The sequence below is a fragment of the Podarcis cretensis genome (genome assembly GCF_951804945.1).
Source record: "Podarcis cretensis genome assembly, chromosome: 1".
Taxonomy (NCBI): Eukaryota; Metazoa; Chordata; class Lepidosauria; order Squamata; family Lacertidae; genus Podarcis; species Podarcis cretensis.
In genome coordinates, this window is record NC_137170.1 from 134,474,338 (window position 1) to 135,047,736 (window position 573,399).

The 573,399-nt window shown below is 42.8% G+C and overlaps 4 protein-coding genes and 2 long non-coding RNA genes across 17 annotated transcripts; 2 read left to right on the top strand and 4 right to left on the bottom strand.

Moving 5' to 3' along the window:
• Positions 1 to 14,114: 14,114 nt before the first annotated feature.
• On the bottom strand, positions 14,115 to 72,354 carry TRPM8 (transient receptor potential cation channel subfamily M member 8). 7 transcript variants are annotated; one of them, XM_079976759.1, is made up of 25 exons: positions 72,214 to 72,354; positions 63,575 to 63,692; positions 62,692 to 62,765; positions 60,985 to 61,141; positions 60,036 to 60,213; positions 58,864 to 59,036; positions 58,063 to 58,237; positions 54,823 to 54,890; positions 46,403 to 46,600; positions 43,766 to 43,868; positions 41,898 to 42,016; positions 41,210 to 41,500; positions 40,899 to 40,994; positions 38,870 to 38,999; positions 38,321 to 38,466; positions 37,886 to 37,998; positions 37,125 to 37,332; positions 31,977 to 32,068; positions 31,212 to 31,353; positions 28,251 to 28,422; positions 27,317 to 27,494; positions 23,684 to 23,874; positions 22,158 to 22,257; positions 17,345 to 17,378; positions 14,115 to 14,372 (listed from the first exon to the last, which is right to left on the bottom strand). In XM_079976759.1, exons 2-25 carry the CDS (start codon positions 63,662 to 63,664, stop codon positions 14,322 to 14,324), a joined length of 3,279 nt encoding a protein of 1,092 aa, XP_079832885.1. In that variant the 5' UTR covers positions 63,665 to 63,692; positions 72,214 to 72,354; the 3' UTR covers positions 14,115 to 14,321. The 7 variants fall into 7 exon arrangements, 5 of the variants coding, with proteins under 5 accessions (XP_079832885.1, XP_079832884.1, XP_079832887.1 ...); XM_079976758.1 differs by having other exon boundaries at positions 37,116 to 37,332; XR_013839083.1 differs by lacking the exons at positions 14,115 to 14,372; positions 17,345 to 17,378 and adding an exon at positions 22,701 to 22,823 and having other exon boundaries at positions 22,152 to 22,257; positions 37,116 to 37,332.
• Positions 72,355 to 116,394: 44,040 nt separating this feature from the next.
• AGAP1 (ArfGAP with GTPase domain, ankyrin repeat and PH domain 1) lies at positions 116,395 to 450,497 on the top strand. 4 transcript variants are annotated; one of them, XM_079976700.1, is made up of 19 exons: positions 116,395 to 116,663; positions 150,209 to 150,267; positions 154,706 to 154,793; positions 168,608 to 168,693; positions 177,279 to 177,420; positions 186,151 to 186,285; positions 216,474 to 216,601; positions 229,313 to 229,468; positions 234,643 to 234,735; positions 301,205 to 301,309; positions 310,349 to 310,517; positions 330,518 to 330,679; positions 355,019 to 355,180; positions 385,497 to 385,574; positions 397,959 to 398,113; positions 399,685 to 399,775; positions 401,949 to 402,171; positions 447,222 to 447,477; positions 450,035 to 450,464. In XM_079976700.1, exons 1-19 carry the CDS (start codon positions 116,486 to 116,488, stop codon positions 450,179 to 450,181), a joined length of 2,613 nt encoding a protein of 870 aa, XP_079832826.1. In that variant the 5' UTR covers positions 116,395 to 116,485; the 3' UTR covers positions 450,182 to 450,464. The 4 variants fall into 4 exon arrangements, with proteins under 4 accessions (XP_079832826.1, XP_079832827.1, XP_079832824.1 ...); XM_079976698.1 differs by lacking the exon at positions 116,395 to 116,663 and adding an exon at positions 137,459 to 139,385 and having other exon boundaries at positions 450,035 to 450,497; XM_079976701.1 differs by lacking the exon at positions 385,497 to 385,574 and having other exon boundaries at positions 116,396 to 116,663; positions 450,035 to 450,460.
• A 2,006-nt stretch (positions 450,498 to 452,503) lies between these two features.
• On the top strand, positions 452,504 to 458,840 carry LOC307220224. Its single transcript, XR_013840778.1, has 3 exons — positions 452,504 to 452,601; positions 452,639 to 454,053; positions 454,434 to 458,840. It is a non-coding gene; the product is annotated as an uncharacterized lncRNA (long non-coding RNA).
• A 13,559-nt stretch (positions 458,841 to 472,399) lies between these two features.
• On the bottom strand, positions 472,400 to 482,279 carry LOC307220597. 2 transcript variants are annotated; one of them, XR_013840967.1, is made up of 3 exons: positions 482,013 to 482,279; positions 481,605 to 481,767; positions 472,400 to 472,602 (listed from the first exon to the last, which is right to left on the bottom strand). It is a non-coding gene; the product is annotated as an uncharacterized lncRNA (long non-coding RNA). The 2 variants fall into 2 exon arrangements; XR_013840968.1 differs by having other exon boundaries at positions 480,605 to 481,767.
• A 4,388-nt stretch (positions 482,280 to 486,667) lies between these two features.
• Positions 486,668 to 489,764, bottom strand: GBX2 (gastrulation brain homeobox 2). The gene is made up of 2 exons (XM_079991218.1): positions 489,232 to 489,764; positions 486,668 to 487,998 (listed from the first exon to the last, which is right to left on the bottom strand). Exons 1-2 carry the CDS (start codon positions 489,737 to 489,739, stop codon positions 487,469 to 487,471), a joined length of 1,038 nt encoding a protein of 345 aa, XP_079847344.1. The 5' UTR covers positions 489,740 to 489,764; the 3' UTR covers positions 486,668 to 487,468.
• A 25,313-nt stretch (positions 489,765 to 515,077) lies between these two features.
• Positions 515,078 to 562,992, bottom strand: ASB18 (ankyrin repeat and SOCS box containing 18). Of its 2 annotated transcripts, none has more exons than XM_079980699.1 (5): positions 562,740 to 562,992; positions 538,764 to 539,031; positions 523,154 to 523,658; positions 521,778 to 521,891; positions 515,078 to 515,732 (listed from the first exon to the last, which is right to left on the bottom strand). In XM_079980699.1, exons 1-5 carry the CDS (start codon positions 562,969 to 562,971, stop codon positions 515,547 to 515,549), a joined length of 1,305 nt encoding a protein of 434 aa, XP_079836825.1. In that variant the 5' UTR covers positions 562,972 to 562,992; the 3' UTR covers positions 515,078 to 515,546. The 2 variants fall into 2 exon arrangements, with proteins under 2 accessions (XP_079836825.1, XP_079836824.1); XM_079980698.1 differs by lacking the exon at positions 562,740 to 562,992 and adding an exon at positions 549,298 to 549,619.
• Positions 562,993 to 573,399: the final 10,407 nt, after the last annotated feature.

Consider the following 573,399-nt stretch of genomic DNA (forward strand, 5'->3'; position numbering starts at 1 on the left):
TGGACCCCCATAGATGACATGGCTGCTCCAGAGCATATTTTGGGTGTGTGTAGAAGGAGGAATGGGACGCAGGTGGCGCTGTGGGTTAAAGCCTCAGCGCCTAGGACTTGCCGATCGAAAGGTCGGCGGTTCGAATCCCTGCGGCGGGGTGCGCTCCCGCTGCTCGGTCCCAGCGCCTGCCAACCTAGCAGTTCGAAAGCACCTCCGGGTGCAAGTAGATAAATAGGGACCGCTTACCAGCGGGAAGGTAAACGGCGTTTCTGTGTGCGGCTCTGGCTCTGGCTCTGGCTCTGGCCAGAGCAGCGATGTCACGCTGGCCACGTGACCCGGAAGTGTCTCCGGACAGCGCTGGCCCCTGGCCTCTTAAGTGAGATGGGCGCACAACCCCAGAGTCTGTCAAGACTGGCCCGTACGGGCAGGGGTACCTTTACCTTTAGAAGGAGGCATGGAAAGGGAAGTCCCACTGCATAAGGGAATGCCACTCACACAGCACTGAATGCAACCTTACATGTAACGAGTTTCAGGATGCCCTGGTTTTTCCTTGTTGCTTTGATGTGGGATCTTGGCCACAATGTTTTGCCATCCTTACAGTGCACTATCAAACAAAAAATGGATGGTGGATCACAGGTCAGCATTTCATGGCCCTTACTGATGCTATCTTGAATTTGCGATACATTTCAACACAGATTCATGCTAATAGGACATTCCAGAGGTCCTTTGCTATACAGATGGAACATTCTGTCTATTGTTCCATCTGTACATTTGATATCTTGCACACACACACACACACGTACACATACAACCACATTAAATGGGTAGATTTTAAATTTGTTTGCCAAAATAACTATAAAGGCACTCTTCACCCAATATCCCAGCTGTATATCAGCACAGTTCAGTTAAAGTTTCCTCTGTGAGGCATAAAGGACTAGTAGGATGCATGTTAAATCATTAATGCCGGCCTCCATTCTCTTTCGTCAGTTGTCTGACAAAATGGAGATGATAAATCGCTTCCAAAGAAGTTACAGGATTTCACTTTACTCCCATTTCAATATGCTCCAATTTAATGGGTCATTTATTCCATGTTTGAGAGGATCTGCATCCCTGAAAGCTGCCACCTGCTTTCCTCATAATCTGATTGAAAGGGCCAGCTGAGCAAAGTGCTCTCTGGAATGGTCTTGTGAAAGTAAAATGAACAGGCACCATCTTTTTTTTGGTAGAGCTAGAATTGGAATTGTGGTATCAGTTTCGCACTTCTTGTCTCTTCAGCAAGCCACCTTCAGCCATTCCACCTCGACATGGGAAGGTGGTAGTCCCTAGCGGGACAGGAATGTGCACCTCAGCCCTGCCCGCGACTTAATGGAGCAGCGGCCCTACTCCCAACCTCTACATGCTTTTTGCACAAACCTCCTCACAACCAAGCAGAAGGGAGTTTGCAAGCATGTCAACCCCCCAGAACCACTTTGTCCCCCTCCAGCACCTTCAAAGTGTGCTCCAGAGGATTGGGAGACCCTCCAGAGCACATTTCGGGGTTCAGAGAGGGAGGAAAGGAAGGGGGAAGACTGTGTTTGTATCATAGGCATCCAAATTTTGGTTCCTTTAACCAGAGTGATGCTTCTTTGTTTTAGAAAGGGTCATGGATGAAGTTATTCTAATAATAATAAGCCATGATAGAAATTTACAAAAATTATGCATGGGGAAAGGAGCTACCAGCATACCTCTGCAGATCAGTTTTTAGGAAGCCCAAAATAAGTTCCCCAGGACAGGGCCCTCCTGGTCAGCTGAAAGGAATCTGGAATCACTGAAGTTAGTTTTCACCAGATAGAAGACGTCTTTTTTACTTGCTTTGACAGCAAGTACTTGCCTCTCCCAGCAGTCACTTGATAGATTGGCATGTCAAAACAGAAAGTCAAGGTAGATTTGTCAAAGGCATACAAAGCCTTCAAAATGAATTAGGTGCAGTTAATCCATGAAAAATAGACTTCACTGTATTATTAACAGAATAATAAATTAATTTCTAGCCTTTGGTCACCAATGGACCTGGCTTGGCTCACATCAAAAACAATGTTAACATTTGCTACACTGGAATATTCTGAAATAAAAACAACATTTTGGCAATTCTTAATCACAGAAATTCTACCTAATAATGACAAACTCATCCTTCCCCAGATTTCTAAATTCCTTTTTATTTATTTTCACAATTTTTCATAATTATCTTTAAATATATTAATATTCTTGTCTGCCAACCATATTCCCAAATATTTAACTTTTTATATATAATTATCTCTGTTTTCTGCTGTATCTTTTTTATCTTGCTCTGAAACATTCTTCACTAAAAGCTTATTCTTATTTTTATTCAATTTAAAACCTGATACTTGTTCAAATTCCTGTATTTTTCCTATTACTTTCGGTAATGAGTTTATAGAGTCTTCAACTGTTATCACAAGGTCATCCGCGAATGCTTTCAGTTTATATGCTTTATTTCCTACTTTTATTCCTCTGGTGGTTTCTTCTGCTCTTATATTTCTCACCAGAATCTCTAATACTAAGATAAACAAGAATGGTGACAAGGGGCATCCTTGTCTTGTCCCTTTTAGAATTTTGCATTTCTCAGTAATAACGTTATTCACAATTAATCTTGCTTGTTGCTCTGAGTAAATTGCATCTATTCCTCTTCTAAACCTTTCCCTGAAATTCATCTCTTCTAAAACCTTATACATTAATAACCAAGAAATATTATCAAATGCCTTTTCAGCATCAATAAACATCAAGGCTGCTTGTTTTTCATTTCTTACCTCCAGGTGCTCTATGACATCAGTTTTGTTCCTTATATTATCTTTCATCTGATGACCTGGAAGAAGTTTTAATGTTATTTTCATTAATATGCACACTTTTAACTAAGATACAACAGGAATGCCAGCTTGGCCCTGCGACCATGGGTGCCTGGGGCTCTGGGTGCTATGCAGCATGAATGGCCCTGGCACCAAAATTTGTGGGTGCCCAGCCCCTTCATGGGGAATTTTGTGAGTACTCAGGCACCCAGGGCCCCAGGGAGCCAGCACCTATGGATATGGACTTTTGTAAACACTGGTCAATCTCTCTCCCCCTTGCTCCTGATGTAGATCTTCCCTCATCCCTTCTTCCCTGGCGGAGGGTGTGTGTACCATTTTGGGGTCCACCTCAGATGCCAAAATGTCTCAAGCTGGCCCTGCTGTCCTTTCCAAGCATAGGTCTGAGTAGCTTTCTGCTTCCCCCAAGCAAAACAGCTCTTTAGTGCTAAATTGGATGACACGATTGATGTCTGCTCCAATTCAGGGCTCATGCAGACTTCCTTTTGTGTCGTGTTTCTAGGCACAGATTCTTACTCTAAGGTTCTGTGTCCACTGCTGCTTTCTATACCCCGCTTGTTATGTCCATGAATGCTGAAAGACTGGGGATGGATGCTGTTGTTTTGCTGTACCTTGATAGCCTCAAGGTACAATATTTCAGCTAAAAATGTGGAAAGGGAGAATCTGTCTCTGAAAACTGGCAACAGCTTCTAACCAAAATGTGAAAGCTGAATGGTACAAATTCCAATGTGGGGTTGAACAAAATGAATACAGAAGGAGTTCTTGCTCTGACAATTGCTGCTTCTCCAGTCCTGGGACAGTCCTAGTCCCCTTTATTGTTGTGGAGGGACTGGGGATGAGGCTGAAGGGCAGAGACAGTAGTTCCAACCACTACAACTCACTGCCTTTTGCAGAGGTAACATATCACCATGTATGCCTCAAAGATCACATAGGCTGTGGTCACTGAGTCAGGTACTCAAGGGATGCAAAAGGAGACAACAGAAATCAGGTCAAAGAGGTAGTGGCTCTTTGTTCAGAAAGAAGAACAAAGGAAGACTTTATAAAGATCTCTTAACCAACACAATTCATACCCTTACCAAAGTACCATGAGATTGCCACAATCCAAGAAAGCCTACAAACATTATGCTAAAGTTTCTGTGATGCAATGAACAATCCAAGAAAGCCTACAAACATTATGCTAAAGTTTCTGTGATGCAATGAACTCTTTATTGTTAATGTGTACAGCTGTTGGATCAAGAAACTAAAGCAGCTATGCATTTGAGAAATAAATCATGTGATTCTTGAGAAGCAGTTCCAGATGATTCAGTAGAGTTCTTCACTAGAGTTATGGAATGATCTATATTTTCTTTAACAAATTCTTCTAAATGAGCGAACATTTCCATGTTTGGATTATTATATTTTATGAAGCTTACTGATAACAGCCATAGCTCTCAGTATAAGACAAAATGAAAGTGGCATACTGAATATTAGGATCAGCTGAATGTTGTGATTAGTTCTGTGGTCTTCCTTTTGAAGAGCACTGTGAATGTTAGTGAGGCATTAAGAACATGAGTTTTCCTTCTTTCCAGAAAGTATGAGTCATTGAGGGTTGTTTTTTTTTGGGGGGTGGGGGGGAAGCTGCTAAATCACAAGTATCAACAAGTTTGTCTGGTGGTTGAGACTTCCTTCAGCAGCAGGAGCCCATCTGCTCTGAGCTTTGCATGCAGTCTGCCACAGCTGCAGTCGGATTTAGCATTAGCCCCCACAACTGCTTTTATGCAAAGTCAGCCTGCAGCCTTGTGACAGATAAAAATAATTGAAAAATTACTGAGGAAGCAAGAAGCAGAGTAGGGAATCTACAATGGCTCACGTGGTTATATGACTGCTTGGGCTGTATTAACATCAGAGGGAGAAGCTTGCAAGGCTGAATCTTCTCCTCTGTATCCTCTGTATCCTCACACCTGGAAATGTCCCTGATGCAAAAGAATTCTCATGTATGTCGTGCTTTTCATGGACTTTTAAGAGCTTGTGCTTCCAAACAGATAAGATTCCCCAGACATGCCTAGACATACTCAAAATTCCCTAGATTTAAAACCTTGTACTGCATTCTTCTTCAGACAACCCTCCATCATCTAAATCTTGACTAACTGCATTTTTGTACTGCTTCTTAATTACATCTCTTTCTGCTTCACCTCATAAAGGAAGAAGTCAAATGCAGACCTCACTATACCTCCTTGAAGCATTGTCTCTAAAGAGGAGTTCCTCGAATGTACAGATACAATGAATTCAGGAAACAATGTTATTGCATCCCCAAAACCAGATATACCAACCTTTGGATTTTTGAAAACCTTCTGCCACTGCCAGAAACTCAAAAGGGAGCATTTCTTTCTCTATTGAGCATCTCTCTACCAACACCAACTAACTCAGCCCACAGAATAGCACTGGCTAATGCTTCCCCAAACATACAAACCTGCTACCCACTAGAGAACAGAGTGAGCCAAGAGCAGCACTCAGAAATGCTGTGGGAGTGGAAAACAGGTGTCCCTTGGCCCCAGACTCTTTTGTGCTAAGTGAGGGGAGAATTAGCTTTGGATTAGGCCCATTCTGCCTACTGGTTCAGGTTGGCTTGGCAATACATCGGGTGTGGGGGGATCCCTGGTCGCTCTAAAGGCTTGTGGGAAAGAGTAACAATGGCTGCTCTCTCTGAAAATGCAAAGACCAGCAGTTATGGGCATTTGTCTCTAGCAGAGGGCAGAAAAAAGAATACACCTTAGCAAAGGTGGAAACTGATTTTACTAAACTAAACTAATAAATTATTATTATTATTATTATTATTATTATTATTATTATTATTATTACCCCACCCATCTGGTTGGGTTTCCTCAGCCTCTAGTTAATAGGCAGCACACTGGTTTGGTAGTGTTGCACAGTGGTTAGCGTGCCTGTTGCTTCCCACATAGACGAAGTCCCACCATTAGATGGTAGAAGGCCACTTCCACCAGTTCTAGGGCTTCTCTCCTGGATGGCTAAATTGCTGTCCTGAGACAGACAGAAACTGAGCTGGCCATCTTGTTCCATTATAAATAACAAAACCAAGAGTTTATTGCTAACATATTTATCAGTAATATATTTATCATGACCAATTCAAAGACAGGAAGCAAGGAAAGGATACTTTCACATTGACCAGAACTCTTCTTCAGGCTTGATTCCAGGGGTTCCAGGCACTTAGGGTTTGGTTTCCTCAGAATGAGGGACAGCAGAGACTGTGGTGTCTTTATGATATATGGTTTATTTATATCCTACAACCTGCGGAGGGACTCACAGCATTAACACTCCCGGAGATCTTGCTGCGCCCATAGTCATCCTTTGATTCAACCAGAAATCTAGCATGACTTTGTCTCTCTGGGCTTCTGCCTGCTTCAATCTTCTAGCCCAGTTCATGCGCGAACAACTCTGCCCCTGTTGTCACCATCAGTGAGGTAAGGGAGGGGGCACCAACTTGCCCCTGGGTACAGAGCCTCTTCCTTTGATACCACCAATAACTCACCAAGAAGCTGGCCTGGTTAATTGACTCCTCCATTAGATTTTAACCCTTGCTGGATCCAAGAATTAGAAGAGCTCAGGCATACAGCCTAACTTCTCTACCTCACGCCCCACAGTTGGATGTCAGCATGGTCTCTCTGTCTACCAACACCAGAAGACTACTAGGGGTGTCCTTTGCATGGGATCTGGAATCAAATAGCTTCCAAAGAGTCCTCAGTGGCAGCCCCATTATGTGGTAGAACATGACAATAGGTTTTTTTAAAAAAAATGCACCTGTGTTAACTTAAGGACAGGAGCTAGGGAGAAAATTGGGGGCAGTGGGTAATCAGAGGCTTGATCGTGGTACAGTGGTACCTCGGGTTAAGTACTTAATTCGTTCTGGAGGTCCATTCTTAACCTGAAACTGTTCTTAACCTGAGATACCACTTTAGCTAATAGGGCCTCCTGCTGCTGCTGTGCCACCGGAGCACGATTTCTGTTCTCATCCTGAAGCAAAGTTCTTAACCCAAGGTACTATTTCTGGGTTAGCGGAGTCTGTAACCTGAAGCATATGTAACCTGAAGCGTATGTAACCTGAGGTACCACTGTACTGTATTTCCTGAACTGCATTAATGAGTTTGTTTGTGTGTTTTTTAAAGGAGTGAATATTTAACAAACCTGTGTCATAATGTATATTTTATTGCTTTTAAAGATGAACAATCAGGCATTGGTTAGGAGTCTTATCCCAACTTGCAAACCTCCAGGGCCATTTTTATCTGCAAGGAAACAAGTTTGTATCTGCAGAAATCTGATGTGGAAAGAGCAGTGGCTGGTTTCTTTTCCCCGATTTATTAGGTAAAGCTAAATTATTAGGTCCAGTCACGAATGACTCTGGGGTTGCGGCACTCATCTCGCTTTACTGGCCGAGGGAGCTGGCATACAGCTTCCGGGTCATGTGGCCAGCATGACTAAGCCGCTTCTGGCGAACCAGAGCAGCGCACGGAAACGCCGTTTACCTTCCTGCCGGAGCGGTACCTATTTATCTACTTGTACTTTGATGTGCTTTCGAACTGCTAGGTTGGCAGGAGCAGGGACCGAACAACGAGAGCTTACCCCATCGCGGGGATTTGAACTGCCGGCCTTCTGATCGGCAAGCCCTAGGCTCAGTGGTTTAACCCACAGCACCACCCGCATCCCTTCCCAATTTATTAGGCATAGCCAAAGGAAGGGAACCAGATACAATCTACTTCCTAACAAATGCATTTTATTTTATTTGGAGACAGCTGACAATCTGTGGTGTTGGCTACTTAATTGATTATCCCAAAATGATAATCTGCTGATTTCACTTAATTTTCAGAACTCATTGGCCCAGCTTGTGTGACATGTTCAGCCACAGTTTAAAACAAGCTGTGTAAATGAATTGTATGCTGCTCAAATGCATCCATGGTGCTCCTCTGACCTGCTGCATAGTGCAAACTTTGGCTCCTGGTTTGTTTCTTTCCAAAGGCAAGAACAAACCTTGGTTACTAAACATGGTTTGTTTGGCAAGAAACAAATCTCAAGTTCAAGTTCCATTGCTTCATTCACACTGCGGCACCAGGAGCAATGGAGAATCCCCATCTGCTCATTCACTTTAAACCAGAATTTGTTTTAATGTGACACGTGAGTCAGGCCACAATGTCACCAAGATGTTTACTACAGCCAACTCCCAGGGGCCAAAGTCCCTTTGCCGCCCCCCATAAAATATCTGAGGGGCCCAGGCCTCCCCAAAATTGATGGACATTGCCATTCAAATGCTGTGTGTGCACCATATCTTGTGATTGATTATGTGGGGTGGTGCTTACCTGGTCCCTCCCATATTTTATTCAAGTTGGCACCCCTGGATTTTGGTGATTGCTAAGGAAATCAAAGCATGCTTGACTCAGCTAGTAACAAGTCAACCCATAATACTAAACCACATTCCCCCCCCCCCCATTTTGGGGCATATGGGTTTGGTATGCAGCAAGACAATCCTCTTTCAGGGAACTTTTGAAGAGACAGAGGGAGAACATCATCTGATGTCTGGTCTGCTGCTTAATTTTTTGAGAAAAATATCCCTGCTGCTTTATTATTTATTAAATAGACTTAAGCATGCTGGTTATATGAGGTTGGTTTTCCCACAGATTTTTCATTTGTTAGGTATCATCTTTCTTAGCTGTTTGGTATTAAAAGGCAGAAGATCAAGGTCAGTAACAGGAGTGGCCAGCCACATTCAGCAGGAGGCTAAATGCATAGATCATGGCATAATCTGAGCCAATGTGTGTCACCACAAAAAGGTGTTTGACACACCGTTCAGAACAGCATCACAAACACACCAGCTCTCTCACTTTAGGCAGGTGACTCTGGATTTTGAAAATGTCAGTAGCTTGCTTGCTACTTTGTGTAGGCTTGCCATACAATTTTCCTTAAAAATACCTCAAAAACTTCTTTTAAAAGTTTTTTTTTAACCAAAAAGCTCAACAATTTTGGGCAGAATTAGAAAGCTCAACAACTTTTCTGTCCCGGTGTTTGAAATTGGCAATCTTAACTTTGTGGGCACTTTAGTTGGTGCTAATAAAGGTGTTAAACTACTGTAGATTTTAGGGTTGATCCTCCTTGAGTCTTGTTTGGAGGCCTGCTGTCCATTCCTGCCTGGGCTCTGCTGCTTTGGATAGATCCACCATCACTGATGTTTTGTGAACCATGTTCTAGCAATTAAAGTAAGTTTTCTAGATGCAAGTAAAGCAGTTTGCAGCACAGTTCAGCTCCTTTTCTAGCTAACTGGGGAGCTTGTGGGAGGCTTTTAGTTCCTCCCCAGCATTTCTGATGCCAATAACTGCATCTTTTTGATCTTTTCCACACCAGAAGCACTTTCACCTTCTTCTCTAGCATGCACCATGTAGCCAAGATTTCTGTAGGCAGATCTTATTGCATCAGAAATGCTGAGGAAGGGAAAGAGAAAGTTCACTGTGTGTTTATGTATGTCTTTAACCTCTATCAGAAGTGAAGAGGGAGGTTAAAGTGGATATCAGAGGGGGAGGGAGCATGTGTGTGTGTGTGTGTGTGTGTGTGTACATGCACACATACCACCAGTGCTAGGTAAAGGTAAAGGGACCCCTGACCATTAGGTCCAGTCGCGGACGACTCTGGGATTGCGGCGCTCATCTCGCTTTATTGGCCGAGGGAGCCAGCGTACAGCTTCCGGGTCATGTGGCCAGCATGACTAAGCCGCTCCTGGCGAACCAGAGCAGCGCACGGAAACGCTGTTTACCTTCCTGCCGGAGCGATACCTATTTATCTACTTGCACTTTGATGTGCTTTCGAACTGCTAGGTTGGCAGGAGCAGGGACCGAATAACGAGAGCTCACCCCGTCGCGGGGATTTGAACTGCTGACCTTCTGATCGGCAAGCCCTAGGCTCAGTGGTTTAACCCACAGCACCACCCGCATCCCTTCCCAATTTATTAGGCATAGCCAAAGGAAGGGAACCAGATACAATCTACTTCCTAACAATTGATGTGCTTTCGAACTGCTAGGTTGGCAGGAGCAGGGACCGAACAATGAGAGCTCACCCCATCACGGGGATTCAAACCACCAACCTTCTGATCGGCAAGTCCTAGGGTCTGTGGTTTAATCCACAGCGCCACGCTATTCTCTATAAAAAGAGGTGCTGGAACTCTCCTAGAATGCCTCTCTTGTTCCCTTATATTGGCAATGAAGCCCACCCGAGAGGTGCCAGAACTGAGTTCTGGTGAGTACCAGCTGAAAAAAGCCCCACATGCCACCATGCAGCCCCCCCAACACTTGGTGCCACAAAAATTGCTTCACCCTGTACTTGTGGGGAAAGTGCTGGCAGTATTGCTGTTCTATGAACTGCTCTTTAAGAGCTAACAGAAGACATTGCCTGATGTTGCCCAAGACGTTGTCCAAGAGATGCTTGTGCTAGCCTGCATTTTTTGAGCTGGGGACGACGACACTCTGGATTCCAGCTCTTCTTTCTCATGCAAGGATCTTGTGCTAAGACAGAAAAGTCATCCTGCGTGCCAAAGGGGGTGTCTCCTCCAGCAAGACCCAACTGCTTAGAAAAGGCCACCAACACATATTTATTGGCCTTCCCGACCCAAGACCAACATCTTCCCAAACATCCCAAAATCTAGCACTTCTGTGAGTCTGCAAAACATGAGCTGCATCCAAGACGGAAAAGCGAACAATCCTCTCTTCAGATATTTTTTCTCCTCAATAAAATGGATGGGTTAAACAAAAAACAAGTGCCACATAATACCCCCAACACATCTGTAAGAAGTCAATCATTTTGTGTAGCAGCATCTACACTTTGGAACTCTCTGCCTATTGATATCCAGCAGGTGCCTTCATTGTACTCTGAGAAATGCTGAGGTGAATTTTAATCTGTTTTTATATTTTAACTTGTATATTTTAAAGTATTGTAATTTCACTTGATTTTATTGTTTTATCTTTTTGTAAATTACTTTAAGGGTTTTCTTTACAATCAAGCAGTGTGTAAATTTTATGAAATAAATAAATAAATAAATAAGTAAATGATAACATTGAGTTATATTTCCAACCCAAGTTTCTTTACATTTGATTTTCTCAAGCTTCTGAACCATCCTGCTTTTCTCTGATGTCATGGAAGCTAGGAAAATGCTGTGTGTGTGTGTGTGTGTGTGTGTGTTTCACTTTTAAAAGAGGGACACTTCTTTCTGTTTCTATTATGAACACCACCATAAATTAGGATTGTTCCCATTACGTTGTTCCAAGCGCAATGAGCATTCTGAAATCTCTCTTGCCAATTCCGCCACCTAGTGGCTAGTTCATTAGTTTTATCCTGAAAGGCAAAAATGCATACAGGCAATGACCTAACATAAACATAGATTAAGGTAAAGGTAAAGGGACCCCTGACCATTAGGTCCAGTCGTGGCTGACTCTGGGGTTGCGGTGCTCATCTCGCTTTATTGGCCGAGGGAGCCGGCATACAGCTTCCGGGTCATGTGGCCAGCATGACTAAGCCGCTTCTGGTGAACCAGAGCAGCGCACGGAAACATCGTTTACCTTCCCGCCAGAGTGGTACCTATTTATCTACTTGCACTTTGAGGTGCTTTCGAACTGCTAGGTGGGCAGGAGCAGGGACCGAGCAACGGGAGCTCACCCCGTTACGGGGATTCGAACTGCCCACCTTCTGATCGGCAAGTCCTAGGCCACCCGCATCCCTAAACGTAGATTAGGTACACACACACACACACACACACACACACATTACCCTTTCCATGTGAAACATAATACAGTATTGCTTTTTCAGTACCAATTCTAACTTTTTCTAAAATGCAATGTTTTGTTTTATTTTATTTATTAAAAATGTGTTAGTAGGTTAATGGTTCAAGCCACCTATATTCCAACCAATAATAAATTCAGATGTCCCATTAGCCATCCTCTATATACCTTTTAATAATACTCATATGAGAATGCTTGGTGAGCTCCTGGGCTGAAAAAAGCTTGCCTCTGCCACAGGTTTACAATTACTTGCCAAAAGTACACTTACCAGTTAGGGAAATGATGACAGAAAGCAGCTGTTAATTTAAGATTTTTAAAAATCCATTCTGACCTACTAAACATGGTGATATACCACTTTCACAGACAGACTACATCAAAGCATGACTATACGCAGCAGTAGATACATCTTCTATAGAGACAAACATAAGAAAACTAAACAGTTTATTTTGTTGTCCAACTTTTTCTGCACACACTGCAATTTTTAAATTGGTTTCCCCAGTTTTTCTTGTCTAGTACTAGCTAGATAAGACAAGTATTGTAACCTCAGTGCCAGAAATCTTGACTACCGCTGTGGTTTTATGTGGGGCTGCCCTTGGCTCTGGAAGTTCCAGCTAATGCAGAATGCAGTGGGTCGCTTGTTGATGGGGGCAGATGGCAGACAACATGTAACACCTCTGCTAAAAAATCTGCGCTGGCTGCCCATATGCTACCAGGTCGGATTCAAGCTTTTTATATTAACATACAATGTCCTGAACAACTTGGCTCCAACATAACTTGGACCACCTTAGCAGAATCACTGAGATCTTCCAGAAGAGTCCTGCTAGTTGTCCTCTATGTTTCAGAAGCCCGACAGCCTTGTGAGGCAGGGTGGTCATGGTCTTATTCACATGGTTCAGAAGTATACAAAGGCAAGGAAGCTGCGATATAGAGATTTGTGTGGAAGTGGCAGCCCCCATTTGTATGTTAGCACATCCTACAAGGCGATCAGAACAAAGGACAAGATGTGCAGAACATTTGGTGACTGGCATCAGAAATCCCAGAATATGATGTATGTCAACATAAAGCATGAGAAACCAAATCAGAGGTGAACAACAGGGGACACCAATTTGTAACAATCCCCTTGTTTCCAGGGAAAAGCAAAATTCCAGTAACTTGCTTTGAAATGCAACCAGGGTGACTGTGTCAAGTGGGAAGTGACACAAGGGAATGAATGAAAGCAGCTGTTTGGTGTTGTTCGCAAGGTCCCAAGAAGTTTGTTTAAGTGGGAAAGGCGGCCCTGGAGAGCTATGGACCTTTCCCCATGAAAAAGTAGCATTTTACATATCATTTAACTCTCATTTTTTACAATCTGCCCACTAAGCGGAATGCACCTTCAAATTCATTTATCAGCAGGAGTCGGTGACCAAGAATCCCATTCTCCTCCCAGGAGCCACATGCTAGTGGTGGCCAGGACCAGAAACAAAGGCGGGGAGCACAATGAAAGTAGACTAGATTAGCTTCTACACAACCTCTCACACACACCCCTCTTCTCCTCCATCCAGGAAAGGAAGAGATCATCATAGGCAAAAACACTTCAAGGAGGTGCCTAGCTAGGGTGGAGAGGGCTGTGGCCTGGGGAGAGTCCCAAGGGCCAGATAGAGGCCAAGAGGGCTGCCTTGGGCCCCTGGGACTGAGGGTCCCCACCACTGAGCTCGTGCAGAGTGTGTTCTACTAGCTGGGGAAAATGAGAGACAGAATCAACTGCGGTGATCCTTACAAATAACCTTATGTAGGAAATCCAGCCATTTCTTAACTAGCTGTTTCTAAACCACCAGTTTCAAAACTGAGCGACATCACATCACTACAGTGGTACCTCGGGTTACATACGCTTCAGGTTACATACGCTTCAGGTTACAGACTCCGCTAACCTAGAAATAGTACCTCGGGTTAATAACTTTGCTTCAGGATGAGAACAGAAATCATGCTCTGGCGGCGCGGCGGCAGCGGGAGGCCCCATTAGCTTAACCTGGTGCTTCAGGTTAAGAACCGTTTCAGGTTAAGTACAGACCTCCGGAACGAATTACTGTAAGTACTTAACCTGAGGTACCACTGTACTTGTAAACTTAATTTTGGAGCTCTGGCTTCCCTGAAAGTTCCTCCTCAGACCTTGAAGTTTAGCTCAGCACCCCAGAGACAAGGAGTAGGTGAATTATGGTTACTCAGTAGTAAGCAGTATCATTCCAAATGATGTATCTTGCCACAGACAAAAGTTCAAAGAGTGTTAGGATTACATGAAGTCGGAAAGACCTCAAGGTTGAATGTGCCCTTGGTTACACAATTATCTAACTGCAGGGGTGGTGGGTCATCTGTAGCTGCTCTGGACTCCAGTAATTGTTCAGAAGAAATCAGGGGATGGTGTGATAATTTCTGCAAGCTTAAGCTTAGACAAATATTTGTCTATAATCAACACCTAGGCTCAGGAAGCTTCAGTACTCTAAGTTACATATAACAACTAATGATTGCACTGAAGAGTTAATTTTCTTGATCAAAACAGGAAGATGGAATATAATGAAGTCTCTTTCTTCCCTTTTGTACCAGATTTAGTACTTAAGCTGTTGCTTATTCAGTAATGTTCCACTTCTGCGCAAGCTTGTGCTGCTGGGAGAAGTTTCTTCTTCAGTCCAGGAAACTTTCATCTGAGTTTGTTTGCAAAATCTTTCAGAAGGCCTTTCAGATCATTCAGCTTCAAATTAAAAACAAACAAACAAAAAGCATCTCATGAGAGGGTAACAAGCGCATGGAATTATAAGGCGATGGCAATCATTGTTACAATTCAAGCGCAGGATTTGTCTCCTGACTAGTAGAAGAGACTGCATAGAACTGTCTATAAACTCAGCCTTAAACTAACCCACTAAGTACCAGATTCCAGTAACTCAGCTAATACTTTCTAGTTTGCAGGCATACACCATAAAATACCTAGTCACAGGGGCGCCGACTTATAAAAAATATTGGGGGGGCGGGGGCCCATACCCACTTATAAAAAATATTGGGGGGGGGCCAAGACCTCCAAACCGCTGCTGCTGGGGGAACGAAAGGGGCGAGCCCCGAGCTGCCCCGACCTTAAGTGAACCTGTGAGGGCCCGCCCTTTGCGGCAGCCGATTGGCTGCCGCCGTGGGCGGTGAATATTAATGAGCTAGGGGGAATCCCCGCTTCTCGTGGGGCTGACGCCAGTCCCGCGAGATTGTTGATGGGTCGAGAGCCCGCAACCCCACCCCCTCTCTAGATCGGGAGTGGCTTTGTTTTTCTTAAATTATTGGGGGGCGGAGCCCCCCCAAACGAATTTTTGAGGGGGCTCAGGCCCCCTCAGGCCCCATGGAGACGGCGCCTATGCCTGGTCATGCAATCTGAGTGCACCAAAATGAAGCTTACATTTTTGCAGTTGTCCTCCGAATTCAAGTGAGGAATGACACTGTCCTGACCTGCTCCTATTTCTTTAGTGGAAGACAAATTACAAGACCTGCTATTTCTTCCCACAACTGCCACCCCCACAGATGCATCGCTTTTTAAGAGCAGGGCCACCATAACGCTTAAAATGTTGGATTATTATTGTTGTTGTTGTTGTTGTTATTTCCCAAATTTCTTAATCACCCTTGACCTGAGGATTGCAGGGCAGTTTACAATTATAAATAACAATAACACTTGTTATTTAAACAGCACATATAAACTGTTCAAATTGCTTCACTTATATTATCTTATTAATCCTTACAACAAGCATACTATGGTAGGTGTTCATTCAACAAAGGAATATGGTTGACACAACCCTTTGTTGTGACACCAGCAGCAGGGCTGTGAGTGCTGGAGGCCACTCCCTGAAAGGCCCTTTCCACCCAGCCTATGTAGCAGGACCCAGGCCCACCCTGCCCTAGTCCAGTGACTGCTTTTAAATGATTTTAAATAGTTTTAATTTATTGTGTTTTAAATTTTGATTTATCGTTTGGTTTTTGCTCTGTTGGGGGGGTGATTAATGTTTACTTGAGGCTGGGGTTAGTTTAATTTTTAATATAACTGAATTGTTGTTGTTGTTTTAAATTAGTTTCTATTGTTTTATATAGTTTGTATTTGGTTCTTAAAGGGCTGCCAGGGTGTGGGCCCCTGACAACAGAATGGCTGGGGCAGGTTCCACAGTGGGGGGGGGGGATCCACTGGGATGCCCAATCTCAGTGATCACTGATAGGAGGAGGAGTTATGCTAAGACCAGACCATGTCATTAGCGAGGAGGCAGGTTTAGTCGTTGTTTGAAGACTATTCCTGCCTCCGGGTCTGGTCGTGACTGGATGGATACTGGAATCACCAAGGGAGACCCACATGACCTGAAGGTGCTGCTGTGCAATGCCAGGTCAATGATTCATGAGACGGCTGTCATCCACAACTTGCTCGTGGATGGAGGTCTTGACCTGGCATGTGTGGCAGAGACTTGGTTGGATGAAGCAGATGGGCCTGTTCTTGCTGCTGCTTGTCCACCAGGTTTCTCTTATGCACAGCAACCCAGGTCATGTAGGCAGGGAGGGTGGGGGTTGCAGTGATTTTTAGAAAACAACAACAAACCTCTGGTTATGTGAAACATTCAGTGAACGCACAAGACGTAACCAGCTGTACGTTTGAAAAAATAATATATATTATTCATTGTATTGAATTGTTGATTTCAACAGAAGTAGCTCATAAAGTTCAACGAAAAAAGTAGAAGACCCAGTGGATCAGTTCATTCTCTAATCAGTTTATGAATAAGGTCCATATATGTGAAAATGTCTATTCCACCTATCTGTTCATAGAGTCCAACAATCCACACAAAAAGTTGTTGCAGTTCCACAGAATCCTTTCACAGAGTCTAAATCCATATGCCCCAATATATCTTTAAATGACTTAGTGTCGTTTGGCAAAATGGGGGATATTCTCACACCCAGGAATGTCCTTAAGAATATGCCAATGGTGTCTAATAATTTTCTCAATTTCAAAAGTCATATGGTTGTATTCTAGGGAAGCATAAATACGTGAAGATCTAGTCTTTACATGTGAACCAGATGCAAGAAGGGTCAATCTCTCTCTTAATTGTGTTTTTTGAATGGCAGTTGTTATTACAGAGTTCGGATAACCTCGTTGTAATAAGGATGCAGAAAGCAAATTAGAATGGACTTTAAAGTCTTTTGGGTCCGATGAATTGCGTTTTAGTTTTAGAAACCGACCTAAGGGAAGGTTATTACGGAGATGTTTGGGATGATTAGATCTATAGTGTAACAAGGAATTTCTATCTGTGCTTTTCTTCTAAGGACATACTTTAATTCTTGACTCGGCCACAAAAATTTCTAAATCATTTGTAAATACCCAATTCATTTGAGATCTTCATGGGTTTATACTGGAAGGCTGCGTATTACTGCCATTACTGTTATTTTTTTTTATTACCATATTTACTGAAATATAATGTGCACCTTTTTTGGCCAAATTACATTGGGGAAATTAGGGTGTGCATTAGATTTGATACTGCATTTACATTCACCAGCAAATACTTTTTTGGTTTCAAGGTTTTGAAAATTGAGGTGTGCATTAGATTTGATGGTGCATTAGATTTGCATAAATACAGTAGTTTTCAACAACATATAAACAAAGCAATAATTTCCCCCATACTACTATTATTATTATTAATAATAATAATAATGTACCTTCATATCCAGTTGTCTAAATCGCTGGGCCATTCTGTGAAAGGAAACATAACCATCAGGAATGAAACTTTGATTTATGGATGTCTTAACTAGAGACACAAATCTAGCCAGGGGTGCCAACCTCAATAAAATATTAGTGGGGTGGGGACAGGTAAGCCCCGCCCCGCATAATCAATCACATGATGTGGTGCATGCACACCATTTGACTAGCAAGGCCCATCAACTGGGGAGCAGCGCCCTCAAATATTTTACTGGGGGCCCAAAGCTCCTAGGAGTTGGGTCCTATGAATGTAGCCATGTAACCTATAATGTAATCCTTAAAGGTAAAGGGACCCCTAACCTTTAGGTCCAGTCGCAGACGACTCTGGGGTTGTGGCACTCATCTCGCTTTATTGGCCGAGGGAGCCAGCATACAGGTCATGTGGCCAGCATGACTAAGCCGCTTCTGGTGAACCAGAGCAGCGCACGGAAACGCCATTTACCTTCCCGCCGGAGTGGTACCTATTTATCTACTTGCACTTGACATGCTTTTGAACTGCTAGGTTGGCAGGAGCAGGGACCGAGCAACGGGAACTCACCCCGTTGCGGGGATTCGAACCGCCAACCTTCTGATCGGCAAGCCCTAGGCTCAGTGGTTTAGACCACAGCACTACCCAAGTCCCTAATGTAATCCTTAGGAGAGTCCTTACTCCCTCTCTGCATGCCAAGGATGCTTCTTCTAAGATGCTCCCTGCCACAAAATACATGTGCGCATTAACTGGGCAACAATTTTTTACTTTTTGAATGTTGTCGAGATTTCTACAATTGATTTAGGGTATTTTTGCAATGCTGAATCAGGAAATGGCATCCGTTTCTCTCCATCAGGTCAGGTTTTTATCTATGTTGATTTGGAAAAAAAACCAGATCTTGTGACAAAATTGATTACATTTTTGCGGCATTATCAGCTGATTTTTGTCAACACATATCATCCTAAATATGTTTTTAAGAGAAAAAAATGTTTTTCCAACAACATATATTGATTACCTGATAGAAACATCGATTACTGTAAACTGAATGGTGGGCACTGATAAAGGTAAGTACTCGTAAATTGCATGTTGCTTCACCATTTTTCAAACTTCAGGGCTTGAACTTCCGTTTCTTGGAACTCCTGGAATGCTCAGCGGCAGGGAGGTCTCTCTTCAGAGTCCAACAGTAGTCAGCCATCATGACTGCATCCCAGCGACCCTGATACCTGGTCTCCATCTCTTTCATGTCCTGATGGAATCTCTCCCCCTGCTCGTCACTCATTCAACCCAGGTTCTCAGGAAACCGGTCCATATGTGAAAATAGGTAGTGCATCTTGACGCTCATGTTGCAGCCCAGGTTTCTGAAAGCAGTCAGCATGTTGTTGACAAGTTCTGTGTAGTTTCTGGCCTTATTGTTGCCAAGAAAGTTCTTCACTACCAGAACAAATGCCTTCCACGCTTCCAGTTCCACTTCGTTCATTGAGTTTCCGAACTCTGGATCTCTGATGAGCTGACGGATCTGAGGACCATCAAAGATGCCAACTTTCATGGAGAGCTGTTAGATTTGGAAGGATTTGATAATAGATTTGGTTGGCACGCATATTTATGGTATGATTAGAGAAAAATTCACAAAGGGTTTGAAAACCACATCTTCCGAAGATCGCTTTTAGAAGTTTGGGATAGGTATAAAAACCTATTAGAACCAAGAATACCACATTGGCTGTCTCCATTAGAGGTAATGAGTGTAAAGAAGATCAATATGAAAGGGAGGTGGATAACATATGGGAATTTAATTGTTAAAGAAGGAGGTAAATGGAAAATGAAACCTTATGAGGAGGTTAAAGAACATGTTAATGATTGGCTGCATTATTATCAAGTTAATGAAATGTTTAAAAAAGAGGTGAAAGAGAAAGGTTATCCTGAAAAAGAATCGAAATTTCAAATAGAGATATTGAATAATTATTTTAAAATTTTATCGAAGATGTATAAATTGCTGGTAGAATGGTATACTAAGGATGAAGAAATAAAGTTGGTTATGATTCATTGGGCTAGAGACTTTGGATATAATATACAATTAAGTGAATGGACAAAATTATGGAATGAAAGGTTAAAATTTACGGCCTGTACTGCGATAAAAGAAAATATTATGAAAATGGTATATAGATGGTATATTACTCCAGTAAAGTTAGCAAGAATGTATAAAGTGTGTAACAAATGTTGGAAATGTAAAGAAAAAGAAGGAACATTCTATCATATGTGGTGGGAATGTAAAAAGGTAAAAAAAAGGCTTCTGGGAAATTATATATAATGAATTGAAGAAAATGTTGAAATATACATTTGTTAAGAAACCAGAGGCATTTTTGCTAGGAATAGTAGCAAATGAAATAAATAGAAAACATTGTAAACTTTTTCTATATGCAGTAACAGCAGCAAGGATACTACTGACTCAAAAATGGAAATAAGAAGAATTACCGACGATGGAAGAATGGAGAATGAAGTTAATGGACTATGCAGAACTTGATAAATTAACAGGAAAGATCCAAAATCTATGGGACCATAGATTCACCGAAGACTGGAGTAAATTTGTAGATTATTTGAAAAGTACATGCAATGAACAAATAGCGTTTGCGGGTTTGCAAGAAGCTCTGTGAAAATATGTGAAATATTGTAAAAACGGGAATAAGGAGGGGAAGGTTATCAAAAGGCAATATTAAATTAGGAAATGCATAAGAAAGAATAAAATTGGAGAATTTACAGAAGGGCTGAGGGAAGTCCAAAAGAATGTATTTGTGATAAATTTTGGTATGTGTTTTTACAGTTTTGTATTGTAAAATGAATAAAAATATTTTTTAAAAAAGATGCCAGCTTTCAACTTCTCCATGGACAATCCTGGAAAAGCCTGGCACAAGTAAGTGAAGCAGTCACCATCCTTGTCCAGAGCCTTGGTGAACTGCTTGATTAAGCCGAGCTTGATGTGCAGTGGTGGGAAGAGTATTCTGTCTCTGACGTTCCTTTCTTTGCAAGGCACCAATTCCTCCTGCACAGGCCAGTCGTTCTTCGTGTAATGCTGAGGACGGTCCCTACTATCCCACATGCACAGAAAACATGGGTACTTGGTGAAGCCAGACTGTTGTCCCAACAAAAAGTTCACCATCTTCAGGTCAACACAAATAAACCACTTATGCTGATCATAACCAATTTTCTCCAGCACATACTTCACTGCTTCATAGTTCTCCTTCAGTGTAGTCGAGTGAGCCAGGGGTATAGAGGCAAACTGGTTGCCGTTGTGTAGCAGAACACATTTCAGTGATCGCTTGCTGCTGTCAATGAACAGTCTCCAATCTTTGGGTTCGTACTGTGGCACTCCAAGCTTGAGCAGAAGCTGCGCAATATCTGCACAGTACACCAAGTCCTTCTCTTCTGAGAAAAAACGGAGGTACTCTTGATGCCTGTTGCAGAAGAAGCTGATGCGAGCACTGTCAGAGAGGAGGTTTTTTCCCTTCAATCTGGATGCCAACAGTTCAGCAGAGTCCTTTGACAAGCTGAGGTCGCAAACTAGATCATTCAACTGCTTTTGGAGAAATGGATGTGGAGCATCATCTTCAAGAACCACTTCTTCTTCTTCATATCCTTCAACACTGGAGGCATCTTCATCACTAATGTCAGGAAGTTCTCCGAAGATAGGCACTGGAATTTCATCACAATGAGCTACAGGACGACGTGCTGATTGAAGATCAGGATACTTGAGGCTGCTCTGGTTCTTTCTGTCAATCCCAGTCACATCAACAGCGCAGAAGTAGCAGTCAGTGACATGGTTTGTCGGCTCCCTCCAAACCATGGGAATTCCAAAGTTCAGACTCCTCTTGCCATTGGTCCACCCACGTAGAGTCTCGGTGCATACCTTGCACACCATGTGTGGCACCCAAGCTTTATCCTGGTCACCAAGTTTAATACCAAAATAACTTTATGCTTTGCCGCACCAATTTATGGAAGATTTCGAGGTTTTATGACTTCAAACTGATCCCTTTTCGACATAATCACCTAGAACTATCGGACCTGAATACTTCTTGTCATTAAAATAATCATTTCCAATCAACACAATTATTCGACATGGCATTTTACCCCCACCAACATCTTCTAAAATGCTCCACACAAGCGTACATGTGAACAAAAACGTAAAAAAACGACATGTGGCCATAGCTCAAAAACTTGACCTGATTGAGCAAAACCAATGTGATTTTTGGATTCAGCGCATCAGATTCGTCCTAAATCAACTGAAAAAACGCAGACAACAAATTTGTTCTTGACCAGTGTTATCTAAAAAACAAAGTACCCATGCTTCTTGTTTTACCTATTTGTAAATTTAATCAGTTAATAGCCTTGTACAATTAACTGATTAAAATTTCTTAAATCAGGTTGAAGCCCTACATTATACATAAATGAGATGGAGTTTAAAATAAAAACTAAAGCTACTCCTTTCAAATCTAGTTTTGTTTTGTTCTAGTGCTGTTACTTAAAATATACTTTCATCATTGCGCTGGTGGCTTTGGGGTTAATTACCTATGCTATTTTTAAAATGTTGGACACAGTTAACTTCTATAGCCATATTTTGGAATCTTTACAAGTTGGCTTGTATTATTAGCAACAGAACTCTTCTAACTGTTCATTCTTAAATGGAAAGCCAATATATATGAATCAATTGAAGAAGTCTTTTAAGAACATGAAGGTCTCCAGTATGGGTTTCAGAATAAAATATAGGCTCTGAAGCTTGATTAGATGGGAAAGACAAAGAAAGCAAGAAAACATACTCTTCTGATGAGTCATTAGCCTTGATATTGATTTTTACTAGATAATTTTCTTTCATGACAGCTTCCCATGCCAGCGTTTCATTATCTTCATTTTTTGAACCTTCAAGATATAAAATCCACACAAAATTGGAACATGGGCATATTTATTGACAAACAGACAAAGAGCTATTGAATGCAGCTAAAACAGTAACCTCAGTTTGTTTCAGAAGATCTGATGCTATTACAGCCCAATTCAGAAGAAAGACCAGAAAAAAGTCCTATTGAATTCAGGTAAGTGTGTCTTAGCTTAACCCTGTACAGTGGTACCTTGGCTCTCAAATTCAATCCGTTCCAGAAGTCCGTTCCAAAACCCAAGCATTCCAAAACCAAGGTATACTTTTCCCATAGAAAGTATTGCAACCCCTAAAGCAGCAATTTAACATGAATTTTACTATCTAACGATACCATTGATCCATAAAATGAAAGCAATAATCTATGTACTGGACTATAAAATAAATAAGACTATTGTAGATGATAAAAATAAAAAATAATTTTTTTTCTTACCTGCACTGATGATAGTCATTGTTTGGATGGGGGGCTTTTATCCATTTCCGCAGTCACACAATCAATCTATCAGTAGCTGAACTGGGTTCCACCCAGTCACAAAAACAAATGAACTGAAAAAGCCTCATAAAGAAAAACGCAAAATAAAAATAAATAGCAAAAACAAATGTGCCAAACTAAATCGGTTCCGGAAGCCTGTTTGACTTCCAAAATGTTTGCAGCTTCTGATTGGGGCATGTGCCCTGGAAACAATAGCCGACAGCGGAATCAGACATTCAGTTTCTGAAATACGTTCGAAAACCGGAACACTTACTTCTGGGTATTTGGCATTTGGGAACCAATGTGATTGAGTACCAAGGTGTTTGAGAACCAAGGTACCACTGTATTGGAAACCAGTTTTCTCTTTAGCTAGTTTTCTCTTTAGCACCCCATACTTCGTTCCAATGAAGGGCCATTTTTACATGGGGAACCTTTCAAATGTAAAAAGGTAAAGGTAAAGGGACCCCTGACCATTAGGTCCAGTCGTGACCGACTCTGGGGTTGCGGTGCTCATCTCGCTTTATTGGCCGAGGGAGCCAGCGTACAGCTTCCGGGTCATGTGGCCAGCATGACTAAGCCGCTTCTGGTGAACCAGACCAGTGCATGGAAATGCTGTTTACCTTCCCGCCAGAGCAGTACCTATTTATCTACTTGCACTTTGACGTGCTTTCGAACTGCTAGGTTGGCAGGAGCAGGGACCAAGCAACGGGAGCTCACCCCGTCACGGGGATTCGAACTGCTGACTCTCTGATTTGCAAGTCCTAGGCTCTGTGGTTTAACCCACAGTGCCATCCGGGTCAAATGTAGTAACTTTCAAATGTAGTAACTCTCAAAATGAAAGTGCAGCATTGGACAAACAATTGTCTGAGAAGCCTTCATACACTTCTGTGACTCCTACCCTTCCTCTCATAAATAGTTACTGTGCAAAATACTGCATTACTTACAACAAATTGATGGCTGTTTACATTCATTTTTACAGCAGCATTTTAAAAGTTTCCTCATCACCATGTAGATATAGGCAAAGATGACAAAAGGAAATGGTATAGTTAAGCGGCTGCAGTACTCTTGAATCAGAAAGTAGCGCTGGAACTTCCATACTTGGTCATTGTTCTCTTGAACCGATCCAACAGTATAACTAATGCATAGATTAACATACGGGGTTATTAGTTCCATATCTACGTTTGCTCCTTATCTAATATGTCAAAATCAGCACATCACTTTTCAGTAAGGGTTGGTGATAATGGATCAATTACATGGACTATGAAACCCTCAAGATTTCCAAGCTGGAGGGGAGTTCACACTAGTGTTATGAGTTTTCAGGGAGCAGAGTCTCCTAAAGGTCCTAGGAACCAGATCCCAACACCACCCCAAAAATTGTAAGGTAAAGGTAAAGGGACCCCTGACCATTAGGTCCAATCGACTCTGGGGTTGAAGCTCATCTCGCTTTATTGGCCGAGGGAGCGGCGTACAGTTTCCGGGTCATGTGGCCAGCATGACTAAGCCGCTTCTGGCGAACCAGAGCAGCACACCGAAATGCCATTTACCTTCCCGCTAGAGCGGTACCTATTTATCTACTTGTACTTTGACGTGCTTTCGAACTGCTAGGTTGGCAGGAGCAGGGACCGAGCAATGGGAGCTCAGCCCTTCGCGAGGATTCGAACCGCCAACCTTATGATCGGCCAGCCCTGGGCTCAGTGGTTTAGACCACAGCACCACCTGCGTCCCTAATGTAATCCTTAGGAGAATCCTTACTCCCTCTCTGCACGCCAAGGATGCTTCTTCTAAGATGCTGCCTGCCACAAAATACATGCGCACATTATCTAAAAAACAAAGTACCCATGCTTCTTGTTTTACCTGTTTGTAAATTTAATCAGTTAATAGCCTTGTACAATTAATTAATTAAAATTTCTTAAATCAGGTTGAAGCCCTACATTATACATAAATGAGATAGAGTTTAAAATAAAAACTAAAGCTACTCCTTTCAAATCTAGTTTTGTTTCATTCTAGTGCTGTTACTTAAAATATACTTTCATCATTGCGCTGGTGGCTTTGGGGTTAATTACCTATGCTATTTTTAAAATGTTGGACACAGTTAACATCTATAGCCATATTTTGGAATCTTTACAAGTTGGCTATTTATCTACTTGCACTTTGTGCTTTCAAACTGCTAGGTTGGCAGGAGCAGGGACCGAGCAACGGGAGCTCAACCCCTCGCGGGGATTCGAACCGCCAACCTTCTAATCAGCAAGTCCTAGGCTCTGTGGTTTAACCCACAGAGTCACCCGCGTCCCTCCAAAAATTGTAGGAGATTAGCACCATAAAAATGCAGGCTGAATCAGTTTCTTGGCCAGGAATCTCTTAGAGAGAACCATCATGCAGTAGAAAGGAAAATAAGGAGCGGCTGACATAAACAGTTACCCTGTGCTGTTGAGGAAAGGAGTGTGAGTCCCTCTCCCACGTTCAGGATTATCAGTTTTGGTGATGCAAGCTGGGAGGGGGAGTTCCAGCTGGGCAGTGGGTGGTGACACAGGCGGAAGGAAAAGCTGCGGCATTTGAGAAAGAGGTTTGGACTGGGGGACCAGGGGAGAACTCCCTGTGTGCTGGCTGGGGACACTGCACCAAGAGCCTGGCTGCTTGTTTTGGACCCAAGCTTGCTGAAGCTTAGAGAGGAGCAAGGAGAATCTCTCTTGGGGTGTAATGTTCTGCACTCCCTCCATTGAAGGCTGTTATGTACAGATGTGTGTAAAATAAACCACATTTCTTAAAGACATAGCCTCCGCTGTGCCTTGACTTCCCAAAGGAAACGACGCTTGGTGGGCGAGTACCTGGCGTCCCCTGGGATCTCGCTACAGCTCCGTAGCAAGGGGTGGCACATATTTTTATTTCCTAGTTTATACACTGTAACCACTGGTTAAAATTCATTAATACAGTAATTACTACATTGTTCTTTCAGTTAAAAAATACAAAAGCCACATGTGGCTTTTTCCATTGCTATTTTCACTTTTTAACACTTTTTGTACTTATTGTTTATCTACCGTACCTTATTCTAATCATGTTGATTTTCCTTCAAGTATGAATGCATTTTCTCATTTGGGCACATCTAGTGGCAGCTAGACTGGTGACTGGGAGCGGCCACTGAGACCACATGACACTGGTCCTGAAAGATTGGCTCCCAGTACGTTTCCGAGCACAATTCAAAGTGTTGGTGCTGACCTTTAAAGCCCTAAACAGCCTCAGCCCAGTATACCTGAAGGAGCGTCTCCACTCCCATCATTCAGCCTGGACACTGAGGTCCAGCTCTGAGGGCCTTCTGGCAGTTCCCCCACTGCAAGAAGTGAACTAAAAGGGAACCAGGCAGAGGGTCTTCTTGGTGGTGGTGCCCGCCCTGTGGAACACCCTCCTACCAGATGTCAAGGAAATAAATATCTGACTTTTAGAAGACATCTGAAGGCAGCCCTGTTTAGGGAAGCTTTTAATATTTGATGAATTATTGATTTTTAATATTTTGCTGGAAGCCACCCAGAGTGGCTGGGGAAACCCAGCCAGATAGGCGGGGTATAAATTTTATTATTATTATTATTATTATTATTATTATTATTATTATTATTATTATTATTTGTGTCTCAGTATATTGACAGTAGAAAGGGTAGAGTTGGGGAAACTGTGGTAAGCAGAGGAGCAGCTGTGTAAAAGTCTTGCTTTGAACGAGTGTACCTCAATTTCATCAAGATCGGAGCCACCCCACTTACTGTGAAATCCTACACATATTTATTAAGAAGTAAGTCCTGCTGTGTTCAAGGGATCTTATGCCCAGGAGTGTGTGCATAAGACTGCAGCATAAGAATCCATTTCTATTCAAAATCACATTGCATTGACAAAGAAAACAGTGAAGTAATTTGACAGTTTGTGATGGTAATGTTATTTCACCAAAAAATGGCTATTGGTTGCTGACGTGCTGCTGATACCACATCACTAATTAAAATGCATTGGTAATTACAACCTTACTTGTGGAGATTAAAATCATATGTTGGATTGAAATTAACCCTATTCTAAACAGTTTAACCATTGAAAGAGAACTAAAAATAGAGGACTGGTGTGATCCAGTCCGCTGCATTTCCGAAACAATTTGTAGGCAGCTAGAACTCATGTTAAAGGTAAAGGGACCCCTGACCATTAGGTCCAGTTGTGGCCGACTCTGGGGTTGCGGCGCTCATCTCGCTTTACTGGCCAAGGGAACCAGCGTACAGCTTCCAGGTCATGTGGCCAGCATGACTAAGCCGCTTCTGGCAAACCAGAGCAGTGCACGAAAACGCCGTTTACCTTCCAGCTGGAGTGGTACCTATTTATCTACTTGCACTTTGACGTGCTTTCGAACTGCTAGGTTGGCAGGAGCTGGGACTGAACAACGGGAGCTCACCCCGTCGTGGGGATTCGAACCGCCGACCTTCTGATCGGCAAGTCCTAGGCTCTGTGGTTTAGACCACAGCGTCACCCGCATCCCAGAACTCATGTTAAGAAGATTGAAAAACCATCAGCCACACCCTGTGGCGTTACACCCAGCACATCAGTCTACATACCCAAACATGGCTATTAATAAGTTAACCAGGAGAATATTGGTGGACAGCATGTAGATGCACACTAGTGGAATGGTGATCCACTCTGGGAATCGGGGAACATTGTTAGAATCCACTTCTACACACAGAGGCTTCGATTCATTCCCAGTGACAGTACACTGATCACTCTCCAATGTGGTACCTATCATGAAAGGAACAGAAAAGACTCCTGAAATTCCAAAGCTCTTGTTAAGATTATGACACCAAACTCATGACATGTGTTGTCAGCACATTCTTTAGTGCTACTGGCACCTTTGTCTCTGCTGGATTTTGCTGAGCTAATCTAGTTGCCTAATAGGAGTGCATAAAGCTAGAATCCTATACAGATAACTTTGTGAAAATTGTACATTGTAGAGATTACTGTGCAGAAGTGAATACCTGCTGAGCAAAGATGTGCCCAGAAAACAGAATCCCCATGTGGCTGGCTGCACAATTTAGTACTAAACTGCATCCCATTGTAACATACTCACAATACAACTCTGAATGAGATTTTATTCAGCATGCAGACTTTTGCCACTCCAGTCTTCCTTCTGGCCCTACAAGGAAAGTGACTGGCATAGTCCCAGCATGGATTGTGCAGATGGTGTGGGCCGATTCAATCTGGATGGATCATGACCTGAACTGAACATAAGTCCACTTTACAAGACCACCTGAGAACTCTAGTGCTGCCTCTGCCCTAGTTATCTGTGAACACCAGACTGATTTCAGTAAGCCTCTGTGATACTGAAAGAGCTACCTGAATTCTAGCAGCACATGTTTCCCACTAAAACAGAAGGGGGGGGGGTGATGAGCTTTGGGCTCCTTAAGGACTGTGCTCCTATCTCCTTATTACTCTGACCCATTGTTCATTGGGATTCATTGTTCATTGTTCATTGGGATTGTATCTTAAGATGGATACCGTCAATATCTGTAGGATAGTGGCCAAACATTACAAGGTAAGGCTCATAGACAACAGATCGAAATATCCATTCCCAGCGGTGTTCATTCTTCCGCAGGATCCCTTGTCTCGCTACACCAAAAGCCACCATCCACACCGCAAAGAGGAACAGGAAGAAAAAGACATCAATCAGCTGTGAAAGGGAACATTTAAAACACAAGTCAGGGTGATTCTGTTAAGTCATTCCACGCATAAGGCTAAGGGGGAAAAGATTAAAAAAACAAAACTCAGGCAACTGTCTCTTGCTTCTCACTGTGCATTTATGAGAAAATCTCGCTTGGCTGCTTTGCAGAGGCCATGCACTCCTTGTTGTTTATTTTGAAATCATGTTGTTTATTTGAAATCAGAGCAATGTGCATGCTTCCAAGGCAGGGATGCAGAAGCTGTGGCCTTCCAGATATTGGGCTGCAGTCCCTGGCCAATGGGCCACGATGGCTAGAGATGATGGGAATTGGAGTCCAACAACACCTGGAAGGCACCAGACTCCACACACCCCCACCAGCTCTGCCCTAGAGGATACAGCCAGGACAGATGCTCCTGTAGCCAGCTAAGTCCAGCACATAATTGTCCAAGTAAGCACTCTAGTCACTTGAGTATATAGCCATGGAAATGAGGGCTCATGAGAGCTTGCAGTGGCTACTTAGATTAGGTGGGGGTTTTATTTTATTTTTAATCACAATATATACTTTCACTAGATCACAGAAATAGCTCCTCCAAAGAGGAGAAGTCCCCATATAAGATGAAAACTAGCATGTGGAATAACAAATGGGAAATGATTCAACATCTGCAGTGGCTCCTAACTCCTAGTGTAGTTTACACAACAGTGTAGTGTGTGAGGAGATTTCACCCCTCCCATATCCAAGAATCTCCTGGCGAGTCTGCTGATTCTCCAGAGAGGAGGAGCAGTGTTCTGCTTTCTACTTATTCAGCTCCAGCACCAAGTCAGTCGGTCAGTCAGTCAGTGAGTCGGAGAGAGAGAGAGAGAGACTGAGTGTTAGAGATCGTGTGTAGAGATAAGGTCGCTGCTAAGAGCAGCTGCAGACACTCAGTGCAGCATTCATTTATGCTTAGACCTATTTAGCTCTGTATATAGTTTTGTATTATAATTGTAGTTATAGAATAAAAGGAGATATTCTACAGAGCTGCTCTCCGAGTGGTTTATACACTGCTAGACTCTGCTATACTCTGCTGTGCGACGACTGTATTGTGGAAGTGAATCCGGTGCTCACAACTCCAAGCTGTGAGTCCACAGCACTTTGACCTGTTCCTGTGAAGAAGGTGGTCTCTGGAAGTGCTACCCAGCTCGCCTAGCCCAGTCGGGGTTGAAGTGCATGAGTCCAGTTGGTGACACTAGCTCAAAGGCGATGCTGACAGTGTGATGTGCCTGCATCCGGGGCACGCATACCGGGGGCAGGGTGTGGAGGGTGAAGGGAGCCTGCCATGCCAGCCCAGCCCTCGCCACCAGTGCCACTGGAGCAACCCCTCTCCTGCACCAGAGCCAAGTAGGGCCGTGCTGCATCGCTGCTGCCCATGCAAGGGGCAGCTCAGCTGGATGATGCAGCCCCCCAACGCCAGCAGAGAAGAGTGGCCGTGCTGCAGTCTCCCCTTGTCCACCTCCCTCCATCTGCGCACGCTCACCATGCAGGGAGTGCATTGAGCAAGGAGCAGTGATCTCTGGCCGGGTGGCCATTCAGCAAGGGCGCTGGGGATGCAGCAGTGAGGCCAGGCTGGGCTCCGGAGCCCAGAGACCCCTGGCAGTAGGTAGGGAAGGACAGGGAGCCAAGGACAGGACCCAGCAGGACCCCTGGGTGGGACAGGAATCACGGCAGAAGCCAGCGCCCACTCAAAATTGTGTGCCCAGGGCCCTGGACCTCCTGAGTGCTACACCCCCAAGTGTACATGTCTTCCTGGCTTGGGAAGGGTTTGTGCTCAGCATCGATGCCTGTTCTGCTACATATAGTAATGTGAGAATGAAGTTTCAGCCCAAAACACTTGTGTAAGTGCTGGCAAACCATAAGACACATTTCTTTCCTTATTCAATGAAGGTATAAGATCAATGATGGCAAGATTTTGCAAAAAGTATCTGCAGATGTGTCACATGCACACAGACCCACCTCTCATGACAAGAAACCAATTGCCAGCTGGGATGGGGTTTGGTGATGTTATGTATTGAAGTTATCACCATAACTGTCAACTTTCAGATTTGAAAATAAGGGATCAGCAGCCTCACCTGTCCCGGGGACAGTGTATGGGATATCTAACAATCCAGGATAGCAGCGGGAAGCAGCGGGAAATGGTGCTGGAATAAGGGAATTTCCCGCAAAAAAAGGGAAGGTTGACAGCTATGGTTATCACCCTGGTTATCACCCTAGTTTTCACTCAGGTCCACGTCAGTTAGTTTAGGCGGGAAACCCTGGGTTGTTGTTGTTACAATGTTGACAGCCGGGTGCCTATAAAAGCAGGCTGGCTGAGCTGTTTGCTGTTCAGTTCAGTTCCAGCTTACTATAAAGAACCACTTGGAGAAATCTCGGTGTCGTCTGCTTTGTCAACCCACTACTTAATAGGTGACACAACCTCCAGCACTCTGTAGCACAGCAATTGGCTGTAGAGCAGCAAAGTATTGCTGGCCTCAGATCTGAGCCCTATAAGGGATGTTCTGTCTTGTAATTCAGGGCTGTTGCTGAAGATTTGTCACAGAGGTTTGACTGACAGGCACTGCAGAGTTCCTGCACTAACGTCCCTTGCAGAGGATTAATCATGAATCAATCTATCAGCACACAGATGACAGAATGGAAACTGTAGGCCCAAACCAGATAGTCGTTCTCTGGTTAAACTTTTATTTACATAGAGAGACCTCTGGGAGATTCAGGCTTGAGTCACACAACAATTACATTTCATATTGAATCAATCCATAGGCCTTACCATTCTCTGAAGCATAATGATCTTGGGTCCTAGATTCCTGCTTACAGTGAAAATATGGATGAGTCTTAGAGTGAAAATAATGTAATCCAGGCAAAAAATTACTCTGCCGGAATACCAGGATGCCTCATTTGAAGAATGGAGCCTGTGCAAAGAAACAGATATACAAAAATTCCAGTTATCAGTGTTCCCACTTAATAATATCAACTTGGGCACAATTTGTTTTCTCTCAGATCAGATGTTATGACAGGGTGACACCTTCCCACCCCATTCCCCCCAAACACCTCAGCTTCACCCCAGGAAGCATCACCTTATATCATTATCATCATCATCATCTTTATTGTCATTGCCCCCTCTCGGGGACAACAAAAACCCAGGTAGGGCACTCCACACAAAATCAGAACAACTATAAAAACACTAATTAAAACAATACAGTATAATACAGCCAGGAAGATTAGATGACTTTCAAAGTCCAGGTTTCCCATTCAGGGCCGAGATCGCTCTGGAGAAGAAGCTGTTCTTGAGACGGCTCGTTCTTGTCTTCATCGTCCTGTATTTCCGTCCCGACGGCAGGAGCTCGAAGAGACAGTGACCAGGATGCGATGGATCTTTTACTATTATCACAGCATGTTTGTCTAGCACAGCCTCTCTCCATCTTGCATCCCAGCTGTTGCTGGACTCTAATTCCCATCCTCCCTGACCACTGGTCTAGTAGCTTTGCAGAAAACAAACCCAGGTGCAGTAATGGCTGGACCTGTTACAACTCACCTGAACACAATTCCTACTATGAAGTAAAAAATCCCAAGGGTGTCCATAACATTCCACAAGTCGGAAAAGTACTTACTACCGTTCATATACCACTAAAGAGGAAAAAGAAGACAAAAGTCACCAAACAAAGGTAGGAGCTCAGAATCCCACAGAGCAGAATCAGCTGTTAGAAGTGGTTGGACTCCAATCGTCAGATTATGGGAGTCACAGCCCGGAGGGCACCACGTTGGCTACTCCTGCCATAATCTAACAATACCACAAACCAACCTTATTTACAATGCATAGCCTTACTATCTAAATTAACTCATTGAGCAATCGTGACTCAAGAAGCTAATAGAAGAAGAGTGAGTGCAGTGCTGGACTGAGAGCTGGGAGGCCAAGCAGGGCTCCCATCTCCACTCAGCCCTGAAGCTCCCTGGGCCAGTCACTGCCTCTCTGCCTTACCTACCGTACAGGGTTGTTGTGAGGATAATATGGAGAGGTCCTTGGAAGAAAGGTGGGGTATAAAAGCATAAATAAATAACATACCCTGCTGTCTAATCTCACACCTGCTTATGCAGAAGTAAACCCCATTTTGTTCAGCAGGGCTTTCTCCCAAGTAAGTGTGCAAAGCAAACTAGCTAATAATATCTTATAGCTGCAACCTTTTTAGTATAATTAAAATAATTAAATACAAACAAAAGGACAAAACATAAGATGTCAGACAGTAAGGACATTGATTAAGATGCTTCTCTGGACACCTCAACTAAGCACAGATTTCCTCTATATATCATTCTGTTTTTATGTACCGTCTTTAATACAATCTCATGGCTGTAGCCCTTGGGTACTGTCTTTGCAACCCCCTTTAAAAAAATAATGACCATGCCTTGAATAAGACCATCACGGATCCAACTGCACTAGAATGTGCCAGATCCCTTGTGTCAGATCCACCCACTCAACTATGTTCCTTCTTTTTAGAAATACTCCTGGCAGCTTTCATTCATCTCATTTGCTTCTTTCCTATCTAACATCATCAAATGTTTTCATATGAATACTGATTTGCATAGCCTTTTCATGAGTTCATTTCCCCACCTTGTGACCCATGAGCCTAGTATGACTTTGTGGATGGCAACTGGGAGTATCAGCTGGAAAGCAAGGCAACGAGATTGCCAAGCAGGCCCATGACAGGCTGTGTGCAAATATTTATGCAACCCAGAGATGTTACAGGAATCTGGGAATATACAGCTGCAAAATTACACACAGAATCTGTACTTGTGCAAAAATACACATCAGATGGATGTGTGGCTGCTGTAAACACACATCTAAGCTCAGGAATGCTATCATATATTAGGAGCTGAAATGTAAATGTTTTTTAAACTGTGCAAAAACACCCCAGTATAAATATACCTCGTCCTAGCTCAAGTTTTATTATGAAACAGTGACATCTATTGGCATATAGAAACATTTACAACTTGTTTTGCTCTCAGTACCTCAAAGATGCTTCTAACACACTCTTAATGCATTAGGAAAAGACTGAGTTCGGCTTTTTATAGCTGTCTTACTTCAAATATTCAGTCTTAGCAGTTACCTTCTCATCTGCAAATCATTAATTTTCTCCGTTAACATCAAAATCTAGGTGGGTGAATTATTTGTTAAGTGAGAGAAATAGTGCAGCCTATACCATAGCCTGGATCTAAGGCCCTGGGAGCTGGCATATTTGGCCAAATGAACAAATATATTGTGAGTGAGAGAAGGGAGACAATAATTTGCTTATCTTGAAAAATCAAGCTAATTTGTCATCTCTTGGCACAATAAGAAATAGAGAAAAATGCATACAGCCATATATCATATTTTTCCGTCTATAAGATGCCCCCAAATTTTGGACAATATTTTTTAGGGGGAAAACCTAGTCTTATACACGGGAAAATATGGTACATTATTAAGAACAATCTAAGTACCCGGGGAAGGAATATATTGCATTTAGATATGATTTGTTAATATATATGCAATGAACTAATGTTCTTCCTTTTAGGTATTGTTAATATGGAACAACTGATTGGTTCAAAATTGGGAAAGGAGTACAAGGCTATATATTGTTGCCCTGCATATTTAACTTATATGCAGAATTCATCATGCAAAAGGTTGGACTGGATGAATCCCAAACCGGAATTAAGATTGCCGGAAGAAATATCAACAACCTCAGATATGCAGATGACACAACCTTGATGGCAGAAAGTGAGGAGGAATTAAAAAACCTCTTAATGAGGGTGAAAGAGGAGAGCGCAAAATATGGTCTGAAACTCAACAACAAAAACACTAAGATCATGGCCACTGGTCCCATTACCTCCTGGCAAATAGAAGGGGAAGAAATGGAGGCAGTGAGAGATTTTACTTTCTCGATGATCACTGCAGATGGTGACAGCAGTCACGAAATTAAAAGACTCCTGCTTCTTGGGAGAAAAGCAATGACAAACCTAGACAGCAGCTTAAAAAGCAGAGACATCACCTTGCCGACAAAGGTCCGTATAGCTAAAGCTATGGTTTTCCCAGTAATGATGTATGGAAGTGAGAGCTGGACCATAAAGAAGGCTGATCACCAAAGAATTGATTCTTTTGAATTATGGTGCTGGAGGAGACTCTTGAGAGTCCCATGGACTGCAAGAAGATCAAACCTCTCCATTCTGAAGGAAATCAGCCATGAGTGCTCACTGGAAGGACAGATCCTGAAGCTGAGGCTCCAATACTTTGACCACCTCATGAGAAGAGAAGACTCCCTGGAAAAGACCCTGATGTTGGGAAAGATGGAGGGCACAAGGAGAAGGGGATGGTTGGACAGTGTTCTTGAAGCTACCAACTTGAGTTTGACCAAACTGCGGGAGGCAGTGGAAGACAGGAGTGCCTGGTGTGCTCTGGTCCAGGGGGTCACGAAGAGTCGGACATGACCAAATGATTAAACAACAACAAATATGCAGTTGATTTTTTCATCCTTTGTGCATTGTCAGTCTCTCCGTCCCCACCCACCTTGATGTATGCCACATTCCCAGTTCCGGATTTACTCTCTTGGGGCCCCCCCAAAAAATTAAAAGAAAAAACCTGGATGTACATTTCCAAAATATAAGATAAAAAACAAACAAAATAAAACCTGCATACAGCAACAGTGTTCTGTGTTGTGTAGACTCCTATGATGTAAGTAATGGTCCCCGCCTGCTAGCCTGTTCCCTAAAATATCACTGGTTTGCTCATTTCTATATATAGGGTGCCTACATTCTGCATGTGCAAAGGGCTTTAGATACCTATTAGGTCCATAAATTACAATATAGCATATATTCAACACAAAAAACAGCGACAATTTGTTGTTGACAAAGGACAGCTGGGCATATAAAGGGCCCCATTACCTTCAGTAGCTTAGGGCCTCATCAAACCTAAATCTGGCCCTGCACACTCCAGTGGTTCCTCTCAGGGGTTGGGACTAGGTATTACAATGGATTGTCTGAAAATTGAAAACTCATTTGGCCATGCAATGGAGTAATCAGACAACCATTTCTCTAATACAATTAGAGCCATTTCTGGTTCTGTTTTGGCCAGGCATAAGCAAACTCCGGCCCTCCAGATGTTTGGGACTACAAATCCCATCATCCCTAGCTAACAGGACCAGTGGTCAGGGATGATGGGAATTGTAGTCCCAAACATCTGGAGGGCTGGAGTTTGCCTATGCCTGGGTTTGCCCCATAAGCTCATTAGTAAAATAAGTAAAATCATGCTTTATCTTTTTTAAAAAAGGAAAAGAAAAGAAAATCCAATATACTGAACCTATATTGTTCTGACTGATCAACATATATTTGAAATGAAAATGCTGTCAAAAGTTCAAGCTTTGAGCCATGGCAGGAGTAGGAGGCTAATAAACCAAGAATCCTTCAAGCCACACTACCTAGTATTTCCATAGAAACAGCTGTATTACAAGACTGCTCATACGCAACATGCTTGTCTCCTCTGTTTTACAAAACTAGATATGTGGAAGTAAGAGGATGCTCTGTAGTTACTCCTTCCACGCCTGTCTGCTCCACAGACTCAGGAATTAATTCTGTGACAGCGTGTTCACCGTTTCAGATATTTCTTTTAATCTAGATCTTGAGGACAAACCTTGTGACATGACAAAGTCATGGGGCCAAAGGAAGGGGCCATATTGTAGAATACATACTCCTTGTCTGTTCAGATTTTTTCCAGTCTCAGAATAGCGTAACACAGAGCCTACACAGATATAACAGAGCTTTACCAGGATAAATGATTTGCTACCTTAAAGCAGTCCATGGGACTGCATGCTCACTTTTCTTCCCTTGCACACATCAGTTCCCCCTGCCCTTACAGGCTGGCTTTAACTTTAGTTAAGCATTTTATGGACACTGATCTTCCCCATGGTTAACACTAAGTGGAACTGGCTTTGAACGAGGATCTGAATTTAGCCACAAATTCTGCATAGCCTCATGGGCTAGGGTACAATGGAAGCAGTGGCAAATTGCAGCCTCAGCAGAGATACTATAAATTAATCCATGAACTCAGGTTAAGTAATAATGGCCTGGATATACCGTATTTTTCGCTCTATAACACGCACCGGACCATAACACGCACATAGTTTTTAGAGGAGGAAAATCCGTCGGCATGCCACCCGTAGGCATTCCCTCCACAACACACACAGACATTTCCCCTTACTTTTTAGGAGGAAAAAAGTGAGTGTTTTGGTGCAAAAAATACGGTAATTCCAAATGCTCTAGTGGGACCTTCATGGAAAATCAAGAAAATGTTAGATTTCAACTCCACTGGAGCCCCATTCAAGTGTACTGATTCTGTGTTAAATCAACCTGCAAGAGGGGAAAGTGATGGAAGGTGTACTCAGCATCAACCTCCACAAACTGGAGTGACAATATTTGAAGCATGGGGAGGCAATACATGCAGTGAAGGATCCCCCACTGCAAAAGTTCTCTCTTCAGCTCACTGGAAGCAGTGACAGAGGACACTAGCATGTTCATCCTCTCGCTCCTGATACATGTGTTGATTAAACTCAGAAGCAGAAGCCCTGAATAGGGGTGGAGCCTCTTCTTTTTTCTGCAACTGGAATAATCTCCTGGAAATAAAAACTCCTGTTGATTTCCAAGAACTCCCTACTTGTCTCACTTCATCACAAAGCAGGATGAAGACCAGCACGTAGAGGATCAGTTCCAGCATGGTGGGTTCCTTCTGGAAATCCATGAGCAGGACGTAGGCAAAGAGCAAGAGGAAGGCGATGTAGAAGATGACAGTCCAAGAAAAGACAACAAAGGGTGAAGTGAAGAACCAGGCATAATACCAGAACATCTTTTTGCTCCTCTCGGTTGGCTTTTTCCTGTGAAAGAGAAAGGAACAGCTTAGAACAGGATAACCAAGCGGAAAATGAGCATGCTGCCGAGTGGAGGCACACAATAACAACAATGGGATACTATCAGAGCTTCCCTCCCCCCTAGAAAAATAGGTGCTGGTACTCACCTTGAAGTTGTTACAGCAAGTGTCACACTTTTTAACAACAAAAAGAGGTGCCAATACTGCGTACTCTTGAGTACCTCTTAAAAAAGCTATCAAACAAGACCAATCTAGGCAATGCAATAACACTACCAAGTTACTCTGACTCCCATCTATCCAATGGATGCCTAGGCAGTTGCACAGCCACTTGCTACATCATTCTGACATTAACAGCGATTACATTTTTATTTATGTAAGTATTTTTAGGGTGCCTTTTAGGGTACAACTGTCCCAGGAATTACAACCACCCCTTTGCATATGTGGAGATTTCTCTGCAGTGGAAGCAAACCTGAAGCCTGCGTACTTACTACAAAACATGGCAGCAATTGTCTTTTTGGAGAGGAAACCCATCATAGCTTTATTAACTAAAAGTAATTTACCTGAAAGAGATGAAGCCACAGCCAATTAAAGGGAAAAGGAAAAGGCACAGGATAATCTTCCAGTTCTTGGTGTCTCTAGAGATCTCCCCATACCATTGTTTCGAAAGAAAATTCTGAAAGACAGAAATAATAATAATAATAATAATAATAATAATAATAATAATATTTATATCCCACCCATCTGGGGTGACTTCTTTTGTTGGGTGACTTCCAAAAAAATATAAAACATCAGTCATTAAAAGCTTCCCTAAACAAGGCTGCCTTCAGATGTATTTTAAAGGTCAGAAAGTTGTTTATTCTCTTGATATCTGGTGGGAGGGCATTCCACAGAGCAGGTGCCACTACCAAGAAGGCCCTCTGCCTGGTTCCCTGTAACTTTGCTTCTCACAGTGGGAACTGACCATTGATTATCTGTTTGCATCTCGGCGATTATACCTGAACTCCTGGCTGGGCAATGAATTGTTGGTCCTTTGCTTCCACAGCAAGTTCCAGACAATTGCTTCCACCCCAGGCTTCACAGGAATAGATAAGAAGCTGTTCAGCCAGATCTTCATCACTGCTGTAACATTCTGTGAACAACTCTAAAAAGTATAAATGGACAGAGAATCAGAAGCATGACCAGTCTTTTGAGCTCTTCCTGAAGGACGTATGCATATACAATTAGATAAAAGACTATGGACATTATTTTAATACATGATCACAGCGGTGAGATTTTTTTAATGCACATTAAAAGATTCATCATTACCTACCATGGAGGAATGGTTGTTAAAACTATTGGACTTAGCTGAGATGGGCTAAGTTGATGTGCTTAATAAGAGAAAAATCCTTGTAATATTTACTAAAATTTGCAATGCATTGCTTGGAGTTCAAAGCTAAATCTGAAAGTTTAACTTTGCTAATTTGCTGCTTTCCCATTATGATTTTTTTAGCAGATATTTGCATTAGCCCCACTCTTGAGTTTGAGCCTTTTAGATCAAAACCTACCAACAGCTCTTGTCTCATATTCATTTGCCAGCTCCTCTGATTCCCCAGCAGCATTGATATCATTCTTTACCTTAGCCAGGCTTTTCAGGAGCTTGCTGGCCCCTAATGCTGCCAGAGTGCAGCCTCTAGTCTGCAAAGAGAAAGAATTGCCAGGTTACAAAACAGCATTACTTATGAGTTACTGTAACTGTGACACAATTCCAGTAACATCAGTTCATATCCCAAAACAGCAAGGCAACTGCATAATTTAATAGTACTCTGTTCCCTGAAGCTGTATCTGAGAAACCATGTGGGTGCTGCACTTCTCTTTCATCTTACAATTCTCAAATTTGGAAAGGAGTGTCAAACATCTTGCTGCTTAAACTGGAAGCTAAAACCTTAAGGCCACCTGCCTTAAAGTAGAAAAGTTGTTTTCTGCTGCTCCAGAGAAGCGGACACGGAGCAGTGGATCCAAACTACAAGAAAGAAGATTCCACCTAAACATTAGGAAGAACTTCCTGACAGTAAGAGCTGTTCGACAGTGGAATTTGCTGCCAAGGAGTGTGGTGGAGTCTCCTTCTTTGGAGGTCTTTAAGCAGAGGCTTGACAACCATATGTCAGGAGTGCTCTGATGGTGTTTCCTGCTTGGCAGGCGGTTGGACTCGATGGCCCTTGTGGTCTCTTCCAGCTCTATGATTCTATGATTCTAGGGTGTTGGAGTTGGCCGAACCATCTTTCCTGACTGATCAATCTACTCCAACCCCTGCCACTCACGCAACCGGGGGCCCCCAAATAGCGTACAAATCAAGATGGCTAACCTGACACAACAAACCACCGCCCCACACACATACAAACAAACCATACTGCAACCAACCGAATGCAATCAGCCAAGCCCTGCACCATCCAATCTCTTACAATGCCAATAAAAACAAATAACTATATAAATAAAGGACCTACCCCTGCACAAACCCCTGCACAAACACTATACAATAGACTGAAAATATCATTATCCCTCCGACCCTCTCCCTCCCTCTTTTCCACCAGTGTCTATAACAATAACGTCTTACTGAATGCAAACAAACTTTATCTGATGCTTATTTCCCCTAAATTGATTTTTGATTTTTATTGTTATTCATGTTTTTATACTGTATTTTATGCTGCTTTTATAATTACGGTTACAGATAGGTAGCCGTGTTGGTCTGCCATAGTCAAAACAAAAAAAAATTCCTTCCAGTAGCACCTTAAAGACCAACTAAGTTAGTTCTTGGTATGAGCTTTCGTGTGCATGCACACTTCTTCAGATACACTTCAGTATCTGAAGAAGTGTGCATGCACACGAAAGCTCATACCAAGAACTAACTTAGTTGGTCTTTAAGGTGCTACTGGAAGGAATTTTTTTTTTTTATAATTACGGTAAGTGTTTTAAATTTGTTGATAGCTGCCCTAAGCCTGGTTTTTGAACCAGGAAGGGTGGGGTATAAATAATATTATTATTATTATTATTATTATTATTATTATTATTATTATTATTATTATTATTTTACTGAATGCAAACAAACTCTATGAAAAATGACTCTAGGAATTGAAAGTGGAGATGCTATACGTACTTTTTCTTGCTTATTTGTTTCAAATCACAAAAAAATTAATAAAAACTAATTAAAAACAAACCTCTGTCAAAAGTCTCACCAGTCTTTTCTTACAAACCTCCAAGAATTGAGACTCCACTAATTCACCTACCTGAAGTTTACATCCACCATTTTTCGACCTATTCTCACACCCAATTACTGTTTCCCTCTTCTTTCTCATCTCCCTTTAGATGTTTAAAAGTGAGCAGGCTTCATCTTATATTATATTAAATTATTCAAGTGCAAAATGCCACCACTTTCCAATCACAGTTCTCATGTATTTCAAAAGCAGGGAAACTGCCATGTCCACCCACAGGGAGGCTTCAATATTAATTAAGGAGTACATATTTTCTAACGGAACAAGCTCTAGGTCAAACTCACATGTAATCATAATGGACAAAAGTCATGCTGGAAGTGTAGCATACCTGTTCCCAGATCACTTTGGAGAGCTCCTTTTTGTTTTGAAGGACTGCCCAAATAAAGAGAACCTGCAGGGGGTGCCTTGAGATAAGGGAGGCATCCTGAAAGCATATAAAAACAAGAATAAAGCTAAAGTTGCTGAAAAAGGAAACTTTGGTATTGACTCTTTTCTGAAGCTCTTTGGGTGGTATTCAATTGTTACTCAGAGTAGATCTATTTAATCTGAGTAAAACTTAGCTGAATACCACCCTTTTGTTGTACCTGGTTCTAGGTGTTAACAGCTGTACTCTGCTATATGCGCATCTGAGTTACATACCAGCAGCTGCATCTCAATGTCTTCCTTGCTGCTCTTGTCCTCTTTTTTGAGACCTTTTCTGAAATCCTCCACCATCTTCCACACAAATGTAAGGAGGGCATCGTTGTAGGAGTTCTTAGCAATCTGTAGATTCTTAAACACCAGACTGCTGAAGTTGTTGGTATACAGATCAGTTAGAACATCATTCGTAAGAAACTTCCTCAGATTTAAGCCATTTTCCAGAAAGAGACGGACAAATTTAGGCCTGTCCTTTATCAGGGCTGTGAACATGACGTCCTGGAGGTCTGCAGACTAGCAAGGAGCAAAAGACAGCAAAATGTTGACCCAGTTTGAAAGCAGAAGTCTTTCTCTAGCCCCTTGGGCTTGTCTTCTGCTACACTAATTGTGATTAATTTCTTATGGTAGCCTTAATATTCTCAACAGAATAAAATATTCCTCCTGAGACAATAGGCTGTAGCTTCATATTGTCCACACACAGTGAAGATAATTTCCATGTGGAGCTTCAGGAAATTATCTCCATTTAAAACTTGGAGAAGTTTACAGAGCAGGTGTTCATGTTAGTGTGCATCTAGGAGTAATTGATAGGACCCTGAGTTCCATCCTATTATGGGGGGGAAACCAATGGGCACATTGATTGACTGCAACTGCACAACACGGATTGCCTTGCAACACAAGCCGCTCTACGTACCTCCCAGCGTCGATCATTAGTAAAGATCTCTTCACTCGCCAGCTCCAGCTGGTTCCATTCCAAAAGCAGTTTGAGTTGCCCATTCCAGTTATCTTTATCTTGTTCATTTGTGCTGAAAGCTACAAGTGCAGAGAGAAGTTGGTGGTTGATTAATATTAAAACAACTCTCTGGTTTGTTCCCAGTTCTCATTTGAGTCTTGGGGTGGGATGAGGAAATGCTGAGGGGTGGAGATGACATCCCCCCCCCACCTTAACAGCTCTCTCAAGCTTGCCCATTAACCAAAAGGAAGATCTCTTTGTATATGAATGTGCTTTATTCTGAAAAGAAACAGAAATACTGTTGCCAGCAATCATGTAAAAAAAGGAGAGAATTCTGCTCAAATATTGCAGTTCTCATGATGCAGAATCCTGCCCTGCACCCAAAACTGTGGTAATCATATTTTAAAATATAATAATCACCATGTTTTCATGATTGTATGATGGATCAGAATATTTGTGAATAGTCACTGTACTATTAGTATTTTTTTTACATTTCATTTTCTTCAGTCCTCGCTATTTACTTTCCCCACATCCTCTATTTCCAGGGGTCGGATGTGGCCCACCAAAACCGCTTTACCGGCCCACGGGTCACCCGCAAACCGAGACACCCACTTGGCAAGTCCCCCGTGTGCTGCGTTAAACCAGCGCAGCGCAGTGTGGGATCTCACCAAGTGATGCCGGAAATGGCATCTGCACACACACAGATACCAGAAATTGCATCTGCGCATGTGCAGACGCCGAAAATCGCTTCTGTGCAGGTGCAATTTTTGGTGTCTGGGCATGCGCAGAAGCGATTTCTGGCGCCGTGAACATGCGCAGGCGTGATTTCCAGCATCACACTGTGCCAGTCTGGCCCACGGACGATCTCCGTGGGAGTGATCCGGCCCATGGCCAGTAAACCTTGCAGACCCCTGCTCTGTTCCTCAGTAAACATTTCCCCATCTGATAAAGTGAACTCTAGCTCATTCGTTAGAGTTTAAGATACAGCTCATAAGTGTTAATGTTTTATTATAAATTGTTCATATATCCAAATCAAATAAATATGAAACATTAAAAAAAGAATTAAGGCATTATAAAACGGTTGATTTTGCTGCAACAGGCTTACATGGCTGTACTTCTGAAAATTCATACAAGAAGCATCATGCATGTATTCTCACAATTATCAGCATTCATTTGATAGCAGAACAAAGAGACAAAATAGCTCCTTTAACTGCTGCAAATTCCAAGACAGCACCAAGGCTCCTTTAGATGTTTGAAGTTGTACTCTGCGTTTCCACTCCAGTTTGCTTCAAAACATCGAAAACTATAGAGAAGTTCAAATCTATAAACCGTCTACTACTTTTGATCCATTACAGTGTCTGATCACACTCACTTGTATTTTCTGTGATATTCATGATTGTTTCAGTTCAATGGAAATGGAAGCTTTTACTGAACACCACAACAATTGCCCAATGCAGATTTAAATCTTCCAAATTCCAGTGCAGATCTGAAAATCCTGATGGTTCCATACCAGGGAAAGAGAAATTGCCACTCATTGCTATTCTAGCAAACTCTTTTTCAAAAAGGAAAATAGGGATATTGCTCAAATTTGTGTACAATTCATGACTGATGGGTTGCAAAGTAAATTGTTTTTAAGGTAATGAGAAAGTAGAAACTATTAATCAAGCAATATGTGTTTTTAAAAAATAAATTTGGTTGTTTAATGAATTGGTTAATTAATCAGTTTTATGAACTTCCACCCCAAACACTCTAGATGGCTTCCAAAATTTATTAAAAATGCAATGTAAGCAACTGAATAATATTAAGAGACAAAACCAGCAACAGCATACCTTTATAAAGAGCAAATGAAATTGCGTTGCTCACAATTTCATCTCCTGCTTCTTCTATTTTGATCACAGTTAACAGATGAGGATTTTCAAGTACTTCTTTAATCTGCACAAGGAAAGTCATGGTTTACTCTATCCTGAGGATCTTCGTAATCAAATTACTCTCCTTTGACTACAGAATATCCTGTCAAGTTTAACTAGAACTTATTACACAACATGTATGCTCTCTTACTATCCACTTTTGGAGAGAAGTGGAGCAGGGAGGAATCATTCTGTTGGTCTTCATAACAATTTTAATATTGCATATTTTTCTGTGTCTAATGGACAAACAACTCACAACAGCAGTTCTGTGGCTTGACATGCCACTACAGAAAAATATATGGAGGATTGGGTCAATGCACATACTGGCAAGTTTACCCACATGTGGTCAGGATTATATACATACATACATACATAATTAAATAAATATTATATACTGCTGCAGAGATAGAGGAGAGAGACTAGAAGTGGACAGTGTCCTGATAAAGATAGAGTCACAAAGATCCAGCTTTGCTGTAAGGAAAGAGAAAGAACTAAGAAGAGGAAAAACCTGGAACTTCCTAAGTGGGGAAGCTTGAACCATAGTGTTATGGCACAACAACTGACTAGCATGTGATGGAATGCCATGATTATGTAAAATCTTCTTTCTGACCCATCCTACAATGCTAGTATTTCCAGGAAGAGGTCAACATTCAAAGTGGGAACCAACTACTGTTACAAGAGATTAAGGTAAATATTTTTGCCTGATTTCTGGCAAATATCCATGAAGGAGCAAAATGTAACAAAGCTTTTAAAAATCTATAGTAGCAAAACAAAACGGTGAACACAAAACATAAGAGAGCTTCATTAGCAGTGCTGAGAAGCCATTTCTGTCTTCTAAGATTATTATAGGTAACAGGTAATGGACCAAAAAAGAAACACTGATGAAACACTGGACCATTAACTGAGAAAGCCATTTCCTCCTGCCCCCCCAAAAGAACTAAATTACTCCTTCACTAGGGCTTAGTGCCATTGTAAAAAATTAAAAAATAAGATTTTCCATGCACTCAGTTTTTCCTTGTGCTTGAAATGGAACAAAAATCCAGAGATGGATGTAACCTCTGGAGAGGTTTCCTGCACACCATCTATTGAAAGGACCACCCTTGCTCCACCTCCTAGTTAGAGAACTAGAATGGTGTTGTGGGGTAATTTTAGGTTCTGGAACATTTCTGTGGCCACCTCAACTGACACCAAGCCAAACTGCACAGATCCTAGATACGACACCAGAACACTTGGGTTAGATCAGCTTTGGAGAAGCTTTTCTGCCTTGTGTTAAAATGAATTTAAAATAAATATACAGTACAATGCCCAGCTTACCTACTATATCTGCCTAAATAAGCCCACATAAATATATCATGCTTAAACAATCCGAAAAGAAAAAGCAACAACTATACTACTACTACTACTAATAATAATAATAATAATAATTTATTTATACCCTGCCCATCTGGCTGGGCTTCCCCAGCCACTCTGGGCAGCTTCCAAAAAAATATTAAAATACTGCAATCCATCCAACACTAAAAGCTTCCCTAAACAGAGCTGCCTTCAGATGTCTTCTAAAAGTCTGGTAGTTGTTGTTCTCTTTGACATCTGGAGGGAGGGCGTTCTACAGGGAGGGGGCCACTACCGAGAAGGTCCTCTGCCTGGTTCCCTGTAACTTGGCTTCTTGCAGTGAGGGAACTGCCAGAAGGCCCTCGGTGCTGGACCTCAGTGTCCAGGTAGAACGATGGGGGTGGAGACGCTCCTTCAGATATACTGGACCAAGGCTCTTTTGTAACTGATTGGCAAAGCTATCCATCCATCCACCATCCATCGTCTCTTAGAACGGTCCAGCCCTCTGGTGAAATTCTGAGTGACTGCGTCACCAAACTCTGGTCTGGTTCAGCTGCCTGTGACAGCAGGAGAGAGTACTGGCAAGGCAGACAGTGTAAGCCCCACAAAACTGCTTAAGCACACAAGCTCATTTTTCATACTTCCCTGCTAAACTCTTAAGAATAAAAGCTTTTGAGACAGATCTGGTCCTCCTCTGCTTCTTCCTCTTCAGTTAAGCAGAAGTAAATCTGACAGACTTTATTGAGCTATTATACCTGCAGATTGTGTGTTAAGATCTCAGTGGCTGCTGAGGTGAAAACCTTCTTTTTCCAACAGACTTTTGGGAATTGACTGCTTTTAATGAAAGGGCTGGTACCATACTGTTTTTATTTTAATTGTTTATATGTTTTAAACAGATTTTATATATGTATATAGTTTTAATTCTATTACAGTTTAATTGTTTTTTAAATGATAGGTTTTTTTCTATGTTTTTAGTGATTGTTTTTACTCTGTAAGCTGCCTTGAGTCCCATCAGGGAAAAGGGAGGGGTATAAATAAATAAATCATCAACAACAACAACCACTAACAATTCCCTTTTAATGCAAATAAAATGTTTTGCTAAAATTCCCAGATCTTAGCAGCTAGCCAATAAGTCTCTCCCAAAAACCATCCACTGAAGGCTGACATTTGCTTGAGCCTCTAAAGAAAACCGAAGTGTAAACAGGGCTCGTATCAAATGGATGAACTTACCCATTTGATCCAGTTTTCAGTCTCCTCTTCTGTGAGTCTAGAAAGAGTTCGAGGCAAGTATCTGAGTAATTTCTCTTTGACAGATGAGGACGTCAGCGAACCTTCTGCCTCTGCTAAGCTTGCAATCACATCTGCAATCTGACCAGAACCTTCCACCACTACACAGGGAATTTTGCTCTTGACTGCGGTGTTAATAGCCTATGGAATAAACCATTAGGATGAATTCGGGGGGGAAACAGTCACCTTGCTGTAACAGTCCTTCTCTCCAGACCAGTGCAAGGGATAGATCTCCAAAGGCGCCTCTATTCTGCCAGCCATAATTCATTTTCATTTGCAAGAGAGGCACAACAAATTGTCACTCTTGACATGCACATCACTCAGGGATTATGCAAATCCCCATGTTGGCCATTGATATTCCAGAATATTGTACTCAGCATAGGCAACTGCAACACTGAACTAGCCATCTTATTTGAGGTACAGTGGTACCTCAGGTTACATATGCTTCAGGTTACAGACTCCGCTAACCCAGAAATAGTGCTTCAGGTTAAGAACTTTGCTTCAGGATGAGAACAGAAATCGTGCTCCAGCGGCGCGGCAGCAGCGGGAGGCCCCATTAGCTAAAGTGGTACCTCTGGTTGAGAACAGTTTCAGGTTAAGAACAGACCTCTAGAACGAATTAAGTACTTAACCCGAGGTACCACTGTACTTCTGTTAAGTATAATGGTTTAATTGACACAGAAATGAGAAATGGCTAAATGTTTTTTGGTGAAAAGGTTTAACATGGGGTTCTTCCATGGGGCTACATTGAAAGCAAGGAGAGCACTTGGAGCTCTTGCTAAGTTAATGATTAACTACTAACTGATTGCAGTTTCTCTAGTAGCTATCATGTGAGTCTTGTAACCTTAGATCATGTGAGAGGTATTGAGTTGAAAAATCTCCATAATGAAGGTAGTTGCCTTTGAGTCTTTTCTCCTAAACTCAATGGAGTGAAGATGTAAACTGAAGCTCTCCTGAAGGGAGAGCAAACAATCTGTAGGCTGGACTTCCGGGTTAGCGCCTCTGGCAATGGCAGAATTCCTCTGATCGGGAGGAATTTACTCCGTGGAAACAGGGTCTGGCCGCCACGGCGAAGGCGGAGACCCACTAAAAATCACAGGCGGGAGAAGCCTGTGAACCTGGGATTCAGCTGGCACCTTTTGCGCCTCCCCTACTCGCAGGGAGACCCGGTTTCGGGGATCTGGAGCAACGTGGGGTGAGCAGCGCAGTGCTTCGAATTGATTGCTTTTTTCACGGAGTGAAGCCGCATTGCTGTTGCCGGAGAGCGCTGACTTTTTCCTGTGGACAATTCGATTTTAAACAACTACCCGTGAGTAGAACGGAAAATTGGATCTATAAATGTCTTAATTTGGCACCGAAATGGGAAGGTTTCAAACAGGAAGTCCGCCTTCCCCTTTTGTAAATAGATTGAAGCAAAGACGCTGCAAGCTAAGGTCTTGGAAAGTCTTCCACAAAGGATTAAACTTCCATCGATTAAAACTATTAAACCCCCCTTGGAAGCAGGAGAAGAGGGGGGAAATTTTGGATCGCGCAAGCCTGCAGGAGAGAGTGATGAAAATTAAATCACCACCGCTCAGAACCTGGAAAGGGGCTGCCAGTAAGATTGACGTTTTGAAGTTCATTGGCTGTGAATAGAGCGTATCTTGACAGTTAGCTAAATAAGAGAAATATATTGTTTCCATTGTCCTCTTCTGCGTTTAAAAAGGAGGAAAAGTAACTGAAAATTGAAACTATATTTACTGTTTGAACTGTGCTTAAAAGGATTGACACAAATAGAAACTGTTTCCCTCTAGAGGGAGCCTTTGAAACTGTTATAAGAGCTGAGCTGGGGGAACCAGCTGCAGGATAAGAGACTGTGAGAATCAGCGATTGACCTTGGACTATTTGAGAATGTCAACAGAAGAAGCTTTAGTGATTGCATTATGCAAGATAAGTCACTCGTTGGAACAACTCCACAAGAAGACAGATGTTATGACTACTAAAATTGATAACTTGGGACAAAAAGTGACTAACTTGGGACAAAAAGTGAACATCAATACAGAAATTATTCAGGATCTGATACAGGAATCTACTTTGACAGGGCAAATTATCGAGAAGGCGAAGGAGAAAGTTGCTGTTGTTGAACCTAAAGTAATACAAGTGGGAGCCCCAGCCTTACAGAGGCAAATTGAGGACTATAAGTTGAGGCCTTTTATGATTGAATTTAGAAAAAGTCAGATTTTGAGGATCGGAGCCCTGCCTGGATTGGAGAAGGAAAGTTGGATAGATCCCTTCATGCAGGGATTTACTGACTTTTGGGATTTGGACTTGGGTCGTGAGGAGATTGGAGCTGTGGGGGCCTTTAGATTTGGAGAAATTCTGAAACATGTCCTGAAATACCTTATGGATTTTAGATTTAACCATGGAGATTTGGTTGACCTGTCGAGAAGGAATAAAAGCATTGCTAGGTTGGAGCTTCCCCGAGATCTGCTCTTCAGTATCAAAGGAAGGAAAATAAGAAGAAGATCAGTAGAAGACAAAGTAAAGTGCATGTATAAATATGAAGAAGACCTGCAGAAGGGACTTGGAAAAGAGTTAAGAGCCTCGGACAGAAGATCACCAGGTTGATGGATTATATGGAATTGACGAATGACTGACAGTATCCGAGACCAGGGAGAAGAGATGTTGGAAGAAGATTTTTATGGTGGAAGAAGATTTCTATTTTTAGAAATAGAAATAGAAATAGAATAGAAATAGAAATATTGTAAAATTACTGAGTGTTAGAAAAATGTTGGAATGAAATCTTATGGCTTTAGTAGAAATGTTATAAGGAGTTAAGCATAAATAAGCATTATAGTATTAATGGAAAATAAGGGTAAAAATAAGTTAAGATATTTATATGACATAAAATAGAGAAAGATGGAAAGGAATTGCTGAAACAATTAATAGAAATGGAATACAAAAAGGGAGGTGAGAGGAGGTCGATGAAACAAGGGTATGAAAGATAGAGTACTGAAATGGTATGATGTATGTTTTTAAATTGTTTTTGTTTTGTTTTGTTTAGGTCAATGTGTCAATGTTGTGTTTTGTATTGTTTATATATTGTATTGTATTGTTTTTTCCCTTTCTTTTTTTTCTTTCTGTCTTTTTTCTTCTCTTTCTTTTTTGTAAGTTTTAAAAGTAATAAACATTATTTTTTAAAAAGAGAGAGAGAGAGAGAGAGAGAGAGAAAGTATATGAGTGTTAAACTGCTTCAGGTCTGTAGCATAGATTTATTCAGCAACTCTGTAGTCCTGAACTTTTGGTTCTCATCACAGTTTGGGGCCGCAATTTAAAACCTCGTTTCATGGGGATTTACAGCCATAACAGACCTGGAGAATTTAGCACTCTGTGCCGAAACAGCAGGGAGTTGCCTGCCTCCCACTTATCTCTATACCGCCCCCCTGCTGTTTCTAAGCGGTGTGCTGGGTTGAAACACAGCTGTGAGCTGTATCCGTGTGTAGGGTGGGTGTGTGTGAAGTGGGGGGCTGAGAAAGAATTCCGAAATAAGGGAGCACATCTATGCAATAATATTCTTTTGGCTAAATTAATAATGTTGCATTTGGTTTTGCTGGATTGTATCCTGCCCAATTGTTGTTGTTTTCTTTGCATATTTTATTTCTTTGCTTTTCTGATAACATTCCACGTCAATAAAGCATAAACAAAAACGATACACACACACAAAAAAACAATCTGTAGGCTGGAATGCAGGCTGGAGAGAGAGAGAGAGAGAGGGGGGGGGACCTTTTAGGTCTGTATGGATTATTTCATGTTGTTTTCTAAGATGCTGATCCTGTGTTGGACAGCACAGGACATTGTACTGATATTTTGGATATATGATTTGATGTATTCTGATTTATTTTAAAGGGTTCTGCCAGTAAAAGTTTGAATAATATTTTTATGGATCTGGACAATTATTTATTTCAAAAGAAGTCAGCTCTTATGCTTCCAGTAACTTCAAACTGGGGACGCAGGTGGCGCTGTGGGTTAAAGCGTCAGCGCCTAGGGCTTGCCGATTGAAAGGTCGGCGGTTCGAATCCCTGCGGCGGGGTGCGCTCCCGCTGCTCGGTCCCAGCGCCTGCCAACCTAGCAGTTCGAAAGCACCTCCGGGTGCAAGTAGATAAATAGGGACCGCTTACCAGCGGGAAGGTAAACGGCGTTCCGTGTGCGGCTCTGGCTCTGGCTCTGGCTCTGGCCAGAGCAGCGATGTCACGCTGGCCACGTGACCCGGAAGTGTCTCCGGACAGCGCTGGCCCCTGGCCTCTTAAGTGAGATGGGCACACAACCCCAGAGTCTGTCAAGACTGGCCCGTACGGGCAGGGGTACCTTTACCTTTACCTTTAACTTCAAACTACACAATATTAATATCTGCAACAACTTCTCTGTTCAACTTCCTGTACACCTGGGTAGACAGGTTTTCACTGGGAAGCACCTTAATATTTACAGGGTTCTTTATAGAATGGAAGTTTTGAATATGACAGGGTGTGACAATGTGTTCACCCTGCTGTAGCTGTGACGTCTCCTGGCCATACCTCAATTATCTTGAGGACAAGAAATAGTGAGCAGCCATTAAAATATCTAAAGCAATTGCTGATGATAAATTAGATTAAGCAAGAGTTATTTTTCAGCTGATACAAGAAATGAATTACAAATATGAACCATCAGTGTTGGTTTATTTTACCTGGTGACAACTTTTATTGTTAGAAATCTAGTTATAACAACCAAAATGTATGTTTATACAATCATTCAACAATACTTAGTATATGTTGTGGTTAGGGTTTTAGTACTGTATCAGTATTAGTACTGAGGAAGTTGCCAACCAAATCAATGGGATTAGTAATTGTTTTAAGATGATCAGACAGATACTCATGCTCCACAAAGCTATTAGGTGTATTTGCTTTCAGAATATTATTAATGCAGCATGTCTGGTACAGTACAATCCTATTTTGCAGACAATATCTCTGAGTGGATGCAACCAACATTGAACCACATTGCAGGTGAATAGTGAATAGGAAATGCTTTGGAACGTGTGTGTGTGTGTGTCTGTGGTTAACAAAAATTGAGTCTGTGGTCCAGACTCAAAACCACATAAATGTTTATTACACTTTAGATAACAAGGAATGCTACTAGGACCAAAAATATTCGAAGAGGAGGAGGTCTAGCAAATAACACAAACACAAAGATGCAACATAAGGAACCTGAAAACGTCTCACATAAATAATGAGAATATTTCAAAAAAAGACTAGCTGTAGGAGCCTGCCACATGTTGAAATTTGGAGCTAATAAGCAAGGATATTTCTCAGGGATCATTCTTGGAAATTTTTGGTGCAAAGAGTCTACTGCAGTACTGCCACAAATGGAACTTAGAGACAACTTTGAAGATACTAGCCATAAAATAAAGACAGAAGAATGAACACTATCACTTATACTAGAGGTGAAGTTGACAACCATTTATCCGGATTCATGATCTAGTAATGCAAACTGATTCAATGTAACTTAATGAAACAATGTAAGATAGGCTGCTATTAATATAATTAGCAAGCATGAACTCATTTTATAACCATTTTAAACATCACATGAGACTCCTGATATTTTATACTGAAGGTCCTAAAATAACTGACTGTGCAAAACGAATGTTCAAGAAATCTAAATAAGAATAATGCATATTTCAAATGCCAAAACAATTTCAAATTAAACAAATTACCTAATTAGGAATTTATCCACTTGCAAGCCTTAACAGAATTTATTGGATATTTAACTACTGAAAACTAGCTTTTCGGCTCAAGCTTCTGTTGCTGAACAAGCAAAGTTCCCTCTGTCTCAAGAAGGGTGGACAGCAGCATGATCATGTGCATATTTAGTTGGAAGTTAGCTCCACTGTGTTTGGTGGGACTTTCCCCTTAGTAATAAACGGTGTTTCTGTGCGCTGCTCTGTTTCACCAGAAGCGGCTTAGTCATGCTGGCCACATGACCTGGAAGCTGTCTGTGGACAAACGCCAGCTCCCTTGGCCTATAGAGCAAGATGAGCACCGCAACCCCAGAGTCATCCGTGACGGGACCTAATGGCCAGGGATACTTCTACCTTTACCTTTAGCCCCTTAGTAGAGGTCTTTCAGAGCAAAGTTCTGTGAAGACGAATTGTAAATTCTATAAAAATCAATTGGATTTGCTGCCCGATAAAGGGATCAGTCAAGAGCAGGCTTTAGTCTCCGCATTGTGATGAGAGAGTGGAGAAGTTGCCAGCTTCAGTCTTAGGAACAGAAATTGGTTGGGGGGGGGAGAGAATAATCACTACCTCATCTGCTTCATGCTACTAAAAGTCAGTAATAGTCTATACTAGAGTTACTATAAGTAATATCTATTTGACTGACATATATTCTTTTAAGGGACGCAGGTAGCGCTGTGGGTTAAAGCCTCAGCGCCTAGGGCTTGCCGATCGAAAGGTCAGCGGTTCGAATCCCTGCGGCGGGGTGCGCTCCCGCTGCTCGGTCCCAGCGCCTGCCAACCTAGCAGTTCGAAAGCACCTCCGGGTGCAAGTAGATAAATAGGGACCGCTTACCAGCGGGAAGGTAAACGGCGTTTCCGTGTGCGGCTCTGGCTCTGGCCAGAGCAGCGATGTCACACTGGCCACGTGACCCGGAAGTGTCTCCGGACAGCGCTGGCCCCCGGCCTCTTGAGTGAGATGGGCGCACAACCCCAGAGTCTGTCAAGACTGGCCCGTATGGGCAGGGGTACCTTTACCTTTACCTTTACCTTTATATTCTTTTAACATGCTTGCTTGGTGGCATGACATATGAAGAGTGGGATTTTTTTTTTTTTAATGAATATTTATTGGCATTTTCAAAAAAGAACAAAAATAGACAAAAGAACATTAACAAAAATACAAAAATCCAAAACTTAAAAAACACTTAAAAACACATAAAATTTCAGTTACTTATTTTCGTTTAACTTGTTTCTCAGACCTCCTCACACCTCCCCTTCTTGTATTCCAATTTAAATTGTTAACTCAGCAAATCCTTATTCCTTATTTCTCAACTTTAGCTTAATAATTTATTTTAACATGTTATAATTTTATTTTTCCTCCTCTTCCATTTCCTCAATTTATTTTTACAAACCTTATTTTCATTTATTTTAAACCATTTTGAGAACCAATTTTAACTTATCCAATCTTAAACATAAATATTTATACATCGTTCCTCATTCTTAAACATTTTCCTAAAGTCGACCAATATTTCCCTTCCACAGCTTTCCCAATTTCCATGCAGATAATAAAACAAAATAAAAACAAAACAAGTTATAGTTATATACCCTTTGAATTCCAGACTCCGCCCACCCCTTTCCCGGTTTCAGTCCCCAACAATGTCCATCTGTCTCAATATACTGTTTAGCCTGGATATCTCACATCTGAAGAGTGGGATTTATGGCATTTGTGTCTGAGCACACTTTGGCCCTCAACGAGTTCAGGTCTGTGCACTCTGGCCTCAGAGCTACTCCTGTTTTTCATCTGGTTAATAACACAACTCTTCTGCTTCTCTAACTGGTGCACGGTTAGCAGGGAGGTACATAAGCACATGAATAGATGCACAAGGGACCCATTTAAGAATATTTTGAAGTCAAGGGATCTATGATTTTGAGCTAGTTGTCTAGAGATCACAAAATAGCCCCCTGAGTTAACAATGCACTAGAATATAAATCAATCCACCCAGTAATTCTTACAATGGCTATAAGCAACCATTTATGCTCTCTCTCACACATACACACCAGGGTTTGACCCAAGAAAAAAATTAATTAGACTTAACCATTGAGATCTTTTTGCCTCCTTCTGTTGATATTGAAAAAGCTTGCTTGCTCAAGAAACTTAGATTATATATATATATATATATTCATTCCTTCATATATATATATATATATATATATATATATATATATATATATATATATATTCCTTCCTTTTAAAACAGAAGCCATTGCCAAGAACACTCAGGATATTACTGAAACCTAAGTACACAGTCCTTGCATCTACAGTCATACCTCATGTTATGGACGCTTCAGGTTACATGTTTTTGGGTTGCGGACCGCGGGGAACCCGGAAGTACCAGAACGGGTTACTTCTGGGTTTCGCCGCTTGCGCATGCGCAGAAGTGCCAAATTGCGCCGGTGCCTGCACAGACGCGGCGCTTCAGGATGCAAACGCGGTAGGTTGCGGACATGCCTCCATCACAGATTATATTCGCAACTCGAGGTTCCACTGTATATGAATGAAACTGCAAAATGCTACCCTCCATGCACACCTAACCTAAGATGTAGAAGACACAGGGAGATTTCGTGTGGGGGGACATACTTACTTTCAACGTTTCTATTCCACCTCCTTGGGCAAAACACACAATTGGAATCTTCCCACCATAATTAGAATCTGAAACACAAATGCAGTAATAAACAGTTGTATGCATTTCCAGAAGAACACTTCTCTGTTTTACCTTGCACAGTTTATAATTCTCAGAATTGTCCTTTGACCAGACTTTGTGTATTCCATTCTGAAAGCAGGCATTCAATAAAATGTGCCTGACCTTTCCATAATTTAAATAACCTCTCTTTATATAGCACTGAATCTATTTTGATTCCTAGATTCGCTCTTCTCAGCATTTTAAGGAATGGCTACAGTCCTCTTTGTTAATCAATGCTTAGAGGCTTTTTCTTTGTTCACTTCAACTTGTACACAAAGCCCTTTCTCTCTCAGCTCTGTCTCTACCATCTCATGTTGATTCTTGGTATCTCTGTTCATAATTTCATTCATTTCTTCCAGCATCACAGCAGCATCCTTTATCTGTTCCAATTTTCCAAACATCTATGTGGATATCCACTCCACTTCATCATCTGGTGTTTCCCACTTTGCCTGTACTTTCTCATGTTCAGGCAGATCTGGATCAGCATCTTTTTCCACAGGTCCTTTTTCCACATCGGCATTCTTTAATCCAATGTTTCTCTGATCCATTCTCATTTATCATTCTGCACATCTCAGTTCTTAATTCTGACAGCTGTTCACCTAGCAGTTGTCGCATGATACCAACAATCAATGGGATATTCAGCAGTAACTTTGCCATGTTGGGTTCTATTAGTCTCCCTCGTGGCAGTCTCTGCTTTAAGAAACTTGTGTCCATCTCTTTAAGCCTGCATTAATCCTGAATTCCATTCCCACGCTGATAAATTGAGTTTCACTTTTGCAGCTAACACCACATGCACATATTGGAGGATTACAGTTAATATAAAGTAAAGGTTTTAAACAGATTCAGAGCTGCCTCGTCCATGGTACTCTTTCATAGTCTCCAATAATTAAGATAAACTTTTCGGTTTGTTTTTTAGCCTGTCAATTAGTGCCTTTTCATCTTGGAGGTCTCCATTTGTTTTCTGGGTGCTAACTAGGTAAAAAGGTAAAAGGACCCCTGACCATTCAGTCCAGTCGTGGTCGTCTCTGGGGTTGCAGCGCTCATCTCGCTTTATTGGCCGAGGGAGCCGGCATACAGCTTCCGGGTCATGTAGCCAGCATGACTAAGCTGCTTCTGGCGAACCAGAGCAGCACACGGAAACGCCATTTACCTTCCCGCCAGAGTGGTACCTATTTATCTACTTGCATTTTGACATGCTTTTGAACTGCTAGGTGGGCAGGAGCAGAGACCGAGCAACGGGAGCTCACCCCGTTGCGGGGATTCGAACTGCTGACCTTCTGATTGGCAAGTCCTAGGCTCTGTGGTTTAACCCACAGCGCCACCTGCGTCCCTGGGTGCTAACTGGTGGATAAAAAATCCATTTCATACTTACTTACTTAAATAAATCAAAAGGAGCTTTTGCTGACCTGATGTCCCCAATTAATGATTGTTATGTGGCGCATGGGCCCGATGAAGGTTCCGCACTCAAGATATTCCTCCGCACACAAAGACTTCCTTGTCTCTGGTGTGGTTAATATCTTCTTCTGAGCATGTGCAGTTGATTCCCAACCCCCCTTATCTCCCAAGGGAGTTTTAGTAACCAAGATTTATGCCTTGGTTATCTTGGTCAGCAGTCAATGACTAGTCTGCCATCTTTCCATCCCACAAAGCTCTTATATGTCCTGCCCACAGATGCCCACCTCAGTCCCTAAGACAGTTGGGTGGCGCCTTGTACGCCACAGTCATTGCTGTCATTATCTCAGCAGCAGCAGATGCAGTCCTTGGAGGCCAGTTCTGCTGCCCAATGTGGTCACTTCACCTTGCCTCATGGGTGGGCTGCCCTGGCCCAGGTCATGTATAAAGCTGGGGGCAGGGGGCCAATTTTAAACATCAGAAGAGGCCACAGACTGTCACAGCCTATGGCTTTCCTTGTTACCACCAGCTGAGCCTGACTGCTTCTACTTAAGCAGCCCTATAAGCTCTGTAACTGCATCCTGACCCAGCCAACTGAGCAGTGTGGTAAGGCACTTGGGGGGGACGGACGGGGATTTGGTTAGGATTTTAATGAGAGCCTATCTAATTTGCACTTTACGTGAACCAAAACGCAGCTCCTTTTTTAAATTTTCTAATGCCTTGCAAAAATGTGTACACCAAGCAAAATTGCATAATTTTTTCACTAAACACTGACATATTTTAATGAGCATTGTTGTTAAACCAATATTTTCTTGCCACTATCTAGGTAAAACCTCCTGCATGCTATCCTAAGATTCCTGCGTGAACTTTGAGGCTCTTCCATTATGCTTAACATTTTCTCTCTCCCACCCTTCTTTTTTGTTTGGCTATTACTTTAATTTGGGTTCTGCTTAACATACAGTTGTGCAGATAAAGTTGGGGGCGGGAATTGAAATTGTACTCACCACTTTGTAACGGTTTTTAAAGTTCCTGTTATGTTTTGGATATTTGCCTTGTTTACCTTGCCTCTACTCCCTCCCTTCTCCTCTCTTCATTATTTTTCCTCTGTAAGCTCCTCCAAGCAGCAACCTCAGGTTACCTTAAGCTATTCTGTGTTTCGTTATGTAAACTGACTAAGCCTTATAAATAGAAATAATAATATTTCACATGATTTCCATCCAGAAACAGTACAGAATTAATGCTTTGCGTTAATAGATTTAATCAGCAAATAAGGTCTTTTACTAAGATACTTTAATTTATTTACTTACTTAATATATTCTTAGACTTCCTTTCAAGCATAACTTCTTTGAAAGTACGGTATTTTACCATAAAACCAAATAAAACACTCCTGATTAGGTGTTGAATGTTGTCTCTTCCAGCCTGTTTGCCCTTTGTTATTGTTTTTGTTTAAACCAATTCACAAACCAAGAACCTATAAATTGACCACTAATAATGAACCCAGGTCGCAGAAATTACTGCAAATTTATGATGCTATTTTTGTGACATACAAATGGCATGAGAAGACTTGTTCTACTTATTCGTAGTATTTATTACCCTTATTATCCTTGTTTATAAAACTCAATAAAAAGTTATTTAAACAAAGAAAGAAAGAAACCCAAATTAAAACAATTCACAATTACCACCAGTTCATTCGCCCTCAGATATTCCTTTAATGCATTGTACCAACCCTCGTGCTCCTTAGAAACTGACCTGGCATAATGCGTTCTGAAATATATTTTTCTAACTGGGTTCGTAGCTTGGCCTCTATGCCAGGGTATCCATTAGTTCCGTTATCAACCAGAATTAGATGTGTATGGTTATTATCCAGACAGTACAGTGGGTCCCTCTTGAGGTCATCCATGATATAGGGTGCGGAATAATACATCTGGAAAAGACAGCCACATTAATAAAAATTAAGCTACTTTCACCAACTGATTACAATTGTTGCGCAACAAGATACCTCTAGCCACCTATTATTTTACCTCTTAGAACTCTGAAATACTCTTCTGTACATATAGCAAATTTACAACCTATTTCCACACTCTTTGTAAATAGCCTCTTGTGAATCATGGTCATCACCAGCATTGCTCTTTCCTCTCTCATTTTTGTACTGCCTAGCCTGACCCACCTCCAAGAACCTATGTTTGTTGTGCCCTTTCTAAGCCCACTGCTGCCCTGGCAGTTTAAAACTCTACACCCTTCTCTTCAAAGTATACATCTACCCAGTCTTCTCCAAATTCCTAGAGACAAAATTAACTAAATTGCCTTCTAAATTATGCATTAAGGTTGGAATGCACTTTTAGCCATTTCATCAACAATACATCAAAATGCAGGACTGTTTAAGCTTCAAAAAGAATAAGCCAGGATATCAGTGCACACAAGGGTGTGCTTTAAGTAAAGAAGCCACCACCTCATTTATACAGCAACAAGCTGCATTTATGGGGTTACATATACAAGTTGGAATCTGGGAAAGATGTAACATAACTGCAGGATGTTAATCAAGTTCAGTACCTCAGCACTGCAGTTTCTAATCAGACTCTCGCGGTTAGATACCATCCCCCAAGCAGCTATTCCAATAGCAACGACATTCTCTTCGGAGCTCCTGCTGATCGTGTTATCTCTCACCACTTCCCCAATATACTTCATCAATCCATAATGCGTTCCCCCAGTGAATATCCAGGCCCCTGTAGTTTGAGAGAGCAAAGCCAGGCCAAACAGGGTCACGTTGAATGTGTAAACTGTTTCATAGATTTAAAAACATTTAAGGAAGCTTCCCATACCCTGAATTGTGTGTGTGAGTATCACTATAACATGACTGCAGCCGGAGGGCAGAGGGGCAGCTGCTCCCCAATCAAGTAAATAAATAAAAATACCTAACTAAAAAATAGAAATTGTAGGAAGAGTTTGACAGATTTTCTGAGCACTTAGGGTCAAAAGAAAGTAATTTAAAGCAACTGTTTTAAAACAGCATTTGCCCCCTCCATAAATCCTGGCCATTTTTTTTGTCAAGACCCCCCCTCTTGGCCTCACTGATGTGGAATGCAAAGGAACGCAGAGTGATTCCTTTGACACCAGCCTGGCTGCAGGAATGTCAGGGGCTGGCTGGATGAGGAAGAGTGGTGGGAGCCGCCTGCCCAAGAACCCCCCAGGGAGGACAAAGGAGATGACAATTTAGACCCCGGATTGTGGTGGTGGGACACCGAGCAGCAGTCTGGGGAAGGGATGAGCTGGGAGATGCTGTAGCATTTGAGCGATCAAGGTGGGTCAGGAGAAGGAGGCTCTTCCAGGACAGGGTTAGAGGCTGAGAGCCACAGCATGAGCACAGAGGTTGCCCTTGTTGCCCAGCAGGGCAGTTCCAGTCAAGAAGAGTCCTGCACATTGTTGAGAAATGGGCCAGAGAGGCCCAGAGTAGGAGCCCACCCTCTCCATGCGGCCTTCATCTACTTGGGAGGGATCCAGAGTGAGAGGATAGAGGGGGAAGGGAAGGATCAGTGGTCAGTTTCAGCAATGCCTGAAATTGATTCCATTAATTCCTAAAGGCTGGGGTGGTAATAAACATGCAGAAGGGAGAGCAGGTTATGTTTCAGGCACTGTCCCTCCTTTCCCCCATGCCTTGAGGCTCATTTTTAATTTTTGCTTATGATAAAGCAAGTGTTTTGGGAGGAAAGGCTTAGTTGTTTTACCTTTAGACTGTGCAATATAGATCAGCCTGCTGACTATCTTACGCATACGTGGCTTTAAAGCAAAGTTTTTTGCTCCACCGGTGACAGAGATGATGAGGTTGGGTGTTTTCAGGTGCCAGTGCTGGGTCATTAGGTCGTAGAGTGTTTCCGAGTCTGTGTCACACGAGAGGCGAATATACTTAAAAGGGAGGAAAATCATATTTACAATAAGAAAAATGTTCCACTTAAGCCAAAAGGCAGATGCCTCATTTTGTCAATACCTTCTCTTCTCACTCGCATGGCGCTCAGGATGCTGCCATGTCTGCTTCAAGCTCTTCAGCCAAGAGCTGGTGTAAATGAGATGCTGACTGCGTAAAAGGCACCAACTTGTGCAAGGTTCTGTGATGTGCAGCATTTCATCTTAAGGAATCTTAATTGATGCACCAGTCCTATTCACCTTGGATATCTTCTTTTATCCTTCCTGTTAGTGACTTATGATGAATGCCTAAGCCTGCAATCCTAACTCCACTTACCAGACAGTAAGTCCCACTGAACTCAATTCATTCTAAGAGTTCTTCAAAGTCAGGTTGGCATGTATCTCTTCATGCTTCCACTGTGTGAGTGTGCATGCGAACAGAGATTTTGCCTTAGTCTTCAATCTTAGTTTTAAACATCTACTCTATTCTTTCTTTGGTGCCAACAGTTATCCCAGCACCTACAAACTCCCCTCTGAATGTATCCAAATGGAAAAAGAAGATTAATAAATTTCCTGGCAATTATATTTTGAAAGACTGAGTACGTTTTTGGGACTTAATAAATTTCATAGAATCACAGATTCAAAAGAATTAGATAGAAAGAATAGATAAGACTCTCAGCCCCAAAACATTCTCGTCTTTTGAAATTAATCCATTAGAAAAGATGACCACCAAAAATCCTATAGAAAAACGAAAAGGAGACTTAAATGACTTACTTTTCCTGTTTTGCCCAAATTTTCAAACTCAATATCGCCAAAGGCATCCGTTGGGAATTCTTTAGTGTGCTTCTTATAATTCCATTTTTCATGGTTGCTCATCTGAGTCCCTTCTACATGCTGTGATTTCGCATACCCACATTTACATAGATTGTCACTATCAAGAAATGTATATTGGGAAAGAGAAATAACAATTAACCATCAAAGTTTTTGTTTGTTTCCGTTTTGACAGGGAGCATAACAAAGCAATCTGAAATAATTCAAAAATCTAAATGATAAGGATATAAGAAGTCAAGGACTGCTGGCCAATTAAAGAAGGAAGGTCATTGGCCTGTGGCCCTCCAGATGCTCTTGTGGGGCTGAAACTCCAAACATCCTTGATGGGAGTTTAAGTCCAGCAAAACTTGAAGGGCTGTAGGTTGACTACCCCTGATCTAAAGCTGGAAGCTGGGGGCACTGTTATACAGTGGATCTGCTCCTTCCTCCTGGACCATGTCCAGAAAGTGGTGTTGGGCTCTCACTTGTGGGGTGCCACAAGGCTCCATCCCTCCCCCATGCTTTTTAATAGCTACATGAAGCCACTGGGAGAGATCACCAGGGGGTTTGGGCTGGGTGTTCATCAGTCTGTGGATGATACCCAGCTCTATCTCTCTTTCAAATCAGAACCAGTGAAGGTGGTGAAGGTCCTGTGTGAGTGTCTGGAGGCTGTTGGAGGATGGATGTTGGCTAACAGATTGAGGTTGAATCCTGACAAGACAGAAGTACTGGGGTGACAGGGGGTGGGTGGGGGTGGGGGACCTCCTGGTCCTGAATGGAGCAACTGTGCCTCTGAAGGACAAGGTGCGCAGCCTGGGAGTTATTTTGCTGTCCATGGAGGTGCAGGTCAATTCTGTGTCCAGGGCAGCTGTCTTCCAGCTCCCTCTGGTGGGCAGACTGAAACCCTACCTGACTGCAGACTGTCTCGCCAGAGTGGTGCATGCTCTAGTTATCTCCCACTTGGACTACTGCAATGCGCTCTATGTAGGGCTACCTTTGAAGGTGACTCAGAAACTAAAACTACGGTAATCCAGAATGCAGCTGCCAGACTGGTGACTGGGAGCGGTCGCCAAGATCACATAACACCGGTCTTGAAAGACCTATATTGGCCCCCAGTACGTTTCCGAGCACAATTCAAAGTGTTGGTGCTGACCTTTAAAGCCCTAAATGGCCGTAGCCCAGTATATCCGAAGGAGCGTCTCCACCCCCATCATTCAGGCCGGACACTGAGGTCCAGTGCCAACGGCCTTCTGGCGGTTCCCTCATTGCAAGAAGCGAGGTTACAGGGAACCAGGCAGAGGTTCTGACTATATGACGTTTAGAAGACATCTGAAGGCAAACCTCTTTAGGGAAATTTTTAATGACTGATGTTTTAATGTATTTTTAATATTTTGTTGAAAGCCGCCCAGAGTGGCTGGGAAAACCCAGCCAGATGAGCGGGATATAAATAAATTGTTGTTGTTGTTGTTGTGGCTTATCAGAATGGGATCTTCAGTCTTTTTCAAAAGATCTGGGTTTTTTAGCAGGGTCTGATTTCTTGCCAGTAGACGTAGCAAGTGCTAGAATGGAAAACAGCTGGCATTCATTTCTTACAAATGTGTTCAATGAGTAGCAGTATGTAAATGTTTACACTGGAGCTTGTTCAGAATTTGGCAACAAATATTTGCTTACATTGACTTGGTATCTTTAGTGAAAAAGACACACTCTCTCTTCTTAAAGTTTTCTTGAATGAAGTGCACCAGGTCCTATGGGAGCAAGATGTAAAAGAGTTGAGTGAAATCCAATTGCACACTCCTCAAACAATGAATTACCATTGTGCGTTATACATTCTTTGAAATACATACATACATTGTCTCCACAAAGGTAATTAGCAAAGGTAGAGCTATTTTTACTTCACAAAGAGCAAAAGGTCATCAGAGCAGAATTGTAATGACAATCTGACCCTTTTCAAATCTGTGCAAACTCTTCCCACAAGCAACCTGCTACTAAGAATGGGATATGACAGACCCTACTTCACCCTCCACGACTAACACAACTAAAGCAAACCTTGTCCATCTTGCCTAGAAACCTCTGTTAATTAAAGGTTCATTGTTCAAAACTTGAAATTTGCTGAGTTTCGCAAAGGGAAAATCAAAACATAAAGGGAGCAATCCAACTAGTTCATAGTCAGAGCATCTGAGTAGACACACTGAAACCAATGGACAGTCACATGTTATACCAAAGAAAATGGTAACAAGAGCATAAGATGATACCAGCTCTACACGTACAATGCTGGCTAATCATGAGGTGTACTCTGGACTTTTGTCTCAGCTGTAGCTGATTACTTGCCTACAGTATCTTGAACTATTCGCTGTCAGCTTTTACACAATACTCACAGTAAATTTAAAAGTAGACAAGCTCTGTAAATCCCAAAATCTGACCACTAATAAACAAAGAAAGTTCATCATCAAGTATATGCTTTCTCCGTACACAGCACAGTCACATTTTGCATCAATCAGCTAATGAGCCTAGGAGGATTTTACAAATATAAGTTGAATAGAATCCTTCTACTTACATTCTCGCTGTATGATAGATCTGTGCTACGAGAAATACTGGAATAAAGACTTTTTGAGCTCTCCAAGGTACCATTCCTTCGACTTCTCATGGTATCTTCAAAATCTGAGTAACACCCTCTGCCCAAGGAGAGAACCAAAGTGATATCTCTTACATTTTAAATGGAATTTTGGGATTCAAACAGCCATTTTCAAAAAATAGCTTAATGTGATTTCATTTGCTATTAGTTTTCTTTTTAATAATCATGACAGTGAGTTCCACATAAAGGTTTGGAGAGTGTACCATGATGTGTGGATTCTCTGCATGCCATCCACAAAGGGGTTTAGCCACTACCTTATCCTCTAGGGTCCCACCCATTTCTTATAGAAGTGTTTCCTTTAGTATAATGGTCTCTTCATTTTATTTTCAATAAAGGTTCTGCTACTTCAGACTGTCCATAGCTTCCTTCGCGGACAGAAATGATTAGTGATCTCTGAGCACAGCAGCATATTACAGCCTAAAAGACCCAATGTAGTTGGGACACATTGTGGTTCATTCATTTTTCTGTCCAATGCTCTGCAAACATGTCACCACTATTCAGACACACATCCCCTACTGAATACAGTAACCTCCCCACTGAGGTCTATTTTATTTGATAGGACAGTGATGGAGGTGATTAAATTTATTACCTGCCCTTCAACAGCAGGTCCTAGGGTAACAAGGTAAAATTCAGTATTGAAAGCAGTTTAAACAAATTACAGCCACAGGTATCAGGTGGGTCCTAAAAACACACTTCAGGCATCAAAGGCCAGGGGGAAGAGATGCATGTTCAGCATTCACTGAAAACTATAAAGTGAAGGTTTCTCTCTGATGAAGAGGGTTATGCAGACACCCATAAAAAGGAGAAGAAGAAAAGGTACTAGGAATTACACATAAAGGGAATATTTAACCAAGTGTTAGCAACATGGCTGTCAAATGGAAGAGGGAACAAGTTTGTTTTCTCCTGCTCTGGAGGCTAGGAGCCAAACCAATGAATTCAAGTTGTAAGGAATGAGATTCCAACTAAACACCAGGAAGAACTTTCTGCTAGAAAGAGCTGTTTGACAGCAAAATTGACTCCCTCAGAAGACGGAAGACTCTCCTTCTCTGGAGGTTTTTAAGCAGAGGTTGGCTGGCCATCTGTCATGGATGCTCTAGCTGAGATTCCCGCATTGCAGGGGTTGGGCTAGATGACCGTCGGGTCCCTTCCAACTCTACAATTCTATGAACACATACCACTGCAACTGTTGATATTAGCATTTGGGTTTGTTGAATTGGCCTTGAGTGTGTGAGGAAATGCATTTTAAAACAATGAGTAAAGTTAACATCCCCCATGAGGATATAGTAGAGTAGCTAAAGGCAGCAAATTAGGAAGACTATGGTTCAGACCTCCCCTTACTCGTGAATTCACTAGACAGCCTTAGGCAAGCTGCACTTTCTGAACCTCACTTCCCCTAGGCGTAATAATACACACACACACATTATTATTATTATTATTATTATTATTATTATTATTATTAGTGCACGCAGGTGGCGCTGTGGGTTAAAGCCTCAGCGCCTAGGACTTGCCGATCGAAAGGTCGGCAGTTCGAATCCCTGCGGCGGGGTGCGCTCCCGCTGCTCGGTCCCAGCGTCTGCCAACCTAGCAGTTCGAAAGCACCTTCAGGTGCAAGTAGATAAATAGGGACCGCTTACCAGCGGGAAGGTAAACGGCGTTTCCGTGTGCGGCTCTGGCTCTGGCCAGAGCAGCGATGTCACGCTGGCCACGTGACCCGGAAGTGTCTCCGGACAGCGCTGGCCCCTGGCCTCTTAAGTGAGATGGGCGCACAACCCCAGAGTCTGTCAAGACTGGCCCGTACGGGCAGGGGTACCTTTACCTTTACCTAGTTGTTATACAAACTCTAAGATTTGCTATTCATATTTCAGTTAAACAGCATCATATCATTACATTTCCAGAGATAGAAAGATAGATGATAGATAGATAGATAGATAGATAGATAGATAGATAGATGATAGATAGATGATAGATAGATGATAGATAGATAGATAGATAGATGATAGATAGATGATAGAGATAGATAGATAGATAGATAGAGATAGATAGATAGATAGATAGATAGATAGATAGATAGAGATAGATGATAGATATAGATAGATAGATAGATAGATAGATAGATGATAGATAGATAGATAGATGATAGATAGATGATAGATGATAGATTTGTGGGAGCCCCATTCCCTACAAAAAACAGTCAGCACATACTAGAATGGGGGGGGGTCCACTGCTTATTCAGCATTGTAATGAGAAGGGGCAAGGAGGGGTCCGAGTACTGCTTCCACTTTGCTTCCCTCTATTTCATGTACGACCTGCTTCCCTTCCCTTTCTTGAATTTCTCTTCATGCTTCTTTCTCAGTTGGCAAGGACCATCCCTAAAGATCATTTCCTCATATTCCTGTCTGCTACCTGGGCATTTTGCATTTTTTTCCCTGATGGGTACTTCTCTTTATACCATTTTGCTATGAATGATATTGAAATACAGGGTCTCAGGTAGAATATCTGATGGATAAATAATGCAATAAAAAAACTAATTGTACATTTGAAAAATGTGAAAGCATTTTTTTCAGTGGAAACCCACCAGGAGCAGGAAAATGTAAATGGATCTGGAAAGGATAAACAATATTCTAGTTCAGTGACAAAGTGTGCTTGAGACTCAAAACACATGTGATGGCAGTAGCTCTGTGCGAGGATCTGCCCCCTTCATATGCAAAGTGGAAGCAAAGAATGGACCTGTTGGAGCAGAGACTGCTGGACCTCGGCTGCCTGCTCATCTTTCTCCCATAATGGCCCCCAGAACTGGAGTCACAGCGACTAGAGGGGGGAAGTGGGAGAAAAGAGCCTGGGGAGAAAGGTTGTGGGAGGAAAATGGACTGGTGGGGCAAGGTTTCAGATTTTCCTCTGTGTGTACCCTTAAGTACACCTTCACCTCTGCTTTATACAGTGGTACCTTGGGTTACAGGGACACAGGTGGTGCTGTGGGTTAAACCACAGACTTGCTGATCAGAAGGTCAGCAGTTCGAAACCCCATGACGGGGTGAGCTCCCGTTGCTCAGTCCCTGCTCCTGCCCACCTAGCAGTTCGAAAGCACGTCAAAGTGCAAGTAGATAAATAGGTACCCCTCCAGCGAGAAGGTAAACAGCATTTCTGTGCGCTGCTCTGGTTTGCCAGAAGCGGCTTAGTCATGCTGGCCACATGACCAGCTGTACGCCGGCTCCTTCAGCCAATAAAGCGAGATGAGCGCCACAACCCCAGAGTCGTCCGCGGCTGGACCTAATAGTCAGTGTCCCTTTACCTTTACCTCGGGTTACAGACGCTTCAGGTTACAGACTCCACTAACCCAGAAATAGTACCTCGGGTTACAGACGCTTCAGGTTACAGACTCCACTAACCCAGAAATAGTACCTCGGGTTAAGAACTTTGCTTCAGGATGAGAACAGAAATCATGCGGCGGCAGCGGGAGGCCCCATTAGCTAAAGTGGTACCTCAAATTAAGAACAGTTTCAGGTTAAGAACGGACCTCCGGAACGATTTAAGTTCTTAACCCGAGGTCCCAGTGTACTTAGAACTGATCTGTACTGGGTTTGAACAGTTTACTATGGGTTTCCAACATTTCTTCAATGAAAGTACGGATGTCCTAAGGAAAAGCGGGACCTTCTGGGATCAAATAAAAAACTGGGATGGCTTTATTAAATTCAGGATGTCCCTGGAAAATAGGGGCACATGGGTGTCTGATTTCATAAAGTCAGCATCAATTAATGATACCCCTAAACTAATTATTTAACTTGGCCTTGAGGTATGCCCTTGTTTCTGGATTTATCCAACATGCTGTGTCTTCAGAACTAACACTGCTCACTATAAATCTATCAATTCAGTAATAGACTTTTTGAAGTATTTGGTCTTCTTTCTGACTCACTACAACATGCAGTATTTTGCTCAAAAGCAAAACAGACATTTCATGATGTGAACAGACCACCTTTTAAATATTGAATAACTTCATTTCCTTCAAATCCAACTCCAGTCTCACCTCTCTTTACAAATAGCTCCTTTGTCAGACTGCTTTGATAGTCTGATTCATCAAAACACTGTATCTCACTTCTCTTCAGCTATCAACAGAGACCACAAAAACCTCTCTGTCTCTCTCCTTTTCTGGAACTATTTGTACACACCAAAAAAGGACACCCTTGAAACGTCTAAGCTATTTCCATTCTCCAGCATTTTAACAACAGCACTTACCAATGTACATGAAATGATACCGTTGGGTGCCATCACTGTGAAATCACTACGTTTCATAGCAACGCCATGGGGGGGGGGGTCAACCTACTGTAATTATGTACCAATTTGTCCTGTGCGCTCCGTATCCCTAGCAGAACCCTCTGAGATTTGGCTCACACAAGCATCTTCCAGTTGATGGCACCAGTCCTTTCTACTTGGCTACAGCACTAAAAATCCATCAAAAAATGACACTACAACTTGACTATCTCCTGTGTAGCAGTCAATTATGCTCTGCAATGGATTTCACTCTGAATTACTGCAAAGGGGGGTTCAGATGAGCATTTCCATAGCAACACTAGTGTCGCCTGGAGGATTTGCTACAGAACACTGTTGATGATGTTGAAGCAGAGAGAAGGGGGGAGATCTTTTCCTTTTTTAAAAAAAATAATTTTTTATTAAGATTTTAAAGATTACAGAAAAAAAGAGAAAATAATAACAATCAAAGGAAAAAACAAAAAAACAATACATATCTAAAAAAAATCATCAAAAACCAGAAAACAGAAAAAGAGGGGAAAAAAATAAGAAACAAGTTAAACATCGCTTGCTTACATTCACTTATTTCCTTGACCTCCTCACACCTCCCATTTTTGTATTCTAATTCAATTTGTTATTTCAGCAAATCCTTCCAACCTTATTTTTATCTTAGTAATTTGTCTTAATATACTATAATTTTACATTCTCTCTTTCACCAATTCATTTTTACTTAATCCTTTATGTCATTTCCACTAAAACCACATAATTTTCTTTTCCCAACATCTTTCTAGCAATCCTTAATTTTGCAATATTTTTGAAGATAAACTTTAAATTTTTTCCAATCTTCTTCCACTGACTCTTCTCCTTGGTCCCGGATTCTGCCAGTCATCTCAGCCAGTTCCATATACTCCATCACCTTCATCTGCCATTCTTCCCGGGTGGGTAGATCTTGTGTTTTCCAATACTTTGCGATTAGTATTCTTGCTGCTGTTGTGGCGTACATAAAAAAAGTTCTATCCTCCTTTCGCACCAATTGGCCGACCATGCCCAAGATTAAGGCCTCTGGTTTCTTCTGGAAGGTATATTTAAATACCTTTTTCATTTCATTATAGATCATCTCCCAAAAGGTCTTAATCTTTGGGCATGTCCACCAAAGGTGAAAGAAAGTGCCTTCAATCTCTTTACATTTCCAACATTTATTATCGGGCAAATGATAGATTTTTGCAAACTTGACTGGTGTCATGTACCACCTGTATATCATTTTCATTATATTCTCTCTTAAGGCATTACATGCCGTAAACTTCATACCTGTTCCCAGTCAGCCATCATAATGTTATGTCCGACATCTTGTGCCCATTTAATCATAACAGATTTCACCGTTTCATCCTGAGTATTCCATTTCAGCAGCAAGTTATACATTCTTGACAAATTCTTAGTTTTAGGATCCAACAATTCTGTTTCCAATTTTGATTTTTCCACCTGAAAGCCAATTTTCTTATCCAAATTATAAGCCTCCATTATTTGATAATAATGAAGCCAATCTCGTACTTTGTTTTTTAGTTTGTCAAAACTCTGCAGTTTTAATCTGTCCCCTTCTTGCTCCAAAATTTCCCAATATTTCGGCCGGGGGGAGATCTTTTCCATATGGGTGGGATTCCTAAGGGCCAGTGTCACAGTGGATACATTGATAACATAAGTATATATTAAAGCTGCTAGAACGGTTGAAGAGCTTTACAGTAACTTAGGATGTATACTCATAGCAGGTCTACTTTCTATAACTGAGTCAGTACAGACATACGTCATTTTGATCAGATGTGCAATATTCCCTGCAGTATTGATTCTAGGAGAACTGTATCAGCATGCCTAGGACCTGAATGTTGAGGAGGCCTTTCTTTCTGTCCCAATACCAGGGGAAGTATATTGGCCGGTCACATGGGACAGGGTCGCCTCCGTGATGGCACCTGCAAGGCACCTGCAAGGCAGCTGTGATGGCCTGGGAATCCGATTCAGAGGCTGAACCGGAGGAATCCCAGCATGCACAGGAGTCCCCGCCTCCAGGGCCAGCTGAACTGGGGCAGGGCCTTGATTCTGAAGCGCCTGCACCTGTGCCGGATCCTCAGGAGCAGGAACCAGGTGAATCCACTCTGGCTCCAGAGGTGGTTGAGGACTCAGTGCCTACAGGTGAGTCTCCCCCTGGGCCCAGTAACCCTTCAGCCTCTCCTGAACTGCAGAGGCGAAGGGCAGAGAGGCGGAGGGAACTGGTTTCTCCCAGGAGGAGTGCTCGCCTTAAGGCCAGGAGAGGCGGGTCTCCTGGGGGCCGGGACCGCCCCTGGCCTCAGAGAAGATAAAGGCCAGTCAGCCCGGTCCCAGGTTGCGGGAGCAACGTTGTTGATGAGCTGTTTCGGCCAGCATCCAGTCCTGTTTCCCCCAGAGTTCCTGTCCTTGCCCGGCTTCCCTCTGTGGACCCCGCTTCGCCCAAGGAGGACTGTCTGCCGACCCTCAACTCAGGTCCTGGACCTCGCCCCACGGTAACCTCCCCCCCCCCCGGACCAGCACAGCAGCACTTACTGTATTGACATTCTGGCACCAGATTAAAACCTTTCTGCCCAGGTTGCAGGTTCACTACTGTAACTGTTTGTGCTTTTATGTTTTTTATTCTGGATTAGTTTACTTGATCTCATTTTTCCTGGCTTGTTTTTTCTGTTTTAAATAATACTGTAACTCACCCTGCAATCATTTCATGAATTGCAGGTAAAGAAAGCTTCTGAATGAATGAATGAACATGGTTCTGCTAGTTTTCAGCAAAGGACAATTTAAACAAATAAGCAAACAAACAAAAATTGATTAATATTTATTTGGATAAAATCGCAAGGTGTCTGATTATTATTTTTTAATGACAGACTGTCTACTTGCAGAGGAAAGAAGAAATCAGGATACGACTCCAAGGCAAGCACCAAAATCGGGGGACGACTGAGCTCACTCAACAGTAGGGATGCCTGTGTACATTTGCACACACCCCATGAGAACTACTGAATTTCAAAATAGGGAGAACTCTTTGCTATAATAAGTAAAGCTGCACTAGCACCCACACAACAATATTTCACAGCAGTGAACATTTCAGTGATGAAAGCACAGGCACGCTATTGAATAACAGAAAGAAATATTCACCCTTCATATTTCAACCAATTGAAATCACACCCCCACCCCCAAAAACGGTAGCAAATCATTCTAGGTGGGTGTAGAGTCCACCCTTTTTTGACCCAGGACCCACATGTGGCCCAAGATATATATTTTTCTTTTTGTCATAAATTTACCTGGTGGTAGTGCTGCTACTACAACTCACCTTAGGTCAGGCCTTAATCCTGTGTAGAGGGTCCCAATCCAGGAGCTGATTACAAATAATTTTGATGGGCTTCCAAAAAGATTACCAGAATTTTCAAATCTACAGAGCATTTTGAGCTTAGGGGTGCTTAACACATTTGGATTTAAGAAATACATGTAAAATATTGCTTCTATGCTTCTAATGAAATTCCAGTCCCAAGATTTAGATTCAATTTCAGCAAGTGAGCAAATAGGTCATTTGGAAAATACAGATTCCAAACAGCCAGTTGTATTTGCCCACACCTAAATCATAAATAATCCTGAATTCTGACCACAGTCAATAGACTTGACACAATGGATCTGCACTCATAGTCAGGAAAGCAAATTATTCCATCATTTTATTTTTAAAATTACCACCATAATGTAAGTTTCATAGTATGACTATTCTAGATAAAGTGTCCATACATTATTTGTTGGTCTGTCTCTGTCATAATTATTAGCTTCACCACCTGGTTTATTTAATAGCCTTAACACCCAAAAAATAAAAAGAAACTGTGGACAGTACTTCAGTTAAGCTGGATGTGAAGATGATTCATTATTCATTCAAAGCTCAAAAGGATTTAAATAATTTCACTATCCACATGAATTATTTAAAGACAAATGTATTATAGAGAGCTGGAAAAGTTTTGTGAATGAACAGAATGGTAACCTCAAGCCCATGCCATAGCTGTTTACAAGGATTTATACGGCTGAGTTGTATCACTATAAAATGCCAGATATACTCTGAAAATAAATGTATCTCAGCAGCACTCCCCAGACAGGGGAGTACAGATTTCCCCCTAATATTTGCCAGTATTTAATAACTATAATGTTTTATTCCTAACTAAACATAAATGGAAGCACACAACAGGCTACAAAAACTTATTAACACAGATATTAAAGGAAACATTCTAAGGATAACTACTAAGAAGCTGAAGGCAAAGTACAATATTACATACCTATTTGATAATATTAGAGCACTCTGCAAAAGCTCCTCAGCCTTGGAAAAGTAGTGTGTGCAGCAGGAGGATGTTGACAGACTTCTACTATCCACTGCTCTGCCTGGTCATTTGTCTCATTCCATCTTTTAAAAGTGGGAGGAGCTGAAGTAAGAGGGGGGGAATAAGGAGTTCACAACAAATCAAGTTGGTAGTAAGTACTAATGGCAGGAGAAAATTTGCAAACAATGTTGATAAGAATGGAAAGTATTTGCTTTTCTTACATCTAAAAAGTGGAAGTCTGCTATGATATAATATTTGCTGTTTCCAGTAAAATTGCAATCCCCACAAATATAAAATATTCCTTAAGGAAAATTAATAAGCTTGCATGACTGCAAGCTGGCATCTCACCTGCTCAATACTGATCAAGCTGTTAAAAAAGATCAGATATGAAAAGGCAGCAACCTGCTACTGACTGGAGAAGCATCTCATTTAAAAAAATGTATTGGGGGGGGGAGAGACTCTTAATAGGTGATTGACAGTAACTCTACAAAGCTTAATATTAGAATTAACTCTCAAAGTCTTAGGCTCAAGATATTTCAATTACTTTTGTGGGTTGTTGATTTTTTGGGGTTGTTCGTGTGTGCTTCGCTGCTTTGACATTTGGAGTGGAATTTAGAATTTACATAAAACATGTAGATTTTATATATGCATCATCTCTACTTGTGCTCAGCTGAATATGAGTAAAACACTCAGCAGGAATTTGTTGGCAGTGTGCATTCATTGACATTGTACCTTTTCTGACGCTACACTCCAAAAGATTTACTCCGAGCCAAAGTTCTGCTCAAAGAAAAATCAAGAGCACTGTGGGTAAAATCATGCAACTAGAATTATACAAATATTAGTTATTTGATCTAAAAATAAGCAAATGTTATTCAACAACATGGAAAATGCACTCTACAGTATTAGTCATTCTTGTTTGTGACTGAACATGGATTCCTATGAACTTCCTTTGACTCCATCAGCAGGCGTCTTTTTTGATGAGATCCATTATCCATTATATAGCCTCTTAAGTAATTAAACCCATTTCAAACATCTTAGGTCATAAATGTACAGAAGCTTGATATTTTTAGGTTAAGTGCTATCTGTTGTTTCAAAATGCTATGCGACTAAGCTCAGCTGTGAAATTTTTAATAAGTGAAAGTAGCTATTTTTGTAACAGGTCAAAAAAGGTTGCAGCTCCAACAATTACTTCATTATTGCTATTATTTTGCAACTATAAAAAGGTACCGTTAGGTCCAACTGAAGACGACTCTGGGGTTGTGCGCTCATCTTGCTCTATAGGCCGAGGGAGCCGAGCCGGCGTTTGTCCGCAGATAGCTTCCAGGTCATGTGGCCAGCATGACTAAGCTGCTTCTGGCGAACCAGAGCAGCGCACGGAAATGCCGTTTACCTTCCCGCCAGAGCAGTACCTATTTATCTACTTGTACTGGCGTGCTTTCAAACTGCTAGGTGAGCAGGAGCAGTGACTGAGCAACAGGAGCTCACCCCGTTGCGGGGATTAGAACCACCAACATTCTGATTGGCAAGCCCTAGGCTCTGTGGTTTAGACCACAGTGCCACCAACTATACATTAGTACATAATATTTTCTTTTTTTTAATAATTTTTTTTATTTGCATTTTATAAATTTCCATCCAATTATTCATTTAATCCCACATAAAACAAATTGTGACTGTTTTTGACTTCCTTCAGCGTCTCTGACAATCATCCATATTTATACCTTTAATACACATTCCTTTCTTTCGTATTGCCATTATTCCTCCTTACTCCCATTATTTCTAATAAACAATACTTATTTTTATTTACAGTGCCTCTTTAAATCCCACTAGCGTTGTGTTTACACCACATATATTTTTCAGATAATCCACAAATTTTCCCCAGTCCTCGATGAACTTTTGGTCTTTAGTATATCTGATTTTCCCAGTTAATTTATCCAATTCTGCATAGTCTATCACTTTTGATCTCCATTCTTCTATCGTCGGTATCTCCTCTTGTTTCCACTTCTGGGCCAACAGGATTCTGGCTGCCGTTACAGCATATTGGAAAAGCTTGCAGTCCTTTTTTCCTATGTCCTTTCCTACAATACCTAAAAGAAAAGCTTCGGGTTTTTTCACAAAAGTATATCTTAACATTTTTTTCAGCTCATTATATATCATTTCCCAAAAACTTTTCACTTTCTTACATTCCCACCACTGATGAAAGAATGTCCCTTCTTTATCTTTGCATTTCCAACATTTGTTATCAACCTTATACATCTTTGCTAATTTTACAGGTGTCATATACCATCTGTAAAACATTTTCATCACATTCTCTTTCAGTGATGTACATGCCGTAAATTTTATATGCTCTTTCCACAATTTTTCCCAGTCTTCAAATTGAATATTGTACCCAAAATCCTTTGCCCACTGTATCATTACCGACTTAACCTCTTCATCTTTCGTATACCATTCCAGCAATATCTTATACATTTTTGACAAAGTTTTATACTCAATATTTATTATGTCTTTTTGGAAACTTGATTCTTTTTCTATATAACCTTTTTCCTTCAGATCTTTTTTAAATATTGCATTTAATTGGAGATAATGCCACCAATCATATACTTGCTCTTTAACTTGTTCATATGGCTTCAGTTTCCATTTCCCTCCCTCATTAATTACCAATTCATAATATTCATAATAGTACATAATATTTTCATACTGGTTTTACATTTTCTCTAAAAGTTTAAGCTATTGATGCATAGTCACAGAAACTCCTTTTAACCCTTGTGTTGGTTCCCTAATGCGTCAGGTGCACCAAGCAGGGAAGGTGCCGATTTCTGCTGTTCTTTTTCTTCCCAGTTGCAGACTAAAGCTGGGGCACAAAGGGCTGCAGCAGGAAGCCCTTTGTTAATTATCCTCAGTCCTCATAGAATCATAGCAATGTAGACTTGGAAGATACTCCCAAGGGTATTCCAGACCCTTGCAATGCAGGAACCGCAGCGAACTTATCTGTCAGGGAACTGACATCGGAGCCAGAGGTGGAGGCAAGGCTCTCAAGCGATGCTGGAGAGGGGTCCAGCAGGGAGAGAGGGAGCTCATCGGCTGGGGAAGGAAATCAGCGTAACACCAGGGATAGAGGAGGGCAGATGGGAGAATTGGCGAGGGGGCTCCAAGACTCTTCGCTGGAGACCAGCGGGGAGAGCACGGGTCCTCCGCTACCCACACCCTCCCTGCACAGAAGACTTCCGCGCAGGGAAAGTAGGAGTAGACTTGGCGTCAAAGAACTTCTTTGCTGGAAGAAGTTCAAGAAACGCCCACTGACAGATTCTGCTAGCGACTGAACAGCCACGAAGTGAAGGGCTGTCCAGCCAGAACAGGTTTAACCAGGCTACCTAGCCAGGAGTGGAAGTAACTTACGCACGAGCAACCCCTTATAACCATTACATTATCTGTCACCTTATCTCCTTTCTCATGAAACCTGCTCCTCTGCTGATCCATCTAAACAGGTTTATCGTGCTTGATGACCACAGTATGTAACATGACAGCACCTGGTACCTCCCCTTTTTCTATTTCAATAAATCTAGTCAGAAATCTGAACAGTTTGCTTAAGTTTAGGGGTTTTTAGTAAAGCTGGCAAATAGCTTTTCCTAAGTGACTTAGGGGTGTTTAATTTATTTTGGCATTTGCACGTATCCCATGGTGATTTATAAACACATGAAACAGCTTTTAAAAAGGTTTTTTTTTAAGTAGAAAAATTAAAAGTTTTTCAAAAATACAAAATCAACATTGAAAGCAAAGACCTTTCCATCCAGCCATGAAGCTTGTCAATTGTTTCCCAAAAGTAGGTAGGTGCTGTTTGACCAAAACAGCAAAACAAAACAGAGGGGCAAGGAAACCAAAAGCCCTACTCAGAGTTACTGGGACTTAATGAGAAACTCACTTACAGATAGATCAGTATTTTTTTATTTTTTTATTTCATAAAATTTAAAAACCACAAAGCGATTTACAGAAGCAGGATGCCTTTATTTGCCCATGAATGAGGAACTGGAGAGGTCTGTCCTTAGAATCATAGAATCATAGAATCATAGAGTTGTAAGAGACCACAAGGGCCATCGAGTCCAACCCCCTGCCAAGCAGGAAACACCATCAGAGCACTCCTGACATATGGTTGTCGCCTCTGCTTAAAGACCTCCAAAGAAGGAGACTCCATCACACTCCTTGGCAGCAAATTCCACTGTCGAACAGCTCTTACTGTCAGGAAGTTCTTCCTAATGTTTAGGTGGAATCTTCTTTCTTGGTAATAAATGGGAGCAGGATAGGAGAAGGGAGCTAGCTCTTGTTCCAACTCATCGTATTCAAGTTATCCCATCATCTCCTACCAGTCGTAGGCTGTTGCTGTTTCATTCTAGATTGGCTTCAAATAAAATTGCTATGATTCATGATTTGATCTTGGACTAGGGTGTCACAGGGAGGGGGGGAATTGGAAAATGATACTGGATATTTGTTATGAGAAAAGAAAATCAATAAAAATTATTTTAAGGGGGGGCTTGGAGAGAAGGCATACAGGGAAGCAGGGATTCCAAAAAGGATTCCATTCCCTTTGCCGGGCAACCTATGTGCCCTTTGACCCATGGGGACACTTGGTGCTGGAAACTAGGGATAGGACAGGGACTAGTTTTGACTCAATTGACTGAGGTGCTCTCAAGCTTGGTGTGAAGAACAAGAAACGGAGTGAATCTATTATTATTCATGGCGGCAAGGGTCCTCACGGCCCAGTAAAAGAACAGAGGCGCCATTGGTTATTAAGTGGGAAGTCAGGAGATGGTCTTGGATATTAAGCTGATGTATTCTGTTAGGGTGAGAGAAATAAATATTGTAAAAGGATGAAACACCTTGATAGATTTTTACAGTACAATAGTGAGAACTCTAAATTAGAATTGGATTGATCTGATGAATGATTAATATCTCAAAATGCTTAGAAAACCCAAATTATCAGGTCTCAATGCAACTTTAAAAAGTTGTAACTTTTTTTTAAAAAAAAAATCTTGATAGATGTTTACAGTGGATCCAGTGGAGCCGAGTGGTGGGTGAGACAAACTGAAATACCTCTTCACACATCAGATAGTTAAACTGTGGAATTACCGTACCTCATGTGCTGATGGTAACCAATTTAGGCAGCCTTCAAATGGGATTAGATAAATGTCTTCATGTGCTGCTCATGAACTTCCAATGGTCATCTGGCTGTCCACCAGGGAAATAGGATGTGGGACTGGTTACATGCCCTCCAACATATCTCTGATGAAAATAGAGACGGCATTATTATTATTATTATTATTATTATTATTATTATTATTATTTTACTATTTATACCCCACCCATCTGACTGGGTTGCCCCAACCACTCTGAGCGGCTTCCACATGTATGAAAACTTCCATTCAGCCAGCTTGGGGGTTGGATAACCCCATACCCTCCAACATATGATTCTATGAGTCTATTATTTCTCTGGTGAAAATAGGAATGTCCTAAGGAAAAGCATGAAATCAGAAGCCAGGATGGCTTCTGTAAATCTGGGACTGTCCCTGGAAAATGGGGATACTTGTAGGGTCTGTGGTTAGGCTTTTGGTCCAAGCCAGTAGAGCTCTTCTCATTAGATTTAATTTTTACTTAATTTTTTTCTGTTACGTAATGTGAAGAAAACAATGTAGTTTGATATATTTGTTGTCATTGTTAAATATAAACAGTGGCCATGGCTCAGACTAATGGTGCGTCTAGTTCACATCCTGTTTCCCACACTGACCCACCAATACCTACAGGAAGCCACAAAGTGGCGGCCACAATGGCAGCGACGACAAGAACTCAGAGTGCACAAGATCTTGCCAGAAACCTCCACCATTGTTGGCTTTGATTTTCCACTGGTGGGCTTCCACTGCCTGAGGCAGCTGCCTCGACCCATCGTTGATTGATTGATTGATTGATTGATTGATTGACTGATTGATTGTAATTATTAAATTTCTATACCACCCTTCACCTGAGGATCACAGGGCGGTTTACAATATAAAAACACACAAAAATATAACATGCACATCATGGCCCTGCTGCAGGCTTTTTGTATGAAGAATGACCTCAGCTGTGATATTGAGTGGTGGGAAAAGACACAGCACAGTTCTGAATTGTAGTAATCTTGTTTCCAAGATCAAAGACATAGTACCTCAGCAGTGTTGGTACTGACCTTGAAAGCCCTAAATGGCCTCAGCCCAGTATACCTGAAGTAGCATCTCCACCCCCATCGTTCTGCCCGGACACTGAGGTCGAGCTCCGAGGGCCTTCTAGCAGTTTCCTCACGGCAAGAAGAAGTTATAGGGAACCAGGCAGAGGGCCTTCTCAGTGGTGGCGCCTGCCCTGTGGAACGCCCTCCCATCAGATTTCAAGGAAATAAACAACTATCTGACTTTTAGAAGACATCTGAAGGCAGCCCTGTTTAGGGAAGCTTTTAGTGTTGGATGGATTGCAGTATTTTAATATTTTTTTGGAAGCTGCCCAGAGTGGCTGGGGAAGCCCAGCCAGATGGGCAGGGTATAAATAAATTATTATTATTATTATTAGTAATAGTAGTAGTAGTAGTATAGTTGTTGCTTTTTCTTTTCGGATTGTTTAAGCACGATATATTTATGTGGGCTTATTTAGGCAGATATAGTAGGTAAGCTGGGCACTGTACTGTATATTTATTTTAAATTCATTTTAACACAAGGCAGAAAAGCTTCTCCAAAGCTGATCTAACCCAAGTGTTCTGGTGTCGTATCTAGGATCTGTGCAGTTTGGCTTGGTGTCAGTTGAGGTGGCTACAGAAATGTTCCAGAACCTAAAATTACCCCACAACACCATTCTAGTTCTGGGAAACCCAGCCAGATAGGTGGGGTATAAATTATTATTATTATTATTATTATTATTATTATTCAACAACCTTCTCTGGATTCAGTGGTGAACATCTCAGTTCAAAACGGAGGCAAAAGGTTTTAAAGGGAAACTCAGGGAGAAAAGCCTAGATTAAGGGTTAAGAAAGTTGACAATATTAAAATATTCCAAATGGTGTCATTTACTCATTTCATATACTGGGATTTCTCGGGGGGGGGGGGGGTTGGAACCAAGAAAAAATTCACTGACATCAAAAATAAGGAAGAACTTTCTAACAGTAGAAGCTGAAATTCACCACCAACACTAGCTGAATATGAAGCCACTGAATGCCCTTCCTTGAAAATTTTCAAAACAAGTTTGGAAGTTTAGCAAGGTGGTGTATCTCAGGAATGCTTCAGGTACAAGATATTTTGTCTCAGATCAGGAAGTGGTACGTGTGTGTACATGTTCCACTGGGTCACAACATTGATGAGACACGATTTGAGAAGAATGTTTCTCAACTTTCAATGTGGATTTATGGTAAACAAATAATACCACATTGCCTACCAACCCTCTTTTTTTAGCATGCCATTTCATATTGATTTTCTAAATTGGCTCTCCATTATCACACATTAAAAATGAGTCCAATCACCTTTGGAAAAGTGCTTGTGCTACAACACGGCAATGCAGAAACATAAGGCCAGCAATTTTCCATCACTTGAAAGGTGATTAGAAACCTAAAAATAAGTTTTGGACCCATGAGGTCAAATATAAATGACTGTAAAATATTCAATAAGCCTTTCTCCACCCTGCTGTCTGCCTTACTTTGCTACTTTAATCACGTAGCACCATTCTCCCAAGCCATCAATAACTTTCTCAGTTCTTTATAGAATCATAGAAATGTAGAGCTGGAAGGGACCCAAGGGTCATCTAGTCCAACCCCCAGCAATGCAGAAATCTCAGCTAAAGCATTCCTGACAGATGGCCATCTAACCTCTGCTTAAAAACCTCCAAGGAAGGAGGATCCATCATGTTCCAAGGAAGTCTGTTCCACTGTTGAACAGTTATTACTGTCAGAAAATTCTTGCTAATGTTTAGTTGGAATCTCCTTGAAGCCATTGGTTCTGGTCCTACTCTCCAGAACAGGAGAAAACAAGCTTGGTCCATCATCCATGGGACAGCCCTTTAGATATCAGAGGATGGCTATGGTGGCGCTGTGGGTTAAACCACAGAGCCTAGGACTTGCCAATCAGAAGGTTGGCGGTTCAAATCCCTGTGACGGGGTGAGCTCCCATTGCTCGGTCCCTGCTCCTGCCAACCTAGCAGTTCGAAAGCATGTTAGAGTGCAAGTAGATAAATAGGTACCGCTTGTCAGTATATGGAAACATCACCGCTGCAGACAGTCAGTTTGTTGACATCACATGATGCGCTTATCTGTGGGAAAGAAGTATTTCCCAGGACGTTCACAGGCTGGATAAGTCTTTGTGAAGAGTGTAACTTGAAGCCTTCTGACTGCACATGTTCAGGAAGTTTGTCAGACTTGCTGGAAGAACTGAACTGAAAGGACATGTTTTGCTCTAGTGCTATAATGTCAGAAATAAACATCATGTAAATAGATTTCTGACTTATTTTTCTTTCCCCTGCGGAAGCAGGAGGGAGGGGTTGTGCATTTTACCCACCCTTGGGAAAATGTCGCCTATCAAAATCTCCCTGGTCTGTCTGGATATCAGCCAGAGGAGGTTACCGATAAGCAAGCTCCAAGGACAGTGAGAGGAGCCAGCCTCTATGGAGGGGGCTTGCAAACCAACACCGCTCTGGCAGGAAGGTAAACGGCGTTTCTATGCGCTGCTCTGGTTCGCCAGAAGCGGCTTAGTCATGCTGGTCACATGACCCGGAAGCTGTACGCCGGCTCCCATGGCCAATAAAGCGAGATGAGCGCTGCAACCCCAGAGTCGGTCACGACTGGACCTAATGGTCAAGGGTCCCTTTACCTTTACCTATCCTATCTCCTCTCATACTCCTCTTCTCCAGGTTAAACATACTCAGCTCCCTCAAAGATGATAAGGCTTGGCTTCCAGACCCTTGATCATCCTGGTTGCCCTCCTCAGCACACATTCTGCTTGTCAATATCATTCTAAAAATTTGGCTCCCGGAACTGGACACAGTATTCCAGGTGTGGTCTGACCAAGGCAGAATAGAGTGGTGTGATTCCTTCCCTTGATTTGGACACTATATTTCTGTTGTTGCAGCCTAAAATAGTGTAAGCTTTTTTTTTTTTTACTGCTACATCACACTGCTGACTCATGTTAGGCTCGTGGTCTGCTAAGACCCCCCCCCCCAGATCCTTTTCACATGTACATGCACGCCAGGTGTTCCCCCATCTTATATTTGTTCATTTGGTTCTTCCTGCCTAAGTGTAGAACCTGTTCCTATTGTCCCTATTGAAATTCATTTTGTTATTTTGGACCCAGTTCTCCAATCTGCTAAGGTCATTTTGAATCCATATTCTGTCTTCTGCAAAATTGGCATCTGCCTGCCCCCCTTGTTGTCACCTGAAAATTTGATTAGCATTCCTTCAATTCCTTCATTCATGTTGTTTATAAAGATGTTGAACATCAACGGGTCCAGGACAGAAGCCCCTGGCACCCCACTTGTCACTTTTTTCCAGGGTGATGAGGAACTGTTATTGAGCGCTCTTTGGGTTTGATCAGGAAGGAATTTAGAATGGTATATTTATAGGTCTATCAAATCGTGTCCTCCCTAAAAGAGGGCACGTGTTGCAGTGAGACCTGGAGACCGACCTCCTTTGTTGTGGGAGGGTAAGATTGGTCAGCCACGACACCCGATTGGTAGGTCCCTCAATGTTGGGTTCAATCTGGCCAATGGGGCACAGTGCAAACAGACTGAAGGACCTATATATACCCTTGCACGTGACCCAGAGCTTCCTCTTTCGGCATGTGCATTCGGAACAAGCTAGCAGCGTGTCCTCTGTGCTTAAGAGAGCGAATTACCTTTGACAGATTGTCTTGGTGATTTCTTGTGTAGCGACTTTTAGTCTCGGATCCAGCTGCAGCTGCAGCTTCAAGCATTTTGAATTTATGCAGTGTTGGGGCAATTTATGAGTTTCATTGGTGGATTGTTCTGTACAGCCGATCGCTTTTGTATTGTTTGAGAATTCCCTCTCTGTTGGATCGGTGAGTTTCATTGCCCGTTTTGCGTAAAGGCTGGTGGGGAATTTTCCCAGGGCTGCGAAACCCCGCCCCCCCCTTGGCCCAGTCGCCATTTTAGCCACAGCTAGTTTGGCAGGAGCGCCATTTTGTTTTGGCGGGAGCGCCATTTTGATTGCCTGAGTGCTCTTTATTATTGTGTCTTTGTTTAGTACTCCCCCTGCTTGGTAAAGAAGGGATCAAGATGCCTCTTAAGAGGAATCCTAGTCCTGCTCTCCCTTCAAAAAAAGTGATTAGAGGCCCGTCTCAGTCACTGCGTTCAGCGCAAGCGCCAGCAGTTCCTCAGCTTACGCTGGATCGCTTGGGTAAAATCATGGCTGATATTGGTTCAGACCCTGCTGCCATGACAAGGTTTAATATGGAACTTGAGTCATTGGCTCAGCAATTTGGGAGGCAGCCTGATTCTCAGCCTGGCCCCTCCACGTCTTCCACTGTTTTTGAGGCCCATGGTCCTTCTGATGTGAGCGAAGGGAGGCTTATGATCCTTCTGGGGCCTTGCTCTCCCAGTTTTAGCCTTCCAGGATCCCAGTGCCAGCTATCCCTAGGGGTCGTCCTAGGAGTATGGATGCCATGGTTTGGCAGGCCTTCTGGCCCGGGCTGCCTTGTTCGCAGTCGGCACCCCCGGGGTCTGGGAGTTCAGGGCCTCAAGTTACACAGCATGGGAGGGGGGGACTTCTTTCCAACCAAGCTCCTCACATGTTTTTAGTTCTGTGCAGGTTCGGTCGGCCCCTTCAAAGGAGGCACTCAGCATCCAGAGGATCTCCTGGTGCCGAGGGTCCCTTCATCCGGTGGCAAGCGGCAGAGGAGTCGTCACTCCAAATGCAGGGCCAAGAGGTGCAGAGAGGCCTTCCATGCACACAAGTGTTATAGTTTGGATCATGAACCCAAGGAGGTGTCCAAGCACACACCAACGAGAGGTTTAGAATCTTTTCCTGGAGTTATGAAGTGCATTTGTTATAAATACATGTTTACCCTTAACCTTATGCCTATAAGTTCTCACACCAAATGAATAAATAAAGTTTGCTTTATTATATGAAGTAGAAGTGACAGAATACAGTCAAACCTCGGTTCTTGAATGGCTCCGTTTTCGAACATTTCGGCTCCGGTTTTCAAAAGTTTCTTGGAACCTGAATGTCCAATGCAGCTTCCGCTTGAGTGCAAGAAGCTCTTGCAACCAATCGGAAGCCGCGCCTTGGTTTTTGAACATTTCGGAAGTCAAACAGCCTTCCAGAATGGTTTACATTCGACAACTGAGGTTTCACTGTATATCAAAATGCTGCTTCAGACAGCAAAATTAAAATTTAAGAGGCAGCATCTCACATAATACATACACATGTTGATCAAAAGAATAACAGAAATACCTATTTTCAAAAAAGCTTGTAGAAAAGTGAGTACGGCAATTTTGCCACAGAAACCTGCACTAAATAGCAAGGCAGAAATGGTTAGGGAAGAATATACCTGTCCTTCAGTTCATGTATGTTGGTCTTTGAGAGCACTGGGCAAGTTCTATTGGAGCTAGCAGAGCCAACTGACTACTCAAATATCTGAGGTTTTAATAATACTTCTAGTAGGGAAGGGGGCAGGAGCTTGAGATGAGCAATTCCTGTCTTTCTCCCAGAGTTCCTGCCCATTTTAAAGAAAGTCATCCTAGTGGGCTGTGACTGAATTGTCTGCTCTCTGTCTGACCGTTCTTTGTATGCCCCTCATTCAGGAATTTGAATAGATTATACTTGGCAACTAAATTTGCCTGTGTTGACCTTTACAAGGACCTTTGAGGTATTTCTTGAATGCCTTCAGGACACATTTTGAGATGAGGATGTTATCAGGTTTGCACCAAGGTCAAACAAGGTTCATGATGGAGAATCTCATGCCACATTTAAATTATGTCAACCTTTATGCGGTGGTTCCGCTCCTTCCTCCTGGGCCGTGTCCAGAAAGTGGTGTTGGGGGTGAGTGTTCAGACCCCTGGGCTCTCGCTTGTGGGGTGCCTCAGGGTTTCATCCTCTCCCCCATGCTTTTTAACATCTATATGAAGCCACGGGGAGAGATCACCAGGGGTTTGGACTGGGTTTTCATCAGTATGTGGATGATACCCAGCTCTTCCTCTCTTTCAAATCAGAACCAGTGAAGGTGGTGAAGGTCTTGTGTGAGTGCCTGGAAGCGGTTGGAGGATGGATGGTGGCTAAGAGATTGAGGTTGAATCCTGCTTCAGTGGTCTTCCTTTTTCATAGAATTGTAGAGTTAGAAGGGATCATGAGGGTCACCGAGTCCAATCCCCTGCAGGGCAGCAATCAGGTAAATTTCAGGGCCCCTGGGGTGGGGCGGTGTAATAGGCAAAGGCAGGCACAACTTTCAAGCCAAGTAGGCTCTGCCTGACAGGGGTGTTCACTTTTCCAAGTAACCCTATTCAATTTATTTCAACATCCCTAAAAGCTATATTGCTGCATTTGCAATTACGCCCCTCAATTAAGTTTCCATAATGTGGGCACGAAAGTGGCAAGTTTAGGTCTGACCTAGATATCACTTTGGGCTGCTTCTTGCACTGAAGGAGTCCAGGTGACACCTCCATTTGTGCAAAACAAGACGTAGTGGACATCAACCTTTGTGATGTCCAATCCTCTCCAGTATTACCCAAATCAGAGAAGTGTGCAAAAGGATGACAAATATTTCATAAAAAATCCTTGGGTATTCAACATCTGTGTCAAAAGTTGAAGATTTAATCTCCAGCAAATGAGCAAACAATTTAAACTATCATGGAGAATATAAGGCTGCAACAGCCCACCTTCTGTCATCCAGAATGCTGCCAGAAGGAGTCACCATCCAAGTGCAAGGAAATACTGCCACCAACTGGTCAGATGGATATCAGTAACCAACTTTCCATCTTTACCTGGAACAACCAGATGATATACAAACACAGATGTTGCAACTTAAAAACTGTACTGAAATCATGAGGGCCTATGTATCCAAACACACGATGGGTGTTTACAACCAGCAAGTGTTCTTAAACATTCAAAGATCGGGGAAAGCAAAATGGCAGATCTTTTTCAGGGGTTTAAACAGGAGTCATATTTTTAAAACTTAACTTCCCATTCCATTTGTATCTACAATGCATACCCTCCAAAATTTATCTGATTAATATATGGACGTCCCATTCCATAATGATATTTTTACTATTTATACCCCACACATCTTACTGGGTTGCCCCAGCCACTCTGGGCAGCTTCCAACATATATAAAAACATAATAAAACATTAAACATTTAAAAAATCTTCTCTGTACAGAATTGCCTTCAGACAGCTTGGGCACTGAATAACTCCATACCCTCCAACATTTCTCTAATGAAAATAGGGACGTCCTAAGGAAAAGCGGGACATTCCGGGATCAAATCAGAAACCAGGACAGTTTCTCTAAATCACGGATGTCCCTGGAAAATAGGGACACTTGGAGGGTCTGTACAATGCCATCATTTTATTAATAGAAAGAACATGATAAAGGAGACTACCTACTCAGAGGTCTGGGATCCTTTCAGCTTTTAGTGAAATATACTAGCTAAGGAATATACTTTGAAACTAATTTAAAGAATATTTCATGCATCCATGTTATCCTTATAGAAATAATGCTGGCACACAACCGACATACGTCTATGCTTGTGGAGGAACTTTTGGGTCCCAAATGGAGGAAGAAGTACAGACTCAATGTTTTAGTGCCAGATTATCTTTTGCAGCAAGCATAAATGAAATGAAGGTGATTAACCAGTGAAGCTTCAGTATATGCTTCTCTTGTGGATCAAATCCAACCATAGTGGACAGTTCAAGAATTTCCATTCCTAAGCTGACGCTTCAGGGTTTTGCCAACTCAGGAATGACCACTCCCCGCCTAAAACGGGGGGTGCCCTTTGCGTGGACGCGCGCAGCCCCTAGATCTGGAGTGGCTCCAACAGCATAGGCTTGGCTTTGCCTTCCCTCAGGTGGGATACCTGGAGGTCTCCGCCTACCTCAGTCAGTTGTCCAATCCCACCTGGGGGAAGCGTTGCCAAGGAGACCAGGCCAGGTAGGGGAGGGATTACCTGCCCACACAATAGAGGGAGGATCTTACCTGGGAATCCTCACTTGGCTCCAGAGCTTCTCCCGCCCTACCCACCCTCAGTTAATGTCTTATTTTGCAGGTTAATTTTTCTTCACAGGTTTTGCAGGTTAACTTTTCTTCACAGGTATGCGGGCGCTGCTACGTTAAGGTCGCTGTTAAAGGGCCGGAAAGGAATTTCCCTGCATTGGCAGGTTTCGCCTTTCCCGTAGCAAAATGTCACAACTTTGGCGGTATCAGGCCTTGGGCGGAATCCTTTAGTCCATCTTCCTCTTTGCGGCGGCGATACCAGGGTTCCCCGTTAAAGGGGTTTTCTGAAGGGAGGCTTTGACCGTACGCCGAAAGGTTGTCATTGCTCTCCCCTGCAGCGGCGGCGTAACGGGGGCGGCTATCTCTGCTTGAACATATGTTCTCCAGAGCCGGCCCATCCCCCCCCACACACACTGGATAACCCTGTAGCTCCCTAGGTCCCCAGCTGGGGACTGGGGAGGGAGAACACCCAATGCCTGAGCCAAGGTCTACCCACATTTGAAATTTAATAAAGTTGTGGCCAATTAAATCCCATAGCACGTTGTCTTGAGTCGTTATTCCACATGACCGGGGGGGGGGGAACCGCGCAGGATCTGGGGACTCCGCCTGTCCACGCAAAGGTTTTTCTCCCATGCTTGCTCATACCAGACAAAATTGGCATTGCTGGACTATGAAAAGATCCTAGGTATCCACAAGGAAGCAAAGGCCGCAGAGGCAACATGCTTTGCATGCAGAAAGTTTCAGGTTCAATCCCCAGGCAGCATCTCCAGGCAGAGCCAGGAATGCCCCCGTCCGAAGCCCAGAAGAGATCCTGCTACTCAGCGTGCACAATACTGAGTTTGATGAACCAATGATCTGACTCTGTGGAAGGCAAACTCCTGTGATGTTCCTAGGAGGGTGTGGGGCATTTCAATTATGAAGTTCAGTCACCCAGGAAAATGCATTTAAACTGTAATCCTAGACTTTTTTACCTGGGAGTTGGCATTTGAGTACAATTGCGTAGAATTGCATTGTTAATGTTCCTGAGGCCTGGCTGACAGGAATAGGCTGGCCAAGCACAAATGCATCTATTTATACTGCTGAGCCACGTGAGTTTCAAAAATGGTGTAGTGAGTCTTAGTTTTATTGTTACCTTTACAGTTAACAGGTTGCTAGCTTAACCTCACAGAACTGGGAGCAAGCCCCACTTAGTTCAATAAAGCTTACATCTGAGTAGACATGGTTAAAGCAGCAATCTCATTTATTTTGCTATTCTCTTACTGTGCTTTTCCATCTTATTGCCTGATAGGCGATTACTGTACTTTTGTTATAGCACATGGAATGGACTGAATACAATGTGCTGTTGTTACAAAAACAATCAGTCTATTGTGCTGTACATTCTCATTACCGCCTGGTCTTGCAAAATATTTAAATAAAAACAATGTTGAAAAACCTGAACTGCAGAAAATGAAAAATTCAGGCAAACTCAGAAAACAACTTGGGAATTATAATCTTCTCGTGTGGAACTGAGGTGATGCAGAACAGCCATTAGGAAGCAACAGACCACCATTCTTTTGAGTGTAGGTGTGTTGGGGGGGGTGATATTCTACACAGCAAAAAGCTTACCTTTTACCTTTTACATTTACATTTACAGAAAATGACTGTGAAAAGATTTAACATTTCAATACCAAAAAAATCCATAAAATTTTATTGCTTTCTCATATGATTAAAAACTCCAAACCCAGAATATTTTTCACTGTGTTTCAGTAAATTCACACTGGTAGCTTGAGCTCTGGTAGGGGGAAAGAAAGAAGGAAGCATTTCAGAGATGTTTACATTCTTACAGCACAATCCTGAGAAGGTTTACTAAAAATAAATCCCACTATGCTCAGGGGGGCTTACTTCAATGTAAGTGTACATAGGATTTTATCCAAGTTTGTTCATTTAAATGTCTTCCAGGCACCTGATCTGAATTGTAATTCTCTCTCCAGAGTCAGATGACAGAAATGAGAGATAGAGGTGGATGTCATCCACATATAAATTACATCCCTACCCAAAATTCTGGATGCCATCACACTGATACACTATTAAACATTGACAGGGTAATACACATACCCTCCAAGTGCTACAATTTGGCTGGGACAATCACAGAAAAACATGAGCTGTCACAGATTTGTACCTTTGTCCCCAAAGTCCCGAATTGCATTTCACTCTACACTTTACTCTCTCTATGACCACTTTTTTTATCTCTATGGACTCCACAGGCTTAGGAGGGAATCCCATCCTACTCAGCAATGAGGCTTACTTCCAAGTAAGTGTGCAGGGCTTCGGGGGGGGGGGGCAAGTGTGAAGCAGTGTTGTTGTTATTGTGCATGTGGAGAGGGGGGACCTGACAAGAAATGTCCCGATTTCTTCTTGGAAAATGTTTGAGAATATGAATACATTCAGTGGGACCTACCAGAAAGTTACAAAATTGTTTGCAAAGTTTGTGGAATGCTTCTTCAGGAAAAAAATAATAATGATGAGGCATTTGGAGGCATGCTAAAAAAATCAAAGATGTCCCAGCATGGGCTGTGGCATAATTTCATAAATATCAGAAAGGTAATTTTAGACTTTAAAGGCAACCTTTTCTTTCCTAACCTATGGGAGGGGGTTGCAGTGTGTAGGTGGGAGCAGACCCATGTTGCAAGTTTGTACTGGGCCCTGAAAACAGAGGCCTGGGCACTGAGAGGCGCAGTGGCCTCTTCCATAGTGTTGGTGCAGAATGCAGCTGCCATTTGGGATCAGTCCTTGTCATCAGCACAACTGTAGCAAGTGATTCCGGAAACTGCACCTGTAGGAATAATAAACAACTATCTGACTTTTAGAAGACATCTGAAGGCAGCCCTGTTTAGGGAAGTTTTTAATGTCGGATGTTTTATTGTATTTTTAATATTTTTTGGGAAGCCACCCAGAGTGACTGGGGAAACCCAGCCAGATGGGTGGGGTATAAAGAATAAATTAGTAGTATTAGTAGTATTTCTGCCCAAAATTGAGCTGAAAGTCTTAGAGGAAGGGTGGATGCAAGCATACAAATATAAATAAACAAACAAATACCAATGAATTAATAAACAAGCAACCCTGCGGGATAGGTCAGTTTTATCATCTCTAGTAGCTTTCTTGGGTTCAAAAATGAGATGCTGTTACTCATATCTTGATAAAAGTACTGTTTGTGTCAGCACAAAATGGGCTGATGGATAAGCTGTGCCAGTACTCTGTTCTGGTGAGTACTGTCACACAAAAAAGCTCTGATCATCTCCACAGTGCAGACAGGGGGATGAGAGAGCACCCTAGTGTCCCTAGCCTATCATTCTGACTGTGCTGCTCCAGTTCCAATTACATAGTAGGAAGATTTTCTGTTCTGTTGTGCTAGTTGAGGACTTGGAGCCTGGGGCCAGCTTGCCTCTTTGCTTGACATATTTTCCAACCTCCCCAGGCCCTTTTTTAAAAATACCCATGCAGCCATGCCTGTTATAAGGGTTACTGAAGACAACTTAATTAATACAAGTTATATAAACCAATGTATATTCGGTTTTAAATAATGCTTTTGTACTTTTCACATATTACCACTAAAGTCCTTGACTAATTAAGATGGTTTGAGTGTACTATTTACATGATTGCTAAGCAAGGGGTTTGTCTCTATAGCAACAACTGTATGAAAAACCCTCCTTCCTTAGTAAAATTAATCCTCTGGGATTCAGACGCTGTACTGGGAATATAACAAAGACATTATTTTATGTTTAGATTGGCTTGACATGGTGCACAATCTTATTTATATAAAGTGAAATTTAAAATTACTACAATGGTGGGTGGTTTCATATCTTCCTTGTTTAATAAAGCCTACAATAATGTATTAGTTAACATTATTTTACATCTCATGTGGGACAATGGACTTGAAGCAGTCAGCTTCTGTTAGTAATATCACCTTTTCAATTCACCAGCCTTTTAAATCCCTCCCATTACATGTGAAACATGATACAAATCTAATTATCATTATCCATTTACAATAGCATCTTTGGGAACTGCAGAAGAGATTGCCAGTTAAAGATGAAATAGTACACCATAAAAGGCATTTTAAGACGGAAGTGTGCTGTGATTTTATTGGTGTAATACTTTTCGGCATTACCCACAGAACTTCAAATTTCATTTTCATTTTGCTTAGAGAGCCCTAGCAACTTATGGGACCTTTGTTAATATCAGTTCTGTTACAAATATGCAAGCTCAGCAAGCTAGATGCAAAAAGGCACTCCTGTAGCAGCCAGCACAGCCTCAGGTTCTCAGACAGCAGATGTTGCGGCCTTGCCCTACCTCCAAGGTTGCAATTTGGTTTTTGTGAGTCGAGGACCTGCCACCCGCATAGGAGTATAATAAGACACAAGGACACATTATTTTAGGTTAATGGGCAAAGTTAGGCCACAACTTTCATTGGTTACAGCATGTGAGTAGTATTAGCTTAGGCGTTGGATGAAACAGCAATACCTGACTCCACCCCGCACAGTGGGGAGTCAAATTAGGGTTAACAACCAATGGGAGGAGCTTGTTGGTGCAAATACAACTGGACCCCCATAACGTCACCGGGGGTCATGCCATGGCCCTAGCCACCAGCAGGGCATCGGACAGGATCCACGACCGCTGGATTCCTTTAACGGAATACCCAAAAGAGGAGGGGTAGATGACAGTGCATACCCAATACTCCAACACAGCACACCGATTCCAATGCCTAACTGCCAATACCAGAATATTGTGACCAATTGCTACGAGGTAGGCGAAAAAACCAAGAGGCTGGTGCCAATTTGCCAAATGGATAAGAAAGTCCTACCAGGCCCCTTGGGCAACCAAGGCAACCAACCAAAGTCCATAGCAAGGTCAATATGAAAAAAGAAGCTGACCTAAGAGGGAGGGAGGGTGAGAGATCTGAAGAAAGCAGAAACAGATTGGGAGCTGAGCGCTGCCGCGGCTGTTTAAATGTGGCCCTATTGGTCAGCTGGAGGGATTGGCCGCGGCAGCAGAAGCAATCAGGAGCAGGGAGCTGAGTACGCCTCCCTGCCCCCAGCGGGAAGCTGCTCCTGCTCACAACTCTGGGAGGAGGAGAGGCCTGTTGTTGTTTAGTCATTTAGTCGTGTCCGACTCTTCTTGACTCCATGGACCAGAGCACGCCAGGCACTCCTGTCTTCCACGGCTTGTCTTTGCCCATGGAGTTTTCTTGGCAGGGATACTGGAGTGGCTTGCTGGTTCCTGCTCCAAGGAGAGGCCTAGCTAACTCCAAATAAACTTTCAGCCCATTCTGCTCCAAATATTGCAAACTGGCTCCAAACAGGTGTGTCCACAGGAACATTCCGGGAGGGGGGCAAGTAAATGCTCCAATTAAATAAACAAAACTTTAATCAGAAAACAAGTCTACCCTTTCTAGTATTTGGTAACTGCGTGGTAGGAAGGCCCAGCTAGATCTAACCTCTGAGAAACTTTGCTTGTTTCTGCTTTCCATTGATGGATCAACCTGGTATCTTCATGTGCTTGAGCACTGAAACCCTTAAGTCATTCCCCAATTCTCTTCACCCTCCAGTCCTTAATTACCGGTAATTGTGCTGCTGCCACAATTAATGTCACAGCCCTTCCCCTGTAATTTTCCTAAAAAGCAAGCAAACAAAACCCCAATACCAGGATAGGTGGTATAATAATGGTGGACTCTATTTGCATTGGCATCAGCAGAACAATTTTTAAAATCAAACTTGTCTACTTCCAACCCTTGCCAACACAGCCTCAGTGTATACCTGAAGGAGTGTTTCCACCTCCACACTGAGGTCCTCCTCTGAGGGTCTTCTGCTGGTTCTCTCACTGCGGGAAGCGAAGTTACAGGGAACCAGGCAGAGGGCCTTCTTGGTAGTCGCACCCTCCTTGTGGAACACGGTTGCCAAGGAGATAAAAAACTACATAACTTTTAGAACACACCTGAAGGCAGCCCTGTATCAGGAGGTTTTAAATGTTCTACTATGTTTTATATGTGCTGTAAGCTGCCCACCTAGCAGTTCAAAAGCACGTCAAGTGCAAGTAGATAAATAGGTACTGCTCTGGCGGGAAGGTAAACGGCGTTTCCATGCGCTGCTCTGGTTCGCTGGCCACATGACCCGGAAGCTGTATGCCGGCTCCCTCGGCCAGTAAAGTGAGATGAGCACCGCAACCCCAGAGTCGGCCACGACTGGACCTAACAGTCAGGGGTACCTTCACCTTTAAGCTGCCCAGAGTGGCTGGGGAAATCAGCCAGTTGGGTGGGGTATAAATAATAAAGTTGTTGTTGTAGACTCCCCTCTCCCTCAACAGTTTACCCCCCTCCCACAACCTCTCTGTCAACTGCTGCTGCCAGTCCCAGAGTAAAGTGGGGTGGAGAGGAGGAAGCCTTTTTCCCCTTCTCCCCACACCACCACTGGTGGCAGAAGGAAGTGTGCATTTTGAAACAACAAATCAAGAATGCAAAGGCTTGCCTGGGCTGGCTGCCTGGCTGCTTCCTCTGCTGGAGCACCTGCCCATTCACATATGCACATACGCACATACATACATACATATATAATTTTATTTGTATGCCACCTTTCCACAGTTCAAATGATGCTCAAGGCAGCTTACAATATGAAAAATAACCCATAACTACAACACTGTGGGTTAAACCACAGAGCCTAGGACTTGCTGATCAGAAGGTCAGTGGTTCGAATCCCTGTGACGGGGTGAGCACCCGTTGCTCGGTCCCTGCTCCTGCCAACCTAGCAGTTTGAAAGCATGTCAAAGTGCAAGTAGATAAATAGGTACCACTCCGGCGGGAAGGTAAACGGCATTTTCGTGCGCTGCTCTGGTTCGCCAGAAGCGGCGTAGTCATGCTGGCCACATGACCTGGAAGCTGTCTGCGGACAAACGCCGGCTCCTCGGCCTATAGAGCGAGATGAGCGCCGCAACCCCAGAGTCAGTCACGACTGGACCTAATGGTCAGGGGTCCCTTTACCTTTACCTTACAACGTAACTATTGCTACTTTTACAATAAATTAAACATTTAAAAAATCCACAACCAAACGGAATAATTTCCACATAAATCACAACAAAATCTAAAACAAATATACAAAACCCCAGCAGCAACAACCCCACACCCACAAACAGCACCCCTACCCAAGAGTCTGTTCAGCAGACTCAGTTTTTGTAGCTGGAGTCAGTCACGACCCCACCCCCACCCTGGCTAGGCAGGAAAGGGTTGCTAGGCAGGGAACAAGACTCACAGCCAAGTACGCCACATTAACTCAGCCCCGGGCTTCCCTTGCCCGCTTGTGCATGCCTGCAAGTGAACAGGGGAGCAGGTGGGGTGGGAATATAGGAAGGCCTGCCTGGGCCACTGCTTTGCTCGCTTGCTCCACGTGCTGTTATGCTGCAGTTTGCAGGGCCATCTACTGGCAACCATGCAAACGGTAGCATTACAAAAATGTTATCTAGTAAGAAATAAGACCTGAGTTAAAAAGGTCATGTTCTCATGTCTTTTGTTTCTGGGCTGACACTCACAGCTTCACTTATATTCTGGACATTTGAATTGTTTCCTGTGAGGCAGCAATCACTTCTCCACTACAGAAGACCAACTTAAAAACAAACCAAAAGGATAGATAATTGATGTTTCTTTCTAATCTTCTGCCGGTACAGAAATTCGAGACTCAGTATGCACTGTACTTTTAAGGCACATTCAAAGCACATTCTTTCCCTCAAGGAATTCTGGACACTGTAGTTTCTGAAGGGCTGCTAGGAATTGTATCTCTGTGGAAGGTAGACTATAGTATCCAAAATTCTTTGAGGAAAAGATGGTGCTTCGAATGTGCTTCAAATATATGCTATGTACACAGAGTCAGACTGCAAGTCATGTGTTCAAGCTGTCTCATCTCTCACTTCACTTGACAATTTGGAGGCTCAATTTATACAGGATATTGGTCGCAGGTAAAGTCCTGACATGGAATAATTCCAAACGCATCAAGCAAAAGCACAGCATCAGCCATCAGTGGTCCAGAAAATTGTCCACCACCCTAGTTCTCAACCATAACTATCTATATAATATTAAGTAATTATTTACTCACAACAGTGGTGGAAACAGCCTCAAATAGATTACAATGCATCACATTTAAAACAAAGGGATTAAAACACAACAATAAATAGTGCTGTGCAAAAGCAATACAGACATTCAATATATAAGAGGAAGAAATATAGAACAAATTTAATTTTTTTCATTTATCATAAAATAGCAATCTATGTTAATCCCCCCACAAAAAAAAAAATTGTTATAATGATAGAGCAAGTAGAAGAAGGTGGTAGGAATTGTCATACTGGATCAAAGCTCTTTCACCAGTAATGGCAAGCCAGATAAGACGGCAAAAGTCCCTAGTCAGGTTGTGAATAAGGAACAGAGCTATACACTGCTCTGAAAGCAACATCTGGAAATCTCATAGCTCCTAGTTTCATGTTTCTTCATATCAGCCCTTTGTGGCTAACAAGTTGCCCTCTCTTGGCTCAAGTTAAGTAAATCTTGTTTATTTCTTTACTGAGGAAGCAATCAAATTTATTTGAGGAAAGAAGTTAGCAGGAAGAGGAATAAAAAAAACCCTGAAATGTTAATGCTGGTTGCATTGTTTCCATGATTGCTCCCAGACATCACATTGTACAAACAAGATGAACGCTTGTTGACGGAAAAGCAAGGAAGCCGCTGTGAGAAGTGGGCAACCGAAACATTCCAAGGTATTTCAGTATGGCTTTAAACTAATAGTAGCGAACAGAGTATTGCATGTTAGTGATATTCTGAGAGAGATACTTCCTTAAAAGCTCACTTTGCATAGAAACAGAAAAGCAATTGTCTGGCATCTTCATATTCATCTATTGTATCAAAGCCTCATTGGCACCCTGTGGCTAAAGCTTGTAACACTATTAAAAGGGTTAGTTCATTTTTGCCTTGTGTAGGAGGCCAAGAAATGGCAATTATGTGACAAGTGAACAACATCATAGCAGAGTTCCATTTGCAGCCTGTTTACTTCAGTTCTCGTACTACAGTTTGTGAGCACTTCCACCGAACAAAAGGGTTTGGTGTATATTGTTCACTGCCAGATTCCATGCTGATGTCCAAATGGCAATGGTTGTGCAGAAATTCCATGTCACTTTTACCTGTTTGTCCTCATACTGTCAGGACCGGCCCACCCATGAGACAAGCTGAGGCTACTGCCTCAGGCAGCAGGATCCACAGAGGCAGCAGATCCTGATGTAGATCTTTAGTCCCCCCCTCCCCTTGTTCCTGATTTAGAGTGCCATTTTGTGCTTTGCCGCAGGTGCTAAAATGTCTTGGGCTGACCGTTTACTGTGTGCACAAACAGAAACACACACTTCCAGTGCTGCAGTGATAAAAACCAGCCATGAAATCGACTGGTGGAGTAGAACTCAGCAAACTTGAACAGGGACATAAAATATTGATTTTTTAAATGAGAGCGCTTAATAAAGTCAGTGTAATGGTATAAACGGTGGTGAGGTTATCAGAAACATAACTAAACCCTCCATCTATAAACCTGATGGCTTTCTGCTGCTCCTATCTAATTTAAAATTAATTACATGTATTAATTGAGAACAAAGTGCTGTGAATGCAGATTTAATAACTGAGCTGCTTTAAATACAATGTTTCACAGGAAATGCACAAAGACCTTTGCCCCCCAAAGCAGTATATAAATAAATACCAATATAACATAATGTTTCCCCATTACTTGAATGTCTGTATTTTCCCCCAGTGGGTCTAATAACAATTATATGGGCCTCCCCCATCAACATCACTGCTCCAATCAAAATGATATCTTCTGGCCATTAACCCCAGTAGGTCGTTGACCTAAAGACTGCAGTTATAGTCTGAATTCTGTTTCTGCATTGTATTTTTGTTTCTTCACACCCCCTTGCATGGGAGACAGCAGATTGATTGATTGATTGATTGATTGATTGATTGAGAGCAGTACATGTGAAAAGGATCTAGGAGTCTTGGTTGACCACAAACTTGACATGAGCCAACAGTGTGACGTGGCAGCTAAAAAAGCCAATGCAATTCTGGGCTGCATCAATAGGAGTATAGCATCTAGATCAAGGGAAGTAATAGTGCCACTGTATTCCACTCTGGTCAGACCTCACCTGGAGTACTGTGTCCAGTTCTGGGCACCACAGTTCAAGAAGGACACTGACAAACTGGAACGTGTCCAGAGGAGGGGAACCAAAATGGTCAAAGGCCTGGAAACGATGCCTTATGAGGAACGGCTAAGGTAGCTGGGCATGTTTAGCCTGGAGAAGAGGAGGTTAAGGGGTGATATGATAGCCATGTTCAAATATATAAAAGGATGTCACATAGAGGAGGGAGAATTGTTGTTTTCTGCTGCTCCAGAGAAGCGGACACGGAGCAATGGCTCCAAACTACCAGAAAAAAGATTCCACCTAAACATTAGGAAGAACTTCCTGACAGTAAGAGCTGTTCGACAGTGGAATTTGCTGCCAAGGAGTGTGGTGGAGTCTCCTTCTTTGGAGGTCTTTAAGCAGAGGCTTGACAACCATATGTCAGGAGTGCTCTGATGGTGTTTCCTGCTTGGCAGGGGGTTGGACTCGATGGCCCTTGTGGTCTCTTACAACTCTATGATTCTATGATTGATTGATTGATTGATTGATTGATTGATTGATTGAAAATTGCATTGAGACACTTTGAAGAGGAAAAAAAGAGAAGTTCTGATAATGAATCTCCATTGTTGCACCCGTTATCCCTTGGCAGAAGGTATCATTGCACCCAAACATGACAGGAAATAGTTTTGTTTTTAAATACATGTATCAAGGCTGTAATTCTAAACACATCTACAGAGATCAAAGCTCCAGTGTACAGCTCTCATGAAATTAAAAATGCCCAACTGTTTATTACTACATCTTGTTTGAAAAAATCCAATATGACTAAGATGATCAAGGATCTGGAAACTAAGCCTTACGAGGGACACTTGAAAGAGCTGGGTATGTTTAGCCTGGAAAAGAAGAGACTGAGAGGAGATATGATAGCCATTTACTTTTACAAATATCTGAAGGGCTGTCACATGGAAGAGAGAACAAGCTTCTTTTCTCCTGCTCTTGGGGATAGGACTTGAACCAATGGCTTCAAGTTACAAGAAGGGAGATTTCAACTAAACACATGGAAGAACTGAGAGCTGTTCATCAGTGGAACCGTCTGCATGGGCAAGTTGTGGACTCTCCTTCCTTGGAGGTTTTTAAGCAGAGATTGGATGGCCTTCTGTCATGGGTGCTATAGCTGAGATTCCTACATCGTAGGGGGTTGGATTAGATGGCCCTTGGGTCCCTTCCAACTCTACGATTCTATGACATAGAAATGGTTAGAAGGCAATTCTCAGGTGAACTGATAAACTGATGCTTTGAAAACTCTACTCAAAAGTATGATATATATATATATGAAACTTAAAATTCTGTTCTATTTTTGCCTTATATTTTCACCACCTCTTACATTGCACTAATTTCATTCTTCTGTTTAACTGAGCAGCTATGATCAGGTATTGCACATTTGCTGGATTCAGTTTCAGCATTGCCTCACCTGTTGCATGCTGCATGTGCACTGAGTTTTTTTGCCCAGCACTCCTCTTTGTTTTTCCCCTTGTCCCCTGTTTAGACACAGTTCAGCATGAAATTCTTACTTGGCTGGTACACAGCTGGGAGGGCAGAAAAACGCGGCAGGAGGAGGTTGGTAGTGCAGGGTTCTTTTATTTAACAATCCTTCTTTAATACAACAGCAGCTTTGAAGCACTAAGGCTCAGTTTACAATGTGACAGCATCTTCTAAAGTAGGCTTTAAAGATAAAACATTCTACAGTGTAGAATTCAGGATACGTACTGTCCTACTTACGAAGGTTTTGAGTAACGAGCTCCACTAACCCAGAAGTAGATCCTCCTTGTTGCGAACTTTGCCCCAAGATGCGAGCGGAAGTCGTGCACTGCCGGCGCAGCTGCAGTGGGAGGAGGCCCCATTAGCGAAAGTGCACCTCATGTTTAGAACGCTTTCATGTTAAGAACGGACCACTGGAATGAATTACGTTCGTAACCGGAGGTACCACTGTGCGAACTTAATTCATTCCCAAGGTCCATTCTTAACCCGAAACCATTCTTAACATGAGGCGGGCTTTTGCTAATGGTGCCTCCTGCTTCCGGCACGCCACCACTTCTGGGTTAGCAGAGCTCGTTACCCAAAGCATTCATAAGGAGGACGGTACATAACCCAAGGTTCCACTGTATTACATTAAAAATATGGAAAACTGGGGAGGGAAACCTTACTGTGCCTCTATATTTTGCTGATTTTAACATGAATTCTGCATACAAGTAAATGAATACTATTGCAAGCCACCCCAATCTCTGAGGGTTCAGTTTCCTTAGAACGAGGAAGCAGAGATTGCAGTGTCTTTATGATATATGGTTTATTTGCACATATGTATAACCTGAGTCTGTGATGGCAGGGTTCACAGCATTAACACCCCAAGAAGGTCTTGCTTCAGTTCTCCCATAGCCTTGATCTGAGCAGAAATCAGGCTTGGTTCTCTTTGTCAGCTGCCTGGTCTGCAGCTCACCAGCTTCTAGCTCACATAATGCAACTCACCCATTTCTTCTCTGGCACAGAGCCACTTCCTTTGTTACCTTAACAACCCATACTTTAGTGGGCCATTTTGAAGAAGCTGGCCTGGCTCTTCCAGCTGTTGAATCCAGGAATTAAAAGGGACTCAGGCATGTAGCCTATCCCCTCCTCTCATAATACTACCTCCCTCTAAGAATAAGACTTGTGTCCCCAGATGAACAAACAGACAACAGGATAACAGCTTCCCTGCAGAAAAATAACAGACAAGTTAGTGAAGGCATTAAAACACACATAATCAGAAACAGATAGTAAAACACAATTATACTTTTAACCCAACACCAGTATAGTGTATAGTAACAGCTTCTTCCTTTCAAGCCAGTTTCCAGTCCATCACAATCTCTTCAGATCCTCTTCTTTCTCCTTGGCGTACACAGTTCTGAATCCAGACTGCTTATCCAGTCCCCACACTTGGTATACTCAAGATGATGAACTCCCGACATGTTTAAGCCTGTATACAAGCCTCAGTACCAGAGCTGCATTACCCAAATGCCTTGCTCATTATTTCCCTTGTGCCGCTGCAGCACAAAGCAGTTTACAAACACACACACAGTTATCACTTAACATTTCCTAAAAATCATTAAGAAGTTCCTATCACCACAAACATGGGAAAAGCACAGATCAATAGCATTTCAAAAAGCAATGACAAAATTTGCATAGAATCATAGAATTGTAGAGTTGGAAGGGGTCCAAGGGTCATCTAGTCCAACCCAAACATCTTGCTTGCCTTCCTCTGAGCACATTTGAGATTGTCAATATCCTTCTTAAATTGTGACACCCAGAACTGGACACAGTATTCCGGGTGTGGTCTGACCAAGGCAAAATAGAGTGGTACTATTACTTCCTTTGATCTGGACACTATACTTCTGTTGATGTAGCCTAGAATAGCATCAGCTTTTGGCTTTGATATCATAAATTCTAAACTGGAGACAGAGTTGTTGAATGACAAGAGAAAAATATTATCAAAAATGTACAAACTATTATTAGAATGGCATACTAAAGATGAAGAGGTTAAAGTGGTTATGATAAAATAGGCTAAAGATTTTGGTTATAATATCCAGTTAGAATCATGGGAAAGGTTGTGGAATGGAGGAATTAAATTTACTGCCTGTAGTGCATTGAAAGAAAATGTTATGAAAATGATGTATAGATGGTATTTAACACCAACAAAACTTGCCAAAATGTATAAGACAAGAAATAAGTAATGTTGGAAATGTAAAGAAAAGGGGGGAAATCTCTACCATATGTGGAGGACTTGTAGTAAGGTAAAGGCTTATTGGGAAACGATACATAACGAATTAAAGAAAATGTACAAAAGTACATTTGTTAAAAAACTAGAAGCATTTTTACTGGTTATAATAGGGGAAGAGATCCCAAAGAGAGACCAAAAACTGTTTTATGTATGCAACAACAGCAGCAAGGACTCTTTTAGCAAAGAAATGGAAGCAAGAAGGATTACCAACGATAGAAGAGTGGCAGACCAAGATGATGGAATATGCAGAACTGGCAAAGCTGACTGGGAAAATCCGAAACCAGCGAGACCAAGCTTTCCAAAAATACTGGAATAAATTTGTATCATATCTGAAGGACAATTGTAAACAATTACCAACACTAGCAGGATTCATTTTAAAAGACTTGTATTGTTAATGACTTTTACCTTTTTATACTTACTAAAAAATTGTGAAAATTGGAATGAGTGAAATGTAAATCAAAAAAGGTACAAATGCAATAAAATAAGTAATGAAATATGAAAACCATGAGGTGGGAGGGAGTGAAGTTGACGCTCATATGAGCAAAAGTTAAGTAAATAATAAGGATGCATTTAAAGGATATAAAATAGAAACTTAATAAAATATTATATATATACAGTGGTACCTCTGGATACGAACGGGATCCGTTCCGGAGCCCCGTTCACATCCTGAAGTGAATGCAACCCGCGTCTGCATGGGTAATGATTCGCCACTTCTGTGCATGCACATGACATCATTTTGACTGTCTGTGCATGCGCGAGCGGCGAAACCTGGAAGTAACGTGTTCTGTTACTTCTGGGTCGCCGTGGAGCGCAACCCGAAAGCTCTCAAACTGAAGCAACTTCAACCCGAGGTATGACTGTATATAGAAGAATAGCACCAGCATTTTTTTTGCTGTTGCATCACGCTGTTGACTGATAGTGATAGTAAGTTTGTGGTCCACCAAGACCCCTAGATCCTTTTCCCATGTACTGCTAGTAAGCCAGGTGTTTCCCATCCTATATTTGTGCATCTGGTTCTTCCTAAATGCAGAACCTTACATTTGTCCCTACTGAAGTTCATTTTGTTAGCTTGAGCCCAGTTCTCCAATCTGTTATGGTTATTTTGAATTCTGATTCTATTCTCTGTGGCATTAGCTACCCTTACCAGCCCCTCACTCTGGATCCCTTTGGCAACCCCTTCCATCTGGGCGCCTGCAGCTGAACTCCTGGATCACTTTCAACCTCTGCAGCATCTCATCAGGCAGGGTTCTCACCTCACATGGAGTCACACTTTCCTCTCTAAGGAGGTTTCTCATTCACTCTGCTTGCAGCTGCTCTATTTTATCAAGCCTCTGGCTCTGCTGTTACTTCAGTTCATCAAGCTGCTGGCTTTTGTCTTGCTCCATTCTGTCAAGCAGGGGTCTCTTCTCCTCTGTCATAAGCTTTATCTGTCCCAGAAGTGCTGTTGTTCCTCTCTCCATTTCAGCTGAGGCACAGCTTGCTCACAGGTTCCCCTCTGGGAAACATGTATCCAACTTCTAACACCAGTGTTGCATGCCACTCCAATCTCTGAGTGGTGTGAGATTCTAGGTGGTTACCCAGGATTTGGTTTCCTTAGAATAAGTGACAGTAGACACTGTGGTATCTTTATGATCTATGGCTTATTTACATATATATACAACCTGACCTTACAATGGAGAGGCTCACAGCATTAACACCCGAGAAGTTATTCCTTCTCCCATAAGCCACAGCCTTTGAGGAGAAGGGGAGACTGAAAGGAAATGTGTTAGCCATTTACAAATATCTTAAGGGCTGTCACATGGAAGATGGAGCTAGCTTGTTTTCTCCTGCTCTGGAGGGTAGGATGTGAATCAGTGGCTTCAAGTTACAAGAAAGGGGATTCCAACTAAACACATGGAAGAACTTTCTGATTATAAGATCTGTTTGACAGTGGAACAGACTCCCACGTGGGTTGGTGAACTCTCCTTCCTTGGAGGTTTTTAAACAGAGGTTGGATGGCCATGTATGATCTAGTTGAAATTCCAGCTCTACAATTCTATGATTCTATGATTCTTCAATTCTGTTTAACATTTCTTAGTCTATACAGCTGATCACAAATCTTGTATGACTGATTACTGCAAGCTATGCTCGATTAAACTTCTTTCTCAATATGAGATGGACATTTGAGGATGGTAAATCAACAACTACATTTCAGGACAACTGCAGGACATGACTAGCTACTTTTCACGTTAGCACTTAAACTCAGAGGTGCCAGTGGCGTAGCGTGGGGGGTGCAGGGGGGGCCGGCCGCACTGGGCGCAACATCTGGGGGTTAGGGTTAGGGGGTGCAAATCCATGGGTTAGGGGGTGCAAATCCATGGGTTAGGGGGCGCAGATTACTTGCCTTGCCCCGGGTGCTGACAACCCACGCTACGCCACTGAGAGGTGCCATCAGTATTTCATTTAATCTTTAAATGCCATTAGATAAGGATACACAGAACAGCATTTATCATCTCTCTCACACATTGGCCTCTAGAATATGAACAGTCTACTTGTTTTCCCAGACTATTTATGCCAGATTGCTGTATTTGCCCTGGCTCTGAATACACTACTGTACTTATTGTTTTATTGTATTTTTTATGATTTGGGGTGAGGTGGGGCTATTCAGCTATGTTTTACTTAGAGTAAACCTACTGAAATTAATTTCAATACAGTGGTACCTCGGGTTACGAACTTAATTCGTTCCAGATTTTCCTGAAACTGTTCTTAACCTGAGGTACCACTTTAGCTAATGGGACCTCCCACCGCCGCCGTGCGATTTCTGTTTTCAACCTGGGGCAAAGTTTGTAACCCGAGGTATTACTTCCGGGTTAGCGGAGTTTATAACCGGAAGTGTTTGTAACCCAAGGTACCACTGTAGATCTATGCTGTGTAAAATGTATTTGAATACAACCTATTGTTCTTAACTGTCTTGATACTTTTTATGAAAGGCGGTGTAAACAAACAAATAAACAAAAACTTTAACCAAGTCCCAGCAGCGAGCTGAGGTAACAAACTTCAGTCTTATCAGGACTAAGCAGTTGAAAACTGTTCACCAGACGTTTAGATGACTTGCCCAAACTGGAGCATTACTCAATAGGGTTGTCTAAAGTTATTGTACGCTATTGTGCAACCTTTTCAATTTTTTTAAATCAAGGTGTACAAGACCTCTGAAGATTATTGAAGCATGAATGTTTAATAATGCTTCTGCTAGCAAAAGCCCTGTTGCCTCAGAATTGAACCGTATGTGGATGAAGTTCTACTATGGGCAATTTTTTCACTTAATTAAAGAGAGAGGCCCTGAAACACCACATGGATAATCACACCTCGTTGTTGTTAATAACCACCTGGAACATGAAGTGGTAGATTAGCAACACAAAATTTTTATGAGGTCCCGTCCCGCCCCCGCCCCCCGCCATATTGTCAGGGTACATTTGACCTCACTTGTCAGTGAAGTGTCCAAGAGTTGCTTGTTACTTGAGAAATGAACACTTTTCTGAGAAGGTATTGGGATCCTCTAGGGAACAATGTTGACATACCCAAATCATACCATGTTGACGTACCACTTGAAATACTTAGTTCCTGCATTTATAGTCCTTACTTCTATTTACATCCTCCCTTAGAACAAGCAATCTTGGATGAATAAAGACTACTAAGCATTCCTTGAATTTCTAGTCAAACCACAAGTGTTTCATTCCCCACCCCTCAGCAATTTTGTTCCAAATGCTCTTGATTTGGTCCTTTGATATCTTGTTCCTTTAGGATTATTTTTTATTTCAAAGTCTACAAGTCACCCGCTCAGCCATATCTTTATTGAGAGTATAACAAATTTATACTCAGAAAATTCTAGGCCTTAACAGAGATAAATGAGGTGATGAGCTTTCTTCCCTGTCACCAAATGTAAATTTTACAAGGTTTAAATGAGGCAAAGTTTATAGTAGTAAGTTTAGGGTTTATCCACACTTTTGCTCTGTTCTTTCCAGGCATGGTTCGTGCTTTAAAGCTCTGTGTCCAAGCAACCCCCCCCCCCTTTTTTTTTGCTTTGGAGCTTTCACTGTGAGACCCACTCTTCAAAGCTAAAATGGAGTAAACACAGCACTCCTCAGAAAACGCGAATAGATGTTTGTTCCAATTGAGCGCTAAAGAGTGGGGTTTTGCATGGAATGAGTGCAGAGCTTTTAAGTATGGGCCTTTGCCTGAAAAGAGTGGGGGGAAAGGTAACTAGTGTTACAAAAGGCGTCTGCCACCCCACTCCCTGGAGGTTCTAGGCACTCACCCAGGGTCTGTGTTCTTTTGGAGAATTGAGACACAGCAGAGACTGTTGTAGCCTTAAGAAATATGGTTCGTTCACCTATTTACACCTTTAGTCTACATAGAGGGACTACAGATCTTACAGCATGGTCATTTCAAGAGGGACTTGTCCCCCACAGCAGTGCAGCCAGCCTACAGCCAACCTGCCCAAAATGGATCCCAGTCTTTTCCTCTCCCTTCTTCTTCCCATAATGCCTTGCTCCAAAAACTCCCTTTTCCTGTCACCTCAAACACACAGTTTCCCTGGCAACCTTCCAAACCCCGAGTCTCTGTTCACACCTCAGGGCAAGGAGGAAGGACTGCTCTCTTGCCTTGTCAGTGGCCCTGTATTGTTTCTTTTTTTAAAAAAATTCTTTTTATTAATTTTCACTTAAATAACCAAAAAGGAAAACAAATCAACAGTTACAATTACATAAAGCACAAAAACACAAAAAGAAAAATAAATATCTAAACATGACATAGAAATAGCGTCAATTTCCATTACAGTTCTTTGTCTTCTCATTTATACCTTTATATCTTTAAGTACTTAAATCATTCCTCTGCGCACCTATTGACTTCCATCCCTCCCGGTTTCAGGCTTCTTAATATGAGTAGTTTATTTCTCTTGCAGCTAATAATTATAATGGTTTACACATCGTAAGATCTATATCAGTCCTGCTGTAGTTTTTAGGTTCTTATAATTCCCTTCAATGTATGTCATAAATTTGTTCCAATCGTTAATAAACTTTGTATTTTTTTGGTTTCTAATTTTTTGTGTCATTTTTGCAAGTTCTATAAATTCAAATAACTTTATTTGCCAGTCTCTAATTGTATTGTTTCTTAATGGCCCTAGCTTGGCCAGGTCATTTTGCATAGGCTAGCTCAGGAATTCCTCTGCAGTTTGTATTTCTCCCTTCACATCCCAAATAATTAAAATCCTACCATTTATTAATTTCTAGAGTTTAGCTGCCCTCCAAATCTGTAACACTATGGGTAAACGCTTAGTCTAACATTAAATGTGAAGTACAAATATTGACACCTATCACACTGTGGTACTGTGCTGATGCAATATTTTGTCTAAAATATTATCTCCTGCTTACAAATCCAGGTTTTATTCAGGAAGTTCCTGCCCAGCTTGTAAGTATATCTAAGGTTGGATTCTCTTCTATGCATTCTTACTGAGCAGTAAGACAGAGAGACTCCTGGTGAGGAAAGGAATTTGGAATTAGGCTGTAAAGCTCAGCTATGAGCTAACGTTAAATAGCCTTTGTCAAATTCATTGCTGAACAAATTTAAATGGTGGCTTATTGGTTCCTTGAATTTTGATTTAAATTGCTAGGCTATTGGCAAGTTTTGGCAGGAATGTGTTCTCCAGCCATTTGCATCTATGCTAAGACAGTGTAATAGCCAGCATGTTAGTTTGGTAATTGTTTTCTCCTATGCTTGATTTTATATCTCCCATGTTTCTCTGAGACATTTCTTAACAATGCTCCTAAATTTTGCATCGGATTACAGTATTCAAGACACGATGACCATCCCTGCCTCCGATGGTATTTAATGCACCAGTACAACAAAGAGCTTGGAAAGCAATTCATGCTTCAGAATGCTTTTTCTAGAGCAACAAGTCAATCATAATAGTAGAATAATAATAATTATTATTCTATTATTATTTTATTTATTTATAGAAGAGGAAATGCAGCTTCTATAGCTTCTCACTATGGCATGTTCCAGGTGCTATCAACATAAGGAAGTGGCTTTGTGAACCTAACAACTCATGGCTCTTGGCCGAACCTACCTTATAGGATTCTTGTGAAGATAGAATGGGGAGTGGGGGAACCTTGTACACCACCTTGAGGTCCTTGAAGGAAACGTGGGATATAAATGTAACACATCTCATGTCAACATTATCCATATTTTATCCAAGATGCTAGAGTCCATGATAGAAATTGTCATATCTATATTTTATCCCACATTTTGGAGACAACTTAAAATTAGCTTGTTGTCAATTACTCTTCAATATCATGCTAGAATTCTGGAGAAAAACAATATCTAAAGCAAAATCCCTGATTCCTTCTCTAAGGATCAATTAATCACACTGTTGTAAAAGAGGGCAGTCTCCAGTACCAGGGTGTGCATTTTGCTATCAGAATACGAATGGGATTGTATGAAAAAGCACTCATGTGCATAGAATGAGCAGACTTTTGAACAGACGTATATTTCATAGCACTAAAGCAATATTGAACAGCCGTGCCTAGTCTAATGAGTAAAGAGAAAGTTTACAGCTTTCATTCAAGTGCCCCCCCACCCCAATTTCCATCCTTTAGAGATGAGGTGATACATCAAAATGGGGGACGGGGAGTGTTTAAGAAATATGTATGCATCTTTGGGGAAATATGCATACCATTGTTTTGATGTGATTTCAGAACTCCTATTTGCCTGTTAATCCCCTTTACTTCAACTGAATCCAACAGTTCCAGTTCTAATGTGTTTTCAGTGACCTATTTTACTGTAACCTCCCATGGGATTTGGGCTGCTCTGCTTTGCACAGACTTACTAGGATTTTTGTTGCAAGTTTCAAAGATGGTTATGGCAAACTGCAGGATTAGATATCTAATTCTGGTGTGTGTGGGGGGGGGGAATTGGCAAGAGGGCTGTCTAAGCTAAAAATACCCATGAATACATTAACAAATCTTTCTCAGTAGCAAAAATATTTTCCTCTTGTGCATCATACTCCTGCTCTTGCCAGGCCATTCTCATTTCACAGGCAGCAATTGTTCAACTGTCAGAAAAGGCTGTCTGCCAAAGGTTCCACAGGAAGTAAATACCAGCATAGAAGAAGTAATGAAGGCTTCATTGATCCTGTTCCAGGAAAAGACAGGACATAAACAGTATCCCAACCATTCTTATCTCCCCATAGATTTTTTTTAAAGGAGATTTTATTGATTTTTAAAGCTACACAAATAAGCAATCCTAGAAATAAAATTGTGTTTCTGGGGCATACCGACCAGTCAGTTGAGGTGACACAAAAATATATTGGGAGATATAGAAGGGAGAAAGTGCATTTTCCTCTGTTCTAGTACTAGAACTTTAGCTTATCCAATGAAGTTGAATGCTGGAAAATTCAGACAAAAGCAAGTACTCCTTCATACAGTGTGTAGTAAAATGATGGAATCTGCTCACACAAGATGTAGTAATAGCCATCACATTGGACAGTGGATTTTAGACCAATTCATGCATGATAAAGCTATCAGCGGACACTAGTCCTGATAAATGTGTCTTATCTCCAGAATAGGAAAGGTTTTGCCTCTGAATACCAATTACTGAGGCACATAAATGGGGAAAATGCTGTAACGTAGAAGGACCATGCAGCCCTATGGTCATTGGATCAGATTCACTTGCTATTTTTAATCAGGACAGAATCCTTGCTAGTATTGTATCTAGGTTTCTATATATGGAACAATTCCCTTCCCTCATGTTGTGAGCCCATCATCTGCAGACTGAACTGATACAGGCCAGACAGGTTTGCCACTTGAGTGCAAACTATGGCCAAGCATCTCTTTCTCTCACACATCTACAGATTACCTGTGAGCCTTCTTTTTTTTTTTTAATAATTTTTATTAACTGGCCAATCACATCAAATTAAATCACATCATATAAATTCCGAATTACAAAGCCAAATTTTTAAATTTTGTTGGGGGAACCCATACTTCAAGATCCAAAGGGGAATTCAAATCATCTTCTTATTACTGCGTTAATGTCCAAATCAGTCCCAATCAGTCCAAACAAAGTTCATAATTCTATCCAGTCTTATCTTGGTGTTGCCACATCATATCTTGTTCGTATAATTTCTCTTTTTCCTTTACGATCTCTTCTGTTAGTCTCCTTAAGCCGATAGCAAGTATAATAATCCTGTGTGGATTTCCCGTTCCTCCACTAAGTCCAGATGGTTTCCATATATCTCCTTTGTAGATAACATCACTTTTTCCATCGTAAATTTTGGCATTTGTCGCTCTTAAGTCCCACCGAGGAGTTGATTCACGATATGTAAACAGCTCTATTTCTCTCTTTCTCCTCCCAGACCCAAGAGCTCCCACAATGCCTCACAAAATGGCGATGGTATTTTTTTCTAAGTGCGACACTCCAAAACTCTTAGCTTTCCAGCTTCATCTTGAAACATTGCTTTGGATCGAAAGTTTATCTCCACACAGCCTTAAATCCACAGCTTAAGTCCTTAATTTCCGACTCATTAGGGGAGGGGATTCTTGTTAAATCACATAAAAAGGTAGAGGCAGGTTTTTCCCCCCCTCCCCCCTCAGTCATTTATCATACCGTATCTTCACGTTCTTCTCGTATTTTATTGTTGTCTTATTATCAGAGATCTCTTCTGTCAGCAGTATTTACTCCCCATTTTCCTTGATGTATGTGCAATTAATCACGTCCGAATTGTTTCTTTTAAAGATCATTGCAACCAGCGGCGCGAATCGGGGACGGCGTCGAGGAGTGCCGAAAATCCCACAGGAGGGCTTTGTGCCTAGTGCCCCCACCCCCACAAATTCGGGGGTGGTATAGGGCACAGCAGGCAAGGGCCGTCCCCCCCATAATCCTGGGGGGGGGTTAAGGAGGCTAATTACCCCTATCATAGCCTCCAAATTACCTCGTGTGGGTCAGAGAGATGTTATTGTCAGCCATCTTCCGATGTGCCACCTAGTGGCCCCCCCTACCTGTGAGCCTTTCCCCCTAAGGAAGCCTGACAAATAAAGAGTTTTTGGAGAGGATTCACCAACATATGAGGTAGTAAAAAATAATAGTATGATGATGATTTATTTATATGCCGCCCATCTGACTGGGTTGCCCCAGTCACTCTGCATGGTTTCCAAACATTAAAACACAATAAGACATCAAACATTAAAAGGCTTCCCTAAACAGGGCTGCCTTCAGATTTCTTCTAAAAGTCAGACAGTTGTTATATCTCCTTGACATCTGATGGCAGGGAGTTCCACAGGGCGGGCGCCACTACCAAGAAGGCCCTCTGCCTGGTTGCCTGTAACCTCACTTCTTGCAGTGAGGGAACTGCCAGAGGGCCCTTGGAGCTGGATCTCAGTGTCTGGCTGAGTGATGGAGGTGGAGACGCTCCTTTAGGTATGCAGGTCCAAATCCATTTAGGGCTTTAAAGATCAACACCAACACTTTGAATTGTGTTTGGAAACATACTGGAAGCCAATGTAGATCCTTTAGGACTGGTGTTATATGGTCCCAGCAGCTGCTCCCAGTCACCAGTCTGGCAGCTGCATTCTGGATTAATTGTAGTTTCCAGGTAACCTTAAAAGATAGCCCCACGTAGAGTACAGTGGTGCCTCGCACGACGAAAAGAATCCGTTCCGCAAGTCTCTTCGTCTAGCGGTTTTTTCGTCTTGTGAAGCAAGCCCATTGACGGCTTAGCGGATTAGCACTATTAGCGGTTTAGCGGCTTTTAGCGGCTTATCGGATAAGCGGCTTTAAAAAGGGGGGGGGGAGGGAAAAAACCCGCAGGAACTCACAAGATATTTTCGTCTTGCGAAGCAAGCCCATAGGAAATTCGTTTTGCGAAGCACCTCCAAAACGGAAAACTCTTTCGTCTAGTGAGTTTTCCGTCTTGCGAGGCATTTGTCTTGCGGGGCACCACTGTACATGGCAGTAGTCCAAGCGAGAGATTGTTGGGGTTCAGAACTTACTGGGTTAATGTTTGTTCTGAGTGTGCCTCCCATTCTGACGTGGGAAAGGAGGGAGGAGTTTGTTGTTCTCTCTGTGTCTCTGAGAGAGACGGACGGAAGCCATGAATGCTAGCAGTCCAGGAGATTTTGGGAAATGCTGAGCTGTAAATATTTGCTACAATAAAGAACTGATGAAATTTAGACACACACAGGTGCTTCGTGTGTTTGTCTGGATCTGAAGCAGACTGCGACAGTTTTGATCCGCTGTGTTTTTTTACTCTGCTAGACGAAACCGGAGAAGAAAAAGGTCTGCGCAGCTTGGCTGGGAGCGTGCCGGACCACTGGGGCTAATTGAGGCCATAAAGCAATTAGATGGCCAGTGCAATTAAGATCTTATCAGATCTTCACAGGTTATGGAGGACCTAATTACCGCTAATAAAACTGTTGCTAAGAGTCTGCCGGTGAGCTTTGAAGTCTTGAAATCAGCTTGGCAATAGCTGGAAGACGCTACTGAAGCAGAGCGGAGGTCTGCGTTCTGTGTTTTGCCTGCTTCTAAGAGGCAAGAGTTGCTGAGGCAGAGAGCTGGAAAAGCAGCTGAGGAATCGGGTGCCGGAGAGCTGACTGGTGAAACGTGAGTACAGTAGCTGGGGCCCCGGGGAAGAGGAGAGAATGGCAGACAGCCAGGTTCTTGCGGACGTTCCGCTTGAGAAGCTCACTTTAAGAAGTTGGGCAACCTGGTCCAGAAGAGTAAGGGGTTGGTTTCTGGTTACTGGGCTTTGGCATGTAAGCCAGAAGGAGCCTTTACCCCTGAATTCAAGTCCTGAAGGGACAGACGTTACAGGCTTTGAGGCTGCGTTGCCTGAAGAAAGCCAGCAGAGAATGCAAAGAGAGCTTGCTATGCTAAAAGCATGCGTGCATGCATCACTTTTGCCCAGTTTGGAGGGCGTAAAGTCAGCAAGGGCTGCCTGGGAGGTGCTGAGAAGTTTGTGTGAAACTTCAGCAGGAGGCCGGAGCCCTGGAGGAGTCATGCAGAGCCTGGAGATGGCTGTAGCCCCAGTCCCTGAGGTGCAAGTCGGGGGGGCTGAGAATTCCAAAGGCAAGTTTCAAAAGTTTTCCACTGTGAGTGCTGAAGTGAAACGCAGTTTCAGCGAGGGCAGGGCTGGCACAGAGGGCTCTTCCGGAAGAAGGGGGGCCAGGCCAGCTGAAAGGAGCCCTGGGCAGTATTTTTCCACTGGGGATTGTCGTCGTCATGCAAAGGCTGGGAAGCTCCGGAGAGCTAGACGCTTCAAGGTCGGCCACCTGGACAGAGTGAAGATAAGGCCTAAAGAGTCGCGTGGGAACGCAGAGGCCAGGCCGGTCTCCAAGGCAACGGAGGAGGCTACTTCTACGGAAGCTGCCAAGGTCCTGAGCAAGGGGGAGTTGGTTGCCAAGACAACCAGACAGAACTGCTGCAGAAGCCCAAAGACAGGGGGCAGCGATACGTTTGTTGCCAGTATGGCTTTGTTTGAGGACAGCTCTGAGAGACACACTGATTTTCGTTTTGTAATCGACTCAGCAGCTAACTGCAACCTGATTCAAGAGACCCCTGCAGTCGAGATGTGGAATTGCAAGGCAATTCCGGCTGGAAAAACTGTTCAGTTTGCAAGTGGGGAAAAGAAAAATGTGAATAAAATTGTAAATGTGTTGTTTTCTGTTTTGCAGGAGCAGATGGAAGTTTGCATTGTGCCGGGAGTGCAACACTGTATTTTATCTGTGCCTTATTTGTTGAAAAAGGGGTTTAAGGTTTGCTTTGAACACGATGTTTGTACAATCTCCAAAGGAGGGAAGCAACTGGTCAGAGTTGCAAAGGGGCAGAATGATCTCTTCATTCTTAAAACGTCCCTGGAGGGTGAGGGGAAGGTTGAGAAAGCACAAGCCCTGCGTGCTACAGTTCCCACTCATGTTTCATGTTGTTGTGTGTGGCATAGGAAGACAGCTCATGCCTGTCTTGAAGAACTACAGGTGCTACCTGAGGTTTCCAAAGGCTGTAGAATTGCAGAATGTGCAAGAGTCCGAGATTGTCAGGCTTGCAGACAGGCAAAGGTAAGAGGGTGCAGTTACCCCAGGGTGGAGAGGGTAACCACAAAACCTTTTGATCTTGTGCACATAGATCTGTTGGGTCCCATGAAGGAACCAAGTTTGGGAGGGGCCAGGTTTCTGCTGACACTGCAGGATGATTTTTCGCAGAACACCTGGACACATGGTCTCAAATCCAAGGAAGATGCAGCACAGCTGGTTAGACGTTGGATTGAGGAGGTGGAACTAAGGTTCTCCACCAGAGTCAGGGAAATTGCTAGTGACAGAGGTTCACAGTTTACTGGGTCTGCTTTGCAGAAGTTCTTTCACAAGAAAGGGATAAGTCACACAGTGACTTCTCCTCAACAGAGGGGGGTGGCAGAGCTCAGAAGTGAGGCTCTGGTTAAGGCTGCACAGGTGATGCTGTCAGATTCTGGGTTACCTTCAAGGTTTTGGATGGAGGCAGTTAAATATGTGAGCTTCACCTGGAATAGGTCCTACAATTCAGTGGTAAGAGACACACCGTTTTTCATGCTTCACGGGAGGAAACCACAGGTTCACTTCCTCCGTGAGTTCGGATCAACGGCCTTGCTGCCGGTGCCTGAAGCTTTGCGAGGGCCAGGTGAACCCAAGTTCCAGAAAATGATCTTCTGTGGATATGAGCCAACGGCTCGTGCATGGAGGTTTGCATACCCGTCAGGTGATCAGAGTAAGCTGCTGATCAGTAAACACGCTGAGTTCTGTAAGCAGGAGGAAAGGTCAAAGACCCCTGCCAGACGCGATATTCTTTCAGAATGTCTTTCTGACTCAGAGCAGGAAGGTTCTGATGAGGAGGAAGGAGAGCCAGGGGCTGAGTCTGCTGATGACGATCAGCTCACTGTCCAAAGTCAGGAGCAGGATGGGGCATCTCCGCAAGTTGTAAAAAGGGAGCCCAAGAGTGAGCCTAGTTCTCCTGTGAGGGTAGTTCCAAGGGTTCGAAGACGCGTTAAGTCAGAGGGGGAATCCCAGGATGCAAAGGACACACCTGCTGACCACAGTGAGTCAGAGGCAGTGCCTGAGTTTGTGCCCAGGAGGTCCAGTCGCACAACGAAGGGAATTCCACCTGAGAGGTATCAGGCAACAGGTGCGTGGGTAAGTTTCGCACAGTGCGAATCTGAGAGTTGTGAGGATGTTCCACAGATGCCTGACAGGGACGCCAGGAGAGGGCGCAAGGCATTGGGGAAGGGATTGATCTCACAGAGGTCTGCAAAGGTACATCCACAGGTCTTGTCAGAATGCTCTGCAAGAGGGGGTGTTGGGGTTCAGAACTTACTGGGTTAATGTTTGTTCTGAGTGTGCCTCCCATTCTGACGTGGGAAAGGAGGGAGGAGTTTGTTGTTCTCTCTGTGTCTCTGAGAGAGACGGACGGAAGCCATGAATGCTAGCAGTCCAGGAGATTTTGGGAAATGCTGAGCTGTAAATATTTGCTACAATAAAGAACTGATGAAATTTAGACACACACAGGTGCTTCGTGTGTTTGTCTGGATCTGAAGCAGACTGCGACAGTTTTGATCCGCTGTGTTTTTTTACTCTGCTAGACGAAACCGGAGAAGAAAAAGGTCTGCGCAGCTTGGCTGGGAGCGTGCCGGACCACTGGGGCTAATTGAGGCCATAAAGCAATTAGATGGCCAGTGCAATTAAGATCTTATCAGATCTTCACAGAGATAACCAGAGCATGCACCCCTCTGGTGAGACAGTGCGCAGGCAGATAGGGTCTCAGCCAGTGTACCAGATAGAGCTGGTAGACAGCTGCCCTGGACACAGAATTGACCTGCGCCTCCATGGACATCTGTGAGTTCAAAATGACTCCAAGGCTGTGCACCTGGTCCTTCAGAGGCACAGTTGCCCTGTTATGTAGTGAAGTTTCACCCTGGGCCAGCAGGGGAATACTGTATATAGTTTTCAGTCAGGTCTGTAGATAGTTTTCACTCAGGTCCACGTCAGTTATTTTAGGCGGGAACTCTGGGCTGTTGTTGCTACAATGTTGACAGCCGGCTGCCTATAAAAGTAGGCCGGCTGAGCTGTTTGCAGTCAGTTCTATTCCAGCTTACAAAATAAAGAGCTACTTGGAGAAATTGCTGTGTCGTCTGCTATGTCAACCCACAACTTAACACGCCCCATTTAGCTCAGGGAGCCCCCCCCCCCGAGAAAGAGTACCACAGTACCTCAAGGACCACCTCTCCCCATATGAACTGACCTGGATCCTGAGATCCTCATTGGAGGCCTTTCTTCATGTGCCCCCTCCATGAGAGGACCAGGGGGGGGGGCAACATGAGAAAGGCCTTTTTTGCAGGTCCCCCCCTTGTGGAATGCTGCTCTCCTCAGGCTCACCTGGCGCCTTCACTACATCTCTTAGGCTCCAGGAAAAACATTGCACTTTTGAATAATGAAGCCATCTATGGCCTTTTAAACTGTGGGTGTTGGTGGAGGTAATTGTTTGTGTTTGGTTATTATGGTATGTATTTTTTTTTTTGTTTTTATATTGTGATGAAGGGTGGTATAGAAATTTAATAAAGGAGCAAACAAATACGGTGGTGCCTCGCAAGACGAAAAGAATCCGTTCCGCGAGTCTCTTCGTCTTGCGGTTTTTTCGTCTTGCAAAGCAAGCCCATCGACGGATTAGCGGATTAGCACTATTAGCGGTTTAGCAGCTTTTAGCGGCTTATCGGATAAGCGGCTTAGAAAAAGGGGGGGGGAGGGGAAAAAAAACCGCAGGAACTCGCAAGACGTTTTTGTCTTGCGAAGCAAGCCCATAGGAAATTCGTTTTGCGAAGCACCTCCAAAACGGAAAACTCTTTCGTCTAGCGGGTTTTCCGTCTTGCGAGGCATTCGTCTTGCGGGGCACCACTGTAATAAGGGAAACTTGGGCACAAATATTACATCTGAAGGCACGGAGGTTTTTAACGTTGCATGTTGTATTGTGTTTTAATTTGTTGGAAGCTGCCCAGAGTGGCTGGAGTAACCCCGTCAGATGGGCGGCAGATAAATAAGACAATTATTATGACTTTGAAGACCCCGCCCACAGGCTGCTGGCTATGCAAATGCTTTAAAGCGCCGCGAAAGCGCCACCAATCTCTCCATTCCCTCGGGTTTCGTTTGTTTCTTCTTGCCCGGGAAAGGGCACCGAGGCCGGGTGGGCACTGCAGGGCAGCGCTCCCTCGCCAACCCCCCGTGACCCGCGACCTGAGGGGAAGAGCTCTCCTCTCAGGCTTCAGCGGCCGCGGGAGTAGGCGGGGAATGTGCGCGTGGGTATGCGCCTTGCGTGTCGGTGCGGAATACCGCGGCATTTACTCATTATTATTTTACTGAAGTTATATATACTGGCGCGATGTCAAAACCGAAAAGAGGAGAGGATTTTCTTTTTTTAAAAAAACGAGAGCCCGGGAAGAAAGATCCCCTGAAAACTACGCTTCCCAGGAAGCAACGGGCCCTTTCCTGATTCTCCTCTCTCCCTCCCCCGCCCCCCCCGCCGGGACGGGGCTTGGGCCTAGAACTATATGCGGGATCTATAGATGTGGGGGAGTGTTTACGCGTCTCTGAGGGGAGGAGAGCGACGGTTGGGGAGCGTCGGCGCGGGGGCGGGGCTAGCGCGGACGTTGGCCGGTTCCGCGGCGGTGGGCGGCGCGTTCGGAGCCAGTCCGGGCGTCGGGGTTTTGCCAGCAGCGCTTGCCTGAGGCCCGGCGTCGCCGCCGCCGCCGCCGCCTTTGGGGTGTGTGTGTGTGTGTGTTTCTTGTGCGCTTCTCTTTCCGGCGCGTGTGTGTGTGTGTGAGGCGTTCCTCGTTCCTGCGTGTGTTCCGGGGGCCTCGGCGCCCGGCCCTTTCCTGACAGGAGGTGAGCTGACAAGAGCGCGGCTCGGCGACCGAGGGGCGGGCGGGCGGGCGAGGGGGCGCCTGCCCGCCTGCCTGCCTGCCTTGAGGGTGGTCGCTCTGCGGCGGGGACGCTCCGTTGCCGCTCCGCCCCCCGCCATGAACTACCAGCACCTCCAGCAGCAACAGCAACTGGCCAACTCGGCGGCCATCCGGGCGGAGATCCAGCGCTTCGAGTCGGTGCACCCCAACATCTACTCCATCTACGACCTTCTGGAACGGGTGGAGGAGCCGGCGCTGCAGGGCCAGCTCCGGGAGCACGTCATCGCCATCGAAGGTGGGTGACGCGGCTGGAGGTGCAGCTGCTGCTGCTGGTGGTGTTTATCTCTCTCTCTCCCTCCCTCCCCACCCCCCCACCCCGCCTCCTGTCTGCCCCGATTCGGAAGCGAGCCCTTCTGCGCTCACCCCCAAAGAAAGATCGCCGCTGTGCCTCTCCCTCCGCCTGTGACGATTGCAAGCCGGCTCACCCTGGTAGTTCCTTGCGGAGCAAGCCCCCTCGAGTGTAGCGAAACTTGTTTCTGAGCGATGGGTCGCGAGATGGCCCACTGGCCTCTCCCTTGCTTTTATGGTAATGCAACAAAAATGTATAGCACTCTTAGTGTGTGCAAAAGCACTCAAGCTGTTCCGATTCTTGCAATAACTGTGTTAAGGTACAGCTGAAACTCGAAAAATTAGAATATCATGGGAAAGTTCATTTGTTTCAGTAATTCAACTTAAAAGGTGAAACTAATATATGAGATAGACTCATGACATGCAAAGGGAGATATGTCAAGCCTTTATTTGCTATAATTGTGATGATTATGGCGTACAGCTGATTAACAATCTCAGAAAATTAGAATATTAAATGAAATTAGCAAAACAAAGATTGCAAATAGAGGAATATTGGACCTCTGAGAAATAGAAGCATGCATATGTACTCAGTACTTGGTTTGGGCCCCTTTTGCATCAATTACTGCCTCAGTGTGGCCTGGCATGGATGCTCTCAGCCTGTGGCACTGCTGAGGTGTTATGGAAGACCAGGATGCTTCAGTAGCAGCCTTCAGCTCTTCTGCATTGCTCGGTCTCATGTCTCTCATCTTTCTCTTGGCAGTGCCCTATAGATTCTCTATGGGGTTCAGGTCAGGCGAGTTTGCTGGCCAATCAAGCACAGTAATCCCATGGGCATTGAACCAGGTTTTGGTACTTTGGGCAGTGTGGACAGGTGCCAAGTCCTGCTGGAAAATGAAGTCAGCATCCCCATAAAGCTCGTCTGCGGAAGGAAGCATGAAGTGCTCCAAAATCTCCTGGTAGACGGTTGCATTGACCTTGGACTTAATGAAGCACAGTGGACCAACACCAGCTGATGACATGGCTCCCCAAATCAATACAGACTGTGGAAACTTCACACTGGACTTCAGGCATCTGGCATTGTGTGCCTCCCCATTCTTCCTTCAGACTCTGGGTTGCAAAGGTTGCTCTCATCAGAAAAGAGGACTTGGGACCACTGAGCAACAGACCAGTTCTTTTTTTTCTTTAGCCCAGGTAAGACGCTTCTGACGTTGTTTCTTGTTCAGGAGTGGCTTGACAAGAGAATACGACATTTGAAGCCCATCTCCAGGATCCGTCTCTGTGTGTTGGCTCCAGCCTCATTCCGCTCCTTGTGAAAGTCCCCAGCACGTTTGAATGGTCTTTTCCTGATAATCCTCTCCAGGCTGCAGTCAACCCTGCTGCTTGTGCACCTTTTTCTTCCACACTTTTCCCTTCCGCATAACTTTCCATTAATGTGCTTCGATACAGCACTTTGGGAACATCCAACTACTTCTGCAATTACCTTTTGAAGTTTCCCCTCCTTATGGAGGGTCTCAGTGATGGCTTTCTGCACAACTGTCAGGTCAGCAGCCTTCCGCATGATTGTGCTTCCTACTGAACCATACTGAAAGACCATTTAAAGGCTCAGGAATCCATTGCAGGTGTTATGGATTGAATAGCTACTGCACCTTTTCATAATATTCTAATTTTCTGAGATTGTTAATTTGGGGTTTTCATCAGCTGTACGCCATAATCATCACAATTATAACAAATAAAGGCTTGGCATATCTCCCTTTGCATGTCATGAGTCTATCTCATATATTAGTTTCACCTTTTAAGTTGAATTACTGAAATAAATGAACTTTTCCACAATATTCTAATTTTTCCAGTTTCACCTGTATGTCGGTGCCGTCACCGTACTGAGACAGATAGGGGTTGGCCCTAAGGTGAAGAAAGATTAGAGGCACCAGGGCTTCCTTATTCAAGTTCTCAGTTCTCAGGCACTGAACTGCAGTGAGGGGTCAGGTGCTTCCCAGTCAGAGACTGGAAAAGCTCTTTTATTTGCTGTGAGTTCCCCCTACCTTTTTAATAGAATGCCATGGAGTGTCTTGCTGTGTGGTCTGCATAATGCTGATCTGATAAGCTAGACTGATTTTCTAATTGTTCTATCACATTTGTTTGACGGACCTGTAAAATATTGCGAAGAAATACTTAACAGAACATTTTTAAAAAAAGTTTTCAGGGGAGGGTCTTAAGGAAGGAGCACCTTGGAAATAAACAAATAGTGCTGCTTTAGAAATGCAGCTGCTTCTTGGAAGTGCAAAGTACACATGTGGTGTTTTGATGTTGCATATCAGACATGAGCCTGCACACCACAGCCTCTTGAGGCAGGCTGTTGCTTGCCTGTCTTACTGTGCAGCCTAGTTAGCAAGTCCCTAGAGAATTAGTATTGCTCTGCAAAGCCTGTAGCATGTCTTTGGTCCTGGTCAGGTTGCAAAAAGACCAGCTGGAAAGGAGTTATTGGACTAGCCTTATAGTTTGATGAGTATTGGAAAGTGTGGCTGTTCCAATGCCTTTTTTGGTTGTTTGGATTTCTAGTATATCATTTTAGCATATAAGCATAATATAAATAAATAACATTTAGTTGTTGCTTTTTAAATGAGCAGGAATGCAAGATACCTCTAACATTAACATATTTTTTGTTGCTCTCTCCTATTATAAAGGAGAAGAGGGCAGAGGCTTTGAAGAGTTACTTGCATAGCCATATTGCAGAAGCTTAATCTAATCCTCTGGCCTTTAGACTGAGCAGGTGATATCTACTTGCTGTCTCATGAGCAAGTATTTCAATTAAACCAAATATTCTTAGAATCATTAAGCTTCCTCTTGTTGGCTATGTCAGTGCATTATTGTTAAGGAGTGGTTTATATTCTGTATGGTATTTGTCCTGATTTGTATGGTATGTGGGTTGGATTGAAGTATTCTTGTTGTAAATTTTAATGCATTTTAGTTAATCTAAACTAATTTCCTCTTTACTACTCTCCCCATCCCGTCACATGATCTCTTGCTTTTATCTGACCATTTCCTCTCTTGAGGGTTATCGGATAAAGTTTATTTGCATAAACTGTCTCACTGTTCAGGTATAACAGAAAACACCTCGGAAGTTCAACTAGTGTGTATTATTACTTATATTTAGAAGTTGGTAAGTTTAGTGCTTGTTGACTGTAATGTTCCACCTGTTCCTTTGGATCAGGATTCCTTCTCAAATCTTTGCTTAGTTGCATATGTTTTTGTGTTTTAGTATATGATTTTCATGCATCAGTTTGGAATGCTGCAGTACAACCACTTCACCATCTTTCTATCACAGTGCCTAGTCACAAACACAAATATGTACAACTTTGAGCTTTCACATTCTTAAGTCTGCCTTTTTTACATTTGCTACATGTGATATAAGAATATATGGTAGGTTGTAATCTTTCTGATGTGAAAAATGTAGCACTTCAACTTTCTACTTTGCATAGTGTTTCAAACCGGTGTTCCTGAATTTGCAAGAAAGAATATGGTTGTTTTTTGTTTCTTTGGGGAGAAATATGTGGTAATTATATGGAGGCATGTTATAGTGATTGCTGTTGAACTGAAGGGAGCTGTAGGGGCCAGGGTGTTTATCCATTTGTAAATTAAGGAAATAACATTTACGTTACACTGATATTGGATAGCGGTAATAGGCCATAATATTTTGTGTCTGGAAATGCTTTGAAATTTATCTGTTGAAAGTGTTTTAATATTAGGTACTGTATTGGCAGTTATCAGTGTAGTTTAGCTCACTATACAGTGGTACCTTGGGATAAGAACTTAATTCGTTCTGGAGGTCCGTTCTTAACCTGAAACTGTTCTTAACCTGAAGCACCACTTTAGCTAATGGGGCCTCCTGCTGCCACCTCGCCGCCAGAGCACGATTTCTGTTCTCATCCTGAAGCAAAGTTATTAACCTGAGGTTATTTCTGGGTTAGCGGAGTCTGTAACCTAAAGCGTCTGTAACCTGAAGTGTATGTAAGTGTATGTAACCTGAGGTACCACTGTACTGTTCATTGGTGGCTAGCTTCAGACTCTTCAGGAAGTTAACAGTAGAGAATAAAGGCTAGCTATCTTGTCCTGTAAATTACTGGCTGGTGACAATTTAAACTACCTGAATATAGCAGGTATCTGACTTAAACATTTCAACATCACAATATCTTCAAAAGCAAGTATAGAATTGCAGTCTACTTTCCAGTGTCTCAAACTATTATGTTCCTGGTAACTTTAAAAAAACGTTATCTACTTTTATTAGGCAGTTTTGGGAAAAGGCATTTTTGTAGATTATCTTGGGGTAAATGATGCCACAGTTAAGGGGGCCTGCCCTTTGCTTTGGATTGATGGCATCTTTGATCTTTTATCAAATACTGTAGTTCTCCATCCTTGAACTAGTGAGCTGGTTTTCGAAAGTGGAAGCTCATCCAGAAGATAAAGCAGAAATATCTTTCTGAGTGAGGAAAGGTTTTTCTGCATTAAATGGAATGCCTTTTTGTTTGTGTAATTCACACTGTGAACTCCAGAATCACATGGATATTGTTATAGCACAAATTGCAAAGGCTGTCCTGTGATAGCCCACACTTTGGAAAGGGTAAAAGCATTACTTCTGAAGATAAATGATGCCAAGTGCCAGCTTCTCTGTAGGTAAGTATTATTTTCAAATTTCTCCCTAATTTGATTACATTATTTTGGTATACAAGATGCAAAGTGTGAAAAAGTAGAGAAATGATCTTATTTTTAATTCACTAACATTTCCCACTTTTTTCCTTAACTGAAGAGCTTGATAATAATGATAGGTTGAGAAGTCTGTACATAAATATTCTATGTGGAGTAAACATGATGTGTGAATGGAAAAATGGAAAAGGCATATATATATATATATATATAGGAATTGCTATTTAAAATGTGATATTAAAAATGTGTCACTGATGTAAACTGTGTATTAGTTCATGTGTTTTGAAAATATAAGTAGAAAGTGTCACTGAATTGAAAAAGAAAAGTGACTAGACACTGTTGTGGCACCCATAACGTAGGTTCCAGAAGCCATGTGGCAAACAGCTTTTCAGTCCCAGTTTCTAACACTGTTCTGATGTGATGGAAGAATGGGACAGATTCACCAGGCACTGGGGGCAGCAAAAATACAGTCAAAAGCACACGTGGCCCCTGTGCTATAGACCAGACAGAGTTGGAGAGGAGCTATTTCCATTTTGCTATCCCCGAGATTGCTGTCAGGCATGTAATTTTTGAAAAGTAAAACAAAACCACATTATTAAAAAAGGAATCAACATTGAATAGTTAAAGATGAGCATTTCAGGAAAAGGAAAGCACCATGTGCTTTGAAAATGATTGCAAATTCAGGTACAAAATTAAATAAATAAAGCAACAGCTTTAAAATACACCCAGAATGTATTTATTATTTTTAAACTTTAGGGTTTATGAAATTTCTACATATTATACTGAACTATTCCCGAAGAGAGTTTACTATTTAATATATTGATGCACACAAATATTAGTATATTAACGTGCAGCACTGACTGTTAATAGGCCTTGTGACAGAAAACTGCAACAGCTGCTGCAGCAGCTCACTAGTGGCTAAAGCCTTTGAGATTACTCCAGAATAGACAAACAGAACAAATAAATGCAGATTACATTCATTGTTTAAAATACTCCATATACAGCATGTAAATTAGAGGCATATAAATTATTATTAATAAATTGTTGTTATGTATTAGAGAAATAACCAATCTCCAATTGTTAAAAGCCCAATTGTATTAAATATGAAACACAGTTGTTACCATTGTTAACATTCAGGTTGAATGCAAAATAATATTCTCAGCACACCTGAGTGCTAAGTGTAAGAAAATTATTCCAGAGTGTACTGATGTGAGGCAATAGATTCAGATATCAGGAAAGACTATTTTTCCTTGGCTGCAAAAAAGAGAGAAAGGCAATCACCATCGCAATACTCTAACCATTACAATAATCAATACTGCAATAATTCCAAAGCAATGTCTACCATATCATGTACACTCACTTGATATTCTAGATGAATGTCTGTCATACATACACCCCCTACCCTGCAACACAAACCACTGTGAAAACCAGCATGAGGAGAAGGAGATGTAGCAGCAGCAGCAGAGGAGAGAGCAAGCAATTGCCCCATGACAACTAATTAACCGTGGGGCTAAGTATATAGTTTCTCACTTCTTGAATGCTGGAAGTCTAAACTTGTACAAGACACACAAAATATATGAAGCTGAACCATTTGCTTTATTTATATACATGATTATGTTAAGCTACATAAAGTTTATCATGAAGATTTTCTAAGCCTGGAGGATATCATTGCTGCATGTAGGTAGTAATGCATGTAGGCCAGGAGGAAAACAAGCAGCTAGAATTTCTGCAATCATTGTTTCTGAACTCAGCACAGGTGGAGCAAACACTTTTGTCAAGGTCAACCAAGACATAATGCTTACATGCACTTCTAGCCAGGCTTGCTCCCAAGTCAGATTTTCTTTTTTAAGTGTGGGTATTTTTAGATATTACTAGGTGAACTCAAGATTTACTCAATTGACTATTGAAAATGTAGTTTCTACTGAATAAACTGCAGCCTGGCAGTTAAGATGCCACAAGAATACCGTAGTATTTTTTGTACTTATTTTGCCATTTAGATAGTGCTAGCATATATTGCGCAAAATTCCTTTCTGATTTTAGTGTGATTACACGAACACCCCCCACCCGTCTACCAATTCTCAGAAATCAATTCTTGCTATCTAACCGAGAAGAAAGTTTTTAAAATAAATTTGTTTTATCAAAGAAAATACTGCCCCTTCCAGTCGTTCTGATCCTATATAGAAAGGGCAGCACTTTTATTTTTATTTTTTTATTTTTGTGTTTTACAGGTTTTTATTTTGGTGCAAACTATTTACAGTGAAGAGCCCCAAAGCTCATGTCTGGCTCAATCGCTAGCAGAATCCGGGAGTGGTCTTTTTTTGGACCTCCCCCAACATAAGAGTTTTTTTTTGTTTTTTGTTTATAATATATTTATTTATTTTCCACAAACAGAAAAATCATCAAAACAATACAAGATATCAAAAACACACCCAAAAAAGAAGAAAAAATTAAAAATAAAAGCTCCAATTTTTAAACACATGTTTACAAAACTTTCTTTCTTGACTTCCTCACGCCTCCCTTTTTTGTGTTCCTCTTTGTCTAATCTAATACAGCAAATCCTTACCCTCCTTCAAAACTCATTTCTAATTATTGTAATCACTTCTATTATGTCTCCGATCTTTTCTCCTTGTGGTTAAACACCTTTAACATATTGTTTACTTTTGACATAATATAACCTTATTCTTTCACCCTTTTTCTATTACGTTTTTGCATACTTTTTTAACACTGTATCACTAGTGCCATATTATTTTCATATGAAAGGGCAGCACTTTTAAAAGCCAAGAGAACGTGGAGTAAATGAACAGGAAGGTACTCTGATGCAGGGTTCAAAATTAGCCGCATGCCAGGTGCATTTTGTGATTGGGGATTGGTAGATTGTGAGCACTTCGAAAAGTCTTGGTGCCTCCCCACCCAGCACGCAAGTGAGATTGCTGACAGTTCCCTTCCCTTTACTGCTTTGCGTCCCGCCCCCCGCCCTGTGAGATCGCTGAATGCTGCCTTCCAAGTGCTGCTTTGCCTCCTCCCGCAAACATTTAAGTTCAAATTCTAGCACCATATTTTACTCACACATACACACATATGCCCGTATTTGTAAATATTAATTATTCAAATGACTATTTTGGCCACTACTGTGGGGGCTGACCCCATTTATGTTTGTGGTGTCGAATCAAGAATTCTCAGTTAAACATCTGGCAACCTTGACAACCTTGGCAACAGATGTCAACCTTGAGCTAGGTTAAGAACTATGAGAACTGAAAGAAGAAAAGTAAACTTTATCCCGGGAAAGGCTACATATATAATGGCCTATTCTTATCTTTTTTTTCTTAATGGTGACACGGACCATTCATAGCGTAAGAATCTTCTTCACAATTGTGAGCAGGGCAGTGCGGGCGGGGGAGGGGGGGAGTGAACACAAGTGACAACAATTAACTACAGTGGTGCCCCGCAAGACGAACGCCTCGCAAGACGGAAAACCCGCTAGACGAAAGGGTTTTCCGTTTTGGAGGCGCTTCGCAAAATGAATTTCCCAATGGGCTTGCTTGCGAGTTCCTGCGGGTTTCCCCCCCTTTCCCCCCCCTTTTCCTAAGCCGCTTATCAGCTGATCCGCTGATAAGCCGCTTATCAACTAATCTGCTAAAAGCTGCTAAACCGCTATTAGCGCTAATCCGCTAAGCTGTCAATGGGCTTGCTTCGCAAGACGAAAAAAACGCTATACGAAGAGCCTCACGGAATGGATTAATTTCGTCTTGCGAGGCACCACTGTATAGCAGTGTTCACTGCTCCTGCTCAGGCTGCACAGTAAAACCATTTTGGTTCCTGAAATTCATTCTGATTGTGTAGATGAAATATAACTGATAGAATTCTACAGAATCTACTTCCAGGAAGTTGGTGGAAAGAATGTTTCCCATCCCTTCTTCCTGCCCACTGCAGTCACTTGTGCCTTTTGAGGGGTGGGAGGTGGTCCTGACAAAGTGGGTTGGTTTGCAGGGGCTACTCTGGGAGGGGGAAATCACCCCCAAACTCTGTGTGATTTTGTGCAATTCTCATCCCCTTTTGCCCCACCACACATTGTTCAGGAAGGGCCCCCTTATACTCTGGAAAGGCTTTTCAGGCATAAATGTGGCTGAAGCATGTGGGGAGGGACAGGAAACTTCTTCCATGCACTTTAAGAACCTTCCCCAAAGCCTCTTGAAGTTTTCCCATTCTTCCATCACATCAGAGTACCTCCCTGTTCCTTGCATTGCTGTACACACATCACACACTCTTGGCTTGTGTCTCTTTGCTTGCTGTGAAGTGAGATATTGATGAATAATATGGTTAGATTTGTTTCAGTTATGCCTTTTTTAAAAAAAATGTGAAGGGTTTGGGGACTAGTTCTTTGACGTTGAGGTAAAAGGTGCATTTTAAACAGTGTATCTGCTATACTACTAGATGACAGAAGTGCTGTGCATTTGTCCAAGCATTGTAATAATCTGGCGAAAAAGAGGAGAAATACATATCTGAAGCCATGATTTTAACTTTAGATAACCAATTGTACTCTGCTACAATTTCAAATAGATTTTTGTTCACTGATGCTACTGTGACATATTACCAAGTTCTTTATTACTGACACACAGATAACAAATAAGGTTGTGCTAAATTTAAAAATACTGTAGCTCCATTAGTCAAAACAAAATAAAAACAAACCTTCCAGTAGCACCTTAGAGACCAACTAAGTTTGTTATTGGTATGAGCTTTTGTGTGCATGCACAGTTCTTCAGATACCATGTAGCTCCATTCAGGTTGAGACCGTGAAACATTTTATTTACACTTGAAAAAAGCCAACTGTTTAAGTTTAAAGAATCACTTTTATCTACGTTTTGCACTTTAAAGTGTACTTTAAATAATTTTTGCACTTGTATAGATGAGTTTGTTTACCGTACTTTTCCATGTATAAGACAATATTTCCCCCCAAATTTTTAAAGATTAAAATTGGGGGTTGTCTTATACACTGAATGTTGTAATTAAATATATAAATAAATACATGCCACCATCCATATTCTTTCCCCCTGGCCTCCCTTCACTATTGGCCTCATGACAAACCCTGGTCTGGTACTCTCCCCCCAGCAGCCCCCACTCCAGGCATTGTCCCTTCCACCCAGTTCCCTCAGCTGCCCCCTGGCTACCCAGACCCCCCATTCCTCAAGCGCAATCACTCAGGCAGCTCTGGCAGTCATAGCTCCTTGCAGCGGCGGAGGAATCTGCTCCGGCGCTTGGGGCGGAGTGAGCCGCTCATAGGGATGGGGTGCACTGCAGGGCCTCTGGAGTCTGCTGCCTCCTCCCACTCAGCTGCCCTACAGCTGGGGGGGGGAGGCAGTGGGCAGACCATTTGGGCCCAAGGGGCAGAGTGCAGTTCGCTCCCCTGGATGTTTGAGAGTGGAGCAGAAAAAGGCAGTTTGACTTCTGCAGCATACGAATTCCCTCTTAAAGGGTTCTTTAGCTATGATTCTTGCAAGTGATACAACTAGTTAATTAGTATTGAATACATGCTGGATTGATAGCATGAATCAGATGTTTAATGACACTCAATATAATGTTCTACAGAAGAATAGTAGCCTGGGCATGTTACGAGAAAAGTACATGAAAATAAACATAATGAGTGATACTATAAGGATGTAAATGTGTCATTGGGGTGGGATCCAGAGGATTTCTGCTTGTAGAAGTCTGCCTGGTCTTAAAGTGACTTGGGAAGAACCTTCTGATACATCTATCTTTAGCGGAGTCAGCGGTCAGCGGAGTTGCAACCCCCCCAAAGTGCCTTCTCGGTGAAGGCACCCTGGCTTTGGAACAGCCTCTCTGCCAAAGTTAGGTTGGTGCTGACTCTCTCCATCTTTTGTTACCAGCTGAAGACTTTCCTCTTCTTCTGGGCATTTGAAGTAAGGGCTTTTCAGTGGCAGATGTGAGAGAGATTAGCAGTTGTATCTTCTAATTATGTGTTTCTCGTCATAATGCATTTTACTATTGCTGTCCACTCTGATGAAATTTATGATTAAGGTACAGAGGGATTATAAAAAAAAAATTAATTAACAATGCTACAATGGCATCTGATGGAAAGGAAGGATACAGTTATTTGTTATTTCTTCATGGTTTCTTTTTTCTCTAAAGGTATTGATTAAGGTTGCAAGTAAAGTATGATGATGTTGCTATGAATGGTCCCTATGCTTATTTTGCATATATTTAAGGTTAACTGAATTGTTGTTACAGACTTTACCTTTTGCATTTCATTGCCATTTAATCCTGATGTTTACACATTTTTTCTACACCATCCTGTGTGTGTATGCATATGTAAACATAATTGCAAACCTACCAACTGAGGTTAACAGTTCATATAGCTGATGAAGTAGCAGACTAGCCCAAGAGAGCTTGTGGCATAATAAATTGGTTAGTCTTTAAGGTGCCACAAGACAAACTATTGTTTGTTAACATGATATATTATTATTATTATTATTATTAATAGAGGTTTTAAAAAATCACTTGCATCAGTTAAGAGCTGCAATAAATCCTTCATAAATCGTGTGTGGGCGCGCAAACAGGGGGTATCCAAATCTAACTGGTGCAAAGGCATGGAAATTTTACATGTTCATTTGGGTGCTGGGGGAGCATTTAGAGTACCAGTTAGCTTGTGTCCCTGGTGTTACACATTGCTTGTTCCATTTCACTTATTTTCAGTAGTTTGATTTCCATGTGGATTTTAAAGTGGGGCACAGATGCACGTTTTTGTGTTTAATGCATGTGCATAATTATAAGTGTAAGATCACAGTAAATAATTCATGTCAGTTGGGGTCTTGCTGCTTATAATGAGTTCTCATGGGCAAACCTGGATTGCTTAGCTTCTTTCAGATACATTTGTGCTTCCTATTGGGTAAAACTGACACAATCTCATTAGCTGTTAAGAATGAAATGGGAGAGTCCATAGAATTTCTAAATTTTCAACTCTCATGAAAGAAGAAGAAACATTTGGACATGATATCCCACCTTTCACTCCCCTTAAGGAGTCTCAAAGTGGCTCATAATCTCCTTTCCCTTCCTCCCACACAACAAACACTCTGTGAGGCGAGTGGGGCTGAGAGACTTCAGAGAAGTGTGACTAGCCCAAGGTCACCCAATACCTGCATGTGGAGGAGCGGGGAAGTGAACCCGATTCACCAGATTATGAGTCCACCGCTCTCAACCACTACACCACAATGGGTCAGGTAACAAACACCAAACATATCAACCTGTTGGTTTCCAACACAGCTAGTAAGCTGATTAGAATCGTAGAGTTGGAAGGGACCCCCAAAAGTAATCTGTTCCAAAAGTAATGCAGGACTTTTTTGTGCAAACCAATAACCTTGAGATAAAGAGTCTTATGCTCTACTGACTGAGCTGCCTCAGCTGTCAATATATGTTGGGTTCTCTTGTGATTCTCTAGTCTGTGTACAAACATGGGAATTCCAGAGAAGTAGCCCTGTTTTTCCTTCTGTAAACTAGTTGTGTTTTTAAAAGTTAATTGTGCAGTGGTTAAGAGCGGTGGACTGGTAATCTGGTGAACCGGGTTCACTTCCCTGCTCTTCCACATGCAGCTGCTGGGTGACCTTGGGCCAGTCACACTTCTTTGAAGTCTCTCAGCCCCGCTCACCTCACAGAGTGTTTGTTGTGGGGGAGGAAGGGAAAGGAGAATGTTAACCGCTTTGAGACTCCTTCGGGTAGTGATAAAGCGGGATATCAAATCCAAACTCTTCTTATTGTCACACAAATCTTATGGGCAAAATTCAGAAGATTGGATAAATGGAGACAGGATTTAAATGGTTGAATATGTGTTCAGGATCAACTGACAGAAGACTATTTTGTTATGTGCTGGTTTTAATGAACCACTATGTTTGTGGCGCTGTGGGTTAAAGCCTCAGCGCCTAGGGCTTGCCGATCGAAAGGTCGGCGGTTCGAATCCCTGCGGCGGGGTGCGCTCCCGCTGCTCGGTCCCAGCGCCTGCCAACCTAGCAGTTCGAAAGCACCTCCAGGTGCAAGTAGATAAATAGGGACCGCTTACCAGCGGGAAGGTAAACGGCGTTTCCGTGTGCGGCTCTGGCTCGCCAGAGCAGCGATGTCACGCTGGCCACGTGACCCGGAAGTGTCTCCGGACAGCGCTGGCCCCTGGCCTCTTAAGTGAGATGGGCGCACAACCCCAGAGTCTGTCAAGACTGGCCCGTACGGGCAGGGGTACCTTTACCTTTACCTATGTTTAACACATTGGTTTTCGGGTTGGGAACCTCCAGCCACTGGGCCAAATTAGGCCTAATTTGATTCACAAGACTATTTCCTCAACCATGCCCATTTGTGACGTTGGGGACAGGGCAGGTGAATGAAGACATGATTGTTAACACCAAACTGGAGCATTAACACCTACTCCCCATTGTTCATTGACAAGCTATTTGGAAATTCTGTTGTGCAGCTCATCCCTGTCCAAAATGGGGATTGCTGTATGTGCTGAAATTGAATTTTTGTCAGGACAAAGTCTATTAAATGTTAGTACAGTTCCAGTTGTAGATACCTTGTGTTCAGATGGATGTTATTTCCAATTGTTTGTCTGAGACTTCCAAGTTTTATGCAGAAAAAAAATATTTTTGTCTAATTGTGCAAATATTCTGCTGCCAACAACGTTTGAGTCCTGAAAATACCTCAGTTAAGTATAAATAACATATGTTGTAGCTCTGTTATCTCTGAGGTATATCTTGGCCATCTGCTGTATCTGGAATTGGACTTGTGTTCTACATGCTGCAGAAATCTGTTCTCCCTAAATAACTTTAAGGAGTTGATAGTTAATAAGGTGGCCTAATTCAGAGTTTATCGGATGTATAACTGTAGATTAGCTATATCATTGCAATATAAAACAACTTGCATATAAGCAATTTTAGATCCAGGTATAAAATAATCTAGCCAAGCACTATACAGTACTGTTCATGATCAAGGACCAAATGTTCCTCTCCTTAGACACTTTATTTTAGGGATTTTTATAATTATTGGTTTTACATGAGCACTTAATACTGATTTCGGAATACATGAATAGCTAGGTTTTCCTGACACATGGACTTGAAGCAACGGATATTCATTCCATGATGTCTAGAAAATAGTATATGTGTTCTTCTCAGTCATTCTGAATATTATGCCCAGGAGTTAACTGAGTGTTAACTTAAAGTGTGTACACACATCCCTTCTTCAACCTTACATTGCTACAGCACAACACTTTGTTTAGCCTGTTTCCCCCACCTTTTATGGAACTGGAATGTCTACATTATAATCTCTAAAAAATTCAGTCTCTCTCTCTCTCTCTCTCTCTCTCTCACACACACATACTGGTTTCATTTGGATATCACAATAAACCATTGCTTATTGTGCTGTTCAGTGAAGGATGAGATATAAATAAAATAAAACAATTACCTTGGTGAATGGTTTTGACAGTCTGAATCTTGAAGTATTTGATGTTTTTCCTTGTATTTTTATATGTTAAAAATTTGAATGAGTGTGTTTAGTACAGACAAAAAAAGTGTGTTTAAGGCTACAACTCACTTATCTGGGATTAACTGCTGGTAGCTTGATTCTGGGTAAAAAATATGTTTATGGAAAGGGGAAAAACTGGTTGCACAAGTGACCTTTCATTCAGGCAATCATATGCCATGTGTGTATGTATAAAATAAGGGTTGTACACATGTTGTGTTTGTTACACTGGTAGCTAGTTACAGAGATTACATAGTTTAGGCATAAAATGAAAGCCAGATGCAAGATCCAATTGTTTCAGTTGAGTAAATGGTGCATGGTTTCAAGAACTAGAAATGTATGAGCCTGAAGATAAAAAGAAGCCAAGTCTAAGAATAATGCATATACATACAAGTCTGCGTGCACACACACAAACAGCACATTCCTTTCAGACTTCAAGAAGTGACCTACATTTGGCTTGCTTCTGGCTATCTTGAACACCATCTGATTCTATCAGTGTGTTTTCTTTAAATGGAAAATATCTAGAGAATCTTATCATCCTTTCAACTGAATCAGACAGAATACCTGAATTACACTGCGTATTGAGCACATTTGTGTACAGAATAGAATTTATTTGTTATATAGATAAATGGTGTTGCAGTTTTTCTTTTGTTCATTTTTTGCTGTGATTGGTAGGCATCTGGCTAATTTAATTTACAATCTTGTAAATTAATAGAGTGGCAACCTCTAAAACAGCCCTTTAAACAAGCCCACAAATGTTACTAACCTACACAGAAGAAATTTCATGTGAGCAAACAAATTCCTTCTAACCTACAGATGCTAGGCTTGTGCTTCCATGCAAAGTTGCCCTGAATGATTTCTCCTCTCTTAATTTCATGTGCTATTCTCTTTCTCATGGACTCTTGACTCCAGTTAAGGGGAAGTAATAGTACAGCTCTATTCTTCCTTGATCAGACCACACCTGGAGTGCTGTGTCCAGTTCTGGGCACCACAATTTAAGAAAGATATTGACAAGCTGGAATGTGTGCAGGAGGTCAACCAAGATGATCAAGGGTCTGGAAACTAAGCTTTATGAAGAATGGTTGAGGGAGTTTGTTATGTTTAGCTTGGAGAAGAGGAGACTGTTGTGGAGTTGGAAAGGCTCTTGGGGATCATCTAGTCCAACCCTCTGCAATGCAAGTCTCTCCACTAAAGCATCCATGGCAGATGGCCAACCTCTGCTTAAAAACCTCCAATGAAGGAGAGTCCACAGCCTTCTGAGGGAATCTGTTCCAATGTCAAACTGCTCTTACTGTCAAAATGTTCTTCCTGATATTTAGTAGAAATTTCCTTTTTTATAATTTGAATCCACTGGTCTGGGACCCAACCTCTGGAGCAGGAGAAAAGAAGCTTGTTCTCTCTTCCATGTGGCAGTCCTTAAGATATTTGTAAACAGCTATCATATCTCCCCTCAGTCTCCTCTTTTCCAGGCTAAACATACCCAGCTCCTTCAAATGCTCCTTGTAAGGCTTGGTTTTCAGACCATTTATCACCTTGGTTGCACATGTTCCAGCTTGCCAATATCCTTGGAGAATGGAGCAAGCTTGTTTTCTCCTGCTCTGGAGGGTAGGACCTGTACCAATGCCTTCAAGTTACAAGAAAGGAGAATCTGACTAAACATCAGGAAGAACTTTCTGACAGTAAGGGCTGTTCCTGCATTGCAGGACCTGGACTAGATGACCCTCAGGGTTGCTTCCGACTCTACAGCTTTATGATTCTAGAAGGTAAACAAAGATCCAGGTCAAACTGTCTAGCAAATACAGTTCTAGACACCTTCCTAGATTTCATTTGGAGTCTACTCTTCAAGTTCTTATGAAGCCCACTTAAAGGTTGGGAAGTTTCTTCTGGTAGGTGGGAACTGTTACTTCTTTAACGTTGTGCAGCTTACAGTACTCTCACCATGATCCATTGACTATGCTGAATTGATGATGAGATGGATTCTGGATGGAAGTTGGTGTCAGTCTCCTTAGCAAATGTACACAGTCTCTTCTACCCTTTCATTATAAAGCTTTTTCCGTATGCTGAAGATGCACTTCTTTACTTTGGCCTTTGACACTTAAGATTTACATTTTCAGGACCTGTTCTGGTTGTGATTCTAATTTGTTTGAAATGGTTCTTAATGTTGTATTTCACATTGACGTAATCCTCAATGGGCAGGGCTTTTTCTCATCAGGCTCCATTTCTTTGCATCTTCAAGTGGCTGGGGAAACCCAACCAGATGGGCCGGGTATTATTATTATTATTATTATTATTATTATTATTATTATTATTATTTGTAACTGGCTTTTAATCTATGATTTGTGACTTTCTTCTATGTTATTTCTGTCATTTTCTGCTAGTACTGCTACTTTGTTATATATTTAATTTATCTGTTTAAAATTATTTATTTTACTGTTGTATACCACATCAATCACTAGAAGCATGTATTAGGAAAGTGAGCATTTCTTACTTACAATTTTTGTGAACAGCAGGGGCAAATTTTGCCCCAGTTGTTTTGTTGCTGCATATCTACATTGTTGATATTGCTTTTTTAAAATTTAAACCTTGATCCACGTTTTTGGCTCTTAAGAGGTACAGTGGTACCTTGGGGTACAGACGCTTCAGGTTACAGACTCCACTAACCCAGAAATAGTACCTCGGGTTAAGAATTTTGCTTCAGGATGAGAACAGAAATTGCGCTAAAGTGGTACCTCAGGTTAAGAACAGTTTCAGGTTAAGAACGGACCTCCAGAACGATTTAAGTTCTTAACCCGAGGTACTACTGTATACTAATATGTTCAGATAATTGTTTTAAATTCTGTCTAAAACAATTGCATTATTAGTCTTTGGAAATGTTTTAAGAGCACAGTTAATATATGGTTTATTTCTTTATTCAAATCCTGAGATCCATCAGCTGGAGTTAGATGCAAAATAATGGCTAGAATTAGCAGAACATAAGAAACAAATGTTAGACAATATTTTTTGATTAATTAATGTGTTAAGAATGGAGCCTTGCCAGAAGATGTTCACTTTTACAGGCATCACTTAAAAGCCAATAAATATTGCCAGATTTAATAGATCACTTTCCCAAGTAAAAAAATTATTAGGTTGTGTATTCATTATTGCCAGTGTATCAAGTGTGAATGCTTGTATTATTAAGTATTCTTGCAGATACTGTATATCAATGGAAAGATAATGAGGAATGTAATGCAACAAGGTTTGTTCAATTATCTGTATTCTATCAAAAGTTATAGGCAAATAACCAGAAAAAGGAGTGTTGAGAGCCAGTCAGGTGTCATCTTGTTTCGACAATACACCTCATAACACCACTTTTTTTGAGTAATACTACAAAATTATATATCAATGGAAATATAATTTAGTGAAGAATGTAATGCAATAATTTTTATGAAAGATTATTTATTACAACATAAATAAGGAGGACATTTGTCAGTGTTTTATATGATTGCTATCAAGTTGGTTGGGGTTTTTTGTTCTTTCATTTAGCGAGCTTGTAAAACGTAAGAAAATTAAAGAAATGGTGCAAAGAGTTGACTGGTCACCCAGAAAGTGATATAAAATAGTAATATTAAGTGAACAAGGCTACAGTTATGAAGAAATTAGAAGAAAAATCAGTGGAAACTTAACCAAAGGTGGCGTTTCTAAATTTTTGAAGAGGTATAAGGAGACTCAAGTCACTACAAAATCAGACTGGTAAAGGCAGGAAAGGTGCACAGCAGCAAGTGACGATAGAAGAATTGAGAAATTGTGCCTACGTGACAGAAGAAAATCATCTGGATGTATACAAGATGACATGGCACAATGTAACGTGAACTCGAGTGCAAGGACTGTTCGGCTCAGACTGCAGGAATATGGTCTAAATGCTAAAATTCCAAGGAAAAAGCCATTGTTATCTCTCACGTTAAACCCACGTTAACTGGACAGTGGAACAATGGGACAGTGTTATTTGGAGTGATGAGACCCAAATCTCCTTGCTTGGTAGTGATGGCATGTAATACATGAGGGGGAGCATCAGAGAAGATTTACATTCTACTTGCCTTGCACCTACCATGAAACACCCAGTTAGTGTTATGATCTGGAGTTGTATGACAGCAAAAGTTGTGGGCAGAATTTGTGTCATTAATGGGAATATAAATGCCCCAAAATACATAGCCCAGACCTTAACCCAATCGAAATGGAGCCGACTAAAGAAGCTTGTTAGTCAGAAGCAACCTAGCAATAAAATCCAATTAATAGAGGCAATAATTCAATCTTGGTTTCACATTATTACAGCTGCAGAACTAAAAAACTTGGTTCACTCCATGGGAAGGCTAAAGGTTACCTAACTAAGTATTAACTGACATGGTGAGAATTTTTGTATATCTCATTTTTTCTTTGTGTTCCATGAATGCTGTTGTAATAAAAAATCCTTCATAAAAGTTATTGCATTACTTCTTTATTAGATTATCTTTCCATTGATATATAATTTTATGGTATTACTCCAAAAAAGGTGGGCTCATGAGCCATCATTGCCAAAACCAGATGATACCTGATTGGCTCTCTAAAAACTAGTGTATGTAACTCTTGAAAGGGGTGTGTGCATATAGAGAAAGAGAATCATACCTCTGAAGAGACTGAAATCATTGAACACTGCATTTTTACTAGAAAGTCTTAATGCTGCTGATTGAATAACCAAAAGCTGATGAAAAATTACATTGGCTCAAACTATCATTGTTGGGTCCAAAGACAAAAAACCAAAACTTGTATTACTTCCAGTACTAGGGAACATATTACTAGTTGCTGAGGAACAGGAGTGGAAGAGGATCATGTCCTGATTTGGTAATAAAATGCTGGAGTAGATAAATAGGCCTTATATTTCTTGTTTAAATATGCAAGTGTATGGCTCAAATTAGTCAAGTAATGTTAATAACACCTGAAAAGGGCAGGTGTGCACAAAATCAAGTTTCTTGAGGACCCCCCAATATATATCTATCTATTACTGTGTGTGTATATATACATATACATATACATATATTTCCAGTAGCACCTTAGAGACCAACTAAGTTTGTTTGGGAGGCTGATGTTTGAGATACTCTGTGAAAACACTGAATGTGGCTTTTAAAAAAAGCATAAAGTGGTTAATTAAAATTGACATCCTCCTAAAGTTCCTCGTGGATACAGTGGTACCTCGGGTTAAGAACTTAATTCGTTCTGGAGGTCTGTTCTTAACCTGAAACTGTTCTTAACCTTAAGCACCACTTTCACTAATGGGGGCTCCCCCTGCCGCCGCGCTGCCAAAGCACAATTTCTGTTCTCATCCTGAAGCAAAGTTCTTAACCCAGTTCTTAGAGCCAGTGTGGTGTAGTGGTTAAGAGCGGTAGTCTCGTAATCTGGGGAACTGAGTTCGCGTCTCCGCTCCTCCGCATGCAGCTGCTGGGTGACCTTGGTCTAGTCACACTTCTCTGAAGTCTCTCAGCCCCACTCACCTCACAGAGTGTTTGTTGTGGGGGAGGAAGGGAAAGGAGATTGTTGGCCACTTTGAGACTCCTGAAGGGGAGTGAAAGGCAGGATATCAAATCCAAACTCCTCTTCTTCTTCTTAACCCGAGGTACTATTTTTGGGTTAGCAGAGTCTGTAAGCTGAGGCGTATGTAACCCGAGGTACCACTGTATTTCTATTAATACTCTTTTTAAAACAGAGAAAAACTATCTTTCTCTGTGACTTTTAACACAATATTTCAGATGAACAAGACAGAACAAACAGTGCAATCTGTGTACTGCGTTGGGACTGTAAATTATCAGGGCCATGGGCGGCATAGCCAGGGTTTTTGTTGGGGGAAGGCCTTGGGGGGGGGGCAGAACCTCAGTTTGCTATGTATTTTTATTTATTTTCATTGATGGGGGGAGCTGCCTCTTTATGCTCCCCCTTGGCTATGCCTATGATCAGGGCCATCCAAAAACTGGTACCCCTTTCCTGCAAGACTGTTAGTAAAGGATCTTGTTACAGGTAGGTTGCTGTAGTCGAAAGAAAATTAAGGTGCTACTGGAAGGATTTTTTTTTATTTTGTTAGTAAAGGAGTATCATTCAGCAGCAATCAAAGGCTTCAGACCTGAGCACACTTAACTAGGGAATAAGTACAGTGGTGCCCCGCAAGACGAATGCCTCGCAAGACGAAAAACCCGCTAGACGAAAGGGTTTTCCGTTTTGGAGGCGCTTCGCAAAACGAATTTCCCTATGGGCTTGCTTTGCAAGACGAAATGTCTTGTGAGTTTTTCTGACTCCCCCCCCCCTTTTTCTAAGCCGCTTATCCGCTTATCTGCTAAGCTGATAAGCCGCTAAACCACTAATCCGTCAATGGGCTTGCTTCGCAAGACAAAAAAACCACTAGACGAAGAGAATCGCGGAACGGATTCTTTTCGTCTTGCGAGGCACCGCTGTACTACTAAATTCAGAATTTGTGAGTAAATATATTTAGGATTGTTTTATGTAACACTTTTATTTAAGCTGGTTTCAGACTTAACATTCTGAAGAAATTGGAGTTTTATTTGCTGTGGTAGTTCAGTAGCTTTATTATTAAGATTAAAAGCAGATTGCTAGCTTTTTGGTTTCACAAAACCTGGTTTTGTTTGACTGGTATGGAACTGACAAAACAAACCCTGCCCTTACAAAATAATTAAAAAAATAAAGTCTAGTAGCACCTTAGAGACCAGCTAGGTTTGTTCTAGGTATGAGCTTTGTAATTCCTGCCCTTACAGTAAGTAATTCCTGCCCTCAGTCTCTTGGGCTACTTTATGTTCCGGTATTTGCAAGCTAACTCATTCCGCAGAGAAGCTGTGTTCCACTCCGGAATTTGCCTTTTCTCCCCGTTTCTTGAGACCAAGCTCTTTAGGATATCTGCTGCTTTCTGATACTGGGAGACTGTAGTACAGTATGCTGATTGCAGCCGAGGAACGTGTTTGTCTAGGAGTCGGATTACGCTGAGGCATCCAGCGATTGGTGGCAACGGGGAATTATTATTATTTCCAGCATCGTTCTTCCTTTTGGGCGACAGTAGATTGCAAGGATAATACAGGGCCGGCGCTTCATTTAGTATATTAAGCGGACGAGATATAATCGGATTTGCTCTGCAAAAAGGGCACAATATGCGAACGGGCAATCTTCTGTAAACAATAAAACCGAGGAGGGCGGCTGCTGCTCCTCCCCTCGCTAATCCTCTCCGGCGCTGCTTCCAGAGATCTGCGGGGGGAAAGCGCGCTCTGCTCCCTCCCGGCCGCCCCGGCTTGGATTTGGGGTGGTGATGGTGGGCGCGCGTGGCCGGGAGGCAGGAGAGAAAGGGAGGCTCCGTGGGGCGGCTGTTTCCTAGGCAGGCGCTGTCGACATGGAGCGATGCCGTTACCTCCCCAGGCAGCCGAGCCGGAGGAGGGAAGGGCAGCCGGAGCTGCCGTGCCTCCCGAAGTGACTGCAGGCGGAGGAGATCGCCGCCGCCGCCGCCGCCGGAGGAGGAGGAGAGGCAGGGACAAAGGACGTGGCCTCGGCTAGTCCCCCGCGGCGGGACTGGAGATGTACCTCCTGGACAGCAGCGACCCGACCTCCGCCCCTTCTTCCCCGGGCGCCGCGGAGCGGGGGACCCCCCAGCGGAGAACGGTCTACCGCATCTCGGTGACCCTAGTGAAGAAGGAGCCTCTCGGCTCGGCCGCCGGGCCCCGCGATGGCTTCCTCCAGGAGAGCGCCGGGGGGGCTGCCGCCGGCCCCGCTTTCCGCAGCTCGCGGGCCCTCAGCACCGGGCAGCTGGAGCTGGGCCGCCTGAAGGTGACCAGGCGAGGCGGGCTGGGCTTCAGGTGGCCGCCGGCCGAGGCGCGCGGGAAGAAGGACTCGGCGCCCGAGGGGGCTGGCCGGCGCCCCGCGCGGGGCTGGCCGCAGCAGGAGGAGGCCGGCCCCGCGGGGCTCCCGAGACACTCGCCCGCCGAGGAAGCGGCGGCGGCGGCGGCGGCGGCGGCTCCGCTGCGGCGGAGCTGCAGTTTCCGGCACTGGAGCGGCGGGGAGGCGCTGCGGCTGCGCGCCTTGGCGCGGACCAAGCGCCACCGCAGCTCCGGCTGCCTCTCTCTGCCGGCCGGCGGCGGCGGCGCGGGCAGGTCGCTGAGCGCCGGCAGACGCCCCCCGAGGGCGGGGCCCGAGGCGGGCGGGGGCCCGAAGAGCCCGGCCGGCGAGCTGCAGATGCTTCCGGAGCGGCCGGGGGCCTGGGCGAGTTCGGCCGGGAGCGCCGCCTCTTCGCCCGAGCGCCGCCTGCTGCGCTTCTTCAGCGGGGTCTTTTCGCCCTTCGGGAGCCCCCTGGGCCGGGCTCCTCGGGCCCGGGCGGGGAGCAGCAGCAGCAGCAGCAGCCTCCAGAGAAGCGCCGGCGCCCGCGCCCAGTCCAGCACCGAGAGCCTCGCGGAGCCCCTGAGCAGAGGTGCCTCCTGGGTTGGGCGGGGAAGGGGGCGCCGGGGGCTTGGCTGACCCGAAAGGGATGCCCTTTCTCGCCTGGGCATTCCTGCACCGCTCCAGAAATCTGCACTAGTCTTGAGCTTGGCTCCTCAGTGTTGGGTCTTTCTCTTGGAGAGCAGGAGAAGAGCCTCTTGGTTTCTTTATATAGGTTACTAGGTCAGTGAATCCTCACAGCAGCATGCACACCCTTTGTCTTTGTCAAGTATTGCTTTTCTTTTCTCTCCCCCACCCTCACACATTTTTGGGTAGAATCCTGCTCTCCTTGTTGCTGTTGGTGGTGGTGGTGGTAGTTCAGTAGGACACTCCTAAAGGGCACTGTAGGTCCTTTTAACTTGTTGGAATAATGTTACATTTTATGCCAGTGTGAGGAATGCTAAGTGTGTATGCACAAACAGTGCAAGGTGCTTTAAAAGCCTATTTTAGACTTTGTATAAATTGTATTGGGATGAACACTTGTTCTCAAAGGCAAGTAGTAACACAATGTAACTAGTAACTAGTAACACAATGCAATATTAGGACAAAATGGAACTGGTTGCAGGTGATATGCTAAATTAGTGACATTCACAAAACTGCTGATTTTTTCTGAATGGCTCGGTGAATGTTTGTGAAGTATGCAGAGAACACTGGTTGGTACTCTCTTCTGCATCCCATTACGCTAGAAGCTACAGCAAAGCACCTTTTGCTCATCAAATATTTAAGCCAGCAAAGTGGAAGGTGGCAATCTTTGTTGAGAGTAGTGACCTATTGCAGTGCAGGTGCATAGCCCTAGACATAGGAAGAAAAAACTGGAGGCACTGTATGTAGTACATGTGAGACAGTATTGATGTTTCATTTACCGTATTTTTCGCCCTATAGGACGCACTTTTCCCCCTCCAAAAAATCAAGGGGAAATGTGTGTGCATCCTATGGGGCGAATGCAGGCTTTCGCTGAAGCCTGGAGAGCGAGAGGGGTCAGTGCGCACCGACCCCTCTTGCTCTCCAGGCTTCAGGAGAGCCCCAGCGCCAGCCCCACAAGCTCGGGGGACAGTGGGGAGGCGGAACGCCGCCATCCCGCTGTCTCCCGATGTGGTTTGGAGGCTGACGGCGGGGAGACGAGTGCTTCTCCCCGCTGCCATCCCCGCAAGCTCCGGGGACAGCGGGGAGGCACAGCGCGCCTTTCCGCTGTCCCTGGACCTGGTCTGAAGGCTGGCGGCGGGGAGAAAAGCGCTTCTCCCCGCTGCCGGCCTCACAAGCGCCTGGGGGGGAAATATTTTTTTTTCTTTATTCCCCCCCCCCAAAAAAAAACCAGGTGCGTCCTATGGGCCAGTGCATCCTATGGGGCGAAAAATACAGTACATCTAGATAAACAGACATAGGCCTGGTTTATAAGTTCCACTGTGTTCCATCAGTGTGACTTATTTCCTAGAAAAGGAGTATAGATTTGCACTTTAGAATTTCCAGATTGGAATGAACTAGGCTCTGTTTTTTAGATGAAATGTAATAAAGGGAGTAGCTCTGTCAGTAAATATAATGAAAACAGGGGAAAGGGCTATGGAATTAAATATCTCTTTTAAATGGGAGCAGGGTTGGGGGATGTGAAAGCAGCAACTCAGTGGGAAATCATTAACATGTTATTAATTATTCCCTGGATTTTAACTTAAATTTACTCCAATATGATTATTTCATTCATTGCTTTTATTTATGTAATGTGCATCATGCTTTCCCTTCAAGAAATGGGCAGTGGCATTTCATTTCACTAATTATGCCAAGTAGATTAAAAAGTGACTTCTCCAATAAATGGAGGAGTAGAAGAATTAGAATTTGGATAGGAGAGACTTGAGTACAAATTCAAGGGGTTGTATCCAACAAAGTGGTACCATGTGCACAAGGACTGCCACTTATGCAGTGGAACTTTCCTTTATATGTGTCCCCCTGTGTACCCCCCAAATGGTTTTGTTCTTGGAGTGCAGTTGGCTGGCAGTGGGACGAGGGATGAACAGAGCCAGCGCATAGGAAGTGGTCCTTTTAATTATTGACATCACAGTTAAGAGAGAGCCTTGCATCTTCACTGGGGAGGTAAAGGAGGCAAAGAAGACATGTTTAACTGAAACCCCATCCTGCAAATTTGAATATGGGCTATTGAGTAGCTTTGCCAAGGGATGTTTGATTGACTGTCACATAGGTCATGTGGGAAGACTCTAGAGAGGGGTGGAGTTCTAATTTGGTCCAAAAGGTTGGTTTCCCAAAGCTGTGGTCTGGTAGAGGATCCTGGTGTACGATCAGGAGTCTTAAAGTGCACTTGTGATTGCAGTTTAGAAGGGAAGGCATCCTGAATCATAACAATAATAATGTTATTATTTACATGCCACCCAGCTGACTGGGTTGCTCCAGCCATTCTGGGCAGCTCCCAACAAAATTTTAAAAGCACAATAAAACCTCAACATCAGAGACTGTACAGGGCTGCCTTCAGATGTTTTCTAAAAGTCATATAGTTGCTTATCTGTTTAACATCTGATGGGAGGGCATTTCACAGGGTGGGCACCACAACCAGACAGAGTGCATCCAGTTCTCAGCCATCGTACCAGATGGAGCTGGTTGACAGCTGCCCCGGACACAAAAATATCCTGCACTTCCATGGACACCTGTGAGTCCTAAATGATCCCATGGCTGCACACCTGCTTCTTTAGTTACCTGGTTGAGGACTAGGGAGCCCCTCCCCCCGCAACCTGCCTGTCCCCCAGAAACTGTACTTGTCAGGATTCAAATATATATATATTGCTGGAAGCCGCCCAGAGTGTCTGGGGAAGCCCAGCCAGATAAGTGGGGTATAAACAATAAAATAATTATTATTTTAATTATAATTATTATAACTGCCACCCCACTGAAGAAGTGGAGGAGCCTCCAGACACTCACAGAGGACGTTCACTGCCTTCACTGGTTCCAATTTAAACAAGAGGTAGAACTGGGTATCATCTGCATAATGATGAACACCCAGTCCAAACCGCTGGTGATCTCCCCCAGTGGCTTCATATAGATGATGCAAAGCATGGGGGAGAGGATGGAGACCTGAGGCACCCCATAAGTGAGTGCCAAGGGGTCTGAACACTCACCCCCAACACCACTTTTTGGCCATGGCCCAGGAGGAAGGAGCAGAACCACTGTATAACAGTTCTCTGAACTCACAACCCTCCTAGATGGTCCAGAATGATACCATGATTGATGTTATCAGAAGCCACTGAGAGATCCAGCAGAACTAGGAAACAACTTTCACCCCTGTTCCTAGCCCGCCAGATCATCAACCAGTGTGATCAAGGAGGTTTCAGTCCCATAATGAAGCCTGAATCCTGATTGGAAGGGATTCAAATGGTCCACATCCTCCAGATTTGCCTGGAGTTGTTCAGTGACCAGTTGCTTCTTTGGGACTTTGAAGTGTGCAATCACCTGATGTTATTGTGAAGGCAGGTGGACTGACAGGTGGGGAGGGCTAAGAACATAAGAAGAGCCTCCTGGATCAGGTCACTGGCCCCTCTGTCACATCCTGTTCTCACAGTGGCTAGCCAGATGCATAGGAGAAGCTGGCAAGCAGGACCTCAGCACAAGAGCTCTCGCCCTTTACTGTGGCTTCCAGCAACTGGTATTCAGAAGTGTAACTCTAACCATGGAGGCAGAACATAACCATCTTGGCTAGTAATCATTGTTGGTTTTCTCCTCCATGAATTTCTCCAATCCTCTTAAAACCATCCAGGTTTGTGGCCATCATTGCCTCCTGCAGTTTGGTCTGCAAGGCGAGATCCCGCTAAGATACTAACTCATGGAGCCAAAAGGTCCCAACCCTGCTTTAGAAGCAATACTTCTTGATCCACGTTATACTAGGACTAGCTTCTGTTTGCCATTTTTCACGAGAGATGACTGATGGAATGGAACAAAACAAAAGAGAGAGAATTCCTGTAAACCATGGCCATACCTCCTGTTGTTTACTCCTTGGTTTTTAGATTGGTCAGGAAGACCAAACTTCTTCTCCCTCGTCAACAGTTCATGTTGCTTTTTAGTCTGCCTTGAGTAAACATTTGTATCTTTTCAACCTTTCACATCACAACTTTATTTATCCTCTGCTTAATGTATTTATTGAGTACACTTTACTCAAAGCCTTGCCATAACCAACTGTCACATTCACAGTTGATGGGGAATGAGTGGATAATCTTGAATACTAATTACACATCTGTCACTCTGCTGAGAAGTAATTAGGCAATTCTACTTAGCAGATCAAATCCTTTAACTCTGGTAGCATTTTGAAAAACTATACCCCCTCATTCACTCTTCAATTTCAGATTGGATATGAAATCTAACACAACACTCATTCTTAAACAGAGGATTCTATTTCACGTTAAATAATTTTCCTTTTTGAGCCTCATTCTTTAACCACCTTGATAATGGCGATATTGTGAGAAGGAACTATTAGGAGTGTCAGTGCCCTCTCCACTTGGGAGTTCAAGAGCTTGCACTGTGAAGTCCAAAGGGACATCAGCCTAATGCAGTTCCAGCTAGACTTATTACATTAATACCTTTTATCTCCATATCATACTGCATTAAATGTTCCTGTTAATAACATGCTGTAGTTGCTTAAAACAGTTGCCTTGTATCTGAAGAAGTGTGCATGCACATGAAAGCTTCATACCAAGGACAAACTTAGTTGGTCTCTAAGGTGCCTTTCATTGTTAGACCATGATGTAGAACTTATAATGTGTATACAGTGGTACCTCGGGTTACATGCGCTTCAGGTTACATACGCTTCAGGTTACAGACTCCGCTAACCCAGAAATAGTACCTTGGGTTAAGAACTTTGCTTCAGGATGAGAACAGAAATCATGCTCCGGCGGTGCAGCGGGAGGCCCCATTAGCTAAAGTGGTGCTTCAGGTTAAGAACAGTTTCAGGTTAAGAACAGACCTCTGGAATGAATTAAGTTCTACAGTGGTGCCCTGCAAGACGAATGCCTTGCAAGACAAAAAACCCGCTAGACGAAAGGGTTTTCCGTTTTTCGAGGCGCTTGGCAAGACGAATTTCCCTATGGGCTTGCTTTGCAAGACGAAAACGTCTTGCGAGTCTTGCGATTTTTTTCGCTTTTCTCCCCCTTTTTCTAAGCCGCTAATAGCCGCTAAGCCGCTAATAGGGTTGCTTCGCAAGACGAAAAAACCGCAAGACAAAGAGACTCGCGGAACAGATTCTTTTCGTCTTGCGAGGCACCACTGTATTAAGTTCTTAACCCGAGGTACCACTGTACCTAGATACTGTAGCTTCAAAGATCAGAGTTAAAATGACTTAATTTCATGAACAATGGTCCTTTTGCATGCTTTTGTGGTGGTTTTAAGGTATGTTTCAGTTGGACATTTTAATACAGTATTTGGATACATTATGAAGCTTTTAAGAAACTGTCTAGTTTAATTCTACCAGATTTTGCAGAAGTAGTGGTTTTTTTAATCAAGGTTGTTGCTGGACCATACCAAAGTTATGCAAGAACAGGCATTCAGGAGGCAGTTAACACTTAATTCTTCCCTGATGTAAATTACATTCAAGACATGGATGCTACAGACTAAAGGATTGTATCAAAATTAGAACTTTTAGGTCATGATGTGATTAAAATGGAAATATTTGAAAGTGGATTGTTTTGGTGTATTTACTTTTTGTAAGCTATCTTGGGAGAGCTTGACACTGAAAGTTGGCGTACGCATTTCTTAAATAAGTATACATAAATCCTTACCTGAGAGTTCTTTGCAAATGGTACTGATTGTGAGTGTACTACTACTACTACTAAAAGGTAAAGGGACCCCCTGACCGTTAGGTCCAGTCACGGACGACTCTGGGTTTGCGGCGCTCATCTTGCCCTATAGGCCGAGGGAGCTGGCATTTGTCCGCAGACAGCTTCCTGGTCATGTGGCCAGCAGGACTAAGCCGCTTCTGGTGAACCAGAGCAGCTCATGAAAATGCCGTTTACCTTCCCACCAGAGCGGTTCCTATTTATCCGCTTGCACTTTGATGTGCTTTTGAACTGCTAGGTGGGCAGAAGCAGGGACCGAGCAATTTATATACTGTTATTCATAAAAACCCACCAAAATGGTTTACAACATAATAAAAACCATGTAAAAAATAAATATGCTGTCCTGAGCAAAATATTCTGTGAGGTAGGTTAGACTGAGTACAGGGGCGCCGACTTATAAAAAATATTGGGGGGGGCGGGGGCCCATACCGACTTATAAAAAATATTGGGGGGGCCCAAGACCTCCAAACCGCTGCTGCTGGGGGAACGAAAGGGGCGAGCCCCGGGCTGCCCCGACCTTAAGGGAACCTGTGAGGGCCCGCCCTTTGCGGCAGCCGATTGGCTGCCGCCGTGGGCGGTGAATATTAATGAGCTAGGGGGAATCCCCGCTTCTCGCGGGGCTGACGCCAGCCCCGCAAGATTGTTGATGGGTCGAGAGCCCGCAACCCCACCCCCTCTCTAGATCGGGAGTGGCTTTGTTTTTTTTAAATTATTGGGGGGGCAGAGCCCCCCAAACGATTTTTTGAGGGGGCTCAGGCCCCATGGAGTCGGCGCCTATGACTGAGTATATGACTGATCCACAGTCACTTAATGGGTTTGACAACTGAATGAGGATTCAGACTCCCTGGTTCTAGTCAGATGCTACCCGCTAGACAGGGGCCTTTGCCACAAACTGTTTGGTGGAGATGCCTGCAAGAAATAGTGATTTCAATTTGGGGGGGGGGATGCAAAAAAAAGACTTGGAGGGGGTAAAACAGGGAAAGGAGGAAAAACCATTTCCTCCCTTAAATTTTCTGTTCCCCGCCCTGAGCCTTCCCATCCCTAGGTAAGTGGCAGTGACATGCGACATTGGGAAGACAGGAGAGCAGTGCAGGCCTGCCAGCTGCTACTTCTTCAAGTACAGCAGGGGGTCAGTGAATGCACTTCCCTGACTTCTGCAGAGCTAGGAACAAACTGCCTGCCCTTATAAAGATGGGGAGAGGAGCCAAGAATAATATGCAGATCAGATGTGGATCACTTCAGAATCATTACTCTTACTAGATTCCATGATGCTGTGATCTGAGGACTATTTACTTCTTCCTTATTTTTTCAGATAATAGCTGTCTGGAAGCAATTGCATCATTGTATTTTGTAGTTAGCAGCCATATATGCCACTACTAGAATCCTGTTTGTTTGTTTCTATACTTTCTTATCATGAGTTTTCTATTTAAAGCCATGTATAACATTTTTCTCTCTTCAGCGTTAAATACTTTATGTTAAATACTGTCATGTGTTGATAGAAGTGGGTTAAAAATATTAGACGGTTCCAGGTCAGAGGCAAAGGAGATGCCAGATGTACTGAAATAGCCAGATGATTAAGAACTAAACTAGTATTAAGGTCATGGTCTGAATTAAATAGGGGAGAGATTAATGCTTGCAATAATTCAACTGTATGCCAGATGGTGGGCTTAGTAATTTTAGTGATGGCACAAAAATATTTTGTTAGCATTTACAACTTTTTATTTAGGTATTTTGGCCACCATTTACAAGATGATCTGAGACAGAAAACATCTAAGGGCTATAACATGCATTGTGTAAATTAAAACACACACACCTATCTGGTGGAACACTCTGCCACAAGAGACTAGGGCCCTGCAGGACTTGACATCTTTCCACAGGGCCTGCAAGACAGAGCTGTTCCACCAGGCCTTTGGCCAGGGCATAGCTTGACCCCCCCTCCTTTGGCAATCCTCACAGAACTCTAGCCCAATGGTTGCCATTAATCTGATTTGAACTGATTTTATAATGAAATGATTTTAGAATGTTGTATCATTTGACTGTTGTTAGCCGCTCTGAGTCTGGCTTTGGTTGGGGAGGGAGGGATATAAATAAATTATTATTATTACTTAAGGCTTATTAACTTTAATTTAAGCATGGATGCATTTATACACATGCAAAGTTCTTAAAGGTAAGGGTCCCCTGCCCGTACGGGCCAGTCATGTCCGACTCTAGGGTTGTGCACCCATCTCACTTAAGAGGCCGGGGGCCAGCGCTGTCCGGAGACACTTCCGGGTCACGTGGCCAGCGTGACGAAGCTGCTCTGGCGAGCCAGCACCAGCGCAGCACACGGAAACGCCGTTTACCTTCCTGCTATAAAGCGGTACCTATTTATCTACTTGCACTTAGGGGTGCTTTCGAACTGCTAGGTGGGCAGGAGCTGGGACCGAAAGACAGGAGCTCACCCCGCCGCGGGGATTTGAACCGCCGACCATACGATCGGCAAGTCCTAGGCACTGAGGTTTTACCCACAGCGCCACCCGTGTCCCCGCAAAGTTCTTAGGGGAGAGTAATTTGAAAAAGTCAAGTTTGAAAGATTCACAGTTGCAATTGACTGTTGTATTCATTTTTTATATTAATTTTACCAAACTATCCCCTTTTGGTAATACAGTTGTACCTCAGCTCCCGAACACCATGGGAGTCGAACGTTTCGGCTCCCGAACAATTGAAAACAGGGAGTGTTCCACTTTTCGAACATTCTTTTGTAAGTCGAACGTCCAGTGCAGCTTCTGATTGGCTGCAGGAAGCTGCAGCCAATCAGAAGCCGCACTTTGGAAGTCGAATGGACTTCCAGAACAGATTCTGTTTGACTTCCGAGGTACGACTGTAGAAGATTTTCCAGCTCACATCACTGGTAGGGAGGCAGATTGCTAAGGTTTCCAAGCCCATGCAAGGTTAAACCAGTTCATTAAATGTTTGTTCCAGAAGCCAGTGTCTAGAAGGTCAAGGCAACTGATGCTCAAACTTCTTAACTTCTCTCGGTAATCTTCTGTGCTTCTTGAATGGATGTTGGGAGTCTCGAAGGGTATCTCAGGATATGTATATCTTAAAAACCTTAGCATAAAGCACTTAAGACACTTTTCTATTGAAGATCTATGCTTCAACATATAGATCTTTTGCATAATTCAGCCTTGTTCTTGATGCTCTGACTTTGGGCTGCCCCAAAACTTGAACATGGGTCCTTGGGTTCCTTTGGGAGGTGGGGCAGGAAATAGTAGTGCTAGCGGTAGTTCCTGTAGTAGTAGTTATATACAGTGGTACCTCGGTTTACGAACTTAATTCGTTCCGGAGGTCCGTTCTTAAACCGAGGCGCACTTTCCCTAATGAGGCCCCCGCCGCCAGTGCCCTTCCACCGTTCAGATTCCGTTCGTAGACCGAGGTAAAGTTCGCTAACTGGAACACTACTACTGGTTTTGCGGAGTTCTTATTCCAAATATTTCATAAACAGAGCTGTTCTTAAACCAAGGTACCACTGTACTTGGTAATACTTTTCAACCCAAATCTTCCTAAGCACATGCCTTTGCTTTACAGAAAAACCACAAAAAAATCAAAATGGAACAGATGCTGTCCCCATTGGGTGGCAAAATAGCTGCACGTAGAATTGTTTTTAAAATGGAGAAAAAAAGTTATGAAACAGAAGTGTACATTCTTAATGTATATGTGAAATATGGAAATGTGAAAACAAGACAGACATTTCTAATTAATTGAATAGCCATGCACTTACTATTTTAAGGAAGCAAATTGTGTCTTAAAAACCATGATTTCATATTTTTTTAAAAAAATTGGGTGTTAACATGAAAGGAATTGTTTATGTGTCTAGAGACCTATTTCTATTTAATGCATGTTAGGGCAAAATAATGTTACTGTGCCATGCTGGCCATTAAGTGGTTTCTAATTTTGGCATTTCCTTCCTTATTTTAAAATAAGGAAACATGTTCCTGTATGAGGTACCTTAGAGTAGATATCACCTATGATTCATTCTGGTATAAGTAATAGGTGCAAAATGGCAACGGAGAGTAGCACTTAGGATTAAACACCAGACATATTTTGGACTTCTGTTGCTATTCCAGAAGAACTGCAAAAAATAGAATAAGGATGTCTAGGTAGAATAAGCTTGAGAATTTGTATTAGCTACAACTTGATGCATCTGTTTGTGAAAGTGTATTGACTTTGCCACTGTATGATTAATGGCACATCCAGTTCTAAGCATGTATATGTTCATTACTGGCCTGGAGGATAAGCAGGCTAATAAAATTAGGAGGGTACACTAGTCACTCTTGCTGATTACAGGCTGGATATGGCAGTTACTACCATGTAGTGCTGCTGTCTACTCTCCTCATTCATGTCAACTTGGCATATCTTTACCGAAAGTGAAAGGTATTGCTTTAGCTGCAGTGATGCACATTACTATATTTTGCCTGCATAGTATTAATAAATGGCAAAGCATTAGGTGCATAAACTTAAGCTGTTAAGATTCTAAATTAATGGGCAAAGTATACATGACTATCACCATAATCTTACAGTTAAGTGTGCTTAGCACAGAAAATGACATGTATCACAGAGCCATCTGAACAGAGCTATGAAGAAGAAGGGTTTTCTTTATTAAAATATAACTTGATGCGAATCAAAGATTATTTGCATGGGTAGAAGTGCCTTTTTTCTTGTACAATTTGCCCATCCAATTCTGCTGACTCCCCCTTTCGGTTGCAGGCCACTCATGCCTCATCTTTTCAGGGAAAGTCCCCCAAATCTCAAAAACAGTTTTGACTGGTGCAGGGGGCTCCAGTGGGGATGGGGATGGGTGGATGGGTGGGAAATCCCCATTATGCAGCAGAGCTCTGCTCTCACTTTGGGCCCAGGCAATAGATAATAACATGAAAATAAGCTGAGTCACCTGTAACAATTATTTAGTACTGATGTATGGTTAAAATGCTTTATTAAAAAATGTTCAATTTTACAGATGCCTTTGTAAATAGCCAGGAGTGGACACTAAGTCGATCTGTGCCAGAACTCAAAGTGGTAAGTAATATTTCAGTACACTACTTTTAGTTTGTTTCTTAAGTTATTTGGTTTAATGCATGTTGACACTGCTTGTTTCTTTCACTCATTTAGTTGAACTCCTACTCCGAATGGCTCTGTACCATGCCAGGTTCTAAAGCTTTCAAATGTAACTCAGGAGAAAAATAAAGGTGTTTATGTTTGGGTTGACTACTTGGCACTGATACTAGGACCTTTCCTGGTATCAATGTCAAGCTCACCAGCCTATTGTTTCTTGGGTCTTATCCCTCCCCCTTTTGAAGATGGTATAGCACACTTGTCAAAAAGCTGGAAGAGGCTTGAGCAAAGCCTCAGACTTGTGGCCTTTTCTCTTCCTTGTGGCCAGGTGAAAGATCTTGCTGGTCTTTGCTTTCTCTTTAAAATAATATTTGCTTTTTTGTGTTGTGAAAGCTGGAGGTTGTGGGTTATTACAAACTATGGCCAATTTTATTTAAAATCATTGGTTATGAAGCTGGCCTTTTTAAAATGAGAATGATTGATAAACCCATCTCTGGCCATACAGCACAATTAACAGTAAATGTGAAACTAAATACTGGCAAAGCTGTCCTCTCTGATGTGCAGGAGAGGGGAGGTGGAAGTTCACAAGCCTGAGGCTTTACTCTGGCTTGTTCTAGTTCATGCATGTAGTGCTAAGCCATGGTTTAGCGTAGCATTAAAACATGGTTGAATAAGAATGTTTTCCTTATTTTCTGAAGTATTCTATTTAGTGTAATATACAGTCATACCTTGGAAGTCGAACAGAATCCGTTCCGGCAGTCTGTTCGACTTCCAAAATGTTCGGAAACCAAAGCACGGCTTCTGATTGGCTTCAGGAAGCTCCTGCAGCCAATCGGAAGCCATGGAAGCCCCACCGGATGTTCGGCTTCCAAAATCCACCTCAACCTGGTATTTCTCATTTGGGTTTACGGCGTTCAAGAGCCAAAATGTTCGAGAACTAAGCTGTTCGAAAACCAAGGTATATGTTAGTTGGGATGAGTCGAGGCTCCTTTCAGGTTGAAGTACGATAAGTTTCTTATTCCTTACGTGTGGCCTGAGGGGGCAGAACAAGGTAAAGCATATTGTCTCCAAATAGCCTGCTTATTTCTCTAATTATTGTTTCTACTTCGGTATTATTTGTTTTTAACTTTTAATTATACTATGGTTATTTTTGCCATCTGTTTTTGTATATACATACTGAATATAACTGCATTGTTACTCTTTTTAGTGGCTCAACTGCAGTTGGGTTTTGATTGCTTCAGTTAATCTTAGTACTAATTGAAGGGTTTGTTCTGTGTTCCAGAAGTAACTGTTTGAGGAAGCTGCTTTTATAATGTCTGAGCCACACCCTGAGCTATTATGTATAAGAATAGAAAAAGGAGCTAATTATAAGTACCATTGCAGCATCCGTTAACTGTAGTTAATTATACCTAGTAGCCTATTAATGGAAAAGAAACTATAGTCATTCTGTCTTGCACAACCACCGTTTTGCAGCGGTGTTTAATTTATATTGTTAATAGTTTAATTTAAATAGCTAAATTAAAACAAGCCAACTTCAATCTGTTTTTGAAACTGGCTTGTTATCTGAAGAAGTGTGCATGCACATGAAAGCTCATACCAATAACTAACTTAGTTGGTCTCTAAGGTGCTAATGGAAGGAATTTTTTTATTTTGTTTCATTTATTTTGTTTTGTTTCAGCTAACGCTGGATAATGTTAACCACAATTCTGGATCCAAGCATGAACAAATGCAGAAGCTAGAGCTTCTAAACCATAACTTAACATTCAAATGAAGTGAAAATGATAGTTTCTTCAGTGCAGAATATTGCATTACAAAAATAGGAAAATGGGAATAAAATACTGTAGAAAAAGTATAGATGTATTTCAAAGAGCGAGTCTACAATGTTACACATTTTGTCATCGTGTTGAATAAGAGAAATGCTTAAATGCACAATTCCGCAAATGCACTAAGGGTGTTAGGAGCGCACGGAGGTGAACAAGTTACTCTGAAGTGGTACTTGAAGGTGGAAGCTAATTGGAGCTGGCAGGGGTTCTAGGCTAAAAGGAGAAATACCAGGTTGAGGTGGATTTCTTCCTCTTTTTGCTTTGTCGGCTTTTCAGGAACTGTTCAAGGGAAGCTTGTTCTGAAGATTGGTCAGAAAATTCAGCTGGTACAGAATGGGCCTTTTCTGCAGTGGAATGCTCTCCTGAGGGAGGCTGGCCCGGCACCTTCATCACATATCTTTAGGCGCCAGGCAAAAACTTTCCTCTATAACCAGACCTTTGGCTGCTTACATCTTTTAAATGTGTTTTAAATGTGTTGTGGGAGAGGGTGGGGGTGTTATTGGTTTGTTTTGGTTCTTGTTTTGAATATGTATTTTGTACTTGTATTTTTTAATCTTGTATTTTTCATGTTGTGAACCGCCCTGAGATCTACGTATGGACGGAGGGTGGTTGTAGCAGACTCACCCCGCTAACTGCACCCAGTTACATATAGCAGACCCACCGCACAGTACGCCAGTTAAACAAATTTGTACAATTAACACAGGCTAACTTGTGGGGGTCTTGTGAGAGGGAAACTTTGATTCAGAGAGTCTCAGGCAGGAGTTGATAAACAAGTTTTATTCACCAAAAAAGGGGTTTGGTGAAACAAAGTTGGGTCAGGAGGTGTGTTCTTTCAGATAGCAGTCAAGTTATTACTTAAACTAAATAAAAATGTCACAGGCTTAAACACAGTATATGGACAGGTTTTCTTAAACTTCAGTTACTCAGTAATCAGTTGTTACATTTCAGTTTCTGTTACTGCTCTCTTTTGCTTAGTTATGGCAGGTTAATGCTTTTAAAACAGCACAGGTTCCTTCACCATTTATTCCTTTGGTTCATGAGCAAGGGCCACTTTCTGCAGTTACCTGCTCTCTTAACAATCCCCCTCCTGAGGTCTTCCAATTAGCATAACAGACCCAGGGGATCCCCGCGCCCCTCCTGACCGGCATGAGACCCAGGGAATCCACTTTCCCACAGCTTCTGCCTCTCCTGGCTCAGACTCAGCCCTCCCGGTAACTTCCGTCTATCTTCCCCAGACTTTCGCCCTGTCTTCCTATCTATGTTGTGAGGCTCCTTCCTCATGCTATAGTCTCCTGAGAGCAGGTGCTCAATTCAGATCAGAACTAATTCTCCCTCAGACAAACCCTGTCCTAATCCTTTTCTCCCATCTCAAATCCAGCCCTTATCCAACTCTCTCCCTCAGAAACGGCTCCTTTTATTTTCGCTCCCAAAGTGCTGACTCCACCCCCTTCTGGCTGGCTGTCTTGGTAGCCAATCAGAGAGGGGCTTCATCCCTTTGGTGGAATTCCGAGGCACTGCGTCACCAGGCACTGGTCTGGCTCAGCTGTCCGTCACAGCGGTATACAAATTAAATAAGTGAATAAATACCAGGCTCTCCCAAGTCATGCCTGTCCAAATCTTATTTTAGTGAGGAAATCCCAGTCATTGAAATACTTGTGTTTTCCAAATCCTGTTATGGCCAGGAACTCCTCACCACTGTGAGGCTTTTCCTTCCTCAAGTATTGTGGTATCCAGGAAGCCTGCAGTACATTGTGAGGCCATGGTAAAAGGTAAAGGACCCCTGGACAATTAAGTCCAGTCAAAGGTGATTATGGGGTGCGGCGCTTATCTTGCCTTCAGGCCAAGGGAGCTGGCATTTATCCACAGACAGGTTTCTGGGTCATGTGGAAACCGGATCATAACTAAACCGCTTCTGGTGCAACAGGACACGATGATGAGTGCCAGAGTGCACAGAAACGCAGGGATGCGGGTGGTACTGTGGTCTAAACCACTGAGCCTCTTGGGCTTGCCAATCGGAAGGTTGATGGTTCAAATCCATGCAACAGGGTGAGCTCCCATTGCTCTGTCCCTGCTCCTGCCAACCTAGCTGTTCGAAAGCACACCAGTGCAAGTAGATAAATAGGTACTGCTGCGGCAGGAAGGTAAACGGCATGAGACCATGACTGCCCCTGTTTGTCTTCCTCCACACCTATGGGGAGGTGCATGTTGCCTCCTGGCCCCTGCAATCTTCCTGGCCCCACAGACTTTTGCTATGAGGTTAGGTGAGAGGTCTTTCTGAGGAGTCCCCCACAGGCTCAGAAGGGCCCATCTAATTCTGAATTGAGATAAGTGGTTTTCCCTGTTAGTGCTTTAATTCAGAATAGCAAACATAAGTTTAGCTTAGTACCTTTTCCCTTGCCTGATTATGCTTCCTGCTTCTGATGTTATTTGAAAGGAGGGTGTTGGCTTGAGTATCTAAATTTAGTATTGATTTAGCATTAAAAGTAATTTATTTCCATTTACAGATTTGTCAAGTGAGATCTCCACTTGTAATAATTTGAAGTTAAAGTAAAAAAAACTTTCACCTTTTATCTCCACAGGGAATTGTGGGCAACTTAGCTAGTGGTAAATCTGCCCTTGTACATCGATATCTGACTGGGACGTATGTCCAGGAGGAATCACCAGAAGGTACAATGACTGATAGACCATTGGAAGCATGATTTTATTAAACCTTTATGCTGTCAGTTAGCAACAGTATTTTGTGTGATATTAGCATACAAGGGTATTGTGTTAGAAATTCAAAACCTCCAGGTATAGGGCGGTATATAAATTCAATGAATGAATGAAATTGGAATTTTGCATACTTGCCTGCACATACTCTTAAAAGGAGCAAGCTGGTAATAGCTAGCTTACCTTGTTTCACAAAGTGTACCCAGCTGCAAGAAGTCTAAATGCTAGCAGAATGCTTCTCATTCCCCATCACAACTACTCTGGTTTTAGTTGTGAATTCTTCATGTGGGCAATATTCTTAATCTGATTTCATAATTTGCCTCTTAAACTATTTGTGAGGACATCAGTACCAACTCATATTTTAGTCCTTTGCCTTACTGAAGAGGTTGAGAATATAATTTGCATGTCACTTGTTCACTTTATTGTTCCGCTCAATTTTTAGAAACAGCTATAAAAATTAAAAAGTTGTTAAAACTCTGATTATGGCTAATTAGTTGATTTCAGTTGAACAAAGTGGGTTTAGGTTTGAAATTGTATGAATAATAGTAGCATCTAATTAAGGTAACACTCACAAAAATTAATATCCTGATATTTTTATTCTCCTTATGAACTTTAAAATGCAACTGAGACACTGAATTTCTGGTTCCTTCTTTTCCTTACTGGCTGTTCCATTCTTTGCAGATATGGATGCAGGTAACTATATGTCCTCTTCATAGCAGCACTTGTTTTGAAGAGAGGAAGCAAAGCTTTTGTACGAGTTTCCCCTTGTTTTGTGTGCCATTTTGTTCCCCTTTGATTTTAAGTTACAAACGCATCCCACTGTCACTTGCTGTAGATGTCTTAGTAATAGTCATACGTAGAGTCATGTGTCTGTAACAACATCTGTTTGAAATTAACATTTCCCAAGGTGCTCTTAACTTCTGTATGCTAACAATAGTTACAAAGGGAACCCACAAAAGGCATTTGATTTTGACTCAGAGCCTTCTAACCCCCAAATCTCCCAAATCTTGCTTTGTTAATAGGACAGGGCGGGAGAACAGTTAAGTCCATGCTACATTCATTCCTGATTCACTGACTTCACAAGTCAAGGCTAAAGTATGAGAGAGTGCTACTCCAGTGTTTACCGTCTGCCAGTCTGCCTGAGATGCCTCAGTGTGGTTTTGCATCCATAGAGCAAGTAGTAGCGCTGTCTAAGAAGCCACAAGAAGAACGCTTTGTGCCTGCCCTCAGTTAAGCTGTATAGCAGATCTGAGCTGGTGGTAGTATGGGGTTTTTTAGAGACTCTTCAAGCCCCCCACCCCACCCCCCATTTTAATTGAAAGAGAGCTTTGCCTGTTTAAATATAGATAACTGCAGGGTGATTATGCTGTGTCAATACTGAGATTCTTATCTGGATATTTGTTCCAAGGTCAGAGCACTATACGTGTCACTTGCTGTTCACTTTTGCTTTCTTAATGAAAGTGCCAAAAATATTTGCTCAAAAGCCACTAAGTGAGGAAAACATATTGCATATGAGTTAGATGTAGAACCCCCCCAACTCCCCCCAATTCATGATCTCTGATTAACTTTTGGGAAATGGGATACAGGAGAATCACTGAGTAAAACATAGTCACACTTGCTGACTGCAGTACTGTGTGGCACAGTACTGGATAAAGTTCACAATTTTTAAAAATCTTGTACGAAGGGACATGTTTATGGCATGTAGCACCATAGGTTGAGCTTGCTGGTAAAAGTGTGCATGTCATGGGGTATAGTCCTTCCCACTGCTAGCAGAAAATATGAATGCATAATGTGGAGAAAAGTAGGTGGAGTTACAGAATAAGCCAGACATTGTGCAGCTTTTTTGCTATCCGTTTTGAACTACAGTGGTGCCTTGCAAGACAAAAAGAATCCATTCCGCGATTCTCTTCATCTAGCGGTTTTTTCATCTTGCGAAGCAAGCCCATTGACGGCTTAGCGGATTAGCGCTATTAGCGGCTTAGCGGCTTTTAGCGGCTTATCAGCTTAGCGGATAAGCAGATAAGCGGCTTAGCGGCTTAGAAAAAGGGGGGGGGAGGGAAAAAAAGTTGGAAAAACTCGCAAGACATTTCGTCTTGCGAAGCAAGCCCATAGGGAAATTCGTTTTGCGAAGCACCTCCAAAACGGAAAACCCTTTCGTTTAGCAGGTTTTCCATCTTGCGAGGCATTCGTCTTGCGGGGCACCACTGTAATGCCTTCATCCCTACAAGATAGGTTGTTCCTTAGTTGTACTATCTGTTTGCTTTTTTACTGGTCTTAAAGCAGGGCAGAAATTGAGGCGGGAATCTGTAGTTATTAGCTAACATCTCACTCTTATTTCTACACCTTTCCCCACAACTAGTTAGTTGATTGTTTTTCAATTTATTTAGGAGAAATTGAAATGCTATTAGGATTCACCCTGATCTGTCCTCACTTTTTAACCTTAAAAGGATAAAAAAATAAAAATAGTTGGGTCATGAAGACAATATATAAAAAGAAAGTGTGTTTTGTAAGCCAATTGTATGCATCTGAGGGCTTATCTAATGTCTCTTAACATATATAGACTTGTCAAACAATATATGTCTCCTAAAAGATTCCTCTCTTCCATGTTGGCTATGGGAGTTATATTCCAACCCATTGGGAGGGTACCAGGTTGAGGAAGGCTGGCAAAAATCCATGGACAGAGAAAAGGTTTATTTGTTGCCAATACTTCATAATGTGATAATGCATTGCACATCATTTTTCCAATGTGGAGGTGATCGCTGTGTATGAAAAATGAAGGTGCCTAAATGTAATTGTGTTAGCTTTCAGATCCCTATAAAGCTTTTTTTATGATGTTTCCAATGCATTGTAAAAATGAGAATGATTTGTACTAGCTGAATATAATTGTATATCTAATATCTGTAGTTTGGTCATACCTTTGCTAGGACCAACCAGGTAAGGCACAAATCAGGGCTTGTGGTAGGGGAGCAAGGAAAAATACCACTCCCCCGTACAAAGATTAAGCGAGATAAGGCCAGCTTGTAGACTCAGTTCTAAGATGGAGACTGTGTGTTAAATTGGTCCCTCCCCAATGCTACAAATGTATGGTTATTCATTGACTATTCTGGGGTAAAGAAGCAATCTTATTCCCAGTTTCTAAGCAACTAAAGTCTGAATTGTAACTTAGATCTGTCTTGCACTTTAAACAAACAAACAAACTATATTGGTTCTTGGGTGTGTAGACTACCTTTTGCTTCTGCATACTTGGATGTTTCTGAATATTTCTGTGAGAAAAAAATAAGAGTAACACTTTGAAGTGGGGTAGGGAATTTGTGTTATGATTATTACAAGGCTTGAGTGGTTTAGCAGCATAGCCACCCTACTGATTATTGGAAATTGTTGTATGTTTACTTTTGGCTTATGTTTACTTTTGGTGATGGGAGTGTTATAGACTGGTATCTGCCTGTTTAATCTGATCATTCTAACACTGAGTAGCAATTTTAAGAATGCAGGAATTGTATATAAGGGCTACCACAGGACCAGTAAAGTATTTAAAGAAATAATTTGTATTGTTCCCAGGAGCATAGTCCACCAGCCATGTTCCTGGGAATGATGCTGTCATGATGCCACATCATTCCCATTGAACCATTCTGTGATACACTCTGGGCAGCTCCCAACAGAATATTAAAAATGTGATAAAACATCAAACATTAAAAGCTTCCCTAAACAGGGCCGCCTTCAGATGTTTTCTAAAAGTCAGATAGTTGTTTATTTCCTTGACATCTGATGGGAGGGCGTTCCACAGGGCAGGCACCACTACCAAGAAGGTCCTCTGCCTGGTTCCCTGTAACTTTACTTCTCACAGTGAGGGAACTGCCAGAAGGCCCTCGGCGCTGGACCTCAGCGTCCGGGCTGAATGATGGGGGTGGAGACGCTCCTTCAGGTATACTGGGCTGAGGCCTTTTAGGGCTTTGAAGGTCAGCACCAACACTTTGAATTGTGCTCGGAAACGTACTGGGAGCTCTGTTGCCAGTTCATTTTTTCATTAGAGGAAAGAAAGAGGAAACCTTCTTAATAGCTATTCTCATAATGATAGGCTCACCACCCTTCCCAACAAATGAATAGATTTCACTGCCATCCCAAATGGTCAGACAACTTAGGTCCAATGCTAATTTCTACTACATCCTTGAAAAACCCTATGATTCCCAAGATGGGTTATAGAAGAAATCTTTTAAAAAAATTAAAATACGTATGAAAGAAAACCTAAAAGTTGTAAAATACTTTAAATAAGCAGCATAAAATCCTCAGCCAGGTGTGAAGGAAGGGGGGTGCGGTAGGGGCGGTTCATACCGGGTGTCACCACTGAGGGTGGGTGACGAAATGCCAATTTAAACAAGCATCCTCATTTATAATGCATTATAGGAGTCCAGTGTGGAAATTACAAGAATATGAATAACTGAATCTAAGCTATCTCTCCAGATAATGTTGCAAGTTATGAAAGTTGCTCTGTTGCATGGAGACTACCCACAGGTATGCAGTTACACCCCAGGAGAATCCCCTAGACTGTGAAGCTTTAGGGTAGGAGTGGGGAACCTGTGACCTTCCAGATGTTGTTGAAATATAATTCCCATCTCCCCTGACCATTGACTATGCTTGTTGGGTCTGATGGGAGTTGGAGTCCAATCTGGAGTCCAACATCTGGAGGACTGCAGGTTCCCTATCCCTAGGTTTATTGGCTATCATCTAGTCTGTTAAAAAGCCCAAGCACTAATTCAGTAATTCAACTGTCTCACCTGTGTAGTAGTCCCCCAGTACTGTCTTCTGGAATCTCCCACCCAAGCCAAAACTGAACAGCCACAATATGATATTCCCCCTCTCCTCCATAGAAAGCCTGCCAAGAGGGAAAATATGGTCAGTGGTATTGAAATTTTCCAAGATGTCTTAGAAAATAAACAGGGCTGCATACTCCTCTTTCTCTTATGATAATCCCGTTCTGCTCCATTGCTAATGGTACGTGGGGTGCCTCAAGGTTTCATTTTATGCCCCATGCTATTTGACATCAGCATGAAGTGATCTGGGCTAAAGTGTCACCATGATTTGGATGATTCCTTTCCGTCTGGTAGTTCCAGGAGGAGTATTGAACTTCTAAACTCATGTCTAGAGGCTTTTCTGGGTTGGATGAGACTAAGGAAGCTGAAGTTTAATTGGGTAAGATAGAAGATTCAGGTGGGGATCTTAGATGGATTGCACTTGCCCTGAAGGATCAGGGTCAGTGTTAGAAACTGAGATATGAAAACTAGGAGCTAAATGGCACCTTAAACCTAGGTTATGGGCGTAACAAGGGAGTGTCTAGGTGCACTTTTTTAATGACAAGAAAACAAAGCTGAAAATGAATGAACTGCAGCTAAAATATTATGTTCAATTTTCACATGTTCTAGTGCTTCCCCTGCGCACCCTCCTAATATTCTTACGAGGGTCTCTTCTCCAGTCTTCAGAGAGTAGCTGGAAGTGGGGAGGCAGAAAAAGGTCCATCTTTCCTTTTACTCTGCAGTTTTAATCTGAAATCTTAGGCCCAGAGCTCAGAAACTACTTGTGCTAATGAAATTCCCTGTCACAAAAAGTGCCTAGAACAATGGGAGTTTCGAACACTGACCAGGCTCACAGCTTGGGTATGTTTCTGGACTCTTCTCTAACTGGATAAGTTCATGTGGTTGCAATGCCCAGAGCTGTATTCAGCCAACTTCAGTAGTACACCAGCTGTGACCCTACCTGGAGATGTTGGACCTCACCATGGTTACTCACACACTGGACATCAGCAAAGAGTTCTGCCCAGGGCTGCCTTTGAAGATGCCTTGGAAGCTACCACTGCCACACTCTGCAGCTCCCTGGCTTTTGTCTGGAGCAAGGTGATCAGATCAGATCTCACACTGATATTTTGCCACTTATACTGGTTGCCAGTGTGTTTCTGGGCTCAATTCAAAGTTCTGGTGATAACTTTTAAATCCCTGAACAATATTGGACCAAGTTACTTTAGGGACCACTTGCGCCTATTTCAGCCTACCCATATCATAATATCTATATCTGAAGCCTGTTGAGATGATCGCTGGTAGAAACTTTTGGGCACAAGGAACAGCACCCTTCTGAGGTGGCCACCATTTATGGAATTTAATTGCAATCAAATTCTGTCACTCACTTTTTAAAAAAAAAGCCCTAAAGACATAGTTGTTTTAGAGTGGCCTTTGGGGATTAAATGTGATGTTGGCAGTTGGATTAGAATGGTTGAGGCACATATCTAATGCTAGTTTTGACCTATGTTAGTCTGTGTCTTGTTTTGCATATCATGATAAGCTAAACTATGCTTACTGGGATTGCAGAGATGAACTCACAGCTGATCTCTTCCTCCCTGGTCCTTTTAGCTCAGCTGTGTATGGCAGCTAAGCCAATGTTTGGTTTAGCATGTTGGCTGAACCCAGGATTGTAGTTACACTCTCCTCTTTAACCACAGTTGATAGCCAATAACAAATCATGACAACAGATTGTCGTTCATGAGGAGAGAGCTCAACTACGATACTAGTGGTAAGCTTAGCTGCAATGCAACATCAAGCTGAGCTGAAAGGTCCAAGGAGGAACAAAGTGGATGTGACCTCCCCAGAAACCAGCATGTTTGTGCAAAGTCATGGCTTGATTTAATAGTTTTACTGTTGTGTTTTAATTGATTGACACTGATGTACTTTAGTGATTGTATACTACTTTGTGAGACTGTTGTTATAAAAAGCAGTATAAATGAATGAATAATAAATACAGTGGTACCTCAGGTTACATACGCTTCAGGTTACAGACTCTGCTAACCCAGAAATAGTACCTCGGGTTAAGAACTTTGCTTCAGGATGAGAACAGAAATCATGCTCCAGCGGCGCGGCGGCAGCAGGAGGCCCCATTAGCTAAAGTGGTGCTTCAGGTTAAGAACAGTTTCAGGTTAACAATGGACCTCCGGAACGAATTAAGTACTTAACCCGAGGTACTACTGTAGTAAACAATTTTCTCAGTCACACAATCATTAGGAAACTAATTGGCAATAATACCTGTGTAAAAGTACAGACCTGTTTTAATTTTCATGTTTTGGCATCATCATAGCTGTCAACTTTTCCCTTTTCTTGCGAGGAATCCTTTCGGAATAAGGGGATTTCCCTTGAAAAAAGGGAAACGTTGACAGCTATGGGCATCATGACCCCTTTGTAAACCCTTTTGTGTGAAATGCTTAAGCATTCAAGAATTGATTTAAAAGGAAACAGCTCATTTGTACTGGAAAACTTTTGATGTAATTAGATACAGAGATCATATCTTTAGAGCTTATGTTGTGCTAGCTGGTATGCATTTCATATCAGAGAAACAATATTGCCCTTCAAGTCGAAGAGACTCCTGTGGCCTATGTTATAAAGTTGCAGACAACCACATAATAAAACCTGTTACTACTTACTGTACATGGAGTGTGTTTGTGCCTGTGCAGCTACAACCAATATATCTGAATTAATAACACAAAAGTCTTAGTTTGAACTTTTATTCTTGTGTCAAGTTGACAAGAAGCCTTTAAAAACTGCTTGTAAATGGCGTAGAGGTGTTATTTATGATTTAGTGGGATATAATTATGTTAAATAAATAAAATAGAAATTTGCGAGATGGAGTAAATGAAGATAATATAAACCCATTTGGTGCTTGCAAGATTTGGCTATCTGTATGTGCCATTTCTTACTGAGTCAGTGCACCTCATGTGTTTGTCATCACATGAGATTTGCCTTTTACATTGAGAGCTCTTTCCAGTAATTGTTTTTATCCTTTTGTCAGCAAAATAATAGTAAAAAATTACAACACCCAATTTAGGACGATGACTGAATATTGTAATGAGAGTCCATGTAAAAAAGAAGAAAAAGAAGAAAAGGAGATATTTGATTTTGGAGCTAGATCTCTGCATAGAAATCATTCAGATTTGTATCCAGCACTGCTGTTCCTGCTAGCAAGGAAGACACACATCTGCCCTCCTCACTGCTATACCCCTTGCACACCTTCAAATTCTGTTCCAGAGTGTTGAACACTTTGGAGCAGATTTTGAGGGCATGTAGAAAGACGAAGTCACATTGTGCAAATGGAACACAGTGCATGCAGTGTTGGATACGACCTTCAGTGTTTTTATAAAATAGATGGAACTTCAGTACATCACACCTGTGAAATTGGATAAAATGTATAAAACCGGAGATAAAAGGTGTTGGAAGTGCAAAACTAAAGAAGGAAGTTTCTACCATATGTGGTGGAAGTGTGAAGAAATAAAAAAATTTTGGGAATCCATATACAATGAATTGAAAAAAATATTTAAATACACCTTTGTTAAAAAACCCGAAGCCTTCCTTCTGGGAATGATCGGAGATTAAGAAAGAAGACCACATAATGTTTCAATATGCAACTGTAGCTGCCAGGATCCTGTTAGCACAAAATTGGAAAACCCCAAATATCCCGACCGTTAAAGATTGGCAAATTAAATTATTTGAATATATAGAATTGGCAAAAATGACGCAGAATATCAGACAGCAAAAAGGTACAAAGTTTATTGACGATTGGACCAAATTTTTAACTTACATGGAAACAAATTCTAGAGACTTAAAAATCACAGTAGGTTTAACATAACACTGATCAACAACAAATTTGTTGTCTGTGTTTTTTCAGTTGATTTAGGACGAATCTGATGAGCTGTATCCAAAAATCACATTGGTTTTGCTCAATCAGGTCAAGTTTTTGAGCTATGGCCACATGACTTTTTTGTTCACATGTACGCTTGTGTGGAACATTTTAGAAGAAGTTGGTGGGGGTAAATTGCCATGTCAAATAATTGTTTTGATTGGAAATGATTATTTTAATGACAAGAAGTATTCAGGTCTGATAGTTCTGGGTGATTATGTCGAAAAGCGATCAGTTTGAAGTCATAAAACCTCAAAATCTTCCATAAATTGGTGCGGCAAAGCATAAAGTTATTTTGGTATTAAACTTGGTGACCAGGATAAAGCTTGGGTGCCACACATGGTGTGCAAGGCATGCACCGAGACTCTACATGGGTGGACCAATGGCAAGAGGAGTCTGGAGGGAGCCGACAAACCATGTCGCTAACTGCTACTTCTGCACTGTTGATGTGACTGGGATCAACAGAAAGAACCGGAGCAGCTTCAAGTATCCTGACCTTCAATCAGCACGTTGTCCTGTAGCTCATTGTGATGAAATTCCAGTGCCTATCTTCGGAGAACTTCCTGACATTAGTGACGAAGATGCCTCCAGTGTTGAAGGACGTGAAGAAGAAGTGGTTCTTGAAGATGATGCTCCACATCCATTTTTCCAAAAGGAGTTGAATGATCTAGTTCACGACCTCAGCTTGTCAAAGGACACTGCCGAACTGTTGGCATCCAGATTGAAGGGGAAAAACCTCCTCTCTGACAGTGCTCGCATCAGCTTCTTCAGCAACAGGCATCAATAGTACCTCCGTTTTTTCTCGGAAGAGAAGGACTTGGTGTACTGTGCAGATATTGCGCAGCTTCTGCTCAAGCTTGGAGTGCCACAGTACGAACCCAAAGATTGGAGACTGTTCATTGACAGCAGTAAGCGATCACTGAAATGTGTTCTGCTACACAACGGCAACCAGTTTGCCTCTATACCCCTGGCTCACTCGAGTACACTGAAGGAGAACTATGAAGCGGTGAAGTATGTGCTGGAGAAAATTGGTTATGATCAGCATAAGTGGTTCATTTGTGTTGACCTGAAGATGGTGAACTTTTTGTTGGGACAACAGTCTGGCTTCACCAAGTACCCATGTTTTCTGTTCATGTGGGATAGTAGGGACTGTGCTCAGCATTACATGAAGAAGGACTGGCCTGTGCAGGAGCAATTGGTGCCTTGCAAAGAAAGGAACGTCATCAACGACCCACTGGTGGACAGAGACAGAATACTCTTCCCACCACTGCACATCAAGCTCGGCTTAATCAAGCAGTTCACCAAGGCTCTGGACAAGGATGGTGACTGCTTCACTTACTTGTGTCAGGCTTTTCCAGGATTAACCATGGAGAAGTTGAAAGCTGGCATCTTTGACGGTCCTCAGATTCGTCAGCTCATCAGAGATCCAGAGTTCGGAAACTCAATGAACGAAGTGGAACTGGAAGCGTGGAAGGCGAAGAACTTTCTTGACAACAATAAGGCCAGAAACTACGCAGAACTTGTTAACAACATGCTGACTGCTTTCAGAAACCCGGGCTGCAACATGAGCGTCAAGATGCACTACCTATTTTCACATATGGACCGGTTTCCTAAGAACCTGGGTTCAATGAGTGACGAGCAGGGGGAGAGATTCCATCAGGACATGAAAAAGATGGAGACCAGGTATCAGGGTCGCTGGGATGCAGTCATGATGGCTGACTACTGTTGGACTCTGAAGAGAGACCTCCCTGCCGCTGAGCATTCCAGGAGTTCCAAGAAATGGAAGTTCAAGCCCTGAAGTTTGAAAAATGGTGAAGCATCATGCAATTTACGTGTACTTACCTTTATCAATGCCCACCATTCAGTTTACAGTGATCAATGTTTCTATCAGGTAATCAATATATGTTGTTGGAAAAACATTTTTTTCTCTTAAAAACATATTTAAGATTATATGTGTTGACAAAAATCAGCTGATAATGCCACAAAAATGTAATCGATTTTGTCACAAGATCTGGTTTTTTTTTTTTCAAATCAACATAGCATAAAAACATGACCTGATGGAGAGAAACGGATGCCATTTCCTGATTCAGCAGTGCAAAAATACCCTAAATCAGTTGTAGAAATCTAGACAACATTCAAAAAGTAAAAAATTGTTGCCCAGTGTAATCCTTGCGATGTGTAGATGATATAAAACGAAAACTGCAGAATGGAATTATTATTTTACATAACCCAAAACCGAGATGGAGGGAAGTCAACCATTATTTGTTGTTAATTAATGTCTGTCTTTTGGTCTGTTTATGTTTTCTGTTTTGGTCGATGTTTTCTTTTTTCTTTGATGTATTTACTTGTTTTCTTTTTTTGTTTGGTTACTGAAAATTAATAAAAAGAATTTAAAAAAATAGATGGAACTTCACTAGAGACATGGGTTACAGTTATTTACAATGCAAAAAGGATTATTAATCTCAAATTAAGCTCTCAACTCTGAGTCACAGATCCTAACTTTTTGCTCTTTGACTAGATGAGTTGTGCTTCCTCCCATGAACAGAAGCTCTTCCTGTTCAGGGAGTGAAAGTTAAGGAACCAAGCTAATGTTAATATTTAGAGAGCTTTTTAGTTGCTCAAGCAAGGAGGCAAAGGGCAAATCATGTTGTGCCCCAGCACAACAGAATTTGCACAGTACATTTCATTTCTTTTACAGAAAAGTAATTTTATTGGGTTGTATCCAGTTGTGTCCCTCTGTCCTACTGTTCCAGTGAAGGCATTAATTGGTGGAAAGGGTGGGGAAATGATTTTCACAGTTTTCCTCTTCAGACTTCTATGCACACACATACACATCTGCCTAGAAAGTTGGGTATCCCTTTGGAATAATGTGGGATGTGGCATGATGAGTTGTAGAGAAAGGAAGAATTTGCAAAAATCACTCCCCCACACCACTCACATAAGTCTTTGTTGCATCAAAGTGGTTTACAATTGGATGCACCCCATTGTATTAAATTATTTCACTTCTAAAGAACATGGCCATCAGAACACATTTTACCACATTTTACCCAAACACTAATTTATACATATATACATGAGTTACAGATAGCATTGATTGCTGCATTCATGTTTGACCAAAGCTCTTCAACTCCACTTGCTACGTACAAATCTAGGAAGATGCTATAAGCTTAATTGGTTTTTATTTTTGTTTATTTTTTTTGTTTAAAGTGAACTGTTCTTATAAGAGTAAAATAAGCTGCTTTTGGATTTTTTGCAGTGAATTCAGTTCTACAACAATGGGGGTATTATTTTTAACTTGCTACTTACTACAGTGGTACCTCAGGATGTGAACGGGATCTGTTCCAGAGCCCTGTTCACATCCTGAAGCGAATGCAACCCACATCTGCGCATGCGCGGGTCGCAATTCGCCACTTCTGCGCATGCACGTGACACCATTTTTACCATCTGCACATGCGCGAGTAGCAAAACCCAGAAGTAATGCGTTCCGTTACTTCCGGGTCACCGCGGAGCCCAACTCGAAAGTGCTCAACCTGAAGCATATTCAACCCAAGGTATGGCTGTGTATAGTATGCTGAAGTATGGCTTACCCAGGATGGCACACACATGCTGTGTGCCATAGAAGAGCTTTCAGTATTTTGCTCCTCCCTGCTCCAAAGTGCTGCAACAGCTGAGCCAAGGGTTGGTTTAGCATATCATTCCAACCTGGTCTCATGGTTCTCAACTCATTAACCAAGAGCTTTAGGCAAAGTTTGTACTTGGTTGTACTTGGTCATAGCTCATGGTTAAGGAGCAGAGAGCTTAATCATGAGCCCAGGTTTGGCTGACCCTAAGCCAAATGTTTCCTTAGCTGCACTGCAGAGAGCTAAAAAAACTGGAGAAGAGCAAAGCAACTGTGATGTTATTCCTGGGAGCATATATGTTCACACTAAGTCATGGATTGGATGGGAACATAACTGGTATGTGATACTGCTGCAATAATGGTTTTCTACTTAAGAAATATATATTTAAGGAATATTTAAGGAAATACGCAAAATAATATCTAAGTGGAAAAGTGATTTAAATGCTATGAAACTAAGGATACAATCCTATAAACACTTAGCTGGCAGTGTGTCTCACTAAGGTTAAAGATAGTTACTTCTGAGTTGTCGGTTACCCTCTTCATCCCTGGTCAACGTAGCCCAAACCATGTATTTGCAGACTAATTCCCTGTTCCTTCAACATATGAAGGTCACATGGGTTTCCAGTGTAGCACCAGTGCCTTCACTTTCTGCGGCATTGTTTAAATCCATACTGAGACTTTCAGCAGGCCAAATTGGGTAATCCCTTCTTAGTCTATTACACTAGAAAGCCTGAACATATTTTCGCATTATCTTCACTCTGTCATGTGAGAGAAAGCATGGTGCTTAAAATATTTGATTTCAGAAGAGTTACCACTGGGTGTTTAAGCTTGAGGTACAGCTGTGTGTGTGGTTCCCCTGCCCCCCTTTTGTTCATGTGCTAAACATTCTCCTTTCAAAATAAATTATTTGTGCAGATTAAAAAATCATAAACTTAGTCGTTTTCTAACTGAAACCTACAACAGATACTGTTATAGTAAATTTTCTTTTTTTGTCTAACACATGTTGTAGTAGTATAGTTTTTTCCTGTAATAGTGAGATATCATTTTCATAATGTGTGTTTTGCTTTGTAGAACTAGGCTTATCTTGATGAAAACTAAAAGCTCAAGCAACTGAATGCAGATGTATGAAGAGAGTGCTCACACAACTAGATTGTTCATATTTTAGAAATTTAGTTATTACTCATTTTTTTGAATCCAGAGAGCCGAACTAAAAGTTGGATTGTATGCCTCAGTTATTTTGAATGGGGTAGAATTTTTTATTCAGACTGAACTATAAATGCATACTGGAACATCTCTTTCTTTGTTATCTCCTCTGTAGCATTCAGTAAAATATTAATAGCTGTAATGCCACAACATGTTTCAGACAAGTAGGAGTAGTTTTCATCAAGAAAAGCCTTTATTATTCTGTGTTTGTAACTTTTCTGTAACTAGTTGTTTTGTGTGACAGGTGGGAGATTCAAGAAGGAGATAGTAGTTGATGGACAGAGTTACCTGCTGCTGATTAGAGATGAAGGTGGTCCTCCTGAGGCACAGGTGAGCACAGTGTTTAAGTGATATTAACAGAATGAAAAATTGGTGACGAATGCCACACTGTTATGCCAGAATGTAAACTGGTGGAATCAGTGCTTGCTCAGTGCTGTCAAAGTAAAAAAAAGTTCTTTCATAAGCTACACCAGAACCAGCCCTCATAGCCTGTTTCCCACTAGAAAGCCCCTGAATTTGCCAGTAGGAGCATAACCTCCAGCAGCAGAACCAGTCTAGTAATACTATAGGTTTGGATACGTTCAACCTTCTGCTCTGCAGATTAATGATCTGAAGAGCAGATATTATATGATTTTCTTACCCATCACAATGCTTCCCCCTGGGCCTCTGCTTCTGCACCATCTTTTTGTTGTTCAACTCTTTTCAAGTGGATTTTCAGGTGTGCACAGACACAAACGTGTCATAATAGCATACAAATTAAATACCCAATAAACATGAGAGAGAATGAGTATGAGTCATGTCCCATATTTTGGCATTGACCCTATTTAAGCAGCTTAAGATATCATAGAATTGTAGAGTTGGTACCCCAAGGGTCATCTAATCCAATCTCCCGTAATGCAGGAATCTATGACAGATGGCCACCCTATCTCTGCTTTAAATGAACAGCTCTTCCTGTCAGAAAGTTATTTCTGATGTTCAGTCAGAATCTCCTTCCTTGTAACTTGAATCCATTGGTTCAAGTCCTAGCCTCCAGAGCAGGAGAAAACAAGCTTGCTCCATCTTCCATGTGATAGCCCTTTAGATATTTGAAGATGGCTATAATATCTCCTCTCAGTCTCCTCTTTTCCAGGCTAAACATACCCAACTCCCTCATCGGTTCCTCATGAGACTTGGTTTCCAGACCCTCGATCATCTTGGTCGCCCTCCTTTGCATACATTCCAGTTTGTCAATATTGTGCCCAGAATTGGACACAGTATTCCAGGTGTGCCCTGACCAAGGCGGAAACTTGATCAGAACGCCATACTTCTGTTGATGCAGCCTACAATAGCATTAGCTTTTTTTTGCCGCTGCATCACACTGTTGTCTCATTTGCAGCTTGTGGTCTACAACCCCTAAATCCTTTTCACATGTATTACTGGTAAGCCAGGTGTCCCCCATTTTATATTTGTGCAGATGGTTTTTTCTGCCTAAGTGTAGAACCTTGCATTTGTTCCTATTGAATTTCATTTTGTTAGTTTTGGCTCAGTTCTTCAATCTGTTAAAGTAATATTGAACCCCGATTCTGCCTTCTGTGACATTGGCCTCCACTCCCAGTTTGGTGTAATCTGCAAATTTGATGAGCATCCCCTCCACTCCTTTATCCAAGTTGTTTATAAAGATGTTGAACAACAATGGGCCCAGGAAGGAACCACTTGTCACTTTTCTCCAGGATGAGGAAGAACTGTTAGTGAGCACTATTCTGGTTTGGTCAGTCAACTAGCTACAAATCTACCTAACAGCCCACAATTTACCAGCTTCTCCACTATAAGATCACGGGGGACTTCGTCAAACGCCATACTTAAATCAAGATACACTGCATCCACAGCATTCCTCTAATCTACCAAGCTCTAAATCTCAAACAATATGTGAAAGTTCATAACAGGGCCATTGCTTTAGCTGTTTTAACTGTTCATAATTTGTGTGGGTTTTTGTAGCTATTTGTTTTTGTTGAGGAAAGGGAGATGTGTCTTGGAGGAAAGGAGCTATGCAAGCTGTGAGGGGATTACAGTGGTTTGGGGTTAGGAGGAGCTATGAGTTGAGAGGTGGGGCAGGCTGTGTAAAGGGCACATCACACAGGCAGTTAGTGACTGCCTTGTGCCAGCCCTTCCTCCAATCTGAGGAATTGCAGTTGTTTTATCAGCCAGCCTTTGAACCTGAGGCAGCTGTTTTTGAATGCCTGTTCAGCTCTGAATAAGACTCATCCATGATCTGATGTATATCACTGAGACCTGGGTGAGTGAGCAGAGTTCAGTTGGTCTCTCTCTTTTTCTCTCTTTCCAGTTGAGGGAAGGGATCTAGAGTATGTGTTTTTGGCACTGGGCAATTGGGTCAGATTACAGATTTTGTTGGTTTACCGCCTACCTTGCTGCCTAGCAGTCTCCCTATCTGAGCTGAGAGAACTGGTTTTGGAGGTGGTGTTGAGAATTCCCAGACTGCTGGCTCAGGAGGACTTCAACTGATGCCTTTGTTACATATCTTTAAGTGCCAGGCAAAATCATTCCTCTTCTCTCAGGCTTTTGACTGATTAAACAACCTATGGCCTTTCAAACTGTGTGGGGGGGAGTAGTCATTGTTTTTGTTTGTTGTTAATGTATTTTTTTGTTTTTGTATTTATATATTTTATATATTTGTATTTATATTATTTATACATTTTAATGTCATCTTCAGATAAAGGGTGGCTAAATAAATAAATGACAAGGACCTATAAATAAGGACAAAAAGCAGTATTGTAATTCCGTATCAAAATATATGTTACGCTTGTAAAATGCCAGACACATATGTCAAGAAACAGGATGTGAAAAAAATCCAGTTTATAACAGAGTGGCATTTTAATACACAAAAACTGAGATTCTACATAGCAGTGCAATAAAAACACTTACACAGTAAACATCCAGTTTACTGGATGTTGACTATAATTATTCACTGCACTGCAGAAATATACTAAAAGTAACTAGTTATACTGTGGTGGATACCAGCCTTGACAAAGCATGGGTGTCACAATCGAATTGTGCGTATCTATTGTTGCTTCAGTAAAAAAACCAAATCAAAACACTGGGGGGGGGGGGGCATTGAGAAGTTTCTTTGTAAGCAAGGTGCTTTTTTGATGAGGAAATGTAATTAACCAAGAGTAGTTCTTTATGCGAGCTGGGTATTTATGGTTTGAGTTGTGTTAAAGATTGTCAAATGCATGCACCCTCAGCACATCATCTGATAACACAGTCTACAGTCCTGCTGGCTTCAGGGGTCAATAGGACTGAAACCTGCCTCCTCACCCATGAGCTGAGGTCACCCTGTGATGCCAGTTGATAAACAGTTTGGCATGGGTTGGGGAAAATCCCCCGTCCCTGTCCTAAATCCTTGATATCTAAAATCAGCCACTGCATATCAGTATTTGCTATCACACTCCTAATAACAGAATGGTGTACATTCTAAAATGTCACTTGAATTATTTGACATGAGTCCAAATACATACAGTAGTGGGTTGGTACCATCTGGTATATTACCCAGTCCCAGCATATGCTAGTGTTCGGTTGTTGCTGTTTTTAAAAAAATAATATTCTGTACTGATCCTGTGGAAGAGTGCAGTGGGCTGTTGCAGCACCATGGAGAGCTCCTACTAAACTGTGCCTACTGATTATAAACAATTGGTAGCATGTCTCTCCTGAAGAAGCTACCCTGGACCCTGGGATTTATAGCAGCTATTGCCAGTCACGAATACAAGCTTCTTGGGTAAGTTGGTGGAGAGAGTGGTGGTACAACAGTCACAGGAGATCCACTGGACTGGCAGGCTAGCATAGTTCATGGAGTCTGGTGGAAAGCACCTGGGAGTGCTCTGGTTTCAGATCTCAGGAGCCCTGGTGTTTTGAGATCGGGTTCAGTGATTCCCCTGATCACTAGTATTGGTCAGAGCTAGGACTGGATCTGGCTCCTAGCAATAATTTTGAAAGAGAATGGGTTAAAGTTGAGGGGGGAAACTAGCTGTTGTTTGTTCTTCCTTACCTTTTCCCCTTCAGTAACACCTTCCTATCAACAGTGGTTGCTCTCAGATAAGCCAGTGAAGTAATATTACAGGGTTAACAGGGATTTGATCAAAAGATCTGGCATAATTCCTAACTTTATCATGGTAGATAAATTTCTTCCTCTGGATTTGATGTAACTGCTAACCATTTATTTGTGATCTGTATGCATTATTCTATATCTAAAAACGAAATACATTCATGACTGTACTTAATGGAAACTTCAACTTTGAATGTATAGTATTGGTTAATTTATGGGATAGTGTTATTTCTTGGGACATGAATCTATTCCTGATCTATCTTAAATACAGTGGTACCTCAGGTTAAGTATTTAATTCGTTCCAGAGGTCTGTTCTTAACCTGAAACTGTTCTTAACCTGAAGTACCACTTTAGCTAATGGGGCCTCCCGCTGTTGCCACGCCGCCAGAGCACGATTTCTGTTCTCATCCTGAAGCAAAGTTCTTAACCTGAAGCACTATTTCTGGGTTAGCGGAGTGTGTAACCTGAAGCGTATGTAACCTGAAGTGTATGTAACCTGAAGCGTATGTAACCTGAGGTACCACTGTATACTGTAATTATGTCATAAAGATATCAATTTTTTTCAATGACACAGAATATTGGGGATAAAATAACTTCCTATAAATTAAGAAATTAGTATTTATCTTTTAATTTTATCTTTGACTTAAGTTTATTTCCAACACCACTACAGTGGTACCTCAGGTTACATACGCTTCAGGTTACATATGCTTCAGGTTACAGATTATGCTAACCCAGAAATAGTGCTTTAGGTTAAGAACTTTGCTTCAGGATGAGAACAGAAATCGGGCTCCGGCGGTGTGGCAGCAGCGGGAGGCCCCATTAGCTAAAGTGGTGCTTCAGGTTAAGAACTGTTTCAGGTTAAGAATGGACCTCCAGAATGAATTAAGTACTTGACCCGAGGTACCACTGTATAGCATGTTTCGGTGAATACAGTGGTACCTCTGGTTACAAACTTAATTTGTTCAGCTAGTGGAGCTTCCCGCTGTTGCTGTGCTGCCGGAGCACGATTTCTGTTCTCATCCTGGGGCGAAGTTCTCAACCCAAGGTACTACTTCTGGGTTAGCAGAGTCTGTAACCCAAAGTGTTTGTAACCCAAGGTACCACTGTAGTTGTACATAACAAACTTTTGACTAAAGTCGTTCAGTCATACTAGATTAATATGTACATATAAAGCATGCAACAAGCATGAAGGGAACAGGATATTTAATAAAGTCTTCTACACATTTACCGAGTAGAGCAGTGTTTTATTCTGATCTTGAAATGTTGGGCCTGCGAAGTGGAGGCCATGTATGGCTAGAACCTTAGAGTATGGATTGATCAGAAAACTAATACCATGTTTGTTGATTGTTCCTTTATTTTGGGACACCCCCCCCTTCACCTTCATTTTTTGGGCTGATACTTTCAGTTTTATCAAAATGAGGGTTTAACCCTGGCTCCCTTGCTTCGCTATTCCTCCTACAGTAATAATTCACTGTGGTTCATTTGAATCCTGTAATCTGGAACTATTGTGATCACCACTGAACTATAAATTGCCATCTCAGTATAAGTGTGTTCAACATCAAAGTGCAGGTGTAACACTGTTTCCTCTTCTAAAACAAAGGGCTGTTGTATAGTGATAGAACCGAACCAGTTGGCTTAGAAGTACCGGGAGGGAACACTTCCATCCTGCAAGTACCTGTGCCACCAAAAAGCCACTCCAAAGGGACATTGGCAACAGGAAAATTCCCTTCCTTGAATTTTCCTAAGTTAACTTAGGATCCATGCCTTTGTGTTAATGCTCACAATCATATGGTTTCTAGAGCACGTGTGTTCGGCATGTTTCAGGGTGTTATTAAGAGTTACATAACATGACATGCTGTCCTGGCATTATTCTAGTAGCACATTTCTGTTCCACTCTTCTGATTTGCTGAGGACAGTACAGTCATACCTTGGTTCTCCCGAACGCTGCAAACTCGGCAGTAAGTGATGCAAATGTTTTTTGCAAATGTTTTTTTGCAAATTTTTTTTGCAAATGTTTTTTGGAAGCCAAAGGTCTGACGTGGCTTCTGTGGCTTCCGATTGAGTGCAGGAAGCTCCTGCAGCCAATTGGAAGCCACACCTTGGTTTTCAAACGTTTCCGGAAGTCAAACAGACTTCTGGAATGGATTACATTCAAGAACCAAGGTACGACTGTATACAAGATTTCCTTCTCCGCTGTATCAAAAGGAAGCTCTTGTGAGGTAGATTAGGCCAAGAGATGGAGCTTCAAGACTGAATGGGCGTTTCAGTCTGAGTTTCCACATTCAGAGTTAAAGCTGCTACACTGTTTTTGCTCCCAAAGTGGCATAGACTGCAAGTGTATGTGTTTAGATAGTCCTCTATTGTGGATTGAAGAAGAAGAAGAAGAAGAGTTTGGATTTGATATCCCGCCTTTCACTCCCTTTAAGGAGTCTCAAAGCGGCTAACATTCTCCTTTCCCTTCCTCCCCCACAACAAACACTCTGTGAGGTGAGTGGGGCTGAGAGACTTCAAGGAAGTGTGACTAGCCCAAGGTCACCCAGCAGCTGCATGTGGAGGAGCGGAGACGCGAACCTGGTTCCCCAGGATTACAAGACTACCGCTCTTAACCACTACACCACACTGGCTCTTAACCACTACACCACACTGACTAGAGGTGGTGGATACAGTTGAAAGGATTACATACTATGTATTCTCCCTTGCAAATGGTATCCTTGTTTCTTACTGTACATACACATGGACTGAGATCCAACACCAACGGGACAGGGCAGCACTTAGCTGTGCTCCCATCACCAGCCCCACTGTAGCTTACCAGGAGGCAGTGGGGAAGTTGGTGCAGTGCGATTGTGCCTGTACCATGTGCCAGCCCCTCCTCCAACCTAAGGAACTGTGCTTCTCCTATCAGCCAGCCCTTACGTCTGTGGCTGCTGCATCTGCTGTTGAATGCCAGGTTGGTTCTGCATCACTGAGACCTGGGTGGGTAAGCAGGATGCAGTTGCTTTCACCCATCCATGCCTACCTGGGTACATGGTACAGTATCAGGGCAGAGTTAAGGGTCAGGGCAGTTGCAATGGTCTATAGAAATGCCATATATCCCTCCAGGCTCTCTGTCCAGTTGAGAGGGGGGGGATCAGAGTATGTGCTCCTGGCATTGGGCAGTCAGGACACATTAGGGATTCTACTGGTTTACCTCCCACCTTGGTGCCCAGTAGTCTCCCAGCTTGCATTGACAGAGGTGGAGTTGAGGACTCCTAGACTGCTGGTTTGGAGGGATTTCCACATCCATTCCGAGGCAACCGGCTCTAGGGTGGCTCAAGACTTCATGGCTGCCCTGATTGCCATGGGGTGGCCCAACCTGTCCCTGGCGCCAACACATGTGGCAGGCTGCACTTTGGGCCTTATTTTCTCAACTGGGCAGGAAGAGGGTGATCTTGACATTAGTCTCTTGTTGTGGTCATATCACTTCCTGTTGAAATTCCAGCACCGTTTTCCCTCTGCAGAGGCGGGGGACATATGAGGATGGTCCACCCTCAAAAGCTGATTGATCCAATGGGCTTCCAGATGGCTCTGGGGGATTTTCTGGCTGATATGACTGGTATTTTTGTTGAAGCCCCATCTGGACAAGGATAGCCTAACTTCTTTTATTTATGCTCTGGTAACATCTAGGTTAGTTTATCTCAACACATTATATATGCGGCTGCCTCTGAAGATGGTTCAGAAACTAGTTTGTGCAGAATTCAGTGGCCAGCTTGCTCACGGAGGCAAGGCGCTAACATTCATAAAAGTGTTGTGTCACTAAATGTTTACAAAAACATACATTTTATTGGGGAATAACAACCTGATGACAGGTTAGATCGTAAGGAATAACCCATTGACAGTTTTGGTCACCGCTTGGTTTCAGTGATGTATTGGTGAGAGTGTTGAGCTAGGACCTGGGGGGAAAAGGTAGGGCTGCCATACACCTGGATTTTCCCAGACATTACCGGGATTTCAAAGGCAGAAGTGACATCCGGAGGGGGGGGGTTTCCGGAAGGTGGCGGTTTGTCCTGGATCTTCAGCAAGTAAACAAAAAAATTGCACCTTTGTTCTCATTCACCTTTCTGCAACTAGAAGCAAGTCCTGACCAGATGAGATATCTGAGGACGGATGAACTTGGTCAGAGCAGAAAACGAGGCGACACTTGTTTCCAGATGGCAGAGCAGTGGGTGCGCCTGGTCCCCCTTCCTGTCTGACTCCCTTCGATTGAAAATGGTGTCCACGTTGCTATGGCCTCTGTTCCTTGAGGGTTCCTATCGCTTACTCTCTTCCCGCCAGGCATTGCACTTCGCCTTCAGCCGTGCCAAGATAAGCAGCGCTGGGTCCGTGTGTATGTGGCACAGGGTTGGTTGCTCAAGACCCCCAAGCCCTGCTCTGAGAAACCTAACTGGATTATCATGCAGGATTACAGGCTTTTAGCCAATGGTTACATAAGGTTTTTTCACCGAAAAATCATGTAAAAATCGGGTATAAAAAGCTCAACAATTTCGGGGTGTCCTGGTTTTTTTAGTTTTGGAAATATGGCAACCCTAGAAAAAGGTTCAAATCCCATTCAGCTCATTGGGTGACTTTGGGCTAGACACCATATTTAAGCCTGACCTACTTCACCAGGTTGTTGTGATGATACAAATGGGGAGAAGAACCATGGACACTATCTTGAGCTCCTTGGATGAAAGATGGGATATAGATGTAAAGAATTGCTGCCTGCTAAATATCTCTCATGTTAAGAGTCTGGTGTTTTTAAAAATATCAACAAGAATTGTTTATCCATGTTCTTTTCCTGCAGTTTGCCACGTGGGTAGATGCTGTTATATTTGTCTTCAGCCTAGAGGATGAAATTAGCTTCCAAACCGTGTACCACCACTATAGCCGTATGGCAAACTATCGCAACACTAATGAAATCCCAATGGTACTTGTGGGTACTCAGGGTAAGTGTTGTCTCATGTGCCATATATCTTTCCTTGAAAAATACTTCATTTAATTGTTTGGCCCTTGTTCTTTTATTTTTATAAGTAAGTCTTTTGAGAGAACTTTGTTGATCTGTTTACCAATAGTACCTAGGAGATTTCTAACAGTGTTCTAAGATTTTGTTTGTAAAACACCCTTATGCCTGGAGGCGGTTGGAGGATGGATGGTGGCTAATGGATTGAGGTTGAATCCTAACAAGGGGGACAGGGGGCGAGCTGGTGTGGGGGACTCCCTGGTCCTGAATGGGGTAACTGTGCCCCTGAAGGACCAAGTGTGCAGCCTGGGAGTCATTTTGGACTCACAGCTGTCCATGGAGGTGCAGGTCAATTCTGTGTCCAGGACAGCTGTCCTCCAGCTCCATCTGGTTCACAGGTTGAGACCCTGCCTGTCCACGGACTGTCTTGCCAGTGTGGTGCATGCTCTAGTTATCTCCCACTTGGACTACTGCAATGCGCTCTACATGGGGCTACCTTTGAAGGTGACCCGGAAACTACAACTAATTCAGAATGCAGTAGCTAGACTGGTGACTGGGAGCGGCCGCCGAGACCATGTAACACCGGTCCTGAAAGACCTACATTGGCTCCCAGTATGTTTCCGGGCACAATTCAAAGTGTTGGTGCTGACCTTTAAAGTCCTAAACGGCCTCGGCCCAGTATACCTGAAGGAGCGTCTCCACCCCCATCGTTCTGCCCGGACACTGAGGTCCAGTGCCGAGGGCCTTCTGGCAGTTCCCTCACTGCGAGAAGCAAAGCTACAGGGAACCAGGCAGAGGGCCTTCTCGGTAGTGGCGCCCGCCCTGTGGAACACCCTCCCACCAGATGTCAAAGCGATAAATAACTACCTGACATTCAGGGAAGTTTTTAATTGTGATATTTTAGTGTATTTTTGGTTTTTATGGAAGCCGCCCAGAGTGGCTGGGGAAACCCAGCCAGATGGGTGGGGTACAAATAATAAATTATTATTATTATTACTTACTCAGAATATGTTTTATGTCTCGTCACTGATGTTTAATTTCTGAGGACTGGGAGCATTTCTTCTTCTTCTTCTTTTATTTATTTATTTCTATACTGCTTTATAGTTTTAATAAAAATCTCAAAGCAGTTTACAGCATATTAAATCAATCAGTCAATAAAACATTAGCTGGGCGATGTTCCTCCGGCCTCATGAGGAGACTCTTCAGTAGGGCTGGTGAGTGTGGGCCTCGCCCCCTAGGCCAGGTGGAGAGGGCCTTGTAGGGAGTGGCCTTCACACTCACAGCCGGGCGATGTTCCTCTGGCCTCATGAGGAGCCTCATTATTCTTTTGTCTTTTTAGGACTTTAGGCAAAACAATATGTTTACCAGGTCTGGAACATCAAGATAGGCTTTTTTTGTTTGTTTGTTTGTTTTGATAGATGCAAATCCAAGGTGTTCAAATTTCCAGTACCATTTAGTTGAATAAAATATATACAATAAAGCTAATTTATTAATTATATTTGCATTTGGCATTTCTGCATTATGGTACTATGCGATTATGTATTTACAATAGCATCGTATGTTGGATTTTTCTTACCCCCTGTCACCATAGTAAATCCGCATAGAAGCTTTTGGCCACTATTTTGAAGCATATAAGAAGAACTCTCATTAGTTGCATGATTATTAAATTAACTCTCTTGGATGTGATTTAATTTGCATCCTTGCTTAAAGCCTCAATAAAGCAAATGCTATTTGAGATTGGCCGGTGTAATATACAGGATGTATTTTGTTTTGTCATTTATTTTTATTCTGAAATTTGATGGCAAATTGGATTTCTATAGACCTGAAAATTTCAGTTCAGGTGCCAGATTAGAGCAAGATTCTATTTAGTGCATCCTAATGGCTTTGATCCCCAAATCCTACTGTGCTTTCTTGTACTTTTCCTTGTACTTTTACGGCAGTTACTCCTTCTAAGCCTGCATAGTCTCTCTGGAATTGATTTTGGGGGAGGCGAGAGGAACTTCAGGTGGGTTATAGGCATCTCCCCCTTTCTGTTCAAGCAGAGTACGTTCTTGACTGAACCTTCAGTTTCAGACAGTGACCAACCATTGGGAAGCTCACAGAACCAGAATGTCCGTTGCTTGTTTATAGCATTTGACAATGAAGGTGAATTTTCCACACTCTTTCAGGGCGTATCTAAAGATATTCCAATACACTAAATATTAAGTTTTGAGTAGTGGTTATTCTTGATTCTTTTACATTGATTTTTAGACTGAACTTGGTGTGAGGGAATGTGCTGCCCTTGTCAGTTCATGGAGTGCCAGAATTGTGCTCAGTGGGACAAAATCTTACATTTTGGCATGCTCTTTGCTGCTTTAGAGCAGCTTTGAGAATTACCAAAAATATTGTGCAACCTGGTTCTTTCAGTTTCTTTTGATCTGCTTGACCTTTAGGCTAAGGCAAGAGTGAGCAATACCAGGCAACTTTTTAATCTTTACGTTGTTGCATTTAGACAATAGAGTTTGAAAGCTCATTGTTTATAGAGTTGTCTTTAGAATCTTAATGAGCTCATAAAAAGTACATTCTTAGTTTAGATTGGAGTGTCCAAACTTTTTTCACAGAGAGCCAGATTTGATGAAGTGAACATGTGTGAGGGGCAACTATTTTGTCTGACATACTTTGAACCATTAAAATTAAATACAAATTAACAATTTTATGCAAAGTTTATTGCAAACGGCATACTTTTCATTTCGTCACATGGATGACAAATCTAAACAGGTGTTAAATCACTCTGCCTTTCATATCTGAAGGCCAAATAAAAAAAAATCCAGGAAGCTGAAATATATGTCAGGAACATTGTAAAGTACATTACATATTATTGGTAATAAAGGTTGTCTATCAACTTTTGGGACGCGGGTGGCGCTGTGGGTAAAACCTCAGTGCCTAGGGCTTGCCGATCGCATAGTCGGCGGTTTGAATCCCCGCGGCGGGGTGAGCTCCCGTCTTCCGGTCCCAGCTCCTGCCCACCTAGCAGTTCGAAAGCACCCTTAAGTTCAAGTAGATAAATAGGTACCGCTTTATAGCGAGAAGGTAAACGGTGTTTCTGTGTGCTGTGCTGGTGCCGGCTTGCCAGAGCAGCTTCGTCACGCTGGCCACGTGACCCGGAAGTGTCTCCGGACAGCGCTGGCTGTGAGATGGGCGCACAACCCTAGAGTCGGACATGACTGGCCCGTACGGGCAGGGGTACCTATCAACTTTTAAGTTAAAAAAATATGAACAGGAACATAACACCAGGTATACATGCTGTGTCCAAATATATTTACATCTGATTTAGACCAACTGACATTAACAGATTTTACAATGTATTCATTTCAATTGAAAAAAACAACAACTTGCCTGTACTAATGTGAAGGGTGAAGCTGAGATCTGGACTGCAGCAAATAGGCTAGGTCTGGTTCAAAGGCAGTGGTTTTGATTCACAAAATGTCATGCAGGTGAGAGTCACTTAGTCTTGTCCTCACACGGTTCTTGTTAAAGTTCATAGCAGAGAATGTCTTCTCACACAAATATGTTGAGCCAAACAAGCTCAGCATTTTCTTAGCCAATGTTCGAATCTCTTGAAACTAGCTCTTATCCAGTTGGCGGTAGAAGTTCACAAGAGAGAGCTGTTGGTGACGACTGTGTAACTCGCTGTCACAATGCAGCACAATGAACTCGAGCTGCAGCTGATCTGGAGCATCATTGGGGTCAACAGAGAATGGAGAGGAAGGAGAAAAGGCTGATCTCCTTTTCAATAGCAGCAAAATCCTGAAAGCGCCGTTTAAACTCCCCAGTCAGGGATGTGATGTCTGCTGCATACCTGGTTGTTTGTGCACTGCTATTGTCTTGTGGAAAACTGTTCATTATTTTCTGCAACGCTGAAAAATGTATGGTATTGGGCTGTGTTTGTGACTATTGCCTTTGGAAAAGTTGCAGTTTTGTTCCAGAGGCCTTGAGGTGTGAATAAAGCTGGTTCACTGCTGCATCTTTCCCCTGAAGACTCACGTTCAGTACATTCAGATGCTTTGTTATGTCATCTAAAAACCCCAAATCAGCCAGCCAAATAGGATCAGATAGTTCTTGCATCGGTTGTCCCTTTGTTTCCAAGAATTCTCCAATTTCCTTTCTGAGAGAGTAAAACCCTACCCCCGACTGAGCCACCTTACATGGTTGTGATACAAAACATCTTCGTATTCAGCTGGAAGTGGCACAGGGCTTTAGAGCAAATAAAATTAATAGTCTTTAGCACTGGTTTCATAACATGATCATATCTGAGATTATTGGCACAGAGAACTTGTTGATGAATGATACAATGGAGTTTAATAGCTTTGCCTCCTTCTTCGATCACCTTGTTACAGATTAGGGTTGATAATCCACTTCGTTCACCAGCCGTGGCAGGTGCCCCATCAGTAATAATCCCAGTAACTTTGTTCCAAGGCATTTTCATGTCATCTATGGCAGAACTAACAGAAACAAACAAATATTTTCGTCTTGTTTGGTCCATAAGGCTCTGGAGGTCAAGTAACTCTTCAGTCACATTCATTTCATCGTCCACCCCTTTCATAAAAATCAGCAGCTGAGCTGTGTCAGATAGGTCTGTGCTTTCATCACAGGCTATTGAAAAGAAATCAAAATCCACTCTTTTGGACATCAATGGTCTCTTAACATCTGATGAAATATCTTCAGTTCTCCGTACTACAGTGTTACGAGCCAGGCAAACCCCAAACCATTTTCATAACACATTCTTTGATAAATTCACCCTCAGCAAAAGATTTGCAATTTTTAGCAATTGATGTTGCTACCTCATAGCTCGCCCTAGTGGCATTTTCATTTGACTAATGGGTTCTTGTGAAAAATCTCTGTTCTGACAGTAAAACAGCTTCAAGTTGCTTACACTTTTCACTGCGTTCATGCCCTGTTAGCTTGTCGTATGTGCTATGTCTCGACTGGTAGTTTCTCTTGACATTAAATTCCTTATAAACAGCCACAGTCTCTTGATATATCAGACAAACACAGTGATTCCATATTTCATTGAAGAAATATTCCACTTTCCACCTGTCCTGGAAGCGGCGGCCCTCACTGTCAACTTTCCTTCTCTTATTTACAGTCGCCATTTTAGAAATTGGCCAGAAGGGGAAGAGATCATGTGAGCGCAGTTCCAGTACCAACAAGAATTCGCCAGAGATCTCTTCCAAATGAAGTTACACTGTAATGTACAGTGCTAAATGCTGGTGGGTCACAAGTGAGGGGTAGTGTCTGGAGGCAGTGTCTTGTAGCCTCATGTAATAAACTTTGATCTTTTTACTTTTAGTTTTATGCACTCTTCTGCACTATAGTCTATTGTCCCCTGTCCTGAATAAAGATGGAAAGTGCAGGTTCTCTTCAGTTGCAGCAAAGATGAATTGCCTGCCTTTGTGGCTGTGTGTCGTGAAGACACAGCACAGGGAAAAGGAACGCACCAAATCCTGTGATGTCCAAGAGATTGTGAGAACACAGACTGAGGACGTGCAGTCCCATGGCATTGAAAGATCCAGAGATCCCAGGGGTCCTGAGAGGCACTCAGGGCTTGACTGGGGGCCACAACAGATAGATTTTGCCAAATTACCTGTGGGGCCATATTAAACAGGAACACGGGCCACAACTGGCCCACGGGCCAGACTTTGGACATGACTGGTTTAGATTAATAATGTGTAGATTACAATTTAGCTGATTAAAATGGTTGTGCCAAATATTTACGTAATAGTGGTTCTATTCAGACGAAATAGTTGAATTAATAAAATCTTCACTAGATAGTTAATGAAAATATAGATTCTTTTAAAATTGCAACTGGGTCCTTTGTCTTATTTCTTCTTGGTTCATCTCAGCTATAAGTTTGAGTTATATCTAAAACCCCGCAGAGGGACCATCTGAGAAAAAATGAGCTCTTCCAGTTAATACCCTTTATGATATAGAAGCAGATGGGGCTCCTATATAGGAATGCTTCATCTTGGATAATTTCATTCTGTAAATGACCTACACTTAGCCTCAAAAGCAAAAGGATTATGTGAAACCAAAATGAATTATTCTAGCTTGCTGCATTGTAAAGATTGGGAATGGATTCAAAGTACACAAACAAATACATGCTGCAGTCTGTCATTTTACTACCAATACATAGGGTGGATCTACGAGCAGGGGAAAAAATGCTATGGAAAATCTCATAGATATTTTATTTACTCTCTGGCGCCATCTGGTGTTGCATGTTCAAAACACTGTTTTTTGACTAATGTAGTTGAGTCCATAATCCTGAATAGTAGTATCATAAATATTTTTAGGGGGAAAATTCAGCCAGCCTCTTGACTGGATTTGAAAAATTGCATTTTGTTTAGGCAGTATCTTATTAGCATGTAGGGAGGGTAGCAAATAAGTTGAATTCGGGATCAGAGGATGAGAAATGACTTTGTGTTTGTTGTCATAAGAGCTTCAACAACTTCCAGTTCTGCGCAGCAAAAAGCGAAATTTCTAGAGTTTTGCAAGGCTATTGATGTCTCCTTTCTTCAAATATCAATAAGTCTGTTCTGAAAAGTGCAGTTCCCAAGCACAGCCTTCATGAGAGAGGAGTGACAAGAATTCTACTCAATATTGATCCAGAGCAAAACTTCAACGTATAGTTAGCCGAGTAAGAACTTAAACACGTTGCGGGATTCCCAAAAAATAGACCAGAGGCAATTGTATTTCATTCAGCAGAGTTATTACTGCTACTGGAGGTAAATGAGCATAGTGGTCACAAATCCATACATTCAAGATTGGCACTGTCCGTAAGAAATCCAGTTGCAGCAGACTTAACCTAAACTTACAGTAACTTATAATAAGACTTAAACCTTAACACTTAGGCATACTGTGTACAGAGCACCACACCAAAGGGAAACAGAGAGAGAAAAGTGAAACTCCGGCTCTTTCTGACCTGTTATTATAGTCAGCATGACCTTGTCTGAAAGAGATGACAAAACCAGTCCAAATCAGCTGTTCAGATTCTCCAAAGGAATAACCCAAACATCAGGAACCTTCTGCCTGTTTTTAGGCAGAATAAAAACTTGCTTGTTGGCTAGAAACCTCCAGTTTGCATTAGCTTGTATCCCACAGAGAAGCTTCCAGAACCCTCCTGAACCAATTAGAATAGGAAAGATCTCTACACATCAGATCAATTTTTCTCTCCAAAAAATGCACGCTGACAAGGAAATTCATGAAGCCGTAGTGTGAGTTTCTAATATGGATGTGCCCCAACCACAAGACTTGGTTCAAACCTCCAATCAGCTCCTCAGGAAGCAGTCCACCTCACTCTGTTGTGCTTCATAGGTCCTCCCCCCATTCATTACTGGGTGATCAAAGAACAGCTATAAATTGTTTACTTTTGGCAGAAATGGGTGAAATTTGCAGCAATAGTAGGCCCTCTCCTAGGAGTGGATAGTTCCTGCGATAGTTCCTGTAAAATTAAAGACAAATAGGTAGAGGGACTTCTGTGTGAACTCATTAAGTGTTTATTTTTTAAATACCCAGGAAACATTTTAAATTTTATTTTAGTACGTGCTTATCTACAGATTTTTTAAAAAATATCTGAATCATCTCTGCTTCAACTGATTCAGCTTTGTACAAATCTCACTTTACCTCAGTTTGAATAAGCCTAAAATCCCTCTAGGCACCTTGACTTGGAATTTGTTCAAATCTGACGAACACCCCTAGTTTCTACAATGTTTTTCTTTTTTTAAGCATCCAGTTGATTTGGACACAAGATTCCCAAAAGACAGCAAGGTTAGCTTTGCATATTGCTACAAAAACTCAGAAGACCCACATGACCCGTAATTCTTCTTTATATTCTTGGAGTAATGCCAAAGCTGCCTCCATGTGGGGAGCATTGATATCTCCCAGCAGGATGGGAATTACAGATTTTTCCTTCTAGGGATAACTCTTTGATCTTGAGTTTCCTCTGTGGCTTCTGCTGATAATGTACAAAGCCTCTTGAGAGTATTTCTCCCCCTGCACTATGCAGGCTGTTTGCTGTCTAATAACAATGCTGAAACCCCTTGCTTTAATTTATGAAATATGTGTATTTATACCCTCCCCCCCCATGGTAATAATAAAACAAATTATTAATGCTCAGTTTCCTCTTAAGCTACTAGAATTCATGATTGATGAGCTTTTGAAATCAGATCAAGTGTTCCACTCATTTGTAATCTAGCTGTAATTTTCACACTTTAGGTGTATGATGTCCTTGAAGGCCACAGTTCTAAATTATTCTACATTTCTATGGGGATGCAGACTTTTTTTTCTGCCCACAAAAGTCCCAGTTTATTTACCAACCCTTTTGAATTCTGTCCAATTATGAGAAACACATGGGGTTGAAAGGAAGAAATGAATGAACTTGTGGTGGCCACAGTCAGTAGCTCTTTTAAAATGGTACATGGGAATAGTTTAAGGTTGTTCTGGTAAATATGAACAAAATAATGTTTAAGCATCCTAGTGTGCATGACTCAAGACACTGGTCCAAATGCTAGGTGCTTATGCATTTAATTCCATAATTTCTATACCTCAGAATAGGAATTCAAAAATAATTTTAAGTAGAAGTGAAACTGGTCTAAAGAGTACTCTCAGAAAATTCTGTTTAAAATTTTGCATCTTGTTTTTGTATTTGATGGAAAAAATCACCCTACTGTTTTCTTTGTAGATGCTATAAGTTCCAGTAATCCTCGTGTCATTGATGATGGTAGAGCGCGGAAACTGTCGAATGATTTGAAAAGATCTACCTACTATGAAACCTGTGCTACCTATGGGCTGAATGTGGAGAGAGTCTTTCAGGATGGTAAATAATTTTTCCTACATAGTATCAAGGAGTACCTAATTCAAATTTATCTTACCCTCTCCACCCTTTAACTATATATAAGGGTCTGGTGACTTCTGTTTCAGTGTATCTGAAGAAGTGTGCATGCACACGAAAGCTCATACCAATAACTTAGTTGGTCTCTAAGGTGCTGCCGAAAGGATTTTTTTTTATTAATTGAATCAAGTTGTGTAAAAACTAGATCTTGAGTCATGCTGTAGATCTATAAACATGTGTCTGGGCTCTACCACTTCAGACTGTGGAGGCTTTCATGGTTGAATGATATGCCATGCAAACATTTTCCCTGCACATTAAAAAAACATCTAGAAGTCAAAGAGAAGGTCAAGGGAGACTATTTCTCTCTGACATCTAGTTTTCTATGTGGTGAGGATTGTTTTGTATGGAAGAGCACTTAGTCATGTGCCCACAGACTGCAGTGGTATAGCTCGCATGCAGATATACCACCCTGGTAAGAACAAAAAGGCATATCATGCTTCACTGCTGCCTCTGGCTCACTTCTTTCACGACAATCTGCTTACTATTGGTGCAGATGCTGTCCAACCCAGGAGCAGCACATCCTGTTTTGCCCCCTGAGGTGAAACAGGAACGTGCTGCTGCCACCGCCTCTCTTACCTCGGATGCGTGGTGATGCCTATCAAGTGGGTATTTCCAGTGAGATCTTTCTCTTACCAGAAACTAGCGCCAGTTCCAGTGCCACTTCTTCTGTCCAAGGGAGCTCCTTCATCCCACCTCATGGGTGGTCCAGCCCTGTTGCCACCCATAGCTTTTTACAAGTTTTGAAATCAAGCACATTAACTATATTGTAGAGTACTATATATGAAATCTAATATGTTGAATGCTTAAGAATCATTATCAGGTGTTATTCCATCCAACTCTCATGTTTCTCAGTTCTCTGGACCAGGGGTCGGCAAGGTTTACTGGCCATGAGCCGGATCACTCCCACAGAGATCGTCCGTGGGCCTGATTGGCGCAGCATGACACTGGAAATTGCGTCTGCACATGTCCGCGACGCTGAAAATTATTTCTGCGCAATGCCAAGACGCCAAAAATCGCGCCTGCACAGAAGCAGTTTTCGGCATCTGGACATGCGCAGACGTGATTTTTGGTACCGCTTGAGTCTCCGCACCGTGCTGCACTGGTTTAGCACAGTGCGTGGGGGGACTCACTGAGCGGGAGGCTCAGTTCAGGGGCAGCTCGTGGGCCAGTAAAACAGTCTTCATGGGCTGCATCCAGCCCATGGGCCACACGTTGCCGACCCCTGCTCTAGACACTGTCAGGGATATTGACTTAAGGTCAAACTGTTGCCCGCTCACCAAACCCTCCTGTATAAGCTTAGCAGTCCTGAAATAAGATCAGAGGTCCCGTTGTATATCAGTAACTGGTTAAGAAACAGGAAATATAGAGTAGGAATAAGTGGACAGTTTTCCCAAAGGAGGGTTGTAGACAGTGGAGCCTCACCAGCATTGGTATGGGAAGTAGTGCTTTTCAACTTCTTCATAAAGAATCTAGAGCTAGGGGTGAACAGAGAGGGAGCCAAGTCTGTTGTACAATTTATGGTTAGCAAGTGTAAAGTTTGGTACATTGAGGCAAAAGGCATATATCTCCATTGGGTCTGAACTGGTGGTGAGTGACCAGGAAAGATACCTAGTGGGTTTCGTGGATAGCTTGCTGAAGATGTTCGTCCAGGATGTGGCAGCTTTGAAAAAGATGAACACCATGCTAGGGATCATTAGGAAATGGATAGGAAACAGAACTTCCATTCTTGGGCAAGGTTATTGAGCTGAACAACTCCAGGCATGCCTGGAGGATGCGGACCATTTGGATCCCTTCCAGTTGGGATTCAGGCCTCATCATGGGACTGAAACTGCCTTGGTTGCGTTGGTTGATGATCTCCAGCAGGCTAGGAACAAAGGTGAAAGCTTTGTTCCTGCTGGATCTCTCAGCGGCCCTGGACACCACTGACCATGGCATCCTTCTAGACTGTCTAGAGGAGTTGGGAGCTGGGGGCAGTGTCATACAGTGGTTCCGCTCCTTTCTTCTGGGCTGTGTCCAGAAAGTGGTGTTGGGGGATGAGTGTTCAGACCCCTGGGCACTCACTTGTGGAGTGCCTCAGGGCTCCATCCTCTTCTCAATGATTTTTAACATCTATATGAAGCCTCCATCCTCTTCTCAATATGAAGGGCTCCATCCTCTTCTCAATGATTTTGAACAAATATATGAAGCCTCTGGGAGATACCATCAGAGGGTTTGGGCTGGGTGTTCATCAGTATGTGGATGATACCCAGCTCTACCTCTCCTTTAAATCAGAACCAGTGAAGGCGGTGAATGTCCTTTGTGAGTGTCTTGAGGCGGTTGGAGGATGGATGGTGGCTAACAGTTTGAGGTTGAATCCTGACAAGACAGAAGTACTGTTTTGGAGGGATGGGGTGGGTGGATGTGGGGGTTCCCTGGTCCTGAATTGGGTAACTGTGCCCCTGAAGGACCAGATGTGCAGCCTGGGAGTCATTTTGGACTCACAGCTGTCCATGGAGATGCAGGTCAATTCTGTGTCCAGGGCAGCTCCATCTGGTAGGCAGGCTGAGACCCTACCTGCCTGTGCACTGTCTTGCCAGAGTGGTGCATGCTCTGGTTATCTCCTGCTTGGACTACTTCTCTATGTGGGGCTACCTTTGAAGCTGACTCAGAAACTGCAATTAATCCCGAATGCGGCAGCTAGACCCGTGACCGGGACTGGCCTCCAGGACCATATAACACTGGTCCTGAGAGACCTGCATTGGTTCCCAGTACATTTCCGAGCACAGTTCAGAGTGTTGGTGCTGACCTTTAAAGCCCTAAAGAGCCTTGTTTCTGTATACCTGAAGGAGCATCTCCACCCCCATTGTTCAGCCTTCTTGTGGTTCCCTCACTGTGAGAAGTGAGATTACAGGGAACCAGGCAGAGGGCCTTTTCAGTAGTGGTGCCCACCCTGTGTAACGCCCTCCCTTCAGATGTCAAGGAAATAAACAGCTATCAGACTTTTAGAAGACATCTGAAGGCAGCCCTGTATCAGGAAGCTTCTAATGTTTGGTGATTTATCATGTTTTTACTATTCTGCTGGGAGCTACCTAGAGTGACTGGGGAAACCCAGCCAGATGAGTAGGGTATAAATAGGAAAATTATTATTACTATTCTAACTGCCAATATGTTGTTATATAAAACTGTGATGTAACTGCATTTGGAATGCTGTGTACAGTCCTGGTCATCTCACCTCAAATGGGATATAGAGCAGGGTGAGAAAAAGTTTAGAAAAAGACAACCAAAATGATCAGTGGGATGGAGCGACTCCTGTATGAAGAGTGGTTGCGGCATCTGGGACTTTCCAATTTAGAGAAAAGGCAAGTAAGAAGTTACATGATGGAAGTTTATACAGGGCATGGTGAAAAGTTTTTATTACCTTTTTCATAACATTCTGACCCAGGGACATCCAGTGAGGCTAAGAATTGAAAGATTCAGTAGACAAGTAACGCTCCACACAACACATAAGCCATGGATCGTGCGCCCCTAGGAGGCCATAATGGTCATCGCCTTGGATGGCTTTAAAAGGGGATTGGATGAATTCATGAAGGATGAGACTGTCAATGGGTATCATCCATGCTGGCTCGTTAATGCCTCCACTATCAGAGACAGTGTGCCTCTGAATAATAGCCCCTTTGGGAACATACTTGTTGATGAGAAGCCGATTATCTGTTTTTGTACAGGCAAAGCTTGGTTCTTGAATGGCTTAGTTGCCAAACAAATCAGCTCCCGAACGCCGCAAACCCGAAGTGTTCCGGTTTGCAAACGTTTTTTGGAAGCTGTACATCCCTCGCTGCTTCCGCTTGAGTGCAGGAAGCTCCTGCAGCCAATCAGAAGCCACGCCTTGGTTCTCGAATGGTTTTAGGAGTTGAACGGACTCTCGGAACAGATTAAGATCAAGAACCAAGGTACCACTGTATTTTCAAAGTGGGAATCTCAGAGTACATGCATCAATAACACCCTCATAATTTGCTTCTCAGATCCTGCCTTTGTGTACTAAAGTCTTACATTATTTTAAAAGTGAATTTTGCTACTTACATCATTTTATTATGATGCTTGTTTTGAAGTGCTTCCCAGACTAAAAGATGTTAGATAAATTAGACTGAAAAAACTTTTATATGGCCACTCTTAAATCTAAACACTTTCCTGCCTTCCAGAAACAGCTGTTTCCCTCATTTTTACTTGCATCCAGCCTGAAGAAGAGCTCTGTGTAACCCAAAAGCTCACATACCACATTATGAATTTTCATCCTGATAACACATTATTTTACTACTTTTGTACGGTTTTTGATATTCTTCAGAAACAATCTTGCAAGCTAGATTTTTGTATTCACTGAAAATATTTACTACTCAACCACTCTTGCCAACTTATCATCAGGCTAGTTAAAGAAAAGCAAAGAGAGAGAGAGAGAGTTATTGTACTATACTAATTCTAAGCAGTATGGCTCTTTTTCTTTAAGTTTTGATAGTTAGGATGCCCTAGTGGTGCAGTAAGTCTGGGTATTAACCAGAAAGTTGGTGGTTTGAGCCCACCCAGGGATGGCTGTGGGCAGGATTCCTTCAAAGCAAGAGTTTAGACTAGATGACCCTCAGAGTCCCTTCCAACTCTACAATCCTTTTTTTTTTAATGATATTTTATTACATTTTAACAGTAAAGAAGTTATAACACATAAAAGAAAAAACACAAGAAAGATACAAAAACACAAAAATACAAAAATACAAAATGCAAACATTTAACATAGAACAAAAATAAAAAAACAAAAATCCCTCTTTTTTAATATCTCGTCTTTGATTAACTTGTTTTCATGACTTCCTCACGCCTCCCTTTTTTGTATTCCATTTAAAGATTGGTTCATCAAATTCATATCCTGTTAGTTTATCCTTAATTATTTTTCCTCACATATTATAGCTTCAAATTTTCATCTAATATCAATCCATTCTTACATATTCTTATACCTTATTACTAGAACCCCTTCATTTCATTTCAATGTCATTAACATTCAAAAACTTTACAGTGTTTCTGTAAATAAATTTTAATTTTTTTCTAATCTTCTTCCACCAACTCTTCTCCCTGGTCTCAGATTCTGCCAGTCATTTCCGCCATTTCCATGTAGTCCATTACTTGCATCTGCCATTCTTCCAAGGTGGGCAGGTCTTGTGTCTTCCAATGCTTTGCGATGAGTATTCTTGCTGCTGCTGTAGCGTACATAAAAAAAGTTCTATCCTTCTTTAACACCAATTGGCCGACTATGCCCAGGAGAAAGGCCTCTGGTTTCTTCGGGAAAGTATACTTAAATACCTTTTTCATTTCATTATAGATCATCTCCCAGAAAGCCTTAATCCTTGGGCACGTCCACCAAAGGTGAAAGAATGTACCTTCAGTTTCTTTACATTTCCAGCATTTGTTATCGGGCAAATGATAGATTTTTGCAAGCTTGACTGGAGTCATGTACCACCCCAACTCTACAATCCTATGATTCTATGAACCCTGAAGCAGGGTGGCAGGCATCTAGGTTGGTTATGCGATGAAGCGAATGCATTCTACACACATTCAGAGGCACTTTTCCCTGCTTGAAAAAGACCTTGGGGTGGTGCTGATTATTCACTGCATAGAGGACAAAGTATATATTCCAAAGTATGCACAGGCACACCCACAAAAATGCAGGTATGTGCTGAAGGAACAACATACAGTGTACTCCCACTACAGCTTCACAGACTTCGGCATTTACCTGCCACCACTGTTCCAGATGACTGGGTCAACAGATGATAGGTACAGCATGGGATCTGTCTGGTAAAGCAGTTTTATAGCAGCACCTGTCCTGCACACATGCCTTATACATTGGACTTGGGAAATAATCTGGACAAGTGAAAAGTGGATAGAAAGACATCTTCCAGTATGAAATAACATTCACAGAATTGTCAGCAATTATTTTTATATAGAAAGCAGTACACTTTCCTAAAAAATGCTTTAGGATTGAAATGGAGCTTTTGGCTCCCTCTTGTGGAAATTCCTCTCCAATACATGTAATATTCACTGTCCTGTCTCTCCCCCCCTCCCCTTCCACATAAAGAGCTCTTCTGGCTTTTGACATGAATTAGGCACTGAAACGCCATTGGTCATACTTTGTCAAAGCAGAGATGACATAATTTATATTAAAATTTCTATACTGTCCTTAGTAAAAAAAAAAACAGTTTACAATGTAGGACATAATAAACAATTTATGTCATAACATAAAATCCATACAATACAAAAAGTTAAGACATTTCTATGGTTATAATGCACAACAACACATAATACACAAATTCTGAGTAGCAATGTCATATGCACAATATCATCCCAGCAACCATCTCTACAACCACTGTGGAATCTACAATCACTGGTGTAGTGGTGAAACATAATACAAACCTACTAACAGCATCCTAAAAATAGGAGTGGGAAAAGTCAGCAGCAGGATATCTGAAGGGCAGAAACTATGCAAGTGTATCTATCTCTCCTTGCTCAGAGTAAGCTCTTGATTCATCCCTGCTCACCTCATTCTCGGAAAATGACAGACCCTCCCAACCCTCACCTGGGAGCTTTCCTCTCACCCTGGGAGATCTCCACTTCCCTGGGTCTTCCACCATCTTTCTGCCACTTTAAAGATAAAGTTTATCTTGATTTGTAACATTTTGTGAAATATTAACTCATTTTGGAAAACAGAGAAATTCTTCTGCCACATTCACCCTTTCAGAATGACTGATTAAAAAAATAGTTTTATATTTCTTACATCCATTTATCCTGCTGCAGATAATCATGATGATTATCCCAGAAGTTGCAGAAGTGCTGCTAGAAGTTGCAGGATTTAGTTCAAACTACAAGTTTTCTGTAGTTAACATTTAATATCACCTTTGGACAGCAGAACTTTCTCTGCTTCTTAGGCATCAAGTGGAATAAACAGATAAGTGATAGAAAAACAGACATGCACACATAGGGCTTTGCCCTGCCGGACTTAAAGTTGTATTATGAGGCCGCAGCTTTCTGCTGGCTAAAAGATTGGCTACTTCTCGAAGACACTGATGTATTGGATTTGGAAGGTTTTAACAATGCTTTTGGTTGGCATGCATACTTATGGTATGATAAGGTTAAAATCAATAAGGCCTTTAAAAACCATATTGTCAGAAAAGCAGTGTTCAATGTCTGGACAAAGTATAAAGACTTATTGGAAAACAAAACTCCAAGGTGGCTATCACCTCTGGAAGCTAAGGCCCGAAAAAGACCCAATATGGAGGCCAAATGGCCAAAATATGGGGAAATTTTAGAAAAAGATGGAGACAATTGGAAATTGCAGAGTTTAGAGAAAATGAAGGATAAAGTGCGAGACTGGTTACACTACACTCAGATTAAAGAAGTTTTCAAAAATGACAAAAAGTTAGGGTTCCAGGTGGAGAAATCGAAATTGGAATCAGAACTGCTAGAACCTAAGACTAAGGTACTTTCAAGAATGTATAACTTGCTGTTAAAATGGAACACACAAGATGAAATGGTTAAATCGGCTATGATAAAGTGGGCACAGGACATTGGGTATAATATCATGTTCGAGGACTGGGAAAGGTTGTGGACCACTGGGTTGAACTTCACTGCATGTAATGCTTTGAAGGAAAATGTAATGAAAATGATATATAGATGGTACATGACCCCAGCTAAACTTGCCAAAATATACCATTTGTCTGATAACAAATGCTGGAAATGTAAAGGGAATGAAGGAACATTCTTTCACCTCTGGTGGACGTGCCCTAGAGTGAAGGCCTTCTGGGAAATGATATATAATGAGTTGAAAAAGGTATTTAAGTATACTTTCCCCAAGAAACCAGAGGCCTTTCTCCTGGGTATTGTCAGCCAGAGGGTGATAAAGAAGGACAGAACTTTTTTCCTGTATGCAACAACAGCAGCAAGGATACTCATTGCCAAGCACTGGAAAACTCGAGATCTACCCACACTGGAAGAATGGCAGATGCAACTGATAGACTATATGGAATTGGCTGAGATGACCGGCAGAATCCGAGACCTGGGAGAGGAGAGGGTTGAAGAAGACTGGAAGAAATTTAGGATTTATTTACAAAAATACTGTAATTTGGTTGAATGTTAAGAAGGATGCCAGACCATAAATAATTGAGCACCACTAAATTAGACGTAATCTGGACGATAAGTGAGATTGAGGAAAATATAAACCTTTTGGAGAATTATTAGACTAAATTAAATGAACAAGACTTAAGAATGTAAACAAGATGATAAATTGCTGGAAAAAGTTTACAATGATGTAAGTGGGAGCGGGAGACGTGAGGGAGTCCAAATAAGCTTTGAAAATATGTTATGATACATTTCATATTGTTTATTATTTTTGCATTTTGTATTTAAAAAATCTCAATAAATATTTATAAAAAAAAAGAAAAACAGACATGCACACATCATGCATTTGACACCTTTTTATACAGTTTCTGTTATATGCTGAAGATACACCTCTTATTCTGGTCTTTGATACCTGAGATATGTTTTCAAGACCCACCCTATTCCTTTGACGATAATTTTAAAAAATTTAAATAATGAATGTTAAATTGTTGTAATTCACTCTGGGACCAGATGGTGACAGGAAGGTAATAAACTGAATTATTATTATTATTATTATTATTATTATTATTTACAACAGCACCAGTAGCAGTAGCAACCACCACCACCAACTTGATTACATATGACAGTCAAAAAGCTTCTTTCAGTTTATGAAAACTTCCATTTTTGGAAGTCCATGAAACTCATGATGGAAGTTGAAAAGCCATGGATCTTTTAGACACAGACTGGAGAAATATTTTTTACTTATGTATGTCAAGTATGTTTGCAAATAACTTTACCAAGATGGACCAGGATATACATAAACATGTGTTCAGGATAACTTTTTTTTCTATAGTGACTAGGGGTGCACAGATCACCTAACAATTAAAATAAGAAATTTAAAGCTGTCATTTAATCAAATTATTTCATAAAACAGAGCACTAGCAACTCTCTGTGTTAAAAAATGATGATGATGATGATGATCTTTATTTATTTATTTATTTATACATACATACCCCGCCCATCTGGCTGGGTTTCCACGGCCACTCTGGGTGGCTTCCAACCAAATATTAAAAATACATTAAAACGTCAGTCATTAAAAACTTCCCTAAACAGGACTGCCTTCAGAAACAGGGCTGCCTTCTAAAAGGTTTGGGCAAATAAAAAAAGGTCTTCACGCATGCTGCAAAGGAACCAAAATTAGTGCTAGACGAGTGTCAGAAGACTTAGTGCACGGGTGTCAAACACAAGGCCCGCGGGCCGAATCCGGCCTGCCAGACCTTGGCCCGTGTAGCTGCCGCCGGCCGCCAGCCTTCACCTTTTATTCTCGCACAGCTGAAGGGGAAAGAAGGCGGCTGAGGCGCTAGCGGGGATTGAGGGAGACTCTCGTCGTCGTTGTCCTCCTCCTCAGCTATGGCGGAGAGAGGGGCGCTCGGCGGCCAGCGGGGCTCGCTCACGCCTTCGCTGCACCAGCCAGCATCCAGCGCCTCAGTTTCTTCGGCGTCCCTGGCTGCACAGAGCCTTTCAGGGCAGCCTCCGCTGCCGACGGCGGTGCTACAGCAGCAGCTGGCACCTCCTCCTGCTCCTCCGGCGGCGGTGGCGCCTTCGTTGTCCTAGCCGGCCGCTCTCGGCCCCAGAGGAGGCTCTCTGGCCCCAGGGGGAGGCGGCTCGGGGGCTCCTGGGTCAGGCGCGGCGGCGGCGGCAGGGGGGCGCCTGGTCCAGATGAACCTTTACGCCACCTGGGAGGTGGACCGGAGCTCGCCCAGCTGCGTGCCCAGGTGAGGAAGTGGGGGGGGGGGAGGAGAGAGAGAGACTCTTTCCTTCCTTTTGCATTCTTTGGTACCGCCACCGTACAGATTTTATGAATTCAGTGGCATAGAAATGTGCATTTAATCAACCGATTCCCTGAGGGGTAAGTAGTGGCCGTGTCGCAGCAGCAGCAACACACACACAAGAGGAGGAAGAGGAGTGTCTTTGTGGGCAAGCTGGAGGCTTAGCATGTTTATCTGCTTTTGTTGGGCTGCAATGTTTCTTTCCCTCCAACCTCATATCTTCTTCTCCACGCCCCCCCCCCCCGCGTCTCACCCCGTTATCTCCCTCCGTTTACCTTCGCAGGTGTGGAAGTCAAGCTCGACCCCACCCACTCCCTAAGACCTACTTGCTCTATCGCCTGCCAAAAAGGGAAAAGAAAAGAAAAAAAACACACAGAGAGAAAAGGCGCCTCCCTATTTTAAGTATTTACGTCCCTCCTCCTTGGGGAATATAGGATGAAACCTAACCCTTAGACGTCATTTATCTGTTCCCTATATTTACAAAGTGTGTGTGTGGACGGGAATGATAGCAAATTGCTTCTTTTAATCACAGACACTTGAATGTTAAAGAGTGGTTTGCCTTTATGTGGGGCTGTGGGCTGATTTTTAAGTAGGAGTGGGAAATCGAGGGAGGCTGTACATAGTGAAAGGACGCTTGTTCCTCTCAATGGGGGGCAGCTGCACCTAAAAGTTTTCTTACATGAGTGTATGTTGGAGTCATCGACCTTTGCGAAGAAATAATACCCCCTTCCATCTATGCCTGGATGCCTTCAAAGAGAATGAGTTATATTTTAGCTACCATCTTCCTCCTTGTTCATAAAGGGGGTGTCATCCGGCCCTTTGAGGGTGACCAAACTGCTGATGCGGCCCCGGATGAATTTGAGTTTGACACCCCTGACTTAGTGCATTGGCAGGGTCAACTCAGAGCAAACAGTTATTGACTTCCACTAATCCTAAACTGTATAGGGCAGGGATGGCCAACTCCCAAGAGACTGCGATCTACTCGCAGAATTAAAAACTTTCCGTAATCTACTCCCTTTTTGGGGTTCAGGTCAAAGCTGTTGAGCTTTTTTAAGGAAATAAGTAATGCCCCGTTTTTTTTGTTTTTTTGGGGGGGGGTACGGGGCAAAGTTGTTGAGGAGGAGAGATTATTGTATACAATGATGCCAGTGCTCAGAGAGACCAGAAGTATGTGTTCAGTGCCTATTACTGCATAATATTGAATCTTATTAAAGACAATTTTTATCAGGAACATCTGAAAATATCTAATTATTTTGATAGGACAGTGTAGTAATTACTTTGTTCTGCCTCAGGATACTTCATTAATGATTTCAGCCTGTTAGAATTAGTTTGATGTGCCATTAACGAAGAAGGATTGTTCTTGCTTTTGTCTGTGTGTTGTCATCTGTTCCATGTGACCAATATAATTCATTTCAACATGTTCATTGCTGGGAAAGAATATTGTTATATTACTTGCTTGACCTTGTGTGGTATGCTAACCTTTATAAGGGCATTAAGGGACACACGTAAAACAGTCTGACCTATACAGCATGATTCTGTACTGTCAAAGGTTTTAATCTTGTATAGTGAAAACTTGAAGCAAGTGCCTAAATTTGGTAATTCGTATTTTGTAATTAATTCAAACTGTATGCCAACTGAAGGCTGCTCCCAAACAGTTCTGCCTACAAATTACTTCTATTGTGATAATGTAAATTTTCAGGACTTTTGTGGTTTTGGTTTTGCCCTCCTTACTATGTCATGGCCAATATGCTGTATTAAAAAGAGGTCATAGCTTCTTTGTGCAATATTTTGATGTAATTTAATTAGTCAAATGACTAAGGGCAGTATGTCTGCAGCCATGTCACAGTAATGAGAGGTGAAGCAATTAAGCTTCTGAACTGAACTTGGATTATGTGCTGTGAAAAGCAAAAGCAGGTTTAAAGGAGAATAGGTTTTATAGCTGTACCAAAGAAGGTAGACAAGATTGCTTGGACATTCAAGCCTGTTGAATATATACCATCAATATCAAATTTTGACTACTGTAAGCCACCCCTCAACTAAGTTTTCATATTTTAATGAGATTTATTCATAGTCAGCATTTGTATGTTAAATAAATTTTTACTGTTTTTCACAATTTAAGTCCACATTAACATCAATAAAAAATAAAAAAAATTACCCCCAATCCCCATGTATAGCAATATCTTTTCACAACCTTTTCTTCGAGATTCCAGGAATCTCCAGACTTTCCTCCATCCCCTCTTCTGGTTCTTTATATAAACAAAATTCTCTTATGTTTCCAGATCCATTTACCCAATTTTGTAATAATTACACATAGTTAATCAAAACTTACTAACACATCTCTGCTAATTGTAAGCGTTTAATCAAAGCCTGCTAATGTACCAATATCTACAATATTTTGCACATAAACAATAATAGTTTCCAAGTCAATTTCCCATTCTTTTTCCTTTGGCGTACTTTAATTTCATCAGCAGACTTCTGTCAGTTGAGGCAAGTTCCAAATCCAACTCGCCTTTCCTTGTACTTTCTGCCTCGTTTTCTCCACCACAACCTCCTGAAGTGTTTTCTGCCTAAACCACAAAACTTCCAAATGGGTTTTCTTCATATCAGTCATCTTTTCCCAGTTTTCAGGCTTCCTCTCGCAACTTTTGCCTAGGAACATCCCTTCCTCAGTTCTCCCTGTACAAGATTATTATTTCTCATTTGACAAAGGATGCCCCTTTCCAGACTGTCTTGTCTGTTGTGCAAGACTATTATTTCAGTTGGTTCTGTCACTCTTTTAATGCTTTGATTCTTTCGTGTTGTAAACTGATTTGTTATTTTAGCCACAATTTCCCCCATCTCTTTCATAAATTTCAATTCACATTGAGATATATCCCCCGGGTCCTGTACTTGAGCCCTTCTGTCCAGACTCAACTCTGTTTAATCATTGTCATATTTTCATCTTTCCGTTGTTCTCAAAACAGCCAGTTTTCACCACCACCTTATCAGTTTCAAGACCATTCCATGTAAGCTCCCAGTAAACAATAACAGTTTCTGTGCTTTCCCACTACCCCTGTTCTTCTTCTTCTTTTTTATAATAATATTTATTAAATTTTGTATAACCAATAAAAAACATACATAATAACATAATATTTTCCATTATCCACATTTCATTCTCAACTTTGGACTTCCTCACATCTCTTGTTCCTGCTTTCTAAACATAAATTTTACCAGCAAATTATTAACTTGATTTAATTCATATAATATAATTTTCCAATATTTAATATCTCAAATTTTGGGGTTTAACATACTCTTATTGAAGCTTAATCATAAAATATTACTTATCCCAAATTTATCTTTTCATCTTCCAGTTGAATTTAAATTTATATTCTTTATAACTAGTTTGTTGAAGCCATGTTTTTGCTAATCTTACATCTTTCTTAACAATCATACAATTTACAATATTTTTGTAGATAGTCCTTGAATTTCTTCCAGTCTTCCTCCACCAGTTCTTCTCCCAGGTCTCGGATTCTGCCCGTCATCTCCGCCAGTTCCATATAGTCTATCAGTTGCATCTGCCATTCTTCCAGTGTGGGTAATTCTTGAGTTTTCCAGCTTTTAGCGATGAGTATCCTTGCTGCTGTTGTAGCGTACATAAAAAAAGTTCGATCCTTCTTTTGCACACTCTGACCAACAATGCCCAAGAGAAAGGCCTCTGGTTTCTTAAAGAAGGTATACTTAAATACCCTTTTCAGTTCATTATAAATCATTTCCCAGAAAACCTTCACTCTAGGGCAAGTCCACCAGAGGTGAAAGAATGTTCCTTCAGCTTGTTTACACTTCCAACATTTATTATCAGACACATGGTATATCTTTGCAAGCTTGACTGGCGTCATGTACCACCTGTATATCATTTTCATAATATTTTCTTTCAAGGCATTACATGCCGTAAATCTCAAACCTGTGGTCCATAACTTTTCCCAGTCAGCAAACATGATGTTGTACCCTATGTCCTGTGCCCATTTTATCATGGCTGATTTGACCGTTTCATCCTGTGTATTCCATTTTAACAGCAAATTATACATTCTTGAAAGTATCTTAGAGCTGGGTTCTAACAGTTCAGTTTCTAACTTTGATTTCTCCACCTGGAATCCTACCTTTTTATCCAACTTAAAAACTTCTTTAATCTGAGCATAATGTAGCCAATCTCGCACTTTATCTTTTATTTTGTCCATACTCTGCAACCTCCAGTTATCTCCATCTTTTTCTATTATTTCCCAATATTTCGGCCATTTGGCCTCCATATTGAGTTTTTTCACGGCCTTAGCCTCCATTGGTGATAACCACCTTGGGGTCTTGTTTTCCAATAAGTCTTTATATTTCAACCAGACATTAAATACAGCTTTTCTGACAACATGGTTCTTGAAATTCTTATGTATTTTAGCCTTGTCACACCACAGACATGCACGCCACCCAAACGCATTGTTGAATCCTTCCAAATCCAAAACATCAGTGTTCTCAAGAAGTAGCCAGTCTTTCAACCAGCAGAAAGCTGCTGAAAACCAGGTCATCTGCAAATGCCCTCAGCCTGCACTGCCCCGCTCCGACCTGGACACCTTCCACCCACCGGTCTCCTCCGATCACATTCAAGAGCACCTCCAGGACCCCACTACCCCTGTTCTTTCAACCCACGTACTTTATGCAATTTAACATAAAATCCAAATTTTAAGTTGATATTCATATATAACAAATATCTACCTTAAAAAAGAGACAGAAACAATATATCCAGAAGAATTACCACTTATTTGTCCAGGAGAGAGAAAGAATACTAAATTCAGTATCCAATTTTCTAAAATGTCTCAGGGTAGAATGAAGAGTTGCAGCACTTGAAGATCCTTCTAAATAGGTATATCAACCTCTCTTGCCAGTTTTTTTTCCACCTTAAAATTCCGATTTATATACAGGAAACTGAGTTTAGTGCTCTGTAGATCCCTCCAGCCAAAATAAGTCTTTCTTATATTCCCGCAACAGAGTAATAATAATATAATAAAAAAAATTATTTATTTATACCTTGCCCATCTAGCTGGGTTTCCCCAGCCACTCTGGGCGGCTTCCAGCAGAATATTAAAATACAATGATTAAAAGCTTCCCTAAACAGGGCTGCCTTCAGATGTCTTCTAAAAGTCTGGTAGTTGTTTATTCCCTTGACATCTGATGGGAGGGCGTTCCACAGGGCGGGCACCACTCTGCCTGGTTCCCTGTAACTTCACTTCTTGCAATGAGGGAACCACCAGAAGGCCTTCAGTGCTGGACCTCAGTGTCCGGGCTTACGATGGGGGTGGAGACACTCCTTCAGGTATACTGGGCCAGGTTTGGGCTTTAAAGGTCAACACTAACACTTTGAATTGTGCCTGGAAACGTACTGGTATTCATTCAGGACCAGTGTTACAAGGTCTTGGCGGCCGCTCCCAGTCACCAGTCTAGCTGCCGCATTCTGGTTAAATTGCAGTTTCCAGGTCACCTTCAAAGGTAGCCCCACGTAGAGCACATTGCAGTAGTCCAAGTGGGAGATAACCAGAGCATGCACCACTTTGGCAAGACAGTCCGTGGACAGGTAGGGTCTCAGCCTGTGAACCAGATGGAGCTGGAAGACAGCTGAGCTGGACACAGAATGGACCTGCACCTCCATGGACAACTGTGAGTCCAGAATGACTCCCAGGCTGCGCACCTGGTCCTTCAGGGGCACAGTTACCCCATTCAGGACCAGGGAGTCCTCCACCCCCACCCACCCCCTGTTCCCCAGAAACAGTACTTCTGTCTTGTCAGGATACAACCTCAATTTGTTAGCCACCATCCATCCTCCAACCGCCTCCAGACATTCACACAGGACCTTTACCACCCTCACTGGTTTCAATAGAGCTGGGTATCATTCACATACTGATAAACACCCAGCTCAAACCCCTGGATGATCTCTCCCAGCGGCTTCATGTAGATGTTAAAAAGCATGAAGGAGAGGACGGAGCCCTAAGGCACCCCACAAGTGAGAGCCGAGGGGTCTGAACACTCATCCCCCAACACCATTTTCTGGACACAGCCCAGGAGGAAGGAGCAGAACCACTGTATAACAGTGCCCCCAGCTCCCAGCCCCTCTAGACAGTCCAGACGGGTCTGGGAATGCCCCCTCACAGAGGGAGGCATTCACCACCCCACAGAGCCCATCACCCAGCCTTTCCCAGCTCACGTTTATTAGCCAGGATGGGCAAGGATCAAGGAGGCAGGTGGTTGGTTTCACTCATCCAAGCAGCCTGTCCACATCCTCGGAGGTAACGGATTGGAATTGATCCCACACAACTTGACTAGACAAGACTCTGGCACTCTCCCGCCCTGGCCCTGCTCCCACTGTGGCATCTACCTCTTTCCGAATCTGAGCGCTTTATTTGCAAAAAACTTTGCAAAATCATTGCAGGAGATCTTGGGGCCCTTTCCGGGCCCCGATGGCACAGGTGGTTCCATTTAATTGCAAACCACCTGAAAGAGTCTCCTGCTGCTGTTTTCTGCAGATGCAATAGAGGCGGTGATTGCTATCGCCACTTGGTAGGCTCGACGTTGAGCTCTAACCCATGTCCTGTCTAGCCGTCTCAGTGATTGTTTCATCGCCCTCAGCTCTGGGGAAAACCATGGGGCTGTCCGGACCCTGTGCAATCGGAGAGGGCGCTTTGGAGTCAGACAGTTGATAGCCCTGGTTAATGCCACATTCCAGCGGTCCACCAGGGAATCAGCTGAAAGGCCATCAACATGGGATAAAACATCCCCTACCACTCTCTGGAAACCATTTGGCTCCTTTAGGGGGGGGGCGGACCATCCAAATTGGTCCCCCCTCCCTGTGGATGGGAAGGCTCACAGAGAAGTTCCGTTGCACCAGGCAGTGATCCGACCATGGCACTTCCTTTGTTTCGCTTTTACTTAGTGTCAGATCACCCACATCCATAGTGGTGAATACCAAGTCTAAGACATGTCCGCGACTATGAGTTGAGCCAAATTTATTCAGGGACAGCCCCATGGAGGCCATGCTTTCCACGAAGTCCCGAGCTGCCCCTTGTAAGGTCATGTTGGCGTGGATCTTAAAATCCCCCAGGACAACCAAACTGGGTGTCTCCAGGAGAACATCCACCACGTCCTAAAGCAGCTCAGGCAGGGAATCCTTGGTGCAGCGGGGAGGTCAGTACACCAAAAGGAGTCCTGTATTGCCCAACCTTTGGAACATGCACTCAGAAAACTGGGTCTTCCCAATAGGACGCCTGGTTCAAGCTAATGACTTACTAAAAATCACAGTAACCCCCCCTGCCTGGCCACATGACCTGGGTTGCTGTATGTAAGAGAAACCTGGTGGACAATCAGTGGCAAGAACAGTTCATAAGTACTTGTCTTAATCCAAATCTCCTCTGCTGACTTCAGTGGCTGCAGTTCAAAATCCAGTTTCCACTTTTATACTCCAGTATCAGTAACAAGCCAAGTAGAGTAGATTTCAGTTGTCTTAACCTTTCCTCCCCACAACTGACAAAAAGGTTTGGAAGGCGTAAGGCATCTCGGATGTTGTCAGAGTCGAGGCACAACCTTCCTTTTTCCATACACAAATACTGAGTTGTGGCCAGCTTTAAAATCCTGTAGCAATGTCAAACAAGACAGAATGGGTTTCAGTTGCCTTGAATTCTCCCATCAGCAGGCCCACACCATAAATATCAAATAAGATAATAGTTTTCCACTTGCAATTTTTTTCCATGTACAGTTAATTACCCAGAAGACAAAGAACGGACTTCTTTTTTAATCCTTCATCTGGTGCCGAATTAATCTTAATTTAAATAGTAAATCTTCTTACGTTCCCGTCAGCTTGAATGTTAGTTACGGGAAATCTCTGCTGGTGGCCGTAGCATTAAGGCTTTGCTCCCGTGGAGATGTGTTGCTGCCCAGACTGCACTCAAACCCGCTTCTTTTCCCCACTCTCCCGAACCTTTCAGTGCAGGGGTCTGGGAATTGCGGGAGATCTCGTTGCAATCTGCTGGACCTCTTGACGTCTTGAGAACCCTCTCAAGACTTTTTTTGGGGTACACCTCACCTTGGCGTTTTCCCCTGACATTCTGCGGGGCTCAGATCTGTCGGAGCGATCAGATCTGTGCTCCGTTTGCCATCTTGCAGATATCAGAAGTGATAGTCAGCATTAGTATGGACAAAACTAAGAACATAAGAAGAAGTGTGCTAGATTAGTTAAAGACCCCATTTAGTCCAACATCCTTCTTTTACCGTGTCAACCAGATGTCCATGGGAAGTCCACAAGGAGGGCCTGAACACCGCATCATTCTCTCCATTTGTGCTCTCCAGTAATTGGTATGGCATTCTACCTCCAATATGGGAAGTAGTACTCAGCCATCATGGCAAGCAACTTTTTATAGACTTAATCTTCCATGGGTTTGTGCACTCACCCTTTAAAACAATTCAACTTGGTGCGAGGACACCACCTGCAATGCTATTCAGCAGTGGAACGATCTCCCTGGGGAGGTGGTGGACTCTCCTTGGAGGTTTTTCAGCAGAGGCTGGATCCATGAGCCTATATGTGGAGTATGTCATGAATGCCTTAGCTGAGATTCCTGCATTACAGGGGATTGGACTTGATGACCACTGGAGTTACAGTACTTCCAGTTCTACGATTCTGTGATTCTAATGACTACATCTAGTGGGAATGAAATCCATAATTTAACTGCTTTGTGAAGATGTACTTTGTTTTGCTTGTCCCGAATCTTTCCAACAGTACTTTGTTTTGCTTGTCCTGAATCAGTAGCCCATGGTTCTAGCATTATGGGGGTGGCATCCATCTTCTTTCTTGACACCATACATAATTTTATACCCCTCTATCTTGTCACCTTTTACACTCCACAAATACTGTAATTTTTCCATGTAGGGATTATCATTTTGGTTGCCCTTTTCTAAATACTTTCCCATTCTTCAATATGCTTTTATGATATTGGCAGTTTTATTTTCACTCATTTTCCTAATTATCCCCAGTGTGGTGTTTACCTTTCTCACAGCTGTAGCACACAGGGTGAACATTTTTATTAATCACCATGGTTATAGATCTCTTTCCTGGTCAGCCACCACCAATTCAAACTCCATGAGCCTGTATGTGAAGTATGTTTGGGTTTTTTTAACAATACAGATCAGCATTTTCACATTTGAATTCTTTAACGCTCAGGTGGATACATCCCAGAGGTTTACAAGTCTGGTTTTACCTTTTTGTGTTATATCTGATATCATCCTTTTTTGATAAAAGAATATGATGCTCCCCAAAACCATAGAATATTATTGCCTTCCTATTTTGGTGATTTGCTAATGTTTATCTCTCAGCATGATAATTTCTGCTCCTCGGATTAATTACTTTAGCTGTTTTGTTCTCTTGGGTTGTGTCTTGTATACCATGGTCCAGCCTTAATTTCTTTGGTTTATTGTATTTCCTTGATTTGGAAGTGGTTTTTGGATTTGTTTTTCTTTATTTAATCTTGCATTTGTATCTTAAGCAAATGTCAGTAAATATATAGTGTTGATGCAAATTGTGATGCGCATAAACCTCTACAATACACACGCGTGTCATGCTATACGAAGGAGTAATTCCCCTGGTGCCTATAATTTGTTTCCGTAATGTGCAGCTGTGACCTTTATAGAAGAATGCTTATGGCCATTGCTAAGAATCTGAAGTGACATGCTGCCCTGATTTCTCATTAATAGACTGTCCATCTTTAACTACACAGCTTGCTTAAATACTAGATGCTTGCAGTGTAGTATTAATGAAAAGCAGAGTTGCACTCTTGATTAAGAAAGCTTGCTCACCCTGTGGTGGTTTATAATGCTATGCTTAGTACTTAGAACTTCAGATTAAAAATTGAGCATTGAGTCATCGCCCCCCCTCCCTCCCACTTCTGACAAGTTACAATCCCTATGGGGCAGAGGATTATGTTTTGTGAGGTTTACAGAACAATCCACACAAGAGTTGGGCATGCCCAATGGGTTTTCACTTATCACACATGCCTGTTACTACAGCAGCTGGAGCAGAGGCTGCATGCAGCCCATTCATGCTTTGGTTAGGGAGGTTGTGTCTTGTGCTTAACCCAGGCATGACAGGGGACTTGAATCTGTTATATTTTGAGTGGAACTCTGACCTCCAGGAGTCGCCCCCCCCCCCCCGGCAGAAGAGGGGGATGGAGAGATAATTTTCACTGGATACCCCTCTCTGCCACCCAGTACGCTCCCTAGAAATCTGCTCCAGCATTGGGAGACCTTGAATAACCTGGGAGGTGGGGGAATTGTTGAGATTTACCTTTCTTCCCTCTTCTGTTAGCTTATGGGAGCTTCTGTAGGATCGGTGGCCCTTCTGCAAATGGTAGGAGCCCTTTTATATGCAAAGGAGTGAGATGAGGTCCAATCTGGAGTGTTTTACAGTACATTAAGTATCAAGAGTTGTTTAAAATTAAATAGGTGGCAGAACAACCTTTTGAACAGATTGTGGGGGCAAATGGGAAGCTGACAGGAGTCCCCAGGATGAATGTGAAAAATGGATGATGGTTCAAATGCGGACAGGGTAGAGCTAGGCATTGAGACAGCAGTTTTGAGAGGCTAAAGCACAAGTTCCAAGGCATTTGGGGAGAGGCACTGTAGACAAGTAGTTATATGCCAGTGCTAGAAGGCAGGGAAGTTCCATTGCACAGTTAAAAGTCCTTGTGCTAATGGAACTGTTTACCTGGATGCTGCCTCTTGTATTCTAACATCCATGAAAAGCACCAAACAGTGGGTGTGGGTAATTTTTCCTGTGGGGTAGTTCTGGGAAACTAGGGCATCTTCTTGTCTATTGGTGTATGCCAGGGGTGTCAAACTCAAATTCATCGGGGGCCGCATCAGCAGTTTGGTCACCCTCAAAGGGCCGGTTGTATCTGTAGGACTATGTAAAGGACATGTAAAGTGGAGGTTTCCTGTGTAGAACAGCCGGCGCCGCTAGAGGGCAGACGTTCTCTGGCTTGTAGGCTGCCGTGCATGTGCTGAAGAGGCGGCTTTCTTGTGTCAAAAAAAAAAAAAGCGAGAATAAAAGGTGAAGGCTGGCGGCCGGCGGCGGCTACACGGGCCACATGACGAGGTCTGGCGGGACGGATTCGGCCCGTGGGCCTTGTGTTTGACACCCGTGGTGTATGCTATTCTCTTGTGGCAGCAAGTATGAGGTTAATTATGAGCGACTGGACTATACCCACCCCATTTTTGTGATTGATTTTTTTTTTCTAATGGCGAGTATTCAAATGAATCTTAAAGTTGTATTTTACATTGTAATCTGCCCTGGGCCCTTGGGATGAAGGGCAGGCAATAAATTAAATGATAATTAAAAGTAAGGGTTGGGCATCTGTGTAGAAATGGGTTTGAACCAATGTGGCTTTTTGTTTCCTGTTGCTAAGCAGTGATGGAAAGAACTATACAGTAGTACCTCGGTTGTTGAATGTAATCCGTTCTGGAAGACTTCCGAAACGTTTGAAAACCAAGGCACAATAGGTGGTCGGCAAGTTCCATTGAGAAAATGGAGTAACACGCCTCAGAAGCCGTTTGACTTCCGAGAAAACTGAAACGTTCACTTCTGGGTTTTCAGCATTTGAAAACCAAAACATTCGGTTTCCGAGATGCTCAAAAATCAAGGTATTGCCTTTGGAAAATGCAAAACAGATACATCACTGTTCAAGTTGATACTATTTAGAGATTGGATTTTGTTAGCTTAACTTTCTCTATAAAGTTAACATTTCAATGTGCACAACTTGCATTTAGAAAGCTAGAGTTTGCTTTGAAGTTTGCTTGTAAAACCACCACCACCCATTCTACATCACCTGTGAATGTTATCAGTAGTTTCAGTTTAGAATGAACTTTGTAGGCTCAGCAAGTGGCCACTAGGGGTCAGTGCAACAATAGCAAAATATATAAAAAATACTCATTGCTTGAGCCCCTGCTTTTGTGTTCAGTAAACACAGTAAACCCAACACATTGGTTTAAGACCATTTAGAGTTGCAATAAGACACACTCAATAAAATAAGCAAAGTTGCTGGATCAGCATTACTCAGACCTAAGACTGAAGATGTTAACTCTTTAATGCGCAGAGATACGAAGTAAGCTGATTTAAGCAATGGAAGTGACTATATGTGACCGCTTTTCAATATGCAGATTATAGGTTTGGAGAGGACCCCCCTCAATACTAGAAATTAATATAAAAGCTAGGATTTTGATTAATTGGAATATGAAGGGAAAATACAAGCTGCAGAGGAATTCCTGAGCAATCCTGTGCAAAACGACCTGGCCAGAGTGGAGGCATTAAGAAACAATACAGGGCCATTGAGAGCCATTGACAAGGCAAGAGAGCAGTCCTTGCCCTGAGGTGTGAACAGAGACTGTGGGTTTGGAAGGTTGCCAGGGTAACTGTATGTTTGAGGTGACAGGAAAAGGGAGTGTTGAGCAAGGTATGCTGGGGAGAAAAGGAGAAGGCAGACTGGGATACATCTTGGGCAGGCTGGCTGGGAGAGATACCTTGAACAAGTTGCATGGAATCAATTCCAATCTGTTACCTCCAAGCATGTGAACAGGTTGCTTGGATATGTGAAACCAACCACCTGTCTCCATCCTGTAAAGCAAGTCAGGATGGGCTCTGCAGGGTGGTGAATGCTTCCCTCTGTGAGGGAGACTTCCCAGACCTGCTGAAAGAGGCAGTCATTAAATTGCTTCTATAAAAAACATCTTTGGACCCGGCCGATATGGCCAACTATCGCCAAGTCTCAAATCTTCCATTCTTGGGCATGGTGATTGAGTGAGTGGTTGCTGAACAACTCCAGGCACGCCTGGAGGATGCGGACCATTTGAATCCCCTCCAGTCGGGATTCAGGCCTCATCACGGGACTGAAACTGTCTTGGTCTTGTTGTTAAAGGTAGGTAGCCATGTTGGTCTGCCGTAGTAAAAATAAAAATAAAAAAAAATCCTTCCAGTAGCACCTTAGAGACCAACTAAGTTTGTTATTGGTATGAGCTTTCATGTGCATGCACACTTCTCGCTGGTCGATGATCTCCGGCGGGCTAGGGACAAAGGTGAAAGCTGTTTCCTTGTTCCTACTGGATCTCTCAGCGGCCTTTGATACCACAACATCCTTCTGGACCGTCTAGAGGAGGTGGGAGCTGGGGGCAATGTCATACAGTGGTTCCGCTTCTTCCTCCTGGGCCGTGTCCAGAAAGTGATGGTGGGGGATGAGTGTTCAGACCCCTGGGCTCTTACTTGTGGGGTTCCTCAGGGTTCCGTCCTCTCCCCCATGCTTTTTAATATCTGTATGAAGCCACGGGGAGAGATCATCAGGGGGGTTGGGCTGGGTGTTCATCAGTATGCAGATGATACCCAGCTCTACCTCTCTTTTAAATCAGAACCAGTGAAGGTGGTGAATGTCCTGTGTGAGTTCCTGGAGGCAGTTGGAGGATGGATGGTGGCTAACAGATTGAGGTTGAATCCTGACAAGACAGAAGTACTGTTCTTGGGGAACAGGGGGTGGGTGGATGTGGAGGACTTGCTGGTCCTGAATGGGGCAACTGTGCCTCTGAAGGACCAGATGCGCAGCCTGGGAGTCATTTTAGACTTGCAGCTGGCCATGGAGGTGCAGGTCAATTCTGTGTCCAGGACAGCTGTCTACCAGCTCCATCTGGTAGGCAGGCTGAGACCCTACCTGCCCGTGGACTGTTTCGCCAGAGTGGTGCATGCTCTAGTTATCTCCCGCTTGGACTACTGCAATGCGCTCTACGTGGGGCTACCTTTGAAGGTGACCTGGAAACTGCAATTTAACCAGAATGCGGCAGCTAGACTGGGGACTGGGAGTGGGTGCTGAATCACGTGGGGAGCAGGGAGGAGAGGGGTGAGGGGGAAAGAAAGAGCCTGTTCACTGTTGGAAATCCCATTCCTCCCATGCTGCAGATGTGTGGGATTGTTACATGTCACATGTCTGTTTACATTCTAGCACTGATTATTGGAGTCTTGTGAGCGGAAATAGAGAAACGCTGTTCCGTTTTTTTAATAGCTTTTGCTTTTGCAGCTCTTTCTCTGAGGAAGAAAGACAGAGGGAGAAGCCATGTTTTTCTTTCTTCTGTTACATTTGATTTAATTTGCAATAAATTAGGCTTAGATGTTACTCAAGGCTAAGCTTCTGTTTCAACTCTGCTTGTCGTGTGCTCATGTCCTTGGATATGGGCCACATCAGCGTGACGGGAGACCGGAGTGATGAATCCCGGGCGACGCTGCATGGGGGGGGGCATCGGCATCGGCCTCGGCGTTATCACCCAACGCTATCATCTCTGCCTCGACGCTCGGCTGCTTCCACCTCGCTGCTTGGAGCGTGAGGAGCAGTTTGAGTGCTGCGCTTGGCTGGCTCCGCCTGTCTCAGTTGAGGGGTGCGGGACAGAGCGGGAGCAGCTAGGCTGGGCAGAGGGGCGGGTGATATGAGAAATGTCCTCAGGTGTATGTGGAGAGGCTGGCTTTCTAGTAATGAACTCTGGCGAACTCTGTGCTGGGGCAACGGCACGTGTGCCCACAGAGAGGGCTCTGAGTGCCCCCTCTGGCACACGTGCCATAGGTTTGCCACCACTCCCCTAGGCCATCAGCCTTGAGGTCTCAGACATCTTTCTTGAGACAGCCTCCATCAGCTCAGGCAAGGAAACTGTTGGGTGGCAGGTTTCAGTGGCACAGACCAAGTTCTGATGCAAAACAAAACAGCTTGGTTAAGATCGTTTTTCTTGGCCAATCACTTTTGAATGTACTTCTCTACTTTGACACTAGTGATATACAGGGTGAGTCCTTTAAAAGAGGCCCCATGGATACAGAGTACACATGTTCTTATCTTAAAAAGGTAAAGGGACCCCTGACCATTAGGTCCAGTCGTGACCGACTCTGGGGTTGCGGCGCTCATCTCGCTTTATTGGCCGAGGGAGCCAGCGTTTGTCTGCAGACAGCTTCTGGGTCATGTGGCCAGCATGACTAAGCCACTTCTGGCGAACCAGAGCAGCGCACGGAAACATCGTTTACCTTCCTGCCGGAGCGGTACCTATTTATCTACTTGCACTTTGATGTGCTTTTGAACTGCTAGGTTGGCAGGAGCTGGGACCAAGCAACGGGAGCTCATCCCTTCGCGGGGATTCGAACTGCCGACCTTCTGATCGGCAAGTCCTAGGCTCTGTGGTTTAACCCACAGCGCCACCTGTGTCCCTGTTCTTATCTTAAGGAGTTTATATTAACCCTAACAGGCAACATCTCATTTATTCAAGGTTTGACAGTTTCAGTGATTACTATGGGGTAAGACAGAAGAAGAAGAAGAAGAAGAGTTTGGATTTGATATCCCGCCTTTCACTCCCTTTAAGGAGTCTCAAAGCGGCTAACATTCTCCTTTCCCTTCCTCCCCCACAACAAACACTCTGTGAGGTGAGTGGGGCTGAGAGACTTCAAAGAAGTGTGACTGGCCCAAGGTCACCCAGCAGCTGCATGTGGAGGAGCGGAGACGCGAACCCGGTTCCCCAGATTAGCAGACTACCGCTCTTAACCACTACACCACACTGGCCAAAATTGCTGACATGTATATGTAGTGGTGTATATTATAGCCTTGTTTGTGAGCTCTACATCAGCTTGTATCTACCATCCTCCCATCTTTCCTAATAGGGTAGATCAGTTGAGTAATTTTCTCATAAAATACAGAAGGCTCATTGAGCCCACATTTTTAGCAATTTCGTTGGATGATTAATAGATCCAGGATATTGAATAGTTTGCATGCAAAGGGTGATATCCAAATTGTAAATTCACATTTGACCTAATTATGCCTACATAATACTAAGCTTACTTTGTTGTTCATGGTTTTATTAGCTTTTTTTCAAAATCCTAAGATTAATGGTCCATGGGGTCACGAAGAGTCGGACACGACTAAACGACTAAACAACAACAAAGTGAGAGCCAATGTGAAAAAATGTTAATGAAGGGGAATGTATATGAGAAAGTTCTGACATGAAATCTAGGTTTCTCTTGAAACTATGAATGCAAAAGAGAACTGGCAGAAAACCAAGTTTTAGCCTATTCAAAAGGAAGCAGTCCTATGCTAGGTTAATGTAAGCCATACCCTTCCCTAATTGTAATAACTCTTAACAATTTTTTGCCAAGTATAGAACACATTAGTTTAATGTTACTAAACAGTGAAATGAAACTACAAAATAATGCCAGTGATTTTTATGGCTAACAGTGTTGTACTGTGAATTTGTCTGTGATAATTTAGGAGATCAAATCGTATTTAGTTGATATTTGAAACATCATGGATTGCTGGTTACATTAAAAAAAAATTTAAAACACACAATAGCTGTAAAAGATAAGTTGCTTCTTCAATTTGGTGAAGAAATGCCCGATTGTGTATAAGTACAGCTGGGCTTCTGCAGGGCTGGGTAGAAACACACCTGTCATTGCAAATCAGTTGACCATGGTGATACAACTGAATATTTACCTCCTATAAAAGGTCTGATAGGCCAAAGTGCAACAAATAAAGTACAGTGAAGTCCCTCACAAGCCCTCTGGATTGGCTCTTTTTGTGGTGATACACAGGTAGGAATTGAAAGTGCTCTCTTAATCTTAATGGATGAGGCCATTCTTCTGACTAGTAGGACAAACAGGGCCTTCAATGGGGACGGAAAGCCTAAAGGAAGCCAGTACACCACTGCTTCAGATTCTGCAGGGTGATGTCTTACTCTCCTTGGGTGGTGATGTGCTCTGCTGTGCTCGCTCCTGCAGCTTCCAGGCAGGCTTCATTTGCGGCCTCTCATACTCTTCTATTCAGCACTGTGGTTGTACCTTAGGAGAATGTGCAGTTGTGGCAAGATTATGAACATATATGGAAGGACTGAGGCCTTCTTTGGGTTCTAAACACCATATATGTGGTGACTCTAATATAGAGTGTTGTGAAGTATCTTGTTGTACCTTTCTGTCTTGGTGTACATATGTAAATTGGTCCAAATTCTATCAGGGATAGGGAAAACATGAATTTTAGATCAGGAAAATAAAGGAATCTACTATATATTCTGGAAAAACTTTTTTTACCGTTTGTTCTCAGTAGGTCTGGCCACCTTGATACCATCATCAAACTTGGTATGAGGGTTTCTGAGGTGGGGTGGCAGTTTTTGTTGATGTGGGCAATGCAGCCACCATTTTGAATCAAGATGGCAGTATGAAATGTGACTGCCTGATTTTTGGAGTGATGGGTACAAACTTGACTGATTTCAAACTCTGCATGATTGTTCCCGGGGTGGGGGTGGGGGTCCTGTGGTTTTCTTCAGTGTTGGACTACTGGCCACCATTTTGAATTAACGGTGGTTCAAAATGTGACTTAGGCTTGTCTTCACACATTTTTTTTGTGTGGTGGGTCCAAATGGCACCAATTTCAAACTCTGCATGAGATTTCCAGAGGTGGGGGTAGCAGTTTTGTCAATGTTGGGATGCTACCCACTATTTTGAATCAATATGGTAGACCAGAATGTGGTTTAAGTGGGATTTTGTCCGATTTGGGGCATAACCATTCTAACCTGTGGTAATTTGTATGCCTCTGAAGATATCAGCACTTAACTTGGCACAAGGGTTCCCAAGATGGATGAGGTGGTCTTCATTCGTGTTTGGATGGCAGTTGCCATGTTGAATCAAGATGATGGACCAAATAAACCACAATTAACCATTAGCATCCCCCACCCCCCAAACACTGATTCAGGGCTAATGTTCCCCAGGTCAGGTAGGAGCTCTGAGGTATATGTGTGTGTGTTTGTGGTGTTATTAGTTATCCACCATTCACCCTAAGGTTTCAGGGCAGGTTACAACAATATTACTGTGTGTGTGTGTGTGTGTGTGCACATGCGCATATACTGTAAAACTCACAGATTACCCTATCCACATAAAACCCACCATATTCTTTGGTAGACAGCACCAGGGACTCCCTGCCAGTTCTAAATATGTGGCTTTATATCTGTGCCCCTGAAGCGTCCTAAGGAAGCCAATTCTAATAATTCATTGAAAAACCCGAAAAGCATTAAAAAAAAAACTGGGTGAAGTGGATTATTCAGGAATATGTATGTGGTAATAGATATTCAAGAGGTTACTTCTCACTTTAGTAGGCCAACTATAGGTTGTTGTTTTTGTCCTGGTCTGTTGTGATTAACAGAAATAATTTCCTCTAATACAATGGGGAACCTTTTTTTCAGGCCAAGAGCTGCATTGCTCCATTTAAAACTGTTGCGGGGCTCATTCTAGTAGTGCACTAGGCACAACTTAAAGCACATTGGATGTGTGGCCCCATAATAGCATTTCCTTCAGAGGAAACAAAACACTGGTTTTAATCAGGTTGTGGTAGATTGATTACAAATTTCTGAATCTCTGAAATATAGAGTGAAAACTGTTTCACTGGAAAACTTGATATACTGCACTGCAGCACCCTCCTTTTTTGAAAAGACCATTTTGAGCTTGCTCTGTTCTCATTCTGCTTAGAATTATTTTACCTTTTAGAATCAACATGAGTAGCTTTGACTTTGTTCTGTCTTGAAGGTAACTATTTATTACTGTGCTTCTTTAAATCTCTCGATTAATAGGAGCAATTAAACAATAGTTTAATTTCCATCAAATTAACTGCCCTAAGAGATAATTGCAACATAAATGAAGATAAATTTGTTTCAATACACCAAGAGTTTTATATAAGTCAAGAACTGAATCTCTAGTTTAAAATCAGAGGTGAAACTTGAAATGACATGTGACCTAGTCTTCATACATGACCCAGATGGGCAGATGGGTCTGAGGATTAGATCCATGTGTCTTTAGACCCCTTGTGAGCGGCATTTGAAATTAGCTGTGCGCCAGTCACATTTTGCTACTGACAACTAGCCTTTTGTGACTGGGTGGAGATGTCCAGGCGCCAGCCTTGGTGCTTAGCAGCTCCACCTGCCTAGCTGTAGTCAACTGGTAAGCTGGACACAGCAGCAGTCAATGTGCACAACTTTTGCTGCTTTGCTTTATCCAGCAAGCACCTGAATTGCCTGGTAGCGCAGCAACAAAAGACACACTGCCAAGCAGATCACATGTTTGGCGGGATAGATGCATCTTTTGCTGCCACGCTACCCTGCAGACCCCCTGATTCACCAGACAGTAAGTTATTTATTTTTGCTGCCCTGCTCCTGGGTGATTCAGGTGTTTGGTGGGGGTAGAGCCCTACCCTGCAGACACCCTGATTCACCCAGCTTGCTCAGTTGTGCTGGTCCCAAGCTGCCACTTGGTGGAATGGCATGTGGGGCAAATCTCTGGGAGGTAGAACACTTTGGTAACAGGTACCTCTTATCAGCCTTCACTCGTGTGATAGCTCTGCTTTTTTGAAGATACTACCATCATCCAAGCTTTAGGACAGCCTTCCCCTCCAAACATTTTAAATGAAACTTCCATCAGCCCCATTCCGTATGGCCATGGTGACCAGGTTGGAAGTAGTCTAAAACATTGGGAGGGTAACCTGCATTGGGACCTAGAGAGTAGACTACTTAGTGAAAACTGAGGCTGAAATATCCCTCAGTTTGGCCTTCCTTTTTTAAACTTTGTGCTGATCTACTCCAGGAGAAGTTACAAAAACAAATACATCCTGCATCGAAGGCTGCCCCCTCCTTTTTCTTTTTCTTGGAGATGGAGGATGTGTTTCATTCAGAATAATTCTAACACTGTGACATTCTATCTGCAGTGTTCTAGCTTCCCTCTTGAAAACAAATGATTCACTTAACTGTTCTCATTGCAAATTCATTCATGTGGAATCCAGAAGAAATTGATTTAACTTTTAAAATATTTATTGTGATTGAAAACACATCTTGGTTTCAAGAGATTTGTGGTGTACACCAATAGCCTGTATATTACTAATAACAACAGCAACAGACAAGTAAGCACTTTTACCATTAGCTTCCACTCCTCCGTAGTTTCTATGTGCATCAGCTGCAGGACTGCCAGTTTATGTTGTTGGTCAGATCATGAAATTGCTCTTTAATGGAAGCAGGACTCTGAACAGAGGAGCAAAATGCTTCATCACAGGGTTTCTATGTAATCAAATTCTTTTAATTTTGTCTTTACAGTTGCACAGAAGATTGTTGCAACAAGGAAAAAACAGCAACTTTCGATAGGCCCTTGCAAATCCCTACCAAACTCTCCAAGCCACTCATCTGTATGTTCAGTCCAGGTTTCGGCAGTACATATCAGCCAGGTATGAAATAGAATGTAATTATTTGCATCCCTTTTAGTGGTAGATACAAACTGGGCAACATGAATTGGCATTGGTAACCAGTGTTCTTGCATTTGACTCAGATTCTTCATATCCCAATGCAGCACTGTTACACCTAGGAATAGAATATGGGTTCTGACAACCTCAGGCAGAAAGTATTTTCAATTGTTCTTTGGATAGCTTTCTTTGAGTTGCTGTGCCCTTCTGTTACCTTAATTTATATTGTATTTAGTATTTAGTTCATAATGTGCAACCACAGTTAAAGAGCTAAAGAATCCCCAACCTAAATGTGCTCCATGACCTTCTAAAAAAGGCCACTTAAATAGAGCCTGGAAATTGCTTCTAAACTATGTAAAGTTTAAACTATGTATTTCCATGTGTCTTTGTTGTCTGATCTTGGCCAAATGTGTGATACATTAAGAGGTGGTTCACAATCGAGTTTAGAGATTGCCTTGGAGGTACAGTCATACCTCGGGTTGAAGTTGCTTCAGGTTGAGCGCTTTTGGGTTGTGCTCTGCGGCGACCCGGAAGTAATGGAATGCGTTACTTCCGGGTTTCACCGCTTGCACATGCGCAGACGGTCAAAATGACATCACACCATGCACGGAAGCGGCAAATCGCGACCCACAGGTGCGGGTTGCGTTCGCTTCAGGATGCGAATGGGGCTCTGGAACGGATCCCGTTCGTATCCAGAGGTGCCATTGTATAGGGTAAGAAGGGCATCTTGTATTAGGCTCAAATAGTGTAGGGGTGTGTACATTAAAAAACCAACCAATCACCACACAACAATGCCTTGTTTTAGAGCCACATAAAATCAGTGCAGATATTGGAGCATCGGTGTAATATACTCTTCATCACAATCCTTTTATAGGAGACACTTGGCCTATTCACCTGAAGCTGGTGAGCAGCTTACATGCATCCTCAAAAAGCATCTTATGAGGGCACTTCACCCAGTTACCAGACACTGTTGTTAGCAGCCATTAGCCTGTGCACATTTTGCGAAATCCCTTATGCAGCCTAAAGTCTCTATGTCTTTGTGTATAGTTGGAAGCAGAGCACGGCAGCTGCCAGCTTACCTGAGGGCCAATATTTACTCATTGCATGCAACTAACATTTGAAAGCTTTGTTGAACATTAAGAAGTTTCAAATATGAATAAAACATTTTTAAAGGCATGGTAAGGAACCTGTAGACCTGCAGATGGCAGTTGGAGTCCAGCAACATCTGGAGGTCCCACACGTTCCTCACTTCTCCTGCTTTACAAGTTATAAGACCATGTCAGAACAGGTTTATTGGACAACAATGCTTTGGGAGGTAAACTCTATTGGAATAGTGATCCCAGGATTAGAAGTCCCAGATGTCCCTCTAATAATGTATGTTTTATGCTCATTGTTTCCTTAGTGAGAAAACAAGCATATTGTGTTAGATTCTCAAAATCCTTGGCCAACAGCAAATGTTTATAGATACTGTACTTTCCCAATTTCCACCATAATGGAAGCAGCTACTACCCAGTAACTCTAATAGCAGTGTGAATTTTGCGGGGAGATGTTCCCCAATGGAACCAGGGTGGGGCAGTACTTAATTCAGAAGTAGCATTTTTTAAAAACCAAACAAAAGCAACAAACCAATCCAAGCTCTTTAGCAAACACCAGTTTTGTGACGCTTGGGGAATCCTTCCATTCCTCTCTACATTGGCAACCTTCACAGTTCATTGAAGGGGATATCCCTCAGCTGTATCAGAGTGCTCTAATTTTATCTCCTAGTCTGGAGAACTTTCAAAGGAGGGAGGAATCTATGCAAGATACTAGGCAGGATTGTCATGTTCCACAAAACAGTTTTGCTCTAAACTCTCAGTGACACAAGATTAAAAGAATGAGGGAGGTGCTTCTAGCAGGCAACCCAAGATAGAGTGTGCAGTACACTAAACAATGGGTTCTAAGGATCAAACTCGGGACACACACACACACACACACACACACATTTTTGGATGGCCCTGCTGGCCAGCCAACATTTGTGATGGTCAAGACCATGCTCATCTCTGAATAAGGAAATGTGAGATCCTGTGTGATGTCATGCTGAATTTAAGAGATACTTGAAGTGCTAGCACAATGCAAATGTCAGGGCTAATCCTCCACTCCTGAGAAAAGGCAGACTTTATAACATGTGTCACTTCTGTGGGGCTAAAAGTGTTTCCAAACGATTTTGTCACACGGATGAGCTCCATCCCTCTTCCCAAGCTTAAAGGTGCAAAGGGGAAACACCTGCAGTTGTGCTGGGCTTTTGTAGTGTTTGAACCACCTATCAAGCCAATCCAGCATGGACAAGATCCAGCCATTGTTCAAGCTCTGGAATGATATGGAGGATTGTCTCAGCACTTGTGCTGTACTTCTGAGGTACTCTGAGTGGAGGAGAAGAGTTGGGACTTATCAGCATTTTATATTACACTTTTTAATGTGCTTAGAGCTTTTCTGAAACACAATGTGAAATAGCTATTTCCTCATACCTCTTTGCAGTTTCTCATGTTTGCCAGAGGAAGATGAGACACTCATAGTATTATGTAGATTTTGGACAAGTTTGCCAAGATATTGGAGATTTATAATCAGAATGTATACCTCTTTTAACCTTTTCTACTAAAACAAAACTCATTTTCCTAGTATGCATCCTCATGTATCCAAAATGGCACTGCCTGCAAATAAGAAGGATGTATCAGTGGACTCAGAGATGCCCCAACGTTTGCAGGGGGAAAACTATGGAGTGGGAGAAATTTAGAGCATGCTCAGTTTGGAAAGCTGTTATACTGGAAAACCCTGGGAGTGGGAGGGGAATGAAAGAGGTTAGGCTGGCTGGCTGAAACCTTAATCTCCTTACTACAGAATTTTGTTGCCGGTCCAACTTCTGTCTTTCAAAAGCAACTGCTAGGGTGGGGCTGTAGCCTTATTGGAGTTCACCGATTGGGTCTGCGTTGCTCCGGGACAGGAGGAAGGAAGTCAAATGACACCGAGTTGGTTCAAATAATGAGTTTATTCTGCTCTCCGGATAGCAGAAGGCACTTGTGTGATCAAGTCCACAGCAAGTCCAAAGAAATGACAAGTTTCATGCAGTATATAAATCCTCCAGGCATCCTCCCCCCCTTCCCCAGCCACGCCAACTTGTATACGCAGGTTGACATCACATATGTTCCTGCTCTGGTACTTACTACACAGAAACCCATTTCTTCAGGGCAGCCCAAATTGACTTGAGACTCTGGTGCTAGAAGAAGGGGTTAGTCCTTTATGTCCAGTGAACCTTTCCTAAACTAAAACTTCCCCCAAACTTCTGTTTGCCTGTTAGGGAAAACTTACAGGAAAGTAGCATGTAGGGCACGGATTAACTCCCTTACAGTTCTGATCTAATTTGCTCCCTCCCCAGCTGCTTTTCTTTTAAATATTGAGACAGTAGTTCCTGTCATGGATTTCCAGTATTTTGTCTGTTTTAGTCTTAGGTATTATATATGGCCATGTGAAGTTAAGGAAAATATTTTTATAGATGCCCTAATAGCAGCCTTGAGTTGACCTTCCATTAATCTTATCAAAGATCAATGGGCTGCCTAGAGGTCCTTGCATCAGATGCATACGGATTAAACACAGTAAGAATTTTAAATACATTGCCACTGTTCTGTCAGCCTGTGTGGCTTTTTTGTATTTAAAGGCTACTGCATGTAATTAGTGGCTTGGGTGAATTGCCATGTGGTATCCTCACTATGCAAATTTGTTGGGTACATACTGAATATTTTTCCTCCAATGTGTACCTTTTTGTTTTTTGCTAGTTTTTATTTATATCTGCTGTAGAAGACGGTCCCCAAAAAGAGGCTAGTGCCCATTCCAAGAGTCAAATGTCCAACCAGAAACAAACTTACTCTTTCCTAAAATTAATATGTGTTGAAAATCAGTGTTCTCAAAAAAATAATATTGCAACTTATACTCTTCCATTCAGGACTTACTCAGTATTCTATGTAGTGTCCAGAAGGAATACACCTTGTGAATGATTCTAGACCTCAAATAGTTCTCTATATACTGTTTTGCCCATCACACAGAAAATTTCTTCACACCAATCTCTTCCATGGTATCTGGATGATCTACTGATCAGTTCACTCAGCTTCCAACAGGGACTTAAGAATGTGTACTTTTCCTCATGCCTTCAGTTGCATGACTTAATTAGCAACAAAGAAAAGTGTTTCTGCTTATTATTCTGCAAAGAAAACATCTAGGAGGGAACGTGGCATGTGGAGAGAGTGCTTCTGTTCCTGGACAGACAACAAAAGATTCAGTAGCTAATCATCACAGTGCTGATGTATTTTCACACCAGTCTAATGAGGAGCGCCACTATCAGATGTCCTGCCAGGATGTGATTCTGTGGATGAGGTTCTGCAAACAAGCCTCTTCAGAGATGTTACGTTTCCTGTCTCAGGCCTGGATAACTTAGCAGCTCCATCTACCAGGAATTATACTAATGACTGAACCAAGGCCCCATGTAAGAGAGATATTTCCTCTCAGGCACGTCCCCTAGTTACTATGAAGCCTTCTTGAATGAAGGGCTAATTACCAAAACACACAGGTTCAGTGGATGTGGTCAAAGACAAAGTGACTGGAGCTTTGAATCCCATGATTGGTGCTGTGAGTGTTCAAAGAGTGGAAACAACTCATCAGCAAAGGTATGCATTCCAGAAGTCCAAAGAAACCTGCCAAACTTTGCCCCAGGCACAATATGGGGCAGGGGCACAAATGCAATAATGTGCTGTCTCAGTAGGACTAGTTCCTGGGCAAATACCTTGAATAATAATTGACCAAGGGAAATGGAATACACTTCTCTTATCAGACTCATTCACAGAGTCAAACAGAAGATTTAGGAGAGGAGCTTACACTTATCACCTTGTACTTGCCCATTAGAGTGCTCGTGCTCTTCAGATCTCTTCGGGTTGTCATCTCTCTCTCTCCAGCTGCTGCCGCTTTGCTGTGAGTTTGTGGGGAGGACCGCTCCCCCTGCAAGCCCATTCTCCATCTTGGGCCTGGGGACGGGCCCCATACTCCACCTCAGCATATAAGGCTCCAAGGAGGCCTCGGGACATTGCTGCTGCCGCTCTGCCGTGAGTGTGTGGGGAGGGCTCTTCCCCCTGCAAGCCCATTCTCCACCAGGCCCGGGGGGCGGGCCCACACTCACCACCGCCACAACTTTAAGGACACTGGTGCTGCTGCAGCAAATGTTTAAAATGTTTTTATATATTTTAAAGTGTTTTAAAAGTGTTTTTACTTTTTACTTTGTTGTACCACCATAAACGGTGGTTTTTATCCATGTATTTTTATTTTGTTTTGTTTTATTTTGGGTTGGGGTGGGATGGTTGTTGAGTGGGGTGGGGATTGGTTTTGTTTTGGTGTAATTGTTTTTTGTTTGTTTGCTTTTATATTTTGTAAATGGAGGCGAGTATGAGGCTTGGGATTCCTACTGTGGAGGGGCGAGGGAGGTATGGCGGTGGGGGCAGATGTCATAGGCGAAGGGGATCGAGATACGGATATGCTCGTACCCCTTCCAATCTGCACCCCATCCCGAGAGACGAGGGTAGGGTGAGCAAGGATTACTCACCTCCGTCACTGGTGTTGTGCAATGCCAGGTCTATAGGCAACAAAACCGCCACCCTGCGAGATTTCTTCATCTCGCAGGGGGTCGACCTGGCTTGTGTGACGGAGACCTGGGTGCGCGAAGGGGATACTGTTACCTTACGAGAGATGGCGCCCCGGGGTTTCTCCGTCCTCCACCAGTCGCGGACTGTGGGCCGGGGGGGAGGGGTGGCGTTATTAAGCCGGGAAGATTGTTCTTTCAGGGCTCTACCATCGCCATCGATCCCCGGCATTGAATGTGTTGGCCTAGTGTGGGGCTCTGAGGTGATCTTGGCTGTCCGGCTGGTGTACCGGCCACCTAGCACACCAGCAGCCACCCTGTCAGGCCTGCTGGAGGCGGTGGCCGGCTGGGCCTTGGAATTCCCTAACCTATTGGTATTGGGGGACTTCAACATCCATGCTGATGCCACTCCCTCCTCACAGGCTCTGGACTGGTGTCTTCCATGGCGACACTAGGGCTTTTCCAGTTTGTTTCGGGCCCCATACATCAAGCAGGCCACACTCTGGATTTGATCTTTGGCGTTGGTATAGATGTGAACATGTTTCCTTCGATGAAGGTGCCATGGTCTGATCACTACGCTCTGAAAGCCAGGATTGACGTTCCACCCCCACCCTGCTTAGGTGGCGAGCCGATTTGGGCTCGCCCGCAGAGGCTGATGGACCCTGATAGATTCCATCAAGCCTTGCGGGACCTTTCTCCCCCTGGCGATTCATTGACTGAGCTTGTTGAGGGCTGGAATACCCAGCTCCTGGCAGCCATCAATGAGATTGCACCTAAGCGCCCTCTGTGACCCCGCAGAAACCGGGCTCCCTGGTTTACCGAAGAGCTCCAGAAAATGAAGCGGGACCTCAGACGGCTAGAGCGAGTATGGCGGGGTGCCCGTGACGGAGCTTCAAGAACATCTTATAGGGTTTTTATGAAAACCTACGAGATGGCAGTGAAGGCCTCTAAGAAGTCCTACTTCTCGGCCTCCATTGCATCCGCTAGCTCTCGCCCGGCACAATTATTTAGTATAATTCGGTCTTTAACGTCCCTCGAAGGACAGCCAAATTTAAATAACAATTTGACACACAGCTGTGAGGCATTTGCGAGCTTTTTTGCGGAGAAGGTCCTGTTGCTCCGCCATGACCTCCCTGCCAATTTGGATACAATAAAGGAACTGGAGGCCCCTCGACTGTCCTCTGGTCCAGTATTGGACCACTTTGACCGGATATCCCCAGCCGATGTGGACAGACTCCGAGCTGGAAAGCCCACCACTTGTCCTCTCGACCCGTGCCCGTCCTGGCTGATTAGAGCATGTCCAGACAAGGTGCGGGCCCCCCTGGGGGATATCATCAATTTGTCCCCAGGGGAACTGAAGGAGGCAGTGGTGCGCCCACTTTTAAAGAAAACATCATTAGATCCCTTAGATCTATCCAATTACCGCCCAGTTTCGAATCTTCCATTCCTGGGTAAAGTGATTGAGAGAGCGGTTGCTGAACAGCTTGGTAGGTTTCTGGATGAAACATCGGCTCTGGATCCATTCCAGTCTGGCTTCCGCGCTGGTCATGGGACCGAGACGGCTCTGGTCGCCCTAACAGATGATCTCCGCAGGCAGCTGGATCGAGGCGGGTCGGGGCTGCTGATTCTTCTAGACCTGTCAGCAGCCTTTGACATGGTCGATCACGAACTCCTGGACCACCGCCTTGCCGACGTGGGGATCCAGGGCACAGTCCTTCAATGGCTGCGCTCGTTTCTCTCTGGTCGGGGACAGAGGGTGGCGCTTGGGGGGGAATTGTCATCCCGCCACTCCTTGGTGTGTGGAGTGCCCCAGGGTGCGATACTCTCCCCGATGCTTTTTAACATCTTTATGCGCCCCCTCGCCCAGCTTGTCCGGAGTTTTGGGCTGGGCTGCCATCAGTATGCTGATGACACCCAACTCTATCTGTTGATGGATGGCCATCCTGACTCGGCCCCAGACACACATCAGATGCTTGGAAGCTGTGGCTGGATGGTTACGTGGGAGCCGGTTGAAGTTAAATCCTTCGAAGACAGAGGTCCTCTGGCTGGGACGGGACGATATGGGATTGAGGGGAAAACTCCCATCTCTTGCGGGGGTGCAATTAGTGCCAGCACCGTCCGTTAAGAGTTTGGGTGTAATCTTCGATACCTCCCTCTCCATGGAGGCGCAGATTGCAGCTATAACAAAGGCGGCATTTTTTCATCTCCGCCAAGCTAAGCAGTTGGCTCCTTACCTCTCTCGCCCTGACCTAGCCACTGTGATCCATGCGATGGTCACCTCCAGACTGGATTATTGTAACTCGCTCTACGTGGGGCTGCCCTTGAGACTGACCCAGAAACTCCAGCAGGTGCAGAATGCCGCAGCGAGACTCCTTATGGGGTCTTCGCTGCGAGATCACATTCACCCGGTGCTATACCAGCTGCACTGGCTCCCGGTGGAGTACAGGATCAGGTTTAAGGTGCTGGTTTTAACCTTCAAAGCCCTATATGGCCTAGGACCCTCGTACCTATGGGACCGCCTCTCCTGGTATGCCCCACAGAGGAACTTACGGTCTTCAAATAAAAACATCTTGAAGGTCCCAGGCCACAGAGAGGTTAGGCTGGCCTCAGCAAGAGCCAGGGCTTTTTCGGCTGCGGCTCCAACCTGGTGGAAACCTCTGTCACAAGAGACAAGGGCCCTGCAGGACTTGACATCTTTCCGCAGGGCCTGCAAGACAGAGCTGTTCCACCAGGCCTTTGGTCAGGGCGCAGCCTGACTCCCTCCTTTGGCAATCTTTACAAAACTTTAGTTTATGGTTGCCATCAATTTTGATTTTAATTAATTTTTATAATGTTTTTATAATGTTGCACTGTTTTAGTGTTGTTAGCTGCCCTGAGCCCGGCTTCGGCTGGGGAAGGCGGGATATAAATAAAAATTTATTATTATTATTATTATTATTATTATTATTATATAAAAAAATAACCAATACTAAGACAAGACAAGTCAGTGTCATGTTAGAAATATTTAGCTTTTAAATAGCCTACGGTTAAAGTATATAATGAGGGACGCGGGTGGCGCTGTGGGTAAAACCTCAGTGCCTAGGACTTGCCGATCGTATGGTCGGCGGTTCGAATCCCCGCTGTGGGTTGAGCTCCCGTCATTCGGTCCCAGCTCCTGCCCACCTAGCAGTTTGAAAGCACCACCAGGTGCAAGTAGATAAATAGGTACCGCTTTATAGCGGGAAGGTAAACGGCGTTTCCGTGTGCTGCGCTGGTGCCGGCTCGCCAGAGCAGCTTTGTCACGCTGGCCACGTGACCCGGAAGTGTCTCCGGACAGCGCTGGCTCCCGGCCTCTTAAGCGAGATGAGCGCGCAACCCCAGAGTTGGACACGACTGGCCCGTACGGGCAGGGGTACCTTTACCTTTACCCTAAAGTATATAATATTCCCCACGTATCCTAGAAAATATTTGTATTAAACAATCAAGTATTAAAAGATCAAGTAGTAGTTAACATGTTTAATTTCTTATTTTAATCATCCCATTCACCATCATTCTCTAAGTCAGATTCTTCAGTATCTGAAAGATGTATTGCCATGTGTCACTTCTGAACAACATCCTTAACAGCAGCAACTATTTCTTCATCAATGGGGGGTGTTGGATTCTGAGCCCCTGGTTTCAATTGTTTCCCTTTTCTGAAACGACTCATTAGAACATCTTCGGTGAAAGGAGTTGATTGATTGTCACTCTCTGACCTTTTCAACTGCACATCCTTCAGATTTTGGATCAAATTGTGTTGAGATTCCCTTTTGGAAGGAGAGATGCAAAGTGCTGGGAATATGACAACTGAAGGGAGATCAACATTATGGGACAGCTTACTTGATTTTTATATGGAGGAAGGCACTTCTTAAATCCACCCTTCGTTCCTAGACTATGGGAGTCTAGTTTACTGTTTGGGCTGCAAGTTGAACCCAGCTCTGTGGGCATCACAGAATAAAGCAGAGGATGGCCAAGGGATTTTTTCAATAAGCCTTTTGCCTTTGTCTCTTTCAATACTGCTTCTGCGCCCCCACATTTCTCAATTACTTCAAAAATCTTCTTTAATTTTCTCCTGTCCTTCAGATGGTCCTGCGTTATGCCAGCCTTAGCAAAGATCTTCAGGATCTAAGCTGGTAGCAAAGCCAGTTTGGGACCTCATCCAATGTGACAGATATGTTTGAAGTTTCTGGGGTTCCCAATATATTCTTTGCTTAGCTTATGTCTTCTGGATTTTCATTTCCAGTTTCTTATCTCAAGCGATGCTTGAGAAGCACAACATGAAGGAGATGAGACCGTACAGTTTGATGATCTTGTACTTGGATGAGGATAAGATAATGGACAAGATGCCTCAGAGGCAGGAGCAATAACAACAACACTTCTAAACAACGTCATTTTCTCACAACTCAGGCTGCATTCTGTCCCACAACTTTTTAAGGTTGTCAACTCAGTAACCATTATGTCCCTTGATTACTATGATATGCCCTCCCAAGACCAAGACCTCAGCTGGGGCTACTGTATCTGAACAGCAACAACTTTGCTTGTCTTCTCTTTAATAATACCTTATCTTTTAAAAGTCTTGAATTGAAAAACACCAAGCAGTCTCCTGGACCTTTAAATGGTTTTGTACTCTCAGATCTTATTTGGAATTCTTTGTCTATATCCATCCACAACTCATTTTGTTGTACGCCCAGCGAGATTGCTAATTCTTGTCTTTTGGTCAATCCTTTCTTCTTGTGCCTCTGGGAGACCTTTGAAGTGTAAAGCCATCTCTCTCTGGTGCATCTCCAGAAGAGCTATCTGGTCCAAAGTAGTTTCATGTAATGTCACTAGATCCTTTATTTCTTCATTCGTTGTTTCTTGATTTTTCCTCGGCTCTTTATTTTCATTCACTAATTTCTTAGAAGTGTCTTCCTGCTTGTTGATTCTGTTCTTGAGGTCCTGGACTGATTTATATGTGTGTTTATGTTTGATTGTTTGATTGTTTGATTTTTTATTTGTTCAGAAAGTTCTTTTATTAATTTAGCATTCTGCTCATTTTTGCTATCCATTGCGTCGTTTGTCGTTTAAGTTCTTGTCCATTTTTGCTATCATCTCTTTTATATCAAACTTAAATATTTGAATCCTCTGGGATTATCTTCCCTCTTTCCTTTCCATATTGCTTTTACCTTTTTAATGCTAATAGTTGTATGAGTTACTTTCTCATCCCCCTGTCCTAGCCCCCTGATATTTTCTTAGTCTTATATCTATTCTGCTTGAGTTTAAGGGTGTTCCCAGATTGAGAGCTGCGGGAAATCCCTTTCCCAGGGTGTCATTGGCAAAAGGATTCTTCCTGATAACGTACAAGGAAGTGCCATCCCTGAACTAGACTTCCGATCCCAGAACCTCAGAATGGGAATTTGCTGTAAGGCTAAATTTTCTACTTTCCCTCTCTGTTGACACTGAATATGTTTTTATAATCTATCTTCTCATTTCAAAATGGTTTTCATCAAATCAAAGTAGGTGCTTTCTTGGTCTTCTGCTCGCAGGTCTAGCTATACTCCATTTCCCCCCTTATACTAATAATTTCATCTTAACTTCAGCAGTTCTACCTGTTTAGTTAAGGCAGGGATGGGCAAATTTACTGAAATAAAGGGCTGTATTCTCTCCAGGGGTGGGGAAGTTCATACCAGGGTGGGGTGGTGATACACTGTAATGCAACCTTCAGGAATGGTAGACAGTTACTCAGCTGCTCCTTTTCCTTCGTTCTTGTTCATCCACTATTAATCCATATGGCACTGAAGTTTATTTCACAGTTGCCTTTCTCCATGTACAAGTGCATGTGATGGTAGCTCATTCCCACGGGAGGCAGAGATGAGACCAGCTTGGATGGCTTCAAAGAAGATTAAACAAATTCATGGAGGAGAGGGCTATTGAAAGCTACTAGCCTGGATGACTTTGCCTCTGCAGTTGGAGGCAGCAATGCTTCTGAGTACCAGTTGCTAGAAGCCACAGGAGGGAAGAGGCTCATGTGCTTCTATCCTGCTTGGTTTTGGTTAGCCACTGTGAGAACAGGGGGTGCTGGACTAGATGGGCTATTGGCCCTGTCCAGCAGGCTCTTCATCTTCTTATGTTCTTAGTGCATTCAGATTGATCAGCTTAAGAGAAGTGCTTTGGAAGGACTGTGTGCCTTTTCAGCCTTGCAAACAAGGTGGCTGTGGGGGCTTTTTAATATCAAAGCTGTTACTGTAGTATTTGTGGATGTCCTTTTATAAAAGGAGGACAAGAGCAAAAGGCTATACTCTAGTTATTGAATTTAGTTTGGGGATATAGTTGCTGCTAGATGAATGGAACTCTGAAATAGATTCTGTTGAACAATCCTATGAATTAAGATCAGCTTGACAGCAGAACAAATTTTGTAACAGCTTTGGTCATCTTTGGATTGGGCCCTTAGTTGAAGCCACCTAGAATGTTGTTTTTCCTTCATCTAAAGAATCAGATATGGGTGATATGCTGAATTGATCAAGAAAAATGTACTTTGGAAATGCTACATTTTATTGGGTTGTTTTTTTTTTACTTGAGATTGTTCAGTTTGGCTTGAAATCCTCTATCCCCACCCCACTCCATTTCCAGCGCAAACTGGCTAGTGGTTCTAGGATTCTGTGACCTCAGCTCCAGTCCACTATAGACAAAGCACCACAAATTTTGGACAATATGACTGATTTGTAAATGGTGTATAGTGCTATGCATCAGGAACAATATTCAGCTAATAGGAAAGAGAGGTTAGCTTTAACCCAAGGTACTATTTCTGGGTTAGCAGAGTCTGTAACTTGAAGCGTCTGTAACCTGAAGAATTTGTAACCTGAAGCATCTGTAACCCGAGGTACCACTGTATTCCAATTGTCTCTTCCAGTTAAGTTCCAAGAGTAAGAGAGATTGTGATAATTTTTTATTTTTATTTTTTTAAACCTACTCTGCCTGCTAAAGATGAAATTAAACTTGTGAAGTAGCAATTGGCTTTCTTCCTGTAAAATGGATTTTAATCATTGCAGACCAGCAACGGAGGAGGGAGTTTAAGTGATTATTCTTCCTCTGTCCCATCTACTCCAAGCACCAGCCAGAAGGAGCTACGGATTGATGTTCCACCTACCACAAATACTCCAACTCCTGTTCGTAAACAGTCCAAGCGCCGGTCCAATCTTTTTACGGTTAGTGAACCAGGAGACAGAATGCTTGTCTCTGTTAATTCATCATTGCTCCTTGATTTACTTCTCTAGTGTTATCTTTGCTGACCAACTAGGCATTTGTTTTGATTCTTTAGCAGAACAATAGAGAACCTAGCTCTTGAAGTAGGGACATGGGTAAGCTATGGATAGGGTTCAGGGGCATTAGGCTTCCCTGGAATAGTGAAGGGTTTCTCAAAATGCTCTTTCTTCTGTAGTACAAGCTATGACAAAAGTAAGGCGTCAATACCTCTGTCCTGCTCCTGATTCCACTCGTCTGCTTTCCCAGGCAGGAGCCGACAGGCCCTCTGCTGCACGTCCAGTAATCTTTTCCACACCATGGCACCCACCCATGGCTTGCCGCCTGAGGACTGTTCATGCAGGCACAGTTGCACTTGCTCTCCTTGTGCTCCATGGACGTTTCAGGTACAGTGGGCAAGATTATGTTAGAGAGTCTTTTCTGCTGTGGTGCCCAGAATGTGGAACTCTGTCCTAGTTGGTTTGCTTGGCTGGTTTGCCAGTATTTCTCTCTTTGCCAGAAACATTTTTTGATAAGCTTTTGATTTACTTGCTACGCTGCTGTTTGTGATTTGCTTGTTGACTCCTTTGTGGTTAACTGTCTGCTGCTTTTTGTAGGTTGGTTGTTGTTGGTTGATTATGGTTTAATGGATTTTTTAGCTTGGAAGACGCCTTGAGCGCTTCCTTTGAAAATTGGTATGCAGTTTTGAATAAAGAAAATAAGTTTTGAGCTTATCTTTAATTCCTTTTTCATGCTGTGTCTATTCCTTTAAGCAATACAGTGGCGCCTCGCAAGATGAAATTAATTCGTTCCGCAAGTCTCTTCGTCTTGCGGTTTTTTCGTCTTGCGAAGCACGGCCATTAGCGGCTTAGCGCTATTAGTGGCTTAGCAGCTTAGAAAAGGGGGGGAAAGGGAAAAAACTCGCAAGAACTCGCAAGACGTTTTCGTCTTGCGAAGCAAGCCCATAGGGAAATTCGTCTTGCGAAGCACCTCGAAAACGGAAAACTCTTTCGCCTAGCGAGTTTTTCGTCTTGCGAGGCATTCGTCTTGCGGGACACCACTGTATAGTAATAAAGACAGAAGAATCTTAAACACCAGCAATGAACTTATTTTGTTTGCTCCTTATGGTCAGGACTGACCCAGTGGCAGGTGTTATGGGTGGGGGGGCCCTCTCTGCATTTACCCTTTGGGAACTATACATTGTGTGAGGATGCAGCAGCAGGCGGCCTTTTCTGCTATAGCACCCTCCCCTCATCATCTTGACAGGCACCAAGGTGGTATTATTTTTGGTGACAAATTGTATTTGCTGGTGTTTGAGTTGTGCTGATTATAGCTTGGAATGGGATCTGCCTAATAGTCCGCTGTATATTTTAGTTTAATTCTAATTTTAGAATTTCTTGTTGTAGATTTTGTTTAATTTTCTGAGTTGTTGTATATCATGGATTGGTACTGTAAACTGTCCTGTGGTCAGTCTGGACAAAAGGTGGGTTAGAAATAAAGCTAACAAATAAACAGTTTGTTTTAATGTTGATTGTGATTTTATGTTGTTATATTCACTGCTGTTTTACAGAATATGTGCCCTGACCTAAGATCAATGGATATAGGGTGGGAGATGAATATTTTTGATGAATTAATAAATACCACAATGTTAGGCTTTCTAGGAAAAGTGGAATGTACTGGAATGTGCACACATTAGCTTAATGGTGATGTGACTCTGCTGTGTTGTGAGATTGTTAGATAATGTCTTCCTCCACTAGATGTCAGTGTCAGTCAAGGAACAGAATGTAGAACAGGAGAACTTGAAATGGTCTCTAGAAAGACCATTTGGATTTGTACGCAGAAATTACAGCTTCTTCTTCTGCTCATATTTTGTTTAGAATCCTGATGTGAGGATGTGCATATTTTAATATTGAAGGCAATGGATTAAAATGGAAGGGTTAAGCACACAGAGTTGTATCTAGTCTTCCCAGGAGCACTGTTCCAGACAGGGGAAGCTCTGCTGGAAGAAGCTGGGATGGCCATTGTCTCCCATTTCCCCACTGTCACCAGAGCCCCCAGGAGGGCTGGGCGATGTTGCCAGGGGAAGGGCAGACCGGTGACTATCGCCTCTGCTTTGCCAGTCCTTCTGCTAGTGGGAGCCTCTTTTCATGCAGGGACATTTCTAGATCCAGCCCATTCATACGGTTTTTCACAAGGAATATACAGTACGAAGAACAAAAACTTACTTCAGTGATTCTAAATTTAATTCATAAAGCCACTACTAATAAACCTCTATCCATTGGAAGTAAAACTGGCTGGCAGAGGTAGATTCATTTACTTGTTTTAAATACAGTACTGCAGAAATAATTGGATGCTCTAATATTTTTACATACAACTACAAAATGGGATTTTTTGTAGTTCCAAGGAGAGAAACACATCGTGATTGATCAGATAATGTAAAAACTGATAATACTAACTAACTAGTTGGTAGTTTCATTTACAGAGGGCATTCTCCACGTAGAAAATCCATGATAGATTATGCTGTGTTGCAACTGCCCCATAACAAAACAACAAATATGCTAGAAATTAGATAGAAACTTACAACAAATTGATCTTTAAAAATATTGTTTCTACAAGGATGCTGATACATTAGTGTTCATCAGAAATGATGCTGTATTTCATACTCTTTCACTTGAATTAAAGGATGGTAGCAGTGGCCATTTCTGTAATGAATAAAAACCTCCTTTCCAGATGCTCAGATTGTTTCATGACACACTTTTGTGGACCGAAGGAGCAACTCAGTCTGAGCAGCTGCAAGGTTTATCATATTTTGTGAAATTAGTTTTATAATACATAAGAAATCCCACATATTATTGTGGCTATATAATCAGTAGTGTGATTTCTCTGAAGAAATTTAATTGGTGCGCAGCTTTTTATGATATAAGGTATTTTTTTTAGGTCTATTGTTCAAAGTATGCAGATATAGGTCATTGTTGACCAAGCCACCTAATCTTAATTACCCTTGGAAGATAAATAATATTTACTGTAAGCCAAATGAGTATACCCATCTCAAAGTAAGGCTTATTTGTTTAGTAAACAAAAGCGCAGGTCATTTTAATGAAAATTTCGCTTCACTGAGCAATGGATTTCTGCATCTCATTATATGCAGAATATTATATATGGTATGGTTCTGTCTTTAGATAAAACTATTATAAACAAATTGTTCTTTCCCAGTTTTTTTAAAAAAATAAAAAGTAGCAGTAGTCCATTAAGAATGTGTTCATACCTATTTCCTGGTTTTGAATGTGAGCCATATGTAGTTGAAAACAGGTGTAGGGGAATCTACTTGCCCTCAAATATGTGAAATTACAGGATCTATTAGTAGCATAGATATTCTAAAAGTACTAAAAGATCTTGAATGTGGGCTAAATAAGATATATGGTTTTGGAGCAGGCTAAGGCAGGTTTTTGGGGCCTGATAGGACTAATTTTATTTTTTAAATAATAAAACATATTTCTGTTAAAATATTTAAAGTGGTTCACAAGCAAAATTCCTCAGCCAAAAATGTACAAACAGGAGCTGTTTCTAGCCAACTATTATGGATTTAGGGAAGGATATCCAGAAGGACTGAGGAAAAGCTGTGAGAAGCTTGCAAATATGGAAGAAAAAATTAGGCTGCTCTCGAACTTGAGAGAAGCGGGAACTTTGGCATGTAGTTGAGGGTGTGGTAAACTCAGTGTCTTTTACTGAGGCCGTAACTCAGCAACAGGGAGTATGAGGTTCACCACATGGTTCTGGACTCCAACTCTGATCTGCCACAAACAGAATGGTCAACACAGTAAGGGATGTGGGAAGTTGCAATCCAGCAATCCTGAAGGACCACATGTTCCCTGTACCTTCTCTACCTGGCTAGCCGTACAAGTGAGCCAGGTTGGGAGAATGCAAGCGACCCCCTTTTAGGGGGTAGGCCATCCAAATAGTATGAACTTATATCAAAACACTGTATACTTCTCCTGTTCCCTGAACTATACATATTTTGTTTTTCACATGCACTTAATTCCATGATGGTTATTCTTTGAAATTCTGTGGTCTGAAATTTTAGTTTTCTTCATCCATTCCTTAAAATACAAAAAGTAGTTGTGACTGATATCCTTATTTCAATTTGCATTCCAAATTTAAACGTTTGAGACAACTCAGTAATGCATTGTAGATAAGCAGCATGATTTCACATCACTTGGTTTTTATTAGCATTCAGTTGTGGCACTGGACATCACCAGTATGTTCACTTCATATATCATCTATGATTTGAAAAGCGCATGAAAATGTTTCCCCATTTTCAATATTGCGTGAGTAATGTTCCCACTGAAAAGTAATGGAGTGAAGTTGTCACTTGTCAGCATAGTTATTAAGGGGGATGACTTTTAGGTCTTGCTCATAATAAAATAAATCTGTCACATGTAGATTTACTTATCTCACAATAAAGGAGGAGGGTAGGAAGTTCTATTTAAATAAGATTGTGTGTATTTGTCCCACAGCTGTGTAAAAGCAAGCAAGATGAAATGCTTTAAAATAGACAGTACTTACGTTTTGTTTTTGTTCTGTTTTTAAATTAACCAAGATAAAGTAGCCGTTTGTTTTAAAGGAAAGCTTTTATTGTATCTTATCCATTGATCTTTATAGTGAGAGAGGTATGCAGATAAGAATGATTAGCATTTGCCACTTTTATGCTTGTCAAAGCAGCTTGGTTTTCCAAGCATTGTTGGTTTGACTTTGATGCTATCATTCGAAAGTAGTAAAAGAGGAAATTTAATGAAATTTAATTCCAATCAAGGTAATCCATAAAATTACACTGCTGAGTAGTTAATAGCCTTTTAAAATCCCATCAGATGATAATTAAGTATATACACTTGTATAAGGAGTTGCCTATGTAGAAAGGCACACAATTTCCTGTTAGCTTTTCTTGTGTCTGTATTGAATTCACAGGAGTTGCTGCTGAGCCATTTAAAAGCTTAAATATTAATATGTAGGTAATATTTTAATTATGTCTTTTGATCTATCTTCTGGTGTGTTAAAACAACTTTTTAAATTTCAAATGTGAATATGGGAAAATATGTGAATTGGTGTTATTAATAACAGTGTTAACTTTGCTTTTACCTTGCAGTCTCGGAAAGGGAGCGACCCAGACAAAGAAAAGAAAGGATTGGAGAGCAGAGCAGATAGTATTGGAAGCGGTCGTGCAATCCCAATTAAACAGGTATATTCTTTTGTGTGTGTGCGTGTGTGTGTATGCACACAGGCCTACGCACACACACGTTTTCCTGTAGTTGGAGACACACCTCAGGTCTTAAACACCATGATGCTGGGCCTGTGTGCCAAGATTTGTTTGATGTGCTGTGGTGATGAATGTTGAAGTCACTCACTTGACATCAATTAGGAGAGGTTCCTATGTGTATTAAAATAGGATCATTAGAATAAGAAGAGGGGAAATGTGACAACAGGCCTAATGAAGTGCAGTCTGCTGGCCTGCATATGGAGCGTGCTTCTAGGCTGAGCTGGCTTCAAAGCCTGCCTTTGTAGAGAGGGCTTTGATTGGGCCGTTTGCTGCCAGTCGACAAGGGTAAATCAGATCGCTGTACAAGAGCCCCTTGTGATCACAGAAATAGCCTGATGTGGCCCTCATTTGCTATTGCAGAAGGACATCTGAACACTGTTCCAGGCTGGTTTGCGACAACTAGGCAATTAGTTGCGATAATCATAGCTGGTGTGTCAGCTGTGCACTCTTGTTTGTAATTTGCTAATGAAGGAATTGTAACTTCATTTAGACCTTGTTATATAGGAGAACATTTACAGTCATAGTATGTGGCCTTAATTAAACTTCCTCGTTACACTACAGGATTTGAAATTGAGGATTTGTTTTGGTTTGTTTGACTAGTGCAGGTTCACTTGAGTAATGTGTGTGTGTGTGTGTGTGTGTGTGTGTAGAGAGAGAGCGAGCGCGCGAGAGAGAGTGCATATCTGTTACAAAACTTAGGACTCATAATTTTTGGCCCGCACATCAGTTCAACATATTTATGATACTTGGGTATTCTGAGGTTTTTTTTGGCTTTGATAACTTGACCGTTGAAGTCAGTGTCCTTGTTCCCCATTAACTTGCTTGGAAAGTTTCCCGTGGCAAAGAGGTTAGGTGGTGTGCCTTCTCATAAACATTTGCCATGTTTCCTTGATAATTTAGGTGATTTAATTTGTAATAACTTGTGGCCCTCCACATGTTGTTGGACTACAGCTCCATCAGCCCAGCCAGTGAGGTCAGTGGTCGAGAATGATGGTAGTTGTAGCCCAGCAAAATCTGGAGGGTCGCAGGCTCCCTACTTTGGCTTTGCATCTTGATAGTAGAAAAATGCAAATCTTCGGTGTGCCACTAATGTTGTTACTAAAAACTATTTTTAATAATAATAATGTGATAGCAAAATATTTCAGAATATACTTTGTATAGGGATTTTTACAAATTAGCCTTCTTAGACTCAATTTTTCTCAGGACACGTGGGAAAGGCTAGAAATTAAAATATTGAAAATGGTTGAAGATTTATCAAAGGCTAAACACACACCCCCATCATCTCCCCCTAAACTCATGTGTTGGAGGGTAATTTTAAAGTTTCACTGGGGTCTGTGAAGTTGCACCTGGATAAAAGTTGCTATGTTACTTGTGTTCACACTAAGGCCAGAAAGTGCTTAGTAATCCCCATATTTCTATTTTTCCCTTGGGGCGCAAAAATGTGGTTTATTGAATAGCAGGCTTGCAATATACGTAAAGGTAAAAGGTAAAGGTACCTCTGCCCGTACGGGCCAGTCATGTCCGACTCTAGGGTTGTGCACCCATCTCACTTAAGAGGCCGGGGGCCGGCGCTGACTGGAGACACTTCCGGGTCACGTGGCCAGCGTGACAAAGCTGCTCTGGCGAGCCAGCACTAGCGCAGCACACGGAAATGCCGTTTACCTTCCCGCTAGAAAGCGGTACCTATTTATCTACTTGCACTTAGGGGTGCTTTCGAACTGCTAGGTGGGCAGGAGCTGGGACCGAAAGACGGGAGCTCACCCTGCCGCGGGGATTCGAACCGCCGACCATACGATCGACAAGTCCTAGGCACTGAGGTTTTACCCACAGCGCCACCCGTGTCTCCGCAATATACGTAGTAGTGATTTAAATTCTGAGTATGGCTTGGAGATTGCAGGATTTTTCAAGTCCAACTAGAGAACAACTAATAGCCCAAATGCCGGAACAATAGTTTTATTATCAGCTGTATGAAACTGTTGCCAAAATCAGCAGCAGTGTCTCCTATAAAGAGTGACTGAAATGCCACATTTCGATGTCAAGATTGCCTTTGTTGTGAATATTGCCCTTTCCCAGTATATTGGGAAACCCCAAATTAGGGAGTCAAGCACTGTTCTTTTCATCCCTGGCAAGAGATTTGTGCTCAGATTGGCCCCAAAATCCTTCAGCATGGCTATCATCCTCTAAAACAGGGGTCCTCAAACTACGGCTCGCAGGCCAGATCCGGCCCGCCAGGGTCCTGAACCTGCCCCACCTGGCAATTGCTGCAGCTGCAACAAGAGGAACCTTTTCGGCCCACCAAGCAGCACAAGGGGAAGCCAACAGCCACTGCGGCAGCAGCTCCAGTGAGAGCAAGATTGAGAAACAACCTCCCTGGGTGGGTAGGCAGCGCTTGGGCCCCCCAGGCCCAGCATGGGTTGGCAGGGGTGAGGGAGTGGAGGCGGGGCGAGAGGCGAGCTGGGAAGGACACCAGCCTGTGTTGGGCTCGGGCTGGCTGGGGTTGAGGCGAAGGAAGCAGCGTGGCTGCAAGCGAGGGATGCTGTGGCGGCGGCGGCGGCGCAGCAGCAGCAGTAGATACAGACGGGGAATGGCATGTTCGGGTTCTCTTCCCGCGCTGCTGGGCGCACGGCTGGGGCCCGGGTGGGTGCGTGACAGCCGAAGGTGAGAGCCCTTCCTTCCCGTGCCGCCGTCCTCTCGCTGCCACCCACCTCCCTTCTGTTCCCAGTCTGGCCCCCAACAGTGTCTGAGGGACAGTGAACTGGTCCCCTGTTTAAAGAGCTTGAGGACCCCTGCTCTAAAAAGAAGGTTTGGAGTGAGAACTTGTTTTTATTTCTAAAACTTCTGCTTCTGGCCCAGTAATCTCTCATAGCTCACACATTTTAAAATACATTTCATGTAGCAAAACAATTAGTATGAAAACCAAATAATAAACTTATCAGTTGTAAAACAGCAGCAGGGAACTACAGGCTACATCTAGACACAGTAAGACTAGCCCACCACTAGCTCGTGCTCAATTGTTTCTCAGAAAAAAGGAATGCTTTCCAAAGTAGGAAAGTTTCAGTGGTTTTAACTGAAGGAAAGGAGAGAGCAGTTCCTAGTAACTGCTTATTGAATCTCACATGGCTGGGCTGGGACAAAGCAGAGCCTCTTCTGCTTAACTTGAGGACATCTGCTATGTGTTTTCTAAATTGTGCTTTTTGGTACTGTTGGCCTTGTCATCTTTTTTTGCTATCATTTCCATTCTATTCCTGATGTTCAGTCCATGAGTGCTGTTGCTCACATAATCAAAACTGTATCACCATTGCCCAAGAGTGAGCTCTGAGGGTGCTTGGGACACCCTTCCACTAAGGCTTGCAGAAGTCCAAACATTCCTTAGGCAGAAATTCTAAGACAGCCCAGTGAAGACTGTCACTGTTTAGTGCTAGAGATGGAAGGGAAACCTGCTGGGAGGAGAATGGAATGGAGTTGTTCAGATTCTGAGTAGAGAGCTTGCTCTCCCAAGGGCAGCATTTTGTTGCCAATCCAAACTGTATTATTTATTAAAATCTTATTTATCCTCTGTTGCTGTTTTATTTTGTTGGAGTATTTTTTTTTCATAGCAAGCACTATATTTCAACAAAATCAAAGTAAAATTGCAGAAATTTCATGTTGTGAAACACTTTTCTTTCCTTGGGCATTTACTCATACTTGGTCTTCATAACATCTAATAACAGTGGAGATACATAAACACACACACACAAACACACACTGTATAATGTGACGGGGGTCCCGTCATCCCCCTGCTGCTGTGTACATAATAAAGGGGTACTAGTTATTGAAGAGATGTTTTGTGTTTTCATTCCCTTTACTATTTTATTTTATTTTATTTTTTATTGGTACTATTCTGTTCTGTTCTATTAACTAGCTTCTTTGCTGATGATAGTTGCCAGATTTTATTGTACAATGAAGACAGCATGGCATCCTTCAGCAGTTTCCAATATCTAGCTATCATTAGTCTTGCTGCTACCAATAATTGCCCAATAAGGTGTTTATAATGCAGGTCCATAATATCTCTCAAATAAAGGTTGGGTAGTGCCCACTCTGGACATTTAATAACCTGCCCCATTATTATTTTGACTCCCACAAAGCATGTTCATCATATATGCTGATGCTGAAAAGAAAAAGATGTGCTGCTGAACTGAGTTGCCATTGAGCTGTTTGCCGTGAGACCAAGATATTGTTCCTACTAAGCCACCACCAAATCCTGCACAGTCTTCTACCTGCTACCTGTCCCTATTAAATCTTCTACAATGTGTGGGTTTTGTTAGTTGATATATTTCAAATATTTTAAAGTTTGCTGCCTTCATGGTTATATATGCAGATCTCAACATTTTTAATTACTTGACCAAGAAAAAAGTATGTAGTTTTAATTTATCTAGGGCTGTGAATAGAATGATTACATGTGACTATGTAAATTGAAAAGAAATGTGATTCATGTTTGTGAGGGCATATATAATTACTAGTACATATAGGAGTGTTCGTATAAACATATTCCTCACAAAATACAATCATTAAAATATGCTTTCCTGCAGCAGTGCTGCCAAATAAGAGGGCTATATTTGAAATTGTTGTGAATCTTTGCGTTCCCTGTTTCCACCCCTCTGTCTAGCTGCAGATGCACAAAAAATAATTTAACATCAAGTCAGCTATAAAACTGCTCCGATGCTTTTCAGTAAGTTACAACTAGTACATGAAATTTCATGAACAAAATTACTCTTACTGTAATGTTATATAGCATAACCTTGACTAAATAAACGGTAGCTTCTTCCCAGTACCAGAATGTTAACAGTTCTGTATAGCCAGGGCTGGAAACATATTTTTCAAAATTCCAGACACACAAGTATTTGTGGGTCAGGGTTCTAGGAGTCTACCCACACACTGCAGAGAATAGTCATATATGTCAGTGAGATAGATTTAGTGTAAGTGGGCAGTAGACAAGACTCTATGCTACTAACCAATCTGGTTACCTGTCTAAAGCCATAGCATTTTCTCTTTTAAAAAAGTATCAGAAGAGGTGGATGTTGCAGTGAAGTCTACTGTGATAGGGCTGTGACCATCTTTTTATCCAGGCAAGTGTTGTAAATCTTAATTTCAATTGATGGTTTGAAAACAAAATAGCGCTCGTCACAGTTTGTGTAATTTTCTAATCTGAGACATTGTCTGATTTGAGCCAATGGCTGGACGCAGTTTGAAAGTTGCCTGGGGTATATATTCAAGGCAGAATTGAGTGTTCCATAAAAGCTCCCGAAATTTGGTTGTTGCCCTCTGTCTTGTCATGGGAGACAATGGGAGTGAAGTCAAACTTTTGGAAGGTTTCAGCATCTGCTGTGATTTTAAGAGACCTATGCAGAAGAGACATGTTTTGTTGCAGCTGGGGCAGATGAAAGCAACTGGTTGTGCTGCTGCAGCTGCGCCATGATGTTCCTTCTCTCTGCGCTCCTCCCAACAGTCATTCCTCCTCTGGTCTTTACAGATGCATAACCTGTCTGTCTGTCTCCAGGCACTGGGGTCGTCTGCCAGGGATTCCCACATGGCAGGATGTTGCCAGCCTTCATGTTACATTTGTAGATATCTTTGTAACACAGAGTTGGTCTGCCAACAGGCAGAGCATGTCCTTGGAGATCCTGCCATCCTCCATTCTTTGGACATGACCACGCCAGCATAGATGTCACTGAGATGGGAGTGTGAACATGCTAGAAATGTGGGCTTGAGAGAGTACATCTTTGTTTGAAATTCTTATTTTGAAATGTGATACTCAAAATCTTCCAGTGCATGTGGAAGGCCTTGAGGCATTGTTCCTGGCAGTTGTAAGTTGCCCACAGCTCACTTCCATAAAGCAGCACGCTGAATATGCAAGCCTGGTAGACCTTCATATTGGTATTGGATGTTATCATCACATTCTCACATGCCCTTTTCAAGAGCCCAGCCATTGCTGTAGCTGTCTTGCCTGTAGAGCTTCCTCAGGAGTGTGTTGTCAAGGCTGTGTCATCTGCAAACACTACCTCTTGGATAAGGACCCGCCATGCTTGTCTTGGCCCAGTGACATGCCAGGTTGAACAGACCCCGTTGCTCCTCAAATGATAGTACACATCGCCTTCGGTCGAGCTGAAGACATGTGAAAGCAACAGGGAGAAGAATATGCCAAAGAAAGTTTGGATGTGAACACAGCCCTGTTTCGCACTGCTCTTTATAGGGAAGATGTCCCAAGGATGAACTGTCATACTCAACTGTGCCCGCATATGTTCTTGTTGAAGGACACAATTATCTTGTGAAGCTTAGGTTGGCATCCTATCTTGTTGAGCTGTGTGAAAAGTCCATTTTGGCTGATGAGGTCAAAGGCCTTTGTCAGGTCTACAAAGGTGATGTACAAGGGGGGGATCTCTGCTCTCTCTGTTTCTCCTGAAATTTCTCCTGGTCAGGTGAGAAAACCATGTTGGCCTCTGAGCTCTAAAGTTGCACTGTGACCTGGGATAGACCCTGTCAGCAGGTGACTGGTATATGTTGAGAACTACACAGGTGAAGGCTTTCCCCACAGTACTCAGCAGGGATATCTCACGGTAGTTTTTACAGTCATGTGGTCACCTTTGCTTTTGTAGGGTCACAATGCTAGAGTTGTGGCACGAATCCTTGTTCTCAAAACTGCCCAATCCTTTGGGCATCACTGCTTGCCTTTCTCAGCAAGTACGGTATATGCAGGGCACACATGTAACTCACAAGAGTCTTACCCTTTGCAGCGATAACAGGCTTCATGCCCTTTATGCAGGCCTCAAACCAGTCAGGGATCTGTTGCTCTCTTTTGCCAAAGGAGGACATAGCTCTGTTGTAGATTGCCTCTTCGATATGGTTCCACCTTGTTTGATGCTATCTCTGGGGCAGTTCATTAGAGCTTGTTTGACAGAATTAGAGAAGCATTCACAAATTTCAGGTATGATGTTCTGGCAATGTTGATTCGAGACCACACTTTCTACCATGGGCCCTCTTTGACTAGAGATTAGCTGATCTGTATCTGGAAAACTAGTGAAAGATTGGGGTTGAAACTTGATTGCTTATTCATCTTGTCAAAGTGTGATGGTTACAGTATTGGACTAGGTCCTGAGAGACCAGGTTCAAATTCCCACTTAGCCATTAAGTTCACTGGGTGATGTTGGGCCAGCCACAGTGTCTGAACCTAACCTCACAGGGTTGTTGTAAGGATATAATGGGGGTGGGGCAAAGCGTGTCCTCGGAGGAAAGGTGGGATATAAATGTAAAAACAGGTAACTATCACTAAAATAATTCCCTTCCTGCAGGTATGTTTTGATACCTACTTTATTTTTTAATTAAGTTTAACTTTCTGAAATCTAATTTTAATTTCCACATGGTGCCTTAGTAGGCATTGTTAGTGCCTGGGAGGCACTGTTGTAGAGGGTCCCCTCTACCTCCAGTGTATTGCTGTGTGCATTGCAGGGACCAAGTCTATCCTAGGGCAGGGTTGAAGAACCCTTTTCAGCTGGTGGGTCAGATCTACTTGTGGCCAATCTCCACACAGGCCACATTTCAAAGGTGGGTGGGATCATTTGATGTCAAGTTTATCCAGCCCACACTTGAAGCAGTGCTCCTAATTTTTCCTTCATAAGTGTGGCTAACCTTCATTGTCATTTAAATTTGGCAACAAAAGCAGGTTGTGCTGCTGCTTCATTTGGGAGCTCCCAGCTGAATCTGACCCTGGCAGCACAGCTTGCATTTGGTGCCAATTGTAAATGGCACCAAATATAAACCACAATTTGCAAAGGAACAATCAGGTGCTCGCTCTAAGGCACGCAATTGGGCTCACAATTGTTACTCTGCAGCTGCCGCTTTACTTGACATGCATCTGATGTCATATCACATCAGATGAATTACAGGTTTGTATGGCTGGGGAAAATGGCTTCATGGGCCAAATGAGGACTCCTAGAGGGCTTAATTTGTCTCAAAGGCCAGAGGCTCCCCATGCTTGCCCTCTAGGGGTGAATTCTGCTTCAGGTTGGCTTTAGCTTGATGGAGGAGGTAATACTCTTATAGTCCAAACTTAAAACACGTTTTTTCTTATTCATAATTCTTATTCACTTTTGGGAAGTGGGGGAGAATCTTGTTGTCATGTAAAGGCCAAGTCAGAATGAGATTTGAAAAGTGTCTGTCAAGATCAAACACAGAACCCATATGGATAATCTTATACTTCTATTTTTACGCCCTCCAACTACCTGAACTATGCAGTACAGTTTCTCAAGGTATGAATATTTACAGCTGTGCCATTTATTTTAAGGTTACCAGATTTTTTTCAAAGAATCTGGGGATACTTTTTTTTTTGAAAAGAGAAAAGAAGTTATTTTTAAAAAGTTATTTAAAATAATAATAATTAAGAAGTAATATCTTCTCTTCTGTGGTCTCCTCTGTTGCTCAGCCTTCCTCTGGGCCCCAGCCTGCTATCTTGCGAGTGCTAGCTGCCGTTGAGTAGGCTCAGGTCGGGCCTGGGCTCTGCCACATGAGCTTGCCCTCCTGGTGCTCGCCTTTCTCTCCTCAGTGGTGGCGGCAGTGGTGCGGCAAGGTCAGGGCTCCCCTCTTTTTTCTCCTTCCTCTTTCTCTCTCTTCCTTCTCTTTCTCCTCTCCTTCTTCTCCCTGCTTTGGCTCCTGGGTTTTCCTGGCCCAGGAGCGCCGCTGGGCAGTCAGCTGGATGGCCAGGCACTCTTGTTCCGGGTCACCGGGGGGGGTCAGCAGTTCCCCCAGTTGATGCGCTGGGCGTCCCTAGTTCCCCCTCGGCAGTGGCGGTGGCAGCAGCAGTCTCAGCAGCTCGGAGCTAGCCTGGTAGTGCAGTTGGCTCTGGCTGGCTTCAGGAGCTGCTTGCTGCCATGGTGCCCGCCTTTTTGCCTCACTGGAAGTCCCCATATGATGTGTCTTGTGCCGTTGAACCAATCACACAACATTCATTCCCTACAAATAAATCTGCAACACTTAAAATATAAATCCGGGGGCATTAAATGAAATCCGGGGACATTCCGGGGACAGATTTGTAAATCCGGGGACTCTCCCCGGGAAATGGGGACATCTGGTAACCATAATTTACTTCCCATCTCATGGAGAAACATTGTTTTTCCCAGTAAATACAAACCCTTGCTTGTGAAAAATTCTGGATACTTATAACCTGATCCTCAATCCCGCTTCGTCTGTTGGGAATTACCTGCAAATATAATAAAATTGCAGCCTTTACCTTCAGGGTTAGGGATCTTGCTTAGTATTCTTGTGTGTGTACAGGTAAACGGCGTTTCCATGTGCTGCTCTGGTTCACCAGAATAATAATAATAATAATAATAATAATAATAATAATAATAATAATAATAATAAATTTTATTTATATCCCGCCCTCCCCAGCCGAAGCCGGGCTCAGGGCGGCTAACAACATTAAAACAGTGTGACATTATAAAACATTATAAAAATGAATTAAAATCAAAATTGATGGCAACCATAAACTAAAGCTTTGTAAAGATTGCCAGAGGAGGGGGTCAGGCTGCGCCCTGACCAAATGCCAGGTGGAACAGCTCTGTCTTGCAGGCCCTGCGGAAAGATGTCAAGTCCTGCAGGGCCCTTGTCTCTTGTGGCAGAGCGTTCCACCAGAAGTGGCTTAGTCATGCTGGCCACATGACTCGGAAGCTGTCTGTGCACAAACGGCGGCTCCCTCGGCCAGTAAAGCGAGATGAGTGCTGCAGCCCCAGAGTCATCCGCTACTAGACCTAACGGTCAGGGGTCCCTTTACCTTTATGTGTACAGATATGCAAGCAAGTCCTTCTTAACTATAAGCAGATATAATTCAGCAGTGCACATAAAGCTGGATGAGCAACAGTATTGGATTGTATCCCAAAATTATATAAAATGTCTGTTTAGTTTTGGATATGTTTTGATTGTTATAGCAAATTTGTTTGAATGTATGCTTGTTGGGAAAAATTTAATTTGAAATGTGAAACTTGTTTTAAATACATATTTAAAGTATTTAAATATGCTGCTGCTGTATTGTGTCCCATATTTTATGTTTGTATACAGTTTATGATTTTGTTGTGTAGGATCTCATAGAAAATGAGTCCACCCGCACTAGATTATATAAACTGTTTTCAGCTTCCAAGAATCATGTTTGTAAGCTTGCTTTCCATTTTCTGCCAAATCTCTGTCAGTAGGACATATTAAAGCAAAAAGTGCACAACAAGAAACATAAAAGCAAGAGGCACAGCTCAGCAGTGAGTGGGCTTGTCGTGTATTAATTTTTCATTGCTGTGGAGAATTGTACGTACATAATCGCTTGATTGCAGTGGGAGTTAGCAATCTCCTATGGTGTCATTTGCATAAATCTTGTTAAGTCAATGGCAGTTAATGAAGTACAAATGAGCCTGGAGAAGGTGACATGCAAATCGTGGGTGGCAGATGGGAGGTCTGTTTTTGGGATGGCAGCTGTGTGCTATTTCCCTTTTTTCTTTCTAAATTGGGGCATAAATAAATAGTAAGAACTGGCCTTTAATGCTCTGGCTCTATGTTTCCAGTATCTATATTACTGAAAAAATACACCATTTAAATAATAAACATATATGGCTTAATCAACAGAATACCTTCTAGATTTTCAGTAAACTTTGAATAATCAGTTGTTAGACAACAAATCTAATGAGGGCAGCAGCCGTTCACCTCCAATGCAAAACAGAATGAGAAGTGAATCTCTCTAAAACCATCAGAAATGTGTCAGCTAACAAGCATTCCCCAAAGGTAACTGGCTAGAGAGCAGCAATGCCTGAGCAAGAGTTGCTTATACAAGAATAGTAAAATCTAATAGCAAGTGACTGACTCAATTTCAGCTCAAGTTTGTCAACTTAAATTATGGGTATAAGGACTGTATCTCTTGCTAAGATAGGATTGTGACAAATGTCTCGATATTTTCTTGATTTAATAATCATATATTTTATTGTTTCAGATGTTTAATATGAATTAAATAAAAGGAGGTTGCAAGTGGATTCAGAGAGTGTCGAAAAGATCATGGCTTGCATTAATAGCAAACTTTAAACAGTGCCAAATTTAAATGGCTCTCAGTCATTCCTTTGCAAGTGCACCTTGTATTCAGTGCTGTTTAAATTTGTTTCCAAATTCAAGCCATGCTGCTTTGAGACAGGGCTGGAGGAGGATCCAGTTGGTGTCATATGGTGAATGATTCCCTGCTCCTGAAATAACATGTTGGGTGATAGGATGGCAGGTGCACAAGCAGCCCCTGCCCAGGACAGCTGAGCTTGCCTCCTCTTGCTGTTCAAGAACACACTTACTGTGCTGCTGCCCATCAAACCCTTTCTGGTTGTCCAGTAGGAGGCCTTCCAACTAGGGGCTTGCTGGTGAGGAGGGTTTGGCTCAAATGACAGCCCTCTGGACAGCTCCTGGACCCTGATACCCTCAAGGTTAGAGTAGATGGATTATATCAAGTCCTTGCAACCTAATGAAAGAAGCAGAATGAGAAGTGGCACAGGCATTTTTGCATGTTTTCCCCTTTAATATTAGGAAGAAACAGTAAACTTATGAGTAGGCAGAATTGGGGTCCTTTACTGTCTCCTTTTCATTCAAGTGTTATATTAGTTTGCTTTCCTTCCAACAGTAATTGAGATCTGGCAAGGAGGCCTAAACTCCAGTGCTGCCATTAAGACTCTTCAGAGGTGGCTCCTGTTTTGTGGATTTCCCTTCATTAGATCCATTAAATTCCTTGGCCTTTTGGAAGAGAAGTTAAAACTTTGGATTTCATCATACACCTTAGTCTAGGTTTGATATTGTCCCCTGATGATGTTTTTCATACATTTTTGTTACGATTTGTTATTTTTAATTTTGGTTTTAAGTTGATGTTACCCACTTTGCGAAAGTAATAGCTTAAAAAAGCACATAAATGGAAGCTGTAAGGCAGTTACAAAGAGCAAGGAATAAATAGATAAATAAACATTTGTTCATTCTGCAATTTTTTTGAGGCAAATTGCATCATTGTTGCTAACATTTGGAATAAAATGTTTTGTTGGCTTTAGACAACTGTTATTAAAATGTTTCAACAAGGTTCAGTCAAAATATCTTTGAAATCGGTTTTGAAAGCAGAGCCACATCTACCTACAGGCAGTCAGGATGATTTCATTAGTCCTCTTCACATGGAGGAGAATCCCACAGTGCTTCAGGCAAGTGTCAGACCTGAAACCTGTGATCACTGTGAATAAGACATGTTTTACAGCAGGTTTCATGGATTAACTTAATATTTCGACAGAGGAAACCTCAACCTCCTTGTAGATGTGGCTTCAGAGGATGCAGGAGTGTCACTTAATAGAAATGGAAGTGGTTTAAAGTAGTAAAAGATACTATATATCACCATAACATTTCACTCCTGTGCTTGCTTAAAATAGATACTGGAATGCTTGGCTTTACACATTTCAGTTTAATTCCTGCATTTATAATTTTAAAAATTAATATTAGCACTCCACCCTTCTGCTAAAATGCTCTCATTCATGCACTACTGCATTCTACTTATTATTCTTAGCTTGACAGCATGTGATACCTAGATAAACACTTGACATCTCAGGTCTTGCAAATATGTTGGAATATTGTGATAGTAATTTAAGCAGATTGACTTTACTTGGATTTGTGACATCAAAGTCTGGATGTATTTCCTGCCACCTTGACTCTTGGTTCCCACTAGGCTATTCTGTTCCGCATTCTGAAAATGTGGGTTGCTTAGCGTATATTTTATTCTTTTATTATATAGAGGTGCATTAGCTTGTGTGGAAAAATATCCAGGGGCGCTTTCAAATGTCTGGAGCAGGGAACAGGTTCTTCACACAATTTGGATATTGTACAGACATTCTGCAAACTCTTGGTTTGCAATGCATGGGTGTTATGCAATGCATGTATACTAAAATAATGTCAAATGTGTCCGAAAAATTCACCAAAATATCCCACCCCACAGCAAGTAGCTGTTCTGAGAATATGTGTTTGGCTGGATATAGAATCATAGAGTCATATAGAATTGTTGAGTTGGAAGGGATCCCACGGTCATCTAGACCAACCCCCTGTAATGCAGGATTCTCAGCTAAAGCATTCATCACAGATGGCCAACCTCTGCTTCAAAACCCCCCACGAAGGAGAATCCACCACCTCCCAAGGGAGTCTGTTCCACTGTCAAACAGCTCTTACTGTCAGAAAGTTCTTCCTGATGTTTAATTGGAATCTCCTTTCTTGTAACTTGAATCCATTGGTTTCGGTCCTGGCCTCTGGTGCAGGATGAAACAAGCTTGCTCCATCTTCCATGTGATAGCCCTTTAGATATTTGAAGATTGCTAGTTCATCTCCTCTCAGTCTCACCTTTTCCAGGCTAAACATATCCAATTCAGTAATCACAAAAGGAAGGAAGGAAGAACGATAGAGTTGGGGGGGGGGAGAGACACTGAAATGACAGTTACGGGAATGCATCTGCCTGGGGATATGGTGTTATAGTTCCACTGGTTATAGTAAAGTGATGTAAAATGTACGAAATACTGAGAGAAAGAATAGAATTATCTCATAGTATTACTCAGGATAAGCTATGAGGTTCTGACTCCATTTTTCAATAAGATTTCCAATATCTATGTAGAAATATAATGTGAACTGCCCTGAGACCTCTGAGTATAGGGCGATATATAAATTCTAATAATTCTAATAATAATAAGTATAAGTTAGTGCATGTATAAGTTAATTGTGATGTTTAAAAATAAGAAAGCGTAGTGGCATACTTCCGTGTTTGGTCACGTCCTATGATACCAATATTTTTCCCTTTAACTTTTGCTACCTTTCTATATCTATATTTTTACTAAATCAGTGAAAGTTCTAATCTGCTGAAATAGCTTTTCATATAATTGTAGCATTGCAACAGTTATGAACACAGTGAACAACAATATAGTGAATATACTGTTTCATGGGCCAAGACAAAATAACAAATTTTAGACAAACAGTTGCAACTCAGAACAGTTAATTATGGAACCAACAATAGAGATGAAACTTGATTTAATCATTAGTAGTGTTCAGGTTTTGTGTCAGGTACAAGCGATGTTGAACAATGTGGAGCATTGCCCACAGTGCTATCCAGTTCAGTGTATGAATGCAAAATTGTCCCCAAAGTTCAAATAGAAGTAGATTTAATTGCCAAAGAGAATGGTGTTGTTGTTTTTTTGAAATGAATGGTTTAGCAGTATTTCACAATTCTATTCACACCTACTGTATGTTATAGTCATTGATCCATTGCCCACTGTGGAGAGTAAGAAGAGGTGTCTAATAACAGAAACCTCCTTCTGTCCCTGTTTTACAATCAGTCTAGCTGGTCTATGACCAGTGAACAGCCAATAACCATTCCAATTTCTTAAGCTTTTGTGCCCAGAAGACATAGCTGTCAAATGTCTCTTATTTGAAGGGACAGTCCCTTATTCCAGCGCCATGTCCCACCGCTGTCCCTTATTGATGGATGTCCCTTAAATGTCCCTTAAATTTCAAAGGAAGCAGCTCCTCTCCTCCCTCCCTGCTGGCCAGGGAGGAGGGAGGCTCCAACTGTGTTGCTTGGCTGTGTTGCTCACCCAATAAGAAGTCTAAGAACGACTGGGGGGGGGGGGGGGAGCTTGCATGCCTTGTGTGTGGCTAGTTAATGCAGGCTGAGGGGGGTTTTGAATGCTGGATGCCATTTTGTTGCACGTGCTGCTGCAAACTTTGCAGTGCAAAGCCAGGCCAGGAAGCCATCTTAAGTTGAGGCTGCATAGGCCTTGTGGTGCATGTGATTCAGATTCTATTCAGTTGAACCTCTGGTTACAAAGTTGGTTGGACAGTGTTCTTGAAGCTACCAGCATGAGTTTGACCAGACTGCAGGAGGACAGGAAGACTGGAGTGCCTGGAACAGGTGAGGCTGCAGGTCCCTTATTTTGGCTGCTGGTCCCTTATTTTCAAGGCTGCTGGTCCCTTATTTTCAAATCTGTAAGTTGACAGCTATGCCAGAAGATTTGTGCCCAATGGCCTAAAGGCACACTCTTCCATTGTCTAGCAAGACACGTGGATGTCAACATGCATGAACTGTTTTTATTGAATTCTCTCAAATATACAGAGAAAATGGCTTTAGTGTGCCAGATTTTATTGCCAACAGTTTTATCCAAGGTCTCACCCAAATCTGCTTCCTCCACCAATCATAGACTAGAAAATGAGGGGAACCATGAGGCTAATCACATTGAATATAAATAAGACACTTGCCCTTTTGTATAATTATTTGAATGAAAAAACAACAATCCATCTTCCATGTAAGTTAAAGTTTGAGTTGCCTGTGCACGCATTGCTGGTTTGGATATCAAGTGTAACCACTGGAGAAACCTCAGCCAATTCCATCCTGGGTGGAATGAGCTGAGCATGAGGCTAACGTGAAGTCGAGGGAGATCCATCATCATAGAAGTCATATGTCCCAGGAGCCTGTATGTTTGTTCATTTGTGCTAATGCAATGGTTTGGCTTATTGCATTGGCTTAGGCCAGGCATGTCCAACTTTGAGTAGGGTGTGATCTACAATCCAATATCAAAAACTGGCAGTGATCTACCACCCTCCAAAGTAATTTAAGTTAAATGAATGAATGAATGGATTTTTATTTCACAGATACTGTAGTTTTGTTTGGATGACAGATCCAAATAGCTGTTAGATGGACAAGTAACTAAACAAATGAGAAAAGTCAAACTATATTTTTATATTAGTTTACACAGATCTGAGGAGCCAGTCAGAGTGCACCGGGCTTTTCCGTCTTTCCCCTACTGTTACTTTAAATTGCAGCTGACTTCATGTCAGCATCCCCAAGCCCTTACTCCACCTCTCTTTCCTCTCCTGTTGCCTTAAAGCAGGCTTCCTCAAACTCGGCCCTCCAGATGTTTTTGACCCACAACTCCCATGATCCCTAGCTAGCAGGACCAGTGGTCTGGGATGATGGGAATTGTAGTCTCAAAACATCTGGAGGACCGAGTTTGAGGAAATCTGCGTTAAAGTCTTTCCCTCACTCAAACTCATGAAGTGCTAAGGGGGCTTTCCCCCATGTGTTTTGTTCTTTGCCTTCCTGGCTGTTGGGGAGGGGGGCTCCTTTCTCATTCCTTTTGTTGCATTTGAACTAGCGGGCATTTCCTGCCTCCCCCCTCCACCATGTCCCCCTCACCCCACCACCAGAGCTTCTAACCCCCCCCCCCCAAGGCAAGCTGACTTCAGAAGGAAGGAGGAGGAGGAGCCTGCAATCGACCCATATCAGTCCCAGGATCTGTGTCCTTGGCCGGGCTTAGGCCAGTGAGTTAAGCCTCGGTCACCAGAATGCATAGAAGAACTGTCAGCAGATCCCAGACAGAAAGCAGTGTGTGGAGAGCCTTTCTTAGTCCACTTCTGTAATTAATATACAAAAATTCAATTCTGACATAATATACACACATGCCACACAGAACATAAGAAGAGCCTGCTGGATCAGGCAAAAGATCCAACTAGTTCATTATCATGTTGTCACAGTGTCATGTGCGAGTCCAGCAAGCAGGTTATAAATACAAATCAGGTAGTTTTAAGTCTTAAATTATTTTAAGTCTTTTGCATTTTTAAGGACTTGAAAGGATCAGAAAACGTTAAAGGACACTAATCAACCTTCTATCTCCCCACCCTGCATAATTGATGAGGCCTTTTTTAGGGTGGGTGAAAATTTTGTGTATGGCCCAGATAAATTTGTGGTCTGGTACTAACTATGCACCATGTTCTTTTCAACCTTTTTAAAACATTAATTCACCCAAAGTCAGTAGTCTCCCAGAGTAGCATCCCATAAGGGGGAGGGCTAAACAGAAACAGTGTTCCTGCAGCAGCAGTAGCAGAAGCACCAGATGTAATGCATTTTTTGCTCTAATAATAATAATAATAATAATAATAATAATAATAATAATAATAATACCCCACCCATCTGTGGATACATGTGTGGGTGCATCTGTGGGTACACTCTGGGCGGCTCCCAACAGAATATTAAAAACGTGATAAAACATCAAACATTGAAAACTTCCCTAAACAGGGCTTCCTTCAGATGTCTTCTAAAAGTCAGATAGTTGTTTATTTCCTTGACATCTGATGGGAGGGTGTTCCACAGGGTGGGCACAACTACCGAGAAGGCCCTCTGTCTGGTTCCCTGGAACCTCACTTCTTGCATGGAAGAGAGTACAGTGGTGCCTCGCAAGACGAAAAGAATCCGTTCCGCGATTCTCTTCGTCTAGCGGTTTTTTCGTCTTGCGAAGCAAGCCCATTGACGGCTTAGTGGATTAGCGGCTTTTAGCGGCTTATCGGCTTATCGGATCAGCTGATAAGCGGCTTAGCGGCTTAGAAAAAGGGGAGGGGAAGGGAAAAAAAAACGCAGGAACTCGCAAGACATTTTTGTCTTGCGAAGCAAGCCCATAGGAAATTCATTTTGCGAAGCGCCTCCAAAACGGAAAACCCTTTCATCTAGCGGGTTTTCCGTCTTGCGAGGCGTTTGTCTTGCGGGGCACCACTGTATTTTACATCTAGAAGCATGGAAGAGAGTACAGTACATCTAGAAGCAGCCATTTTTCCACAGGGGAGTGATAGGATGCAGGGCTACGTTTCATAGAATCGTAGAATTGAAGAGTTGGAATGGATCCTGAGGGCCATCTAGAGCAGTGTTTCCCAACCTTGGGTCTGCAACTGCTTTTGGACTACAATTCCCATCATCCCTGACCACTGGTCTTGCTAGCTAGGGATGATGGGAGTTGTAGTCCAAAAAGAGCTGAAGACCCAACGTTGGGAAACAGTGATCTAGAGCAATCCCCTGCAAAGCAGGAAGCTCAACTAAAGAACCCATGACAGAGTGGCCATTAAACTTCTACTTAAAAACCTCCAAGGAAGGAGAGTCCACTACCTCCCAAGGGAGATGGTTTCACAATGAACAGCTCTTACTGTCAGAATGCTCTTCCTGGTATTTAGTCGTCATCTCCTTTCTTGTAACTGCAAACCATTGATTTGACTCCTACCCTCCAGAGCAGGAGAAAACAAGCTTGTTCTATGCTCCATACGAAACCCTTTCAGATATTTAAAGAAGACTACCATATCTCCTCTCAGTCTCCTCTTTTCTAGGCTAAATATACCAAACTGCCTCAGTTGTTGCTCACAAGGCTTGGTTTCCAGACCCTTGATCATCTTGGTCCCCTTCCTCTGCACTCACTCCAGTTTGTCAATATCCTCCTTAAACTGTGGCACTCAGAACTGGACACAGAATTCCAGGTGTGGTCTGACTAAGGCAAAATAGAGTGGTGTGATTACTTCCCTTGATCTATCCTTCTGTTGATGCAGCCTAGAATAGTATTAGCTTTTTTTGCTGCTGCATCACACTGTTGACTAATCCCTGGATCCTTTTCAGACGTACCACTGGCAAGCCAGGTATTCCCCATCTTGTATTTATACCATCTTGTGTGTGTTTTATGTTATATAAGCAGGTTCTTTGGCTGAAGAGGGGTTAAATGAATGAATACCAAAGAGGAGAATCAGAGTGTTGATGCTTGTACCAACTAACTAGCATTATACTACCATTTAAAGAGGATTATAGATCACTAAATTTTAGGGAGTTAGTGAAAACCTATGAAGAGTTGTGTGCAGATTTAATTAAGTTAATCCATGTGGAACAAATCAATGTTTCCACTTTACAGTCATCCATACAAGAAAAGGATGTTTTAGCTCTTAAAATCTGTCTAAGATGCCCATGCTTTCTTTTTGAGCCCTAGTTAATGAATATATTGAACTAAGAGTACACAGTGCTTTCCTGTATAGTGCCCAAAAATGGATGATTGCGGAATCAAAATCCTTCCTGCGTTTGCTTCTAAGATAGCTGGAGACAACACAGAATGGTGAGATGCCTCCAGTTTTACATGTGGCTAAAGCCTTTGATATTGGGCATAGTCTCTGAAGATGTGCATTTTTCCAGCTTTTTTTTTTTCTGGCTGAACATTTAAAATAAGAACCCTATTAGCTGTTCAGGTGAATAATTATTATTCCTCTTTCTTTTATTACCAGTACATACCCAAACACACACAGCGTCAATATTAGCATTTGGGAATTGGAGGAAATTTCTCTTATTTCTACATGTCAGCCTTTTATCTTGGCACAAACTAGAATATCTCTGAATGCTTTTTGAAGAGCAAAAATAATTTAGCTAAATGTTTTTTTTCTGAATAATTTCACAGTTTTTTTCAAGTAACTGGAGTATCAAGAGTACTGTGGTAATTATTTGATTGCTGATTATTATAGTGTTGTCTTCACTATAGTTATTTAAATTGTTAATGGAAAGCTACTAGTATAATTAAATATTTCTGAGCACTTGACTACAGTTGCATTGAACTGTGAAGAAATAATGTTATATAGCCAATCAAAAAGAGATACATGTAAACTCATTTAGAGCGCCAGTGTGTGTTAGGACTATGATGGTGATGCTTATTGCAGGAGAAATTAAAGATACATTTTTATGCTAAGAGGCAATACAGAAATTAGTTCCTGAATTAGTTGTTAATTGATTTGGTAATTCCCCCGGGTATGCATGCTCTTTTCCCTTTTTTGTTGTTGCATTCAGTTAACAGTGACTATTCCCAGAGCTCTTGAAATATTTTTCCAATTAGATCAAATGTGCCCTTATATCAGAGTGGCTAGAGCCAGGGATAACTGCATACAATGTTTAATCTGCATTTGGAGGCTGTCCGTAATTCCACTGTTTGTTGATCCAAACAATATGTTATGCCATTATTTCATAAGCTGTGGTGGTGCACGCAAAAGTAGTGGTCTGAGTCATAAGTGCAGTTAAACGTGTTTTTAAAAGTTTGGTTCTTTTTCTTCTTCATGTGCTTGTCACCAAGTGCCTGTGGCTCCAGTCACTCTGATATGAGTCTGATATAAGGTCGCCTTTAAGGTCAGGTTTGATCTAATTTGAAAAAATGTTGTTGGTATAAGGAAATTTACAGGGAGACAATGCAGCTTCTCTGGTGCAGATGAGAATGAGGGATTTTTTTTCTTCCAGTTCTTCTAAATTTAAGATGTGAAAGTAGTCATCCAAATTATTGTCCTATGTGTTCTCCTTCCAGTGATTATTCAACAAGAATACACAGCCCAAATACTGAATGATCTGGATCTTACCATTGCACAACAGTATTAAAGTAATTCTCTGCAATATTGTTAGATGTCGTCTTTCAAATACACAAGATTAAATGAACATTTCTGATGTGGAAAAAAAAATGTTGCTGGTTTGCCATGTGTGAGAGACTTTTAGAAATGGTTTTGGTTTTATGTATTTATTTACAATATTTGTATAATGCCCAATAACCTATAGGATTCAATTTATTTAATGTATATTGATGCAACATGCAGATTCCAAAAGAAGCGTTGTGGGGAACCGCTTAGGATTCTTTAGCGTCTTCCTTTTTGCATCAGTGTTACACATTTATTGCATGTTAGCTCTGTGGCAATTAATACAGTGTACTTGTCAAATGCACTTGGGAATTCCTCACAAATTCCTTTGCTTCGGGCATTAAAAAGAAACAGTGTGTACAATCTGAAAATGTTGATGCCAGGGTTCTTTCATCACATAGTGTAAGGAGGGAATTAGCAGGCAGATGAAGTGATTTACAAAATGAGATTAAGTAGAATAGTGATGACAGTTAGCAAGTCAGATTGCTTCGTAGACTTTTGTTGACACAAGGATTATTAATATGTTGTAGAGATGTTAAGGGAATTCTGCCATATTTGTATGGTTGCCAACTAAACGTTGACACTTGCATTGTGGCTAATAAATTCATTTAGATTTATAAGCATTGTTTACAGAACCTATACGCCTGCTGAAACTCTAACAGCATCTGTTCCTTCTTACTAATTAACAGCTAATTACGAATGAGCTTTGTGTGTTTGTCAGTGTAACCGGCTCATGCATTTTGTAGGGAACATTAACAAATTGATTTACATAGTAGGAAAGCAATCAAAAGAGTAAACTGAACAGCAAGTATTTAAAGGCCCTTAGCTTCTTCTTGAACAATGTAAACTTGTGACAGTCTAAATATTTCCATGCAATTTAAGTAACTGCACAAATGTGTACCAGTTACTTGTTGAAATAATGATTTTCAAAGCAAAATTGTGAGAAAAGGAGCTTGTATGGTGCATATAAGCAGGGCGTTTTTCATCTGGAACTGGCTGAACTCAGTTCCAGCCCCTCTCAGGTAGTCACCATTGCCCTTTTCATGGAGTTGGAATTAGAGATGGGAAGACCCAGAAAAACAGAAAAGTCAAGGCGGGGGAAGGGGACCCTCTTCCCCCTAAAGTGAGGGAGAACTGGTTTTCCCAGTTTTTCTCTGGGCCTTTACGTCTCTATATGGAATTCTTTGTCAGAGTCTTCCCATGCACCATGGAGAACAGTTGGAGGTTTTGATGCAGTTTTCAAAACAGGACCCCCTTTTTTCTGGGTAATGAAATAAGGTACCACAAGAGAGATCTTATGGTATCTGAAAAACATTTATAATGGCATAAACATTTGTGGACAACAAAAACCTGAGCAAACTCTGCAAACTTTTTCTTTTTTACCTTGATAAACCTTGTTTATCAACCTTGATAAACAAAAGGAAAATGCTCTGACTTAAGTGCACACATAAGTGCCCCTCACGGACTCTGCCTAACCTTCCTCACTTGGCTGTTGTGAAGCTACAGAAGGAAGTATAAAATAGCTGCAAGAAGGAACTTAGTGCGGGTATCATCAAATTTTGGCTCCTTTAACCGGCCTGGTGCATCTTTGTCCTATACAGGCAGAATTCTTTTTGTGACAGTACTCACAAGCAGCCATTTCGTCTTGGCGCCTACTACACTTTTATGAATATATGAGTACTTGCACCTTGTTTGCACTGTATCATGTTTATCTGCAGACACCCCCTCCACACACATTAGTGCAGCTTCAACCAGTCTGCTGTGGTTATTTCATGTTTTAGATCCCATTTTAAAAAAACAAACCAATTTTCAGTGTTTTGCACTGAAAATAAGCATTCCGAATCAAAGGCCTCTCAGTCAAAAGAAATTTAAAACCCACATTCTGAATTCAATGTAGCACTCATTGGGATATGCATCCAGGGAGCAAGGTCCACTTATGCGATTATTCTTTCCTCCCCTCCTTCCCCATGTGGAGGGAAACCAGTGGTTCCCAATTAGCTAAGTACTGCAGACCTCGTGTTTTTCAAAAGCCATTCATGGACCTCTTACTTTTGAGCATTTTTATATTTCTATGGTAATTCTTGTTAAGTGAATGGTGTCACAGACCCCGAGGGGGGTTACATTGACCCCCCTGGGGTCCACAGCCCACATATTGGAAACCACTGCTCTAAACCTATTCTGGGTTTTTCCCCAACCTCCGGAGTCAATTTAGAGAACAAAAGGAAAGGAGAAGAATTCCTGTTGCATGATTAGACTACATTCTGCACACACAACAATTTAGTTGAATCCTGCTCATAGCAATGAGTTTCATTGAGCATTCTGACACAGGCATTTCCCCCCTTTCTTTTGCACACGCACACACATGCACACATACACTTGTTGACAAATTCTGCTTTCCAAAGTAAACAAGAGAATGAAGACAGGTCATATGTGTTGACAGGTGGTAAGTGAGCACATGGGATCCTCATTGCTCCAGCAGCCCCACCTTCAACAACGAAAAGCTGCATACCTGCTTGTGTCAAACCCAGACCCAGAAATTAAAAGATCCACATGAGAGCCTGTTGTAACGTTTCAATTCATATCTGAGCACAACAGGCATAAAGTGGCTTATGTAGCATTTTCACTACAGAGTTAGTGGGTTAAATGTACAACATCTCTAATGTATTTTGGGGTACATTCAAGCAAATAATAGTAACACTTTAATTGAAAATGGCTCAAATGATTACAGTATTTTGCACCCTATAGGACGCACCGTCCCATAAGGCGCACCTAGTTTTTTGGGGGGGGGAATAAAGGGGGGGAAATTTATTTTTCCCCCCCGGCGTGGGGCTGGGGCGAGGGAAGCCCAAGCTTCCCCCGACACCAGCCCCCAGAACAGGCAACTCTCCACAAGCCTTGTGGAGAGCTGCGCGAAGTCTGGAGAGCGAGAGGGGTCGGTGCGCAAAGCCTGCATTCGCCCCATAGGATGCACACACATTTCCCCTTCATTTTTGGAGGGGAAAAAGTGCGTCCTATAGGGCAAAAAATACGGTAGCTAAAACATGCTTTATTCACTAAAAACTATATTAGACCACAATCCTATGCACAGTTACCTGGAAGGAAGTTCTTTTGAACACAATGACCAACCAGATGCCTGTTGGAAATCTGCAAGGAGGACACAATCCCAGTAGTAACTACTAAGAGCCTTATGATGAACAAGAGGTAAAGGACTGAGAAAATAGATAGCTGAATACTAGAAAGATTAGTGCAGGGTTCATTTGCCATTTAACTTGACTGTAATGATCCAAGAAAAGAGAGCAAGTAGATTAACAGAAATGGATGAAATCATATTCTATTCCACTTGGAAGAACTGTAAATGTCAATTGGGAGAGAAATTAAGTAAGAAGACCAAAAGCATCGACAAGAATGAAATGAGGCTAAAATTTAAAAGCACCATAGAATGAGACAAATACATACTGCATTGACTCAGTGGCACTTTGACATTCTTTCTTAGTGCCCGACTTTGGCATTTTTTTTAGTTTCTCTCACAATGTGCAAATAATATACTTAGGACAGTTCCCAGTCTTCTGATGTTTATACTGTTTTCTAATACATGTGGCTGATAAATTGGTCTAAACCAATTCAGTAGTTTATCACAAATGGTTTCAAACAATTCATTATAGTACAGTGGTACCTTGGTTCTCAAACTTAATCCGTTCTGGAAGTCAGTTCCAAAACAAAAGCGTTCCAAAACCAAGGTGCACTTTCCCATAGAATGTATGGGCAAAGCGGATTAATCACTTCCAGACTTTTAAAAACAACTCCTAAAAGAAAAATTTAACATGAATTTTACAATCTAACAAGGCCATTGATCCATAAAATGAAAGCAATAATCAATGTACTGCACTATAAAATAAATGAGACAATATTTAATTATTTTCTTACCTGCACTGATGATAATCATTATTTGGATGCGGGACTTTAATCTGTTTCCATAGTCACACAATCAATCAGTCAATCAATCAGTAGCTGAACTGGGTTTCAGAGTCCCAAAAACAAATTAACTGAAAAAGCCTTTAAAAACCCCACACAAAAACGAAAGCGCCAAACAATCTGTTCCGGAAGTAGTCCGTTTGACTTCCGAAATGTTAAAAAACTAAGGCGCAGCTTCTGATTGGTGCAAGCGCCACGGAAACGATAGCCAACAACTGCATTGGACATTGGGCTTCCAGAAAACGTTCAAAACCCGGAACACGTCTGGGTTTTTGGTGTTTGGGAACCAAGGCGTTTGAGGACCGAGGTACCACTGTATCTTTAACCGAGGGGTATGTAACAGACATGGGAACTTACACAGATTCATGGCTGGCTGGAGAAACAAGAAAAAGAGCTGTGATGGACAAAGTTGTTGATTCTCCCCCCTGCCCCCTCCTATGAGGTGAGGCAGGTGGCTAATAGAAAGAGGGCCTTGTGGGTGGTGGCATCCGGCTTTCCAGCAAGGTTGACTGGTGCTGTCTTTATGGTCTTTTGGCACTGGGTGGATTTTCCTCAAACCCCGGCCCCAGGCCTTTTAATAAAGTTGTGCTTTTAAAACCAGGGTTTCTCAACTAATGATTTCTGTTTTATTGTAATCCATGTTATGAAGTACTTTGATACTTTTATGCTGCTTTTATTGTGTTGTGTTTTTTTTTTTTGGTTGTTTTTTTTTGGTGAGCCATCCAGTAAATGGGTCATTGGAGAAGCATACTGGAAGGAAGTCACAGAGCCTCTTGCTCTTCTATCAGGCTGGCAAAAAGTTGTCTTTGCAGAATCTCCACCTGTTTTAAAAGTCTTCCCTGTTGATGATTTTTCATAATACATTTTAGGAAGGAAACCTGGGAGTGGGGGGCAGGGAGAGGCATAAATGGTATTGTTTTGTACACCGATTGGAGAGTTTTAGTAGTTTAAAGAATCCAGTAACTGTACTCTTAGTTGCTACATTAAAACACAGACTTCTAATACACATAAGGTGGTTTTCTTTGATTCTCCCTAAATTTGCTTTTTCATGACATCTCTTATGACTATAATTACCAGATTACATGGGAGGAATGTAGAGGTGACACATTCTGCAACAAGAATGCAAAAAGGAGGAACCTGTTCCCTAAAGTGCCAGCAAAGAGGATTTATTACAGTTCAGCGTGTTTCAAAAGCACAAATCTCTTGTTTAGGAACAGGGTCATTCCACGCCAAATCACCTGGTGCCATGTGCTCTCACTTCTCAGATCTTGTTCAAAAAAATAATTATGTGTAGATACCTAGGAGATAACCTCAAATTATTTTTTAAAGGTTTTTTGGTCCAAAATTGGGCGCAGGGGAATTTTTTAAAAATGTCAATTTTCACACGATTTAGGCTAATGCAATTTCTGCATCAGATATTGCATACAGTGGCCAAAACAGCATCATTGACCATATTACATGTATGGGAAACAAAATAGCTTTGAGCATATTATTTCACAAGTGTTTTACACAATAAAATGAACAAGGGTTCCAAGACATATTTTGTTTTTATTAAATAAATAATAAAACTTGATTTTTAAAAAATATTTTATAACCACAAAACACGCTTCTTATTTTTAAAACATAACAAGTTCATGGTTAGCCCATTCTACAAAAAAGTATGATACAGTGGTACCTGTTTACCAACTTAATCCGTTCCGGAAGTCCGTTCTTAAACCGAAACCGTTCTTAAACCAAGGGTCACTTTCCCTAATGAGGCCTCCTGCTTTCGGTGCCCTTCTACCATTTGGCTTCTGTTCTTAGACTGAGGTAAAGTTCGCAAACCTGGACACCACTTCTGGTTTCTCGCAGTTAATAAACCGAATAGTTCGTAAACAGGGCTGTTCTTAAACCGAGGTACCACTGTACATGTGTTAGTTGTGGTTTGCGCACTACTTATCGAACCTACCAAGGTAGAAAAAGACTAAAATTCACTTTGAATGGTCGATGACCCTTTTCTGTGGCACTTAATACCATTTTTATACTTTATTTTGAAAGAGACCAAAATTAGCTTTATTTTGATAATAAAATAAGCCCAATTGGTTGAAAAATAAGTGGAAAATATTTTTTCTAAACTGATGCAGAAAAATCATTTCACCTAAATCATGCAAAAATTGAATCTTAAAAAAAATTTCTCCTGTGCCCAATTTTGGACCAAAAAAATCTTATCTCATAGGTAAGTGCACACACAAAAATTTTGAACAAAATCTGAGACATGAGAGCACAGTCAAGTATTAAAATCAGGTGATTTGGCGTGGAATGACCCAACAATCAGCTTCATTAACTGAAGCAGCTTGCTTAAATATTTCTGCCTGTGTGGCAACACGAGGAAACAAGCAAAATGATATTAGAAGTAAATTTGAACCATTTCCATTGTGATGAATCCTGGAGGGCACCCTTTCTTACAATTGTAGGATTACCACATCCTTACGTCTATTATGCCAAAACAAATTCTCTGTTCTCCTTTTTCAGTGGTATCTTTTAATTTCCTTATAAAGAAGGTAATTTCTGTTTCCTACAAATAAAAGTAATTTGAAAACAATTATTTAATGACAACAACAATAATATTGCCAGCATTTCCACTACATTTGCTCCCTGAATTCTTTGTAGACACACCCATTGTTAAATAGTTGGTCAGTGGAATCTTTTATTGCATTATGCCATGAGAAGCTGTATGAATTGCTGCTGAAGAATGAAGATACTATTTTTATTTATTCATTGTTTATCCCTTTATCCAAAGGAGCCCAGTGTGGTCATACAATACATAAATAGCACAACAAAATTAAAATTAAAAACACGATAACGATGTAAAACAATTGAAAAGACATTTTCATTGTGCATATACAGACCATTTTCAAGCTGCTGAACATACCCCCCACCCTTAGGTGCTAAACACCTGAGTGAACGGGAGTGCTTTCAGGCTCAGTCTAAGTGATGATTACATAGGGGGCACAAACCCATTTCCCCAGTAATGTGGCCACAAAGAAGGTGCTGTGCAGATCACAATCTTCTGGGCAGCATGGAAGAACCTTTCCTTAGTTCGGAGTATATAGGGCTTTATGAGGTACATAGCCTATGACAACACATCCTTGTATACCAGAAATCTAAGGGACGGGTTGTGTTTTTTTATTGGCTGAAAGAGCCATAAAGTTTACTTGATGACTTTTGTATGTCATTATATGTTACTATTTATTTAGAATCATTCTTTCATCTGTGCATGTAAAATTCCTGAATATTTTTGAAGCTCTTACTTTTCACTCTAACTGAACAGGTAGCATAGTAATACTATTAGTCAGAGCTCTAAGTAAAAATGACTTTGCTCTGTGCTATGTTAAATTGGCTGGTTAATTCTGGTGTTATTTACCCTGTAATTCATTAGTTTTACTCTGCCATTGGCAGCTGACAGGCTGTAATTTCACGCCTTGCAATAAAAGATGTCTCATAATCTGCTTCATTTAGCAGCAAGAGAATTTAATGAAATTAACTGCAGTCCTAATTATGCCACTGAATACTAAAGACTGCTTTCCGATTTCCTCAGAAAAGGACAAGGTCCATTTTTCTAGGCCACATTTTCCTTAAGAAAGTTGCAGCTATTTCCATTGGATGAAAAGGACAAATTCCAACAGTTGATGATGCTTTAATGGTCTAGTTCTCCCAAACCAGTCTTTAAACAAACAAACAAACAAACAAACATGACCTACCACTTTAGATCAGGTCACATTTTAGGAGAATTTTTATGGAGCTTCCTCTCCTATAACCTGAAACTCATTTGTTTTGTAGTAGCACATTTTGGGTCCAGATTCACAATACAGTCAAACCTCGATTCTCAGACAACTCCATTTCCAAATATTTTGGCTCCCAAACGCTGAAAACCCGGAAGTAAATGTTCCGGTTTTTTGGAATCCGAACGTCCAATGCAGCTTCCGTTTGAGTTCAAGAAGCTCTTGCAGCCAATTGGAAGCCTCACCTCGGTTGTCAAACGTTTTGGAAGTCAAACGGTCTTCTGGAACAGATTACGTTTGACAACCGAGGTTTGACTGTAGATTATAAGTGAAACATCAATTTTCTGAGAAATAGGACTCTATGAAGTAATAGTTTGAATTGCTGTATTGCATTATTCATGGAGCTGCTTCTGAAGATTATTCGGAAACTTTTGCTGGTGCAAAATGCAATGGCCAGATTGCTCACCAGAACAAGACAGTTTGAGCATATAACACCAATTCTGGCACAGCTGCACTGGCCCCCAATCAGTTTCCAGGCCCATTTCAGAGTGCTGGTATTGACCTATAAAGCTTTGCCCGGCTCAGGACCTTAATAACTTAAGGATTGCTTTTACCTATTCAAACTGGAACCTGTGCTTGTCCTCTGAGGCCCTTCTCTATGCCCCCCCCCCAGAAGAAGTTTGAAGGGTGGCAACAAGAGAACAGGCTTTTTCTATGGTGGCTCCCCAATCGGCTGTATCTGTGAGGTTGAACTGAAGTTATAGTGTTAGACATAATGAAAACAGCTAGGTTCCAATGATAAGGTTTGGAAACCAAAGGTGCTCTCAAAACCTAGTAACTAGTTTGTTTATTTAAGACCATTTGCATACCACTTAGTACATAAACTATCTCTTAAGCAGTGCACAGCAATTAAAAAACACAAATATTACAGAAAATCTATCATAAAACCATCAATGTAGAGTGCTGAAGATGAATTTCTAGTCATAACAGTTCCTCATCAGCATATTACCCTAGTGCTGAAAGGTTTGGCAGTTGCTGCCAGTACATTACTAAGCTAGTTTAAGGTCTTATTGGTGGTGTATAAAGCCCTAAACAGCCAAGAACAAGGTTACCTTATATCGTCCAGATTGTTCCATGTTACCACATATTTATTTAGTACTGTATTTTATGACGTTTTCATGCTTTTATCGTACACTGCTATTTTTCAATGAGTTGGTTGTTTATTTTATTTATAAGAAAAATTCTAAATACAGATGACCAAGAACGTCAATTAAAAGCAAAGAAGAACAAATAAAACATTATGACATACAGGGGGCAAGGTTCAAGTTTAACAATCAGTACTATCTACTGTTTGAAAAACAATCCTCAGAATTGCATTCCATCATTCCACAGAGGGTAGGGCCGTTTGAGGTAGTGGGGCAAATTAACACTGTGTCGTTCTGGCTCAGACTGCCAGCTTCGATGAAGATCCATCCAGTGTTCCATAGGGCTCTCCTGTCACCAGTCACTCCAGCCCACCGATATCAGAAGCCTAGGCAAGCACCCCCTCCTCCCGTACTGGTGAAGAATCAAGAGGAATAGGAGGTGGAGGAGATATTGGACACTAGATTTTTCAGGAGAAAGTTGCAGTATTTGGTGACCTGGAAGGGTTATGGACCTGAGGAAAGGCGAGAGAGGCGAGGATGTATGTTCCCCTGCATTGCAGAGAGTTCCATCGCCATTACCCACACAAGCCCAAACCTAGAGAGTGGGGGGAGGAGGCTAACCAAGAAGAAGAAGAGTGCAGGATGGGGGAGACCGGAAATGAGGGAGCCCTTCACAGCAGGCAAAGAGGAGGAGGGAGGACTTAGAGGAGGGTGATGTCAGGAACATGCCTTCTCCAAGTGGATCCTCCCAGTGCCAGCGAAACCTCAGAGGGAGAAGGGGGGCAGACGGATTTACACAGGGAGAGTAACGGTAGCTCTCCCCCCCTCAGGAATGCCAGACACAGATTCCACGGATTCCCATGAGGCAGGATGAGTTGAAGTGGGGGTCGGCTCGAGAGGGTGAAGGAGAAGGGAAGGAACAAGCCCTCCCAGAATCTCCTCACAGTCGGCGCATGAGCAGACTCCAGGACCAATGTCAGCCACGCAGGAGGTGGGGGCAGCGTAGGACGTTACTCTGCTGGAAGGGGAGGAGCCAGACACTGGAGCTATCTGATTCTTCTGGAGATGATTGATCGTAGGGGCTAGGAGTGAGCTACTGTGCAATTACCCAATAAATCCAAGAAACTATAAAACTGTCGGCTTGCTGTGTCTTGGTGTGAGAGGAGCAACATAAATCCTTACAACTGATGCACTTGATCCAGTGGTACCAGCTTTTCAAAGTCCAATAGTCATTTACAGCTCCAGAGTACCAATGCTGTTTGATTGTGAGTCTGTTTGTGGGTTTGGCTGTGTGTTCTGCTGGAGCACATGGACTGAGGCCGAGGGGTTACTGCTGAGAGGAAGCCAGATGGAAGGAGGAAATGTTGTGGGTGGAGTTAACAGACAGCAGCAGTTCTTCGCTGACTGCAGCTTCTGGTAGCTCATAAACAGGGGTGTTTGTGGGGGTGTTTAGTGGCACTCCAAGGTGACTTTGGAAGGTACAGTGGGGGGGGGGGACACCTGGCTTGCCAGTAGTACATGTGAAGAGGATCTGGGGGGTCTTTGTAGACCACAAGCTTAACATGAATCACATGGAAGACATTTGTCTCCTGCTCTAGAGGGTAGAGGGTCCTCCTGGATTCTTTGCTGTCGCTTGAGGCTCAGGTCACCTCAGTGGCCCAGAGTGCCTTCCATCAGCTTCGGCTGGTGGCCCAGCTATGCCCCTATCTGGACAGGGATAGCCTAACAACTGTTGTCTGCGCTCTGGTAACCTCAAGGTTAGATTACTGCAATGTGTTATATATAGCGCTGCCTTTGAAGACGGTTCAGAAACTTCAGCTGGTGCAGAATTCAGCAGCCAGGTTGCTCACTGGAACAATATGGTTTGAGCATATTATACCAGTCCTGGTCCAACTGTACTGGCTACCGATTAGTTTCCAGCCCAAATCAAAGTGCTGGTTTTGACCTACAAAGCCTTAAATGGTTCAGGACTGCAATACCTCAAGGACCACCTCTTTCCATATGAACCTACCCGGACCCTAAGATCATCCTCTGAGGCCCTTCTTTGTGTGCCTCCTTGAGAGGTCAGGAGGGTGGCAACACGAGAATGGGCCTTCTCTGCAGTGGCTCCCCTTCTGTGTAATGTTCTCCCCAGGGAAGTTTGCCTGGCGCCTTCACTATATACCTTTAGGCGCCAGGCAAAAACATTCCTTTTCAACCAGGCCTTTGCCTGACTTGATCTACATCCTACAGTATACCCTTTTTAAAATGCTGGCTCTTTGGGGTTTTTTTTTATTGGGTTGTTTTTGTTTTGATTTTATGTATTTGATATTTTATGTGAACTGCCCTGAGACCTTTGGGTGTAGGGGGGTGGTATAGAAATTAAATTAAAATAAATAAATAAATAAATAAATGATAGGACTCGAACCAATGGATTCAAGTTACAGGAAAGGTGATTCCAACTAAACAACAGGAATAATTGCAAATGCAGTTCAGTGTAAGTGTCATCATGCACATCTATGGTGTGAACATGCTTGGAATACTTTGTACAGTTCTGGTTGCTGCATCTCAAAAAAGACAGTGTAGTGCCAAAAATGATCATGTCCCTGAAAGAAAGGTTATGTTTGGGGGGAAGGTGGATGTGATCAGTGCCTGTAAAATTATGCATGATGTGTAGACTTGCAACACTAAAACCTTGGGTCATCATTGGTGGCAAATTGAGAACAGACACACTTAACATAAGCAATCTTCTGAGAAACTGACAGAACTCCATATGTGGTTACCTTCCACATCTACTAAAAGCACTCCAACATACCATCAATATTCTGAAGCCTGTCATGCACTCTGAATCTTCTATCACTCTGCTAGTCTACTTGCCCTTATTACAGATGGCCTCCTAATCCAAAACAGCTACATACCGTAATTTTCGCTCCAAAACACACACTTTTTTGCTCCTAGAAAGTAAGGGGAAATTCCTGTGCGTGTTATGGAGCGAATGCACTCGACTGGAGCCATGGCTGCCGTCAGTCAAGCAAAGCGGGAGCCGCTTGCAGGGCTTCTGTCCCGCTTTGTGTGGCTCTAGCTTTGCTTGCTTTACAGCCAGGAGGAGGGGGAGGAGCCGGGGAGGAGGGAGGGAAGGAGAGCCGTGGCAGCAAAGCGGGCAGCAGCCGCTTACACGGGAGGAGGGACAGACGGGAGCCATAGCGAGCTGGGAAAAGCGCCGCGTAGCCAGCAACAGCTGCTGCAGCCTCAGCTAGCAAAGGTCCGTGCGCTCTCTAAACGGAGCATTGAGGCTGCAGAGGGACGGCGGGGCACAGGAGGGCTCTGAGCCACAAGTGCAGTGAAAACCAGTAAAAACGTTTTTAAAAAGGCTGCTGGGGACAGGAGGGCACGGGATGAGGGAGAGGGGGAAATTACGATTCTCCCAGCGTCTCAGCTGATCCGCTAAGCAGGACTTGGGTTGCAGGGGATTCGCCATTAGCTGCGTAAAGCAGCAAAGAGGGAGAGAAGGAGCAAAGCGGGAGAGGAAAGGAGTTGCTTACACTGCTGTAAGTGGCTGCTGTCCGGTTGGCTCCTTTAAAGCAACAGTGCTCTTTCCCTCCCCCCTCCCCGCTCAGCTCACCAAAAAGCTCCTTTTCCACACACCCCACGTGAGCTCCTTCTCCCCTTAAACACCTCTCCTGCATCATTAGCAGCATCCTTCTCCACACACCCCACGCGTGTTCCTTCTCCCCATAGACCCCTCGCCTGCATTATTAGCCGCATCCTTCTCCACACACCCCACACGTGTTCCTTCTCCCCTTAAATCCCTCTCCTGCATCATTAGCAGCATCCTTCTCCACACACCCCACGCGTGCTCCTTGTCCCTTGAATGCTTTTCCTTCCCTCCCCACTTAAAACGTGGTTACAAAGCACGGATCCACATGGATCCTCAGGATTTTTGCACTGGGTCACCCCAAGTTCACCATCAGATCACATAGCATATCCATGGCTACAGCCTGCACCAAAAAACACACACGCACCCACTGTTTCATGGGGCTGCAATGGCGCAAAAACATGGTTACAAAGCATGGATCCACATGGATCCTCAGGATTTTTGCATTGGGCTACCCCAAACTCACCGTCAGATCACATGTCTGTGGCCACAGCATGAACCACAAAAATCATACATCCACTGTTTCGTTTAGAATATTTTTTTCTTGTTTTCCTCCTCTAAAAACTACGTGCGTGTTATGGTCAGGTGCGTGTTATAGAGCGAAAAATACAGTAACATACAAGAACTGACCACCTAACAGACACAAACCACACTCTGCAACAAACCCAGATGCCAGCACTGTCCCTAGATCTTATTTTGCATATATTTAAGCTGTAATTGAATTGTCACAGGTGACATTTCTCACACTTCTAGACAGTGTGCAGGAGGGGCCACAGCTCACTGCTTTGTACACCAAAAGCCCTAGTTTACCTCCTGGCATCTCTAGTTAAAAGGATCAGGCTGCAACCCACAAGAGTAACTTCCAGTCAGAGTCCTATAGTTTTGGACTAGATTAACAACTAGTCTGTGTATCATTTGGCTCCCCTGTTTTATACTCCCCCCTTCCCTTTATACCTGTACTTACCTACTGAGGATAACATTTGATGCATCTGATGAAGTGGGACTGTGGTCCTCAAAATATTGTATCATAATACATTTGTTAGTATTTAAGATGTCAAAAAACTGTTTCTTGTTTTAAGTAAAATGCAAGTAATAAAATAAAAGTGGTTGTGAAGCAAAAGTAACATTCTTTAAAATATCCACTGCAAAGAAGATTAGCTTGCAGCTTCAACGTGGAATTTTAATTTGGCACATGGAATAGCACACCTAGTGCAGATTTCAAGTTAAAAATCAAATAAGAGAATTGCATGTCCAGTACTCATTCTTTACAAATTCAGCTGGAGTGGTGGATTCTCCTTTCTTGGAAGTTTCAAGCAGAGGTTGGATGGCCATTTGTCATGTATGATTTAGCTGAGATTCCTGCATTTCAGGAGATTGGACTAGATGACCCTCAAGGTCCCTTTCAACTCTGCAGTTCTGATTCTATTAGTGTGTGTCCCTAGAAAGCCTGAGCTTAAAACATGAAGCTTCACACTTTTCCAATAGTGACATGTTGCCACAGGTCTGAATGCCTGAAATATTTTCAAGACATAGTATAAAGAAGAAGGCACAGAAACGAGGTGGGAGAAGAGGCAAGACAGCTAATTATCTTACATCAGGTTGTTTCTAGTCAGCCTTATCCTTTTGGTACAATAGTTCTACTATTTCAAACTTCAGGATAATGTGGCCTAAATGGGGACATGTGTGTCAAAATCATAGAAAGATATGAAACAGTTTATAATGAGGAGTGAATGTTGCTCAAATAATGAGGCTGGTCAATCTGTAATGTTAATAAACTGGATAGTATATCTGGATTGTTTCAACAGAAGCTGCCTCCGAAATAAAATCATATTGCAAGTAAACATATGGCTGTAGAGTGAACTGTAGTGTGGGGTGTCTTCAATGCATGGGAAACATTTTCCAGGGAAATTTTGATGTATTAAGTAAATTAGGGTAAAAAAACAAGAGGCCATATCACAATATTGCAAAGAGGGTACTTGCTCTATACTCCCCCCTCCACCTTTCTAAGCAATATGATACAATAAGATAATGATCTGTTATTCAAATGGGTTAAAAAAACAACCCTAGTTTGCAGTCTTTGAAACAAGATTCAGAATCCTTTTCTGAACAGAAAAGATTGATCATTCAGTACTTTTAAGAGGTACTTTTTGTCAAATAGAAGGCAAATAGGCAAAAATACAGGAAGGTATTCCAGATACCACAACAATATGATTGCTTGGGAATACAATGCAATATGACAACATTGTATGTAAAACCACAATTGCAATATTAACAAAGGTAGAGCTAATTAATCTCTTCTGTGTTCATTTCTTACGTGCAGCTGATTTGGCCAGTTAACTTTAGTTGAGTTCCACAGAACTAACAGCACAACTTCTGGCACCCAAAATTAAAAGTTCAATTTAAAATGTGAAACAGATCAGAAGCCCTGTCAAATGGAAACACAGCTGGAAAAAGGAACTTTGATGTATCTAATGTCTATTGTTTAATGTCTGGGTTTTTGCTTTTAAATGCCAGCGCCCAGCATGGAAGCAATGCCCTCCCATTGTGCAACCGAGGGTGCTTTGGGTGATGGGGGTGGGGGGAGAAATGTTCCACCTAGAGAAGAAAAAGTTGACAGGCCTGGAGATCTTTTTTAAGAAATTGTGTGCTAAATTGAGCAAATAAGCATTCTGTCTCTCTCTCTGTGTGTATGTGTGTGTATGCAAAAGTTAGCAGTCAGTCAAGTTTTTATCTCTTAATGAATAGAGACTGCTGAAGTAAGGGTTAGGTAATTGAGTTTATAATTAATTAGCCATAACCCTCATCAGATAAAGCAGTTGTCGAGATTTTTTTTATCTCCTTCTCTCCTCGGGGCCTGCCCTTCTTTGTCCTTGTTCTGACAGCCAGCACTTATCTTAGGCCTTCTCTGGGCTTTTGCCCATCAAAGCCCTCCCTGTCTTTTGCTGCTTTTGGTGGTCAGCTGAGGCCCTTATTGTAGTGTGTGGCTCACAATCAACCTAGCTGTCTCATGCTTGGATGATGAATTAGCGGTAGGAGTTAACATAGAGGTGAATTTCAGATTTGTCCACTGATAGCTTGTGGAGCCTCTTCTGTCTGTTAGTCACTCTCCTGGCCTGATATACTGCTGACACTTTGCAACAAAGAGGTTAAAAAGGTAGATGTAGTAAAAATGTTGCCTTTTCCCAGAAACTTAGTGTTCTTACAAAGGAGCCTTAATTTCCTCTGCCATGCGCTTGATTATAACAATACAGATAAAATAAATGGGATTTTTCCACTATTTCTTTGGGTGTCCTTATCTCCTCTTTATTCTGGTGCAAGCTAGGTTGATTCCTCACAGTATCAAAATGGAGTGTCCATGTGTTTGAATGTGTGTCGAATCTTGCAGTATCTAGATGTTTAGTTATGATATTGGTTCAGCATGCCTAAGTTTCATCTCCATAAAGGTTCTGTAAATGTTGGCAATATTAAGGGTATTTTTTAAAAAAAAATTCTTAATGCACTTATGTTTATGTTAACAAAGTTTGCCTCCACTTCATAGAATTGTAGAGTTGGAAGCCACCCGAGGGGTCATCTACTCCAACCCCCCGCAATGAAGGAATCTCAACTAAAGCATCCATGACAGATTACCATCCATCTTCTACTTTAAAACCTCCAATGAGGGAGAGTCCACCATCTCTTGAGCGATTCCGTTCCACTACAGCTCTTACTGTCAGAAAGTTCTTCTTGATGTTTAGTCGTAATCTCCTTTCTTGTAACTGGAATCCTTTGATTTGAGTCCTACCCTCCAGAGCAGGAGAAAACAAGCATGCTCCATCTTCCATGTAGCATCCCTTGAGATATTTGAAGATGGCTATCATATCTCCTCTCAGTCTCTTCTTATACAAGCTAAATGTACCGAGCTCCCCCAACCATTCCTCATAAGGCCATGATCACATTAGTTACCCTCCTCTGCATACATTCCAATTCGTCAATATCCTTCTTAACTTATGGTGCCCAGAACTGGACACAGGACTCCATGTGCAATGTGACTAAGCAGAATACAGTGGCACCAATAATTATCTTGGAGCAGGACAGTAGAATAGCATTAGCTTTTTTGCTGTTGTACCACACTGCTGACTCCTGTTCAGCTTGTGGTCTGTTAAGACCCTTAGATCATTTTCACATGTACTACTGGGAAGCCAGGTATCCCCCATCTTTTATTTGTGTAGCTGGTTCTTCTTGCCCAAGTGTAGAACCTGACATTTGTCTCCAATGAATTTCATTTTGTTAGTTTGGGCCCTGTTCTCCTATACTGAGAATGGTAACTTGGGAAAGAAGGCCTGAGAACTGGTCTTGTAAGATATCGAACTGTGCTGTGGTGTCACAGTAGATGGTTGTGTTGTAGTGTCAAAAGAAGACGTTAAAGGTGCTAGTCATTTAGTGTTGATGGTTGTGTCATAGTGTTGAAGTTATTGCAGCAGAATTGTTCATAGGGAGAGCAATTGTTATTTTCTTAAATGTATGTTCATCACAGTCATTCTGCTTTTGAATAGGCATTTTTCTGTTTCTGTCAGAATGTTTTGCAATGCTTTGTGTTTCCTCCCTAACTTGTATGGTATTATGAGGGCTTTATTTCGGTGGGAACTCACCAGAACTCAGTTCCGGCACCTCTCAGATGGGCACTATTGCCATTCTAATAGAACAAGGGAGGCATTCATGGTGAGTTCCAGCACCTCTTTTTCTAGAAAAATAGTGCTGGGTATTATAAATGTAAAAATTATTGTTTTGAAGTGGCTTCAGGAAGGTTTTCACTTGATAGTTTGAACTTAGGTGAAGACACAGGAGTACAAAATGCACAAATACTGCCCGGTGTGGGGAGCACACACACTTTCTTCTTAAAGTACACAGTAGTGGCATCCAGGATTGGTGTCCTGCTTCCTTTTATTATACAGTGGTACCTCGGGTTAAGAACTTAATTCGTTCTGGAGGCTTGTCCTTAACCTGAAACTGTTCTTAACCTGAGGTACCACTTCAGCTAATAGGGCCTCCCGCTGCTGCCGCCGTGTCGCCGCCACGCGATTTCTGTTCTCATTCTGAAGCAAAGTTCTTAGCCCAAGGTACTATTTCTGGGTTAGTGGAGTCTGTAACCTGAAGCGTATGTAACCCAAGGTACCACTGTAAAGGGAAATGGAACTGTTTAGATGGCCCTGTGCCCACATATGTGTTTTCATACTTGCTTAAGTATAAAACAGCAAGTAGAAGCCATCTTTATTACTTGTAGTTGAATCTCTGGTTCTGATCTGAAAAAAACATTTCCTTCCTGCCTCTGGGGGATAGATGTGAGCCAGATAAATTGGCCAGCAGATTTAGTTTGATTAAGGTCAGCTGTGGCCTTTAGGATAATCAGCTGAGTAGGCTCAGTTCAAATGATGTGAACCTTGTTTGTCAAAAGACCCAATGAGCTCTTGTCTTGGGACAGGAGAAATGTAGAAGAATTTGGTTAGAGATATGCTGTAAAAAAGGGGTCTTGAGTCTAAGTTTTTCATGCTTTCTGTCTCTGCCAAGGAACATGGATGTATACTCAGTATCCTTTTATAACTTATTTTCATTACCACTGGCTGCCTGCTGTAGTTTCTCTCCACTTGCTCGTCGAGCTCATTAGTACTATTATTGACCGTATTGGAATGTTTTAGTTCCATTTATTTACAGCAGGATTAGACCAATTTGGGGAGCAGGGGTATGTTTTGTTTTGGATACCCTGAACAAATTAAAATCCCCATTTTATTGTATGCCAAACAGCATAAAAATAACACAGTGAATGATAGAGCTGACTAAGATAAGATCTGATACCTCCTTGCGTCCTCTCCTCTGCAACCTTGTGTATGCTCCTAGAGCAGGCATAGGCCACCTTCGGCCCTCCAGATGTTTTGGCCACAACTCCCATCATCCCTAGCTAACAGGACCAGTGGTCAGGGATGATGGGGATTGTAGTCCAAAACATCTGGAGGGCCGAAGGTTGCCTATGCCTGTCCTAGAGGCTGGTTAAGATCAGAAGGGTCTTGATTGTGTCTTCTGAATATCATGCAGCCAAGGAGCTGCTATGCTTGGTTCTCAAACATAATCCGTTCCGGAAGACCGTTTGACTTCTGAAATGTTCGACAACCGAGGTGCAGCTTCCCATTGGTTGTAAGAGCTTCTTGTACTCAAGTGGAAGCCACATCGGACATTTGGGTTCTGAAAAACCTTCAAAAACTTGAGCATTTATTTCCGGGTTTTGGGCATTCAGGAGCCAAAATGTACGATAACAGAGGTGTTCAGGAACCGAGGTTTGACTGTAAAGCTTTTTTGCACTACGGTCTGCTTCATCAAATGCATACAGAATAAAGGATAACACTTCGTAACACCGATAAAGCGAACTCTAGTCCACAAAACATTGCACTGTAATAAATTTCTTAGTCTTAAGAACTTTTTGCTGTTTTTTTCTGGTTTACCTTGCTGGAAATTATCAAGGAGAGTGTCTAGTTGTATTCCATGACATTTGCATAGCTGAGAAAGGTACCCTGATATTTGTACTTGCTTCTCCAGTTACGCCTTGATTTCAAGAATAACAAATTGAAACAGTGACTTGTGACTTGCAGCATATAAACAGAGTAACAGTGTCAAGCAGAGAGGAGTTCCCATCCAGACAGACCCTGAAGAAGGGAAGTCAGGAAGGAAAAAGTGTTGAACTGAGCAATAAGGCCGTAGGAATTGCACTGTTCTGCACTTGCCACCTGATCCAGGGAATGAAGTGGATCTTGCCCTTTGAGCAATGCCTTTCACAATCAGGTTTTAAAAAATTATTTGCTTCTAGAGTCCAGGAACCAAGCCTTATGGGGAACAGTGGGGGGAGTTGGGTCTGTTTAGCTTGCATAAGAGAATACAGAGGTGATAGAATGAGGGAATGGGTTTCCCAAACCCAAAACTGACTGTGCAGGCAGTTTGAAACAGGCACCAAAATCCCTATTTTTCCTTAGCTAAGATCCATTAACTTGAGCTCTGAGTCAATGTATAAACAAAAACCCAGCTGAATAAACAAGTGCTCAGAGCCCTCTCCCTTATCAGTTCATGACGGCAAGGATGGCCTTGACTGTTCCAGTAGAACAGGGATGACACGTCTAGGTCTTATCTTACGTCCTGGACACACTCTGACACACAGACCTAGTCTGGGAACAGTGCCAGAGTGTGTTCTTGGAGTTGGTGACCTCTTGCTCCAAGATAAGAGTAGGAACAGGAATAGCCATTTATGGTCAGAAGTACAGGAAGGAATACCCTTTTATGGTTAAGAATACCATAAAAGGAACATATGTGATGTCAACCTGCGTGTATAGGCTGACGTGGTTGGATTCCTGGGGAAGGAGGGAGAGGGTGCCTGGAGGATATATATACTGCATGAAATTTCTCTTTTCTTTGGACTTGCTGTGGACACACCACGCAGGTGCCTTTCTGCTGTTCCGGAGAGCAGAAATAAATAACTCTTTCTCTGAACCAACCCTCGGTGTCATTTGACTTCCTTCCTCCTGTCCGGGAGCAATGCAGAGCCCACCAATTGGTAAAGTCTAATAAGGCTACAATGGTAGCCATCTTCAAATATCTGAAGGTCTGTCACATGGATGATGGAGCAAGCTTGTTTTCTGATGCTCCAGAGGGTAGAACTCAAACCAGTGGCTTCAAGTTTCAAGAAAGGAAATGAAGACTTAACATTAGGAAGAACTTTCTGAGAGATAAAAGCTATTCTAAAAAGCTGGTGGACTTGACTTCCTTGGAGGTTTTTAAACAGAGGTTGAATGGCCATGTGTCAGGGATTCTTTAGCTGTGATTTCTACCTGGCCGTGCAGGGAGTTGGACTAGAGGACCCTTGGGGTCCCTTCCATACTTTTCTATACAACAGAATATGGAATATCATTTGCAGAGCAGGATAACTTTAGAGGTAACTTCTATTTTCTATAACATTATCATGCATTGGAAAACAAACCACAATTATTCCCTTTCCTCTATTATTCTAAATGTGTAGCTTGTTTTCCTAAGCTGAGACTTCTTTATCTGATTTTAATGTGGACTATGAACTTAACCCACACTATTAAAATGGCTTATCTTTCTTATTGATGAATTCATCATGCGTCAGTGCTGATTTCACCCAGTGTGCTTCCTGCATGCTTTCTCTTTAAAATATCTGAGTATACATAGTGCCATTGTGCTTAAATTTATACTAGTTTATTTTTTTTTATTTTTATGCTATTGTAGCATTCCTGTGAGTAGAACTAATAATACTTGCTCCTTTATTCGCAATTGTATGTCTAATTTGAAACCTTGTTGTTACAAACATGATCTGTTCTCATCAGCTGAATTTGATAGCTTTTTTCCTATTAACCACACTTAGCAAAGCACTTGAAAGCGGTTTGCCTGTAATGGTTTTCCGAAAGTCTCTGTATACTATTACACATCCAATATTCCGAATGTTGGGAGTTCTCTGGTAGATATTGTTCTCGTGGGGGAATTCTTTGAGGGATAAGGATGTCATATATTTATCGGTGCACAGTTGCTTTGGGTCTCCAGTCCACTAGTGTAAATATGTGTAGGCAGTAATACTAAACAACAAACTGAAGAATGTTCTCTCAAAAGCTTTGCATTTGCTACTCTGGAAAGGTCTGGTCTGGTGGTTGCCTTTCTGTTGTATTCCCAATAATGTGAGCATGTCTTACTCTTAAGACCCAGGAAAGTTGTATATGTTATGTGTGGCTGTGTGTTTGCAGTTCAAGTTTCTTTCATTGTGGGACTGCCTAACTAGATATGGAATGTAGCTTGTTCTGTGCAACATTTGGTATGAGCTCAAAAAGTGAGAATATGAAAAGGTACGAAGTGCTTGAAGTTGCCCATGGACTCATTATTCTTGTTGCTGACATCTGTCTGTCTTGAGAGACAATGGAGTGTGCCTCTGGGGGTGAAGTCAAAGCACTGCATTAGCAGCACTGAGGCGACCTCCCCAGGGCACAAGCCTGGGCAGGGTGGATGGAGGTCCTCTTGCTCTTGGCCTCGCTGATGTAATCCAAAGGAAAGCAGAGCCATACATGTGGCACTAGCTTGGCTACAAGAGTTGCTGGAAGGAGACATAAAAGGCACCATCCAACCATCTTAGGGACTCCACTCATATTTGCTGTACAAATTACAGTGGTGCCTCGCAAGACGAAAAGAATCCGTTCCACAAGTCTCTTCGTCTTGCGGTTTTTTCGTCTTGTGAAGCAAGCCCATTAGCGGCTTAGCGGATTAGCGCTATTAGCGGCTTAGGGGTTTAGCAGATCAGCTGATAAGTGGCTTAGCGGTTTAGTGGATCAGCTGTTAAACAGCTTAGCGGATCAGCTGTTAAGCGGCTTAGCGGATAAGCAGATAAGCGGCTTAGCGGCTTAGCGGCTTAGAAAAAGGGGGGGAAAGGAAAAAAACCCGCAGGAACTCGCAAGACATTTTCGTCTTGCGAAGCAAGCCCATAGGAAATTCGTTTTGCGAAGCACCTCCAAAAAGGAAAACCCTTTCGTCTAGCGGGTTTTCCGTCTTGCGAGGCATTCGTCTTGCGGGGCACCAATGTACCTTCAGGCAGAATCTTAGCTTCAAAATGCTATGTTACATTGAATGGGTATTCAGTGATTTCTCAGTCTGGAAAGAAGGTATGGTGGTTTGATCTGATAGTCACAACATACTGAGTGCTAACTTGACATCAAATTAGAAGTAATATTTATGAATGCAAACACTTAACTCTAGAGAACATAGTATTTTCAAATGCATTTAAATGGAAAGGTAGAAGAGTGATGTACATGGTGACTTATTATACATACTAATTAGATGTTTTGACGTATAACAAATCTGTAAATTTTGACGACTAAAATGTTTCTCTAGATAAGACATTATATGGACGTTTCTTGCTGGTGATTGCTATCTTAAATTCAAGGTTGTCCATATTGTGTTTCTATTACAATGTTAACATACATTTTTGGAGTTATATTAAGATTTGAGTGTTACATATTGAAAAGGATTTATTTATCCCCATGGAACTTATATTCAAATGATGAAAAATTTTCTGGTCACACCTAAGCACAGAGAAAGCTGAAGTTAATGTGGTATCAAACAACAGAAGCCATAATTGACAAATAATACCCCTCATAAATACTATCAGTCTTTTCAATTAATTTTTGTCTAAAGTTCTAGATATAAAATGATGACCTGTCAACTGACAATGGATGACAAAAATTAATAAATTGTCTTCTAAATAGTGTGGACACTTAAGAAAAATTGGGCAGCCAATTTAGCACAGCATGAACCAGGGAGGAACCTTTTGTACTGTTGCCGTGCCACTAATGTTGTCTGGGCCTTTATTAATGGTGCTTGGCTGCTACTGACAGTTTTGTTGCTACTGGCAACTTTCTTCATTAAAATTAAAGCCAGCGTCAAATCCCATTAGCTACACTCTGGGTACCTTGGGTGGGGATTTTTTAAACTTCATATACACAGTTTGTGTATAATATGTGCACACACATATGCAACTTTAATAGCACATTTTTAATATATGTCAAAAGTTGAAGTGGGATAAAAGCAGACCTTTTTCATGGTCATCCACTTATTTTTTAAGTATAAACATATTAAATGTCGACTGGGATACAAATTAACACTTTTAAATGCCACACACACCCATGCAATTTGTAGAAAGCTTGTTTTACCAACATGCCTTGTTTGAAGGACAAATGTATGAAGCAGGTGAAGAGTTCTTGCATTATGCCTCTTTCACTTGTCATTTTTTGAAACAAGGAACATCCTTAATCCTGTGTTGCCTGCCTTTTGCAGGAAACAGTGACTAATCTTGGGGACTGTTGTTCTTACAAATAGAATATTGAAGGACAGTTATTGTGGCTACATAGTTACTAACACAGCTGTCACTTTGATCAGATGTAGTGGGAGAAGTTTAAATAACTTTTGAATCAAGAGGACTTTAGGCGACAACATATTAATTCTTGAGAGCAGCATTGATTTCCCCCCTTCCCTCTCCTGTATTTGTTTTCTCTTACTTACCCATATGAGACAGTGAAATGCCTGTCAGTTTTATTATATCGGTTGTTAGACTGCTGTGGCCCATGGCCTGGGTCCCATCCTAAATTGCAGTTAATGTTGTACAGGCTTTATAGACTGAATGTGAAGAGTATTTTGTCTTTCTGTTTTTGGTGATTAAAACTGTTAAGTGCACTGTATTGTTTACTTTTATTATATTATCCTTGTTCTTGTTTTAGTTATATTTGTCCTTCTTTGAGGTTGTAACTCCTCTCTCTACTTATGTTACAAAATAAAAGAAAGACATATATGATGGGGAGAACCCATTAAGTGCAAAATAATAATAATCTTTGACCCAGCTCAAACTCATGGTAGCATGCATGTGTATCTAGAATTGAAGACAGCACATGCTCTTACTTCACTAATTAAAAGATTGTCTAGCTGCTATCTAGTCATAACTGTGTGAGAATGTCCAATAAACTAAAAGGGACGTGCAGTGGAACCAACTTCTTGCATTTTGTTTCTAAGTGAGGCATGATTTTTGCTTTGCCAGAAGCTCATAGTGGCCAAGAAATTGGGTCCTTTTCTGCCTACTGTTCAATCCTGACAGCACAGAAAAATGAAGGAAAACTAACAGAAATAATTTCAGCAGAAATAATGTCAGGTTCTGCATTTAGGTAGGAAGAATCAGTGGCACACATACAGGCCAGTTGGCATTTGGTTTGACGTGTAAATAATCTAGGGATTTTAGTAGACCAAAAGCTACACATGAGTTAGCAGTGCAGTGTAGATCAAAAAAGCCTAATGTATTTTTAGGTTGCACCAAAAAAAGTATAGGTTCCAGATGACATGAAGTAATGGTATGACTCTATTTTGCTTTGTTCCAGTTAAGTTCTAGACACCCCATTTTTAGAAGAACTTGGGCTGAAAATGGTGAAAAGTCTAGAGATCCAGTCCTATGAAGAAAAATTGAAGTAGTACAGTTTCATTAGCCTGGCAAATATACTATTAAGAGGCAATATGGTAACCATCTAAATATATTTGAAGGGTTATCACGTAGATCAGGGACATCCAATTCTGCAATCTGCAATCTACTCACAGTATAAAAAAACTGGCAGTGATCTACCCAAAGTTGTGGAGCTTGAGCTTTTTTTTAGGAAGCCAAAGTTGTGGGCTTTTTTGCTTTTTTGTAAGGAGATCGCTGAGGGGCCAGAGATCAACCAGAATCTACCAGGAACATCTGATACCTGTTGGACATGCCTGACGTAGATTATGGACTACAGTTATTTTCTGTTGCTCTAGCATGTAGAACTTGAACCAGTGAGTTCAAACTACTACAAGTATTTAGACTAAGCATTAGGAAGAACTAACTGACATGTCCCAGCTTCTTATCCCAATCCCAGATGTCTTGTTTTGGCTCCTGTGATCTGGTTGTGCCAGAGCGTGGGACCAAAAAATGATAGGAAAATCCCACACGTTGCCACTCTTCTTCCTCCTTCTATTGTGGCACTTCCAGAAGCTGGCTTCCGGAAGTATGTCTGTGGTGCCAGAGAAGGAGGAGGCTGTGATGGGATCAGCAGGATGGTGTGGAGGGTGCCCTAAATTGACCCCCAAGTTTTTTTTGAGGGGTATGAACTGATGGTATGAGCTATTAAACAGTGGGGCGGATTGTCTCAGAAGGTGGTGTATTCTCCTTTAGAGTTTGTAAACAGAGACTTGGTGTTCACCTGTCAGGGATGTTGTGGCAGTGGATTTCCTGTTTTGGCAGGGGATTGACTTTTGAGATCCTTTGCAACTCTTTGACTGTTCCTAATTTAGCTTCAGACTTTAAAAGCTTGAATGCACTGTGCATAAAATGGTGTGAATAAAGTGTGTCGTATTTTAATACTATATTTGTATGAACAAAGGTAAAGGACCCCTGGATGGTTAAGTCCAACTGAATTCAAGTTTGGGTGCAGTGCTCATCTCCACTTTCAGGGTGAGGGAGCCAGCGTTTGTCCGCAGACAGCTTTTCCGGGTCATGAGGCCAGCATGACTAAACTGCTTCCAGAGCATGAGACAAAAATGAAGTATTGGAGGCAATGATGTCACGTATCCATTTCCTGCTCCTGACTTTAGAATTTCAACGAGCAAGAAATTAGGTTTGCTTTTGTTAATTGTGATCAGCTATTAATCAAATATAAACAGGTTGCTGAAGCCTTTGCTGTACATTTGACAAAGCACACCTCTTGTACCCTGATGACAAAAAATATAATCTGACGTTTTTGGGAATAGAATTAGTTAAAGCATCGGGTAACCACCAACAGCATGCACATCCAGGTTTTCAGCTCCATCATTCTATTTATCTACATATCTTTGGAAGTTTGCTTTCAGGTAAAATTTTCTATGAAGACAGGGCTCGCTGCCTACAAACGGTCTTAATTTAGTGTTTGCTGCTGTCAGAACATGTAATGCCATAACCTGAGCTCTTCTGCTGACAGGAGGTCAGATGTGAGAACTGAGAAGTTTGTGGAGTCTCATAATGGATAGTGGAACATTACAATCGAGTAAAGAACAGTGTCTTATATGTTTCTTAATTAATTATGTTCTTGGGTGGATTTGAAACCAATATTGCTTTGGTTTTGTTTTAAATAGAAAGTAGTTGTCATTTGTATTGATTCCTACAAGCTTTGCAACTTTACAATTAGACCTCTACAAACTGATTAAGGGTTGACCTATTTAAAAAGCTATATAAAAAGAATACAGTGGTAAGAAGTAGTAGTGTAGAGAGCAATTAGAAAGCAGAAGGAGCTAAAAGTTGGTAATGCCCCGCCAAGGCCCGGCAAAGGGCCTTCTGCCAGCTCCCAAAGCCCTTACTCTGCCCATTCATCTGTCCACTCTGAGCTTGTGAGCAAGGGCAAGGGAAAGGAAAATAAGAAGCTTTTCTTGCATTTTGCCCTTTCCCTCTTGGCAGCAGTGTAGAAAGGATCCCGAGGGAGAAGGCAAACAAATAGCCTGGGAGGTGGGCCTACTCTCAAATACCATTTTACCCAACAGCCCTCCTGGAATATCTGTCCCTAGTTTAATATATATATTTCCTTAAAGTCTTTATATTGGTTGCCCAGTAACATAATTCTCTGGGTGGCTTACAAAGATAAGATAATATCAAAAATAATTGTAGCAGAGAGACCTAAAACCAAATTCACAGTACAACTAAAAAAATATCAAAATATATATCAAGGGAGATAATAGATTTTCAAAATCTAGGAGGTAAAAAATGTATTTTTCTGTTGCTGACAATACCTTTCTCTAATTACCAACTTCCTTTTGTGGCAATGTTCAAAACTCAGATATACTGTGGTACCTCGGGTTATATACACTTCAGGTTACATACGCTTCAGGTTACAGACTCTGCTAACCCAGAAATAGTACCTCGGGTTAAGAACTTTGCTTTAGGATGAGAACAGAAATCGCGTGGCAGCAGCAGGAGGCCCCATTAGCTAAAGTGGTGCTTCAGGTTAAGAACAGTTTCAGGTTAAGAACGGACCTCCGGAACGAATTAAGTATGTTACCCGAGGTACCACCATATAAGCTAATCACCAAATGACACCTTAAATCTAGGTTATGGTTGCCACAACAGAATGTCTACGTGCCATTTCCCTCCCCCAAATGAGATGGTGCTCTCTAGATATTTGGATTACCTTGCTGGCTGGAACTAGTGAGAGTTGTAGTCCAAAGCATAAGTAGAGCAGCAATTTATGGAAGGGTGCTCTAAGATAGAACAAATTAATCAGGTAATGGCAGCCACTAATTTTATAGTGTTATTTTGGATCAGCATTACAGCTCAACGACTTAAGTGTTTGTTTCTAATGCTTATTACCAGTTATGCATAGAGAACTTGAGTACTTCTTGAAGGACCAGGGATTGGGTATATTTATTTCCCACAGTCTTAAGAGCCCCTATATGTCATCCAGCGTACAACTGATTATTTCTGGTACAGATGTGATATCACATTTGTGAAGTTATTGAAGAAAATAGCAAATAATGTTTAGATGCCACCATCTGGCATACTAATTTTATGCCACTATAACATGGCTGTTTATATAAAATTACATTTTCTGATTCAGTATGTTTACATTACTCATCTGTATGACCATAGTGTTTTGAAAACCCGTGTTTTAATTAACAGCATAATATCTACAAGCATAATGAGATTGAAATCTGGACTGCATATTGTCTTGTGTTCAGATCATTTAATTTTATAGATATATGTCTAAAGTTATTATATTAGACTAATATTTAGAATATTATATTAATCTATACATTAAAGAACAATGTTCATAATATATAGAAAGATGGTGATAGCTTTTCCTCCAAGCATCCCCAGACTGCCTATCATTCCACAGATTTTGATGTCAGGATTACATCCACAGTAGTTTACGGTTGGCTTTCTATTTAACAAACTTAACCTGAGATTTCTTCTGTTTCTTTGACTGTGCCATTGGATAGGCTGCCCTCTGTACCTCTGTCTACATGGCATAAGTAATTTTCTAGGTCACTGCTTCTTCTATCTCGTCTGTCGCTATCTCTTCTGTCGGTTCTTGCTGTGGTGCTTAGCTAACCAGAACTAACTAGAACCCTACTAGGTTCCCAGTGGCCAGTAATGATCTTTCTTCAGGATAAGACTTTCTCAAGTGTTGTGCTTCTTTTACAGAAAAATACTGTGCTAAATGATATCTTGAAATTAAGTTCTGGAACAAGTTGCCACTGAAATGTCTTGGACTTCGGGATAGTGTCTATGAAATATAAAATATGTGCTTTTTAAAAAATTTGTAATCAAATGAATACCAATGGATAGATTTTGTGGATTGGCAGTATAATTCAGCAGGCTTCGAAATTTTCATCCATAAAGCAGATTCTCTGCCTTGAGGGGGAAATAACATCCTTGCTACAGGACAAAGTCTATAATAGTTGGACCATGACAAAAAAGGTGTCTTCTTTTTAACTCTTGTGTTTCCAACCTAGGTCAGAAAACAGTTGTTTAAGATAAACTGTAATAACAAAAATTAAAATGTTTTTCTAATATCTTGGAATCCAATCTGCTGTATTAAAAATCTATGATTGTATTTGTAATTAATGTAAAAATGTCTATCTATAATGGTGCTAATAGCTCTAATGTCATAAAAACAAATAGTTTTACAACAAATTTTAATAGATTTTTATTATGAATCCCTGAGACTTGAAGGTGGCATATAGTCATTTTCAGTACCATTTTTTTTTTAAAAAATCAGAGTTTACTCTGAAGTATACTAGAGCAGTAGTGTGATAGACTCATTGATAGAATTGACACTTGCAAGACTACACTCAAGAGAAATGAATACATTCTCCTGATTACCCATATCCAGTGCAATAGAATGTCGTCCTCCTGGAATTACAGTAGTTCATAGTTGGCAACTTCCTCAGCGGAAGAAAAGGTCATCATTCATTTGCATGTTAATGCATTTAAATGTATGCAAATTCAACATTTCATCATTGCCTAATATCAAGGGTGAGTTTAAAATAGAAATTAGGTAGGAGGAAGAAAAGCCAATCAGGCCAACTTAATGCTGGCCATGTGGCAACCTTAGCACTTGTTCATAGTGGCCCAAAGGCCACAGACTATTTCATGATATGGAAGATAAAATGTATACCCAACTAATAATCCTGATTCCCCCCCCCCATGGCAGCTCTTTTTGTGTGTTAGCTTTCATTACCTAACTTGCATTCTAGTTATTTTTAGGTAGATACTAAGCAAGTAGTCATTTAAATCAATGGCCAGCCTCAGGTTTATCAGACGTGCATTGTGAATTCATATAAATACAGTGGTACCTCGGTTTACGAACTTAATCTAACCCAGAAGTTCGTTCTTAAACTGAAAACGTTCTTAAACCGAGGCACGCTTTCCCTAATGAAGCCTCCCACCACCGGTGCCCTTCCATAATTCGGCTTCCGTTGTTTGACCAAGGTAGAGTTCGTAAACTGGGACACTACTTCTGGTTTTGCGGAGTTCATAAACTGAATCATTCATAAACAGGACTGTTCTTAAACCGAGGTACCACTGTACTCAAAAAGCTGTAGGTCAGGCAAGTAGGTGTGGATGAATCTTTAGAATGAATTGCAGTGCAATCATTGCAATAAACTCAGAGAATCAGCACATTTAATGCATCCCATGTCTCTAATCATATAGAAAAGATCTGGCTTCATTCAGCATCAGTACAGAGAAAATGGCTTTATCTGGTGTGTGTGATAACACATATACATTTTTCTTTTATACCTACATCAGACTTGTAAGACAATGTTTGTTCATAAGCTGGGTTCCCACATAGTTTCAGATAGCACATAACTGAGTGCTCCTCTATACATTATTTTTTTTAACCCACCACATAGAAACCTTGCACATCAGAAATTAAGCTACCCTGGAACCCACCTCATTGATGTGTAATTTTCAATAAGAATGGAATTTATATGGAATAGCATTTAGCTTGAAATTGTACAGTCCAGACCAGACAAAAATCATACCAAATCATCAAACATTCCAGCTATTTGCTAAAATTTAATCCTTGCTAAAGTGATGGAATGGATGTTTGTTTGTTTGTTATATTTGTTTCCTCCAGAGAACTTGATACATGGTCTTCCACTAGTTTATTTGCACAGCAGCATTGTGTAGAAGGCCAAACGGAGAGTTTGTGACTGGCCCAAGGTCACTCGGTGAGGTTTATGTCTGAGTTGGGATTTGAATCTTGGCTTTCCCAGCCTTGGTCCAACACTCTAATCACTACACTGTGCTGGCTCCGTTTTGGAAAAACTCACTGAATTTTTATGTTAAGAACATCAGAATAGTCCTGCTGGATCAAGCCAGTGTTTCATCTAGTCCTGCTTCCTTTTCTCCCAGTGGCCCATTAGATGCCCATGAGAAGCCCCAAAGCACGACCTGAGCACAGAGCACTCTCCTGTGTGCAGTTTCCAGCAGATGTCGTTCTGAGCCATACTGCCTCCAACAGTGGAGGCAGAGGAGAGGCTTCGTGGCTAGTAGCCACTGGTAGCCTTGTCCTCCATGAATTTCCCTAATCTTTTAAAGCCATCTAAGTGGGTGGCAATCCCTTCCTCCTGTGGGAGCAAGTTCCATGCTTTTACTGTGTGCTGCCTGTAGAAGTCCTTTCTTTTATCCGCCCTGAATCTTCCAACATTCATCTTCATTGGATATTCATGAGTGCTATGAGAAAAGCTTTCCTCTATCCACTTTCTCCATGCCATACATAGTTTTATATACCGATATATACCGATATTTCCTTAAACTGAAAAAACCCTCAAATGCCATAACGTTCCTCATAGGGGAGTTAATGTTTGCATCACACAGTAAGCCATAAGCGACAACTTACCACACACAGGCAATTAATAATAATAATCAAATGTATGGACTGCTGCACAGCTTAAAGCCATTGAAGTGGTGTACATGGTAAAAACAGAATAAAACACTGAAACACAAGCACAACAAAAAAATATCAATTCAACAAACTCAACAATAAAACCATCCATATAAACTCTAAAAACAACAAGACAATTTCATTAGATACAAAATTAGATCTTCCATATATGATTGGGTTACACCCCAGGGAAAGCCTTCCTAAACAAAAATGTATTCAGTGGACAACTAAGAATCATCACACTTGGTGCCTGTCGAATTAAATCTGCTAATCAGCAAAATTTATACAAATAAGTTTAAATATAAAAAATGAGTGAAAAGGAAATATGCAGTGTGGTGTAGTGGTTAAGAGCGGTAGTCTTGTTATCTGGTGAACCGGGTTCGATTCCCTGCTCCTCCACGTGCAGCTGCTGGGTGACCTTGGGCTCGTCAAACTTCTCTGAAGTCTTGCAGCCCCACTCACCTCACAGAGTGTTTGTTGTGGTGGAGGAAGGGAAAGGCAGTGGCGTAGCGTGGGGGGTGCAGAGGGGCCCGGCCGCAATGGGCGCAACATCTGGGGGTTAGGGTTAGGGGGCGCAAATCCACGGGTTAGGGGGCGCAAATCCACGGGTTAGGGGGTGCAAATTACTTGCCTTGCCCCGGGTGCTGACAACCCACGCTACGCCACTGGGGAAAGGAGAATGTTAGCCACTTTGAGACTCCTTAGGGTAGTAATAAAATGGGATATCAAATCCAAACTCTTCTTCTTCTATTTTAAAATAAACCAGAGAAGGAGGTTGAGGGAAGTCCAGGGGGAGGGGAAGATTTTGGATTTGGAAATTATGTTATTTGTTATGATGTAATATTGGATATATGAAAATTTAATAAAAAATAATTATAATAAAAAAGTAAAAAATCTGGTAATTTATTCCAGAGAGCTGCAACTATAACACTAAAAGCCCAGTTCCTGGTACAGACTAGGTGCACCTCCAGGGTATATGGTACTCTCTCAGCAGTGTCCCATCTGAGAACACAGTTATTGATATAGTGGGCATGGTGGTCTCTTGGGAATCCTGGCCCCCAATTGCTTAGGATGTTAAATGCTAAAATGAGGAGTCTGAACTGTGTTTGGTTGCATTTTGACAGTGAGTACAACTCCTTCCGCAGAGATCTTACATGGTGTTGGCAAGGGCACCCTAGTTAAAAATCTAGCTGCTGTATCTAGTTTATTGTCCTCATCCAGCCCACAACTGCTGCCAGACCCTGGCCAGAGCCTGCAAGGCCACTTCTATTTCAGATGTTATGGAGAAATAGAGTGGGGTGTCATTGGCATATGGATGACACTTCGCTCCATATTCCCTAATGATAGATCCCAAGGCTTCATATAGTGCTGTGTGGCACTCCATAACCTAAATGCCATGGGGCTGATAAACATTCTGGACCCTGCATGTAAGACTTTCTGGACTCTGCATGCAGGAACTGAGCCACCATAAAATAGTACCGCTGACACCCGTCTCATATAAGTCCAGGAGGATAACATGGCCAATGGCATCAAAAGATGATGAGAGATCAAGCAAAGTAAGATTGCACTCCCCTTGCCCTCATCCATCAGGGCAACCAAGTCTGATTTGTTCCTGAAACCAGGTCTGAATCAAGAGTAAAACAACAACAACAACAACAACAACAACAACAACAATAATAATTTTATTATTTATACCCCGCCCATCTGGCTGGGTTTCCCCAGCTACTTGAGGTGTCTTACAGCACATAAAAAATGGTAAAACATGAGTCATAAAAAAATTCCTGATACATGGTTGCCTTCAGAAATGGGTCTAGATAATCAATTCATCCAAGAAAGCCTGCAGCTGCTCTGGCACACCACTCTCAATTGCCAGACTAGGCTTTTAAAGGAGTGAACATACCACCACCTCTTTCAAAGCAATGGGCACCACTCATCCCTTAATGGCCCTTTCACCACACCCTGAGGCCACCCAGACACGCCCTACTGACTAGATTTTATTAACCAAGAGAGACAGGGATCAAGGAAGCATGTGGCTGGATACATAACTGACACTGTGTCAGTGTCTTCAAGCCTCAAGAAAATAAATTGATGCTCTAAAACCTGACCAGATATGGTGTTTGGTTCTGCACCAACTGTGGTGTCAAGATCACTATGAAGCCAAGCAATTTTACCCTCATAAACTCATCACAGCAAGCCTCCAAGGGGTCCAGGGAAACTCTCCCTGGGACCAATAACCTCTGAACCACTAGCAGAAGATGTGACTGAGGCAGCAAAGTAGGCCTTCTTCATGGTAGGCAAACCAGTGTTCAGTTGGCTTCGGCACAAGATTTCTGCCATTTGCGCTCTAGTCCTCACCCAGGCTATTTTATCACTCACAATTTCCTGGTACCCCAGGGAGTAAAGGGGGCTACACAGAAATAGGGAGGGCATTCAGAAGTCATCCTGTTGATGGCCCATCTCATTTCTCCATTCCAGAGTGATACTTGCGCCTCATTGAGGTCAAGTCTTGCATCTCTGCTGAGATGTTTTGGGGTCTGAGTAAGTAGCACTAACTAAGGGCATCGTTATAAGGGGTCTGTGTTATACAAGCAAATGACACTGCTTGATATTGAGTCAGATCTTGGTTACATATAGCCCAGTATTGTCTGCCCTTTGCATTAGAGGCTATTCAGGGTCCTAGACAGAGAAAGGTCTGCTGAAGGTGGCATCTGTGGCATGCAAAAGGATGTGCTCAGCCATAGATCTGTGGCCCCTCCCCTAACAGGAGAAGACCAGGTGAAAGGAAAGAAAGATAAAGTAAACCAGAGAGTAACTAGAAAAATCAAGAAGGTACTCATCAGCCTAAAAGCGCGCGCGCGCACACACACACACAATCCACCTTGCACAGGTTTGAGGAACAGATACATATTATTTTTAACTTGGGACGTTCTCTTATTTCAAAAAACTCATATAGTTCAGGGTTTAAGGATTGCTCACAAAGCCCTTTTTGGTCCACAACATGAAGTGTGAACCCTTTTTGTGAAATAATATGGGCCACGTTTTTTTTTAAAAAAAAGCTTTCGTTTTTCTCTCAGTGTTCCAGGTTTTGTTATTCAGTAGATGTTATATTAAATTGGATTTTGTGTCCATCATTATTAAAATGTGAAGTGTGTCGGTCACAAAACATACATTTCAGGGCAGTTAGCTGAATAATTCTTTTCTTTATTATCCCAAATTACTGCTGAGCTCTGGAGAGGTGAGCAGTTTAGCCAATTATTGCCATTTGAGCTGGATTTGTGGGTGATTAGCTCCTGGTCGAATTCAGTCCTGGTAAGGGCTTTGAAGCCTTCACTTGTGTGATTTTCACAGCAGTGAGGTAGGAATAGAGGCAGCTAATGACAGGAAGGTCGCTTGGGTTATGTGACCTGTGAGGTGGGGTGGTTAGGTTTAGCAAATAGGGCATCCACAATAACAAGTGTGTCACTAACCCTGCCGTGCATAATCGAAGTTTTATAGGATTGTTGGAGATGCTGACAGCTCAATTAAAGTGTAACCCTTTGTACCGTACACCCTGCTAGAATGACAGAAATATTACCAACAAAAAAGGAGGGGGCCACAAGGGAACTGGTTAAGGATCCTATATTCTTTTTCACTACTTCATGGAAGGATCTACACAGTGAGCTGCAAAAACCATCCATTTGTGAAATAGCTTGTCTGGGGGAGGGGGCCCAGTACCAAACATGGATTTTTTTTAAAAAAAGAAGCTTCTATTAAGTGTTGTTCCTGATGTTCCTATGGAAACAGTTTCGATGAGAATGGAAAGTTTACTTCTGTTTTTAAAGCATTGTGGGGCTCTCTTCCTTCCAGCCCCCCCCCCCCCAATCTATACCACTTTTTATATCTTGCTAGAAAACATGATACAAGGTGAAATGACTGAGGGCTGAAGTTGGTTAACTCAGATTTTGGATACAAGTATAAGTATTCAACGTATGCTCATATTTTGCCTTTGTGAAAGAATATTCATATTTTCTGCCCTGCAAAATAAATCAAATGTATTAGATTTATACAGTTACTGAATTTTATAGAATGTAGTATAATAGGCCATGCTGTTTTCATATCCATTGTAGTCAATTGTGTTGGTGCATAAAATGGTTTAAACTGGGCTAAAGAGCTGCTGATTTCTATACCCAAAGACATCCCAGTTCCACTGCTGGGTTTATTCAGCACTAAATAAATGCTCCATTGCTAAAGTTAACTACTTTCTTCTTGGGAAATTTGGACTTTCTCTGATGTTGAGAGATAAACAACTACTTGTACCAAGGGGCTATTAAAACTGCTGCTTATTAGCAGAATGGTGTCTTTGTTGTGGGTAGGAGGAGAAACACTGCAGAAAGCAAAGGGAGCTCTGTGCTGCAAAGCAAAGAATGTTGACTAGCCTGATGTTGAACTGAGTATAACTGCTGAGGTTTGAGAGCATATGCTGTATGATAATTTCAATACATTTAAGATCATAGGGCAGCTCACAAAATAAAAACACAAAAATACATACCATAATGACAAACAAAAACAATAGCCCCTGCCACAGTTTAAAAGGCTGCAGATTGTTTAATTGGCCAAAGGCCTGGGAGAAGCAGAATGTTTTTGCCTGGCACCTAAGGATATGTAATGAAGACACCAGGCAAGCCTCCATGGGACGAGCATTCCACATAGAAGGAGCCACCATAGAAAAGGCCTGTTCTCATGTTGCTGGATCTCTTGTGGAGGAGGCAGAAAAAGAGGGGCCTCAGATGAGGGCCACAGGGTTCGTATCGGTGGTACATATGGAGGAAGTCGGTCCTTCAGGTATTGAGGTCCTGAGCTGTTTAAAGTTATAGGTTAAATCCAGCACTTGGAATTGGGCCTGGAAACCAATTGGCAGCCAGTGCAGTCAGGCCAGAATTGGCATTATGTGATCAAACTGTATTGCCCCGGTAAGCAACCTGGCTTCTTAATTCTGCACCAGCTGAACTTTCTGAACCCTTTTTAGAGGCAGCCCCATGTATATCTCATTGCAGTAATCTAACTTAGAGGTTACCAGAGCATACACAGTTACAGATAGGTAGCCATGTTGGTCTGCCATAGTCAAAACAAAATAAAAAAATTCCTTCCAGTAGCACCTTAAAGACCAACTAAGTTAGTTCTTGGTATGAGCTTTCGTGTGCATGTATCTGAAGAAGTGTGCATGCACACGAAAGCTCATACCAAGAACTATACACAACAGTAGTTAGGCTGTCCCTGCTCAGACAGGGGTGCAGCTGGGCCACCAGCTGAAGCTGATAGAAGGCACTCTGGGCCACTGAGGCCACCTGAGCCTCAAGTAACCGCAAAGGATCCAGGAGTACCTGCAAGGTGTGCATGCTCCTTCAGAGGAAGTGTAACCCCATCAAGAGCAGGCCACCTCCCAGCCATCCGGTCTAGGGAACTACCCTCTAACAGTATCTCAGGCTTATCTGGATTGAGCTTCAGTTCTCATGCAGGCCATTACCAAGGCAAGACACTGGTCCAGCACTTCCACTGCCTCACCTGCAGATGTAAAGGAGAAGTAGAGCTGTGTGTCATCAGCATATTGCTGGCACTCCAAAACTCCAGATGACCTCATGGGCCTGGTGCATAATTTATTCACTGCCTCATCCCAAGAATGAAGAATAAATCTGGCATCAATTGGCATAGCACCACATAACCATTTCATGTAAACCTGGAAGGTGGGCAGTGTGTGCCACATGAGTAGGTGACCAACAAGAAAAAAGGGGCACCATTTGAGGCCACCTCCTCATCTGTTGGAGCTCTGGCTTGTCTTTCCTGATAAACTTGACTGAGAGGATGCAGCAGCAGGATAGTGTGTGCCAATGTGTTTTGTTGTTGACTATGGAGACTGGGACTGTTATAGTCTAACAAAACACCTGGAGGGCACCTTAAGTAATTTTGAGGGGAAATACCACATAGATTCCAAGTTTTTCTGGTGCTTGAGGAAAGCCTATGGGTACAAACACCAAACTTTCTGTTTCTATCTTAATCCTAGATCTCACCCACTGCCACCCCATTCCCAACCCCACAGCACAGTGTCCAAGAAGCCTTTTACATTCTTATTATAAAGTTTAGTAATTTACTTGGCTACTGCTTTCTTCTTCCTTTTCCTTCTTCTTCATTAAATTTGTATACCGCCCTATTTCCACAGGTCTCAGGGCATTTCACAAGATAAAATCACAAGATTAAAAACATAAAAAAAAACAACAACCCAATAATCCCCTCTCCCCAACACATTTTAAAAGAGCATTCTACAGTATGTCAATCAGCCAAAGACCTAATTAAAGAGGAACATTTTTGCCTTGCGCCTGTGTATAGTGAAGGCGCCAGCTGAACTCTCCCAGGGGAGAGTTTTCTCATAACACTCCCTCTTTTTGTGCCTACTTTTTTCCTTTTGGGGTGCCCCATTCATATATATTTTTCTTATTACTGTAATTTTCTTCAATTATGTTTTAGGGTTCAACTCCCAACCTTTGGTCTCTGCAGCTAACCTTTTTTCCTCTAAGGGCCATATTCACCCTTGGCCAACCCTCTGGAGGCCAACACCAGTCGTAGGTGTCACCATCATCTCCTCTCTGGTCATCAACTTATCAGTCTGATGACTGAGGAGGGGACAGTTCGCATCTTCATCAATGAACTGGACTTTGCCCACCATAGCACCATTTCTCCTTCATTCTGATTTTGCTTCTACCACCAAAATCAATGGGGTCTAGGTACCAGGAAAAAGATCTTTGGCGTTTTCTAGAAGTTGGATCTATAAGTGGGATATATGCTTCCCATATTGTACATCCATGTAAATGCATACACATATGAAGTGCATAGCCAGCCATTTCATATACCACATTCAGTGGCATGATTTGAATAGGTCAAGAACTTTGCTAGCTTCTGAGTAACACTGGGACCTTGGTTTTTCCAAAATGTTAAGCATACAACTGTCTCTCTCCCCTTTCCTCACTTTTTTAAGGGGGAAAACCCCCAAGCTGACTGGGGAAATGCCCAGAGCTCAAGATGGGATGGGGTGGAGAGGTAGGGGAATCTTTTGACGGACAGGTCTATCTTTTAATCACGGTGATTTGGAGAAGGAAAGTTGAAGCAAATAAACAGAGTTGATATTCATATGGGTCACCTTTCTCCGAGTTTTTACTGTGAGCAGGGTCGCCTGTTTCTTTCTCAACTGTTATTTCTCCTAACAAACATTTGAAAATCATAGCAGTCTTTTTCAAACTGATTGCCCTCTTAGGAGAAGGAATGTGGTGTCTATTTTCCTACTCCAAAATGATAAAGTCTGCCCTTGTAGAGGAACCACTGCACCAATCTTTCTGAAACTAGGCAGATTTTATCCCCTCAGAATGGTGATCCGTGCCTGCAATTTGCATCCATTTTTTAGCAGAAATGTGTTTTTTTTTATAAAAGATTTCCTGCACAAAAAAACCCTGAATGTATCTGCCTGAAATTCAGTTAACTTAATGCACTTTGGAAAGGCTCCTTTGCCTACATATTCCATCCACTTATGTAAAAAGAGAGGAGTTTTTAGCTGTTTTTAGATCCACCAACAAAGATAAAATAGAGCTTCAGATTTAACAGATCGAATTTGGAGCTGAATAACAAATTGGATCACAGTGAAAATTTGGGTTGCTTCCAGATGCTACAGATACAGATAAGGTAAATCATGTAGTCATTGCAAAACCTTACTAGAGGACATGTGTGTAGTATATCACTTCCCTGATTGGCCAAACACTACTTTTAATTGATCCCAGGTGGGGTTCTACTCGTTAACTGCACATTGTTACCATAACAGTCTTGATGCTGAGAATGGCAGTGGTCTGGACCATAGTTCTGTGCCTTGAAGGCCAGTATCTGAGGTTGATTGGCTCAGTTAGGAACTCAGACCTTAACAGCAAATGAATCAATACATATTTGTTGGTAAATAATTGCTATTGAATAGAGCTTTAATATAAATTTATGATTGGTGATTATCACAGCTTTGGGCTATAGTGAGCCACTTAGTGATGGATTTAAGATAAGACTTAAATTCATTATGTTGTTATTTATTGTGAGTTATTTAAACATTGTATTCTTAACATTGCTTTTGGCTTACAATGACCTCCTGGGACTAGACACAGAATATGTATTCATAGAAAGGTGTTCAAAAGAAAGTAAGTTGCTCTTAAAGGTAAAGGTAAAGGTACCCCTGCCCGTACGGGCCAGTCTTGACAGACTCTGGGGTTGTGCGCCCATCTCACTTAAGAGGCCAGGGGCCAGCGCTGTCCGGAGACACTTCCGGGTCACGTGGCCAGCGTGACATCGCTGCTCTGGCGAGCCAGAGCCGCACACGGAAACGCCGTTTACCTTCCCGCTGGTAAGCGGTCCCTATTTATCTACTTGCACCCGGAGGTGCTTTCGAACTGCTAGGTTGGCAGGTGCTGGGACCGAGCAGCGGGAGCGCACCCCGCCGCAGGGATTCGAACCGCCGACCTTTCGATCGACAAGCCCTAGGCGCTGAGGCTTTAACCCACAGCGCCACCTGCGTCCCAAGTTGCTCTTACGTATGCCCAATAAGCATGTCTTTCAAACAACTGGGAAAATGAGTTGAAACAGTAAGTAAAGAGCTTGAAAGTCACACATCTGTTGTTAGATTCAGAGTTTTTTCTGGAGTAAGTTACTGAAATAGTAAGCAAACAACAGTGTGTACGGATATATGGTGTGAACATCATAGAGACAGAATTGCATTCACAATTATTGTAAGATTAAATTTTAAACCCTGGTCAAGAAATCACATTTTAAGACTTGCCCCCTAATATTGCTAATGAAGATATTCCTGCGTAGAATTACAATGTATTTCAGTAGCTAGCTAGCTATATAATCTGAATTTCCTGAATAAAAAGTCTGTTTTTATAAGAGCCGAGGGACGTGGGTGGCGCTGTGGGTAAAACCTTAGCACTTAGGACTTGCCGATCGCATGGTCGGCAGTTTGAATCCCCGCGGCGGGGTGCTCTCCCGTCGTTCGGTCCCAGCGCCTGCCAACCTAGCAGTTCGAAAGCACCCCCAGGTGCAAGTAGATAAATAGGGACCGCTTACCAACGGGAAGGTAAACGGCGTTCCGTGTGCTGCGCTGGCTCGCCAGCCTATAGAGTGAGATGAGCGCACAACCCTAGAGTCTGGCAAGACTGGCCCATACGGGCAGGGGTACCTTTACCTTTACCTTAACTGAAGATTCTTTGGAAATAATAGTATTTTCTGGCCTGTCTATACCTAGTATTTGGAAGACACAATTTATCAGAGACATGGCAGAGGGGGAGGAAGAGGCAGAGGAAAACAGAAGGCTGCCTGTCACTTCTCAAAGCAACACTGAGATGCAGGTGGTAGAAGGGGGTTGGATTCAACTCCAGAGGAGGAGGAATTGGCTGCACCTGAGTCTCCCAGAAGTAGGAGGCAGAGCAAGCGATTACAGCAAAAGAAAGACCAGCTGGAAGCGGGGGTGGGCTCAGCATATATCTGGCCTTGGAAGGGGCCAGAGGCCAGTCGAGTCAACTGACTCAGATAGTGAAGAATGAGCTGTGGGAGGCTCTGCTTGCAGTAAGCTTGTAATTGCCAAATAAAGCTAAAGGAGTTAAACTGCCAGCTTGCTGTGTCGTGTGTGAGAGATGTGCTAAACCTAACACAATTGAACAAGCAATCTTTGGCTTTAAAAAAATCTGAATTTTTGGTAGGGAGAACTGCAATCGGCAACAAAATGCTGTAGTGTTATAAGTGTGTTCCTGTTCAGGATTCCAGTAGCCAGTCATCTCTTCCCTCGGGATACCATATTCCTTCCCCTCCCTTTCCACTTTTCCTTTCATTTTTTTTCCAACAGATACTCAACATTCCTTAGGCACTTAACATGCTCAATCCACATTGGGCTGTTTTGGGATTTTATTTTATTTTATTCCCCTCTCAGGTGGTAGCTTGCTTTGTAAAGTTGACTTGTACTGCAAGCCTCAAGGTTCTTCTGATTATGCTGATACCTCCCTTTGTTTTCCTGTTGACCCCATTGTGGCTCTAATCCAGTTGGTATCACTGTATGAGATTGCTGTTAGAGGGAGTGTGGTATAATATATTAATTTACATATTTGGATCAGCAGTACTGAAATTAAGTTGGCAGGTATTTTGATTAAGTGGTGCATATCTTTGCCTGCTGATCAAAGTTATTGTATTTTTAGAGTACAATAGCAACACACTCTTGACTTAAGTTAACAATCAAATATGTGTATCTAATGTGGAACTACATGAGATGAAACACATAAACAACACAACTTGGCAGTCCTCTTCCTCACAACATGGTTTGTACACAATTTTAATGAATATAATGGAGTGTGTAATGAGTTACTGAAATAATGGCTTGCATCTCAAGAACTGTGGGTGGCATTTTGCTTGCACACAGTGGGCCTTTCTTCCCCACTCTTTCTGCTGCAGTGGGGTCCCCTGCTCAGGCTTAGATCCAAAGGTCCTTTGAACATGATGTATTTAGGACACTTGGAATGTTGCATACCTTCCAGCATTTCTCAAATGGAAATTGGGGTGTCCTAAGGAAAAGCGGGACATTCCAGGATCAAAGCAGAAACTGAAACAGCTTCTGTAAATCTGGCATTATTTGCAGACATGCATGGTGGAAAAGGACATGGGTGGCACTGTGGTTTAAACCATCGAGCCACTTGAGCTTGCTGATTGTAAGGTCATCTGTTCGAATCTGCAAAACGGGGTGAGCTCCTGTCACTTTGTCCCACGCCTGCCAATCTAGCAGTTCGATAGCATACCAGTGCAAGTAGATAAATAGGTACTGCTGCGGCAGGAAGGTAAACAGCGTTTCCATGTGCTCTGGCTCTCGTCACTGTGTCCCGTTGCACCAGAAGCAGTTAAGTCATGCTGGCCACATGACAAATGCTGGCTCCCTTGGCCTGAAAGTGAAGATGAGCATTGCACCCCATAGTCAAATTCAACTGGACTTAACCGTCCAGGCATCCTTTGTACTACATGCAGTCTTTGTACAAAACAGAATCCTTTCTTTTAAATGTGCTAGAGACCACAGTTTCTATGAATATGAGGCAATCACTGTATCTCAACTGTAGGAGAAAAGGCTCAAAAGTAATACTACAACAATTTCACCATTCTGTGACTTATGGAATACACCCGTCTCTTTTCAAACATGTTAGAGAATTTCATAAAGGGTTGTTACTCTTATAGCCTTGGTATTGGATCACATGTGCCTGTGTACCATTTCAAAGCTTGGTTTGTAAATTTGTTTGTTTGCTTGCTTGCTTGCTTACTGCTCTTCATCCGCAGATCTCAGGCAGTTTCACAACATAAAATTACAGTATATAAACCATAAAATACATAGTACAAATAAGAACAACAAAAAACCAATAAATTCCCCCCAGACACACACATTTTAAAAGGGCATCACTGCAGGAGGAGAGATTAGCAACCGGCCAGTAGTTATTTTCCAAGTCCAGGGAGGGGTTCTTGAGGAGTGGTTTTACCACTGCCTCCTTCAATCAGGCAGGGACCACCCCTCTCGCAAGGAGGCATTAATAGTTCTTTCCCTGCTAGTTTTAAAAAGCCAAGAGGGGCAAGGGTCCAGAGCACAAGTGGTTGCCCTGTCCAATCAAAGCACCTTGTCCACATCCTCAAGTCTTACTATCTGCAACTCATCCAACATGACTAGACTAGAGAATGCTCTGGACAACCCTTGAGATTTGTCTACTATAAAAGTGGAGTCAAGATCCTGGTCAAGGCAAGCAGTAACGCCATAGTGAGGATGCAATGGAGGCAGCAAAGTACGCCTTCTTTGCTGCCTTCACTGCCACTAGGTAGGCTTGATGATGAGCTTTCACCAGTTTTCGGTTGCATTCAGCCTAGTTTTTCCTCCACTTGTGTTTGAGCCATCTCCCAACTCAAGGTGTTACAATGCAGTGATGTTATACGAAGACTGCATGTGTATAGAATTTACACAGGTTTAGGAGTGGTGCACTAGTATTCAGTAAATGCTGTCTTGGGCTCCCTTGGGAGGAAGGATGGGATGAGATATGATATGATATATGATATGATATCATTTTTCTCTAACTAAAATGCCCCTCCTTTTAAGCAAAGAGTTGCAACATGACTATTTTTGCAAATTAGGGATCACGTGATTGTTTTAAAGCCTGTTTTACATTATTTAAAGACAGTCATAGCAGCCATTATTTGAACAGATGAGGCTTCTGTTGTGCGACCACTGATTGTCGTCATCACATCAGCCAGTTAAAGTAACAGTGGAGGCTAATCTGCCCAGTAAGAAACGTGGTGGGTGTTTGTGATCACTTACTCATCTGCATGATGATTAGCACTGTTTGAGAAAGAGAACTTCTACAAATTGATAATAAACTGCTTTTTCATACTAAAACTTCACTTTAAAACATTTACAGCATTCTAAAGGTTAGTTTTGTGGCCTTCACATAAGTCACCTTTCTGCAAGCACAGCTAGATAAAATATGTCCTGTCAACAGTGCTTAGTCACTATTGTCCTCAGCTGGAAATGGTGGGGAGAATATAAGGTAAAGGTAAAGGTACCCCTGCCTGTACGGGCCAGTCTTGACAGACTCTGGGGTTGTGCGCCCATCTCACTCAAGAGGCCGGGGGCCAGCGCTGTCCGGAGACACTTCCGGGTCACGTGGCCAGCGTGACAAAGCTGCATCTGGCGAGCCAGCGCAGCACACGGAAACGCCGTTTACCTTCCCACCAGTAAGTGGTCCCTATTTATCTACTTGCACCCGGGGGTGCTTTCGAACTGCTAGGTTGGCAGGCGCTGGGACCGAGCAGCGGGAGCGCACCCCGCCGCGGGGATTCGAACCGCCGACCTTTCGATCGGCAAGCCCTAGGCGCTGAGGCTTTTACCCACAGCGCCACCCGCGTCCCTTTTGAGGAGAATATAGGATATATTAAATAACTTAGGAGCACACTAGTGGAAATACTGACATCTTGCAAGCTTTATTTTTTTCTTTTATATTATCATCAAGCGTTAAAGGTGATACATTTCATTTATATCATCAGATGAAGTAGATTCATCTATGTTCTGATGTAAGCACTCACCTCAACAAAGGCAAAGCAAGACTGGGGCACTCTGGACAACTGATCGGGAGCTTGTGACCAGAACTTGTAAACAGGGGTGTTTGCTAGGATGTTTTGAGTAGGGGGATTGGAGTGCTGTCTCAGGGTGTACATAGGACCAAGGACATTGCAGTGACCTGCTTCCTGCCTGAGAATGCAGATTCATATAAAGCCTGCTGACCACAACCCCTTCCTTCTGATTCATACAAACAGTAGTGACAGCCTCAGCCTTTGACGTATAGCAAGGGACTATGAGACTCTGCACAAGAAGCTGAAGGGCTTTGGGGCAAAGGTGGTTTTTTCATTGCACCTTCCTGTTGAAGCTTGTGGCCCAGGAAGAGAGAGGAAAATACTAGCTGCATAGGTGGTGTCGTCAGGAAAGCTTTGGCTTTTTGGACCATGGTCCGTGCTTTCTTTAGGAAGGACTTTTGGGAAGATACATGTTGCACTTCACAGCGGTTGGCAAGAATGTCTTTGCTAAAAGTCTTGTGAAGCTGAAAGCAGGGGAGCACCTGGGACAAGGGATATTGTTATTGTTTAAATTTGTATACCACCCTCCATTTGAACATCTCAGGGCAGTTCACAACAGAAAAATACAAATTGAGAATACAAAGTACATAATAAAAAGCAAACCAATAACCCACAGCCGAACACCTGGTTGAAGAGAAACATTTTTGCCTGGCGCCTAAACTTATGTCAGGTGAGCTGTCAGGTGAGCCTCCCTGCTGCCAACCACTGGACCTTTCACAGAGGAGGCACACAAAGAAGGGCCTCAGATGATGATCACTGGGTTCCTATGGGTGGTTCCTAAGGGGAGAGGCGGTCCTTGAGGTCTTGTGGTCCAGATCTATTTAAGACTTTATAGGTCAAATATTGGTCAAATGTTGGACTAGATGATCCTTGAGGTCCTTTCCAACTTGACACTTCTATGATTTTATGATTCTATGGCTCATGAATGGAATATGAGAAAATAGCTCAGATGTTACTTGAGCAGCAGTTACTCTTGGTCTGAACCTTATATATGAGCTGCAGCTTCTCAGTGGCTGGCTCTCCTTTCAGAGAGATGCCTCTTCATTTATAGGATTCTAGCCTTCTCCAGCGGATAGAGCAGGGAAGACTTTGGTTGCACTAGGGCTTCTGCTATTAGAGTCATTTGAGTCAGAGGAGGTCAGTGCGATGTCTTCATGCCAGAAGGTTACTCTCTCCAGAGTAATGTCCACAGTGGTGAATGTTCAACTTCATGGAACTGCTAGCAGATCATTTGGGTATGGCTAAGGTCTTCTGGTTTTCTCCTTGCCCTCCTTCCTTTCAACGAAATAGCGGGTACTTAAACATTGAAGTTGTATAAATATAGCACCTATGTGTTATCATGGTTCAGAAGGGGCCACTTCTGTCACAATTTCTGATTTGGGTTCATAGCACAATAACCACATATTATTCATAAATAAGTCCCACTGAATTCAATAGAGATTGTTCCCTAATAAATAGGTACAGATTTGTAGCTTGATTTGATTAGTCTTAAAGGTGCCACACAGAACTGTTAACAAGGGTTCCCATAAATTGATCATTAAAGAACAGGAAGCAGAGAGTAGGAATAAATGGACAGTTCTCATCATGGATGGATATAAGAAGTGGGGTCCCTCCAAAGATCAATATGGGGACCACTCTTTAACTTGTTGGCTTCCTCCTGGTTTGTATCCCCAACTGGTTAAAATGTATAAGATAAGACGCTGCAGGCGGGGTGGGTATGGATGATGGGCATGTATACTGATAATGTTATTTTAAAAGAATGTACTCACTAGTATGTGAATGAAGGAGCCATATCAAAGTATTTAGTGCAATAACAAATGCTGTAAAACTTTATAGGATATGAACATATATATACTTGTGTGTGTATGTCTAACAGTGTGTTTCATATTATCTCTCTCTTCTTAATAGGGCATGCTGCTGAAGCGAAGTTGCAGATCTTTAAATAAAGAGTGGAAGAAGAAATATGTTACTCTCTCTGATAATGGCGTATTGACCTATCATCCAAGTTTACATGTAAGTGTGCATGCATTTCACAGTTATCAAATGATGTTTCAAAACCAGGAATCAGACCCACACAAATTACAGTGGTTAGTTAATTCAAGGTTAGTTAATTCAAGGTTAGTTAATTTTTGAAGGGAGTGGAAGGTTTTTGCCTGGCGCCTAAAGATACATAATGAAGGCACTAGGCAAACCTCACTGGGGCGAGCATTCCACAGACAGGGAGCCAGTACAGAAAAGGCCCATTCTCTGGAACACATATGGAGGAGGCACACAAAGAAGAGCCTCAGATGATGAACGCAGAGTCCGGGGGAGAGGCGGTCACTGAGGTATTGTGATCCTGAACTGTTTTCATAACCTTTCATTGCCTACAGACAGCCACCCAATCTTAAACAACTCCTCACCCACAATAATACAGCAAGCAGACTTAACATGGACACTGGTACCAGCGCCTGCAATAAACCCAGATGCCAACATTGCTGCCACATACACCCAGACAACACCATCACTGGACCCAACAACATCAAACATACCATCTCAGGCCTATTTAATTGCTCTTCTTCTAACATTGTGAAGGGAGTGGATAGAGGTTGAATGACAAGTATCCATTATTTTTTTAAAGGGAAACGCAGTTCTAATCAATGTGAAAATTAGGATTAAAAACATACTTTGATTACAGTTGAATATTAATGGGGGGGGGGGCATTTGATAAGATACGTAAGTGCCATTTCAGAGTTTGCTTTGATAAAGGGAATGGTTGATAAATGTAGCTTTCAGTAGTGTTATTGGAGAGCCATAATGCATAGTTTATTTTCTGTGCAATATTAAGCCTCCATTTAGGCTTTATTTATTTGCACAGATTTTGGTATTTTTATAGAAATCATTCTTTTTTCACACTAAATAACAATGTATTAAACTTTCTATGTCTGTTCCCAATGGAGTAGAAAGTTTGCTAGGAATATTTCAAAGGCAAACATAATTTCATTTTAAGAAGATCATCTCCCGGCACTTGGAAGTAACCCTGTATTTCTGAATTTAGACTGAAAGTATCACTGTGTGTTATCCAGTAGTACTGAACATATAAGAACAGTGTGCATAACGGTGTGGCTACATCCAGCAGTATTTTATAAATACGTGTTTTTGGCTAAGCTTATAACACAATTGTAGATTTCCTAAGGTCTTTCGTAGGAGGAGATGATCTCTTTCCCCCCCAGGTGTGCCTGTGGCCCCAGTGGAAACCAATCAAGGTGCGATTTATGTTCATTAAGTGCTTGTCAAAACTGAAAAATTTTCTAATCAACAGCAATCTAACTGAAGCCTCCTCAGTGGCTGGGAGTGTCGCCTCTGCAGTGTCGGCTACTTGCCTGTTACAACTCTAGGCTAGAAATCCACTGATGATTACATTAGGCTAAGCTTCGAAGTAAATGAACCATATCTTATTTAGGTGCAACTAGCTTCAGTGTAGTCCTGCCCTGCAGGGCACTTTATAGCATTTTATGGCTTTAAAATTAGTGTAGCTTCCCATTTGCTGCAGGGTGCTACATGTTATGCCTTTGAACCCCATAAGCAAAGGGAAGGGGGTCTTTGTTCCCCTCCCTTTATTTTTCCTCTGCATTTTAGCTATTTTATTTTGCATCTTTTCCAGACGGCATTTTGCAATAAAAATGTCTGACTTCCCTCTGTACACAAAAAAGTAGAGTCATCAGCATTTGCCAGTCAGTACATACAATACTCTCAAACAATACTTAGCAATCTAAATAGATTTGCAGGTTGTTAACCAGTTTTCAATGATCTTCTTCAGTTATAAAATAGCATTTTGAAATAAGATTTGTAATTTGCCGTAATTTGTTGTTTTCCTGTACAGTATGGTTTGTATGAATTAAATAAATTTTCAGTCTACTAAGACTGAATTAAATTTGTTATTGATAGGAAAACAAAAGCACAAAGGCATTTCACACAGTTAATTGGATAGAAGTATGACGAGCATATTAAAGACAAAGAATTTAACTTAACTCACTTAATTTCTGCAGAAATTAATATTGCTAATTATCAGAATGGTAAAAGATTGATGTGTTTTGCTTACTTTGATTGGAATAAGGAGGCACTGAACAATGGTGATAAATAAAATAAAGAATGATTAGGTTAGCGGACATTGGATAGGGTTGTTATAGTTAGTGTACTCTATTATGCCCACATAGATTATAAAGAATTGTTGTCATTGAGTCTTTTTAAAAAGAATGAGATTTTTCATCAAGTAAGCTAAATAAAAGTAGAGAAAATCATTGGCCCTGTGTGATTTCTAAACTCTCCAGCAGGGCACAGTATGAAACAGTGCAAGGTAAATAGATCCCATGCCAGATCTAGTTAGAAATCAGAAAACCTATTCTGCATGTCCCATAAGACCTTTTGAGCATAACAATTCATGCATATGGTCTATGGTTTCTGAACTGCTCAGTCAAGCCCTGATTCTGCAGTGTTCTTAGTAAAGTCTAAGTAAAGCTTTGCCGTTAATAATTTTGCATTTTATATCACCTCTGCACCACTAGAAATGTACTACTCATACAGGGAGATGATGTACTTTGCAGATCTTAGTTTAATATTATATTTGTAGAAAAGAGTGCATTCTAAAACCTTTAAGAACTTGTACTGCATGAATACCAGGGATATTTGATTTAAAAGAAAAAGAAACAGTAGAATCTGTCCCCATGTCACATTTATTAACTTCTACTGGTACTTTCCTCTGCCCCTCATATGTCATGTATTTCTCCCTTTCCTTTCACTTCTGATTCTGGTTAAACATGGATCATTGGGACCATAGGCCTTGATACAGAATCAGACCATTGACCCGTCCGGCCCAGTACTGCCTACAATGACTGGCAGAGCTCTCCAGGATTCCAGCCAGGAGGCTCCTCTTGCCCAACCTGGAGATTCCAAGAATTGAACCGGGAGCCTTCTACATGCAAGGCAGATACCGTATTTTTCGCCCTATAGGACACACTTTTCCCCCTCCAAAAATGAAGGGGAAATCTGTGTGCGTCCTATGGGGCGAATACAGGCTTTCGCTGAAGCTTGGAGAGTGAGAGGGGTCGGTGCGCACCAACCCCTCTCGCTCTCCAGGCTTCAGGAAGCTATCAGCAAGCCTGGGGAGCCCGCGGGAGTTCCCGCAGGGCTCCTTAGGCTGCGGATAACAGCCTGCCGCCCGGCACGTGGGCACCCTGAAGCAGAGTGCCCCTCGCGCCGGGCAGATATCCGCAGCCTGGGGAGCCCTGCAGGAGTTCCCGCAGGGCTCCCTAGGCTGCGGATAGCAGCCTGCTGCACGGAGCGTGTGGTGCGCTGAAGCAGAGCGCCCCGCGCTTCGGGCAGACATCGGGCAGCCCCACAAGCTCGGGGGACAGCGGGGAGGCGCAGCGCCACCATCCCGCTGTTCCCCGACCTGGTTTGGATTCCCCGACCTGGTTTTGGGGGGGAAATAAAGGGAAAAATTTTTTCCTTTATTTCCCCTCAAAAAACTAGGTGCGTCCTATGGGCCGGTGCGTCCTGTGGGACGAAAAATACGGTACTCTGCCACTGAGCTACAGTCTTTCTTTTGCCCATGAAACATAGCTGTCAAGTGTCCCTTATTTGAAGGGACAGTCCCTTATTCCAGCACCATGTCCCGCTGCTGTCCCTTATTGATGGATGTCCCTTAAATGTCCCTTAAATGATGTCCCTTAAAATTCAAAGGAAGCAGCTCCTCTCCCTCCCTCCCTTGCCAGCCAGGGAGGAAGGAGGCTCCAACTGTGTTGCTTGGCTGTGTTGCTCACCCAATAAGAAGTCTAAGAACGACTGGGGGGTGGAGCTTGCATGCCTTGTGTGTGGCTAGTTAATGCAAGCTGAGGGGTTTTTTGAATGCTGGACGCCATTTTGTTGCACATGCTGCTGCAAACTTTGCAGTGCAAAGCCAGGCCGGGGAGCCATCTTAAGTTGAGGCTGCATAGGCCTTGTGGTGCATGTGATTCAGATTCTATTCAGTTGAACTTCTGGTTACAAAGTTGGTTGGACAGTGTTCTTGAAGCTACCAGCATGAGTTTGACCAGACTGCAGGAGGACAGGAAGACTGGAGTGCCTGGAACAGGTGAGGCTGCAGGTCCCTTATTTTGGCTGCTGGTCCCTTATTTTCAAATCTGTAAGTTGACAGCTATGCCATGAAATTAACTCTGGCCAATGTCACCCTTCCTATATTTCGTGGCTTCACACAGCCCATAAATAATGCTTAACAAGAGAGTGTGTGGATAATCTGATAAAAGTGCATGGCAGCTGCCTTATTTACGGCTGTTTAGCGAGAAACAATATAATGTGTAGTAATGTGGGTGTTGGGTATTTTGCTTTTGATATGTCCAAAACTAAAGCAGAAGCTCTAGATGTCAAACATTTGGATTATTTTGAAATACCACGATTCTGAAGGCAGCTACCCTTTTCCTAATGGGGCAATCGGGGGAGGGGTTGAGATTCAGGAATTCCTACACCCCTAGTTCTAATCAAGCAGCCTTCTGAAACGATCTATTTGTTTTAATTTTTAATCTAATCTTAATTTAGCATCTGCATGCTTCTTTTCCAAAAGCAATGATAAAAATGGCTCACAACACTAACAATGCAGTAGAAAATAACATATGTATGATCTTATTTAGGTGCAACTGGCTTCAGTGTAGTCCATGGCTTTAAAATTAGTGTAGCTTCCCATTTGCTGCAGAGTGCTTCATGTTATGCCTTTGAATCCCATAAACAAAGGGAAGGGGGTCTTTTATATGGTTATGGTGTTATACTGATAGATTTGTCAGCTGGGGTCTCATTCACCCTGGAGGGAACACACACTCCCTTGCAAACAGCAGCACAACCAAGCCAGGATTGCAGACTTTGCAGCTCCAAATGTCTGTTAATGGCACGCAACTGATAAAGAGAGACAACACCTTCTTTTCTAATAAAGAGGAATCTTACTCCAGAATGGATCTGTTTCCGATTTCACCTAACATGACTCAGGAAGCCTACATGATGGACTCATAGAACCATATAATTGTAGAGTTTCACTAGGAAGAGGATAGTGCAACTCATCTATGTGAGTTTAGGACTTTTTATTTTAAGAGAAAAGGTGATTTAGAGGAGTCACTTTTTGCATGGTATGCAGAAAGCTTTACTTTCTATCTCAACGCTAGAACTTGTGGACATAAAACTGGACGTTGGAAGTTTTACTGCAGACCAAAAGAGTACTTCACACAGCCCATAAAGAGGTGTTGATGGCCACAGACTTTGATGCCTTCAAAATAAGATTCATGGAGGAAAGGATCTATTAATGGCTGCTCCACTCTCAGTTGCTGGGAAATACAAGTGGGCAGAGTCCTGCATTCAGGCATCCCATGGGCATCTGGTGAGAACAGGAAGCTGGGCTAGATGGGCCATTAGCCTGATCCAGGCTCCTCTTATTTTCTCATGAAGCTAATAAAGGGTCTCCAAGCCACAGTCCTCTTCAAAATGCCCCAATAGAAGTGGGATGGGATAATTTTAATTATTATAAAAAGAAAGTTCAGCAAAAATTGAAGATAGTTGTAATCTCTGACAGTAGTCCCTAACTTGGATTGTGCAGTTACTTTTTATTTTAAAATTGCAAAATATTTGCTAACTTCCTCTTAGTCATTTATAAGCAAAAGTCTATTTCAACACATGTGTCAGGGAGAATTCAGAGGAGGAAGTGACAGAAGAGGCGGAGCAGGGGCTCGGGGATGCTATGGTGCCCTTCAGCCGCCCAGAGACAGAGGAAGCGGAAGAGCGGGCGGATGTTGCAGAGCCCTTCACCACCCAGAGGCCCCGGAAGGGAGCTCAGACTCTGGAAGGGAGGGGGCTTTCAAATCAGCACAGACAAGGAGGGAAATGAAACATAAGGGTCAAAGATGTCTCATGCAATTTTCCCGCCTCCTTTGTTGGCGGGAGAATCGAAGGAAACCACTCCCCGAATCTGACTCAACGGATTCAGATGCATAATCCTGAACTGTAGCTGTTTCTTGCACATATGTAATAAAAAATGTAAATATCAAGCCGACTGTGCCGGGGTGTTAATGTGAAGGGGAGACACCACCTTGACAACATGTTGTACAGCCTTATGTGCAGTGAGCACTAATGTAGTCAAATTATCACATCAGCACTGCTCTGTTTGCACAAATGCCAAGGGTATCCTCAAAAAGAAAAGCAATGGCTATCAATATAGTGGGTGTATTGTAGGAATTTATTGATTGATTAATGTGTTTTGAGTTTAACTTCAACTACCACATTGCCCACAGCTGACTAAGATGAAGTTGCCAGTTAATGATAACTGTAGGCAATTACGTATGTTGTATTTTACTAGCACAAGAGATTGTGTGCAGATCTCAGTTTAACAGAAATGCTTGCATGTAGGTAGCAGAAGTAAAGTGTATTTTTGATGCACTATGCTGCTTTACAGCAATTGCTGTGCAGATATTCAGAACAGATTGGATGTGTTGTTGCATATTATTATTATTTCTGTAGGAATCCGTTTGGTGTACTGAAGTCCTAATGGAATATGCCACGACCTTCCCCACACAAACTGACTGCCCAAATCCCCTTGAAAACAGCTCCACAGAAGGTGGTACCCGTGTTAAGCTGTGCTTCTGTCAGCAAGCTGAGAGCTGTGGGTCTCTGACATGGCACTCAATTGCTAGCAGGTTTCTCTCATTGCACCTCATTTGCATCTGGGACATCAATTAGCATGTTTGTTGAGGCTAATTGAATGAAACTCAATCATAGCTCTTAATTGCTTGACTATGTGAAAAGAAATCACATTAATGCAGCTAATTAAGTGTATGGCAATAGATGCAACATAATTAGGAGTGGAATGTAAAAAACAAGCGATGGCAGAGGTGCAAGAGCCATGGGGTTCAGGGCATTCAGATGCTCAGTTACCTTGATATGAACACCTTTCGGGAGGATACCCTCCTGGCTCCGGTGCTTTTTGTATGCTGCTGAATTATGAACGTGGAAAACTTGAGAGGCAAAATGTAAATGGATTTGCAATTACTACTTTTTCAAGCTGTTGAGGGGCAGAAGATAGCACTTCTGGGGTGGGCCACTATGGAGTGGGCTCTGGGGACTTGTTAAGTGCTGTTTAAAAGTACTTGGCTTTGAATTACCCTCGTGTCTTGTTAAAGGTTCTTTCCCCCTCCTGTCCCCCCATCTTTTTTTTTTCTGCGATCAGCATTTTCTACAACTAACGTCTAGGGGAGTTTTCTTTGTAATATTTGCATATCAAAATCAGGCTTGCTATCTTCTCTTTAACACAGCATATTCCAGATGACAGGGTCATCTTCATCTTTTTCTAATGTGATCATACAATAAATCACTATTCTGAAGTGGCTATGCTTTTTTGTAACCTTTTATTTCTCCAGGGCAGCAAAATTTGCGATGGAAAAGTGTTGAGATCTTGCTGGAAGGAAACAGCACTTTGCCAGTTTCCTAGTCTGTGAAACAATTACTGTTATGTACTTTATATACAGTGAAAGGGACTGTTGCATTACACAGTGTTGAAACATTAAGGAATAGTTTAAGATGACATTTTGTACAGTGAAGTTAGCGTCATAGTTTCATTGAAAAACAGTATTGACATCTCCCCCTGAAACACTCCCCTCTGCCACCACCGCCTAAAATGTATTTGTGGCTTATATACTAGAAGCCATACTATATTGTACCTGGAAAAGGTGAGGGGTTCATAACATGAGACTGATAAAACGGACAGAGAACTACTGGAGCTAGCCCCACAAACAATTATTATGGGGGGCCCAGGCACCTACTGATTTTGTAGAATCTGCAGGAGGTAAAAACACTGGGTTTAAAACCGCTCCATCGAGCACAATGTCATGATATGTTGGGAGAGAATAATAAAGTTAGCTATCCCTGGTCTAAAAGTTTAGGATACATTTTGAAAACATTTTATTTCATTTACATGGAATATACAATCAAGGTTTAATTAAGATTTTAAATTATTTTCTTGTCTCAAGTTGAGCCATGGACACTTAACATGTATGTTATAGAAATATGAAAGTGGGGGCTAGTATTGACTTCAAAAGGTAATGTACGCTTTTTGCAGTGATACTGTATGCGATTTGTCAAGACTAGCTTCTGAACTGTCAATGTCTTTCATTCCTCTCCCTCAGTAATAACCTTTAAAAACAATCATACGACTACACTATTTACCCGGCTTTTTTTCATCCATTTTTCCTTTCTTTGCAGTTAGATTTTGGAATTAAGTAGTACTGTCAGTGAAAAGCATAAGATGCATAAGAGTGAATTCCCCTACTTTGTACCTCATTGGAGTGGCTTTGCCTCATACCATGCATCTAATTCTGGGCTAATTCTTTCATTGGTGCCTTTTATGCCTTTATGCCTGTTGAAAATTAGGTCTGTTAATTGTGTTCTGCATGACTCCTACATTGATGGAGCTTTTTCACATTCATCTGCATTTTATTGTCATATGTCACTTTAATTCGTCTTTAAAAAATACAAGTTTTTTAAAATAAATAAGGTCTGTATCATCAATCAAGGCTGTTATACCATGGGGTAGATAGTTTAAAATACTCATTTTAGGCAGGCATCTGAAAACTGTTCTGTAGAATAAGCTAATATAGTTTCCCACTCTCTGTCTATGCTTTTGCATGTCCATGTGCGTTATGTATAACAAAAATATTACTTGTTTGCAGTCTTTCATATATAGGCTCCAAAGAGCTGCTTTACATGTACCCATGGGTTTGAGCATTCCCAGTGGGAATTATATACTTTCCTGTTTAACAGCCTAGCGTCTCCTATGCTATGTATAGTCTGCTTTCAGAAGTTCTCTCAAGTTCAACAGTAGTTTTGCATCTAGAACAGTGCACTGCTGTTTTAATAAATCAACACCCAAAGCCCTGTTGGGCATATGGAACTAGTCATGTAAGGTCTTTGGATCCTACCATATCAAAATCACATCCATCCTCTCTCCCACATTAAAATACATACCTTCGTGTTCCTTTCATGCAGGATTATATGCAGAATGTTCATGGAAAAGAAATTGATCTTCTGAGAACCACAGTTAAAGTCCCAGGGAAGAGGCCACCTCGAGCTACATCAGCATGTGTACCCATCTCCACTCCGAAAACAAATGGCTTGTCTAAAGACATAAGCAGTTTACAGATCTCACCAAATTCAGGTAAGTTTTAAAGCAACATGACTACAGTCCATTGCTGTTCTATGATTTAAGTGTTGCTGGTTTTTTGTATGGAGGATCACTCTATTGTGTGACCCCAACTGCTATCTGAAGTTGTACATTCCAGGCATTGCTTCAGTGTACCTCCCAAGGTATTCTCACTGGTGTGCAGAATGCAGAACTGCTAAGGAGTTGGTAGTTAGCAACTTCTGTACCCCAGGCAACATTTCTGACCCTACAAGCAACTTTTTCAACCCCCAAGACCCATTTTGCTAGAGGAGGTGGAGTCTGTGGCAGGGAAAGAAACCTGTGCCCTCTCCACTTTTGAAATGATCAAGAGGGAACAAAATACTTCCCCATGGCTCTGCATTGGGATCTCTCTGCATGTTAGCATGTGTGTGTCTGCCTGCATGCGAGAGTAGGTGTTGTGTGTAGTGTAAGAGTGTGGGGTGGCCACATCCACCAGTGGCAGGCAACAGTGCTGTCTCGGGACAAAAAACATGTCAGCTATCTAAGTCTTGATTTTATGATGCAATGATCGGGGGACTGATAGAGCAAATAATCAGATAAAATTTCAGCTTGTGAGTGTTAAAGCACAGGTTACATAAGATGTGTGTTTCCCTCACATTTACCATAAGGTCAGTGGGTCTTTACTTCTATGACGTGTTTGGAACATCTGATACCTGTTTCAGTGTTTTGTGTTGGAAGCTGATATCTTAAGACTGCACCAGCCTACTTGCGTTGGCAGCAGCATGTACTTCTTTTATCCCCTGCCCAGTGTGTTGGGCTAAAGACTGTTTGAGACTGCCTAATGGTTTTCATGGAGGCCATGAAGTGTCAAGCCGGCCCAGCAACAAGGGTCCTCCAACACCATGCCAGAAACCAGCTTGGTTAGAGATGCTGGAAGGCATAAGGGTGGTTGATAGACCAGCAGCATCCCCAGTCTGCCTCTGGTCCAATACCAGGTGCAGATCTTCTAAATCCATTCCAAGATCAAGTGGTTTTCTGTTGAGGTGGCGCTTGTATGAACAATAGCACTTGCTGCCCTCAGCCCCTTGGTCTAGTCTGATGCTGAATCGAGAACCCAGATGGGCACAATTGAGTTAGGTCAGGGCCACCTAGCATTAAGGTTACCAGACGTCCCCATTTCCCGGGGACAGTCCCCAGATTTACAAATCAGTGCCCATACAAAATCCCTTGAAGTTGAAAAGTGTCCCCAGATTCATTGAAAAAAATCTGGTAACCTTAACCTAGCTCACCTATCCAAGTCGCAGTAAGGCAAGCCTTTCATCCACAGTCAAGTCATGGACAAGCATGATCTTGATACAGGCAAACCTGGTATTCAGTGACAGCACCTTCAAACTAGACAGCTCAAATGATAAGGTAGCAGTAACTTCCAGAAGAGTGGGAGTGCTGAAACAGGACAGTGACCAAACATATGGGTCTCCACCCCAGATAACAGTCAGCTCCTCCACTCCAACTATACCTGCTATCTTCCTACCCCCATCACATCCTAGCACCATCAAATGTCATACAATACAGCAGGAACATTAGGACCACAGATAATAAACAACCACTTGAAGTCTGAAGCTGCCACTTGAGTCACTTTCCACAAACCAACAATATTTTGAATCCCAAACAAATGTTTTATCTTGCTGTTTCTACTCATATAGTTCACTATGTGAGGGGGGGCGGGTGCGGGTGGATTCTTATAATTTCTAACGTCAAAACTAGTGTGCTTCAAAACAAAATACTGTGGTGGCCAGTTCATCATATGTTAAAATTTGTAAGCAGGGACTGGTTTTTCTGAGTACCAAATGCAGGCACAGAGTGTTTGGGGAATGGTGCCCACATGCAGAAATTGTAGTTTGAAAGGACATGGACATGTGGTGCAAGAATGGGAAAGGATTGGGTCCCTGCTGGTCTGGATTTTGCCTGTAAAATGTATGCTCTATATGCAAGAATTAGTATAGGGTGCATCATATGAAGCAGCTTTTTTCTTTAAAAGAATAAATGCTTAAAAGAGTCTTTTAAACAAACTTTTTAACATAATACAGGGGTTACACCTGTGTTCCAGGGGGCAACACCTGTGACCCTCCATATATTGTTAGGATTACAACTGTCATGAGCCCCAGCCAGCATGGCCAATGATCAGGAAGGTTGGGGGTTAAAGTCTGGCAACTTCTGAAGAGCCACAGGTTCCCTATTTCTGAGCTACGAGAACACATGAAGGGAAAAGGTGGACCCAAATTTTGTAGGTGGAATTAGTGAAAATTGCTTCCAAGTTGCTCAGGGGTTTCTCCAGTTGGCCTATTTTCCAAAGGCACTGTAATGAATCCATCTTTATCAATGGGGGGATAACAATTTGCTTTTTCATATGACATGGGGTGGGAATTGCAAGAAGGTAGTTTGATGACCTGTTTTGAGTAGTTTACCAAAATATAGGGAGAAATGAAAGTGAATGTAAGTTAGCAGCATCTTAAAGTTGTTGCTCATGTTTTAATCCAAGTCATTCTAAAATTTACCAGATGCAAGTCCTTGTAGTTTGGAGCAAGAACAAATTTGTCTTAGCTCCCACTATGCTTATATGACATTGAAATCTAATCTGTTTGTTCTCATTAATATAATAATAATAATAATAATAATAATAATAATAATAATAAATAATTTATATCCCGCCCATCTGGCTGAATTTCCCCAGCCACTCTGGGCAGCTCCCAACACAATTAATGATGGTGGTGATGGAGATGATTATATAAATAATAATAATAATAATAATAATAATAATATAATAAAGCGATCAAACATTGAAAACTTCCCTAAACAGGGCTGCCTTCAGGTGTCTTCTAAAATTCAGATAGTTGTTTATTTCCTTGACACCTGGGGGGAGGTGTTCCACAGGGCACCACCACTGAGAAGGCCCTCTGTCTGGTTCCCTGTAGCTTCACTTCTTGCAGTGAGGGAACCGCCAGAAGGCCCTTGGACCTGGACCTCAGTGTCCGGGCAGAACGATGGGGGTGGAGACGCTCCTTCAGGCATACTGGGCTGAGGCCATTAGGGCTTTGAAGGTCAGCGCCAACACTTTGAATTGTGCTCGGAAATGTACTGGGAGCAAATGTTTTGTTAACTCTCTCTCTCTGGTTCCCCCACCTCTCTCCCTGAACATATTTTCAATGCCTTATGTACCAGAAAGGTATAACATTGGAGCTGCACTGCAGGAAGAGTAGCTGAGCCCAGACAGGAGAGAAAAATGAAAATACAGCTCATCAATCTGATTTCCATACTTAGATAGCTTCTGTCATTACATCCACAAGTGAAACCTGTTATAACCCCAGATTTGAAGAGAGAGCCAGTCATTTTGTAAGATCCAAATTATTTTTTTAAAAATTGAAACAAACTAATTTTTCGCCTTGCATTTTAATTTCTTTACAGCTGCTCTGTGCTGGTCTGCCATGAAAACTGAATATATAGCAGATGATAAACAATAGCCCCTTCTTGTAGTTGCCAGTTATTTAACTAATATCCACAGAGCCAGTTATTATTTTAAATTCAAGAAACAAAGACCATGTTTGTAAAATCTATTGCATCAAGAATTTTTGCATGCTAACAGAATATGTGGGGGAAGTATATTACTAATGTTAAATTATTATTTTATTATTACTTATATAAATTAATATTTATATGCTGTTTATATGTAAAAATGACTTCGAAGCAGCTTACAACCATAAAATCAATATATTATTAAAATACACAATAACAAACAGCTACTTTATGGACTAGAAGTATGCAGATTGGTGGAAATTCATATTTCAGAGGCAGTCCAAAAGATATTTCATAATATCTTACATTTACTTTTTAATACCCCAGCTTCACACATTAGAGTTGAGACAGGGCAATTTTCATTAGTTGCCACAGCAGAAATTCACACAGTTCATACCAGCTACTGATAGGCTTGTATGAATGACAGAGTTCCCAAATTGTATCTACAAGAACAAGTCTCATAGTTCAAAATTCTGCAAAGGATAATTGGCATGCCAACATAAAAATCAATATAATTTTTCAGAGGCCTCTGTGGCACAATTGAGCTAGTCAACTCAGCTAAATTGCAGATAGGAATAGGATTTGAATGTTAAATGTTCAAATGCACAGTAGCGATACAATTGGTTCCATTATTGCAAAAGGGCCTGCTTCCTGGAAATGCTTCACCAGGCCCTTGTAAGCGCAAAGGAGCCTTCAGTCCAGCATGCTTTCAGACAATGTAATCCATGGAATAGTATGGTCAGCTGCTATATGGAAGAACACTAAATCTTTGTGGGTCAAATGAGGAAGAAGCATTGGATTGCTGTTTACCTTGTGTCTACTATCATTCTCAGACAAGAATGCTTTTTTAAATAAAAATTGACATTACTGTAGTATCAACCAAGCTGGAACATTTTATTCATGGAAAAATTTAAGATCCAAGTTACAATGTGTCGATTTTGAACATTGATATGTTGAGTCTAAAAAAATGAATCAACAACCTGCTTGATAGCTACTGATGAATCCATGATCATTGAGCATGAATATGAAAAAGAACTATTTTTTTCAAATAATCATTTCTTCTTTAATTTTAAATTAGCTTATCCTTGTTTCAGCTGTAACCCATCATGTAGATCAGACCTTGAGGCAGCACTGTGTTACTGTGCCGCCTTTTGATAGAAAAGGGAATTGCATCCCTGTGGGTTCTGCTGGATCTTAATGGTACACATATCACCAGTCATGTTATCTGTCTGGATCTCCTAAATGGGCAGGAGTTGAATGGAATGCCAGATAGTGCCAGGAGACTCATGCTTGATGCTGTGGCCTTTGTCTTATGATATCCCACAGTGTTGCATTTTATCTTCCATGCTTTACATCTATATGCAACCACATGGATGGGTTGTCTAGAAATTTGGAGTTTGGTATCATCATTAAACTGCTGCTACTCAACTCTCCTTCCCATCACAGCTTGGGGAGGTCATAGAGATTATGTATTAACGTTTGACAGAAGGAAAGAAGGGCCACACTCCAAGGCAGTTGACTCACCAGCCATTATCCACCTCCCATTCAATCAACACTCATTGTTCACTCCCCATTCCCAGGGGGCTAACTGAATTTGAGCCACACCTCCTGACCTCATTGGCTACTACAGTAGCCAGGAGGAACCAGCCAGGAATATAAATTTAGAGCCAGCTAGCAAGGGAAGCTTGCTCTATGAGCTAGAGGGCACCTCAGCTGATGAAGCATCTCAGCCCAAGATGACAAAAGCACCAAGATGAGTTAAGCTGACTTGGGAGGAGAAGGTAAGTAACACCCATTTATTTAATTATTTAATCAAAACAGCACAAGGCAAGGGCACAGTAAGGTCACTCTTCTAGGATCTAAATTCTGTAAGACCCAAATGATGTAAGAATTTGCAACTCCGGAACTAACTTCTAGAGGTAGGAAATTTATAGAAAAACTAATGCTCTATTTTAGCAGGGAAACTTGGGGGCCACAGAAAATTAAACTAAAACCTTCATATTTTAAAGGAGGCGTAAAAAGTATATGTTGTTATACATAACACAAATCTTGCCCTTTTCGTTCTAAATAGGGCATTCTGATCTGAATTGGAACCTCCTCAGCTCCTGTCGACTCCCTGCCCCAATCAGTTCAAAAGCTGCACTGTAGTTTGTTTGTCACATCAGTCTCCATACCTGAGGACTGGAAAGTAGTCAATGTAACACCAGTTTTTCAAAAGGGGTCGAAGGGAGGTCCTGGAAATTACACGTCAGCCAGTTTAACATCTGTTCTTGGAAAATTGGTGGAAAGTATTGTTAAATATAAAGTAACCAAGCATATAGAAGTTATCTTACTGAAGCAGAGCCAACGTGGCTTTTGCAAGGCCGAGTCCTGACTCATGAACATATTAAGAGTTCTTTGAGAGTGTCAACAAGCATAGGTGATCCATTTCACATAGTATGCTTGGACTTCCAAAAAGCTTTTGACAAAGTATCTCACCAAAGACTCCTAAGTAAGCTTAGCAGTCAGTGAATAAGAGGAGAGAACTTATGGGCCAGGAATTGGTTAAATAGCAAGAAGCAGAGAGTCTGGATAAATGGACAGTTCTCCAATGGAGAGGCGTGGCAAGTGGAGTCTCCCAAGAATTGTATCCGGACCTGTGCTTTTTAACAATATAGAGTTAGGGTTGAGCAGTGAGGTGGCCTAGTTTGCTGATGATACTAAATTGTTCAGGGCCATTAAAACAAAAGGAGATTGTGAAGAGCTCCTTTCCAAACTGAGCGAATGGGTGGTAAAATGGCAAATGCAATTCATTGTAAACAAGTGTGAAGTGATGCATGTTATTAACACAGCAGCAAGAAGATGATCGGAATCCCCCTTCGGAACTTGAAATATGGGTCCCCCCAACAAAAATTTAAAATTCGGCTTTGTAATTCGGAATTTATGTGATGTGATATGATTTGATTGGTCGGTTAATAAAAATTATTTTTTAAAAAAAGAAGCGATGCATGTTGGGGCAAAAAAATCTTAATTTCACAGGTGTGCTCATGGGTTGTGATCTGGGGATGACAGACCAGGAATGAGGCCTTGGGGTCACTGTAGATAACTAAATGCTGATGTCGACCCTGTGTGTGGCGCTGTGAAAAGGTCAAATTACATGCAAGGGATCATTAGGAAAGGAATTGATAATACAGCATAGTGCTGCTATACAGATCTATAGTGTGCCCACATCTGGAACACTGTGTATAGCTCTGGTTGTCTCTTCTAAAAAGAGAGAGAGAGTTGGGAAACATTCAGAAAATGGTGACCAAAAATATCAAGGGAATGGAACAACTCCTCTGTGAAGAAAGGTTGCAACATTTGGAAATTCTAAGTTTAAAGAAAAAGTGAGTAAGAGGTCTATAAAATTATACCTGGTATGGAGAAAGTGTATAAAGCCGTTTTCTCCCCCTCTCAAAACATTAGAATTTGTGGACATTCAGTGAAGCTGAAGGTTGGAAGATTCAGGACAGATCAAATAAATTACTTCATGCAGCACGTAATTAAACTGTGCAACTCACTCCCTTAGTCATAGCCACCAATCTAGATGACTTTAAATGAGGATTGGACAAGGGGAGAGGGCTACTCTTGTGCTCGAATCCTGTGTGTGAGTCTCCCATAGGCGCCTGGTTGGCCACTAGGTGAACAAGATGCTGCGCTAGAAGGGCCTTGTCCAGACCCAGTAGATGCTCGTCTTATGTTCTTAATAAACTGGATGGAGGCCAACAAATTGGCTGCATCCAGTGACAAGAGTTCTTCCTATTTGGATCTGTTTGAACTTGCCTTGAAAAAATCAGGTTTAGCGTTGGGAGTACTTCTGGATGCCATGTATTGGCTATGGTTAGGACTGCTTTTCTGGCTTCAGTTCTTATTGAAATATTTAGCCAAATGCAGCTGATAATTTTTTGACTGGCCAAGTAGAGAAAGCTTATTGCAGAATCATTTTGATATGTTGTTGTTGTTTAGTCGTTTAGTCGTGTCCGACTCGTCGTGACCTCAGAGCACTTCCCCTATAAAGACCATGTGTTGTTTCATGTCTTAAAAATGGTATGCTGTGCTGTATTACAGTTGTTTTATGATTTGCACACTACAGAAATATCCATTTTATTATGTATTAATTATATTTAACACCACTGGAATATCCTGTATGTGTTAATGGTACAGCTGTTATTAGCAATCATTAATACTTCTAACCATTATTATCTGTTAACTATGTGTGACACTTTGGACATGTTGCAAAAATATGAAGTTTGAGCCTCATAAATGAGAATTTCATATCTTATTAATCTTGATCATCAAGGAAGCTATGCGGTGGCCATTAGTAGGCTTATTTTATGGTAAAGTGCTGAGAATCAGATTAAGCTGTAATGGTCTGCCTTCAGACATTTCTTTTTTTTAAAAAAAGAACAATTTAAGTGAGACTAACCTTCTTAAAAGTGTGGAATTTTTACATTCTGTAAATGGGAACAGGCAGAGGGAAAAGATCTGCCCTGGATTAGTTTCTCCTGCTGTTCCTGCCAACTGCTTTGTGTCCTGGAAAATGAGCGTCTTGAACAGGGGATCCACAGTGCTTTGCTTGACTTGAGAACCAACTTTAATTAGTGGTCAACCCTGAGCTTTCCCCTGCCCAAAGGCCACCAGAGAATTTAGGAAAGGGGAGAATTCATATAAGGAAGTATCCTCCATGCTAAACCACTTCCTTGATTGTGGAAGGTATTTGAAGACACTCAGCCCCAGCCTCCTCCTCTCCAACTCAGGATTCTACTTTGCCTGTTGTTCCCAGAATCCCTCCTTCCTCCTCTTACGGGACCTGACGAAACAGTCCTTTTCACATTGTCCTGGCTACTTTCTCCACAGTGCAGAGATACCTCTACAGGAGAAGGAAGTGAGTTTGTGTCATATTGTGTTAAAAATATCTCCTCCTTGCTGCAGCAAGCTGGCAAGAGGATTTGTGGAGGCTTGATCTTGAAGGATTCTGTACAGCATGAAAGATCAGCAAAAGGGCGCTGGGATTGACTGCTTAGGGTGGGGGCTACTGGAAGAGATTTCCCCCTTCAAAGGAAGGGGGAATGATTGCCATGTTATTATATTCCACAATGTGTGTTCTAGCTGTCACCGTGTTTTTGAGGGCTTCTTGAATTCTTCTAGTGCTGTGTTTTGCACAGTGCAAGAATGCATAGATTGGGTTTTCCAGGTAGCCAACAACTAAAGCCCAGGAAGTTTGGAGCAGGCATGCAGCTGCAGTTTACCACTAAAACTTTATTCCATTGAAATATTTTCCATTAGGCTGCCTCAGTAGGAGAGATGAGAAGCAGGACTCATTCAGTCGGCTCTGCTGAAAGACCAGCTCCACCAGGCACCAGCTGGTCATTAGAAGAACTCCTGTTCTCAGACACAAAGTCTTAAAACTGGAGTTTTTTTCCTCTTTTTGCACTGCCCCTTTTCCCCTATGTGTCATGTTTTTTAGATTGTAAACCTGCAAGCAGGGACTGTCTGGTTTTAACTGATTTTATGTAAGCATTTGGTTGAAGAGTGGGGTAAAAATTCTATAAATGTATGTTACTTGTGTAGTAAACTTCTACTGACAGTTGCAAACACAGTCCCTGGTTTGAGTGTTGCTTTCACTTTCCTTGTCCCTGTTTAAGGCCATAGAAAAAATATGCAGTTAATGTCTTGATTTCTTTTTATTATTCATGGGGTTATAATTTGACTGACTAAGAAGGGGAGGCAGTCACAGAAGGCAGCATTTTTAAAGTCAAGGCTGTTTAAAACACAAATGTTAAAACATTAACACTGAAATTAAATTATAACCTAAGTGTGCTAAGATTTGGAATGGTGTAGTAAGTACTATGTGTGTTTGAAGTTACTTGCGTGGCTAGAGCCGAATGGTATGACCCCCAGAGCAGTCGTCAGTGAAGTGTCCTGATCATTTGGGTAGCCAAATGTAGGGGCCAGTAATACACTCCCTCCCTAGCCTGCTCACTTTTGTTCATGATCGTCTGGTTTGTGTGTCTCATGTCTTGGTGTGCCTTGTAGCTAAGATTAGTGATTCATCCTGTTCTACTGAAGTTATTATGTTGGGCTCTGGTGGTTATATTTTGCAATAGCAACCGTTTGAATGTTAAAACCTTTTCAAGAAAACCAAGCATTTTCATTCACACACCCCCTTCCCTCTAGTGATTTTTCAAATACTAAAGCCATCAGGAGAGTTGAAAGAGCTGATTTAGCCCCCAAAAGGAGGGGAGAATTCGCATACCTATTCTCAGTATTGAACTGCCATTGACATCTAAAGTCCCCACCATGCTGTTTTCCTCCACACTCCAGCAATCAGGACATCCAGCAAACCCATAAAAATCCAAACTAATAGCATGAATATTCAGTGACCTAGAATACTAATTATTGTCATGAATATTAATGTGATCGGACTTGCTTTTTCCTCTTCTGTTTCTCTCTCTCTCTTTTTTTCCACTCAGCCAGCTCTAAAGATGGGCTATAATGAGAGCATTTAAGAGAGAGAGCGCTCTCCGCCGTGACAGGGACTGGGGTAATAAGGAGAGCTTGATTAACGTGGTGCACTTGGGGGAGAGATGAGAGGCTTCACGTGGTCCTGTTGTGGGGGAGGCAATGAGGCACCGGCGGCTGTGTTGCTGCTCCCTCAGATTAATGAGGCCTAAGAGTGCATTAGGAACAGTGACAAAGGTTTGATCTAATGGGTTCAGTCATTTTTCCTTTGAGTGACAGACGCACAGAAGTAATTGGCTGTGCAGAATGGCAGCTCATTGGCAGTACTTAAGGATACATTATCCCCGTTGTGTGGCCCGCAGAGGCTGTTTATCAAAACTGCTCACACTGCAGACATGCATTTACTAGGCTGCTGTTAGATGTAATAGCTTTAAAATATAATAATAATAGTAATAAATAAATAATAATAATAATACAGGATCAAAATCTTTGTGTGTCTCTTTCTGAAAGTTTCTCTTCCTTTTAGTTTTAAAGAGACTCAATAGTTTAATGACAATGGTTTGCTCTAATTTGTAGGTTATTGCCCCTTTATAGCTTGGCATTGTTCATATACAGTACTCATAAATTTTCTGTAACATGTTGCTTATTTTTTAAGTGTCTATACAAAACCAAAAATTCCTTTTATAAAGGATTTTGGAAGGAATTGCCCATTTTTTGAGAACTCTAATGATTTCTATTCTAAAACATTAATGGATATTTCATATTTTCGTGACTTGTTCATAAGGCAGTTAGAAAAAATGCAAGAGCTATATATTTGTTCCAAGTTTAACATTCATTTATTTCAACAGTGAATACATTTATTTAAAAAAATATTGCAGAATTAGGACAAAATATTTTTCACAAATTTGTGACATTGAAACCATGCTGGTAGTAAGCTTAGAAGTCAATACCACTTTTGTATTTAATTGCCAGATTCCTATTGAGTGCCATGATGCTTAATTTATTCATGTATGTTTTGATGGTGATGTACTTGGCATTGCTATTTTTGTACAATTAGCAAGTTCTGTTAAAATGGTTTTATCTGAATAATTTTTATTACAAACTTGCTGGCATTTTTACCTTGAAAGGAAAGATTTTCAGGATGGTAGTGTTTGATACTGTTATCCTGTTGGGTGAAAATATTTCAGAATTCTGACATTCTTCTTTCTTTGATTTTGATCTGATTAGTTGGCTTATATGACAATGAGGTGAGGCAGCCTTGGTGTGAGGCGGAAACACATTGGGCAGAGTGTTTAAAGGTGATGTATTCTCAGATGCATTAACTTGCACATCATCAGCCAGAACATCCATTTTTAGTCTATCTACATTTAATAGGCTTTGTCAGTCACTTAAATTTAAGATAACGCTAGCTAGCCCTATTGCTGCTAAAAATATGTAGCAAGACTATATTTGTCTTATTAACTTACTCTGAGTGAGTTCTGCTGGATTCAGCTTTAATTAGGCACATGTAGTAAAGTGTCTGTCTTGACTCCAAGACAGGTCATACTTTGCTGAGGGAAAAGTAGCAAGTACGGTATCTCATGTTACCTTAGAAACATTATTGATGTGTTCTTGAAAGCATGACACATGATTCGTGAGGAGACGGCAGCCACTCATAATCTGCTACAGAATTATCATGCCAACATGAGAGGTTTTGAAGAAGACCCAAAGAAAATAGATTGCTAAATGACATTCCTTTTTCTCCGAAGGCTTGTAAAAGGAGCAATTGAGAATTGTGTATAGATCTCAAAACCTAGGATAAAGGAAAATGCTTGAGCATCTTATATTTAGTTGCTAAATCCATTTTATCACCTTTATTTTGTATCACATCTTTCCTTATAAGCATAGGTGAACTGAATATTTGATAACAGCTGAAAACTACCACCAAATGTTGCAGTGTATCACCACCCTGTAAGAGGAGTCCTCCTGCTTAGGTCTCTGTGCAATGAGTGGAGGTTAAATCTCACAGCGGGTATCTCTCTCTCTCTCCCCCCCCCCGCCCCCCGTGCCAGATACTTACTATGAGTTGTTACGGGCTTTAGCAGGTCAAACTTCTCTTCTATCCTACCTCCGCTTGCCTTTTTAATCTCGCTGTTAACACCTTAGCATGCTGTACATTCTGGAAGCTCACTAGTCCTGTATAAGGGTTTAAAACTCCCCCCCCCCCTTTAATTTACAAATCTGTGTACCTAGAGAAGCCCAGTATTATTTCCTTATAAACTAGTTTATGTGGGGTCATGTTACACCTTTGCACCAGTCTGATATGGACACATAAACTTTTTAATTCTTTACTCCTATTCGGACTGTGCACATCAGCAGCAGGAAAGGAGAGAGAGGTGTGTGTTGGCATACCAATGATATTTTGGTTTAGTTCTCTAAACAACCTTTTGCAGGAGTTAAACAGTATGTTATGCCTCATGCTTTAAGATGGAACCTTGCACATCCTTGTAGTACAAATGCTACAGGACAGAAGAGCAGGCCGCAGTTCCCATCCTAGACAGACAATCCAGAAGCAGACTGTTCTTGATGGTGCTGGAAAACGAAGAGGTGTGCCCTCACCCTGCCCTCTCCTAGCACAGGTGATTCCTAAATGGGAGTTGGAAACTAAATTGAAATGGGTGCAGCCACATCTGCACACCTTGCCAAAACAAAAAAATGTATCATTGTCTCACCAGTAAATAATATTTTAGGATATAATGTGTTGTCCCATCTCCCCTGCCCCCTGAATGCACCGTGTTAAAATTTTGCTCCCAATGTGGTGTCTCAACTAAACCACTGAGCCTCTTGGGCTTGCCGATCAGGAGGTCGGTAGTTTGAATCCGTGTGACGGAGTGAGCTCCCATTGCTCTGTTTCAGCTTCTGCCAACCTAGCAGCTTGAAAGCATGCCAGTGCAAGTAGATAAATAGGTACTGCTGTGGTGGGGAGCTAAACAGTGTTTTCATGCATTCTGGCACTCATCACAGTGTCCCGTTACATCACATGCTGGCCACATGACCCGGAAAACTGTCTGCGGACAAATTATGGCTCCCTTGGCCTGAAGCGAGATGAGCACCGCACCCCATAGACGCCTTTGACTGGACTTAACTGTCCAGGGGCATTTACCTTTACCTTATATTTGAGATCCGGACAGACAACAGACTCTGAGAACTCAGCCTTATTATTCTGTGGGGCATAGAGGAAGCAGTCTCTCTAATACTTGGAATAGCACTGCTGCACAGATTCAAGTATTTGTTTTGTCATCAGCCTGTTGTAGACACTTCTATGAGCTGTAGCCTATGATTGGACCATATCCATTCAGTCTCTCTCCACTTGTGCTTAGGCTGTCGCCCAATGTATTGCTTGTACTGCATAACTTTCTCTAAGTCAGCACAATATAGGGTTACCCACAGTCTTGAACTACTTTAACTGTCTCAGTAGACCCTTTTGCTCTATTTTTAAGATAAAATAAGAAAATAAGGGTTATAACCATAAATTAGATAAGAAAATAAATCTATGCAAATAATATATTTAACTAGCAGCCATACCGAGTTTTATAAAAACATACCAATCTTATTATCAGATAAAATTGTATGAGAGTGACAAAACAGGTTGAATAGATTAATTTGTGCCGCTAAAATTATAAAGTTGATCTTGAAACTTCACATGATTTAAAGAGTAACAGAAGTTGTTCCCATTTTGCTTTTTTACAATCATGCTGCTAAACTTGGTGAAAGATGGGTTGATGGAACAAGAAAGACTTAAGAACAAGCTTCCTGCAATTTTCCTTCCTATTCACTTGTGTGGATGAAGAGAAGGCAAACTGTTCTTCAGGCAGCATCTGAGTCCTGGCTTGTTTTGAAATCATTCCTGGTTTGCACGTAACGGGAAGAAGCTATGGCTAACACCAGCTTCCTGTTTTGTTTTCCTGCTTGTACAAAAGGAGGAATAAAGCAGGACCTAAGGGACTACTGTATAATCTGGCATGTCAAGGCAGGATTTGTTTGTGCAAACATGGCCAGTATTGCTAAAATATCAAACCACGTTTTCTTCAGTTAATGAAATATGGGAACCTACTGTCCTGCATGCAAAATTATTTGTCCATCTTAATGATTACTCTGGCTTCCTAAATTCAGATGTATACTCTATTTGTGTTTTCTGCTTAGATTTTTATGTTCTGTTTCATCTTATGCCTTTATGTTTCTTAACTTTTATATTTCATTTTATACACAAATTCTTCCTCTTCAGGAGTTTTTTTTCCTCTTTATAGAGCCTACACTTCTGAAATAAGATTTGCAATTGCTTCTGGAGCACCCTAGACATATGGAGCCACTCTGTGTTTTTCCTTTATTAAAGGAATTGTGAATCTATTTTGAATATTAAAGACATGTACACTCTATAAAGAAAAGGGGGGGAAAAACTCCTGAAGAATAATAACTTAGAGTTTCACTCTGTGGAGTTGAAACCCAGAGCTAGTCTGTACATTTTTAAAGATCTTGGGGTCTTAGTAGACCACAAGCTTAACATGAGTCATCAGTGTGATGTAGCAGCAAAAAAACGGCTAATGCTATTCTAGGCTGCATCAACAGAGGTATAGTGTCCAGATCAAGGGAAGTAATAGTCCCACTCTCTTCTGCCTTGGTCAGACCACACCTGGAGTACTGTGTGCAGTTCTGGGCACCACAATTTAAGGAGGATGTTGACAAACTGGAGTGTGTGCAGAGGAGGGCAACCAAGAGGATCAAGGGTCTAGAAACCAAGCCTTCCAAGGAATGGTTGAAGGAGCTGGGTATATTTAGCCTGGAAAAGAGAAAACCGAGAGGAGATATGCTAGCCATCTTCAAATATCTAATGGGATGTTACATGGAAGATGGAGCAAGCTTGTTTTCTCCTGCTCCAGAGGCTAGGATCCAAACCAATGGCTTCATGCTACAAGAAAGGAGATTCTGACTCAACATCTTCCTGATAATGAATCTGTTTGATAGTGGAATGGACTCCTTTGGGAAGTGGTGGACCCTCCTTCCTTGGAGGTTTCTAAGCAGAGGGTGGACGACCATCTGTCATGCATGCTTTAGTTGAGAATCCTGCTTTGCTGGGGGTTGATCTAGATCAGTGTTTCCCAACCTTGGGCCTCCAGATGTTTTTGGCCTACAACTCCCATCATCCCTAGCTAGCAAGACCAGTGGTCAGGGATGATGGGAATTGTAGTTCAAAAACAGCTGGAGGCCCAAGGTTGGGAAACACTGATCTAGATGACGCTTGGAATCCCTTCCAGCTCTACAAATCTATGAAAGCTTATTGGCCAGCTGTCAAGTGGCAGGACCACCCAGAAAAATAAATTGCTAATAAAACATATTAGAAAGGACTTGCAAGGGTGGGGGTGGGTGGGTGTATCCCTATGTTGACTGGAGAATTAGCCTCTATAAATAACACCAAAAACTTCTGAATAGGATACAACTCTTGAATATTACTTTCCATATATTCCTTCCCATATTGAATAAGTAGTAACACTGACCCAAAAATATATCTAGCAATGTACCTCCAAAATATGCACTAGGACGTTAAGAGGGGGCAGGATCCATTGATTTAAATGGGAGGAATTGAGTTACGTGCACTTGTGTTGATTTGAATGGGACTTAATCGTCCTTAATTTGGGCCAGATCATGCTCATTTTGTTTTGCTCTAGGTCACGCAACTGGCTTCTGGCCCTCCAGGTACTGTGGGACTACAGCTCCATCGTCCCTGCAAGGACAGATGTGAGATAGAACCCAACAAACTGTAGAGAGAGCCACAGGTTAGGCAACCCTGTTTTAGACAAAACTACACATTGCATACAGTTGTGTGTCCCTGTCCTTTTATGCGTGGTTGTTTTAAAAGAAGTCTTGATTGGAGCATTAATTATTGGCAGAGGCTGCTTCGCCATTCCCTCTCAGGTCATTTTGCTGCTTAAAATCTCCCTCTTCCCTCTCCCCACAGGGGAAGGCATATCAGCCCCCCTCCAGTCCCCCCATACCTGCTTCAATACATTTGCAAGCAGAATGAGACTCTGCTGCTCCAGTGTAATCTGTAGTTCAGCTGTGAGGGCTGCATACTACAAAGGAAAGATCAGAAAAACTACGGTAGGTTTTGTAAACTGCCCTAAAACCATTGCTGAATGGTTGTATATAACTTTTATTTTATTTTTTCCTTTTTTAAAAGAGGGGGGGAAAGAGAGAAAACCCAAAAACAATACAGCTAAACAATAACATTTAAAAACAATAACACCCAGTATTTTCATATATTTATCTTTCATTTACTTATTTCCATGACTTCCTCGCGCCTCCCTTTTTGTATTCTTAATTCATAATTGTTTCAGCAAGTCCTTTCCCTCTTTCTCAGATTTTGTTCTATAATTTATCTTAACACAATTTAACCTTAAATTTTACACTTTAACCCATTAACAATCCATTTTAACATAATTCTTTATAACCTTTCTGCTAAGACCATGTAAGTTTATTCCAGCATCTTTCTAACATTCATTAATTTTACAATGTTTTTTAAATATACTCTAAATTTTTTCCAATCTTCTTCCATCGACTCTTCTCCCTGGTCTCTGATTCTGCCAGTCATTTCCGCCATTTCCATATAGTCCATCAGTTTCATCTGCCATTCTTCCCTGGTGGGTAGATCTTGCGTCTTCCGGTTGTATATAACTTTTATACACAAAGTACAGTGATACCTTGGTTCTTGGACGTAATCCGTTCCGGAAGTCTGTTCGACTTCTGAAACGTTCAAAAACCAAGGCACGGCTTCCAATTGGCGCAGGCATCCCGGAAACAATAGCTGACAACCGGATTGGACATTCGGCTTCCAAAAAGCGTTCAAAAACCGGAACACTTACTTCCAAGTCTTGGAGTTCAGGAGCCGAAATGTTCGAGTACCAAGGCATTTGAGAACCAAGGTTCCACTGTAATTTACACCATCTGTTGTTTGCCCTTCCTTAATTAATAAAATATAAATTCTGCTCCTAATATGTATCTTATACATGATAATTTATTTTCTGTCAAAAATATGGTGTTCGTACGCTTTATACCAGGAATTAAGTTATCTTGGATTGTAATGTTGATGTCAACCATTGTTTCTTACCATTGTAGAAGAATGTTTTGGATAATTTTTCCCCATAGTAAAATATTTTAGAATATCAGTTGAGTATTTTAAATGTAATAAAGGTTCCTATAACTGAAGGGTTTTTTTTCCTTTGTGATGTTACAGAAGATGAAAAACATTGTTCTTCAATAGAAAACCAGCATCATCCTTGCTCATTTGAGCCCATTTTTGGCAACATACTGGTAGTCATTCATATATAAATGCAATAGTCACTTTGAAATGCAAATAGTTAAAGAAAAATAGCATATGTTAGAGGTAAGTACATTTTCAAATCAGCTCCTACATTTTACAGATGCGAATACAGCTAAAATTATTCTTTGGAAAGAATCTGGAGCTTTTGACACACTGAAGCTTGAACTAATCAAGGTTTCTCAGTAAGCATATACACATATCCATATCAAGGAAGCAGTGCTGAGAATACATGGATTAGCATAGTAATTTAACTGCCCCCTGCTAATCAACTAAAGCAGCCAGATGATGCGTATATGATACATTTGTAGAGGCAGTCTTTCAGAACTCTGAATAAACCAGGTAGTTGACCATGTATTTTATGTTAATTCTAATAAACTGAAAGTGAGGCAGATGCTGAAGTGCTGCTAGCCCTTGCATGTAAGATTTTGACGTTAAAGCTTTACAAGAACCTCTTCACAATAAGATCTCTCTCATGAGATGCAGAATCCTAATAAGTGACTGAATTCATGCTCTGGCTGGCCAATCTGTTATGTTCTTGGACATTTTTCAGTATCGTGTTGCATGAGTATTGCATAAATATGTTAAATATGGTCATGTTAAAAAATCCTTATTGAAGTTGAGAGTGGGACCTTGCTTCCTGGAGGATTGCTGTGATTATAATAGCATAGCTGGTATTTTTGATTGAGTCAAAATGTTTAAAATATAAATTTGGGAGCTTTACATAGTAGTAACAGGAATAAGGTTTGTCCTATGCAGGGCAAGCCATATTGGGAATTCTGTAATTTTAATGTGAGACGTTAACTTGTGTGTGTGTGTGTTTGTGGGGGGGGGGTGAGAGAGAGAGAGAAAAGAGTGAGTGGCCTGAGTTCGGCGGAGTTCCTTTTTTCATCTGCTCCCTTGCAAGCTGCCATAGCCACTGTTAATTTAGCTTTACCCTTCTTTTTCTGTACCAACATACAGAAATCACAAGATTATATAGGCTTGGTTCACATCTCGTGCTAAGGCATAACTTGGCTTAGCAGCCCCCTCTCTGTTCCCTTTTGCTGCCTCATTGAGCTAAGCATGTTTAGCTTTCGCTTTGCAGTTGTCTGAATATGGGCTCGTGGTTAAAAACTCTCCAGACTAATCTCGAACTAGTAGCTTGATTGTAGCTCATGGAAATAGCTTGACCGCCCACAACAGCAGCCAGAAATATGTTAGCTCAGAATTGGAAAACAAACATAATACCGAATATAATAGACTGGCAGGTTAAAATGATGGACTACGCAGAACTGGCCAGACTATCAGGAAAATTAAGAGATCAGGACGAGCAGAAGTTTCAAGAAAATTGGAGTAAATATTTGATGTATATAAGAAACAACTGTAAATCTTTGAAGACACTGGTAGGGTTGGAATAACTCTTACAGCGTGTAGTTGCTAATATGATATATAAAGTACGCGACATTAGAATTTTATTTGATACTTACCAAAGAAATGGAGGGAACTCAGAGGCATGATAGAGCCTAAGTTAAATATGTAACCTATATATGTGTAATTTATGAATGTATGCATGTTTACTGAAAATCAATAAAAATTTAATTTGCAAAGAAAAAAAAAGGAAATAGCTTGATCGCAAGTGTTAGTTCATCCAACCCAGCTATGCAGCATGGCAGCAAAATGGGCTGGGGAGGAGCAAAGCATCTGTGAGCCATTCTCTGGAAACCTCCATGTTCATTCTAAGCTATCATTTGACTTAGTGGAACATGGGAACCAGGCCATGTCCCACTTCCATTCAGTTTATTTTATTTCTATACTGCTTAATATTATAAAAATATCTCTAAGCGGTTTACAGGAAACCGAAACAACAACAACGGACAGCAAAAATACACAGTTACATATTAAAATGTTATATTAATTCAGAATTACTAATATATTGTCTTCCCTTGAAGGTTCCCTAGCTGGTTCCTCCCACCATTCCTAAGCATCCAACCAGTCCATGACACATATATAAATCAACATCACTTCATTATCCTTCTGACACTCCCTCTCACCCAAGGTTCAAACAGACTCTCAGCTCACCCACAAACGTGTCACAATGAGAAGAGTTGTTCACTGTTATCACTAATCACTGGTGTACCACGGCTGTTCTCCTGTCTTCAAAATTTCTTACAACAACCCAATCTTCGATGAAGACAAAGAAGAGTAAATTGCCTAATTCTAACTCTCTGCAGTAGCATGACTTGGATAACTCTAATAAAATAATGACTTCAAACATTTCAAGTGAATTATACAATCACTTAGCATGTATTTATTATTTAAAAACAACTTTGAGACTGACATTTGAGGCTTCCAAATTTATCATTATGCCTTCTCTCATAAACTCTGTTTGGTTTGGAGTTTTCATCATAGCCAAATGCAGGTTCATACTTTTAATTTCCAACTTGATTTAAAACAAAGGGAATATACAGAGAGATTTTACTAGCGGGGCCGTGTGTGACTCCCTCTGTAAGGGGGACTTTGGAAGATACCTAATAATGACAACATCAATCAGCAGTATGTCAAGGATGATTGTTTCTTTGTTCCCACTTTGTTATCCTGAATGTAAAATTTGTTTTTCACTTTCAGTAACTTTCAATCCTTTTGCTTCTAGGAAATGTGACTACTAGTACTTCTGTGTCTCAGATGGCAAGCGGCATCAGTCTGGTTTCCTTCAACAGTCGCCCTGATGGAATGCACCAGCGTTCCTATTCAGTCTCCAGTGCCGACCAGTGGAGTGAGGTGGCAGTTGCTGCAAACTCAGGCATTAGTAGTGGTAAGACAGTGGGAGAATTTTTTATTTTAACAGTTTTATATAGATTCATAAAATGCTCTCCACAGAGAGATCAGAATCATGGTAAAGCATGTTATTTAAAATGAGTTTGATGACAAGGATCTTTGCACCAGCAGTGCAAACTTTGGCCCATGGCCTAATTAGACTTGCCAAGTCTCTTTGTTATTCCCAAACCAAACCCATCTTCTATCACAACAGGCATGGGACAAAGGAAAACCATGAAGCCAAACCAACAAGGATGCTGGTCGATTTCAGCACTTTTTGAATTGCATTTGGAAACGGAGCACACTTAGAGCACACTTCCAATTTTTCCTTTGCAGCCACAGCTTGAATTCGGCCTGTGGCTCCAGCTGCAAAGGAAGAATTTTCCTGAGCCACAGCTGCAAATAGTCTTCCTTTGCAGCCAGAACTTGAATTATAGCTGGGGCTGCAAAGGAAGAAAGGTACACTTGATTCTTCCTTTGCATGGTACGGGGTCAAAGTTTAATCACCTGATGTTGTGTGATGTCAGGTGATTGACAGATGACTGGCCCCTGTAGTCAGATTAAGTTTTTCCCCACTCCTGCTTTACACTCTATTAGTCTATGGAAACACAGCCAATTTACACACTTCTCTGCCCTATGGAAGAGGGGTGGGATTTTTCTTTAAAGGTGCCATGCACATATTGCCAGGAGAGTTGTACCACAGGGCCTATTTATGCACATTAGTGGCTTAGGAGAGCTGGGGGGGGGGGGAATCACATCTGGCAACCCATGCACTCTTTGAGTTTCAGATAGTACATAGGTAGACGAGTCTAAAAAGCCTGGGACACAAATTTGCACAGCTCTAGTGGCTATGGGGGCTCATTTACCAAAGTAATGTATTTAGTGTTAACGCTGGAAGTGTATGCGGTCGTACCTCGGTAGTCAAACAGCTTAGTTCTTGAACGTTTTAGCTCCCGAACAAGCAAACCAGGATGTGACTGTTCCACTTTAGCTAATGGGGCCTCCTGCTGCCGCTGTGCTGCCACCGCACAATTTCTGTTCTAATCCTGAAGCAAAGTTCTTAACCCAAGGTACTATTTCTGGGTTAGCGGAGTCTGTAACCTGAAGCGTATGTAACCCGAGGTACCACTGTACTTGATTCTGGCCAAACGAAGCCTCCTATCTAGCCACTAGAGCACCGTGGAAATTTGTGTCCTGGGCTTTTTAGACTTGTCTACTCTTGTACTATGGGTGGTGCTGTGGGTTAAACCACAGAGCCTAGGGCTTGCCAATCAGAAGGTCGGCAGTTCGAATCCCCGCAATGGGGTGAGCTCCCGTTGCTCGGTCCCTGTTCCTGCCAACCTAGAAGTTCGAAAGCACGTCAAAGTGCAAGTAGATAAATAGGTACCACTCCGCCGGGAAGGTAAATGGCATTTCCGTGCGCTGCTCTGGTTCGCCAGAAGCGGCTTAGTCATGCTGGCCACATGACCCAGAAGCTGTACACCGGATCTCTCGGCCAATAAAGCGAGATGAGCGCCGCAACCCCAGAGTCGACTACGACTGGACCAAAACGGTCAGGGGTCCCTTTACCTTTTACTCTTGTGCTATCTGAAACCAAAGGGGCGCATGGGTCGCCAGATGTGAAATATATTGGCATTATGTTCAGCTCTCCTACCCCACTGCATTGTTGGACACCTTGAAGTCAACAGCAGTTAAGTGAAATAAACTACCATACCCCACCCCCCAAAAAATAATGCAGCAATTCAAACATATACATATCTTCTCAAAAGATAAGCCTGATTAAATTAAATTTGATTTGTAAAGTAAGTGCATACAGACTGCCTGTTTTTACCATGACCAGGACGGGTGCACTCTGTGGGCTCCCTGGAGCAAGAGCGGTGGTTGTTGGGGGTTTTAGGGTGGTGCAGAGGCTACGCAACCCCAGAAAAAGCTTAGGGGGTGACCCTGAGTTGAAGTGGTTCCAGCAGCATCAAAGAGGGATTTCCCTTTCTCCGTCGTCAAGCGATTAGAGGGGGAAGACCCAGCGCAAGGAGAGGACCTCCCCCGCAACAAGAAGCCTCAGACCCGAAACGGTGCATACGGCAGTAAAAAATTCCAGACTTCACTTTATAACTCTAATTGGCTATTGAAAACAATCCTCCAAAATAGAAGGAAAGAAAAAGCTAAAAAATAGAGTGAAATACACAAAGGGGGTGTGATATCTAAGGTGAATAATTTGAAATAGAGAAGCCTTAACAAGAGTTGACGCGGGTGACGGTGGGTAAAACCTCAGTGCCTAGGACTTGCCGATCGCATGGTCGGCGGTTCGAATCCCCGCGGCAGGGTGAGCTCCCGTCGTTCGGTCCCAACTCCTGCCCACCTAGCAGTTTGAAAGCACCTCCGGGTGCAAGTAGATAAATAGGTACCGCTTTATAGCAGGAAGGTAACCGGCGTTTCCATGTGCTGCTCTGGTGCCGGTTCGCCAGAGCAGTTTCGTCACACTGGCCACGTGACCCGGAAGTGTCTGCAGACAGCGCTGGCTCCCGGCCTCTAGAGTGATGTGAGCGCACAACCCTAGAGTCTGGCGAGACTGGCCAGTACGGGCAGGGGTACCTTTACCTTTAACAAGAGTTGAACAATGCAAAGCCAGTTAGATGATTTATGTAAACAGCTGAAAGAAACCAACAGGGAATATAAACTGAGTATATTCTCATTGTAATTGAACTCTAACACAGCTGCTTAACACAAGGCTCAGCAACAAAAATGAGTGAAATTTAAAGGGGGAAAAACTGCCTTAAAGGACTTTATTTTACAAAGGCGAGATCAAAACAAAGAAAGAGTGGCATACTGACTGAAAGAAATACTTGAAGGGATTTAAATATTAAAAGGAAACCAGCAGTTGCCACAAAAGAGACAACAAGAAAGGAAATGAACCCACTGGTTTCTTTGCATTCTATTTTGATTGCTTTGTGTGGGCGTTTGTTTGTTGGCTTTTGGACCTGTTCCTCTGGCAATGATGGCGTGGCGTGGTTCAGAGGAGGGATGGGCTGCTTAAAGGACTAAATGAAGAAACCGGAAACCACAGAAGGAGACTGAATAAAAGAGGTGACTCAGAAGAAGAAACAAGAAGGAAAAGAGCCTTTGGTTGAACTGGAAAAGAGAAAATAGTGACACCAAGTGGTGGAAAATATAATTGCAACCAATAAAAAAGAAAGGAGAAGAAGGAAGAAGAGAGAGAGAAAAACATAGACTTTAAATGAGACTGAGCAGCAGTAACAAAAGAATAAGAGGAACTGAATGTAAATAGCCTTTGACGGAAGACAACAAGAAAACCAACTAAATGAACTAAGTGGTAATAGCATAAAGGGATAACAATAATAAGATAAATTGGTTACAAGAAAGGTAACAACTGTTTATATTGTAAATAATGAATTTATGGGATTTTTGGATAGGAATTTAGAAGGCAATAGGAAAAAAGAGAGATTTAAAAAGTGATGAATTCATAAAATACCAGTAAAAGAGATCAAATCTGTGTGGGAATTGGGATTGGGGAATATTAAAGAGAATTATATAATTTACTGGGGGACAGAATAAAATTGATTATATTATAATTAAGTGTCCATAAGCGTAATTTTTTTTTAGCTCATTTATTAATCCTGTTAATTTGAAATAATTTTGATTAGTTTTTTTAATTTGAAAAAAGTTTGGGTGGACTGTGATGAAAGTAAAATAATTATTAAGACGCATTAAAATAAATATCTTAACCACAAACCTCCAGAACGTTAAAACGTATTAAGAAGGTGGCAATAAGGAAATAACAAATTGAGGAATACCTTTGAAATTAAGGAACCTAACTCAAAAAGGAAATTTTGAATTAAATACTCAATCCCGCCGCCCCCCTCTTTTCTTCTTTTAAATCCTAACCCCAACCCTCTCTTCCCCCCAAAAAAGGATAGAAATATCGAAATAATAAAACATTGAAATTGAAAACAGAAGAATAAGGGTAAATATGTCCTCATCAAAAAAAGCCTTCTTCACGCAATCAGCACAAAAGGAGGAACTCTGGATTGGATTCTGAGATGGATTTAAAAGAATTAATTTGGAGTCTGAAAAATGACAGGAGAATTAAGGACAGAGTTGAGTGAGAAGGTGAAAGGAATCAATGATAAATTAGACAGGATGGAGGGGAAATTGAGGAAAATACAAAATCGATTGCAGAATTGAAAAAACAGGTAAATGATCTCACAGGAAAAAATAATGAACTAACAAAATCTATGCACAAACTTCAAAATAAAGGACAAAATATGGAAGAAATATCCAAAAAATCCTCAAAAGAATTCAGAGAGAATAAGAAAGAATGGGAAAGGACTAAAACAGAAAATTAATAATTCAAAATAACCCAAGAGGCAACATGGGACGCAATGGCTATTTTACAAAAGCAGACTAGAGAAAAAACTCAGGCTATGAGGGGTCCCAGAAACCCCAGAGGAAAACATACAAACGACAATTATTAAAGAACTGGCCACTTGGTTAGACATGGAAGAAGAGGAAATAAAAAATACCGAGAATGTATTTAGAGTAAATTCAAAAAAAGCTAAGGTAAATAAATGACCAGGAGATTGTTTAATTACGTTCAGTTCAAACAAACTAAAAAATCAAATTCTACAAATAAGAGGCCAAAAAAAATTTTAAATCGAGGAAAATGAAATAATAATCTTGAAAGAAATCCTGCCCCGTCTATTAAAAAAAAGAGATAGATTCCAGTTTCTAACCAAAGCGCTCAAAGTGAAATCTATATTCATTAAGTGGGAATTTCCAGAAGGAATTTCCTTCCATTTTAAAGGGAAAAGGAGAAAAATAGAAACAATCGAGGACGCCAATATTTTCTGGAGGAAATATTGGAAGGAGTTAGGAGGAAAAAGACAAAGAACAGATGGTGACTCCAGTCCCAAATCTGTGGTTCCGGAGCAAAACTCTGAATGTGAATAGAATCTTCAAAAAACTTCCTGTACACACAAAAAAAAATCTTATTGTAATCACTTTGTTTTAACGAATAAAATATGAATCTAACATTACGATCATGGAATGTAAATGGATTAAATGAAAAGAAAAAGAGGGATAAGATAGAACATATATTGCTGAAAAAAGACTTGATATCATATGTTTACAAGAAACACACGTAAATAAAAATCAGAAGAGTCTTGATAAATCCAGAGTTAGGATCCGCATTTATCTCCTCAGATCAAGTTAAGAAAAGAGGAATAGTAATTTTATGTTAAACCAAGCCTTGAACCAGAATTGTTATACAAAGACTCTAATCAAAGAATAACAATAATTAGAATTAAAAACGAAGGAGAAGTAATTATCCTAGTTGGAATATATCCCAATAAAAAAAAGCAGAATTCTTCAAAGAATTAGAAAAAAAGGTTGCGGGAATACACAGAAGAAAAAATGATCCTCATGGGAGATTTAAATGGGGTAACAAACCCTGAGGTGGACAGAACACCAGGAAAGGGGGGAGAGAAGGAAAACTGCCACGCAGGTTTTTTTTGAATTGGTAGAAAATATGGACATAAAAGACGCATGGAGGTTTAAACATCTAACCGAAAGGGACTATACTTATTTTGCAGAACCAAATAAATCCGCCAGTAGAATAGTTGCTGTTTGGCTATCTAAAGAGCTACTTGGGAGAATAGATAAGACACAGATTCTACCAAAAACTATATCGGACCAGAATCCAGTATTTCTAAATTTAAAAGGAATTGGGAAAACTGGAAGAAAAAGGTGGAGACTAAATGAATCCTTATTAAACGATGGAAATAAAATACAAGGAGCAAAAAAAACAATAGAGGATTTTTTTGAATTCAATTGGGATAAAGGTATGAAGAAAAGAGAAGGAAAAAAGGTAAAACTATTAGAAGAATTAAATAAGAAAGAAAAAGAACTTAACAAGAACCCAAAGAATGAAAAGGTAAAACAAGAAATTAGATTATTACAGTCAGATTACACAACTATGATAGAACAAGAAAGGGAATGGAATTTAAGAACTTTGAAACAATGCAATTTTGAATTTGCCAATAAACCAAGCAAGCTCCTAGCTTGGCAGTTGAAAAAAGGCGGAACAAAAAATTAATCAACAGGTTGAAGATAGAAGTAAAAGTAATAGAAGACCCACAAATGATAATTCAGAGCTTTGTGAAATGTTATGAAAATTTATATAAGAGATACTGAACATAGATGAGATAGAGCAGTATTTAATACAACACGAAATTCCAAATACCATAGAAGTAAAAATAAAGAACTCGCAAAGATGTATAAAAACAGACTACCAATTTGCTTGAGGTGTAAAGATGGTATACATATATGCACATGTGGTGGGAATGCACAGCCATTAAAGAATTTTGGGATAACATCTACAATGAATTTTATTATTATTATTTTATTTAATAAAATATTTAAGTTTTCATTTAAGAAAAAAACCTGAAACCTTCCTCCTGGCAATTATGTCACCAGAAATCAAAAAAGAAATTAGACCACTTTTTATGTACACTACAGTAGCAGCCAGGATCTTAACTGCAAGAAATTGGAAAAGTGACAAAACAACTATAACAAATGAATGGCAGGTCCAAATGATAGAATACTTACAGATGGCCATGAAGACAGGGAGAATTAGAGGTTATCCAAAACAGAAAGTACAGAAAGAATGGAAAATCTTTAAAGAGTATCTGGAAAAACATTGCAATAACAAATATCTCCTGGCAGAAATAGAATGATCCTTGTAAAACAACAAATATAATGTCTTTTGATAACTGACAAAAACAAAGAAAGCAATACAATAATTTGGAACTGTGTGTGAAAAAATAGTAGAAATAATAACACAATGAGTCTAATCGGAAGTCAAATGTGTTTGTTTTGTTTTGTTTTGTTTTGTTTTGTTTTTCTTTTCCTCTACCCCCACCCCCCTTCTTCTTCCTTTTTCTTTTTTGTGCCTCCTTTCTTGGTCTTTCTCTCTTTGATCTGTTAAGAAAGAGATAAAGAGATAAAAGTGTAATATGAAAATTTCAGTAAGTTAAAAGTGATGTTATGTAATTTTTCAATTAATATTTATATATTGTTAAAATTGGTTGATTGTAATGAATTGATGTAGCAATTTCTGGGGTTTTTTCCTTTGTTATTGTTGAATTCTAAATAAAGTATTATTCTTTTTAAAAAATGTAAAGTGAGTGCATACAGAGTTGTAGTGTAAACTCCTGTACTTACACCAACATTGATACAGTTGTTAGGTGTCTGGGTAAAAAAAAAGAAAGAATTTTTAATTTAACATTATTGCTCAGTCCTGTTATGTTTGTTGTTCAATGGGGCCTGTCCCTGATGTATTTGTGCACACAACTGCAAACCTGTTTACTTGATAGTAACTATTTACTGTCTTCCTGTGTGTAATTGTGTTTAGGACTGCATTCTTACTGTTCACCTCTTCCCCTTCTAATATTCTGTCCAAAGGCAACGCCTTAGGCTCGCATGAGCTATGAACCAGCACATCTCTTAGGTTCTCTTTGCAGTTTTATGCAAGCAAGGGGTCACCCTGATATATAGGTATCTCTCTGAGCAAATGTCAATGTTTGTGAATTACATCCTGGATCTTTCTTGTGTAACCAACATATGTTAATGAAACCACCATCTTCTCTGGTGTTCTCTGCAGAGTCTTGGGTTGCAACAGCTGCCCTCTGTCCCTATAGATGGCTTTATACATGCCCCCTTTCAGAATTTACAGAAGGTATTGTCTCACATGAAACTGAGTTCTAAGATTATCAGCCTATTTGCAGAAGTAACTTGTGTTTGACTGTTATACCACCGAAGAAGACCTATGTTTGATTGAAACATGCTACAGTGGTGCCCCGCAAGACGAATGCCTCGCAAGACGGAAAACCCGCTAGACAAAAGGGTTTTCCGTTTTGGAGGCGCTTCGCAAAACGAATTTCCCTATGGGCTTGCTTCGCAAGACGAAAATGTCTTGCGAGTTCCTGCGGGTTTTTTTTCCTTTCCCCCCCTTTTGCTAAGCCGCTAAACCGCTTATCAGCTGATCCGCTAAGCTGATAAGCCGCTAAAAGCCGCTAAGCCGCTAATAGCGCTAATCCGCTAAGCCGTCAATGGGCTTGCTTCGCAAGACGAAAAAACCGCTAGACGAAGAGACTCGCGTAACGGATTAATTTCGTCTTGCGAGGCACCACTGTATACTCGATGTTTACCATATATAAACATTCACTTTTCTATTTTCCATGTACCAATCTATTGGTTTTTAAATTTTGGTGGTTATAAAATTTGATAAATTTCTTTTTCTAGCATTTGGTTTTTGAGCTTGGGCTATATTCATTTCTCTTTGGTTTTTGCTTTGCCTTGAAAACCTTCAATGTGGATGTAAATGGATGAGGAAAAGGATACTGAACCTCAGCCCAGACAAGGCAGGCAGGAATGCAGTTGGTTAGTGGCCTCTAGATCCAGGGCCCTGGTGATCAGCCTGTTCTGGACAATGTTGCGCTCCCCATCAGTGACAATGTGTGCAAATTGTAGGCTCCATATTGCTTTGGGACATGCCAGGGGAATCTGTGGTGCCCAGTGCCCTGGCCATGCTGACTGGGGCCGATGAGAGTTATAGACGAACGCAACTGGAGGGCACCATATTGGTGAAGGCTGGACTAATGCAAAGCAATACAAAGACCGCATTTCTGTAGACAATTTTAGCTTCTAGGATTGTTTCACAGGATGGGAATGTGTCAGGATCTGACTGGGTGGAAAGGCCATAAGGAGGTAGCCAATAGTTCCATCCATGTCATTTTTTAACTGATCTCATGGTTGTGCCCATTTTGTTGACGAATGAAAGAATCTTTTTAATTTCAGCCTTTTCACCTATGCTCAATAAAAGGTTTTTATGTGTAAGCTGCAGAAGCTAAGGATCTTTCTCAGTTCAAATGCCAATATGCTGGAGAGCGTGCCTGCCACATGGTTTTATTTTAGGCAAAAAAACATATTGGGATTCATTATTTCTCTGCACTTTTCCACATTAAATTGAATTTTGGTAACTCTGGATAAGTCTTCAAGGTTTTCCTATCAAGATCTTTGGTTCCCTGCAGCTTCCGTCTTTTAAGCAACTGTGAACATCCCCTAATTAGATAAATTACTTTATAGAGAGTAGAGCTACAAAACAGGAGGTGCTGGTTAAATTAAAGGGGGGTGTAGAAAAATTCATTCTAAGAAATGGAATGCCCCACTGCTTTATGACTATTACAGTTGTAAGGTTTTACATTTAAGTACCCAAGGTTTAAAATTAAATGTCTAATATAATTTGGCACTAGTAACATGAAGTCTGTGACTGTCCTCAGAGAATATCTAGACAGTTTCGTTGCATGATTCAAATTGCTGGGCGCTTCATAGTGAGAAAATCATACAACTGGGTCCCCTTTTAGTTCAGTGCCAGGTGCTCCTTAGCATAGCTTAATCCAATAGCACATTAAGCTTTGAATTCCTTTCTAAAACTGTTTCGGAACAATACAGCATGAAAAATCCCTTTTCTGTTTACTTATCTCTTCTCAGTGTTTGACAGAAGTAATCTTAGCAGCGAGAGAATAAAATCTGGAGGTAGTAAATCCCTGTCGAAGAATCTCTTGTGCAGATTCTTTATGGGGCCTCTGTTGATCTACGCATCAGACCCTGGTGCCGTTTAAACTGTTTATCACTCTAATGGTGGCAGTGAGACCATGGACATGGGCTTATAAGCCCCGTGCAAGAAAGTGGTTTCTGTAGTCGGTGATGAAGTGACTTGGTGTTATTGATTGATTTGGAACAATTATCTCTGCAATAACTATTGGCTGATAGGTCATGTTGTATCTGATTTGGTGGCATGCACTTCTGTTTTAATCATTTGCTGTGAAGTTTATCTTTAACTTCACACTCCCATGCAGCAGTAGGGTCACTTGGCCTCTGGAAATACGTTTATTACCATTGTTGTTCCTGCATCAGTGTGATTGCTTGAACCAAATGACTTTGGTTTTTGGAATACTCCTCTCTTCCTAGGCGTTGTTTCTTCTAGGCCCTGCTCCGCAGCAGTGCCAATCTTAAGCTGATCTCCCCCACATGTTTACATTTACCATTCAGAACGAAAATGAATGTAGCAGCATGTTCATATCTGAGCTGCTTGATTGCTATTTCCACTTGGTCACATCTTGTGATGGACAAATCTGTTAATCTTTTGTGTCTTGTTTTTCCACTCCTAAGTTCCATTCTCCAAATTTCCACAACGGTTTGTAAATTTTCATTAAAAATTCATCAATATTTTAGTGCATATGTGTCCTAATTGTAGATTTTAACACATTTTTGCAAGCAAATTTTTATGGTTTTTTTTGCTAATACATGTATTTTGTGCACTTTCCTCAATTTTGTACACATTTAGTTAGAAAATTGCATTGTAAATTTGGAGAAATGTGAATTTTGAAGGGTAGCTGTGTTTTAGTTCATATAGTGCTGCATTGTAGTTCACACATTGTTTCTGGAAGTGCAAATTAGGTAGGCTTAAAATGGAACCTTGTGTGCATTACTCCCCTGTCTCTTGTCACACCTTACGCTGTGCTTCCATGATGTTAATGTGGTGGCGCCCTGACTCGGGAATGCTCTCCTCAAACGGCATTAGGCCCCAACCATACAATATTTTGGGTGCCAGGTTATATTTGACAGGGCATTTAAACAGATGTATTTAGTCTGCATGATTGTTTTACAATATTATTGCTGTCTCTCATTTTTGACATTCCATTATGAATGTTGATGTTTCGTTGATGAATTGGCATATTTATATCCTTTGTACACCAGCATGAAATCTGTTTGGATGAAGGGCAGTCTAGATATCTTGAAATAAATGCTAAAATGCAGAAACAATGTAGAATCATAGAGTTGGAAGGGGTTCCAAGGGTCATCTAGTCCAACCCCTAGCAATGAGGAATTTCAGTGGTAGAAGGGTTATAAGATGAGTTTTTTCCCTTATTGGCATCATCTCCGCTTGCAGCACTGGTATGGAGAATAACCACATCATGTGTGGTTTCCTTCTTTTTAAACCTCACCAGAACAGTGTGGAATGCAACCATGTGGATGAAGAAATCAAGCTAGTCTGGGAGGTTAGAAGAACTAGTTGTGGAGCCTTTGTTCCCCCATAGCAGCTTTACGCAGTGCAGCTTTTGAGAGCATCTCGCCTCCAAAAGCTCACCTCTATCTTTCCCCAAGCGGGCATTGTCATGGAGGAGGGTTTGGGTTTGAGCACAATTAAGAAGCAGGAGTAGGTTTTGCCTGTGTTGATTCTGCTTGCAACAATTTGAGCAAAATGGTGGAGTACTCCTGATCTGAATTTTTTGCTCCTTTCTAGAGTAGAAAAAAAAGATTCGGAAGCAAGACTGTTTTCATATGTTTATAAATGCTCAAACTTTTTTGTTTTGAAGAAATAACTAAATACTGTACTAAACTGATGGTTCTTAGAAACCAGAAGGGGTCAATGTGGCTCTACCATATATTTGGATATGATAGTAATTTACTCGGATTATATTCCTAAACTCTGCCACGCTTCCTGCATGAGTGTTACAAGCATGTCTGTCTAATACATGCATACACTAGTGGCCAAAATTGTGGAATCCTTTTGGGGGAAAAAATATTTCCAAGGTTTGATGGCTCATAACATGACTTTTTTTGGGAGTAATGCCATAAAATTATATATCAATGGAAAGATAATTTAATGAAGAATGTAATGCAATAACTTTTATGAAGGATTATTTATTACAACAGCAGTCAAAGAAGAAACATGAAACACATAGAAAAAATGAGATATACAAAAATTCTCACCATGTCAGTTAATACTTAGTTGGGTAACCTTTAGCCTTCCCATGGAGTGAACCAAGTTTTTTAGTTCTGCAGCTGTAATAATGTGAAACTAAGATTGAATTATTGCTTCTACTAATTGGGTTTTATTGCTGGGTCGCTTCTGACTTTCGATTGGGTTAAGGTCTGGGCTACGTATTTGCGGGCATTTACATTCCCGTTAATGTCACACATTCTGCCCACATCTTTTGCTGTCATACAGCCCCAGATCATAACACTAACTGGGTGTTTCACGGTAGGTGTAATGCAAGTAGGATGTAAATCTTCTCTGATTTTTCTCCTCAGGTATTTCCTTTTTTATATAACTATTTTTAATTAAATTTTACATAACAAATTTCAATTTAAACATATCAATCACCTTCACATTTAGGATTATCCGAATCCCTTAACTTCCCCCCGCCCTTCTCTGGATTTCATTGTCAATCCCTTTTTATTCAACTTACCCTATTTCCCCCCCAATTTATTACAGTGGTGCCTCGCAAGACGAAAAGAATCCGTTCCGCGAGTCTCTTCGTCTTGCGGTTTTTTCGTCTTGCGAAGCAAGCCCATTAGCGGATTAGCGCTATTAGCGGCTTAGCGGATCAGCTGATAAGCGGCTTAGCGGATCAGCTGATAAGCGGCTTAGCGGATCAGCTGATAAGCGGCTTAGCGGCTTAGAAAAAGGGGGGAGGAAAAAAACCCCGCAGGAACTCGCAATACATTTTTGTCTTGCGAAGCAAGCGCATAGGAAATTCGTTTTGCGAAGCACCTCCGAAACGGAAATCCCTTTCGTCTAGTGGGTTTTCCGTCTTGCGAGGCATTCGTCTTGCGGGGCACCCCTGTATATCTATTATTAACTTTTCCATTATATTTTGTATTTTACAAGTTTTACTCTAATCCTGCCAAAGTTTTTAGGTGTTTACGATGTTCTCTTAAAAAAACTGTAATTTTTTCCCATTCTTTCCTAAACTGCTTCTCATCCTGATCTCTGATTCTCCCAGTCAATTTTGGCATACTCCATCATCTTCATCAGCCATTCTTCTCTGGTTGGAATTTTGTCTTCTTTCCATCTCTGGGCCAATAGTATTCTTGCTGCTGTCATCACATACATAAATAGTCTTTTCTGCTGTTTTGGGATCTCTGCACCTAAAATGCCTAACAAAAAAACCTCTGGTTTTTTCACAAATGTTATTTTAAACATTTTTTTCAACTCATTATATACCATTTCCCAGAAAGCTTTTGTTACCTTGCACGTCCACCACATATGTTAGAATGTGCCTTCTTTTTCTTTACCATTCCAACATACATTAGAAGCAGTTCTATACATCTTTGCTAATTTTATTGGTGTTGAATACCCATCTACACATCATTTTCATATAGTTTTCCTTCAACGAACAGCATGCTGTGAATTTTAAATTTTCTTCTCCTCACGTATTTCATGCCATCACTACCAAGCAAGGAGATTTTGGTCTCATCGCTCCAAATAACACTGTCCCATTAGTCCAGTGAACATGGGTTTTAGCTCAGTTTAATCTTTTCAACCTTTGTTTGAGAGATAACAATGGCTTTTTCCTTGGAATTTTAGCATTTAAACCATATTTCTGCAGTCTGCGCCGAACAGTCCTTGCACTCAACTTCACATTACAGTGGTACCTCGGGTTAAGAACTTAATTCATTCTGGAGGTCCGTTCTTAACTGAAACTGTTCTTAACCTGAGGTACCACTTTAGCTAATGGGGCCTCCCGCTGCCGCCGTTCTCATCCTGAAGCAAAGTTCTTAACCCGAGGTACTATTTCTGGGTTAGTGGAGTAACCTGAAGTGTCTGTAACCCAAGGTACCACTGTCATGTAGGCACAGTTTCTCAATTTTCCATCATCACTTGCTGCTGTGCACCTTTTCCTGCCTTTACCAGTCTGATTTTGTGGTGACTGAGTCTCCTTATACCTCTTCAAAAATTTAGAAATGCCACCTTTGGTTAAGTTTCCACTGATTTTTCTTCTAATTTCTTCATAACTGTAGCCTTGTTCACTTAATAGTACTATTTTACATGGCTTTCTGGGTGACCAGTCAACTCTGCACCATTTCTTTAATTTTATTACGTTTTACAAGCTCACTAAATGAAAGAATACCAAAAAAAACCAACCAACTTGATAGCAATAACTAATGTCCTCCTCTCAGCTCCAGTACATAACATCTAGCTGAATCCTACTGTGACCTGACTGGGTCATTGCCAAAACAAGATGACACCTGATTCGCTCTCTAAACACTCATGCTCATTGGCTACATTCAAATGAAGGAAAGCTACTGCATATCAACCTAAGCAAGTTGTGCTTCCTTTTTTCTGGTTATTTGGCTGTAACTTTTGATAGAATACATATAATTGAACAAACTTCATTGCATTACATTCTTCATTAAAATATATTTCCATTGATATATAATTTTATGGTATTACTCCAAAGAAAAGTGGTGTTATGAGCCATCAAACCTCAAAAATACACATTTTCCAAAAGTTTTCCACAAGTTTCGCCACTAGTGTAAGTGTTGTTGTACAGGTACAGTACAAGTAGGACCTACTTTAAAAATTGTAGTGTGTTCTTCCCCTGTAGAGAATTCTACTCATGCTTTCTTCCAGTCCTCTGACTACTACATGACACTGTCTCCTATAAGGGCCTCAAGGATTGCTCCTTGAGCTGTGCAGCTTGTCTCTTCTATAAGGACACTCTCTTCATAAGATCCATTTGATCCATCCTTAGTTTTGACAATGTGCCTGTTTCCAGCCCACTTGGACTGACACAAACTCCCTTCCTTCAGGTTTCAAACCTGACCACATCCTTGCTGAGGCTTGACACTGATTTTCCAGTGACACTTTTGCTACACCGTTCAGGAGCATTTTGGGTATATGGCCAACCCTCTCTGCATGGGCAGTCTTCTTTAACCAGTATCACCCAGTCCCATGCCTCTGTTCTTCGCCTCCACTTCCATCTTCAAAATCCTGGAAAATAAAGGCAATGAATATTTTTTAAATGCCTTGGGCAGCTTCTCTCCAGCCAGCAGCCACACATCACAAGGAATCACGCTGGCTTGCTTCTGCTTCCCTGCTGTATATCTAAGGCTGACCCAAAACATTTGGCCACTGAGGAGGATCCCAGAATGACATCTCCCCGCCCCTCAAGGAAAGAAGGGGTGAGGGAAGATCTACATCAGGAACAAGGTAGGAAAAAAAATCTTCATTAGGATCTGCTGCCCTACTGAATCCTGCCGCCTGAGGCAGTTGCCTTACCTTGCCTCATGGATGGGCTGGCCTGTGTACAACCATCTTGAATGCTGCAGGAACCCAGCACTCCAAAGTTATCTGTTGGGGATGCAGAGAGCAAACCCATTTGCACAGCTTTTGCTGGTGTCCTGGCACCAGTGCTGAGCTCTGAACCACTTCAGAAGGTCCTGACTGACTGCCCAACTTGGGCAGGGAATGCATGTAAAAATAAAAAAAAATCAGTGTGCATAGATTTTTTTGATTTTTTTTACCATGCACATGGTGGCTTAGAGCACATGATACCCAATGCCTTATGCATTTGTATGTATTCCATGAAATCATGTTGAAGAATAAAAATATGGTGAGAGACACTGGTCCTGTAGTGTCGTTTTACAGTGGTGCCTCGCAAGACAAAAATAATCCGTTCCGCGATTCTCTTCGTCTAACGGTTTTTCCGTCTTGCGAAGCAAGCCCATTGACGGCTGAGCGGATTAGCGCTATTAGCGGCTTAGGGGCTTTTAGCGGCTTTTAGCGGCTTATCAGCTTAGCAGATCAGCTGATAAGCGGCTTAGAAAAAGGGGGGGAAAGGGGAAAAAAGTCGGAAAAACTCGCAAGACATTTCGTCTTGCGAAGCAAGCCCATAGAGAAATTCGTTTTGCGAAGCGCCTCCAAAACGGAAAACCCTTTCGTCTAGCGAGGTGTTCATCTTGCGGGGCACCACTGTATTTTGTATGCTCCAGGTTAATCATCAAGATATGAGCAGTAAAACATTTTTGCTCTCCTTACACTTTCTCTTCCTTGAACATAGGAGATACTATTCTTACCGAGGTGATTATTGCTTCTTAAGCCTTGAGATTGTTCTCTATATCTGGCCTTCATGAACACATCCAAGAGAGATCTGACCTTTCAGGTGAAAGGTTGCTGTGCAGTTGAAACAGCACCAAACTTAGTACTTACAAAGTAAGATGAGTCTGACACTGTTATCTCCAGAAATCTGAGAACATTACATTGCTCTTTTTTTATAAGCTGTCTGTTTGTCTGGCTTTAACTACAAGATAGTTCTTCATAACTCAAACTGTTGGATTTTGACAGATAAGACAGATGGTAAAATACATTCATTCATCAATTTGTATATTGTCATTTGTGAAAAATTAAAGACCACTGTCTGAGTTGACACCACTTTTAGAAATGCAGTAGTCCTCGCTGGAGTGATTTTTATGACTTTTGTTGTTGTTGTTTAAGGATGATAGTATTTTATTTTGGCCTGAATATGGTCTTCATAGGCCTTTCACCAGGAAGGGCAGTCTTCTTGACATATGGCTAATATTATGCATCCAAAGCTAGAATTTTATAACTTAATCCAAGAAACATTATTGTTCACCTTAGCTCCTACATAATTAAAAATTGCAGACGTGAACTTAACATTTACACCACAGCACTCGTGAGTAGCAGCCAAACCAATGGGGTGAGCCATTCAAATGCCTCATAATCTATCTAAAGTTGCTTCCATACAACTGGAAGCTTAAAATACATTAAATCAACTGGGACTGCAATCAAATGAAGACAAACAACTGAGAAGTAGGCAGTGGAGAAGAAGACACAGAACACAAGGAAGGAGACTGCCAGCAAATGTGGAGCAGAATGGCAGGAAAAACAAGATGACACCTTTAAAAAAACCAAAAACCCACAACAGCAAAAACAACAGAGATTGCTTCTTCTCTGCTTGAGGCCCCACTTCAGCTACCAACTATAAAAGTTTGAAAGGGAACTACAAGCTCTATAACCAAAACGGGCAATAATTGGGCTATTGTTTTATTTTTGATTGCAATATAACAATGTAAAACATTTTCTACTTCTATGGGGAGGGAGTTAATGTTTTCGTCCCCCAATTTCAGCTTCGTTCATTAGCATTTGGCTCCCGAAGGAAGAGACAGACAATTCCACTCTCAACCCTAGGTGTAGGAGTTAGTCTTTTGGGGAAGGTTACAGGGATTAGGGATGGGGAGGAGAGTTTGAATATTGAAATTAATCCCTTTTGGAGTTAAGACTATCTTTATTTTGTGCTGATGGAATATGATAATAACACTGAAATCACTATGATGCATAATATATTTATTGCAGGGTATATGCTCTATAATTTTAATTTAATTTATTGCATTTATATACATCCCTTCTTCAAAAGATCTAAAGTGGTTCATAGAATAAAATACAAGATAAAATGTAAGTAAATCATTAAACCAAAACCTTGCCACAGACACATTCCAAAGGCTATAGGATATTAATCAGCCAAAGGCATGGTTGAAGAGAAACGTTTTTGCCTGATGCATAAAAATATCTATTGAAGGTGCCAGGCAAACCTCCCTGGGGAGAGCATTCCACAAATGGGGAGCCACCACAGAAAAGGCCAGTTCTCGTGTTGCCACCCTCTGGACCTCTTGTGGAGGAGGCACATGAAGAAGGACCTCCAATGATGAATGCAGAATCCGGGATTATTTATATGGGGAGAGGTTGCACTCCACACCACCAAGGCCACCTGAGTGACAGCAGAGGATCCAGGAGTACCCGCAAGGTGTGCATGCTCCTTCGGAAGCAGTGTAACCCCATCAAGAAAAGACCACCTCCCAGCCATCTGGTCTAGGGAACTGCCCTCTAACACAGGCATAAGCAAACTCTGGCCCTCCAGATGTTTGGGACTACAATTCCCATCATCTCTGACCACTGGTCCTGTTAGCTAGGGATGGTGAGTTCCAATCCAAAAAATCCCAGTCTTTAACCAGACTCACCAGGAATCATTAAATCAATATTTACTCTAGCAGAAATTCAAACTGGGGGCAAAAATGTGTCACATAGAAAATGGAGTAAGCTTGTTTTTTCCTGCTCTGGAGGCTAGGACTTGATCCAATGGATTCAAGTTAAAAGAAAGGAGATTCCAACTAAACATATGGAAAGACTTTCTGACATTAAGAGCTGTTAAACAGTGAAACAAACTCCCTTGGGAGGTGGTGGACTCTCCTTCCTTGGAGGTTTTTAAGCAGAGCTTGGATGGCCATCTCTTATGTATGCTTCACCTGAGATTCCTACATTGCAGGGGGTTGGCATCCCTTCCAACTATGATTCTGTGGTAAAATAGCTTTGTTGTATGTATGTGGTGTTACTTTATTAAAGTTTATTTTTTTTATATAAATATTTATTGAGATTTTTTTAAATACAAAATGCAAAAATAATACACAATATGACATGTATCATAACATATTTTCAAAGCCTCTTTGGACTCCCTCACGTCTCCCGCTCCCACTTGCATCATTGTAAACTTTTTCCAGCAATTTATCATCTTGTTTACATTCTTATATCTCATTCAATTAATTTAATCTAATAATTCTCCAAAAATTTTATATTTTCCTCAATCTCACTTATCGTCAAATTCAAATCTAATTCAATGGTAGGCAATTATTTATGATCTAGCATCCTTCTTAGCATTCAACCAAATTACAATACTTTTGTAAATAAATCTTGAATTTCTTCCAGTCTTCTTCAACCCTCTCTTCTCCCAGGTCTCGAATTCTGCCAGTCATCTCGGCCTACTTTATTAAAGTTTAATTGGCAGATTTACAAGCTACAAAACATTTCCAGATATGCATTTAGTAAATTGTTTTCCTTATCCATAGCGAATCTTTCTTTTTATTTACTAAGAATTAGTAGTTATTGTTTGCCTACTTGGTGTCTTTCTAGTTTTGACCACAGAGCTCGGGGTGCAAGGTCACGATGCATCCCTTAACTTGCAGAATGCAAGACTTCAAAAAGTAGAAGGAAGCCTGCATACTAAATCTGATGCTGTGTCCAAATAGATCTTTGAATATTAAAGCTCAGGTGAAGCAGAGAGATGGGGGCTTCCTGCCAACGGAGGAAAATCTCTCTTGTCAAGTGGTGGCCAGACCCCATAATTGGTTGGAATTGATACTTAACTTGATAATCATAGGCTTGCTACCTACAGCCTGCACTAATATAGGAAATGACACACTGCATGTGAATCTCTTAGCATGGTTTGTGTAGTAAAGGTTATGAATACTTGCATGAGAACCAGAAAATATTAAATGTCTTTCCTGTAAACCACTGATTACCCCACCACCACACTATATCTCACATGAACTGAAACAAAATCCTAAAGTTCCGGATGAATAGATAACTGAGATGAGGAACATCTTTGGTTCTACTTGGTTTAAATCCATAGTAGTTTTGGTCTTTACTTCCTCTAGCAAATTAGACACTCATAAAAATGGTACAGAAGCTAAATTTCATTCCCAGTTATGAAGATAAAGTAGCTTTAGTATCACTTTACCAGAAGTTGTTCAAGGAGACAATTAAGCCATTATTTAGGCCTGGGTGATACACAAGAGTACATGTATTAAGGCCTGCTTTTTAAAGTTCTGTTCATAATTTAAATTGCCCCATCTTTTTGTGGTTCACGTGATTTTATGATGGATCTGATAGTGGTGTTTGATTTTGTCTTGGTTATTTTTATTTCTGTGCTGTTCAGTAGAAGAAAAGCAAGATAGAAATATCAAATAGGATCATGGGCAGGTACCCTATTGGCAGTGATGATTCATTAGCCATGCATTTGCTCTTTAGAGGGAATTGTAGAAAGATGGCACTAGCTTCCAAACTTTGAGGCTGCAGGAGGAATTTAAAGAGGTGCTGCCTTGGTAGCTATGTAAATATCTGGAGACAAGTTGGGGAGTGAGGAGAGCAGTTTTGTTAGGAGTTTATTGAAATATGCACACCCACACCCTTGTACTGTATTCCAAGGATCAGTGTCAAGACATATAGGGTTCCATGTGCAAATTAAAGAATGCCCTATTAGGGCATAATTCTCTCAAAAAAATTAAGAGGGTATGGAGGGACAGTGGAGCTGGGGGTTTGGGTTTGGGTTCTGCCCGCACTGTTGTGTACTCTGCTAGCCCCACCCTTCCTGCTGCCCACAACTCAGGGTTTTGTCTGTAAAAGTGAAGCCCATTGCAGGGAATCACCCATCCAACTTTCACCCATCCAACTTTAAATCGGAAATCACTTTGCCCATTCTGATGGGTGATCAGTTGCACTAAAAAATTTGCAGGTTGTCTCTGGCTGCACATGTGCATTTCCTCAAATGTTGCGGTCAAGGAAATAGCTCCAGAGATCTGTGTTTGTGGTGTTTTCTGGCTTAGGAAATTGATCCCATTTAATCCTCTAAGCCTAAAACAAACCAGTATTGGGGTGTAACAGTTCAGTGAATTCAGTGTAGAGAACCTTGCTTTAAATTGTTTGTGTAACTGTTCCACTCTTTAAAATATCTGCATGATAATATGCTTAAAATGTAAAAGTCATTTGAACAAGACCACTGATCTATATAGCATAGTGGGCTCCAACATGGCAGCTGCAGTTTGTCACTTTCTTAGATCACAACATTGTTATACTTTATTGAAGATTAGCCTGTTTTTAGCCTGCTTTTTAACAGATCCACCTGGAGCTGATAAATTTGTGTTTGATATATCCAGTTGGCTGTACAGATCTGCCCATAATGCCTGTTCTAAAAATTAAAAATGTGGTGGTTGAAATTTTACTGTTTGGGGACAATTTTGGATTAAATAGTATAAAAACTCACATGTGTTGTAGCTCCCCTAGAGAGGTTCTTACATGCAGGGAAAATATCCTTTTAAGAAACCATGGCACAATGAATTCGTGATAAGCCTTCCTGTGCCAGATTCACATTTAACCATAGAAATTGGTTGTCCTAACTCATTTTGGCTAGTAATATGTCCATCACCCTTGCTAAGATGCTAAGCTATCTAAGGATGAAGTATACGCCTCTGCTCTGTTGTTATTCAGACTTAACTGCTAACTGTTGAGTCACTCTGACATGTGACTCATTCTTCCTATAAGAGCAGCCATTTTATCTCTGTGTTCAGGTTTCAGTCAGAGTCAGTCCACCTCAGTCGTGAGCAGAGTTGGTTTGTAATCTCAGTCAATCTGTTTACGCTGCACGTCATAATTAAGGACACATATTTTAGCTTTAAGCTTGTATGGAGATACTGATAACCAAAGGCACAACTAGAAGGCTCAATATTCTATATTTCTGTCGGTATCCTGCTGCTCATTTTTTAAAAATGGCTTTTATCATACATTTTTGCATGAATTTCCAATTTTGTTTTGTTTCTTCGGAGGTTTACACTCCTCTGTTTTCACGTGTTTCCTGGTGTCTGCTCACGAACAGAAGGAACCAGTACGTGTGACTGGTTACAAATCTGAGAATGAGAGAAGTATGGTGATACTTCATTTATGAATGGTCACAGAAAACCCTCTGGAAATGAAGGGCAGTAGAGAAATAATTGTTTGGTATATTTTTGTCTTGTTCCTGTTTTGTTTGGGAGTCTATATTCCTGAACCCTTATAAATCTGAACCCAGGCAGCCTAATTTTTTTGTTTTTTAAAAAATTGCTAGTGAGCATAATGTAGCTATAAATCCTGAAACTGATGACCATCATCAGAAAAGCTGCCTGTAGCTGCCATTAGTAGCTGCTGAGCTAATGATGGGCTGGGCAGATAATCATATGAAAGTTAATTGTAAGGTTTGATATGGCATCTTGTCAGCAGAGATAAGTTGTCACGTTTTCCACTTGAGCTGAAACTAAATGATTGTAAAATAAGTTATGAGTGTCCTTGGGCCTGTCTGCCAGAATGATGGCTAAGAATACATTCCTGGCCCATCAGTCTCAAGAAGCCTGTTTGATATTTATGCGAACTGAATGTTATTTTATTCTGCCTCTAGTCATGCTTGCCAGCTTCCCGAGTGAAAAGTGAAACTGCTTCTTTGACTCATACATCAAGTACTGAAGCTCAAATGTTGCACAGATTGTTATTATTATTGTTATTACTAGTGTTATATATATTTTTGAGGGTATGCATTGAACATTGATGCTCGATTAGGAAGAACTAATGGCTGAAATTGAACATACAGGATGGCTAGAGAACAGCCCATCTCAGCTCAGTGCGTTTTATGAGTTCTAGTGCTTCTGTCAAAGCTGGTTAGGCTGTGGAGTAATGAGGCGCTTGTTTCTTTTTAATTTGGTATGCTTCTTATATTTAATAGTAACAGCCGTGGTCATCTGTTCTCACATTCAGTAATTGATACCAAATAAAATGTGTTATTTGTATGCAGTCAGGGGTATAAAATTGTATGCAGTGAGTTGAAGCTAGAACTCCTTTACAATTTTCAAGAGGTCACTTTTCAGTTTGAAGAATAAATTCCTTGTCAAGGAAGCATAGTAGTCAGAAATGGGAAAAGCGTGCATGTAAGCCTAGTGGACTTTAGTGGCTCATATTTTAAAGCAGACAAATGCAAAGTAACCTAGAATACTGGAAACTAGAATGCTCTGTGTTAATAGAGAAACAATGAAAGCCTAGTTCTACATCCCAGATTCACATTTCTTTTTCCAGATGAGGAGGGAAGCAAATACCTCAGGCTCTCTGCACTTTAGAGCTGTTTGACCCAGGAACAGCACACTATTATCTGAAAAGCATTGTACATCATAAAGACTTGCAGCAGCAAGTTCATTTTTCAGTCGGCCCTTCGCTAGAGAAGTTTTGTGTTGCTGCTGTAGGATATAAGGAGTGATCAGGCTTAAACAGATTCCTCTACATGAACCTGTGCTTGTCGATGAATTAAATGAGGCTAATGCAGGAATATCAAAAGAAGATAATACCCACCTCTTCCGTTTTAATACCAGGAAGGGTTCTGTGTTCAATTGAAGCATCATTTCAGTTCACTATATCTTAAATGGAGTTTAATATCACTTTTCTTCTCTTGGCACCTTATATATAAATACATAAATTAAAAATGTAGCAATATCAAAATATGACACAAAGCAATATTACGAATGTCAAGCAGAGGAAAGGAGAAAATGGCTTGTAAAAGAGTATTTATCGGGTCAGTTAAGAGATTGATTTGGTGTGAAATTGTGTTCCACATTATGTTTTTTTAGAACAAATGCAGGTGAAGTGCCAATTCTCAGGCAGTCTGGATTCAAATTGTTCCTCTGGATAATATCAGGCCTAACAGGTCTTTGCCAGACAGGTGGGAGCTTCCATGCCCCTGTTTCATTCACTTTCAAGTGGTGAAGGCATTGATACAGGTAGCTGTAACCAAACACGTTAAGGAAAGAAGGATGCCCAATGTTCAGAGAAGCAAAAGGAGAAAAAATAGTGACTTTGAAAAAGAGCCACAATTTAGTGGTAGAACACATGCTTTGTATGTAGAAGGTCCTGGGTTCAACACCTGACACCCTTAGACAGGGCTGGGGAAAGAGGGCTGCCTGGCATCCTGGAAAGCCAGCGCCTGTGAACTAGATAGACCCAGTGGACTTTGCACACATCACAATAAGCCACAGCAAATGGCTCTCCCCCTGCCATGCAGGGTTTCCCCATGGTGTTTTCCACACCTACAACATCTGTGCAGTTCAAACAAGCCACACTACAGCTTACTGTGTTCTCTGAAACTAACCATTTTATTTGAAACAAACTAAGCAGAGTGGCTGGGGCAACCCAAGCAGACGGGCGGGGTGTAAATAATAAATTTATTATTGTTATTTGGTTTGGATGACACCTCAAGCCCATACTATGGCTTGTTCGAGTCATTGGGATGGATGGATAGGCAGTGGGGGAAACCACACAGGGACCAGTGCAAGAGGGAGGAGGCACAATTAAAACATGGTTTAATGCGCACTATGGGCTATTGTATTGTATCTTTTTCACATGTGCTGCTGGCAATCCAGTATATTTGTGCAGCTGATTATTCCTGCCTTAGTGTGGAACCTTACATATGTCCATATTGAAATTCATTTTGCCCATGCTATCGGGGGCAAGAATTGTAGAGTTGTAAAGGACCACAAGGATTAATCTAGTCCAAACTCCCTGTAATGCAGGAAACTTTAGCCCAACATGGGACTCAAACCCACAACCCTGAGAGTCTCCTGGTCTCCCGACTGAGCTATCTCAGTGTCATCTTCTGAACATTAAGAAGTTTTGAGTGAAAAATTTGATTTTTTTTTTAAAACTGGCTGTAATCAGGGTGTTTTTTTTTTAAAAAAAAATCAAATATACAAATGCTTGGTTTCTGCTTTTTGTTGAGAAAGAGAAATGTACCTTACCTCATGTTTTATTTTTGTTCCCTGTTCTGATTTACAGATACCGGCTTGGGAGATTCTGTGTGCTCCAGTCCAAGTATATCTAGCACCACAAGTACTAAGCCGGACCCTCCTCCTTCTCCTCATGCAAATAGAAAAAAACATCGCAGGAAGAAAAGCACAAGCAATTTTAAAGCTGATGGTATCTCAGGCAGTGCCGAAGGTATCTATTTTATATTTTCATGAGCTACAAACACTCTGTTTTGACACATCTGAAGTAGTTTTCATGTGGGCTTGGACTTAGGTTTGGGGTTTCTTTGGAGGGGGGGTGTTTACTGCTAGCTTGCTATAATGTCTTAATGATAGTAAAAAGTAAATCTTTCCTACCATTTTTTAGAGACTGACCATCTTGTAAATGTAGTTGACCAGTTTCATCTGCAGTCCTACACCTACTTTACCCCCTAACAACTGAGAGCAGGATTATGTTGAAATCTCGTGATTTTATTCCAAGAAATACTTTTGTGTCATGCCATATTTTTCCTGTTAAGTAATTTTTGTTTTTATGTTTTCCTGTGAGTTTTATTCATGTTACTGCAAGCTAACTTTATCCAACAAATTAGTCAAGAAATTGCTTGTGTCTTGATTTATGTTGATGGGAACAGCTTTCTTGGGTAACTTAAGAGTGTCTCTAGAAGTGGGTCAGTTCTGTGAGCAACTGTTCTCTCACACAGTCATTTAGGATATCTAGAAAAGTTTCCTCTTTCTGGTATTTTGAGCACACACCTGTCTGCGTGAGGGTAATTGAAGTCACCTATTGCTACAATTGTTCTTTTGGATGCCTCTTTGATTTCATTGTCCATCTCAATATCATCCTGAACATTTTGGTCTGGGGGATTCACAGTATTAAATAACTCTTGGCGCCTGGTATCGCCACCAGCAATAATTCCGTGGAGGAGTCAGCCCCTTTTGGTATTTCTTCCATTTAATTTCATTCATTAGGCTTATGGACTTTATGAGCAACACTACCTCCAGTAAACCCTTCTCCGTCCTTCCTATGGAGTTTGTATCCAGAGATAACTGTGTCCCATTGGTTCCCTTCATTCCAGCAGGTTTCCATTATATGCACTATATCTGTGTGGTCCTCTAAGACCAAGCACTTCAGTTCCCCAAATTGATTTGGGGGCTTCTAGCAATAGTATCTAAACATTAGTGTAGCTCTCCAAATGTCTTTGGCACTTGTTTTTTAGTCTACGGTGCTTTGGATTCTCTATAAATTGCTAGTATGTGTCCCTGCATTCTCAATACCTACTTCTCCCATTTAAACAAGCATACATTTTTTTTACCTTCTTTCATCTTTGGAGGAAGATTGATTTTAAACTGGACCCTCCTCAGCTCCTGTCAGCTTTCCCTCAGGAATTGGTTTTAAAACTGCTCAGCCCCCCTTTTAATGCTAAAAGTGGCAACAGTCTGCTTCCATCTTGACTTAAGTCGATTCCATCCCATTTGTCTAAGCTTGACAATGTTCTGAGGACCAGGAGCTCATTGCACAATGTCGTTTCTGTTCAGCAGGCAGATGGCCATACCTGCAACAATCGGTGCAACGCACTGGAATGCCCTCACTCCCTTGCTGACTTTTGCATATGTCTATTTGTAATTTATGGAGTTAATGTACTTATGAGCTTGGTATTTGCTAGATCAAAGGCCTTAACTTACACAATTGCTTAACTTGCCTAATAGCTTAATATTTTGTCACCTGCTTCATTGCTGTGCAGTTCCATATGTATATGCCTTGCTAGCTTTCCCTAGCTGCTAATGCAGGCAATGAGATCAGGCAGTTTGGCTCAGATTCCAAAGAGTTGGAATTTGAAAGGTGACTGGATTTAGATCAGTATAGCACTTTGGGAATAGGCGGTGGGTGTTGAGTTAACTGGGTAATAACTCCCCGTGAAAATTCCTTCCTTCTTTCTTGTGGAAAATTCTTTTTTATTTTTAAAGAATTATAACTTATTTGTATTTAAATCAAATACTGAAACTTTCAGCTATGTCAATTTTTCACCTTTAAAAAAACCTACAACCCTTGGTGGAATAAAGAAATTGAGGGGAAATATTGAGGTTTTTAAAAGTGCAAGTTACCCTGAGGTTTTAAGTTGTAACTTAAAACTCTAGCTGTGATAAACTGAACTAGTCTTCAATTAATTTTAAACTGAACTGAAAGCTTAACATTTGGCCAAGTATTTTTCCACTTAAAATATCCTCTCAACAGTTTTAACATAGGAAAGCATATGCACTGAGCATGATCCAGAATCTAAGTTGTCCTTTTTATTATCCCTAACTAGCTAATCAACTAAACAACAATATATTAGTAGGCTTTTCTTTTACCATTTCTCTAAAGTTGGGATTTCTAGGTTTCTTGAAACTTTCTTGATAAGGGAGAACCGAAAACCAGGTTTCTACCATTTTATAATCTCTAGGATTTAACTCCTGAGCTATAAATTATCATAGCATTTAGCTCCTAGCACACTGTGCTTTTATCAGTCTTACACTGATGCTTCAATGGGTATTACTTACCAGTTAGTAGTCAAGACTGCTTGACTTTTCTACTAGCTTGATGTTTTGTCGCTCTTGTCAGGTGGGCCTCCCTCGAGTTTGTGGAGCGGGATCCTTCACTAGGTTGTTCTAGTTTTGTATGTAAAATATGCTCAGACATAACACTGAACTAACCCCTGGCTTAGCTCAAAGGACAATAGAAGTAGCAAAACCAGAAGAGGAACAAAATACAGTGGTGCCTCGCAAGACGAAAAGAATCCGTTCCGCGATTCTCTTCGTCTAGCGGTTTTTTCGTCTTGCGAAGCAAGCCCATTGACGGCTTAGCGGATTAGCGCTATTAGCGGCTTAGCGGCTTTTAGCGGATAAGCGTCTTAGCAGCTTAGAAAGGGGGGGAGGGGAAAAAACCCGCAGAAACTCGCAAGACATTTTCGTCTTGCGAAGCAGGCCCATAGGAAATTCGTTTTGCGAAGCGCCTCCAAAACGGAAAACCCTTTCGTCTAGCGGGTTTTCCGTCTTGCGAGGCATTCGTCTTGCGGGGCACCACTGTAACTGCATTCGTCTCTCTCAAACTCATTCTGAATCGGCCCAGACACGGGTAAGAGCTCAACGTCAAGCCTACCATGTGGCGATAGTGACGGCAAAGAGGACCATTTATTTCATGGGATGCTGGCAACAGTGGATTGGGTACTTCCTTGCACATGACCTCAGGCAGGAGCAAAGGCTTGTGAGAGGCAGGCACATCCTCCGCAGTTTTTTCTCCTGCCTCACTCAGCAGATTGATAAGTTTTCAGTTTTTGATCTCATTTTATTGTTGCTTTATTTCCCCTAGTTTTCCTTAGTTATAGCAACTTACTTTGAGTCTTACAAATGTGTGTGTGTGTGTGTATTCCAAAAAATATTTTGTCCACCCGTTTGTTTGCCTTAGCAACCTTAGTTCTTCTTGTTTTTAGTTTATTTAGTTTACTCTCTTGCAGAGCATCCCTGTATATTGCTCTCTTACAGAGTCGCTAAATATTCTCTTTTTTTTCACGCTGTGGCTTCGTTTTGCCACGCGCCAGTTTATTGATCAGATTTAAAGATAAATGGAGGGAGATTCTACCCGAGGCTTTTCACAACCGCAGCTCACTTTCAGTAGCCGCTGGCTCCATATCACCACCTCATTTTTTGGGTGATTTCTACAGTCTTTAGCCTTTATTTCCTGTATCATTTCAGGCTTCATAAGGCTTCATATTGACTGCTCTCCTGGTCCATGGTACGGCAGAAGGAGCTGGGGTTATTATTCCTCAGCAGTATATTCTCCTCCTGGTTCGCAGTCGCAGCGACGGAGTGAGCAGGCACTGGTAGACTGCTTCTGAACCTCCTAGTTAAGGAGTGGTTCAGTTGTTTATTATTATTTACACTTACTAGTCTGCGGCTTGCAGTCTGTTTCCTCCTAGTCTGCTTGTGTCGGCATTGGAGAGACGTATTTTTGTGCCTCTTTCCATAGTCCACTTTTGTGGCATTGGAAGTGAATGCTACTCAGTTTGCCCTGTGTGGCTGCGTTCAGAACAATTTCATTAATTTCATTTATTTGATACACTGGATGGGGTACTTTGATATAAAGCATAAATTGTATGAGAATGGTAATTATTTACAAAAAAATTAATGGAAAAAAATTATTGTGGGAGATCATAATCAGCCTTACAATTTGTTATTTAAAATCTAAATTACGTATCGAAACTAACAGTGTTTCACACATATCATAGAATTTATGGCAGGGTTTCTTAACAAAACATAAAAACTTACATTACTCTTTCCTCAAACACCTATACATTTTAAAAAAAAACTTTGGAAAAACTTTTAAAAAGTATAAGAACTCACATTAGGTAGACAAAAAATAGTAATTTAACAAAATGCTTATAAAAAATAAGATAATTACTTAACATTTAACTTCCATTGCTCATCATATCCACTGAAGTCAAAAGAAAAAGTATAAAGAGATGGCGTTCGAGATGTGCCCTTTGAGAAATTTGGTTTTGGCAACTGCAAAACAACATCCTTGAAATCAGCGCTTGCCTTAGCTTCTACAATGGGGAAGACAAACATACAAGATCCTGTTTTTTTCCTGAGATGTGACACTTGATCATACAGTGGTACCTCAGGTTAACTACTTAATTCATTCCGGAGGTCCATACTTAACCTGAAACTGTTCTTAACCTGAAGCACCACTTTAGCTAATGGGGCCTCCTGCTGCCGCCGCGCTGCCACTGCACAATTTCTGTTCTCATCCTGAAGCAAAGTTCTTAACCTGAAGCACTATTTCTGGGTTAGCGGAGTCTGTAACCTGAAGCGTATGTAACCTGAAGCATATGTAACCCCAGGTACCACTGTATTATATTTAGAAATGACTTTGGCCACGTAGTAAACAACAGTTTTTTCTTTTCAAATTTCCTGAGTAGGAAATCAGTTTTGAGATTTCATGCAAACTTGTATATTGGGGCACTATTGTACATTAGTGGGGCACTTTTATACGTATCTATGTGCCCCATGTATTAGTGTATCAAAGTGCCCCAACAGACATTTTCAAAAAACTTAACAGTTATTAATAAAAGCACTGAACTTATTTAGAAATCACATGTAATCCTGATTACTAAGTGGGATAACTTACCTTTGGTACTTTTAAATCTTAACTAAATGACATAAAACAGCATTGGAAAACTTTTACATTTCACATAATTTTTTAGTTGGCCGAGCGAAAAGCACACCTACTCTCGTCAAACGCCAACAGCAAACTGGCGGGCAGTGCAGTCACAACTGTCATACTCACACATGTATAGACACGTTTTAGTGATGTCACAACACCAATAACATTTCAGGATATTGAAATATTGTTGATGTATCAATGTGCCCCTTGCCTCAGTGTGCCCCGCCTCCCCCTACATTGGGAATGGCTCCAAAACCTACCAATTCCCAATCCAGTTTCTTGGCTCCAACATGGTCTGATAAATGGCCTTTGACCAAATGATTTAAAACATCCCATTTCCACCATTTCTTTGATTTTAGGTTCTGCTGGTTGTGCTTCGTTGTCACAAAACCTGCTAATCAAAAGTTTCCTTGAAGGAACTGCGTTACAGCATCCTCCGGTAGCTCATTGTTTTCGCCATGGAACTTACAATTCTGTTCTGTCGGCGCTACAATGGCCTCCATTTGAACCGCTATGCCAAATCTCATTAAATAACCTTTCTTTAAAGTCCTATTTGTGGTTGTGATAACTTCAGTGAGAAGGGTTTTATAACTGTCAGCCTTGTCTGTAGCAAGCATTTATGCCTCTTCCATAGGGATAAGGTGGTCTTGTGTACAGATCCCTCCTTTCTACCAAAAGTTCTTACAAAATTCCACATTCAACAGGAACTAACTCCTGGCTCTTGTCCTGATCCAAAACATCCATTGGGAAAGGCTTGCACTCCTTGGATGTCCACAGAGCATTAAAAGTGTATATACACCAGACTCAAGTCATTAGAAAGAGGAATTCTTTGTTTGTATCTTTCATCCTTCCTCTTAGAAGGATTGGGTCACTTCAGCTACCGTAGCTAGATGGATTAGGGTGTGCATTTCCTTAGCTTATGATACTATGAAATTGCCCCAACCATCTCATAATTCCACTCATTCCACTAGGTCAGCCTCCATTTCTGCTGCCTTTATGGCTAATGCCCCTTTAATAGAGATTTGTAGGGCAGCCACTTGGTCGTCTCCTTCCATTTTCACTAGGCGTTATAAATTAGACCTAATGTCTTCAACGGAGATGGCTTTTGGGCATACAGTGTTCACCAAGTTTTGTAATCAGTGTGTCAGCAGTGTGGAGCCACCCAGTTACTGGGAAGTGCTGTGGTATGTCTCAATCCACTGTTCCCAGCATCCCATGAAATAAATAGAATGATTGGCTTACCTGAAGTGTAGATTTATGAATTGGGGATTCTGGGGACAGTGGAACCCTCCCTATGATGGTTTGCAGTCGCACTCATTTTTTTTCCTTTAAAAGGGGTGCTATTGACTTTGTTGCTTCTATTTTATTGATTTATGAGCCAGGAGGCAGGCTGCTATTCTTATTCAGGTGCTTCGGTGAACATTACTGCTTGGTGAATCCGAAAAACTGAGGACGATGTGCCTGTCTCCCACAAGACTTTGCTCCTGCCTGAGGAAATGCCAAATCTGCTGTCCCCAGTATCCCTTATTCATAAATCTACACTTCAGATAAGCCAGTCATTCTTTCCTCATTGCCTCTATTGCATCTGCAGAAAAACAGCAGCAAGAGACTCTTTCAGGTGATTCGCAAGCTTAATGGAACCACCTTTGCCATCGGGGCCCCAAGATCACCTGCAATGATTTTGCAAAGTTTTTTTCACATAAAGTCTCTGAGATTCATAAAGACATAGACTCCACCGTGGAAGCAGAGCTGGGGTGGGAGAGTGCTAGAGTCGAGTCCTGTCTGGTCAAGTTGCATGGGATCAGTTCTAATCTGTTAACCTCCGAGGATGTGGACAGGCCCCATGGACAAGTGAAACTGACCACCTGACTCCTTGATCCTTGCCCATCCTGGCTCATAAAAGCAAGCCAGGAAGGGCTGGGCGATGGGCTCTGTGGGGTGGTGACCTGCTGAAAGAGGCAGTTATTAAACCACTTCTTAAAAAAACATCTTTGGACCCAGCCAATACGGCCAACTATCGCTCAGTCTCAAATCTTCCATTCTCGGGCAAGATGACTGAGCGGGTGGTTGCTGAACAACTCCAGGCACGCCTGGAGGATGCAGACCATTTGGATCCCTTCCAGTTGGGATTCAGGCCTCATCATGGGACTGAAACTGCTTTGGTTGCGCTGGTCAATGAACTCTGGCAGGCTAGAGACAAAGGTGAAAGCTGTTTATTAGTTCTGCTGGATCTTTCAGCGGCCTTTAACACTACTGACCATGACATCCTTCTGGACCCTCTAGAGGAGCTGGGGGCACTGTTATGCAATGATTCCACTCCTTCCTCCTGGGCCATGTCCAGAATTCATTTGCTGCAACTAATACTTTTGCTGAAGAGGAATAAAGCAACAAGCATACAGAACAACAAAAAGAGTTTGTACTCACACAACAGTAGTGTTTATAATGGTTTATCATGAATGCACAGATAGCTCCCGCTTTGCTCCTCCCTGAGCAGGGTCAGGAACACCAAGTCATGATCCTTGGCTTAGCATTACATCCAAAACAGGGGTTTAACCACAATGTTAAACCTAGGGTTATTCTTTAAGTTGTGGGAATGACCCGCAGACCAACTCCTGTAACTAAACATTTCATTTACCGTCTTTTAGGAGATATAAAAGTGGCCTATCATAGTACTCCTTGGAAACAGAGGGGTAGAAATTCATAAAACCAAAACTGAATCCACAGAGTTTCACCTTTAAGCAAGGCACAAAGGTCACTAGTTGGGAAACTGTCAGTGCCGGTTGTCACAGCCTATCTGACATAAAAGGATTGCTGTTGAAAGGCCGCTATGTTGATGCTGAGGAGTGGAAGACAAGGGAAGAGAAACTCATCTATTGTTTTAACCCACTTCATTGCAGACTAAACAAGTTGAAAGCTTTCTTCTGGTCTTTCAATTCTTGTTAACTTCAGGGTCAGGAGAGGATGCAAGTAACACCTCCTTCCCAGTAGGAAGGAAGAATATCGTGGTAGCCAACAGGAAAGCAGATTCTTGGAAGGGCAAGTACTGTACTGGAATGAAGTGATTTATATTGCTCACACTTGCATAGCTAGCAAGCCTGAAGCAGGAAACTATAGAATAAAGCTTAACTCTCTTGTTCTCTTGGATACAGGTAGCCTGCTGGCATTGCATTAGTGGTGCTGGCATTGCATTACTGGTGCTGTAAGAAAGCACCACAGGTTTTCAAAGACTGCAGTAATGATACCCCATCTAGTTGTTAGGATATGGCAGTTAAGAATATTGCAGAGGCTTCATTCAGGGTGTTTTTGAGTGGTTGTTCAAGGTGTTTTATCTGTTTGCTTATTACCTATCGGGTGTAGAATTCTGGAAATGTGTTGCATCTGAAACTGATTTATATTGCAGTAGCAAGGTTCCCACCCCCACTCCTTTGATTTATCATTTGTTACCATCAGATAAACTACCCTTGAGTTTAAGTTTTGAAAGCAGTTAGGTGCACAAGGTATTACTGGGAATTTCTTTTGTTTTGCACACATACAATAAATCCATTTCCTTCATAGGCAGAATTCACAGTGGTCTTGCCTCAGAAGCTGTCTCCATGCAGCCATCCCATTCAAACTTCACAGTGCATCAAGTCACTTGTACATCAGCAGAGCTGGATGATCTGTGCCACAATTCAGTCTGGTGTCAGGAGTGGTATCTGCACCACAGTGCCTTCAGCCTGGTGGCTGACCGTGGAGACACAAGGCATCCCACCCTCCCATTTCTGCCACATCAGAGCTGCTGCTTCCCACAGTGCACAGACTGCCTTTGGATTCACTTCACATGCTTTTTTAGGTCTATTTCAGCTTTAATTTGTGGAGCTACTTTGTGAAGGAGAATCCATTCAGACTCCCTTCACAAGCAACACCTTTAAAATGTGCAAAGTTATTCTTATTTACCTAAAACAAAACAGCTGCTTCAAGAGCTATTCATTTTGCATCAGTTAACAGTTACTGTGACACACAGCATATATAGCTTATTAATTTCTAATCTGTTATTACAGTGTGCTGCTTTTATTGAAAATTGGCTTTATAGTGCATTTCTTATCTGGTCCATGTTTAGTTTGTAACTTGCTTAATCAAATCATTATGCAGTTCATAATTTGGAGTTGTAGAAAACGTATGTGTGTGTTGGAAGGTACCCCAAGGGCCATCTAGCCTAACTCCTGCAGTACAGGAATCTCCACATGACAGACGGCTAACTTCAAAGCTTTCAATGAAGGAGAGTCCACCACCTTCCAATGGAGCGTGTTCCATTATTTTTGTTGAGTACCTAAAAATAGTTCTGATATTCTTGTGCCTTAATTCCAGGAAAAATCTTGAAGCGGACTGACTGCTTGTATGTACTTGCTGCTTCTACTTGGAATAGTAGCTTCCTTTACTGAGCAAAGAGCTTGGTGGAGGGAGAAATAAGTAGCATAGGTCTTGATGTCAGTGCTATTGTAAAGAGGGACATTCAGAAAATCCGTACCAATGTTTATTTCAAGCTCCCAATCACTCAGTCTTCTGCAAAAAAGAAAGAAAGAAAAAAGTATATTGTTAGATTCTAATAAAGTTTTCTTTAAATTCCTGGTTGTCAGAATTAGTCGCCCACATACTTCCTATATAGTCTTCTATTTTTGTCATGCATTTAGACCCTTGGCTAGCCAGCTAGTCTGTACTGCAAGTCCTCCTACCTTTCCCACCATACGTCTGGCTTGCTTATAAGAGCTATGTGCTAAATTCAGCACGTATATGAAAGAATTGAATTAAGTAGAAAGGCAACTTGAGTTTACTAGTCTTCCCTTCCCAAAGTAATGAAAGATTCTTTGTAAGTAGAAAATTGGCCTTTTGCCTGTGAGTTAATAGGTTTTCATATAGCAAAGCTTATCAGATGATTAATTTAATGGCAAAAAATCAGATGATAAAAATACTGAGCACAACTTAATTCTGTTTAATTTTTAAGAAAGCAAGCAAAATGAAATTGAGTTTCTCTTAAGATGATTTAAGATGATTTCTGTTTTTTCTTAAAAGTGCCTTTTTAGTTGCCACACAGTGATGTGATCATTATCTGTCACCTCATCGCCTTGCTGCCTCAATACGCAGTAAAATAAAAAAAAAGGGGGACCAGAGAAGCTTGTGAAGTATGACTTCCTATCCCAAGACTCATTGCCTGCGATTCGTACCGCTTGACAGTAATGATCTTATTACAGTACTCTGGACCTTGAAGAGATTTCATGAGGAGAGTGAAAGGACGTGCCTCCATGTAATCAAGTGGCGCTGAATATTCCACGCGTTTTTGATCACATACTGATTGGGCACAGTTTTAGCCCATCTTCTAGTCAATTATGCATGGCCCCTTGTGCTCTTGTGATAGTCAGAAACATTGATAGCGGTTGTCTGGGTTTTGGCAGCCAGCCAGCGGTTTGAAGTGCCTTATGCGTAGTCATTCCAGGATAAGTGCTTTTTAGTTAGAATTGATTACCTTTCTTTAGGTTTTGCTTAATAGCAAAACTGCATTGGAGAGGGCTTCAGGTGAAAAATGGACATATTAGCCATTTAGAGTATCTGAACTCCTAGTCAATTTTTTAGCCTTCCCTTGTTTCTATCTAATTTATATTTAATGGTGTAATGTTTAGTAATATTTAAAATATTTCTTCTCAGTTGCTCCCAAACATACAACTTGAACTTTGGACCATCAGTTTTTAGATTTAACAAATTAATCAACTGTAATTTTTAATATACTGAAGGATTTGCTGGTATCTGCTGAGCTGACCTCTTAATTTTCTAATCCTCTAATAATAGGATTCAGATGTTACTGCTTTTGAGTCGTTCCGATATTTTGAGATTTTGGTCATATAAATATTGTGGCCCTTATAATGATGATAATAATAATAATAATAATAATAATAATAATAATAATAATTTATTATTTATACCCCACCCATCTGGCTGGGTTTCCCTTGATGCTGGCCACAACAAAATCAATGAAAATTCCTTGATATAGTAATAGTGCTCACAGAAGCCTAGCACCAAATATTTTAAAGAAATAAAAGTACCTTCCAGTGAATCTGTTTAGCCAGTAATCAGACTTGGATGCTGAGGAAGGGCTGAGGATACAACTATCCAGGGCTCTTTTATTATACATAGAATATAGTGTTATCAGTGCTGTTGATATCCAATTTATATCTGATCAGTTAGTACCTTTTGATCCCTTAACTAAGAACGATAGACTGGTTGAAGATGAATACACTGAAACTGAATCTAAGAAGCACTAGTAGTAGGAGCTCCAGGTGAACCTGAAGGAGGTGATTATCTCTCTGAAAGATCAGGTACACCACTTGAGAAGGGTACCGAACCTACCAGTTATCTTGTGGAGCTTAATAGTAGAAACAGCTAAGTGCCTACCATTGTTTTTTACCAATGACTTCTCAAGTTCTGCCTGTAACACTTCTTGGGGAGCAGGGGAGTTGCCATCATCATTCATGTGTTAGTACCTTCCCAAATTAATTGTGTGGCTGGACAAAACACAGGGCTGCATTTTGAAGGTCATCTGAAAACAACAGTTGATTCCGAAATCTGTGGTGCTTCTTTGGATCTCCATGAATCTTTCCTTAAATGGTGTGATGCGCAGGTAGCAAAGGCACAGCCTTACTCTGTTTATTTTCACTCCATGAAAGGAGATGTTCCCTAAGTAGGACCAGTAGAGCACAATGGTGTTTATTTTCATACACTTTTATGTTTTTCCCTTGGGCTCTGTTTTTTTCTACATTATATTTTATATTTCTCTAGGTCTCCTCCATCTCTCTAGAAGACTTATTCTCCCAAGCTTTTTAAAGGGCTTTTACAGGCCCTTGAAGCTTTTGAGAATTTCTGAGACTTGGGCACAGAATGTCTTAAGATCTGTCTGTGCTGTGAGAGTCATGTGGTATGGCTGATTTCACACTATTGGAGCAGGCATCAATTCGTACAGAGCAGTTCGCTAAAGTGGCCTTTGGTAAGCCCCTACCTTGCAGAAAGTGAATGTATGTGAAGTGTTTTGAACAATCAAGTGCTATAGGAATGCTGAGTAACCATTATTCAATGTCATGTGTTTCTATAAAAAAGTGACTGTGCTAAATTGTTTGAGACCTGATTTAGAATGTTTATTTGATTTTAGTTTTGACTTGAGTAAAAGTAAACAAAATTTGAAAAGTATTCCATGTTCATTTTACAAGTAAATATCCCAAGGTTTTTTTCCAGTAGCAGGTTGAACTGAAGTACAGTGGTACCTTGGTTTATGAACTTAATCCGTTCTGGAAGTCTGTTCTTAAATTGAACCCGTTCTTAAACCAACTGGTGCCTGTTCACAGCCTTCTTTGTCACCCCTGGGTAGGGCCCCCAGACTCCGGGCTTCTATTATTATTATTATTTAAATAAAAGTACAGTGGTACCTCAGGTTACATACGCTTCAGGTTACATACGCTTCAGGTTACAGACTCCGCTAACCCAGAAATAGTGCTTCAGGTTAAGAACTTTGCTTCAGGATGAGAACAGAAATCATGCTCCAGCGGCGCGGCAGCAGCGGGAGGCCCCATTAGCTAAAGTGGTGCGTCAGGTTAAGAACAGTTTCAGGTTAAGTACGGACCTCCGGAATGAATTAAGTACTTAACCTGAGGTACCACTGTAAGCCTCTACTTCTAAGAAGAAAGTTATGAAGCAAAATGTGCAGGAAGCCTCCTAAGCAGTTTATGTGAAATGAGCCCGCCTGGCTGCTCTCACCTGTCCGTGTTATTAGCTGATGAGTGAAGTAAGAGCTGTAAGAATGCTTTTTAAAAAACAAAACCAACCCTACTGTTTCTTCCCCCCACTCTCCCTTAGTGCACCTTTCCTGCTTCTGTCTGATTTTCTAGTAGTCCTTGGACTCTCCATAGTTTGCACTTCCTTTTTTCCTAGCAGCTAGGATGCATCTGTTCCAGTGGTCTGAGAGCAGATACTCTGCAAATACTAGGTATTTTTCCTTCTATAACACGCAGATTTTTTCTCCTAAAAAGGAAGGGGAAATGTCTGTGCGTGTTATTGAGCGAATGTGTGGTCCCTGGAGCCAAATGGCGCGAGGGGAGGAAAAAAAAATCAGGCAAAAATCAAATCGCGCGTCTTGGAGAAGGGAAACCTGAAAAGAGGAAGTGGCTGCTTTCCTGCATTCTGCCTCAGGGTCTTACTGCCCACCCACCTCTGTTTCCTTGCTGTGTTTGCTCAAACGGAACAAAGAGCAGGGAAAGCCCCTCCCCTCCAGGCAAGCAGAGGGGAAAGCAGAGTGTCGTCTCTGTGCTCCGTGCTGCTGAAAACATGCAGGAGGGGGGGAGAGAGAGAGAGAGAGAGAGAGAGAGAGAGCTGGCTGGCTTGGGTGGGTAGGTGAGGGAAAACTTTTGCCTTCCTTTCCTCCCTCCCGTTATACCCCTCTCCTGCATTCTTAGCCAGCTGCTTCTCTGCACACCCCTCTCGTGCTCCTTGTCCGTTCTGGGTTTTTCCTTCCCTCCCCACTTAAAATGTGGTTAAAAAGCATGGATCCACACGAATCCTCAGGATCTTTGCATTGGGTCACCCCAAATTCACCATCAGATCACATAGCATGTCCATGGCTACAGCCTGCCCCCCCAAAATCACGCACCCACTGTTGCCTGGGGCTGCAATGGTGCAAAAACGTGGTTACAGAGCATGGATCCACAGGGATTCTCAGGATTTTTGCATTGGGTCACCCCAAATTCACCATCAGATCACATGTCTGTGGCCACAGCATGAAGCACAAAAATGATACATCCACTGTTTCATTCAGAATGTTTTTTCCCTTGTTTTCCTCCTCTAAAAACGATGTGCGTGTTATGGTCAGGTGCGTGTTATAGAGCGAAAAATACGGTAATTAATCCCCTTCCCAAATGGCAACTGCAAAATATGAAAACTTTGCAAAGAGGCTTAGGCATGTCTCCTGCTGAACGTGAGCAGAAGTCTGAGCACTCCTTAAGAATTCATTGTATAATTAACTTACAGTACAATTGTATACATATCTACTCAAAAATAAGCTTCTTTGTGTTTAATAGGGCAACCTATGGTTTGGTTTAGCATTGGCCCATTTTGTTACTGACAACCCCAAAATGCTCTCAAATTTGAAATTGTCAAGAAAGGTTGGTAAACCCTGGTTTAGGATCCTGCCTTTTCTTTTTCTTGGAAGAACACTGTTTTTCTAAACACTAGTAAAACTTTTCCGTTTGTTTGTTTTTTCCTTAAGGAGGAAATAGGTTTTTGAAAATTTAAGGTTGAGGTGGTTTATAAATAATGCTGGTGCACCTTTTAGCACATTGCTCTTTTATCTGAATGAGTGACTTCAACCATTTTGGGGGCATATAGAATCAACCAAGAGGTTGCTCCTTATAAATATAAAACTCCATTTCTTCTTCATGTTTCAAAGGAAGCTGCATCCTTTTGCTCTTCCACATGCAAGATGGAATTTGTGGCACACAGGCAAGGAATGTAATATTGCATTACAACGTAACAAACAACCTTGACAGGACAGTATGATGCTGCACTTCTGATGTTGCCATCAAGGAAATCTATAAACTATACTGAGCTTTCTAAAATCATTAATGCGCTACTAGTATTGATGATTCCATTTCTTTGCTACGAAGAGCATGGCCTTTTAGCTAACATGCTGCAAACTGCAGCTTATAGTTTTTATGATATTCCTATTTCTTTCCATACTCTCTCCTTCCACCCAAAATCCATTGCATAAATTGATCTGGGGATCAGCCTTGATAAAATACCAGTCTTCAGCCCCTCACAACATCATAGCTGTATTGTTAGCTGTTCTTGATTATTTGGATGCTCTGGCAGAAGCTGCCACCTCTGAGTTGGAGGTGCAGGGAGATTAACTGGCGTCTGTCCAATCATTCGTCATACAAATAACAGTGCCAGTAGAGTGAAATACTATAAATCATTTTCCCCCAGGATTGAAACCTTTTATCAGTTGTGTCAGTTTCATTATTCAATAAGCGATTAGTAACAGACATTGTCATTTAGCCATTTAGTTAACAACTCACAGCTTTTGGTGGCAAGGAAATGGTTTGACACTAGATTCTGATACAAAGGGAGATTTTAATATCTATCTGTCCAAATGAAGTGCAGGTAAACCTGCTAGTCAGTTACTTAATGCTGTCGTGTTTAACACGAGAAACTAAACTTTCTGTGATGCTGTGGTTATGGCTTGTGACATTTGGTGTTTGACAGTGAATTAAGTTGCTTTACATACTTTCAACAATTTAATCTGGTCATGTAATTTAATGCTAAAACCTGCAAATACTAGAGTATTAGCTATTATCCTCCCTAGGTCACAAAGTCTATTGCCTAACATTAATTGTCCTTTCCTGATTTAGTTTGCTCACTTACATGCAGTTTTGCCAACACAATCAGCTGTTAAGCCCTGTGACCCTAGATCATATCAGGAGATATTATTTCTTGTCACTGGTGTCTGCCTTCATTCCCTTGTGTGATCTTTCCCTATGCCCTACGTCAGGCATTGGCAAACTTGGCCCTCCAGATGTTTTGGGACTACAACTCCCATCATCCCTGACCACTGGTCCTGTTAGCTAGGGGTGATGGGAGTTGTAGCCCCAAAACATCTGGAGGGCCGAGTTTGCCTATGCCTGCCTATGTTAAGTGATGGTAGGAGGTGAAGAGAAGGGAGCCCTGCAGAACCCCACAGAGAAAGTAATGAGGAACAATCATCCCATCTGAGGTGGGGAGGCATGGTGGCAAATCCAATCCTTTGCTGCCACAGCTGTGTCCGCACCACACTAATCTCCCCATCACTTTCCCCTCTCGGTTACTGGCAGTGAGTTCCGTGTTGAGAAGCCAGGTGAGCAATATCAACTCACTCTGTCCCATGACTACTACCTAGAATGAACAGTTCCACAAATCTAAGGAGGACCTGCAGTGGTGTCACCAGCCTCAAATGGTAAACTATATCTAGGCTTTGTGGAGTTCTAACACATGCAATAGAGTCTTTTTACCCTGTCAGTTCCAAGGGAGAGATTTCAAGATCAACACCACAAATGCATTCTCAATTCCTAAGTTAATATAAAAATAAATGGACGGGTCCAAAAGGCTGATGGTATCTGTGTATGCCTTTAAGCAGAAGGACAACTGTTTGACCAGCAACTGTTCCAAATAAGGCAAGCTTGGAAATGCTTAGGTTTTTCAGAAGCCTGAATCCATTTTAGGATTTTGATCTGTCCTAATAGCAGCAGATCTGAGCCCATCCTACACTTCCTCTCCCATGATGTAAGCTCATTACAGATGAGATAACTTGTCAAGGGTGTTCACTAGGAAAAGCTAACCTTAGAAACTTACAGGATAAACGCAACAGAGCAAATGCAATATGCTCTTATTTTCCAGTTTTTGAAACTGGTGGTCCAGTGATCACAGTCAAGTAATTATGGGCCTTTTTAGATGGCATGTCTACTCATCATTAAATAATTATACCTTTAATTAGTTTCCTTAGCTGATCATTGCCTTTGAAATTTGATAGTATAATTTAAAGCTACCATAAAGAGACATTTTAGATGGCTAAAGAGTTTTCTGTATTTATAAAGGATCTGCAGTGCTCCACTGCAGAGAAAGCCCTGAAATGAACAATCCAACTGCATTGGATGGGTTTGTCAGTCTAGTAGCATAGCATTTAGTTTTATGGAAAAAAATAGAAATCCAAATTACAGAATAAACACCTTTTTATATTTCTCTTGTTTTAATATGTCCACTTTGACGTTTTAATACCAACCTAGAAATATGTAACGTTAATACATTGAATTAAGTTGAGATTTGCGGGGATGGAGTGGGAATAAGTAGAATGCCTTAAAAACTTCTTACCTAATTAGGCTGTATTATTTTTATTCCCCCCCCCCCAATTTTTAAGTATGCATATATGGGGAACCTGGGCACCAAATTATTGAAACAGGAACACGACACTCAAATTTAAGTGAAGCGTTTTAACTAAATAAAAGTTGGCCTTACAACAAAATGTCTTCCATCACCACCACAAAAATAAATAATATATTTGCATGAATCGAATGTGCATACCTCAATTTTCAAAACCTTGAAACCAAAACGTATTTGCTGGTGCCATCAAGTCTAATGTGCACCCTAATTTTTGCAACATAATTTGGCCCAAAAAGGTGCACATTACATTTGAGTAAATATGGTAAGTCAGGAGGGCTCCAGCCATGACTTGTGCAAGCCAACTCACTCTGCTCCCCTCTGCCCACCTTCTCCCTTGGTTTTCTTTACTAAGATGCCAAAATACCACCTCTTTAAAACACGGATATCTAAGAATGAGGTTGCATTTGGAGTTTAGTAATGTATTTTATGTGGATATGCATGTTTATAAGCTTTACATTTAAAAAGCAGTCAGAAAACATGCCATATTGCTGCCTGGATATCTCTTGAATTTATTTAATCACTTTTGACATTCCCATAGCTGTTGTGTGTTACTGGGGGTGGGGGGGATTGTGTTCCTGGAGCTTGTTGTAGTCAGTATTTGATTCACTGAATATGTCTGTTTCTAAAAAACTCATTCCCACACAGTGTCCCAGTTTGCACATAATGCGAAACCAAACCATGTCTTAGCATGAACATGCTTAGAGAGGAGACTGCAGCTGCTTTGTTCTGCTGCTGCTGAGTTCCTGTAGCCAACTCATGGTTTGTTCTAGCATGTAGTCTGAACCTGGGCTCATGGTCTTTCTCACTTCAGACAATCCATGAGCTGCAAATCAAGAGGAAGCCTTACTTTACAGTTTGTGGTTTGTCTGGAATGAGACAAACCACAAATATGGGTCCAGACCAGTGCTGTACCTACCAGGGGGGGGGTTGCCCTGGATGAAGCCTCCAGAGGGAAATCATTGAATCTTGCAGCCTGTGTGTGCGCGTGAGCAAATACATGGGGGGGGGGCTGCCAAACTGGGTCTTTTTTAAGCCTAGTTTTGCCCCTAGTCCATACAACATGCTAAGCCCAAAGTTTGCAGTAGCAGCAGGAGCATGTGTGTTCATGCTAAGTCATAGTTTGGTTTACCATTACATGTGAACTGGTTCACTGCTGTTGCCCTTATACTATACAAAAGAAGAAGATGTACCTGTTTTTTACAAAGCATTGCTGAATTGTACAAAAGAATCTCTACATGGCTATAACTCCTGAGAGATTATTCTCTAATTTATAGAAGCATAGTAAGAATACTCTTAAGACAAAAGGACAAGGTTATTATTTTAATAATGATTGCCCTTGTTAGTGCCGTGATCTTAAATTATTTCTCCCTGAACAGCCTCGTATTTATGTGAAACTTGCTTTATTTATAGAAATGTACCTCATACAATAACATTCAAATGTGGTCTTGTGTATGTGTGACCTTAGATTTTCTTACTGCATTGGAAAATAGTATGAATGAATTGGGTTATTTATTTTGTGGTGATATTTCCCAGATATAAGTGGCATTCTGGCTTGATCACAGCCCCTTTTATCCAGTCTAGGTGAAAGATCCTATTATTTCTCATAATTGATGCTGAGGGCTGTGGCGTTCCTCTTTTAATCAGCTCTGTTCAGCACACTCCAGGGATGTAATTCATGCACACTTTAACACCCAACATGGCTGACAAGGCTTAGACACACAACCTAACGGCTACATCATTTTTTAATCAGCTATCTGAGAACTATTTATCTAATCACCAAAGGACGCCGTCAAATTGAGATCAGTGATGACACTAACAAGTTTTGTTAATGATAAGGGATTGTAGAATATTTTTGTTTTACTAGCAAACTGCAAGGAATAGTTATTTTAAATATAGATTAAATATTAAATACAGAAGAATATGCCAGACATTGTGGTTTCCGAATCATATGTACTAATGAAAAGTGCTAAAATAATAAAATTGTTGATATTCCTGAAAATCCTAAATTTTAAATGGAAAATCACATGAATAGTCATGTCATGAAAAGTTTGAACACAAATTCTGAGGTATCTTTGAAGCAGTAAAATCCTTTCAGGTGTAATTAGAACATTTCTTTCAGTGCTTCATGTAAACTGATCTTAGATTTGTTCAAATGATTTTTTTTAAAAAAAACTTCCCAATTTGCTTTCCATTACTACCTTTGTATTTTTAATGAACTTGGCTTTATTTATTTGTTAATGTTACTGCTTGTTTTCTATTGTGTTTTCTATAAGCTGTTTTGAGTGTCTCCTTTGTAAGTGGTGGACTGTTGGGAATCAATACCTTGATATATAATCTTTGGCAAGTGTTAGGTTCCTTCCATACTAGCCCATTGCTCTGGAACTGCCATTGTTTATTAACTGTATTTCTGGAGTATCCTGATAATGATGTTGCAGCTTATTGCATTGTAGTGTTTTCTGTGTTACCTTCCTGTTTTTTTAGATCTGATACATGATGATTTTTTTGGTAATAACAGAATTGCAGCATCAGCCCTACCTACTGTGTATAGACAAAGCACTACTGGAGCTTTTAAAGGTGCCTCAATCTTTAATTAAGCACTTCTCATTTCATGTTTTCTGTTGGCTCATGGCTTGGGGAATGATGAGCAAGTCAGATCTGAAACAATGGTTCAGGATACTTCATTCCATTTTCTCTCTTGCCTTGTTTTCAAGTGAGGTATCCAAGTTAGTCAAGCATTTCATGGCTACAGATCACGCTGTATCTCCCTTAGGCCGTTTTTAAGGCCCCCCCCCCCATCCTCAGGGTTTCCCCCAAAATTTTTAATTAACATTGCTTGGAATCTTTGCTAAATGTGTAAACATTATAGGAGGAGCTTGGCCATGGAGATGGCATGGCTTGAAAATATAGCACTATATTAAGTGATTGTGTGAAACCTCTTGCAATTCTGCTTCTCATTAACGGTGGGAAAGCAAAGCTTCAATATTGCTAAAGAAGCCTAGTGTGGACGCAAACCTAGTTCTTTTGCATTGCATGTTCTTTGCCCATTAAAACCATTAAGGCAGAACCTCTGGTTTAAAATATAGACTGCAAATCATACTTGCCCCATCTAAAAATGAGCACTAAAAATCCAGATTAATTTTATATCTGTTTGGAGATTCCATATGGCAGGATCTCCCCCAACCAACTCCTGGTCCAATACCGTATATGCTGCCTCTGGACATCTTATCTTGCAGTCTTCTTTTACTAACAAAGATACAGAATTTCATCCTGATCTGAAAGGTGATGAAACAGGAAGTTGTGGAGATATTCCTTGATTGTAAAATGCAAATGCAGCTTTCAGACAATCTGGACTGTTGGCTTTGCTCTTTGCCTTCTGGAACAACAGAGGACATATCTGTTCCATCTTCAGATATGTGAAGACTGCTGTTGTATTCCCCTTTAATTGTCTTCTCCGGGCTAAACATACCAGCTCTTTTAGCTGTTCTTCGCAGGATTTGGTTTCCAGTCCCTTCAGCATTCTAGTTGCATTCCTTTGGACACGCTTCACTTTTTTTCAATGCCATTTTCAAAAGTGTAGCGCCCAAAATTGTATTTAGTACACTAAATGCTGCCTGACTCGTGCAGAATAGAGCAGATAAATAAAACCATACTGGATAGTCAAGCAAAATCCTACCAACTTCTAATTCTTATGTAGAGCAGCTTCTTCCCAAAAAGCCTCGCAGCTCTTCATAATTTATTGTCTCACTGTCTATATAAATTCAGGTAGGTAGCCGTGTTGGTCTGACGCAGATGAAATAAATTTAAAAATTGTCCAGTAGCACCTTAGAGACCAATTAAGTTTGTTCTGGGTGTAGGCTTTCGTGCGCATGCACACTTCTTCAGATACACTGAAACAGAAGTCACCAGACCCTTATATATAGTGGGGTGCAGTTTTTCTTAGGAGGGTGGGGTGGGGTTTTTCCCTTCTGAGAAAAACCCACCCACCCTCCCACTATATATAAGGGTCTGGTGACTTCTGTTTCAGTGTATCTGAAGAAGTGGCCATGAACACGAAAGCCTATACCCAGAACAAACTTAGTTGGTCTCTAAGGTGCTACTGGACAATTTTTCATTTTTATTTATTTATTTTGTCTATATAAATGTTGGGCACTTGTGATTTTCTGCTGGCCTGAACTCAGTAAAGGGTTTCCTGGTTTAAATGAAAGAAAAGGTAAGCAATTTATTTGATCAATTTTGTAATAGTTTTGTACAATGTTGTGGACCTGTTATGAAACATATGGAAACCATCTATAAGCCTTATGCCTATTTAATATCGAAAACTGTCATGTTCAGGAAGGGGGAATAACTGAACCGTGGGGAGTAGAGTACCTGTCCTCGCCTTGGCCTCAGTCAGGAGCCGTACGAGTGCCGTAGAGCTCTTGCTTCATTTTCCAAAATACATATACCACATCTTATATTTAAATAATCCCATGTGGTATAGTCTTAGAAAATGTAAACAGAAGTCATTCTTTAGTGTGCCTATATTGGGGCTCATAAGATCATACCTCCAGATACCAATCCAAAGATCCTCCTCTCACAAACACATTATAAAAGCTGACAAAGGCAGCTGCTTGATTGGCAGTTCTGTTTACTACAATCAGCCCCTTATCCAGCAGGACATGTGATGTAAGCAAGTCTGCTCTGGACCACATATCACTCTTGCTAGTACTACTGACTAATTATTAGGAAAGTGTCCTATTCTTCAGATAAAAAGGTACAAACAGTAAAGGAAATGAATTGTCCAATCAATATGAAATGTTTTAACTACAAGAACATGCAATATAAATTACCCTTCTTTACATCAAGTAAATCATGGATATTTTCCATATAACTAGCAGTGAATATACATAAGAATATTCTTGTGCAACTAACTTTTTAATTGTTTTGGCTATACTGGCAACCCAGTTCAGAATATTGAACGGGCATATTTTCTTGTAGTGAACAGTTTGTAGCATTTAAAAAGAGCCCATTCACTTTAAATAGTTAAGAGTGAGGCTGACAATATTAAGCTTTAAAGAAATAATGATAGTGTTTTGGCAGTTACGATTACAAATCTTGTGCAGGAAGAAAGGAGCAGTTTTGCAACTTTAGTCTTCAATCAGAACCCAACAGCCCATGTAATCCTTTGTACTACTGGCAGGAAAGAGAAAGGAGCTTTGTCCTTAGGCTGAGACCTAAGAAGCTGAGTAGGAAGACAGCTGAGGAGAGAAGACTGAGAATAAGAGTGGCTTAGTGGTCTAAGGAACAGAAACGTGGAGTTAAATGTAAGATATAGATATAGGTCTTGTAAGCAGATGCAGTAGCAGGACCTTACATAACTGAATAATTCATTTAAAGCCCCAGCCAACCCCTGCACATAGGGCCGGCCCACCCATGAGGCAAGGTGAGGCAACCACCTTGGGTGGCAGGATCCTCAAGGGCAGCAGATTTGATCTTCAAAGAATGCCTCACCTATTGCTGCTGTCACAGTAGCAGCAACTGCTGTGGTACACTCATTGGAGGCCAGATCTGCTACCTCCTTGGCAGGCCTGCCAGTGCTGCCTCTACAGTGGTCTCTTGGTGAATAGGAGGAGCTGCTGGACTCCTCCCACCCCTAGGAGTGTGGGGGAGACCATCAGCAGTGCCTCCTCTTTGCTGAGAGGCCGCTGTGCAATGCCACCTCCACACCTCTAGGAAAGAAAAGGCACGGGCTGCCTTCTGCAATCTCCACCATCCAGCATGATTCAGAGTGGGCCCTGTCCACCACCGGCCACAGCCTTTGATTCCCCCTTCAGCTGTTGGGTAAGGTAGATTTGATTCCACCCCAACCCTGCTTTTCCCTGATGTAGATCTTCACGCACCCTGGCAAAGGTGAGGTTGCCATTTTGTGGTTCGCCTCTTGGGCCTGTCATGCCTGCGTGTAGGAAACCAGATATTGGAGGAAAGGCCTCTAGCTTTCCTTCTCCCTGGCATCCTATTTTATAATGCACAGGGACTTTTTTGTTTGAAAGAGCCTGCAGTCTAAATTGGTGTAATGGAAGTTCACCATTTTACCTGGTTTTTGTGAGAAGCAGACCATAGAATCCTGTGTTGGGGGGAAATGAGGGAACCATAAAATGACTCATTTTAGTTTTGTTCCCGTCCTCCTCCTTGCTGTGTTCTACAAATGGAGGATTGGAACAAGGCTTCGCGTCAGGCATGACAAAGCCATGTGCTTTGAAAATATACTGCAGGGGAGAGGTCCTTGTGTCGTGAGCAGCTAGAGAGCCTGGGCATGGGAACTTGCCATGTGGCTCCAGGGACAGAAAGGGAGCAGCTGGTGGCTATGGATCTGGGAGGGAAGAGGACTATGTTGCAAAGAGACGCATCAGTCCCATCTAACCTGTGAGATAGCTAGCTGCAAGAGTCTTATATGCTAATCTTACTTTACTGGACAAATCTCTTTCGACAAAACAATGCTAAATTGTTCCTATCACAGTTCAGTGTGGATATGCTTTAGCACCATTCATGTATTTTACATGTCTAAATTAGGAAAGCTTTTTTTAATTGAAAAATTAGAACTACAATGTTCAGAATTGAATTAATTTAGAAATAAATGGAAACTGAACTTGTAGCATGTAATACAGTGGTACTTCAGGTTACAGACGCTTCAGGTAACATATGCTTCAGGTTACACACTCCACTAACCCAGAAATAGTACCTCGGATTAAGAACTTTGCTTCAGGATAAGAACAGAAATTGCACGCGCGCAGTGGGAGGCCTCATTAGCTAAAGTGGTACCTCAGGTTAAGAACAGTTTCAGGTTAAAAACAGACCTCCGGAACGAATTAAGTACTTAACCAGAGGTACCACTGTAGTGTATTTTTCCATACATATGGAAGCCTATATTGAACTAGTTATAAGACAGTAACTAGATTTTATGCAGTTATTAAACATAAATTTATTTTGGTTTGATGTTTCAGATACAGACATACAAATGCCTAATAGCATTAACGTGAGAGATTACAGTGGTGCCTCGCAAGACGAAAAGAATCCGTTCCGCGAGTCTCTTCATCTAGCGGTTTTTTCGTCTTGCGAAGCAAGCCCATTGACGGCTTAGCGGATTAGCGCTATTAGCAGTTTAGCGGCTTTTAGCGGCTTAGCGCCTTAGAAAAAGGGGGGGGGGAACCCGCAGGAACTCGCAAGACATTTTCGTCTTGCGAAGCAAGCCCATAGGAAATTTGTTTTGCGAAGCACCTCCAAAACGGAAAACTCTTTCGTCTAGCGAGTTTTCTGTCTTGCGAGGCATTTGTCTTGCAGGGCACCACTGTATTAATGAGTTCATGATTACTGTTACTTGGAAATAACATGCCAAAATAAAGACAGTCTCCTAATTGTCATGTGAGTTTCTGAGCAAAGACCATTTGAGTTGTTCCCATAACTCAACCTTTTGAAGGTTGCCTTTGACTTTTTCTGGTGGGAACATGTGGTGCTAGCCAAGAGCGCATAGCACTGCAGATAACTGCCAGGGTAATTGATGTTGCAAATTTCAGAAACGTATTTTGTCTGCTAAATATTCATTTTTTAAAAGAAAAAGGAATGACACTTGACACGTCAAAGTTGATCATTTCATCAACAGGCTAACAGAGAATAAAGCTGAAGATTTAGTACTTTTATATTGATACCAATCCTTTAATATGTGATTGAAACATGAAAAACTATAGAAGATGGAGCCAATTGGGAAAGGGGTTTTATGTACTGCAGATTTTCTCCTTGGCAGCAGGGTGCTGTGCCTAGACGTTACCTATTTATATGTAAATTTTCAGGAATAAAAGTTTTCAACAGGTGAATTTAGACCCCACACTGCATAATTCCTACTGAGGTTTCCCAAATCTTTTCTAAGAGAAAAGCTGTAATACTTTAAAAATCTCTTTCTTAATTTTTATCTATTAAGCCTTCTCAGCATAAGTTCTTTCTTTAAAAAACAAACAAGGAAAGCAACTACAGAATTCAGGTATGCAGTTTTCCCCCTTGCTGTCATTAAATATAGCATGCCATATTATTGGTAGGAAAGCAGTCACAGGACATTTAATATCATGGGATATACAGTATAGATGTTCGTTTTCTAGTTACGGTAATTACTATTTTATTGATTGTCGGCAGATTGCAGGTCCTCATTTTGATAAACACCTACAGGGAAAAGGGTTGTCCAGCAAACTTCAGCATTTGTATCAGGAGAATTTTATGCAAGGTCTTCAGATAAGGGTTAGAATTTTCCTAATTTTTCTATTATAACTTTTGAATGAGCCAACTGCAGTGTTGCATTTTGTGCTGGTTATAACAATATTAACAGCAGTATACAAACGGATTTTCACAGCTATCATTTAAATCAGTATTAGCATTTGTACATAGATGTTTCATCTAGTTGGGCCTGTGTGTGTGTTAAATAGTACAGCATATGCATTGCTCAGTACAGATTCCAGTACAGTGGTACCTCGGTTTACTAACTTAGTCCATTCCGGAATTTTAAACCAAAACTGTTCTTAAGCCAAGGCGCGCTTTCCCTAATGAGGCCTCCCGCCACCGGTGCCCTTCCACTGTTCAGCTTCCATTCTTAGACCGAGGTAAAGTTCACAAACTGGGACACTACTTCCGGTTTTGCGGAGTTCGTAAATCAAATAGTTCGTAAACAGGGCTGTTCTTAAACCGAGGTACCACTGTATTCTGATAATCCCAGTTTTTATTTAGAAAAGGGTGACAGTATTTGACAGTATTTCTGTCCTCATTCTACAGAGGTAAGCTTGAAGTACGTGGTGAAATCTCAGTAGGCAGATGGAACTTGGGCATAATTTATATTTATGCATACTTGCATATTAAAGGTACAAAATTCAATTGTACTGCAACATATTTTAGGTTGTTTTATCACCAGATTTCTTCCTCCATGGCTGGACCTAGATTCTGTGTTCAAAACTCATTGCCAGGGCTTTGGAAAGTGTACACAAAAAGTCTATCACGGGGTCAGCAACCTTTTTCAGCTATGGGCCGGTCCACCATCCCTCAGGCCATGTGGTGGGCCAGACTATATTTTGCAAAACAAAACAAATTCCTATGCCCCATATATAACCCAGAGATGCATTTTAAGTAAAAGCACATTCCTGGACCATCCACGGGCCGGATTGAGCAGGCGATTGGGCCGCATCCGGCCCACGGACCTTAGGTTGCCTACCCCTGGTCTGTCAGAATGAACATTGCACTTTTAGACCACCTCAGGACACAGGAAGACCGACTGGACTGTTTATTCAGGCACAAGACAGTACTTTGCTGTTATGAATCTGAATGAATAATGCTGTACTTGGGTTGACAGATAAGATATTGTACAAAGTTACATGTTGCAGGATCTTGATCCATGTTATTTTTTAAAAGAGCTGTAGGAATCCTGAACTAGATCAGAGCGACAGCCTTACTGTGGGGGGTGGGGGTGGGATAGTGATGGTGTTAAACCCTTTCCTCTTCTTGCTGTCCACAGTTGAACTCTCCCACCTCAAGTCTGCTGCTTTAGCCATACTTTGGCAGAGGGCACATTATAAGTCCTGGTTTCTTCCCTCAGTGAAAACTGATTTTGATCAGTGTTATGCCCTTCCCAGTAGAGGCTGAGCCATAATGGTGAATGAGTCAGTTCCACCTCGCATGGGCTCCAGCTCCACCAGTGTTCTGCCCCACCAGTCCCAATGGCCAACACTGCCCACCAATCCTGGATCCAATTTGGGATTGCCATAGTTGACGTGTGATTACAGATCCCCTGCATAATTTGTGGCTTGTCCCTTAGAGGTGCAGCATGCAAATATATAAAGCTGTCTTATTCTATATCAGTCTTGGTCTGTCTAGCCCCTGCCAAAGAGGCTCCATCAAAATTGTTATACTCCTCTTTGAATTGCTAGCAGTGTGGGGCAAGCATTATTAATATGGTGTTGGGCCACCCAATTATAAAGTATTCTGAGGTGATGTTTTGGAAACAGTTTAGTATTGGAATCCTCACTGTGCTTTAAGACAGAAAATAGCACCTTTCACATAGGATGGATATTTGTACTGTTTAAATTAACATGAGCATGTGTTGTTGTTGGCATCCATCTTGTCTCTGGAGACAGTGGAAGAATGTGCCATCCAAGGCAAACTATTGGATACTTCCAGCACCTGCTGTGGCCGTAGAGAGCAATACGTTTGGTTTCGCTGTTAGATGCACCATAGAATTTATTCTCTCTGTGATCCTCTCAGAAGAGCATAAAGAGCATATTTAGTGTACATTTCTTCTTCCAGTTCATTTGCTTGAAATAACACAACTCACTTTCCTCTCTCTCCTCTCCTTCTATTGTTCCCCCACATTTGGGGGGAAATATTATATATGGGTGGGGTTTTCTCCTTTTTCCTTACTTGTGATTGGTTTAAAAATTGCAATTTAAACATGTTTACTGGCACACTATCATATACTCTGACTGGCAGTAGTCTCTCCCAGATTCTTTTACTGGCAATTCCAGGAATTTTACCTGGGGCCTTCTGCATCCAACACTTGTGCACCAGCACTAAGCTATGGTCCTCCTTCATTCCAATGTAAAAAAACATCTTTCCTTGCTGCCATCATTACCACATTATAGACATAATAGTGCATTATCACATGTCTTCAGTCAGATTCACATCAGGATTTCCTCCTCTTGCACTCTAGCCACAGTCCCACCAAGTGGCCCTACACATCTCACCATGCCCTGGCAAAACCAAATCTTGACAGGTGCACCATCCATGTCAACCAGAAAATCATCCAGGGTAAGGCATCCAGATTCTGTAAGTTTTCAGGGGTGGATCATCCCAATCCCTCCACCCTTGGGTGGTACTGCCACAGCTATACCAAACCTCACCAGGGTATGATCTGTTTTTGACAATGAGCTCAGTACTCATTGGTACTTAATGGAATCAAGCCAGCCAGCTCTGTTACAAAGAGCGGGTCAAGGGTATGTTCAGCCATATTATTTGGAGCACTGATCGACTGGGATAACCCCATAATTGCCATAGATATAATGAAGTCCCAAAGTATCACACTGGAGGCCACCTCAGCCTGGATGTTGAAGTCAATGAACACTGGAGGGGTTCTCCAACACCATGTCCAACAGTTCAGCCAGGGCAGTGTTGTACAACCAGCAGGGAGCACACAAACACCATCTCCAGTCTGCCATGATGGCCCAGCACCAAGAACAAATACTCAAAACAGGTCACAGAGTAGATTGGCCTTCTGGTGAGAGGGATCAAATTCACATGACTACCCCAACTCTGCTCAACAGATCTGAACTGGTGCTGTACCGAGTACAGGATGGGCAAAAGTTGAGTCAACCTTCTAATTCACCTACCCTGGTCTCTGCCATGCCCCTGTCACCCACAATTTTGATAACTGGCTTATTTTGGACAGACCTGTAAGTCAACAACAGCAGCACCAGATCTGAGTGCAAGTTTTGTGGCTTCATCAAATCCTGATTACAAATGGGCATAGTAGAAGAAACAAGGACCTTGATGTACTTCATCTCTCAACTCTGGATCATGACCCCCCCCCACCTGCCTTCCCCCTTCCTCCTCCTCCCACCCAGTTCCAGTCACACAAGCACATGATGTCACACATTTTGAGCACTAAAATGATGACAGTAGTGAAGGAAATCAATGCACATCTCATGTGTCCCTCTGCCCTGCCTCCCACCCTGCTGAGGCATAATCTTATCCCATTGTGTTTGCTTCTGAGGATGTAATAAGGTGCACTTAATCTAAAACAGAAGTGAAAGCTTCCAAACCCATCCTCAAGGCTGCACCAGGAGATGACAGTGGAAATGAAGAGCCCACAAGGCCAGCATTCACTGAAGCTTATTCTCATAATGTTGAACCATGCTCTGGCCTTAAAGGTAAAGGTAAAGGTACCCCTGCCCGTACGGGCCAGTCTTGCCAGACTCTGGGGTTGGTGCGCCCATCTCACTCAAGAGGCCGGGGGCCAGCGCTGTCCGGAGACACTTCCGGGTCACGTGGCCAGCGTGACATCGCTGCTCTGGCCAGAGCCAGAGCCGCACACGGAAACACCGTTTACCTTCGCGCTAGTAAGTGGTCCCTATTTATCTACTTGCACCCAGGGGTGCTTTCGAACTGCTAGGTTGGCAGGCGCTGGGACCGAACGACGGGAGCGCACCCCGCCGCAGGGATTCGAACCGCCGACCTTTTGATCGCATTCCTGCCTGCCTCAAAATATTGCTGTAGAGATAATGGGGCTTGTGGTCAGTGTCGGTTTGTTAGCCACTCTAAGGGTGTCAATATTGAAGCGTGGCATACAAATCTTTTAAATAAACATGTAGGAAGCCTGAACTCCCTCAAAGAAGGAAATTAAATAAGTAATAAATGATACCCAAATAATACTAAAAATCCTTTGGAAACCAAAAGGAGTAACTAGTCATCAACAACATCACTTAAACCTTGCCCTTCAAACAAGAATTTATACTTTTTGTGTCTGAAAAAGTAAAATTTGCATACGGACAACATCAGCGTAAGTTAAAACAATCGTTAAGTTAATAACATGTAGGCAAATAAAAACGTATCTGTGGCCGTTTGGCTTATCTAAATGTATTGCTCTGTCACCTGGAGTAAAAGTTTTATGGTTCCAAATATCAGGATTTATGCAATCGAATTTGTTATTTTGGAAAAGTGGAGTTTCTAGTGTGGCACTGACTACTGTGAATTACAGTCCTACCTTGGGATAAATTTGCTTCAAGTTAAGTATTTTCGGGTTGCGCTCTGCAGCGACCCGGAAGTAATGCAGCACGTTACTTCTGGATTTCGTCGCACGTGCATGCGCAGACGGTCAAAATGACTTCACGCACTTACGCGGAAGCGGCGAAACGCGACCCGTGCAGACGCGAGTTGCGTTGGCTTCAGGATGCGAACGGGGCTCCGGAACGGATCCTGTTCGCATCCCGAGGTACCACTGTGATTGTGGTTATACCATTTGTCTTAGAGGAGAATACCTTTTCTTTTTATTTAGCTTTTACATTTTGATGATTAAGTATTCTGGTTTAAAGTTCTTAAGAAGTTATGAGCTTTTGATAAGAATCTTCTTTCTGCTTGAAAAGCAAATTGTTTAAAAGCTTTACTCTGGGCAACATGTGTGCAGCTGTTTCCCACATAGGCTTTTGCTTGTATTTTACTTCATATGCTACTTCAACTTTTTTTCCCCCTCCCATTTTTTTCATTTTTTTCTGTTCTTTCTTTTACTCTTCTCTTTTTTCTCTCTCCCCTTTCTGCTCTCTGGATGCAGCCAAACGCAAAGCGTGGAAACTAAATCGTGTTGGTAGCCTGCGAAATATATACAGCAGCAGCAGCACCAACACTGAAGGTAACAAAATCAAAGCACCATCGTGTAGAAGAACTGCTCCCTCTCCCAGCGGTATCTTCATTGCCTCTCCCTTTCCCCTAAATCCTGGGATAGCAATAAAATTTGCCCAAAGCACGTGTGCTTTCATGTTGTGTATGCAGAGCCATTCCTTTGGTCTTTTCATCTTTCTGTTTGTGTGTTTTATTTTGCCATTCATGTTCCTTTCAGTTTACTTAAATTTTGACCTTTCCCTCTAGTCGTGGAGTAGTGATGTTTAAATTACTTCAAGAACCCATTTTCTTCCATTTTTTTTATTTTCCCTTTATACATGTGGGCACTCAATGTAATATTTCCCAAGTTATTACAGTTTTTTAAAGTGTTGGTATCAGGTGTAATGATCTGTAGCCAAATACAATAGTGTGCTGTGACATTTAAGTAACAGTCTTAATTTGTTTTGTGAAAGCATTCTCCATAATGCTTTCTGCAGCTCTAATCCAAAAGCGAGACAGAGCCAAACCATTTGCATGTGCTACTCTTGCTTGTAAATTCTGTATATTGTTGTATTTCTAAAGGTCGCCTGGTGCCAAAGTTCACAAATTGACTTACATTGCTGTTTTCAGTGAAGGCAGCCATCATGGCTTTTGTATAATAGCAGATTGAATTTCTTTCCTTCACCTTCATTTGAACAATGCAATTATAAACTGCCTTCTTTTTTTCCTTTTTTTTTTACAAAGGTCAAAGGTCAAAATTACTTGGAAACCAAAGGGGGGGGGATCTTCATCCACCATCTCAGAGACCGTATAAACGGTGATGCTGAATGCAAAATAGGTCACAATTCAGTAATCTTCTTGTAATGAGGGGATTTTTTTTTTCACTTAAGTGCAAACCAAATGGGTCAAGTAATCACAAGCGCATGCCCTTACACTAATTGACTTATTTTGGAATGATTATAACTATAATATTTTTCTTAATGTCACTGTTTTCTGGGCTGTTGGTTTTAGTGATTGAGAAGAGACAGCATTAAATCTCTTGTAAATTTTAAATTGCATGCTATTTCTGTAAACAAGTCCCTGTGTTCACATTCTGATCATTAACCTTTGGTGATTTATATCACAATCTCTTTTTTTCACAATTACTACTCTATCTCAGGCAGTTGCCTTACTTACCACCAGATAAAATGTATCTGGGACACAAAAGTGCTTTTTTACAGCCACTTGTTAGGGAGCAATTTTACTATAATATTGGTTTATTTCCCATTGTAAAGATTAAATTGTCACCTTTTAAAATAACAAAGCTGTAAGCTCTGAGACAATATTTGCTACCTTTCAAATGGCTTTTAGAAGAAAAACTGGGACCAAATTAGTCATAAATATCCACTGCCAGGGAATAGTAAATAAGGATTGTTTTTCGCAGTTAAAACAGAACCGCACATGTTCACTGCTTTCACCCCAAAGTGCTTCACTGACTATTTCTGTATTTTGCTCTTTCATTTGTTGTGTCTACATAGTGTTTCATTTCATCTTGATAATATTAGGTTTCATTATTTCCTAGTTATCATTTTGAGAAGTGAAAGCATATTACCTTGTTTGCCACCAAAATATTTATTTAATTAGAAAATGTTTAAAATATTTGCTGGACAAAATATCCTAGCAGTGTGCTAATTCCATTATATATAAAGCGTGACTAATTTCCACCAACCAATTAAAAACAAATTGCATAAAATGATTATTAAAAGCAAAGATAAAAATCAATAAAACATTCAAAACAAATATAACTGACACGTGATTGGGTAAGCTTGCTAAAACAAAGGTTTTCAACAGTCAAACAATATAGCGAGGGCACCTCCTTACACCAATGGGCATAGAATTCCAGGTCAGAGATATTGCCACACTAAAGGAATTACACCTTTCAGTGTGGAACAAACAAAAAGCACTTTCAAAGTTCAGGTTCTGCAAATCAAAGTAATCAGATGGGTGCATGGGGTAAGACTATCCCTTAAGTGAACTGGTCTCAAGCCATTAAGGACTTGCATGTACTTATGGCAACACCTTGAGCATGGCCTGCTAATCAATCAGTAGCCATTGCCGAACTTTGACCAAAAGCTGACAAACTCAATGTGGCAGCATTCTGAACTTAACTGCAGTTTCCAGATCAACCACAAGAGAAGCCACACACAGAGTGCATTGTCGTAATTCAACCTTGAATTTGCCACAGTGTCTGAACGACTGTGGACAAACTATCCAGATCCAGAAATGGTTGCAACTGTCATACCAGTGGTTCTAATCACTGAGGCTGCTTGGGCCTCCATTGACAAATCTGGACCCAGGAGCACGCCTAGACTGTGTGCCTGCTCCTTTGGGGGAGTGCATTCCCATCCGGAACAGGCAATTGACCGATACAGTCAGATACAATAACCACTCAACTACAGAGCCTACATCTTGTGAAGATTCAAGATGAGTTTGTTTTCTCTCAGTCAGCCCACTACTGCATGCAGGCACCAATCTAGGGCCTGTATGACCTCCCACAATTCAGATGTTATGGAGTAGAGCCTTTGCCCCAAGTCTCCTAATGGCTGCTTCCAATTGCTTCATGTAGATGTTAAACAGCACTGGGGAGAAAATGGTGACCTGTGGCACTCCATAGCATACTTTGAGTTTTCAATAACTCACAAGGTGTCAGTGAGTTTCTCTTTTAAAAAATCAGAGAAACAAAACAGCTCAGGCCTGAGCACAGCAACTCATCCCAGTGGTCTTGCCCCAGTGAAGCAATTGCAAGGGCTGAAGGTCTCCTCCTTCTACAGCTCCCTAAGTCCCCTCCTCCTCCAGGCCCTTCCCAAGCAACCTGAGACTTCTTTGCCTTGTCTCTTAGTTCTGCCCTCTTCATACAACTGTGGGTTCTGGGAGACCAGGGTGGAGGGAGCTTGTCACAGCAGGAAAGGGAGATACCTGTGCTTTTTCACAAACCTGACTCATCTCTGCCTTTTGGCTTCCCTCCCCCCCTTATTTCAGCTTTTGCTTCTGCCTCTGATTCTGGACTGCTCTCTGTTACAGCCTCTTCCTGCTCACTAAACCCTGTTGCCTCTTCAGCTTCCAACACCACCTCTTCCCAGTCTGTTCCCTCTTCTCCCTCTGACCTCTAATTGCCATCCCACCACCAATCCCCTGGCTCTGAGCCTTCTTCCCTTGAGGGTTCTCCAGCTGGTTCCTCCCACCACTCCTCTGCATCCAGCCAGTCCGTGACAAATACAGGAGGGAAACTGAGACCCATTTGGTCCCATTACTTGGTCCCATGACTGAAGTTCCACACCCTGACTTTAAGAATCCAGGAAAGGCAGTGGCGTAGCGTGGGTTGTCAGCACCCGGGGCAAGGCAAGTAATTTGCGCCCCCTAACCCGTCGATTTGCGCCCCCTAACCCGTGGATTTGCGCCCCCTAACCCGTGGATTTGCCCTAACCCCAGATGTTGCGCCCGGTGCGGCCGGCCTCCCCTGCACCCCCCACGCTACGCCACTGAGGAAAGGCACAATTTCATTCCAGAAGAGGATGTTGGAGATAGGTGGTTCAGAGTTAGTATTGGAGGAGAAACAGGGAAGAGATGATGATGATGATGATGATGATGATGATGATGATGATAAAGAAATGCAGGCAGAGGAGGTAGATTGTGCTGAAAGAAGGGGCCAGAGAAAGAACCCCACCTAAGGCTTATAGATAAGGAGTGTTGTGGTGTTGCTTGGGAAGGGAGCAAGGAACATGAAGAAACGAGAGGAGAGGACTCTTGAGACAGGCTGTAGGCAGGGACATTCACAAAGAGTTGTAATATGTCCCTGGCCTTGGATATTCCTTGACCAAATCTTTTTTTTTATTAACAGAGAATAAATAAAAATAAACTCATACAAGTTATCTTACCATTTCTGAATGCTGACTTAGAGCTGTTTCTTATCTCTCTGCTAGTTCCCATGATACACAAGTGTTACTAATGACTAATTTGGACTTCTGAAAGCTCAAATATATGCTATTTTATGAATTCTTTTTTTACTTTGAGAAATGTGTTTTTATTATCATGATGATGATTATTATTATTTACATAAAAGTGCTATTAAAAATGAAGAAAAATAGAAGAATAAGAATATAGTATATCACTATATTGTTAGCAGTTAACAATTACCATTTTTAACATACTGTATTTTGTATAAATGAGCTCCAAATTTCATTATACTTGTCCATGCAAAGTCTACCTCTATAAGCAATCTGCTCATAGGTGGCAAGAGTAGTCAGGTCTTCAATCCATTGAATTAACGGAGCCGTACATTTATCTTTCCAATGCAGCAACATCAGTGTTTTGGCCGTAGTGAGGGCATGGAGAATCCATTTGCGTTGTCCAGTGCTCAGATTCTACGTAGTAGATATATAATTCATAAGCATATTATCCTCTGAAAAATATGTATTTGCATTTTGGAAATCAATGAATAAAACTAGTATGATAAGTTGGATAAATGTTGTTAAATTTTTATTTATACTGGAGCAAACAACTCTACTGAGTGCTTTCTTGAGTGCCTTCACCGTTTAATATCAAAATCCCCCCAAAGTAGTTATTTACTTTTTGCCATCCTTCAAATATAGAAAACTTCCTGCCCGTTAACCCTCTGTATGCTAAATTCCTGGGGGGGGCGATGATGATTAATTGGCCCACTAACCTTTTAGAGGAAAAATAAAATAAAGAATGGCAACAACCTGGATCTGTGTTAAGAGTAGGATTCTTTTTGAAATCAGTTTGATGGCCAAGTTGCTTGTCCCTGAAGATAACAAAATTAGCCACGTGGGACTTCGTCTGCATAGAAACTGGACACAATTAGAGTAATACTCACTGTTGTTAATGCAGTTTGGGATAATTGGGCAAGTTGATTTTGACAGGTTGATGGTGCTAAAATACTATTATAGTGGACCTTTCCATGCATAACAGTTAAACTTAGGAAACTGTTTAATAAAATGTTGTGATTGGGCTCACAGGGATTTAAACTGCACGAACTGCAATACTGTTGGGTTTAAAAGTTAACCATTTAGTTCTGAAACCAGCTTTTAAGAGTATAACCATCTTTCCATTCAGACCTTTTGTGAACAGAGATAACTTCCTCAGGATGTGTCTGAACTGCATTCAGAGTCTGTAGTAGCCAAATCCCTGTAAAAAATGTCTTGCTATGGATATCCAAAAATGCTACCTAACTGCTTATCTCTGGTGACTACATAGGAAGCTGCTTAATGCCATTGGTCCATCTAACTCAGTGCTGTCAACACTGACGAGCTGCAGCTAACTGGGCCAGACTAAAGAAAAAAGCTATTGAGCCTGTGCCCTTCTGTATGTAAAGCAATTGTTCTACCATACAGAACACCTGCTAATCAGCAGTTGCCCTCAGTGAACAGATGATGATCAAACAGCCATGATCCAGAGATCCTTTCCTTCTCAGCAGCTGAGAGCAGCAGTAGTCTTGTGGCCTCTGCACCACCAGCCAATCAACATCTCCTGACTGCACAGGCAACTGTTTTAACTGTTTTTAACTTTGTGTGGGGTTTGTTGTTGGTAGTGATTTTTATTGAGGGAGGGGAGGTGTATCTGGGAGGAGGAGCTGAGGAGAGCCTGGGGGCCTGATTGCAGTGGTTCAGAGTAGGGGGAAGTGTGGCATGAGAGGTGGGGCAGGCTGGGTAAGGGGCACACAGCACAGGCAGTTAGTGACTGTGACGTGTGCCAACTCCTCCTCCAACCTGGGGAATTGCAACTGTCCTGTCAGCCAGCCCTTGGATCTGCAGCTGCTGTTGCTGAATGCTAGGTGGATCTGAATTAGACCTCCCGCATCCATGATCTGATTATGGATGAGGAGACTGATCTGGCATGTATCACTGAGACCTGGGTGGGTGAGAGGGCAGAGTTGGTCTCACCCAGCTTTGCCCATCTGGGTGCTTGGTGCAGCATTAGGCCAGACTTTCAAGTCAGGGAGGGGACTTGTGGCCTATAGAGATTCTCCCTCTCTTTATTTCCAGGCTTTCTGTCTAGCTAAGGGAGGATCTGGAATGTGTGTTCTTGGCATTGGGCAATCGGGACAGATCAGGGATTCTGTTAGTTTACCGTCCACCTCCCAGCAGTCTCCCTGCCTGAGCTGAAAGAGCTGGTTTGGGAGGCAGTGTTGAGGATTCCCAGACTGCTGTTTCTGGGGGACTTCCACATCCATGCCGAGGTGACTGGCTCTGAGGTGGCTCAGGATTTCATGACTGCTATGATGACCATGGGGCTGGCCCAACACATGTGGCAGGTTGCACTCTAGACTTTATTTTCTCAGCTGGGTAGGAAGAGGGCGATCTGAAAGTGGGGGGTATTGATCTCAGTCCCTTGTCATGATCTGATCACTTCCTGTTGAGAATTAGGCTTTCAGCACCTTTTCCCCTCTGTAGAGATGGGAGACTATTAGGATGCTCCACCTTCCAAGTCTGATGGATCCAATGAGTTTCCAGATAGCTCTGGAGGATTTTCTTGATGATATGACTCATGCTCCTGTCAAAGTCCTGACCAACCTCCGGAATCTCAACTAAAGCATCCATGACAAGTAGCCATCCAACCTCTGAGAGCCAGTGTGGTGTAGTGGTTAAGATCGGTAGACGCGTAATCTGGTGAACCGGGTTTGCTTCCCCATTCCTCCACATGCAGCTGCTGGGTGACCTTGGGCCAGTCACACTTGGGCCAGAGACACATTGAAGTCTCTCAGCCTCACCTCACAGAGTGTTTGTTGTGGGGGAAGAAGGGAAAGGAGATTGTTAGCCGCTTTGAGACTCCTTAGGGTAGAGATAAAGTGGGATATCAAATCCAAGCTCTTCTTCTTCTACTCACCCAACCACTCCCACCCCAAACTGGGAAATAATATTATTGGCCTACCTTGCAGGACTGTTGACCCTTTGTATGTCTCTATAACTCAACTATGAATAACAGCCAGGCAGCCTGCACATGCACATGCAAACAAAAATACTGTAATGGCAAGAAAGGGGGGGGGGACAGCTGGAACTTTGCTTGGGTGGCTTGGCTTAAGTGACTGACTGCGCATGTGTTGCTCTGGCAACCCACTCCTCAGCAGAGATGCTGCTGTGGGGAGTGGCGGTTGTTCCATAGACAAAGGAAGGGAAGGAATAAGCAGGGGAAAGCTAGACTGATGTGGCTGTTGGTATTTCCACTGAAAGCCACCTTGCTTTCAGGGGCACCGCTTATATTTTTTACAACATGCTCCGGACCTCATCCCTTGCCATTCACAGAACTAAACCATTCATTATTTATATTTTTGATCTTTTTGTAAACCACTTTGATCTTTTTTAGCAATCAAGTGGTGTAGACATTTTGTAGAATCTCTCCCATTGTGTGGCTATTCCCTCCCCCCCACAGGTGGAATAAATGAAGACAACGGACACAGAGTTTTAGGTTAATGGGCGAAAATGGCCACAACTTTATTGATTACAGGAAAGAAGGGTATTGGCTTTAGGCATTGGCCCTAACCGACTATCCGGTCTGACCGGGAAGGGTTAAACACCAACAGGGGGAGCCACCCGAGATGCATATCCCTAGGCGCTCCCCAAGGGGTTACCGCTCGGGGGCGCGCTTTAGGCCCTAGCCTCCGTAGGTTTCGGACGAGGCGTCGCCCCTCGGAGTCCTTTAACGAACTACCCTTCAAGCATTGGGGGAGGTGATGGCGTTCCTCCCCCCCAACCTCATCTGCATGATAATACCCCGGCCAATGCCTACCGCCAAAACCGAGGGAGTTGTGACGATTTGCTACGAGGTAGGCGAAAAAACCAAGTGGCTCACAAAACCAGCCAATTAGCCAAATGGAAAAACTCCTACCAGGCCCCTTGCGGCGACCAGCCGAAGCCCATAGCAAGGTCAGTGGCAAAACCTAAAGGGCGGGTGGGTGGGAAACTGCGTCGTCTCCAGGGAAGAAAGGGGGCGAGCCAGGGGCTGCCCTGACCTTAAGTGGCCCTAGGAAGGCCCGCCCCTGCCGCCAGCCAATTGGCTGGCGCCACAAGGTATGCTAATTGGGTGAATCCCTGTCTCCTGCGAGGCTGACGACAGCCTCGCAGAGTGAGTGTGGGCGGGGTCGTGATCCCACAACCCCCCCTCCTCCTGAAGATCGGAAGGGGCACTCTCACACACACATTTTAAAAGGCTGGAGCTGTTCATGAGCCCAGGAGGAGAGAGCCATTTTCTCCTGCACCTGAAGGGAGGTGGTGAAGGCCAGCCTCCCTGTGCAGGGTGTCCCACAAGTGGGCAACCGTCTCATAGAAGGACCCCGCAGGGCACCGCCACCTCCGAACCTCCCGAGGGAGGAGGGCTTGCAGAGAAGGATCCCTGATGCTAAGGGACACTAATGGCTTCAGTCACAGCCTGCCTTGCCCTTGGCCTTCACCACAGGCCAAAGCAAAGGGAGGGGGAGGGCCATTGTGCGCATTACTGGACCATGCGGGTGAGTGACCAGGCACTTCCTGGGTGCAGCAGCCATAGGGCCTCCGTGGCAGAGGGGAGCTCTGTGCAACATCAAATTCTGGTGCCCCCACCTCTTACCTGCCATTGGAATGCGTGCTGCCAGTGCTTTGGCCGCGTTCCCCTAGAGTCGCTTCTGTGCTGCTTCAGTGGTGGGCGAAGGGGGGTGCGGTCTGCCCCGGGTGTCATCACTGAGGGGGTGGGACAAAATGAGTTTTTTAAAAAATTGGGCTCACGAAACTTTTTAGGAGTGACGTGGTGGCTTAGGCGCCTGCAGGTTCCGCGCTGCCTGAAACAGCAGTGTGGGACTTGTGTCTGCCTACTGCCTCTGCCTCAGCCGCCCTACAGCCAAGGGGGAGGCGGCGGAGAGGCTCCAAGCGGCAGAGAGGCTCGCCCCACCCCATGGGCAGATCGCCCCGCCCCCACAGGTGCAGATTGCCCTGCCCCCGGCTGCAGGACATGCCCCCGCACCAGGCACCCAAGCAGCAGGTGAGGAGGTCAGGCTGCCCAATTTAAACCTGAGAAAGAAGCACTTTGTGTGCCCCATAGAAATCTGCACCTGAGGCAATGGCCCCCCTGCCCACGCTACGTCTCTGGCGGGGAGGGAACAGCCGGTTGGGCCAGGGAGGTGATTAATGCCTTCTTGTGAGAGGGGTTGGTCCCTGCTTGCTTGAAGGAAGAAAGAAACCCTCCCTGGATTCAGAAAATCTAAGTAACTACTGGCCACTTGTTAATCTCCCCTTCTTAGGCAAAGTTCTTGAGCAGGTGGTTGTCAACCAGATCCAGGCACTTTTTGAAGAAACAGATTTTCTAGAGCCTTTTAAATCAGGGTTTAGGCCTGGTTTTGTTACAGTAACTGCTTTGATCCTCCTGTATGATGACCTCTGTCGGCAAAGAGACAGGGAAAATGTGTCCCTGTTAATTCTCCTTGACCTCTCAGCAGCTTTTGGTACCATTGGCCATGGTCTCCTTCATGGTCTCCAAAGTCCTCTCAATTGTATAAATGCAATAAAGTGCATATAGGTGTTCGTTCGCTTGCTTCTCTGACTACCAGTAGGAGTTATCTGGAGCCAGCTGCTTGGATTCCCTTTTGCTTTCCACTTTCTAGTTGTGGCAAAGTTTTAAGTGTGGACTGTGTTGTCCCTACCACTTTCCCAGTCCCTGGGCTGCCAGACTCTGCCCCTAATCCCATCCATTCAAACTATTTTCATCCATGAAATATTGAAAAGAATACAGTGTTAGAAAATGAGCCTTTTGTTGTTTTTACTGTATCATATGGGAAGGGGCTGGAGATTAGAATGCTTGAATTGTTAACATTTATCTGAACTAACTCAATATGAATTCAAAACTCTTTAAAAAACAACTGTGTGGAAATGGTGAGAATGTGCTAAAGTTGAGCTTCAAAACATATACAACCACCATCATAGAAGAAATAAACACCCTACAACAAATCAATTTTGGTTACTGTGACAAACTAGACATGTCAGGAGTTTTTTCTGCTTTCCTCATCTTTTAAACTTAGGTTGAGAGTTCATTTTCAATATAAACCTACCAATAAATAGCAAGAGAAGATAAAATATGACTTAGAAGCTTGGAGTAAATACAAACGAGTGATTAAGTGAATGTAAAACTGGTTGTGATAGCCAGCATAAATAAGTACAAAGGAACATTCATCCGAGAAGAAGATCCTAGAGTAAAAGAATGCAAAAAGATTAGAACAGCAACAAAAGCAAAACTCCATATCTAGGCAGATGATCTGACCAAAAGGGAGGTTGATTATTTTGAAATTTTGTTTCTCCAACTGTCTTAAGCAGAGCTTTCCAAGCTGTTTGTTGTGACATGTTAGTGTGTCGGCTGTAGTGTGTAGGTGTGTCACACAAGCACTCCCCGTGCTCCTCCTGGGGCTGGAAAGGGTTAGTTTAACCTCTGCTTTGCTAGTAAAACTGAATCACTGTGTCACAAAATGATGCATATGCAAAAAGTGTGTCACCAACTTGAAAAGTTTGGGAAGCTCTAGTCTAAAGTAAAGGTAGAGCAATGATTCCAGTGATGAGCAATTTCATTCTTCAACCAACAAACAATATTAGGACTTGACTTACATGGTATATATCCTCTGGTTAAGTGGAATACAGGTTGAATGGAAGAATTTGACAGACAATAGAAGAGATTTTTTGAAGGATTTTTACCCACAATATTGCACTACTGGGCAGATCTACCACATATGAAAAAAGTGTCCACCCTTTAACATCCTCCCCAGCACACATTAGAAAAATCAATGTTCCTTTTTGCCAATTCCATCGGGAATTCCACTGGGAACCACCTTAGTACCACTTTTATCATGGACTCCTTTACCCTCCTATGTAACCTTAATAGGAGACTTCCGCTGTATAACACTTGCTGAATTGTATCTTTTATTTTTTATTCCAAATCTGCTCCCCAAATTTCTTTCAGATTCTTTTTAGGACTTTCTCCTATTTTTTCAAGTGAAAAGTAGAAAATTTGGGGAGAGAAAACTCTTACCCTGCAGGGTTGGGGGGGGCATTTTTCAAGAGCAGATAGTGGGAAGAGAAAGCATTTAAGGAGTCCTTTCCTACCATTACTCTTGCATTCCTAAATGCAGCCTATCAAGGCTGATTATGAAGATTATTTAAAGAATAGTACAACAACATACAAATGCAACATAATACAAATATACAAAAACAAAAAAATCAGGGCTTTCTGGGAGATGATCTATAATGAAATGAAAAAGGTATTTAAATATACTTTCTTGAAGAAACCAGAGGCCTTTCTCCTGGGTATGGTCGGCCAATTGGTGCCAAAGAAGGATAGAACTTTCTTTATGTATGCAACAATGGCAGCAAGAATACTCATTGCAAAGCATTGGAAGACACAAGATCTACCCACCTTGGAAGAATGGCAGATGCAAGTAATGGAGTACATGGAATTAGCGGAAATGACTGGCAGAATCCGAGACCAGGGAGAAGAGTTGGTGGAAGAAGATTGGAAGAAATTTAAAATCTATCTACAGAAACACTGTAAAATTATTGAATGTTAATGACGTTGGAATGAAACGAAGTGGTTCTAGTAATAAGGCAAAATAAGAATATGCAAGAACGGATTGATATTAGATGAAAATTTGAAGTTATAATATGTGAGGATAAACAATTAAGGGTAAATTAAGAGGGTATGAATTTGCTGAACAAATTTTTAAATGGAATACAAAAAAGGGAGGTTTGAGGAAGTCATGAAAATAAGTAAATGAGTGGTAAGATATTAGAAAGAGGGATTTTTATTTTTCTTCTTTCTTTTTACGTTAAATTTTGGTTTTTGTATTTTTTTGTGTGTGTGCTCTTTGTTTACTGTTTTGTAACCCTTTTCTTGTTAAAAACTTAATAAATATTATTTTTTTAAAAATCAGAAAAGGTAAACCTACATCTTAGGTACATTCTGATTTTTCAAGATGTACTTATTTCTGTTTCATGGTTTTAGCAATGTTCCTTTGGGTCCCTTCCTATCTGAACTTTATAATAGAACAGAATAATTCCCAACACTGAAGATAAAAATTGATTCTATATTTAAATATTGTGGGCTGGGGAATGCTTCTGAGGTTCTGGCTTATGTGTATTTCTAACAAAACTGTTCCAAACAATTAGTCTGACTTCCCCTGCATCATTGTTGTTGTTGTTGTTGTTGTTGTTGTTATTATTTTGCAGTTTTAGCTTTCCTGGCATTTCACTGTGATGAAATCACAGCCTCTCTTTTCGTTTTCTAAATGAGGGACAGAGTTATGAGCACCCTTTGTCTGCTACATCTGTTCTTTTCTTAAAATCATGTTTTAATTTATTCTTTTAAATATAAGTTTTAACCCATCATTCTCTCCCTCCATTTTCTCTTTCAGAACAAGAAGATAACTTTGAATTTATCATTGTGTCTCTTACTGGTCAGACTTGGCACTTTGAAGCTACAACATATGAAGAAAGAGATGCTTGGGTCCAAGCTATAGAGAGTCAAATTCTGGCCAGCCTGCAGTCATGTGAGAGCAGCAAGAATAAGGTAAGATAAACAACATTAATCAGAGGAAAAGAATATATGTCATCAACATTTAGACCCTCTATAATGTTTTAAAGGAGAAATTCCTGCAGTATTATTATGTCTGGAATGTTTTGCCTTGCTTTGCATTTAGATTTTTAATAGTAACTTATTTATTGTTTTACTTTTTCAGTTTTCTATATAATTTCACATTAAAATAACTCATTTGGAATGAATAGTTGCTGCTTTTAAATTGATCTAAATCTTGCTTTCAGTATTTTGAGTACAGTACTGCAAAGTAGTAGTTTTTTTCTACTTTGTTACTTTACAATTTTTCCTGGAAGCTGTTGTGTTTCTCTAGGACTAGAAAATGTATGACGCTTTATGTTTAATACTGCAGGAATAGTATTGTGTATCTTCAGGATAGTATTGTGCACAATGTCCCATTTCGACATTTGTCTACAACTGTGATCTAGCTAAAGTTAGTCATGACTTAATCCTCTTGAAAGCTGTGGGACAAGTTGGTCACAACTAATTTCTTCGTTTCAATGGGGATTTGTCATTACTAAATTTAGCTGGATTGGGACTTACGTTAGATACATGTTCACAGTTTTTTGTTCTTTTGACCTTGGCTAAGGAAAGCTTAGTGGGGTGGGGGTTCTTCTCTGTAATTAGGGATGATTATATGTTCAATGTATAAATAAAACTTTTAAGTCTTATGGCTTTTAAACCACAAATAGATTAAATTGGAAAGGGAAATATAGCAGTACCTTCATTCCATAATGGCTCGTACATGTTTTACATTCATAATGTAGAATAAGCTAACTAGAACAGTTATGCAAAATTAAACTTTCTAAAGAAAGAGATTGAGGAAACCACCAAGACACATCCCTGATAATGGCATATCTAGATACCAGCTTACGTAGAGTGTTTTATAGCTTCTATTGAAATCTGTAGCCGGAAGTTCATGATCTGATACAGCTAGTTGAATTTGCTCAGGACTCAGCTGGTATAGAAACTGAAAGTCACTTTCTATAGCGATTATCTTTCTGGGTCAAAGTAGAGGTCACTGGCAGGCCACTGTGGAGAGAGGTCCGTAACGCAAGCCATAAGATCAATTCTGATCTTTTGATGGTAGAATGCTCTGTTCACCATTGCTTCTGTTCCCAAATCTTCCTAACAATCAATAACCATGAAACAAAAGTAGTACAGGAATTAATTTAATTTAACAGAATTTATAAGAATGGACTGTTCTGTGATCATCTGTGGTATTAATGGCACACTTCAGTTCTGAGCTTGCTTTACCACTGATTCCTGATGTCCTGTACGCTCTATGCCCCAGTGGTTCAATAAAAGCTTGAGCTGTCAGAAACATGGATGAAAACTGTGAGCTGTGCTTGTCAGACACAGAATTACAGTACTTAAAGATGCTAAAGGATCAACTTCTGAGAAGCTAACCAAAAGCATCAAATTCCATGATCATGTTCATTCAACCCATTTCTGAACTCTCTTTTTCACCAGCTGACAGAAATGTTGTCTCTGTCTTTTCTTTGAGTTCTTATTTCCTGAATGTGTGTTTCTTTAAATATACACAGTCCCGACTGACAAGTCAGAATGAGGCCATGGCCCTTCAGTCAATAAGAAACATCAGAGGCAATTCTCGCTGTGTGGACTGTGGGGCACAAAGTGAGTACTTTTTTTCCACAAGGAACATTATCCTGGGCTTCATAAAGCTTGTAGTCTCTTTGCTTCAGTGTTACATGAACACCTGTTCTAGTTCTTGCCCTCTTGGTATTGTATTCAGTGTTCTTTTCACTAGTTAGTGTTCATTATGGAATTTGATTTGTGTGGTGTATTCCTATTAAATCCTAATTAACGCATGCTGCTGGTTAAATTAAGACCTCATTTTTTTGTAAGTACTGACCTGGAACACTTTTGAGGAGGGAGATTTTTTCTTCAGTTTCGCATTCCTTTTCAGCTTAACATGCTACTGTTATGCTCTAGATAAGAGGGGAAATAATGGCTCTTATGAATTTTAGGGGATTTTAAAGTCATTCTTTCCAGACAAAAAGGAAAAAGCATGTGATATTAGAAAACGTACAATGCCTATCTTAATATTAGTATGAGATTCACAAATATATGTATATGTAAAACCTTGAGCCTGGCTCGGGAGTCAGTGGGCAGCCACTTGCTTTTTAACTCAGCTGATTTGACCCCTCCCAAGCTAATGTGCCGGCATCTGGCACTTGCTGTGGGCTTTTGCGGCTACATTGATACAGACCTAGTTGGTCCTTCAGATAACTCAGTTTTTTGAGTTGAAGGTGATGGGATCTAAGTTTTAGCCTGAGGTATGGCCTGGGCGTGAGGGTTTCCCCTGGAGCAGCTGGAATGAAGAGGTGAGGGGGGTCAGCTCCCCCATGCACATCCTGCATTAAAATTGGACACACCTGCCTTTTTTTAGTATGTAAAACAGGCCAGACACACAAGGGAGAGGTCAGATGTCATGTTTGTCCCCTTAACTTCTTTGAACATCATTGTCATTGTGGGAAAGACTTGACCCTAATTTCCTTTTGAGTGTGGGCAGGCTTTGTAGGAATGGATTTAGACACTAGGAGAGGATATATTTAGTTATTATTCTTCCTTGCTCATGTTTATGAGATCAGCAGAGTACCATCCTTTGCAGCTTAAACTTGGAAGCCAGTTGTTAAGAATTCTGTCACATGACTGTTACTGTCCACCTTGGATACAAGCTTCAATTTAAGCAAGTCTCCTATCCAGGTGTGGTGTGAGTGTTTACTAGCAAGACCATAAGTCAATTCCAAATTTTCAAGGATCATAGATTCGCAAAAGGGACCCAAGGGTCATCTAGTCCAACCCCCTGCCATGTAGAAATACCAGCTAAAGTATCCATGACAGATCTGCTTAAAAACCGCCAAGGAAGGAGAGTCCACCTTCCTTCTGTATCACCCTTCTTGATGTGGACCATCTGGCTATCTGAAATACTACTCAGAATTATAAGCACTGCTAATTGTGCTTTTCCCATGCCTCAACTGGTGTCGGTAGGCTTTGCATTTTCAATGCAATCCAAGATTTCTCTAAAATCAAAAGCAGCACATACTTCCTTGAAATTGCATAAATCAGAATGGTTGCTTTTTAGATGTTGGATGGAGTGCCTTGTTCATCTTTTCTCATCCTACAAGCATGTGTTAAAAATGAAATAATGAATCTGCAAAATGATGACAGTGATTATTAGGAGAGTAACTGCATTTAGTAGTACAGGTGCACATGGTAGTACAGATGTGAGGAACCTTTGGTGCGCCAGATGTCACTGGACCACAGTGGCCCTGGCCATGCTTGTAGGGGCTGATGGAAGTTGTAATTCAGCTTCTTAGGGACCAAAGTCTCCCCACACCTGCTTTAGGTGGGCTTTATCTTGGAGTTTTAGAGCTGCTCTTTGGTTGCTGTCTCTTTGTCCTGAGTTGTATAATCATCTTATTTCCTGTCATCTTCTCCATTTTGCCACCATATTTACCCCATGATAGCTAAATAGGTTGCACTTGTACCTTTATGTAAAAACATCATCTTTAAATTACTTGCTTCTAACCTGTACCATACTTGTGTTGGTAGAAAAACATTTGCTATAATAATTCTTAAGATTTTATTCCCCAAGAACCATGAGCTAAAAGTTCCCTTAATTGGCTAAGAATTAGATAGGGGGTCCAGACTCATCAGCATCATGTATCACTCAGGGGTTCTGTTAAAACTTCAAATAGGAGTTGATTACTGGTAACCTTGCCATAAGTGGGAAAAGCTCTTAGAGTGTATATTCATTGTGTTGCTTTGTTTTCTTTTCCTATAGATCCTGACTGGGCAAGCTTAAATCTGGGAGCACTCATGTGTATTGAATGCTCAGGGATACACCGAAACCTTGGCACACACGTGTCCCGTGTGCGCTCACTTGACTTGGATGATTGGCCTATTGAACTCATCAAAGTAATGTCCTCCATTGGGAATGAGTTAGCAAATAGCGTGTGGGAAGAAAATACCCAGGGACGTGCAAAACCCTCTCCAGACTCCTCAAGGTAAGCTGTTTCAGTATGCATGCAGGCGTTGAAAAAGTATGTGAAAGATATCTAACCCAGACTTCCGGGTTGGCGCCATCGCCGAATGGCGGACTCCCTCCGAGCTCCGGAGGGAGCCTGCTCGGCAGGGGCTGGGTTCTACCGCGCCGGCGACGCGGGGACCCTCAAAAACCATGGGCGCTGAAACCCATGGGCATGGTGACTCGGCGGGCACCGTTTGCGCCCCCCCCCGACCACGCGAAGGAGCCTTTTTAAAGGCTGCGGAGCGGGTGACGGGGGGGTTGGTGCTGTGAGTCCTCCGCTTCCCCTGCCGAGTGAAGCCGCATGCCATTTGGCGGAGAGCGCTGACTTCTTCCATTGAAAATCTGGACTTAAAAGAATAACCCGTGAGTAATTGGAACTTGGATTAAAAAGGGGAATAATTTTTTTCTTAAATTCGGAGCGAGCGGGGGAGGTACAAAAAGGAAGTCAACCTCCCCCCTGTTGTAGAGGAGCTAAAGCAAAGGACCTGACAACTAAGATCGAGTGCAACCTTTTTTTTTTTTGATAAAGTTATTAATTTCGCGATGGAAAACTATAAGTTGGGCTGGAGGAGAAAAGTGGAATGTGAATTAAAATACAACCCCCCCCCCCCGGAAACCCCGGGAGCGATCCGTGAGAGCGCCTGGAGAGGAGAAATAGAGGTTTTGACAGCTGTCAAAGGAGCTGCCAAAACTGAAGAACAAAAAGAGAACTTTGCTACGAGGACTTTGCTGGTTACATTTGTTATAAATTGGATATAAACTGTTTAAAATAAGGAATAATAAGTTACTTTGACTGGTGGGTGTGATCGGGAATGAAACTGAGTTATTATAATCCCTCTAGAGGAGCTGTGGGTTATTACAAGTATTGCTGGCATGGAATTTGAATCAGACTTTTTATCTCCTGGGAAACTGCAGAAATGGAACACTATTTTGTCTACAGAGGTCTACACACTAAAGGAGACAATAGACTTATCTATTGAAGAATGGAAGGGACTTGACGTAATGTTTTGTTCCTGAATAACAAAGCCTCTGTAGAGGAACTACAAGCTTTTTGGAATTAGAACATTTGTGCAGGAGAGCAGGGGGGGGGGAAAAAAGAGGAGAAGAGAGAACAACAAGAACAACAAGAAAAACAAGAACTGGACAAAGTTGGAAGATAGACCCCTTCCAAGATTGGACATTCGAAATTAAAGATGATTAAAAGACGGTAAAGACTATTAAAAAGACGGCAAAGCGGACTGGTGAAGGATTATGGCTTAGATGTGGGAGCTCCAGGAGACAGTAGACATTGACGGACATTGGGAACGCAACCGGGAAAGGGGGGAGGGAAATTTGGAATCCAAAGGGTGTTAAATTACATTTTATTCTTTTTTCTATTTTTTTTTATGTTAATTTCTATTTTATATTAAAGAGGGGAACTCGTGGAAGGGAACAGGTTGATTTTAGGGGACGGGAAAATATTTTTTAAATTGGGTTAATGATAATAATTTTAAAACTTGGGGTAAGAATTTGCTGAATCTATTTGAAAGAATTGGAATACAAGAGGGGGTGGGGAGGGGAAGTCCTGGAAAGATGATATTGAAAATAAGGCCTTAAATTTGGATGCTTTTCTTTTTTGTTATATTTGAAAATCTTTAATAAATATTATTAAAAAAAAAAGAAAAAGAAAGATATCTAACCCAATGTTTATCTTTTGAAAGTACCTCTGCACTGCTCTCATTGGCTGAAGTCTTAAATGGGAGCTAAGGCTTAAAGAGCACTGGATCTGTATATGATCCTTCCTTCTCCAAGAAGCTCAGAGTGGTGTAACTAGTTAACTAGTCCTGCAAGGGAGAGATTCCTCTTGCCCGGTTCTAGCTAGCTAGTGTTTACCCCGAAGGATGCAAGCGAGGTCCTTCTTTGCCTGTGTTTGTGTGTGCTTACTATATGCATTGTGTGCATACTGTATACATTAAGTGAATCACTGCAGTTGGGAGTAATACTTGCCTACCCCCAGACTGGTGCTTGTAAGCAGATTTGGGGTTGCGGTGTCAGAGTTCTTTCTCCAGATAAACATTGTAATTCACAAATACCCTAAGTATAGTCAGCAAAGCATAAGGAAGGTGACCTGTAAGTTCAACTCTACCCCCCCCCCCATTCACCATTTGTACAGGTCTCTTTGATTGTGTCATCTGAACAGACGGTTTAAGAGCCAATTTCATATTTTTCTAATATTTCCATTAATTACATTGCTTTTATGCAAATAAATAAACAAGGAAAGGCTGTTTTCATTGCTGCCTTTAAAGATAACACTTGTTGTGGATAATAGTATTAATAGAATATAATTTTAGACCAATATATAAGAGTTTTAAGTTTCTGTGAATCATTAATTACTGCCTTTATTTGAAAAATACTGGCTCAGGAAACATAATGTTGTTGTTGTTTAGTCGTTTACTTGTGTCTGACTCTTCGTGACCCCATGGACCAGAGCACGCCAGGCACTCCTGTCTTCCACTGCCTCCCGCAGTTTGGTCAAACTCATGCTGGTAGCTTCAAGAACACCATCCAACCATCTCATCCTCTGTCATCCCCTTCTCTTGTGCCCTCCATCTTTCCCAACATCAGGGTCTTTTCCAGGGAGTCTTCTCTTCTCATGAGGTGGCCAAAGTATTGGAGCCTCAGCTTCATGATCTGTCCTTCCAGTGAGCACTCAGGGCTGATTTCCTTAAGAATGGATACGTTTGATCTTCTTGCAGTCCATGGGACTCTCAAGAGTCTCCTCCAGCACCATAATTCAAAAGCATCAATTCTTTGGCGATCAGCCATCTTTATGGTCCAGCTCTCACTTCCATACATCACTACTGGGAAAACCATAGCTTTTACTATACGGACCTTTGTTGGCAAGGAAACATAATACAACATACCGTAATATTTTAAGTAATAAAAAAGCTGTCTTCGTAAGTGTATTTCAGACTCTTTTCCCCCATTAGATTTTATTAAAGTTTGAAAGAAAATATATAAAGGTTAATATTAAGTTGGAAAGAAAATACACAAAGGTTAATATTAAATATCCAATATATTTTTTATCAAAGATAAATAAACAAATCTAAATAAAAACCCAAACCCAAAGGGGAACAAGAAAAGAAAAGAGAGAATTCATACTCATTTTTATTGCCCGTTACCTTTCAGGCAACAAACACTGCAGTAGAACTTCAAAAACCTGAGTGCTTTCTTCCTAAATAGGAGTGTGGGGGTGTTAAATGTTCTTTCGTTGGTTTCTGCTCCATAACATTGTAAAAATATAAACCCTGGTGTGTCTTTTGCTATTACAGAACAAATATAGCTATTTGTATCATAATGTCAACAGTGCCATTACATTAATCCGTAAATATCACAAATGAATTCTGGTGCCATCTTTGATTCATTATTTGATTACTATATATGCAGACATTTGTGTAGACATAAATAGTAAAAAAGTTTATACTGAAGTTAAGCTAAAATCCAGAGAAAGTTCGATCTACCCATGACCCATTGAAACTATATGCTTATCTGTCCTCATAAATCTCAGTTACCGGTATTTCAATGGGACAAATCATATCTGGATTTCATACTTCTTGCTACTAATTTGCAGTATAGGTTCATGAAGTAGTTTTGTTATCTGACAATGTACATCCTTCTTATACAAAACAGACAAAAGTTGTGTATTATAACTTTCCATTTGAGGAATATTTAGTTTTCTACTAGTTTGTAATACAGCTGCCCTCTTTTTTTCTCCTTTTTTTAAAAAAAAGTACCATGTTGTATAAATGTATGATGTTTGCTTTAATATCGTTGTTTCAAACACAAGGTGTCAGCAAAACCATAAAGTATTTCTTACCTGTTTTGCATCCCTATGATTGCCTCTGGGCACCGGTAGCCAGAAAGGGCATACTTTTTTAATGTACCAAAAATGATTACTTTTTTTAGAAGTAGTTGAATGATTTCCAGCATTATGTCTATCTGAACTGAAGTTTACAGACTGTAGTTAATCCATAGGTAGAGTTCTATGTCAAATGATTAATTTTCTTAATTGCTAGAAGCTGAGTTAAGGAAGCCAAACAGCTCTCCCAAGCCAGTAACCTTCCATATCACTCTTGCAGCTTGGTTGTGATACATAAATAATTTTGTAGTAGCATTAGTATGTGTAGGATACTAATAAGCACCAGGGACATATGAAGAACTGTCCTACCATTTCATGGATATAACCACCTTGCAGAAAAGTGGCATCACATACATTTATATAAAAAAGCACATATGTAATTTTTGCCAAAAAAAAATCTAAATGGGTTTACATATTGATTTGCATGTTGGTTGATACCCTAAGTTTTCATCACTTCCCAAATAAGTGTTAGCCAGCTTGCAGTTTCAGAGCAGACTCTTATCTCCAGTGAGCAAACTGCTGTGCCTTCGTCCCATTCTTACACTGATTTAACCGCACAACACAAATCACGCTTCTTGCCCACCCTTCTTTGTGGGCAAGTTTAGAAACCAGGTGTTCTGTTCAAAATACATCCATAGCTGTAAATGCGAGAAGTTCGCATCAAGACTCTGTAATTAACATATATTTGTTGCATTCCTAAATACACTAAATTTCATGCCCCCCACATCCAAATTTTGGCCAAAATTAGTACAGGTAAAAATAGGCCAAATCTGTTACATTCAGTTTCTGTATACTGTAGTCATGGCAACTGTCTTTCATGCACTGATACTCTTTCAGATAGATTACTCCTAACCCTTCCAAACTCTGTTATGTGGTAGTGCACTTTTTTTACTCATGGGCCATAGATATTTCGGGAGGAGCAGGGAATGCTCTGACTGCCACCAGCATGCATACTGCTACCCCTCCCCCCAAGGTTACACTCTGGTTTTGCCCAGCCCATGTACCTGGTCTCAATCTGAGTGGCTTCAGAGACATATAATTATCCTAAGTGAAATTTTGCACCCTCAGTAGAGTATAGAAGACTTTGTAACCTAAAGCATTGTGCCCATATCCTAAGCCTAAGTATGACTGAAATAAATTCATCCTCTTACCTTGTTTGCCCTGCTTAGACTTCCCTCTTGCTCCTGTATTGAATTTTGGGTTGTAAGCTTCTTTGTGCAGAATTTCATAAAGAGCAATGTACATTGATAGTGCTATGTAAATAATACCAATAAGAAGAAAAAGTATGTTGATTCTCCACCACTTAATACTATCAAATAGGGTAAATTTCAAGTCTTACTATAGGAAATACTTCCACTCTTGTAATTTTTAAGTTACTATGAAAATTCAAATACTTCAGGCGATCTCAACATTAAGGTAAAGGTAAAGGTACCCCTGCCCGTACAGGCCAGTCGTGTCCGACTCTAGGGTTGTGCGCTCATCTCACTTAAGAGGCCGGGGGCCAGCGCTGTCCGAAGACACTTCCGGGTCACGTGGCCAGCGTGACGAAGCTGCTCTGGCGAGCCAGCACCAGCGCAGCACACGGAAACACTGTTTACCTTCCCGCTATAAAGCGGTACCTATTTATCTACTTGCACTTAGGGGTGCTTTCGAACTGCTAGGTGGGCAGGAGCTGGGACCGAAAGATGGGAGTTCACCCCGCCGCGGGGATTCGAACCGCCGACCATACGATCGGCAAGTCCTAGGCACTGTGGTTTTACCCACAACATCATACCTAACTTTAAAATCTGGCAGTTAGAAACAGATCATTCTTCATAACCAGGAGTGCAGTGGAAGCTGCAATGAAATTTAAGCAGAGGTTTCACATGATTCGGAGGAAAATCTTGGTGAGCAGCTACAGCTTGCAAGTTAACATTTGTGGTCTGTGATTTGTGTGACTATACCAAGCACAAAAAGTTTATAAAGTTGCAGAGCAGGAGGGGAGCTTTTGAAACTACTGTAGAAACAAGACCAGCTGGCTTCTGATTGTTTTCAGTGGACCACTGATTAGGTCAGCTTTAAAAAGCTTGTAATTGGCTCCAGCAATTACCAAACAACCCTGAGAACCGCTTCTCAAACTTCTGGAGCAGTGTGACAAATTGAAGCTGACTGCTGCAGGAGGAATATCGACTTCCTATTTCTAAACAGGGGATCATTAGTCAAGAAAAGCATCTTTTAATTACTCCCAGGAAAGGGAGAAAAAGGGGAAATCTTTTGGTATGGATTGTGCAACAGCTGACATTTTTTCCCAGTGTATTCAATATTAAATTTGATGTCTTGGGGGCATCTGTCCTTAAACCCTCCCTTCGTAATGTGGGTCAAATTAGATTTGATCAATGTTATAATTAAATGAATTGGGGTTCAAATCAAGACTTTTCCCCCATCCAGTTGCTATTGATACCATTTAAGCAGGCACCTAAAGCATTGATTTTGACTGGTGTGACAGTGAAATGGCAGTGGTGTCTGAACAGCCACACAGGGACAGAATTCTGCTTGATAAAAGAAAGTATTGCTTTTGAATAACATGAAAAGACTGTCCATCTTTAAAACAGGAATTAATAAAATGTTTACCTGTATCTTGATGCTGATCTGGAACTACCTCATTAGTTATTTTTCCTCAATGTTCATCTTAGGATATGCTTTGTGTGTACAAATGCGCTGCCAACCCATGGGCTCTGTCCAGATTTTGGGATGTCCTACAAGTCGCAGCAGTACAGGAATGTGATCTAAGTTGGGTTCCTCTTGTGGAACACTCAGACTTCAGCAGACTTATACGCATATCTAGAGGTTACCCAAAAAAGAACTGGTAGCAATTCATGTCAATATCGTGATAGGAAATTGAAGAGCTCCATGTCTTATCTCCCCCCCCCCTTTTTTTTTTTTGTTCTATATGTTGCCATTTTTTGTAAATGGCAACATAACTTTGTGGTCTCTAGTGATAAGTTTATAACTAGAGGTTTATTATAAATATGTCAACAATTTGGGAGTTTTGTACTGAGTTATTTGGTGCTGTGGTAAGGGAAATGAGAACTCTGGTAACAGCCCATTAAAGACTCAGCGACCACGGAATACTGGCTGGGGTAGAAGCAGAACAGAGTGGCTGGACAAAGGTGGGTGTGGGTGTGTAGAAAGAAGAATTTCAGTGTCCAGGTAGGTTACTTCCTAGTCCTAGTTCGCACTTAAAATGATTGATTAAAAATAGCTTCTATTTGTATGCTGCCTTTCCACAGTTAAAACCATGCTGAAGGTGACTTACAGCATATAAAAAAAATTATGTAACTACAAACATAACCAAAGTAGTCAAACAATAAACAAAACATCAAAATGTGTGCAACCAGATTGAACAATTTCTACATCAATCGTAAGATCCAAAATGAAGATACAGAAAATTGACATCAACAACAGCCAACATCCCCCCCCCAAAAAAAAACAACCCACATGAACAGAAGTGGTTGTCATCCATAGACATTCATGAAGAAAGTCAAGGTTTTCATGTAGCTGAGCCTGGACACAAGTCAGTCCACAGACCCCTCAAAAAAACAAAAAGAGGGAAAACACAAATGTAGCCCAATAAAGACTGAACATGCTCAGTGGACCCAGAATATTTGTTTATTTTTATTTATTCATATAACTATATTGTCTTGCTTTTTCAGGCATTGGGCACTCAAGATGGCTCATACTATCATAAAAACACAGTGTAACCATCAATTTAAGCTATAAAAAGACAACAGCATTAAACATTAGTAAAGAACATCTTACACAGTTAAAGTCAGTCAGATAAGTAACATTAATATTGCACCTTACAAATTACCCACTCATTTGTAGTTTCCTGAGTTAGTGTCCTCAGCAAATTATCCTTATTCAAGTGAAAGTGGTCCTTGGAAAGGTGGGTTTTTTAAACCCCCTTTGAAGTCTGCAGTGTCGAAACTGGAGGGTTGACTCCCTGCAGGTTTGGGAGGAAATGCCACAGTCTGTGAAGCACCATGGGAAGCCCCCGTCTCATGCTCACCAACTTCAGCAGCAGGTGGGCATCATTTTCGAAGTCAGTCCCACAAAGAGCATATGGCAGGAGCCTAATCTGAGAGTGACTAATGCATGAATTACTGAAGCATGTGGTCTTGTGGTAGTCCTAACTGGCCTATCAGCCCAGGAGAATCCCCTATCTATCAGCTTTGTTTTCCATCTAGAACCAGTTGTGCCCCTTCATCTCAATCAGCTGACTTTCCCAGTCACAGCACTTCCATACACTCCAAAACTGTCTCCACAGTCTCCCTGGAATTTGCAGATGAAAATAAGTGATAGAGCTGGGTGTCATCCATATATTGATGACCCCTTGGTCCAAACATTCACTTGACAGTTATTTGCAACACTGTTTGCATTTCAAGTTGAAAGCTAAAGTTTGCATTGCAGCTAGCTGAAGGTCTTTTATTAATGCTTAATGTGTCCTCCAAGGTAAGTTGGTTCTCTAAACATCTGCAAGTGTCAGCTGATTCTGAAAATAATTGGTATTATGCTAAGTGCGTCTGTTTGGGTTTTTTTTTTGGGGGGGGTGTTCTGTATGTCTCTGTATATATGGGTCAGTACAACTGTGTCCATGGGATGTGCCTATGGGGGCCATCACATTGAGCTCCTACACTTCAAAATTAGCCACTATACCACTGGCTGGCTGCTGAATTCTTGTGCTGATGTGAGTGGCAGGGCTGTAAATATAGGTAGCAAAGTACTGATTCCCAGCCAGGCTCAGGCTGTGATAGCCAAGTGGACAGCCAGGGCTCAGGCAAGGAAAGACCAGAGCTGGCAGGTTGGCCACAGAAGCAAACATTAAATACATCTGTCTCCATTCTGCTCTGAGTACCTAAATCACAACAACCACTATGCTGAACAAGGCTGGGGCTGACTGGCAGGCAACTGTCATCACAGCATTAATGCAGAAGCAAGACTGACCGTTGCCCTGCCCATTCCAACAGCCAGGCTAGGCAGATTCTTGCTAGGTGGTTAGGAAGATGATTCCACACCTCAATAAAGCCGTATATGATGCTGCTTGTTGTTCATGGCAATGCCAGCCGAGGGGCCTGATACTCTGCATTCTCCTGGCTGCTGCTGTCTGTCCAACAGCAACTTGGGGGTTTTGCTGAGCAACAGTGCCCCACCCCCCAAAATTCTGAACTACTAATGCCAGGCTGGTCTGGAATGGAAGTTATATCTACTCCTATTGAGAATCGTGCCAAGGGATGGCCTATCAAAACTGCTTGTAGCTCAGATGTAAACAACTGCATTGCAACCTTTCTTTGCCTTATTAAATCTGATCATACAATGATGGTGTAGTCGTATCAGTCTTGTATTTCTGATACAAGGATGTAAGTACCACAAGCCTCTGGGAACATCAGTACCTGTATATTCACTGTTGTCAGGCTTTATTATTTCTTACCATCTCTTTTCCTGGTGAGGTCAGTGTTATGCCCCTTTTGAATGTGCTTCCATGCTTGACACCTTTCGCGGGGGGGGTGGGGGTGGGGGGCTTTAAAAAAAGACTTTATTGTGATGGGCTGACCAGAACCCATCTGCAGTTGGGTGGCATCTGCTCCCCACATGTCACTTCCCTCATTAACAAGCAATTGAATTAATTAAATGCTACTCAGAACACGCATAACAAGCTACCGGCAGTGTCCAAATTAGCACTGATAATCAAGGATGATTTCCTTTATTATCCTGCTAAGTGGTGTGCAGCTTCTGATCTCCCTGTCTGCCCTCATCTATTTACATACCCCCAGCTTCTGCCTTTTAGAAGCTGAGGTTATCTTACCTAGTTAATTTGCCACAATCACCAAGCATGGCGGATTGATATTCCTGCCTCTGCTGAAGCAAACCCCCCCCCCCCCGTCCTCTCCCCCTTTTCTCCTTCCCCATGCCTGGTCCTTTGTATCTCAAGCTCACTGATAAATTAAAAGCCACCCCTGTGGTCTCTCAAGTGAGTAATAGAGGCAGAAATTTCATTTTGCAACTGGCTGATTTAATGATCCAAAGGGTAATTAATGGCCTGATTATCTTAATGTTAAATATGTCCGGCAGCAATTACTGTGACCTCCCGCTTGTCAAGGTCCGGGCTGTGCTCTTCTTTCAATTAAGTTCTCTGGGGTTTAATGGTATGAATAAACTCCTCTGATTCTATCATTCCGGACTCTGAGATATAAGCGAGCTAGAGGCTCGCTTGGAGTTTTAATCAGCCCGTCTTCTACTTGAGCGATCAGCGTTAACAATTATAACAAGGACAGTTTAACTTTCTTCCCGCCCACCCCCATGCACACCCCCATTCCCTTTATTTTATTTTTTAAGTGCTCTGAGGGAATTCTGCTGGCTGCAGCTACCGCTTTGCTAGACTCATCTCCCCATTTATAAATTATCATGTGAATGTTGCTGTTTTTCTATTTGACAGGCTAAATTAATTGGCAGGAGCAACCGAAAATGACAGTGCCACTAATTACAACTCAGAGTAAATTTTTGTCATGGTGGCACGCTTGTCAGTGGGCATGCCCCAGTCCTTGCTGTGGCCAGGGTTTGTTGACACTTTCCATTTCAGTTTTCACATCTTATTGGGGAACATGATTGTATATGATAGCACTAACGGACCAAGATTTGCCTTCGGGTTTTCCAGGCATCCAATTTGTGTGCAAGAATGACATTTAGTGCCAATAAAGTTTAGGCAGCTGTGCTTCCACAGACCAAACAGCTGCTAGGGGACACACATTTTACATAGGATATTTTAGCAAGTTCTGTTGGTTAAGGAGACTTCTTAATTCTCTCAGAGTGTTGTAATTCACTCTTGCACATGACTGAGCTATCCTCATTAACTCATCTTTGAGTACATTACAGTTAATTGCTTATTAGTAAATATTAAGCTACATGCGTAAATCTGCAAATTGCAAAAAGCTCACTTCTAATATGATTGGCAAGTGCCATTATGATAACCAATCCATTGCTTTCCAGTAAACCAGAATCTTCTAGATACTGCATTTCACTTCAGGAATTATTTCAGGCATCCCAGTATGGAGTACTTTCACATGAAAGTTTTGCACCTTCTTGAGCATTCAAGCAATGGGGTTTTTTTAAAGCCTGCCACATGTACTTCTACATACACAGGCAAGAATTACATGCCACAAAATCTGATGCTCACATATACTGGTCCCACGTGTGAAAAACATTCATTATCTGTTAAAGTAGTTGTTACAGGATTGACTGCTGTACCAGCCAAATTTACGTTGGCTGAATATATTTCCATGCAAGTATAAAGGCCAAAGGTTTGGTTCCTGCTTCGAATCAGTATGTAAACATCAGCTTTCCTCACCTCTGCAGCACATCTCCCTGTTGTTCTTCCATCACAGTCTCCTCCAACTGGTCTATTTCTTAATCTCCCCCCCCCCTTAAGTCCTTCTGTACACTTTGCTTCTCTTTGGGTTCAGAAAAGCTAAGCAAATGGTAAGTTGGGAGGCTTTATTGCCATCAGCACTGCCACCATAAATTCCCTTAGTGCAGAGCAGAATATCAGTAGGTATCTCAGAGGCATTGTGCTCTTAATTAATGGTATTTCTAGTCCCCGTGTTACAGACTGGGATGTTGAGTGGGTGGCAGATGGACGGTGATAGGAATGTTGCAGCTGTAGTGCAGTTTGGTCTCTTAAAAAAAAAAGTACATGTTGATGCTGTGGAAGAGTAGTATATTCATCTGGCAAATCAGATTTAGCAGAAAGCCTTCTCTCTGTTTCGGGTTCTAAGATTTAAGTAACTGGGGTTAAAATCCATCAGCGTCTTGGGGTGCATTCTAGGAGCAGAGAGAAGTTTATCAAGCAGCAGCTGGGGATAGGATGTTGTGGAGGAGGGGGTAAAGTAGCAATCATCTGTTGACTGAGACTTGGAAAAGCTTGGGGGCGGGGGGAATAGAGACCTGCAGCGTTATTGCGATATTATTGGAGGATAAGGCCATCAGCTGTAGGATAAAGCTATCAGTGGCTACTTGCCATGATGGCAACGTTCTGTCTGTCTCCACTGTTTGAGACAGTTTTCCTCTGATTGCCAGTTGCTGGGATTCACAAGTAAGGAGAAGCTGTTGCACTTAGGTCCTGCTTCCTGGAAGCATCTGGCTGAACACTGTGAAATAATTACACTTTGGGTATAAATTGCAATCACTGAGTATAAATTGCAAGTCCCTGAGCCAAAGCAGGGACTTGGAGTTGAGCATTTCACCATTGTATTTGTCCCCTGCATAATGACACATAAAACATATCCCGTATATCAGGGGATTGGGGAAGAGAGAATGCCTTCCCATACTCATATAGGGGGCTTCCTGTTTCTGGTATACCAGGAATGGAGTCTCTCCCATCACCACAGAAGACACAGATGGAGATAACCAAATAATGATGGGGGAATTTCATTCGGTGCATTCCTCTTTGGTTGAAAGAGGAACCAGGTTCCCATCCGCAGTTTGCCTGGCAGTCTGTCACTCGATTCCCCATGGAATGCGAGGGCAGGCAAAGGCACGGGGGGCACGGAGCACTTTGGCTGCCATGACCCTCGCCCAGTCCCATTCTTGGAAGGACAGGTCATCCTGCTAATTAGATTCTAATTGGAGCAAACTACAGTTCCTAGAGACGATGAGATAAGAAACTGTGAAAACCCAGCTACAAGGATGTAAAAGGTTTGGATTGAGAGTGGATTTCATTTGGTGAAAGAGACAATGGGGGGAGGGGAGCCCACCGTTTGCTCATTTAAAGTTTTTCTCTACTTTTTTTGATACGGCAACCCTACCCAGAATGCAAGCTCTATTTTTAAAAAAAATCTGCACAAATGAGGATGAAAGAAATTGAATATAATATGGTATTGAATTGAATATAATATGCCTATTTGTGTACAGAGAGAGAGAGAGAGAGACTGGGAGCCTCAGTGGTGCCCCTCTGGAGGCTTCAACCAGGGCAAAAAACCCAGCTAACCCTACCTCCCGCCCCGGCTCTAGCCCCAGAATCTTGTCAACTTTTGGATGCTGCTCAGGATTTATTCACTGTTTGAAGGCTTGGCCAGTATCATTCTTTAATAACTTCCAGATTAGATTAGAGCACTATAACATGTTCTTTGTAGGCCTGCCTTTGAAGACAGTTCAGAAACTTCCAACTAATGCAGAATAAGGTGCCCCTTATTATTATTATATTACCAGTTGTGGGAAAGTTTTCACGTATCAACTGTTTTGCACTAGTTGCCGGTTAATTTCTGGACCCAATTCCAAGTGCTTGTTTTGCCTTTGAAGCCTTTAAAGCCCTGAACAGTTTGGGTCCTGATGATCTCTGGGAACAAGACCACCCCCTCTGAGCACTTAGCGTCTTCTGATATGTGGAGGCTAGATGGACCTCATTAGGAGTAGGACTTGCTTGGTTTTAGCCCTGATGCTCTAGTACTGCCTTTCAATAAAAATCTACAACTTTCTCCCAGCTGTTTTTCAAAAATAGTTTTATTTTTTAATCTTTTATTTCAGATTTGTTGCTGTTGAAAATTGCTAGTTGAGTTCTTGATTAGCCAGTGCTGTATTCCATTGTGCTGCCAATATTTATTACTATTGTTGTTGCTGCTGCTGCTGCTGTTTCCATTTTTAGCTGCTTGGTTTCACTTGTATTACTTTATTGATCTTTGAATTTGAGTGAATGATAAAATATAAATATTTTTAAATAAAATAGTCTGGGCTGTGGACTGGACCTTGGGGGGTGGATACGGGAGCATGTTTCTCCCATTTTTCCTGAGGAATGGAGAATGGGAGGTATCCGTTGCATCTCAGTACTGAGAATAGTGCAAAGAAGGTTTCTCCTAGGCTTGTTGTGGTGTCAGAAGGCTGAGAACTTCCATCTGTTTATTCTGTCCTGTGCAAATATAATATACCACTAATAACTTCAATCATAATGAAATATAAGTAATGAAATAATTCCGGTGCTGGTCAAACATGCTGTTCTTATCTGGTCACTTACGAGGTCTCAGCAGTGTGAAGCCCCAGAACTATCATAGAATTATAGATCTGTAAAGTTGGAAGGCACCTTGAGAGTCCTCTAGTCCAACCACACCATGCAGGAATCTCGGCTAAAGCATCCATGACAGGTGGCCATCCAGCCTCTGCTTAAAAACCTCTAGAGGGCTTGCATGGACCTGTGTAAACTCAGCTGACCAGTATAGCAAGCATTATGCTTTGAATAGTTTTCTGGCTTTATTGAAATCATTCCTCCACGGCAGGTTTAATTAAAGTCAGTGGAGGATTTTAAAACAGATGAACAGGAGCAGGAAAAAACATGCTTCTTAATTAGGATGGATAATTTCTTGCTAGCACCCAAAAGCACATTCAGAAAAGCACCAGATATCCTCTCCAAATCCCCTACTGGAAGCAATAAAGCTTTGTATATGTCAGGCTTGCCAGTTTTTGATTTCTTGGGTTTTTGGAGGTTCAGTAAATTAGTCTGATTTTAAACTCTCTTTGGCCAGTGCCCCAATTGTTTGTTTCAGGTTGCAGGGAGATATTAAAGAGACATCCAGCACAGTTTTTGTTAAAGTGTCTGAGGAGCTAATTACAGGGGAAGAGAACAAAGGGTTGTGCTAAAAGGCAAATTGCTGAGTTGGAGATATTTTTCTGATAGTATAACGGAAAGCTGAAACATCACCAGGAATCACCCCTCTAACTTACAACAAAGGGGATCCTTTTCACAAAGTGACTTAGCCTCAGTTGTTTCCTAACGATTATTGTATAATGGTAGCAATGGGATCTGTAGGCACCCCACACGTATGTTTGTTCCAAGCTAGTATTTGATTCTGAATACATGCACCTTTCCCCCTTCCTCATGTACTTCATAAGTTTTCAAAAACATAAAGGACCACTGACAATCACTACAATTTGTAATACAGTGGTACCTCGGGTTAAGTACTTAATTCGTTCTGGAGGTCTGTTCCTAACCTGAAACTGTTCTTAACCTGAAGCACCACTTTAGCTAATGGGGCCTCCTGCTGCCGCGCCGCCGGAGCACGATTTCTGTTCTCATCCTGAAGCAAAGTTCTTAACCCGAGGTACTATTTCTGGATTAGCGGAGTCTGTAAGCTGAAGCCTCTGTAACCTGAAGCGTATGTAACCCAAGGTACCACTGTAGTGAGTTCCAGAACCTAATTATGCACCATGTGAAGTACTTTCTTTCATAGGGTGATAATGCATTCTGGTGTTATGAGATCAGGATAGAAAACTTTTCTCTACCACTCTAAACATTAATAATTTTATAAATCACTATTGCAACTCTCACATATAAATTACAAAGTCATTTGTTCTGTTCCACATAGAATTCATTGCTCCTCCCTCATTCGCACACACAAACACACTTTCCATTGCTCTGTCGCATTCTTCACCCCCAAGTTATTACTTCCTGCCAGTTTATTCCTTTTTCTCTCTCTTCCCCCAAATTATTCTCCCCCCTCCCATCTCCACTTCACATTAATCTGCACTTTTTCCTATATGTCTCCCAGCCACCAATTTGTTTTCTTCTTCCCCTCTACCACCAGTGCAACCATTTCAATGACATTAAATACATTTTCTTAGTGTTCTGCCTAAGAAGAAATATATTTTATCAAAGTGATGATCTGTTCAAACATTCCAGGCAGCGTCCAATCAGCTCGCCATGTGAATTCTGACCCTCTGCTCTTCCCTCTGACTGTCCCTCCCGCAGGGGTGGGAATCCTGTTTCAGGCCACGGACCACATTACCTCAGTGGAAACCTACTGGGGGTCATATGGAGCAATAGGTGCACCTCTTACCACTGTACAGTACACAAAACTCAGGTGTGTCTATGCATACACACATAGCTTTGCATCCGCATCTAGGCAAACAAGAGGCATTACTGCAGTTCAAAGACCCATTCAGAACAAGCAAAAGCACTTGAGGAGGGCCCACAGCAGAGCCAGTGTGAGGTGTGGCCTGGCCTGAAGGACCAGAGGTTCCCCAGCCTGGCTTAAACAGCTACTGAAAACCTTCCCAGATAACTTAGGTTGTTGTTGTTGTTGTTTAGTCGTGTCCGACTCTTCGTGACCCCATGGACCAGCACGCCAGGCACCCCTGTCTTCCACCGCCTCCCGCAGTTTGGTCAGGCTCATGTTTGTAGCTTCAAGAACACCATCCAGCCATCTTGTCCTGTGTCGTCCCCTTCTCCTTGTGCCCTCCATCTTTCCCAACATCAGGGTCTTCTCCAGGGAGTCTTCTCTTCTCATGAGGTGGCCGCAGGCTAAAAATAATAATAGGGGTGACTATTTTGCCAGAGTGCACCATACTCAGTTTTATGACAATGGGCAATGCAAACCCCAGAATAAAGTGTACTTCAGGCTCAGGCGCACCAGGTGTACAGCAAGAAAACCCATGCATGTGCAGTTGTACAAACTTCCATACATACCCAGATCCAGATAAGTTTAAACAACCAGCAGTCCCTCCATGGAATAAGGTGGCTGAATTCATACTCACATCTGATCTGGGCAATGAAATTCTGAAATTGCATTTCTGAAATTATACTATAACCTACATTGTGAGAGGCACCATATTTCCCCCTTTACGGTTTTTTCTCCCAAATATAATTCTGAACATGAATAAATATCCTTCAAAGTTTCCTGACAATTTTATAACTTTTTGGTTGGTCCTGATAAAGATGCTATTCTGTTTATTTACATTTGTAAGAAAAGGGGATGACATATAGACATTTACTCACACTTCATTTGGGCCTCTAAATCTAAGCAGCAACACCACCTCTCACTGTCTCTGGGACAATTGCCTCTGAATGTTTACAGTGATTTGTTTCTCCCACAAGCTGTCCCTTCCGTGCACAAGGAAATTTTGAGAGAGTAGGTGACAGAGGGGGGACGCAAATTTCTCCTGTCTGTCAGACTCTATGAGTTCTTCTCTAACTGCACAAGCACACTCCCCCTGTTTTAGAGAGTCATAGAATTGTAGAGTAGGAAAGCATGGGCGTAGCCAAGATTTTTGTTAGTTGTTGAGCTTCTTTTAGGAAATCAAAGTTGTTGAGTTTTTCTTGGGAAATTATGGGTAAAAATACCTCGTAAATAGGACATTGCGGGGGGGGGGCAGGCTTCTGCTGGTGGGGTCAGAACCTCAGATAATTGAGTACTTTCAATGCTCTTCAATATATTTGTGGATCTAGCTCCAGTGTCAGAAAGTTATTCTGATGTTTAGTCAGAATCTCCTTTCTTGTAACTTGAACCATTGGTTTGGGTCCTAGCCTCCAGAGCAGGAGAAAACAAGCTTGCTCCATCTTCCATGTGACAGCCCTTTATATATTTGAAAATGGCTCTCATATCTCCTCTCAGTCTCCTCTTTTCCAGACTAAACATGCCCAGCTCCTTCCACCACAACTAACAAGATTTAGTTTCCAGACCCTTGATCTGGAAGTTGCCCTCCTCTGCACATATTCCAGATTGTCAATATCCTTCTTAAATTGTGGTGCCCAGAACTGGGCACAGTATTCCAGGTGTGGTCTAACCAAGACAAAATAGAGTGGTACTGTTAGTTGTCTTGATAAGGGCACTTGATTTTTGTTGATACAGCCTAGAATAGCATTAGCTTTTTTTTTTGCTGTTGCATCACCCTGTTGACTCGTGTTCAGCTTGTGGTGTACTAAGACTCCTAGATCTTTTCATGTGTACTACTGGCAGTACAGGTGTTCCTCATCCTATATTTGTGCAGCTGGTTCTTCCTGCCTATATGTGGAACCTTACATTTGTCCCTACTGAAATTCATTTTGTTAGTTTTGGATCAGTTCTATTCTGTTTGGTGTCATTTGCAAATTGAATGAGCATCCCCTCAGTTCCTTCATCCAAGTCGTTTATAAATGTATTGAAAAACAACAGGCCCAGGATAGAACCCTCCAGCACCCCACTTGTAACTTTTTTCCAGGATGATGAAGAACCAATAATGAGCACTCAGTCAACCATCTAACAGTTACATCATCCATCCCACATTTCACCAGCTTCTCTACAAGAATATCATGGGTGTCTTTTCAAAAGCCTTACTGAAACTGAGATACACTGCATCCACAACACCCCTCGATCCACCAAGCCTTGTATTTCTATCAAAAAAGAAATGAGATTTGTCTGGTATGACTTGTTTTTGAGAATCCCATGTTGGATCTTAGTAATCACCACATCCTTTTCTAAGTGGTCACAGACGTCCTATGAGCACTTTAAAATTACCTGTTCTAGGACCTTTCCAGGTATTGATGTCAGGCTCACCGGTCAGTAGTTACCTGGGTCTTATTTTCCCCCTTTTTGAAGATGGGGACAACGTGTGCCCACCTGCAGTTTTTAGAGACCTCACCTGTTCTCCAAGAATTCTCAAAGATTATAGACAGGCTCTGAGTTTACCTCCTCAAACTCCTTTAGTGCTCTTTGGTGAAGCTCCTCAGGCCCTGGAGATATGAATTCATTTAAAGTAGCTAGGTGTTCCCTTACTACAGGCTTCCTCAACCTTGGCCCTCCAGATGTTTTTGGCCTACAACTCCCATGATCCCTAGCTAGCAGGACCAGTGGTCAGGGATGATGGAAATAGTAGTCTCAAAACATCTGGAGGGCCGAGGCTGAGGAAGCCAGCCTTACTACCTCTTTTCCTATCTTGGGCTGCAGCTCTCTCTTTGCATCATTTATTCTGTTATCACCAGGTTGGGCATCACTTTCCTTTTGGGTGAAGTCAGAAGCAAAGTAGGTGTTGAGCAATTCCGCCTTCTCTCTGCCACCCAATAGCATTTCTCCTCCTTCTGCTGAGCATCAGTGAAACTATAGTATTGTCCCCAGTGCCAGGTGTTCCCCTGCCCTCTGTAGTATTGTCTCCCGCCCCCTCAGGATTTAGTTTAAAGCTCCCCTGACAAGGTTCCTGAGACACTTAGCAAGCACATTATTGCCAGCCGCTGCAAGGTGCAGCCCATCTCTTGCCAGAAGGCCTTCCTCAAGAAAGGTCTCTGTTCCGGAGGCTGCTTGCTTCTCATTCACTTCAGTAAATATCACAAGATCTGGGCAGTGAGTAAGTGAGTATATAATTGCAGAGAAACATGTTTTAATAAATAGCCTTAAGCATGATCTACAATTTCCCCTCAAACCCATGATAATAGGGTTACAGCCTGGGCTAGCCCTCAACCCACAACAGTGTTCTTTTCTTCCTCACCCCTCCTCCTTGTGCCCTGCTCAGGACCAAACTGGAAGTGGCATTAAGTATGTATTTGCATCTAAGGTGCAATTTTTAAAAAATATATATATGCAAATTTCATCAGTTGGTATGATCGTAGTAGGCAATAGAGGGGGAATGTAACCTTTTCCTCCCTTTTCTGAAACTGGTGTTTGCTTCACAGGGAAAATTTTCCATAGTCACCAGTGCCAAAGCAAAGACTCATTTAATGTTGCCTCGGTTTTGGCCATCAACAATTTGTCAGTTGGTAGAACTGTAGTAGTATCTATGACTTTTAGGTTCGTTATTTGGAAAATTATCTAATGGATTGGCATGATGTAAAGCAGCGTATTAAGGGAAACAGTTGCATTTGAAACACCAGAAACAGCACATTTGGGTTTAGTGGCTCTATTAGAAAGGAATTTTAGGAGCAGAGTATTCAAGTAACATCCTCTTTTAGATTTTATTTATTGTGCTATGCAAATCAGCATAAAACAAATAAATACAAAAAAATGTCTGAAAGCTAAATAGCTGAGGAAAGCAGATCACTAAATACGTGACTGGTCCTTGTGAAGTCTCCTTGACTGTAACTTGCTGCATCCCATAGATGTCCATTTCTGTAAGTTTTCCCTTCAGAATAAACCTATCATTTTTCACCACAGGATATTTACAGCTTCAATCAGTGCCAAATTCAATTGGCTTCTGATCTCATTGCTGGAAGTTATAGATGCAGATATTATTTGCACTGTGGTTAATTATGGAGCAATCAAACTTTGGCTTTTCCACTGTAATTTCCTCTGCCAGCTAATTTAATTAATCACCCCCAGCTCAGCTCTTCCAGCTGCGACCGGCAGGGTCATTAATTAGGCATGTGGCGGTGGCTCGTACACCAGTTCCTGTTGAGGGGCTGCTGCCCACTTGATCTTTAAGGGAGCAATCGCTTTTTCTAAATATTCAGGCAAGGTTGGGCTGCTTGATACATTGCAGCATTTCCTCAGAGAGGAAAGGTTATTCCAAAACAATGCATCAGCAGCAACCATCCCTTTTGAAACTGCTATTTTGAAGAACTGTCACGAGTTGCCCTCTTACCGGTAAGAGAGAGGCAGGTTGAAACTCTGCTCCTCAGCTCCTGACCAGCTCTGCTTCATGATCAGGAAGCAGGGATTGAGAAAGGTTCTTTGGGGGGTATTATTTTCCTGTACTTCCCCCCTTTATCAAGTGACCCTCAAATGGGCTGGGGAATTCATGTAGGTGATTATTCTAGTTTTTTGGGGTGGGTTGAGTTTCAGCAATTACCTCTCTACCCCCCGTCTTTTCTGATTGGCCGCAGAACTGTGTTGGGAACCCCTCCCCAGCCCATATGCATATCTCCTCTTCTTCTCCCACTCCACCTTGTCAGCATGACATAGAATGGGTAGCTAAGGCCTGGGGACAAAAACCTTCCCACTCACCACCCACCAGTCAGGGAACAGTGCTTGTCCCCTTCCTGCTACTCTCTGGCCTTTTTCCTTGGTTCTTCTCCCTTCCCTCTCTTAACCTTCTCCTGAATGCGCTATCGGGGGCAAGGATGGAAGGAGTGTTCTCGCTGACAGAGGAGAAACCTCTAGAAGATCTCCATGCTCTGTCTTCCAGAGCAGGAGATGTGGACAGTAAATCCATCCTTTCCTCTCTCAGCCTCACAGGGGAGCCAAACTTAAGCTTCCACTCTTGAAATGGATTAAGGCACAGGTGGTTCAAGAGATCAGAAATGCACCCATGGCCCATAGTTTAGGGGAGGAGAGAAGGCATTTTGCTACCAGATCTCGTTCCCTCATAGGAGATCTCATAAGGGGCAAAAGAAGAATACAGATGGTACAGAGGTGGTACAGATGTGTTTGCTCCTCCCAAAGTCATCATATCCCTGCAACCCTCATGACTTGGGGGTGGGTGTCCAGAATAACTCTCAGCCAGGCCCATGCAGAGTTTTCACGAGGCCCAGGCCAGGAATCTTGCTGCAGTGCTGGTACTTAATCTGATCTCACGCTGCATGCTAGTACAGGTCCAGATTTTACTATTGAAGCCTTGCAGTGCATACAGACTGACATGGGCTCATTAAGTCCCCAACCAACTGGGAGGTGCAGGGTGTTCTTGGCATAACAACATAAGTCCGGGAGGCCCCTGGCAGGGGCCCCTGTACCCAGCTGCTCCCCCCACTCTTCACGGGCCTGCTATCATCCCTTCTCGCTCTATTCGCACGCTTAAGCCTGTGATCTCCAAGGAAGCCCAGAGGGGAAGCAGAACTCTCTGAACGAGAGAGAGAACAGCCCTGCAATGCTGCCAGCCAAATCTGGCTATCCAGTAGTTGCTGTTACCACTGCTTCTGGTTACCCACAGGGGTGGGGGTGGGGACTGGGGATAGCCAACTAATTGTTAAATCCTAGGGTCCCAGACCAGCACCCCTCACCTCCTATATATATGACTAGCATATATATTTTGAAAGGATTTTCATAAATTCTCACTAGAACCCCAAAGCTACCCTTTGTTGCTTCATCTTAGAAATTTGATATCGGAAAATTCATCCTCTGAGAAACTGGTGTTGACATTAGTTGATAAGCATTCTTTGTTACTTGAATACCTTCTCATTGGGATACTTGAAGTGGCACATACGTAGAGCTTACATATACTGTTTTATTAGCCATTTTGATTATGGCATCAGGTGAAACTAATTTCTACAGTTGGGATACCCTGTGGTGAGTAGCCTTTAAAGTACACATCTGACCACTAAAGTAATCAACCAACAACAGCAACAAGAACAGAAGTATTTCCCTCCAATGGGTAGGTGCCAAGGATAAATTATATAGGCCTGAGAGAGTCCGCAGCTTCAAATAACCTGGACTGAAAAAGAAAGAAGTAATTATCTAAAATATAGATATGTACAGACTCTATATTTAACGTACAGTAGATTCATTCTAGTTGCTTAAGTATAGAAATTTCTGCTATCACAATCTCCCGTTTTACAGATTTCTATACACCTTCAATGTATTTTCCCCCTTCTTAAACACAGTAGCTGACAGCCCAAATGTTTAAAATAATTGGATTCTGCATTCTAATTCATCTGTAAAGTATTCGTTGATTAAATTAGCCTAATAGATATTATTTCTTACATGACTGCATAATTTCATCCTGATTGGATCTCTCTGACACTAACGAGTCCTCCAATTTACTGTTGACTAGAGAATCAGGCTAGCCCTAACTGTCCTCTTGTTTCGATTTTTCTTCCCAGGCTAAAAGTTAAACTGATTTATACTAAAAGGGCATACTGTTAATGCTCAAGTGCAGTTGTGCAGTATATTTTATTCTTTAAGACCAGTGTTAGAAGAAATATATTGTTTTATATAATCTTCATCTGACTTTAATTTGCTCAGTGGGATGTTCTGAAGCAGAAACTGGCCATTTAAAGACCTTAGAGAAGGAATTGCATTTTCTGAAAATCAAATACTTTATAAATAGTTTTCCAAATGGCAAATAAGCTCTCATTAGCTCTATTCAGGATTATAAAGGACATTGCCGGAGGTAGACCAATAGTCTTCAGCCTTTTCAGATTGGGGACCCACCTTTAGCCCAGACATGCTTTTGGGGACCCACTTCATAATTTTTACCCTATGCTTGTATGGTGGCTGCGCCTTAGGTAAGGTGGCAACCAGAGGCACTTACTTTGGAGGGAGAAGGGGGGTGGCCAAAATGGCATGGCATCAGGACATTGGAAGGAGCTGGGGGCAGAAAGCAGAGGCGGTGCAGCTTTTTCATTATACTATCATGGAAGACAGTTCTGTCCTTTGTGCTCAAACACCACGTGTCAGGGATGCGAGGAGCATGGAGCATGGAGCAGGGCTTCAGCAGATGCCCTTAAGAGGTGAGCTGCCTTTTTCTGCATGTCCTTTTGAGGATCACCCAGGTGCCTTTGCCCTGTCAGAGAAGCAGTGGGAATTTTAAATCAGTGTCTGATGGAGGTGTTGGAATGGATAAGAGTGAACAAACTGAAGCTTAATTCAGTTGCTGCAGTTGGTACAAAATGGGCATCCTGTTTCTCAACCATGAGTCATGGTGTGACATACATAAAAAAGTGAATTGCAAATAACTGATCCTTGAAATGATTATAATTCCTAAAGAGTTAAATTTAAAGTTACAAAATTTGAATGCTGGATCCTGATACTTAGTCCACCTTGCTGGGGGTTGTTGTTGTTGTTTAGTCGTTTAGTCGTGTCCGACTCTTCGTGACCCCATGGACCAGAGAACGCCAGGCACTCCTGTCCTCCACTGCCCCCCGCAGCTTGGTCAGACTCATGCTGGTAACCTCGAAAACACTATCCAACCATCTCGTCCTCTGTCGCCCTCTTCTCCTTGTGCCCTCCATCTTTCCCAACATCAGGGTCTTCTCCAGGGAGTCTTCTCTTCTCATGAGGTGGCCAAAGTACTGGAGCCTCAGCTTCACAATCTGTCCTTCCAGTGAGCACTCAGGGCTGATTTCCTTCAGAATGGAGAGGTTTGATCTTCTTGCAGTCCATGGGACTCTCAAGAGTCTCCTCCAGCACCATAATTCAAAAGCATCAATTCTTCGGCGATCAGCCTTCTTTATGGTCCAGCTCTCACTTCCATACATCACTACTGGGAAAACCATAGCTTTAACTATACGGACCTTTGTTGGCAAGGTGATGTCTCTACTTCTCAAGATGCTGTCTAGGCCTGTCATTGCCCTTCTCCCAAGAAGCAGGCGTCTTTTAATTTCGTGGCTGCTGTCACCATCTGCAGTGATCATGGAGCCCAAGAAAGTAAAATCTCTCACTGCCTCCATTTCTTCCCCTTCTATTTGCCAGGAGGTGATGGGACCAGTAGCCATGATCTTCGTTTTTTTGATGTTGAGCTTCAGACCATATTTTGCACTCTCCTCTTTCACCCTCAATAAAAGGTTCTTTAATTCCTCCTCACTTTCTGCCATCAAGGTTGTGTCATCTGCATATCTGAGGTTATTGATATTTCTTCCGGCAATCTTAATTCCGGCTAGGGATTCATCCAGCCCAGCCTTTCGCATGATGAATTCTGCATATAAGTTAAATAAGCAGGGAGACAAAATGCAGCCTTGTCGTACTCCTTTCCCAATTTTGAACCAGTCAGTTGTTCCATATCCAGTTCTAACTGTAGCTTCTTGTCCCACATAGAGATTTCTCAGGAGACAGATGAGGTGATCAGGCACTCCCATTTCTTTAAGAACTTGCCATAGTTTGCCATGGTCGACACAGTCAAAGGCTTTTGCATAGTCAATGAAGCAGAAGTAAATGTCTTTCTGGAACTCTCTAGCTTTCTCCATAATCCAGCGCATGTTTGCAATTTGGTCTCTGGTTCCTCTGCCTCTTCTAAATCCAGCTTGCACTTCTGGGAGTTCTCGGTCCACATACTGCTTGAGCCTTCCTTGTAGAATTTTAAGCATAACCTTGCTAGCGTGAGAAATTAGTGCAATTGTGCGATAGTTGGAGCATTCTTTGGCACTGCCCTTCTTTGGGATTGGGATGTAGACTGATCTTCTCCAATCTTCTGGCCACTGCTGAGTTTTCCAAACTTGCTAGCATATTGAGTGTAGCACCTTAACAGCATCATCTTTTAAAATTTTAAATAGTTCAGCTGGAATACCTTCACTTCCACTGGCCTTGTTATTTGCAGTGCTTTCTAAGGCCCATTTGACTTCACTCTCCAGGATGTCTGGCTCAAGGTCAGCAACCACACTACCTGGGGTATATGAGACATCCGTTTCTTTCTGGTATAATTCCTCTGTGTATTCTTGCCACCTCTTCTTGATGTCTTCTGCTTCTGTTAGGTCCTTTCCACTTTTGTCCTTTATTATGGAAATCTTTGTACGAAATGTTCCTTTCATATCTCCAATTTTCTTGAACAGATCTCTGGTTCTTCCCATTCTATTGCTTTCCTCTATTTCTTTGCATTGCTTGTTTAAGAAGGTCTTCTTGTCTCTCCTTGCTATTCTTTGGAAATCTGCATTCAATTTCCTGTATGTTTCACGATCTCCCTTGCATTTTGCTTGCCTTCTCTCCCCCGCTATTTGTAAGGCCTCATTGGACAGCCACTTTGCTTTCTTGCATTTCCTTTTCATTGGGATGGTTTTCGTTGCTGCCTCCTGTATAATGTTACGAGCCTCCATCCATAGTTCTTCAGGCACTCTGTCCACCAAATCTAAATCCTTAAACCTGTTCCTCACTTCCACTGTGTATTCATAAGGGATTTGACTTAGATTGTATCTTACCGGCCCAGTGGTTTTTCCTACTTGCTTCAGTTTAAGCTTGAATTTTGCTATAAGAAGCTGATGATCTGAGCCACAGTCAGCTCCAGGTCTTGTTTTTGCTGACTGTATAGAGCTTCTCCATCTTTGGCTGCAGAGAATATAATCAATCTGATTTCGATGCTGCCCATCTGGTGATGTCCATGTGTAGAGTCGTCTCTTGTGTTGTTGGAAAAGCGTGTTTGTGATGACCAGCTTGTTCTCTTGACAGAACTCTATTAGCCTTTGCCCTGCTTCGTTTTGATCTCCAAGGCCAAACTTGCCAGTTGTTCCTTTTATCTCTTGACTCCCTACTTTAGCATTCCAATCCCCTATAATGAGAAGAACATCCTTCTTTGGTGTCACTTCTATAAGGTGTTGTAAGTCTTCATAGAATTGGTCAATTTCAGTTTCTTCAGCACCAGTAGTTGGTGCATAAACTTGGATTACTGTGATGTTAAAAGGTCTGCCTTGGATTCGTATCGAGATCATTCTATCATTTTTGAGATTGCATCCCAGTACAGCTTTTGCCACTCTTTTGTTGACTATGAGGGCCACTCCATTTCTTTTACGGGTTTCTTGCCCACAGTAGTAGATATGATGGTCATCCGAACTGAATTCACCCATTCCCGTCCATTTTAGTTCACTGATGCCCAGGATGTCAATATTTATTCTTGCCATCTCATTTTTGACCACCTCCAACTTACCCATGTTCATGGTTCTTACATTCCAGGTTCCTATGCAATATTTTTCTTTACAGCATTGGACTTTCCTTTCGCTTCTAGGCATATCCGCAACTGAGCGTCCTTTCGGCTTTGGCCCAGCCGCTTCATCAGCTCTGGATCTACTTGTACTTGCCCTCCGCTCTTCCCCAGTAGCATGTTGGACGCCTTCCGACCTGAGGGGCTCATCTTCCAGCGTCATAACTTTTATATGCCTGTTGTCTTTGTCCATGGAGTTTTCTTGGCAGGGAAACTGAAGTGGCTTGCCGGTTCCTCCTCCAGGTGGATCACGTTTGGTCAAAACTCTCCACTATGACCTGTTCATCTTGGGTGCCCTGCTCAGCATAGTTCATAGCTTCTCTGAGTTCTTCAAGCCCCTTCGCCACGGCAAGGCAGTGATCCATGAAGGGTAGTTTTATGTAATGATTATAAACAAAGCATGCATACAGTCCTGACATACAGTTTACTTTCATTTTAAAATACGCCTTATTCTCCCTAACTAAAGCCATTTAACATAAACTTAAGGCAAAGTAGAGACTGAAAGGTGAAAATGTATTATACAATCTTCTCACACAGATTGTTTACAATCCCTTTTTATGTATTTGAAATATGTAGCTTATGCTTTCTTTGTAAATAAACTCATAGTGGTTTACATGCAATTGTTAAATACTGCCCAAATTATTAAGTCAATTTTTAGATACAAAAGAAGATGCCTTTCTAACTCTGTTACTGAATTGCCATAGAATACATTGCATTCTTCTCGGGAATGCATAACAGCACTTTCTGCAAAAGTGCAAACAGCTGGTAAGTTTTGTATGGCGTCGGTGAACTGAGCAGAGGAAGAAAAAGTGTTGGCAAATACTAAGCAGACCCAAGACAGAAGAGGTGGGTAAACTCAGGAAACTGTTTTCATGAGTAAACTGAAGAGACAAAGGCACCCAGCAGGAACAGAAGAAACACCCACTCCTCCTGAATAACGCTGCTATAACAGAGCTGAAAGGGAAGAAGTCCTATTTGCTTCTGGGAATCTAATAAATTGTTTCAGGAAGTGAAAGTCTGTCCACACTAATGGAGCTGTGATTGACAGTTGGTTCTCATTACGGTGCTCATCAGGGGACAAAGTACATTCCACTGTTGTTTAAGAGGTTAAAAAATAAAATGTAGGTGAGCACTCTAAGGCTACAGACATCTTATGATCGAGTTTGTTTGCAGAGATAAGACTCTACAGAATTAAATGATACAGGAATGAAGGATCGAGTTTGTCGCGAGGGAAATAAAATATTAAAAGAAGGTTAGAAAATTCTATGGCCTTGTTCAGATTTAATATTTCAGCCAAAGTAAGTGCAAAATTTATGTTCACGAAAGACAGAGATTAGCAATCCCATGCAGCTGACATCCTGGACCTCTTAACTGCCTGTGAGAAATGACAGTTTCCTTGCATTCTCCTCTAATGACTCTCAGTCCTCCTTGGACTTCTTAGCACTGTTGTTACAGACATAGAAATTCTTAATTTCTTAGCGTTATCTTTAGCTGCTAGGGACTATCAGTAAAGCAAAGTCCACTTTGCAAACTTTTAACAATCTTGTACAGGTATCTCACCTCTTACGCTTGTTACATTTACATGATCACAGATTTTTGTGCAGGGGGAATAAATAAATAAATGGAGAGTGGAGGACACCCACTATTTATTCCCCCCCACCCAAAAAAATAATCCATGCACAACTGAGATCTTGGGCTTTGGGAGGGTGGCATGAGAGCTCTGGCAGGGTCCTAGATCCCTGCCTCCACCTTCTCAAAGCCCAGTAAGCACTTGCTCAGCAGAAGGAGGGCATTAGGATGCTACCAGAGCACTCGTGCTGCCTTCCCAAAGCCGAGCAAGCAGCCCTCCACCTTGAGGGGGCCTGATTCCTGAGGCTTCTGGCTTCATGCAGCTTTACATTTACACGTAGACCCCCGAAACTGAACTCTCATGTAAGATGCAAATTACCTCCCTTAGTTTTTTTTTTATAAATCAACATTTACATGTAAATAATTTTTTAATGGGAAACATTCAGCCAGCCTCCTTTGTACATTAAAATAACTTTCCATTGAGAACCAGTGTGCTGTCGTGAACATAGTGTTAAACCCAGACCAGGAATACCTAAGCTAAAGCCCAAGGCCCCAAATAGTTTGACTGCAAAGGCAAGATTGGAACCAGTGACTTTTTGATTGAGTAGCTCGTTTTCTTAGATGCTATATGATTTATTTATTTATTTATATGCTGCTTTGTATTTTTAAGAAAAATCTCAAAGCTATTTACAGATTGTATTCATCATGTTTCTCCTCCATTTGCTCCTCATTATATTTAACTAATTTATGCTTTATACAAGTATTACAGTATTTCTGATCAGTGCACCATCTTAACCATGTGACTATTCAAGGGGCTCTGTATAACTGAAATTGTCAATGGTGCAATAACATGTAGGGCTGGAAGACTGTTATGTTTCCTTGCTGATGAAACTTTCTACCAACATATCAGTACTCAAAATGGTGCTGTAGAGTTGACTGGAGCAAATCATGTAAAATTTAGCTCAATCAGATCACACGTGCTTACATTCTCATACAAATGATAAGTAATTTGAACAGAAATATGCCTGAGTCACTTGTAGTTAGATTAACAGCATGTCTGCTTGACACTTTTGTCAGTAAGATCACAAAGACTGTTAGAGACAATCCTAGAGAGTGAATGCTGCTTCAAAGCTCATTAATTTCCCTAGTTTCAGGTGTAGTAATTCTGAGCCATTGCCAGAATAAGTCTACCTCTGTGTGGTGACATTTTACTATATATCTTGGCTTGCCCACAGAATTCACAACTTAGACTAGAGGGGTGGTATATGACTTTTCACTAAAGGGTGTCATTTCTTTTTATCTGGTCACATAGTGTATAACCCATCATGAAACCTGAGCTTCATTTATGGATGTACCACATTGTAATGCATAATGTTGTATCTTAAGTTTTGCTGATTAAACCAAAACACTCAGATTCTGCATCCACAAAAGCAGAATTTGTAGCTGAATAAATTATGAAAAATGGACAGCTCTGCAGAAGCCTACTTAATTAGCATTCTTCACAATTTGCACAGTCTTAATGGGCTTTAGTAACATTTAGAATTTTGTGTTCAATTTATTTTATGGTGGACCTGGAGAAAGAAATATGGGACTAATGAGAAAGTATTTGTAGAAGAGATCTTTGAGGCAGACTTTTTCTTAACTATTCACCTAGTGTGAAATTCTATCCAAGCAGGCTAGCAGAGGAGGGACTTGGCTTCCATTCTAACCAGGGAAGAAGAGAACCCCCATGGCCAGCAAAAAAATCAAGTGAGCTGTTGGAGGAAGAACAAAGTGATCCATCACTGCCAGCCCACTGCATTTCTGTGAAGGATATGACACTCATCCCTTCATATCTCCCATAGAAACACAAGCTGGTGGTGAAGGGACAGAGTCACCTGCTCCAAAGTGGCTCAGAGGTGGGTGCAGTAGGTACTGATGCCCCAGACTTATAGCCAGCAAGGAGCCCAGACTCTTGAGTTTTCATGGGGGGGGGGGAGTAAGTTTCTCCAGCCCTCCTACAAAGTAAGTTAAGAAGAAAAATGAGCAGATCTACTTTATGTTACTTTTGTGGGATGAGATGAGCCAGCCTGGCTGCTCCCACCTTTCGGTGTTTTTAGCCAATGAGTGGAGTCAAAGAGCGAGTTGTTTGGACACCAGGCTATAAGAATGTCTGGAGTCCTATGACTCAACTAAATTGTTGTGCTATTGGAAGCCAGCACAAGGATCCCCTCTAGTGCATTGGAACTTTCCTCTTCTCACCATTACACACCTCCTGTGCCTCCACAAATCTGCTGCAGAACAAATGAGGGGTGGCATGTTCTATCCTTCTTCCACCAACCCCCTTTATGGGTAAAAAGTAGGAGAGTAGCTGCGGGAATGTTGAGGGTGGCAGGAGAGGATATATTGTTTATTAATATCCTTCCTAACTTGCTCTAGCAAGTTCCTTATGTAGCAGAGTTACATTCCCCTTCTCATGCACAGAAGAAACTCGTACTATTATGCAATTCAATCTGCCTCAGGTTGAATTGTACGTTCCTGGTAAGTTCCCTTGAATCCCTCTTAAATGAATAAGGACAGCACAATCCTATTCATAGTCAACAAAAAGTAAGTTTACTCACATTCAGGCAGTACACAGTATCAATCCTGAAGGCAGGCTTAAAGACTTAAAGTTACAAATAGCAACATGTGGATTTACCCCATATGGGGGATAATCCCTGTGCTGCTGTTGGCTGAAAGCCAACAGAGCAGTCCTAGCTGGAAGCAGGCAAAAGGAGAAAGAGAAAAAAGGGAGGGAGTGCTCCGTGACTCGTCCTTTTGTTACCTGGACAGGTAAGGTCACGCCCACCTCTGGTCACATGCAAGAGGAAGGATGCTCCAGGCTAGGAGGAACAGGAAGTTTCAACTGGCTGGACCAAACATTCCCTGCATGTCCACTCTAGCATTACAAGGAATGTTGTACTTGACTGCTACCCATGGATCACATCCCACAGTATCTTTGGGGCTAATTTGCAAGACTGCATGAAGACCAGTGAGATGATGGACCGGAATGCTGAAGGGAGCCAATAGAATCTGTGGGTGGCACTTACGTCACTTCTGTTGTGATCTATAATCCACACTATGTTGATATTATACCATACAATCAGCATCCTACACCTTTTGTGACCAATCTAGTTGTGGGATGGGGGTAAAGAATGATACTGTGTGTTCAGTTGTATCACAGGAATTTTCCAAAACTTTACTGTCTCCACTAAATTCCATTGTTGTGTGCCCTTTATCATTGACCACTGACATTCCCAGCTATACTTTATTTTCAGTGCACAGAAACTGCCAGCACATTTTTCAGGCCTTCACAATAACTGTAAAGGCCAGAAAGCTTGCCTTTTGTACCTTTTTCTTTTCATTCTGCATTAGAGACCATATTCCACACTCCACGTAATGATCACAGTTATGCTGCTTAAAACCAGGGCTCCTGTCTTTAACTACACCAAGCTGAAGAACCTGACAGCTGGAGGTGGGAACTCTTCAAATTAAATGCTCCTTTTGGATCCTTACAAATATGGCTTTGAAGCAAACAAAGTATTGGTTTGAATATCAAAGTAGGAATCTTAACTCATTAAATTGATCCCGTCTGATAAAACTAGAGTAGAATATGATGTGATGTAATTAACAAGAACAAATCTACATAAAAGAAATGTATAATATACAGAATTTTGAAACAGGTAACATGTCCATAGTTAGTTCTTCATGTTGAAGGAAGCTTCTAATTAGTGTCTAGAACTGCAATTGTAGAAAAAGAGAGCATTGGAAGGAGACTATTAATTTAATGTATCAATAGAATTTTGCATGTTACATGGTGTAATTTTACCAAGCAATGCACTGGTGCTTTGTGAATGTGTTAAAATGTCTGAGTTTGAAGTCTGTAATAAAACTGGTTCCACACAAAATTAATAGTTTAGTCAAATTTATTTGCCATTTCAAGCTCAGACCCAAGCAGACTGAATTGCTTGCAGATGAATGGCAACTGCATGTGAAAGTCAACAGCTGTATTTTTTTCTGCAGAACTTTCTGGATGATAATAATGAAAATGTTGTAATGAGTGTCTTAAGGATAGCTCAGAATTATGAAATTGAAATATGGCCTTTTAAAATAAGAACCTAATTGGCAGTGCTGTCTTTGATTAACTAAAGATGCCTAACAGATACAGATATAGGTATAATGCATTCTAATTTTATTGACATATTCTACTCTTCCAATGGTGTATCTTCTCTTTCCTACCACTAAAAAAATTACCAGTTTTCAGGATTTAAGTCACAGTACCACTGGATCCGTGGGGGTAAAATAGTGAAAACCCTGTAATGCTATTAGAGAGCTCAGTGAGTTGTAATTTTCAGGGGCAATGGGCCCCTGAAAATTACCCCTTTTCATAGGACAAACTAAAAGGTTGAATGTTTACCTATTTTACTTTTCTTCTTCTTTCTCCCATTCATCCAACTCAGTCCCACAAGTTTGCACAAAGACCATTAGGAATTAGCTAATCAGTTTGGCAGCCCTGAGGCTGCAGCTGCCATAAACCAATGTATGCACTTTGTAAGAATTATGATTTTGTGCCAGTTCATGTGGCAGGGCTTTGATGTACTTATTGATACATTCAGCCCTCGGGCACATCAGGCAAATAAGTGCACACCCTCTTGTTTCAAGAGCATAATAGAAATATTCAGAAGGAGATGTAATTATTTCAATTACTTCTCTGTGGTTTTGAGACGCAGTCGAGTCTCAAATTAGAAAATAATATTCACATGTTTCTTCTAATTGGTAACAGATTAGAAGTATTTTATCTTTTTAAATGATTTCCAAATGGTGCCCTGAAGAGACTATGCAGTAGGGAAAATAACAAAAAAAAAAGTGTCATGGATTTTGCTAGTAGAAAAGTATCACAACAGTTTAAATTCCTGTAAAGTCATCACTGGAAATACTTGATAAAATGTCATCATTGTAGCCTTTCCTTTTGTTTGAATCACTAGGAATAGTTTCTATCAACCAATTCTAAGTGAGTTTATAGGCAATTAAACCATAACATCCTCTTTTCTCTCCCCAAGCACATTGTTTTCAAATCTCAGAAAGTACATTTACATGAAAGTAAGTTCCATGAAGAACAGTAAGACTTATTTCCAAATAAGTATGTTTAGCCAGAAATATCAGAATCCTTTATTTGAGTGTAGGGGGCAGCACTTATCCTCTGGCAATTAATGTATTTCAAGTTAGACATCAAAACTAAATCAGATCTCCCTTTTTAAAAAGTAAGAACTAACATTTTGTTTTGACCAGTTTTCACCACAACCAATTTAATTCTTCAGGTTAGCAAAAACCATATAAACTATCCTTTATTCCAATCCTATACATGTTTTCATTTTACATCGTCCATGATTTTTTCTTAGACCTCTTCTAACTAATATTAGACAGAAACATGAACCTTTACTTTGTTTTCCAGTTTGTCCTAATTAATCCCATGCAACCTCTTTAGTTTAGTCTACAAATTTGTTAGAGCCAGATTCAATGTGTTCCCCTCAAATGTGCTGAGCAATAGATTTTCTAGCGGTAAAACCTCTGTTTTATGCACACGTGACAACAAACCAATAGAATCCCTTTATCATATCTTGTTTAATTGCCCTTTATACATTGTTCCCCGATCAAGGATTCTGAGTTCAATCATTCTGGAAATTGTTGCTAAACCACCTGAATTACATCTAGCTTATCTACTCCAGGACATTGACTCTTATAGAACATTACAGGTGGCCAGATTCCTGATTTCAGTTCTTTCATATAAAAGACTCCACGGAATGCTGCACGACTATTAAAAATTTAGTAAACTCTATGCACCATCTTTATTTTCAAGGCCATAATACGGTACATCTAGAGATTGTAAGTAATGTGAAGGAGATTATGCGTTGAAATATTTTAGTTGATATTTTAGAATGTAAAATTCTATTTTATTGATTGATTTGTTTTACCTTGTGGGCTTATAGCCGAATAAAGTATTATCTATCTATCTATCTTAGTCTACAACTGTCATTAAAAAATATATCAAAAGTTATAATTCACATAAGGTGGAAGCTGCGTGGAACCTAGATTTTTAGCCTTGTTATTTAAAAGGCTTTGATGCAGTTGCACTTGGGATACTTCTCTGTTGTATAGTATTATGAGAAGAGGAAAGGCTCCATTTCTTTTCTTTCATATGTTTATGATACGCTATGTTCCGAAGCAGATCACATCAGCGACTGTTATGGTATTCTTAATGCAGTGTGATAGCTACTTCACAGAAAGAACTGCTGTAAAGTACATTGCTGATGTACATCCCTGTGATATGCCACATTACAAGGAGCCCGAGTACCTCACTTGACTACCTCTCTCTGTCTATCTTTCACCTAGCAGGGATGTATGGAGATTTGTGTGTTTAAATATATGTGTCTCAGTTGTTTTTCTACTGCTTAGCTTACTAGGTACATATTTATGCAGATAAGAAAGAGATAATGTGTAGCTTATGTTTTTGATATTTCAGCTCTCTTTTTTAAAATTACCGGTATGCTATTTAGGCTCACTTTTTTCCTTTTTAAGGGACAGTTGAACTTGCATAATTCAGGTTGTATTTAACATAATGGAGTGAAAGTGTCTCTAAAATCAAAATATTTATTAACATGGTATTTCTCATAGAAATGTTTCTTGGGTAGTGTATGCTTTTTTGGCAGTTTTGAGTCACAACAACTTCTCTGACGTGCAGTAAAGGTAACTCAGTTAAAAAAAAATATTTCTATTTCTTAGTATGAAAACATCATGTGCTCTGTGTTTAACCATAACATCTCTTTCCCCACAAGTGGCTAAATAGCAGTGATGCCAACAGGGGCACGCCAGTTTGAGGCCGAAGGAGACAACTGATTTGGGCAGCTGGACAGGGCAGAATGGCACTCCTTGAGTCCCCACTTGTTTGTCTCATTATTGCCTGGCCCACTCCCCTGCCTATTTCAACGGAAAGGCATGCTTTAAAAGCCCTTAATTCTTTTCAGATCTCTCTTGGCATAAGGCGGGATCCCTTCCTACCTCAACTCTTGCCACTTTGGGCTCTTAATCTCCATTAGACTGAAGATGCCACAAAGGTAAAACTAGAGGGTAGGAACCATCCTCTGTGGGTGACTTTTTAAAGCAAGAGACCATTAGATCAGATTGAATAGAGGGTATGAAGGTATGGGGGAAGCCCATTCTCTCCCTCCCCCCTCCCGACACATACATAGTATAGGCTGAAAACAGAATCATTTTTCTAGGTCTTTATCATCTATCCATCTATCATCTATCTATCTATCTATCCATCTATCTATCTATTCTAACTTCTTTTAGTGTTTTTTTTTTTAAGTGACTTTAAAAGATTGTACCCCTCCCTCCTTATGCTGGTCTACGACCGTAATAAAGTGTTGTTGTTGTTTGTTGTTGTTGTAGAGCACAATCCATGCAAAGTCAAACTCCTCTGTGCCCTTTTAAGTTCAGTGGGAGGATTATATACCAATTTTTTTCTTATTGAATGCAGTGGGATCATGCTCATACAGTTTTCCCGTGTGGAATTATATCTGTTTAAGAAAATAATTGTATTGTGTGAACCAGGTATCACTTTGAGACACTAGTCTTGCTTTAACCATTCAGCTTTACTGGAGTTTCCTCCTACTGCACTTGGGCCCTGGAACATGTCATTGAGATTATTATAAAATGACAGTTACTTTTCTTGAGTTACTCTTTTAGACTTCTGTTCCATAAATCAGGCAGTTAGATTAAATGACTTTGAGATTAAACTACAAGTCTGATTTATGTAAACTTGACTCTGCAGAACTTTCCAAACTGTGTGTTGTGACACGTTAGTGTGTTGGCTGCAGTGTGTAGGTGTGTCGTGCGAACGCTCCCCACACACCTCCTGGGGCTGGAAAGGGGCTGGTTTAACATCCGGTTTGCTAGTAAAACTGAATTACTGTGTTGCGAAATGATGCGTGTCTAAAAAGTGTGTCAGCAACATGAAAAGTTTGGAAAGCTCTGGGATACTGTGTCACTTTTCATTCAAGTTCTGCAGTAAGATTAGCATCAAGATTAGCAACAAAATAAGCTGTTTCTTGTTGAGATTTTTTCTATATCTTGAGTTTCAGGCATGTTCCTGAAACCCATTGACTCTGAAACTGTCTTAAAGCATAGCCTGCAGTGTGTATCAAAAAGTAAGATGAAAATAAAGACAGTTTTATCTGACCTATGACTTCTGGGTGTAGCTAATTAAATAAACTTAATTTATTAAGCTTCTTACCTCCAGCAAGCAATTTTTGAAAATGTGTAATTTCTAAACTTCTAGATAGGCACAGCTGTAGCAAACGAACTTAAATATAATTGCTCCCCATACTTGTACCAAGAGGATCAGTCCTGCAGTATTAATGCTTTTTAGCAACATCCTTTCTGCATGCTTTGTATGTAATTTATTTTACCTGTCATGTCACCTGAAGTGTAACTTGAAAGACCTAATAAGCTTAATAGGTTGGTTTTATTTAATTAATGATTATTGTTTGTTTTTAAGTCTCATAAAACACCCTGCAGGTTTGAAAACACATATAGTATTGACCGGGAGGCACAAAGAAATTTATTCCTTTTCTTCCACTTCTCAGTGCACATAAATTCTTGTATTTTGTCAGCAGGCACTGTTTAGTGGCGGGTTTCCCTACAAGCTTTCAGTAATTAGAGAATCGGCATCCATTGGTCTTTGTTTGCTGTCTGCATCCCTCTGGTTTGCAAGGAACTTGTATCCCTTGAGGGCCTATGCTCCTTTCCCCTTAGCAACGCAGGCAAAGAGGGAAGGAATGCATGCAAAGGAAGCAGCCAACTGCTAAGCACTCACTTTGCCAAAGGGTTGGGGCTTCTCCTGCAGAGACAGAGGAAGCCCCTCTGTTTACTCAGCATATTGTTCCCAGCCCTTCTTCCATGCGTCCCTTCCAGTTCCTGCTTTGCTTGAGGCAGGAAGACAGTTTTGGGAAATTCCTTGCAGCTAGCTCTTTTCTCTCTCTTCCTCTCTCACCCTGGTCCATTTCAGTCATTACTGCAAAACTGAATTTGCCTTTCCCTCTTCCCACTGTACCCCCGTGCAACCAACATGCCCTCTTCCTTACTTGCTCCTCCAAGCCATCTGTCTACTAAACTCCACAATCTTTGTGCCAGCATAATTCTCCTGTACATTTTTCTAGGAGCCAGAAGTATTGCAGTAAAGTAAGAGTCTGGATTATGAGGCATTTCATCAAGTTGTGTTGACATACTGCCTAGATTACTAAATTAAGACATTTTAGGATACTAAATGGGACAGATTGATAGTTTGTGGTAGGACATGACATATTTTTGTCTATTTATCAGTGGCTAGCAAATAAGGCCAATTATTTTCCTTTGTTTTTAGGGTACTGCTTAGCTTGTAAGTATTTCTGTTCTGTTGTATCAGAGCAATGGAAATCCAGAAATCTGCATGTTTTAAAATTTTGTTCATATTTCTGTATGTAATTTGCATGAAAAGAACTTTTAATTATTGTGGTTTTGCAAAGTTGGTTGTAAAGCTTCCTTCCCAGCATCATAAATTGATGTATGGAGTGACTGGATGTTTTTAGCACAGCATTAAAGCATAGTGTTCACTTAGGTACACTTTACATTTTTAGGTACTTTGTTAAATATACACATGAATTGCACATTGAGACATGGCAAAGAGATGCCACCAAGAGCATATTCCCATTCTAACGCATGGGAATTCTTAATCACATGTGTTTCCTGCCTTGGCTCCCCATCATGCACTGGCAGGATGAAGGAAAACTACAACACAGAAATGCAACAACACGGGAGATTTTCTAAACATTGCAGAAAAGGACAGGGAGGAAAAGCAACCCAAGGAAACCATTTTGGTCAAAAATAACATGTAGGACTGCCCTAAAAATGTGGCAATGCATTGAACATGTATACAGCTGCACTTCTCAAGAAGCTGTAATCATCACTACCTCCCAACATTTAGTGGTTTCTTCTGCCTATTGTGTGAAATGTATATTTAGGTACCATGTGTTGAAAAAAGCTTTTTATGGAAAGTTTTGTGAAAAACCCAACTGCTCAAAAGATCGTGAATCTAAGTCCTAATGACATTAGATCTCGGATGGCAATTTTTTGCAATAAGCCTGCAAAGCTCCTTATTTATTATGTGACAATTCCAATATTGCTGTATCACACAGATACAGTGTAAAAGTGGTTTGAATTTTACATTTCTATCACTGCATAAAATTTGTCCAAGGACAATGTTAGGAAAGAATTGAAAAGGACATAAGGGAAAGTTAAGAGAGACAGTGAACATTCAAAGCAGCATACCTGAGTAGATGTCAAGTGAATAAATATAGAATCTTCACTTTTTTTAAAAAAAAAAAGTGTAATATTGCATTGGAAATATGATTTGATATGTCCAGGGCATGAACTCATAACTGAATATTTATGCTCTGCCATGCTGTGATGGCAAAGCACAGTCAAGTTTGTGAAGCAAAATGGTTGTCAGAAATGTATCTGCTGTTTGCCTCCTGTCCATTTTTCTTCCTCCTTCACTTCATCCCCACCAACATTTTCTGGTTTATTTGTTTTCAGATGACAATGATATGGCGCAAATGGCAGAGTAATTTAAGTAATTGGATGTTATCTTCAAGGAGCTAAATAAACGAAAGGCTTTTGTGCTGTTTTTGAGTAGCCCATATGCCGAGTCGGAAGCAGGGCTCTGTTTCCATTATTTGCATTAAAAGATGCTTAGAGTTCATTGATGGTAGAGATGCATATTAAAGCCAGGAAATTGATGGTGCTGTTTCGTCAGGCTTTAATGCATCATCACTTCTCTGGCATAGAGGAGGAGGCAGCATGATTATTTGCATCCAGTTATATCAAGGCTTTGTTATAAACAAGGCTTTCAATTTCTAACAGTAACAGGTTGAAAGGAAAAGAGATTTGATTTTTACTAAGTATTGTCTGGTCTTGTTAACTATATTTCTACTTTTTTCTACTTCTATATTTAGTGTTAATGGTTCCTTATTTGAATCACCGATAACTTGGAACAGTGTTATTCCAGTATTTTGAAATGTATTTTGAATCAAGTTACTGAAAGAAAGTCCTTGTCCTACCAATTGATATGTTCTTGGATTTCCCAGGGTTGTATCAGAGCGTTGCTTAATATTTTAGTGTGTTAGTCTTAACCCGTTTTGTGATCCCAGGGAAATAGATTATAAAATTTCAATTGCAATGAAATAAGACAACTAACTAGGTTGACAACTAGCTACGTGGGGACGGGTGTTGGCTTCTGTGATTTTAACAAGATGCTTTAGTGAAAGAGAAGTTTTGCATAAAAGAAAGAAAAACATTTAGAGCAGATGTTCAGTTGCACGTATCTTTCACTTCTAGGGTGAGGTTCACTATCTCTTTGCTGATTAGTTGCTCTTCCTCTCATTTCCCCTCACTCTCATACAACTGATTTATTTAAAGGTATGTCAGCACTGGCTAAAATGAAGTACTGTGCCGCCTCCTTTCTGCTTATTGCATACTGCTCTAATAATTCATTTTTTAGTTCATTAGCTAACAGGGTATGCGAACAGTGGTCCTCAAGGGGATTGGAATGAGGTTAAGTGATCTAGTGCTGACAACTCTGCTCTTGGGCTGGCCTTCCTTGGGGAAAAAGAAATCTGAACCAAAATAAGCAACAGTCTGTGATACCAGACCAACAATTTAGTGTTTGTGCTCTTTGAAGTGATTTCTAGTCTTAGCCAGGTACATTGAATCTGGCATCAGCTTAAGTCATCCAATGAAAGAAAGTGAATTAAGTGAAATACAGTAAACAACACACCCACCATTCCAAACCACTATGTAGCCCAGTGCTGTCCAAGTCTTGATTTAGTCATCTTAATCTTTGCCTTGTGAGTTCCCACCACAACTCCAAATAATTCTTTCTATATCTAGCTCTGCCCATTACTAGCCTGCAGCCCTTGATGGATTATCCCCAAGAGAATGCGACCCTCAGCATAAAAAGTTGCAACCCCTACACTACTGCTCTTCTTTGTACCTTTGTACCTTTGCCGCATCAAGCAGTTGGTCCCTTACCTTTCCCGCTCCGACCTGGCCACAGTGATCCATGCGACGGTCACCTTGACTACTTTAGGCTTGACTACTGTAATTCGCTCTACGTGGGGCTGCCCTTGAAGCTGTCCCAGAAACTCCAGCGGGTGCAGAATGCTGCAGCGAGGCTCCTCGGGGTCTCTGCCATGGGAGCATATTCACCCAGTGCTTTTCCAGCTGCACTGGCTCCCGGTGCAGTACAGGGTCAGATTTAAGGTGCTGGTTTTGACCTTTAAAGCCCTTCATGGCCTAGGACCCTCGTACCTACAGGACCGCCTCTCCCGGTATGCCCCACGGAGGACCTTAAGGTCCATAAATAGCAACATCCTAGAGGTCACGGGCCCTAAGGAAGTCAGATTAGCCTCAACCAGAGCCAGGGCCTTTTCAACACTAGCTCCCACCTGGTGGAACGCTCTGTCTCATGAGACCAGGGCCCTGCAGGATCTGATTTCTTTCCACAGGGCCTATAAGACAGAGTTGTTCCGCCTGGCCTTTGGCTTGGAGCCAATTTGACACCCCCCCTTCTTCTTTTCCTTTCTCTTCCATTGATGAGGCTGCATTTTAATGTTTTAATGTTGTATTTTAATCTTGTTTTTTAAGTTGTATTCATTCAACTTGTTTTTATTATTGGTTGTTAGCCGCCCTGAACCCGGCCTTTGGCTGGGGAGGGCAGGGTATAAATAAAATTTATTATTATTATTTGTGCCCCTCCTTTGCACCTTATACTACAGGGATATGGTTGTGGCTATTTCCTTCCCAGCATCCTGATTTGATGGGAACGTAATCTAGAACCCATTTGGAGATGCCAACTGTCAGAGCTGGGTCAGATGCAGGTCAGCGCACAAGACGCAGACTGGGAAGAGGAGGTGTTGAAAACTGAAAAGTTAACAGATTAGTGAGCTGGGAGACTCTGTGGCGTGGTAGATCACTGCCAGATTTTAATCGTGTCAGTAGATCACAGTCTCTTGGAAGTTGGAGGTCCCTGATCTACATGAAGATGTGGACTGAGGTGTCACCAATATGTGAATTACACCCAACTCCCTTTCATCAGATCCAATTGAGGCAGTGGGTGTTCAGAACCAGTGCATAGGTGCTGCCATGGATTGGATGAGGGCCAATAAACTGAGGCTGAAGCCAGACAAGAGTGAAGTGCTATTACTGGGTAGTTTGTCTGGTCACTGAGTGGTCAGTGGTTCAGCCTGTTTGGAGGTGGTGGTGCTTCCCCTTAAATAATCTGATGTATACTTTGAGAGTGCTATTGGATTTTTCACACCCTCTTGAGCTTAAGTGGCCTAAGTAACTCAGAACACATTATTAATAATAATACACCAACATAGAGGTACAATTATCCATGTTCTGGTAACTTCCTAATTGGATTACTGCAATGTGTTATATAGTATAGTGTACTATATTATAAAGCATTACTGATCATAATAGATCTGCTTGCAAAAGCAGGATAGTAATCAGGGACTGGCTGATAACAACCATGCTATCTATGCCTGTGCTTTGCTGCTGCACTGGCTCTCAGTCCATTACCAGGCTGATGAAGGTATTTCCAAGCTGCTGGTATTAATCCTTTACAATCATAAACAGCTTGAGGACCAGTTACTTGAAGTATCTTCTCCCATACATACCTGTGGAGACCATAAGCTCAGAGACCTTTCTCAGAGTGTCCCTACCAGATGAGCTCTGCAAGGGCCTTTACAGCTGTAGTGCTCCAGTTGTGAGATTCCCTACCCAGAGAGGGTCACCTGGTACATCAATTATAGTATTTTTGGATTAGATGAAGACTTTTGTATTTTCCTAGACTTTTTAGATTTTTAATGCTTTTGGGGGGGCTTCTTTGCACTATTGTTTTCAGTACCCTATTTTTTTCTGTTAAACTTTTAACAAATACCTTAGGTCTGTTTTTATACATCCTGGTTATAACTTCTTTTTGTAAAGTGCCCCAAGAGCTTTTTGGTGGTTGTTGTTGTTTTGTCATTTAGTCGTGTCCAGCTCTTCATGACCCCATGGACCACAGCACACCAGGCACTCCTGTCTTCCACTGCCTCCCGCAGTTTGGTCAAACTCATGTTGGTAGCTTCGAGAACACTGTCCAACCATCTCGTCCTCTGTCGTCTCCTTCTCCTTGTGCCCTCCATCTTTCCCAACATCAGGGCCTTTTCCGGGGAGTCTTCTCTTCTCATGAGGTGCCCAAAGTACTGGAGCCTTAGCTTCAGGATCTGTCCTTCCAGTGAGCACTCAGGGCTGATTTCCTTCAGAATGGATAGGTTTGGTCTTCTTGCAGTCCATGGGACTCTCAAGCACCATAATTCAAAAGCATCAGTTCTTCGGCGATCAGCCTTCTTTATGGTCCAGCTCTCACTTCCATACATCACTACTGGGAAAACCATAGCTTGAACTATATGGACCTTTGTCGGCAAGGTGATGTCTCTGTTTTTTAAGATGCTGTCTAGGTTTTTCCAGCATTGTGTAAGTGGACTTCTGCCCATTCCATGGGGCTTCACCATCCTGTCTCATCCCCCTGCAGCCCCCAAATGTGTACTGAATGGTCCCCCAACCCCCTTGAGCAAATTTTCAGAGGAGAGAGAGCAGAGGAACATGAAGTCCCTGTTATACAAGCAGAAGTCTGTTCTACTCACACACAGACATCGCTTATTAATTTTGTTGCTTACAGACCAATGCAACAATTGTGTACTCACTTATGTGGAAGTGAGCTCTGTTGAAATGAGAGGGGCTTACTTCTGAGTTAGACATGCATAAGATTGAACTGCAAGTGTTCCAAAATATACTGAAATGGTACCCAGTCTATTTTTTATTTTTAAAGTTTGGAAAAAACAATAAAAATCATGTTCACAAAAAGAAATAAAAGTTTTTCACAGCTATTTGGTAGCATCCTGCTTCAGATATGGGAAGGTTGGAGAATGTCCTTTATAGATGAAATCTCTTACCTTTGTGGAGCACATTATGTGGGAAGGTTTGTGTAAAAGTATTCAGAGAGGTTATGTTAAGGTCATCCTTGCTCACCATGAAGTGATGCAAAACTAATCCAGATTTACTTTGTAAATGACCTGTTTACATAAGCATTTGAAAACAGATTAAAGCTAACCTGACACTACATTACTAGAAGAAGGGTAAGCATTGCTGCAAAACCTCAAAGGACTGTTTATTTTTGTACTTGAAGAACTAAAGCCAAGGCATGACCACACTTCCTTACTTTGGGCTGAAGTGGCTTTCTGTTTAAAGAGATTACCACAACGAACAAGGATGTCTTCAAAAGTCACTTTATTTGGGATCAGTTTTTGCAAGTCTACTGTAACCTCGGCAGGAACCAGATACTCCATTCTATTACCCCTCTGCTAATTTTCCAGAATTCTGTGGTCACTGAGTATGCTCATTGTTCATTGAGCCCATTTCCTGGTTCCCCGTCAGGATATCTTTGTAAAGACTTTTTGTAGTTTTGCAAGCCTCCAGGTTCCCCCCTGCCCGCCCCAAGTTCGATGGCATCTTCCTCTTGTACACTCCTGGTGTCATTTCAGCTATAGAAGCAATGGCACTCTCCCCTGAATATTGGAATCCATATATGTGATAAGTTGTAGGAGTCCGAGAGACCAACAGTGCCCATTTCTTTCTCCCATTCAATCAGTGTTTTATCTCCAAGGATGTACACTGGTGTGTGACCATGTACACAGTGCATACTATCATACATAAAGTTACTCTTGTCTGTTCTGCCAATGTGCCATCATTGGCAACTGCCAAAGTGCTGCTTCCCAGCAAGTGTATGCCCAGCAAAAGAAATCCACTTTCTTTCCCCACACCAAGCTACACTCCTGTATAGGGTATGAAAGGGCCCCCAGTCAAATGCATTGAACTTGCCACATTGTGTTTGTATAATCTAGGACTGCCTCCTCCAACCTGGAGTTGCCCATACGTTTTGTAATACTCCCATTATCGCCGACCAATGGCCATACTAGTTGTGCATGATGGGAGCTGGATTCCAACATTTGGAGGGCACCTGGTTGGGGAGGGCTTGTGGGAGCATTTGTGTAATTCAGAGGATGCATCTGTATTTACTGTTCTTTCCTATATGTAGAGATGGCATTTTCTCCTGACCTCTGGTGAATTACATGGCATATATTAGCGTTGTGGTGTATTTGAACCATAAATCTACATTCTTACCATTCTGTCTTTCTTACTTGTGGCCCAGATATCCTAGAAAGCGGAATAAATAACTTATTTCCACAGTATACAACTATTCTCTTGCTATTTTTATCCAAAAGAAAATAAAAACCAGAATTTCAAGTGTCTGGGGGTTTTTTAAATAAAAAAACTGCTAACATTAAAAATGCCCTCATTTCAACCCAACTATTAGATTGTCCAGATTATCTGCAAAACTAGGCATGTGTTATTCCCCCCCCCCAAAAAAAAAATTATTGGTTTTCACAATATTATAAAAAACAAACACACAAGACAAACAAACAAAACCAACATAAATCATAGCCTTATTGAAAATTACTGTTATTAACTTTGTTAAGTGACTTCCTCACTTCCCCTTCCACTGCATGTCCTTTTAACGGTTTTCCAAATCCCAATTTTTATGAAATTTAAGTTAAACATTAACATCCTACACCTTATAGAATTAAACATATTACTTCATCACTTAACATAAATAAAATCCTAAGCCCATTAAGTACCTGCAAGCTATTTCCAGTTAATTTAATTTAACAAATTTAACTAAATAATCATTAAATTTATTCCATTCTTCCTGATAGTACTCCTCCTTCTGGTCGCAGACTCTTCTGGTTAGGTCAGCTAGCTCCGAAAAATCCATCATCTTCATCTGCCATTCTTCTATTGTTGGAATTCTTGCGTTTTCCCCTTTTTAGCTAACAAAATACGAGCAGCAGTTGTGGCATACAAAAATAATTTAACATCTTTCTTGGGCAATTCCAAACCTGTTATTCCAAGAAGAAAGGCCTCTGGTTTCTAGGCATGTGTTAGAAGAAACTTAACACAAGGATGGATCTGTAGGAGATGCATGATCTAATATTGAATGATATGTTTGTTTGCTTCCCTAGGGAAGAAAAAGAGCACTGGATCCGAGCAAAATATGAGCAGAAGCTGTTCCTTGCTCCACAGCAGTGCTCAGAGTTTTCCTTAGGCCAGTACCTGCTAAGAGCAACTGCGGAGGAAGATTTGCGAACAGTCATCCTGCTTCTTGCTCATGGGACACGAGAAGAAGTCAATGAAACCTGTGGAGATGGAGATGGGCGTTCAGCTTTACATATAGCATGCCGGAAAGGAAATGTAGTGTTGGTGCAACTGTTAATTTGGGTGAGTATGTGCCACATGAATTTGAGAGAGTAGCCCTGCATTAATGGGTATGTTTGAATTGTCACTTTGGTTTATCCAGGCCATATAGTACAGCTTATGTGTTTGATTTGATACAAGTGTTTGGAATGTTGTGGTGGTACATATGCATTAGGGGAAATATAAGTGGAACAGTTAATGGGCAAAACAACTGGCCATTCTGCACATTCATCAGGCCACATGGAGAATATGCACATAATCCAGCCATGAAGAGGAAACTCTGCATGTAATCCGCTTGCAGGAGACTCATGTGGCCAGAAAACATAGAAGAGTATTGATCAATTAAAAACTTGGAACAGAATTCACCTTCTCAGAAAGAAAAGGGGAATTGTAATGTATACAAACCCTAAAATAGAGGCAAAACAAATCTTTAAGGATGAAGAAGGTAGATTATTGGGAATACAGTTAAGGAATGGGGAAAAAAAATATTTGTGATAGGAATTTATGCCCCAAATGGGAATAAAACACATTACAGTGGTACCTCAGGTTACATACGCTTCAGGTTACAGACTCCGTTAACCCAGAAATAGTACCTCAGGTTAAGAACTTTGCTTCAGGATGAGAACAGAAATCGGGCAGCAGCGGCAGCAGGAGGCCCCATTAGCTAAAGTGGTGCTTCAGGTTAAGAACAGTTTCAGGTTAAGAACGGACCTCCGGAACGAATTAAGTCCTTAACCCGAGGTACCACTGTACTTTAAATCAGTGGAAGAAAAATTATTAGAATATATAAATAAAGAAATTACCCTACTAGGAGATTTTAATGGTGTTACCTCAGTGGAATTAGATCGAACAGAGAGAAAGAGGGAAGACTCCCACACACATTTTTTCAAATGGTGGACAACCTGAATTTAAAAGATACGTGGAGACCCAGATATCCAAAGGAAAAAAAATACACACATTATTCAGAGGCTAGACAATCAGTAGGAAGAATAGATGGAATATGGACATCAATTAATTTAATTTTGAAGATTAAAAAAAATAGAAATATAACCCAAATCAATAACAGACCACAATTCAATTACGTTAGAATTAAAAAATAACAGGCAAATAAAAAGAAGATGCAGAATGAATGAAAAAATTCTAAATGATGAAAATTTTTTGAACAAAGCACAACTTCTTAAGGAATTTATCCGAATAAACATGGCACATTAAACAGACATCAGGGTGATACGGGACTCAAGCAAGGCCTATATAAGAGAACTTTATATCCAACAAAATATGATACAAAGAAGAAGCAGAGAGGGGGAAATGGGTCAAATTAGAAATGAAATAGAAGAGAATGAAAAAATATTAGCCAAACATCCAAAGAATGTGAGTGCAAGCCAAAAAATTAAACTTTTGCAAAATCAATGATCAACTTTACTAAATTATGAAATAGAAAACAATATTAAATGGATGAAATAGAGGGAAATACGGACATATTGGACTTAGAGGGATTCAACAACAGGTACAGATGGCACACCTGTTTAGTTTATAATAAGACAAATGTACATCAATGATTTTCAAATTATATAATCAGAAATTCTTTATTTAAAATTTGGAGGAGGTATCAAAATTTATTCGAGCCAAAGATTCCATGGTGGGCCGCACCATTAGAGGCAATTTCGATAAAAAAGAAAAATATGGATACAAATTGGGCAACATATAAACAATTATTAAAAGAAGAACAAGGACAGTTAGAATCGAAATCTTATGAAGAAATTTCTCACCATTGTACGAGCTGGTTACAATATTATCAATTAAATGATATATTTAAAGCAGACAAAAAATGGATTCCAAAAAGAAGAATCAAAATTCCAATTAGAATTCAATTAGAAATGACGGCAGCAATTAATAGTATTAATATATTGCTCAGACACAATTTTAAGATACTGTATTAAATTTAATGATGCCAAACACAGGTGGAGGGAAGTCACAGGGAATTAAGAGGGTGAAAATGAAAATGAAAAACAATATTTTAATACATGTATATAGAAGGTAATGTTAAAATGCCAACGTTGGTTTATTTTAATTTTTTTTTTTTGTTTATATCACTGTTGTGTTGTATTATTGCAAGAATCAAATAATTTTAGAAGAAGAGGAAACTGCACGTTTCTGAATCCATCTACAAGCCTTGGGGATTGTATATATATATAAATTTTGTACATTCTGCAGTTATTATGCATAATTTACAATATGTACATTCCCCTAACATGTACATATTCCAACCTGGTGCAAAAGTCTTATGAATGCTGGCAGCTCAGAATCAGTGTACAGTGTATATCCCTTAAAATGTGTATATAGTTTAAAAGAGCTTGCTTAATTTTAAAATGCTCTTCCTTGAAAGTTGATGAGCGCATCTAGGGGCAGCGTGCATGACGCTCACTTCTCCATGAGTGAGGAACGAGTGCTGCTGACTTTGGCTATGGTAGCTGGATACACAACAGAAAGCTGTTCAGATTTAAAACTAGGTAATGAGAATTATTTATTTCAGGCGTTTCTGCTGGCTACTGCTCCTAAATGCTGCATGTTCTTTCCACAGTACGGTGCTGACGTTATGGCCCGCGATGCCCATGGAAACGGTGCTTTGGCCTATGCCAGGCAAGCCACCAGCCAAGAGTGCATTGAGATTCTCCTGCAGTACGGCTGCCCAGATGAGCGCTTTGTCCTAAGTGTTCACCCATTATAAATGGGGATTGCCATAATAGGAACAGCAGCAGTGCAAAACCGATTAGAGCAGATGAGGATGCTTCAGGTAGTTACTGACAAGGGGCACAAACCAGGACATACCGTATGTTCCGGCGCATTAGGCAACTGGGCATATAAGATGACCCCCCAACTTTTGCTGTTAAATTATAGAGTTTGGTCGCCTGCCAAGCGCCGCCAGGGGCTTTTCCCTCTGGGAAAAGGCTGTGAGCAGCCGCCTCAGCCTCCACCACCCTCACCTGTGGGGATGCCCAGCTCTTCGGAGCCCTGGCCAAAGCCGCGCACCACCTCGCCACGGCAGGCTCTTCATGGCGCCCGTGAGCTGAATGAAGTCCCACATGGCCACGGCGGAGGCTGGATCCAGCTCCCATGAGGGCAGCAGCAGGCGGGCGGTTTAGCTCCACGCTCGGAAGGACTTTCCACGTTGAGGCAGCCAATGAACACACACTGTGCCAGTATGGGAGAGGCAGGGCCTCACGCTGCATTAGAGGCTGCGTCCCCTGAGAGTTCTTCCGTGATAAAGTGAGGCGCCAGCGAGCTGAGTGAAGCCCCACTTTGCCCGCAAGCCGAGCGAAGCCCTGCCTCTTCCGTACTGGTACAGTGTGTGTTCGTTGGCCACCTCACCACGGAAAGTCCTTCCGAGAGCGGCCTCTGCCATGGCCGCGCGGGACTTCGCTCATCTCGCGGGCGCCATGAAGAGCCTGCGTGGCGAGGTGGTGCGCGGCTTCGGCCGGGGCTCCAAGGAGCTGGGCATCCCCACAGGTGAGGGCAGTGGAGGCTGAGGCAGCCGCTCATGGCCTTTTCCTGGAGGGAGGGAGGGAGCCGGGCTGGGCCTCCCTCCCTCCAGGCGGCAGGTTTCGGTTTCGTTCCGCCCACCAAACGCCTTGCCTTGGGCTGCTGCTGCTGCGACAGCAGAGACAGTGCAGGGGTGCACGCTCTGCCCCTGGCGGCGCTTGGTAGGTGACCAAACTCTATAATTTAACAGCAAAAGTTGGGGGGGGTCGTCTTATACGCCCTAATGCACTGGAACATACAGTATGTCCTGGTTTGTACCCCTTGTCAGTAACTGCCTGAACCATCCTCATCTGCTCTAATCCAGGTTTATGGTGTTGAAGGGGAGCCAGGGGGTTGCTGTGGGTCTCCTAATAACTAAATATATTGTAGTAATCTTGTACTCATAACATATTAGTAATTTCAGAAAACAAGAGCCAGTATTTTCAGATGATGGTGGGCATCCTTGCACTGCTGTTGTTCCTATTATGCCTACTCCCAATTTATCACGGAAGAACACTAAGGGGACGCAGCCTCCTGTGACGCAGCGTGAGGCCCCGCCTCCTCCGTACCGGCACAGCGCGTGTTCGTTGGCCACCTCACCGCGGAAAGTCCTTCCAAGCACGGCGCTCGCCCGCCTGCTGCTGCTGCTGTCGTCGTGGGAGCTGGATCTGGCCTCCGTCGTGGCCGCGTGGAGCTTCGCTTGGCTCGTGAGCACCATGAAGAGCCTGTCATGGCGAGGTGGTGCGCGGCTTCGGCTAGGGCTCCAAGGAGCTGGGCATCCCCACAGGTGAGGGCAGTGGAGGCTGTGGCAGCCGCTCATGGCCTTTTCCCAGAGGGAGGGAGGGAGCCGGGCCAGGCCGGGCCGGGCCGGGCCGCCCTCCCTCCAGGTGGCGGTTTTCGGTTTCATTCTGCCCACCAAACGCCTTGCCTTCGGCTGCTGCTGCTACAGCAGAGGCAGCACAGGGGTGCGTGCTCTGCCCCTGGCGGCACTTGGTGGGCGGCCAAACTCTATACCGTATTTTTCGCACCATAGGACGCACCGGACAATAGGACGCACCTTGTTTTAGGGGGGGAGAACAAGAAAAAAAAGTTCTCCCCCTCTCTGCCCAGCGCCCCTTCAGCGAAGCGGCAGGAGGCGCTGCGCAGAGAGGGGGAGAATTTCCCCCCTCTTGTTTTCCCGCTCTAAAACAAGGTGCCGTTTAAGGTGCTTTCGACCTGCTCTTTGGGGCTGGCGGGGGGAAGCCCACCACCAGCCCCAGAGAGCAGGTCAGGGAGCAATGGAAAGGCGCAGCAGAGAGGCTCCTGCCATAGCCGCACGTCACCTATCCAGGCGGGAGAGGGTCGCGGGGGGCTTCTTTAGCCCCGCGCATGCTCTCCCGGCTGGAGAGGTGACACGCGGCTATAGAGGCTCCAGCCATAGCCACGCGTCACCTCTCCAGCAGGAGAGGGTCGCGGGGCTACGGTGTCTTCGCTCCTTAGGACGCACACACATTTCCCCTTCATTTTTGAAGGGGAAAAAGTGCGTCCTATAGACAGTAATTTAACAGCAAAAGTTGGGGTGTCGTCTTATACACCCAGTCGCCTGATGCGCCGGAACATACGGTATGTCCTGGTTTGTGCCTCTTGTCAGTAACTGCCTGAACCATCCTCATCTACTCTAATCCAGGTTTATGGTCTGAAGGGGAGCCAGGGGGTTGCCGTCTCCTAATAACTAAATATATCGTAATAATCTTGTACTCATAACACATTAGTAATGTCAGAAAACAAGAGCCAGTATTTTCAGATGATGGTGGGCATCCTTTTCTTTCTCCCAATGTTAACCAGATGAGAAAAAGGAAAGCATGTAATTTAACTACCAACACAAAAACTTCAGATATGAATTGAGTGCTCTAAATAACTACTTCACCCTAATATGTATCAACCGCACCCAAACAAAAGTTATTTTCACACCTGAAGAAACTAGAATACATGAAAGAAGAGTAGGGGGAAGTTTAAGAGAACAATTACCTCAACCATCACTTTCAATTTTTAAACTCCTCAGCAACACTGAGCAAATTCCACTTGTATACAAATTGCACTTGTATACGAATGCTATACAAGTGGAATTAAAACCTGAAATTCAAATTTATTTATTCAAAACACCTGTTTGCAGAAGAGCAGCTTGTCACTCCTAGAGTCAAATGCCGCTGTCTGGCTGAAAGTCACAATGCTAAAATCAGAACTTCACTTGATACTGAAAGAACAGCTCCTGCCTCATAAGCTCACTGTTCCTCTTGCATTTCATTCCCTGCCACCTTCTTGGGTAAAAGTGCCATGCATTGAATCAAAATATATTAAATCACAGGGACAACAGATCTGGCTATGCCATATTTGCATGCGGCATAAGTGAAGTGTGACATGTTTGTTATGAGTACAGGATTATAATGATATATTTAGTTATTTTTAAAGAGGAAAACCATGCACTCACCCTTTTCAAGGATTCTCCATGATGCTCAAAGCATCTAGTTTTATTTAGGCCAAACCAGATACAGTGGAAAAGATGTGGTGTGTCTCCCAATGCTTTCTATTTTCACTTTAATGTAACTATGGTATGGGGTGTGTCCCCAGATTTAGAGAAGCGACAGGAAAAGGGTGTTTTAACTCTTTCCCCACTGATCATTTGCCTGCTAAATACTTTTAGCTGCTTAGATACTTTGCTCACGTATCTTTTTCCCCCTCAGAGAGAAAAGCAGATGGGGAGAGATATTATGATTGGGAAAATGGCCTATGGGAAAATAGTTAAGTACTGCCCTCCCCACAGTAGCTCTATCATATTCTGAGCCCCCTGCAGCAGCATTACAGTAAAAACAAAACCCATTAGGAGACATTCTTTATGTCACATCTAGCTCACCCTGTACGATCCTGCTCCTGTCAGTTCTGGCTTGTATTAACCAGACACTCGTATATATAGTACTATCTACATCTCTTTCGTCATCCACGCAGCACCCATTTTTCTGTGGAACTATTTACATTAGACAATTTATACTTGTGAAGACCCACTTCATGTACTTTCAGATTTGTGCATATAAAATAGGCACATAGGTAAAAGGTAAAGGTACCCCTGCCCGTACGGGCCAGTCTTGACAGACTCTGGGGTTGTGCGCCCATCTCACTCAAGAGGCCAGGGGCCAGCGCTGTCCGGAGACACTTCCGGGTCACGTGGCCAGCGTGACAAAGCTGCATCTGGCGAGCCAGAGCCGCACACGGAAACGCCGTTTACCTTCCCGCTGGTAAGCGGTCCCTATTTATCTACTTGCACCCGGAGGTGCTTTTGAGCTGCTAGGTTGGCAGGCGCTGGGACCGAGCAGCGGGAGCGCACCCCGCCGCAGGGATTCGAACCGCCAACCTTTCGATCGGCAAGTCCTAGGCGCTGAGGCTTTAACCCACAGCGCCACCTGCGTCCCTGGTAAATAGGCACATAGATGTACATTATTGTATACATGAACATCTATCTATGGAAACCTGATTTATGCTGTAAAATTACATAGAGGTATTTGCAGTATATAAAGCCATATTTGATGAATTGTGCAAAAACAACAAAGTCTGGTGGTGCCTTAAAGGTGCCACCAATTATATTCAAACTTTGTTCTGACTTTTCTGAGCCATTTTCTCCAGCGTGATGAATGCCCAATGTTTATCCTTTGCATTTGTGAAAGACCACAAGGGGTGTGCGTGTGCAAGAAGTGACACACGATACCTGCAGGTGCACACAATGAAATGAAGTGTTTAATTCATTAATGGAGTGATGCTCTGCAAGTCAGGTTGTTTTTCCTGCAACAGCATTGCTTAAATCCAGTCACTGCTCCCCCCTCTCCCCCCCCCCCCGGTGAAATGTTGTAGACATGTAGACATTGCTTTCACAGCTGAAGCCCATGAGTCTGTAAAATAGCCCTTCTTTTCTCCTCAGTTCTCAGTTTCTCCAGAGAGGGCGGGAATTGCCTGGCTCCTGTAAAAAGACAAGAAGGAGAAAAGAGGACTGCAGAAACCATTTGTTTTAATAAAAAGAACTCAAAGGATGAAACTGTAGATGGGAGGGGAAGACAAAGAGAGGTCATGGATTCACTAATGATAGCACAAGACATGGGACCATTGACTGGGTGTCTCGAGTCAAGGCTCTCAAGGCAAGTACTGCATGAGAGTTACTGGAGGGAAACAACAGGTGAAATGTTGTAGACATTGCTTAATGCCACCAGCATGGATTTCTGGAAGACTTATACTCTGAAAGTAGTGTGGAGATACCCCTGTCTTCCATGGAGAAGTCGTTGTGGGGATCACACGGGGTCCCCGGACGTTTCACCGTCTATTGTTCCCTGTGCCACCACTTTATTTCTTGCTGCCACCACCCAGGCCCTACCTGGTACAATACTGAGTCCAGTCAGGGTTAAATTGGAACATAAACTTCTGTTTATTTATTGCAGTTTAACAACGTGTGGTTTCATAAACGGTCTCGGTCAATTACAATCATGGGGTGCCTATCCAGACCTATAACTTCCGCTACCTGCTCTCACTCACTAAACCACCTCTCAGATATTTACTTGTCTTCCTAGCTCCTAACTGTTCCTGACTCAGCTTATTTCGCTACACTAACTCCACCTACCCACAGACTCTATCCCAATTCACTCCCACTCCAGCCAGCCTCCTAACGAACTCGTCCCAGAGCTGGTTTTATAGTCCCTCTGCCTCCACCCCCCTAGGTTCTGATTGGGTAACCTGTTTAACTATTTCACCTCCAGCACTCTCATAAGTTAACGTCACAGTAGTCCAGGTGGAGCAGTGAAATACTATGATCCTTCCCCCCAGAAAGGACAGGTGGCTGTAGGTAGAACCCAGAGGAATTAGCAGATGAGGGAGCTTCATTAATGTGAACATGTTTAACATTCATACAATTCACCTCTACCAAACTGAACTTTTGGATTTCATTCCCCTTACTGAAGAGCTTGACAGCATAAATCAGAATCAAGCACAAAGTTTGTCAGGTCTGAAGCTCCTATGATGGTATGTGTCAAATCAGTTATCAGTTATTTAGATTGTGTATTGTGTCTTTTGGTTATGTGTATGTAAAAGGTTCTATTCGAATTTTTAAATGTTCATAAGTATGCATTGATTTTTTTTGTAAGGCAAAAATACTTCTGTTAATTTATAACCTATAATTGATGTGAAATAATGTGCAGATATTTAGGATCTAAGGGATCACAGATTGTAGTAACAGATCTTGAAAACACTCCAGACAAAGAAATATTTTTTCCTTTGATGAAAAGCATATCTGTCTAAGATGCTGGCACATGTTAACAGAAAAGGTGTTGGGAAATACGCTTTGGAAAGGCAGACCATTGTCTTCCAGAAGCACAAACGTATTTCAATGTATGCTTCCTGAAAATGTTGTGGAGGGTGCTTGGGAGCCAGAGTCCTTGGGAGTACAAATCATTATAAAGATTAACCATTTGTTAAGCACTATTCAAAAGAAGAAGAGTTGTAGTTTAAAAATTAATTACTTCACACAATTGTTTGTGCCAAAATATATTTATAGTACAAACCTTATAATCACTGTACAAATCATCATAAAGTAGTATAAACCAAAACAATCTTGGACTACTGAAGCAAAAGGGCACATGACCTCATTCCCACGCCCTTTCTGTTGAAAGAAAGAAAAATGGCAGAGGTTTGATGATGAAATTTGGCAAATGTAATTGTAATTGTTTTCTTCACAAAAAGCAAAACAAAAACAAATGATCACATTTTTGGTCCTTTACATGAGCACTCTCAAAGAGTTACAGCTAAAATGAATAAACATGGATTTACAAAACATTAGTTATAAATCCCATGAGCAAAATCTGTGCTTGACATTTATTATGTCCACATTTAATTTTCCTAATCACTTTTAATAGGTTAAAGCAAACTTGCCCTCCAAATGGAGGTCAATGTGGGCCACAGACCTCATTGCCACATCATGCTGTTCAGTATCGGTTTTAAGGGATTTAAGGGAATATTAATTTTAGATAATATAAGGAATCCAGTCTTTTAAAGTCCTTCCCCCATTTTATGATAAGTTTATTCTTCCATGATGCAATCTTCAATGGAAATCTATGCCTTTAGTTAAAGAGATGAAGAAGCAGAAGAGACAAGTTAGACAGAATTTTAATTCTCCAGCAGTGCCATTACTTGTATGATGATGATGATGATGATTTCAGTTTATACACTGCCCTATACCCGGAGGTCTCAGGGCGGTTCACAAACAAGAGCACAACATACAAAATCCAACCGAAAGCAGTAACCCAAGCCCCCCCCCCCCAAGACGCAATACACAATCTCAATAATTTAGGGTGAAACTCAACACATTTATATTGGTGAAAGTGACACAATGTATTTCTCACAATGGAAAAAATTAGCCTTTTATGTAGTTATTCTCATAAATGAGCTTGAAATATTTTTTCCCTTAGCGGTATTCATTAATCCTTTTTGCATTTCATAGCTATTCTTATTTATTTTTTCCATTTTGTTTTTACACCAAGGAGGCTGCAGTCAAATAATACTCAGCAACTGATTTCCTCTCTTTGGACTGAAAAATTAAACAGATACTAAATTATGACAGTGAATTTAGAAAGGAGGGCTCCAAGGGCTTGAAAGAACATGTCTGAGATAATATGATGCTTCTAAGAATATTGCAATCACATCCAAGCAATCACCGAAGCGTGCCATGTAACTACCTCCTCAGCTAATATGCTTTTTTCTCCGTGATGACTAATCATGTTCTATTAAACAGCAGTAATGCTGGAAGAACTCAACTATACAAGTGTAATGAAGCCAGTATTCTCCCTGGACAGATTAGCTACAACTGATTTGACACATACCATCATAGGAGCTTCAGACCTGACAAACTCTGTGCTTGCTTCTGATTTATGCCGTCAAGCTCTTCAGAAAAGGGAATGAAATCCAAATGTTCAGTTTGGTAGAGGTGAATTGTACTGATGTGCTTAACTGTCAGTTAAGGAAAGTTGCAATTTCTTCTCGTCTTCCCCCTCTTGTATATTACTGCATGTCCCTTCTGAATTTGAAAATATGTGGGTTAATATATATATAGTATTTGTATATCTGTGAGTTCAGTGCATCTTGTTCTGCTTATCCCCTGCGAGCAGAGGATCCCGGCATTGGTTCAAAATGTGACTATTCTCTATAGCAAACATACTTGCCGTCCTGTGCAAATGCTAGCAAAAGAGAAATCACTGGAGTTCACATTGGCCTGAGCTCAAAAAATCCTTTTTGCGCCTTACAGTTTTTATACTATTGTGAACAAACTGCACATGTAAATGTACGGAGTGTTAACATCTTAATGTGTATACTCCTAGGGGAAGGGAAAAGAAGAAGTGGTTATGGATAGCATTAAAATACATATGCTAATAAAAATATTAGATCAAAGGTTCCCTAGACCATGAAATTGATGCAAAAATGTAAATATAAGCTTCCCTTTCTTTCCAAAAGGAGGCTAAGATGGGGATGGAGACTTGAGGGTTCCTAACAGAGATGCTTAGGAGATATGCATTCAGAGAACTTCAAATTGCTACACAATCTCTTAAAGAGCTGACACTGCCAGTAGGTCAAGGAAAGCTGTGTTAGTCCAAACACAATTATGCCTATGCTTTAGCTACATGAAAGGTTAACACTCTGGGCTTGTAGAATCTGTCACATTTTCTATGATACACATGCACTTCTTAAAGGTATCACTTCAAATATTCTCCCTTAAAACAAACAAACAAGTATAATTTCACAATGAAAATACATATGCATGGTGGAATGCAGTGAGCTGCTATGCTGATCTTTCACTTAAACAGGTCTTTAAAAATAGTTTAATGGGGGGGATAAATGAAAGTGCATTGCTGTTAAAGTGGTTAGCATTTAAAAATATATTGTCTGGGATCTGATTTTCAAAATGTGTTAAAAAACTAACACTGGGACGGGGCATCCAATTGTTCATGAGAACTACTGACACTCAGGACAATTGGATATGAGCTATAATATCACATGACACACCAGACCCTTCATTGTGGTAATGCCCAAGAGTACCCCAAATGAGGTCAACAGAAAGTACTTTGTTTTTGTACCACTAAACTGTATTTTGTCAAGCCTTATTTTAGTAAACTGTCAGGAAGAAAGCTTAGGAAATTGTCCCTTGCCCAACAAAGGAGGGTGTCACAGCACCTCCCCTAAAAGACCAGAGAGTCTGCAACCCCAGGTTCTGATGAACATGGCAGTGATGAAGGGAAGGCATCAGCCGATTGCTAGTGTCAAATAAGTAGTGTTATGGAAGTCACATTAAAACTAGTATCTGCCTGAACATCTTCATAGCCACAAATGTGGACTCATGCTGCGAAATTCCCGTGGCTCTTTTATTTCTTTTAAATACTCACAGAGCTGAATACATGAAAACAGAAAACCAATGGAATAAGGCGGCCAACTCAAGCATTGTTGCACAAAGACTGTAGTTTGTGCCTGTGAGGCTTCTCTCGGCTCAAGTTGCCAGACAACGTTACAAAAGTATTTCTTCTGGTCTTCTCAGCACAAATTCAGTTCTGTGCTTTATTTTCTCCAGTTATTTTCCCCTTCAATGGAAAATACAGTCACAAAGAAATAAAATACCACAGGAGTGTTAAATGCAGATAGATGTATATTTTGTTGTTGCATGTAAAGGATTTTTCATTGGTATCTCTCTCAGGCAGTTTCAACATTCATTCCTTCACTACAAGATACCCTTTTTCCTACTCGTGCCTCGCAATTCAAAACCACAGAACCCACAAAGGAGACAAAAGCTAAAAACAATTCAGTGCTACCAAAACACTGAACCTGTAATTGTTATCTAATATCCTTCCCAGAAGTCAGCCATTCCACAAGATCCATTCTGGAGGACAAGAAGCTATGTTCGGACCCTGAGTCTTGCATACTTTGCTTCTGGCTCCCAAGCACCCTCCACAACATTTTCAGGAAGCATACAGTGAAAGACGTTTGTGAGTTGAGGACCCTAACCCGCTTAGTGGAGAAATAATGGACACAGACACAAGTATTTTAGGTTAATGGGCTGAAAAAGGCCACAACTTTTATTGGTTACAGCATGTGAGTGGTATTGGCTTAGGCATTGATCAAACAACCTATATCCAACCCCACCCGTGCAGCGGGGGGTCATTTGAAGGTTAACAACCAGTGGGAGGAGCTTGTTGATGCAAATACAACTGGAAGCTTCCCCTGATGTCACTGGGGGTTGTGCCATGGCCCTAGCCACCAGCAGGGCATCGGACAGGATCCATGACCACCGGATTCCTATAATAGAATACCCAGAATGGGGCGGGGTAGGTGATGGCCACACCCTGCCCCCCAACACATATTCCAATGCCTAACCGCCAAAACCGGAAAAGTTGTGACGAATTGCTACGAGGGAGGTGGAAAACCAAGAGGCTGGTGCCAATCTAGCCAAATGGACAAAAACTCCTACCAGGCCCCCTGGGCAACCAGGGCGACCAACCAAGGTCCATAGCAAGGTCAAGAGCACAAACCTAGCCTAAAGGGCAGGCGGGTGGATGATCCGACGTCTTCCAGGAAGCAGAATGAGGCTGGGAGGCTGCCGCGGCCGCTTGAATGCAGCTAAACCCTATTGGCTGGCCCGCTGCAGGGCGGGGTGGCAGCTGGGGAGATGATGCAGGGGGGCGAACATGCCCCCCTGCCGACATGGGAACGGTTCCCGCTCACAACACCTCCCATCGGGGAAGAGGAGGGATTGGATTGGATTGGATTGATCTTTATTACGGCCATTGGCCCGTTACATGACAGTTTCCCATACCCATAATATACTTAAACCTCCAAATTTAGGAGAAGGGGCTTTGTGCTTCTGGAAGCAGCTGTGAAAGCAATGTCTACAACATTTTACCGGGGGGGGGGGGAGCAGTGACTGGATTTAAGCAATGCTGTTGCAGGAAAAACAACCTGACTTGCAGAGCATCACTCCGTCTTCACAAGTATAAATTGTCTAATGTAAATAGTTCCACAGAAATATGGGTGCTGCGTGGATAAAGAAAGAGATGTAGATAGTACTATATATACGAGTGGTTAATACACGCCAGTCCTGCATAGGAGCAGGATTGTACAGGCTGGGCTAGATGTGACTTAAAGAATGTCTCCTAATGGGTTTTGTTTTTACTGTAATGCTGCTGCAGGGGGCTCAGAATATGTGCTGTGTCTTAAGAGTTATAGGGAGGGGGGAGGGTTGCCAAGCACCTTTTCAGAAATACATGTCCTGGTTTGTGCACCTTGTTGGTAACTGCCTGAACCATCCTTATCTGCTCTGATCCAGGTTTACGGTGCTGAAGGGGAGCCAGGGGGTTGCCGTCTCCTGTTCCAAATCTCCAGCCTCTGTCCTGCCCTCTGGGGATTATTGGGCTACTGTTTTTGGGATGTTCCTCGTCTCCTTAAAAATATATATATATCCTTCACTGATACGATGTAGCTGATTTTTCACCTTTGTTGTTTCTAAGCTGTTTTATTATTGTAAGAGAGGTAGAATAAGAAATATTGAATGAACGGGTGATTTTATAAAGCATTCAGATTTCTTGCCAGAGCTTCGTCTTTTGTTATGTTTTCTTCAAATTCACAAAAGGTGTGAACATGCTTTTCTGACATTGACATAATGCTTATTGGCTTCTCTGGAACTTAAAGCACATGTTTACATGCTTTTGAGATTCAAGACTTTGCTCTAGCATCAGACCCACAATATAGCTCTAGGGCCTCAGTGTCCAGGCTGAACAATGGGGGGGTGGGGAGCATGGTTGCAGGATTTTTTTCTATAGAAGATACATACAGTAGTCCCAAAATTTGTGGTGGTGATTTAGCTCTCATAGTGCATCAAATGTTATTTGATCCCATTTTCCCAAACTACCTACATTTCCTTTTGTAGCATCAGTTATGTAATTCCTACTGGCATGAGAGGAAGGAGAGTGGGTGAATTCACGACTTGAGGCAGCCAATACTTAGCCAATGGCTGGTTTTAGTTTTAGTTTCTGTAAATAATGTATAAATGATGACACAGCAGTGTGGAAATTTTAAAAAGTTGGGTTTTTAAAGATTTTTTTATTATTACCTCATTCAGCAAATTTGTTTTACAATGACTCCATGAAACTTTATTTATATTGTTTGTATGATTATTAAACATATTGATACATTTCACTTTGCTTGTTGTTTCATATGATCTTGTTCGATTAAATATCAATTTGTATTATGTTTCCCTCTCGCTTTCTCCATCCCTTTTTAGTGTGTCAGCTGTACAGTATTCTGAATTTTAAAAATGTTGTAAAGTAATGCAAAGAGAGAGACTGCTACATTGGATATGTCTCTTTCTAATAAATATAAGAAAATACTCTTGTTTGCCTGTAGTTGTTGTTCTTTCACATCTTTCCACAAAGGCAACTGCTGAGATTTCTCTCGTTACTAAAGGTACAGAACATTTCCCCCCTAAATAAATAAATACTTGTAAAATTCATTGAGTGATAGAGCCCAGTACTGGCTATCGTCAGTGTCTTTCTAAGTGCAGCTTAGATGCTTTTCAACTGGACATCCCAAGGATTGAGCCTGCAACCTTGTTCGTGCAAAGCATGTCACCTGTTTGTGGCCTCTCCTTTCCATTTATGTTGATAGCTGAATTCTACACTTGTACAGCTTCTGTCAAATATATAAGCACTTACTGTAAATGTTGATGAATGCATTTTTTTTCATTAACATATATATTGTAATACCTATTAGGTTGACTCCACAGTCAGTATATGGACAAGATTATCAACAAATTGTAGCTAATATTAAATTGAATGTTACTGCTTTAAAAATTATTGAGATCATATATGTGAAGTCCCTTTTTCATCACTTTAAAATGCACTGCACATTATAGGGCTGTGGTGAATGAGCATGTAATTTGACCAATTTCCTTTTTTAAAAAATAGGGAAGATCAGAAAACGGTCACTAAAATGCTTGCACATTCACTCTAGGTCAAAAATCATAGAAATTGTAAGGTAAGGCCCATGCCATGTAAGCAGTCAACATTTTCCACATTCTCACCTCACGCACTTGCTGACAAATTTAAGCTTCATGCACCCAGACTTTCTCCTGCAATTTTAACCTCAAACATCTTCCCCTGCAGGTTTCAGGGAAAGTGAAGTTATAAGCATTTTAATTCCTCTCTTTAACTAGATTGTGAACCTGACAGCAGGGTCTGCATTTTTTTATTATTCTTACACCCTGCCTAGTTGATATATTTTATACATTGTTGTTCTTACTGTTATTCTCTCTTTCGTATCGTCATACGGAAACCCATTTTCCATCATCCTGATTTGGCTAAGTTAAAGGAAAGGAAGGAATATCCTTTGGAGTTGACCCGATCAAGTGCTCATTTCAGTGCAGTAGAAAGATTTGTAATCTCTGTGTGACAGATCTGGGTGAGAGATACAGGTTGTGCTTCCTCACTCTCCTCTCCCTTTGTTGCAAACTCTCTAAAGGCTGTTTACTGAGGGCTGGTAAAGCAGATTGAGAGATGCCTTTCATTTCAACAGCTCTCTCCTGCCCCAAATCCCACCTCCACATACCCTTGCAAACATTCTCAGCTGGTGGCACTCACAGATCCCCAGGAAGAAAAGAAAATGTATGCTACAAGGCAGCAGAGTCAAAAGAAAGAAAGAAATGAAGACAAATGGAAGCCGTGCTGCTATTGGAAATAGGAGAGCCCCTTGTTTTTAGGGTGAGATAGCAATTACTTTTAGAGACCCACCTCTTGGCTGTGCTCTCTATGTTTTGACCAGACCCACAAAAGAGCAAATCAGGGCAGGGCACTGAAGGGGAGCTCTTGGCAAGTCTCTTCCCTAGTTGAGTGGCCAAAGGTCTGGTCTTTCCTGGAATCTACTAGTATTGACTCCCATTCAGAGCCCTTCACTTATGCCCATCTGGTTTCACCATTCACCTTTTGTCATTTTTCATCTGACACCTATTAAAGGGAGGAGGGGCTCTGTGCAAAGGGGTCAGAATATACACTGCATAGCCTGATCCTTAACGCTTGGAGGAGGAGCATAAAATCTTGCTCATTGGTTTAAAGAAAAATAATTTGTTTCACTAACTGATCAATTTGCTGCACAGATTATGAATACAGTGGTACCTCGGGTTACAAACGCTTCAGGTTACAGACTCTGCTAATCCAGAAATAATACCTCGGGTTAAGAACTTTGCTTCAGGATGAGAACAAAAATCACGTGGCAGCAGCAGGAGGCCCCATTAGCTAAAGTGGTGCTTCGGGTTAAGAACAGTTTCAGGTTAAGAATGGACCTCCGGAACAAATTAAGTACGTAACCAGAGGTACCACTCTAGCTTCATTGACCATCTTTCTGCTGTTGTCTGCAATGTGGCACCTGAAGATTACCGTCTTCCCAACTGTTATAGTGGATGGGGAACTTCATCACCCACCATCACCATCCAGCATGACCAATGGTCAGGGATTATTGGAGTTCTAGTACTGCAACATCTGGTTAATATTACTGAATTAAATTATGTTTTTAAACAAACAACCCTCTCCTCAAATTTCCACATCATTGTATTTTCAAGGCCGGGGGGGGGGGGGTTGGTGGGAGGAGGGGGTAATACTGGACTAATGAAGTTGGACTCGGGGATCTAACTGGTGAAGTGAAACAGAGATCTAACTGGTGAAGTGAAAATTAGCTAGTGAAGTAAAATGTGAGAAAATAAGCTAGTAGTTTTTTAAAAATATATATTTTTATTAAATATTTCTTAATTTACAAAAAAATTCATGCATTGTCTATTTTTTCCAAGTTACATTTTTTACAGTTTGATTTGTTGTGAGACATTAGTGTTGTATACAATGTTAGGAAGAAAAAGGGGAAAGAGGGGAGGGGTGGTGAGTGGGGTGGGGTAGAGTGGCAATGCTTCAATTCTTCTACTTAGTGTGTGTATAAGCTAGTAGTGTTGAAGTGTGCAACGCACCCCTAAAGTTTAAGCCCCCGTGCTGAATGCGTCTGTCTGTGATGTGCAGCATGTGAAAGTCCTGTCACCATTGATCCATCCCTCACTGCCAGCATATAGAATCACAGAATTGTAGAGTCAGAAGGGACCCAAAGGAGACTGAAATGAAATGGGATCTGGGGTGAGCAGTAGCAGCAGGGCAGTCATTGCATTCTTGTAGCCCAAAATAAAAGGTAGGATGACCCAGGAAATTACACTGGAGGTGAAGTTCTCTCCCAGGAGGGATTCACAGTTCATGGTGTTGCCATTTAAACATTGTGTTTTATAGGCCAAATATACAGTCTAACCACTGTTTTAAAAAATAGAAAAGGCATGGCAGAGGAACAAGCAGACTGGTTCCCAGGGTGTCATGGCAAAGTTTGCAAGGGTGGACCACAGACCTGGACCCTCTGATGAAGGTAGAGAATGAAGTGAAAGCAGAGCTCTTGACTCAGCCACCCTCACGCCTTTTGACAACCAGCAAACATGCACCAAATGGTGCTAAGAACGTTACCTGCTGATGACTCACAGCATGGTTTTGCTGAAGAAATCCCACCTCCTTGTATAGATCCCTGAGAGAGAAACTTTTGAGGCCCTTGACCAAGTGACCAGTTGGCCAAAGTTCAATCCAGTAAAGTTTAAATTTAGAGATACTGATAAGAATGTGACCCTTAGAGCAGTCTTTTTTAAGTTGGTGCAGCTAAGATTGGTTCCTAGATCCAGAACAATTATTTGATATACTGTGGTGTCCTCCAAATGTTTGGGACTCCTCACATCAGCTCCAGCCAGCATGCCCAATGGGTGGGGGTTGTTGCAAGTTGTAGTCTCTAGAGGGAACCACTTTGGCCACCCCTGGTTGAGGGCATTGAATAGGATTGATACAGTACTTTTACACAGGATGATAATGTGTTATAGAATATTATTGCGAATCTGTTTAAATGTCTGTAAGCCAACAGTTTGACCATACAAGAAATACGGTCCTGATCTGGAGGCTAGATAGTGATTAAAAAAGAACTTGAGATAACTTGTATCAGGATTATAATTTTGGGTTTGAAACAAAACTGAAATGAAACAAAATTATTCACATTTTAGTTATTCTCTTTACTAGGGGCATAAGAAGAGGATTTCACAGCAGAAATTCCTTGGACAGATTGTTAAGTATGAATGAATCAAACCATGGGTAGCCCATCCCATTTTGCCACCTGAGGCGAAACAGTAAGGTACTGCTGTCCCCCACTGAAATCTCACTGACCAAGGTTGTGCAGCTGCGACGGAAGAAGGGGTGGTGGCTTCCGGGTTCTAGCCATATCTTGCTGGAACCTGGAAGCCAATGCTTCCGCCACTTCTCCTGGCTTCTGTGGCAGAAGGAATGAGGGGGTGGACGTGAGGAGAAGCGGCAGCAGCAAGATCTCACACAGAACCCTGTGAGATTTCACAAGATTTTGCAAGGCTCTCACGATATCTCCCTGGAACCTACCCCCTAACAAAAATCCTGACTACACCTATGAAAATCAGTACTCTGATCTCTGCCAGAAATGTATTTTTATCCAACACACACACACAGAGACCACCCTCCCCTTCCATGACAATCCAGTGTGGGAGTTACACTGACACACTATTTCCAGTTTCAGTGAATGTATGTTCCTCCTTTCATGAATATGTGGTGTTCCTCCAACACCTCCCTCTTCTGTTCCTTCCTTCCACTGCTCACTGCTTTCTCTTTCCGGTTGTTTCCTAGCATTCCCTTGAGAATCATAGCAGTTAATTCTAAATGCTGAAAGGATTGTTTTATTTTTATATTTTAACTAATCATTCCTGATCATATGATATTCTAGTGGCAACATTGTTAGGAAAGAGGATGATCCGTTCACACTGAGGGGGTGCAATGCATAAAAGAACATGGAAATCCAGCTCTCAGCCATGGGCTACTTGTTGATTGACCAGAAGCGAGCATCTGTTGTGGCCTTTTAGGCCAAGTCTGGGTTTCTTAGACTTGCAGTCAAGTTTTTCTCATACCCTCTTAATAAAACACTTTAAACTTATTCCTCAATGCACAGTTTCTTAAATGGGCATGGATATTTTCTTAGATGTGCCCAAGTTGCCATTGGGATTATTAACACAGTCACCTGGGTGAAGGTTTAAAAAGGATTTGAACCTGGCCTGGAAGCAACCAGTGCCGCTGCTTCAGCAAAGCATGTTGACAATGGTCAGCTCCAGACAGAAACCTCACAACAGCATTTTGCACAAACTGCAGTTTGCAGGCCAACCTCAAAGGCAGCCCCACTGTGAAACTTGCAATGATCAAGTCTTGCGATTACCACTGTGGACAGATCTCCAGCGGCATACAAGATGTCAGGGACTGGCTGGATGAGGAAGCATGGTGGGAGCCCCCCACCCAAGAGCCCCCCAGGGAGGGCACAGAAGATGATAATTTAGATCCTGGATCCTGGTGATGGGACACTGAGGAGCAGTCTGGGGAAGGGATGAGCTGGGATGTGCTATGGCATTTGAGCGATCAGGAGAAGGAGGCCCTTTCAGGACAGGGTTAGAGGCTGAGAGTCACAGTGTGAGCACAGACTCAGACAGAGAGGACTCAGAGGTTGCCCTTGCTCCCCAGCAGTAGGGCAGTTCTGGCTTTCTGCCTCTCCTCCCCCTCTGACACCCCAATCAAGGAGAATCCTGCAGGTTGCTGAGCAGAGGGGCAGACAGGGCCAGAGGAGGAGTCCTTGACACAGTCTTTGTCTACTTGGGAGGGATCCAGAGTGAGAGGCTAGAGGGGGAAGGGTGAGGCCAGTAGTTAGTGTCAGCAATGTCTCAGCTGGAGCCAGAAAACACTGCTGTGTTGTTGTTTTTCTGCTAATAAAAAGCTAAATGCATTCCAGGCCTCCCATACTTTCCTACCCTGTGGACAACCTGGATTCACTTGACAGCTCCTCATCTGTCCTCCCAGTTCTCATCTGTCCTCCCAGTTGAAGGACGTGGCCCAGGGAGAGAGGGAAAAATAATGGAAGTGAACAGCTGGCTTTGCAAATGGTGTAAACAGGAACGGTTTGGATTCTTAGATCACGGACTGCAGTTTCTTGAAGATGGACTTCTGGCAAGCGATGGGCTACACCTCACAACGGTTGGGAGGAATGTTTTTGCCAAAAATCTCAAAAACCTCATCAGGAGGGCTTTAAACTGACTAATGTGGGGGAGGGAGACAGTGCTCCTGAAGGTAGGAGTCTATCAATTGATGAAGATGATCATCCAAATGTCATAGACCAAATGGAGCAAACAGCACGCAGACTTAGTGGTGGGAGGAAAAAATCCTTAAATAAGAGACACAGGGGAATGATTAATGGACTTCAATGTCTGTACACTAATGCGCAAAGCATGGGAAATAAACAAGATAAACTTGAGCTCTTGGTACAGCAAACTAAATATGACATAATAGGCATCACTGAAACCTGGTGGGATAAGTCCCACGATTGGAATGTAATAATGGAGGGATACAATCTATTTCAGAGAAACAGACCAGACAAGAAAGGAGGAGGAGTGGCATTATATGTCAGGGATGTGTATACCTGTGAAGAGATCCAAGATTTAGAACCTCAAAGCCAAAGTGAGAGCATTTGGGTCAAAATTAAGGGAGAGAAGAATAACAGTGACCTCATTGTGGGAGTTTACTATAGATCCCCAAGCCAAACGGAGGACATAGATGATGCCTTCCTGGAACAGATGGCCAAGCATGCAAAAGGAAGGGAGATAGTAGTAATGGGGGACTTCAATTATTTGTTGGATGTCAAACTCAGCCAAGAGCATAAGGTCAAAGAAATTCCTCACTGGCCTTGCAGACAACTTCATTGTCCAGAAAGTGGGAGAAGCAACAAGAGGAACAGCCATTTTAGATCTGGTCCTAACCAATGTTGATGACCTGGTTAGTGGGGTAGAAGTGGAAGGATCATTAGGCGCGAGTGATCATGCTCTTCTGAAGTTTACTATACAGCGGAAAGGAGCAGCCAAACATACCAGGACTCAATTTCTTGACTTTAAGAAAGCTGACTTCATAAAACTTAGGGAAGTGCTGGGTGAGATCCCATGGACAGTAATACTAAAAGGAAAGGGAGTTCTTGATGGCTGGGAGTTTGTTAAGAGGGAGATAGTAAAAGCACAACTTCAGGCAATACCAATGAGACGGAAACATGGAAGGTGCCTAAAGAAGCCAGGGTGGCTATCTAAAGAACTTTTAACTGAGTTAAGATTAAAAAAGGATGTGTACAAAAAATGGGAAAGGGGGGAAACCACCAAAGAGGAATTCAAACAAATAGCCAGCACATGTAGACACAAAGTCAGAAAAGCTAAAGCACAGAATGAACTCAGGCTTGCTAGAGAGGTTAAAAGCAACAAAAAAGGCTTTTATGGGTATGTTCGTAGCAAAAGGAAGAACAAAGAAACAGTGGGGTCACTCAGAGGAGAAGATGGTGAAATGCAAACAGGGGACACAGAAAGGGCTGAACTCCTCAATGCCTTCTTTGCCTCAGTCTTCTCCGATAAAGAAAACAATGCCCGACCTGAAGAATTTGGAGCAAATGATTCAGCAGAGGAAACACAGCCCAGAATAACTAAGGAGATAGTACAAGAATACTTGGCTAGTCTAGATGTATTCAAGTCTCCAGGGCCAGATGAACTGCATCCAAGAGTATTAAAAGAACTGGCAGATGTGATCTCAGAACCACTGGCAGTTATCTTTGAGAATTCCTGGAGAACAGGCGAAGTCCCAGCAGACTGGAAGAGGGCAAATGTTGTCCCTATTTTCAAAAAGGGGAAAAGAGAGGACCCAAAGTCAGCAATTCTGGGCTGCATCAATACCAGGGAAGATTCTGGAGCAGATCATTAAGCAAACAGTCTGTGAGCACCTAGAAAGGAATGCTGTGATCACCAATAGTCAGCATGGATTTCTGAAAAATAAGTCATGTCAGACTAACCTGATCACGTTTTTTGACAGAATTACAAGCCTGGTAGATGAAGGGAACGCAGTGGATGTAGCCTACCTTGATTTCAGCAAGGCATTTGACAAGGTGCCCCATGATATTCTTGTAAAGAAGCTGGTAAAATGCGGTCTTGACTATGCTACCACTCAGTGGATTTGTAACTGGCTGACTGACCGAACCCAAAGGGTTCCTCTTCATCCTGGAGAAGAGTGACTAGTGGGGTGCCACAGGGTTCTGTCTTGGGCCCGGTCTTATTCAACATCTTTATCAACGACTTGGATGATGGACTCAAGGGCATCCTGATCAAATTTGCAGATGACACCAAACTGGGAGGGGTGGCTAACACCCCAGAGGACAGGATCACACTTCAAAACGACCTTGACAGATTAGAGAACTGGGCCAAAACAAACAAGATGAATTTTAACAGGGAGAAATGTCAAGTATTGCACTTGGGCAAAAAAAATGAGAGGCACAAATACAAGATGGGGGACACCTGGCTTGAGAGCAGTACATGTGAAAAGGATCTAGGAGTCTTGGTTGACCACAAACTTGACATGAGCCAACAGTGTGACGCGGCAGCTAAAAGAGCCAATGCAATTCTGGGCTGCATCAATAGGAGTATAGCATCTAGATCAAGGGAAGTAATAGTGCCACTGTATTCTGCTCTGGTCAGACCTCACCTGGAGTACTGTGTCCAGTTCTGGGCACCACAGTTCAAGAAGGACACTGACAAACTGGAACGTGTCCAAAGGAGGGCAACCAAAATGGTCAAAGGCCTGGAAACGATGCCTTATGAGGAACTGCCAAGGGAGCTGGGCATGTTTAGCCTGGAGAAGAGGAGGTTAAGGGGTGATATGATAGCCATGTTCAAATATATAAAAGGATGTCACATAGAGGAGGGAGAAAGGTTGTTTTCTGCTGCTCCAGAAAAGCGGACACGGAGCAATGGATCCAAACTACAAGAAAAAAGATTCCACTTAAACATTAGGAAGAACTTCCTGACAGCAAGAGCTGTTCGACAGTGGAATTTGCTGCCAAGGAGTGTGGTGGAGTCTCCTTCTTTGGAGGTCTTTAAGCAGAGGCTTGACAACCATGTCAGGAGTGCTCCGATGGTGTTTCCTGCTTGGCAGGGGGTTGGACTCGATGGCCCTTGTGGTCTCTTCCAACTCTATGATTCTATGATTCTATGATTCCTTGACACCAAAGCTCGTAGATGCTGGTCCTAACCAATGAAGTCACTTGAGTCTCTTCAGTGATAAAGATAAATAAGCTCCTATAACCCTGCTGCTTCAAGGGGAGTGCAACCCTGTCCAGGTGGAACAGGCCAATGGTCAGTTTCCTCGACCTGCAAACCCCCCACCCACTGGACTTTTGACTTACCAAGCTTCAGTCTCAGCTTACCACCCCCCATCTAGCCCAACACTGCATCCAGGCAGGACTGCATCCAATCCAATCCAGGCTCAGGACTTCCACTGATTCAGAAAAAAATATTGGTGAGTGATCAGCACACTGAAGAAGTCATACTGAAAATTGCCTAATAACTGCCTCCCAGTTACTTCATATAGATGCTAAATAGCACTGGGTACAAAATAGTGCCATTGGGCAACCTATGTCATAACTGCCTGGGGTCCAATAGTGCTACTGTCTGGAACTGGCCCTGCAGTTAGGAGCAGAACCACTGAAGAACTGTGCCACCAACCCCCCAGTCGATCTAGAAAGACACCATAGACGGGGGGCAGGCCCGCCCTGTTTTGCCGTCTGAGGAGGGTGCTGCCCCTGCCATTGCCACCCTCCCTCCAAAACATCTCTTACTGGGGTAGCACAGCCTCTGCCATATGACCCCACTGACAGCAAGAGTGGGCAGGGCTCCCACAGGGGGCTCAGCCCCATGGGATTCCGCCACCTGAGGAGGCTACATCAGTCTGCCTCATGGCCAGGCCGGCACCACCAGAGTTGCATAACAGGGATGTAGACCTGCTGTTCCTCTCCCAATAAAGTTCATCCAGCGCAGCAACGAAGACAGATTTGATCCCAAAACTAGGACAAAACCCAGACTGGCAAGGGTCATCCCACAAAGCAACCCAGTTACTAACCATTTAATTCATGCCAAGACCTAAATTTGCATACATAATGTGGGTGGTGACAGCCATATCCATGTGTAAATAATACAAAGGATGCCTCACAGTCTGTCCTATGGTGGGAAAGAGTGCAACACAACCTTCGCTGTCTTGCTCAGTCCTTTGCACACTCATTTCAACTTTTAATTGTATTATTTCTCTAATTTCTACAACATGGGATCAGTTCTGTGACTAAATTCATCAAAAGCCAGAATGAACTCCGTGCTCCAGGCAAAGAATGCACAAGTCTTTGGAATGTGCTCATTTTAATGAGGCAGCTGCAAACTGCAGCATGTTGGGAGACTTCAGTAGTGGATGGCAAAGAACATTTGAAATGCGGGGGGAACGAACCAGTCACTAATCTAGGCAGGCCAGACTTCTTACCACCACCACCACAAAAAGAAGAATAAATATGTTTGAAGACGTACTTGTTGTTTAGCCAGCTTGCTAGGAAACCTCTGTAGTCTTCTTCCTGAAAGGGGAGAGTGATTAGAGGGACTAATTGAGATCACCTTACTTTACAAATGTTACTCTGCAAAATGAGACAGGAAGATGGATTGATCTCAACTATTATTCATTAGGGAAAGTCCTTTATAAATTTCAGATTAACAATTTCTCTTCAGGAGCTATGCTGCTATCCTTCTCTCATGGTAACTTATCACTGCACTGCAAATGTTGAACCATGAAACTTACTAGAAATTTTGTGGAACTAAAAAGAGTTCATCACCTTTTTGTTTGTTTAAAGAACTGCTGTTTGTTCAAAAGTACATAATGCTCAGTTGCAATGGCTACACTTAAAAAATACTGCTGTCTACAAGGTTCGGCCCTCTATGTAGCCATGCCAGTTTGTGAAGCGTTTCTTTTGGCCCTCTGTTTTCCAGGTTGATCAAACTCCCTCTCTGGAGGCTCCACGGGGCCTCTCTCCCATGCCCAAGGGAACAACTTTGTATGGGAATGCAAATTTAGGCAGAATTCTTCAGATCAGGAGCACAATTCCCTCATCTGTAACAAGGCTATTTCTTACCTTTCCTGACAAGTCCTGTAAGTGACTTATCAGTAACAAAATATTCTTTTACATGAGAATAAGCTGTTGCATCATTTTCACTGAGAAGTCCCCCCCCCCAGGGGTATCACACAAAACGAGCTTTTGGTGATCATGTGGGAAATCCCTTAGTTCATAAATCTACCTTCAAGCATGAATACTGTACTCCCCTGCCTAATTTGTTGTCTGTTCACCAGACAAGGGTCTGTCAGTATGACTGAGTGCCATTGAACCTTCCTTCACTTGGTGCATCTTCATTCCCCCCCCCCCCATTCTCAGCCTTGTGTCTTTCTGCTTGGCCGTCCTCTCCTGGTGATATTGACTGAATTGCTTTTCCCAGGCCACTTTGGGCCTGTATTGGCAGAGGAATGGTGCTTCAAGAGTTGCTCTCACAGTCACAAAGAGGCTGGCCTATCCAGGCCCAGACCACCGACTGCAGTTAGAGGCTATCTTTAGAGTCTGAATTCCAAGCTTTATGAGCAACAAATGGGGAATTAAACTCCCTTGGCCATGGCGGTATCAAGCCATTGGATTGTAAGTGGCCCCTGGGCAAGTAGATCAGTTCAGCATTATCAAACCCCTTAGCTGGAATGAAACTTGTTTCTTTTAGGATATGGATGTGGGGGGAGGGAATAAAATAGAAACATCTCCCCACCTCCCACCCCTAGTGTTCCTGTCAGTATCCATGCATTCATTAGACTCATGGAACAATTGGCTGCGCTTAAGCATGTTACAGCCTTTTATGTACTGAAAAAGGGAAAGGTAGGCAGATAATAATGGTGGTTGGAAGCCATTGAGAGGAACATGTATCCCCTTTCATCTGCCCTGCCCCCACCTCATTTAATCCAATTGTCTAACTTCTCACATTTCTGCCTTTATATTTCTTTAGCAGGGTAGAATCATGTAACCAACAATGAGTAACTTGGAACCTCATAATTTCATGATGGCTACCAGATAATACATTAGATCAGTTCTTGTCAGCTCATGTGCTGCAGCACCCTGAGGTGACTTGATGGTCAGTCAAGGGAGCTGCAGGGACCCTCCTTCTCTCTCTCTCTCTCTCTCTCTCTCTCTCTCTCTCTCTCTTGAATCATGTCCCAGATTCCTTCTATCCCTCCTCCGGCTACACTCTCCATTTTTGGCACGTCAGCAGGTAGTCTGCCTTCCTTTCTGTCCCTGACTACCCTGCCTCCCCAGTGGCTGCCCTTGCCTTAACAAGAAGGTAACTGGGGGAGGTTAACAAGGGGCCACAACTGCAGGAGGAGGGTCAGAACTTGAGACCTCTCCAGCAAGGGAGGGAGGGAGGGAGAAGGGGTTTCCGTGCATGCTGTGCCATTTGGGGGGGGGGGAGGGTTGTTTCATCCCTGCTCAGGTGCCTGCCTTCTACTCACAAGTAAATCCCAACAATTTCCTGGTGTTTAGCTGAATCTCTTTTCTGGAGATGGGGGCGGGAAGGATATAAAGAAACTTGAAGTTAGACTCACACATCTTGACGATCAGTTTAGTCTGTGGTTGAAAGCAAGGACACAGAATATTAGGGCATCATTTGAAGGGGGGGGGGGAAGGCCCAAGAGCAAGAGAAGAAATTGGTCCAAGTTCCTAACATCATCTCCATGGGGTTGTTTAGGGCTGGGCAGGTGGGATGTATCCCATGAAGTTGTTTATTATTACTACTACTATTATTTCCCCGCCCTGTAGTAAATGTCTTTTCACCCTTTCTCATGATACAAGAACCTCAGGACCATCCAATTAAACTGAATTTCAGAAGATTCAGGACAGATCAGTGAAAGTATTTCTTCATCCAGGGTATAGTTAAACTATAGAACTCATTCCCACAGGTTGGTAGTGATGACCAGCAACTTGCATGACTTTAAAGGAGGGTTAGACGTACATCAGTAGCTGCAACTGTCTGAGCCGTAGGCCTCTGAATATTAGTTAATGGAAACCATAGTGGGGAGAGTGTTTTTGCGCTCAGGTCCTGCTTGCATACTTCCCATGGACACCTGGATAGCCACTGTGAGAACAGAATGCTGGACCAGATGGGCATCAGGCAGACCCAGCAGAACTGTGCTCTTATGTGCTCCTTGAGACCATGAACTCTGGGTGCCCTGTTCTCGCCACAGGACTCTTTTCTGGCTTAAATTTCAGGAAAGGATCAACTCCCTCAAGGCTAACATTTTGCTGCCTTGAAAGCAGGCTTCTGTGGGATGTGATACATAAGTAGCAGTCAAGTACAACATTCCTTGTTTCCCTAGAGTGGACATGCAAGGGGATGTTTGGTTCAGCCAATCAAAAACTTCCTGTTTCCTCCTGGGCTGGAGCATCCTTCCTTTTGCATGTGACTAGAGGTGGGCGTAACCTTACCTGTGCAGGTAACAAAAGCACAAGGCACACAGCCCTCCTCCCTTCTTTTACATCTTCCTTTCGTTGTGTGACCTGCAGTGACTGCCAGTCTGCAGTCACTGGGATTAACCCCCCATATGGGGTAGAGCCATATGTACATATGCCTTCTGGGATCCAACTGTGAACAGAATGTGAGTAAACTACTTTTATATACTTTAAACAAGATTGTGGCGTGTTTATTCTTTTAAGAGGGAAATATGGGATATTACCAGGAATCTATTGAAAAGCTTAAACCAGCTTGCAACCAGCTACCTGCTGTGCGTTTAAAGGGAAATGTTAAAACTCTGCTAAGTTATAGAACTTGCTAGCACAAGTTAGGAAGGATATTAATAAACAATATATCCTCTCCTGCCTCCTTGAACATTCCCACAGCTTCCATATCCTTCACCAGCCTGGTACGCTCCATATGTTTTGGGTGTCATCAGTCCCACCCAGTACAAGTTGGTGATGGCTGCCCTGTGTGATTGTGGTAAACACATTAGGTGATACCACATTATCAGGTTAGGTCACATAGGCTGAATTAAACTTCTGAGCAACCCTGAAATAAGACACCATGCTATTGCTTATGAGACTGCACATATGATGCACTTCTTAATGAAATCAAGTTTTCCTCATCTCAAATGGCACTTGCCCATTTTGTTTGCAATTCAGATTTGTAAGTTGCAAATTGTAACAGAGTTCAATTTATGCATCCCCAAGACGGTGCCAAACAAAAGTGTTTTATGGTTTTATTTAATCTTCCCTTGCAAATGTTCCCTCTGTGCATGACTGTGGGCTGGGAAACAAATGTGGACATTCTGAAAAGTCAGTTTGAGTTGTTATAGTAAACATATATGGTTTTCCTAAAGAAAAAAAAAGCAGAGGGGAGAGTATTTCTCTTCCAATAGATGTGGAATGTAGACATTTCATAGTAATCAGTAGCAAAATCCGGAATCCAGTCCAGTTTGGGCCTTGACCCTGGGGGCTACAAGGGCAACTTCCAGTGACAGGGATGAGAAAGGAGTTACTAGGGTCTAGGGACTCGGGTTTTCTTGAAGTACACAGAAGGCAGAGCAACACCAGCTGGCTGCTCCCATCAGAGCAGAGCTGTGACAAAGAAAGTCATAGTGAAGGAAAAATTACGTTTTTCGCAGCTCCTTAACCTGAACATCCTACCTGAATTCAAACATTACTACCCTTTTGAATTTGACTTGGGCCAGCTTTTGGGGGGCCAGCAACTTGGGCCAGCAACCATATTATGCTACCCAGCGGGAGATTTGAAACACAGATTCATACATGAGAGCAGCAGCTAGGACAACTTCCATGGATGGAATCAGTTCTGAGTAATCCTGCTGAGAATTGGGTTTATTATCCAAGCCACACTCACTACTGTTTTCTTTCTATCCTGTCCAATAAGCTAGTCAGCAAAAAAAAGGAAACAAACAAACAAACAAACAAATAAATAAATAAAGGCTGCATAAAAATTGTCATTAATAGGCCGAATATCAGTGGTTAAGATGAATGTATTGCCAAAGATGCTGTTTTTATTTCAAGTCCTACCAATTATTGATAATGTGAAATGTTTTAAAGAATGGCAGAAAGCTTTGTCTAAATTTATCTGGCAGGGGACGACGACCCAGAATTAAATATAAATTACTTACAGATTCAAAAGAAAAAGGGGGGTTTTCCCTGCCTGACCTGAAAATATACTTTGAAGCTGCAGCTCTTTGCTGGGTTAAAGAATGGATACAATTAGACAATGCTGATGTTCTTGACTTGGAGAGGTTTGACAATGTATTTGGTTGGCATGCTTACTGGTATTTATGGTATGGTAAGATAAAGGCCCATAAAGGTTTCAAAAACCATGTAATCAGAAAGTCATCATATAATGTTTGGATAAGATATAAAGATCTCTTAGAAAGGAAAACTCCCAGATGGCTCTCACCAATAGAAGCTAAGGCCCCAAAAAAGTTAAACATGGAAAGTAAATGGTTGAGATACTCTGATCTTTTGCTAGAGGATGATGAAGGATTTAAATTAAGAACATTTGGTCAAATTAAAGACAAAATGGATTGGCTTCAATATTACCAGATCAATGAATTATTTAAGTTGGATAAGAAAAATGGTTTTGCAAAGGAAAAAACCAAACTGGAAACGGAGTTGTTAGATACGAATGTCAAAAATCTGTCTAAGATGTATAATTTATTGTTGGAGCGGCATACAAAGGATGAACAAGTGGAATCTGTGAAGATAGATTGGGCAAGAGATTTTGGTCATAATATAATGATGGAAGACTGGGAACATTGTGGAAGAAAGGGGTTAAGTTTACTGCATGTACGGTGTTAAAGGAAAATATTATGAAAAGATGTATAGATGGTACACCTAGTAAAATTAGCAAAGATCTATCATATGAGTGATAATTTATGTTGGAAATGTAAAGAAAAAGAAGGTACCTTCTACCACATGTGGTGGATGTGTCCAAAGGTGAAAGACTTCTGGGAAAAGATATATAATGAACTGCAAAAAATGTTGAAATATACATTTATTAAGAAACCAGAAGCCTTTCTACTTGGGATAATAGGAATGGAATTGCACAAAAAAGACATTAGACTGTTTTTGTATGCCACAACTGCAGCGAGAATTTTACTAGCCAAAAATTGGAAATCACAAGAAATACTAACAGTGGAAGATTGGCAGATGAAGATGCTGGACTTTTTGGAGCTGGCCAACCTTACTGGAAGAATCCACAATCAGAAAGAGGAGGAACATCAAGAAGATTGGAAGAAATTTAAGGAATATCTAGCTAAATATTATAATATAACATAAGTGGAAATACTTGCAAGTATTAAATTGTTTTAGGATTAAATTATGTTGAATTGTATAATACTATGGATTGAGATTATGATGAAAAGAAAGGAAGTTAGTAATCTGAACTATTTAATTGTATTGGAAAGTGAATACTGGAAAATTGCTAAAATGAGATTCAATGAACATCAGTTAGGAAGGATCCGAGGAAGTCATTTAATAATGGAAATTAATTTGGATTTGAATGGGAAGAAATTTTATGTGTTTGTTTGTTTTTCTTTTTATATGTTTTGTATTTGTTATAAATTTGGAAAATTAATTGAAAAAATTGAAAAAAAATAAAGGCTGGGGATAAATTATTAGAACAGAATTTAATATTATTACACAACCATTTAAAAAAAACAATTTCTCAGCTGCTGTCTTGGCTGGCTTTGACCAGTTTTGTGATGTTTATTTTCCTGCCTCTGCATACAGAAATGACGGGAGCAAAGTTTTAAGAAAGTTTGGAGAGTGAACTGAACAGAGGTCAATGCAGATCAGTTGGCAGGATTTAATAGGATCAGGCCAGTGTAATCTTGTTTTATCCATTGTAATTCAGGCAGCCACAGAGACCCCAAACGAGAGGGGAAGGGGCTTTTTAAAAGATTGGCGGTCATACCACAAAGCCGGGGGCTGGAGCCATGACAAAAGCATGAGAGGGGATGAAGTGGCTTGAAATAAATAGATTAGAGTTCTCTATGGCCCGCGCGCAGCAGGAAAAAAGAGCAGCCACGGTGCAGGCAGGCTCCATTCTTTCGCCCTCCTCCCCACCCCCCACCCCCTCGGCTTCTGCATGGGGCTGCAGCATTTGCCCATTTCAAAGGCCAGCATTCTCCCGGGAGGGGGTGGGGAGAGGCACGCAGAGCTCTGCCTCCATCCTGCACGCGGGATGGGGAGCAAAACCTCTCTCTTCCGTGGAAGGGCGCTGGGCGAGGAAGCTGGTTTTGGAGCAGCGTGATTTGTGTGGCACGTCCTACGGGTTAGCTGCTGGCATGACAAACCATGGACATAGTTGGTTGAAGGTGCTCAGAGGGTTGTAGGCTGCGTCAAGCTAAGTGCTTTACAGAGAACTTACGAGGTGATGCAAAAATGCATGGGAGAGGCATTGAAGAGCTACGGTTGTCCCTGAAAGAGTGGGGTGCCTTGAGAAACTTTGGAATATCAACCCCATCTTGGGGGCATGTCAGAGAGGAGGCTGCTTTGAATAAAAGGGAAACAAATGTTTGAGCAAGCGAGTTATTCGTCTATCCTTGAATAACTATACTACTATCAGAAGACAATATCATGTATTTAAGTTTTAATCAGGTTTTGAGTGTAGCATTTGCTTTATTTTCTTTAATTAAAAATGGTGGTGGTGGGATGCATCTTATGAGTACATAAGATGTACTTTGTTTTCCCTTTAGTCTTTGTTTTCCCTTTAGAAAACAAAGACACCTTATTTTGTGAAGTGACACCTTCAGGACTCGACCCGAGAGAGGGAAACGCAACCGCCCCCTGCCCCCCCCCCCCCGCTCAAGGATTGCTCTCTCCTCCCCTCGCCCCGCAGAGCTCCTGTCAGCTCCAGCCAACACTTTTTCTAGAATTGATGAGTAAATTATGGGTTGAATCCAGAATACATTCATTGCACTTCAGCCCAGCTGGAATTAATGTGAGAAAATGTTCATAATTCCCGTTGATTTCAGTTGGAATTCAGTTTGTCTGGATCAAGCCTGATGTCTTTTTGGATTTGTAAAATATAAGAGCTTTTGGACATAGAAAACATAAAGTTCTATTTTTAACTAGATCAGTTACTGTAAAATTAAAATGTAAAACGTTTGTGTTAAAGTTGTATTTATATTTTATTTATTGTTGCTGTTGTTATTATTGCAGTATTAAATGTATTAACTGCCCTTCACCAGCAGGCTCCAAAGTGGGTTACAACAATTTAAAGCAAAGTTGCTTCCCAGTGTTTAGGCACCTTAGGCACCTGGTACAGTAGTCTTAAGCATCGCCCCATTGCTGTAGATAGCACTTTACAGAGTAACATAAGCAGCAAAGATTTCAGAATAATGTGAGCAGCCAAGCCTCCTTTCCCCTCGCAGGAGCTTGCCGTCTAAAATTTCAACAACAGAAGACTCAAAGGGAGGGAGGGTAAACAACGGTAGCTTCTGTGAGCTGCTCTAGTAATTCGTTGGACAGAAGAATTAAATAACAACTATTTTCATACCGAGCCTGTATTTAGCACGAGACTCCAAACAGGTTGGCAACTTTTCCAACCTACCTAAGCCACACGACGATCAAGATGGTCTGGTGGAGTGACCCTTGATCTTGCAGGTCTGGAAAGCTCACTGCCCAGCCTTGGGATGCTGTGGGGTGGAAACCTTAGTAAGCTCACTCAGGAAATGGAATCACAAAAGAGCAGAATGTGCACGCTGCACCTTGGAAGTGTGGCACGAATAGGAAACAGCCATCACCAGTTGGTTGAGCTAGGAGCAAACTCACTCTCGGCTGCTGAACTTTTTTTTTTTTTTAATAACCAGTAGCGACTAGGTGATGCTATTAATTGCATTATAAAATTGTCCTTAGTGGCCTCAGTGTGTAAAAGTGAAAGGAATCTGTTTCACTCAAAAGCTTGTCCTGGGTTACACCAATGAACAGCTTCCAATGAAATTAAATAGTACAGGGGGATAGTGGTGTGTGTGTGTGTGTGTGTGTGTGTGTTAAAGGAAACTGCTTCATATAATTAAGAATTATTGATTCAGCATACCTGTTTAAATCTGAATCATAATTCCATGAAAAATGGGCCTATGGCAGAAACCAAAATGTGCATTGGCTTTGCAAAATACCTGAGATCATCTGCAGGCAGGGAGGCTGAGGTGACCTTCTGAGGGGAGCATGAAGACAGTCAACAGCAGTTTGGGGTGTGTGTGTGTCTGTGTGTTTCTGAATGGTTAAAATAGGCAATCAATTTTTATGATGTAATTTATAATTCATACAGGTTGTCTTCATACATATGGTGTTGCTTTTGTGTGTCAATGTTTCAGGTAGTTTATTACTGTGACAGTGTGATTTGCATTCATGTTCAGTTACCCCGCTCATATTTCTCATGTTTACACCATAAGGGCTGCATATGAAGATTGATCTGGCGGGGTTTTTGATCTGGCTAGGGCTTTTGCTTACTGTTAAGGCACACATAGGAAAGTTGCTCCACATTTTAAGCTACCTACAGAGCTGGCTGCTGGTACAGGAGATGCATCTAATAGCTGGTTTTCACTGCTAGGTTTCAGAAAATGGGAGCTTCTCTCTCCATAGGCCCGACTACCGTGCGAAGCAGCTCACAGAAGTTGCAAGCAAGCGGGAAATTCTTACTCAGGTGTTCAGTGGGGTTTGCTAGATAATGAGAACCAGGAAATTTATTATACAGTATATCTGCAAAAAACAAACAAAAAAAAAACCACATCCGAAGAGTCTTGGGCAACCACAAAAACTAGCCCGTTTATTATGGCATTTTTAGTGGACTCTACTCCGTTTCTGCTGTGTAGTCCAGGAAAGCTTATACCACTTTTTTGCTGGAAGAGATTCCCAGGGCATTGGAAATGAAACACCTGCATTTCTAGCTATCCTTTCTCACACACCTTTCGAAAACAGGTGATGATGCTCGGATATAGCTTGTGTTCCACACACTGAACTGGTTACGTTTTATTACTTTTTGGATTTTCTAGTCTGGAACCAGGCATTAAAAACCAGCAGAGATCGGCGCAAACAAGCTGCTTGCAAAAGCGCTGGAGGCAGCGGATTGCCAGCCGCGAGGATGCGAATGCGTTTAGGATTGCGCTGCCTCCGTGTTTTGTGCAACAGGGGCGTAGGAAGCAAAGGCTTTCGCGGCTTCCACTCGCCCGATTTCCAAACTGCCGTTTAAAGGACTTCAGTGCGAGCGCAAACATTCCGGTTCGATCTAAGTCTCCTCCTTGCTGTCGGTTGGCCCGGATCTCTAACCCGCCCGCCCCCCACAGACACACGTGCCCTCCCTCGTCTTCCAGGCGTCTGCTCAGTCCTGCTCTCCGTCCTGGCTGGGGAAGGCTTTTGTCCTCGTCCTTGGACTCCTTGGACCTTCCCCTGGCCAAGAGGATGATGCTTGCCTCCCCAGTTCTTCGCATTGATCCCCGAGTGCAGTTGCTTCCCTTTTCTTGTCTAAGGAAAGGCAGGGGTCAGCAAACTTTTTCAGCAGGGGGCCGGTCCACGGTCCCTCAAACTTTGTGGGGGGGCTGGACTATATATTGACGGAGGGAAATGAACGAATTCCTATGCCCCACAAATAACCCAGAGATGCATTTTAAATAAAAGGACACGTTCTACTCGTGTAAAAACATGCTGATTCCCGGACCGTCCGCGGGCCTTAGCTTGCCTACCCATGGGAAAGAGGGTGCGCATGAAAACGTCGCAGCTGACTCCGGCTTCAGGTCTGTGCAGGACCAGAGCTCTGTGGAGCCGGGATGCTTGCCTGCTTCCCAGTGCGGGGCTTGGGAGGGTTCGCCAGATGCAGTGCATCTTTCGGTGGCCCAGTTTACAGGCTGACCTTCAGCTGAAAACGCCATTTCGTTTTTTAAATGGTTTTTAATGTTTGGTGCCTGCAAGAGTGAAAGGAAAGGAAAGGAAAACCGCTTCCCCACCCCCACCCCCACTGAGCGACCTGCCGCCTTTCCTCCTGGAGATCCCGGCGCGGGTCCCTGGGGCACCAAAGGGGCGCTTCCAAGGATGCGGCGCTGTCTGCGGCTCGCCAATCCCAGCCGAAATAATTAAACCAATTAAGTCAATACAAACAGTATCAAGAGGGAAGAGTCCAGCTCTGATCCTTGGGGGGCCACGGGGTGGGAAGGAGGAGAGAGAGAGAGAGAGAGAGAGGCCTGGCTGTTCTGCGGAGAGCAGGAGTCCGAGCGCAGCCTGGTGCGCATCCCCAGCCAGGATGCCCCAGAGATGCGCAGCGGGGAGGCCTGATCCCGGGAGCTGGGAGAAGAGACCCGGAGCCGGAGCGGGGCTGGCGCGGAGGGGAGCCCTCTTAGCTGGCCCTCCAGTTGAAGGGCAGCAGAGTCGGACGCCCCTCCAAACCCTTCATCCCGGCGCCGGCTGCGAGAGAGAAACAGGCTGGCGGCTGGTTTTGCACTCTCTTGCCGGGAGGACCAAACTTTGCTTTACTTTCCGTCAGGGTCGGGGAAATGGTGTCCTTGCTCGCCCTCCGCCTTCCCTTGTCCAGAGGCACCTTTGCGCAGCGCCATCCAGTTTCTCTTCCCGGGCCGCAGTTCTCGGTGCATCCTAAAAACCCGAATACGATTTATTTATTGATTGATTTATTTTCCCAAAAGGGAGATTTCGTTCCTTTTCCCTTTCCCGAAATAGAACATTCTGAATCCTGCTCTTTGTGGTTTAAAAACGAATTCGTTCTCCTGCCGCAGAGCTGCGTTAAATGGCACAACAATTAGCTGTAGAGTAAAAAGACGGTTCTTGGTTGCTGGCTTGCTTGTTATTTTTAAAGCGAGAAAGAAGACACGAACCCGAGTATTTCTAATCAAATGTTAAAAGAAGCGGCTCTCGAGTTGGGTTTGCTGGCTGAGAGCGGGGCGGTCCCGGCGCTTTTCCAGCTTGGCCCTCGGGGTTCTTGCTGGGACGGGGCCGCGAGGGCTTTGTAATGATTTGATGTGCAGATGTAAGTGAAATTTATTGTAACAACAAATATAGGGATGTCAAAGCCCAGCTTTGGATTAAAGCAGGCAGCCCAAGGTGGGGGGGGGGAGTGTATTAATTTCAAACAGCATCAGAGGCCAGTGTCTATTAGCGCGAGCTATTCTTCAGGCCCCCCCATCAGAATTAATCATTGAGAGTTAATTTGAAGCGCAGACAAGTTGCTGTTAATTTAGTGCGGGGAGGATGGGATGGAATAAAAAGCTGAGGTGCCGGCCAAGCCTCTTGGGTCTCATTAATCAGCGAGCTGAGACGGCCTGGCTTGATTACAATTTGCAAAAAAATTCATTAGAGCCTGGGCGATTGACAATTTTTCTCTCTGCCTGTGATCTGACTCATTAGGCAGCCAAATGAAAGCCAGGATGGTGATGATGACAGCTATCAACCCCACTCGCTTGTTTATCTTCTTGGCTTCTGCCTCTCCCTTGGTGGCTCCCACTCCGGGGCTTTTCCTGACCCTGCCTGGATGCAGCACAACACGCCCCCCCCCCCGCCTCTGCCCGGTCGCTTCAGATTATTGTCTGGGCTGGGGGGGGCGAGAAGTCGGCGGTCCTCCACCGCCTGCTCGGGCTCTTGCGCCTTCCTCTCGCTCGCTCTCCCACCCCCCCCCCCGTCTTCCTATTTCCTCGCCCTTGTGTTGGAGGGGGCGGGGGCCGAGCAGCTCTTTCGCAGCGGGGCAAACGGGTCTTTGGGTGGCGGCTGCTTCAGCGCCAAAGAGCTGCAAAAAGAGGCGAAAAGATCCGACCATTTGCCCCGTCTGCGTGCCGGAATGTAGCTTTTCTTTTCCTTTCCCCACAAAACGCAGGTGCTTGGGCTAGAATGTAAAAGTTGACCCCTGCCCTTTCCCATATGCGCCTTTAAAGCTTTGACAACCCGTTCCTCCAACTTAAAAGTTATTTTTGGTGTGCGTAGCATGTATATGCATATATGTGTGTACATGATTACTCTGATTATCCAGAAAGAGGCAGCATCCATACATAGTTGCCTGCTTCTGGGTAACCAGAGTTCGCATCCATGGAGAGCTGGGCTTGTGCGGATACGGCACACGTGTCGACTCGGCCGCCTGGGATCCTGGCTCTCTTTCGCTCCAGGGCTGCACCTCGGCGCCCGCCATCAAAGCCGCTCCACACGCCGGCAAGGAAAGACTAAGGCCGACTTCAGCTCGCCTCTCGGCCTCGGCAGAAGCAAATTATTTCACTCTGAAGGCGAATTCCTGTGCAGCTCAGCCGCGGACGCTCGCCTGGGAAGTCGGGAGCCCCGACCTCTCGGACATCGCACTTCAGAAACCCAGAACACAACGGCCTCGTTTTTTAAAAAAATGTTAATGCAAAACATGCAGATCTGGCTACTTAAGTTGGAAACTTGAGGATGGTGATGAAATTTCCACGCCAAGAGCTTCTTACAGGAGCAGAACTCGCGACGAAGCGCCTTTGCAGAGCTGCATTTCCAGGCTGTGCAAACGAAATTCCACACCTTACAAAACGATGTAGTGAAAGTGATAGATTTCTGTCCCTGTGCGACCGGCCTCCTTCGAGCCCAGGCCGGACCCTGCGCTGCTCTCTCAGTCCCGGGAAGGAAGGGGAGCTTGGCATCTCGGCCTCCTTTGCCCGCTCTCCCCGTTCAGCTTTCCTTTTCACGCGTCTTGACTGGCGCCGGGTGGACCAGGGGCCTCAGTCCCGTTTCCAAGGCGCTTTCCCGCAGGCGAGTCGGGGCAATTCTTCCGGCTTCTCCCCGCACCCAAGCCGCCTTCTCACACCCGCCTTTCCCGCTCCTCTCTGCCCTCCAGGCGCAGATCCTGAGCTTGGGCGAATCCCTTGGCAGCCTCGTCAGAACACGGAGGCGCCTCTTTCTCCGCGCATCTGCTGAGGCAGAAAGCAGCGCACCGTCCTTCGTGTGGACAGAACTAGCAGGCCAAGTGGGAGCGAAGCAGGGAGGGTGGCGGGCCGCCCCGCTTGGCTCCCGCTTCGGAAGCCCACCGAGCCCGCCTCCCTTTCTTCCCGGCAAGCCAGCCACCACCCGCGCCCCACCCTGCCCCAGCCCATTCCCTTGGATTTGGGTCTGCAGAGCCCTTTCCCATCCCCTCGCAGCTGTCCGCGGACGGCTGCGCGGAGCTGGGGTAGGCGCGCCTGCAGTTCTTATGTGGAGGGGCGGAAAGGGCTCCCTCACCCGACAACTGAAAGGGGTGGGTGTCCCCCTTCCACGGAAGCCGGAATATCGCGTCCTCCTGCCCATGGCACCCACGGCTCTTCCAACCCGTCCCCTGCAGTGGGAACGAATCCCTCCCCCGGTTCTTCCGACGACCCTGGGGTGAGGCGGGTTATTAATCCGGAGGGCCCCCCCGCCTGTGCTTTTGGCTGCACTGAGGAGGAGACCTCCCCGCTGGCGTCTGGTCCGGCGGCAGCTCCAGCTTTTGGGGCGCCCTCTCCTCCCAGCTGCGAGGAAAGCGCCTCGCTGGCCCCGCGCGCCAAGAAGCCTCGCCAGACGCGCAGAAGGAAGGACAGATGGGGTCACTCTGAGCATTTCCCCCCTTTTTCTTCCTTTTCTTTTTTCAGGTTTTTATTTATAACATTACTGTGTTTCATTTCGTTTTCATAACTTAAGAAAAAAAGCGTAAACTACATTTGAAATAAATTAATGCAACACAATAGAACAACAACCAAAAATAAAAAGGTCGTGCATTTGAAATAGGAAAGGAACATGGCTTAGGCAAGGCAACCAAGTCGAGAGAAGGCCAGAACTTTAAATAAAATGGGGGAATCAATGGGGGGGGGATCCACCTGAAGAATGCCTCATTCGCTCAGCCTTCCGCCGCAACCAAAAAGAAAAAAAGAAGGGGAGGGAGGGAGGGAGAAAAGAAGCAGCAGCAGCAAAAATTAAACCGGTCCTTTTCGTCTTATTTTCTCTCCCGAAAGAAACGGGGCGGGGGAACATCTCCCTTCCCCGCCCAAAAGTCCGCAGTTCTGGAATGTAAGACTTGACGCCGCCGCCCCTTTGGTCCTGTCTCAGTCCAAATCCCGCAGCCGAGATCCAGCGCTCTATATACAAAGTTCGGACAGTCTAATAAATAGGTAAATCGTCTTTTCCGGGCTTGCGAGACTCCCGCTCCGGAACCCGACCGCGCCAAGGCACAGCCTGCGCCTCGCGGGAAAGTTCGTCTTCGGTTTGGCAGTGGAGGGACCCAGAGAAAGAGAACCAGAGGGAGGACTCTCCCCGGAGCCCGGAGCGGAGTTGCAGGGGAGGCGCGCGTCTGCTTGCTTGCGTGTTTGCTTTCCTCCAAACTTTCCCCGGGAGGGGGCCGAGGAAGAAGGTGGCCTTTCCCTCCCTCTCTCCGGCTCTCTCTTTCCCCTCCCCTCGCTCAGGGCCTGGCCTGCTCCAGCTGCTGGTGTTGACTCCTGATGGCGAACCTGCTGACGTGGACGGGGATGGGCACGACGATCTTGGGGTTCCGCGAGGGCTCCCCGGTCTTGGAGTTGGCGTTGCCGGCCTTGACCCGTTTCCACTTGGCGCGCCGGTTCTGGAACCAGATCTTGACCTGCACCTCGCTGAGCTTGAGCGCGTGCGCGATCTGCGAGCGCTCCGTCAGCGACAGGTACTTCTTGCAGTGGAATTCCTTCTCCAGCTCCAGCAGCTGCTCGCTGGTGAAGGCCGTCCGCCGCCGCCGGTTCTTGCCCGTCGACGTGGTGCTGCTGGCGCTGGCCGAGCTGGGGCCGCCCTCCTCCAGCCCGTGGCCCGAGTCGTCCTCCTTGTGCGCCGCGGGGCCGGGCAGGTTGTCGTCGGAGCTGTAGTCGAGGTCGCTGTCCATGGAGAAGCTCTCTTCCTTGCCCTTGGCCGCCTCCTCCTCCGCCGCCTTGGCGTCCTCCTTCCCCGACGCGCCTCGGACGGGCCCTGCGGGGAAGCCAGAAAGAGCACCGCGCGTTACTCCTGGCGCCTCTCCCTTTCCCGCCCGCCGCCCCTTCCCGCGCCCCCCTCCCCGTCGGGCCTGGCGATGTTGGAAACAAGCAGGAGGGCAGCGGGGAGAGCCCCGACCTGCCTCCGGAAGAAACTTCCCTTCCCTTGGGTCCCCGAATCTGCCGCGGCGTCAGCTCCGGGGAGGCGCAGGCCGCCAAGCGGACTCTGCTCCACCGAGAAATGGCCGCGGGGTTCGCTGGCTGTCAGGCCGAGATAAGCCGTGTCGTGGTGAAGGCCGCCGGGCAACCATCGCCCGACGGCAATCTCTGCAAATGGCCCCTTGGCGAAGCAGAGTCGAGGCCTGCCAGGCCGAGACGCCGCTCTTTCCCAGCCCCAGAAGGGCGGCTTCGTTTGGAAGCGGGCAGCGCCGCCGAAAATAACTCGAAGCAGCTCGAAGCCGGCGGCCCTCCATCCCTCCCTCCCTTCGACGGCTGGGCAAGGGCGTCCCCGGGGAGGGGCGCTTCCTCTCGCCCTTCTCGCCCGCCGCCTCCCTCCCTCCAACTCTTGGGAAAACAGTCACTCAGGCCAGTGAAGTGCTTGCTTTACTGGGCCTCAATGTTCGGCTTTTCCTTTGGCAAGGCTGCGGCATTACCCCGCTTCCTGGTCGCTTCCGAAGTGATTTAAAAGGAGCAGCAAAAACGCCACCAAGAGCTTGAGTAGCAGCAGCAGCAGCAGAGAAGCAGCCCGAGAAGGGAGCATTTCAGGGCCTGCACCAGCCCTTCCTGAACTGGAGGAACGGGACGGAAAGGCTGAAACATTTAAACCAATCCGTACAAATGGGGCCACTTCAATTTCCAGTGTGTGACTCGGCGACCGAATTCCCCAAGTCTCCTTGGAAGAAGACCCGGCCCTCCTCTGCGCCCGGGCTGCCCCCCACCCAGACGGCCTAACTCTGCCCAGGGTGTCCTTTCAAGTTCAGGAAGCTTCCAAAAAGCGACGCTCCGAAAGGGAACCTCGGCAACAGGGTGTTGTTTAATTGATCCGATTCCCGCCCCAGAAAGGATAAATGTGGATTAAATTTGGCCGGGGGAAGGCGAGATCATCAGCTAACCTTTGGAGGACAAGCACCTGGTGTGGCCGTTGCAACAAACCCAAGCCCAGGATCCGCGCGTGGGGAGTGGGGGTCGCGCCACGGAACCCCCTCCCCGCGCCGCCGCCCGTTTGACTCACCGAGAGACCCCTGCACCGCTTCGGAGGCCGAGAAGGCCAGCAGCGAGCCCTCCTTGGCCAGGAACGCCTTGCCGTCTTCGGCCTCGGCCTGCAGGCCGTCCGCCTTGTCGAAGGTGCCCTGGAGCGCCGGCGGGGCGAACTTCCTGGCCGCCTCCTGGTGCTGCGCCGAGGCGGAAAAGGTGCCCGGCAGCGTGGCCATGAGCGTGGACGTGAGCGCCATGCCCTGCGCCAGGCTGGAGCAGAAGCTGGCGGGCAGGCTGGGCATCTGCGCGTGGTGGTGCCCGTGCGAGGGCGGCAGCGCCGGCTGGGGCAGCGCGGCCGGGGGCGGCGGCGGGGGCGGCGGCAGCACCACGGGCCGGTAGGGCATGAACATGGGGTAGCCCGTGTAGACGAAGTGGCCCGGGCTGGGCTGCGGCGGACTGCCGATGAGCGAGTCTATGCTGAAGGCAGTGCTGCTTCCCAGAGGGCGCGGCATCATCATGAGCGACGGCGGAAAGGCTGCACTCATAGAGGCGCTGCGGGGCCGGCGGGCGCCTCAGGCGGGAAGCTGGACGGGGCGGCGGCGGGGCGCCTGCGGGGCCGGCGAGGGCGGGCGAGCAGAGCCGCGGCGGCGGCGGCGGCGGCGCAGGAGGCTCAGCGCGGACTGTGCCTGGCCGGGGCCGGGCGGCATCGGGGCGCGGGGCCCTGCTCCAGTCCGGCGCGCTGCTGGGGATCCGGCGGCCGGGCGGCGCTCCCTCGCTGGACTCGGCTTGGTGCGGCTGCCGGGCTGGCTCCCCCGCCTGGGTTCCTGGACGAGCCCCGTGCCCCGATCTCCGTCTGGCGGGCGCGCTCCGTCGCTCCCTCCCGGGCGCCGGCAGAACCTTTGAATCGCGCTCTTCTTTCTCATTCACATTTTGCCAGCCTTGGACCCTGCCCGGCCCCACGTGGACGCCTGCGCCTCTCGCCATTGGCCGCGGAGATGCAAGGAGGAAAGCGTGGGGGGGGGGAGAAGCAGCGAGAGACGGGCTGGTGGCCCCGCCCCTCCGCGCGCCCCCTCCCTCCTCCCGTCCACCAGAAGGGAGCAGCCGGGAGCGCGACGGTCCCGGAATCGGGGCGCGGAGGCTACCTCGGTGGGAAGCTCATTGCCAGCCAGAGGCGCGCGGCCAGGGGGCTTGGGCTGGGGCACCCGGAGGAGGGGGCTCCGCGCGCGTCTGGGGGGCTGCCCACGTTCCCGGCACCTTCCGGGTCACTTGGCCAGGACGGAGCTCTGCAGCAACGGAGGCTCGGTGGGGTTTGAGGGTTTGGGTCTCTTTTTGGGTTCCTTTTCCGTTTATCCTCTTGAGTGATGGCGGGGATGACCCCTCGAAGTTAGCTGCTGGTCGTGTCTTCACAAACTCTCGTCACGTTTTGAAACCACGCAGTCACGCATTGATACACACCTTGTGGGAACAGGGGGGTCGGCTGCTTTCGCCTCTCCAGCTTAGAAGCCCCTACTGATCTTCCTTGGCCCTCCTGCCCCCTTTCAACCTTGGGGGGGGGGGTAGGTAAAAGAGGTGAAGGATCCGCGCGTGTAAAATGAGTCGTGTGAATGACCTTTAGGAAGCGAAGAAATCGGGCGGCGCGTCCAGGAACTAAGCAACCGCGAGCGGCCCCCACGACGGAGGGAGAGAGACCTTGAAGCAGAGACGAGCCATCGAAGCAGATCGTGCTTTTGCAGTGGAGATTTAACGACGGCAAATGGGCAGAAATCTCTTTTGGAGGCGCTAACAAGATAACGATCAGAGAGAAATGGGGCCCGTTAGGCGGGTAATAGGAATTTCTTTACATGCGTAGTTAATTGGAAAATAAAGACCGATCGATATTTATGAATGTATCGATCCAACCCTTTGTAGATCCAGCCCTTTCTTTATCCCCCTCTCCCTTTCCCCTTCAGTCTCTTGACTCCACAACATCGCTGGGGAGTAAATGCCTTCTCCCAACTCAGGCCCTTGGCAAACTGAGTTAGCCCGCGAGACCAAGCTGGGCGAAGGCTCGCAAGTGGCCCTCCGGAGGCGCTCCGCACCCGCGCCCCGGACCCCAGCACCCCCACCCCAAATACGCCTCTTTTCTCCAGCCGGTCACCTTGGGGCCTAACCGGGTGCGGAAGGAGGACAAGAAAGAGGGGTAGCTAGGGGGCGCAGGGAGGGGGGCCACCCGCTTCTCCTTAGGGCAGGCATCCCTAAACTCGTCCCTCCAGCTGTTTTGGGACTACAATTCCCATCATCCCTGACCACTGGTCCTGTTAGCTAGGGATGATGGGAGTTGTAGTCCCAAAACCGCTGGAGGGGCGAGTTTAGAGATGCCTGCCTTGGAGCACGAGTGGGACCCCTCGCAAGCCCCCGTCTCCCGCTTTCGCAGTGGGATGAAAACCTCTTTCCACCCGGTGGTTCAGCGCGCCGGGAAAACGAGAAATGCATCTGGCGAGAGGCGCCTCGAGATGGGCGGGGGTTCTGCCCCCCTCCCTGCCTCGGACGGGGCGGCCTCGCTCCTTTTCTGCACGGGCGGCGGGACTGCAAGACAGACACCTAGAGCCGCCCGCGCCCCGGTGGGGAGAGTCGGGCCGGGGTTTCTGTCATCCGATGTTTAACTGCTTAGAAAACGAGCGGAGCTGCGAGCTGCTTGTAAAACAGGATCCCAGACGCGGTTAGCCGCGATTAACCAAAATCGATCCCAGACTCCTTAAGAACTCTCTGCAGTGCGTTTAACGTCGGACGACTGCGGCTCATAAAAGCGCCCTGCAGCCTCCCAAGCAGCCGCGACGGGAGGCGGGTGGCCCGGGCAGGACGGACCGTCTGGCAGCAGCAGCAGCAGCAGCAGCGCGGGCGAGGCGGCGTCTCTTTCCTGGCTCTTGAGACGGGCTCGCCGGCTTGGCGCTTTGCGCAATGTGGAGCCTGCCACAAGCAGCAGCCGCGTTTGGGCTCCCGGAGAGCAAACTTTCCCCCCGGCCCTGGAGCCCGCCTCGACTCCCGGCAGGTGCAGCGGGCGCCGCGCTGGGATCTCCGTTCCTGCGAAGGGGCGGCCGGGCGCGGCTCCGCGGGGCGGGGATGGGGGAGTAGATGGTCCCCTCGCCCAGTCGAGACTGAATGGTGCCCTTCCCCGAGGGGAAGAGAGAGGCGGGGAGGGGGGGGGCTCCTCTGGTATTATTAATTAGCCGTAATTTTCTGGCTCTTTCGAATGGACGGCTCCTTCCATCACCCAGGCAGCTTTTGGCGGCTGTCTGAGTGGTCCCGGCAAACTTTCCTTTGAGGAAAACCTGGGCGAGAAAAGCCGCCTTCCCCCATCCAAGTTTGTCTGAAAGTGACCAGGGTGGGTGTCACAAAGGGGTTCTAGTGGGGTTTTTTGTTTTTATTTTTTTTTAAAAAAAACCCTCCCCCACCATCAGATACACCAATTTGCAAGGAGCAAAAGGCACTGAACCTTCTTCTTTTCTTTTTTTTCTAAAAAGGCAACTGTTTTATTCACGCTTTTATAAATGGAGGATGGAGGGGGGGGTGCAGAAAGAAAGAAAATTCCGAAATGCCCCAACCAGACTCCATGTGGGCCTTAAAGTGTAGGCAGCCCCTCCTTTGAAAGCGGCTCCTGCAATTATGTTCGCGAGTTATTCACTCGCTGGGCGGAATTAAAAGGGACGGAGCCTGCTCCCTTTTGACGGGCGGGCCTCTCATGTTTGGCTTTTCAAAGCCCTTCCAACACGATGTCTTTCTTGAGGACAAAAGGCAGGACAGGGCGGAGGAAAAAAAAGGCTCCAAACTTGTAAATTGAACGTCAAGGGAACTTTTAAACAATTTAGAGCCCATAAATAATGATAAAGGAACCTGGCAAAAAGGCAAACCCATTCAATTAATGGAGATTCTCAAGCAAAGATCAAGTGGTTTATTAAAGCGAATAATAAAAAATAAGAAAGGGGAACTGACTTGCATTCTTCTAGCTTGGAACACTTTGCCTTTTTAAAAAAATGTGGACAGCCACTGGCTTTTCCTAAAGACTCGGGGGCGGAGGAAGAGGGGGGCGGAATGAGCAAGGAAAATAAACTTTTTCACCGATTCTTTTTCTTTTCCGAGCTGAATAGAAGTGCCCCTCTGTTGTTGGAACGGCTCTTTTCCCTTTCCTTTCTTGTTTGCAAGTTGGAATTGGCCACTTGGCAATTCAGGAAGATCTCTTTTAAGGTGCTTTACTTAAATGTTCTGAGCTCCATATCTGCTTTTTCAACATTTGACGTTATAAAATAAGAATTTTAAGACCTCCAGGTCACGCTTTTTTCAAAAGGAGGCAGAGAGAACACTGGCTCTTTAAGTGCGGGGATGTTTTAAAACTCGGTCTCCCCTCCCCCTTCGTCATTTATATTTGCTCATTTGGGATTCAGATTATGCGCAGGCTTTGCCTTTGACTCCTTGACAACAACCCCCCTCTCTTAAATTTGAGTCTGGATTTTCTCTTGGCGTTTCACTAATGGCTGGGGTGGAGTTGTCGGATAACAGATTAGGGAGTGACCATTTCCAGCGGAGTAATGGATCACTCTGCCTGATTCGTCCCATGTCCCACCGGCTCTTTCCTTCTTTATTGCCTTAAAAATGACTTCTAATTCTAATATTTTTAGAAATTAATTTATAAAGAGATCCAAAGATTTTAAAAGGGGGGGGGGGATCTAGTATGTGTATATACGTTTTCGTTTGTAGATAGCCTGGCTCTTGCACCCACATTTACAGGACCGAGGATAGAAAATTGCTGGTTTCCCTCCCCGATGTGTAACGAATCCATAGGAAGGGGGAGGAGCAGTTGGCGCTTCAATCGAGAGCAACGTGCCGGGAAGAAAATCCCCTCCGGGCTTCTCTCACGGTCGCCCAGAGCCCCCACCGCCACGCCAAAAAACACCAACCCACGGCGGGTGCAACTTCTGGCAGCCGGCGAGCGAGTGGCAAGGCAGAAGGGATCGGGATCGAGAGAAAAGCCATTTCTTGGGGACGGCGCTGCGAAAAGAGGAAAACCAGGCGGGCGGGCAGGCAGAGGAAAAGGTGCCCTCGGGGCTCCCTTCGGGAGCGCCCCGCCGAGTCGCCAGCTGCGCCCGCTTTCCGCGGCCCGCGCTTCTGATCAGGGACCGGGGCGCTGGCCTCCTCCGGCGCCCGCAGACCCGAGTCCCCGACGAGGGAACCACGCGACAGGGTCTCCCCAAGTCCCGCGACGCGGAGCCGGGAGTCCCACGCGACCCTTGACTCCTTCGGGGGCTCCGCTGCGTGGGGCTTCGCCGCCTCCCTGGCCAGGTCCCTCGCGCCCACGCAAGAGAGCCGTCGATCTCCCCGCCAAGTTGATGGGCACGGCCACTCCGACGGGGCGGGCCGGCGGGCGGGCCAGGGCTTCTGCCGCCCGGCCTTATTGGAGTCGCCTCCCGCAGCCGGGCACGGGGCTCTGGAAGCTCGGCCGGGCAGGCAGCCCGAGGTCCGGGCTCGGGACGGAGCCTTTCGGGGTGGGAGGAAATGGCCCCGGGGGCTCCGTCGAAGGGCTGCTCTCCCGGCAGGCCGCGCCCAGCAAAGCCCGCAGCCCCGAGGAGCGCCGACTGCCCGGCGCCCCGGGAAGAAGCGTCTGCGCCGGCGGCGGGGTCGCTCTGGAGAGGGAAAGACCGGGAGAAAAAAGCAGCAGCGCCTCCTCTCCTCTCCGAAGGCCGCCCGGGAAGCGCGCCCAGCCCCTCTCGCCCTCGGAGGCCTCTGTCCGGAGGGGCGGGGCTTGCTGGGCGGCCGCGCGAAGGCGGGCAGGCCGAGGAAGGCCTGCCGAGCCCGGGCTCCTTCGGGGACAGGCCGAGGCGGAGGGATCCCAGGAGCTGCGGCTCCTGCCTCGCTGCTCTGGGGCTTCTGCTGGAGACCGGGCCGCGGACTAGATCCGGCGGGAAGGAGCCTTTGGCGGCCCAGTGCCGCCCAGCTGGAGGGATGCAGAGGGTTGGACGGGGCGGCCCTCGGGGTTCCTTCCACCTCCGCCGCTCCAGGGGTGCTGTGAACTACAACTCCCAGCCCCGCTGGCTTGCTGGGCCTGCGGGTGGGAGGTGCAGCTCAGCAAGTGGCCGAGGGCCTCGGAGCGGCGTCGGGGAAGAGCCTGGGGCTCGCCTGGCCCGGAGCCCCTCTTCTTGGCCCCGGGAGGCGAGGCGGGCAGGAGCTGCCGCCGCCCGGGCTCGGCTTGGGTGGGGTTCCCGCTGAGTTCGCGATAGACCCGGCCGAGATCCCGAGGAATCCCGGCGGGAAGACGCGGCAGGAGTGAGCAGGAAACCTCATCCCGTGGAAAGGCGCCTGCAAGCGGGCTGGCCCTGATCCACGTCGTCTCCTCCCTCTGCCTGGTCTTTCCAGCGTAGAATGGAGAATAGCCAGTGACATACTGTACTCACCTTTCCTAAATGAAGAGCAAACGTATACAGCTGCCCAAACCCAACTCCCAGCAACGAGCGCTCATTTCTCCCTTAACCTGAAGAAGGGAAAAGTGAGGCGGCCTGCTTCTGCCTAGGCTTTCTGTCGTCCTCCTTGTAAACAACAGAAGATCCTTCAGTAAAGAGTAGCACTTGAAATTTTGTACATATTTAAAGGAGAGAAACCCCCAGATCCTGAACACGTTTACACCGTTTACATGTTTACCCGCGGAAGAGTGCAAAGATAATTACTTTTATTATTTTCTTTCGACAATTTATACACGGCTTCATTTCCAGTCGTTTCTAAGTAGCGCGCAGGAGACTCAATGCAGTGAAACTAAAGGAAGTGTGTTTAGGGCGGCAGCACTTGTCGGTTTCTGCTTTGGGTCTGGAACTTCAGGCGCTGCGCGAAGGGAGCGTGTTGCTGAAAGAAGCTGCCTGTTTATCGCACATCTCCATGTGTCTCGATCCCCCTCCTTCAGTGCTCTGCAGTTTACGTACATAACATCTGCAGTGTTTGGTTGTTTTTTTTAAAAAAATCTATTCAATCGGTACCCGCAGCTGTTCTTCTTAGGTATTTCCTCCAGGGGACTGCATGGCCACCACATATTTATCAACCTGTGGCAAATGTTTGATGGCATCCATTCTTTCTTCACCCCTTTTTGATTAACTGCCATAGCAAATTCTCAACTCCCCTCACCCATTTCTACCTGTTGATGCTGCAGTGTGGGAGAATTTTGGATTAAGACCACTATGATGGATTAAAACTGCAGCCAAGCTAAAAATTAGCTATACTGTCTTCTCTGATATTTAACATCTTCAGCACATTTACCATACCATAAATATGGTACCATAAATATTAATTGTTGAAGCAGGGAGTTAGCAAATCGATGAAAGCTATTGGAGCTGCATGTGAACTGAACTGAAACAGAAATTGCAACAAACCCACTTGTTCTCTTAAGTGTTGTGGTTTCCAACCCTTAAGATAAAAACTGGCCACATATATCTGGGATGCAAATGCCACTCAAGTCAACATCCATGGTCTATGACCCAAGAACATCTGCATAGTTTACTAGATCCTCTGGATGAGAGAGGTGTTCATATAGCTTTCCAGAGTCTCTAGATTAGAGGTTCATGTCCTCTGCTTCACTCCTATTTAGGCAAAGGAGTGGACAGGTTTGTAAGTAAATGTAGTTCTCCCACTGTTTATGCCTCCTTTTTTCAGAATTGCCTAGGGCAGCATGTTTGCTGGGCTGTGAAATTTAGCAGAATTTAGCTGCTTTGGAAATCTGTGGTAGCATCATTTGAGAGTTGTGGGATAAGTCCCTCAGATAGACAATTCATGAGTATCAGACTGGGAAGAGAACTTTCCTTATCACTGGGAGTGATGAGGCCTTTTTGCTTATACAGCCTGGTCCAGGGTGGTATTGTTACGTTTTAGCTCGGTACCAGCTTGCAGTCCTGACTGTGCAACTCCAAGGAGCTTTTGTGTGGCTGTTTTGAAAGCCCGTTAGCTGTTTCTTCTGTGCTATGATTCAAAGGAGATGCAGAAAGTTGGGTCCAGCCCAGGCTGCTATTTCTCCCAGAGGTTCTGCACACTGACTGCAGAAATAACTGTTTAATAGAATTATTATGTGAAAATATATTATTAGAGAGACAGAACCCTTTGAACAGATAACATGTTGAAATGATGATAAATCTTATACTTATCAAGAATCACAGCAAAAAGGACCTCATCCAGCTAGCCTGAGTTATACCTGACTATTCTGCCTAATAGCATGAGAAAGTTTGACGATAAAATGGCACATGAAATTCTAGGTTGGCAGCAAGTGGAAGATGAAGCATATCAGGAGACAATGAGTTCTACATGATGTTGAGTAAGAATTATCAAATCATTCCTTGCCATATCCTAGAAATAATAAGCTTCCTGTGCTGGCACTGAAGCAAAATGTAAAGGACAGATAAAGATACATATATAGTTATAAATATATCCCACCCTTCAAGTATGTCCCAACAGTATGTGCCAAACAAACACAAATCTGTACAAAAAAACATTTCACAATGTTCTATCTGGTATGTTCACATCACATTTTGAAAACTGTTCACAGTTCTGATCACTAATGACATTAATGACAGAAAATACATGACAGAGATGGTTGTGGGATATTTTTAAAGAACAATGCAAACTCCAGAAGGTGGCTGTGTTAGTTCTTTGCAGCAAAAACAAGAGACCCTGGCTACCTTAAAAGCAGAGAGAGATTAGTTCTAGGGTCCATGGATTAGAATCCATTTCAGCAGCTGCACAATCTTATCTTGTATACAGTATAATAACATTTATATACCGACTTCCCTGGGCATTACATTTGACCTCGACAGATCCCCTGTCCGCTTTCGTGAACTAACTAACTAACTAAATAAATAAATAGCTGCCAGTTGTGGATAAAACTTTGTGCATTGATGAAGTGGGCTTCATCAACCCATGAGTGCTTAAGCTACAGCTAATCTGTTAGTCTTCAATGTGCTGACCACAACACAATGCAGATTATCAATCAATCAATCAATCAATCAATCAATCAATCAATCAATCACCTTCAACCCTGAAGACAGGAGACAGTGAAGTATATAATTTAAGAATTTCCAGAGGGGTAACTGTGTTAGTATGTTACAGCAAATACAACAAAGCAGTCCTGTGGCACTTTTAAGACTAGCAAGTATGTTGTGGCATAAGCTTTTGTTGACGACAGCCCCCTTCAGTACTGGGATGAGGAACCTGTGGCCCTACAGATGTTGTTGAGTCTATCTTCCATCAATTCTAGCCAGCAAGACCAATGGTCAAGGATGATGGTCACTTGTCTGTGTCGGGGGGGGGGGAATGCAGGTTATCTCTTTCTGGATTAGCAGAAAAGCCAAGAAGAAGAGGTGGCTTATTGCTTCATCTGTGACAAGAACTAGAGCGCACTCAGTGAAAGGATGACAAGGAAGTTTGAAACATAATTACTTCACCTTCTGCACTGCTATCCTGCTAAACTCACCTTTTCCACTAAGACTCTGGCATTATAAGAGATCTTTGCCATCAGAGGTAGCAGCAATAGGCCAAGAACATAACTTTAAAACAAAACAAAAAAAGCAAAGAAGTTGGGAACTGAGTGTTCTTTCAATACTGCCACAATTGCTCAATGGAAATTTGGAAATGAGGGCTTCAGCTGCCTCTTCACTTACAACATGCTCTGTGGTTAAATGAATTGTGTTCTTTGACTGAGAACTGCCCTATTTCATTTTGACTTTTATTTATTTAAGTCTCTAAGTGGTTTAAAATAATTATTAAAATTTATTGTACTGGTAAGGATGGTGTTAAATTTTTGATTATGGGAGTTTAAAAGTTAGACCTGAGTTTAAAAGGTGGGGTGAATTAGTGGGCTAGTTTGGACATTAACAGGTGGTCAACGTGATCACAGTTTTTAAAAGGTGATCCAAGAAATTACAGCCAGTTAGCTTAACATCTGCTCTGGGTAAATTGATGGAAAGCATTCTCCTGCCCAAACCTGTCTCCTGAACTCTTCTCCGAGGCTGGAAATATGTCTGACTTGGAGGGGGAAAGCTTGGCCAAAGGGGTTCTATGACTTTGAAAGGGTAGGTCTACAACCTCTGGGTTCAGAAACAATATGTGCTTGGTGTGTTGGTAGGCAATGTGTGGGTTATAAATCAAACAAAATAAATAAATAAGCAAACAAGCCTCTGATTATTGCTTACTGGGGTACTGTTGGATATATAGGCACCTGGTTGGCCCCTGGGGACCCTTGGTCAGATCCTGCAGGGCTTTTTTAAAAAGCTTGGATGAGAGGTAATTGTGTCGCAAGTCCTGTGTTCTTCATATGATGTATTTTCTGCAATATTTGACTAAGATAATGGCATTACTGCCTGTCTGTTACAATGCCTTTTTTGTTTAATAAATGCTGCTCACTCTTAGGCAACAGCCTTATTCGCTTGAGCATGAAACATAAAACAGCTCTCTCCAGTTAAAGCACTACAATATAAATTAATAAAAACCAGGACATTATATATTTAGACCTTCATATCTGTCTTATATGACTATGTATGCCAGCATGCTGAGATTTTTTATATGAAAATTTCCCTACCAACAAGAGCAACTTAATGATTTTCTTAAGTCTTGATTACTGCCCTTCTGTCTGACTTTTCTCTTTTACTAATTGATTACTCAGAATAAAGGCTGTAGGTTCTTATTTTTGGGAAGATAAAACAGAGGTTAGTGTGACTGAACCAACACAAATGCAACAAGGTCAAATGCAGATGGAGTCTAAAGGCCTCAGCATTTCTGCCAAAAGAAATCAAGAAGGAATCAAGATTACTCACTGGATTTCATAGATTACGTTTGAAACTGTTTTGAAATGAATTTAAATTTGATTGGCTTTATATTTTGATACATGCTTTGTTTTGTTATATTTACTTTCATTCTAATATTTTATGTTAGCTGAGCTTAAAAATATGCTAACATACTTTAATAATTCTCCTTTATACAAGAGGAAAAAGAGGTGCTTCTCTCCAGGTGTTCATCTATTCTTTTAATGTTAAGTTAGCACCAACTGTGCAGATTTCTGAACAACATTACCTAGTGATGAGTTAAAATTTTAGCAAATCTGAAACAAAGCTGGATTCAATACATGGATGCCTAGATGTTCCCTGTGGACAGGGCTTTTCCTCTAGCAAATGCATGAGCACTGCATTCACTGGCTTAAAAGCTGCGTGGGACATTAGATGTTTCAAATTATTCCTTAGGGAAATATTCGCTTGCAGTATGTAAATCTCTTGCTCTTTTGGAGTTCATAGATAGGTTTGCCTTGACCTCAGTGAAGCAGGTTGCAGGCACTGTCTCAGCCCTGTTCTTAGCCCCTATCAACTAGATAGTAACAACTGAGCAGACTGTGCACATAGATTTATCTATGTGCACAACTGCACATGCATGTTTAATGCAACGAGTCTGTCCAACTGCTTTCCCTGGAAAACAGCTGCTTTAGGCTCTCCATCTCACAACTGTGCTTCCAGCCCAGCCAGTCCATGCTATTTTTGATCTATTTCTTGGGACGCCTGCTGGGAGGCAAACAGGATGAACCATTGGGGAGGTAGATTTGGGGGAGAGGAGCGTGGCCAAAGGTTAGTGGGGGTGGTCATAAAGCCTCCCTTCAGAGGTGCTTAAGAAAATCAGAGGCCAGATGTGAGAATGCAGGCAGCAAGCCCAAACAAGCTCATTCAGCAAAATCAAATGGTGGTGGTATAGTTCTCCTGGGAACGCCACTTTACAATGTGCACACATCACTGTGGACTGCATTACTGAAAGATTCCCTTAATAGTGAAAAAACTCTCTCATAACATGGAAGATTAGTATTTCAAAGAGAAAACATTTTAGCCCTAGGTTATAACCTGGAGGAGACCTATGAGCTACTGGAGGAAAAGCTATAGAATCTTAGTCATATGACATTATACTTTTACAAATACTGCAAGAATTTCAGGCCTTTCCTGAGAAATTCCAGAGAGGTAGCCATGCTAACCAGTTGTATCAAGAGCAAGAGATCCTTGAAGCACCTTAAAGACTGACAAGATTTATCATCATGGTAAACTAGTGCTGCTTTTATCAGTTAGGTAGGATGGTCCCAAACGCCAAAATGAATGAAAAGCCATCGGAGTGAATTGCCTTAATCAGTGGTTGGGAATCTGTGGTTTTCCAGACACAGTATTCAACAGTATCTCCAACTCCCACCAGCCCCAGCCAGGATGACCAATGGTAAAGAGGGGAGCTGTAGTCCAGCAGCATCTGGATTATTTATATTTGTATACTGCCCTTTATCCATAGATTTCAGAGGAGCATTTTGGTGTGTGTGACACATACATTAGACAGAGTTGAAAATATGGCTGCAGTACTACAAGGGAAGGCAACAGGAACTCTCTCTCTCTCTCTCTCTCTTTGTGTGTGTGTGGGCTGTTCCCTGTTCCACCTTTTTTTTAAGGCTACACGTAAGCTCCAACAGAGAAGGAGATGGGAGAGTAAAAAGCCCCCAAATACTTTTTAACAAGCACAATTGTTTGCAAATTACACCTTAACTGGCAGGGTATTGTTGCTCTGCTGTGTGAGAGTGAGGAGAAGGTTGATGCGGAGAGGAGGCAATTTCAGAAAAGGGCTAGACGCTAGAGGGCTGCTGTTGGAGGTATGCAGTAGGCAACTACATGGCCTCCTAGTCATAAGAATAATTAAGGACAACGATCACAACCAGTAAATCAATGTTCACAAAATGATGCTAGAATAGGGAAGAATATGTGTCATACATCATGAATCATGTCACCATCTATATCCAGGAGGGCTCCACGACTCTGGTTAGCCTGAAGAGTGATAAAAGTGCATTTAGTGTTTTGCTAACTCCAGTCCAGTCAACTAATTTCACAGCATTATGACTATTTTCAGAGCTATTACAGTCAAGTTGCTTAAAACTTTGTGGATGCTGGATAGCAATGAAACAGAAGCACATCTTCCCGGGCACAAAATATAGCACCTTGACTTCTGAGAAGACAACAGAAAGGAATATGTGAGAGGAAAGTGCAAGAAATTAGAAGTAACTGTGTGTGAAGGTACAATAAATTGACTGTATGGCATATACATGACTGTACAAGGATGACTTCCCTGACAGCCTAAACTGCCTGCCCCTCTCTCCAGCTCTGTCCCTTCCAAGAGAGGTAACCCAACTTGCCAGAGTGCTCAAAGTGCGGGATTGCCATGGATGTGAAGCCCCCATGATGTGTACCATAAGACACTGAGTTCCTTTTTGGCTTCTGTTAATGAGATTAAAGAAATAAAAATCGTGAAGCATCTACACAGCTCATATACCTTGTCCTGGCTGGATGAATCTGTAGAAGGTGGCTTATTTTTGTTTCCATTTGATATTTCACAGCCATAAGAATGGAAATCCTTCTGTCACCATTCATGTCTGTCCTGCTAATCCCAGAAACTGAGATGGGTAGATAAACTAGCCCTAGGAGTTCCAGCTGCGGCTCCTATTTGATACCTGGGCCTTGGGCTGTTCTGTGAACATTTAAACACCAGCCCCCAGGCTTTTGTTCTCTTTGGCTGGAGCTCTATTTTGAAGCTAATTTTAGGAATATAAGTGAAAAGCATACTTGTTAATTAGCACTGGCTGACTTTATTGTTTGATCTGGTACTGAATTATTTTATTAATTTCAAATGAAATTGTGCTGAGTCAGATATTGTTCATTGCTATTTCTGTTTTTGCTATTATTCTGTTGTGGTTCTGCTATGCTGCTTTTATATTGTTTTCTGATGCTTTCAGGTAGTTTTGTTCTTAGTGTGTTTTCATTTTTATATATATATTTATATAATAAAAGCTGCCTTGTGAGGGCTTGGCTCTAGTGGGTAGCCTTAAAATATTCTAAATAAAATAAAATAAACAGTACAGTATCTTTCTGAATGGCTCTTTTATGTTTGAGATAGGGAATTTGTAGGTTGAAGATATGCACGTTTACAGCATAATTTTTATACATCTCATTGTGCAACCAGGAAAAGTATAGTGAAATGTAATCCCTACTTAATTGTGTAAGAAATGGGATTATGAGTAGCCAAAGGGCAAAACAAAGGACAATGAATTTTTAATGGTTCCCATCAAAAGGGCTGTTCTGTACAATAGATCTGTTATTGACATCAACATGTCGCCCACCAAGTAAGTCTCCTGTTATTCTTGATTGTCAACATATTTTGCACTGGGCAAAATGGCATTTGCTGGATGCTTGTTGTCCCAGAGAGATGAACAGAGGCCGTGCCTTTCTTCATAAAAGGGCTTTAGCAGTTAAGCAGCTTTCACTGACAGTGGTAAAAGTGGATTTAGTGTTTTGCCAATACCAGTGGCAAAAACCACCAAGTAAATTGATTTCACAACACAATAATGACACTTCACATCACTTATTTTAAATGATTGATAGGTCACTTTCTGGGTGTTGAATAGCACTAATGTCCTCATGAGCTTCTTTGAGCTCAAAAGCACGCAAGGGAGAGGATGGAGGAAAAAGAAGCTCATAACTCCCCATGAAGCCCCACCTCACACACAGAGGACTCTTGAATTTCAGAATGCATTCAGTGACGGTTTTCTGGCTGGAAGGGCTCAGGGCACAGGAAGCTGAAGTAAGACCATTGGTCATTTATCCTAGTATTGGCTGCTGGGGGCAGCACAAACTCAGGCTGAAAGGGAAAAACGAGCTAAGAGGAAGGCACACTTGGCAAATCCTCACTGTGATCAACTCCCCCCCCCCAAAAAAAACACCCTAATGTCCCCCCTGTGGAAGGACATGTGGATCCAGAATTGGCCCCCACAGCCATTTATGAACACACCATTAAGGCTGTGTTCATGGAAGACAATCCTACTCGGCCACGAGTTATTGCCAAGGAACAAGAAGACGGGGGTCAGCTTTTCAAGTCTGCTTCAGCTCCTTTTAACTGGGGTTACCATGGATTGGATATGGGACCTTCTCCTGCTCTACCCACCCACTGAGATATGGTCCTTCCCTACATGCTTTGGAGGTCTGGTACTATGTCCCTTGAGAATGCCATCTGCTTTGCTCATTTATGTGTGAGAAGAATGACTGGAGCCTTTTCTATTTTAGACAGTGGTTTTACATGCCAGCCATCTAGCAAGAAACAGTATCTGCTTTGTGACTTACTGTGAGGATGTTTATTGAGCTCTTGATATGAAAATGGGACTATGCTGCCAGCTGCCCATTTTAATATGGTTGATGTTGCTAAGGAGGCATTTGTGACACTAGAGTATGGCATTGATTTGAGGAAATACCTAGACAACATTATCCATTTGGAATGACTTGAGGGGGTTATTTAATGAGCTAGTTTTTGCTCTGCCTGATTTAAACAAGGTGTGCTGGCACAGATTTGCCTGATTCATAGCAGGATATAAAAGAGGTGCCCATTGTACGGGTTCATTTGGGCAGAAACCTTATGGTCCTGTATGAGAGAAACAAAGACAAATGTGTGTTCTCATTGCAGAATGGTATAGCTCTTCCATGAGGAACATACAGGGTCTCTACCATTGAGATAATGGAAACTGCATTGCTGAGGCATCGGTACTCAATCTGAGCCCCATGCAGGGGCTGGCATCTCTTCCAGAGGCCAATCTTTTGACTTCGGAAGTGGGATTTCCTATGCAGTACTGATCAATTGGTTGGAACATGCATTTGCACCCATCACTTACCCAAGATCCCCAGGACACTTATTTGGTATCATTAGGCAGTCCAAATACCTGCTAAGGGAAGTGTCTGCCAAATGGGCACAGATCTCAACAACACTCATTTAACGTCAACTTAAACACTTAAAAGTGCCAAATCTGTCAAATATGAACAAGTATCTGAAGCTCCAATCCTGTGTGCACAGTGAGTTTGATCTCCAGTGGGACATAGGATATGTTGCATGGCAGTCTTCTTCCTGTATATGCTCGTCTGGTGCTTAATATCTCCATGTGAGGTGCCCTTCTTCGGGTTCTCTGCTCAGTGTGGTCACTGGGGAGGGGCCAATTAGGTTCACCTGACACCTATTTATTTCCCCAAACATTTTAGTTATATTTCTAGAACATTTTATATCTTTTGGCACTGCTCTTTATCAGCCCCTTCTCACCCACCTTGGGTTTAGCCAGCTTTGGTATTGTTTTAATGCGAGCTTTAATGCTGGTTTTATTGAATTTATTTTTGTATTTAAATTTACTTATTGCTGTTGCTTGATTGTATTCTATATATTGATAACTTCTGTAAATAGCCCAGAGGACTGGGTTGATGGGCAAGATACAAATAGCATAAATAAACGGATTTCAAATTCACCCCAGAATAAAATGTTGGCCAGTGAAGAGGGCATGTAACTGTTTAACTGATGTGGGATTTGGATTGCCAACCTTTTTCTTTTATCAGGGCTCCTGCGTCTTTCACAGTTTAGCGACAGGGGCAACTCAGCTCATGAATCTTTCCTCCTCACTGAGATGCACTGAGGGAGAAAATGACACTTTGTCAGCTCGGAAGAACAGCTCCCTCCCCCCATCCCTGGTCTCTACTTCCTCTGTATCTAAAAGCCTAGGCATTCCTGAGTACAAGAGAGGAGTTGTTCTTGCACATCTCCCGTGCCTCACCCGGCGTCTGCTCCGCGCGTCAGGGTCGGCTGGCACCTCGCGCATGATAGAGTCGGGGGCTTCTCGGACCCTCCGAGCCTGACAGCGAAGCTGGAAAGGGGAGGGGGCTTCCTAGGTAGAAATGCTGGCGATGGTGCCGCGCAGAAGCCTCTCAGCTGATTCCGGTTGCTGCTGGCTTGCGAAATACATTAGCTTTTGGCTGCTCCTGCTGGTTTTCTCCGTTAATCCGTTTGCATTAACGGATCTCAGGGTCATTTTGAGACTTGCGCGCTGCTTTGGGATCTGCAGAGTCAAAAAGCAGCAAACGCATATAATACAGAAAGGAAATCTGGAGGCATTGAAAAAGTAAAAAGCCCTGTTCGTTCTACTTGAGCTCCCTCTGCTTTTTGCTCGCTGCTGGTTTGAGGGCGCAGAAGCTCCCCGTGCGCCGCTTTTGGCAGCCAGCGCGGCATATAAAGCCGAAGGCCACTGGATCAGGACGCTGACCTGGGGGGCGTCCTCTGCTCAGACGGCCCAGGCAAAGGTCCGCAAGGTTTGCAGCCCAAAGAGCAAAGGAGGGAGGGTTTCCTCGCCTTTTGAAGAGCACGGAACCAAACTAGATTGGAGTGGTGGATCGCACGCAGTGGGACGCGCATTTATTTCCCCCAAAGCTGGAAATAGCTTCTGCCCTGTCGACTGCAGAGCAAAATCCTGCGCAACCTTCTTCGGGTTTGTGGTGAAAGGGTGGGTTTTATTTCTTAATTTTTGCCTTTGGCAAAACTCCCCCCCCCCCATATGGGGTAGAGGGGGAGCGCGAGAACAACAGCCCTGAAGTGCTGGACGCAGTGAGGCAGAATGCGGGGAAATGAGTAGAAGACAAAATGAGCAGCAACCCCCGGTCTGGAATTTTCTACCCACCGATGATGACACGGGAGCGAAGCGCGGTTCACTTCCCACAGTACACGGGATCTGCGCAATCTGTTCTAGCTCTCGGGTATCAACGTCTTGTATTTGTAAATCGCTGTGGAAAAGATTCCCGCAGGTCACAAAAGGCGGAAGCCAAACTCTTGCAAATCAACCGGGCCATGCGGGGCCGGGGCCCATAATACGGATTGTATTCGAAGTAAAACTAAGCAAAGCGATTTTTTTTTTTTAGCGTTAAACGGAGCCGGGTGTCCGCTGGAGAGTTTTCCGAGGCGGCCGCGCTCTTCCCGCAGGCGAAAGGGCAGGGCGCCTAGGTGGGAAACCGGCCCCTTTAAAAAAATCCTGCCTAAAAGCCTCCAAATCTTGGTAGGTCAGAGGGCCACAGTCTCATTAAAACCACTCTTGTTCGGAATCTGCAAGGCAGACATTAAAGTGCAGTATTTTTCAATTAGAGCTGACGAATTCAATCAAAATTCCATAGATTAGGATGAAATGAGGCATGGGTCATTTACGGGGGAATTTAATTGCAGAGCCATTAGACAAATAGTATATTTGCCATTCTCACATTATCCATCATTTGAGACATCAAGAGAAGCAGCCGCAGCAGCCGCATCCTGGCCAATCCTGCCCCGCCGCCCGCGACGCCCCACCCTGCCGGGATGCCCGCCCCTCGTTAGCATTGGATTTCACTTTAAACCGGGCGGGGGGGGGTTATAAATGTTCATGCAATCAGGTTCATTAGGACTCCCTCCCCCCCAAAAAAGATGCACCTCCTTTTTTGATTCGGATTGCTTTGTGGATGGGCCGCGTGAGCACCGGTTCAAGCGCGCGCGCCTTCCAAAGAAGCGCGCGGCTTCTTTGCAAAGGCCCTTCCCTCCTCTCCTCCGCCTGCGACGCCTTTCCCGGCAGGAAGAGGACCGCCGCCCGCTTCTCCAAAGGCGCCCCCGCAGCCCCCCTCTCCTGGAGCCAGCGAGGTTTTTCCGACGTGCCGCCTCCGGGAGGAAACCCGGGGTGACCTTTCCCACCGCCCCTAACATCCGGCTCTCCCTCCTCGGAGCGCGGACCCTCGCCCCCCCCGGCTCTTCGGGGCCTTTCTGCGCCCTTCCGAGGGGCTCCTCTCCGCCTTTTGCGCTCGCCTCCCCACTGGGCAGGGGGAGCCCGCCCCTTCTCGCCCCTCTCCGGAGCTGCTGCTGGCTGCCTCGCTCATTTAATTGGGATGCGACGCGAAAAATGTGTCCTTTGGGGGGGGGGGAATTATGCCCGGCTTTCTGGAAATCTCATCGCGTTAACTAGCCGCCCGCTCTTGGGGCTCCTTCCTTCGTAGGCATCAGGATCGCATTAATTTGACTTTTGCTGCGGCGCGGGAGGGCGGAAGACGAGCCCCTGCTCTGAAGTAGCTGCGCTACGACAAGGCTCCGCGATCCTAAGCAAACGGCGAGAGAATGGCATATTTCCCCGAGAGCCAGTCGACGGGCACCTTCTCCCAGGCGCAGAGCCAGGCCCGGAGCCCGTGCGCCTTCCTCGAGCAACGCCCCGACGGGCGCATTTCAGTCCCGCTTATTGCTCGCAAGTTGTATTACAGAGGAATCGGGTTTCTCTGAAGAGGGATGCTGAAGGCGAGCCCCGGCCCAGGCGAAGCTCGGCCTCCGAGCAGCCCCTCCGCCGACGGGCGCGGAGCGTCGCTTGAAGACGCGCAAGGAGCAGGCGGCGGAGAGGCGTGGGTTCCCCCCGTCGGTCGGGGCAAGAGCCCCGGGGGCGCGCGACGTCCGCGGCCGTGCCAAGTGCGAGGGGAAAGGACGGGCGCCGTCGGGAGCGCGCCTCTGAAACTTCCGCGCAAGGGGAAGCCGCCCGCCGCCTGCGCCGGGCCGAGGGGAGCGATTCTCGTGAAAGTGGCGCCACCTCCAGGCCGTAGCGACGCGCCGCTGCCCCGAAAGCGAGCGCGCGCGGCTCTGGCGCGCCTCCTTTCCCGGGGAGCAGCTCAGCTCTGCAGGCGAGGACGACGGGGAGCCCCAAGGCGCGAGGGCCGCCCAGCCCAGCCCAGCCCGCCAGGGGCGCCCTCTAGGCGCAAATGAAGTCTCTCTCTCTGTCTGTGTGTGTGTAAAAAAAGAAAACGAAAAGGGTGGAGGCAGGATCCCCCAACCCCCGCATTGCCTGCTGCTCCTTGCCGGCCTCCCAGTGTTCTGCGACACACACACGTGCACACACACACGTGTGTACAAAGGCTCTGGGATCATCGGCAAGCCCGAAGCACATCTGAATAAATCCCGATAATATTTTATTCCTATTTAATATATTTCTTCCAGCATCCTGGACTATATCTGTGCTTAGGTTCCAGCCGTTCTGCGCCTACCTTTCACCAAGAGGAGCCCTAAGAACACAATGTCTGGCTGCTGGTCTCACTGGCGTAGCGTGGGTTGTCAGCACCCGGGGCAAGGCAAGTAATTTGCGCCCCCTAACCCGTGGATTTGCGCCCCCTAACCCGTGGATTTGCCCTAACCCCAGATGTTGCGCCCTGTGCGGCCGGCCCCCCCTGCACCCCCCACGCTACGCCACTGGCTGGTCTGATTTCCAGAGTCTTTGCTCGGCTAAATCGCCCATGATAAACCCATAAAACCTTACAATCCCTATAAAACCTTCAGCTAATGGCCGTGTTCTCTGAATCGAGCCTGGCTGTATAAATGAAACACAGGGAGCCCGGACACCCGAGGGGCAAGGCAGGCGCTGCCCAGGGCTTCTTGCTGTTTTCGCCACAGCAACAGAATCCACTTTTGTGCGGGAGGGGGCGGCATGCACGGGACTCCTCGGCGCACCTGCTGCCTGTGTGCTCCAAATCTAGTTGAACATTTCAGTCTGTCTCGAACTAGTTTTGCCTTCTGACCTGCAGTTTGCCCGGGTCTCAAAGGGCAAGTGCCCTGACTGACTCCAGCTGCAAAAGCCGAGGCTGCTGAGCGTGCAGACCATCGCCTGAGCTGCCTCGCCCTTGAAGCTCCGTTGGCAGCACTGGCCGCAACAGTAGCAGATCTGTCGCAAGCTTAAGACTTAGTTTTTTTTGCTAACTATGCTGTTTTACATGTGCATTTTATATTTAAGTTCCTTTAGGAATGTTTGCTTTTGAAGAGTTAAGACAATTCCCCCCCCCCCGGTTAATTTTGCTGCATTACATCACCTTCTTTCTAATGGTTTATTTCAAAATCTTTAATAGAATAATTTAGTTTCCTGTTAATTATCTTGATTTGAATGTATACTGTGTTCAATGTTCTTTGTATACTGTGTTAGTTTTATGTTGTTAGCTTCCCTGAGCCCAGCTCCGACCGGGGAGGGCGGGGTACAAATAAAAATTTATTGGTGTTTATTTATTTATACTTTATATTTGATTTTTTTTTTTAAAAAAGATTTATTCTGAATTGTTTTATTTGATGTTTTAATGTAGGTTGTAAACTGCTTTGAGATTTTTTTTCCTTAAAACTATAAAGCAGTATAGAAATGAACTTAATAATACTAATGCTAATTATATCCCTATGTGGTGAGGCATCTAGCAGGCCAGCCAGGAAGTGGGAGTGGCACTTGGAGACACTCTGGACCACATTGCACCAAAACCTTGCCTCCCTGTTCTCTCTGTGCAGTGGCGTAGCGTGGGTTGTCAGCACCCGGGGCAAGGCAAGTAATTTGCGCCCCCTAACCCGTGGATTTGCGCCCCCTACCCCTAACCCCCAGATGTTGTGCCCGGTGCGGCTGGCCCCCCCTGCACCCCCCACGCTACGCCACTGTCTCTGTGTGCTGACATGGTCTTCCTTTTATAAATGTGTGCTTTAATTCAGTTCACAGCTGTTTCCCTTCCTCTACTGATTCGTTCGTTGTACCTTAATCAGGCCATTTGTTGTTGTTTAGTCGTTTAGTAGTGTCCGACTCTTCGTGACCCCATGGACCAGAGCATGCCAGGCATTCCTGTCTTCAGGCCATAGAACTATATAATACAGATATGGCAAATATTAAACATATGCGTTTGACCAAACTCATATCTTATTTTTGTGACTGAGGAGGAACATGACTTAAGGCGGCAGTTATATGCATACTTACTTGGGAGTAAACCTCATTTATACAGTGGAGATTTACTTCTTATGCATGTTTACTTTCAGGCTGTATGATGTTAATCAGGCTGGTTTTTAATTTTGTGAAGCCAAGAAACTCCAAAAACCCTGTCCATGTTCCAATTTGCAGCAAGTGAAGCAATGAAACTACGTAGGATATTATGAACAACCGAGAAAATTTGATGTGCTTAAGTATGAATTGGGCCTAATGCCTATGGTCATCTTCCTAAGTGGCGTCTGTATAATGTTGATTTATATCCTGTTAATTAATTTATTGCCACAATAATATAATGGTAATTTGAAGAGTTATATAAATTGGGGTATGCAAAAGATATATGTAGACGAGAATGTGAAGGAACCATTATGCTGCTTGTCAGGGTTATATATGGTGCTATCCACTGATAACAAAATGATGACTGAGAAGCTCTGCAAAATGTTTTTGCGACTGCAATTCATGCAGAATCAAACCAATTCATTTAAAACAGCAATAACCAATTGCCACTATGCTCCAATTAGGAGGTGGGATAAAGGGTGTTTCCTTCAGGCCTATAATAGGCCCAATTAAAATAACCATTGTATTAAATTTTGAAGATTTCACATCAGTTAAGTATTTAAAAATATATGGGCATAGAAACCTGGCATATGCATATACTTCTCACGTGTTTTCCATTAACTAGACTATAGCTATGGCATGTAGATTAATCTCGTGTAATAAAGCACATTTCTTCAGTTTTTCTGAAAAGATTAATAATTTGAAAATTTGAGTACAGTCAAGGTAAACAAGGTGATCTACAAAAAAGAGAAGGGTTGTATTTTTTATAGGTGGGAAAAATGAATTTGTGTGTGCTGTACAGCAAAGAACAAAAAATTCTGTTAACTGTAGCAAATTAATTAAACTTTCAGCAAGTTAATTAAAACTCAGAATAAGAGCCATATTTTGTGAAATAAAAGTATTTTAATGTAATGTACAGCTGCCTGTCTTTCTGTTTTGAATACAAATTAAGTCTGTTAGTTAAAAATGTTGGAAGATGGATGGGTATTTTGAGTGCCCTACAAGGAAGAAGACTTGGTGTTATAATTTTAGAGGAAACCAAGGAAATGCTATTTTAAGTGTAGAAGCCGAGAATTGTGGAGTTGGTGAAGGAACCCGGAATCTCAACCAGAGATGCGGGAATCTCAACTACCCATGACAAATGGTGTAGAGAGATCCGTTAATTTCTGTTTGTGTTTAGGATTTTATTATAGAAATAATTTGGTTTCATTTATTTTTAAAATTACTAAGAGCAATTTTGAAGCCATTTTGTTCAGGAATAATATTTAGGGAATGTAATCTTAGCTGGAATGAAACAGAAGCTTTCATCAAACTGGCACCCAGTGCAGCGGAGATGATGGTATTTTGCTTATTCTCAGCATTCGGAAGCAGACCCAGAAAATGTGCTTTGCATCATTTTTCCACATGGTCTGCAATACGGCACAATAATCTGATTTTCCCCTCCCACAGATCTGGAATATTCTGCAATAAATAATTTTGCTGCCAATCTGATGATGAATGGGGAGGCACCAGGGTGGGGAGAAGCACACTGTGAAGAGCTGGGAAAAAAAACTCCCAGAGATTTATAATCCCGAAATTTCCAAATTGTAACAAATTCTATTTCACAAATCAAGTCTGCTTTTGTAAGTTTTTTTTTTGCAGAGGGGGCAGAGCTGCACATATGAAGTAGGTAGTGTGAAAGGAGTTTTCAAATAAAAATTTATTAGGATTACACATTTAAGTTGGGTGGGCTGCATTTGCTTTTGGGGGTCCAAAAAAAAGGAGCTCTGTGTGGATCTTTAGTATGATAAGGAAGAGTTGTTCTTTTACCTTCTCATCAGTGTGATGTAGGCAACTGCATCCCTCCGTTCTTTGATTGACAGGTCCTGCAGGTCAGTGTGGCTTTTCGGCTTCCTAGGTTGTCTCCTCTGGGGCTCTGGAACAATGCTGAGAATCCATGTGGGACTGCTCCACCTCCTTTCCTTTGTTCTCCTTCCTTTTATGCAGCCCACTATCTTCCTTTCATCTTAATTGTGTGTGTGTGTGTGTGTAGCTTGGCTATGCAAAGTTTGTCAACATCTGTGCTATTCATATGGTACCCTCTTTTTTTTATTCAGATACACTAGGGTATCTCTAAAGAGGGTCAGAACCCCTGTCACATAAGTATAGTTGAAATATTTTTCCTATGCTAAATATACAGTATAGATGCAAAAACAAAAAGAACAACTTTCTATTTTCTTTTCCTGTTTTACAGGGGAAACTTTTAAAACCTCCACTGACATACAGGGAAATGTTTGCTGGCTACTCTAAAGAGTCTTCTGCCAGCTTAAAGACTAACTAATTTATTATGGCATAAGTTTCCTTGCACTACAGTCCTTGTCATCAGAGGCAAGAGGTATCACCTGAGTTATAGGTGTGTGTGTGTGCGCGCGCTCGGTTTTGCAGGGTGAAATTGTAAGCAGTGAGGTAAGAGGAAAATGAGATGCTGCAAAGTACAGACAATGATAATGATGGGTTAGGTCCAGTTATGTCTGCCCACTTGCACAAAAGGAATACTGTACTGCTAGTACAACAGAACTACTGGCTTCTCCCTTCAAGAGCCTGGACCCTCCAAATCTGTCCAGAGGGCTCCTATTCCTCTGGAACAGATTTGGGGGGATGGAGGGCAAATGGAGAAGCCCCATTGTACGAGCAGATGCCACTTTACCCTACACTGGATTAACCATGGTTGTTGATAGCACATACCTCATGGCATTGGTAAGCCAATTAACACATATGAACACTCATGAGCCTTTATCTCAGTTCAGTCCACAAGTGATAGCACTGAACTACTTGGAGTATTTTATTTCAGTGTTTTCATATTGTGGTCTCTTAGGAACAATCAGTCTGATGTTGAGCGAAACTCCTGAGCAGTTCTCATAGAAAAAGGCAGTTATTAAGACACCCTGGAAACAAAGAATGTTTGCAGCCCTTTTGAAAGGGCTCTGAATTGGTTTAGAAAGCAAACTGGCTATTCGGCCTATTGAAGATATTTGGCAGCGAGCCAACATGACAGTGATACGGAATTGAGGATGGGAGAGATGATTCTGTGATATGGCAGTGGACAAAGCCGTATTGTAATTTTTGAATAAACATGTATATAAATAAGTAAATATAAAAAAGGAAGCAAATTGGCAATCGGTGCTAATGGGGGCTTTTCCTGAGATGTCATGCCTAGCAGTGGTGGCGGTGATAGGATCTTGGAATCTGGTGTCCTCTCCTAGAATATAAGCACTTGCCATTGAGTTGTTCATTTATTCTCTGTCCTTCTTTGCTTCTAAGCAGCACAGCTCCCCATTTCAGCTTTGGAACTCTTCAGCCTGACTCAGACATCTCCTCCCTCCCTGGCTTGCTGCTGGAGCTTTCAGCCCAATATGCTGCCTGCTTAGGTTTCATGAAGGGACGTGGGTGGCGCTGTGGGTTAAACCACAGAGCTTAGGACTTGCCGATCAGAAGGCTGGCGGTTCTAATCCCTGCGACGGGGTGAGCTCCCGCTGCTCGGTCCCTGCTCCTGCCAACCTAGTAGTTCAAAAGCACGTCAAAGTGCAAGTAGCGTTCTGGTGGGAAGGTAACCGGGTTTTTCGTGTGCTGCTCTGGTTCGCCAGAAACGGCTTAGTCATGCTGGCCACATGACCCGGAAGCTCTACACCGTCTCCCTCGGCCAATAAAGTGAGATGAGCGCCGCAACCCCAGAGTCGGTCAAAACTGGACCTAATGGTCAGGGGTCCCTTTACCTTCACCTTTAGGTTTCATGTGCATTTTGCACAGGATTCCATCAGCTAAGTTTTACTCAGAGGAGGCCTATTGAAATTAACGGACCTAATTTAGCCATGCTCATTAATTTCAACCGTTCAACTCCAAGTAGTACTTAGTTGAATACCACCACACAGCCTGGGCTCTGTATGGAGGACACAGGTGCTGCATCAGGCAGAATTATTTGGGAAGCAGCGAGAGAGAGATGGAAAAATAACAGAGGTCCTTGGAGAGGCAATGCTTTGGGAATCTCCTAGCTGCTGCTTTCAGCTTTTGGGGAGTCAGGAGGCTGCTTTGAAATTTAAAAAGTTATGTAGTGAACCAGGATTCCATCTGCACTCCTTTGGTAAAAAAAAACCACAGTAATAAACAGAGATGCTTATTTCTAAATTACATTTTTTAAATTAAAGATTATGACAACATTGCTATTACAAGCTGCTCCTTCACATTTTATTAGCTCTTTATCAATAGTTTATTAATTCGGAATTCAGTCATTAATTACTATTATTTTGGAAAATAAAAACATTATTAAAAAAATGACATTTTACTAGAGTTCAGCACTTGAGTATGAAATTTTATTTACCTAAATATTCCAAAGCCTCTATTCTTGTTACTATGTATTATTTGTACTATTTATATTGTATTAACAGATCACTAAAATCTGTGAGGCCACAAACAAAACTGCATCAAAAGATTTCCAAAGTACATTTTACAGAAATGGTATACAAATAAAAGCTTCAAGTCATTGTAATAATCTGTGGTTTTATTAATGTAAACCCCTGAAAGCACTTATTTGTTAGAAAACCGGAAAAACCTTTACTGTATTCATAAGCAATTCATTTATCATACGCCAATGAGGACCAAGATATAATGGTGAGATTTGGTGGCTTGGTACAAGATATTCAAAGCAAGACTCCCTCAGGTTCTAACAGCAGATAATTTTGTAGTGGTTTGGGAACAGGCAGTAGGGGGATGAGAAAATGGCACCTACTGCCAAATTTTCTCCTGATGGCACAGCGGCACAAATGTTGCAGACACCGGACCTTGTACATCTGATTCTGGAAGGACTCATAGAAAGATAGATGCCTCTGAAAGAGAAAGAACAGTTTGCAAGGTGTGACCACCTGGAATTTATTTATTTATTTATGGCGCTGTGGGTTAAACCACAGAGCCTAGTGAGCTCCCATTGCTCGGTCCCTGCTCCTGCCAACCTAGCAGTTCGAAAGCACGTCAAAGTGCAAGTAGATAAATAGGTACCACTCCGGTGGGAAGGTAAACGACGTTTTCGTGTGCTGCTCTGGTTTGCCAGAAGCGGCTTAGTCATGCTGGCCACATGACCCGGAAGCTGTAAGCCAGCTCCCTCGACCAGTAAAGCGAGATGAGCGCCACAACCCCAGAGTCGTCCGCGACTGGACCTAATGGTCAGGGGTCCCTTTACCTTTACCTTTATACTGCTCTGCATCCAAAGATCACGGGGTGGTTCACAGCATAAAAATTCAAAATGAGAAGGCAGAATTCATAATAAAACAGAAACAAAGACAAACCAGTAACCCCCCTTCCACAAACACATTTAAAAGGCCATAAAATATTAATCAGCCAAAGGCTTGGTTGAAGATAAACATTTTCCCCTGGTGTCTAAAAGTATATACAGTGGTAACTCGGGTTAAGTACTTATTTCGTTCCAGAGGTCCATTCTTAACCTGAAACTGTTCTTAACCTGAAGCACCACTTTAGCTAATGGGGCCTCCTGCTGCCGTCGCGCCGCTGCAGCACAATTTTTGTTCTCATCCTGAAGCAAAGTTCTTAACCCGAGGTACTATTTCTGGGTTAGCGGAGTCTGTAACCTGAAGCGTATGTAACCTGAAGCATATGTAACCTGAGGTAGCACTGTAATGAAGGCACCAGGCGAACTTCCCTGGGGAGAGCATTCCACAAATGGGGAGCCACCGCAGAGAAGACCAATTCTTGTGTTGCCACCCTCCAAATCTCTTGAGGAGGAGGCACATGAAGAAGGGCCTCAGATGATGAACGCAGAGTCCAGAACAGATTATATGGGGAGAGGTGGTTCTTGAGGTATTGTGGTCCTGTGCTGTTAAAGGCTTTATAGGTCTAAACTGTTGGGATACTGCCAGGGAGACAAAGTCCATCATGGCTCCCAAGCTGTCTCCGGACGTCCATCGACCTCCCGTAGAAACGCAGTATCAGCAATTAGCGACACGAGCTCCAGAAAATAGCTTTCCACATTCCAGAACTGATGCACGCACTATCAGCAGATAATGCACAGCGAAAGTTGCACTCAGGAGAGTATCATTTAGAATGTTTATTCAGCGTTGGTCAGAACAAAGAAAAAACATGACTGCCTGCTTGCGTGTTCAGGCGCAGAGAGAGAGAAAGACAACAGCTCTATCAAAACAGAAACATCCTGTGAACAGGAAATACGCAGGCTGTGACACAAACATCCTGCTCCCTTTTAAGGTGGAACGGAAATATCCTAACATAAACTAGCACTTTGAATTGGGCCTGGGAAATAATTGGCAGCCAGTGCAGTTTCACCAGGATCAGTGTAAGATGCTCAAACCGTCTTGCTTCAGTGAGCAACCTGGTCATCAAATTCTGCACCAGCTGAAGTTTCTGAACCATCTTCAGAGGCAGCCCAACATATACTGCATTGCAGTAATCTAACCTAGAGGTTACCAGAGCATAGATGACAGTAGTTGAGCTGTCCCTGTCCAGATAGGGGCGCAGCCCAAGCTGATGGAAGGCACTCTGTGCCACCGAGGCCACCTGAGACTCAAGCGACAGCAAAGGATCCAGGAGGACCCCCGTGCTATGTGCCTGCTCCTTCAGAGGGAGTGCTGCCCATCGGGAGAAGCCACCTCCCAGCCTTCTGCTAACAGGGACCCCCCCACTAACAGGGCCTCCATCTTATCTGGATTGAGTTTCAGTTTCTTGGCTCTCATCCAGTCCATTACTGAGGCAAGAAAAAAATATGATGATTTAACCAGAGTTAGTAATAGTAATATGAGGTATTTGTCAACTGATGATTAGGACCAGCAGCATAATTATCTTGAGAAAGAATGGAAAAAAATACAGCAGTCATCACATTTTTGTGAAAGTGGCAGTGATTTGTATGACTTGGCCATCTACTCACTTTCTCTACATACAGTTTCTTATATGAGTCTCCCTCAATCAGCAGATAAAAACAATCATATCCAAAACGATTAAAAACATAAATCTCAGTGCACCACATTTAATAAATTATGCAACAAAATCAGCATAATCCTGCTGCAGAACAACAGCATATTTACCTATACAGTGGATGCTCGGGTTGTGTATGTGATCCGTGCAGGATACACATTTGCAACCTGCAGCGTTCGCAACCCACAGCGGCGTGTATGCGCACACGCAGGGTTGCAATTTGGTGCTTCCGCGCATGCGCAAAGGGCGACCGCTGAAACCCGTTCCGGTGCTTCTGGGTTTCGGCAGGTGCATAACCTGAAAAACGGAACCTGAAACGGCTGTAACCTGAGGTATGACTGTATTACAAATGCCTATATTCTGAACAGTTCCCCCTTGAGGGTCTTTGATACTGCACCCCTGTGACCCCTATAGGTATATCCTGGGCTTTATAATTTTATTATACATCTGCAGGTTGAACTGGCTAGTCCTTTTGTAATATAAGTGCAGAATCACCGAAGAGGTCACTAAATAAATATCTGATTGGCCATCTAGACCACTGAGACAAACAATCTGTCTACACCCCGGGGTACACTTCTCCTGATCCTGAATTTCCATAAAGAGGTGAAGCTTCACCTCGTATTTCAGCTCTTGGAATCATTCAACAAGGTGAAGAATGAACCTCTCTCTCAGAACCTCTCTCCTGGAAGGAACTTTGCACATTCTCTGAAACCCAAAACTCCACCCAATCATTTAACATGTAACTAGCTAATTTAGATTCAATGGACCACATTCTCTTAGATAGCCCTTTACACAGCAGACCTTGCCAACTGATGCTGAGCAAAATGTTGGACCTCCGGCCCACAACTCCGAGAAGAAGCCAAATAAGGTTTCTCCAGGCAGATCGGGACAAAGATATTGCTGCTTTAGTTGCTTCCTTTTTAGCCACAATTTTACCCGACAGGGTTCCCAACCAACTATCCTTTCGGGAAAAAGACAGGGCGTAGCAGCATATCCAAATGCACACGACTATAGTGTGACCTTATAACCCTCAATAGCTTCACCCTTGTCTTTTTAATTATTCCAGTTACTTGAAACATTTTACACTGTGATGCCAATAAAGGTATTTGATTGATTGATTGAATAGATGGTTGTCACACACACAGCCTATAAATCTTCAGCACACAGTCCTCTAAAGAAATCTGATGCTGCCAAGGCTGCCCTGAGTCATTCTGTTACTCTGTATTTTGAAGAGAGTGAAACAATACATTGTTTTACTCCCCACTCACTTGCTAAAGCACCGACAGCTTTCTTTGTAATGCCCTGGAGGAGACCATCCCAAAATAACTAGATAATTAAAGGTTCAGGTGCTATTTACAAAGCACTACTCTCACACAGTGGATTATGAAATTTACCCCCAAACTCCTAATCAATGTTCAGTTTAGAGGAAATTCTCTTGGCCTTGGATGAGATTAGAGTGCCTAAAAGGAAAATTTGGGAGGAAATTGGGTCAGGGTGGTGGTGGGAAAGCATTCTCAGATGGGATTGTAGAGTTAAAAGAAAATATAGGTACCACAAGGTAAAAGGCTCTGGGGGGAATGCATGCTTATTCAGACTGGATGTAAGTCCCTGTGATAAGTGTATTTAGGTTTACAGCCTTTGAACACAAGAGTGGAATGTTTCAGAAAACCAGAGAGCTCCATAAGCAGATTAAAAATGTGAGTGAGAGGAGCCAAGAGGAGACCAGCAACTTTCTCTTCTTCTTCCATACAGGTAAAAGGTAAAGGTAAAGGACCCCTGGACGGTTAAGTCCTCAGGCAGGAAAGATTAATCCAGAGGAGAAGACAACTATGCAATGCCTTTAAGCTGCTTAGAAGGGACCCATTCCTTGGGGGAAGAGCAGTGATCCACTTGGGCTAAGGATGCTTCTACCAGGGGCTGGAGGGATCCTAGTAGTGGGTGATTTGATCATTAGGATCAAGGAGAGCTGGGTGTGTGATGGGCCAGCAGATTGCAGGGTGATGTTGCTCATCATAAGGGACATGGGTGGTTCTGTGGTCTAAACAACTGAACCTCCTGGGCGTGCTGATGGGAAGATTGGTGTTTCGAATCCACGTGATGGAGTGAGCTCCTATTGCTCTGTCCCAGCTCCTGCCAACCCAGCAGTTCAAAAGTGTGCTCTGGAACTTGTTATGGTGTTCTGTGCTCCAGAAGCAGTTTAGTCCTGCTGGCCACATGGCCTGGAAAAGCTGTCTGTGGATAAATGCTGGCTCCCTTGGCCTGAAAGTAGAGATGAGTCAAATTTGAGTGGACTTAACCGTCCAGGGGTCCTTTACCTTCACCCTTTACCTTGCTCATCATCTAGATGGGCTGGTAGATAGTGATGGGAAGGAGTCAGGGGTGCATGCTGGAACCAGTGGCTTCAGGAGCTGGGAGTTCCTGGAAGTGAACTCTACGTTGCTAGGTAAGATGTTGAAAGGCAGGCCCTACAAAGCAGCTGTTTTCTGAGATTTTCTTTACTGTCTTTATTTCTTCAATTCACCTTTTTCTCCAGGGAGCTCAAGGCGGCATGCATGGTGCTCTGCTCTCGTTTTACCCTCACAGCAACCCTGTGAGGTAGGAAATGCTGCAAGGTAGTGCCTGGCCCAAGGTCACCCAGTGAGCTTCATGGCCAGCACACTAACCACTACACCACACTGTCTCTCGCCAGTCCAAATGCCGCCTGTTCCACGTGTAGGGCCATCTAGACAGGTACAGGTATGTGTCAATGGTGGTGTTGGGAAGAGGGATCTGGATTTGTTAGGTACTGGGGAACATTTTGGGAGAAGCCAGGCCTGTTCAAAAGAGAGAGATTCCACTTGAACTGAGATGGAACCAGACAGCTGGCACTATGGCTTCCAGGAAGGACGCAGCCCCTGGCACCACACTTTTTAAAAGATATCTGGCTTGCTTGTTCTTTCCATAGAGTTCAAAACAAGAGTCTCCAGTTATGGAGTTCTATCCATAGAGAAGCTAACTTGTTACCAACATTACTATATGTGGGGCAGCTGGCATTTTTTTGGGGTAACATTTCTCCCAGACTTCTTAATGTATTATTATTTCAATATGTTGTAATTTATTATATTCCATGTGTATGTTTCTGTTTTGCCATGTTTTTGTAAATTGCCCTGGCAGCACTGCTAAATGGCGGTATATAAACCGTGTAAACAGACAAATAAATAACAATTAACAACATTTCACATATCCTAGACAAAACAGCACAAAAGAATTGGTCTTATTTCGGCAACAAAAATAGTTATTGCAACTCAATGGAAAACAGCCCAGAATCTTACATTGGATGCTTGGTACAGTACTGCTCACTCTGCAACATAAGTATAATGGAGAAAGTTACACTTAATTTAAGATTTTGACAAGAAATAGAATCTCCAAAATAGAAAGTTTCTTTTATGACATATGCAGCAGAACCATCATTCCTCAAACTTGACCCTCCAGATGTTTTCGGCCTACAACTCCCATGATCCCTAGCTAGCAGGACCCGTGATCAGGGATGATGGGAATTGTAGTCTCAAAACATCTGGAGGGCCGAGTTTGAGGAAGGCAATGCTCATCACAAGCCTGGAAAATCTGAAACTATTATCAATCTGATAATGTTGATAAGCCTTTACTTGGGCATTGTTATTTTAACCTATATGCAACTATAATCATTCTGTGTGCCTATTTTATAACGTTCCCCCACCCATCTTTTCACTTTTGTCTATTGTTATAATTGGTTGTCTCTGTTTTATATACATTGTAAAATGAAATAATAATAATAAACTTTATTTTAAAAGTTTTATGGCTGTAGTGTGACACATGTTAATCTGATTATGCTTTACTCCATTTGCTAAAGTTGCAAATTCAAACCCAGATTAGATACAGTAAACAAATATAAGCAACACAATTAGTATAGCTGTTACCTGAAATTCTTCATTTGGGATGACTTCCAGCCATTTTTCAGAGATGGGAAGATGAGGGTAAGAATTATAAAGGATTTCAATAATCTCTGGCACAGAAGCACAAGATTTCAGCACCTAGTGGAGGAAAAATCATCGTGGTAAATACAGAGAGAGGGGGGGAGAGGGAGGGAGGGAGGGAGAGGGAAAGGTATGGGTTAAGCACTGTGATGGCTGCAGGTCAATGGTATTTGTACATTGACTCCCAGTATGTGGCCAGTCCTCCATGTGAAGTAGCTGCTCCCATGGTCAAACTAGATTATTTTGCAAGCCACTAAAAAGCCCAGTTTATGTCTTCCTTATTCTCAACCTGAAATTTGAGTTATGGAGAGTTTGGGTGTTTTTTGTATTTTTTGCAGAGGGAAATAGGGAAATTTTTAATTTTGCTCAAGATGTGAACTGCACATATTTCAATCAAATAGGGTTGTTTAAACTATTGAAATAGTTCTTACAAAGCAGGGCAAATCTACAGATGCTTCACAGTTCCTACACTACCTGTATAGACTTTAACAAGCTGGGTTGACCTCCTTTGGATCAGAGATTCCCAAATCATTAAAAGAGTTATTATGACAGCCCTTGAAGGGGCTGGAGTCATGGTCTTGAAGAGTTAATTCACTCATTTTTAACTTAGAAACACAGGTTAGGGATTGAGAATGTGAGCATCCAGCGCTGTGCCCATTAGGGTTAGAAGAGCAAGATGCAAACTCTCGAGGCTGACGTGATGCCAATTAGTGAAAGTTTGGTAGATTAAACCTACTACTTTTTGGAACCTGTTTGAATTGGTTCAACTTGGTTTCTTTCACCTAGTTTTTATGGTATAAGCAAGTTTCATTTCAAATATATGAAAAACAAGCTAACTCGGATATTCTAACTCAAAATGGCAGACTCCTCCTGTGATAAGTTTTGAAACCAGGAAAGCACTTTTGATGATAAACACTGATGATTATAACAGATCTGCACCAAAAACTTCTCCAGTTCCCTTTGAATGACCATGCTTAGCAATTCTTGCAAAGGTGGGTCTGGTTGCACAGATCTTTCCCAGTCAGCATCCTGCGTAGAAGAAAGCTGCCTGTTGGCTGGAAAAGGCTCTGATGGCTCGACTGCAGTTTTTACGTTCCCTCCCCAATATTGTGAGAATAACTCCCCAGCTGCTGAGTGTGCGTAAAAGAGCCTGCATCTAGTCAGCAGAGCAATGAAGGGTGTAATCCACCGGGTTAACAATCCATCCAATCCTGGAATGGCTGCAGATGGGTCTTCTACAAGCTCTGCTTCCTGAAGGGGAGATGCAGAATTTCGAAGCTGAAGTAAAGGCACCAATAAACACAAAGACAGTTCCTTACCTTGATGAAAGCTGTGGGCCACAGTTTTTGAGAGCCGTGGTTTATCAGGGTCTGTACTGTGAGATGGGGCCTCTGCTCTTGCTTAAAAGCTGCAGTCTGCAGGACACAGGACATTGGATATGCCCCATTGTAATCAATGGCGTTGACATCGGCTTTCCTCTGCAGCAGGAGCTCAACCAAGCTGTGATGAGCATTCCCACAGGCTTTATGAAGCGGAGTCTTCACTTCTTCATCCACAGTGTTTACTTCTGCTCCATATTCCAGCAGCAGCTGACATACTTGCAAGTAGCTTTCCTGGCTGTCCCTGTTCTTTGCTTCTCTGCAAGCCACACTGAGTGCTGTCTCCTCCTGGCTGTTCTTCTGGTCCACAAGAGCACCGCACCTCAGGTACAGGAGCGTGTGGTCGGGAAGACCATGCTTAGCTGCTACGTGAAGAGGTGTTTCTTGGGATTCTTCACTTGGCTGGTTTACCAGGGCACCAAAAGTCACCAAAGCTTTAGCACACCTACAAAACAGGAATTTTATTTATTTATTTAAATTATGAGCTACCATTCAAAATACATTATTTTCCCATGGTGGCTTACAACATTAAAAACAATTTAAAGCCATATAAAATACAAACAAGCCTATGCAGAATGTTGACATGCATTTGAACCTCTTTTCGCTTACAGTGGATTTTAGTTATCTTTTACCTGTTTTTATCTGCTTTAATGCGAATTTTTTTAAGGTTCTTTTTTTTTGTAAACTGCTTGGAGGTTTTACTACTATCAAGCAGTATATAAATGTTGTGAAATAAATAATATCAGCAGGGCATGCTGTGCCTGAAAACGTCAAAAAACACTTCCGCATATTAAGATGTTGCAAAAACAATATATAGACACCTCCCCAGAGAGCTTTGTAGACTACTTGCGTTGCCAATCCAGTTGTTCATCTTTGATTTGGGGGTGGGGGATCTATGTGTTTAGCCTTCTCTTCAAACAAAGGCAAAGCTCTTTGCCCATGTGTTAATTTTAGCCCAAACAACTTACGACACCAAGAACACAAAGCCACAAAGCGACTCTGTCCCCTGACCCTCCATGTGTGTGATCAAGGAGTCAGAGCAGCTCTGTACTTTCTCATTGTTACCGGATAAATAAATGTCCTGTAACTGCACAGTACATGACCTGAGTGGCTGTGAAACATGTACAGAGCTGCTGCTGCTGCTGCACAGGCACGAGGAAGCATTGCAAATGAAGCACAAGTTATGAGGGGGAGGGAATCCTCGTAGATTCATAATGGCAGTGAACTGGCAGGCAAAGGCCGGCAGAGTCACACGACCAGCGCCGGGACTGACAAGACGCCTTTGCCTATAGTTTTGAGGAATGTGTTGTCTGAATGGGAAGGGCCCACAGATCAGAAGGACCAGGTTCTCCAGTAGGAAAGTCCTCTGTCCAAGGTGGGCCTTTGGCAGTTACATTAGACATGGCTAGGCAAAGTGGACCAACCATCTGACTCCGGATGAGGCAGCTTCATGTGTTCAGGGTGCAAGAGGTTCTTGAGCTGAAATCATTTCAGTGTGGATTCAGTTTTCCATGGTAAGAGAATAAAAGTTGTTAGGATCTTCAGCATTCCCATTGCTTTCTCAGATGCTTGCTTATCCCCCTCTCACCTCACATGGAATTTATTGATGAAAAAGGCCCACTGTGGGAAGGCTACACACACCTGTGCATATTGGGGGGGGGGACCAAAGGTGTGGGGGGGGACCAAAGCCAGAGGTGGGTGTGGCAAAAGTGGGCAAGCCACACCCACCTGCCCACCACCTGATACTATATGACATCAAGTGCACGAAATGCAAAGCAAAGAGCTCCAGACACTACAGGGCTCAAGGCTCATATAACCCAGCGTATTTGAATCTAATTTGCGCTTGAAGGGGTTAAACTGCAGAGTAAGGGGCCTGCCCTGTTTAGGCCATGTCATCACCTCCTACCTTGAGAGGAAATGGACCACCAAGCCTTTGTTATCTCTCTCTCTCCATGTGGGCTTCAGTATGTGAGGAGCTCTGAGTGGGTTCTTCCAGTGCATGGCTTCAACCAGCCTCTTTTATTTCAGTCTGAAACTAGCATTGGTTCTATACCAATAGTTCAGAAACTTTAACCTGTTGGAATTAAGCAGACCCGCCACCATCTGGAGAAGATGGGGGAGCTGGCAGTGCATGACATCATACGCACGACACCTCAACATTGTGCGCAGGACGTCAGGATGCCAGAGGACCCAGGGGTGGAGCCGAGCGCAGTGGCAGCCCAGCAGCAGCACGGCTTCAATGGCCACGACTCAGCTGCCTCCAGCCTACTATATTTGGAGATTGGGCGGGCCCCGGGCCCCCTTCCCCAAAATATGGGGGTGGCAATTAGGTCCATGGGCTAATAACAATAACAACAACAACAACAATAACAACAATAACAATAACAATGGAGCTAGAGATTTGGAGTAAACCCTAGAAATTAATAAATGTCAGGGTTTTGATTAATGGGGAATGGACTGAAACATAAACTGCAGGGCTGTGCCAGACTGGGAATTCCTGCGCTGGCCAAGCTAGATCCCTTAAGGGAACAATAGAGAGCCATTGAGGGCCCATTGAAGGTCCTTGCCAATGCAAGAGAACTGCCCTGAGGTGTGAACAGGGACAGGGGTTTGAAAGGTTGCCAGGGGAGCTGCTCTGGGGAAGGGCAAGGTGCTTCTGGGAAGAAGGAGAAAGGGAGGGGAGATCCATCTTCACAAAGGAGAAGGAAGGACTGCCTGCAATGCTTTGGGCCATGCGGTAAGATCTGGACCCCCTCCATGCTGACTGAGGGCGTACTGGTAAATAGATGAACAAACCCTATTTCTTAAAGCATGAGAGTCTCCACAGTGTCTTCTGTTCTCCAAAGGAACACAGACCCTGTGTGGGCGTCTGGGACTCCATGAGCTCTGGCCATGGCTTGGCAGAGAGGGGGCAGGCGCTGGGCGTTTATAACAATAACAACAACAATAATAATGTTCTTATTTGTATCCCACCCATCTGACTGGGTTGGTGCTTATAATGGCCATCGTGGAAATTTGAGATCCTGTCCTGTTTCTTGTATGTGGCTAAAGGCCACCACTGTGTTATTTGTATACCAAGGCCCAGATGATAGTAGCAGGTATAAAGGTAAAGGGACCCCTGACCATTAGGTCCAGTCATGACCGACTCTGGGGTTGCAGCACTCATCTCGCTTTATTGGCCGAGGGAGCCGGCGTACAGCTTCTGGGTCATGTGACCAGCATGACTAAGCCACTTCTGGTGAACCAGAGCAGTGCACGGAAACACCGTTTACCTTCCCACTGGAGTGCTACCTATTTATCTACTTGCACTTTGATGTGCTTTCCAACTGCTAGGTTGGCAGGAGCTGGGACCGAACAACGGGAGCTCACCCCGTCACAGGGATTCGAACTGCTGACCTTCTGATCAGCAAGTCCTAGGCTCTGTGGTTTAACCCACAGCGCCACCCGCGTCCCTAGGTAGAAGGTATAGAAGTGCTTAATGTACTGCAGTTGCCCAACTTTGGCTAAACCTTCTTGGTGCTTGGAGATTAGCCAACATGGGGAGGTCTCTGCTTCCAATCATTTACATTTTAGTAGGGTTTGCTGTACAGGAGTTTTGGAAAACCAGAAATTCAGCACAGGAGCAAGCTAGGTCTGCTCCTATCTCCAGCGCTTTCCAGGAGTTGGGAGGGCAACTATCTGAAGCAGGAAGCCTCCTGTGCTCAGGGGGGCCACACTGGAAAAATCAAGTGGAAGCAGGTCCCCCTCTTCAGGCAGGGGTGAAGAAGATAAAGCTCACTTATTATATTTATTTATTAAATTTATATAACACCCTCCATCCCAATAGCTCAGGGCGATTCATCCCTGCATTGCTCCTCCCACCAACCAACATCAAGTGTTATATTTCTAGAGTTCCAGAATGTCTGCATAGGGCTTTCATTTTCTAGAAATGCAAATATGGTGTTAAACTGAGTCCTCAACAATGGGAGATGTTGTGTGTGTGTGTGTGTGTGTGTGTGTGTGTGCATACACCACTTTTAAAATTTGGAATCAAATTTTAGTAGTCACTTCTTTTGGCAAATACCCACATGCAGGGAGTTTATTCATTATTTCTTTATGGCATGCTGTGGTGGAGTAACTCTTCAATTTATTAATATATCACATCAGGTCATGGGCATTGCCAAGGGGGGCAGGGAGAGGCATCAAGAAAAAACAATAAAAATACATAGTTAACTGAGGTTCTGCCCTCAGCTAAGAAAACACCTCCCCCCTCAAAAAAAAATCCTGGCAACGCCCTGCATCAGGGGCAAAGCTCTAATGCCAATGGCTGATACAATAGTAAATACCTATCCACTCTCTATTTTGACAAATACGAAGAGAAATAAATTACCTTTGTGGATTAACAAAAAGGGTTAGAGACATGGGCATAGCCAGGATTTATGTGCCCCCCCCCCCCAATTCTGTTATGGCGGCAGAACCCAGCTATCTGTGACGCAGTTGGCGGGTCAGTTAGTTATGAATTTGTATTTATTTACAGTCATACCTTGGAAGTTGAACGGAATCTGTTCCGGAAGTCTATTCGACTTCCAAAATGTTCAGAAACCAAAGTGCAGCTTCTGATTAGCTGCAGGAAACTCCTGCGGCCAATCAGAAGCTGTGGAAGTCCCATCAGACGTTTGGCTTCCAAAAATAGTTCTCAAACTGAAACAGTCACTTCCGGGTTTGTGACGTACGGGAGCCAAAACGTTCGAGAACTACACTGTTCGAAAACCAAGGTACGACAGTACTTGATTATGGGGGGCCTCCTCTGCCCCCCTGGCTATGACATTTGCAGAGATTTCTTTACGCAGTCCCCATTTGCTTGAAGGATCAGGTTAGCTAGCACATAACTAGCAGTAATCAGCGAGCCACTTTGTGAGAACTATTCCCATTCTTGTGCCATGGTCTCCCAGCTCCCTGTTGCCAGTCATATGCTCATGCAGGCATCAGACAGACAGACCCTAGTAGATAAAGCCCCCCACCCCAAGTTTCTCCCATAACTTTCCTGCAGGTGAAATAAAAAATTAATCAGAGATTGATGGATAGTATGAGTACACTATATAATTTGCAACCTGCCCTGGGACCATTTGGTAAAATTTGGAATATTAGTGCAACCAAACAATCAATGCATACATACGTACATACATGGAACTTGCCTAAAATCTGCTCTGGGTTTAGGAGTCCTTTTGTAGAAGCTGGGGGCTGGGCTGATGGATATATAGTGCACATCCATTTTTCTGTAGTATGGGGTCCCCTCCTTTATGAGTGCCTCATTCCTAAACATATTTACTTGGAAGGAAGTTCTACTTACCAGTGGAATTTATTTCTGAGCAAGCATGCACAGATCTGAATCACTTCCAAAGCATTAAGGCAGTAGAATGTGACAAAGCTTTGAACAATGATGTGGGACACCTTCTGTCTTCACAATATTATTTTACATTCGCTGCTTAAAATACCTTCTGACAAACAGAAGAGGCTTAGAGATAAAACAGTCCACAGCAATGTTTTTAGTGCAAGTAAATTAATGTGATAAGCTAGTCTAAATGAATCAAAATGACTGTTGCTTTGCTTTGAGATGTTGACATTGCTACTCATGAAATGGTTGGCACAGTCACACAGCAAGGTCAAATCTTCCAGCAGGTGGAAGAAGAGCTGGCAACAAAGCCCCTCCAAGGAGCCTTTTCAATCCTCTTACCTAACCCAAAGATTTTGTAAAGTCGAGGAACACTGGCAAAGGGAAGGGCATCATTTACACATACACTGACTAGGGTATAGTCTTAATGACAGGCATATAAGAGTTTGCATGGTACCTTTTAAGATAATCTGATGCAGGAAAATTTGCAAAGTTTTTAATTCCACAAAGCTCTTCATTAGGTAAAAAAAATAAAATGCTACAATGAAACTGATACTGTATTGCAAAAGAAAATGACTATGTATTAGTATCTTTTCAGGTAGGCCTTTATTGGTAGCAGCAGATGGCAACAAGAAGATAAACTGCCAAGGAATCAAAGACTGCTATGTTGTTTAGCAAGTTCACACCTCTGTGTAGGCAATTGTTTTAGGAACATGGCATAACCTATTGTTGCTGGTGAAATCAAAGCAAATGATGACTTATGAGGACAGAACTGAATGTAGTTATTGCACTGCAAGTGTCTGGGGCTGGAGTGGAGGAGGGCTGTGCATGCAGACCCTGAATTTGGGGTCAAAGGGGGATGTTTTTCATCCTTTGTTTCTCTGTTAAGAGCTTTGCTTTCAGTTCCACTTTATGGGAAATGTTAAATTGCATTTTATAAACGCTATGGGACTAGACTTTCTCCCAAAGGTGTCTACTTAAAATATTTGCAAAGGTATATATCCTCAGTTCTGGCTGCTGAGGTAAAGGAAAGCGGCGTGTCTGCCTGTTACAGAAGTATATTATTTGAGAAGTGTATGGACACACCACGGTGCCCTTTGGTCCTGCCAGACAGCTACTGTGCCTCCTGGCCTCCTCCTTCACTCGCTGGCAGACACTCACTGTCACACAGCAGCCCTAAAGGGTCCAGCCCTGCATTCACCTCTTGAACCCCTTTTTCTGCTGTTCCACGCAATTAACGGAGAGGTGGTGATAAAAAAGAAGCCTAGAGGCGAATGCACCGCCTTGGATGGTGAGCTCCCCGGAGGCTCTGCAGGGTGCCTCCTGAACAGCAAGGGGCGCCTTCCGTTTTATCTTAAGTAACCAACCTTATTAAGCTAAAAATAGCCTTGAAAACAGACGTGGATGGAATGCACTAACACGGCCAGCAGGAGAGGGAGAACTGGGAACGGAGCAGGTGGGGGAGGACATTGTTTACTGGAAAGTTTGCTCTGCATATGCTATTTCTAGACACTTACAGGTTTGGGATATAAGAGATCTGGCAGACCATCCTGGATTCTTTCCCCGTCAGCACTGTATGCCTAGCATAGTGGAAATATCATCTATACATGTGGGATTTAGGCAGAGTGAATTAATGGTGCTCTGTCCCCATAACTCCTCGCTGCCTCCTCAGGTACACACGCTCAGGGACTGGCAACTGCTGGCTCCTTGTCCCCATGTGGGACAGTCACGTCCAGAACTCTTTCCAGAGAGAGACTTGCCAAATGTTCAGAAACTGAGACATGGTCTGAGTGCCCACCAACTATTAAGTAAGTCAGGAACAGTAAGAAAGAAGGCTCACATACAAAAATTTAAATAATCCAAAAACTCCCTCACACCAAAGCCTAGATGTCAGAGGAAAGTGTTCTAGCACGGCCTTCTCCCTGATCTGCTAGATTTGTATGTTGCTCTCTCTTCCTCTCTCTAATTTCCCAAACAGAAACTGTGTTTGGCCAACTCTGTCACTGATGCTTAAAACATTGCAGTGATGCCAACCCCAATAGCCCCTTCTCCTGTTCAACCCTCCAAGCTCACAACCATGCACCCCCCAAAGAAATCCTGTGAATCCTGTGCTTGCAGCCTGTGTCACCCAGGAATAGATTTATCACTTCATCTGCTCAGGGGCGGAGGAAGGGGGTGCAGGGTGCGGGCCGCCCTGGGTGTCATCACTGAAGGGGGTGACAAAATGCCGGGTGGCACTTACCGTGGGGCCTGCAGCATGCCTGAGCCCTGCGTCTCTCTTGGGAGAGACGCGGTGGCTTGGGGGTGCGCAGGCTCCAGGCTGCCCAAACGGTTTGCCTGCTGCCTCCCCCCCCCAGCTGTAGGGCAGCTGAGTGGGAGGAGGCAGGCAGGCTCCAGAGGCCCCATGGTGTGCCCAGCCCCTGTGGACGGCTTGCCTTGCCCTCGCTTCGCCCCTGGACGCGCCATCGCAGGTGCCCGAGCGGCTTCCTCCGTCGCTGCATCTGCTGCCTGTGATAAGATAAACCATGGACTGCAGACTAAAGGTAAAGGTAAAGGTACCCCTGCCCGTACGGGCCAGTCTTGACAGACTCTGGGGTTGTGCGCCCATCTCACTTAAGAGGCCAGGGGCCAGCGCTGTCCGAAGACACTTCCGGGTCACGTGGCCAGCGTGACATCGCTGCTCTGGCAAGCCAGAGCCGCACACGGAAACGCCGTTTACCTTCCCACTGGTAAGCGGTCCCTATTTATCTACTTGCACCCGGAGGTGCTTTCGAACTGCTAGGTTGGCAGGCGCTGGGACCGAGCAGTGGGAGCGCACCCCGCCGAAGGGATTCGAACCGCCGACCTTTCGATCGGCAAGTCCTAGGCGCTGAGGCTTTAACCCACAGCGCCACCTGCGTCCCTCTGGACTGCAGACTACAACAAAACAAAACCTGACCCCTGATGATGCCACTTCATCATTCAGGCAGTAAACAACCATTTGAAGGAGGAATTACAAAAGAATGCTGCAGAAATGTAGCATTTGCTGGACTTTACATTGTTATTTGAACACATGATCATCTCTTTGAACACATGATCATCTCTTGGGAGGAAACTATCTGATATTTGGGCAATGTCTTTTGTCTGCACCATAGTTATGGTTAGCATAACTATGTAGAACTTAGCATGGGCACTCTCGCTGGATTTCAGCCTGCTCTGTTGAAAGGCCAGGAGGGGTTAGGGTGTATTTAAAATAAAACTTGCAGCTTGAGCCTATGCATGTTTTCTGGGAAGTCTCACTGAGTTCAGCGAACCTTTTCCCCCTGGTAAATGTGCTTCTGATTTCAGCCATAGATGTAAAAAGAAGAGTACAGCTATTCATAGAACCAAAGACTCATAGAGTTGGAAGGGTCCCAGAGGGTGCTCTAGTCCAAACCCCTGAAATCCAGGAATCTCAACAGATGGGCATCTAACTTTGTGCTGTTGCTTCTGCTAGAAAATAAATAATTAGGAAAAACTGAACATTTCTTGCTTATACTCAACAGGCATAGGAGCCGAGCATCACAAGCTACACTGAGACTCCGTAGCAATCCAAGCAAGGCATTTCCTGCCATGTGTCAACACTGTTTATTCAAGAAATATGCCACCCCCCTTTCTCCACATTCAAGAGGTCCTACAGTTGTATAATAAGATAAATATAAGAGAATATATTTCTGTACCAAAACAGTTTTTGGAGGGCAGGTGGCTGGCTACGGACAAGTTAAAATAAGAACAGGTTTAGTACAGCATCAGACCTTTATGTTCCAGGGCAGGCATAGGCAAACTCGGCCTTCCAGATGTCTGGGGACTACAACTCCCATCATTCCCGACCACTGGTCCTGTTAGCTAGGGATAATGGGAGTTGTAGTCCCAAAACATCTGGAGTTTGCCTATGCCTGTTCCAGAGCATAATTTTCAATAGGCTGGATAGGGCACAATTGTCGTCTGCAAATGAGATTCCTGCTCAGATTGACATGGAATACCACACTCATTTCAAAATACTTGCATTTACCACCACCTGAATGAAATCAGCGGGCTATTAATTTTGCTTCTGACTTTTATACTTCTGCTCTAAAGCCTATGACAGCTTCCCCAGTGTTTTGTTAGAGAGTGCCCTTTTTGGACTTAACCCTGACTCAGAGACCCTCTATTTGTATTGTATCTTATTTTTAACCCTGTGGCATGGCCAAAGTATAGAAACAAAGACAGGTTTCTCCTCCTCAATTCTAGTTTCTACAAAAGCCTGCACGATTCTCCTTTTTTTAATCATCCCAGCTTTAGCAAAGGGAGTGCAGTGAATTTGTAGACTCCTCTTACCCCACCATGTTAATTATCACTACTATAAAAAGAAGGTCAAGGAGAGGAACTCAACTAAATAGGGCGAAGTTGGCATGCATGGCTCCCAAAGTGAAGAAGATAGAAATGAACTTTGCTGGAACTTTAAAAAAAAAAAGGGGGGGGGCTTCAAAAAGCTTCTAGATTAAAGCTCCTACATCTTTCTTTTCCTTTTTTTGGTTGAATTCTCATGGATTGTGAAAGTTGAAATGGTTGGAAAGAAGCCCAGATAGTTTTTTTTTTATCCCAGTCACTGAGAGGCTCAAAGGTTTTAAGTCCTGCCCCCATGGTGAATATGGGAACACAGAAGAACCTGACACATAGGTGTTCAGGCCATTGTTACAAAGAGGGAGCCAAATAAAATAGCTCCCTATGTAGGTCAATGACCTGCTCTTTATTGTCAGTAAAAAATTAGGGATGACCTTCAATCCGTTACCTGGGGAAAAAAATCAGCAGAAGTAGTTTCCCCTAATCAAAGAGAAAATGTTTGTTACCCAAAGCTTGACCTCCTCACTATCTAACTTTAGCACAACTCTCTGCGATTGAGAAGCAGTGGTCGAATCCCATCTGAAATGTCTGTTAATTTTTGATCCTTCCAAGTAGATGGCTTAGTTATTGTAGAGGCATCCAGTTGTGCTGCTGTAGTTAAGGCTCTGGCAGCATTTCCATTATAAAGCCATAATATTCAAGGGCTTAGGGCTGGCTCCGTTCTTTCAACATTGCACCTGTGATGTGCGTGGCTTATAGGGCGGCAGTTCAAGTGCTGCCCCCTTGGCATTTGTATAAAATATGATGTAAATCAACAAAGATGCCTTCACAGCCGGACAGACATAGGGACATGCGGAAAACTCCGGTAACATAGGTAGAATGAAGGATTCTGTCCACCCTGCACTTTTCAAAAGCAAGAAGTCCGTGCCAGACTTCTCCAAATGTCCTCTAGGGTACAGGATGCAACAACAGCAGGTGAGGGGACTACATTCTAAAAAGGAACTTGGCATCTAAACTCAAAATGCCTTGGCGGGTGAGAATGCAAATCAACTGTTTCCTTTTGCCAGCCCTTCTGCTAGAAATTAGCTGCCCGAATTCATTCCATTTCTAGGACAGTATTTTAATTTGTCCTGTTTGCTAACATGTGGAGGACCAATCCCTAGCTGACCTAAGTCGCCTTTTGGTGTTTAGAGAGACTCAAGAATACAAAATAACTGAGAAATCTGGATCTGAAGTTCTTTGAAGAAGAAGTTTAGATTTGATTTCCCGCTTTATCACTACCCGAAGGAATCTCAAAGCGGCTAACAATCTCCTTTCCCTTCCTCCCCCACAACAAACACTCTGTGAGGTGAGTGGGGCTGAGAGACTTTAGAGAAGTGTGACTAGCCAAGGTCCCCCAGCAGCTGCAGGTGGAGGAGCAGGGAAGCGAACCCAGTTCACCAGATTACGAGTCCACTGCTCTTAACCACTACACCACACTGGCTCTCTTTGGCGCTAGTGCTGTTGTATGGGGTACATGGTAGTCCTGCAGCAGCATAACAAAGCAAACATCTCTGGTTGCACTGTGGTAGGTTACTTGACTTCACTCAGAAGGAAAATTTCAACCAGTCATAATACCTACTGGTAGTTAATGGTGCATTTAACTGCGAGCTTTTAATTAATTAATTTATTTATACATACATACATACATACATACATACATACAAGGGACGCAGGTGGCGCTGTGGTCTAAACCACAGAGCCTAGAACTTGCCAATCAGAAAGTCGGCGGTTCGAATCCCCGCGACGGGGTGAGCTCCCGTTGCTTGGTCCCTGCTCCTGCCAACCTAGCAGTCTGAAAGCACGTCAAAGTGCAAGTAGATAAATAGGTACCACTCCGGCGGGAAGGTAAACAGCGTTTCCGTGCACTGCTCTGGTTCGCCAGAAGCGGCTTAGTCATGCTGTTCACATGACCCGGAAACTGTCTGCGGACGAACGTCAGCTCCCTTGGCCTATAGAGCGAGATGAGCGCAGCAACCCCAGAGTCATCCGCGACCGGACCTAACGGTCAGGGGTACCTTTACATACATACATACATACATACATACATACACGACATACCACTTCTAAGCAATTTTCATACATTAATATCACAAATCCTATAACACTTACTAGGAAATATTTAGCCTGTTTGAGGGTGCAAGCCTTTACTGGAGCAATACCGACTGAGAGGCTTGAGAAATTTATGATACATCGACACAACATGAGAAACATCACTAAGCATGGCAAATGCACGGACAGAATTCCCTCAGCTCACAGGTAGAGGGAATCATGCCAGCAGAGCCATTCCACCAGCAAAGATACGCCAGCAGAGCTGCCTAAATGGGTCAGGGAAGTGGGTGGGGCAGGCTGGTGAAAGGGGAGGAACACACTTAACATGGCATCCTGTGTTCTCCCAGAGACTGGGCTTTTTTTTTTTTTTTAAGCATTTTCACTGGAGGGGGTGGTGAACTCAAACGGACACTTAAAAATCAACCAAAGGGGAATTTTAAATCTTCAGTTTAAATAAGCACACACATTTTAAAATAAATTCGCCTGCTGCACATGAGCAGCGTGAGATTCCAGAGGTTCCAGGTGCTTCCCCAGGGTTTGTGTTTCCTTTGGAATGAGGGGTATATGGTTTATTTACACATATATGCAACCTCAGTCAGCATTCCAGTTACAGATAGGTAGCCGTGTTGGTCTGCCATAGTCAAAACAAAAAAAATTCCTTCCAGTAGCACCTTAAAGACCAACTAAGTTAGTTCTTGGTATGAGCTTTCGTGTGTATCTGAAGAAGTGTGCATGCACACGAAAGCTCATACCAAGAACTAACTTAGTTGGTCTTTAAGGTGCTACTGGAAGGAATTTTTTTTGTTCAGTCAGCATTGACACCCCAAGAAGGCATAGCTGTCAACGTTTCCCTTTTTTTAAGGGAAATTCCCTTATTCCGAATAGGATTCCTCGCAAGACAAGGGAAAAGTTGACAGCTATGCAAGAAGGACTTTCTTCTCCCATAGCCACAGCCTTGGATTGCAGCAGAAATCAGGCATAGCTCTGTTTCTCAGCTGCCCACCTTGTAACTCCTGGCTCACAACAATCAACTCTCAACTCTGTCTTTCAGTAGCACCTTAAAGACCAACTAAGTTAGTTCTTGGTATGAGCTTTCATGTGCATGCATTTCATGTGTATCTGAAGAAGTGTGCATGCACACGAAAGCTCATACCAAGAACTAACTTATTTGGTCTTTAAGGTGCTACTGGAAGGAATTTATTTATTTATTTTTTTACTATGGCAGACCAACACGGCTACCTATCTGTAACTTGAACTCTGTCTTTGTCTTTCTAATTACCAGCGAGTTGAGGGATGGGGCACTTCCTTTGTTACCTTAATGACTCCTACTTAGGCCATTACCTCACCCCAGAAGCTAGCCTGGCTAGTCCAGGAATCTGAATCCTTGCTTAGATTTTAACCCTTACTAGACCCAGGAATAAGAAGCGTACAGCCTACCCCTCTACCCACAACTCATAACAGCCACAAATCATGTATTTTAATGATAAATTATTGTAATTTAAAATAAATATGGCATTTAAAATCTAATTTTAAATGGCCAGAACTCTGAATTTATTTATTTTTTAAAAAAATTCTGCTCAGCCTAACTCTTTGGAGCAGGCTGTTTTCTTATGTCTTGGATTCAAAGAAAGTGGACAACAGCAGGCCGAGATCACAATAGGCTGCGCCAATCCCATTCAGAGCTATGTTTAGCTGTGCATTAACTATCTGTGTTGTCATACTTGCTCATGTGTCATCTACTATAAGATTATGTGGGGACACAATTCTTTCAGTTTGCATTGAGTGTGGTGAGAGTTGTAACATTTCTGCCAGACGTTTCTGCACCATGCCAGAAGCTATGGCCCTACACAATGGCTTAGAAATGTTGTTGTGAATTTTAATGTTTTATTATTTTAACTTCTTGTATGTTTTAATGTAATGTATTTTTTTCCTGGTTTTATGGTTTTATCTTTTTGTTAACTGCCTTGACGGTTTTTGTTACAATCAAGCAGTGTACAAATTTAATGAAATAAAGTAAATGAATAAAATGAGAGGTGACAGCTGCCAAGACTCAGTGTGAGGGTTGTGGTACTTCAGAAATTATTTGCCCTGCTCATGTGCTTCCTTCTTCAGTTAAAGGGGCTGGCAAAGGACCCCATAAATTTCCAGAACTATGGAAAATAAAATATCCCCCCCCCCCAGTGGCATAGTGTGGGAGGGCTAAGGGGGAGCAGCCCTGGGTGCAAAATAGCACGCCGTCCCCCTCACACGGGACGTGGGTGGTGCTGTGGGTTAAACAACAGAGCCTAGGGCTTGCCGATCAGAATGTCGGTTCAAATCCCCGCGATGGAGTGAGCTCCCGTTGCTCGGTCCCTGCTCCTGCACACCTATCAGTCTGAAAGCACGTCAATGTGCAAGTAGATAAATAGGTACCGCTCCGGCGGGAAGGTAAACAGCGTTTCCGTGCGCTGCTCTGGTTCGCCAGAAGCCGCTTAGTCATGCTAGCCACATGACCCGGAAGCTGTACACCGGCTCCCTCGGGCAATAAAGAGAGATGAGCGTCGCAACCCCAGAGTCAGTCACGACTGGACTTAATGGTCAGGGGCCCCTTTACCTTTATCTTGGAAGTATGCCACACAATTTTAGATAAGAGTCTAGGTGCAAATAAATTCTAAGAAATGGTCCCATCTCAACACTCTACCACCTAGTGTCCTGGTTTGCAGGGCAGGGAGAGGGTAAAGATGAGAATCTTGCCAATTGGCTTCCAGAGAAGAAAAATGTACATGAGGACCAACAACTCCAGGTCACCCACAGCATCTTCATACAGATTTGAGCAGGGGCAGGTATGATTTGGAACTATGCGTCTCAGAAATAAAGGGCATGAACATGCGCAGAATGCCTCTTCCTTGCTCCAAAGAGATCTGTTAAAAGCCTCTAGGTTATAGCATGCCCCCATGTCTTCTTCAGGCCAATGAGCCTTCTAATTTCTCCAAAGAAGAGTGAGCGAGTCGAGCTGCCATTGTAAGTAGAGTCATTATCCTCAACAGGCAACATCTCAACATTTAAAAACGGCATAAAAGCAACAGGCATCACGAATTAAAATAAGAAGCATACATTTAAAAAGAAGAGCTCAGGACTGACTGAAGATGCTCTGCATTCTTCAGTGGTGTAGCAGGGGGGAGGATTGGGGGCTATGGCCCCAGGCACATTTTGTTTTCCCCAAATGTGAACTAGGTCCAAGCACAATAAAAAGGAAAGACTTTGAGGAGAGTTTTGAGTTTACTGGGCCAAATGAATTCAAGAGGACAGGGTGGGGTGGGGAATTTCCGCTGCACTTAATATTTTAAGAAATGCCCTGCTTCCACATCATGGACATGTCCCTACTGGTGGCAGAATTTACACCCCGGTCCCTTGGAGCAGGGCCTTTAGTGTTGCAGTGCCAGCCCCCTGGAGTCTCTTCCTTTCAATGTCAAATCAGTGCTGATAATACTAGGCTTCCAACACTTACTCAAGACATCTTTGTTTAGGAAGGTATTTTCATGTGTTTACTTCAAACTATTTATTGTGTTGTTTTCTGTTCACCGATTTTTATCTTTGTTTTTATTGAATTTCATGGTTTCACTCTTGTATGCCACTTTGCTAATGTGAAACAATAAGGAGCCAAGAAATAAACACACGTTTTATGCCTAAATCTAATTCTGAGGCCTAAAGTTGTCAGAATGAACCTGTGGAAGGACTAGAATCTTGCCCAAACATCTTGTTCCTTACCCTAATGTGTTCTGGCTGGTGCACAGGTGCAAAGGTGCTTGCCCATCATCACTCAGAAGATTGGGATTAGCCTTATGTTCCAGTAACAACTCTGCGCATTCCCTGTTGCCCCTCTGGCAGGCTTCATGCAGGGCGCTCCGTCCTCCTGGAGCTGCGTTTGGGTCTGCTCGCCAGAAGAGCAGGTGACGAAGGCAGGCAGTGTGTCCGTGGATGGCCGAGATGCAGAGCGGGTTGGTCAGATCCCTCTTGTATTCCAGAGACCACAGGCCTGGAGCAGACAGGGATGGGGGACGGGAGAAGAGAAACAGAAAGGAAAAGCAAGGATGGGCTTGGGGCTGAGATTTGGGGTCACAGGGTTTTTCCATGTCTCTAGGGGTACAGGGATTGCAGGTGTTTGTATGAGAATGTTAATGTTCATTATGGTTATGAATCTGTGGGTGCAAGACACCCTGAATGAAGGCTGAGATGTTAGAACTGGGGAATAGCCAGGCTCATCTCTACTGTAGGCAGACCCAAGTGTGTATTAAAGGTAAAGGTAAAGGTACCCCTGCCCGTACGGGCCAGTCTTGACAGACTCTGGGGTTGTGCGCCCATCTCACTTAAGAGGCCAGGGGCCAGCGCTGTCCGGAGACACTTCCGGGTCACGTGGCCAGCGTGACATCGCTGCTCTGGCGAGCCAGAGCCGCACACGGAAACGCCGTTTACCTTCCCGCTGGTAAGCGGTCCCTATTTATCTACTTGCACCCGGAGGTGCTTTCGAACTGCTAGGTTGGCAGGTGCTGGGACCGAGCAGCGGGAGCGCACCCCGCCGCAGGGATTCGAACCGCCGACCTTTCGATCGGCAAGCCCTAGGCGCTGAGGCTTTAACCCACAGCGCCACCTGTTAGGGTGTAGCAAAAGGTGAGGTGGCCCCACGGAAAAGCCTCTGCTATTGGCATAAGGTAAAGGTAAAGGTGTTGGAAAACTAGCCCCATCTGCAGAGGCTGTCCCCTCTCCCTGCTCCCGGAGCTGGTTTACCGGTGATCTGCCTCTGGCTGCGTTCCCAGACAGACCAGGGAGATCTTGATATAGGCGACATTTCCCAGCGTGGGAAAATGCACACCCACTTCTCCCCCTTGCGCAGGGGAAAGAAGAGTAGTCAGAAATCTATTTACATATTGTTTCTTTCTGACATTACAGCTCTACAGAAAACGTGTCCGATCACTTCAGTTTCCATCCAGCAAGTGACTAAGACTTCCTTTACAAACGCAACAGGAAGGTCTCAAATTACACACTGGACACAGACTCCCAAAGCCTGTGAACTTCCGGGAATTTACCATACTTTCCCACAGCTAGCCATATCACATGATGTCAACAAGCTGGCTGTCTGCAGCTGCGCTGTTCTCATATTGTAACAAAAGGGACCCCTGAACATTAGGTCCAGTCGTGACCAACTCTGGGGTTGTGGAGCTCATCTCGCTTTATTGGCCGAGGGAGCTGGTGTGCAGCTTCCGGGTCATGTGGCCAGCATGACTAAGCCGCTTCTGGCAAACCAGAGCAGCGCACGGAAATGCCATTTACCTTCCCGCCGGAGTGGTACCTATTTATCTACTTGCCCTTTGACGTGCTTTTGAACTGCTAGGTTGGCAGGAGCACGGACTGAACAACAGGAGCTCACCCCGTCGCAGGGATTCAAACCGCCGACCTTCTGATTGGCAAGCCCTAGGCTCTGTGGTTTAACCCACAGCACCACCCTTGTCCACTATGTTATTGGCATAGTGAGCTAATTAAGTCAGGCCAGCATCCTAAATTATGACCCCCTCCTTAATCTAGGAAATCAACATGAGTTAGGCACTAATTAACTCTGTTTCCCTGGAAAGAGGGGTAAACAATTAGGAAGTTCATCAAAGGGGCTAGGTGTGGAAAGGGCACCTGGAAAAGGCTCCCTTCCTCCCTCCCTCCCTCAGGGGATAAAAACTGAGGGTTTAAAGCAGCAGGTTGGAGTTAAGAGGGATTCAGCAGGGTGTGCTGCTTGCTGTCTGTTTGAGTGCAAGGCTATGGGGTGTGTGTGTGTGTGAATAAATCATTTATCCTAAGGACCCTACAGTCTCTGCTGTGCCTCATTTGCCCAAAAGGAAACACAGATGCTGGCTTAAGATGAGCCTGCAGCCCATGGAATGTCACAGTGCCCATGCAGATTGGGGTGGCATGTAACAATATGAATGCTGAATGGTATAATCTATGTATGCTTAGATTTTTAAATGCAAGTTGCTTGGAGACCTTTCAGGTAACAAGCAATTAATAAGTCTGAATAATAATAATAATCCTTCTTTGAGCTTTCTGTCATGTCTCTCAGTACTGAAATGATTAAACAAACATGCAAACAGTTGATGGATCATGCGGCATTCGAAGGCACTCAAACACATTTTTTTACTTCATAGAATTTATACACTGCTTAATCGTAAAAAACCTCAGAGTGGGTTAGAAGAGATAAAACAGTAAAATCAATTTTAAAAATACAACCCTACTTTAAACCATACAAAAGTTAAAATACTAAAATAGATTAAGATTATCCCACCTTTCTAAGCATCCGGGTAGGCTTGTCTAGAGAGGAATGTTTTTAGCAGTCACCAAAAATAGTACAGCAAAGGCCCCTGCTTGATCTCACTAGGAAGGGAGTTCCAAAGTGCAAGTCCTGCCACACTCAATGACCAAGTTCTTACACATGCGGAGTGGGCATCATGTGGCACCAGCAGCAATGCCAATTCCACCAATCAAAGTGGCTGGGTGGACACACGTGGGGTAAACTGCAAGTAAATTGCTCCCAAGTTGCTAAGGGCTTTGTGTGCTAATAACCTTGAACTTAACGGCGTTTCCGTGCACTGCTCTGATTGGTCAGAAGCAGCTTAGTCATGTGGCCACATGACCCAGAAGCTGTACGTCGGCTCCTTTGGCCAGTAAAGTGAGATGAACACTGCACCCCCAGAGTCGGTCACGACTGGACTTAATGGTCAGGGATCCCTTTACCTTTTAACCTTGAACTTGGCCTGGTAGCAAATCAGCAGCCAGTGCAGATCTCTGAGCAGACATGTTTTGTGATGACAAGGCCTCACTCTCCCCATTACAGCTGGACCAGGGGTTGCAAACAGCTTGGGGCTTGAGGGCTACTTTCATTGTTAGGCAACCCTCCAGGAGCCTCATCCCCAAAGTGGGTCTAGACCAGTGGTTCCCAACCTTTTTTTGGCCATGCCTCACCTAAGCATCTCTAAAATCTTGATCCCCCCCCCCCGTGACATATAATTCACGGATGTTTGGTTGGGCTTGGGAATTTGTTTGATTTTGATGGATTTGTAATTTTTACAGTTTTTTATTTGTATTGTTTTATTGTTTTCTGGGTTTTTTTGTTTTGTTTTGTTTTTTGTTTTTATTGTCTTAAGGTGTTATTTTGTTCTTAAGGGGAGGGGTCAGGGCTGCCGGGGAGTGGGTCCCAGCCAACAAAATGGCTGGGGTATGTTCCACAGGGAGGGATGCACTGGGACAACCGATCTCAGTGATCACGGGTAGGAGGAGGAGTTACGCTAAGACTAGACCATGTCATTACAGAGGGGGCAGGTTTAGTCGTTATCTGAGGACTATTCCTGCCTCCGGGTCTGGTCCTGACCGGATGGATACTAGAATCAGCAAGGGATACCCACATGACCTGAAGGTGCTGCTGTGCAATGCCAGGTCAATGATTCATAAGACCACTGCCATCCATGACTTGATCATGGATGGAGGGCTTGACCTGGCATGTGTAACAGAGACTTGGTTGGATGAAGCAGATGGGCCTGTCCTTGCCGCTGCTTGTCCACCAGGTTTCTCTTATGCACAGCAACCCAGGCCTTGTGGGTGGGGAGGGGGGGTTGCAGTGATTTTTAGGAAGTCATTAGTTTGCACCAGGTGTTCTATTGGGAAGACCCAGTTTTCCGAGTGCATGTTCTGGAAGTTGGGCAATAGGGGCAGTACAGGATTCCTTTTGGTGTACCAACCTCCCCGCTGCACCAAGGATTCCCTGCCCGAGCTGCTTCAGGTGGTGGCGGATGTTCTCCTGGAGGCACCTAGCTTGGTCGCCCTAGGGGATTTTAATATCCATGCCGACACGACCTTACAAGGGGCCGCTCGGGACTTCGTGGAAAGCATGGCCTCCATGGGGCTGCCCTGAATAAGTCTGGCCCAACCCATAGCCGCGGACATGCCTTGGACTTGGTGTTTACCTCTATGGATGTTGGTGATCTGACACTAAGTAAAAGTGAAACAAAAGAAGTGCCATGGTCAGACCACATCCTGGTGCAACTTGACTTCTCTGCGACCCTTCCCCTCTGCAGGGAGGTGGGACCGATTTGGATGGTCCGTCCCTGCCACTTAATGGATCCAAATAGTTTCCAGAGAGTGGTAGGGGATGCTTTATCCCATGTTGATGGCCTTTCAGCTGATTCCCTGGTGGCCCGCTGGAATGTGGAGTTAACCAGGGCTATTGACTGTTTGGCTCTGAAGCGCCCTCTCCGATTGCATGGAGCCTGGAGAGCCCCATGGTTTTCCACGGATCTGAGGGCAATGAAACAATCGTTGAGACGGCTAGAGAGCCAGTGGCGGATGACCCATTCTGAAGCTGACCAGACACAGGTTAGAGCTCAATGTCGAGCCTAACAAGTGGCAGTAGCGACGGCGAAGAAGACTTTCTTCACCGCCTCTATTGCATCTGCAGAAAACAGCAGCAGGAGACTTCTTCAGGTGGTTCTCAATTTAGCGGAACCACCTGCTACATCGGGGCCCAGTACGGGTCACATGATCTCCTGCAATGATTTTGCAAAGTTTTTTGCAGATAAAGTCGCTCAGATTCGGGAAGAGGTAGACGCCACTGTGGGAGCAGGGCCGGGGCAGGAGAGTGCTAGAGTCCTGTCTAGTCAAATTGCATGGGATCAATTCCAATCTGTTACCTCCGAGGATGTGGACAGGCTGCTTGGATGAGTGAAACCAACCACCTGTCTCCTGGATCCTTGCCCATCCTGGCTTATAAAAGCTAGCCGGGAAGGACTGGGCAATGGGCTTCGTGGGGTGGTGAATGCTTCCCTCCGTGAGGGAGCCTTCCCAGACCCGCTGAAAGAGGCAGTTATTAAACCGCTTCTTAAAAAACCATCTTTAGATGCGGCCACGATGGCCAACTATCGCCCAGTCTCAAATCTTCCATTCTTGGGCAAGGAGATTGAGCGAGTGGTTGCTGAACAACTCCAGGCACACCTGGAAGAAGCGGGCCATTTTGGATTCCAGTCGGGATTCAGGCCTCATCACGGGACTGAAACTGCCTTGGTCGCACTGGTTGATGATCTCCGGCAGGCTAGCGACAAAGGTGAGAGCTGTTTCCTAGTTCTGCTGGATCTCTCAGCGGCGTTTGATACCATCGGCCATTACATCCTTCTGGACCGTCTTGAGGGGCTGGGAGCTGGGGGCACTGTCATACAGTGGTTTCGCTCCTTCCTCCTGGGCCATGTTCAGAAAGTGGTGGTGGGGGATGAGTGTTCAGACCCCTGGGCTCTCACTTGTGGGGTGCCTCAGGGTTCTGTCCTCTCCCCCATGCTTTTCAACATCTACATGCAGCCGCTGGGAGAGATCATCAGGGGGTTTGGGCTGGGTGTTCATCAGTATGCGGATGATACCTAGCTCTACCTCTCTTTCAAATCAGAACCAGTGAAGGCGGTGACGGTCCTGTGTGAGTGTCTGGAGGCGGTTGGAGGACGGATGGCAGCTAACAGATTGAGATTGAATCCTGACAAGACAGAAGTACTGTTTTTGGGGGACAGGAGGCGGGCAGGTGTGGAGGATTCTCTGGTCCTGAATGGGGTAACTGTGCCCCTGAAGGACCAGGTGTGCAGCCTGGGAGTCATTTTGGACTCACAGCTGTCCATGGAGGCACAGGTCAATTCCGTGTCCAGGACAGCTGTGTACCAGCTCCATCTGGTACGCAGGCTGAGACCCTATCTGCTTGCAGATGACCTCGCCAGAGTGGTGCATGCTCTGGTTATCTCCCGCTTGGACTACTGCAATGCGCTCTACGTGGGGCTACCTTTGAAGGTGACCCAGAAACTACAACTAATCCAGAACGTGGCAGCCAGACTGGTGACTGGGAGCAGCCACCGAGACCATATAACATTTCCGAGCACAATTCAAAGTGTTGGTGCTGACCTTTAAAGCCCTATATGGCCTCGGTCCAGTATATCTGAAGGAGCGTCTCCACCCCCATTATTCTACCCGGACACTGAGGTCCAGCACCGAGGGCCTTCTGGCAGTTCCCTCACTGCGAGAACCCAAGTTACAGGGAACCAGGCAGAGGGCCTTCTCGGTAGTGGCGCCCTCCCTGTGGAACGCCCTCCCACCAGATGTCAAAGAGAACAACAACTACCAGACTTTTAGAAGACATCTGAAGGCAGCCCTGTTTAGGGAAGCTTTTAATGTTTGATGTATCACAGTATTTTAATATTCTTTTGGAAGCCGCCCATAGTGGCTGGGGAAGCCCAGCCAGATGGGTGGGGTATAAATTAATTATTATTATTATTATTATTATTATTATTATTATTATTATTATTATTCAAAAAGTGAGCTCCTATTCATGTGGAGGAAGCCTAAAAAGCCACTAACTTGGTCTAAACAAGCTTCCAAATTGGGAACCATGGGTCTAGACACATATGCAGCCCCCTCCCAATCTGTGCAGAATTGCTGAGGTAGGGGGTTAACCCCCTCCCTGCCCATCAGAAAATGGGGCTCCAGGTGGAAGTTTGGCTGCTCATCTGGCCACAGGTGAGGGAGAGAAACTTCAACCTCTCCACCCACCTTAGCCCTGTGTCTATTTCATTGTTTTTCTTTTTGACATTATTGCCAAAATTGATGGGATTGTGGGAAGAGAGAAAATTGTGGCTGGAGGCCTTGGCACACTTCCCCAAAGAGGAAGCCAGTTCCCCCGAAATGATGCATCAAATATGTACCAGGGAATATAGCTTGAGGTATCTTAAAGGCTAACAAATTTATTTTTACATAAGCTTTCATGGACTACAAAAATACACAGCGTGTGCAGTTTCATAGCTCTCAGCAAAACACAAACAAAAGACATTTTGGCAACCTTAATAAATAAAAAAGAAAATATTGTAAGCATGTGCATTTTTTAAACTCACTTTTCATTCTTTTTGCTCACTTCCTAACTCGGATCAGTCACAAACTCTCAGCCTAACTCTCAGTCACGTGGTTGTTGTGCAGATATAGCAGGTGACATAAAATGGCTGTAAAAGGGGGCTCAATGCTAAAAATATGGTTGATAACATATCCCACTTTCATAAAATAATGTTAAACACAGTGAATTGTCTATATTTCAGTTCTCTTTGTTTAGCATTGATACTGGCTTCCCCTTCGTCACAAGAAAGCCAAGGCTGCAACTCTGTACCCAACGTACCTGGGAATAAACCCCATTAAACACAAAGAGTTTTATTACTGATGAGACATGCAGATTGTTGTACTGTAAGTTAAACATACAGTGAATTCTCAAGGACTGCCTGGACTTCAGCTACTTATTGCGTTGCAGCATTTGCAGAAAAAAAAACCCTTGTAGGGATTACCTAATCTTAGATGAAACCACTAAAGGAAAGATGCATCTTGGTTTGTTAGGAACAAACAAAGAACAAAGGGGAAATTTAGGGTCTTTAGATTAGAACTATAACAATTCCAAGGACTAGAAAATGAAACAGAAGCAGGAAGGGGAAGTGCACTAAAGCCTGGTCTCCAAATAATGCAGTCATGAATCAAAGTTCTGACATTACTCATTGGCTAAAAACACTGACAGAAAAGACAGGAGCAGTCAGTTTGGCTGATCTCACAGAAATCATGTAGAAGGATGCCTACACATTTTGCTTTATAACTTTCCTTCTAGTAGCGCTAGAGGCTACTATATATACTATATATACCGTTATATAGTGGATTGGGGGGAGGGGGGAGAAGAGGACATCGGGACATCAGCATGCAATCCTTTTAAGCAGCACAGGAAATGTAACTGTTACACAACTGGAAGGTACATGAGTGAAAAAGACAGCAATATCTCCTGGTTCTCCTGACAACGTGTGGAAAAGGGACTGGGGGAAACTTCAGCCAAGGGAAATGGATCTTGCTATTGAAAAGGATCACTGGCACCTCACAGTCAACCATTTCAATACTTTCCTTCGTTCTGCAAATGCTGCCAAGTGCTCCTGCTGGATATGACAGTGACACATTACACTCTCCCCCCTCCGAAAACATGCGGGGCTGGGGGTTAGCCCGTACGAGTCAGGGTGGATATCAAAAGCAAGCAACAATAAAAAGAAGAAGTCCCCAGTGAATACACATCAGTGGCCTGGATTTCACATGGCACACAGAGGTGCCTTCTTGTCATGAAGGAACAAATCGATATTATGCTGGTAACAAGCTATAGAAACTTTGCTGAGAAACTTTTGAAAAGACTTTGTGCTAATTGCTCCACTGCATTTAAAGCAAATATGCAGCCTATTGAAGTCCAAGCATGTGCAACATACTGGTCACCCAACCACTAGACAATGAGCTAACAAGGCTTACATTGCTTTTGAAGAGATAACACTAAAATGTTTATCCTGAGGCCCTGGTCAAAATGCTGCTAGCACAGAATGGGGTCCTTTCCCATTGCAGGGAGAGATCTTTTGTGCAAATCTTATTCTTTTCTGTTTCCCCCCCTTTTTCATTTTTGGTTCTACAGGTTTACTTTTCAGTTTTAAAGCAATTGTTTTGTGGGGTTCCCTCTAAACCCCTTAATTTTACCCCTTTCGTGGCTGTTCACTACGGATGACAGCCACTCACCCTCCTCAAATGAACCAATATAACTATATTCTGATATCACTAAGGACAGATGAAACCTATTTAGAGTGAGAGCAAAGCTTCCTGTATAAATCATGTGGGCAATCCTTGCCAATTAAGGTCAGCGTTAAAAACTGAAAACTTCTGATGGATATCTTTCAATACTGATCAAGAATTTGGAGGAAAGAAGTTGCCTGTTTTGGCTCAGCCCTAGGATGAATCATGATACAAAAACAGACCAAATAAAAAGCTTTGTGTAGAGATTTCTATATTTGGTAACCCCACCATCTATCAAGAAGTTTTTCCTTGCTAAACCATTCCAGCCAATCAAATAAATTAGGAACACTATTTCATTCTGCCTGGCTAACAGGATATTTATATTTTCTACATTGCTATCACATAGCAGAGCTGGAGACCTGCCTCTGCAGCTGTTCAAGCAAATACAGGGACTCCAAGACTCTGCCTGACCTACTGAGCAAACAAACGTAAGTCAGAGATGGCCCTAGCAGGAGGCAAGAAGGCTCATTCTTTTCTGCTCCTTGCATTATACACAAGGCAGCCAGGGAGAGATCAGCAGTCAGGATGCTGGATGAGACTGTGTGACAAAGGTTCACAGAGAACATTCAGCAGCACCTTTACCTGTGAGCACCCCACACAGAACAGCAGGCAGAAAGGGTAAAAAGAGTAGATGTGCAGGAGGGGAGAAAGGGTGGCAGCTCTGCCTATACTGGGAAACAGTCCTGCTCCTCTTCCACCACCCCTGCAGGCAGCTCCCACCATCACCAAACAGTCCCTACAGCAGGGCAATGTGCAGAGCTTTTGCACCAGACTGTGTCACACAGACCTCTCCTTTCACCATGTGGGGAGAGATGGGATCAGAGGTCTGGGAGGACAGCAGTGGACTGAGGGGATGCAGCAGGAGCTGCTCAGCATGACTACAGAGATGCAATCCTACACACTGCCCAAGGTGACATGAGAGAAGCACTGGCTCCATTGCCAGGTGAGGGAGGTGTGCTCCCTACCTTCGAAAGGTATGGCACCCATGAATGAGCTGGGGAGAAAACAGGAAATGTGGCCGGGGCGGGGGTGGGGGGCTCACCTGGGAGACAGCACTGATGAGCCTGAGGTGATCAAACCAAGGATGATTCCCTTGGAGCATGGTTGGGTGACTGGAAGGTAAGCACGAACCTGAGGAGGAGGAAAGTTAGGGGCTGCTCAACCCCTTTCACTTGGTCTGTGGCTCAGTGGGAATCCCAACCCAAGAACCCTGAACTTGCTGAGACTTTCTATGATGCTAACAATACTGGACACATTAGGATCCTCTTCAAAGAGGGTCAGTCCTGCTCCTTAGACCAGATTAGCACATCACCACTGCCACCTCGCTCAGTTTCCATTAGCCTGTCCAGGTCTAGAAACATATGGTGATAGCAAGCCCACAAGCCTGTTTACTGCTGACAGTGCTCTACGATACTAGCCAAAGACCCTTGCTGACCCACGTGAAAGAGCTGCTGGGAGGGACGAAGGGAGGGAAGGAACCAGCCCTGCACACAGACTTTGGGAGCAACTGGATAGCCACAAATAAGAGAACACTTTTTTAAAAGCACCACTTGCCTTAATTTGGATTAGTAAATAATACCTGTTTAAGTTTGAAAGTGGTCCTTGAAATCTAGAGTACCTGACAGTCCATAAGCAGCTTTCTTTTTCACCTGCCATTCCAGCTCATTTTTACTGATCTCAAAGACCACATTGACATCTTCGTAATACTGATCGACCAGAGCTTTGAGCTTCTTGAGGTTCCCTGTCACCAGAGCCTCAAAGTATTTGTCCAGAGGGGCATGGCGAGTCTTCAGCTTGCATCTGGATCCTCCTGGCTCAAAGATCTGCAGCTTGTCTACAGCAGGTCCAGGCATCTCTTCCATTGTGCTAATCTGCAGCTAATTTTAGTCCAGAAACTTGTTGTGCAGATTACGGAGGTCTTATTGTTTGTGTGACTCTGTTTGTGCTGCCCAATTAAATTCTAGTTAGGGCTCTGACATAGCTTGTATTTAAATCTGGTGCTAATTGTTACTTGATACAATTAAAGTCACGTGGGTGGGTGGGTGGGTGGCTACAATAACAGCCACTTTACTACTGAGATTACTTGTGGAAATAAATATAGCTTGACAAGGTCAAATATTCACAAGACGGCTTGTGCTGGAATTCCTGCATGGAGATATTTTAATTCCAAGCATGATCTTGGCAAGGAAACATTCTCATCCACAGTGAGGTTTTTCCCTATAATTGATGTTAGCCTATTTTAGTCCAGATGACATGTAATGGTTTGCATGCTTTGGGATCTCTTGCATTTCAAATTTTTATCATCTGCTTATCCACATGATTTTCAGCACCAGGTTTTCTTTCCATGCCATCACCATGAAATACAGTTCTGTGATTAGGATATATGTCCTGGTCTTGTACAATGCCATAAAATATTGACTTTCTTTATTGCATTAAAGTGTCATAGCATTTTTCACTGAGCAAATTCGAATCTGTTAGCCCTTTTTTATGCTGCAGAAACTGTAATTCCTAGGGACTAGAAGCCAATGCAATAGAATCCATCTGTGCTTAAGGTTCGTGACAATTTTTCCATTGCTTTCAGATAGGTTGCTATGGTGGTGCTGGTGGTGACTAGACTAACATTTGACTCTAGAAGTAGGATCAGTCCCTAAACTCACTGACTGAAGGGCACACAGGGGACAAGCCAGAAAGAGGAGATGCTTAACTCCTGTCTGTGCCCAGGGCTGTGCCTAGGGCTCGGCAACAAAGCTGTTTACATGCAAGAAGTACCTGACATCACAACCAGGGGCTAACTTTTGCCAATAGGGTGTGTAATTAGAAATGCCTCAACACATCCCCACAGCAGTACATCTGCAAATCTAGAAATTATCATAATAAATAAGAGAAATACTTCAGGGGTCTCCCTCAGCAGGTGATGGACTCTCCTTCCTTGAAAGTTTTAAAGCAGGGATTGGACGGTCATCAGCCATATAGGAGATTCCTGCATTGAATCTCAAACATTTGGGTCCCAACTGTTTCTATGGTCTTTTGTATCAAATGTAAGCTGATTCCTAGCTTGTTGCAGAGCAGAATAGGGCATCCTTAGAAAAGATAGGACACTTTTCAATAAGGAAGGTTTCCAACTTAAAACCTTATATCAATCAATCAATCAATCAATCAATCAATCAATCAATCAATTATACCCTTTTCAAAACATGTCAGGTGTTTATTGTGGCATGCTATAAAGTTTCAGCATACATTGCTGTTGGCCATCAATTACGACTTTCCTTTAGCATGTGTTTGCAAAGCTTACAGTTAACATTCCTTAGGCCAGAATCTGCCTAAAATGAAAAAAAAAATTGTTCTGTGAACCAACCTGAGACCGCCCATTAGGGTGGTATATAAATTCAATAAATAATCATAAATAATCATAAAAAGTCTGCATCATCCTTGGGCTCACTATAGAGGAAAGAATTAGCTGCTCTATCAATCTGAATGGTGAAGAGTTTTCTGTCATTCAAAGCTTGAATTCCCTATCAAGTCTTTGTGGTCATTACCTTTTCCCTTAATCTCTGACTCCTCTTTCCCCCTTACTTTCCAGTCAACCTCTTTTCCCAGGAGTTCATTTTTCACCTTGGTCCCTTTTATTTGCAGGAGGAAATGTTATGAAGTACGGGTCCTTGAAGCTTGGTGTTATGTACTGAAGTTCTCACCCTGGGCCAGCAGGGGGATACTGTAGATAGTTATGCAAATAAGGGATCGAAAGTGACGTTCAGTGATTGGATAGTTTTAGAAAGTTGTTACAGTTACGTTGTACTGGAGCTCTATATAAGCAGGCTGACTGAACCCTTCAGTTCAGTTCTGTTCTGGCCTGTGAATAAACAAGAGCTGCTTGAAGAATCGCTGTGTTGTCTGATATGTTCACCCACAACTTAACACTTTACATCTCACAAGTGAGACTGGAATGTTGCTTCACAATGATGCTCTTAAATGCTCTTTTGCTTTAGCTCGGTGAGAAGTGGCCAGTTGTTGTTTGGCAGAAGAATTCTAGTAGGTTCTCCTGTAGTTGAAGGATTCCTCATGCAATGAGATTATCCACTAGTGGCTAAGAGTTGTTATGCTCACAACCCGCTTTCTAGTGCCTATTTGGGATGCAATCCCTAGGGATATTTGCTATTTGCCCAAAACACAAAATTGAACATTTAAGATTGCTGAAATACTTATTTCCTCTTTTTGATACTGCAATCCCTTTTGCATTGTAGCCAAAAGGTCTGCTGGAGCAAAAGCAAATGGCAACCCAAATTCATCTCTTGCCATCTTCATCCAAGTGGTGCTTTGCACAAGTCACACCCCATGGTGCTTCATGGCCTCTCTGCATGAGGCAGAGAGAGAGAGAGAGAGGACTGAAGTGTCTGGGCTGAAATGTGTGGAAATGGTGGTTAAATAACTGGGAAGTGGGAACAATGGTGGCAAGCTGGCCTGGAAGTTGGCAACCTGTGTGGCATTCTTTGCTGTTTGCTGGGCTCATACAGATGAGCCAGTTTAGATGAAAAGCACTTAGAGTAGATTATCCCTCCTCTGTTTCATGAGTGCAATAAGACAATTATGTAATTTACTTGAAAAAATTATCTTTGAATCATAGAACTGTAGAGTTGGAAGGGACCATGAGGGTCATCTATCCCAACCCCCTGCAACACTGGCTGAATCTTTTGCTCGAAGTGATGCTCGAACTCATGGCCCTCAGAGTCTTGTGTGATACTGACTAAGCTATCACAAACCTACATCTTGTTGGAGAAATTGAGTTGCTGTGGATTTGGCATCTGACAGTGATTCATGCACATTTAATGCACATTCTTTCCTTGGGGACAATCTCAGAGCTGATTTAAAGGTGTGCAATGACAAACCTAGACAGCATCTTAAAAAGTAGAGACATCACATTGCCAACAAAGGTCCGTATAGTAAAAGCTATGGTTTTCCCAGTAGTGATGTATAGAAGTGAGAGCTGGACCATAAAGAAGGCTGATCGCCAAAGAATTGATGCTTTTGAATTATGGTGCTGGAGGAGACTCTTGAGAGTCCCATGGACTGCAAGAAGATCAGACCTCTCCATTCTGAAGGAAATCAGCTCTGAGTGCTCACTGGAAGGACAGATCCTGAAGCTGAGGTTCCAATACTTTGGCCGCCTCATGAGAAGACAAGAATCTCTGGAAAAGACCCTGATGTTGGGAAAGATGGAGGGCACAAGGAGAAGGGGACGACAGAGGACGAGATGGTTGGATAGTGTTCTTGAAGCTACCAGCATGAGTTTGACCAAACTGCGGGAGGCAGTGGAAGACAGGAATGCCTGGCGTGCTCTGGCCCATGGGGTCACGAAGAGTCGGACACGACTAAACGACTAAACAACAACAACATTGTCCAGCCCTGCATGCAGCAGAGGAAGGGGGTTTGTGTGTCTCAAAGCAGCTCCACACCAGACTTTCTATGCACATGGAAGATTAAAAAGTCAAGTTGGCGTCTGCTAGGCTGGAAGAAACTCCACTGAGGAAAGCAGGATTGCTCCAGAAGATACTGCATCCCCTTCAAGGCCCCCATTTTCCAGGGACAGTCCCTCTGTTTCCCACCAGTGCTACAGCCACCAAGCTCGGGGAGGAGGAGGAACCAGCAATTGTCCTGAGTGGCAGCTGTGGAACTTGACTCCATGTGAAGTGAGGCAGCCTCCATGCATCCACATATGATTATAGCAGTTTTTAATGGCTTGTCTATGGCTGTATCTGGATTTTTAGTGTGGTCATTTTAGTGCATACAATGTAATGAAAGGCTTGCGGTGTTTTTTTGTTTCTTTGGGAAAATTTTGTTTGAGAATTGTATTATGGTATACAGTGGTATGTGCTGATCCCGGGGGGAAGGTTACCGTTGGCGTAGTCAAAGTCCGGTCCTGGGTCACTAGCCTGGAATCAGTCCACAAGGAGCGGGGCGAGGTCCGAAACAGGAAGCCGGGCGGGGACAGGAGCACTGAAGAGTCAGGTCTGGGTCCGGGCATGAACAGGAACTCAACAATGACGTTGCTCCCGCAACCTGGGACCGGGCCAACTGGCCTTTATCTGTTCTGAGGCCAGGGGCGGTCCCGGCCCCCAGGAGACCCGCCTCTCTTGGCCTTAAGGCGAGGACTCCTCCTGGGAGAAACCAATTCCCTTCGCCTCTCTGCCCTGAGTCTCTGCAGTTCAGGAGAGGCTGAAGGGTTACTGGGCCCAGGGGGAGACTCACCTGTAGGCACTGAGTCCTCAACTACCTCTGGAGCCAGAGTGGGATCACCTGGTTCCTGCTCCTGAGGATCTAACACAGGTGCAGGCGCTTCAGAATCCAGGCCCTGCCCCAGTTCAGCCGGCCCTGGAGGCGGGGACTCCTGTGCAGGCTGGGATTCCTCCGGTTCAGCCTCTGAATTGGAATCCCAGGCCATCACAGGTACCTCGGGATGTGAACAGGATCCATTCCGGAGCCCCGTTCGCATCCAGAAGCAAACGTAACTAGCGATGGCACGTCTGCGCACAGGCGCGTCCTTTTTGCTGCTTCTGCGCATGCACATGACGTCATTTTGAGCGTCTGCGCATGCGCGAGCGGTGAAACCCGAAAGTAATGCGCTCTGATGCCACAGAGCGCAACTTGAACACGCTCAACATGAAGCATATACAACCCGAGGTATGACTGTATTCTGCTTGTGTACATTTTTATGCACTGCTTTGGGAAGCCTTCTGTTTGAAAAGTGATCTAGAACTCTTTTGAATGAATAGATATTCTGTATGTGTAAGCTAGCACATCTAAGTCTCTGCTGTGAACTTCAGGCCGCTACAGATTATCTTTCTTTTAAAGCAAATTAACATGTTTTATATAAGGGACGCAGGTGGCGCTGTGGGTTAAAGCCTCAGCGCCTAGGGCTTGCCGATCGAAAGGTCGGCGGTTCGAATCCCTGCGGCGGGGTGCGCTCCCGCTGCTCGGTCCCAGCGCCTGCCAACCTAGCAGTTCGAAAGCACCTCCGGGTGCAAGTAGATAAATAGGGACCGCTTACCAGCGGGAAGGTAAACGGCGTTCCCGTGTGCGGCTCTGGCTCTGGCCAGAGCATCGATGTCACGCTGGCCACGTGACCCGGAAGTGTCTCCGGACAGCGCTGGCACCTGGCCTCTTAAGTGAGATGGGCGCACAACCCCAGAGTCTGTCAAGACTGGCCCGTATGGGCAGGGGTACCTTTACCTTTTTTTAACATGTTTTATGTGGGGATATAGATAGCTTTCCTCCAATTAGCACTTCTATTGTAGTGGAATCATATTTCCCTGGCAAAGACTCACCAGCGAGTCTTCCTTCATCTTTGGGCATACATTGTTCTCCTTGCCATGTAGAATTTTGGATAGCTTCTTCTGGACATCCTCCGTGATGAGTGAAACAACTCCTGCAAACACACACACCTCACTTGCCTGATTTTTTAATCACCTTTATGGGGTTTTTTTTAAGTTTCTATATTGGCAGATTACTTACTGTTGTACAACTCAAGGGCTTATGGTGCTGCTTCTAATCTTGCTTTGCATAAGAAAAAGGAAGATGACAATGACCGCTCCCCGCTTAAAACGGGGGGCGCCCTTTGCGTGGACGCGTGCAGCCCTGGATCTGGAGTGGCCCCATCAGCATAGGCTTTGCCTTCCCTCAGGTGGGATACCTGGAGGTCCCCGCCTACCCAGGTGAGTTGTCCAATCCCACCTGGGGGAAGCGTTGCCAGGGAAACCAGGCCAGGTAGGGGGAGGGATTACCTGCCCACACAATAGAGGGTGGATCTTACCTGGTAATCCATCTTCCTCTTTGCGGCGGCGATACCAGGGTTCCCCGTTAAAGGGGTTTCTGAAGGGAGGCTTTGGCCGTACGCCGAAAGGTCGTCATTGCTCTCCCCTGCGGCGGCGGCGTAACGGGGGCGGCTATCTCTGCTTGAACATATGTTCTCCAGAGCCAGCCCATCCCCCCCCCCACACACTGGATAACCCTGATGCTCCCTAGGTCCCTGGCTGGGGACTGGGGAGGGAGAACGCCCGATGCCTGAGCCAAGGTCTACCCACATTTGAAATTTAATAAAGTTGTGGCCAATTTAATCCCATAGCACGTTGTCTTGAGTCGTTATTCCACATGACGGGGGGGGGGGACCGCGTGGGATCTGGGGTCTCCGCCTGTCCACGCAAAAAGCAACAACATTTCCCCTTCCTCCTGCGACATGCATACCATTACCTACCATTTCACAAACCATTGAAAACTTATTTTAAATGTTCTTTTCTTTGCAGGAAGTGCCCTCTTCCTCCCTATCACTGGAGGATTACATTTCTATTGGTTAGTTTTTGCAGAAAGAAAAAGGGAAATGGGCTAGCAAACCTCCCTTGTGGACAGCATACTGAGCGTCTGCAGCTGGACCAGGCCTCTTATTTTTAAAAACTGTCTGAGTAAGCCTTTGATAGAATAAAGCAAAGAACTTCACCTTATTTCTGCTATATTCCACACACACCCTTGGCTGCCCCCAATCAATCTGGATGATGTAATTTGCCTGATAAAATTATGTGTACTAATTATGCAAATGAGCTAGACTAAATTAGCATGCCCAGTCTGCATAATTTCTCATTCAAGCACAGAGGCATGCAGGGAGGGAGTGGGCAATGGAAGGTCACCTTTCTTGACTGCTTGGCCTGCAAAGAGACGGACTGTTTTCACTCCAGAGATTTTATGCTGCTAGAGGCTTCAAGGGGGAGGCTGCCTCTTTCCCCCATCATTCAGAACACCTGCTATTCCTCTAACCCAAACATTCCCCTTTCTAGCACCCAATTAGTAGGACCATCAGGGCGTGGGAGAAGCTTGCTGTGAATATTCCACAGAATACTCTTGAAATGTCAGCATTAATATGTGTGTTTCTACACACACAAATTGTAACTTTGCTGCCCTGGACATCACATCACCATCCTGTCTGTACAGCTAGACTCCCATTTGGCTGGTGACACTTTTTGTAACATATGAAGAACTTAACACGTGGCATGAGAGCAGGCTGCAGGTGTCTCTGCCGAGGGTGACGTATTAACACTTCAAGGGTGACGGCAGATGTAACAATCCTAATATGGTGGAAGTCACAAACCACATATTCATTCCCTTAAAGCACATTCCAGAAACTGGAAACACAAACTGCCTCTCTCTTCATTCTAACTGTGGTGGAAGTGGCTTGAACACACATTTTCCTTGGTTTTCAATGCAGTAGATGTCTTTTTCAAACAAACCACTTACGCAATACTTAAAATATGATGTATTTTTCAGCACTACTAGTTGTGTATGCACATAATTCAGTTGGCAGCACTCCTTCATAACAGCCAAGAGCTTTCTAGGAGGAAAAATAGAATCAAGCATGCCACCTTCATTTCTTTATCAGTTATTGAAAAGCAGGAATCAGACAGTTGACATTCTGTTTTCAGGTCATAAAGTACCATCTGATAGCTTGCAGCCAAAATAACCTTTAGCAGGGGCTTGCAAAGGCCTTTGAGCTCCTGACAACCAGCTGATTGTTGGACCTTCAAAGCACCGTTTCATCTGATGCCATTGGGATGTCAACTGATTGACAGATGGGCAACCCTGCCTTCCTGTCCAATTTGACCAATTGCAGGGGAGTGGTAGGGGAGATAAAGATCTGGCGAGTGAGTTACTTTCCTCAATCCCATGCCCTAGTTGGTAAGTAGAAGCAGATAATATCATGCTGTAGCTCAGCCTAATGACTCAATTTTCTATATCTTTGGAAATCAACTGGAGTAGAAGTGCAAATAATGCAAGATTCATTATAAACACATACATTGCTTGAGGATATCCTCTCTTCAAGGTAAAATTATCCTTTGTGTTCCTTGTTTGCTTATTGAACTGATAGCAGAACTATTTCAAACAATTTGCCTTAGGGTGATTCACTTTTCTCCTCCATTGAAATGTGTACTGTATTACTTCCAAACTCCCCTCTGTCAGGAATTAATTTTATTTAGGACATCCAAAGAATGGGTTGCAAAAGAAATGCATGAGAACAGGGAAGAATTGTCCATTCCACATGAAAAAAGTAAAGGAGGATGAACAAGATCTTACATTCCAGTAAATTTAGAACTGGTTTGGATTTTTATCAAACAAAAGAATAAAACAACTGAACAAATTATCCAAATACCTCAAGTAGCAGCAAGTGCCAATTGATTTAAACCACTTCCTAGCCCAGCTCAGTTGCATGCAGAGGCCTTGGGCTTGGTTGAGATGCATGCAGACACACACACACAAGGAGAGCAATGAATGAAAATCTCAGATTTACACAGAAGTTGGCCAGCATTTGTCAGTCTAGAGTTTTATCAGTCTAGGGCAGGGGTTGGCAATGTGCTGGATCCGGCCCCCGAAAACCGTTTCACCGGTCCATGAGCCACCCCCGAACTGAGTCGCCCATTCGGCAAGTCCCCTGTGTGCTGTGCTAAACTGGTGCGGGGACTCGCCGAGCAGTGCCGGAAACCGCGTCTGCGCATGCGCAGATACTGGAAATCACTTCTGCGCATGCCCAGTTGCCGAAAATCGCTTCTGCACAGGTGTGATTTCCGACGCCGTGGACATGCGCAGATGCGATTTCTGGCATCACGCTGCGCTGGCCGGGCCCACCAATGATCTCCATGGGAGTGAACTGGCCCATGGCTGGTAAGCCTCGGGTTAACATACGGAGTGCTAACAGGTAGTTGTTAGTTCTGCCATCATCAAGTGAAGGACATTAAATTATAGCTGAAATAAAAACAAACTGTGATCTGGCTTAGCATTATGTTTTAATCCAGGCTCATGGTGTATTTTCCAGAACAAAATGTAAGTGGTAAGCCAAGAACAAAACTTTGTTACAACACATGGCATTTTTGGAGAGACACAGACCATGAGTCTAGGTCAAAATGTAGCAGTAAGTGAGACCATGGCATTTCCCAACAGCGCTGGGGAGGGGCAAAGCACCCACTATCTCAGCAGCATTCAACAGCACTTTATGCTGTGTTCACATGAAATCATAGTTTATGATAAAGATGGTCAATACTAATACTAATACTAATATTAATAATATATTATTTATACCCCACCCATCTGGCTATGTCTCCTCAGCCACTCTGGGTGGCTTCCAACAAAATATTAAAAATACATTAAAACACCAGTCATTAAAAACTTTCCTAAACAGGGCTGCCTTCAGATGTCTTCTAAAAGTCAGATAGTTAGTTTATTTTTATTTCACTTCTTTGGTGCTTTTTTCGTCACTTTTTTCAGTTATTTAATTTAATAAGTATTGGATTTAATGTAATTCTTTCTTTTTTCTGTCTTAGCTGTTGTTTTAAATGGTTTTGTTTTTCCTTTGTGTGTGTGTGATAAATGAAAGTTAATAAAAAGAATATTAAAAAAAAAGAGAAAAAAAGATAGTTGTTTATTCTCTTGACATTTGATGGGAGGGCATTCCACCGAGAAGGCCCTCTGCCTGGTTTGGTGTAACTTTGCTTCTCGTAGGGAGGGAACCACCAGAAGGCCCTTGGCACTGAACAACTGGGGTAGAGACGCTCCTTCAGGTATACTGGGCTGAGGCCGTTTAGGGCCTTAAAGGTCAACACCAACACTTTGAATTGTGCCCAGAAATGTACTGGGAGCCAATGTGGGTCTTTCAGCACTGGTGTTATATGGTCTCAGCAGCCACTCCCAGTCACCAGTCTAGCTGCCACATTCTGGATTAACTGCAGTTTCTGAGTCACCTTCAAAGGTAGCCCCGTGTAGAACACATGGCAGTAGTCCAAGCGGGAGATAACCAGGGCATATACCACTCTGGTGAGACAGTCTGCGGGCAGGGAGGGTCTCATCCTGCGTACCAGATGGAGCTGGTACACAGCTGCCCTGGACACAGAATTGACCTGCACCTCCATGGACAGCTGTGAGTCCAAAATGATCCAAAATGGTCCTTCAGAGGCACAGTTGCCCCATTCAGGACCTGGAAGTCTTCCACACCTGCCCGCCCCTGTCTCCCCAAAACAGTACTTCTGCCTTGTCAGGATTCAACCTCAATGTGATGTGTGAACCAGGTCACTGAGTAAACTAGGCTGAAAGATAATGTGTTGGTTATTTGATTCCACTAGACTAAATTTTTGCCTTGGACTGTCACGATAATTCCTAGTTAGCCACTCGGTGTCTCAGATTGCTGTTCCTACAACAACCTAAAGACAGCCAAGCATTTGAAGGAGGCCCTAGTCTCCTTTTTTGCTGGCAGTTTCACTTCTTAGAACACAACAACCTGACTCAGATATGATTGTGCTTAGTCCTCAAGCATGAAAGATTGCATTTCAGGTTAAAACCAAAGTATGGCTGTCAAGGCATATTCAGAGTGAAGGGTTTGAGACATGGAACGTTCCAATAGATACAAGTTTTAAGTTCCAGCAGCGCTGACTCCCACAAATCAAATGGGATCTGTCCCAATCTCTGTGCTGCTTTCTGCTGTCGAATCACAGGATCTGTGAGGCTGTTAAGTTTCAATGGTTATAGGAGGTTTCAGAAAGAGACAGGCTTAACATTAGTAAAGAAAGTAAAATACCTAGGGGTGAATATGACTTCTAAGAATGTTAATTTATTCTAAGAATGTTAATTTATTTAAAGATAATTATGAGAAGTGTTGGTCAGAAGTGAAAAAGGATTTTGAAATATGGTCAAACTTGAAGCTTTCTTTACTTGGTCGAATTGCTGTTATTAAGATGAATGTATTGCCGAGAATGTTGTTTTTGTTTCAATCATTGCAAATTATAGACAAGATGGACTGTTTCAAGAAGTGGCAAAAGGACATTTCTAGATTTGTCTGGTAGGGCAAAAAGCCCAGAATAAAATTTAAGATACTTACGGATGCGAAAGAAAGAGGAGGGTTTGCCCTGCCGGACCTTAAATTATATTATGAATCAGCAGCATTTTGCTGGTTGAAGGAATGGCAGCTTCTTGAGAACACAGACATCTTAGATTTAGAAGGCTATGATAACGCTTTTGGGTGGCATGCATATCTGTGGTATGGAAAGGAAAAAGTGCACAGGGCTTTCAAAAACCATATTGTCAGGAAAGCACTGGATTAAATATAAAGACTTTTTGGAGAACAAAACCCCAAGGTGGCTATCATCTATGGAAGCAAAAGCTCTGAAAAAACTCAATATGGAGACTAATTGGCCAAAACGCTGGGAAATTTTGGAACAGGAGGGCAATAAATTGAAATTGCAGAGTTATGAAAAACTTAAAGATAAGGTGCGGGATTGGTTGCATTACTTTCAGGTAAGAGAGGCCTATAATTCAGATAGAAAAATTGGCTTCCAGGTGGAAAAATCAAAATTAGAAACAGAACTGTTAGAACCCAATGCTAAGATATTATCAAGAATGTATAACTTGCTGTTGAAATGGAATACTGAGGATGAAACTGTAAAATCTACAATGATAAAATGCGCACAAGATGTTGGACATAATATTATGTTTGCTGACTGGGAACAGTTGTGGACCACTGGGGTTAAATTTACGGCATGTAATGCCTTAAGAGAGAATATTATGAAAATGATGTACAGGTGGTACATGACCCCAGTCAAGCTTGCAAAAATCTATCATTTGCCCGACAACAAATGTTGGAAATGTAAAGAAACTGAAGGTACATTCTTTCACCTTTGGTGGATGTGCCCGAGGATTAAGGCTTTCTGGGAAATGATTTACAATGAAATGAAAAAGGTATTTAAATATACCTTTCTGAAGAAACCAGAGGCCTTTCTCCTGGGCATGGTCGGCCAATTGGTGTTAAAGAAGGATAGAACTTTTTTCATGTATGCTACAGCAGCTGCAAGAATACTCATCGCAAAGCATTGGAAGACACAGGACTTACCCACCTTGGAAGAATGGCAGATGCAAGTAATGGACTATATGGAAATGGCAGAAATGACAGGCAGAATACGAGATCAGGGAGAAGAGTTGTTGGAAGAAGATTGGAAGAAATTTAAAATCTACCTACAAAAACACTGTAAAATTTTTGAATGTTGATAACATTGAAATGAAATGAAGGGGTTCTAGTAAAAAAGGTAAAAATATGAAAGAAGGGATAGATATTAGACGAAAATTAGGAACTAACAATATGAGAAGAGAGATAATCAAGGATAAAATTAATAAGAAGGAATTTGCTAATTAATTTTAAATTGGAATACAAGAAAGGGGGGCATGAGGAAGTCAGGAAAATAGGTTTATGAATGGTAAGAAATTAAAGAGAGGGATTTTCTTTATTTTTTTCTTTTTTTCTTTTTTGATTTTTTCTTTTTTTATGTGTTAACTGTCTGTTTTATTGTACTTTGATGTTCTTTGTATGTTTATATATTTTATGTTTTTCTTTATGTAACTTTTTTCTTTGATAAAACTTAATGAAATATTATTTAAAAAAAATTTCAATGGTTATAGGAACTCCAAACTCTCATGCTAGTCAATGCTTCCTTCAGGAAAGTATTTTTCTCCCTTGCTATTGTTTGGTACTACTGTTGCTCCTGGAAGCAAGAAACATCCAGGGCTTAATATGATAAAGGTTGTGAAACAATCTTTTAGTGGTGGCTTTATTATGCATTATTTCAGCTGTGCAGAGGGTTTGTTTTCTACCCAATGGAAGTTGCATTGATGATGTGAGGAGGTGCATTTTATGTCCAGAGAACCTTGCAAGCTTTCCAGAAACTGGGAATGAAGCAGACATTGCCCTTTAATGTAGCTACTAGCACTTGTCTGCCTGCCTGTAAGAATAGACCGCAGCCCCCCTCATCCTAATATGCTACTTGCCAAAATTTCTGCGGAACCTAAAACTGCCTTCTCAAATCGAGCAAGATTCTGTTCAGAAAGAAAAATGGCAATAATTATATACATAACTATTTTTTAGGTCAGAATTCAAGTCTTCTTGGTATAGTGACAATCCTATAAAGGGAACCGTTTAACCTAGCACACGCTTTACTGTTGCTTCCTTAATTAAAATGAGTCAGTTTTTAAATGCACAAATGATCCAGTTACCTACTAACACCAGAGTGTGCAATTGAGCTGTTGGGGTCTTCATCCAGTCATCATTAGACAGCTCTATGGTGGCATCTGCATGCTTAACTTCATTGCAGAGTAAATCCATTACGACCTTTTCGTCCCCGGCTTCTAGCGCATTCTTTAATCTTATAACCAAATCTGAGTTGAGTGGATGATCAGGGATACAGTCAAAGGAGGACTGTCTAAGCACTTTGTGGACGGGAACCATTTTTTCGGGCAGCGTACGAAGCCAGCCTGCTGTAAATGAAAAGTGTTCCTTGCTCGGCTAAAAATAGAAAGAGCCTAGCTCCTCTTTCGCCAGTGGGATTAGTGGGGGGAGGGGGAGGTGTAATTGAAGTCATTGAAAAGGGGGTACTAATTGAAAAGAGCCAGAACTCAGTAACTGAGAAATACTGTAGAATATTTTCTCCAAAAGGAAACACAGAGAAATGCTGATAGCAGTGAACAGGTGCTCTTTTCCTAAACCGCTTCCTATCACTGAACAAAAACTGAGAGAACAGATCATTAGCAAACTTGGGAGGGAGCATTTTTGGGACTCAATTCTCCTGATGAAAGAACTGGCAAGTTTTGTTCAAGATGTTATATGAGTTTTCTTTCAGGACAAGTTTGAGATTAGCTTCAAAAGCTCTTGACCTGGCCTTTCCTTCAGGCCTTTCCTAAAAGCCACAGCTTTGCTCTTCAAACTTGTTGCCTTCTCTCTCTGCAGCCTTGCCACTGCAATTATGTCTAACACAATTCCTAAAACTACCCAGAAAGTTTGGCCCTAACGTTGCCTCACACACAGGTAGGGCTCGTTTTTGCAAGCGTGTGTTTCTTTCTTTTTTACTTTTTAATACTTTTTATTAAAGATTTTCCTAGTTTACAAACGTACATGCACAAGTGAACCTACCCAAGTGATGCTGACACAACCCACCCATGCACTAAGTAAAAGAACATAAGCTTTCCCACTCCACCCCCTCTCTCCTGTCTCCCCCTCTTTTCTTCCCAACCCTATATACACCAACATCAACATCTCACAACAAATGGAACTGATCTGTAGAACACACAACCTGAAGAAAGAGAGACTGCATGCACTTTTGTTAAGCAAGCATGTGTTTCTCAGGGCCAAAGGACAGGAGACCCAGGAGGACTGGATCTGTGAACACCTTTCATTTTACTTCAAAGTGGCCTCAAGGGACCTGCTGATTTGATTGGTGAAGCTGTGTTGGGGAAAGGTTGTTAATCCCTTAGGGTTAATTTTTGCTTGGGAGCTGTGGAGAGCACTCTGGTATTTACCACATTCATTTATCAGCTTGGTTGCTGAAGAAAAATGGAGTTGATCTAGAGCAGTCATTGTGGATTCCCTAGGATGCTTATTTGGATGTATGTGGAAGATTCCCTTCCTCCTCCCAGGCTACAGCACAGAGGAAGAAACCTGCTCCTGTTCCCCCTCCCTTGTGCTGTGTCTCCAAGACCAAGTACAGCGTAGCACTGAGTAAGTTTCACTTGAAAGTCCCCCTGTACAAACAGCCTGGCTATGCGGTGATGGGAAGAGGGGAGAGCAGAGGCATCTGCTTGCCTTAATGGAGGAGATTAGAGGAGTCATGCAGAGGAATGGGAAGAAGGTCCTTGATACAGGACCCTCCCCCTTCAGATGGGAGACTTCACAGCTGCGAACATCCTGTGTGATGTCTAAGTGTGCAAAGTAACCTTCATCCACCCTCAGTCAAGGAAGAGCTGTGACAAATGAATAATTTTGATGGGCTTCTGCTAAGGCTCATCCACACAACAGGAAACCACAGTTTTTGTCAAAAGGTTTAAAGCCCATTTTACAACACTGTTATTAAGGACACTTGCTTGGATGCAAACTGATTTTAGTCCCACCAACATAAATCTAAGCTGCCTAAATGGCTTGCAGCTTGGGCTGCTCTGGCACCAGAGCTCTTGACAGGCCTTCCAAGAGCCATGTTGTAACAGGAGGAAGATGCTTAGAAATCAGTGTGTTTAGCTTTGTTATACAGTGGTACCTTGGTTCTTGAACAGCTTAGTTGTCAAACAACTAAGAGTCCACTAATGCCAAACTGTGTGTGAGCTTAATGATTGTTTTTCATTTGACTTCACATTTCTGCATGGTTTTGATAGCACATTGCACGGCTTATACTAGTCCTGGATTAAAATCGGACATGTTCCACTACTGTTTCTTTCAGTTGAATTGATTTTGAGTAATCAAGTCTGGCTGGTTTTATTAAGTTAATTTGATTCCTTTTGATAAATGGCTGAAAATGAACAAAATTAAACAAATTTACTTTGGCTTGCTTGGATAGCTAACCTTTCTCACATGTTGAAACCAGCAGTTTTACAAACAGCAGATGAAACACAATGCCTTTTACCACACCTTTTGTTCCTCAGGAGGTGTTAGCAGCCAGCAGCAGTTCTATTTAGCCGATTGCAGCCTCTGGAAGCTCGTGTCCAGGATGTGTAGGCAGGGGTGTCTGTGAGGGCGCTTTGAGGGGGAGGCCTGGTGTACGCAGGACCAAGAGACATGGATGCCAAGGAAGCTGCTGCAGTGACCAGCAACAGCTGTGCCATGTTTGCCTTCCGGCCTGAGCACGTGCAAAACTACACCTGCCACAAGTGCAAGAAGAAAAGGTACAGCAACGTGAGCAATATGAGGAATTTCTCAAAAGAGCAGAATGGACTGTCCTTGAACAGCGATGCAGGTGGGGTGCCCCTAGGGAGGAGGAAGATCACCTATAGCAGAAGAAAAACCCCTGGAGGAACGTGACACACAGAAGCAGGACTGTCAGGAGCAACAGACTCCTCTGGGCACCTCCCCAACAGGGATCCAAGGGCACAAAGGATGGGCGGGGGACAGGGGGATGGAAGGATACAGCTCTTTGCCAAGGGTGCAAGGGAGCCTAGGTATGCCTCTGTGTTCAATACCTTTATAAACGACTGGGATGAAGGAATTGCAGATGACACCAAATGCAGATGAGACAAAACTGAGAGGGGTAGATAGACAGAATCGGGATTCAAGATGACCTTAACAGATTAGAGAACGGGGTCCAAGCTAACAAAATGAATTTCAAGAGTGACAAATGTCAGGTTCTGCACTTAGGCAGGGCGAACCAGATGCAGAAATATAAGATGGGGGACATCTGGATTGCCAGTAGTACATGTGAAAAGGATCTAGGGGTCTTGGTGGACCACAAACAGCAAAAACAGCTAATGCTCTTCTAAGCTGATTCAAGTGTCCAGGTCAAGGGAAGTAACTACCACTCTATTTTGTCTTGGTCAGACCAGTTCTGGGTGCCACAATTTAAGAAGGATATTGACAAGCTGGAACACGTGGAGAAGAGGGTGATCAAGACGATCAAGGGTTTGGAAAACAAGCCTTATGAGGAACAGTTGAAGGACCTGGGTATGTTTAGCCTGGAAAAGAGGGGACTGAGAGGAGATATTATAGCCATCTTGCAATATGTAAGACAGAGCAAGCTTCTTTTCTCCTACTCTGGAGGGTAGGACCTGAACCAAAGGCTTCAAGTTACAAGAAAGGAGATTCCGACTAAACACCAGGAAAAGCTTTCTGACAGTAGGAGACGTTTGCAAACCCCGGAGTTTCTCTGTACCTTGACCTGAAACAATATAATGCTATGAAAACTCTGCCATAGGCCATTAATATTCTGCTCTGCTAAGTGTTCCCTCCTATTTATAGGCTTCTCTGGTGCGAAGAACACAAATCCACTGCTTTAAGCTGCATGTCTGCATTATAGCTATCCATGTTTGCTTAGCTGTGAGAGGGGCTTGCTGACAGTGGTGTGTGACGACATTTTTCATAGGGGAAGAGTTAGGGCCAGAGGCGCCAGCTTGCAAGGGCTATGGGAAAGTGACATTGCGCACAGGAGCACTCCGCCTCCTTCCCTAAGCCAGGCAGAAGCTTGGGGAGGAGGCGCCAGGCTTTAATGCTTTAATACTCTAATTTAATCAGAACATTTAGGGGACTAGCCTAGTCCCCCTAGTCCATTGACTGCACACCACTGGGTTTGCATTTGCAGTATTATTAGCCGCTTGAAAGCTGTTTAAAATCAGCTTGTCAGTACCTCTTAAAGACACACATTTATTCAGCCAGGTTATTCTATGACATACGCATGAAATTCTAGAAGGATTTTCACACCTCAGTAGAAGGTTGGTTCCTGAAAGATTTTTTTTTTTAGTTTCCCCGTCCTCCTGGTTGCAACAACTATGCAACAGAACACCTGTACACCTCATGTTGCATAGGTTTTACACACTTTTCTTCCTTCCTTTACTACTACTAATAGGTAGGATTTACCTAATGAGTCTGTTGGCAGAAGCCGTGCACAAGGACTATGGCCGGTACAATGAGGCTTTCCCCCTCTCCTCCCTCTATCCCCCCCCAAGGTGCTGGAGAGGTTGGGAGAAACCCAGAAGAGTGTGCTGTGGAAGGAGAGGGGGGGGGTTAACCCATCTTGCAAGCTGCAAATATTCAACCCAGTGCGACACTTAATACCACCTAAGAATAATAAGAATGTCTCAAGTACAGCAAGGGAGTTTGTACACTGGAACCTCGGGTTACTTACCGTCCTCCTTACGAACGCTTCAGGTAATGAGCTCCGCTAACCCGGACATAGATGCTCCTTGTTGTGAACTTTGCCCCGGGATGCGAGCAGAAGTCTCATGCTGGTGGCACAGCGGCAGCGGTAGGCCCCATTAGTGAAAGCACACCTCGTGTTAAGAATGGTTTCGGGTTAAAAATGGACCTCCGGAATGAATTAAGTTCATAACCGGAGGTACCACTGTACATGGAAAATAGATAAAAATTCTGCTCCAAAGTAACAGAAAATCAATTCCATGAACAACTGAGCTTTGCAAGACATGTAAATGAATCTTTGTATTCTCCTTCTGCCAGTCATGGGGAGAAGCAAGGCAGATTGGAATGGTGTGCAGCCCCTCATTCTCCTCAGTCGCTGCCTCCTGCCTTTCAGGGCTTTGCCAGATTCTGTATTGGCAGCTAGAAGACAAGAACATTTAGAGACATGGCTATCTCAAAGTTCATATTGTCATACTACTAAATGCCACACTCCCTGCTTTGCATACTTGGGCAGAATTGTAGAATGCCCACAAGCCTTTTGATATATTTGTGTGTATATGCCTGCAAGGGGGGGGGGGAGAGAGAGAGAGAGAGCGAGAGCGCAAGAGAGAGAGCGCACTACCTGGAAACAGTGTTGTTATCAGGTGCAGAAAGCATGCCTCTTCTTTAACAAGTGATATCCCTTGGCACTGCCTGGCCCTTCCTCACCAGAGATCCTGAAGCTTTTTCCTTGGCAATGAAATGAGGTAGCAGGGGCTTAGATTATGCCCTAATGGGTTCAAAAAAGAAATTACTAGCGCTGCCTTTTCTGAAGTCCTCTTGCAAACATTTCAACTCGTCTGTCAGATTTCCCCTTCTGCCCAGATATCCCTATGAAGTTTTTGATACTCAGGCACTGACCTCAGGAGGAGAGCAGTACAAATATGATAGCATGCTGCCCATGGATGGAAGGCACCCTCTGCTGTGCTTGTGGGCCAGGAAGTCACCTTCCTTCCTTTAAAAATCAAGCAATTGGCTACAGAAAATGGAATCCAGAAAGAGGGTCATTCTGACTCAGAAGGGCCAGGGAGAGAGCATGCTGCTTTCTTTCATCTGAGAAATGCATAAAAAGAATCACCAGTGCTTGTTTGTTCTGTAGGAGAAAGAGCCCCCCGTTTGCAATGTGTCAGAAGAAAATACCTTTGCAGGAAATGGCACTTCCCTTATGAACTCTGGCAACATCTTATGTTTGTAGGGAAAGTGTAGCTGGGAATTAGCTGGAGCTGCATTTCCCCCTTTGACTGACATGCTAAAATAGTTCTATTGGACAGCATGTGGCTGGTATGTGATGCCATCTTTAGAGAGCCCTCTTCCTCCCTCCCTCTGGGCAGTGATCAGAGTGTTGTTGAAGCCCCCATTTCCCAATCCTGGGAGGTTTGTGTAATGTCACCTGCTCACTAGGAGGGGAGGTCAATCTAGTCGGTGCCACAGTGCCAGAAACTTGCAAAGCAAATTCCAGAGAGGAGAGCTCTAAAAGATTTGGGGTTTTAATACAGCCCGTTACCTCAAGTAATTTTTAATCACAGCAAGGAACGATCCCTTTTTATTTTTGAAAGAACAATAATGGCTTTGCGCCCTCAGAAAATAAAAGGGAGCTCAGCATAGCACAGTGATGATTTGCAAGGCTAGACAGACTCCATAAGGCTTTTTAAAATAGACTCCAATATTTCCAGTGCTTAAAGAGGAACAAGTATGTGATAGTTTTTGAAGTGCTGATTTTACAATAGACCCTAGCTGAGCACATTCTAATTTGCTACCAGAAGTTCCAAAGTACTAGTACTTTCAATAATGAGGCGAGAAACCCTAATATGAGAAGATTTCTGCATTGTGTCTAATGAAAAGCGAAAAAATGTGCTAATTTGTAAGTCCTGTTGTGGTGGTAGCCTTGGAGGCTTTTGAAACACCTCACTGACTTATGAAGGATTAAGGAAAAACTGACATTTGCTACTAGCAGAAAAGTCAATTATAAAATTTCCACCCTTTAGAAACTTCCTGATGCAGGATGGACGTTAATAGAACAGTCAGTTTCACTTTGTATTACAGAGTTTTGTATTTGCTTGAGAGAAAAGGCATATTCTGTTTTCTTAATGGGCATTTAAACAATGAGCTGCACTCAGGTGTGTGTGTGAATGGAATGCTGAGGTGTGCCATTAAAGATGCTTTGAGGCATGGAGGCGAAATGGAGATCTTTTGCTGCTCACAAAGAACCGCAGTTGGGAAGGAGGACAAGCCCTCGTGCTGGTTCTTGATGTGGGGCTTCTTAGTCTTATGTACAAGAGTTTACATTATTTTCAAAAAAAACAAACGTCCTACAACTGAATACATCTGCATAAAGAACTCGAAAAGGGCCTTGAAGCTCTGCAGGTAGCAATATGCCATTGTTCTCGGCCTGAAATATCCTGCAGCCCAAAGAATGGGACGTGCATTACAGCTTGTTTTCATCCCCATCAGAAGTAGTGCACTTGAGGATGGGGAAAAATAATCACTGTTATTATTATTATTATTATTATTATTATTTTTTAAGCAGGTACTATACCATCAAGGCCAATATATCATCCTATATCATCCTGCCAACCTAGCAGTTCAAAAGCACGTCAAAGTGCAAGTAGATAAATAGGTACCACTCCAGCGGGAAGGTAAACGGCGTTTCCGTGCGCTACTCTGCTTCGCCAGAGGTGGCTTAGTCATGCTGGCCACATGACCCAGAAGCTGTATGCCGGCTCCCTCGGCCAGTAGAGCGAGATGAGCGCCGCAACCCCAGAGTCGGCTACGACTGGACCTAATGGTCAGGGGTCCCTTTACCTTTACCTTATATCATCAAGGCAGCACCTTCTGCAGAATAAATGACAGGTTGAATTGTGCTACCCACCCCATCTGGTCTATAAGGCCTTGGGCCCAAGGTTTGCTTTTCAATCTGAGCTACTTGAGAAAATCTTTCCTGGGCCAAGCTGCTCTCACCATCCTTCTTCCTACTTCCTGTTGCTGAAATCTTGTTTTACAACCTTGGGTTATGCTTTCTGCCTTTGTCCCCAGCTGGATGAATGCTTGCTCCCTTTAGACCTAGAGCTTTGATCCTGTTGCCCCTTGGGATGCCATCCTCTAGCAAACCTCGACAGTTTGTAAGGTATAAATTTGTAAGGTAGATCTGTGGACTGGGGCCCTTTGATCTGCACATAGTAGCATCTGGTAGTTGTTTGCAAAAATGGAACAAGATGGGCGGGGTATAAATAATAAGTTGTTGTTGTTATCATATTACATCGTTATTATGTAGATTAATTAATTAATTAAATTTCCTGCCCTTCACCCTAGGTGGGTACAACAATTTAAACATTCCCAAAAATTGCAATCACAAATAATAGGATGAGTCCTGAAAATAGACATTTCAAGTGTCAAAGTCTGGAAACTGTTTTGGGAGGGTGCCAGACACATCGCTGTGGGGAGGGACTTCCACAGCTCAGGGACTGGCACAGAGAAGGCCCTCTCCTGGGATACCACCATGCCATGCTTCTGAGGGTGATGGAATCACCAAGAAGGCCCCCTCTGCCAACCTTAGCACCAGAGAAGGTCTTTAGGGAAGGGGGCTGTCTTTCAGGTTTGGGGGCCCTGAGTCTTTTAGAGCTTTACACACTGACTTTGAATTGGTTCTGGAAACAAGCTGGCAATGAAATGCTTATAACAGCATGGGGAGACTAATTGCTGAATCAGAGCAATAGGGGATAGTGGCAAAAATGTATAAAGCAGGTATAGTAGAAGTGACACAACTGTGTTGGATATTTCAGGGCTGTTTATAAAACCCATACCAAAAAAGGAATGGACTCCAGCTGCTTTTTCACAAGCACCCTTTCTCTAAACCTCTCTTCAAATTGTGCTAACGAAGAATGCTCAGTATGCGACTAGCCATATTCAAAGGCAATACTGGCTATGGGGATCACATCTGCTAAAAGGATTTGGGTCCAAAGTCCAATAATCTAGGGTTTGGCATTGCTCAGGGTTGTACTGTTGTAGGCATGCACTATGAAACTATGACTTCATGACATTTTCAGAGGTGTATAACTATCTTCTATTTTAATGCAATGCTTTCTTGAACCACATGAATCCTATCAGCTTAGGCGCATACTGTTGCTCCTCTGCAAATATGATTTAGTGTGTGCTTTGTTTATGGGCAACAAGGATTTGTGGTCCTATGTTTGGAAAGAGAATTCAAAGGTCAAATAGCATTGTTCTTTCTTCATTCATTCTCGGTACATGAAAGGCCTGCCTTGAGAGCATTGCTGAAGGGCAGTCGAGAAATGCTCTGACTAAAATACATTAAACTGTGCTATTTTATTCCTTGCAAAAGCAATCTAAAAACAATTTGTTCTCAGTTGCTTGCATGCTTAGGTTACTAGCATTTACTTTCTCCAAAGTTCAAACTCTAGATAGTTTTTGCTTTCTTATTGGTCAAGACGCACAGGTGTGGAGTAGACTTGCCTCATACCTAGTGGATTTGGAAATTATGCAAATTTGCAATTACGTAGCAGAATGGTACGTTCTTAGCAAAGGCACTCTTGGTATTTGACAATTGGCTAATCTATATGGAGTGGTACCTCGGGTTAAGAACTTAATTCGTTCCAGAGGTCCGTTCTTAACCCGAGGTACCACTTTAGCTAATGGGGCCGCCCGCTGTAGCTGCACCGCTGCCGCACGATTTCTGTTCTCATCTTGAAGCAAAGTTCTTAACCCGAGGTACTATTTCTGAGTTAGCGGAGTCTGTAACCTGAAGCGTATGTAACCTGAAGCGCCTGTAACAAGAGGCACCACTGTACATTGGTTCAATCACAGTGGTATAGACTGAAAGCAATCATATGTGTCTCAAAAACTCGATTTTACACTTGCCCAGTAAATTGGAGGGTAGCTTGGATGCCTCCATGATTTCTCTTGTATACCTAAATCACTATTATAGAACTCTGAATAAGAAAATAAAAGTGGGTTTCTGGTTAGTTGGAAACAGTGAAGACAGATGACTTTGCTAGGGTTTGAAAGTGGCATATAATGTAGGGTTGCCATATTTCAGAAAAAAACCAAGCCCCCCCCCGAAAGTTGTTGAGCTTTTTTTTCAAGAGACTTGCCTAAGATCCCAGACAAAGCAAGCACTGCCTTTCTGAAATAATTCCCCCCGGACCTCATTTCTGCCTGGAAAAGCCAAACGTATGGCAGCTCTAATATAATGTATAAGCTGAACTTTTCCCGTAAAGAATAACAGTATGAATACACATGGCTGTTTCCCCGCTTAACAAAAGCAGTTGTGCTGGGTTCATAGCAGGATGAAGGTCACAGTATGCAGAGAAGTTTTTTAAAACCTTCCCTGTGCCACAGTTCCATCAAAAATGCCCTTCAGCTGCTTTTAGCCCCACGAATGATGCTTCTATAGCTCAGTCGGCAGAGCACGACCTGGGTCTCAGGGTCCTGGGTCTGAGCCCCACATTGGACAAAAGATTCCTGCATTGCAGGGGCTCGGATCACATGACCCTTCCAACGCTAAAAATCTGTGATTCTATGAAAACATGAGCTTATCTCCTATGCCAAATACCAACTTTGGGAAATGGAGACATATTTTTGGTGGGAAAGGTTTTCAACCTCATCTCCCCGCATGTCACAGTCCTAATCCTGCTTGCTCCGAAAGGAAAACAAACAAACAAATGCATCCACACATTTCATGACACATCTGTTTTGGCCCTGAATGATGGAAAGTCTGTGCTGATGCTGTCCCTCAACACAGGTGTTTGTGACGGAGCCCTGTGGTCTAAGTTTCTATAAGAATTATATAAGCTTTGTAGCAACTCAATAAAGCCTAGTGAATCTGCAGTTACTGATCTGACACAGTCTGTTCCTTGCTTAGGTCTCTGTTATATAATCAAAGACAGAGATGTTGCCCCTGTCTGTTCATGAATGGACAAAAGCTATGTATTGGGAAGAATGAGGAGAGTAGTGGGTTGGATTCTGATAACTGCTAATGCCAAGGCACCATAA

Excerpts from the sequence above, each read along its gene's own strand:
- AGAP1 (XM_079976698.1), top strand. The coding sequence starts at position 138,500 with ATGTACCTCCTGGACAGCAGCGACCCGACCTCCGCCCCTTCTTCCCCG. Across the intron at positions 398,114-399,684 it reads GTGAGAGCAGCAAGAATAAG|TCCCGACTGACAAGTCAGAA; the intron begins GTAAGATAAACA and ends AAATATACACAG. Across the intron at positions 402,172-447,221 it reads CCCTCTCCAGACTCCTCAAG|GGAAGAAAAAGAGCACTGGA; the intron begins GTAAGCTGTTTC and ends TTGCTTCCCTAG.
- GBX2 (XM_079991218.1), bottom strand. The coding sequence starts at position 489,739 with ATGAGTGCAGCCTTTCCGCCGTCGCTCATGATGATGCCGCGCCCTCTG. Across the intron at positions 487,999-489,231 it reads AGCGGTGCAGGGGTCTCTCG|GGCCCGTCCGAGGCGCGTCG; the intron begins GTGAGTCAAACG and ends GCTTCCCCGCAG.
- ASB18 (XM_079980698.1), bottom strand. The coding sequence starts at position 549,541 with ATGGAAGAGATGCCTGGACCTGCTGTAGACAAGCTGCAGATCTTTGAG. Across the intron at positions 539,032-549,297 it reads AGCTGCTTATGGACTGTCAG|GCCTGTGGTCTCTGGAATAC; the intron begins GTACTCTAGATT and ends TGTCTGCTCCAG. Across the intron at positions 515,733-521,777 it reads TCCCAAATGAAGAATTTCAG|AGGCATCTATCTTTCTATGA; the intron begins GTAACAGCTATA and ends TTTCTCTTTCAG.
- TRPM8 (XM_079976758.1), bottom strand. The coding sequence starts at position 63,664 with ATGAGAAGTCGAAGGAATGGTACCTTGGAGAGCTCAAAAAGTCTTTAT. Across the intron at positions 58,238-58,863 it reads TTAGAAACTGCAGTGCTGAG|ATGTATTATTCCGCACCCTA; the intron begins GTACTGAACTTG and ends TGTCTTTTCCAG. Across the intron at positions 32,069-37,115 it reads TTTGTGATGAAGTGAGACAA|TGGTATATGAACGGTAGTAA; the intron begins GTAGGGAGTTCT and ends TTTCCTCTTTAG.